The 513,763-nt window shown below is 46.4% G+C and overlaps 23 protein-coding genes, 3 long non-coding RNA genes and 2 pseudogenes across 67 annotated transcripts; 17 read left to right on the top strand and 11 right to left on the bottom strand.

The window, feature by feature from the left end:
• Positions 1-8,924: 8,924 nt before the first annotated feature.
• LOC126936991 (uncharacterized) lies at positions 8,925-26,378 on the bottom strand. The gene is made up of 3 exons (XR_007719622.1): positions 24,298-26,378; positions 10,549-10,625; positions 8,925-9,676 (listed from the first exon to the last, which is right to left on the bottom strand). It is a non-coding gene; the product is annotated as an uncharacterized LOC126936991 (long non-coding RNA).
• Positions 24,753-27,945, top strand: CFAP126 (cilia and flagella associated protein 126). 2 transcript variants are annotated; one of them, XM_050759524.1, is made up of 5 exons: positions 24,753-24,819; positions 26,177-26,239; positions 26,402-26,482; positions 26,976-27,152; positions 27,527-27,945. In XM_050759524.1, exons 1-5 carry the CDS (start codon positions 24,793-24,795, stop codon positions 27,710-27,712), a joined length of 534 nt encoding a protein of 177 aa, XP_050615481.1. In that variant the 5' UTR covers positions 24,753-24,792; the 3' UTR covers positions 27,713-27,945. The 2 variants fall into 2 exon arrangements, with proteins under 2 accessions (XP_050615481.1, XP_050615480.1); XM_050759523.1 differs by having other exon boundaries at positions 26,372-26,482.
• A 1,290-nt stretch (positions 27,946-29,235) lies between these two features.
• On the bottom strand, positions 29,236-70,923 carry SDHC (succinate dehydrogenase complex subunit C). Of its 8 annotated transcripts, XM_050759622.1 has the most exons (7): positions 70,854-70,923; positions 64,552-64,608; positions 60,012-60,113; positions 55,345-55,464; positions 48,376-48,437; positions 37,160-37,323; positions 29,236-30,321 (listed from the first exon to the last, which is right to left on the bottom strand). In XM_050759622.1, the coding sequence occupies exons 1-7, from the start codon at positions 70,871-70,873 to the stop codon at positions 30,217-30,219; spliced, it is 630 nt and encodes a 209-aa protein (XP_050615579.1). In that variant the 5' UTR covers positions 70,874-70,923; the 3' UTR covers positions 29,236-30,216. The 8 variants fall into 8 exon arrangements, with proteins under 8 accessions (XP_050615579.1, XP_050615522.1, XP_050615561.1 ...); XM_050759565.1 differs by lacking the exon at positions 55,345-55,464; XM_050759604.1 differs by lacking the exons at positions 55,345-55,464; positions 70,854-70,923 and adding an exon at positions 70,523-70,837.
• Positions 70,924-75,712: 4,789 nt separating this feature from the next.
• Positions 75,713-80,965, top strand: MPZ (myelin protein zero). Its single transcript, XM_050759271.1, has 6 exons — positions 75,713-75,836; positions 78,275-78,441; positions 78,776-78,989; positions 79,232-79,367; positions 79,528-79,588; positions 79,719-80,965. Exons 1-6 carry the CDS (start codon positions 75,746-75,748, stop codon positions 79,818-79,820), a joined length of 771 nt encoding a protein of 256 aa, XP_050615228.1. The 5' UTR covers positions 75,713-75,745; the 3' UTR covers positions 79,821-80,965.
• Positions 80,966-81,351: 386 nt separating this feature from the next.
• On the top strand, positions 81,352-99,402 carry LOC126936988 (uncharacterized). The gene is made up of 3 exons (XR_007719620.1): positions 81,352-81,404; positions 98,414-98,509; positions 98,775-99,402. It is a non-coding gene; the product is annotated as an uncharacterized LOC126936988 (long non-coding RNA).
• A 3,213-nt stretch (positions 99,403-102,615) lies between these two features.
• On the top strand, positions 102,616-287,344 carry PFDN2 (prefoldin subunit 2). Of its 8 annotated transcripts, none has more exons than XM_050759529.1 (5): positions 102,616-102,620; positions 269,290-269,395; positions 285,532-285,620; positions 285,736-285,859; positions 287,046-287,344. In XM_050759529.1, the coding sequence occupies exons 2-5, from the start codon at positions 269,321-269,323 to the stop codon at positions 287,220-287,222; spliced, it is 465 nt and encodes a 154-aa protein (XP_050615486.1). In that variant the 5' UTR covers positions 102,616-102,620; positions 269,290-269,320; the 3' UTR covers positions 287,223-287,344. The 8 variants fall into 8 exon arrangements, with proteins under 8 accessions (XP_050615486.1, XP_050615488.1, XP_050615487.1 ...); XM_050759531.1 differs by lacking the exon at positions 102,616-102,620 and adding an exon at positions 111,744-111,747; XM_050759530.1 differs by lacking the exon at positions 102,616-102,620 and adding an exon at positions 137,271-137,274.
• Positions 105,247-130,756, bottom strand: PCP4L1 (Purkinje cell protein 4 like 1). 2 transcript variants are annotated; one of them, XM_050759973.1, is made up of 3 exons: positions 130,447-130,706; positions 106,974-107,028; positions 105,247-106,359 (listed from the first exon to the last, which is right to left on the bottom strand). In XM_050759973.1, exons 1-3 carry the CDS (start codon positions 130,453-130,455, stop codon positions 106,217-106,219), a joined length of 207 nt encoding a protein of 68 aa, XP_050615930.1. In that variant the 5' UTR covers positions 130,456-130,706; the 3' UTR covers positions 105,247-106,216. The 2 variants fall into 2 exon arrangements, with proteins under 2 accessions (XP_050615930.1, XP_050615920.1); XM_050759963.1 differs by lacking the exon at positions 105,247-106,359 and having other exon boundaries at positions 106,970-107,028; positions 130,447-130,756.
• Positions 152,005-160,565, top strand: NR1I3 (nuclear receptor subfamily 1 group I member 3). Of its 6 annotated transcripts, none has more exons than XM_050758273.1 (9): positions 152,005-152,261; positions 153,367-153,506; positions 154,000-154,130; positions 156,868-157,037; positions 157,261-157,400; positions 158,731-158,876; positions 158,972-159,088; positions 159,312-159,417; positions 160,308-160,565. In XM_050758273.1, exons 2-9 carry the CDS (start codon positions 153,400-153,402, stop codon positions 160,435-160,437), a joined length of 1,047 nt encoding a protein of 348 aa, XP_050614230.1. In that variant the 5' UTR covers positions 152,005-152,261; positions 153,367-153,399; the 3' UTR covers positions 160,438-160,565. The 6 variants fall into 6 exon arrangements, with proteins under 6 accessions (XP_050614230.1, XP_050614213.1, XP_050614222.1 ...); XM_050758256.1 differs by having other exon boundaries at positions 159,297-159,417; XM_050758265.1 differs by having other exon boundaries at positions 158,960-159,088.
• Positions 159,611-164,291, bottom strand: TOMM40L (translocase of outer mitochondrial membrane 40 like). Of its 3 annotated transcripts, none has more exons than XM_050759175.1 (10): positions 164,094-164,291; positions 163,626-163,775; positions 163,275-163,342; positions 162,881-162,973; positions 162,495-162,596; positions 162,245-162,350; positions 161,926-162,048; positions 161,730-161,806; positions 161,416-161,518; positions 159,611-161,279 (listed from the first exon to the last, which is right to left on the bottom strand). In XM_050759175.1, the coding sequence occupies exons 2-10, from the start codon at positions 163,738-163,740 to the stop codon at positions 161,140-161,142; spliced, it is 927 nt and encodes a 308-aa protein (XP_050615132.1). In that variant the 5' UTR covers positions 163,741-163,775; positions 164,094-164,291; the 3' UTR covers positions 159,611-161,139. The 3 variants fall into 3 exon arrangements, with proteins under 3 accessions (XP_050615132.1, XP_050615122.1, XP_050615142.1); XM_050759165.1 differs by having other exon boundaries at positions 163,626-163,875; positions 164,094-164,290; XM_050759185.1 differs by lacking the exon at positions 163,275-163,342 and having other exon boundaries at positions 163,626-163,875; positions 164,094-164,238.
• On the top strand, positions 166,545-167,912 carry APOA2 (apolipoprotein A2). The gene is made up of 4 exons (XM_050759948.1): positions 166,545-166,634; positions 166,805-166,880; positions 167,154-167,286; positions 167,682-167,912. Exons 2-4 carry the CDS (start codon positions 166,829-166,831, stop codon positions 167,797-167,799), a joined length of 303 nt encoding a protein of 100 aa, XP_050615905.1. The 5' UTR covers positions 166,545-166,634; positions 166,805-166,828; the 3' UTR covers positions 167,800-167,912.
• FCER1G (Fc epsilon receptor Ig) lies at positions 171,003-175,227 on the bottom strand. Its single transcript, XM_050759989.1, has 5 exons — positions 175,077-175,227; positions 172,143-172,234; positions 171,942-171,977; positions 171,513-171,533; positions 171,003-171,367 (listed from the first exon to the last, which is right to left on the bottom strand). Exons 1-5 carry the CDS (start codon positions 175,123-175,125, stop codon positions 171,305-171,307), a joined length of 261 nt encoding a protein of 86 aa, XP_050615946.1. The 5' UTR covers positions 175,126-175,227; the 3' UTR covers positions 171,003-171,304.
• LOC126935729 (protoporphyrinogen oxidase) lies at positions 175,748-225,849 on the bottom strand. 3 transcript variants are annotated; one of them, XM_050757517.1, is made up of 20 exons: positions 225,555-225,831; positions 225,292-225,386; positions 224,991-225,125; positions 224,737-224,852; positions 224,097-224,229; positions 223,635-223,788; positions 188,337-188,445; positions 187,274-187,380; positions 183,900-184,090; positions 180,893-181,013; positions 180,611-180,723; positions 180,276-180,350; positions 180,019-180,096; positions 179,790-179,875; positions 179,469-179,588; positions 177,715-177,844; positions 176,690-176,785; positions 176,429-176,512; positions 176,240-176,297; positions 175,748-176,001 (listed from the first exon to the last, which is right to left on the bottom strand). In XM_050757517.1, exons 2-20 carry the CDS (start codon positions 225,376-225,378, stop codon positions 175,964-175,966), a joined length of 2,031 nt encoding a protein of 676 aa, XP_050613474.1. In that variant the 5' UTR covers positions 225,379-225,386; positions 225,555-225,831; the 3' UTR covers positions 175,748-175,963. The 3 variants fall into 3 exon arrangements, with proteins under 3 accessions (XP_050613474.1, XP_050613480.1, XP_050613490.1); XM_050757523.1 differs by lacking the exons at positions 175,748-176,001; positions 176,240-176,297; positions 176,429-176,512; ... (9 more) ...; positions 187,274-187,380; positions 188,337-188,445 and adding exons at positions 221,007-221,191; positions 221,276-221,318; positions 221,456-221,605; ... (2 more) ...; positions 222,498-222,558; positions 223,035-223,225 and having other exon boundaries at positions 223,644-223,788; positions 225,555-225,848; XM_050757533.1 differs by lacking the exons at positions 175,748-176,001; positions 176,240-176,297; positions 176,429-176,512; ... (9 more) ...; positions 187,274-187,380; positions 188,337-188,445 and adding exons at positions 221,007-221,191; positions 221,276-221,318; positions 221,456-221,605; ... (1 more) ...; positions 222,498-222,558; positions 223,035-223,225 and having other exon boundaries at positions 223,644-223,788; positions 225,555-225,849.
• On the top strand, positions 191,610-201,085 carry ADAMTS4 (ADAM metallopeptidase with thrombospondin type 1 motif 4). The gene is made up of 9 exons (XM_050757492.1): positions 191,610-192,816; positions 193,946-194,269; positions 194,523-194,655; positions 195,181-195,351; positions 196,600-196,886; positions 196,995-197,181; positions 197,429-197,604; positions 198,578-198,753; positions 199,253-201,085. The coding sequence occupies exons 1-9, from the start codon at positions 192,184-192,186 to the stop codon at positions 199,677-199,679; spliced, it is 2,514 nt and encodes an 837-aa protein (XP_050613449.1). The 5' UTR covers positions 191,610-192,183; the 3' UTR covers positions 199,680-201,085.
• B4GALT3 (beta-1,4-galactosyltransferase 3) lies at positions 214,395-220,915 on the top strand. The gene is made up of 8 exons (XM_050758177.1): positions 214,395-214,466; positions 215,308-215,453; positions 215,820-216,086; positions 216,665-216,900; positions 217,830-218,020; positions 218,152-218,274; positions 219,895-219,999; positions 220,137-220,915. The coding sequence occupies exons 3-8, from the start codon at positions 215,834-215,836 to the stop codon at positions 220,408-220,410; spliced, it is 1,182 nt and encodes a 393-aa protein (XP_050614134.1). The 5' UTR covers positions 214,395-214,466; positions 215,308-215,453; positions 215,820-215,833; the 3' UTR covers positions 220,411-220,915.
• Positions 214,430-217,832, bottom strand: LOC126937000 (uncharacterized). Its single transcript, XR_007719624.1, has 3 exons — positions 217,704-217,832; positions 214,929-215,038; positions 214,430-214,499 (listed from the first exon to the last, which is right to left on the bottom strand). It is a non-coding gene; the product is annotated as an uncharacterized LOC126937000 (long non-coding RNA).
• On the bottom strand, positions 226,491-232,758 carry USP21 (ubiquitin specific peptidase 21). 2 transcript variants are annotated; one of them, XM_050757584.1, is made up of 13 exons: positions 232,538-232,758; positions 230,976-231,596; positions 230,123-230,182; positions 229,830-229,950; positions 229,494-229,605; positions 229,146-229,301; positions 228,605-228,669; positions 228,244-228,347; positions 227,975-228,061; positions 227,607-227,685; positions 227,274-227,381; positions 227,073-227,187; positions 226,491-226,860 (listed from the first exon to the last, which is right to left on the bottom strand). In XM_050757584.1, the coding sequence occupies exons 2-13, from the start codon at positions 231,573-231,575 to the stop codon at positions 226,770-226,772; spliced, it is 1,698 nt and encodes a 565-aa protein (XP_050613541.1). In that variant the 5' UTR covers positions 231,576-231,596; positions 232,538-232,758; the 3' UTR covers positions 226,491-226,769. The 2 variants fall into 2 exon arrangements, with proteins under 2 accessions (XP_050613541.1, XP_050613530.1); XM_050757573.1 differs by having other exon boundaries at positions 227,274-227,685.
• UFC1 (ubiquitin-fold modifier conjugating enzyme 1) lies at positions 233,360-254,625 on the bottom strand. Of its 2 annotated transcripts, none has more exons than XM_050759632.1 (7): positions 254,496-254,625; positions 237,982-238,176; positions 235,145-235,212; positions 234,845-234,908; positions 234,516-234,592; positions 234,000-234,090; positions 233,360-233,799 (listed from the first exon to the last, which is right to left on the bottom strand). In XM_050759632.1, the coding sequence occupies exons 2-7, from the start codon at positions 238,102-238,104 to the stop codon at positions 233,719-233,721; spliced, it is 504 nt and encodes a 167-aa protein (XP_050615589.1). In that variant the 5' UTR covers positions 238,105-238,176; positions 254,496-254,625; the 3' UTR covers positions 233,360-233,718. The 2 variants fall into 2 exon arrangements, with proteins under 2 accessions (XP_050615589.1, XP_050615594.1); XM_050759637.1 differs by lacking the exon at positions 254,496-254,625 and adding an exon at positions 253,936-254,023.
• Positions 254,611-266,011, top strand: DEDD (death effector domain containing). Of its 4 annotated transcripts, none has more exons than XM_050759032.1 (6): positions 254,611-254,725; positions 256,420-256,452; positions 263,116-263,499; positions 263,691-263,798; positions 264,113-264,259; positions 264,817-266,011. In XM_050759032.1, the coding sequence occupies exons 3-6, from the start codon at positions 263,175-263,177 to the stop codon at positions 265,191-265,193; spliced, it is 957 nt and encodes a 318-aa protein (XP_050614989.1). In that variant the 5' UTR covers positions 254,611-254,725; positions 256,420-256,452; positions 263,116-263,174; the 3' UTR covers positions 265,194-266,011. The 4 variants fall into 4 exon arrangements, with proteins under 4 accessions (XP_050614989.1, XP_050614970.1, XP_050614979.1 ...); XM_050759013.1 differs by having other exon boundaries at positions 263,111-263,499; XM_050759022.1 differs by lacking the exon at positions 254,611-254,725 and adding an exon at positions 254,799-254,885 and having other exon boundaries at positions 263,111-263,499.
• On the bottom strand, positions 266,272-269,270 carry NIT1 (nitrilase 1). 3 transcript variants are annotated; one of them, XM_050758965.1, is made up of 7 exons: positions 269,122-269,270; positions 268,469-268,564; positions 267,949-268,203; positions 267,725-267,828; positions 267,382-267,515; positions 267,102-267,227; positions 266,272-266,834 (listed from the first exon to the last, which is right to left on the bottom strand). In XM_050758965.1, the coding sequence occupies exons 3-7, from the start codon at positions 268,191-268,193 to the stop codon at positions 266,568-266,570; spliced, it is 876 nt and encodes a 291-aa protein (XP_050614922.1). In that variant the 5' UTR covers positions 268,194-268,203; positions 268,469-268,564; positions 269,122-269,270; the 3' UTR covers positions 266,272-266,567. The 3 variants fall into 3 exon arrangements, with proteins under 3 accessions (XP_050614922.1, XP_050614913.1, XP_050614932.1); XM_050758956.1 differs by having other exon boundaries at positions 269,169-269,269; XM_050758975.1 differs by lacking the exons at positions 268,469-268,564; positions 269,122-269,270 and adding an exon at positions 268,803-269,080.
• A 214-nt stretch (positions 287,345-287,558) lies between the features above and the next one.
• On the bottom strand, positions 287,559-289,458 carry KLHDC9 (kelch domain containing 9). 2 transcript variants are annotated; one of them, XM_050758353.1, is made up of 4 exons: positions 288,835-289,455; positions 288,402-288,561; positions 288,111-288,309; positions 287,559-287,847 (listed from the first exon to the last, which is right to left on the bottom strand). In XM_050758353.1, exons 1-4 carry the CDS (start codon positions 289,359-289,361, stop codon positions 287,681-287,683), a joined length of 1,053 nt encoding a protein of 350 aa, XP_050614310.1. In that variant the 5' UTR covers positions 289,362-289,455; the 3' UTR covers positions 287,559-287,680. The 2 variants fall into 2 exon arrangements, with proteins under 2 accessions (XP_050614310.1, XP_050614320.1); XM_050758363.1 differs by lacking the exon at positions 287,559-287,847 and having other exon boundaries at positions 288,149-288,328; positions 288,835-289,458.
• An 8,895-nt stretch (positions 289,459-298,353) lies between these two features.
• Positions 298,354-317,695, top strand: NECTIN4 (nectin cell adhesion molecule 4). Its single transcript, XM_050760005.1, has 9 exons — positions 298,354-298,695; positions 308,036-308,395; positions 310,929-311,219; positions 312,537-312,657; positions 313,941-314,089; positions 314,326-314,482; positions 314,904-314,979; positions 315,398-315,472; positions 315,823-317,695. The coding sequence occupies exons 1-9, from the start codon at positions 298,617-298,619 to the stop codon at positions 316,045-316,047; spliced, it is 1,533 nt and encodes a 510-aa protein (XP_050615962.1). The 5' UTR covers positions 298,354-298,616; the 3' UTR covers positions 316,048-317,695.
• A 1,022-nt stretch (positions 317,696-318,717) lies between these two features.
• ARHGAP30 (Rho GTPase activating protein 30) lies at positions 318,718-340,604 on the top strand. 3 transcript variants are annotated; one of them, XM_050757395.1, is made up of 12 exons: positions 318,718-319,167; positions 327,857-327,959; positions 330,913-331,057; positions 332,596-332,678; positions 332,829-332,936; positions 333,898-334,025; positions 334,485-334,656; positions 334,739-334,842; positions 334,919-334,996; positions 335,537-335,938; positions 337,887-338,152; positions 338,242-340,604. In XM_050757395.1, the coding sequence occupies exons 1-12, from the start codon at positions 319,071-319,073 to the stop codon at positions 339,859-339,861; spliced, it is 3,306 nt and encodes a 1,101-aa protein (XP_050613352.1). In that variant the 5' UTR covers positions 318,718-319,070; the 3' UTR covers positions 339,862-340,604. The 3 variants fall into 3 exon arrangements, with proteins under 3 accessions (XP_050613352.1, XP_050613362.1, XP_050613372.1); XM_050757405.1 differs by having other exon boundaries at positions 318,724-319,167; positions 337,887-337,981; XM_050757415.1 differs by lacking the exon at positions 327,857-327,959 and having other exon boundaries at positions 319,082-319,167.
• TSTD1 (thiosulfate sulfurtransferase like domain containing 1) lies at positions 334,064-349,845 on the top strand. Of its 4 annotated transcripts, XM_050759705.1 has the most exons (5): positions 334,064-334,067; positions 348,515-348,599; positions 348,806-348,928; positions 349,401-349,563; positions 349,650-349,845. In XM_050759705.1, exons 2-5 carry the CDS (start codon positions 348,524-348,526, stop codon positions 349,699-349,701), a joined length of 414 nt encoding a protein of 137 aa, XP_050615662.1. In that variant the 5' UTR covers positions 334,064-334,067; positions 348,515-348,523; the 3' UTR covers positions 349,702-349,845. The 4 variants fall into 4 exon arrangements, with proteins under 4 accessions (XP_050615662.1, XP_050615692.1, XP_050615671.1 ...); XM_050759735.1 differs by lacking the exon at positions 348,806-348,928; XM_050759714.1 differs by lacking the exons at positions 334,064-334,067; positions 348,806-348,928 and adding an exon at positions 347,566-347,673.
• Positions 341,553-348,229, top strand: USF1 (upstream transcription factor 1). Of its 3 annotated transcripts, none has more exons than XM_050758211.1 (11): positions 341,553-341,691; positions 343,899-343,990; positions 344,376-344,425; positions 344,588-344,703; positions 345,042-345,143; positions 345,313-345,508; positions 345,748-345,835; positions 346,614-346,672; positions 346,815-346,909; positions 347,155-347,283; positions 347,474-348,229. In XM_050758211.1, the coding sequence occupies exons 1-11, from the start codon at positions 341,608-341,610 to the stop codon at positions 347,561-347,563; spliced, it is 1,101 nt and encodes a 366-aa protein (XP_050614168.1). In that variant the 5' UTR covers positions 341,553-341,607; the 3' UTR covers positions 347,564-348,229. The 3 variants fall into 3 exon arrangements, with proteins under 3 accessions (XP_050614168.1, XP_050614160.1, XP_050614177.1); XM_050758203.1 differs by having other exon boundaries at positions 341,562-341,691; positions 343,869-343,990; XM_050758220.1 differs by lacking the exons at positions 341,553-341,691; positions 343,899-343,990; positions 344,376-344,425 and having other exon boundaries at positions 344,588-344,672.
• A 15,571-nt stretch (positions 349,846-365,416) lies between the features above and the next one.
• Positions 365,417-387,430, top strand: F11R (F11 receptor). Its single transcript, XM_050760020.1, has 10 exons — positions 365,417-365,750; positions 382,294-382,362; positions 382,533-382,640; positions 382,883-383,029; positions 383,311-383,513; positions 383,682-383,784; positions 383,913-384,020; positions 384,258-384,270; positions 384,575-384,623; positions 384,760-387,430. Exons 1-10 carry the CDS (start codon positions 365,687-365,689, stop codon positions 384,793-384,795), a joined length of 900 nt encoding a protein of 299 aa, XP_050615977.1. The 5' UTR covers positions 365,417-365,686; the 3' UTR covers positions 384,796-387,430.
• A 43,430-nt stretch (positions 387,431-430,860) lies between these two features.
• On the top strand, positions 430,861-448,154 carry LOC126936952 (intelectin-2-like; annotated as a pseudogene).
• On the top strand, positions 436,677-436,732 carry LOC126944936 (uncharacterized; annotated as a pseudogene).
• Positions 448,155-490,710: 42,556 nt separating the features above from the next.
• On the top strand, positions 490,711-499,898 carry ITLN1 (intelectin 1). Of its 2 annotated transcripts, none has more exons than XM_050759077.1 (8): positions 490,711-490,910; positions 491,088-491,151; positions 492,491-492,589; positions 493,744-493,991; positions 494,629-494,787; positions 495,425-495,545; positions 496,719-496,822; positions 499,627-499,898. In XM_050759077.1, the coding sequence occupies exons 2-8, from the start codon at positions 491,094-491,096 to the stop codon at positions 499,777-499,779; spliced, it is 942 nt and encodes a 313-aa protein (XP_050615034.1). In that variant the 5' UTR covers positions 490,711-490,910; positions 491,088-491,093; the 3' UTR covers positions 499,780-499,898. The 2 variants fall into 2 exon arrangements, with proteins under 2 accessions (XP_050615034.1, XP_050615045.1); XM_050759088.1 differs by having other exon boundaries at positions 490,785-490,965.
• The last annotated feature ends 13,865 nt before the right edge of the window (positions 499,899-513,763 follow it).

Genomic DNA, 513,763 nt, shown 5'->3' with positions numbered 1-513,763 from the left:
TTTTGCATTTTTAGTAGAGACAAGATTTTGTCATGTTGGCCAGGCTAGTCTCAAACTCCTGACCTCAGGTGATCAACCCACCTTGGCCTCCCAAAGTGCTAGGATTACAGGTGTGAGCCACCACATCCGGCCAGGCCTGCTAATTTTTAATTTCTAAAAATTAAAAATTAATTTAAACTGCTAAAGTTTAAATTTTAAACTTTTTTTGGTAGAAAGTGAATCTCACTAAATTGCCTAGCTGGCCTTGAACTCCTGGCCTCAAGAGATCCTCGGGCTTTGACCTCTCAAAGTGTTGAGATTATAAGCATGAACCACCACACCCAGCCTTAAATTTGTCTTTAATCAAAAATTTTATATGGCCGGGCGCTGTGGCTCATGCCTGTAATCCCAGCTACTCAGCAGGCTGAGGCAGGAGAATCGCTTGAACCTGGGAGGCAGAGGTTGCAGTGAGCTGCGATCGTGCCACTGCACTGCAGCCTAGGCAACAGACTGAGACTACATCTCAAAAAAAAAAAAAAAAAAAAAAAGTTTTTTTGCATGGACAGGTGTGGTGGCTTATTCCTGTAATTCTAGCACTTTGAGAGGCTGAGGCAGGAGGACGGCTTGAGCCCAGGCAGTCTGATCACTTGAGCCCAGGAGTTCAAGACTAGCCTGGGCAAACATGGCAAAACCTAGGCTCTACCTAAACACAAAAATTATCCAGACATGGTGGTTCATACCTGTGGTCCTAGCTACTTGGGAGGCTGAGATGGGAGGATCGCTTGAGCCTGGGGGCAGAAGTTGCAGTGAGCCATGATTGTGCTGATACAGGAGACAGAAATTATTTAGGCAGATAGTGAGCGCAGAAAAGTCCTCAGTAGAATTTCTTTGCTAACAAAAAAGCAGCCCCCAAAATCATTTCTAAGAAACAGCAGGCTGAAAAATTGAGCGGCAAACATGGGTAAGCAAGCTGGAAGCTTGCACAGGGGAATGCTGGCAGCTATGCCAATAGAAAAGGGGTACCCGGGGGGTCAGGCATGTCCACCATGGAGGCTCCATCTTCCCTTTTTTTGTTACCATATGTATAGTAATAAAGAAATGGGCAACATGGTGCAGTTCAGGCAGTGAATCTGCCTGCATAATCAAAGATTGGGGTGGAGGAAGCCAGAGATTCCCATCCTATGCAAATAGCACACCTGGTCAGACCAGTTTTTTGCACGCTATGTAGATCAGACTCTGCCTCCTCACCAGCTCATCTATAAAACCCCCTGCATTTCACTGTAGATCTGGCAACCCATTTTTCCAGGACCCCTCTCTGCAGCAGAGAGCTATTCTCTTTCTTTCATCTATTAAACTTCCACTCTCAACCTCACTCTTTGTGTGTCTGCATCCTTATTCTTGGTGGTTGTGAGACAACGAACCTCAGGTGTTACTCCAGGTAACAAGGCCATTTCAGTGCCAGTGCACTCCAGCCTGGGCAACAGAGTGAGACCCTGTCTCAAACAAAAAACAAATCCGTGTCCTCATGGAGTTTACATCCTACTTCGTGAGGCAGATAATAAAATATGTGGTTTGTGTGATGTTGTGAAGAAGTATACTTTTGATCTTTGTCCTTAGTTCCTAACACAGATCTAAAACACTTGTAATTTCCTAAGTAATAGGGGTGAGAGGAGTGTCTTTTGTTATTCATAAAAAGCCCCTTCCAAGCATACCTGAGTTTATACTAATGAGGTGATTCCTGGAAGATGGGGGCCAGTTTCCAGAGAAACCAATCAAATGATCAGAGGGTTGGAACTTTCAGCTCCATCGCCAACCTCTGGGGAGGAGAAAGGGGCTGGAGATTGACTCCAATGGTCAATGATTTCATCCATTCTGTCTAAGTAATAGAATCTACATCCAAACCCTAAACAACAGGGTTCCAAGAGTTTCTGGCTTAGTGAACACATCGCGGTGCTACGAAGGTGGCAAGCCTAAATAGAGCATGGATGCTCCAAGCCCTCACCTATACTTGCCCGCGGTGCATCTTCCATTTGGCTGTCCATCTGTAAACTTTGTCATATTCTTTATTATTATTATTATTATTATTGCAGACAGAGTCTCACTCTGTTTTCTAGGCTGGAGTGCAGTAGTGCATTCTCAGTTCACTGTAACCTCCACCTCCTGAATTCAAGCGATTCTCTCAGCCTCCTGAGTAGCTGGGATTACAGGCGCCCACCACTACACCCAGCCAATTTTTGTATTTTTAATAGAGATGGAGTTTCATCATGTTGGCCAGGCTGGTCTTGAACGCCTGACCTCTCAGGTGATCTGTCCACCTCAGCCTCCCAAAGTGCTGGGATTACAAGCATATGCCAGCACACCCAGACTTGTCATATTCTTTATAATAAACTGGTAAATGTAAGTAAATGTCTCCCTGAGTTTTGTGAGCAATTATGGCAAATTATCAAACAGGAGGAGGGTGTTTGGAAAGCCCCAGTTGATAGCCAATTGGTGAGAAGTACAGATGACAATCTGGAACTTGTGATTGGCATCTGAAGTGAGGAGCAGTCTTGTGAGCCTGAGTCCTCAACCTGTGGGAACTTCATTAATTCCAGGTAGTGTCCGACTCGAGTTAGATGGGAGGACATACAATTGGTGACCACTGAGAACTGGAGAATTGTTTGGTGTGGAAACCCACACATTTGGTGTCAAAAGTGTGTGGGCAGAGGAAACAGTTTTTATTTAGTATGTCAGATGTGACAAGTGCTAAAGAGAAATAAAGAGGGAAACAGGATATGAAATATCTGGGTGTCTTCGTATGTGAAATTTTAGATAGTGTGGCTAAGGCAGGCCCCCTGAGAAGTGACTTTTGTGTTAAGACCTGAAGGAAGTGAGGGAAGTAGCCATGTAGAATATCTAGAGGACAAGCTTCCAGGCTGAGGGGCCACAAAGTGCAAAGGTTCTGTGGCAACAGCAAACTGTTGTGTCCCAGAAATAGCAAAAACCAGTGTAGCCAGATCCGAGTGAGCTAGGAGGAGGTGAAGGGTCTTGTGGAACACAGCAAGGATTTTGGCTTTCACTTTGCATGATGGGATCCTGGGGAAATGCGTTTCCCTGCAAGCACAACAGGGAGAGTTAGGGCAGGGAATGGATCTCAGAGCAAAAAACATAAATGTGGTACATGTGGTTTCACTGGGGCTTCTTGATAGTATGGGAGAGGGAAACTACAGCCGAACAACAGCAAGAAAGGAGTAACTATAGTTGCCCTGGTGGCTCTGCTTTCTTCTCTGTCCTGATCCCAAAGTGGTTGATTCCTTCCCCTCACCCTTGTCTCAGACCAACTACTCTAGCACTCCTAGTTTACCCATTCCATTAGCTCCTTTCTAAGCAGATACCAGCAACGTGAGGCAGTGGGGGAAGAAGAGGACAGGACAAATTCCTCAGAGCTCTATGGATCTTGAAAAGAGTCCATCCCTGTTGGTCAGAATATTTCAGGACTGCCGGGCGCGGTGGCTCAAGCCTGTAATCCCAGCACTTTGGGAGGCCGAGACGGGCGGATCACGAGGTCAGGAGATCGAGACCATCCTGGCTAACACAGTGAAACCCCGTCTCTACTAAAAATACAAAAAACTTAGCCGGGTGAGGTGGCGGGCGCCTGTAGTCCCAGCTACTCGGGAGGCTGAGGCAGGAGAATGGCGTGAACCCGGGAGGCGGAGCTTGCAGTGAGCTGAGATCCGACCACTGCACTCCAGCCTGGGTGACAGAGCGAGACTCCGTCTCAAAAAAAAAAAAAAAAAAAAAAAAAAAATATTTCAGGACTTTACAGAGAGTACAGTGAAATAGTAGAGTGATGGGCCTGTGCCATCCAGTGGGGCCAGAATCTTCTAAAGTCTGACCCTAGTCAGGTGCACTGGCACACACCCGTAGTCCCAAAGACTTGGGAGAATGAAATGGGAGGATCGCTTGAGCCCAGGAGTTTGAAGCTGCTGTGAGCTATGATAGCAGCACTGCATTCATCCATGGGTGACAGAGTGAGACTCCATATCAAAAAATATACACAAAAAGCAAAGTCTGATCTTTGCTAGGATACAAGAGGGAAATCCAGGGGCAGACAGACAGGCCTTGTTTATGAAAAGAAACAAGACTATGGCTTCCCGGCCGGGCGCGGTGGCTCAAGCCTGTAATCCCAGCACTTTGGGAGGTCGAGACGGGCGGATCACGAGGTCAGGAGATCGAGACCATCCTGGCTAACACGGTGAAACCCTGTCTCTACTAAAAATACAAAAAACCAGCCGGGCAAGGTGGCGACGCCTGTAGTCCCAGCTACTCGGGAGGCTGAGGCAGGAGAATGGCGTAAACCCGGGAGGCAGAGCTTGCAGTGAGCTGAGATCTGGCCACTGCACTCCAGCTCGGGCAACAGAGCCAGACTCCGTCTCAAAAAAAAAAAAAAAAAAAGACTATGGCTTCCCATGGAATTTCTAAGGTACATTTTATAAACCGGACCCCTTGAGATTTTACCACACCAGCATTTTTAGTGACTGAAAGGATGAAAATTCCGAACAGGCCCTTGCTTGCTTGCACTTGTGTTTTGCCCAATATTCCTTCTACAATATAATTATAAACTGCTGATGTACTGTTTTCTTTGCCAAGCAGAAGAATATAACTTCAGGGTCTTGAAAAAAAAAATTGCAGGAGGACCAGGCATGGTGGATCATGCCTGTAATCCCAGCACTTTGGGAGGCCGAGACGGGCGGATCACGAGGTCAGGAGATCGAGACCATCCTGGCTAACACGGTGAAACCCCGTCTCTACTAAAAAAATATAGAGGCTGAGGCAGGAGAATGGCGTGAACCCGGGAGGCGGAGCTTGCAGTGAGCTGATATCCGGCCACCGCACTCCAGCCTGGGTGACAGAGCGAGACTCCGTCTCAAAAAAAAAAAAAAAAAAAAAAAAAAAAAAAAAAAAAAATTGCAGAAGGACCAGGCATGGTGGATCATGCCTGTAATCCCAGCACTTTGGGAGGCGGAGGCGGGCAGATCACTTGAGGTCAGGAGTTTGAGACCACCTTGGCCAACATAGAGAAACTTCATCTCTACCAGAAAAAAACAAAAAACAAAAATTCGCTGGGTGATATGTGCCTGTAGTCCCAGTTATTCAGGAGGCTGAGGTGGGAGAATCGCTTGAACCCGGGAGACGAAGGTTACAGTGAGCCGAGATCGTGTCACTGCAGTCCAGCCTGGGCGACAGAGTGAGATCCTGTCTCAAACAAAAAAAAGCAGAAGATTTGAATGAATGCCTTTAAGGATGTTATGCTCAACTGCTGACGCCCGGAAGTCTGGTTGTTCAAGACATTATCTGAGACTGAAGAAACACAGACTTTCCCCCTCGAGTCTCTGAAACTCCTCCTCCTTACTCTCCAGCTGCATAAAAACTCCTCACTTTGGGCCAGGCACAGTGGCTCAAGCCTGTAATCCCAGCACTTTGGGAGACCGAGGCGGGCAGATCACCTGAGGTCAGGAGTCTGAGAAGAGCCTGGCCAACATGGTGAAACCCTGTCTGTACTAAATATACAAAAATTAGCCAGGCGTGGTGGTGCACGCTGCAATCCCAGCTACTAGGGAGGCTGAGGCAGGAGAATCACTTGAACTTGCAGCCTCGACTTTCCAGGCTCAAGCGACTCTCCCACCTCAGCCTCCTGAGTAGCTGTGACCACAGGAGGCTGCCACCACACCCAGCTAATTTTATTTTATTTTGAAGAGACAAGTCTTATTATATGACCAGGCTAGAAATGCATCTTTTAATTCCCATAGGTGAGCCCTCTGCCAAAATAGTAGTAAAAAGCTGGAAGTACTTTAAAGCCCAGATGTAGAAAGAGTTTTAAATCACTCATTTTGCACGTCATCCTGCTCTTGGACAGGTTCAAGACTTACTGCTAACGGAAAAGACTCAGGTGAAGAGTAGTGTGTATAGTGTGGGGTTTTTGAGTAAGGGGAAAATAGAGGAAATATATTTATGCATATTAATACAGATACATGTATAGATCTAGTTGGCCTCCCACATCAGCGGATTCCCAAAATATTAGGGAAAATAACAATAAAAATAATGCAAATACAAACAATACAGTATAACTACATTGTATTAGGTATTACAAGTAATCCATAGCTGATTTAAAGTGTGTGGGAGGATGTGCGTAGTTGTATGTAAATACTATGCCATTTTATAGGAGGGACTTGAGCATCGCAGATTTTAGTATGGGGTGCTGTCCTGGAGCTAATCTGCCTGCGGATACCAAGGGACGACTGGAGATCATCTAGGAAGGTCACGCAAAAACTGTAACAGTGGTTGCTTCCGGGAAAGAGAATGGGGGAACTCAGGGTAGGGATGGTAAAGAGACTTGCCGCCGCGAATCACGCCGAGGTGCCCCGCATCCAGCCTTGTGCTCCGGCCCCCGCTCAGGTGCGCTGCCAGGCAGAGTCCCTTGCCCAGCCCCACGGAAGGCAGCCCATCTCCTGGGCACCGACCCTGAACGTCGGCCAACCTCGCAGGCCTAGCGAAGACCCCAAATTCGACGCCGCAGGCCTGAGGCCTGGGGAAAAAGTGACCCGAATTTCCCGCAAGCTCAAGGACACCCAGGGGCGCTCCAGCCCCTCCCGGCCCTCCTCCCTCAGTCAGTCTCACGCCTCGCCTCGCCTCTGACTCGGGCCTCTCGGTGCCCAGTCACTGCCACGCCCCGTCACTCCCACGCCCCCTCACTCCCACACCCGTCACTCCCACGCCCCGCCCCTCCTCTCACCCGCGTAGTGCTCTCAGTCGCTCTTGCGCCCCGCCCTTCTGCTTCCGTCACTCGTGAGCCCCGCCCCTCCTCTCGTCCAGCCCCTCCTCTCTTCCGTCCCTTCCGCCCGTCCCTCCCCTTCTCTCGTCCCGCCCCGCCCTTCTGCTTCCGTCACTCGTGAGCCCCGCCCGTCCTCCCGTCGCACATCTCCTCTCGCCCCGCCCCTCCCCGCCCTTCTGTCCTCTGTCATCGTGAGCCCCGCCCCTACTCTCGCCGCGCCCCGCCCCCCTTCCCTCCCCGCGTCTCGCAAGAGGGTCCGGAGCCTTCCCGTCATTAGTGAGTCAAAACCGGAAGTCTGGGAAAGGCTGATCTCAGTTCCCAACAGCGGGGGCTGGACAAGACGGAGACGGTACTGGCAATACGCAGGTCGAAGGGAAGCGGAGCGGAGCACGCGCGGGCTGTGACGAGGGAGCGGAGAAATAGCTGTCCCGTTAGCCTCGTGTAGACGTCCCGGGTTCAGCCCCAGGAGGACGAAAAGACTGCCGTGTCCTCCCGAGGGGAGTGGCGTTCCCATTGACGTGAACACCTCACCTCATACTCGTGCGTGGACGTGTTCCAGCCGAGTCCTGTTCACTCCAGCTCCTCCGTCTCCACCCTAATCCTAATCATTGGTGTTTCGTTTGAAAGGGTTCTGGGAATTTATCAAGCAGGAAAATTTGGAATCCGGCAGAATTAAGCAATTCCCTTTAATTAAATAGCTTTCGGAGTCTTTAATTTGCTGATATGCATTTTCTAATCGTAACTAACTTTTGCTTTACTTTTACTTTTTTTTTTTTTTTTTTTTTTGAGACGGAGTTTGGCTCTTGTTGCCCAGCCTAGAGTGCAATGGCGCGATCTCGGCTCACTGCAACTTCCGCCTCCCAGGTTCAAGCGATTCTCCTGGCTCAGCCTCCCGAGTAGCTAGGATTACAGGCATGTGCCACCACACCCAGCTAATTTTGTATTTTTAGTAGAGACGGGGGTGGGGTTTCTCCATTTGGTCAGGCTGGTCTCGAACTCCCAACCTTAGGTGATCCACCCGCCTCGGCCTCCCGAAGTGCTGGGATTAAGGCGTGAGTCACCGTGCCTGGACTGCTTTACATTTACTTTCTATCAGACTTAAGTAAATTTACAGTGTCATCTAATCCTTTTAATAATCTTATTAAGTAACCATTATCAAGATATTACAGAAGAAGAAATAAAATTGTAGAGACATGCCTGAGATCCCCTTATATTAAGTGACGGAGCTAGATCCAAACCCAAATAATTTATACTGATTGCCCGCAAATCCCTTTTTACACTGGTGCACCACTTGAAACCAGTCCTACAAAGAATGTGTTTCCCGGCCAGGAATGGATTTTAAAACCCTTAGGAGGCCGGTCGCGGTGGCTCACGCTTGTAATCCCAGCACTTTGGGAGGCCGAGGCGGGCAGATCACGAGGTCAGGAAATCGAGACCATCCTGGCTAACACAGTGAAAACCCATCTCTACTAAAAATATAAAAAATTAGCCAGGCATGGTGGCGGGCGCCTGTAGTCCCAGCTATTCGGGAGGCTGAGGCAGGAGAATGGTGTGAACCCGGGAGGCAGAGCTGGCAGTGAGCCGAGATCACACCACTGTACTCCAGCATGGGTGCGAGACTCTGTCTCAAAAAATATATATAAAAATAAATAAATAAATAAAACCCTTAGGAGTAGGTGGTGAGAACTTCACCCAGCCCTATCAGGAGTTGGGGGTATGGAGAGAGGAATGGATTTTGAACAGATTTGACTCCCATCTCCTTCCAAGGGAAGATACCTAGACAAGAATAAATGTCTTTTGTAGAAGTCTGGGAATAAGACAAGGAAGCCCACTGGGCAGGGACTTGGCAACTAGAGGCAAATAGAATGGTATGAGACCATGGACTTGAGAGGTTCATGTTAGGCTGATACTCCAAAAGGCCCAGCAGAAAAAAGCTGCACCTTGTTCAGCACAAAGTACCCAGGGACAAGGCCAGCCCAACACATCTGAGAACATTAGAGTGCCAGAGTTCAGCCACAGAGACCTGAGGTTGCCTCCTTTTTCTACTACCTCTAGGTCATTGGTTGCTCCACCTTCACCAAGATGCTACCTTGGGGAAGATAAGGGAGTGTTCCAATTACCTACTGCTGTGTAACAAACCACTCCAAACTTACTGGTATAAAACAGCAACCAGTTTATTATGTCATGGATTCTGTGGGTCAAGAATTTGAAAAGGGTATAGTGGGGATGACTTGTTTCTGCTTCAGAATCACTGAGACTTCAGCTGAGAAGACTTGGAAGCCTGAGATGACTTGAAAGCTTGGGGCTGGAATCATTTGGAATTGCTCATTCACATATGTAAAAGGTAAACTAAGGCACAAAAAAAGTTTTAAGAGTTCATTTGAGTAGGAAGCAGTTAATGAATCGGGAAATACCAAACTGAAAGAAGTTTAATTTTTCTCATGACAAATCATCAGGGGCAAGTATTTATGGAGTAAATGTGGAAACAAAATAAATAATTTGATTGATTGCAATTATATAGTTGCCTTATTCATTCATTCACCTTGTTGGAAAGTCCCTAGTTATGTAAGTTTTTGGCTATTTCCAACTGGTTGAGCTTAAGTTTTATTTTTCTTTAATACAGGCATTTACAAGAAATGGCTCAACATAAGTTTCCCTTGTGTTTGTAAATCAAGGTTGAGGTCAATTATGAGGCCTAACTGGTTTTGTCTGCTCAGAGATTCTTCAGGCCTGGTCTCCATTTTATTTTACTTCAACATACGTCTGAAGTTATGCTGGCTGTTGACTGGGATCTCGGCTAGGATTGTCAGCAGGAACACCTATGCGGTTTCTCCATGAGGTTGCTCTGCTTCCTTATATCCAAGGTGGCTGGATTCTGAGTCACTCCTAAGACAATCAAGTGGAAGATGTATAACCTTTTTTGAACTTGCCTCACTTCCACCTTACTTACAGGCCCACCCAAGTTCAAGAGGAGGGAATATAGACTCTACCTCTTAATGGGAGGAGTGTCACATTTAAGAAGAGCATGTGGTATGGAATATCTTGTTACAACCCTCTTGAAAAGTACAACCTGGCTGGGCGCCGTGGCTCACGCCTATAATCCCAGCACTTTGGGAGGTTGAGGCGAGCGGATCACCTGAGGTTGGGAGTTCGAGACCAGCCTGACCAGCATGGTGAAACCCCATCTCTACTAAAAATACAAAATTAGCTGGGTGTGGTGGTGCAGCTAACGTGGCTCCTAGCTACTTGGGAGGCTGAGGCAGGAGAATCGCTTGAACCGAGGAGGTGGAGGTTGCAGTGAGCCAAGATTGCGCCATTGCACTTCAGCCTGGGCAACAAGAGGGAAACTCCCTCTCAAAAAAAAAAAAAAAAGAAAAGAAAAAGAAAGAAAAATACAACCTGCCACAGCCATTAAATTTTGAAGTGGTTATAGAGAAATAGATAACAAAGACTTACTGTTATGGGGTTTACTTAATTCACCTAGGTAACTGCTTGGTATTGTGTGATTTGCTAGAATGAAATCTGCTAGTATTCCTTCTATAATTAAAAAAATAACTTCAGGCTGGGAGTGGTGGCTCATGCCTGTAATCCCAGCACTTTGAGAGGCTGAGTCAAGCAGATCACTTGAGCCCAGAGTTCGAGACAAGTCTGGGCAACATGGTGAAACCCTGTCTCTATAAAAAATACAAAAATTAACCAGGCATGGTGGTGTGAGCCTGTAGGCCTAGCTGCTCGGGAGGCCGAGATTGGAGGAGCACCTGAGCCTGGGGAGGTCAAGGCTATAGTGAGCTTCGATCATGCCACTGCAGTCCAACCTGGGTGACAGAGTGAGATCCTGTATCAAAAAAAAAAAAAAGTGTTTAAAAATAAATAACTTTAAAAGAAGACACCTGAAATTGTGGCCAGACCTAGATTCTAATTCTGACTCCAGTATTAACTGATTATGACCTTGGGCAAATCAAGTTCTCAATATCTTAATTAAAAAATTTTTCTAAATGAGATAAAATAAATATTTTCTTAAAGTAGCTGGAAAAGGTGAACAAAAGCAATATTGTATATTACATGCAGTTTTGCAAAATTTGGGCTCAAGTTCCTTGAGATGCTTACAAAAAATAAATTCAGTGGCTAAATAAACTGAGGAATGCTGTATATTATATCCCTCTCCCACTCTTGAAGAGTCTCAGTAAACATTAGGAAATTAAACAGGCTGGGCGCGGTGGCTCATGCCTGTAATCCCATTACTTTGGGAGGCTGAGGTGGGTGGATCACCTGAGGTCAGGAGTTCGAGACCAGCCTGACCAACATGGAGAAACCCCATCTCTACTAAAAATACAAAATTAGCTGGGTGTCGTGGTGCATGCCTGTAATCCCAGCTACTAGGGAGGCTGAGGCAGGAGAATCGCTTAAACCTGGAAGGTGGAGGTTGCAGTGAGCCAAGATTGTGCCATTGCACTCCAGCCTGGGTAACAAGAGCAAAACTCCATCTCAAAAAAAAAAAAAGGAAATTAAACATCTGAGCATTCCCATAGGAAATAAATTTATTCAATTTGTTTAAGCAATCAAATTAGATGACGGCTAGAGATTTCAGATTTTAGGGTCTGGGCTTTTGGGACCAGGCTGGTGTGGGGGTTTGCCAGACTATCTGAGTTTGGTAACTGGTTCTACAACTTACTGTGTATTCTTGGAGAAATTATTTAACTTTCCTAAGCTTCAGTTTTTTCACATGCAAAATGCTATTATTATTCTAATTTTACATTTGGTTGTTGCAAAAATAAGTTAAAACATTTTTGGTTACATTTTAATTTAATCACTTATATAATGATGATGTGACTAATAACACTGATCTAGATAGGCTGTAGTCTAGCTTCTTTTTTTAGTTTTTTAATTTGATCTAGACTTTTTAGGAAATTACTCCGGGCAAGATTTCTGACAAAAGACAAGGGAGAGGGTAAAATTTAGGAGTAGTTTGGGAGGTCGAGGAGGGCAGATCACTTGAGGTGAGGAGTTCGAGACCAGCCTGGCCAATGTGGTGAAACCCCCATCTCTACTAAAGTACAAAAATTAGCTGGGCATGGTGGTGCACACCTGTAATCTCAGCTACTCGGCAGGATGAGGCATAAGAATTGCTTGAACCCAGGAGGCAGAGGTTGCAGTGACCTGAGATTGTGGCACTGTACTCCAGCCTGGGCAACAGAGCAAAACTCTGTCTCAAAAAAAAAAAAAAAGAGAGACACAAGATCTCATCCTGGCATCAGTCACTGGTATCTCCTTTCATTACTCCTTGGCAGTCCTCAGTAAGTATCATATTGCTTTTTTTCCCAATTTATTTTATTGTGGTAACATTACATAACATAAAATTTATCTTCCTAAACATTTGTGAGTGTACAGCTCAGTGGTATTAAATACATTCATATTGTTTTGCAACCATCACCATTATCCATTTCCAGAACTCTTTTGTAATTCTGTACTCATTAAGCAATAACTCCTGATCACCCCTCCCCTCAGCTCCTGGCAGCCTAATTTCTGTTCTATGATTTTGGCTACTCAAAGTACCTCAGGCCGGGCGCGGTGGCTCAAGCCTGTAATCCCAGCACTTTGGGAGGCCGAGACGGGCGGATCATGAGGTCAGGAGATCGAGACCATCCTGGCTAACACAGTGAAACCCCGTCTCTACTAAAAAATACAAAAAACTAGCTGGGCGAGGTGGCGGGCGCCTGTAGTCCCAGCTACTCGGGAGGCTGAGGCAGGAGAATGGCGCAAACCCGGGAGGCGGAGCTTGTAGTGAGCTGAGATCCGGCCACTGCACTCCAGCCTGGGCGACAGCGCGAGACTCCGTCTCAAAAAAAAAAAAAAAAAAAAAAAAAAAAAAAAAAAAAAAACAAAGTACCTCATATCAGTGGAATCATACAGCATTTGTCCTTTTATGACTAGCGTATTTCACTGAGCATAATGTCCTCAAGTTTCATCCATGTTCTGCCATGTATCAGAATTTCCTGCCTTTTCAAGGCTGAATAACATTCCATTATATAAGGTTCACATTACCTTTTGTTACTTTAGGAATTATGGTCTGGGGGCTGGCCTTTAGCAACCAATATGTTTGGGGAGAGAGATATCTTCCTCAATGGCCTATCTTCTTTGTTGATGGATTCATAGAGAATTATGCTACATTTTGCATCCAGGAAGGGTCACCACACCTAATTAGCCCACTTTTTTCCTCCAGAATTTTAATGTGTCTGGAAATTCACCTCTTAAAGAAGGAAGTGAAGGCAGGAGAAAGAAAGATGTGGGAATTGGCAGAAATAATTCTTCAAATGAGTCCCTTCCTGGATAGCATTCTCAAGCTAGATGTGCAAAAGAGCAGGACCACAGAGCTGCATTAAGGAATTAGATTTTATAGGACCAGAAAACGATCTTAGGAAACTGGGCCATTTTTAGTCTTCATTTCTTTTTGTGTTCTTATCAAAAATTGTAAAGGTGGTGGAAGATATATGCTGAGGTGGCAACCAACAAACATTCTCTGCAGAGGGTAAGACCACAGTGCTACAGAGAATGGAGAAGAATGGCATATACTTCCACAAACCGGAGTCAATATCAGGAAAGATTTCACTTCCTTAGCTTCCCTGCTAAGGGAGTTCTCCCATGAGTAGCTTTCACTATGCAAGATCAGATGACACCTAGGGTAGCCCAGGACACAATGATCCTCCCATCATCCCCCAAGGGGCCACTTTCAATGTGGGCTAGTCTCTGCCCCTCCGTGCCAGGAACTGAAGAGGCTGTGCCAGTACCTTTTCCCCTGATCAATCTCTGGGAAGGCAAAGCTTTTATGCATCTGGCCTCAGTGGTCAGCGAGACTGTGGGATCGTCCTGAGGGACAGGAGGTCCTGGAGTTCACCCTCGGGACATCATATCTGGCTTAAGACGATCACTCTTCATGCCCTGCTCATCACTGTTCCTCACCATAGTTTCTCCCTAATGAAATGCCTTGTAGGGAGCTATTTCCCTGAGTACACAGTGATAACAGGATGTGAATCACCTTTTTCTGGGCAGAGGTGGTGGAATTTTTTACCATCATGAAGCTGAGGTTCCTTCCCCATTCTGAGTTGAATAATCCAAATCTTGGCTCCTAGAGCTTCTCATATCTCTAATTCCTTATAAAACTTAACTCTGTCCCCAACTCTTTACTATCCCATTGCTCAGTATCTTCTACCACGTCCTTCTTCTCAAGACTCTGATACCTAAAATATATAATTTTACCGCAGCAGGAGGAAATAGGCAAAGGATTTTTTCCTTTGTGGTGCTGGGTATTGGGGACTAGTTGTAAAACTAATCTCCACTAGAGGGAGACTTAATCTCAAGAAAGAAAACAATATGATCTGTGTCAAGTTGAGAGAAAGTACAGGTATTGTTTATATAGCTTTTCTACTATAGCCAAGGGTCTCTTTTTTTTTTTTTTTTTTTTTTTTTTGAGGCGGAGTCTTCACTCTGTCGCCCAGGCTGGAGTGCAGTGGCACCATCTCGGCTCACTGCAAGCTCCGCCTCCCGGGTTCGCGCCATTCTCCTGCCTCAGCCTCCAGAGTAGCTGGGACTACAGGCGCCCGCCACCGCGCCCGGCTAATTTTTTGTATTTTAGTAGAGACGGGGTTTCACCGTGTTAGCCAGGATGGTCTCGATCTCCTGACCTCGTGATCCGCCCGTCTCGGCCTCCCAAAGTGCAGGGATTACAGGCGTGAGCCACCGCGCCCGGCCGGGTCTCTTCTTTAAAAAACTTTTTGTTTTAAAAATGAAGAGAATTTATGTATTTATTTTAGAATTTTTTTAAAATTTAATTTTGTTTTATAACTATGTAAAATACATGGGTTTCAAAATAAAAGCTATAAAACCAGGCATATTTAAATGAGTTTATCATCTATCCCCACACCTTCCATATTACCCCTTCTCTCTCCCTAAAGGTAATCACTTGATTTTTAGTAGTGATGAGGTCTCATTTATGTTGCCCAGCTGGCCTAGAAGTTCTGGCCTCAAGTGATCCTCCTGAAGTGCTGGGATTACAGGCATGAGCACCACAGCTGGCTGTTGGTATTTCCTTCTCTGTGAAATGTTTGTTTAATCTGTAGCTCAGCTTCCTTTTTCTTTTTCTTTTATATATATATATATATATATATATATTTTTTTTTTTTTTTTTTTTTTTTTTTTTTTTTTTTGAGATGGTCTTGCTGTCGCCCGTCTGGAGTGCAGTGGCTCGATCTCGGCTCACTGCAACCTTCGCCTGCTGGGTTCAAGTGATTCTCCTGCCTCACCCTCCCGAGTAGCTGGGATTACAGGCGTGCGCCACTATGCCCAGCTAATTTTTTGTATTTTTAGTAGAGACGAGGTTTCTCCATGTTGGTCAGGCTGGTCTCAAACTCCTGACTTCATGTGATCCATCTGCCTTGGCTTCCCAAAGTGCTGGGATTACAGGTGTGAGCCACCGTGCCTGGCCCCTTTTTCTTTTTGTAATGAAAAACAAACAAAAAAGCACACTAGGCCAGGCCCAGCATTTTGGGAGGCCGAGGCAGGCGGATCACGAGGTTAAGAGATGGAGACCATCCTGGCCTACCTGGTGAAACCCCGTCTCTACTAAAAATACAAAAATTAGCTGGGCGTGGTGGTGCGCATCTGTAGTCCCAGCTGCTTGCATTGTCAGAAAAAAAACAAAAACAAATCCCTGCAATTTATTTTGCATTTCCCCCTTGACCCAGGAGTGGTTTAACACGTTCTGAAATTTCCTTTAGGGGAAATGTATGGGAGAGTGAGTGTGAGTGTGTGCAAATATAATTCCCTTTGGAAGAGGCCTTTTGGTTTTATTGTTTGATTTGTCTAATTGTATTACATTTTGGCCAGAGAATACTATTTGAATTATTGTTTCTTCACTTTGGATATATTGAGATTTTCTTTGTAGCTTAGGATGTGAATGTGCCACATTTTTGTGAATGCTTTATGCATTTTTTTTCTTTTTTTTTTTTGGATACGGAGTCTCACTCTGTCGCCCAGGTTGGAGTCCAGTGGCACGATTTCGGCTCACTGCAACCTTTGCCTCCTGGGTTCAAGCAGTTCTGCCTCAGCCTCCTGAGCAGCTGGGATTACAGGCGTCCACCACCATCCTCAGCTAATTTTGTGTATTTTTAGTAGAGATGGAGTTTCACCATGTTGGCCAGGCTGGTCTCGAACTCCTGACCTCATGATCTGCCCGCCTCGGCCTCCCAAAGTGCTGAGATTACAGGCGTGAGCCACCGCACCCAGCCCTTTATGCATTTTTTTAAAAAAGTTTGTTCTCTATTGTTAAGGTTCAGAGTTCAATATTATTAAATCTACTTAAATAAATAAATCTATTATGTTGTTTAGGTCTTCTGTATCCTAATTTATTGTTCACTTGATCTTTCTAGATCTGAGGGATTTGTTAGTCCTCCTATTATAGTGTGCTTCTATTTCTCCTTGTATAAAATGTCATTATCTTTTTTATAAAAATTGTGGCTAAAATTTCTTTCTCTTTTAATGCTTTTTAGTCAGAATTCTACTTTGATGGATAATTACAACTGCAACCCCTGCTTACATTTAGGAATAAATTCTGGTACATCTCTTAGTCATTTATTTAGGCTTCCTGAAACTCTTCTTAGATGCAGTTCTTTTATACAGCACAGTGTTGGATTTTGCTTTGTTAACGTGAAAACTATTTTCTTTCAATAGGTAGGTAAACCCATTCTTTCTTTCTTTAAATCCTTTCTTTATTTCTTTTTGATACGGAGTCTCGCTCTGTTGCCCAGGCTGGAGTAAAGTGGCATGATCTCGGCTCACTGCAACCTCCACCTCCCGGGTTCAAGTGATTCTCCTGCCTCAGCCTCCCGAGTAGCTGGAACTACAGGCACCTACCACCACGCCCGGCTAATTTTTGTATTTTTAGTAGAGACGAGGTTTCACCATATTAGCCAGGCTGGTCATGAACTCCTGACCTTGTGATCCGCCCGCCTCAGCCTCCCAAAGTGCTGGGATTACAGGAGTGAGCCACCGCGCCCGGCCCCATATCTACTGATATTATCAGTATGTGTGGCCGCAGATATGCCTTACAAATTTTGTTTTATATATGTAAGTCTTTCACCATGTGGTCTGTTTCACTTGCTTCCTCCTCCCCTGTCCCGCCATCCCTCCCAGTCTGAAACATGTCTTTGGTGTTTAGGAAGAGTTTGTATTTTTGTTCTAATGGATACCTTTATCCTAATAGTTCTATACAATACATAAGTTCTCTCTTTTTGGCTATTGTTTATATAAGCAACATTGAAATTATCTAGTAATCTGTTACTCTCCTTAGCACCTACCTTGAGGAAAAATCCTTTTACTCTTGGTTAATGTCTGTGTCTGACAGAGAGCTTATTCTATTTCTCACGTATTGTCCCTAATCTACTTTTTTTTTTTTTTGAGATGGAGTCTTGCTCTGTCGCCCAGGCTGGAGTGCAGTGGTGAGGTCTTGGCTCACTGCAACCCCTACCTCTGGGGTTCAAGCGATTCTCATGCCTCAGCCTCCTGAGCAGCTGGGACTATAGGCATGTACCACCACACTGGCTAATTTTTGTATTTTTAGTAGAGATGGGGTTTCACCATGCAGGCTGGTCTTGAACTCCTGACCTCAAATGATCCACCGCCTCAGCCTCCCAAACTGCTGGGATTACAGGTGTGAGCCACCATGCCCAGCCCCCTAATCTCTCTTCATTGATAGTTGTACTATATTTACAAGATTGCAAAGAAATGTGGAATTTCTTGTTGTGTTAATGTATTCATTAACTTTTCCACATTTCTGATATATGATATATTTAAATACATGATAAAATAATAGTATCTATTTCCAGACTTCATGGTCAACCTGTATATTGTCAAAGCACACAGCCATGATATCCTATACTGATGCCATTATAACCACCATTTATTCTTAGTTATGCAAGTAAACAAATTTAATTCACACCACTAGTGAGAGCTACTGATGTCTCTTCAGTCATTTTGGTTGTTTAAAGCTTGTTCTTTGGTCTTTTTGTTTTAAGAAATAGTGTTAAAGGCTGGGCACAGTGGCTTACACCTGTAATCCCAGGACTTTGGGAGGCCAAGGCAGGTGGATCACCTGACGTCAGGAGTTCGAGACCAGCCTGGCCAACATGGCAAAACCCTGTCTCTACTAAAAATACTAAAATTAGCAGGGCACGCTGGTGTGTGCCTGTAATCCCAGCTATGAGGGGGGCTGAAGAAGGAGGAACACTTGAGCCTGGGAGGCGGAGATTGCAGTGAGCTGAGATCGTGCCACTGCACTCCAGCCTGGGCAACAGAGCAAGACTCTATCTCAAAAAAAAAAAAAGAAAAGAGAAGAAAAAGAAATAGTGTTATAGGTCTATGAATGCTGCAGAGAGGGCTACCCCATAGGCAGTGTGTGGGGAGTATACAAAGCTTCTTCTTTGGCTCCTCGGGAAGGAGGATATCTTATCAAGAGTATCTTATATCTTATCAAGAATATTATTCTTTTGTGGTATTGTCGGTGGAAAGGAGAGATGTAACAGCAGTCTCCAACAGAGGGAGCCTTAGTCTCAGGAAAGAAAACTGGATCAGCTATTTTAACTCTATAGAGAACTTTTGAAACTACAGCTTTTACATTTGTAGCCATGCATCTTTTCAGCAGTTAGAACTAGGCCTTCATTTCCTATAAGGAAATCTACAAAAGCCAGGGTGTTTGAATAGTTCAAAATTTGGCCAGTAGCTTGGTTGGATGAAATCCTGTTAGCCCAGGAAATGGGGCAAAAGCCAAGTCTCCTATCCAAGACCCATTAACACCTGACCTAGTGAGGTGAAGTACAGGGCACCTTGGAACTACTTAGAAGAAACCTTAGAGAGCTGATGGTATAACTAGAGACAGTGATTCAGGTGGTTAAACTGTGTAATAGATGAGATAAATGCCCAATTTTTACTATGAAGGGGTTACTAATAATTTTTTCTGGTTTTAAAAATTGCCATGGGAGGTCAGGCGCGGTGGCTCATGCCTGTAATCCCAGCACTTTGGGAGGCTGAGGTGGGCGGATCAACTGAGGTCAGGCATTCGAGACCAGCCTGACCAACATGGAGAAACCCCGTCTCTACTAAAAATACAAAATTAGCCGGGTGTGGTGGTGCATGCCTAAAATCTTAGCTACTCAGAAGGCTGAGTCAGGATAATCGTTCGCTCGAACCCGGCAGGCGGAGGTTGCAGTGAGCCGAGATCGCGCATTGCACTCCAGCCTGGGCAACAAGAGCGAAACTCCATCTCAAAAAAATAAAAAATAAAAAATAAAAAAATAAAGGCAGTGAGAAACAGATGATAAAGAAGAAACAGAAAATCTTTCTGATCATGTTCTATCTTCCAGATTCTAGTATCCTTTGAGGCCCAAACTATATTTCCTGCCTTTGGCATCTGTTAAATACTCCTATTAATTAGAATTTCCCCTCTTCCCCTTTTTTGTTTAAGGTAACCTGAATAGATACTTCTTGGCAGTCTTAAGCCAATAATAATGCTAAAATAATTGAGCATTCATTATGCATCTGGCACCCTATTAGCATGTTACATATATTTAATGCTCAAAACTATGATTATCCCCATTTTACAAATAAGGGTACTAAGACCCAGAAAGATTAACTTGTGTAAGGCCATACATTTAGGCAGAGCCAGAATTTAACCCAGGCAATACGACTCTAGTACTCATCCTGGTGGTTACCTTCACTTAGGTCCAATGTATGCGTCACCTACAGATTACAGGTTAAACTTGTACTTCAATAGCAGATAATCTCCATCCAAATAAAAGATTTCTTAATGGTTTAGTTTCAGTCATCAGAGAACTTAAGTGAACGGAAAAAAATATCTTAAGGCATATATAAAGGCCTTTAAAGAGCCCTTCCAACTTTGGAAGAAGTAAATCTGGTCCTAGTAAAAGACCATCTGCTGTACCTGAAGTCAACCAGTTCATCTGAAGAAAGGCTAAAATTCAATACACTGTTATTAGAAGCTTAAAATTGCCTGTTACTACTGATATTACAATTTCCTAGTGAAATCTTTTTTTTTTTTTTTTTTTTTTGAGACGGAGTCTCGCTCTGTCGCCCAGGCTGGAGTGCAGTGGTGTGATCTCGGCTCACTGCCAGCTCCACCTCTCGGGTTCACGCCATTCTCCTGCCTCAGTCTCCCGAGTAGCTGGGACTACAGGCGCCCCCCACCACGCCCGGCTAATTTTTTGTATTTTTAGTAGAGATGGGGTTTCACCGTGTTAGCCAGGATGGTCTCAATCTCCTAACCTTGTGACCCGCACGCCTCCGCCTCCCAAAGTGCTGGGATTACAGGCGTGAGCCACTGCGCCCGGCCTGAAATCTTAAATGGAAGAATTCACATAGGATCAAGCCAGGATTGTACCTTGGATTTTTTTTTTTTTGAAACGGAGTCTCATTCTGTCACCAGGCTGGAGCACAGTGGCAGAGTCTCGGTTCACTGCAACCTCCGCCTCCCGGGTTCAAGCGATTCTCCTGCCTCAGCCTCCCAAGTAGCTGGAACTACAGGCGCGCGCCACTACGCCCAGTTAATGTTTGCATTTTTAGTAGAGACGGGGGTTTCACCACGTTGGCCAGGATTGTCTCGATCTCTTGACCTCGTGATCCTCCTGTCTCAGCCTCCCAAAGTGCTGGAATTACAAGCGAGAGTCACCGCGCCTGGCCCCCCCCCTTTTTTTTTTTTTTGAGATGGAGTCTAACTGTCGCCCGGAATGGGGTGCAGTGGCGGGATCTCGGCTCATTGCAACCTCCACCTCCCGGGTTCAAGCGATTCCCTTGCCTCAGCCTCCCCAGTAGCTGGGACTACAGGCAAGTGTCACCATGCCCCGCTAATTTTTGTATTTTTAGTAGAAACGGGGTTTCGCCGTGTTGGTCAGGCTGGTCTCAAACTTCTTACCTCAACTGATCTGCTTGCCTCAGCCTCCGAAAGTGCTAGGATTACACACGTGAGCCACTGTGCCCAGAGTGTACCTTGGATTTTAAATATCAGAGAGACAAATAATCTAAAACAATCACCTTTCTCTCTAGAACAATGGGTTAGAGGATCCAGAAACATACACAAATATGTTAGGGAATACATTAAAAGTGGCATTTCAAATCAGTAGGGGAAAAGAAAACTTATTAATAAATGATGCCAAGGCAACTAGTTAAGGCAACTGAAGCATAACCTTGTCCACATTCACTAAAATTATAGAAGGAACAAAAATTTAAATCTAAAAACTGAAGCAAGGGGTTGATTATTTTTAAAATACTGGAATTTACAAAAAGCCATTCAAAGCATAAGATCCAGAGCATAGAAAAAATGAGTAATACATCTGACTACTACATAAGTACTAAAAACATGTCCATGGCAAAAAAACAAAAAACAAAACAAAAACACACAACCCACAGAAAAACAAAAACAAAAAACAGAAAAACCACCAACAAAACGAAAGTAAGTGACAAACTGGAGGGAATGTTTGCAACATATTTGACAAAGGACTAATTTCCTTAATATAGGGAGTTCAAACAGATTAATGAACATGATTAACAGGCTGGGTGCAGTGGCTCAAGCCTGTAATCCCAGCATTTTGGGAAGCTGAGGTGGGCAGATGGCTTGAGCCCAGAAGTTCAAGACCAGCTTGGGCAACATGGCAAAATCCCTTCTACAAAAAAATGTTAAAATCAGCTGGGTGTGGTGGTGCGTCCCTGTAGTTCCAGTTATTTGGGAGGCTGAGGTGGGAAGATTGCTTGGACGTGAGAGGCAGAAGTTACAGTGAACCAAGATGACGCCACTGCACTCCAGCCTGGGTGACAGAGGGAGGCCTGGTTTCAAATAAAAAGGAAAAAAAAGTCAACAGCAAATAGTAAGTGGCAAAAAACATTAAAGGCCATTATCAGGGAAAAAAAAGTAAAAAGGGTTTATACACACATAAAAACACCCTAATTAAAGAAATGCAAATTTAAAACAATGATATACCATGTTGAGTGGGTGTGGTGGTTGGTGCCTGTAATCTCAACACTTTGGGAGGTCAAAGGAGAAGAATCACTTGAGGCCATGAGTTCAAGAGAAGACGAACAACATAGTAAGACCCTATAATTTTTTTTTTTTTTTATAATTAGCTGGGCATGGTAGCTCATGCCTATACTCCCAACTACTTGGGAGGCTGAGGTGGGAGGATTGCTTGAGATCAGGATATTGATGGCACCACTGCACTCCAGAGCTTAGGTGACAGGGAGACCCTGTCTCAAAACAAAAACAAAAAATAAAATTATACACCTTGTTCAACCTACAGCTTAACAAGCAATATGATGTAATGGTTAAAACTGCTGGCTCTAGAGTCAGAATACTTGGGATTAAATCCTGGCTCTACTCCTCACTGTGTATTCTCCAGTTTCCTTGGTTGGGTTGAGAACTAAATGAGAAAATGTAATAAAGCAATTAGAACTGTTCCTGGCATGTACATAGTAACTGCTCAGTTAACATTAGTTCTACTAGTTCAATCAATTAGTTCTATTAGTTCAATTCTATTAGTTCAATTAAAATTAGTTTAGACTGAAAAAAAAAAAACAGAAAAAACGATAATGATGTTGAAAAGAAAGGAGAGAACTAGGCACTCACACGCCATCATACACCATTGGTAGAAGTACAAACTGGTGCAATGTATTTCAATGGTAATTTGACATTATCTACTTATTTTAAACGCACAAACCCGTTTGACTTTGCAATGTACTTTAAAAAATTTATCCTACAGATCACATATGTACATAAAAATACATACATAAATGTTCATAAAGATACACAGGGATTTTTCATTACAGCAATGTCCTTAATAGCAAAAGACTATAAATAACCTAAATGGTCATCCATATGGGTCTGAATAAACTATGGTGCATCCCAAAATGGAATACTATATTATGATAAAAACATAATCTCCAAGATAGTCAAAAAAGCAAATCAAAAAGCAATGTGGACAGCTCTCTCATTAGTGTTTGTATGCATAGGATATTTCTGGAAGGAGACACAAGAAATGAATAACAGTAGTTGCCCTGAGGAGCAAGACTGAGAGTTGAAATCAAATGGAGATTTGCTTTTCACTGACCATCCTGTAAACATGAAACTTTTTTCCACGTACATTACTTTTGCAGTTGAACAAAAACTAGTTAACTTTTAAAAATGAGTATAGTCATCATTTATCATTACATCCCTATCAGAAAAGCAGAAGGAGGCATACCAACTGAAAATTCTAAGAGAAATAATGCTAGCCTATCACTGCAGCTTAAAGGGCCAAAATGGATGTCCTAAAGCAAAGATAGTCTTTGGTCCTTAAAGAACTCTTCTGTCTTCCACTCCTCTAGACAGTGATAAGAACCACAGGGACTAAGCACATGAGTTATCTTTCGAGATCTCACATTATCCAGGTATTAACTCCAGAGCCTCTAAAACAAGAGCTGTTCTTCCCTCCATCTGCAGAAGCCTAAGAGTGCACTTACACTTGGTGTGTTGGTTTAAGATGAGGATTTTGGGGGAAGAATGAAGAGAAGGGACTGATGGACACATTTTGTGTTTTTTTTTGTTTGTTTGTTTTTTGAGATGGAGTCTTGCACTGTCACCCAGGCTGGAGTGCAGTGGCGCGATCTCTGCTCATTGCAACCTCCGCCTCCTGGGTTCAAGCAATTCTCCTGCCTCAGCCTCCCAAGTAGCTGGGATTAGAGGTATGTGCCACCGTACCTGCCTAATTTTTGTATTTTTAGTAGAGACAGGGTTTCTCCATGTTGGCCAGGCTGGTCTCGAACTCCTGATCTAGTGATCCACCTCCCAAAGTGCTGGGATTGTAGGCATGAGCCACCATGTCCGGCCTGGATCTACTGTATAATGCTCTCCTGGTCCTAATGATATCTTTGGGCAACTTATTTCTTTGTTTTTCCCTTTCATCTTGACACCTTATATATAAATTCACTTTATAATTCACAAAGCACAGTTCTGCTTACTCATTATTTCTCCTAGCCACCTCATAGACTGGTATTACAATACCATTTTAGATGAGTTTCAGAAGGGTTTCCTTGTCCCACAAATATTAGTCTCATGTCCTGGCACCCCCCGTTGAAGTCTCCAAACCTGATGCTTTCTACTCTGTGACTTTCTCTCTTCATTCCTGCTCAATCTCCCTGCACCAGCACCCGATTCCATTTTATTCCAGTCAACACAAAACACCTGTGTTCTTATGTGCTGTGATTCTAAGACAGTGACAGAGGAAATTATTTAAGGACCAAGGACAGGATATGTTTTTCCTTCTGGGGACAGATTTGAGCTAGTTGCTTTTTAAATATTGTTCCTTTGTTATTCTGCCTGATAAAGTAGAGGGCCTTATAAACAGGATCTCACCAGTATTGAATACCTACTATGCTATGATGTTGTCAAGACACTTTATTCATTTTATCTCACTTACCCTGTAAAAGCAGGCTCTATAATCTCCACAATACAAATGAGTTGATAGAAATTTAGTGAAGACAAGTCAGTTGTTTACTGTCGTATAGCTCCTATGTTCCCATGTTGAATAAGGATTCAAACTCCAGTATCTGGCTCTGCATCCTGTGGTACATTACACCATGTTGTCCAACAAACATAGCTCTCAGGGTTACATCGTTTGTTAAAGTGGTTAAAAACCCCAATCAAAGGCCACGTGGAAGTTCTTAAGCAGGGGTAGGTTATGCCAGAAAAAGAGTAGCTACTATTCAGCTAATTTTCTCATATTTACCCAGTCTTTCCCGTCTCTAAAATAAAAATGAATCTAAGTTCCAGAGAAAACAAATGGGGGCAGTGTGAACCAAGGAAATGAATAATAATAAGCAGAAGGGAAAGGCAGCCTCTGCTGATTGGGAGGTAGTCCCAGGAGGTCCGCCTTCTGCAGTTGCCAAGCAACGAGTGTAAACAGCACAAGATCATGGCCACTAACTACAGTGCCAACCAGGTAAGTTCCCATTCTCCATTTCTTTAAAGTTTACTTTTGTTTTTCAGATTCTATCTTTGGACTGTCCCCTCTCATAGGATTCTGATCTTTGAACAGATAGCTGAGAGTGGAGTGAGAAAATATTTTACCTCCTCAGGGATAGAGCCCAGGGGCGATCCAAAGGTATCTCTGGGTTAAATTTGTAGGGTGTAAACCAAAAGTTGGTAATTTTTTTTTTTCTGTAAAAGTGCAGAGCGTAAAAATTTTAGGCTTAGGCCAAGTGGCAAAGTCAAAAATATTCCATAGCTACTTACATAATTAAAGAAAAACATTTTTCCATAAAATTTTTGACAAATTCAAAATATAACTGAGTACAATTTTTTGTACTACTAATGAAAATAATGGAATTTTGGGGGTTGAGAAAACATTTCACTTAACTGGGATTCAAAGTTAGTGTTCCATTTTACTGAATCAATTGTAAATGTTCATCTATAAAAATCGTCCTTACTCTCAGGCCATCCCCAAACAGGCAGCAATATGGATATGGCCCATAGGCCATAGTTCACCAACTCCTGATCTAGACCAGTGCTGCCCAACAAAAAGAGTGCGAGCCACAAATGTAATTTTAAATTTTCTAGTAGCTACATTAAAAACTTAAAACATAAAATTTAAATATATTGAATTTAACCCGATAAATCCAAATATTATTTCAACATTTAATCAGTATTTTAAAAATTATAATCAGACATTTTACATTCTTTTTTTGTACTAAATCTTCAAAACCTGCTGGATGTTGTAGCTTGCGTCCATAATCCCAACACTTTGGGAGACTGAGGCAGAAGGATCACTTGAGGCCAGAAGTTTGAGACCACCCTGGGCAATATGGTGAAACCTCATCTCTACAAGTAAATTAAAAAATTAGCTGGGCATGGTGACATGCACCTGTAGTCCCAGCTACTTGTGAGTCTGAGGGAGGAGGATCGCTTGAACCCAGGTGTCCAAGGCTGCAGTGAGCTAGGGTCGTGCCACTGACGCCAACCCAGGTGGCAGACCAAGATCCTGTCTCAAAAAAAAAAAAAAAAAAGAAAAAGAAAGAAAGAAAAAGACAAAACTTCAAAATTCAGCATATTTCATACTTATAAAGCACCTCAATTTGAACTAGTCATATTTCAGGTGTTCAACAGCTCCATGTGGCTACTGGCTCCATGCTGAACAGCACACATCTAGACCAAACAGATTACACCCTTGTCATAGTGACTTAAAGCCTACATGGTTGGTCAGGCCTTTGGTCTTCAAATCTAAAGAATTGTGCCTAGTCATCATTTCCTGGGTTTGGGGCCTTGAAGTCTCACAGGGATACTTATCTTTCTCTCCACAGTATGAAAAGGCTTTCTCATCCAAGTATCTGCAGAACTGGTCTCCGGCTAAGCCAACAAAAGAGGTATTCCATGTTCAGTGCACCTACAAGATAGCCTCATGCTCTCCCTGTCATTTAACTCCTTTTAGCCTTCTCTAAACTCCCATATCCTTCTCTGACCAAGCTCCCCAAATACTCCTTTTTTTCCCCACTCAGAAACATTTCTCTCTCCCACTTGTACCCCAGAGCATCTCTTCTCATGAAGGCTACACTCAAATTATTGCCAATGATCGTGGTCATCTACTGCCTTCTGTGCCCCGTTCCAAGGTGAGATACTATCTTCATTCCTATCAAGAAATGCAAATAATTGAGGCACAGAACTGGGAGATGTGCAGTCTCTCACAGCCATTATCAGGAAAATTAAAGTTTAATCTAATTCATGTTGTAATGTAAGAGCCCTTGAACTTCCGGCCAGCTTACCCAACAGGATAGAGTTGTGTTTAGCACCTTTCAGAAGTTCTTAAATTGATCAATGATCTGTATAAAAGAAAGCCTTCAGGTGATGACATTTGTGCAGTGGGTACTCCTTTGCCACACTCAGCCTAAGGATGCGGAATTTAAGTTGGCAGAGTAAAGGGGATGAAAAAATTAGGCCTGCAAAGCCTAAATGAGGGAGGGGGATAAGGAAGGGTGGGAAGATTATGCTTTCAGTCTTATTTCATAACCATGCATTCCTAAAGAATGGAAATAAGACTAACAGAGGTCTAAGTCAGTTACCAGGAGTGAGAAGCCCTATTGAGGAATTCCTTTTCATTTTCAGGCAAATCCTTGGGGTTCCTTCATGGGCACCTGGCAAATGCCTCTGAAGATACCCCCTGCTCGGGTGACCCTGACCTCCCGTACAACTGCTGGTGCTGCCTCCCTCACCAAATGGATACAGAAAAATTCTGATTTACTCAAGGCCTCCAATGGGCTGCGTCCTGAAATCTTAGGCAAGGTATCTATTCTTCCCATCTAATCCAAAACCCTGTTGTCTCAATTTCTTTTCAACTTCAAAAAACGTCTGCTGTTATGCCACCACTAACCCAACAGGGGGGACCTCTAACCAATTCGTCTTATCCTGACTAGTCCCTAATCACCTTCTGAGGCCTGAAGGGATGGGCTAAGGACATCTCACCCCCAACAGTAGAAAATGATCTAATCTCAAGGTGGGGGAGGGTGGTTAGAGAAATCAAATTTAACTTTCCTTATTTGAAACTTGATCTACTGCCCATGGTATGGGGAGAAAGGGAGTTAGAATCCTGAGGTGCACTGGGAATGATCCGGGCCCGACCAGAGACATGACTGTCTCTTCCACTCTATCACTGACAGCCCCATGATCCAGACAGTCAGAAGAAACTCAGGAAGAAGTCTATCACAAAGACTGTACAACAAGCACTAAGTCCAACCATAATTCCAAGCTCCCCAGCTGCCAACCTCAATTCCCCAGATGAACTCCGAAGCTCACACCCCTCTGCAGGTCATACTCCAGGTCCCCAAAGCCCAGCCAAATCCTAAGAGCCCACCTGGAAGTCCACGTATGCTAGAACTCTGGGCAGGGCCTAATCTAGCTGAGGTCCAGAAATACAAAGCTGGAATTTCATATGGACCAAGTGGCCACATACTGAAAAACCTGTATAGCGACCGAGTGAAATAAACAAGAGCCCCCAGTCAGAACTGTGAAACAGGGAAATTTTGGGGTGGGAGTAAAAACAAATTTGGAAAATAAACTTTTTTTGTTGAATCTTTTACGAATCTGGATTTTCCACTCTTGCTATGGCTGCCTCTTGTAACCCAATTAGGAGAAGGAAGGTGGGGGAAAATAAAGCAGGGAAAAGAACATACAGTGGTTTGGGTGGAACACATTTTTACAAGAATTGAGTCAGTTATACTCCAGAAATGACCAAGAGAAGGTTGGTCTGAATCATGGAAAAAGGGTAGAACCTCAAAGAACCAGTCCCTCAACCCTATCCACTTATTTTTTATCCTGAGCATGCACAACTAACAACTACAAAATCAGAAGTAGAATTGTTGAGTAGAGTATGTATATGTGTGTTTGGAGAAGGTGGGGAAGAAAAGGTAGGGAAAACCAAAGTAGAAGATACTATGCTTTTGTAAGACTTCCTATCTAAGCCCAAGTACAAATATAGTTTGAAAATTGAAGATATTAAAGTGATTGGAAGACAGACAAAGAAAGATGGTAAGTAGAAATTTAAGGCAGAATAACAAACATGATGCTGTCACACCCCACCCACCCACTACCATGCTTCAATCACCCAAATGGTAGGAAACCACCAAAAAATTCAACTGCCCTACCCATTTTCCAGCCTGTAACATCTGTTTATCATTGACCCCATTTTACATTTTCCTGGCACTGGCTGTTAAATTCAATGCCCTTGCCAAACCTTTCCCCATACCAATGACAAAGTGTTCTCTCATGATCACTTGTCCCTCATTCCAAGGACAAAGTACAGAACAGCTGGTTTAAAATGGAGGAAAGGTACAAGGACTTCCCAGGACCCCTCTAGTAAAAAGGGAAAAGCAATCATTACTTAAAGCCAAATACTATTTGGGACCCTGAATGAAGACTGTTAAAAGAGCAGGTCCCCACCTTAACTATGGTCTTCCTATCCAATTGACACCAGCCAGTTACCATTTCCCCTCTTCGACCCATGGCTTTAACTGGCTGGCCAGCAACTCAAAGTGACAGACGAGATAGGTCTCTTATTCCAGAGTTCCCAAAAACTATCAAAACAGCATGCCTGGTAAAGCCTGGCCTATCTGCATTTTTAAAAGCATCAAGTTTTCTCATTAAATTATACATTTTTGCCAGGTTTTCAACAATCCCTTCTTTTTTAAAAAAATCTCTATTCTTCATCTACCCTAAGCCTATAACTTCAGGTCATCATCCCTTAGCTGTCACCAACACTGGTCCTCTGCGCCCCTCACTGAATCATAATTTGCTGAACTGTCCCATGAAGCTTATAATCAGTCCTTAATGGGATTTTGGTGCCTATAACCCAAAACTCTACATGCATCACTTCTTTTCTTTTCCTCCTTCCTTCTCTGAGGCTTCTCTGTGATATTTAAATATCTGGCTAAGTTCTATCTGATTCCCTGAAAACCCCTCCAATGATGAGATGTAGGAAAACTGTTTCCCTCCTGGGAAAGGTCAGATTGCAGGGAGAGGGAGGATGTAAATGCCTGAGACCCGAGGGAAGAGGAGGAAATTGGTTCCTTCCCAACAGCCATTTTCTTGGTTTCTCTAGATTTCAAGGAGAGTCAAAGATAAAATGAGTATTTTAATTCAGTTTCAGAAAAAAAGGGTACATGACTTTGATGAGAAAGCATAAAACTAAGAGGCTTTTCTGGAAATCCAAGAAAAAGAAAAAGAAATAACCATTAATATGTTCAATAATTTTCTGGATCTTCTTTTGTCAAAAGCTATATATTTTCTCCTCAAAAGCAGCTGCTCCAAGAACTAACTAGCCCTCTTTATCTCCCTCTAACTGGGACAGACTAATTCCCCTCCACCCCCACCTCTCTTCTTTCAATAACACTGCGTAGGTGTTAATGGCCTGGGCTCTCACCAATGAACAGAATTGTCCTTTAAGCCAGCAACCCACAGGCAGTGGCACCCAAAGCCTCACCCCCAGTCCCCAGGGCAGAAGCCACAGAGCTGGCATTGTTTCTACTGTCTCAGGAAGAAGGAGCCAAAAGCTGACCCTCAGCACAAATCAAAGCCCAATATGCAGACAGAATAACTGCTTCTAGAGTTGGCAAGCTGTGGGCAAAAAAGGGGAGTTTTTGCAGCCACCCCATCTTTAGAAACAAGGGGAAAACTAGACCCTTTTCCACTATTATGGTCTACAAGGTACTCTACTGCTCCAACGGGATCTGAAAGTACAAAAGGACCTAAACAAATAAGGAGAACTTTTCCCAGGCTGGAGATAAGAATGAAAAACAGAAAGATGGATGAATGTAATAAGGTGTAGGAAGATGATGCTGGGAACCTCCGTTCTTCACATGGCTGCCAGCCCCATAGAGGACAACACAGTAAGAACCAGGACAACCACTCCAGACTGGTATAGCTGGGGAATCTTCAGGCCTTTTCCTAGGTCCCACATCTGTGGACAAAGCAAAAAAGAAAAAAGGAATTTCAGTAAACAGGACATTAACAGTTCCTGTCTCAGAAAGTAATTCCACCTAAAGGAATGGACACCTTCTCTCAGCATGATTCTAGAGAAAAGCGCTTCTACCCTTATGCCCCATCTTTACCCTTCTCAAAATCCACAGTATGGAACCTATTTTCCACTTATTCCAATGACAGAAAATCAGGTTCTATTGTGTGGTGATGGTAGGAGTAATGTTCAATGTTCTCTAGAATGCCACAGGCCCCATACCGTATACAAAAGCTTCCAGAATGAATAGATACAACTTTTCCTCAGGACCACACATCTAGATTAATGTTTCTCAGTGTATTCTTCCGAACACTTGTTCCTCAGAATGTTGAAAGCCATTATATGGGCCAAAAAAAAGTTCTGTGGTCATACAAAGTTCGTAAACATTTAACTGCAAGGCTTTCTAAACAGTTGTTTTTTTTGTTTGTTTGTTTGTTTGAGACGGACTCTCGCTCTGTCGCCCAGGCTAGAGTGCAGTCATGCGATCTCGGCTCACTGCAAGCTCCGCCTCCTGGGTTTCCGCCATTCTCCCACCTCAGCCTCCTGAGTAGCTGGGACTAGAGGCGCCTGCCACCACGCCCAGCTAATTTTGTTTTTGTATTTTATTAATTAATTTATTTATTTATTTATTTGAGATGGAGTCTTGCTCTGTCGCCCAGGCTGGAGTGCAGTGGCAGGATCTCGGCTCACTGCAAGCTCCACCTCCCAGGTTCACGCCATTCTCCTGCCTCAGCCTCCCGAGTAGCTGGGACTACAAGCGCGTGCCACCACGCCTGGCTAATTTTTTGGTTTTTTTTTTTTTTTTTTTTTTTTTTTTTTTTTTGAGACGGAGTCTCGCTCTGTCACCCAGGCTGGAGTGCGGTGGCCGGATCTCAGCTCACTGCAAGCTCCGCCTCCCGGGTTCACGCCATTCTCCTGCCTCAGCCTCCCGAGTAGCTGGGACTACAGGCGCCCGCCACCTCGCCCGGCTGGTTTTTTGTATTTTTTAGTAGAGACGGGGTTTCACCGTGTTAGCCAGGATGGTCTCGATCTCCTTACTTCATGATCCGCCTGCTTCGGCCTCCCAAAGTGCTGGGATTACAGGCGTGAGCCACTGCGACCGGCCTGTTTTTGTATTTTAAGTAGAGCTCGGGTTTCACCGTGTTAGCCAGGATGGTCTGGATCTCCTGACCTCGTGATCCACCCGCCTCGGCCTCCCAGAATGCTGGGATTACAGGCATGAGCCACTGCTCCTGGCCTCTAAACAATTCACTAATGTACACTGTGAATCTCCAAAAGACAGATATAATATGCATGATTTCCTAGATACAGTCAATCTCAGAATCTTTTTATAGAGGGAAACTGTTTATCAGAGGACTAGTATTCTAAAGTATACTCTGAGATCTAGAACACTATTTCTCAATTTTGTTTTGACTGTGACCCCACTAAGAAATACCTTTAAAATTGGAGCCCAGTAGATATGTATATATAATATAGCAAAAGCTGATAAAACAATATTTACCATTACTGAGTGGTACCATATATATACAAATACATATATATTTATATATAAATAAATTTCATTTAAAAAATACATTTTTTTTTCCTTTTTGTGGAGAAAGGGGTCTCATTTTATTGTTCAGGCAGGTCTTGAACTCCTGGGCTCAAGCTATTCTCCCGCCTGTGCTTCCCTAAGAGCTGGCATTACGGGCGTGAACTTCTGCACCCAGCTTCTCCAATGGCACCATCTTGACTCACAGCAACGTCAGCCTCCCAGGTTCACTGCCTCAGTCCCGCCAGTGGCTGGGACTACAGGCACATGCCACCATGCCCAGCTAATTTTTGTATTTTTAGTAGAGATGGGTTTTCACCACGTTGGCCAGGCTGGTCTCGAACTCTTGACCTCAAGTGATACACCCTCCTCAGCCTCCCAAAGTGCTGGGATTATAGGTGTGAGCCACCGCGCCCAGCCCCTGCTTATATTTTCTATTCTATTTAAATTTCTTTTTTTGTTGGTAGCATGCCACTAAATTGGTTTTCTACCAATTGAGTTAAAACCCACATTTCTTTTTAATATTAAAAAATAGAGACAGACTCTTGTTATGTCTCACCCAGGCTGGTATTAAACTCCTGGGCTCAAGCAATCTTCCCGCCTCAGCCTCCCAAAGTGCTGGGATTACAGGTGTGAGCTATCTCACCCAGCCCCCACTGCACAACCCCCCACCTTTTAAAAAAGTTTTGAGACAGGGTCTCACTTTGTCACACAGGCTGGAGTACAGTGGCACAATCTCAGCTCACTAAGGCCTTGACCTCCCAGGTTCAAGCAATCCTCCTGCCTCGGCCCCCCAAGTAGCTGGGACTACAGGCACCCGTCACCATGCCTGGCTAATTTTTTGTATTTTTGGTAGAGATGGAGTTTTGCCATGTTGCCCAGGCTAGTTTCGAACTCCTGAGCTCAAGCAATCCACCCACCTCGGCCTCCCAAAGTGCTAGGATTACATGCGTGAGCTACCACGCCCCCGGCCCCACATTTAACAAAACACTAATTTTGATTCTCTTGTGTCTTAGGGATATTAACATATTAATATTATATTATAAGTCACTAAATGAGCCACTAGGGCAAATGTAGTCTTCATTTTCCACACTTCCCACATACATGGCACCTTAACACACACATACACACATACGCCTACAGTCCGAATGTACAACTGCCTAAATTAGGAGTCAGTTCGGAGAAAAGATGGAGAGAGTCCAGGAAAAAAAAAAAAAATCAAGATGAGAAGATGCCTTCACCTCAACTCTCAAATAGCTTCTAAGTAGGAGATCAAGAGTCAAGCAGATTCCACAAAGAGTTGTTTTACTTAAATAAGGACAGTGTTTCTATTATAGAGTTGAGTCCTACTGGGTAGTGGTAGTAGGCAGGGATATTCCGTAGAATGCCACAGACCCTATAACCTCCTACTCTTTCACTCCTCACTCCCCCATTAGATCTTCTGGCAAGTCAACGATCAAGTTCAGAGGCCAAAAACTACAGACTGTCACAGAAAACACAAAATCCTGACCCACACTCACAGCCAGTACTTGCTAGAAGAAAAAATAAAAGCAGACTTAAGGATCTTTAGGTTCTTCACTTCCCTCAACAAAAAGATTACCATCACAGGCAAGAACCAGGGCAGAAAAGCTCTAAGTTCTGCGATTTTGTAAAACCTCCCCTCTCTTCCCCCCATATTGAGACAAAGACAAATATAGGGCAAGTCTCTGCCTGAGCCAAAATATGAACAGAGGAAGCTGATCAGCTGATTTTCTTTACAGAGCTTTGTTCTGTGGAATAGGAAGTCATTAATGGAAATGTCCTCCCTCTCTACCGCCTCCCCCTCAGGGAAGTGAAAAGTCATTTTAAATCAAACTGAACACTGCCCCAGGGAACCGTTGATACAGACACTTAATTTAGTAAGTCATTTAGTCTCTCATCTTTTTTATTCCATTAAACTTGCTATTGGACCAGACTGAAATCCAGAAAGTGCTTGTCTCTAATGCTATGATTTGGAAGTAATAAAAAGTCAAATTAAGGCAAAAGCATCCATCTGACAGTTGGTTCAGGTTCAGAATTAATGAAAATACAGAAATAACTGAATTTTAATTGTCTTTTTGGAAGCAAAACTAGGGAGACTACAAAATATAAAATCCCTCTTTCTTTTTTGTTTTGGGACAGAGTTTTACTTTGGTCACCCAGGCTGGAGTGCATGGCATGATCTTGGCTCACAGAAATCTCTGCTGCCTGGATTCTCCTGCCTCAGCCTCCCAAGTAGCTGGGATTACAGGCACACACTACCACCTCTGGCTAATTTTTGTATTTTATTTTATTTTATTTTATTTTTTGAGACAGAATTTTGCTCTTGCTGCCCAGTCTGGATGGAGTGCAATGGCGTGATCTCAGCTCACTGCAACCTCTGCCTCCCAGGTTCAAGCGATTCTTCTGCCTCAGCCTCCCGAGTAGCTGGGATTACAGGCATGCACCACCATGCCCAGCTAATTTTGTTTTTTTAGTAGAGATGGGGTTTCTCCATGTTGGTCAGGCTGGTCTTGAGCTCCCGACCTCAGATGATCCGCCCACCTCGGCCTCTCAAAATGCTGGGATTACAGGCATGAACCACCACGCCCACCTATTTTTTTTTTTTTTAGATGGGGTCACTCTGTCACCCAGGCTGAAGTGCAGTGGCACAATCTCAGCTCACTGCAACCTCCGCCTCCCGGGCTCAATCGATCCTCCTACCTCAGTCTTACGGGTAGCTGGGACCACAAGTGCACACCACCATAGCTGGCTAATTGTAGAAACCAGTTTTGAGCAGACCATGAGATCACACAGGAGGCAACATGGACAGTTTTCACTCTATTAAATGATTCCTGCCATGTGCGGTGGCTCGCGCCTGTAATCCCAGCACTTCGGGAAGCCAAGAGTTCAAGACCAGGCTGGCCAACATGGCGAAACCCCATCTCTACTAAAAATACAAAAAAAAAAAAAAAAAATTAGGCCGGGCGCAGTGGCTCAAGCCTGTAATCCCAGCACTTTGGGAGGCCGAGACGGGCGGATCACGAGGTCAGGAGATCGAGACCATCCTGGCTAACATGGTGAAACCCCGTCTCTACTAAAAATACAAGAAAATTAGCCGGGCGAGGTGGCAGGCACCTGTAGTCCCAGCTACTCGGGAGGCTGAGGCAGGAGAATGGCGTGAACCCGGGAGGCGGAGCTTGCAGTGAGCCGAGATCGCGCTACTGCACTCCAGCCTGGGGCACAGAGCAAGACTCCGTCTCAAAAAAAAAAAAAAAATTAGCTGGGTGTGGTGGCGGACACCTGTAAGGCTGGCCAACACGGCAAAATAAGGTCTCTACTGAGATTGCACCATTGCACTCCAGCCTGGGCAACGGAGCAAGACTTTGTCTCAAAAAAAAAAAAAAGAAGATTCCTAAACTCAATATTAAAACCTGGGATTCTTGGCACCCAGTTTCTATTAAAGTTGGCCCCATTCTGTCCAACAGCTCAAAACAAAAATGCAATATAATGTGTAGATAAGAAAAGGTAAATCTATTTGAGTCCCATCAGCAGCATTACTCTGGGTCAACAGGAACATAAGAATGAAAGCAGCAACAATATTTATCTAGCTCATAACTGAATCCCCCGTGTCTACAACAGTACCTGACACATAAATAGGTACCAATTAATATTTATCTCATAAACATGCATTCTATGCCTTCAGGGATCTCTTTTAATAATATACCTCTCAAAAATGAAGAGTTCAGCAGGACACAGTGGCTCACGTCTATAATCCCAGCACTTTGGGAAGCTGAGAGGGGTGGATCACAAGGTCAGGAGTTTGAGACCAGCCTGGCTAACATGGGGAAACTCCGTCTCTACTAAAAATACAAAAAATTAGCCAGGCGTGGTGGCATGCGCCTGTAGTCCCAGCTGCTCGGGAGGTCGAGGGAGGAGAATCTCTTGAACCCAAGAGGTGGAGTTTGTAGTGACCCAAGATCGCACCAACTGCACTCCAGCCTGGGAGACAGAGCAAGACTTTGTCTCAAAAAATAACTTAACGTGGCCGGGCGCGGTGGCTCACGCCTGTAATCCCAGCACTTTGGGAGACCGAGGCGGGCGGATCACAAGGTCAGGAGATCGAGACCATGGTGAAACCCCGTCTCTACTAAAAATAGAAAAAAAAAATTAGCCGGGCGCAGTGGCGGGCGCCTGTAGTCCCAGCTACTCGGGAGGCTGAGGCAGGAGAATGGCGTGAACCCGGGAGGCGGAGCTTGCAGTGAGCCGAGACTGCGCCACTGCACTCCAGCCTGGGCGACAGAGCAAGACTCCGTCTCAAAAAAAAAAAAAAAAAATAACGTAACGTAAGGTAACATAACAGGCCGGGCGCGGTGGCTCAAGCCTGTAATCCCAGCACTTTGGGAGGCCGAGACGGGCGGATCACGAGGTCAGGAGATCGAGACCATCCTGGCTAACACAGTGAAACCCCGTCTCTACTAAAAATACAAAAAACTAGCCGGGCGAGGTGGCGGGCGCCTGTAGTCCCAGCTACTCAGGAGGCTGAGGCAGGAGAATGGCGCAAAACCCGGGAGGCGGAGCTTGCAGTGAGCTGAGATCCGGCCACTGCACTCCAGCCCGGGCTACAGAGCAAGACTCGGTATCAAAAAAAAAAAACAAAAAAAAAAACATAACATAACATAAGGAAGAGTTCACAATGAGACCCTGCAAGTATCTGTGAGGCCTATACCATTGCTCAGCTACACCACCAGCAGGACTGCTAGAAAATACACAGGGGAACTTGTTTGGCTTTCCCCAAGAGGGCTTTGAGTCACAACTAATCTTAAGAACAGCACTAGTTGGGCATGGTAGCTCACGCCTGTAATCCTAGCACTTCGGGAGGCTGAGGCAGGTGGATCACCTGAGGCTGAGGCAGGTGGATCACCTAAGGCCAGGAGTTTGAGACCAGCCTGGCCAACATGGTGAAACCCCATCTCTACTAAAAATACAAAAATTAACCAGGAGTGGTGGCACACGTCTATAACGCCAACTACTTAAGAGGCTGAGGCACGAGAATCTCTTGAACCCAGGAGGCAGAAGTTGCAGTGAGCTGAGATCGCACCACTGCATTCCAGCCTGCGCAACAGAGCGAGACTCCAATCTTGGGAACAACAACAACAAAAAAGAACAGCACTAAACCCAGTAATAAAGGAGAGAATCCTCCCAGTCTCCCCACTCCCTTCACAGAGAAAATGTGCAAATCCCCAATTAACTTACCAAGTGTCGGATCCCATTCCAGGTATGATACATGAGAGGGAAGACGAGTGCAAACTTAGCTGTGTGGATCAGTGCTGGCCCCAGACACAGGGACTTCACGAGTTCCAAATAAGACTCAAAGTTCCCAGGGAGTAACAGGGCCGACATGCCAAAAAGAGAGACCCCTGAGGAGAAAACCAAGTAGCTCGTCACAGCTGCTCACAAGTTACAACTAATATGACACATAAAACTGGGACCCCTGGCACCTCATACAATTCTAAACCATTTTGAAATGGAGAAGATTTTTGTTTTGTTTTTTTCTTGAGACAAGAGTCTCATTCTGTCACCCAGGCTGGAGTGCAGTGGTGCAATCTTGGCTCACTGCAACCTCCACCTCCCAAGTTCAAGCAATTCTCCTGCTTCAGCCTCCTGAGTAGCAGGGATGACAGGCGCCCACCACAACACCCAGCTAATTTTTGTATCTTTATATACGGGGTTTCACCAAGTTGGCCAGGCTGGTCTCGAACTCCTGACCTCAAGTGATCTGCCCACCTTCGCCTCCCAAAGTGCTGAGATTACAGGTATGAGCCACTGCGCCTGGCCTTGAAAAGGAGAAGATTTAAACTCATGTTCAAGTTTATAGTGGGAGACAGACTACTTGGGATCTGATCATAAACTAAATGTGCCATATGTTTTAGTACATTATTCCTCCTTTCAACATCCCTCTCATTAAAAACTTCACCTGCCAGTTCAGAAGTCATGCCTTGCTATATCATCTAGCTCATCATCTAAGTAAGAAAAGGTAAAAACAGTGTACTCAGTTCAGAGAAGAGTGAGAAAAAAAATTAGGTTCTCTTTTTTTTTTTTTGAGACAGAGTCTCGCTCTCTTGCCCAGGCTAGAGTACAGTGGCGTGATCTCGGCTCACTGCAACCTCTGCCTCCTGGGTTCAAGCGATTCTTGTGCCTCAGCCTCCCAAGTAGCTGGCCTTAGAGATGCATGCCACCACACCTCGCTAATTTTTGTATTTTTAGTAGAGACAGGGTTTTGCCATGTTGTCTAGGCTGGTTCGAACTCCTGGCCTCAAGTGATTCGCTCACCTTGGCCTCCCAAAGTGCTGGGATTAGCAGCATGAGCCACTGTGCCTGGCCCATTTTTTATCTTTATTTTCTAGTGTTGCTACCTCTGAAGAGAGAAAAAATTTAAAATCATTCAAATCTCTATTACACAAAAATTTAAATTAAAATGAATTAGAGACCTAAATGCTAGAGCTAAACTGTAAAACTCTCGGTAGAAAGCACAGAAATAAATCTTCATGATCTTGGATTAGGCAGTGGTTTCACAGATGACACCAAAATCATAAATGACAAAAGAAAAAACAGATGAATTGGATTTCATCAAAATTACTAACTTCTGTGCTGCAAATAATACCATCAAGAAAGTAAAAGGACAACCCAAAGGAATGGGAGAAAATATCTGCAAATCATGAAGGACTTTTATCCAGAGTATATAAAGAACTCTTACAACTCAATTAATAAAATGACAAATGGATCTGAATAGACCTCTTTCCAAGGAAGATAAATAAACGGCCAATCAGTGCATGAACAGATGCTTAACATCATTAGCCATTAGACAAATGCAAATCAAAACCATAATGATATAATATAAATACTATGTGTACATATTTGGAAGATTATTTCCTTATGTGAAAGAAAAAGTATGAATACTTTAATGTCTGACAGGGCTACATTATTTGTTGGGGCTCAGTGACTATCAACCACCAATGACTGACAAATCAAGTATAACAAATATGAAACTCAAATTAGAAATAAGATGTTATCTTGGCTGGTGCAGTGGCTCATGCCTGTAATCCCAACACTTTGGGAGGCCGAGGTGGGCAGATTATTTGAGGTGAGGAGTTCAAGCAGCCTGGGCAACATGGTGAAACCCCATCTCTACTAAAAATACAAAAATTAGCCAGTTGTGGTGGCACACGCCTATAGTCCCAGCTACTCGGGAGGCTGAGGCAGGAGAAACCCTTGAACCCAGGAGGCGGAGGTTGCAGTGAGCTGAGATCGCACCACTGCACTCCAGCCTGGGCAATAGAGTGAGGCTCCATCTCAAAAAACAAAACACAAACACACACACACACACACACACACACACACAAAGAAATAAGACGTCATCTGTAAAATGGGAATAAAATTAAAAAAAAAAAGAAAAAGAAAAAAGTAAGAGGCCAGTTGTTTCCTATAATCACCAAAAAATATTTTGGGGAAGCAAAAAAGAGTACCCACACCACAACTCCCAGAGACCCTGATTTGACAGTTTGGGATCATTGCTAGAAATGTGGTTTTCAAACTGTATACCAAGCTGCCCTGGGGTACCACAGCAAACTCACAGGTCCTACAGGATACTTTACATATTCAAATGAACCACAGTGATACTTAACATCTGTTGGTCATCATGTGAACCACTACTAGCTCAAGATAGTTCGGTTTCAACATTAGATGTTAGATTTCTTACAATGATCACATCTTTGCAAAGCTGGGTTTTCAACAAAAATGAAGCGCTGTGTGAAAATCAGTGTGGAACAAGAAATGAGGCTGGCAGTGTCCAATCTGATTTCTAAGGTTGGAGGAGTTGTATAATATCCAACAGCATATACATCCCATTAGTAATTAATTATGATTGGCTGGGTATGGTGGCTCTAACTGTCTTTTGAATTTCAGTGCCAACACAAAGCTCTGAAACTTCAATAGCCAAACATATGCCTTAGATATCTGGGCAAACTCATCCCTGATCTAGGCACCAAATGGGACAGCAGGCTCATAGCTGAGTCCTAGGGATGGCCACATACCAATATTAACCAACAGAAGACCAGACCCTGATATGGTGTCATCCTAGGATAACACCACCTACTCTCAAAAGACCTACGAGAGTTAAAACTCATGGAAATACTAGGATGTGAATAACAGTGTCTTCAGCTTTTGTCTTCCTATGAATAATACAGAATTATGTCAATTAGTTTAATCAATTCAAAAAGAGAAGACTGCCTCTAAATAAGTCAAATGTTCCCAAAATCATTCTACTACTACATACCCCCACACCAATTCTTTCTTTTCTTTTCTTTTTTCTTCTTTGAGATGGAGTCTTGCTCTGTCGCCCAGACTGGAGTGCAGTGGCACAAACTCAGCTCACGGCAACCTCCGCCTGCCAGGTTCAAGCAATTCTACTGCCTTAGCCTCCGGAGTAGCTGGGACTACAGGCATGTGCCACCATGCCCAGCTAATTTTTTTGTATTTTTAGTAGAGACAAGGTTTCACTACATTAGCCAGGCTGGTCTCAAACTCCTGACCTCAGGTGATCCACTCACCTTGGCCTCCCACCCGCCTCGGCCACTTCAGTTTCTTAAGCTCTTCCCATCTCATGACAGGCCCAGAAGAAAAACACAGTCATTTTCAAAGCCCATCAGTTACTTTATGAATCTAAATCTTTTGGCTTTTCTAGAGAATAGGCTACCTGCCTGAGCAGCAAGTTTGCCTACAAATTCAGGCAATCTCTCACGAAACTTCTGATTCTTCCATCTGACCTTGTTTTTATTTTACTTTTTTATTTTTATTTTTGAGATAAAGTCTTGCTTTGTCACCCAGGCTAGAGTGCAGTGGCATGATCTCGGCTCACTGCAACCTCTACCTCCTGGGTTTAAGCGATTCTCATGCTTCAGTCTCCCAAGTAGCCCAGATTATAGGAATGTGCCACCTACACCCAGCTAATTTTTTGTATTTTTAGTAGAGATGGGATTTAGCCATGTTAGCCAGGTTATACTCAAACTCCTGGCCTTAAGCGATCCACCTGCCTTGGCCTCCCAAAGTGCGGTGTTTACAAGCGTGAGCCACGGCACCTGGCCTGACTCTGTTTTTAAAGACTACCCAAAACATTCAGGACCATTCTTATATCCATTCAAGCTAATTATACAATTCATATACAGATATATGAATATCTATATATATTGGTTCAAAGCTTAAAATATCTGTTGTTTAGCATCTTTATTCTCTGTTCCTAATCTCATGCTTTATGTTATATGTTTTATCTGTTATTTACGCTTTCCTAGACTCATTCATTATTGCAGCTTCAGCTATCTGCCATTCTCAAAGCATGTACCTAATTTCAACTAGACTTTTTCTGTCACTATGAAAAATCCTGAGTATTTATTTATTTTTTTACTTATTTATTTTTGAGACAGAGTCTCGCTTTGTCACCCAGGCTGGAGTGCACTGGTGCAATCCAAGGTCACTGCAACCTCTGCCTTCCAGGTTCAATCAATTCTCCTGGCTTAGCCTCCCAAATAACTGGGATTATAGCCACGTGCCACCACAACTGGTTTGTTTATTTATTTATTTATTTATTTATTTATTTATTTAGTATTTTTAGTAGAGATGGGGTTTCACCATGTTGGCCAGGCTGGTCTCAAACTCCTGATCTCAGGTGATCCACCCGCCTTGGCCTCCCAAAGTGCTGGGATTACAGCCGTGAGCCACCGCATCCAGCCCTGAGTATTTTAATCCTTATGAAACCTAAGCAATGGAAGAGTGCTATTAGTCTCCTCTTTCAACCTTTTAAAACATTGTAGGCCAGGCACAGCAGCTCATGCCTATAATCCCAGTACTTTGGGAGGCAGAGGCAGACGGATCACTTGAGGTCAGGAGTTCAAGACCAGCCTGGCCAACATGGTGAAACCCTGTCTCTACTAAAAATACAAAAATTAGCCAGGCATGGTGGCACACACCTGTAGAACCAGCTACTCGGGAGGCTGAAGCAGGAGAATTACTTGAACCTGGGAGGAGACAGAGGCACAGAGGGCCATGATGGCGCTATTGCACTCCAGCCTGGGCCACAGGGCAAGACTCCATCTCAAAAAACACAAAAATTTTAGAGTTCCTTTTCAATAAATTCTATTTTAAAGTCAAACTAGTGTTAACATGTTTTTTAAAATTTATATATTAGCCATAAAATCTCTATAGTTAAAATAAATAATTTATTTTGTATTTATCCAGGCCAGCTTGTCCTGTTACTGGAACTAAAGAGAATATGAACTTTTAATGGCTTATCATGGTCTACAGCATGGCAATCAGAGTCCTTCACCGTCTGGCCCACTTTCTAGCCTTATCTTCCATCACTTCTCCCATAAACATAATTTTTTTTTTTTTGAGTCTCACTCTGTCATCAGGCTGGAGTGCAGTGGCGTGATCTTGGTTCACTGCAACCTCCGCCTCCTGGGTTCAAGCGATTCTCCTGCCTCAGCCTCCTGAGTAGCTGGGACTACAGTCGCACACCACCACGCCCGGCTAATTTTTGTATTTTTAGTAGAGATGGGGTTTCACCATGTTGGCCAGGATGGTCTCAATCTCTTGACCTTGTGATCCACTTGTCTTGGCCTCCCAAAGTGCTGGGATTACAGGTGTGAGCCACCGCACCCGACCCCATAAACACCATTCTTAAGAAACAGACCTCAGCTGGGTGTGGTGTCTTGGAATGGTTGTAGATGCCTGTAATCCCAGCTACTTGGGAGGCTGAGGAAGAGAACTGCTTGAACCCAGGAGGCGGAGGTTGCAGTGAGCCGAGATCGCGCCACTGCACTCCAGCCTGGGCAACAGGGCAAGACTCTGTCTGAAAAAAAAAAAAAAAGGAAAAAAACACAAGATTTATAAAAAGTTAGCAAATAAAATAATTACAACTGCCAGGCGCAGTGGCTCACGCCTGTAATCCCAGCACTCTGGGAGGCCGAGGTGGGTGGATCACAAGGTCAGGAGATTGAGACCATCCCGGCTAACATGGTGAAACCCCGTCTCTACTAAAAACACAAAAAATTAGCCAGGCGTGGTGGCGGGCGCCTGTAGTCCCAGCTGCTGGGGAGGCTAAGGCAGGAGAATGGCGTGAACCCGGGAGGCGGAGCTTGCAGTGGGCCAAGATCATGCCACTGCACTCCAGCCTGGGCGGCAGAGCGAGACTCTGTCTCAAAAATAAAAATAAAATAAAATAAATAAAATAAAATAAACTAGAATAATTACAACTTGTGTAATAAAAGCTTTGTAAGAAACAACACAGTACAATAAGAACTATGAAGGAATAGAGTACTGTAAAACAGAAATAAGGAAGCTTCTACTTTAAACATGGTGGTAAGCAAAGTTCTCTTTGAGTTAACATTTTGCTAAGATGTAAAGGATAAGAAAGAACTAACCAAGCACAGTGCAGCAAGAAGTCAGGGTGGGCATTTCAGACTAAAGAAACAAAACATGCAATGGCTCTCAGGTGGGAAATAATTTTGCCTGTTCCAATGAGTTCAAACACCAGTGTGGCTGGAGCATAGTAAGCAAAGGGAGGAATGGCAGGAATGAGTTAGGGAAGAGCCAGAGCTGGCAGGGCAAAGGCCATGGTGGATATTTGAATTTTAATCTAAGTGCTAAAGTGAACACAGTCATTGGGAGAGTCTAAGAAAGGGAGTGACATGATTCCATTTATTTTCAAAAGATTTTTCTTTTTGTTGTGTGAAAAATGGATGGGACGAGGGCCACAAGAATGCAAAGATCACAGTTGCCGGAACTGACTTCATTTCATACCAAATGATCCAGTTTCTCTTGCCATTCGTTCCAGGGCACACTATCTTCTAAGAGACAGTTGCTATTAAATGTATCATGTTTCTCATCCTTGTTTCCATAAAGCAACACCAAGAGCATAAAGTTTCTTGAAATCCCAAGAATTCTGAGATAGGCATTATTAATATGCCTATTTTATAAGGAATAAGCTGAGGTTTAGAGAATTAGGTAATTTGCTTAAGTCATGCACCTGGCAAAAACCTGTTCCTTTGTGATTTTGATGGAGGGACCTTCAGCATTTGAAGAAAACAGTATAACTACTACTCTATAGAAAACAGCTACTATATTCTATCATGGAATTAGGAGAGAAAGTTTGGGAAAAACAGGACATATGCTGATGAATGCAAGGCCACCACTCAAAGGGGTAAAGACAGAAAAAATACAACTTTTTTCTTTTTTTTTTTTGAGGTAGGGTCTTGCTGTCATCAGGCTGGAGTGCAGTGGCACAGTTATAGCTCACTGCAGCCTTGAATTCCTGGGCAATCCTCCCTACATCAGCCTCCCTAGTAGCTGAGACTATAGATGCATGCTACCACTCTGGGCTAATGTTTTAATTTTTTTTTTTTTTTTTTTTTTTTTTTTTTTTGAGATGGAGTCTCACTCTGTCGCCCAGGCTGGAGTGCAGTGGCACAATCTCAGCTCACTGCAAGCTCCGCCTCCTGGGTTCACCCCATTCTCCTGCCTCAGCCTCCCAAGTAGCTGGGACTACAGGTGCCCACCACCAGGCCCGGCTAAATTTTTGTGTGTTTTTTTAGTAGAGACGGGGTTTCACTGTGTTAGCCAGGATGGTCTCGATCTCCTGACCTCGTGATCCGCCCACCTCGGCCTCCCGAAGTGCTGCGTCTTGATAGGTTGCCCAGGATGGTCTCGAACTCCTGGGCTCAAGCAATCCTCCTGCCTCAGCCTCCCAAAGTGCTCGGATTACAGGTGTGAACCACTGCACCCTGCCCAAATAATTCTTCAGTTGTGAAAAATACTCAATTCTAGCCAATACAAATGTGTGTGTGTGTGTGTATATATATATATATTTTTATATTTTTTTTTTTTTTTTTTTTGAGACGGAGTCTTGCTCGTCGCCCAGGCTGGAGTGCAGTAGCACGATCTCGGCTCACTGCAAGCTCCGCCTCCTGGGTTCACGCCATTCTCCTGCCTCAGCCTCCCGAGTAGCTGGGACTACAGGCACCCGCCACCACGCCTGGCTAATTTTTTGTATTTTTATAGAGACGGGGTTTCACCATGTTAACCAGGATGGTCTCAATCTCCTGACCTCGTGATCTGCCCGCCTCGGCCTCCCAAAGTGCTGGGATTACAGGCATGAGCCACCGTGCCCGGCCCAGATGAACATATTTTTTATCATTATAGTGTATAAAAAAGTCAATATCCTTTTTTTCATTTAGTGGTGACACATATATTGAGATAATAAGGGAAACTACAGCCTAATAAATAAACTGCTCTTGTTCTTTCAGTGATTTTTAGGATTAAATCTGTTCATCAATATCACCAAACTGAGTAGAAAGCATACATCTAGAAATTCCTTAATCAATCTAAAAATTTCTTATTCTAAGTAAGCAGAAATAAAAATAATTATGAATCTACAGTTAGAATAGCCTAATCTTGAGATTTTCCCTATTATCCCCACCAGCTCAGTGCCAGCAGGTTAAAAACCAGGAGCTACATATGGATTCCTAAAAACACAAATCATCCTTATACCTCGATTCCATCATCCCTTTACCAACCAAAAGAATGAAAAAGAACAGAAATGATGCCATCAGATCTTAGATAGGAGTCTCTATCCTTATCAACAAAACTACATATATATGTCTATAAATAGACATATATAAATATACACACACACACACACACATATATGAGATTGCAAATAGCAGAGGCTTAGATTCAGATAATTCCTGCCAATGTCTCATCAGCAGCTCCTTAAATACAGGATCCCTACACTAGAGCCACTAGCCCTACTGATGACCACGTCAGTTAAAAACATAAGTCTACAGAAGCCTAGGAGAGATCCTGCAGGGTTTCAGAAGACAGAAACAAGAGCACTTTTCCAATACCACCATTGCTTTGACAAAGCAAAAGTCAAGAGAAACTCCCTTTCCTACCTCAACAGCTCTATTTGGCACCAAATTTCTGGAGCAAGAGCACACTTACGCACTGGGACCTGAAGGCTGCCATCTGCTCTACTCTGTACAAATGGGCCATCTCCTGGCAAGACTGTAATGATGCCTCATGTGATGAATAAAACTTAGGCATTGCTCCCAGGCTAAAGTACCAAAAGAGACGAGATGGAGGGGCTCAGACAGAGCTTTACATAAGGTAAAACAGTGGGGCTTCTGTCTCTCAGGTATATAATTTCATACCGATTCTAGGTAAGATATTTCCTCTTATTCCCTAGGATGAGGTTAAAGACATACTAAGGGGCTAGGCACAGTGGCTTACGCCTGTAATCCCAGCACTTTGGGAGGCCGAGGTGGGCGGACTACCTGAGGTCAGGAGTTCAGAAACCCCATCTCTACCAAAAATACCAAAATTAGCCGGACATGGTGGTGGGTGCCTGTAATCCCAGCTACTTGAGAGGTTGAGGCAGGAGAATAGCTTGAACCCGGGAGGCTGGTCTCATGAGGCTGCAGTGAGCCAAGACTGTGCCATTGCACTCCAGCCTGGGCAACAAGAGCGAAACTCCGTCTCAAAAAAAACAAAAAAACAATAAAACAGACATACCAGGGAACTATCCACAGGAGAGAAGAGTTTGTACACACAGCAGGGATTTACACACTGTTCTAAGTCATAAGCTCATTTTCCTTTGCCAGCAAATGTCCTAGGACTATCAACTTGGAACAGAAGTCTTGTTGAATATGTGCTAACAGTTCATTGGAGCACTTTTTTAGAAAGCACTCCACTATTCCTAGTTTGCATCTGTTCTCCCTGTGGATATATAAGGGCTAGATCACCTTTGCTGGGAGAGAACACAAGTTCCCCCAAGGTCTCATGGAGACTAATAGAGAACAAACTCAGATTTACCTATGCAACACTCTAATGTCCGATAACCTCTTCTTGCTCCCACTGAACTGAACAGCATTGCACAGAAATGCCAGTTGAAATACAATACTAGTTAGGCAGTTATTACAGTCAGTATGCAGGGGACCAAAATAAGATACTTCTAGAGCCAGAAAGTATGATTATAAACAGAATAGAAATTTAGGACACAAATATATAAAACACATTAACAAAAAAGAGAGTGGTATTCATTTTGTAGTCACCAAATATTTACTAAATTATCTACTGCATTCTAGGTACCATTCTAGATGATTAAAAATACAAACAGATGCAGTCTAAGCCCTCAGGGAACAGACAATCCAGTAAGGAAGAACAACAATGAACAAGTAAATGACAACCATGATTATGAAAGAAAAACTAGAATGCTTTGAGAGTGTGTATCTAGGGAACATAATCTAGTTTTTGTTTCTGGTTTTGGTGGGGGTAGGAGAGCAAAGTATGCTATAAGGCTAAATAAAGGAAAGCTAAGAAAGTAAAAATATGTTACATGCATATTCTTGTGAGAAAATAAATACATAAAAATAAAAAAGCAAAAATGTCTATGTCTCCAGCACCAGCCAGACATAATTTTTAAATCTAGCTGACCCTCTTGTAAAGTATATCCCTACTGTGAAAAGATACACCAGATCCCAGAAAACTGATTATAATTGGCACTCCACATAATAAACCTTCCTACCTAAAAAGGATGTACTAATTATCTAAGACCAGTAAACAATTCACTCTGTAGCTGCAGTTCATATTATATAAATGAATGAATAGACATTCTGATCTGTAAATCAAGATTTTGTGAGACTGGCCAGTGAGCTAGTCTTTGGGGGACTGAGCAAGTCTAGGTGATAAGAATGGGTGCTAAAACTGACCTTCTGGAAAAATAAGGTGATTTATCTTGGACTGTGTTCCATCAACGATCAGTCAGCCAGCCCATCTCTATTACATTTCTCTGCTCTCTATAATTTCAATAAATACGATATCAGGAAGTGCTAGGGAATGGTTTAAAAATTTGCTAAGAAACTAATCTGGGCTAGGCGCAGTGGCTCATGTCTGTAATCCCAGCACTTTGGAAGGCTGAGGTGGGTGGATCACGAGGTCAGATCAAGACCATCCTGGCTAACACGGTGAAACCCTGTCTCCATTAAAAATACAAAAAATTAGCCAAGCGTGGTAGCACGCGCCTGTAATCTCAGCTACTCGGGAGGCTGAGGCAGGAGAACTGCTTGAACCCAGGAGGCAGAGGTTGCAGTGAGCTGAGATCGCGCCACTGCACTCCAGCCTGGGCAACAGAGCGAGACTGTCTCAAAAAAAAAAAAAAAAAAAAAAAAAAAAAAAAAGAATCTGAGCACAGTGTAAACTCATAATTAATTGTTAAAGGGATGAAGGAACAATAAACTTAAAAGAGATGTATTGTTCCCTCTAAATCAAGTGCTGAGTTTCAAAGGAAGCAGAGACTAGGACCAGTGAAACAGCCAAGTTTTTCAAAGAAGCCCATGTATGTGTGTAAAAACATATATACATACCTGCACTCAAAGCAATACCAGTGCCACGGTGGCAGATGGACATCGCCATGGGAAGAGACCAACTGTAAAGAAACAGACAAAGACAATTTTAAAAAGGAAAAGATACCACCATAGTAGAGAGTCTATCTTTGCAAAAATATAAACTAATTCTGAAACAGGCACTTTTTTTTTTTTTTCCTGGATACAGATTCTCACTCTGTTGCCCAGGCTGGCAGCGAGCGGCACGATCTCAGCTCACTGCAACCTCCGCCTCCCAGGTTCAAGCAATTCTCCTGAATAGGTAATATTTTCTTAAAAAAAAAAAAAAAAGCTTTTGCGTTCCTGTCTTTTCATTTTTTTTTACCCTGGGAACAGAGTCTTGCTCTGTCGCCCAGGCTGGAGTGCTGTGCCACGATCTCAGCTCACTGCAACCTCTGCCTCCCAGGTTCAAGAGATTCTCCTGCCTCAGTCTCCTGAGTAGCTGGGATTACAGGCACCTGCCACCAGGTCCGCCTAATTTTTGTATTTTTAGTAAAGAGGTTTCACCATCTTAGCCAGGCTGGTCTTGAACTCCTGACCTTGTGATCTGCCTGCCTCAGCCTCCCAAAGTACTGGAATTACAGGTGTGAGCCACCGTGCCCAGCCATGTTTCTACTTTTTACTTTAAAAATACAAATCTGGGCCAGGTGCGGTGGCTCACGCCTATAATCCCAGCACTTTGGGAGGGTGAGGCGAGTGGATCACCTGAGGTCAGGAGTTCGCAATTAGCCTGATGAACATGAAGAAACCCCATCTCTACTGAAAATACAAAATTAGCTGGGTGTGGTGATGCATGCCTGTAATCTCAGCTACTCGGGAGGCTGAGGCAGGAAAATCGCTTGAACCCAGGAGAAAAAACAAAAAACAAAACCCTGTATCAGGATTAGGTTAAAAAAAAATAAAGAAAGAAGAAAACAGATTTACGGAGAAGGATCCCTACCTTTACCAGACTGCATCACTGATAGGGCTAAGGAAAAAAAAAATGATTATAACTCAAAACTCCTTTCCCAAGGAGAAACATGAGTCAAAGACACTCATTAAAGTTGGAGGTAGTGTAGTGGCTCACACCTGTAATCCTAGTACTTTGGGAGGCCAAGGCGGGGGGGGGGGGGGGGGGGGGGGGGGGGTGTTTGAGTTCAGGAGTTCAAGACCAACCTAGGCAACATAACGAGACCCCCATCTTCACCAAAAAAAAAATATATATATATATATATATATATATATATATATCTGGGTGTGGTGGCAGAGGCCTGTGGTCCCAGCTACTTGGGAGACTGAAGTGAGAGGGACACTTGAGGCCAGGAGCTCCAGGCTGCAGTGAGCTATGACTGTGCCACTGTACTCCAGTCCGGGGTGGGGAGAGAGAGACAGAGATCTTGCCTGCAAATAAATAAATACAGTTGGTACAATTAGAAAGTAATCACTATAGGCCGGGCGCAGTGGCTCACACCTGTAATCCCAGCACTTTGAGAGGCCAGGTGGGCAGATCGTGAGGTCAGGTGTTCAAGACCAGCCTGGCCAACACGGTGAAACCCTATCTCTACTAAAAATACAAAAATTAGCCAGGCGTGGTGGTGCATGCCTGTAATCCCAGCTACTCAGGAGGCTGAGGCAGAGAATTGTTTGAATCCAGGAGGCGGAGTTTGGCATAATTATGCCACTGCACTCCAGTCTGGGCGACAGAGCACGACTCCATCTCACAAAAAAAAAAAAAAAAAAGAAAAAAAAAAAGAAAGTAATCACTGTAATACCAACTGGGTCCCTCTGTTTCTCCAGGTATAACACCTATGGAAGAAAACCTGAGTTTCATTTATCTACAGTTTCATATAATATATGGTCATCCTTGAATCCTCCCTTATTATATGCCCCAAAATATCCAAACTGAACATACCACTTATTTCCTAATAAATTACCTATCCCAAATGTTTATATCCAATCTTCTAGATTTAGTATATAGTTCTTAATCCACAGTAGTTCTGAAATACTTTTTGTCATCAAACCTCTTTTTAAATTATGAATCATCAACTTTCCACTGAAGGACAACCAACATTGTTATTCTAGACCTAGTTCTCATGCTCAAGAGAGAACTGGTGGGTAAAATGGAAAGAACAAGAATCTCTGAAGAAAGCTAACACTCACTTTGGAATGTTAGCTTAGACAAAGAATACTTAGCGTAATCAAACCATATCTTCAACACTTTAAAGAGAAATAAGGAGGTTAAAAAGATCTCAAAAGAAAATTCTGCCTACATAATGAAAATAGTCACAGTAAGAAAGGAGTATTTCCAAATAAATTAAAAATATTAATACTAGCTAGATACCACTCTGATCAACTCAGATTTAACAACAGAAATATAAAAGGTGGAAGAACAGCCACATAACCAAGGACAGAGAACGATGACATAATTTGGTAAGAAGAATCAGGAGACCGAAACCCAGAATGAGCTGAGGCTTGCAAAAATTTCAAGGACAACAAAAAAAAGCTTTTAAAATTGTATTCTGACACAGAGAGCCTCCTAACTGGGATTAACAATTTTATGCTAATTGATGACAGAGTGTGAACAGATTGCACAACTATTTTATTTGTCAAAGAGAATGATTATCAGCATGAAAAAGACAGAACAAATATTGATTTGAAAGACTTGAAACCCTAAAGAGGTGAGGAAATTGGAAGATTCCAAACAAACTTGGGGCTCTGGGACCAGATGAATCAAATCCCTTGACTGAAAGAGCTAATAGAAGAAACATATGCACTGTTCTGGAAATGTTTCAGAAATACTGATACAGAAAATGGGAGTCATATAATATGAAACTGCTGAATTCAAATGTTACCCTAATTTTCAAAAACGGTTAAAATCATAGCCCGGCTAGCCCAGTAATGACAAGCTAAAATATTTTGTTTTCTAAAAATAACCACAACATTATTTCCAGTCCTCCATGATCTTCCAGAATCTTGTCATTTCTCATCAAGCAAGTATTTAGCCTCTACCCTTGAACCTGGGCAGGACTTGATGACCGACTGCCTCAAAAGTAGAATGCGGCAGAAGTGATGCTGCATGACTTACAAATTCTCCTTCCTTCCTCATGCTATGTGGAAACCCAAAGTAGCCTACACAGATATGTGAAAAGACCTATGTGGAGAGAAAATAAGGGCCCCATCCAACAGCCAGAATCAACCCAAGACATTTGAGTGACTGGATCTTCAGATTAATTCAGGCCCTAGCCTTTGTGTTTTCCAGCTGAGGCCTCAGGCATCATGGAGCAAAGACAAGTCTTCTTCACTAGTCCCTGTTTGAACATTAGCTAAGAGTCTAGTATAGAAAATCAAGATGTGGCCAGGCACAGTGGCTCATGCCTGTAATCCTAGCACTTTGGGGGGCTGAGGCGGGCAGAATGCCTGAGGTCAGGAGTTTGAGACGTGGGCAAGACGGCAAAAAAAAAGTCAAAAAAACCATTTCTACAAAAAATACAAACATTAGCCGGGCGTGGTGGCATATGTCTATAGTCTCAGCCACTTGGGGGGCTGAGGAGGGAGGACTGCCTGAGCCTGGGAGGTTGAGGCTGCAGCGAGCCGTGATTACGCCACTGCACTCCAGCCTGAGTAACAGAGGGAGACTCTGCCTCAAAAGCAAAAAAACAATAAAAAATACCTCCAGAAAGTAAAAACATTTCTCCAACACCCAAGACTGCCAATGGCCAATAAGTACATGAAAAGATGTTTAACATCACTAACTGTTTACTTCTAGGCCTCTTTCAAAAAACCCAAAAAATGGGTAATAGAAAATATGACTTCAGGTATCTCAGATATCTTTCCCTGACATGCCAATCTGGATATAGCCCTGTGTTCCCTGCTGCTATTTTTCCCCCAAGTATGTCTGGAGTTACATAACCAGAAAAGCAAATAAGGTAGTGAAAGACTCACCTCACCAACCTACAACCATTCTTTATATGACCTACGAAAAAAGGCCAGGGCTTTAAATACAGATTCAGAATAATCTGGGATGCTCTTTTGTCTTTTTCATTATAATTATTCCCCAAAACTTTTTTATTTTTTTTTGAAACAGAGCCTTGCTCTGTCGCCAGACTAGAGTGTAGTGGCGCGATCTCGGCTCACTGCAAACTCCACCTCCCGGGTTCAAGCGATTCTCCTGCCTCAGCCTCCCGAGTAGCTGGGAATACAAGCATGAGCCACCACCGCCAGCTAATTTTTGTATTTTTAGTAGAGACAGGGTTTCACCTGAGATCAGGATGGCCTTGATCTCTTGACCTTGTGATCCGCCCACCTTGGCCTCTCAAAGTGCTGGGATTACAGGCATTGAGCCACTGCATCAGGCCTTCCTAAAACTTTTATCTCTTAAAAAAGAAAGTTTCACGATTGAGCAGCAAGAAATGAGATCACTTATTAGCCTCCTTCTGTTTTAGTGGCAAGTCCAGTTTCTACAAACAGGATTATTCCTGGAATCTGGCTTGGAAAAAAACTGAAGGATTATGGTATTTGTGGAGGTGGTTAAAAAATGGGCAGACTCACTGGCAGGAACCCAAGAGAGTAGCAGAGCTCAAGATGCTTTGCTGGGTTAGCCTAAAAAAACAAAAAGCAGATTTACAGGGACTTATCTTCAAAGACATCAGCAAAAACCACTGTCAATGCCACTTTTGAAGATGAGATAAACAGAGATGTATGTATATATGTATGTATGATGTATGTATCTACTTATATATACACACATGTGGTATGTGTGTGACAGAGACTGCATACACATATATGCTATCTCTATCCACAGAGAGGGCCTAGAAGCAATGACATCCTAGTAGCAATGAGCACATCTAGCACCCAGACACTGATTTCCCAGGAGTCATTTTGAAGAACTCCTATTGGCCAGGTCTGGGACAATTTGAACACCAAAATAAATAATAACGAAGTATAATCCTTTGGGGAAATTAATGCTTGATCCATGTTATCCTTGAGTCCATACTGATAAAGAAAGCAAGCTTTACCCTATCGCAACAAATAAATCTAGAAAATATTATAATATATAAAATTAGTAACATTACATTTGGCAACTATCACAGTAATAAATGATTTAGGCAAGTACCTCCAACAGATACTGGTGAGTAAGTATCTCATAAGAAAGAATATTTAGGTTTCAAAGTATCTCCTGCCAAAATATGTATTAATAAATAAAACATCCTTATTCAGTAACTTTACAGGAGAAATCTAGCAGACACATCTTAAACAGTGACAAAAGTTAACATCACCAGTAATGGGTTAAATCAGCAGCAGCACATGCCTCCTGATACAGTGTACTGACAGAAGTCTAGTATTACTGCAGGCGTATTCTTGCCAAAAATGTATAAATCATGAAACACCAAACAAACCCAAATTAAGGAACATTCTAAAAATGTCCAGGTCATAACAAATAAGGAAAGACTAAAAATCTCTCCCATACTGTAGGAAAAAGAAACATGACAACTAAATGTAATATATCATTCTAGGTTCAATCTTAGGCCTATAAAGGACATTAATGGGAGAAGTGGCAAAATCTGAATGGAACTAAGGTTTAGATAGTAACACTGTGATGGTTGTACTTTGGAGACTGTCTTGCAATTGAGGAAATGCATACCTAAGTATTAAGAAGTTGTAATAGGCAGAATAATGGCCTCCTTAAAGATGTCCATGCTCTAATCTCTAGAACCTATGAATGGCAAAGGGGAATTAAGGTTGCAGATGAAATTAAGGTGCTAATAAGACAACCTTAAGATAAACAGACTAGGCTGTGTGTGGTGGCTCACACTTGTAATCCCAGAACTTTGGGAGGCCAAAGTGGGAGGACAGCTTGAGCCCAGGAGTTCAAAGCCAGCCTGAGCAACATGGCCAAACTCCATTTCTAGAAAATATTTTAAAATTAGTCAGGCATGGTGGTGCATGCCTATAATCCCAGGTACTTGGGAGGCTGAGCTGGGAGGATCACTTTAGCCTGGGAGGTCAAGGCTGCAGTGAGCCATGATCATGCTCCACAAGTTTTATTAAAAACTTGTAGAAAACTTGTGCATTTCAGCCTGGGCAACACAGTGAGACCCTGTCTCAAAAACAAAACAACACAGACTATCCTAGATTATTAGGACAGGCCCAGTGTAATCATAAACGTCTTTAACAGCAGAGGAGAGAAAAGAGAAAAAAGAAAAGCAGAAGAGGCTCACAGAAGAAAGGCGTCAAAGAAGAAATGAGATGACGGAAGCAGGGTCAACATGATGTGACTGAGGAACTCAATGCAGCATTGCTGGTTCTGAAGACTGAGGAAGGAGGGCAGAAGCCAAGGAATTCAGAAAGCCTCTAGAAGCTAGCAAAGGCAAGGCCATGGATTCTTCCCTAGGGACTCCAGAAGGAAACAGAACCCTGCCAACACCTTGATTTTAGCCCAGGGAGATCTTGTCAGACTTCTGACCCACAGAACTATAAGGTAATAAATTTGTGTTGTTTTAAGTCAGTAAATTTGCAGTAATTTGTTATGGCAGCAAATAGAAAATCGGTATAGGTTGTGGTGACTAGAAGAGGAATGCAGCTGTAATGAATACCCAAAAATGTGGAAGTACCTTTGAAATTGGGCAGTGGGAAGGGACTAAAAGAATTTTTAGGACCATGATTTTTAAAAAGCCCAGACTGCCCTGAAGAGATTTTAGCAGAAATATGGATTTTACCAGTTGTGCTGGTGAGGATGTGGAGAAACTGGAACCCTTATACACTGCTAGTGCAGCCACTTTGGAAAACAGTCTGGCAGTTCCTCAAAATGTTAAACATAGGCTGGACGCCATGGCTCACGCCTGTAATCCCAGCACTTTGGGAGGCTGAGGCAGGTGAATCACAAGGTCAAGAGATCGAGACCATTCTGACCAACATGGTGAAACCCTGTCTCTACTAAAAATACAAAAATTAGTTGGGTGTGGTGGCGCATGCCTGTAGTCCCAGCAACTCAAGGGCTGAGGCAGGAAAATCACTTGAACCTGGGAGGTGAAGGTTGCAATGAGCCGAGATTGCGCCACTGCACTCCAGCCTGGTGACAGAGCAAGACTCTGTCTTTAAAAAAAAAAAAAAAAAAAAAAAAAAAAAAAAGTTAAACATAGATACCATATGATGCAATAATTCTACTCCTAAAAAAAAATGTTAAACGTAGAGTTACCATATGATGCAATAATTCTACTCTTAGGTATATACTCAAGAGAAATGAAACATATGTGCACACAAAAACTTGTACACAAATAAATGGTCATAGCAGCATTATTTGTAATAGCCAAAAAGTGGAAACAGCTCAAATGTCATTCAGTTTATAAATGGGTAAATAAAACATTGTATGTACATACAATGAAATATTATTCGGCCATAAAAAGGAAGAAAGTACTGATATATGCTAAAATATGGATGAACTCTGAAAACATTATGCTAAGTAAAAAAAGCCAGTCACAGAGGACCATATATTGTATGACTACATTTAAATGAAACGTTCAGAATAGGTAAGTTTATAAGATGGAAAGTAAATAACTGATTGTCTAAAGCTGGGACGAACAAAGGATTGGTGGTGATGGCTAAAAAATGTAGTGTTTCTTTCTGGAGTGATGAAAATATTCTAAAATTGGCTGGGCAGGGTGGCTCATGCCTATAATCCCAGCACTTTGAGAGGCCAAGGCAGGCGGATCACCTGAGGTCAGGAGTTCGAGACCAGCCTGGCCAACACAGTGAAACCCCCATCTCTACTAAAAACACAAAAATTAGTCAGGCGTGATGGTGCACATCTCTAATCCCAGCTACTTGGGAGGCTGAGGCAGGAGAATCACTTGAACACAGAAGGCAGATGTTACAGTGAGCCAAGATCATGCCACTGTATTCCAGCCTGGGTGACAGAGCGAGACTCCACCTCAAAAAAAAAAAAAAGAAAATATTCTAAAATTGTGGTGATGGCTGAAAAATTCTGCATTTAACAAAAGCCACTAAACTGTATGCTTTCAATATGTGAACCATATGATATACAAATGTATTTCAAAAAGGAAAATATGAATGTCAATTCAGCTAGTAAAGGCTCAGAAGGAAATTAGGAACATGTTATTAAAAACTTGTGGAAAGGGGATCCTTGTTACATAGGGGCAGAAAGTTTAGCAGAATTATGTCCCACAATAATGTGGAAAGCAGAATTTACTAAAGTGGCAACCTGATTTCTTTTTGCTCTTTATAGTAAAATGTAAAAGGAAAGAAACAGACTGAGGGAAGAGCTGTTACATAAAAAGCAAGCTGAGCATGGTGGCTTGCAGCTGTAACCCCAGCACTTTGGGAGAAAAAGGTAAGAGGATCGCTTGAGCTCATGAGTTCAAGATCAACCTGGCTAACATATTGAGACCCTGTCTTTACAAAAAATTAAAAACTAGCCATGTGTGGTGGCATGCACCTGTAGTCCCAGCTGCTGAGGAGGCTGAGTCAGGAAGATCACTTGAGCTCCTGGGAGTTCAGGGTTGCAATGAGCTATGATCACATCACTACTACACTCTAGCCTGGGTGACAGAGTGAAAGCCTGTCTCTTAAATAAAAGAAACAAACAAAAAAACAGGACTTAATGATTTGGGAAATTCTCAGCCTTCCCAGCAAAAATGCCTGTAATCCCAGCACTTTGGGAGGCCAAGGTGGGCAGATCACAAGGTCAGGAGCTTGAGACCAGACTAGCCAACACAGTGAAACCCCATCTCTACGAAAAATACAAAAAATTAGCCAGGTGTGGTGGTGTGTGCCTGCAATCCCAGCTACTTGGGAAGCTGAGGCAGGAGAATAGTGTGAACCAGGGACGCGGGGGTTACAGGGAGGCGGGAGTTACAGTGAGCCGAAATTGCGCCATTGCACTGCAGCCCTGGCGATAGTGCGAGACTCTGTCTCAGAAAAAAAAAAAAAAAAAAGATATTCACTGTAAAGGCCTGGCACAATGGCTCACACTTATAATCCCAGCATTTTGGGAGGCCAAGGCAGGCAGATCACTTGAGCCCAGGAACTTGAGACCAGCCTGGGCAACATGGTTTTATGGAGATGGTGAAACCCCGCAAGATTCTTTTTTTTTTTCTCCTGGAAACAGAGCCCAGGCTGGAGTGCAGCAGCACCACAATCTCGCAATATCGGCTCACTGCCACCTCCACCTTCCAGGTTCAAGAAATTCTTGTGCCTCAGCCTCTCAAGTAGATGGGACTATAGGTGCACCACCACACCTGGCTAATTTTTTGTATCTTAGTAGAGACAGGGTTTTACCATGTTGCCTAGTCTGGTCTCAAACCCCCGAGCTCAGGCAATTCACCTGCTTTGGCCTCCCAAAGTGCTAGGATTACAGATGTGAGCCATCGCACCTGGCCCCCACAATGCTCTCAAGAATGTTATACCAACAGAAATACTGTCAGCATAGACTAAAAGTGACAGAGAGAAAATGAAAAGAAGACTGTCATACCCCAAAAATTCTACAAACAAAAAAGAGGCTGTTAAAAATGACTAGCTGCAAAAGCATGTGTCACCTTTCACAAAGAAGGATAGCGGATGGAGCTATAAGCCCAGAGGGCAAAGCCAATAGCCGCAAAGGATTATTCTCAAGCCTTGAAATCAAATGGTGTTTGCCTGGCTGAATTTCAAACTGGTTAGAACCAGAGACTCCTTTTTTCCTTCCATTTTCTCACATTTTTTCTTCTCTTGACCTGCCACTTCAGGACACACTTTCTCACTTTTTGAGCAGGAATGTCTACAGTTGTTATACTATATCTGTCCCACCACTGTATTTTGGGAGTATGTAACTTGTTGCTTTAGATTCACAGATGAAGAAAAAATGTTCCTGAAAAGGGATTATACCCAGAGCCTCACCCATACCTAGTTCAGATGGCGAGATTTAGATGAAATTTTAAGACTTTGAGATGAGGCTATAATAGGTTGAAACTTCTGGGGCCACTGGGATGTGGTGAATGTATTCTGTCATGGGACAGACATAAACTCTGAGGGCTAGAGGGTAGACTGTGGTAGGTAAAATAATGCACCCACCCCTCTGGAGATGTCAATGTATTAATCCCCAGAACCTGTGAATATATTATCTTATATCACAAAAAGAACTTTGCAGATATTATTAAATTAAAGACCTTGAGATGGAGGCATTGTCCTGAAATATTTGGGGAGGTCTAAATGTAATGACAAGGGTCCTTGAAAGGAGAAAAGGGAGGCAGAACAAGTCAGAGTGATACAAAGTGAGAAGGACTCTGCTATGGCTTGCTTTGAAAATAGAGAAAGAATGCCACAAGCCAAGGAATGTGGATGACCTATAAAAGCTGGAAAAGGCAAGGAGCCTCTGGAAAAGAATGCAGCCCCTGCAAACAACTTAATTTTAGCCTAATGAGACCTGTCTCATACTTCTAACCTAAAGAATGGTAAGACAGTACATCTTTGTTATTTTAAGTCACTATGTTTGTGAAACTTATCGTAGCAATAGAAAACAAATACAGGGACCGAGCGTGGTGGCTCATGCCTATAATCCCAGCACTTTTGGAGGCTGAGATGGGTGGATCACTTGTGGCCAGGAGTTTGAGACCAGCCTGGACAACATGGCAAAACCTCATCTCTACTAAAAGACAAAAATTAGCCAGGCATGGAGGCTCATGTCTGTAATCCCAGTTATTCAGGAGGCTGAGGCACGAGAATCGCTTGAACTCAGCAGGCAGGGGTTGCAGTGGGCTTAGATTGCACCACTGCACTCCAGCCTGGGTGACCAAGCAAGACTCTGTCTCAAAAAAATAAAAAAAGAAGAAAACGAATACAGGAATAATACTTGGATATTATCATCATTGCAACTTCTTCTTATATCATTCAGACATGTTAATGAGCTGGGAATCTGCTTGTTAGCATGTCTGAATAATTTAAGAAGTTGTGGCCGGGCATGGTGGCTCTCACCTGTAATCCCAGCACTTTGGGAGGCCGAGGCGGGCAGATCACTAGGTCAAGAGTTCGATACCATCCTGGCCAACCTGGTGAAACCCCATCTCTACTAAAAATACAAAAATTAGCTGTCCGTAGTGGTACGCGCCCGTTGCCCCAGCTACTGGGGAGGCTGAGACAGGAGAATCGCTTGAACCCAGGAGGCAGAGGATGCAGTGAGCCGAGATCGCACCACTACACTCCAGCCGGGCAACAGAGCAAGATTCTGTCTCAGAAAAAAAAAGGAGAATTATTTGCAAAGTTGCAACTTCTATATAACTTCGCATATATACTATATACCTTCCATATAAAAGTATATGGGAACTCTGTATGTTATTTCTGCAATGTTTATGTAAATCTGAAATTGTTTCAAAAATTTTTTAATTAATGGGAATTATATTTTGACTTACTAGAATTTTCTAAATGGTAGTTTTGAAAAATAGATTACCCTTGTAATGATAGAAGTCATCTCCGTATTAAAAAGGCATAAGATAATTCTTATGTTATCTCCCTCTACCCTGAAGAGTTCACCTCATCTACATAGCAGTATTTTAGTTGAGTAAAAGTGAGGGAAGTATCAGGTAGGCCAAAGATCAACCTTCAGAACTTTCACCCACTACCTCTAGATTCTCTGGCTCCAGAGTCCTTACCTGTAGATAGTGATGTGGGGAGATACAGGACGGTTTGAACTTATATTCTTATTCCAGAACCGCTCCATCTCTTCTTTGGCTGTGGTTCCCAAAGGAACAGCACTAAAATAAAACCAGAAAGTTTGAAAAGAACTGAAAGTAAGCTTGGTTTAGTATTTTGCATAATGTTTTGTTAAGTCAATATTTTACAATACTGGCCAGAAGCATGGTGGCTCACGCCAGTAATCTCAGCACTTTGGGAGGCTGAGGTGGGTGGATCACCTGAGGTCGCGAGTTTGAGACCAGCCTGACCAACATGGAGAAACCTCGTCTCTACTAAAAATACAAAATTAGCCGGGTGTGGCGGTGGGCGCCTGTAATCACAGCTACTCGGGAGACTGAGGCAGGAGAATCGCTTGAACCCAGGAGGCAGAGGTTGCGGTGGGCCAAGATTGCACCATTGCAGTCCAGCCTGGGCAACAAGAGCGAAACTCCATCTCAAAAAAAAAAAAAAAAATTTTGCAATATCTTTTTAGAAAAGGTTTTGTTAGGGAAGCAGGAGCCTAGAAGACCCAGAGTGACACTATTTTAAAATCCACTCCATCTTGTTATAGCAACACAAAACAGAAAATAATAATAAAAATAAAATAAAATAATAGGCCAGGCACAGTGGCTCAAGCCTGTAATCCCAGCACTTTGGGAAGCCGAGGTGGGTGGATCATGAGGTCGGGAATTCAAGACCAGCTTGGCCAACATGGTGAAACCCCATCTCTACTAAAAATAGAAAAAAATTAGCCAGGCGTATTGGCGCATGCCTGTAATCCCAGCTACCTAGGAGGGTGAGGCAGGAAAATCGCTTGAACCTGGGAAGCAGAGGTTGTAGTGAGGCCAGATCACACCACTGCACTCCAGCTTGGGAGACAGAGCAAGACTCTGTCTCAAAAAAATAAATAAAATAAATAAAATAAATAAAAATAAAATAAATAAATAAAATAAACTCCATCTTAAAACTAGCAAAGCACATTCCTTGCCAGTGACAACCCACAGTTCTAAGATGTTTACAGCTAAGGAAACAGCTTGGTAATACCTGCAAGGACAAACTGCAACAACATAAAGTCCAGATGTCCCAATACCCATAACAACATATGCTTTCAAAATAATTACAGTCACGCTTTGATGTACTTACACACTAAAATGTCAAGGATACTTTTCTTTAAATCAATAATAAAGTTTGTCATGCTCTCTGGTCACCTGCATGTAGGCACAGTTTAGTTTAGTCCTTACATAGACAAGATCTCTATATAAGGAAAACTTAGGCCAGACATGGTGGCTCATGCCTATAATTCCAGCACTTTGGGAGGCTAAGGTGGGCAGATGACTTGAGCCCAGAAGTTTGAGACCAGCCTGGGCAACATGGCAAAACCCTGTTTCCACAAAAAATGCAGAGAAAATTTAGCCAAGCATGATGGTCTGAGCCTGTAGTCCCAGTTACTCAGGAGGCTGAGGTGGGAGGATCTCCTGAGCCCAGGGAGGTAGAGGCTGCAGTGAGCTGTGATTGCATCATGGCGCTCCACCCTGGGCAACAGAGCAAGACTCTACCTCAAAATATTTTTAACAATTGGCCAGGTGCAGCGACTCATGGCTGTAATCCCAGCACTTTGGGAAGCTGAGGCAGGCAGATCACAAGGTCAGGAGTTTGAGACTAGCCTGACCAACATGGTAAAACTCCATCTCTATTAAAAATATAAAAATTAGCTGGGCGTAGTGCTGTGCACCAGTAATCCCAGCTACTCAGGAGGCTGAGGCAGGAGAATCACTTGAACCCAGGACGTGGAGGTTGCAGTGAGTCCAGATCACGCCACTGCACTCCAGCCTGGTCAACAGAACAAGACTCTGTCTCAAAAAAAAAAAAAAAAAAAAAAAAAAAGACTAAAAATTTAAAAATTAAAAAAAAAATAAAACCTTAAAGACCTAAAAAATATATAAATATATACATATATATGTGTGTGTGTGTATATATATATTAAAAAAAAAAGAGAGAGAAGAAAAAAAGAAACTTAAAGACAGCATGTTCCCCCAGTTGTTTTCTGAGGACACCCTACTATATAATTGAGTAGTTTCTAATAAACTTGCTTCTTTCACTGCACTTTGCTACTCACCTTGAATTCCTTCCTACATGAGATCCAAGAGCCCTCTCTTGGGGTCCGGGTCAAGACCCCTTTTCTGATAACAGTATGGTGGGCTGGATAAACCCACAGTATTAGGAAAACATGTTCCTCCGCTTACCTTATTTTTATACCAACTTTAATTCCGTTAACCTGAATCATCTGATGAGGTCATATCAGACAATAACTCTGTTTTGTTTTGTTTTTTTATTTTGAGATGGGGTCTCGCTCTGTGGCCAGACTGGAGTGCAGTGGCGCAATCTTGGCACACTGCAACCTCCACCTCCTAGATTCAAGCGATCCTCCTGCCTCAGCCTCCTGAGTAGCTGGGACTACAGGCACGTGCCACCACGCCCAGCTAATTTTTGTATTTTCAGTCGAGATGGGGTTTCACCGTGTTGGCCAGGATGGTCTCGATCTCTTGACCTCATGATCTGCCTGCCTTGGCCTCCCAAAGTGCTGAGTTACAGGCATAAGCCACCGTGCCAGGCCGATAACTCTGCTTTCTAATCCCACCCAATACACAGGTCTGGCAATGAAAGCACAACTTCTTGTTGGGTGGCAGGGCAAGCATATTTTTTAAATATTCACATAAATGGATTATGCTTTTCCAAGGCCACAGTTTTATCTCATACATTACCATCTGCTCTCATCTGGCTTTTCAAGATTCCCTTTCAGGTTCTCAAAAATCAAGAACTAGATTCAGCTCGGTACCTTAATAGTTTCTTGGTTTTGTCACTGGGCTAGGTTGAACCCAACTATTAAACAGCTATGCTCAAGCTATGCACAATTCTGCATTGCCCCATCCAGGTGATCCTCTTACCTCAGCCTCCCAAGTAGCTGGAACTAGAAGCGCACACCACCACACCCAGCTAGTTTTTGTATTTTTTGTAGAGAAGGGGTTTCACCGTGTTGCCCAGGCTGGTCTCAAACTCCTGGGCTCAAGCGATCTGCCCACCTCAGCCTCCGAAAGTGCTAGGATTACAGGCATGAGCCACCATGTCCAGCCTACTAAATTGTTGAGGATAGCTGTTTCTCATTGATTGATTGATTGAGACAGGGTATCCCTATGTTGCCCAGGCTGGTCTTGAACTCCTGGGCTCAAGGGATCCTCCTGCCTCAGCCTCCCAAAGTGCTGGAATTACAAGTGTGAGCCACGACATCCAGTCTTTTTTTTTAATAGAGATGGGGTCTCACTCTGTTGCCCAGGCTGGAGTGCAGTGGCATGATCATAGCTCACTGCAGCCTTGAACTGCTGGACTCAAGCCATCTTCCTGCCTCAGCCTCCCCATAGCTAGGACTATAGGCACACACCACCACACTCAGCTAATTTTTTATTTTTTAATTATTTGTGGAGACTAGGTCTCTCTCTGTTGCCCAGGCTGGTCTTGAACTCCTGGCCTCAAGCAATCCTTCTGCGTAGGCCTCCTAAAGTGTTGGGATTACAGGCATGAGCCACCGTGCCCAGCTGATTGTATTTCTCTAAAATATATTATTTGGGACAAATGAAAAATCTGAAAATCAACTGTATATGAGATAAGAGTTCATCAATGTTAAATTTCCTGAATTTGATAATTATGCTTATATAATTATACTGCATTATGTAAGACAATTTCTTTGTTCTCAGGAGAAATATTTAGAGGTAAATAGTCATGATATTCACAACTTACCCTTAAAGCATTCAGTGAAAATACTAATAATTAAATATATATTAGGCTGAACTACACTAAATCATTAATATTTCACCAGCTTTGACCTAAAAAAATAAAAATTTCATATGGCACAATCTAAAATACAAAAAAGCAAGATAAGCAAACACAATAAAATGTTAACAATTGGCAAATGTGGGTGAAAGGTATATAGAACTTCATCCTACTATTCGTATAACTTTTCTGAAAGTATAAAATATTTCCAAAATAAAAAGTTTTTAAAAAATAACACAAAGGCAATTGTTGACATCAACAGGCTGAGAATAAATATATAGCATGAAAGTCCAGGTGCGTGGCTCATGCCTACAATCCCAGCCGAGGCAGGGGGATCGCTTGAGCCCAGGAGTTCAAGACCAGCATGGGGAAAATGTGAAACCTCGTCTCTACAAAAAATACAAAACATTAGCCAGGCATGGTGGCACACCACACACCTATAGTCCCAGCTATAGGAAGCTGAGGCTATGGCAAGCCCTGATCGTACCACCGCACTCTAGCCTGGGCAATAGAGTGAGAGCTTATCTCAAAAACAAACAACACACATACACACAAACGATAGTGACCACAATTACTTAAGTTTCAGTCAACTGTCTATAACTGCCCACTGTTGTACATATCCATCAAATCTAAGTCAACAATCTATTGCTCTTCCCTAAGGAAAAAAAATAATTTTCAGACTTAGAAACTTACTTTCTGATACAGAGCTGAGGGCTAAAGTGGGCTCGGAGGCAATGACGACCAACATGTCTGCAAGATAAGAGAATCAAAAATCAATACACATTTAGAGATCAACTTTAGTATATCAACTTCTCTATTTTTAGGGGTGAAGGGATAGATTAAAAATAAGATAAAAACAATGACAGTATCAGTGTCCTTGATACCATTTTCTAGTTGAAAAGCTACAACTCTAACTTGAAAATAATAAGAAATATTACCTAAAAATGCAAAATAAAGTTTTAATCAAACACAAATAATGCAAGATAAAAGAATAAGAATAATCACAGTTGGTAATGTTCAACAGAGAAATAGAGAAAGTGATTTTTTAAAAGCTAGGTCTTACAGGAGGTGATGTCTAAGAGACAGGGTTAACACAACAAACAAATAAAAAAAAACAGAATAAGCCCACTGGTAACTGCAACCATATAGCTTAGCTTTAGCAGAGACCTACTACAATGGATGAATTTAAAAGGTCAGGCCAGGTGCAGTGGCTCACACCTGTAATTCCAACACTTTGGGAGGCTGAGGCCAGTGGACTACTGGAGCCTAGGTGTTCAGTACTGCCTGGACAACATGGTAAAACCCCATCTCTACAAAAAACATGAAAATTAGTTGGGTGTGGTAGTGCACACCTATAATACCAGCTACTCTGGAGGCTGAGGTGGGAGTATCACTTGAGCCTGGGAGGCGGAAGTTGCAATGAGCCAAGATCGCACCACTGCACTCCAGACTGGGTGACAGGGCTAGACATCGTCTCAAAAAAAAAAAAAAAAAAAAAGGTTGAAGAGTGCAAGGGGTTTGTGAAGAGACCTAGCTAAATATTAAGCTAGGTCATTTCAGGAACTAACATCAATTAAACTCAATATATCCTGAATGAATTTCAAGTCAAAAAGTCTTTCATGTAATTACAATCATGTGCAAAAAAATGGGAATAAAAAAATTTTTTACTGACCCCATGAAAGTTTTCTACTTAAAAATTGCTATTTTTGAAATGTATACATCAGTGCCAGAATTGCTTCTCAAGTCAGAAACTAAGATGTGCCTAGGCATTCTATCTAAGGAGAATTTAACTGATCCAAAGTTTACATGGTACAGGTTGAGCACCCCTACTGTGGAAAATCCAAAATCTGAAACCCTCCATAACCCAAAACGTTTTAAGTGCTGACATGATGCTCAAAAGAAATGCTCATTGGAGCATTTTGGATTTCAGCTTAGTGATACGCAACCAGTAAGTATAATGCAAATACTCCAAAATCTGAAAAAATTCGGAAATCCTAAATACTTCTGGTCCAAAGCTTTTCAGAAAAGGGATGCTCATCGTGTATTATGAAAAACACACAACCATTATACCCTTCAGTCACATCATTATATCAAATCTTTCCAAAAGCATTTAAGAAGGTAAATAGAGTGAATTTCTGGAACTAAAACTTAAAAATACATTGATTCTACAAAAGTTTATTGCATATCCACTACTTGCAAGGCACTAGGATACAAGATCTCATAAAGATCTAATGATCTTCTAAAAAAGCTCATGATGTCCCTCACACCATTGATATTAGATGCACAAACTTTTCAAAAGTTGTATGTTTCACATTAGTACACTAGAAGGGCCCACTATTTGAAGGAAAAAATCTAACCAACACTTCCTTCTTCAGCTCTTCCCTCTTTCCAGCTTTGAAGGCAAGAGGTGAATACAGACATTGTATACCCAAGGCTCCCAGAAAGAAGTGGGAACAAATCTCTTTTAATCAATTGAATTGTGACTCTGAAGTTGCAGGGCACGCATTCCTCACACCAGGCTAGGCCCAGTCACTCAGCTACCCAGCAAGAGTTTGCAGATGTGGGTTGGAATCTATGGCGTGCCCTCTCTGTCTAGCGCTATTGTTTCCGAGACAAATATCAATGTAAACTTTCTACAAGGCCCTCACAGAAACTAGCTGCACAAATGCCATAACCTTATTTGAAATCTGACAAAAGTAATTATCTATCCTTCCCTTTCATGTGAAAACAGGAACTCTGTATTTTTAATTGACAAGCCAGAACTTATAATTTCTAGTTATTGCTGCCCCTTCTAAATGCGTTAACATGTCTCCCCAAAATGTAATCATTGCTCAAATCATTTTTTAAACTCTTCTCTGGATTGAGGCAGCAACAGTAATGTAAAAATAACATTGGAAAGTAAAAAATCAAGCCTGAAATCTTAGAATAAGTTGTATACTTGAGAGAGTCATTGAGCATCAGCGTTTTCAATTATAAAATGGCATTGATAATACCTACCTTATTGGTTGCTGAGGGGACTGCACAAGAAAACATACAGGAAAGCATTGTCTAAACTACAAAACACCACATATATATGTAAGATATTATCACTGGTCTCCCTAACGTCTTTAGAATTTGCATTGCATTCTTTCTAAAACCCTCAGTGGTGACAAAAATACTCATCTACTGAAAATAAATTTGATTTCTGGAAAAAAAAGTTATTCAAAGCCAAGTCCATGTGATCAAACTGAATATCATTTTTAGTCCAAAACAAGATGTGACTATAATTTATCTTATTATAGTCATATATTATATGACTGTAATATAATGAGTTTCTAAACTTGATCTGATGGTATACCAAAAAGTTTCAAAAATGTCTAGGTAACAGCAACAATAAAATAGATATATAACTTTGAATGACATGATGAATAATAATTTGTATACAAAAGTTCTTGTTAATGATTATTACCACCCAACTACCAAACTATAAGCTAAGTCATCCTTGATTTATTTTCTTTCACCACCCCTCCATATGTATGCATGGCATCACCCAATCCTATCATTAATAGCTAGGAAAATTCATTCCAATCCATTGCTATAGTCTATATCGTCTTCATTTCTCACTAGGACTGTAACAAGAGCTCCTGAACTGATCTCCCTCGCACCGATCTCTTATATATCATTCAATACCACCAACACTAATTTACTGAAAAATAAATAAAATAACATGGTTTCATCATTCTTCTGCCTAAAAGTCTTTAACAATTTCCCACTGCTTACAGTGTAAGATCCAAACTGTGGGCAAACAACGCACTTCACAAAGTGGCCAACTCTCTGTACCTAACCTCCCACAAATTTCTTTCAATCCACTGTAATTCTGCCACACTGAACATTACATTACGTCCAGATACAGCAAACCCTCTTTTGACCACATGCTCATGCTGTTCTCTGACTAGAGCCTCCCTCAGAGCCTGTTAAATTCATCCTTCAAAACTCAATTCCTAAGGGCCAGTGTGGTAGCTCATGCCTGTAATCCCAGCACTATGAGAGGCCAAGGTGGGTGGGTCACTTGAGGTCAGGAGGTCGAGACAAGCCTGGCCAACAGGGTAAAACCCCATCTCTACCAAAAATACAAAAATTAGCCAGGCATACTGGCACACCCCTGTAATCCCAGCTACCTGGGTGGTTGAGGTAGGAGAATCACTTGAACCCAGAAGGCAGAGGTTGCAGTGAGCCAAGATCACACCACTGCACTCCACCCTGGGTGACAGAGCTAGACTCAGTCTCAAAAAAAAAAAAAAAAAAAACCAATTCCTGGATAGTAAGATCACCACTTCTTTAGCCTTACTTGCTATGTCTGCCATGCTCTCACACTTGTTTATATCTATCAATATTTCTTATGTGGTTTAATAATTAATCTATTTATCTCCCTGCTAGACTTTGAGCTCAAGGATAGGACTCAAATATTTTGGATCCATAGTACCATAGTACTTTTTAAATTTTTTTTATTTTTTTGAGACAGAGTTTCGCTCTTGTTGCCCAGGCTGGAGTGCAATGGTGCAATCTCAGCTCACAGCAACCTCCACCTCCCGAGTTCAAGTGATTCTCCTGCCTCAGCCTCCCGGGTAGCTGGGATTACAGGCATGTGCCAGCAATCCCGGCTAATTTTGTTTCTGTTTTTGAAATGGAGTTTTACTCTTGTAGCCCAGGCTGGAGCGCAATGGCGCAATCTTAGCTCATTGCAACCTCCACCTCCCAGGTTCAAGCAATTCTCCTGCCTCAGCCTCCCAAGTACCTGGGATTACTGGCACCCACAGGCACCCACAACCATGCCAGGCAAATTTTTGTATATTTAGTAGAGATGAGGTTTCTCCATGTTGGTCAGGCTGGTCTCCAACTCCTGACCTCAGGTGATCCTCCCGCCTCGGCCTCCCAAAGTGCTGGGATTACAGGCATGAGCCACTGCACCCGGCCTTGGATCCACAGTACCTATAATAATGTCTGACACATAGAAGAGGCTTAAAAAAAAAAAAGGCTGGGCGCGGTGGCTCAAGCCTGTAATCCCAGCACTTTGGGAGGCCGAGACGGGCGGATCACGAGGTCAGGAGATCGAGACCATCTGGCTAACCTGGTGAAACCCCGTCTCTACTAAAAAATACAAAAAACTAGCCAGGCGAGGTGGCGGGCGCCTGTAGTCCCAGCTACTCGGGAGGCTGAGGCAGGAGAATGGCGTGAACCCAGGAGGCGGAGCTTGCAGTGAGCCAAGATCTGGCCACTGCACTCCAGCCTGGGTGACAGACCCAGACTCTGTCTCAAAAAAATAAATAAATAAAAAGAACAAAAAAAAGAACAAAAAAAAGTTTAACCAATATTTCTCTTAAGTGGGCCCAAGTTATTGCCATTTGCAACACAAATGAGGAAACCACAGCCATGGAATCAATGACCTTGACTTGTCCAAAATAAATGTAGAACCAGAAATCAGTTCCTAGGATTTCTTAGAAGATACTTTCTTTTGAGATTAAATCAGCACATTATAAACAGTTCCAAATCCCTCTAGCGAAATGGAATTAGACTGGGAACTTCTATCAAGAAAAAAAAAATTTTTAATTCCTCATTTCTCCTCCTAAAAAAAGCCCTTATGAGAAAAAGAGGTGTCCTTTCGATGAGAGCTTCAGATTACCACTAATGAAAAATATACCTTTCTTGGCATTGAATCCTAGTGTGGATGGCGCTGCACAACTCAAAATGATACCGTATGGATACACTTAATGAGTATAAAGATCCTCAGCTTCTAAATACTAATCCCAAAACTCCTAAAATGAACTGTTTGGAACCAATATGATCATTTCAAACTAAATGTTAATTCTACCAAAACCCCTTAACATCGATACCAAAATATATCAGAGAATTCAAAAGCATTCAATTATGGTCAAACCATCTGGAATAAAGAAGGCAGCACTGGCAAGACAAGCCTTGGCATACCTTAGAAAGAAGATACATATGGAGATGAAAAACAGGGCGAAAACGAAGGACTAAGATATCCCTGATTTCAACTCCAAGAGGAATCATTTTGCCGCAGAAAAACTAAACAAAGTCCCTCTATTTTTAAACTGGGTGACTGAAGTGGAAAGAGAAATGAGAACACATTTGGGGAAATCAGGGATTGAAATCTCAACAGCATTGAAGCTAACTTTCCATAACAAACAATTTCCAAAAATAAGGCTGGCACAAAACTATGCTGGGATTTGTACCAGGCGTGTCTAAAGACGCTAGTCGCTGTGACTAGAGAGGCTGAGTTGAGAATGAGACCTAGATAGCGGAAAGTTGAGAATGAAAGAAAATCTAGGGTATTTCTCTGGACAACTAATTCACATTTTAGAGAAAAACTGGGACACTCACTCTCCCTCCCAAATAAAAAGATGAACTAAAAATGAATTGCCCGGGCTGCTTTGGGGCTGCAGAGGTCTGCCCCGGGTGCTAATGCTAATCACCACCCCAGTAGGGGTCCAGGCCTTCTGCACCGTTTGCCAGCAGCCGACTGGGAACCCAGACAGCGCCCACTCACGGCGGGAGCAGCTGCTGTTTGAAGGCATTCGAAGCAAAGGCAAAATTACACAAGATCTCTCTCTCCGAAGCTAAATGTCTAAATACGCTCTCGAAATCGTAGGACCCATGGGTGGCTGACCTTTAAGTTATTTTCTCAGAGCTCCGCTCTGGATGCAAGCCCAAGAGCAATTTGCGTTAGAAGTACTAGACGAGGTGGGGAAAACAGAAGGGGCAAGAGCCGAGCGCCCCTCGATACGAAATCAGCGACCCCGAAGCCCTATGGAACGCACGGGAGCGGCTGCGGGGGATGGGAAAAGGGGTCTCTAGGATCCCCGAGCGCTTGGCCTCCACACCCATGGGTCCTTTCCCTGCCCAGGCACAGGATAAAGAGTTATCAGCAAAACGTGAGGGGCCAGTTCAGGTCTCCGGAGGGCCGCGGACACCAACTCCTAGTCCCACACTAAAGTCACCTCAGCAAGAGCGCAGCCATCTTGGGTTCCGGTCTGGACGGAAGTGACGCCAGGAGGCCCCGCCACCTGAGGGCGGAGGCGCGCGGGAGGGGGTTGGAGTTGGGGGTGTGATGTGGACAGTCTCTTTAAAAGGCTCTGGAGCTTCTCCGCTCAGCTCTACCCAGCTGGTTTGCTGGTTGTTTTCTGGGGGGTTTTTTTGTTTGTTTTTTGTTTTTTTGAGACGGAGTCTCGCTGGTCGCCCAGGCTGGAGTGCAGTGGTGCGATCTCGGCTCACTGCAAGCTCCGCCTCCCGGGTTCACGCCATTCTCCTGCCTCAGTCTCCCGAGTAGCCGGGACTACGGGCGCCCGCCACCACGCCCGGCTAGTTTTTTGTATTATTGGTAGAGACGGGGTTTCACCATGTTATCCAGGATGGTCTGGATCTCCTGACCTCGTGATCCGCCCGCCTCGGCCTCCCAAAGTGCTGAGATTACAGGTGTGAGCCACCACGCCCGGCCGTTTTTTGATTTTTTAGTCTCCTTTCCCGCTTCCTGCCACTGACTTCTACCGGAATTTGCCAGGATTTGGGCAGAAACGCCGCTGGCTCAAAATCTGCAGTCTACGTTCCACCTGCGTACATACTTATTTTGCATCACACTCCCAAACAGCGAACGGCGGACTTGTTTAGATTCTTCTTTAAGGACTTCGCAGTCTGTTGCGTTCCCCCTGCCTCCAGGTCGGCCTAAAAACGTGATTGGCCGGTTGAGACACCCAAGAAAAAAGATACTTTGGGCTCCCTCCCGTTCTAATACGAAGCTTTAACCAGACAGATACATAAATTGTGACCTAAGTTGAGGAATGTGGAGAGGGGCCTCGAGAGGCCCTTACGGACCACCATTCCCGAAAACGAGGAGCCTCATCTAACCACCTCGATTAGACCGCACAATTCCTGGGTTTGAGCTGCCACATGAACCAGGCGCCCACTAGCCGAGGACAATGCTCCCTTGTTCCTTGTTTCAGCGCTGTGTGGGTGACACCCCCAGCTAGAAGAAGCCGGAGTGAGGAGGAGAACACGCTTTGATTTTTATATATATATATATATATATATATATATATATATATATATATATACAGTTTTAAGGAACCCAAGCACAGGAATCAACTGCCGAGCACTCAAGACAGAAGAATGAAGAAGAGCAAATGATAAACGAAGGAAACAGAGAGCAAAAGTTCTTGACTGTTGTGGGGAGTAGGGTGGAAAGGAGTAAAAGGAACAGCCTAGAGCAACTCCTATTTTTACAAAAAAAAATACTCAATTATATTACTATTCAGATCTCATGTATATTTAGCATCCCTGCACTTCAGCATTTAAATAGCACAAATTCACTTATTTCTGCATCAGATGACTAATACTACTTTGCGTTTCTGTAATGCTTGACAAAGAAAGCACATTCATACACTTTAGGATTGGAAGAGGCTCTCTAATCCAATCTTCTATCCATGCAGGGATCTCCTCTGCAACATCCCTGACAGCTGATCTTCAAGACTCTACCCCCCACGTTCAATGATGGGTACCTCAAACAACAAGTTTTATTTAATGAACAACTTATTCGTTAGAAAGTTATATTTAAATAACAGTTTTGTGCTATCGAACCTCCAGTCATTGACTTGGCTCTCTGGAGCTTCACGTTAACAAACCCAAGGAATGCCTCTTTCACTCAGATCTTTTTTGGCTTTTTTCTCTCTTTCTTTCTTTTTCTTTTTCTTTTTTTTTTTTTTTTTTTTTTTTTTTTTTTTTGACAGAGTTTCACTCTCTCTCCCAGGCTGGAGTGCAATGGCGCTGTCTCAGCTCACTGCAGCCTCTGCCTCCCAGGTTCAAGCGATTCTCCTGCCTCATCCTCCTGAGTAGCTGGGATTACAGGCGTGCACCAGCATGCCCTGCTAGTTTTCTGTATTTTTAGTAGAGACGGAATTTCACCATATTGGCTAGGCTGGGCTCGAACTCCTGACCTCAAGTGATCCACTGTCCTCGGCCTCCCAAAGTGCTGGGATTATAGGTGTGAGCTGCCGCTCCCAGCCCGCTCAGCTCTTTAAATACTAATAATTTCATTTAGCATGTAGTTACGGACTTTTTGTCAGTCCATGAAAAGTTCTGTAGGGGGTTCAAAGATACAGATGTTTGTATTATCCCCAAGAAGGTTATAGTCTTAGCAGGATCAACAAAGAAATGCGACAAAGAAAGTAGCAACAACCCCTTGAAAAGGGTATAGATAAAAGGAGTGGTTAAGTCAGGAGAAAATGATGACTTACAGTTGGGAGGTGGAGTTAGGTGGAAATTTTGGAGGGGAGAGTTTTGGGTTTTTTTTTTTTTTTTTGTTTTTTTTTTTTTGTACTTTGAATTGCTGTTTTATAGAAATGTTGACTACAACACCCTGTAAACATTTGTCAATGATGATGATTTTGCCTATGGACTTCATAAGCAATCCCATATTTAGAATTCCACAACCCAAATCTAATACTATTGACCAAACCCACCAGGACTGTAGTCTAATGAGATGCCAGGAAGGTACCAGGACACTGGCCTTCACTGGGTGAGCCTGCAGTGGTCTCATAGCAGGAATAACAATGACCACCCCACTTAAATTAACCTCTAGAGGTCAGGCACGGTGACTCACACCTGTAATCCCAGTACTTAGGGAAGCCAAGGCAGGAGGATCACTTGAGTATAGGAGTTCAAGACCAACTTGAGCAACATAGTGAGATCCCCATCTCTACAAAAAATTTAAAAATTAGCTGGCTGTGGTGGTGCCTGCCTGTCGCTCAGCTAATCTGGAGGCTGAAGCAGGAGGATCGCTTGAACCTGAGAGGTTGAGGCTGCCGTGAGCTATGACCACACCACTGCACTACAGCCTGGGCCACAGAGCAAGACCTTGTCTCTGGAAAAAAAAAAAATTTTGTTTTTTTTAAACTAGCCCAGCATGCTGGCATGTGCCTGTAATTCCCAGCTACTTGGAAAGCTGAGGTAGGACAATTGCTTGAGCCTCAGAGGTCAAGGCTGCAGTGAGCCATGATCATGCCACTGCATTCCAGCCTAGGCAACAGAGCGAGACTGCCTCAACAAACAAAAAAAACCTCACCTCTGGTTATGTAGACATCCCCATTGCTGACTCCACCCCAACACCTTTAGATTCTCATGATGTGCCAAATTGAATTCACACCTTCTTTCACCTGTCATTTAAGGCCTTTCACAAATTGACTTCAACTTTCCTGTCTGGTCTCATTTCCGACTATGCCACTTCAAGTCTCCCCAAATCAAGTCAAAGTGGATGGCACAAGATCTGCCCTGAATATATCCAACACTTCAGAAACCTACATCTTGTATATACACACATACACAAACACACACACACACACATTCTCTCTCTTTCTCTCTCTGTCTCTCTCACCTCTTTGTCCTTGCTTTTGCTGTTCTATCTTCTGGTAACCTCCCCATCTTCCTTTCCAAAATGACAGTCATCCTTCAGGACTGGTTCATATCTAACATTGTCTCCCAGACACAACTATTCTTCCCTCTGAACTATTTATTTGTTTGACTATTTACTTATTTATTTATTTTTGAGACAGAGTTTCATTCTGTAGCCCAGGGTGGAAAGCAGTGGCGCAGTCATAGCTTGCTGCAGCTTTGATTTCCCAGGTTCAAGCGATCTTCCTGCCTCAGGCTCCCAAGTAGCTGGGACTACAAACATGTGACAACATGCCCAGCTGATTTTTAAAAAAATTTTAGTAAAGGTGAGGTCTTGCTATGTCACCCAGACAGGTCTCAAACTCCTAAACTCAGGTGATCCTCCTGCATAAGCGTACCAATACGCAAGTGCTGAGATTACAGGTGTCAGTCACTGTGCCTGACATAAACTTCATTTATTAAATAAAGTTTATTTTGTCTTTAATATCTCATATAACTTACTCAGTCTTCCTGATGTTGCAGTTGTGTGCACTCCTCTTTTGTATTCCCAGCATTTTGTTCATTACTAATGGAAGTATTATGGCTTATTATAGTTGACTGTTGATGGGTTTGTCCTCTGATCTTCCCACCTCCACCTCCCCAAACCAAATTTTCAATTCCTTGCGGGAAGGACTTAATTTTTATTCCTCTCTCTATTACCTGCATTATCATACTTTACATATTGCTGGCACTCAACACAATTTTGTAGCCTTGAAATAAACTGAAATGGACTTCAACAGCAGCATGAAGCACTGAAGGACTTCTCGACAAAGAGGGAAAGGTCAGGGGCTTCTTGCCTGGAAATAGTCCAGTGGAGAAAAACGTCTATCTGGGAAGAATCGCACAGGATACAGGGAGGTGTGAGGAATAAAACTCCCATAGGACTTGGTCATCTCAAGAAGTCTATAATGCAGCCCACATTAGTGGAGATAACAAGGGATACCCTATTTTCAGAGTTCTCTTGGGAAAACCTGCCTCTAGTTCCTAGGGCTCTGAGGCAGCACCTCTCAGGCAAGGAGACTGAGGAGGAATCCCTTTTTATGGCCTTTAAATTAAGGTTCCCTATCTATCCCTCAGAGAAGTGTGTCTGTGTCCCTGTTTTTGTCCCTCTCCTTCACCACCCCCCCGCCCCCCGCAACATTCCAGCCTGGGGCAGGGGGAGGCCAGTGGACACAAAGCCCTCTGTGTATGGGGTGGTATGTGTCCCCCCACCCCTCCACCCATACTATACAATGCCCCTTCTGCTCCCTGCACTCTGCCCCCCTCCCCACCACCTCTCAACTGCACATGCCAGGCTGCAATTGGTTACTCGCTGAGGACAGCCCCCTCATGCTGGGGCTCCAGGGGATTTTAAGCAGGTTCCAGGAACCCCCCGTTCAGTTTCTGGTCCCCCACTTTCTCAACCCCACAGATGCTCCGGGGCCCTGCCCCAGCTATGGCTCCTGGGGCTCCCTCATCCAGCCCCAGCCCTATCCTGGCTGTGCTGCTCTTCTCTTCTTTGGGTAAGTGGAGCCACCCTACTCTGGGAGCCTTGGGACTCAGGTGTCTCTCAGCAATCCCCACTGCCTTTGCTGCACTCCCCACTGCAACCAAAGAAAGAGCAAGCAGGAGCAGGAAGGTGACATTATATTCAGAAAGAAAAAATATGCGGCCGGCCGGGCACGGTGGCTCACGCCTGTAATCCCAGCACTTTGGGAGGCCGAGGTGGGAGAATTATTTGAGCCCCAGGAGTTGGAGACCAGCCTGGACAACATAGCCAGACTTCATCTGTAAAATTTATATATATATATATGAAAAACAAGAAAAAAAATGCATTTAGAGGGAGGCGGTAGAGGTTTTATTTGAAGAGAAAGGGTAAAAGAGAGTGTAGCAAGCTTCCCTGAGTGGTGGGCATGGCTGGACCCAGGTTGGAAATAGTAGCATGCCCCCAGAGCCATGGTGGGAAGCAGTGTTAGATTGTGTAAAGGAACAGGCTCAAACATCACCTGAGTTTGATTCCCACTCGTCCCCTAGCAGTGCAGGAGGTGCCTTAACCTTAGTTTCCCAGAAGGAAAAAGAGAGTGTGATCTAAGTAAGGAGCCCAGATTTGTGGTCTCAGCTCCTCAGACTTTTTGTCTCTTTGTGGCTCCTCACCTGTTGTGTGGGTGAATGGAGCGAGATTCTATGAGATTCTGGGATCTTGTCCCTCTAAAGCTGTCTTCCTTCATAAGCTGACCAGCCCTTTCCTTGCCCCTGGCAGATGTTGGGTGAGCAAGAGGTCAAAGCAGGATTATTGGAATGGCCCCTTCCCTTCTCTGAACTGCCCTGAATCCTAGTGCAATGAGTGAGCCATAGGCAAGTGGGGGTGGTGGGGAGGATATCAAGGGAAAGGGGGCTGGCCAGGATGCCCACAGTTCTCTGCTGTCAGCTGCTTGAGCCCTAGACTCTTCTGGGTTGTACTGGGCTATTTGGGGGTACCCTGAGAAAATGTTAAAGATAGAGAGTTGGAGAAGGGCATAGTGAGGGAAATAGGGGGAAGGAATATTGATGTATAAGGAAGAGGGAGAGTTCTGTCTCAACACTTGTTCCACTCATAGAACCATTGAGCAGAGCTGAGAAGGGCAATGGCTGATATTGTAACAGGAGGAATAGAAGTTATAGCCAGTGAATTATCTCCCATGTTACACAAGGGGGATTCCCAAGAAGGTTCTAAGGTGGAAGTTCCAGGAAGTAAGTACATGGTATTGCATGCTGAGGTGAGAGATTCAGGACAATTGGGGTGGAAGTAGGGGTGGCATGGGCCCCCCAACGTTGGTCAGACAATGGGACTTTGTTTGGTTGCCACCTCCCACTCCTGTAGAACAAAAAGGTCTACAGTTGCCCCTCCCCGGGGCCAGCCCACACACATAGTCTCTCTGGAATGACCTTCCTTGTGTGGGTAAGTCTTGGGGGTGGCACTGGGCCAGAATGGACAAGAGAAAGGTGAGGACGGTTGAACCACAGAGGGCTCACATGTAGAGTCATCTGAGCTGTAGGCTTGGGGTCTTGCTCTGCACCCAGCTGAGAGGGGTATGAGGTCCTTCCCTTCCTGACTTCCCAGTCAAGAGCAAGCTGTATGGCAACCAGGGATTCAGCAATGAGGACAGTTGTACCAAGGAAGAAGGCTTATATTTTCTAGTTATCTTCATTTTTTTCTGCAAGAAATTTGAGTTTGCTGTATTGCAAAATCCAATGCAGCTGTTAAAATAAGATTGATATCTATGAATCAACAGGGAAAGCTCCTCTAGATACATAAGTTCTTAAGCAAAAAAACACTAGAATACAATGCAATATGTATGTAAAAAAAAAATCCACAAAACAAAACTATTTGTTGTAAGTACATGTATATCTTGAGTTTATTGAGTCTATATTGAGTTTGTTTCATATTAAATGGATAACTTGTTACATCTTGGAAGGGAATACAGGAAAATAATTTGTTGGGCTGAGTGTCAAAGGAGACTTTTGTTTTTATTTCTATTGCTTGAATAGTTTATAAGAACACAATATGTATTACCTGTATAATTTATAATAAATTTTAAAAATTTTGAACACTGCATCTAAAGGATAGCTTAAGAGTTAGATACTGACCCAAAGAAGAAATGAGACTTAGAGACGGAACCCAATCTCTGGAAGTCCTCAAGAGAATTCTGTTACTGCGGATTTCATCTCCTCTACAGACATGCTGAAGAGAGCTTGACAGATACAGCATTTATGATCAGCTGTTTGGGAGGGGATCAGGGAGGACTGACAGGCTGGGGGAAGAGGCAAAAGTCCCCAGATACTTGAGGCTCAGAATTTGTTGTTTCTTTTCCAAATTGGCCTCTGACCTGTGACTCGGCACTTGATTTCCTACTGATTTCACTTCCTCTGTATCCCTTACTGGGCCCATAAGTGCTTCTGATTCCCCACTTTGTGCTTGCAGTGCTGTCCCCGGCCCAGGCCATCGTGGTTTACACCGACAGGGAGGTCCATGGTGCTGTGGGCTCCCGGGTGACCCTGCACTGCTCCTTCTGGTCCAGTGAGTGGGTCTCAGATGACATCTCCTTCACCTGGCGCTACCAGCCTGAAGGGGGCAGAGATGCCATTTCGGTGAGTGCCTGGGGGAATCCTGGGGTTGGAAAACAAAGTGCTTCCAAGAACAACAAAAAAGATAACTTGGGCTAAGGAGGGGGAAATCCTTTTTGAGCCATAACCCCAAATTTGGCAAGGTAAATAGCAATCTTTGTCACCCTGACTACATTGTCTTCCCTTCCCCAGCAGTACCCTTTCCAGCCCAAGATCCCTTACCCTGAGGCTGAAGCGAAGCTTTTTTCTTTTTTTTTTTTTTTCCCCTCCCCTTTCTGTAACAAATTCTGGAGCTAAGCTTTGATAGCTGTGTTCTCATTAGGGTCCTCTCACATGCTTCCCCCCTCATTCCTCATAGATCTTCCACTATGCCAAGGGACAACCCTACATTGACGAGGTGGGGACCTTCAAAGAGCGCATCCAGTGGGTAGGGGACCCTCGCTGGAAGGATGGCTCCATTGTCATACACAACCTAGACTACAGTGACAATGGCACGTTCACTTGTGACGTCAAAAACCCTCCAGACATAGTGGGCAAGACCTCTCAGGTCACGCTGTATGTCTTTGAAAAAGGTGTGAGAGGGGATGGGGACAAGGGTATGGGAAGCAGTTTGGGAGGGGATCAGGGAGGACTGACAGGCTGGGGGAAGAGGCAAAAAGCCCGCCCTAGGGACCTTCATTCAGGCTCTGGGAGCGTGGGCAGAAGGCAGTTTTAGCTGGGAGTCCTACATCCTCAATGCAGGGCATAGACGCGGACTAGGAACCACAGATACAGGGCCCTGCTCATTCTCCCACTTCTTTTCTCACCCCCCTAGTGCCAACTAGGTACGGGGTGGTTCTGGGAGCTGTGATCGGGGGTGTCCTCGGGGTGGTGCTGTTGCTGCTGCTGCTTTTCTACGTGGTTCGGTACTGCTGGCTACGCAGGCAGGCGGCCCTGCAGAGGAGGCTCAGGTAAGGGGCGGAGCCTAGCTCCCCTCCCACTCTCCCCACTATCCCCCATCTGGGCGGAGACTACTCCAGTGAGTGGGAGGGCCAAGGGGAAGAGGAAGCTGTGTCCGCGGTGCAAGGGGTTCCAGCGAGGCCAAACGTTCAGCAGTCTGTCTTCTTGCAGTGCCATGGAGAAGGGGAAATTGCACAAGCCAGCAAAGGACTCGTCGAAGCGCGGGCGGCAGGTTAGTGGGACTTGGGGCCTCGACAAGATGGGAAGGAGAAACCTGGGAGCCGCCGGGCAACAGTGAGGGGTGGGATGGGAACAGTCAAGCCCCAATCGCTCGGTGACTGATGTGTGCGCCCCTCCGCCAGACGCCAGTGCTGTATGCCATGCTGGACCACAGCAGAAGCACCAAAGCTGCCAGTGAGAAGAAGGCCAAGGGGCTGGGGGAGTCTCGCAAGGATAAGAAATAGCGGTTAGCGGGCCGGGCGGGGGATCGGGGGTTAGGGGTGGAGTCCGCCAAAGGCGCAAAGGTGGTGGTCATCGAGATGGAGCTACGAAAGGATGAGCAGAGCTCGGAGCTCCGGCCTGCTGTCAAGTCCCCCAGCAGAACCAGCCTCAAAAACGCCCTCAAGAACATGATGGGCCTGGACTCGGACAAGTGATCGCCACCCCCTACCCCACGCCCTGCCAGAGCAGGGGGACCTAGACTCCTCTTACCCCGGTCTAGGTGCTTTCCCTCCTTGCTCCCCCGCCCTGCCCCGCCCTCACCTCCCTTTGAGATGTAAGTTTCATTCCAGAATTCATTCCCCAGGCAATTGTATTCTCCCCCACCTTCACCCCTGGCTTTCTGGGAGCCCAGGAGCTAATCCTACCCCTCACCTGCCCCAGGGGCTGTGTGTTTGGTGCTTGTCCGCCTGGGCACCGAGAAGAAAGGCACCTTGATACCCTCTGCCTCAAGTCCAGGCCACCTGGCATTCCCATCTCCTGCATCCCCCAGCCTGTCCCCCTGGCTGTTTCCCTTCCCTCCCTTCCCTCTACTAGGTGGCCCAGCTCCATACTCTGTCCCCCCCAGCTAATACCCAGAGCACTCAGATCAGACTCTCCTTCAGGGTTTATTTAGGTTATTTTTTTTTTTTTATTTTTTAATCCATTCTTTGTTTGTTTACCTGTGCTCATCCTCTGCCCTTACACCCATGACTGAGGACCAATGACGTCATGTGGCTTTTGCAATTTGTCACCCCCACTTAAGTCCTTAATGAAGAGCCAGCCCAAGCAGAGGGGCCCCTCATCCTCACACTTCGGTATAGCATCGGTGCCCCCTGACCACTTTGGAGCACTGTTCTGGGACTCCAGGTCTTGAGGAAAGAGAGAGAGAGAGAGAGAGAGAGAGACAAAATGGATCCTCATAGGTCAGGGAGTGGAGGAGGGGGAAAATGAGCCTTAAGAAACGGTTTTTAAACAACCAAACAAAAAGTAGGAAAAACAAATGGTTGGGGGGGAGGAAGAGGCTGCACTCCAGCCACAGGGGATTCTTAGGATTTTTCTACATTCTGTATATTTCTTCTCAAACCTCCAAATGTCCTTAAATGTTTAATAAACACTGACATTTCCAGAAGCTGCTGCCTTGTCTACGATTTCCTAGTTCTCCTGGGAATAATCCCTACCCCTTATCTCATCCCCAACCTTCCATACTTGGCTTCAGTTGTTGAGTTTGTTTTTTGGGGGTGGGGTTATATGGTATACTAGAAAGAACTCTGAAATAGCCTCACAAGACACATTCATACCTTCAATATCAGTGAGATTATACTACGTTGTAAACTCTGTCAGTCTCTGCTTTTATATGAGTTAAAACGCAGAAGCTGTCTTCACCAAGATCTGAATTTTAAAACATCCCAGCCACTCTCTAGCTGTGTGATCCCCAGGATAGTTACCTGACTTTGGTAAGCTTGTTTATGTACTCGTAAACAACTGAGATAATGATATCTGCCCTGCTTAATTCCTAGGGATTTTGTAATAATCAAATGGCATCCTGTGTATGGAAAACTTTGTAAACTGTAAGTTGATATACAACTAAATATTAAGGTGTTTAATATTTGTTTCTAGTGCTTGCCTAAGGTAGTACACTTTACAAATTAGCACAAATCCCATTCACCTCTCTAAACAGACACTGCTTTGTTTTGTTGGTACATGATTTTACCTCTGTTTACCTATTAATAGGTATACTGTTAATACCTCATTAGCTAGTTTGTTGGTATGTCAATTTAGGTATACCATTAATATCCTGATATCCTGAATTGATTGTGGAAAGACATATATGTATCATTTTCCCCTGGGAATTACCGATGGCACAAGAAAACCCAAAATGCCCACAAGTAATTTCTTCCCCTTGTTAAGAAGTTAAAGATATGATTAACACCAGCTCTACCAAAACCCAGAGTGCTTCCATTTGTTTGAGGGGTGTCTTCAATGTCTTAAAAAAAAAATCAATCTTCCTTCATTTAAATATAAAAGCTAATAGATTATATATAGCCTTTTGTTGGGGGGAAGTGGGAGAGGAAACTTAGTCACAACCCAGTAATAAAGTTGGGAATATCTTAAGCCCAAGATTCCTTATTAGTTAAGATGCTAAACTGTCCATTATTCATTAGATAGTTGCAGCTGGGTTCCTTGCTTAAACTTCCCAGGCTGTCAGGAGAGTCAAATGAGGTCGGATGCGGTGGCTGACGCCTGTAATCCCAGCACTTTGGGAGGCTGAGGCCGGCAGATGACTTCAGGCCAGGAGGTTGAGGCCAGCCTGACCAACATGGCTGAACACCTCTCTAAACGTCTCCACTAAAAATACAAAAATTAGCCGGGCATGGTGGTGCACACCTTCTAATCCCATCTACTTGGGCAGCTAGGGCACAAGAATTGCTTGAACCAGGGAGGCGGAGTTTGCAGTGAGCCGAGATCATGCCACTGCACTCCAGCCTGGACAACACAGCGAGACTATGTCTCATTAAAAAACAAAAAAAAAAAGAGAGAGTCAAATGAAACATTATGCTACTTATGAGCTAGAGTATAGCCCAAAGCTTCTCATTTAATTACACTTTTCTAAAATTTATCAGCCACCTGCATTTTGCTAGCTCAGTTTACCTAATTATTTTAATATTTATTATTCCATCAAGAATCCTGGTACCCTGGGACAACATTTTGCAACCTTTGCATTAGGCATTTTCACAAGCATTGCACACTTAATGTGGATTTTTCCAGGACTCCCCATTTTTCACAATCCTCAACAAAGTAAGCCACATCCCGCCTTTCTTTCCTCTGCAGTGCAGCATTAACTAAAGTCTAGAATAATGATTCAGGTAAAGGGAAATCACATTGTTATATGGGAAACTTTGAATCCCATCTGATTATTACTTTGAAATAAATCGTTCACAATCCTCAGTGCATTGTTAATAATAGCAATAATGTTGCCCAAGCATGTGAGCACTTTAAGAATAATTTACAGCCTTTTTCAGTGTTAACCATGAAAAAAAATCCAAGATTATAACCCAATTTATGAATATACATACAAAAAGTCTAAATAAAATATTTGCAAAAGAGAATTCCACAATGAGTTAATAAAACAATGAATTACGACCATGAAGAATTTATTCTGGGAATGAAAGAATAGTTCAGTGTTAGGAAATCTACTAACAGAATGTTATATTAACATGGGGAAAAAACGTAATTCTATCAAGAGGAGATGTAAAAAAAAAAGCAATTGTTTTTTAGTAGCTATTCCTACAAAACATTCTAAGTAAAATAGGAATAGAAATAAACATAATGGAGACTATTTTTCAAAAATCATTTAAAAAGCATATTAAATATGAAACACAGCCATTGTCATTAAAACAGAAAAAAGACAGTACGTACATTATCACTGATAATATTCAATATTATATTTGAGGAATTTAGCTAGTATAATAAACCAAGAACGAGGAACAACCTGTATACATAGATGAGAAACTTATCTTTATTTGCAGGTAATATAATTGTGTTTCTAGGAAATCCATAAGATGCAACTAGACAAGTATTGAACTAAGAAGTCAATCTGGTGGTGTGATTACAAATTAAATTAATTTCAGTCTATAACTAGAAATCTAGCTAGAAATGAAAATAAGGGGGAAGCCCACTGATGACAGTAAAAAGAACAGAAACAAAAATTAACAAGAAAGGTACATAACCTGTATGAAAAAAATTATAGTATTTATTAAGTAACACTATATGAAAGTTGTCAGAATCAAAATGGAGACACTCGTGTTAAAAAAGAAAAACAGGGCCAAGCGCAGTGGCTCATGCCTGTAATCCCAGCACTTTGGGAGCCAAGGTGGGTGGATCACTTGAGGTCAAGCGTTCAAGACCAGAAACTCCATTCTACTAAAAATACAAAACATTAGCCAGGCATAGTGGTGCTCGCCTGTAATCCCAGCTACTCAGGAGGCTGAAGCAGGAGAATCGCTTGAACCTGGGAGGTGGAGGCTGCAGTGAGCTGAAGTCATGCCACTGCACTCTAGCCTGGGCAACAGAGCGAGACTCCATCTAAAACAAAAAACAAAAAACCAACAAACAAAAAAACAAAACAAAACAAAAGAGAACCCTGACAAACAGAGCCAGAGAGAGCTATGAAGAAACAGGTTCTTATGTATAAATACTTGATAACAAAAGCTATGACAAAAGAATGCAAAATGGGGACTCAAGGGAAAGAGTGGGTGAGGGTGGTGAGGGATACAAAAACTACAAATTAGGTTCAGTGTATACTGCTCAGGTGATGGATGCACCAAAATCTCACAAATAACCACTAAAGAACTTACTCGTGTAACCAAACACTACCTGTACCCCAAAAACCTATGGAAATATTTTTTTTTTTTTTGAAACTGAATTTTGGTCTTATTGCCCAGGCTGAAGTGCGATGATATGATCTCGGCTCACTGCAACCTCCGCCTCCCGGGTTCAAGCGATTCTCCTGCCTTAGCCTCCCAAGTATCTGGGATTACAGGCATCCACCATGCCTAACTAACTTTTGTATTTTTAGTAGAAATGGGGTTTCACTATGTTGGCCAGGCTAGTCTCAAACCCCTGGCCTCAGGTGATCCATCTGTCTTGGCCTCCCAAAGTGCTGGGATTACAGGCGTGAGCCACCACGCCCGGCCGGAAATAATTTTTTTTTTTAATTCTATGAGAAATAAACATTAAACATTTTTGAAATATTCTCTTTCCCCCATTAAATTATTTAATTAAATGATAAATCTATTTGGATTAGGCTATAATCAAATGGCTTTCTGATCTCCTTGCAAATGAATTTTGCCTACTATATTGCAGCCAAATTTTTTTCTTTATCTTTGCATGTTCTCACTTACAAGTGAGAGCTAAGCATCAGGTACATATGGAAATGGGAACAATAGACACTGGGGCCTATTTGAGGGGAAAGAAAGAGGAGGGAAGGGCTGAAAAACTACTTATTGGGTACTGTGTTCACTACATGGTGATGGCGTAATTTGTACCCCAAACCTCAGCATCACACAGTATACCAATGTAACAAAACTGTTCATGTACTCCCTGAATCTAAAATAAAAGTTGAAATTAAACGAACAACACACAAAAAAATGGAAAAACTGCAACCTTGCCCCAAAGGCTGTTCACAACCTTACACAAAAATTACATCTACAAGGACATCTGCCCAACAACTGTCTGTCAACTCTCCAACTGGCATTGTCTTTATTGATTATTGTAGCAAAGGATAATTATTAATATTTCAAAACAATTATGTGAGCCTCCTCGTTTTGCCTTTAAAAACCTTTGTCAGCTGGGCACATTGGCTCATGCCTGTAATCCCAGCACTTTGGGAGGCCAAGGCAGGTGAATTGCTTGAGTCCAGGAGTTCGAGACCAGTCTGGGCAAAATGGTGAAACTGCCATCTCTACAAAAAATACAAAAATTAGCCAGTCGTGGCCGGGCGCCGTGGCTCAGCCCTGTAATCCCAGCACTTTGGGAGGCGGAGGCAGGCGGATCACGAGGTCAGGAGATTGAGACTATCCTGGCTAACATGGTGAAACTCCTTCTCTATTAAAAAATACAGGCCGGCAGCGGTGGCTCACGCCTGTAATCCCAGCACTTTGGGAGGCTGAGACGGGAGGATCACGAGGTCAGGAGATCGAGACCATCCTGGCTAACACGGTGAAACCCCGTCTCTACTAAAAAATACAAAACACTAGCCGGGCGAGCTGGCGGGCGCCTATGGTCCCAGCTACTCAGGAGGCTGAGGCAGGAGAATGGCGTGAACCCGGGAGGCGGAGCTTGCAGTGAGCTGAGATCCGGCCACTGCACTCCAGCCTGGGCGACAGAGCGAGACTCCGTCTCAAAAAAAAAAAAAAAAAAAAAGAATTAGCCGGGCGTGGTGGCGGTCGCCTGTAGTCCCAGCTACTCAGGAGGCTGAGGCAGGAGAATGGCGTGAACCCGGGAGGCGGAGCTTGCAGTGAGTCGAGATCGCGCCACTGCACTCCAGCCTGGGCGACACAGCGAGACCCCGTTTCAAAACAAAAAAAAAATTACCCAGCCGTGGTGGTGCGTGCCTGTAGTCTCAGCTACTCGGGACGCTGAGGCAGGAGGCTTGCTTGAGGAGGTGGAGGTTGCAGCAAGCCGAAATCGCACCACTGTGCTTCAGCCGGGATGACAGAGCAAGATCCTGTCTCAAAAAAAAAAAAAAAAAAAAAGCATTTCAGTTTAGTGGTAAATGAATGGATTATTTAATATATATATTGGCATTGGCACGATTGACTTATATGCCTGGAAGAAAACAAAGTAACATTTTTTTTCCCTCACATCCTATACAAAAATAAAATAAAATTTTTAAAAAGACAAATATTAGAAGGAAATAAAAATATTTGTTTAATCTCCAAATGGGGAAGGTCTTTAGGCAACACAGGAAATCCAGAAATCATAAAAGAAAGTGATAAAAAGTTCAACCTCCCGAGGCTGTGGGCCCTGAAGATGTGGCGCTGTATAGTAGCCGCGGCCTCATAATTCCTGGGCGCTGTGGCCTGGGCGCTGTGGCCTGTGCCCAGTGCCCTCCTAGAACAGCAGGCGGCTCCCCCAGACTTGGGGTGGGGGCCCTGCCAGCTCCAGCACCACCCTTGCGGGAGTCTTTTAACCTGGGGGTTAGCATTTTAAAGAGACCCTGCAGGAGTTCTGGCCTCTAACTGCCCCACCCCAGCAGAGGCCTGCGGGAGACTAACTAGTGATGTTTGTACAAGCAAACACTCTGTTTTGTGGTTTAAGGAGAACAAAGTTGACTACATTAAAAAAAAAAATTCAATCTCTCTCTTTTTGTTTTTTTGTTTGTTTGTTTGTTTGTTTTGAGATGGAGTTTCGCTCTGTCAACCAGGCTGGAGTGCAGTGGCACAATCTTGGCTCACTGCAACCTTCGCCTCCTGGGTTCAAGTGATTCTCCTGCCTCAGCCGCCAGTGTTGCTGGGACTACAGGTGTCCACCATCACGCCTGGCTAATTTTTGTATTTTTAGTGCAGACGGGGTTTTGTCACGTTGGGCAGGCTGGTCTCAAACTCCTGACCTCAAGTGATCCTCCCACCTCGGCCTCCCAAAATGCTGGGATTACAGGTATGAGCCACCATACCCAACCTAGTTCAACCTCTTTAATGGCAAAATACATTATAAACAAAGGCATTATAAATACATTATACATTATAAATACATTATAAACAAAGGCAAAAGGCAACTGGTGATGATGTATAAAACATAAGACATATGAAATGTCTTTCTACACATTTCTTTTTCCTTTTTTTTGAGATGTCACCAGGCTGAAGTACAGTGGTGAGATCTTGGCTCACTGCAACCTCCATCTCCCAGGTTCAAGCAATTCTCCTGCCTCAGCCTCCTGAGTAACTGGGATTACAGGCGCACGCCATCACGCCCGGCTAATTTTTTTGTATTTTTAGTAGAGACAGGGTTTAACCACGTTGGCCAGGATAGTCTCGACCCTTGACCTCATGATCCACCTACCTCGGCCTTCCAAAGTGCTGGGATTACAGGCGTGAGCCACTGCGACTGGCCTCTACACACTTCTTAATACCTCCGAAATTTCTACCTCCAGATACTGCCCCATTTTTCTGCTTCCCTGTATAGCAAAACTCCTTGAATAAGTCTAGGATACTATCTTTAATATCTCCCATTCTCTCTTCAACCCACTTCAATCTTGTCTCTATCCTCATCACTCCATTAAAACTGCTTGTTTCAAAGGGCATTAATGATGCTTGTTTTGCAGATTCAGTGGTCACTTTTGTCTTCCTCATCCTCTCAGCAGTATTCAGCATTACCAGCCACTTCCTCTTTCTGTTAACACTTTCTCTCATTTTTTTTTTTTGAGACGGAGTCTCACCCTGTCACCCAGGCTGGAGTTCAGTGGCGCGATCTCGGCTTACTGCAACCTCTGCCTCCAGGGTTCAAGCAACTCTCCTGCCTCAGCTTCCTGAGTAGCTGGGATTACAAGCGCCCACCACCACACTAGGCTGATTTTTGTATTTTTAGTGGAGACGGGGTTTCGCCATGTTGTCCAGGCTGGTCTTGTACTCCTGACCTCATGATCCGCCCACCTCGGCCTCCCAAAGTGCTGGGATTACAGGCGTGAGCCACTGTACCCGGCCAACACTTTATCTCTTGACTTCCCTGAAACACACTATCCTGATTTTTCTCCTACTTCTTTGAGATATGTATGTTAACTTTCTTTTCTTTTTTTTCTTTCTTTTTTTTTTTTTGAGATAGTCTCATTGTGTCACCCAGGCTGGAGTGCAGTAGCACGATCTCAGCTCACTGCAAACTCTGCCTCTGGGGTTCAAGTAATTCTCTTGCCTCAGCCTCCCGAATAGCTGGGACTACAGGCATGCACCACCACACTCGGTTACTTTTTGTGTTTTTAGTAGAGATGGGGTTTCACCATGCTGGCAAGGCTGGTCTCAAATTCCTGGGTTTAAGTGATCCGCCCACCTCGGCCTCCCAAAATGCTGAGATTACAGGCGTGAACCACTGCACCTGGCCGATAAATTAACTTTAAATCAGAGAGTGCAACAACTGGAAAACTGAAGGGGTGGCCTGCCCCTCCACACCTGTGGGCGTTTCTCGTTAGGTGGAACGAGAGACTTGAGAAAAGAAATGAGACACAGAGACAAAGTATAGAGAAAGAAAAAGTGGGCCCAGGGGACGGCGCTCAGCTTACAGAGGACCCACGCTGACACCGGTCTCTGAGTTCCCTTAGTATTTATTGATAATTATCTTTACCATCTTAAAGATAAGCGAGTGGCAGGACAATAGGATCATTTTAGGGAGAAAATTAGCAGTAAGACATATGGATAAAGATCTCTGTGACATGAATAAGTTCAAAAGAAAATGCTGTGCCTTGGTACGCATATGCAAACATCTCCATAAACCTCTTAGCAGCATTGCGCCAGCCAGCCAGTCCCACCTTATGCCGTAAGGCGGTTTTCTCCTATCTCGGTAAACAGAGCATACAATCGGGTTTTACACCGAGATGTTTCATTGCCCAGGGACGGGCAGGATTTTTAACCAGCAAGCTGCCTTCAGGCACTTGTTTAACAAAGACACATCCTGCACAGCCCAAAATCCATTAAACCTTGAGTCACCACAGCACATGTCTCTTGCAAGGACAAAGTTGGGGATAGGGTCACAGATTAACAGCATCTCAAATACAGAACCAAATGGAGTCTCTTATGTCTACTTCTTTCTATATAGACACAGTAACAGGCTGATCTCTCTTTCTTTTCCCCACAGAAAACATCTTTTGTTTGTCCTATATGTTTGTTTATTCAAATAATGCTACAATTGATTGTCACCAGACAACAATCACTTTGAACTGAATATTCCCCTTTAGATGAGATCTAAATCCTCACTTCCCTCATTTCCTTACCTGCCTGACCACTACGAACATATGAGTTTGCTACCCTGCCTTAAAACATCTGAGAAATTATTGGACAAATATTCATGTGTAGAAGTAAGGTTGGAGGAGGAAAGGCATGGGCAGACTACACACACAGAGCTTTTCACGGTTCTTCAAATAGGCCAACAGTTATTGTATTCATCCCTGATTATGTTAATTCAGTCGTAGTCCCACCAAATATTCTGTGATGTAGACTATATTGTAAAGTTCACTTCCAGTAACTCGTCTAATAATATAAAAAGAAGAGAAGAGAGATGAATAAATGGCTAACATAAACACATATCTATTATAATAAGCAAATAGAAAATAGGCCAACTTCCTACAGTTCAGTCCTCATTTCCATAATTGGATCAAAAGCCATATTCCACTTCTTCTACTCATTCTATATTTCCCCACTCTCACTCAGAACCTCAGATGGTCAGAGTTCTTCACCGTACAGGGACCCAAACTTCCATTTCTCCCTCAAGGTCTGAGTTCTCAATTGTCTTGCCTTTTTTGTTTTGGTTGCTATATTTGTCCATTAACCCTTACTATTGGGCTGGGAAGTACTAAGTGGCACTCCCAGAGAATCCCCTGTGTTCTGGAAATAACTTTCCTTGTCCCCACTGTGCAGCAATTCAATTTCCCCTATGTAATCAGGATCAGTTACACCAGCCAGCGGAATATAGTAGCCCTCCTTTATCTGTGGGCGATGCATTCCAAGAACTTCCTGGATGCCTGAAACCAGGGATGGTACTGAACCCTATATATATTATGTTTTTTCCTATGCATATATATCTATGATAAAGTTTTTTTGTTGTTTTTGTTTTTTTGAATTGGAGTCTAGCTCTGTTGCCCAGGCTAGAATGCAGTGGCACAATCTTGGCTCACCACAACCTCTGCCTCCCTGGTTCAAGCAAGCGATTCTCCTGCCTCAGCCTCCCAAGTAGCTGGGATTACAGGTGTGTGCCACCACACCTGGCTAATTTTTGTATTTTTAGTAAAGACGGGGTTTCACCATGTTGGCCAGGCTGATCTCAAACTCCTTACCTCAGGTGTTCCACCCACCTCGGCCTCCCAAAGTGCTGAGATTACAGGCATGGGCCACCGCGTCTGGCCTGTGATAAAGTTTAATTTACCAGTTAGGTGCAGTAAGATATTAACATCAATAACTACTAATAATAGAAAATAATTATAACAGTATGCCAACATCACTACTCCTGCACTTTGGGGCCATTATTGAGTAAAATGAGGGTTACTTGAACACAAGCACTTGGACAATTGATTTGATAACTGAGATAGATACTAAATGACTAAAGGGCAGGTAATGTATACAGCATGGATATGCTGAACAAAGGATAATTACGTCCTTGGCAGCATGAGATTTCATCACGCTACTCAGAACAGTATGCAATTTAAAATTCATGAATTGTTTATTTCTGATTTCTGGGATTTTCCATTTAATATTTTCAGACCACAGTTGGCTGTGGGAAACTGAAACTTTGAGAAGTGAAGCCATAAATAAGTGGATGGGGGAACTATTATAATCCTTTTGTTTGGCTTTTTTGTTCAGTGTCATATAAAGCCCCAAATGGCCAGGTGGCATTCTTGTCTTCCAAGTCAATGAAACCATTGCTGTGTTCACTGGTGGACAAAATCTTCCTTTGGAGACAAAGTCCTCCAAACCAGCAGAGTCCAAAGCTGCTGGGAAACAAAAGTTCAATGAGTGGGTTATTAGCGTAACAGTGGAAGAGCCATTCCCACATCACTTGCTGACTCCTGAACCCATATATTCTGGCTATGGGGGAAACACCACCATATAATGGCCTCTCATTCAAAGCACATACTGCACCTTGTAAGATAGATCCCATTGTTTCAGGGTATTGTCTCCCAAGTGTTGCTGTGAGTCTTTAGTAAGTCAGTCCATGTTTTAAATAGGCATCTGCTTCCAGGTGATGAGAAATGTGGTAAGATCACTTAATTCCCTGAACATCGAGCCCATTACTGTACTTCCTTTGCTGTGAAATAAGTTCCTTGATTAGATACAATGCTATAGGGAATGTCATGACTATGGATAAGGCATGTTTTGAGCCCACAAATGGTGGTCCTGGTAATGCATTGTGGACAAAGAAAACAAATCCATATTCAGAATGTATATTTTGGTAGGACGTGGTGGTTCATGCCTGTAATCTCAGCTATTCGGGAGGCTGAGGTGGGAGGATTGCTTCAGCCCGGGAGACAGAGGTTGCAGTGAGCTGTAATTTTGTAATTGTGCCACTGCACTCCAGCCTGAGTGACAGAGCAAGACCCTGTCTCAAACAAAACAAAACAAAACAAACAAAAAACCCTCTGCCCCCTCCATGATGGAGGAAGGCCAGTGTAAGTAACCTGCCATTAAACATCAAGTGGGAATGTGGTCCCCTCAGAGAATAGTGTGTATCAGGGACTCAATGTTTGTTTCTGCTCTTGACATATTAGGCACTCAGCAGTAGCATTAATTAGAACAGCCTTGGTAAGGGAAACTCTATGTTGTTGAGCTCATGCATAGGCTCCATGCCTGCCAAAATGGCCGCTTCGTCCAAGGGTTTATTTATTTATTTTTTTTTTTGAGACAGAGTCTGGCTCTGCCGCCCAGGCTGGAGTGCAGTGGCCAGATCTCAGCTCACTGCAAGCTCCGCCTCCCGGGTTCACGCCATTCTCCTGCCTCAGCCTCCCGAGTAGTTGGGACTACAGGCGCCCGCCACCGCGCCCGGCTAGTTTTTTGTATTTTTTAGCAGAGACGGGGTTTCACCATGTTAGCCAGGATGGTCTCGATCTCCTGACCTCGTGATCCGCCCGTCTCGGCCTCCCAAAGTGCTGGGATTACAGGCTTGAGCCACCGCGCCCGGCCTGTCCAAGGGTTTATTGAGCAGCACTGGGGATGCCAGGAAAAGAGGCTTTTGGTGGACAGTCACCTGGAACATTAATTTTTTCACAGTCTGTATCCATTCTGTGTTCCATTCATATATCTCTTCATCTATAATATAAACCAATATAGATATAGATATATGTTTATTATAAGAAATTGGCTCACATGATTTTGGAGGCTGGGAATCCTCAAGATCTGCAGAGAAGTTCCAAAACCTGCAGTCTGCAGGCCTGACTACCAGCAAGCTAATGGCATAAGTTCCAAATCAAGTCCAAAGGCAGGAGAAGACCAATGTCTCAGTTTGCATACCATCAGGCAGAGAGAATGAATTTTCTCTCATTCAGCCTTTTGTTCTATTTACACCTTCCATAGACTGGATGAGGCTCACCCATAATGGGGAGGATAATCTGCTTCAGATTACTGATTCTAATGTTAGTCTCATCCAGAAACACCCTCACAGACACACCCAGAATAATGTTGAACCAAATATTTGGGCACCTTGTGGCCCAGTCAAGTTGACACTTAAAATTAACCATCACATATAACCATTTTCTTTTCTTTTTTTTTGAGACGGAGTCTCGCTCTGTCGCCCAGGCTGGAGTGCAGTGGCCGGATCTCAGCTCACTGCAAGCTCCGCCTCCCGGGTTCACGCCATTCTCCTGCCTCAGCCTCCCGAGTAGCTGGGACTACAGGCGCCCACCACCTCGCCCGGCTAGTTTTTTTGTATTTTTTTTAGTAGAGACGGGGTTTCACCGTGTTAGCCAGATGGTCTCGATCTCCCGACCTCGTGATCCGCCCGTCTCGGCCTCCCAAAGTGCTGGGATTACAGGCTTGAGCCACTGCGCCCGGCCTCATATAACCATTTTCATTTAATGATAAATTGCTGCTTTCTGGCTGGGCACAGTGTCTCATGCCTGTAATCCCAGCCCTTTGGGAGGCAAAGGCATGTGGGTGACTTGAGCCCAGGAGTTTGAGACCAGCTTGGGCAATGTGGCAAAACCCTATCTCTACAAAAAATTCAAAAATTAGCCAAGTGTGGTGGTGCACACCTGTAGTCCCACCTACTCATGAGGCTGAGGTTGGAGGATCAGTTGAGCCTGGGAGGCAGAGGTTGCAGTGAGCTGAGATATCACCACTGCACTCTAGCCTGGTCCACAGAGTGAGACTCTGTTTCAGAAAAAAAAAAAAAAAGTGCTGCAGCTGGGTGCGGTGGCTCACGCCTGTAATCCCAGCACGTTAGGAGGCCAAGGTGGGCAGATCACCTGAGGTCAGGAGTTCGAGATCAGCCTGGCCAACATGGAGAAACCCCCATCTCTAATAAAAATACAAAGATTAGCCGGGCATGGTGGCAGGCACCTGTAATCCCAGCTACTTGGGAGGCTGAGGCAGGAGAATAACTTGAACTCAGGCGGCAGAGGTTGCAGTGAGCCAAGATTGCACCACTACACTCCAGCCTGGGTGAGAGAGTGAGACCGTCAAAAAAAAAAAAAATGTTGCTGTGTACACCCAGTATTATGGTTAGGTGAGTTAAACAACATCCAGTTCATGAGGAGAAGCTAAGGCCCCATAGTTACCTGACGTCTTCTAATTTTCTTTTCCTGCTGAGTTCGTTTAAGGGAGCTGAGTGTGCCACCCTGGTCTACAAGTCAAGGTCATATATATATGTGTGTGTGTGCGTGTGTGTGTGTGTGTGTGTATATATATACATATATATGTATATATATATATATATATATATATGTATATATATGTGTATATATATATATACATACATGTGTGTGTATATATATATATACACACACACACACACATACAGTTTGTTTGTTTTTGAGACAGAGTCTCGCTCTGTCACCCAGGCTGGAGTGCAGTGCAGATCTCGGCTCACTGGAACTTCCACCTCTTGGATTCAAGTGATTCTCCTGCCTCAGCTTCCCAGGTAGCTGGGATTACAGGTGTGTGCCACCACAGCCAGCTGATTTTTGTATTTTTAGTGGGGATGGGGTTTCACCATGTTGGCCAGGCTGGTCTCGAACTCCTGACTGCAGGCGATCCACCCAACTTGGCCTCCCAAAGTATTGGGATTACAGGCATGATAAACTGCAACTGGCCCAGGGTCACATATTGAGCACAGTCGATTTCTTCTTTTTTTTCTTAATCTTATTTATTTATTTTACTTTATTTTTATTTTTGAGATGGAGTCTCACTTCATTGACCAGGCTGGAGTACAGTGGCGCCATCTCGGCTCACTGCAACCTCCACCTCCCAGATTCAAGAGATTCTTAGCCTCCTGAGTAGCTGGGATTACAGTTGTGCGCCACCATACCTGGTTAATTTTCTTGTATTTTTAGTAGAGACAGGGTTTCACCATATAGGTCAGGCTGGTCTCCTGGCCTCAGGTGATCTGCCCGCCTTGGCCTCCCAAAGTGCTAGGATTAGACACATGAGCCACCGTGCCCGGCCCAATTTCTTCCTTTTAAAAATTATTTTTTAGTTTTAATTTTTTGTATAGATGGGGTCTCACTCTGTTGTCCAGGCTGGTTTCAAACTCCTGGCCTCGTGCAATCTTCCAGCCACAGCCTCCCAAAGTGTTGAGATTATAGGCATCAACCACCACACCCAGCTACGCAGTTTATTTCTGAATTCAGGAGACCAACAGAGGAGCATTAGGGGTCTAAAATAAAATATGAGTTATGAAGTCAGAAACGCCTAAAGTTTTAAGGAAGTTATTTAGTCTCTCCCTATGAATCCTTATTAATCTATAAAATAGGAGTAATAATATATAACTGTTAGAGAATCAAGGGAAACGTTGAATGTCAAATTATGGTGTTAGAGAAAAAAGTTATTTACCATAAATACACCTGATTCAGCATCTCCATTAGTACCTTCTTTCCTTCAAAAGTGTTCTGGAGTCATGTAGGATATTTTAAGTCAGATTGATTGACTGATTGATTGATTGATTGATTGATTGATTTGAGGCATGGTTTCACTCTGTTGCCCAGGCTGGAGTGCAGTGGCACGATCTTGGCTCACTGCAACCTTGGTCTCCTGGGCTCTAGCGATCCTTCTGCCGCAGCCTCATGAGTAGCTGGGACTACAGGCAAGCGCCACCATGCCCGGCTAATTTTTATTAGGCAGATCACTTGAGCCCAGGAGTTCAAGACCAGCCTGGGCAATATGGCAATACCCCCTTCTCTACAAAACATACAAAAACTAGCTGGGTATGGTAGCACAGGCCTGTAGCCCCAGCTATTTATAAGGCTGAGGCAGGAGGATCAATTGAGCCCAGGAGATGGAGGCTGTAGTGAGCCAAGATGCTGCCACGGCACTCCAGCCTGGGAGGCAGAGCAAGACAGTCTCAAAAACAAACAAACAAAAAAACAAAAAACCGCTGTGAACGTAACAGTAACACATACAAACTGATAGGTAGGTATTAGAGACTCAAATACCACAAATAGCATTGTCTTGATGACATGGATTCCTGAAATGGCAAACAACTCTTGGTAAAGTTCTGAACAAAATAAATTATGATGTCCCTTCAATCTACACATAACTTGTATTTCTTGGAAATTCAGGATCTAAAACAATGACAAAAATACTTTGCTTTTATATGTAAAATGGAGTTGTGTTCTAGGCTCCTTCCAATTATAACGGGCTTTATTTACCTACATTAATATCCAATGGGACTTTTCTTTTTTTGCGATAGAGTCTCATTCTGTCACCCAGGCTGGAGTGCAGTGGTGCAATCTCAGCTCACTGCAACCTCCGCCTCCCTGGTTCAAGCGATTCTCCTGCCTCAGAGTCCCGAGAATCTGGGACTACAGGTGCACACAAGCACGGCCAGCTAATTTTTGGATTTTTTATTTATTATTATTTTTAAAGACAAAGTCTTGCTCTGTTGCCTAGGCTGGAGTGCAGTGGCACGATCTCGGCTCACTGCAGCCTCCGCCTCCCAGGTTCAAGCAATTCTCCTGTCTCAGCCTCCCGAGTAGCTGGAATTACAGGCACCCACCACCATGCCCGGCTAATTTTTTTATTTTTAGTAGAGACGAGGTTTCACTATGTTGGCCAGGCTGGTCTCAAACTCCTGACCTCAGGTGATCCGCCCGCCTCGGCTTCCCAAAGTGTTGGGCTTAGCCACCAAAGTGTTGGGCTTAGCCTTCCCAAAGTGTTGGGTAAGCCACCGCGTCTGGCCTCCAATGGGACTTTTGTTTTTTTTGTTTTTTTTTTTTTTTGAGACGGAGTCTGGCTCTGTCGCCCAGGCTGGAGTGCAGTGGCCGGATCTCAGCTCACTGCAAGCTCCGCCTCCTGGGTTCACGCCATTCTCCTGCCTCAGCCTCCCGAGTAGCTGGGACTACAGGCGCCGCCACCTCGCCCGGCTAGTTTTTTGTATTTTTTTTAGTAGAGACGGGGTTTCACCGTGTTAGCCAGGATAGTCTCGATCTCCTGACCTCGTGATCCGCCCGTCTCGGCCTCCCAAAGTGCTGGGATTACAGGCTTGAGCCACCGCGTCTGGCCTCCAATGGGACTTTTAAAAGTCGTGTGAGATGTGAGACAATTCTTTTTTGTGCAGCACTGTCCTGGTCATTGCAGTATTGTCTAGCATCCTTGGCTCCTAAATACCAGGAACCTTCACCACCACCATCACCACCCCATCCCCCAGCCCAACACATACACACACAAACACACACACACACACACACACACACACAGTGAGAAGTAAAAAAATACCCCCACCATCACCACCCCACCCCCACCCACACACACACACACACACACACACACAGAGACAAGTAAAAAAGTACCCCCACCATCACCAAATACCCCCAACACACACACACACACACACACACACACACAGTGAGAAGTAAAAAAATACCCCCACCATCACCACCCCACCCCCCAGCCCCACACACACACACACACACACACACAGTGACAAGTAAAAAAATACCCCCACCATCACCACCCCCCCCCCCCAGCCCAACACACACACACACACACACACACACACAGTGACAAGTAAAAAAATACCCCCACAGATTCCCAAAATATCCCCTAGAGGGCAGTGCACCCCCTTGTTGAGAACTGATTTAGAAGAATAAATGAGGCCTAGGACCTTCCCATGAGTTAAGTGGAGAGTTTACCTTAGCTTCAGGATATCCACACCTACTCACTGTCATACACCAATGGGAGCCCATTGACCCTTCTTTCCTTCTAGGCCTGCATTTCAGCCCTGCTTTGCAAGTTCTGAGCCCCATTTCTCTATTTCACTTGAAACCACTTTTAATTCCATAGAGTCTGGTCACATGTTCCCTAGAGTACCAGGAGAGGCAGCTAGAGGAGGAGATCAAGGCACTGATACAATTCTGGAAGGAATCTGCTAGGACAGTCAGGTAAAGCCAGGATCTGGTTCTTCCCTGGAAGGATGAGGGACCAGAGAAGGTACAGATCTTTTTTTTTTTTTTTTTTTTTTTTTTGAGACAGAGTCTCGCTCTGTCACCCGGGCTGGAGTGCAGTGGCCGGATCTCAGCTCACTGCAAGCTCCACCACCCGGGTTCACGCCATTCTCCTGCCTCAGCCTCCTGAGTAGCTGGGACTACAGGCGCCCGCCACCTCGCCCGGCTAATTTTTTTTTTTTGTATTTTTTAGTAGAGACGGGGTTTCACCGTGTTAGCCAGGATGGTCTCGATCTCCTGACCTCGTGATCCGCCCATCTCGGCCTCCCAAAGTGCTGGGATTACAGGCTTGAGCCACCGCACCCGGCCGAAGGTACAGATCTTACCTGTCTAGGTTATGAGGGACCAAGTGGATATGCCTGAGCTCAGCTAAGGGAAACTCTGCCCTATAAGTTAGGCTGGACAACATTCTTGACAACCAATCTACTGCCCTTCACTTATCCAGCCCCTTATCAGGGTAAAACAAAGGGCCCAGATTCTGGAGCCAGACTGCCTGAGTTCTGGTCCTAGCTCAAACACTTATTTGTTTTGGGCAGATTATTTAATATTTATGTGCCTCAGTTTCTTCATTTATAATATGGGGATAATAATAGTATAGTATCTATGTCATCAAGCAGCAAGAATTAAATGAGTTAATATACGTAAACGTGCTTAGAATGGGATCTGACACACAACAACTTACAAATCTTAGATATTACTATTATCATCACCATTCATGTTCTGTAGGTAACATAAGGCTGAGGAATCACCCCAACTTGGGAGTGAGCATCCCTGAAGACCCTAAGTCTGATGTAACCTGAGCCAACAAAGAGTTACGTGCAGGTAAGGATACTCTCAAGTGATCAAGTCGGGGTGGCTCCCTTTGCTTCATGCGGATTGGTGAGTAAGGAAAGCCTATGATAATGATGACTGTGATGATGATGATCATGATGATGATCGAAGCATGATGCTGGGAGGAAGGGTTCACCCTAACCTGATGACTGCAGGAGAGAAAGAGCCAACAAAGGAATGAGGGAGCTCTTCCTGCACCCTAGTGAACAGGCTGACTTTCCACTTATCTGTGGACTGTGAATCTCTGCCTTTGTAGATCCGGAGTCAAAGCTGCCACCTAAACAACCAGAAAGAAAGACACCATCTTACTACAAAAAGCAAACCTCCTGACCCCAGCCCTCAGTTTTCAGAGGCACAGACAGCAGAGGAACTACATTTGGAGAGAAGATGATGAAGGAAGACAGCAGCTCACCGGAGAGTGCTTCCTGTGAGGGCGAGTTTTCAGGGACTGAGCACAGCAGGGACAAGGGAGCTGCCAGGAACCACTCCCACTACAAACAGTTCCAAAAATAAGGGAAACTCAGCAAGGGCAAGAGGGTGGAGAGAATGGCAAATAGGTGGGCACAGAGGGCAGCTCCCAAAAAGGACATTAGGGCAGGGATTTGTTGCAAGAGGAGGAGATGGAAGAGATGAAAGTGGAAAGAGCTGGCTCTAGATTGGGGCAAGATCAAGGGGACATCAAGGGTCCTACCCAGCAGCAACACCAACTCTCTGAAATTAGAATTGCAGGATCATCCAGGGAGCAGAATCCTTCTACCTTTAGCTGCCTGAAACTTTACCAAGACATACATATTTGGACTTCAGGAACATAATTACAAGTATATCCCCTGCTTGGATTGCCAGACCTCTCCCACATATAGATGGGACTATTATCCCAGCTCTGCCACCCCTACGCAGTTGAAAAAAAAAATCAAAACAGATATCAGTGATATGGATGTGATATTGTGATATAATAAGAAATATATATTTGGTTTTCCTCCTCCAGTTTTGGCACAGGGGGTTCCAGCACAGAGCTCCTAAAACCCTTAGAATTTCCTAAGTGAGCCAGGTACAGTGGTGCATGCCTGTAGTCCATTTCTCAGGAGGATAATGTGGGAGGATTGCACCTGTGAATAGCCACTGTACTGAAGACTGGGTAATATAGTGACACCTCATCTCTAGAAACAAATTTTTTAATTAAAAAAAAATTAAAGAATGTCCTGAATGTTAGGAGGGGAGCATCTTTTATTATTTGTAGTAAGCACCCCCCCCCCGGCCTTTTTTTTTGACATGGAGTTTTGCTCTTGTTGCCCAGGCTGGAGTCCAATGGCGTGATCTCAGCGCACTGCAACCTCCGCCTCCCAGGTTCAAGCAATTCTCCTGCCTCAACCTCCCGAGTAGCTGGGATTACAGGTATGCGCCACCATGCCTGGCTAATTTTGTATTTTTAGTACAGACGAGGTTTCTCCATGTTGGTCAGGCTGGTCTCCAACTCCTGACTTCAGGTGATCAGCCTGCCTTGGCCTCCCAAAATGCTGGGATTACAGGAACGAGCCACCGTACCTGGCCTAATAAGCCCCTTTCAACCTTACCTGTGTTTATGTTAATGAGGTGACTCTCAGAAGATGAAAGCCTGGTTGCCAGAAAAACCAACCTTGTGATTAGAGGTTTGGAACTTTCAGCGCCCACCAGCCCCTACCAGGCCTTCAGGAAAGGCAGAGGCGATTGACTCAATCAACAATGGTCAACGATTCAATCAACCATGTCTACATAGTAACGCCTCCATAAGAACCCTAAACAATGGGGCTTGAGATTCAGAGAGCTTCCAGGTTGGTGAACACATGGAGGTGGCACACCAGAGAGGGCATGGACACCCCATGCACCCCTTATCCCCATACTTTGCTTTATGCATCTCTTGCATTTGGTTGGTTCCTGAGTTGTATCCTTTCTAATAAATCAGTAACAGTAAGTAAGGCAGTTTTCTGAGTTCTATGAACCATTCTAGAAAATTACTGAATCTGTGGCCGGGCGCGGTGGCTCAAGCCTGTAATCCCAGCACTTTGGGAGGCCGAGACGGGCGGATCACGAGGTCAGGAGATCGAGACCATCCTGGCTAACACGGTGAAACCCCGTCTCTACTAAAAAATACAAAAAACTAGCCGGGCGCGGTGGCAGGCGCCTGTAGTCCCAACTACTCGGGAGGCTGAGGCAGGAGAATGGCGTGAACCTGGGAGGCGGAGCTTGCAGTGAGCTGAGATCTGGCCACTGCACTCCAGCCTGGGCGGCAGAGCGAGACTCCGTCGCAAAAAAAAAAAAAAAAAAAAAAAAAAAAAAAAAGAAAATTACTGAATCTGAGGCATGGTCATGGGAACCCCTGATGTACAGCCAGTTTGCCAGAAGTATAGGTCACAATCTGAGACTTGCAACTAGTGTGAAGTTTGTGTAGTGTCATAATTGGATTGCAGGACACCCAGTTGGTGTCCAGAATTGGAGAACTGCCTAATGGGAGGAGAAAACATTTGGTGTCGGAAGTGCTGAATATAAGAAAAATGAGTTTTTTCTTTTTAGCTTTCTTCCTTGACTGTTTCTTATGCTTGTATTTTCTGCTAAGCCATTTATTTATTTATTTATTTATTTATTTATTTACTTATTTATTTATTGAGACAGAGTCTTGCTTAGTTGCCCAGTCTGGAGTGCAGTGGCGCGATCTCTGCTCACTGCAAGCTCCGCCTCCCAGGTTCCCGCCATTCTCCTGCCTCAGCCTCCCGAGTAACTGGGACTACAGGCGCGTGCCACCACGCCTGGCTAATTTTTTGTATTTTTAGTACAGACGGGGTTTCACCTTGTTAGCCAGGATGGTCTCGATCTCCTGACTTCATGATCCGCCTGCTTCGGCCTCCCAAAGTGCTGGGAATATAGGCGTGAGCCACTGCGACCGGCCTGTTTTTGTATTTTAAGTAGAGATCGGGTTTCACCGTGTTAGCCAGGATGGTCTAGATCTCCTGACCTCGTGATCCGCCCGCCTCAGCCTCCCAAAGTACTGGGATTACAGGCGTGAGCCACCGATCCCGGCCTGCTAAGCCATTTATAAAGACATTCACCAATTCCCCAAATACTCAGTTTTTGCTTCACAAAAGAAAGCACTCAAGAATAATTCCTCAGTGATTAGTATTTGAGGATTAGTTCTTCAGTAGTAGGTACTAGAGGGACAGGGAAGAGAAGCAAGATTCTAGAGCCCCAAGATCCCAGCCTCAGCCCAGGGCCCCAGGGAGGAGTTATAGGCATGCTAGAGAAAAGAGGCTCAGTTTGAGTGCCCATGGTAGGAATAAATAGCCTGGCAGAGAGAAAACAATGTTCAGAACCTTCATTGTTCTAAACATGTTCATACCATTCGTTCAGCAAAAGATGCCCAAGTCTCTCTTTACGGTCAGAAATCTTTCCCAAAGCAATGACTATGTTTTTGCTACCATGCCCTTTAGTAAAACTATGAGTATGAGTATGAGTATGAGCATGAGAACAAGCATAACATTTTTTTTTTTTTTTTTTTTTTTTTTTTGAGACGGAGTCTCGCTCTGTCGCCCAGGCTGGATTGCAGTGGCCGGATCTCAGCTCACTGCAAGCTCCGCCTCCCGGGTTCACGCCCTTCTCTGGCCTCAGCCTCCCGAGTAGCTGGGACTACAGGCGCCCGCCACCTCGCCCGGCTAGTTTTTTGTATTTCTTAGTAGAGACGGGGTTTCACCGTGTTATCCAGGATGGTCTCGATCTCCTGACCTCGTGATCCACCCGTCTCGGCCTCCCAAAGTGCTGGGATTACAGGCTTGAGCCACCGCGCCCGGCCCAAGCATAACATTTTTAAAGCAAGAGATGATAAAGGGAAAAATCATTTCAGCACTGTGCTCCAGATCAGTGTGGCAAAAAAAACAAATAAACAGATACCTCCAAGCAGCAGAGTCTGCAAGAGAGGAGCTGGTGGCAGATAACGCCAGCATTGCCTTAGCACCAGCCACAAAAGTTCACTTCACCAGAAAGAGGAAGCCCCTGCCTTACCTTAGTGCCCACAGGGGCAGAACAGGTACAGCACCCATCAATTCTCATCTTACGTCCGTGGAACAAGGGAAGGGGGAGTACTCCAGCTTTATCAGACACACTGGACACACAGCAGGTGTGGCAATGAGGTTATCCTTTTATTTGTCTATGAGGATGGGACCGAAGGCCACCATCATTACCATACTGTACTCAAAACAGATTCCAAAGGTAACAGTAAAATTTCCTCCTTTTCCCTGGCATCAGAAGAAGTGGGGAATTCCTTTAACACAGGACCTTCCCATGAATTACTGGTCAATTCTCCTAATATCCTATGGCAATGGGCTTGCTAGGCATGAGTAAACTTTGAGCTATAGGTTACCTTCTAGGGATATTGTCCCTTGTTTCCCATTCATAGCTGCCACATGGTTTACACACACACACATTTTTTTTTTCCCAGAGACAGAGTCTCCCTCTGTCACCCAGGCTGGAGTGCAGTGGTGTGATCATAGCTCATGGCAGCCTTGAACTCCTGGGCTCAAACCATCCTCCTGCCTCAGTCTCCCAAGTAGCTGGGATTATAGGCATGCACCATCATGCCCAGCTGACTTTTTTTTTTTTTTTGAGACAGATTTTCACTTTTGTTGCCCAGGCTGGAGTGCAATGGCACAATCTCGGCTCCACCACCTCCGCCTCCCAGGTTCAAGCGATTCTCCTGCTCAACCTGCCGAGTAGCTGGGATTACAAAGATGTGCCACCATGCCCAGCTAATTTTGTGTTTTTAGTAGAGATGAGGTTTTTCCATTTTGGTCAGGTTGTTCTTGAACTCCCGACCTCAGGTGATCCACCCACCTTGGCCTCCCAAAGTGCTGGGATTACAGGCGTGAGCCACTGCACTCAGCCTCCAGCTAACATATATATATATATATATATATATATATAACGGAGTTTTATATTGTCACCCAGGCTGGAGTACTGTGTAGTGGTACCATCTCTGCTCACTGCAACCTCCGCCTCCTGGGTTCAAGCGATTCTCATGCCTCAGCCTCCCAAGTAGCTGGGATTACAGGCATTTGCCATCATGCCCAGCTAATTTTGTATTTCTTTAGTAGAGACAGGGTTTTACCATGCTGGCCAGGCTGGTCTCGAACTCCTGAGCTCAGGTGATCCACCCACTTTGGCCTCCCAAAGTGCTGGGATTACAGGCATGGGCCACTGGGCCCCGCCTGACTTCTATATTCTTAAATCAAGAAGGGAAGGGTAAATATGAAGAAGTAAGGGGACTTAGAAATAGGAAGTAGAATGGTCGTTGCCAGAGGCTGGGAAGAGGGGAGATGGGGAGTTATTGTCTAAAGGGTATAGGTGTAGAGTTTCAGTTTTACAAGATGGAAAGAGTTACAGAGATGGATAGCGATGATAGTTACACAGTATTACTGAACATATTTGATGCCACTAAACTGTACACTTAAAAATGGTTAAGATGAAAAATTTTATGTGCATTTTACCACAACAAAAACAATTGAAAAGGAAAAAAGGCCAGGCGTGGTGGCTCACGCCTGTAACCCTACCACTTTGGGAGGCAGAGGCAGGCGGATCACCTGAGGTTGGGAGTTCGAGACCAGCCTGACCAACATGGAGAAACCTAATCTCTACTAAAAATAGAAAACTAGCCAGGCATAGTGGTGCATGCCTGTAATCCCAGCTACTCAGGAGGCTGAGGCAGGAGAATTGCATGAACCTGGGAGACAGAGGTTGTGGTGAGCCCAGACCACACCATAGAATTCCAGCCTGGGCAACAAGAGCAAAACTCCATCTCAAAAACAAACAAACAAACATAAAACCAGATCATTCTGGCCGGGCGCGGTGGCTCACGCCTGTAATCTCAGCACTTTGGGAGGCCGAGGCGGGCGGATCACAAGGTCAGGAGATCGAGACCACGGTGAAACCCCGTCTCTACTAAAAATACAAAAAATTAGCCGGGGGCGGTGGCGGGCGCCTGTAGTCCCAGCTACTCAGGAGGCTGAGGCAGGAGAATGGCGTAAACCCAGGAGGCGGAGCTTGCAGTGAGCCGAGATCGCGCCACTGCACTCCAGCCTGGGCGACAGAGCGAGACTCCGTCTCAAAAAAAAAAAAAAAAAAAAAAACAGATCATTCTTTGCTCAATCTTTAAACGTTTGACTTCTGGTTTTAGCATATAGAGGTAATTTCTCAGCAATTTAAGTTACTTGAAAGCCATAATTTTATGTAATTAGTGGATTAAAATTTTAGTGTAACAGTGGTGCTCTCTAGTGACCAGAGTCTTTTCCTTCCCTTCCATTTGATAAACAAGAGGGAGGGGAGGGGAGAATGTGGGAGGAAGACAAAGCAAGAAGGAAATCTAGGATAGGTCATTTGGGAATCCGGAGCAAGGTTTGTTTTCAGAGGGGTTTGTTTCAGAGGGATGTGTACCCGGCACGCTCTCGGCTGGAAGGAGAAAGGGAAAATGAGCTCTCTTGCAGGTGCACCCTGGGGGCGGTGACAGCAGCACAGAGACAATGTGGGTGGCAAATCAAGGTGAAGGCAAGGTTGGTAGGGGTGGGGAAAGGGAGGGTTGGCTTCAGTCTGAAAATCGCTCAGGCAGTGTTAGTTTCTTGTGCCACCAGGCAATCAACACAGTTGCTCCTCCACCCCACTCCCTGAGGCCAGCTCAGGCTTATAATCACGTTCCTCCCAAGAAAAAACATTAGTAGAGGTTAAATGACCCCATTTGTGGGGTGATTTATTGTTAAAATTATTAAACATGCTAAAATCACATGGAGTGGCTATTCCACTTTTCCCCTGACTCCATAGTGGGGCAAATGGGAACTACAGGAGTCACTTGGTTTGTATGGCCTCTGGGGATGGCTAGACTTGGGGGGTAAGAGGTGAGCAGGTTAGCAAAGCCCCAACAATCCTTCATGTAGTACCCTTTTCCCAGCAGTAACGTGTGGCTTCAGAGATTTCCCCCTTCTTCACTTTTCTTTCCTCCCTATATGTGCCGTACTTCTCATTCCCCTGCCTGTGACCCTGGAACCTCTTCTGCTTCTGCCCGTTATGGTCCTAGACTAGATGATGAGGGAGGCTTTTCCTTGACACCACCATTCCAGTCTCCCTTCCTTGGAAGTAATCTACTCAGCATGCACTATTGTGATAAACTGATTGATTTAGGTCTGCTAGGGGGAAAGGGAGGCTCCAGTCCCCACTGTGGCTTAGATCCCGGGAGGGGAAGTTGGAGTTGGTGCAGAAGGATCTGAAGGGGAAAAAAAAAATGTTACCTAAAGTGTGAATGCTGTAACTAGCAGAACAGTGCATATGTCCCACCCTCAGGCACCCTACTCTGAAGGCCTTCCCCTCCTTCCCACATTGTTCTTTGGGGAGACCTCTCAGCCTCGAAGCCTCTGTTCAACCCTACAGGGCAGGCATAGCTACTGATCAAAGAACCTTATCCCAAGAAGAAATTGTTCCACCCTTAGACAAGTGACTGCTGATTGAAGTCTTCATCTTCTCCATCTCTCTTGTGCCTCTACTTCTGTAATGGCTTGAGGGGGCCAGATACAAGAATATATAAGAGTTGAACTTGCCTCAAGGAAAGGCTAGAGGGACAAGGGATAAAGATACATGGGTGTGGAGAAGGGGAGAGAAGGGACCAGGGTGAAGGTGAAGGGCAAGTCTGGCCATTCAGGAGCTGGGATCCTTTTTCCTTTTCTGAAATCGCCGGAACTTGCCCTGAATAGCAAGGGCAGCCTTCTCTGTTTCGGGTGCTGTCAGATCAATGTCAATCTCCTCCTCCTCCTCCGCCTTCTTGACATTGCCAGCTTTTCCTGCAGATAGTTGGGAGACTCATTAATGAGTTAATCTGACCTGCTCCAGACCCTTTCTCCAGGCCCCCAATACAGTGGGTAAGGTCCACCTTGTGCCAGACTCTGGGGTCCCCCAATTTTTGCTAGGCTTATGAATGCCTGATAATTCCCCTAGAAGTCTGAGTCAAGGTACTAAGGCTGGGAATTAGCTATAGTTACTTAGGGGAGCTCTGCTATTCTTGGACCAAACAACAAATGTCTTCTTTCATCACTTATTCATAAATCCTACAGTTCAAGTTCCAATGCACACTCACTTTCCTCAGCTTTCCCTCAATTTCTGATGGGGATAATGCTGGGACTTTTGATGAGTTTCTTCTTATCTTGTACCTCTCTCCCCCAACACTCCAGACCCAGTTTCTAAAATCAAGGAGTAAATACTGATAGGTTTACTTCCTACGAAAAATAGAAGGAAGCCTATAGATATAGTACTATAGTTCTAACCTAGTCCTTTGTTTCACTTATCCACATTCTTATTCCTTTCACGTCTGACTTTAGGAAATTCCAGACTCACTCTACTTGTCTTCATGTCTCTGTAGTCACTTGCTCTACAAACTGCCTAGCCCAACCCCACTCACCTTTTTCCTCTGGGCCAGGTGCCTGGTTGGTTGCTGGGGACGTTTTGGTATTAAGCTGGAAAAAATATTAGAATATCAGAATATTAGATATTCATGGAAGTAATTTGAAGGCACCATCACCTCAGACCTCTTATATACTCTTAAGCCCTCCTATCACCAGGTGCATTTCCTTAGTCTTTTGAGGAAGCGAGTCTTGAGATCAGAGACCAGAGGAAAAGTTACCAAATTCATTCAACAAAGATTTATTGATGCTAGAAAGTGTAGAGGACAAAACAGACAAAGAAATTCTGCCCGCATGGAGCTTACATTCCAGTGTATATAGAGACAAATAAAGCACATAAAATGACTACTGTGATGATAAGTGCTATGGAGAAAAGGCAGGGAAGGAGGTAGTAAGTACTAGGGTGGAAATGGAGGAATACAGTTTTAGATAGAGTAGTCAGGAAAAGCCTCTCCGAAAAGTTGCATTTGACCAAAGAGCTGAAGGAGATGAGGAAGTAAGGCTCATAGATATCTGGCAGGAGTTTTCAAGGGCTCTGGGTTGGAAGTGTGACTAGCCTGTTTGAGGAATAGCAGACCAGTGTAGTTGGAGTGGAGAGAGGAAAGAGGAAAGATTAATGGAGATGAGAACAGAGTTAACTGGGGGTGGAAGCAGATTATGTAGGGCTTTAGAAGTCTTTTTAAGGAGTTTAACTGTTACTACAAGTGAGATGAGAAGTCACCAGAGACCTCTGATTTGCATAAAAGGGAAATGAGAAAGGAGGCAGAAAAATCTGTTAAGAGGTTATTGCAGAAAACCAAGCAAGAGACGATGGTAGCTTGATTCAGCATGGTGGCGATGAAGATGGTAAATGGTTGGATTCTGGGAATATTATCCAGCTATGACCAATATGATTTGTTGATTTGATAAACAGCATTGTGAGGAAGAGATGGGTCAAGGACAATTCCAAATTTTTTTGGCCTGATGATCTGAAAAAAATACAGCTGCCATTTCCTGAGATGTAGGAAACAGGGAGAGGAGGTTTTAGGGGGAGGATAAGGCGCTTATTTTTTAACAAATTTGAGATGGCTATTAATCATCCAAGAGAAGATGCTTTTATTACCAGTTGAATATTCAAGATGAGTTAAAGAGAAGGACCTGGACTACAGATATAAATTAGGGAGCTATTGATATATGGATAGCATTTAAAGCTGTGAGACTGAATGGGATCGCCAAGAAAGTGAGTTCAGATACAGAAGAGGATAAAATCCTGAGGTATCCCAGTGATTAGAATTGTAGAAATTAAGAAAAATCAACAGGATGGAGAAGAAGCCAGGTAGGAGAAAAGCCAAGAGATTACAGTAATGTGGAAGCCATGTGAAGAAAATATTTCAGGGAGTAGAGAATGACTGTGTCTAATTCTGCAGGTAAGTCAAGTACGATGAGAACTGGATTGACCATTTGAGTTTTGCTATGGGGAGATCACTGGTGACACTGATAAGAGAATTTTCCATGAAGGAGGGGAGAAAGGGGAGGGAATGATTGTAATGGGCTCAAAAGGGAAAAGGAAGAGAGGAATTGCAGCAGCAAATATAGAAGGAATTCCAAAAATGGGGATGGGGGTATAACTTCTGGCAGATATGAGGTCACAAGAAGATTTTATTTAAAATGACAGAAATCACAGAATGCTTGTGTTCTTATGGAAACGATCCAGTAGACAAGGAAAAACTGTAGGAGAGAAAGAGGATCATTACTGGAATAGGAGAGAGGGGGTGAGATCTAGTGCATCAATAGAGGGCTGGCCTTGAATAAGAGCTAGACTAGGATACCCACAGGAACTGGAGGGAAGGCAGAGTTTACAGGCCCAGGCGAAAGCAGAGGGAACATTTGGAGGGAGACCTAATTGCTTCTATTTTTTTGAAGTAAAATATTTAACAAGGTCATCATCCAAGAGGAGGAGGGAAGACGTATTAAAGAAAGGAAGGGAGAAATACTCACCTAGGCAAGTAGGAGAGTAAATGGACTAAGGAACAGTGATAGGATTGCTAGAGACATTCAGGCCCCTCATAAGGCAGGAGGTCATGAATTTGAAGTGAGAATAATCAGCTGATATGTATGCTTTTTTCCAGGTTCCCTGCTCAGATGGAGAGTTAAACGTAATAGTAAGGCCAGGTACAATGGCATAAACCTGTAGTCTCAGCTATTTGGGAGGATCCCTTGAGCCCAGGAGTTCAAGGCCAGCCTGGCAAGACAAAGCAAGACCCTAGCTCTCTAAAAAAATAGTAATTCCCCTTCCTCAAAATTATATTAATAAGGCTACTTCATCTGGACATTCATCAGTCTCAAGGTATGGTTCATCTGGAGACAGAGCCACTCTTGCACTTGGTACCTTTGGAATCTGTTTATTCACTTCACAATTTTAAGTACTTTATATTTAACAAAATACAAAAACTGGGTGCTTTCATAAATGTTTTCTCATCTAATTCTTGAAACAGCTTAGTGGAGTATTTATTATCATCCCCCATTTTACAGATGCAAACCTTTGTTGAATGACTGCCAGAGGTAAGGGTTTTGCTTTAAGAAACTGATAGAATCCAATTTATATTCTGTAGATTATGCTGTTTCCATCTCACTTCAATAAATACTTATCAAGCACTTACTTGTGTTCAACACTGTTTTATAAACTAAAGAGGTATAAAAGAAGCAAAAGATTCATTCAACAAATACGTCAGTGCCTAATCACATGGCAAGTATTGTTATAGGCGTTGGGCATACAGCAGTAAGCAAAAGAAAGTCCCTTCACTTATTCAACAAATACATCAGTTAGTGACAAATGCCATGAAAGAAAATAAAGCAGAGTAGTCTAGGGAAGTCTCTCTGAAGACTGACATTTGAGTAGAGGCTTTAATGACAATGTAAGAACAAGCTATGTGAATGTGTGGGAAAAGATCCTCTGGGCAGATGAAAGATCAAGTAGAAGGTCCTGAAGCAAGTTTGTGCCTGTTATGTTCAAGGAAGAGTAAAAAAATCATCATGGGCCAGATGCAGTGGCTCATGCCTGTAATCTCAGCACTTTGGGAGGCCAAGATGGGTGGATTGCTTGAGTCCAGGAGTTCGAAACCAGCCTGGGCAACATGGTGAAACACAATCTCTATAAAAACTATAGAAATTAACCAAGCTTGGTGGCATGCACTTGTGGTCCCAGCTACTCAGGAGGCTGAGATGGAAGGATCACTCGAGCCTGGAAGGTGGAGGTTGTGGTGAGCTGAGATTGTGCCACTGCACTCCAGCCTAAGCAACAAGGGTGAGGGAATGGGAAGGGGAAGAGTAAAGAGAAAGAGAGATCATCATGGCTGGAGCTATGTAAGGGAGAAAATATAAGAAATGAGGTTAGGTAGATGGCCAGAATATGTGTCTTTGGAACAAGACAAAGAATTTAGATTTTTTTCTGAGCTGATGAAAAGACATTACAGGTTTGGGGGCAGAGGAAAACATGGTCTGTCATGTTTTTAAAGGATTATTCTGACAGATGGGTAGAAAAAAAGACTACTGGCTGGGTGTGGTGGCTCATGCCTATAATCCCAGCACTTTGGGAGGCTGAGATGGGAGGATCACTTGAGCCCAGGAGTTCATGACCAGTCCAGGCAACATAGCGAGACCCCATCTCTATAAAAAGAAAGAAATAGGCCGGCGCGGTGGCTCACGCCTGTAATCCCAGCACTTTGGGACGCCAAGGCGGGTGGATCATGAAGTCAGGAGATCAAGACCATCCTGGTTAACATGGTGAAACCCCGTCTCTACTAAAAATACAAAAAATTAGCTGAGTGTGGTGGCAGGTGCCTGTATTCCCAGCTACTCGGGAGGCTGAGGCAGGAGAATGGTGTGAACCCAGGATGCGGAGCCTGCAGTGAGCTGAGACCGAGCCACTGCACTCCTGCCTGTGCGACAGAGTGAGACTCCATCTCAAAAAAAAAAAAAGAAAGAGAGAAACAGAGAGAAAGAGAGAAAGAAAGAGAAAGAAAGAAAGAAAGAAAATAGAGGGGCAAGAGAGAAACCAGGGGAAACAATTAAGAGGGTCTCACAGTGGTACAAGCAAGATGATGAGGCCCGGGGGGTGGTAGTGATGGAGATAATAGGAAGTATTAAGACTTGAGACAAGTTTCATGGTAAAATAAATTGGATCTGCCTGTATATTTTTCAGTACAGAGAGCTCTATCAAAGATCCTTTCTTTAAAGGGTGGCAGAGGACTTGGAAGTTAGTTGGAGATGAATGTTGGGTTATGAGAAGGCTTGGTAAGATGGAGGATTTTAAATGCTGATGGAAATGATTTAGTAAGGAAGAAAAAAAACTGATGATACAGGAGAGGGGATAATTACCAGAGTGATGTCTTAAATAGGCAAGAGAAAATAGATCTGGTGCATAAGTGGAGGGGTTGCCCTTTGATAGGAATACAGACAGTTTATCTACAATATAGGAATGCAGGCATAGAAACAGGAAAGGTGGCAGATGTAGAAATGTATAAAAGTTTTCTTCTGATTGTTTCCATTGTCTTAATGAAACACAAAAGACAGTTGTCAGCTGAGAGTGAAGAAGGCACAGGAAGTATTAAATGTTTGAGGGAAGAGGAGAATGAGTCAAAGGATTATCTAAGAAGGAGAGTGAGTGAGCTGGTGAGATATAGGATGAGGCCGGAGGATCACTTAAGCCCAGGGGTCTAAGACCAATCTAGGCAACACAACTAGACCCTGAAGATGTAGCAGGATTACCAGATAGCACAAAGGGCACACTGGGGGTTAATGGCCATGAATTTAAGGTGAACCCAATCAAGATACTGTTCCTATCTTCCAGGCTAAGTGATTTTAGAGGAGATAAAAACCCAAATAATATTTATTGTTTATTATATATCAAACATTATCCCATTTAATCCTCTGAAATCTCTAAGATGGCACCCTATGTTATAGCTGAGGAAAACAGGCTTAGAAAGATGTTGAGGAACTTGCCCAAGTCAAATCACACAATAGGAAACAGTGAACCTGGCTTTGGAGCGCAGGTAGACCGACTCCATACTCCTAGCCAACAGGCTGTACTGTCTCCATAAGACCAAATATTGTCACATGCTGACACAAATATGCTAATATGTTAACAATTACTGAATCTAAGTGGAAGACATATGGGTATATATTTAACTATTTTTTCTTTCCTTAAGGAATTGCTTTAATTTCCTTTTTTGGACTTTTCATTGATAGTGTTTAGAGACACCATTGATTTTTAGATATTGATCTTATATCTAACAACTTTGCTGAAATCATTTATTAGCTCTAATTATTTGTTTGTTCAAGATGGGGTCTCACTATGCTGCCCGGGCTGATCTCAAATTGGTGGACTCAAGCAATTCTTCCTCCTCAGCCTCCTAAATAGCTCAGATAATAGGTTCAATGCCACTGCACCTGGCTTGAACTATTCTTTCAATTCTGGTAAATGGTTCCAATAAAACATTACGGGGAAAGAAAATCATAATTTAGAAAAAAATATATTTAAAATGCTAATGCGATATTGTATTTGACATGGGCAAGTTTTTCAAACTCGGTTATGGTCCAAATTTTGTGTAAGACACATATGTGTGTGTGTATATATATATAAAATATATATACACACAGATTTTCCTTTTTTTTAAAGAGATTAGTCTTGCTTTGTCACCCAGGCTGGAGTGCAGCGGCACAATCATGTCTCACTGCAGCCTTGATCTCCCAGGCTCCAGCGATCCTCCCACCTCAGCCTTGCAGGTAGCTGGGACTACAGGCACACCATTACAGCTGGGTAGTTTTTGTATTTTTTTGTAGAGACTGGGTCTTACTATGTTTCCCAGGCTGGTTTCAAACTCCTGAACTCAAGCAATCCTCCTGTCTCAATCTCTCAAAGAGCTGGGTTTACACGCACAAGCCACCGTGCCAGGCCCATATACATTTTCATTTTAAAATCTGGAAGAACATATATAAAGGTGTTCCTGAAACCCTATGGAATTCCTACTTGTTCCCCTTTGACCAAAAGAAAGATTTCATGACAGGAAGGACTGTTCTGAGACTTAGGAGACTGGCCCAGTTGTTACTCTTTCTCTCCCCATAATACCCCTGTGGTCAAATGTTTTTCTATTCTTAATTTTGCACATAATCGATAAAATGTCCCAATAGTTACTGAGGTGACACCTTCCACAGGAATATTGTCATCACAAGAGGTTTGTCCACACTGTAAAAGTATGACCCGGCCGGGCGCAATGGCTCACGCCTGTAATCCCAGCACTTTGGGAGGCCAAAGCAGGCAGATCCTTTGAGGTCAGGAGTTCGAGACCAGTATGGCCAACATGGCGAAACCCCATCTCTACTAAAAACACAAAATTAGCTGGGCGTGATGGCAGGCAAATGTAATCCCAGCTACCGGGGAGGCTGGGTCAGGAGAATTGCTTGAACCAGGGAGGTGGAGGTTGCAATGAGTTGAGATCACACCACTGCACTCCAGCCTGGGTGACAGAGCAAGACTCTGTCTCAAAAAAAAAAGTATGACCTAGATGGAGTATGCAGTTAATAGGATAACAGCAACTGTCCAGACAAGAGGGTCATAGGTTAAGAAGCAAGTTCTATAGTCTCATAATCTCTGACTTCAAATCCTATGCTCTCTTTTCCCAGTAAATCTCGGACTCTGATCCATGATTTAGCCATTATCCCTCTGTCTGACTCTAAGCCTATTCCCTTAATCTATCAGATCTTTTCTCTCACCCCAACCCCTCCTCTTTGAAGGAAAATCTGGACTGATTCTAAATATCTTCCCTTAGGTGGCTGTTTCCTCTACATTCCTTCTCATAACAGCAGACCTTGAGAATAAGCAGGAATGTGTGTCAGGACTAAACCACACAGGCTGCCACCTTCCCTCTGCCCTGCCAGCTGCTTCCCTCCCAAGTCTCTCCTGATATCTCTGGCTCTGGAATGGAGCAGTGGCTTAGCTGCCATCTGGTCCCCCCACCCCTGGGGTTTCTAGCTCCATTTAGGTTACATTTATGAGAGATAATAATCTAAAAGTGGGGGTCTCCACTTAGGAAACCAGAAAAGGATGCTGTAAGGAGAAGAAAACTCCTATTACTCACAATGCCCCTTGAAATTTCCCTTTTACCTTCCACTGAAAGGGCTGCAGGAGCTTTTACCTCCTGACCCTCTTCTCTCTTTCTCTCTAGCCAGTTGTCAAAATAGCCACTGTAGACGCTCTTCTGGATCTAGTTGTTTATGATTTGCTGAGGTTAGGGGTGGGGGAAGTTAGATCACAAGTTGTCTGCTCCCACCCTCTATGTGGTGCTCAGTCCTTTATTAGTCCCTGATCTCTGCCTCAACCCTCCTGTTTATCTTCCAGAAATGCAGCAATTTTAGATGAATTAAGGTCCTCTGGTATATGCATCTGCAAGCCATCAGACTAACCATATTTCACATAAACAAAGGAGGCATGGAGGTCCACTCTGGGTGAACCAGAGACCATGTACTCTAGTGTTTCTCACAAAAACTCATACCTCCAGAGGAGTGAGGCCGAACTGCAAGAGCTGTAACAGGTCAGCATTTCTCAGCTCCTCATTCTAGCCAGGTATGGATCACAAACTTCTCAGGTGCTCTTCTACTCTTTTTTTTTTTTTTTTTTTTTTTTTTGAGACGGAGTTTTGCTCTTGTCACCCAGGCTGGAGTGCCTAGCCTTCTACTCCTTTCAATACTGAGCTTTTCCAACCAGAAATAACAACAATGAAATGATTTAGCAAATCCTTCCTTCTCCTTATAGGACCCAACTGGGGGAACTGGAAGAAATCAAGGATTTCAGAATGTCTCTTCACTTTACTTTATGAACAATCATATATAATACACTATGTGCCAGCTACTTTTCTAAGCACTTTATAAACACTAACACGTTGAATGATTATTTTAACAGCCCTATAAAATAGGTATAATTATTATTTCTATTTCACAGAGAAGGAAACTGAAGTCGAGAGGTTATCTTGCCCAAAGCCATATAACAAACAAGCCACAAAGCTAGGATTTGAACCCAGGCAGTCTGGCTCTAGAATCCATGCTCTTGATCATTATCCTATGCTATCTCTTAATCTCCAATCAAAAGTATGAGCATGTATGTGCATGCATATACAATGCTATCTTCACATATACTCCAAAGGGAACTTGGGGAACAGGGTCCAGTCGTGCCTGCCATTATGGGGCAATTTTACATGTTATTAATATTTGACAACCTGATCCCAGACCATGCCTGTCACTCACATTTCTGCTCTGTTAATTGATCTAATCACTCTGATTCTGGTTTTCATCTTAATGTTTGCTCAGTGGGCCTCCTGACACACGAGACTGACTCCCGGAGGACAGCCACAGTTTACATATGTGTTCTTTACTCACAGAGCCAGAACCCAGCCCTTCAGAGTCTGAGAATTCCATGTGAAGGATCATTCTACTGGCTTCTATTTCAAATGCCTCCCTCACTGTCATTCAAGCCTGTTATTCCAAGTTTCTAGTGAGCTTGGAGCTTGGTTCAGTTCAGCCTCACTGCCCACACAGGACTGAATGGGATTTCTGGGGTTTTGTTTTTTTTGTTTGAGACACTCAAGCAATACTCCAGCCCCGGCCTCCTAAAGTGCTGGAATTACAGGTGTGAGGCACCTGCACCCTCCCCAGCCAGGATTAAATGTTTCTCATTTCTCAATAGATACCAAACACTAATTAGCAACTGCGAGGCCCATCAACTCATTCTTTTCCTTAATTTATTTTCCCTAGAAGGTTTCAGTTGCTTTCCTTACCTACTTTCCTATATTTCTTTTTCTCCTTGCTTCTGAGCCTGATGTGTACCAATGTTCCATTCCATCATCTTGATGATGCTGCCAATTCCCCATGAGTACTCTTTTGTTTCCTCTGCAGCTCAAAGTTGCAGATTCTCCCTTCCCATGGGGAAGAAAGAAAAGAAGGAGAGTCTTGTTGGCTTAAGGGTCTTTTTTTCTTTAGGCTTTGAGATTGCAGAGAGGAACGTGACATAGTAACCTTCTCCCTTTCCCTAATACTTTCCCCAGGAGTACCTACCCTTTTCATTTCCTCCCACTTCCAGGAAAGAGAAACACCACACATTTGCCTATCCGCCTCTTCTCAGAGCATTTGTCAGATGATGTCTTGTCCTTCCATCTGAGCTCTAGATCCCATCACCCTTCTCCTCCCAGGAATCTTGACAATCAGTTCCCTTTACTCTCTTATATATAAAGCTTCCCTCTCTCTTTAAGAAGCAAATAAATATATGACTTAGGATGTCAGTTAAAAAAATAAATAAATAAAATAAAAGCCTCCCTCAACCTGAATTTCTTTTCCAACTACCATTAGAGAGGAAAGAAGCAGGTCTAGGACAATAGGAATTGTCAATATTGAGGAATAACTTTTGTGGTTTTTTTTTTGAGACGGAGTTTCACTTTTGTTGCTCAGGCTGGAGTACAATGGTGCGATCTCAGCTCACTGCAACCTCCACCTCCAGGGTTCAAGCAATTCTCCTGCCTCAGCCGCCAGAGTAGCTGGGATTATAGGCGCCCACCACCACACCTGGCTAATTTTTGTATTTTTAGTAGAGACAGGGTTTCACCATGTTGGCCAGGCTGGTCTTGAACTCCTGACCTCGTGATCCACCCACCTTGGTTTCCCAAAGTGCTGGGATTACAGGCGTGAGCCACTGTGCCCAGCCCAGGAATACCAATGTTAAAAGTTTAGGGAAATGCTTTAAAAAAGAAAAAAAGAAATCAGGATCTAGAAGAATTTGCTTAAAAAAAAAAAAAAGGTTAGGGATTACCCTGATCTGATCACTACATGTTATATGTATCAAAACATCACTCACTATGTAACTCTATGAATATGTACAATTAGGCAGGGCACGGTGGCTCACGCCTGTAACCCCATCATTTTGGGAAGCTGAGGAGGGCGGGTCACTTGAGGCCAAAAGTTCGAGAACATCCTGAGCAACATAGACTTTGTCTCTACTAAAAATAAAAAAAAAAATTTAGCCAAGTGTGGTGGCATGCACCTGTAGTCCCAGCTACCTGGGAGGCTGAGGTAGGAGGACCAATCACTAGAACCCAGAGATCAAGGCTGCAGTGAGCTATGATCACGCCACTGCACTCCAGCCTGGGTGACAGAGTGAGAGCTTCTCTCAAAAAAGAAAAAAGAAAAAAAGAAGATCAGGCACAGTGGCTCACACTTGTCATCCCAGCACTTTGGGAGACTGAGGCAGGCTGATCACAAGGTCAGGCATTGGAGACCAGCCAGGTCAACAAGGTGAAACCCAGTCTCTACTAAAAATACAAAAATTAGCTGGGCGCGGTGGCATGTGCCTATAGTCTCAGCTACTCAGGAAGCTGAGGCAGGAGAATTGCTTGAACCCTGGAGGCGGAGGTTGCAATGAGCCAAGATTGTGCCACTACACTCCAGCCTGGAGACAGAGCAAGACTCTGTCTCAGGGGGCGGGGGAAAATAAAAGAAACAAACTACGGACTAGAAGAAAATGTTTGCAAATCAAATATCTGATAAAAGGCTTGCATCCAGAACAAGTTTTGAAAGAACTTCTAAATCTCTATAATTAAAAACACAGTTTTTTAAAATGGGTATAATATTTGAACAGACATTTCACCAAAGAAGATACATGAATGACAAGCACATGAAAAGATATATAACATCATCATCAAGTGGGAAATGGAAATTAAAACCACAATGAGATATCACCACATATCTATTAAAAATTTTCTGTTTAGTGGTGATACCATGTGGAGGCAAAGATATAGAGCAACTGGAACTCTCATACGTTGTTGGTGGGAATGCAAGATGGTATAGCTACTTTGGCAATTTCTTAAGCATACATTTACCATACCACCCACCAATCCTATTCCTATTTATCCAAGAGAAATTAAAACTTATGTTCACACATATATTTGTAAATTAATATTTATAGCAACTCTACTTGTAATTGCCAAAAACTGGAAACAACCTGAAGTCAATGACTGGTGAGGCCCACTTTCCATCTGTAGATGGCCGTCTTTTGCTATATCCTCACATGGTAGAAGAGGAGAGGGACCTCTTTGGGGTCTCTCTTCTTTTTTTTTTTTTTTTTTTGAGACAGAGTCTCGCTGTATCACTGGAGTGCAGTGGCGTGATCTCAGCTCACTGAGACCTCCACCTCCTGGGTTCAAGCAATTCTCCTGCCTCAGCTGCCCAAGTAGCAGGGACTACAGGCACATGCCACCATGCCCAGCTAATTTTTTTGTATTTTTAGTAGAGATGGGGTTTCACCATGTTGGCCAGGATGGTCTCAATCTCTTGACCTTGTGATCTGCCTGCCTCAGGCTCCCAATGTGCTGGAATTACAGGCATGAACCACTGCACCTAGCTTGAGGTCTCTCTTTTTTTTTTTTTTTTTTTTTTTTAGCCTGGGGTCTCTTTTATAAGGGTACAAATCCCATTTATGAGGGCTCTGTCCTCATGACCTAATCACCTCCCAAAGGCCTCACCTAGTATCATCACCTTGGGGATTAGGATTTCAATATATGGATTTTGGGGGTACACAAACATTCAGACCATTGCATACCCTAACACAGTTGGCTCTGACATGAGCAACTGTAACAACCCAAGTGGTTACTGATGCTCTTGGGATAAAAGATGAAGTTCTTTTTAATTTTTATTTTATTATTATTTATTTTTTGAGGCAGAGTCTCTCTCTGTTGCCCAGGCTGGAGTGCAGTGGCATATCTCAGCTTACTGCAGCCTCTGCCTCCTGAGTTCAAGCAATTCTCCTGCCTCAGCCTCCCGAGTAGCCGGGATTACAGGACGTGCCACCATGCCCGGCTAATTTTTGTATTTTTAGATGGGGTTTCACCATGTTGGCCAGGCTGGTCTTGAACTTCTGACCTCAGGTGATCTGCCCGCCTTGGCCTCCCAAAATGCTAGGGTTACAGGTGTGAGCCACCACGCCCAGTCCTTTATTACTATTTTTTTGAGACAGGGTCTTACTCTTGCCCAGGCTGGAATGCAATGGTACAATCTCAGCTCACTGCAGCCTTGGCCTCCTGGGCTCAAGCAATCCTCGCACCTCAGCTTCCTGAGTAGCTGGGACCACAGGCACACACCACTACACTCGGCTAATATTTGTATTTTTTGTAGAGATAGGTTTTTGCCATGTTGCCCAGGCTGGTCTCAAACTCCTGGGCTCAGGCAGTATTCCTGCCTCAGCCTCCCAAAGTGCTGGGATTACAGGTGTAAGCCACCACACTCAGCCCCAAATCCTTAATATGGCCTAAAAGGCTATACATTACTCAGCCTCTGATTACCTCAGTGACCTCATCTTTGGAACATACTATGTTCCTTCCCACCTCAGGACCTTGGCATATGGTTCTCTTATGCCGGCCTCCTTTTTGTGTCATTAATTCCTATTGATTGTTTTTGATCCTTTACACATGATTTACACTAAGTCTTTTTTAAATAAATGAGGGGGGCTCTCTGTTTTATTTGCAACATCATCTAAGTTTCTGAAATCAAATTTGCTTTCAGACAGTTGAGGGCCTCCATTCTGTAGCCAGTTCAGAGGTTATAGAAAAGGGATTCAGAAGCCAGGTTACTGCTTTCCTTCACTTTAACATATGTGCCTGAAAAGGAGCTGAGAATGAAGGAAAGACCTTCTCATGAAGTATATTTCATATTACCTGTACTACAGGTACAGGTAATATGTCTTACCTCCCCTTCCCTACCCTTAGCACCCTGCTAGATTTTATTTCCTTTGAAGCACAGTCCATGTTTTCCATTTGTTTGTGTCTAGCCTACAATAACTACAACCTGTGTCTTGTAATAGTAGGTACTTAATGGATATTTATGTGAATTAAAATTTGCTTAGGCCTTATCGTCACATAGAGGATGAGGATAAACGAAAAAAATAAAATAAAATTCTGTTAGGCTTCAAATTCCTGGGAGCAGCAATGTGGCACACTAGTCAGACAGATCTGGATTCATACCCTGGATCTGCATTGACTATCTGTTCAAATCTCAGCTCTGTCATTCCTAGCTGTGTGACATTGGGTAAATTGCTTAGCTTTGCTGTGCTCAGATCTCTCATCTGCAGGGGAGAGGTAATATCTATCTTGAAACGTAAAAGGGCAGGGCACAGTGGCTCACGCCTGAAATCCCAGCACTTTGGGAGCCCAAGGCGGGTGGCTCATTTGAGGCTAGGAGTTTCAGACCAGCCTGACCAACATGGTGAAACCCTGTCTATACTAAAAATACAAAATTAGCCAGGCATGTTGGTGCATGCCTGTAATCCCAGCTATTTGGGAGGCTGATGCAGGAGAATCGCTTGAACCCAGGAGGCAGAGGTTGCAATGAGCTGAGATCACGCCATTGCACTCCTGGCAACAAGAGTGAGACTCCATCTCCAAAAGAAAAAAAAAAGGAAAAAGGAACCAGAGAAAATGTATGTAAAATACCTAGCACATATTGCAATAAATAGTTATTATTCCAAAGTAATATACCCTGGGGTTGAATATAAGAATAGGTTTAGGTCAAGATGCTGAGGTATTTACTGCAGGGTTAAAATACTAGTGTCAGAGAGTGGAGTTGCCACAGAGTAGTTCTTCTCGAAGTGGAACTGAAAGAGGAAGAGAATACCTGGGATTGCTTGAAGGGCCCTGGAGGCTTATTCTGCTACTGTAGGAGTTTCATAAATGCTCTTTTTTTTTTTTTTCCTCTAAACAAGCCCTAGAAATCACAGTCTCCCTGTCTTCCCAATGTCTGCCCCCAGAAGTGCTGAGAATGGCTCTAAACCTCTGGGAACCCTGAGACATCTCTTTTTTTAAGTTATACACCACAAGGAGAAGGAGATTAGCACTCAGGAGTAAACAAACTATATCTCCTTGATTGAGTCCTTTCGTCCACTTTTGTGTCATGAAGATGATTGTGTAAGTCTATTCCCTGCCTCACCAGATAGTACTGTTGGCCGGGTGCGGTGGCTCACGCCTGTACTTCCAGCACTTTGGGAGGCCAAGGCAGGGGGATGACCTAAGGTCAGGAGTTTGAGACCAGCCTGGCCAACATGGTGAAACCCTGTGTCTACTAAAAATACAAAAATTAGCCGGGCATGGTGGCGGTCACCTGTAATCCCAGTTACTCAGGAGGCTGAGGTGGGAGAATTGCTTGAACCTGGGAGGCAGAGGTCATGGTGAGCCAACATCACGCCACTGCACTCCACTCCAGCCTGGGTGACAGAGCCAGACTCTGTCTAAAAAAACAAAAACAAAACAAAAACAAAAATGAAACATAGTACTGTGGTAGCAAGCACCTAGACAGTCAAAATGGTAGCAACTTTGGTGCTGTTTTCCTGCTACCACTACTGGGGAACAGATACCCTATAACTCTAGGCCCAATATTCCCTGCTCCCTTCTTGGGCTGTGTTTCCTCCTTCCTTTGTGGCTTTCATCTTTAACAGTGTTGCCACAGCAACCATTGTCACCGGAAAAGGGAAGATAGTGTCGCCCCTTCTGCTCCAAGCAGTGAGTTAGAACCCTGGAAAGGATACTACTCAGATTTCCCCATATTCCTCAGCCCACTGGGCTCTTTAAAGAGAGATCATGGGCTGTTAACAGCAGCAACAAACAGGAGCAAGGATCACCTCATCATACCTAGACTACTTATACCTGTATTTGCATGACATAGTTTGGATGCTGTGTAAATAAAAACACATTATAAACACATTTTGGTACTTACTACCAGAATTACTTAGTTTAGATGAATACGCACAGGAACTCAGAATCCTGTCCTACAGTCTAAGGCAGAAAACCTAAAAAGGGACTGAATCCTAAAAATCCTAAATACTAGCCTTTAAAAATCCCTTTCCTTGGCCGGGTGCGGTGGCTCAAGCCTGTAATCCCAGCACTTTGGGAGGCCGAGATGGGCAGATCACAAGGTCAGGAGATCAAGACCATCCTGGCTAACACGATGAAACCCCGTCTCTACTAAAAAATACAAAAATCTAGCCGGGCGAGGTGGCGGGCGCCTGTAGTCCCAGCTACTCGGGAGGCTGAGGCAGGAGAATGGCGTAAACCTGGGAGGCGGAGCTTGCAGTGAGCTGAGATCCGGCCACTGCACTCCAGCCTGGGCGACAGAGGGAGACTCCGCCTCAAAAAAAAAAAAAAAAAAAAAAAAAAAAAAATCCCTTTCCTTGCCTTTGTATTGACATAAATCCTAGGCTTCCTAAGCTCCCTGCTAGAGGTGCAGGAAGTGAAGGGGGACAGGAGTTAGTGGATCTGCTTCCAAGTGGTGACAAAGAGGCTTTGCACCCTCCCACTCCAGCCCTGGGACCCTTTTATCCCTTCTGACATATTCTCCTCCAATGTTAAATGAAGGTAACTGCTAAAAAACCTTATAGAGGCTTCTGGGATCCTCTAGTGCCCCTGGAAGACCCTAGACTGCTGTTTTTGCAGCACTGTTGGAACTGTTTCAATTCTTTCAGTGCAGCAACCAGCTGCAGTCCTTAAACAGCTTCAGAAAGACTTGCTCAAGGTCACCCTCAAGATAACAGAAAAAGAACTAGAAATCCTTACTACAGGTTCTACATACACACATTCCTCTCTTAATATATAGACTATTTCCCCAATACCCTATATCTCAGATGCATCCTAAGACAGAATTAGAACCTAAACAGCCCTAGCTCCCAAGCCCCGTTGTCTGATCCTCGCCTCTTAGCCACCCCACCCGTTTCCTGGAATAGAAGTACCCCCAACTGGAGTCAGATGCAGAATTCCTTGGCCATGCCAGCTTATGATATGCAGTGAGTCAACAGCCCCAGCCTGTTCCCCCTAGCATGGGCTGCCACAGTTTAATGAGTGGTTATTTGTGGTGCTCTGCACACAGCTTAAAGCTGTGCCTTCACCCCACACTGGGGTATAGGGAATGGGGGAGAGAGAGTAGTGCCAAAGCATCATTTATTACTATAATCTTCAATGTGCATCCCACCCATGGTTAATGTCCCAAAATAAACGTATTAATCCCCCTGCAGCCTACAAAGCAAACACTCAGCTGGAGGGCTTTGTGTGGGAGGGAGGCAGCACCAAAGACAACAGAATGCTAAATGGCACCCTTTTTCCCTGGGTGGGGTACTGGGCATGCCTTCAGGAATAAGCCTAGAGGGAAATAGAAATCAGGCTTCAGTGAGGACACTGTGACAAGGTCTAGATTTCTAGGTACTTGTTTATGGGCACCTTTCTGGGATGCAGATCTTTTAGAAAAGTGGTTTTGAGGCTGGGCGCAGTGGCTGACACCCGTAATCCCAGCACTTTGGGAGGCCAAGGCAGGTGGATCACCTAAGGTCAGGAGTTTGAGACCAGCCTGGCCAACATGATAAAACCCCGTCTCTACTAAAAATACAAAAAAAATTAGCCAGACGTGGTGTCAGGCACCTGTAATCCCAGCTACTTGGGAGGCTGAGACAGGAAAATCGCTTGAACCTGGGAGGTGAGGTTGCAGTGAGCCGAGATCATGCCACTGCACTCCAGCCTGGGCAACAAGAGCAAAACTCTGTCTCAAATAAAAAAAAAAAAAAAAAATGTGGTTTTGGATCTGCTCTCATTCAGCTTACTTTTGTAACTAAAATAATTCCAGCCGAGTCAAGCCATTTTCAGCAGCAGGTCTGGAGTATGGATTTAGAAAATCATGCACTCAGGATGCTTGAATCCCAGTAAGATTTCATCACTTACCTTGCCAGCCTCATGCATTCTTCTCATTCTTCTTTCCCCATCTTCTTGCCCTTCTTTCTCCCCCCCCCCCCCAGAGACAGGGCCGTGCTCTGTTGCCTAAGCTGGAGTGCAGTGGCACAATCATGGCTAACTCCAGCCTTGACCTCCTGGACTCAAGCAATCCTCCCACCTCAGCCTCCCAAGTAGCTGGGACTACAGATGCACACTACCATATCTAGCTAATTTTTCATTTTTTGTAAAGACAGGGTCTTGCTATGTTGTCCGGGCTAGTCTCAAACTCCTGGGCTGAAGCAATCCTCCCACCTCAGCCTTCCAAAGTGCTGGGATAATAGGTATGAGCCATCACATCTGGCCTTACCATTCTCTTTCCAAAGCCTTTGAACTCCCAACTTGGAAGTCAAACGGCCAAACGAAAGAGGACTGAATATCCAGAGGCTGTTTGGTCATCGGGTGCACCAATTTTACTTAGACACCTGCTTTCCTGCAATTACGGGAATCAATGATGAACATCGAAATTAAGAACTCATGAAAAGAGGGCCTTCAGGCTCCCTACTTCCTTCACTCCTATCAGCTTACCTACTCCACCCCATTTTCTGCACCCACTTTTAAGGTGACTAGGCATCCTGCATAAGGATGGATAGTACCTGCCCTGACTAGTATTCTACCAGAATGAACCCTGTTGATAAAATATTATCTAATGTTGGTCTCTTGTCTCTCTCCTCTTGCTTAGCATTATTAGATCACACTGCTTATATTTCTTTTTTGTGTGTGTGAGAGACAGGGTCTCACTCTATCGCCCAGGCTGGAGGGTAGTGGTGCCATCATGTTGCCCAGGCTGGTCTCAAACTCCTGAGCTCAAACAGTCCTCCTGCCTCAGCCTCCCAAAGTGTTGGGATTACAGGTGTGAACCACCACACTCAGCCACATTGCTTATATTTCTTTTTTTTTAGATGGAGTCTTGCTATGTGACAGACTGGAGTACAGTGGTGCTATCTCGGCTCACTGCAACTTCTGCCTCCCAGGTTCAAGCAATTCTCCTGGTTCAGCCTCCCAAATAGCTGGGATTATGGGCAGCTGCCACCACACCTGGCTAATTTTTATAGTTTTAGTAGAGACGGGGTTTCACCATGTTGGCCAGGCTGGTCTTGAACTCCTGACCTCATTATCCACCCGCCTCAGCCTCCCAAAGTGCTGGGATTATAGGCGTGAGCCACTGCGCCCAGCCTATATTTCTTATAGAAAGTACTTGGGGCTAGGCATGGTGGCTCATGTCTGTAATGCCAGCACTTTGGGAGGCCGAGACAGGTGGATCACTTGAGGCCAGGAGTTTGAGACCAGTCTGGTCAACATAGTGAAACGTCATCTCTACTAAAAAAAATACAAAAATTGCCGGGCGCGGTGGCTCACGCCTGTAATCCCAGCACTTTGGGAGGCCGAGGCGGGCGGATCACAAGGTCAGGAGATCGAGACCACGGTGAAACCCCGTCTCTACTAAAAATACAAAAAATTAGCTGGGCGCGGTTGTGGGCGCCTGTAGTCCCAGCTACTCGGGAGGCTGAGGCAGGAGAATGGCGTGAACCCGGGAGGCGGAGCTTGCAGTGAGCGGAGATGGCGCCACTGCACTCCAGCCTGGGCGACAGAGCGAGACTCCGTCTCAAAAAAAAAAAAAAAAAAAAATACAAAAATTACCCGGGCCTGGTGGTACATGCCTGTAATCCCAGCTACTCGGGAGCTGAGGCAGGAGAATCGCTTGAAGCCAGGAGGTGGAGATTGCAGTGAGCCAAAATGGTGCCACTGCGCTCCAACCTGGGTGGCAGAGTGAGATTCCATCTCAAAAAAAAAAGGAAAGAAAGTATTGAGGCCAAGCATGGTAGCTCATGCCTGTAATTTCAGCATTTTGGGAGGCTGAGATGGGTGAATTGCTTGAGCTCAGGAGTTTGAGACCAGCATGGGCAATGTGGTGAAACCTGTCTCTACAAAAAATACAAAAAAAATTAACTAGGCATGGTGACATGTACCTGTGGTCCCAGCTACAAGGGATGCTGAGGTGGGAAGATTGCTTAAGCCCAGGAGCTTGAAGCTGCAGTGAGCCATGATCGTGCCACTGTACTCCAGCCTGGGTGGGTGAAAAGACACTGTTTAAAAAAAAAAAAAGTACTTGAAATATATTAAGGGATTGCATGCTAATTAAATAATTCTGTGGCCAGGTACGGTGGCTCACCCCTGCAATCCCAGCACTTTGGAAGGCTGAGGTGGGCAGATTACCTGAGATCAGGAGTTCGAGACCAGTCTGGCCAACATAGTGAAACCCCATCTCTACTAAAAATACAAAAAATTAGCCAGATGTGGTGGCAAGTGCCTGTAATCCCAGCTACTTGGGAGGCTGAGGCAAGAGAATCGCATGAACCCCGGAGGCAGAAGTTGCAATGAGCCAAGATCGCACCATTGCACTCCAGCCAGCCCTGGCAACAGTGCAAGACTCCAACTCAAAAAAAAAAAAAAAAAATTCTGTATTTACTGAAGTAAAATGTTAAAGGAGTCCTATGGAATATTCTTTTGGAATGAGAAGTCAGAAGTACTGTGCCCTAGTCTTGGTTCTAGTATAGTATAAACTTAGATAAGTTTTGGGCCCCAGTTTTCTTACCTGTAAAATGAGAATATTGGACCAGATGATCTTCAGTGTTCCTTAACAAATCTAAAATCGCATCACTAAAATGTTTTGACATTTTATTTGAGGTTTTCTTGGTGAAAGATATATTTTTCTATTTTGAAGAACTTTTTGCAGAACTAAGTTTATTTTTCTCTATGATAAAATAGACTCGTGAAAGACAATTTAGAAACATAGAAAAGTAAAAAGAAAATAGAGGGAGGCATTCATAGAACCACCACCTTGAAGAGACAATTATTCATCTTTCTTCATCCTCTCTGCCTGCAACTCTATCTCCACCACTTCCATCAGTTAGGAGCCTCCATAGGCAGAGGTGAAAGACGCATCAAGTTTGTGTATTTGGACTTCAGCCATATTACTTACGGCTGCCTGACCCTATAAAGATGACATTCTAAGAGCTAAGAAATCACAGCTGTAGTTGAGAGAAGAAATCATCCATATTTCCAAGTTACAGGATGACAGTCATCCACTTCTATCAGCTAGAGGCTCCTGCCTAAGCAGCTAAAACCAGCAACGTAAATGGGAGACTAAGAAAGGGATGAGCAAGTTCTCATTTTCCTCACTCCAAAGCAGATGTTTCCAGAGGTAGAAGGCATTTCTTTTTTCTTTTTTTTTTTTTTTGAGAAGGAGTCTCGCTCTGTTGCCCAGGCTGGAGTGCAGTGGCGTGATCTCGGCTCAATGCAAGCTCCGCCTCCCGGGTTCACTCCATTCTCCTGCCTCAGCCTCCCAAGTAGCTGGGACTACAGGCGCCCGCCACCTCGCCCGGCTAATTTTTTGTATTTTTTTAGTAGAGACGGGGTTTCACCTTGTTAGCCAGGATGGTCTCCATCTCCTGACCTCATGATCCACCCGTCTCGGCCTCCCAAAGTGCTGGGATTACAGGTGTGAGCCACAACGCCCAGCCGGTAGAAGGCATTTCAATAGCAGTAAGTGACTAGATTTTCTATTTTGTATATCCAATATAACCATAATAAAAGTAACATACCAATGAGAGAGATAAACTTGGATCTCCTCCAAGTCCACACCAGGTTCCCTAACAACTGGTTCACAGGAGACAACAGAATAGTATCATTCTGACTGAACTTCCCTTATTAAGAAGGTGGCAGATGCAGACACATGTGCACAGGAAAGAGAGTGTGGATCTCCAAAGTGTGATATCCCATTCTCATTAGGTAAGAAGACAGCAAGCAGGATAATGAAGGAGCATCAGGTTTAAGCTGTCCCCTAAATGAGATTTCTAGTTGATCTGTCCCTGCCCCAGTCCCTGCCAGCCAAAACACAGGACAGACACCATGAAGACTGTCACTAGTGGTCCATGACTCCCATTTCAGCAGAATGACTGCTGAACCAAGGGATTCCCCCAGCTAGGCTCCTCGCAGATGAGAAATGCAACAGGATTACAAAAGAACCTGCAATTCTGCTTTAAGCAGCCAGCTACACTGTATGAAAAAGGATTACAGGAAGGAGCCCTCAGGGACTGAACACATCTCCCATTCCCACCCGTCACTGAAACTAGGGAAAAGTTATTAAACCACAGGAGATAGAGTGTGATCCACAGCAATCAAGTCCTGCCTGCAGCTGTGAATGCAGACAAATTGGAGATGAGTCCCTGCAGCTCCTTCGTGCACGAACGCGCACACACACACTTACAGGGAAATGCCCTACTGCAGTAATGAGTGACAGTAAAGAGCCACAAAGGCAAGGCAGAGTCAGAGATCCTCCCCAGCAGCCCCACCAGAACCCCTGCATTGTTGGTTGTTCTAGGTCTGGAGACTCCTCCCTGGTTTTGTTCTTCAGTTGAATTAGGAGTCTCTTAAAGACATCCCAAATTGCCTCATTTTATGCAGTTTCTCTGAAGCAAGAAAATAAGCAGTTGGGGGAGGTGAAACTTACGTAAGATTCAAGGTACACAGGGCTTTCCTGGGCCGGGCTCTTCTGCCTGAAAGAGGAGCCCCATGGGGCTGGGCTGAGAGAAATGAAGCAGATTGGAGTCCCCCTAAGAGCTCTGGGCAACACTTCCACCTTTTACCATAGCTTTTACAAGAGGAAGAAAACAGGCTGGGTCGCAGCCCCTAGAGAAGCAGAGACCCCTTTGTGACCTGATTCAGAGACAGCTGCTCTTGGATTTTGTAAGTACTCATCCCTGAGACCAGGCTCAGCTCTGTATTAGGAGACAGCTTCTATGACTAAATTGCTAGTTAAAACGAGTTCACACTGATAGCCTAGGAGGCTGGGCATACTTGGGTACACTGACAGTCTCCATCCGTGGATCCTTCTCTCATCATTCTACCGAGACCCTGATGAAGGCTAACCAAATGCAGCTGCTGAGTCAGGAGGGCACAGACTTGACTTACCCCTCAAACACCAAATTGTTTCCTTTGCCACAAAACAGGCTTCTCATTCCACCAAATACTACCCTAAATGCCAGCCCCTGTAGTGTGTCCTACAAAGGGGCTGTGCACTTTCCCCAGAAAAAACAAGCTAACCACAATTCCTCACGTTGGCATAGCCTTCAGATCACAAACTCCCAGGGGATGGCTTGGATTACAGCTTTCAGATTTAGAAATGCTCGGGGTGGGAGGAGTAGTATGAACCCTAGACCTCAGTGAAAAGAGGGCAAAGAGAACCTCTCTTCCCACATTAGAGCTGAAAGAGGAGGTTGATGAGTTTTTTTCTTTTCTTTCTGAAAGACTGCCATCATCAGAGTCACAACCAGCTGAGGGACTGGAAATCACTTTGGTTCATCTGCAGCCCCCAGACTAGCTGAATTTTCCAGGATAAAATTAGTGAACATGGCAAGCAAGACAACACAGCAGTTGGCACTAATTAGCTCCCTGGGTGACAACTTTTGGTAGGAGTCAGTAGAGATCTTCATTTTTACTATCTAAACTGGAACCTAGGCTCCAGGGTCCTATTCCTTCAGTAATCTAATGTCTTTGGGAATTCTTCTGCTAAATTTCTGTAATATTCTAATGGAGGAGGAAAAAAACAGTAAGATACTAGCTAATATAGATTGAGTGCCAGGTCCTGTTTGAAGTATTTGGCATTATTTTCTCATTTAATTATTACAACAACCAATATTATCCCCATTTTACAGATAAAAAATGAAACAAAGGTTTTGTACTTTGCCTAAGGCTACATCACAGGTAAGTTGCAGACCTACATACATATCTGACATACAGCAGAGGAGTTAGGTTCAACACAACGACGTGGGTACTAGGAAAGAGGTTGCAGAGGGCAAGCGTGTGATGCCAGTAACCAGACTGACTTCACTTGGGAAGGCTGTTCCTTGTTTCTGGAGATGAGACTGTGCCTACAAATAGACAATAGGAGATGTCTTTCCAAAGTCTCTGCTTTGGCCCCCTACTCCCCCACCCCAGGAACAGTGTTCTTTGAAAACAGTAAATCAGTTAATGGACTGGGTCTGGCCACGATGAACACCACAGAGCCTGCTAGAAGACCTAGTTCGTAACAAGCACTGCAGAGGGAGGTCTATTCTTGAAGGGAAAATTTCCCCAGGAGCTGGCAGGGGCTTCTAAATACCCGAAAAGATCCCTCCAACGTTCCTGACTGAATGAGTGGAGGGCAGGATGCCACCTTTCTAAAAGGGGCATAGTGGCCCTCCCCAGGCGCCAGGGATGGAGTTCTTGTTAGATGCTACGTAAGGAACGTGAGTGCCTTACATCCCCAGGAGAGAAAGGACAGAAGCGAAGTGAGGGGGTAAGGGGAGCCAGACAGATGCAGGGGGCAGTATCCCAAGGGGATGACGAGAGCTCAGCATCCCCACTTCCCGACTCTACAGCCGATTCCAGTTACCCCCAAAAGCACCGTTCACAGTAGGGAGACTGAAAGCACCCCGTCTTCCAATCGGTTCCCAGCGCCCGGAGGTGGGAGCTTTCCTAGGAGGGCAGTGGTGCGCCCCTGGAGGGTTCTTCGCGGCCACGGTCTGCCTCACTCTCCCTCGCCTCCCTGGCATCCCGAGCCTCAGCCCCCTCCCCGCCGCAGCTCTGCCGAGACCCCCGGGGGCGCGCCGCTCACCTCGCTCATCTCTGCAGCTGGACAGGGCGCTCCAGGCGCGGCACGCACAGGTGAGGCGAGGGTCCCTCGGGGCTCCGCGGGCGACAGCTGAGAGTTGCCGGGCTCTGCGACAGGGGTTACGGCTCACCAGGAGAGGCGAGTTAGTGCAGAGAGCCGCTGCTCTGGTGCTGGCACCCGGGATTCTCCGTAGCCCGGCTCCGGCCAGGCGACCCTCTTCGACCCGTCCTGTCAGAGCCTCTCGGCGCGCCGCCTCCGGCCCCATCTTTTATACTCAGCTCGGTACCCGCCTCCAGCCCGACCAATAGAAGCTCCTCCTACCGTAGCATGACAGCCTCTTGCATCCAATGCTGGCAGGTTTAGAGGTCTGCTGCATTTCCAAACTAGGGTAAGACAGAGAGCGGGAAGGAGGGGGAGACCATCGGGGATGTGCGGACGGAAAATGAACCAGGGGGAGCAAAAAAAGAGAGGAAGGAAGGAGATGTACACGAAGAAAGCAAGGGGGGGAGTGGAATGGAAGGAGTGTGTGAGTCCGAGAAAGAGAAGAGCTGGAAGGAAATTAAGAGGGTACACGGAAAGCAGGAAACAGTGAATGAAAGGGGTAAAGCCAAGAGATGTTGCAGATTAAGATTTTGTAGTAAGATAGCACCGTGGACCAGAGAACAGCACAAGAGAGGGAGGAAGGCTAGGGGAAGAGAGAGAGAGAGACAGAACGAGAGAGACAGAGAGAGACTGGAGCAAATGGACAGTGTTCTTCCGCAAAGAACAGAGAAATTGTGAAGTGCCTGTTTGATGTGGAAGATCATAGATCTTAGGAGTTGGAAGACATTTTAGGATTCATCAAATCCTACTGTGTCCGGAGTTAGTTCCTTCTGGTGGGTTCTGGGTCTCACTGACTTCAAGAATGAAGCTACAAATGTTGGCAGTGAGTATTACAGCTCTTAAAGGTGGCACTGGACCCAAAGAGAGAGTGAGTGAGTGAGTGAGTGAGTGAGTGAGTGAGTGAGTGAGTGAGTGAGCAGCAGCAAGATGTATGGTGAAGAGCAAAAGAACAAAGCTTCCACAGTCTGGAGGGGACCTGAGCCGGTTGCTGCTGCTGGCTGAGGTGGCCAGCTTTTTTTCCTTATTTGTCTGAGCCCATGTCCTGCTGATTGGTGCATTTTACAGAGTGCTGATTGGTTCATTTTACAAACCTCCAGCTAGTGCTGATTGCTGCGTTTTACAATCCTAGCTACAGAGTGCTGATTGGCGCATTTTACAATCCTCTTGTAAGACAGAAAAGTTCTCCAAGTCTCCACCCGACCCAGAAGTCCAGCTGGCTTCACCTCTCAATCTCCCCTCTAAACAGGACACCCCAACTGCTGTTGGAAATTGGGTGATGACCACGCTAGCTACTTCCTGCTGGATAGGGGCAAAGAAGGGGCCCTGCAGTGGTAGTATCCTCCGCAGGGGAACTCTCTAGGCCAGCCAAAGGGTCAGTGGGTTGGTCCAGGGGTCCTCAGTAGAAGTTGTTAGCTGAGCTCATTTGGGGTTCTATTTGTAAGACCATCTGTAGTTTGATGGCTTCAATCCTGGAGGAAACAAATTCGACAAGGAGGTTAAAAATACAGGGCCCAAAGGGGAGTAATAGCAAGATGGCTGTCAGGGGACATAGAAATGGGAGAAGCCATGTTGCCCACCTCCAGAGGTTGGTATAAGAGTTTGAAAGGCATTGTCTGATTTCAGAAGCCACTTCCTGTAAACACTAGGCGGTGTCTCATGCTATCCCTGACTGGTTAGTATAAAAGCAACACTCTTCCCCTAAGAAGGTGCAAAGTCCTCCTTTCTCAGCAATGAGGAGGTCTAAGCCTCAGCGGTTTTGGAGAGTCACTGCTGCCAAAGAGTCTATTTGGGATTGTAGAGTAAGGATAGATTTTGTTATTTCTTATAAACTGTCTGAGAAATCCTTTGAGGGTGTGTGGTAGTAGGATAATGAAGTAGATAAACCTGCTGTTCTGGTTCTTGTAGCAGCGGCCATTCCTAACCCTATAAGTAGGGGTATTAGTTTTATGGCTCTGCGCTGATGGAAGCTTTGAGAGGCACTGATAGGGTCTGATTTCCACAAGATTAGAAGTTAGGATAATACGTGTTACGCTGTTAACTTTTAGCAAACTACTTTTGTTGAAAACCTTGTAAGTTTGGGATTTCAATTATTCTTTGCTATTAATAAGACTTCCTTCGGCCCACATTAACTTAAAATTGATATAGATGGCTCCTTCCTGATTCTGTAAGTACTTTCAGGTTTGGCTGAGTGCAAACAGCTCACATGTTTGAGCACACCAATTATTAGGCAATTATCCTAACTCTGCTTCTACAAGAGTTGCCTTCTCACTTACCAAATACCCATTGTGTCTTTTTCCCTTAATCACCCAGGAGGAACCATCTATCATCCTGTCCTGGAGGGAGTTCTTCCTAGGCCTGGTTAGACGTTTGTATGGTAATTAATTAAGATTTAGATTCCCTGTTAGGAAACCTACTGGGTTAAGGGATTTTTGATAGGAAGGCTATGGGCTGTCAGTGGCCTCAGTGCTTTTGGACTACACTGTTGTTTACACTGACAGCAGGGTGGTATTGGAGTGTTATAGGGTCACGGAGAAGACCTTCAATTATCAATTATAGGTTTTAAATTTACTCTGGCTTCTAAAGGAATAGGGTGTGTGGGGAAAAGAAAGAGATCAGACTGTTACTGTGTCTATATAGAAAGAAGTAGACATAACAGACTCCATTTTGTTCTGTACTAAGAGAAATTCTTCTGCCTTGAGATGCTGTTAATCTGTAACCCTAGCCCCAACCCTGTGCTTGCAGATATGTGCTGTGTTAACTCAAGGTTTAATGGATTTAGGGCTGTGCAGGATGTGCTTTGTTAAAAAAGTGCTTGAAGGCGATATGCTTGTTAAAAGTCATCGCCATTCTCCAATCTCAAGTACCCAGGGACACAATACACTATGGAAGGCCACAGGGACCTCTGCCTAGGAAAGCCAGGTATTGTCCAAGATTTCTCCCTATGTGATAGCCTGAGATATGGCCTCCTGGGAAGGGAAAGACCTGACTATTACCCAGCCAACACCCTGTGAAGGGTCTAAGCTAAGGAGGATTAGTAAAAGAGGAAGGCCTCTTTGCAGTTGAGATAAGAGGAAGGCATCTGTCTCCTGCTCATCCCTGGGAATAGAATGTCTTGGTGTAAAACCCAATTGTATGTTCTATTTATTTACTGAGATAGGAGAAAACCGTCTCAGGGTTGGAGGTGAGACATGCTAGCGACAATACTGCTCTTTAATGCACCAAGATGTTTGTGTACACACACATCAAAGCACAGCACCTTTCCTTTAACGTACTTATGACACAGAGACCTTTACTCTCATGTTTTCCTGCTGACCCTCTCCCCACTATTGCCCTATTGCCCTGCCACATCCCCCTCTCCAAGATGGTAGAGATAATGATCAATAAATACTGAGGGAACTCAGAGACCAGTGCCGGCACCGGTCCTCGGTCCTCGGAACTCAGAGACCAGTGCTGGCACGGGTCCTCCGTATGCTGAGTGCCGGTCACCTGGGACCACTTTTCTTTCTCTGTACTTTTTCTCTGTGTCTTATTTTCTTTTTTCTTTTTTTTTTTTTTTTGAGACGGAGTCTCGCTCTGTCGCCCAGGCTGGAGTGCAGTGGCGCGATCTCGGCTCACTGCAAGCTCCGCCTCCCGGGTTCACGCCATTCTCCTGCCTCAGCCTCCCGAGTAGCTGGGACTACAGGCGCCCACAACCGCGCCCGGCTAATTTTTTGTATTTTTAGTAGAGACGGGGTTTCACCATGGTCTCGATCTCCTGACCTTGTGATCCGCCCGCCTCGGCCTCCCAAAGTGCTGGGATTACAGGCGTGAGCCACCGCGCCCGGCCTGTGTCTTATTTTCTTTTCTCAGTCTCTTGTCCCACCTGACGAGAAACACCCACAGGTGTGGAGGGGCTGGCCACCCCTTCAAGGGTGCACTGTTTTTTCTTTACTACTTCTCTCTCTCTCTTTCTCTCTTTCCTTCTCTGACTTTCTGTCTTTCTTCTCTCCCTTTCTCTTTCTGTCTGTCTCTTCCACTCCCTCTCTCAATCTTTGACTTTCTGTCTCTTTCTCTCTTTCTTTCTCTGCTGGTCTTTCCCTGCCTCTGCCAGCCGCTTATGCTGCTGTTCTCCCCTCTCCTTCTCCTTTGGCTTCGGCAGTGTAAGACTGCCACCTCCTTGGGGTTTTGCACTGCGTGCAATAACTCCATGATTTCCTTGTGATATTTGATGGAGGTTCCCCCAGAGGTTAGGAAGTCCCTTTCTTTCCATATTGCAGCATGGGCATGCAGAATTAGATAAGCATACTTGATATCTGTATACACATTTATTCTTTTTCCCTTTCCCAGTTCTAAGGCTCCGGTAAGTGCCACTAGTTCTGCTAACTGGGCACTGGTCCCTGGGGGAAGAGGCTTACTTTCAAGTACTGTTACGTCACTAACTACGGCATAACCTGCCCTTTGTATCCCATTCTCCACAAAGGAACTTCCATTGGTAAATAGGTTAAGGTCAGGATTAGCTAAGGAGACTTCTAAAAGATCCTCTTGGGCGGCATAAGTCTGGACTGTAATTTGTTGGCAGTCATAAGAGATGTTGACAGTCATGCTCGATTGGTTCTCCATCCTCTGGGAGAAAAGTAGCAGGGTTAAGGGCTGCACACGTGTGTATTTGAAGCACCGGTCCCTCAAATACACAAGGAGTAGTGCCTGGTGTCTAAGCAGGCAGTTGTCTGATAGCCATAAACTTCCTTTGGCACCTAGTGTGCCATTTATATCATGAGTAGTCCAGACAGTGAGATCCTTTCCTTGTATTATTTTGATAGCCTCTGATATTAAGACGGCCACTGCCACAACTACCCATAAACAGTGATGCCAGCCTTTTGCTACTATATTAATTTCCTTACTTAGGTATGCCACTGGTTGTGGGGTTGTCCTACGAGTCTGAGTAAGGACTCCAAGAGCTATTCCTGCTCTCTCTGTGACATGTAAAGAGAAGTTTTGTCCTGTGGGAAGGCTTAAGGCTGGAGCTTGTACTAGGGCCTGCTTTAAGGTCTTGAAGGCTGTTTCTGCCTCTGGTTTCCATTCTACTAGATAGGTATTTGCCCTCTGGGTCTCCTTGATTAGAGTATAGAGGGGCCTGGCTATCTCACTGTCTCCAGGGATACATAGTCAGCAAAAGCTGGTGATTCCAAGGAACCCCTGAAACTGTTTTAATGTCTTAGGGCAAGGATAAGCCAATATAGGCTGTATTCATTCTTTGCTGAGGGCCCTGGTTCCTCTGGCTAAGATTAGGTCTAGATATTTGACTTGTTGTAGGCAGAGCTGGGCCTTTCATTTAGATGCCTTGTACCCTTGATTAGCCAGAAAGTTCAGGAGATCTAGAGTAGCCTGCTGGCATGAGGCTTCCAAACTGGTAGCCAAAAGCAAATCATCCACATACTGAAGGACCAGAGTGCCTGGACTTGAGAAGTGGCCTAGATCTTGGGCCAGTGCCTGACCAAACAGATGAGGGCTATCCCTAAACCCTTGGGGCAAGACTGTCTACATAAGTTGGGACGTGTGGTCTGTGGGATCCTCAAAGGCAAAGAAAAACTGGGAGTCAGAGTGCAGGGGAATACAGAAGAAGGCATCCTTGAGGTCCAGAACAGTGAACCATTCTGCTTCCTCTGGTATTTGAGAGAGCAGGGTATAGGGGTTGGGTACAACTGGATATAGAGGAATTGCTGCCTCATTGATCAGTCTAAGATCTTAAACTAGTCTCCTAGAATTGGGGTGTTGCTGGGACTGCTGCATTTTCTTATTAAGCCTTGAGCTTTTAAATGTCTAGCAATATCCTGTAATCCTTTATGAGCTTCAGGCCTTAAGGGATATTGCCTTTGATAAGGAAAAGTGATGGGGTCTTTTAGCCTGATTTGGACTGGGTGGGCATTTTTTGCCCTTCCAAATTGTCCTTTCAATGCCCAGACTTCAGAGTTGATTCCCTCCTCAAGCAGGGGACAACAAATGTGTAACTTGTTCCCCACATTCATGTAGATAATAGCTCCAGCTTTGGCTAATATGTCCCTCCCTAATAAGGATGCGAGACTTTCAGGCATAACAAGAATGGCATGTGAAAACAGCAAAGTTGGCCGAGCATGGTGGCTCACGCCTGTAATCCCAGCACTTTGGGAGGCCGAGGCGGGCGGATAACCTGAGGTTGGGAGTTTGAGACCACCCTGCCAACATGGAGAAACCCTGTCTCTACTAAAAATTCAAAATTAGCTGGGTATGGTGGCCTGTAATCCCAGCTGCTCGGGAGGCTGAGACAGGAGAATAGCTTGAACCCAGGAGGTGGAGGTTGCAGTGAGCCAGAGATCACGCCATTGCACTCCAGCCTGGGCAACAAGAGTGAAACTCCATCTCAAAAAAAAAAGAAAAAGAGCAAAGTCTCCCAATTACAACTGAGGAGGTGAGAGAAATACCTGGTTACAGGCTGTCCCAGGATTCCTCAGATGGCAACGGGCCTTGAGGACAGCTGTCCGGGACAAGAGATTAACACTGAGAAAACAATGCCAGTGTCCAGGAGAAAGTCAATTTCCTGGCCCACAATGGTTAAATGTACCCAGGTGATGACATGAGCTGGCACTTGCCCCGGTCACCCTCAGTGCTGTTGTTGGATCATCTGGTTGGGGGCTTCTGGCCCAGAGAACCTTGTCCTCTGGGGCAGTGCTCCTTCCAGTGATTGCCTCAGCATAGCAGACATGGGTGAGGGGGCGGCTTGTTTCTTGTTGGACAATCTTTTTTAAAGTGCCCTTGCAAACCACACTGATAACACGCCCTACCAGGTGATTGGCCTACTCCATTTTCTGTCGTCTCTGAACCACCAAGGTTTGTCTGAGGGCCATGACTAAGGCTGCGGCCTTTCTCTGATCTCACCTTTCCTTTTCGGCCTGTTCCTCCTCATCCCTATTATAGAACACTGAAGTTGCCAGGTTTAATAATGCCTCCAGATTTTGTTCAGGGCCCAGGGCTCGCTTTTGGAGCTTTCTCCTGATATCTGTGGCTGATTGGGTAATGAACTCATCTTTTAGGAACAATTGATGCTTGAGGGAGTCAGGTGACAGGGGAGTATACTTTCTTAAGTCCTCCCATAGCCGCTCGAGGAAGGCAGAAGGATTTTCTTCCTTTCCCCGGGTTATGATGGACATCATCTCCTTAGTCCTTCTAGAACACAAGTCAGCAGCAGATGTTTACGACTCCAGTCCCCATGATCTGAGTCGAGGTCCCAGTGGGGATCTATACAGGGAACGGCTTGCTGATCAATAGGGAATTTGTCCCTTTCCAGGTATCTCCAGACTCTCAGGCTGCAGCTAAAGCCACATTCTTTTCATTAAAGGCCAGGGTTTGATCTAACAATAGCAAGACATCTCTCCAAGTGAGGTCAAAGGCTTACCCTAGACCCTGTGGGACATCTATGTACCTATCAGGATCATCTGAAAACTTCCCCAGATCTACCTTGATCTGCTTTTTTTTTTTTTTTTTTTGAGATGGAGTTTCGCTCTTGTTGCCCAGGCTGGAGTGCAATGGTGCAATCTCAGCTCGCCACAACCTCTGCCTCCCAGGTTCAAGCGATTCTCCTGCCTCAGCCTCCCGAGTAGCTGGAATTACAGGCATGCGCCACCACACCCAGCTAATTTTTTTGTATTTTTAGTAGAGATGGTGTTTCTCCATGTTGGCTTGGCTGGTCTCAAACTCTCGACCTTAGGTGATCTGCCCGCCTCAGCCTCCCAAAGTGCTGGGATTACAAGCATGAGCCACCATGTCCAGCCCTTGATCTGCTTTAAATCAAAGGGGGAGAAGGGGACATGTACCTGGGTTGGGCCAAATTCCCCTCCCCCTGCAGCTTGAAGGGGTACATAACTGATAGCCCGGGGATTTTTGTGGTCCCTTGGAGATTTATTTGCTTGTTTCCTTCTAGGTAGGGGAGATTAGAGGAGGCTTATCATTAGTAGGAAGGGGAGCTATAGGGAGGCTAGCATATGGGGGAAAGCTGAGAGGTCTTTTTGTGGGATGTAAATTGCAGGCTTTGCATAGTTGTGGATTCTCCTTCAATGAAAAGAAAGTTTGGACATAAGGTATTTCACTCCATTTGCCTTCCCTCTTACAGGAAAGGTCAAGCTGCAGGATAGTATTATAATTTATACTTCCCTCAGGTGGTCATTTTTCCCCATCAGAGAGAGAATATTGGGGCCAGCCCATAGTGCAGAAAAAAAAATGAGCTGCCTCTTTCTCAGGATTTGAGGGTCAAATTGGTCCCAAAGGCTTAGGATGCATTTCAAGGGTGAGCCTGTTGATGCCTGAGTGTTTCCCATTTGAAAGGTTTGTTTTTCATCTCCCGCCCAAGAACCCACAATGGTCCCTGGACCCTGCTGATTGGAATAGTTGTGCTCACCGACGCAGCAGCAGAAACACTAGTTTTCCTCCTAGACCACAAAGAGGACCAAGAAAAATCTGATTTCGTGGCCTTTACCAACAACGCATTCTCAAAAACCTGTTAGAGTCCTAAGTGTTATCTCCTGGTAGTATTGGGACCTTACCCCTGTCCTATAAAGATGATATGCCCCAGAAATGGAGTGGAGGGCCATATCCCGAGGGAGGGAAGGGATCTCCAGGGTTGGAAGAGTGATGCCTTTTGTCCTCACTTCTCATCATATGAATAGGAAGGATATCATTTCTGAAGCTCCCCATATCCTAGCTTTAGGAATAGCCTTTGTTAGGCCCGCTTGTGTGAGGAGGGATCCTAAAAGGATAGTTGGTCTCCCCATCTGACACGGCTTTGGGCAAAAATTATGTCTAATTGGTGCGCCTGGGTGCCTAAAGAAAGGAACTGAGTCCTGAAATTTATACTAAAAGTCATTCTTATAGGAGAAACTAGAAAAGCACCAGAGGCAGGGAGTGGTTTTTAGAAGTGGGACTAGCCTCAGAGAAGACACACGGGAGGAAGTTGTCTGACAGGCGTTAGAACCCAGGAGGCAAGGGTCAGGATAGACAGGATAGATGGATGGGTCTCGCTTGGGCAATGTGACTTTGACAGTTCCGCTCATGGCTACAGGGTCAACTAACTTTTTGTCAGGAACCCGGACCTGAATGGGTTTCCTCTCTGTGGACCCTTGGTTCAGCCCAGAAGTACAGGAAAAGTGAAAGCTGGTTCCAGGCAAACCAATGCTCCCAACTCAGAAGAGTCGGGGGTTGTTAGAGAGCCCTTTTCCAGAAAGCCTGACACCCGTGTCTTTAGTCCGGGGGCCATGCTAGTTGCTTTTAACTGCCCGACAGGTGCCCAGCGTTTAGCCCCCGAATTCTAAGGAAAAATAGAACAGACTAGCAAGTGAAAGGGGTCCAATTATACTCACCACTTGGCAATAGTCCCATCTAGGTTGCCAAGATGTGTCCAGAGTTGTTCCTTCCGGTGTTTTCTTGGTCTTACTGACTTCAAGAATGAAGCCACGGATCTTCACAGTGTTACAGCTCTTAAAGGTGGCATGGACCCAAAGAGTGAGCAGCAGCAAGATTTATTGTGAAGAGCGAAAGAACAAAGTTTCCACAGCATGGAAGGGGACCCAAGTGGGTTGCTGCTGCTGGCTGGGGTGGCCACCTTTTATTCCCTTATTTGTCCCCACCCATGTCTTGCTGATTGGTCCATTTTACAGAGTGCCGATTGGTCCATTTTACAAACCTCTAGCTAGCTACCGACCGCTGATTGGTTCATTTTACAATCCTAGCTACAGAGTGCTGATTGGCGCATTTTACAATCCTCTTGTAAGACAGAAAAGTTCTCCAAGTCCCCACCCAACCCAGAAGTCCAGCAGGCTTCACTTCTCACTACCTCCCACACAATGCGAAAAACAAAAAACTCACTCCAACAAAATGAAGGTCTCCAGTGTCCCCTTGAATAGGTAAATGATGCCCCACAAAAGTTAATTTACAACTGTTTATTCATTCAATCTCAGTCTGACACTGTGCTCTCCACTGTGTCAAGGCTGTGAAGCTGTTTTTAAAAAGACACTTCTTAAGACCTTGCACCTATCATTTCCATTAAAATATGCAAGTCCTGTCTCCTAGAGCCTAGCTTGTTTTTTCACACATTTCAGGTAGCAACTCACCATCTGGTGGTCCATATTTGAGTACCCAAACTAGCCAAGTGGACTCTGTCAGAGTGTATGGGGCAGATGTGAAAGATGGGCCCCACAATCCGATCTATATAATTTGTTACTAAATAGTTACTATGCTGTGGGCTGGGCACAGTGGCTCACGCCTGTAATTCCAGCAGTTTGGGAGGCCAAGGCAGGCGGCTCACCTGAGGTTGGGAGTTTGAGACCAGCCTGACCAACATGGAGAAACCCCGTCTCTACTAAAAATACAAAATCAGCCGGGCGTGGTGGTGCATGCCTGTAATCCCAGCTACTCGGGAGGCTGAGGCAGGACAATAGCTTGAACCCAGGAGGCAGAGGTTGCAGTGAGCCGAGATCGTGCCATTGCACTCCAGCCTGGGCAACAAGAGTGAAGCTCCATATCAAAAAAAAGAAAAAAAAAGTTCCTATGCTAAATAATTTTAAGGAAACAATATGATTGGGGAAGATGAGAAGAAATAGAACACCTGGTAAAAGTCATGAACTTTCCGATAACTTCAGTTGCTATACTTGTTTATCTAAATATCTAGCTTTCTGTTCTTCTTTAAAGAAATCCTTTAAATTATCATGCCTATAATACTCCTAGGCATTGTAAAACCTCTTAGCCTACTTAGAGCTTCAGTCAGCCAAGGCCACTTTCAGCTTTAGCAGTTATACCCTTTTGATGATTTCTTTCATTGCCTGTTATAACTGTGTCATTAATAGTAGAGCTTTTCTCAGTCAGCAACCATTGATCTCTTCTCAACAACCAGATTCAGGTAAGACCTCAAATAGTCCTTTCTGTAGCTAGATCCCATTTGCTTTTACATTTCCTCTGCTAAGTCAGAAAAAGAGAACATGGAAAAAAGATTACGTCTTTTCCCTCATCCACCTGAAATCCTCTGACTCTCACTTTCCAATGGGAATCCAGTTGCCTAAGTTACTAAGTTTCTAACTAGGATAGCTCCTACACACTCTATAAAACCTACGACTCCAACTTCCCCCACTGTTCTAATGAACCATTAATTAGCGTCAAAAGCTCATCTATAGTGAAGCAGACCTTTCCAAAGTTCTTAAACAGCTATGAAGATTATTAAGAGAATTCAAGATCTGAGATCAGGGATCAGTAAGCTTTTTCTGTATCAACCAGATAATAAATATTTTAGGCTTTGCAGGCCACATATGTTCTCTGTCAAGACTACTTAAGTCTCCCTTTATAGCTTGAAGGAGGACATAGACGGCCAGGCGCGGTGGCTCACGCCTGTAATCCCAACACTTTGGGAGACCAAGGGGGGTGGATCACGAGGTCAGGAGATCGAGACCATCCTGGTGAAACCCTGCCTCTTCTAAAAATACAAACATTAGCCGGGTGTGGTGGCATGTGCCTATAGTCCCAGCTACTTGGGAGGCTGAGGCAGGAGAATTGCTTGAACCAGGGAGGCAGAGGTTGCAGTGAGCTGAGATCACGCCACTGCACTCCAGCCTGGCAACAGAGTGAGACTCCATCTCTTTTTTTTTTTTTTGAGACGGAGTCTCGCTCTGTCTCCCAGGCTGGAGTGCAGTGGCCGGATCTCAGCTCACTGCAAGCTCCGCCTCCCGGGTTTACACCATTCTCCTGCCTCAGCCTCCCGAGTAGCTGGGACTACAGGCGCCTGCCACCTCACCCGGCTAGTTTTTTTTGTATTTTTTAGTAGAGACGGGGTTTCACCGTGTTAGCCAGGATGGTCTCGATCTCCTGACCTCATGATCCACCCGTCTCAGCCTCCCAAAGTGCTGGGATTACAGGCTTGAGCCACCGCGCCTGGCCGAGACTCCATCTCAAAAAAAAAAAAAAAAAAAAAAAAAGAAAGAAAGAAAGAAAGAGGACATAGACAATATGTAAACAAATAGCTGTGGCTATGTTCTAGTAAAACTTTATTTGTGGACACTAAAGTTTAAATTTCATGTAATTTTTATGTGTTACAAAATATTCTTCCTTTAAAAATGTTTAATATTAATGTAAAACCATTCTTAGCTCACAGGCAGCAGGCCAGATTTGGCTCATAGGCCATAAATTGCCAATCTCTGCCTCAGATGACTAAATACCCAACTATGCTCCAACAGTAAATTGTATAATAATAAATAACAATAAGTCATGCCAGGTGTGGTGGCTCACACCTGTAATCCCAGCACTTTGGGAAGCCAAGGCGGGTGGATCACCTGAAGTCAGGAGTTCAAGACCAGCCCAGCCAACATGGTGAAACACCACCTCTATTAAAAATACAAAAATTAGCTGGGTGGTGGCGGGTGCCTGTAATCCCAGCTACTCAGGAGGCCGAGGCATGGGAATCGCTTGAACCCTGGAGGCAGAGGTTGCAGTGAGCTGAGATCCCGCCACTGCACTCCAGCCTAGGGGATAGAGCAAGACTCTGTCTCCAAAAAAAGAAATAGTAATAAGTCAAAGAAGATAGGCGGGGTGCAGTGGCTCACTCCTGTAATCCTAGTACTTTGGAAAGGCCAAGGCGGGCAGATCACTTGAGGCCAGAAGTTCAAGACCAGCCTGGCCAACATGACGAAACCCTGTCTCTACTGAAAATTGGCCAGGCATGCTGGCGCACGCCTGTAGTCCTAGCTACTCGGTTGGCTGAGGCATGAGAATCGCTTGAACCCAGGAGGTGGAGGTTGCAGTGAGCCAAGATCATGCCACTGCACTTCAGCCTGGGCGACAGAGCAAGACTCTGTCTCAATAAATGAATGAATGAATAAATAAATAAGTCAAAGAAGACAGACATCAGCTGGGACCAAAATAATCAAAAACTTCCTGGGGAAAGTGAAATTTGGGTTAGGCCTTAAAGGAAGAGTAGAATATAAACAAATGGAGAACAGGAGAGAAGAAGGAGGAAAAGATGTGTCTCTCTGGTATCTGGGTGACAATAAGAAAAAAATGGTGAAAGAAAACTCAGGTTTTGAATGGAGAAATTGCAGGAGATATGGCAGGGTCCTGAGTATCAGAATAAGGAATTTAAATTTAGCCTTCATACAAATAGCACCTTTAGGTTATTCTTGCAGAAGAAACATGGGACTGATTTGACAAGAGAAACACTAAGAGCAGGAAGGCCAAGATGGGGACGCTGCAGTTGTACAAAGTGTAGGATCCTGGGTGAGTGTAGTGACGGTAACAGAAGAGAAGGCACAGCATCAAGAAACACATGACATAAGAAATCTACAAGACTTGGTGACTAGAAAGATTTAGAGGAGGATTCACAGTGACTTTGGAATTCAAGATTGGGAAATTGGGAAAAATTCTTCAATCTTTCATCAGCTGTTAAGCACACATTATGACCAGGACAGATGCCGAGTGTTGGGGTAGAAAAACCTACACAACATACAGCTTATGGTGTAGTAGGGGAGAGACAGTCCTGTGAATGCAAAGGCATGGTATTGTCATAGGTTACCTGATAGAAGTCTGGGCAAGTACAGTGGGAGTCCAGAGAAAGGAACAGAATGAAATGTAATCTGCAGAGACATCAGAAGTGACTACTCAACCTGAGCCACACAGTGGAACTCTATCTCTACAAAAAATAAAAATAAAAATTAGCTGAGTGTGGTAGTGTGTGCCTCTAGTCCCAGCTACTTAGGAGGCCGAGGCAGGAGGATTGTTTGAGCTCAGGAGGTTGACGCTGCATTGAGCCATGATGGCACCACTGCATTCCAGTCTGGGTGACAGAGTGAGACCCTGTCTCAAAAAAATAAAAATAACAAAGAGTGACTACTAAGAACAGCAAGATTTGGCCAGGCACAGTGACTCATGCCTGTAATTGCAGCACTTTGAGAAGCCGAGGCAGGAGGATCCCTTGAGCCCAGGAGTTCAAGACCAGCCTGGGCAACATAGTGAGACCCCATATCTACAAAACATAAAAATAAATAAATAAAATAAAAAATAAAAAGAACAAAGATTTCCTGGAACTAAAGTTGTAGATTTTGGAGACATTCACATACTGAGATGAGGGTAAACGAAATGAAGCATATAAACTGTGAACTGTGATGTTAAAATATTAGACATTTTTACTTTTTACCAGAGCCTCATGTAGAAATTAAGCATTAGGGAAGAACATGAAAGAAGGGTAGGAAGGTTAAGATCAAGTTTAGGTCATGGGCTTGGGGGCTCACACCTGTAATCCCGACACTTTGGGAGGCGAAGGCAGCTGGATCATTTAAGACCAGGAGTTTGAGACCAGCCTGACCAACATGGCGAAACCCTGTCTCTACTAAAAGTACAAAAATTAGCCAGGTGTGGTGGCGGGCGCCTGTAATCCAAGCTACTCTGGAGGCTGAGGCACAAGGCTTGTTTGAGCCCAGGAAGTGGAGGTTGCAGTAAGCCAAGATCACACCACGGCACTCCAGGCTTGGTGACAGAGCAAGACTCCGTCTCAAAATTTTTAAAAAAAGGAGCATTTGGGAACAAAAAACCCCACAGTTTCCAGAGTTTTCGTAGTTTTTCCTAACTCATGGGCCTAGAAAAAAGAAGGATCAATTAGAGAAGAAAGAAACAAAGACCTATTAGAAATACAAATGGAGAACCGAGAATACGTAACATCATAGAGGTTAGTGAGAAAAAGTTTCAAAGAAGAGAAAGTAGTTGTTAGGAGGTCAAAAGCAGAAGGGAGGATGGTTGATTGGGAGAAACATGAAAGAAAGCCCATTGAATTCAATAGATCATAGGAGATTGGTGGTAAATTTAAAGAAAGAAGATTAAAACCAGATTATAAGGCTCAAAAGAAAGGAACTCCTCCTGTTCAAAGAAGTGTTTGTGCCAGAATATGGGAGGCTAAACAGGACACAACAGGCCCAGACTGGATATTTGGCTTGATAGATACTTGAGTGAGGTCAGCCAGATAGCAAATGCAAACATAGCAAGTAGGAACAGCAGGTAGGAACAGTTTAGAAGTATGAAAGGAGTCAGGAATAGGACTAGAAGACTAATGTGAGTCTGGCCAGGCAGGAGGATTGCTGGAGCCAAGGAGTTCAAGACCACCCTGGGCAATATAGTGAGACCCTGTTTCTTCAAAAAATAAACAAAATTAGCCAGGTGTGGTGCAATGCACCTGTAGTCCTAGCTACCTGGGAGGCCAATGCAGGAAATTCATTCTCTTGAGCCCAGGAAGTGGAGGCCGCAGTGAGTGGTGGTCACACCACTGCACTCCTGTCTGGGCAACAGAACAAGACCTGTCTCAGAGTTTATTTTATTTTGTTTTATTTTTTAATTAATTAATTATATATTTTGAGACAAAGTCTCCCTCTGTCACCCAGGCTGGAGTGCAATGGCATGATCTCAGTTCACTGCAACCTCCGCCTCCCAGGTTCAAGGCATTCTCAAGCCTCAGCCTCCTGAGTAGCCGGGATTATAGGCACCCACCATCACACCTGGCTATTTTTTGTATTTTTAGTAGAGACAAGGTTTCATCATGTTAGCCAGGCTGGTCTTGAACTCAAGTGAGCCACCCGCCTCGCCTCCCGGAGTGGTCATGTCTCAGAATTTTTTTTTAAAAAGCTATGAAAGGCCGGGTGCAGTGGCTCATGCCTGTAATCCCAGCACTTTGGGAGGCCGAGGCAGGTGGATCATGAGGTCAGGAGTTCAAGACCAGCCTGGCCAACATGGTGAAACCCTGTCTCTACTAAAAATACAAAAAGTAGCCAGGCATGGTGGTGTGCACCTGTAGTCCCAGCTACTCAGGAGGCTGAGGCGGGAGAATCACTAGGAGAAAGTTGCAGTGAGCCAAGATCAAGCCGCTGCACTCCGACCTGGGTGACAGAGTGAGACTCTGTCTCAAAAAAAAAAAAAAAAAAAAACAAGCTTTGGAAGACAGCAGCTAGGCCGAGTGCCGTGGCTCACACTTGTAACTCCAGCACTTTGGGAGGCAGAGGCGGGTGGACCACCTGAGGTCAGGAGTTTGAGACCAGCCCGACCAACATGGTGAAACCCAGTCTCTACTGAAAATACAAAATTAGCCAGGTATGGTGGTGCATGCCTGTAATCCCAGCTACTTGGGCGGCTGAGGCAGGAGAATTGCTTGAACCCAAGAGGCAGAGGTTGCAGTGAGCCAAGATCACGCCACTGCACTCACAGCCTGGGCAACAAGAGCGAAACTCCATCTCAAAAAAAATAAAAATAAAAATAAAAAAGAAAGCAGCTAAAAGGGAAATAGAAATGTATTCAGAAGATAGTGCTAGCAAAATGCCTGGCACAAAGTAGATACCCATTACATATTTATTGAATGAATGAGCGTACTCATTCGCAAACAATAGCATGTGATGTTGCACGAAAAGAGCATGGATTTGAAATCAGATGTTAATTTGTATCCCAGTCCATTTATTCATTCCATAAATATTTATTATATATGCTTGGAGTACATAAGACCCTAAGGATCCCCAAATGACAGGTGCAGCCCTTGACTTCATCAATTCACAGTTGATTGACAGAGTCAGAAAGAAACAGACAGTTGTCCTGCAGTGTGATAAGTGCTGTGACAAATTTGTGTACAGAGGTGTAGCTCTATTAGGCTCACTGAGGTGATCTGCAGTACCCAGGCCTGAAGGACCAAGAGGATCAGGAGGATGAGGGGAGGAGGGTTTGAAAATAAGGATGTGTGAGGCAATTCCAACCAGAGGGAACAACAAGGGCAGATGTTCAGAGGTGGGTGAGCACAGCTTGTTCGGGAAACTCTAAATGCTTAAGCACATCTAGAGCCAAAGTGTGATGTGCTAGGTCAGGGGAGGGAAGTGGAGACAGAATAGGTGAAGCCAGAGTGATTAAATAGGGGCCAGATCACAAAGGACTTTGTGTGACATGCTAAAGAGATTGGATTTTATCCTGAAGGTGATGGAAAGCAAATGAAGAATTTTAAGCAGGGAAGAGACACGATCAAATTTGCATTTTAGAAATAGCAACAGCATGGAGGATGGGTTGGAAGGAGATGAGGCTGGGAGCAGGGAGAATAATTGAATAGTCTGCTGCAGCAGTAAGTGGAAAATGATGAGGGCCTAAACGCAGCTAAGAGGTAGTGGGCATGTAGAGGTCAGAAGATAGGAATGACAGGTCATGGCATTTGGTCATTTATAGGGAATGAGGGAGAGAAAGGAGACTAGATGACTCACCAATTTCTGGTTTGGCATCTGGGAGAAGACAGCAGTAAAAGGGGAAGGAAAGGAAGAAGGTAAGAGAATGAATATATGTTGATTTCCTTGCATGTTTCAAGCACCTTGTAAAGAATTTTACATTTTACTACTTTATTACTTTGTTTAGTCTTCACAGCAAACCTGGATAACGAGTGTTATTAACCCTTTTTTTCCAGGAAAGAAAACTGAAATTCAGAGAGCTTAACCCATCAGGTCACAATCCTCACAGGTGTTTTTCAGACCCTGGCCTGGAAGAGGCATGTTGGAAGAGGGTGAGGGTATCAGTTAACCCTGAAAGCCTGTTCGCTATGGATGCCAGGGGCATCCTGCAGCAGATTCTACTCTCTGTCTGCTTTACAGCAGACACCTTGAAGCCAGGGGAGGGTTTCTGTACACAGAAGAGCAAACTCAAAGCAGTCTGTTCCAAAGGAAACCCCATCTCAAAGAACTTCAGGGTGGACTTCTGCAAGAAGAACAAAGCTTAGTGTAATCCCTGGCCCCAGGTGAAGGGCAGCTGGACCAGAACATCTTTCTAGCCTAACTTCTCCCTAAGCATTCACTGCTGAGGTAGGAAGAGGAAGTATGCCTTCCCTTCCCTGGTCCAGTGTTGGCTCAGCCTGATGATATCTGATTCTCAGAGCCCCATGGGGCTGGGTCTCAGTCATGGCAAACAATTAGAGAAGCGGCAAAGAATAAGTAATTCAGCTAGCAAGAGCCAGTCGGAATTTGAACGTAAGTCTATATGACCCCAAAGCCCATGTTCTTTCCACTTTCTCACATTGGACTAGTCATCAAGTCAGGTAATGTAGGAAAAGTTAGTTTGTGGGGGGGTTGACAATTCAATTTTAGACATATTGAATTTGAGGTGCCTATGTGAATCCAAGTGGAGTCATCTAATAAACTGTTGGGTATATTGGCCCTTGTATAAGTTATCTAAACAATCTGAGCCTCAGTTTTCTCATCTGTAAAATGACGATATTACCTATCTTACAGTGTTAACACAGGCAAGGAATTTTACATAGTACTCTGCTCATACTGGGTACACAAGAAGAATAAATTAAGGGAGCAATTAATACCTATAATATTATACATAGTCTTTACCACAACATTTGTTTGATTATATATTTTCTTTTAAGACCTAGGAATTCAATTTATTTATTCAGTCTTCATAATTAATCTGGAAGTGTCTCTGTAATAGGGACTCTCTTTTGTCTCTCCTTCTGGTGCTAATCATGAGTGGACACTTGATAACTTATTACTGGAGTAAATTGTCAACTGTGAAAATGGATTGGCACCCAAGTATGGAGGGCCCTTGTCCTCCTCCTGTAGTCTCTCTCCCAGTTGGCAGTACCACCGTCCACTCAGTCACCCATGCCAGAAACCTGGAGTTATCTTTAATTCCTTGTCTTCTTTCTTAATCCAGGCATTATAATAGTCACCAAATTCCAATAATTTCACTTTCCACGTATTTCTCAAAACCCTCTCCTCTCCTACATCCTTCCACTATCCTAGCTCCAGCTTAATCTTCTCTTGCCTACATTATGGCTATAGCTTTCTAACTGGTCTCTTTGCCTTCAGTCCTGCCCCCTCAAATCCAACAGCCAGCAGACTAAACTATCTAGAATATAGATATGACAATGTCATTTCACAGCTTTCTCTTTCAAAGTTTCCTGATGGACTCAGTGTTTAGCCTGACACATGAGGTCTCCTGTGATCTGCCTACATCTCAGCCTTATATCGCACCTCTCCAACCTTATTTCTTCCCACTCCCAGCCTGAAATGTTATGCTCCAGCAAGAGAGGCCCATCTGTGGTTCTACCATATCTACCTTTTTGTATCTGGCTTATTGACCATCTCAGGCTGCACCCTCTGCCTGAACTGCCTTTTATATTCCCCCCACCCCCCGGCTAACTCATCATTACCCTTTAAAAGTCAACTCAGTTGCCACACCTCCAGAAAGCCTCTCCTGCCTCTTCCTCAATACCCCTTCGCCAAAGCAGAATTAAGCGCCCTACTTTTTCAGTGCCGTAATGCTCTATGCATGGCACCATCACTGATCTGACTCTATTTCTTTATATATGTGTAAAGGTCTGTTTCCCCCATTAGCGGGAATGAGAGTAGGAGAGCATCTTACTCATCTTTTAACTCTAGTGTCTTAAGACATAGGTGGATTCTTGGTCAATATTTGTTGATTGAATAAACTAGTATGAATTGTCAGAGTCACAAAGACACCAACAGATACATACACATAAATATTCTTACCATCTCCCAAGGAACAGATCCAAGCATCTGTGCTCTCTGGAACTCAGTTTATTTCAAAATGCAAAGTTATGCATAGTTAGATGCTATACCACTTGAGATTAGGGGTTCTACCAATTCATTCTGGTAAACTAAACAAGGATCTTTTTAACTCAGTCTCTCTCTCTCTCTCTCTCTCTCTCCCTCTCTCTCTCTTTCTCTCTCTCTGTGTGTGTGTGTGTGTGTGTGTGTGTGTGTGTGTGTGTGTGTTTATGACTCTAGCCTGCACTTGGGGTTTTAACTCATCTTTAGAGAAACATTAATTATAATTTAATGCAAGTGAAGAAGCAGAAGACATAATAGCAAAACAAAGAAAAATAGGCCAGGTGCTGTGGCTCACGCCTATAATCCCAGCACGTTGGGAGGCCGAGGCAGGTGGATTACGAGGTCAGGAGCCTGAGACCAGCCTGGCCAACATGGTGAAACCCTGTCTCTACTAAAAATACAAAAATTAGCCGGGCATGGTCACTCTGTCACCCAGGCTGGAGTGCAGCAGTTCGATCTTGGCTCACTGCAACCTCTGCCTCCCGGGTTCAAGCAATTCTCCTGCCTCAGCCTCCCAAGTAGCTGGGACTACTGGCGTGCACCACCATCCCCAGTTAATTTTTGTATTTTTAGCAAAAACAGGGTTTCACCATGTTGGCCAGACCTCTTGACTACGTGATCTGCCCGCCTTGGCCTCCCAAAGTGCTGGGATTACAGGCATGAGCCACCCTGCCCGGCCCAAAAAAATTACTTTAAAAAAATAGCACTCTTTATTATTATTATTATTATTATTATTATTAGAGATAGGGTCTTGCTATGTTGCCCAGGTTGGATTCAAACTCCTGGGCTCAAACCATCCTCTACCTATCTCCAGAGTAGGGGGGATATACAGGGCATGTCACTGTGCCCTGTGGTCATTCTGATTTGATTCTCAGCCCTCCCTAGTTAGGAAGTGAGAGGGTTCTTTGCATAAGTTCTTAATTAGATCCTAGTCTCTCTCTCTGTTTTTTTAGACAGAGTCTCACTTGTTCTGTGCCCAGGCTGGAGTGCAGTGGCATGATCTCAGTTCACTGCAACCTCCGCCTCCTGAGTTCAAGTGATCCTCCCACCTCAGCCTCCCAAGTAGCTGGGATTACAAGAATGTGCTACCATGCCCAGCTAATTTTTGTATTTTTAGTAAAGACAGGGTTTCACCATGTTATCCAGGCTAGTCTCGAACTACGGACCTCAAGTGACCCACCTGCCTCGGCCTCCCAAAGTTCTGGGATTATAGGCTTGAGCCACCGTGCTGGGCCTCTAGTCTCTTAAAAACTTTTTTTGGGGGAGCCTTATTACACCTCTTCTTTTTTTTTTTTTTTTTTTTTTTTTGAGACGGAGTCTCGCTCTGTCACCCAGGCTGGAGTGCAGTGGCCAGATCTCAGCTCACTGCAAGCTCCACCTCCCGGGTTTACACCATTCTCCTGCCTCAGCCTCCCCAGTAGCTGGGACTACAGGCGCTCACCACCACGCCCGGCTAGTGTTTTGTATTTTTTAGTAGAGACGGGGTTTCACCGTGTTAGCCAGAATGGTGTCGATCTCTTGACCTCATGATCTGCCCATCTTGGCCTCCCAAAGTGCTGGGATTACAGGCTTGAGCCACCGCGCCCGGCCCACACCTCTTCTTTTAGTACTGACATACTGTGTGTGAAAAAGCTTGCTCTGTCTGTCTGTCTGTCTCTCTCTCTCTCTCTCTCTCCCAGCTTGTTCAGGATCTCTGTACACAGGAGGTTGCAGATGTAGCCTTAAACTCATCAACAGGGAGAATCTTGATGAGTCTAATAAGAAGCAGCTTCCAATGAGTCACAAGGTTCCCGCCCAGCAGAGTCCCTCCCCATGTGCCACCAACCAGCACTTTTGTCATGCTGGGAAAACCTCCCACCCAGACCTTTGCCCAGAGTCCAGGGTCTGTGCCCTAACCCCACAGTCACTGAGAGCCACTGAAGTCCACATAAAACAGACATCTCTTGTTTTCCAGGTACTAAGGGTCATAATCCCTAACTCCAATCACTGGTAACTCCTGAGATCAGAGGAAAACCAGCAACAGCGTGGGAGTTTGGGGAAAGGCATTCCATACCGGATTCTGTGGCCTGCAGATGATATACTGCCTAAGATAAGCAGGTAGGAAATCTGTTGGGAGCCAAAGACTAAATGCAATAAAGTACAGATAATGCTGGGGGCTAGGCATGCTGGCTCACGTGTGTAATCCCAGCACTTTGGGAGGCCAAGGTAGAAGGATCGCTTGAGCCCAGGAGTTCAAGACCAGCCTGGGTTACATAACAGATCCCATCGCTACAAAAAAGAAAGAAAAGAGGCCAGGCGCAGAAGCTCACGCCTGTAATCCCAGCACTTTGGGAAGCCAAGGTGGGAGGATCACTTGAAGTCAGGAATTTGAAACCAGCCTGGCCAATATGGTGAAACCCCATCTCTACTAAAAATAAAAAATTAGCTGGGTGTGGTGGCAGGTGCCTGTAATCCCAGCTACTCAGGAGGCTGAGGCATGAGAATCGCTTGAACCTGGGAGGCGGAGGTTGTATTGAGCCAAGATTGCGCCACTGCACTCCAGCCTGGGCGACAGAGCAAGATTCAGTCTCAGGAAAACAAAACAAAACAAAACAAAACAAAAAACAAAAGAAAGGAATAAGGGAGGGAGAGAGGGAGGAAGGAATAGAAAAAATATCCTGGTGTGATGGTGTGTACCTATAGTCCCAGCTACTCAGGAGGTTGAGGCAGGATGATCCCTTGAGCCCAGGAGTGTGCGGTTACATTGAACTATGATGCACTCCAGCCTAGGTAACACTAGACAACAGAGTAAGACTCTATCTCAAAAAACAGACAGACAAATAAACAAAACAAACAAACCAAAAATCAACATGGGCAACATGGCAAAACCCCATCTCTACAAAAATTAATAATAATAAATAAACAGAAATTAGCTGGAGATGGTGGTCCAGACCTGTAGTCCCTGCTACTCAGGAGGCTGAGGTGGGAGGATAGCTTGAGCCCAGGAGGCGGAGGTTACAGTGGGCAGAGGTCCAGCCTAGGTGACAGAGTGAGAACTTGTCTCAAAAAAAAAAAAAAAGAAAAAGAAAAGAAACACACAAAAGATAATGCTGGGGATCAAGTCAAGGACAGGTTTGGTTTGGTTTGGAAAGAGACTCTGTAGAAGGGACAGAAAAGGGTCAAGCGTGGCCCAGAACTGACTGCTGACCCCTCCCACATTCAGGAGTCTGTAACAGCCACCCCAACACCTGATGTCATGGCCAGTAGGGAAGATGAGCTGAGGAACTGTGTGGTATGTGGGGACCAGGCCACAGGCTACCACTTCAACGCGCTGACTTGTGAGGGCTGCAAGGGTTTCTTCAGGTGAGAGTCTCCTCCCCAGTGGAAACAGCCGTCCAAACCAAACTCCCTATCAGTCAGCCTTTACACCCTCGCTGGTGCCTAAGCCTGTCCAGCTACATTACTCCTTTATCTGAGAGTCTAATTACCCTGTGGATGGCAACCTACATCTTGTCAAACACATCACTGTATAAACTGGCGGCATAACAGAGGGAAGGCTAAATGTTTGTCTGATGGACACAGCCCATTAGTCAAGAGCACTTATTATGTACCCACTGCCTGTGAAGCACCTAGCTAGTACTACATCAACTAGGCTTTCCGGAGTGATCCTGTGTTGCCATGGAAATGCTTGAGATGTGTTGGACCCTATCCACCCCTGGGGACCTTTGGGCACAGCTCAGATTAGTCCATTTCACCAGATTCCCAGGTCTTTTAGACCATGTCATCTCAGCCCCTCACCCATCCATGTGTCTGTTCACTGCATCCCAGACTTTAGCAACATCTCTGTGTCTCACAGGAGAACAGTCAGCAAAAGCATTGGTCCCACCTGCCCCTTTGCTGGAAGCTGTGAAGTCAGCAAGATTCAGAGGCGCCACTGCCCAGCCTGCAGGTTGCAGAAGTGCTTAGATGCTGGCATGAGGAAAGACAGTGAGTTGGCCCCCTACATCCCAAGAATGCATTGACTGTGTCTGTTTGCTTTGTCCTTGTTCCCAACAGTGCATTCTCTACATAGCAGGCACCGTACTCTTTTTGAAACTAGTCGGATTATGTCAGTATTCACTCAAGACCTCCAATGGCTCCCCATCTCAAAGTACATGATCTCATGATCTAGCTCTCCCACAACACCTTTCAGACTTTATTATCAGACTCTTCCCCCTTACTCAATCAATTCTAGCTACACTGTCATCCTTAGAAACACCAAGCACACTCTTCTCCAAGGCTTTTCCACTTGCCATTCCCTCTACCTGAAATGCTTTTGTCCTAGATATCCACATGGCTAGCTTTTTTCTTTTCTTTTCTTCTTTTTTTTTTTTTTGATGGAGTCTCACACTCTATAGCCTAGGCTGGAGTGCAGTGGTGCCATCTTGGCTCACTGCAACCTCCACCTCCTGCGTTCAAGCGATTCTCCTGCCTCAGCCTCCTGCATAGCGGGGATTACAGGCATGTGCCACCACGCCCAGCTAATTTTTTGTATTTTTAGTAGAAATGAGCTTTCACCATGTTGGCCACGCTGGTCTCGAACTCCTAGCCTTAGGTGATCTGCCCACCTCTGCCTCCCAAAGTGCTCGGATTACAGGTGTGTTTTTTATTTTCTATCTCTTGAGCATAGTGCCTGTCACCTAGTAGGTGCTCAATAATTGAATTAGTTAATGTTTTCTCTGTACGAAGTAACTGTGCTATGCTCCCAAAGGATGATATAACTGGGGCTCACAGAAGTTAATTTGCCCAAGTTAATTCAACTAAAAACTTGTGCAGGCCAAGCGTGGTGGCTCATGCCTCTAATCCCAGCACTTTTGGAAGGCTGAGCCAAGAGGATTGTTTGAGGCCAGGAATTCGAGACCAGCCTGGTCAACAGAGATGCCCTCTCTAGAAAAAGAAGAAGAAGGAAGAAGTTGTACAGTCAGTATTCAAACTCAAATTTACCTGACTCCCAAAAACTTGCTTTTTCCATATCGCACAATTCTCACTGTGGAAGAATGAAAGGAAGCTGTAGAAGTCAAAAGATCTTGGTCTGAATTCCAGATCTTGGTTCGATCTTGGATCTTTTGTAGAAGTCAAAAGATTTTGGTTTGAATTCAATCTACATTACTTATTTTGTGACCTTGGTCCTGCCACTGGAATCTAAGCCTGTCTACATTTCTAAAAAATATGACTGGGCTGGGTGCGGTGGCTCACGCCTGTAATCCCAGCACTTTGGGAGGCTGAGGCAGGCAGATTACCTGAGGTCAGGAGTTCGAGACCAGCCTTACCAATATGATGAAACCCCATCTCTACTAAAAGTACAAAAATTAGCTGGGCGTGATAGCATGCATCTGTAATCCCAGTTACTTGGGAGGCTGAGACAGGAGAATCGCTTGAACTCAGGAGGCGGAGGTTGCAGTGGGCCAAGGTCACGCCATTGCACTCCAGCCTGGGCAACAAGAGTGAAACCCTTTCTCAAAAAAAAAATATAGATAGATAGATAGATAGATAGATAGATAGATAGATAGATATGAATGATTAGTTAGGCTGGGCATGGTGACTCATGCCTATAATCCCAGCACTTTGGGAGGCCGAGGTGAGTGGATCGCTTGAGGTCAGGAGTTCGAGACCAGCCTGGCCAACACAGTGAAACCCCGTCTCTACTAAAAATACAAAAAAAAAAAAAAAGAAAGAAAACAAGAATTAGCCAGGTGTGGTGGTGGGTGCCTGTAATCCCAGCTACTCCAGAGGCTGAGGCAGGGAGAATTGCTTGAACCCAGGGGGTGGAGGTTTCAGTGAGCCAAGACTGCTCCATTGCACTCCAGCCTGGGCGACTGAGTGAGAGACTCCATCTCAAAACAAAATAAAACAGACAAATACATATATATATAATTTTATATATATATATGATTAATACCAGCCCTGCCTATCCTGGGGTTGTTTCATTCAGTGGGATTTAACCTCAGAAGTTTTGAAATTTTGCTAAAACACCAGGTAAGTGTTTATTTGAAAGGATTATTTGATTATTTTTGTTTTTTTGTTGTTGTTGTTGTTTTTTGAGACGGAGTCTCGCTCTGTCGCCCAGGCTGGAGTGCAGTGGTGCGATCTCGGCTCACTGCAAGCTCTGCCTCCTGGGTTTACGCCATTCTCCTGCCTCAGCCTCCTGAGTAGCTGGGACTACAGGCGCCCGCCACCACGCCCGGCTAATTTTTTGTATTTTTAGTAGAGACGGGGTTTCACCGTGGTCTCGATCTCCTGACCTTGTGATCCGCCCGCCTCGGCCTCCCAAAGTGCTGGGATTACAGGCGTGAGCCACCGCGCCCGGCCTGATTATTTTTGAAGGATCATTTAAAATATCACATAAGGTGATGCTCTAGACATCAAGACCCTTCCCTCTACACTGTTTCCCCAAAAGCCTTCGCACATTTCCTCACATCTTTCCTACTTTCCTCGCCACCCTTCCCTTCTCTCCCATGGTGCAGTTTTCTGCTGTAGTTCTTCACAGGTTGGTGGAAGTGTATAGGAACCCCCTGCCTCCTGGAGCCTCTAGGACTTTAGCCAAGCCCAAGAAAACCTCAGGAATTCCCCCATTCCCCCCATCCTTCGTTGTGCAGGGTGGCTGAGGGGCCCCAGATCAGGGACCAGCAGAGAGAAGTGCTCTGCTGGTCTCAACAGCTTTGTCATGATCTCTTGCCCTGCACAGTGATACTGTCGGCAGAAGCCCTGGCATTGCGGCGAGCAAAGCAGGCCCAGCGGCGGGCACAGCAAACACCTATGCAACTGAGTAATGAGCAAGAAGAGTTGATCCAGACACTCCTGGGGGCCCACACCCGCCACATGGGCACCATGTTTGAACAGTTTGTGCAGTTTAGGGTGAGCACCGACAGGATTTGGGTTGGAATACAACGAAAAGGGCACCCAAAAAGGCTGGTCTGAGAGAAAGGGGTATATGCCATGCACCAATACTGAGGATGGATCTCCAGAACCCCGGCCTTAAGCAGGCTTCTCAGCTAGGAACTCTTCCAAGATAAGGCTGGCGAGGCCTGAAGGAGGGCCCTAGGGCCAGGGCCTCTAGCTAATGTTCTGATCGTTGCAGCCTCCAGCTCATCTGTTCATCCATCACCAGCCCTTGCCCACCCTAGCGCCTGTGCTGCCTCTGGTCACACACTTCGCAGACGTCAACACTTTCATGGTACAGCAAGTCATCAAGTTTACCAAGGACCTGCCTGTCTTCCGGTGAGTGACCTCCCCTCATCTTTCAGGAGGCAAACACTTCAGCAAGTTGTATATCCACCCCGAAAAGTCACTGACAACAAATTAACACATGCCTCAGCCTTTCCAAGCATTAGGTCTTGAATTCCCAGCTTTGTTTTTAACTGTGCCAATCAGAATTGGGAGTTCTTCTCCATCTCTGAAGTACAGGCTTGCATCTAAAGTGCCCTTGAGGTGCCGCGCAGTGGTTCACACCAGTAATCCCAGCACTTTGGGAGGTGGAGGCCGGCAGATCGCTTGAGTCCAGAAGTTTGAGACCAGCCTCAGCAACATGACAAAACCCCATCTCTACAAAAAATACAAAAATTAGCTGGGCATGATGGTGGGTGCCTGTAGTCCCAGCTACTTGGGAGGCTGAAGTGGAAGGATCACTTGAGTCCAGGAGGTTGAGGCTGCAGTGAGCCGAGATAGCACCGCTGTACTCCAGCCTGGGTGACAGAGTGAGACTCTGTCTCAAAAAATGAAAGCTAAAAATAATAATAATAGGCCAGGCACAGTGGCTCATGCCTGTAATCCCAGCACTTCGAGAGGCCAAGGCGGGTGGATCACTTGAGCTCAGGAATTTGAGATCAGCCTGGCCAACATGGTAAAATCCGTCTCTACTAAAAATACAAAACTCAGCTGGGTGTGGTGGTGTGCATCTATAATCCCAGCCTCTCAGGAGGCTGAGGCAGAAAAATCACTTGAACCTAGGAGGAGGTTTGCTGTAGCTGAGATCAGGCCACTACACTCCAGCCTGGGTGACAGAGCAACACTCTGTCTCAAAAATTAATTAATTAATAAGAATAATAATAAAGTGCCCTTGTCGGCTGGGCACAGTGGTTCACACCTATAATCCCAGCACTTTGGAAGGCCAAGGCAGGAGGATTGCTTGAGCCCAGGAGTTCGAGACCAGCCTGGGCAACATAGTAAGACCCCATCTTTACAAAAAATAAAAATAAATAAACAAAAAATTAAAAAGTGGGCCAGGCGCGATGGCTTGCACCTGTAATCCCAGCACTTTGAGAGGCCAAGGCAGGTGGATCACCTGAGGTCAGTAGTTGGACACCAGCCTGGCCAACATGGTGAAAACCCATCTCTACTAAAAATACAAAAAATTAGCCAGACATGGAGGCACATGCCTGTAATCCCAGATACTTGGGAGACTGAGGCAGGAGAATTGCTTGAACCAGGGAGGCGGAGGTTGCAGTGAGCAGAGATTGTGCCATTGCACTCCAGCCAGGGTGACAGAGCAAGACTCTATCTAAAAAAAAAAAAAAAATTGAAAAGTGCCCTTGTTTCCTGCTTTCCACAGTTCTCTGCCCATTGAAGACCAGATCTCCCTTCTCAAGGGAGCAGCTGTGGAAATCTGTCATATCGTACTCAATACCACTTTCTGTCTCCAAACACAAAACTTCCTCTGCGGGCCTCTTCGCTACACAATTGAAGACGCAGCCCGTGGTGAGATGGTGCTAGAGCAGTAGGGGGCATGTGTCCTCATGGTACAGTATGTGGTCAGGTGACCTAGAGGCTCCTAATCCTAGTATCTCCCGCAGTGGGGTTCCAGGTAGAGTTTTTGGAGTTGCTCTTTCACTTCCATGGAACACTACGAAAACTGCAGCTCCAGGAGCCTGAGTATGTGCTCTTGGCTGCCATGGCCCTCTTCTCTCCTGGTGAGCATCTCCCAAAGCCCAGAGCCTTTTGCTGCACCACCTCTGCCCAAACATTCAGCTCCTTGAGTCCATCCACCCCAGGCCTTCTAGCCTAGCTGTCAAACCTGCAGACTAGGTTAGGCCTTCTAGCCTAGCTGTCAAACCTCCCAGCCTCGGTCCCTGGGGCACCATGCAGGCCCACCCCTGCCACCCACCTTGTCCTTCCCAGCTCCCTATCTTACAGACCGACCTGGAGTTACCCAGAGACATGAGATTGATCAGCTGCAAGAGGAGATGGCACTGACTCTGCAAAGCTACATCAAGGGCCAGCAGCAGAGGCCCCGGGATCGGTACGGTGGGACACTGAGGGCTTGGAGGCCACACCAGGGCAGGAAGGGGTTGGCGAACCATTGAGCGTGGGAGGAATGTTTTTTACTGTCCTTTCCTTAGTGAATTCAGGTATCTTGGGGTCTAGTCCTTCCCCCTGGCCATCCCTGTCTCACATCATTTCAGCCTCCAAATTACTGAATTTGGATACTGCTGTTTCATCTCACTTTTTCCAGATTTTTTTTTCTTTTTATTCAGTACAGATGCAAAGTAGTAGCTCAGAGGCTCTGGGTAATAGCATTCCTGAGATTGATGACATCCATCACCTCACTAGTCCAACTTCTCCAGACTAACGCAGGCATTTCTCTTCCCTTGGCCTTTCCTCTCCTCGCCATTGGGCCAATTCCTTTGATTTTTCATTTCCCTTGAAGTTATGGCAATTCACAGTTTCATGGCCAAAGCCAGTTCCAGGTTCAATAGTCTGTGATTTATCCAGGCTCTGAGGTATGCACCACTTCTGTTTTGCTCATTCCTCCAAGAGCTAGTTTGGCCAGAAAGGGGATGCTTTATACCATAGAACACATCCACCTTCTAGAACTTGCTCTAGAAGGCCAGGCCCTCAGATTCCACACAGTTGGAGTTCTGGCCAAGTCTGGAACTTTCTTCACACGTGGCCCTCAGAGCTCTGGGTTCAGAAAAAACTGAGCACGGTGAGAGAAGACAGTGTCAGACTGAGGCCCCCTGGAGGACCTTTGGAACCTCTGATCATCTGTCATACCAGAGCATGATTTTCTCTAATGTTCAGACCTGGCTTCACTGAGGAATAGTTCAGGGGATCAGGGCTTCAAGACAAGACTCCCAACTGCCTTATTTCCCTCCTGTTTTCCTGGCAACCCCACTACTTCCTCCAAAGGTTTCTGTATGCGAAGTTGCTGGGCCTGCTGGCTGAGCTCCGGAGCATTAATGAGGCCTACGGGTACCAAATCCAGCACATCCAGGGCCTGTCTGCCATGATGCCACTGCTCCAGGAGATCTGCAGCTGAGACCAGGCTCACTTCCTTCCCCAGATCACCTGGGACACCCTGGATACACTGGAGCGGGGAAATGCTGGGACCAAAGATTGGGCCGGGTTCAAAGGGAGCCCAGTGGTTGCAATGAAAGACTAAAGCAATAACTGCCTCTTCATGCGGTCATGGGGATAGTGGGGTTGGCCATAGGAACAAAGTTGTTCTCTGGAAGCACAGAAGATGGGAAGGAGGAAGCCTCAGGGCTAAGAGGTAAAGAAGCTCCTTCTGGGAATGGGTGGGCCCTACTTTCTGAGACCAAATATCTAGCCCTTCAGCCCTACTTTCCCAGCCTTGGGAGACTCTGGGATGGAAAACAGGATGGTCAGCTAATCCCATGCAGGATTAACCAAAGGGAAAGGAAGAAGGAAGCCTGGAGGCAAGGAGTGCCAGGGGGAATTCAGCCATACCCCTTAATCCTTTCCCCTTAGTCCAGAGCCACAGGAGCATCGGGAAGGTGATACTGGGGCTGGTAGCAGAGGGGCGATCCTCAAACCTCTGCCTCATCAACTGCCCCTGTGGCAGCTCCAGTTCTGAGGAGGGCATGGTCCTATCCGCCACTCTGCTCCTGGGTCCTAGAGGTCACCCAGCAAGGTGGGCTCTGGAGAGGGGCCTAGTCTCTGGCCCTAGGGCACCTGACTCAGAGGTTCCAGCTGCTGTGGGGGCTGGCTCTGGACAACCTCAGCCCACAGTGATGCTGAAGCCACAATGGAATCTGTTGCGCCAGTGATTGAGGAAGGCTCCAAGGGCTAGGGTGACAGGCAGTGGGGGCATCTTCTTCTCCAGCACAGCACCTACACACCAGTTACTATCCACCAAGCCTGTTGGGGGAAGAGAATACCCACTAGGTTATTTAACAGGGATTGGAGGAAATAGTCACCAGAAATAAGGTAAAGTTTCCCTCCCTCTGCATTCCCCATTCCTCAGCATAGCCAAATGTCTCCCAATAACCCTCACCTCTAAACACCATGTTGGCCTGGGGCAGAGTCAGGTGGTAACCAAAGGAGAATGTTGTGTCTTGTAGCCTTGTGTTTGCCTCAAACTCCACTCCAACCTGAACCTGAGAACCATGGGCAAGGATGAGAGAGAGATCAGTATCAGTGAAGACCAGAAGGGTCCTGACGGGGGATCAGCAGAATGAAGGCATACATGGAAATATATACACAGCGTGGTAGGAAGAAAAATAGGTCAGCAGGGTGATAGAGGTCCAGATGAGCAAAAGTTCACGACTGACTTGCTGACGAGGAGGGGAGTGAGATCAGAGGTCTCACCTGTTCATTTGCCCTGTGGTAGTAACTTGCATGGGCCCCGCCTGATCCCACATTCAATGTAGCTACCCAGTGTACAGCTGTAAAATCCAAAGTACAGAGGGGAAGGAGTGTTAACTGTAGTATGACACAGGCCAGGAACCCCAGAAAAGTTCAGAATTTCCCCCCATACCCACCACTACTTCACTTTGCCCCATACCGGAGTACTTCCCAGCCAGTGTCAAGATGGCCCCCTCTTCGCCTGGCCGCCGGTGATAAACTAGCTCTCCTCCCAGCACCAGCCGATGAGTGAGGCTCTGCAGGAAGTGAGCAACCATGATCACTGTGGGGGAACGGGGAGACATGGAGTCAGTCATAGAGACAACACCCAGACCTGCTCCCTCACCCCCAATAACCGCCACCCCAGCATGCCCAAGAAGTTCCTTTTCTACACTCCAAACTCTACAGAAGATGAAGAGGCATAGTAACATTAGCAAATGGGCAGCCAAGATAAAAAGAACCCTGTCCCAGTTCCTCACCCGACTCCCCAATCAGGTCAGGATTTCCTAGGGTCAGAGTGGCTGTGTAGTCATCTCCCCGATACTCGCCATCAAACTGCCATGTCAAGAACTTGGCCTGCTGCGTCTGAATGGCAAGAGCAAGAAGTAAAATCTCCCTCCCTCTTTATGATCATTATTGACTCTGCTCCTCCTTCCAAGCCCTCAGAGCAGGAAACCCATGAAGGAGAGAGGAAGTGCCTCAGGGGACGGCGGCAGGAATTGTGGTCACCTGGAAGACAGCCTTAGCTCGGAGCCGCTCTGCCAAGAGGATCAAGACCTGGGCGTTCAGGCTGCCACTGCTGTCCATATCCCCTACCACAGTGGGGAACACCTGTGGAAGGGTATACACAGTAGTAAGGCTGAGCCGGATGGCATCACTCAGTCTAAACCCAAATATAGAACTTCATTAAGAGTGCACAGCGCCCCCTGGTGGAGTAACAAAGACACACTCTGGGCTCTTCACAGAAAATGTTTCTCTACCCTCTCCCATTCAGAAGAGACACAAAAGTCAGGTTACGGCCCATTCCTCCCCATAACACACACAATTCCTCTTCCTCCAGACCTGGGTCCCAGATTGGCTTTTAGGGAGATGACCCAGGTGTCTGGAGCCCTCACCTCAGTGGGACTGAGCTGCCAATCCCCTGCATAGGCCGCATGGAGGTGATATCCCGGCAAGCCCAGGGCACTCATGTGTATAGTGTGAGCCACCTGAGGAAAGAGGAGTCAGTGGAGAAAAGCGCATTCCTGCTCCACCTCAATCCCTTATCCCACCCTTAATCTTTTCCCCATTCAGAGGGCCTCTCACGAATCCCAAATATTCCAACATATACAGAGAGGGTCACTGGATTAAAAGCAACAAGTCCCACAGGCAGGGAGGTAAAGAGAACCCCACATCCTCCCTCGTTTGTCCCACATAGACTGGCTAGGGCTGGAGTACAAAGGAAAGGAGAAGATGATCCAGGGACAGGAAAGGGGGAATAGTAAGGAGGGGCCAGAGAAGTGGGAGCACCTGGAAATGGCTGCTCAGAACCTTGTTGACAACGAGCTTCACGCCCTCCATCTGTGCTGGGAATACATCTGAAGGGGGTAGGGGAAGGGAAGGAATAAGCACAGACAAAGAACCACTACCCCAAAAGGTAGTCTCCCCTTTCAATTCCACAGGGAACACTTTGGAGGAATTAACCTCCTTTCAAGTCCTGCAATGAAATGCTCCACTTCATTTGGGCACCTGATCCTCCCTGATGCTGCATGCCCCAGCTGTGATCTCCCCTTTCCTGCTCCCATCGCCGGACATCCAGCATTCAAGACCCTCCACTCCTCTGCCCCTTCATCTTGAGACACCCCAATGCCAAGTTCTCACCTTTGCATAGCCGGTGCAGCTCATCGAAGCTCCCAGGGTTGGGCAGGGGTTCCTCTCGGCGGGGGCTCCGGCGGGGCAAAGTCCCCATTGGTGCCAGGCCCAATGTGTTCCCCATTTTAGTCCAGAGGACGGGGAAGGGCCGGGGTTAGCCTGTGAAAGGACGCTATTGCCCCTTTACCCTCCAACGGGCCCCACCCCCCATTATCCGGCTCCCTAGTCTCAGAAACTTCCACATGGTCCGACGCTAGACCTGGAACAGGAAGAGTAGGGAAGGAGAGCACTCATGGAGAGACAACCCTAGGCACACTCCCGCCCCATCTTTGATCTCTCACCCCCACCTGTCACCCTTGTCCTCTCTCCCTTTCTCTGATCCTAGCCCCCACCACAGACCTCACCTAGCTCCCTAGTCTCTCTACTCTTGATTCCCAGGCCCCAAGACCAGGCCTGCAATGGTGCAGTATCCCTTACCATCTCAGACCATCATGCTGCCCCTTTCCCCCCGGCACACCCCGGTCATCTTGATGGGGGCAGCCATCTTGAGTGATGGCAGAACTGCAGCTTCACGCTGCATTCTTAGCGTGGCCATGAGCGCCATCTTTGAATCTGGCAAAGAAAGCTGTCAAAGACCCAACCCACCCCTGACTGGGCCCCGCCCAATCAATGAAATAATAAAAAAAAAAGCCTCGCTATCTACCACGAGCCAATGGAAAGGGAGGAAGAAAATGAGTGGCAGGTGTGACGGCCCAAGAGCTTCAACCCTGGAGCTGCAGAGGCGGGCAGGCCTTGATTGGTGGCCCCTTAGACTTAAGTGGAAGGCTTTAGATCACTAGGCCTCTCCAAGGTCGGGAAAAAATTTGTGAGCGTGCAAGACACTAGAGGGAGCATCTTGTAGCTTGGGCCACTGAAGCTCCTTCCCCCCGTGTAGTTTCACCCTTGAGAAAAGTGAAACTACAGCTTGTAGACTGGCTTTGTGTGAAGGGTGGCAGAAAGAACCATTATGAAGACTTCTTTGGAAACCTGGTTCATTTCTATCGCTCCCCTCTTCCCAAAGAGCCCATGGGAAATCCTCCTCACAGCCCTCCACAGCACACCTCCAAATAAGTACTACTCATTAAACGCAGCACTGCCTAGAACAGGGACCCACCCTTCTCTTCTGGAGGTCTACATCTCTCGAAGTCCCCACTCTTGCCCACTTGGTGGAATGGAAACGGGTGTGAGAGTTTGGCGCAGAGCAGTAAGTTCTAGCAGAACTATTCGCTGAAAGAGCTGCTCTCTGTATTTAACCTTTCCTTCCCTGAGTCCCCAGGCAGAGTTGGCAAATAAAATCTAGGAATATGGATCCTGGCCCCCAAATGCACTCCATCCCAGGACCGGGGCAAGCCAAAGGGCTGACCTCAAGCACTAAGCGCTCCACAGGGGAATAATTGAAGATGGAGTAAGATTTCTTGGTCTTGGAGGGTGAAGGGTGGGAGGAGGGAGAAGATCAGGAAAAATAACTAATGGATATTAGGCTTAATACCTGGGTGATGAAATAATCTGTACAACAAATCCGCATGACACAAATTTATGTATGTAACAAACCTGCACATATAGGCTGGGTGCGGTGGCTCACGCCTGTAATCCTAGCACTTTGGGAGGCCGAGGTGGGCAGATCACCTGAGGTCGGGAGTTCAAGACCAGCCTGACCAACATGGAGAAACCCCGTCTCTACTGAAAGTACAAAATTACCCAGGCGTGGTGTTGTATGCCTGTAATCCCAGCTACTTGGGAGGCTGAGGCAGGAGAATCTCTTGAACCCAGGAGACAGAGGTCGCAGTGAGCCAAGATCATGTCATTGCACTCCAGCCTGAGCAACAAGAGCAAAACTCCGTCTCAGGAAAACAAACAAACAAACAAACCTGCACATATACTTCTGAATTTAAAACAAAAGTTAAAAAACAAAGATTTCTTGGTCTTTGGTCACTACCTCCCTCATTAGCTCTGCGCCTCCACTCTCACCTCTCAGGAATGTTCCATATACTCAGGGAGTATGCTTGGGGGGGCAAAAGGGTGAAAGATACAAATGCTTCTGATATCTATTTAACTGATTTCACCCAAATGCTTTGAACCTGAGAATGTACCTATCCCCCTCCCCTACCCCCAACAGGAGTGAGACAAGGGCCAGGGCTATTGCCCCTGCTGACTCAGTATTGGCTGATCACTGCCTAGAACTGATAAGATGATCAAATGACCAGGCACCTTCAACCTTTACCCTGGCAGAAGCCTCTTGTTCACCCCTTTTCCTGCCAGAGCCCTCCATTGGGAGGGGATGGGCGGAAGCTGTTTTCTGAATTTGTTTTACTGGGGGTAGGGTATGTTCACTGATCAGCATCCAGGTCATTCTGGGCTCTCCTGTTTTCTCCCCATCTCATTACACATTAACTCAAAAATGGACAAAATCATTTACACTTGCCTCTTACCCGACCCTCATTTTCGTAACCCCCATAGCCCTCAACCCTGTCCCTGATTTCAATTCCTTTCTCCTTTCTTCTGCTCCCCAATATCTCTCTGCCAAATTGCAAGAAAGTGGGATAAGGTTGAGAGATGAGATCTACCCACAATGGAATAAAGATACCACGAGCTTTCCACGGTATGATGGGTTGATGGTATCCCATGGGTTGATATATCAGAGCTTTCCAGAGAAGTAACTTGGAATCCTGCTTCCTGCTGCATTCAAGTCCAAGGACCTCAGATCTCAAAAGAATGAACCTCAAATATACCTGAAGTGTACCCTCTTAGCCTCCACTAAGGGCTGTACCCCCTGCCTCTCACCCCGTCACCATAAGTCTTCCATGTGCTTGTCCTCTCCTCCCCCATCTGTCCAACTTGTTTATCCTAACATAATCCCTGTCCCACTGGACCCATCATAGTTCCTGTCACCTGACAGGGGCTGGGTAAACAGACAGGTATATAGCCCCTACCTCTCCAGCCAGGGCAGGCACAGACGCCAAGGACAGAGACGCTGACTAGGTAAGATAAAGAGGCAAGAGGTGTGAGCAGCATCCAAAGAGGCTTGGGCTTCAGTTGTGGAGAGGGAGAGAGCCAGGTTGAAATGGGCAGCAGGTAGGGAGATCTCTGGGGAGGAGCTGAAGCCCATTTGGCTTCAGTGTCCCCCCCAACCCCCACCACCCTCTTCCTAGGCCGCTTTCCCCACTGTCACCAACATGAAGCTGCTCGCAGCAACTGTGCTGCTCCTCACCATCTGCAGCCTTGAAGGTGGGTGTGATATGGAGAGGGGGCCAAAAGGGAGAATGTGCTGGTGGTTATAGCTACCTATCTGCCTATGCTCTTATATCCAGGTCTGGCAACTAGAGGGCTCAAAAGGAAGATCATTCCCTATCTAAAGCCCAGAAAGCCCATCCAAAGATCTGACTGGACACCTTTTTGGGGAGGGGGCGGAGAGCTGGGGTGGGTACTGGCAGAGGTATGGCAAGAGGCCAAGATTCATTGCTGTGGACCCAGCTGAAAAGAGTGTGTGTGTGTGTGCAGGAGCTTTGGTTCGGAGACAGGCAGAGGAGCCAAGTGTGGAGAGCCTGGTTTCTCAGTACTTCCAGGCGGTGACTGACTACGGCAAGGACCTGATGGAGAAGGTCAAGAGCCCAGAGCTTCAGGCCCAGGCCAAGTAAGTCTAAGGGCAAGGAGTTCAGGGGCTGTGGAACTGTGGAAAGGAAGAAGGGAAGATGAGAGGCCCCACAGAAGACTGAACCCAGGGGTGGGGATTAGGGCAGATTAGGCTTAAATTGGAGAGAAAAAGTCCTTCGTTGCCCAAAGATCCCACACGTTTCTTAGATAGAGAGGAACAGCAAGAACTGGGCCTTGAATTTCAGTCTCTAGGGTCTGTTCCTCTACCCAGCAAAGGTCTTGGCTCTACTCCCACCTAGGGGCTTTGCCATGCGATGGACCAGGCACTAGAGTTTGGGGACCTGAGTCAGTCTGCTCTGACCTCCCACCATGACCAAGGCCCCTGCCAGTGCCTAGGGTCCCTCAAATTAAACTCTAATCCCCTCACCTATCCAGGGCTTACTTTGAAAAGTCAAAGGAGCAGCTGACACCTCTGGTCAAGAAGGCTGGAACGGATCTGGTTAACTTCTTGAGCTATTTCGTGGAACTTAGAACACAACCTGCCACCCAGTGAGGTGTCCAGACCATTGTCTTCCAACCCCAGCTGGCCTCTAGAACACCCACTGGCCAGGCCTGGAGCTCCTCTCCCTACCCACTCTTTGCTACAATAAATGCTGAATGAATCCAGCTCTGAGCCTGGTATGTTTGGGGGACTGGGAAAAGTAGGGGAGTAGGAGAGGAGAAGAGGAAGGAAAAGGAAAACTCTGCTTCTAGAAGGAGAGAATTTTGGGTGTGGAGGGGTGAAGAAAAGATTGAAGACACAACTGATGAAAATGACAGGGGGAGGGTGCCATGATTCTTCTCCAAACCCAAAGAGTCTCCTACGGGCTGGGCATGACTCTGCAAGAGAACACTAAAGAGGTTTTGCGTTGCACATGGAACTAGGAGAGGAAGGAAGAATTCACAAACTGAATCCCTCGATTTCTGGATGTCATAGAAAATGAGGGTACCCTGGTGGGGTGCAGTGGCTCACGCCTGTAATCTCTGCACTTTGGTAGGCCGAGGCAGGTGGATCACTTGAGATCAGGAGTTCCAGACGAGCCTGGCCAACATGGTAAAACCCCGTCTCTACTGAAAATACAAAAATTAGCCAGGTGTGATAGCACGTGCCTGTAATCCCAGCTACTTGGGAGGCTGAGGCAGGAGAATCACTTGAACCCAGGAGGCAGAGGTTGCAGTGAGCTGAGATCATGCCACTGCACTCCAGCCTGGGTGACAGAGTGAGACTCCGTCTCAAAAAAAAAAAAAAAAAGAAGAAGAAGAAGAAAAGAAAAAAAGAAAACGAGGGTACCCCTCAGAATTTCCTCTTAGTCATTCTATGAAGAAAAGAAAGCTTCCCGAGGTATCAACCAAGACCCTCATTTCCCTTCTGAGCCAGGGCAACACTGTGTTTCCCCCTTTCCCACAATAAAAGACTCAAGTTTGCTCCTCTCCCTGGAAGTGCTCTAATTTCTCCATTTAAAACCTCTTGTCTAGGCCAGGTACCGAGGCTCGCACCTGTAATCCCAGCACTTTGGAAGGCTGAGGTGGGAGAATCACTTGAGGCCAGGTGTTAGAGACCAGATTGAGAAACACAGTGAGACCCCCTAATATATTTTTTTTAATTAAAAACAAAAGCCCAGCTGGGTGCAGTGGCTCACACCTGTAATCCCAGCACTTTGGGAGGCCGAGGTGGGCAGATCACCTGAGGTCAGGAGTTCGAGATCAGCCTGGGTAACATGGGGAAACCCCGTCTCTACCAAAAATACAAAAATTACCCGGGAGTGTTGGCACATGCCTATAATCCCGGTTACTCAAGAGGCTGAGGCAGGAGAATCGCTTGAACCTGGGAGGTGGAGGTTGCAGTGAGTCGAGATCGTGTCATTGCACTCCAGCCTGGGCACCAAGAGTGAATCTCTGTCCCAACAAACAAACAAACAAACAAACAAACAAAAAACAAAACAAAACAAAAACCAAAAAACCTCTTATCTAGACACTGCCTGTGGAAGACCCATTCCAAGCCTCTCCTCCACCGCTATCCAGGCACTATTTATAGAACTGGCCTGGTAGCCATCTTGGAGCCTGGAACTAGTAGCTGTGGTAGCCATTTAAAGGCCTGGCAAGTATCCAATTTGGTGGACATATGGGACTAGAAAAACTTTGGGAGCTGTGATACCTGGATTAAATGAAAATGGAATGGAAATCAGTCTGGGTTGATGGGAAGAGACTTACAATCCCAAGAGGCAGAGCAAGGGAAAATGAAACATTTTCTGATAAAATTTTATTCCCACTTTATCTTTAAAAGAGTTACTTCCAGGTCAGGCTTGGTGGCTCACACCTGTAATCCCAGCATTTTGGGAGGCCAAGGCGGGCAGATCATAAGGTCAAGAGATCAAGACCATCCTGGTCAACATAGTGAAACCCCATCTCTACTGAAAATACAAAAAAAATTAGCTGGGCATGGTGGTGCTTGTAGTCCTAGCTACTCGGGAGGCTGAGGCACAAGAATCACTTGAACCTGGGAGGGAAAGGTTGCACTGAGCCGAGATTGCACCACTGCACTGTAGGCTGGCAACAGAGGGAGACTCCATCTCAAAAAAAAAAAAAAAAGGAAAAAAAGAAAAAGTTACTTTCCTACCATGGCTCATTTCTCATATCTCATCTGAAATCACCTTTCCCCCACAGACACTGGAGATGGCTCCAATTCCTTCCAGATATTGATCAACCTCCTTCATCTGGCCTTCATGACCCTCACCATTCATGATTACTCACTACCCCTTCTCTTTCCCAATATCCGCTTTTTCTCATGTGGCAAAATGTGCAGAGACAAAAGTGATATCAGTTGGTTCCTTGCAAACTGAACTTGGACAGGTTAATTAACCTCAAATAGCCTGAATTTCCTCACAGCGTTAATTAGCAGATCAAATGGTACAATGAGCTGGAAAATACTTTGAAAAGTGTAAGTCGCTGTGCAGTGTGAAGTGTTGTGCAGTACTGTGGAGGTTGGGGGTTATGCCAGGGGTGAGCTTGGAGTCTCTAGACCCATTCTGAAAAGACTGTGGGTCACAAGTAGGACTGGCAGCATCTCCTGAGGCTTAAATTCTTCCAGGCAAATATTTCTCATAACTCTGAAAACAGGACAGGCATTGACAGGGCCTTGACCACCACCCATGCACTTGAGGGAGATGACCCGCCATTTGGACCCAACTTATTTCCCTTTGCCTTACCTACCACTAACGCATCTGGCCCTCTAAGCTCCCACTTGCCCCAGACGCCATGAAAATTCACTGTTCCTATAAAACCTTCCATTAGGAGCTTCACACATGCCTAGTCATACCATCCATTCTGCATATTTGGCTTTTCAGCTATGCTAATTCCCATATGCATGTACTGGATTGGTGCTATCTGGATTGGTGACTATCTGGGGACACCCAGGTTCCCCTACAACCCAACCTTGGTTCAATCGTCAAACACAGAAGGCCATGCTGATACAGAAGACATTTCTTATGTTTCCAAATACGCCTAGACTCCCAACACACTAGTACCTGCTCCAGCTCCATCCTCAGAGCACCTGGAGGTCAAAGGTTTTATCCCTCCCCCAGCCATAGTCAACGTTTATCCCTCAGTCAGCAAAATAGCCCTGAAGTCCGTTAGACTGTGAGTTCTGGAACTGAAAAACTGTATCTAGTGCTTAGTAGAGACTGAATAAATATATGATAAATGAATGAATGAATAGAGTCCAGTCCATGGCAGCTTTATTGGGGGTTCTCCCTTCCCATATTTTAGCTGGAGTTGGGGATGGGGAAAAGAAGAAGGGTGGGACAAGAGAGGGAGACTAGAATATAAACATCCGTGAATAGCATCTGAGCATTAGTCTTTAACGGGGAGGAGGAATCACTGGTGTATATTAATTTAGGGCACAGGATCATTATAGGGGTAGGACCAGCTGATGTTAATGGCATGCAAGCATATGTGATGCCAACCATGAGGGCTGGAAGAACCAGAAGCCGAAGAAGAATATGACCGCATCTATTCTAAAGCTACTGTGGTGGTTTCTCATGCTTCAGAGTCTCATAAGTTTCCTGGTTCCTGGTGCTCAGGCCCTGGAGGTGGGAGTCAAAGGGTGATCAGGAGCTGGAGCCCATCAGGGGCCCCTCCCACCTCCACAGGCCCCGCCCCTTCCAAAGAGCGCTCAAAATCCCACCCTCTTCTGCTGACTTCCCGGGTAGGGGAGGCAGGCACACTTACCGTGTAAACACCATCTGATTTCTGCAGAGACAAAAGAAGCAAAGCATTAGAGACCCACAGCTTCTCCAGGGCCCCAGGGAGGCATGGGGCGTGGGCGGCCAGCCACCTTGGGCTAGAGGGCACTCACATGGATGCTCTGGACCATAGATGCCTATTTGCCCACATGGCTACAAGCACACATATACACCCGACATACCACATCCAAGTCTCTCACATATTCTTTGTCACTCTATGCTTGATTCTTCCCTGTCACCTGCCGAATATTTTACTTCTGGCTTGGCTAGGTAAGGTGGGAGGGAGGCCTCTGAGGTGTATGCAGGTCAGCACCTGAGAGGCATGCCCTCCCAGAGGCCCGGAACCCCAGGCTGGAGCCCCAGAAGGGCTGAAGGTCTGAAAAGTTGTTGACACCAGGTGTGGGAGGGTCCATACCTCATAGCTGGCTATAGCTGCCTTTCGCACTTGGATCTGGAATGGGGGAAAGGTTATCAGAAAAGGGGAAGTTAGTGGCCCATCCCCCTTCCCCGCAAACTTTGTCGGGGGAGCCCCTTTTATTCCTTCTCTTCGAATCCTTGCTGCTGCCCCCCTCCCACTTCCCCTTCCAGCCCCTTACCCCTCCCTGCCCAGCGCTACCTTCAGTCGACAGTAGAGGAGGGTGAGGACAATTCCATACAGAAACAGGATGGCATCCAGGATATAGCAGAGCTGAGGCTCTCCCAGGGCCGCTGAGGGGATAGAGGGTGCCCGTGGGGTCAGGGGCATCAGGGAGGATCTCGTACTCAGAGGAGAGAAGGGAAGGGGCTCTGGGGGGTAGGACAAAGCCTGGAGGGGAGCCGTCTAAGGGAAGAAATTCTGTTTCTCTCTGGCCTCCCACTGCCCTTACCTTTCCCTCTTCTCCCCCACCGTAGGGTCGGGCTAGGATAGGAAGTTTGAGGGTTCTATTGAGATGGGACTTATGTGGACTAATAATTGAGGCCTTCCCCCTCAGCCCCCAACCTTTTCTTTTTAGCATTGTGGGTTTCTCAGGCCCACATTGAGCAATTTATCCACCTCAAGGGACCCATCTGAGTCCACCGGACTGAAACAAAAACCTCAGCCGAGAGGGGTAGTGGGAGGGAGAGGCAGTGGCAAATTTCAGTGAAGAAACCACAGAAGTGTCTCTACTAAGTCCTGTGACCTGTGGCTGAGGGTTGGACAGGAAGGATGTGAGCCGGGGAAGGGAGAGAAGGCAATTACTCTGTCATTGGTCATCTCCTAGCCTCAGCGTTGTTGCTTTCTGTCCTGCCACAAGACACTTAAATATGTAAAAAAAAAAAAAAGTGTCTGTTTTTCCCAGACCGTACAGATACCTTTGGCCCTGAACACAAGGCTGGGGGAATGACCACAGCTATATGGATACCAGCTCTTGTTACTCTGCCTTATTACTCACTCTCTGGGCCTCTGAGAGGGGAAGTTTTGTGCAATTTAAAAAAATCAAATCAAGTCTGGGCTCCAGAGACTGCTCTCACCCCCTATCAGAAGACCAGTAGGGAACGTGTGACTAACGCCGGTCAATTACTGACATCGGTCAAGTACTTTTTATTCTGCAACATTCTTTCACACACATAATATTGCACAAATCTTAAAACTACCCTGTGAGGGAAACATCATCATTGCCATTTTATGGGTGACGAAACCAAGGCTCGGAAAAGCTAAGTAACTCACTCAGAGCCACAGAGTTAAGTGACAGAGCTGAACTCAAATGCAGGTTTTCTGCCTCTAAAGCCCATGCTTTCGTTTGGGCCTCAGCGGGCCTCCTCCATCCTCATCCCACAGCAGCAGACCAGTGGTTAACTTAATACTTGCTCCCACCTTCTCAGCTAGGCTGCTGGAATTCCTCCCCAGTCATTGTCTTTCAATTTCCACAGTTTCCCTGAAGCTTACGGACCTCCTCCTCCCCGACACCCAGCTGCCACACACACACACACACACACACACCAATCTGGCACAGACAGCCCAGAGTGAACAAAGAGTGGGAATTCTTAGATAGTGACTGGAGCCGTAGAGCTGCAGAGACCTTCCCATTTCTGCCTCTATTTCTCAGCTCACGCTCAGGTCTCTGGAACTGGGCATCTCATGCTGCCCATCCTCATATCAACTGCTGACAGAATGGAGCATTAGCAATGACCCATAGAAAAAGCAATCCCGTCTGTTTGTCTTGGCTATATCCTTGCCTTACTCCCAAGCACAAGAAGATTCCTACCTTCCTAAAGGGTTCTCTGTATCTCTCTCTCTATATATATAAATATATATAATCTTTTTTTTTTTTTTTTTTTTTTGAGACGGAGTCTCTCTCTGTCGCCCAGGCTAGAGTGCGATGGTGCGATCTTGGCTCACTGCAACCTCTACCTCCTGGCTTCAAGTGATTCTCCTGCCTCAGCCTCCTGAGTAGCTGGGATTACAGGCGCCAAGGGTGCTTTGTATATTAAACCAGCTAGAGATCAGCTCCCAGCAGACAAGACCAAATGCACCCCATGGGAAACACTGATCATGGGAAACGAAGCTTTTCACCAGACCAGCTCTTCATGCCATACAACCAGACCCTTCCCCTGCCACTTTCTATCAACGCTGAAAAGAGAAAAGTCAACCAGGCACAGTAGCGCTTTCGGAGGCTGAGGTGGGAGAACTGCTTGAGGCCAGGAGTTCAAGACCTATGTGGCCAACATAGCAAGACCATCTTTTTTTCTTTTTTTTTTTTGAGACGGAGTCTCGCTCTGTAGCCCAGGCTGGAGTGCAGTGGCCAGATCTCAGCTCACTGCAAGCTCCGCCTCCCGGGTTCACGCCATTCTCCGGCCTCAGCCTCCCGAGTAGCTGGGACTACAGGCGCTGCCACCTCGCCCGGCTATTTTTTGTATTTCTTAGTAGAGACGGGGTTTCACCGTGTTAGCCAGGATGGTCTCGATCTCCTGACCTCGTGATCCGCCCATCTCGGCCTCCCAAAGTGCTGGGATTACAGGCTTGAGCCACCGCGCCCGGCCAGCAAGACCATCTTTTTAAAATAATAATAGCTGAGCGCAGTGGCTCACACCTGTAATCCCCAGTACTTTGGGAGGTCGAGGTGGGTGGATCACTTGAGTCAGGAGTTCAAGACCACCCTGGTCAACATGATGAAACCTGGTTTCTACTAAAAATACTAAACTTAGCCGGGCGTGGTGGCGGGTGCCTGTAGTCCCAGCTACTCGAGAGCCTGAGGCAGGAGAATCGCTTGAACCCAGGAGGTGGAGGTTGCAGTGAGTAGAGATTGCGCCACTGCACTCCAGCCTGGGTGACAGAGCAAGACTCTGTCTCCAAAATAATAGTAATAATAATATGAAGAAAAGTCTGGAATGAGGTAAGAAGGCAACAAGAAGGAAGGAACTATGAGTCTAGTGCCCTGGGTTGGGGCTGATAGGACTGGCCTCAGGGTTTCCCTATGCCCACCTGCCCACTGTCAGTCTTCCTTCATCTGTGTTTGACTCGGCCCTTAGACCCATGCTCTGGATTTCCACCCTGGAGCCAGCTCACGCTATCCTCACCAAACCCTCTTACCTGCTTGTTCAACCAAAAGGAGTAAGAGCAAGACCACTGCTGGAATCATCTTGGGCTGGAGATCGGCTGTTCTGACAGCACTGTGCAGCTGTGCTCAGCAAGCAGTTCCCTGACCACAGAGTCCCCTCCTTCCTGCCACGCCTTCCCCCACGCTTTGGCCCCTTCCCCTTCCTGCGCAAGAGACCGGGCGGCTCCCGGAAGGGCCAACTAAGGGAGTTGGGAGATCTGGGCTCTTAAGTGTCAGCCCTTCAATGACCAACTCCTAACCCATAGAATGAGGAGACTCTCACACTCAGGAAAGACTGTCTACATCTGCCATTTCCAACTCCACCTGGTTCAGAGATTTATCTGTGCTAAACTGCCCGTCGACATTCCCTCAGACCCCACTATAGCCCTTTCCCTCCCAACTGGAACTTTACCCCAGGTCTTGATTGGAGTGGTTTACCAATTTATGTGGGCACTGAGAAGGTTTGGGCAAGGAGGGAACTAGGGGAAAGAGGAAACGGGGAATAGAGAAGTGGAAAGGACAAGAGTCAGAGAAGGGGGTGGAGACGAGCAGGAAAAATTGCAAAGACCTGACTGAATCTAACAGGAATGGAGGGTTAATGAACACTCTTAGGTTCAAAGTCCAAGTAAAGGACGCTAAGATACTGAGAAACACACACCAGAAGTTTAGGCCTAGGGGCCGCAAGACGGCTAATTTATTATAATTTCTCCTTTTTTAGTACATGCACAGAAAGCCTGACAGCCAAGTGTACGTGAACATGTACACACACACACACACACACACACACACACACACACACACACAGAGGCCAATTTCCAGTGAGGGACAGGCTCCACAGAAGAAGCTGATACGCAGGGGGGATCAAACGCTGCTCCCCTGCTCACCGATCTACTTCTCCAAATACAATATCTTGGGTACCTAGGTGAGAGGATGGAGGGAAAAAGTGGTGTTACTTATCTTCCTGTTGTGAGGCAAAACAAACAGACAAACAAAGTGGTGTTACCCAAGATCCAGAACCTGTTACTGTGCTCAAGAGATTGAGGACGCAAGGCCATGCCATGGCCTATGGTGAACAGGAAGTGTTCTCTTTCTATCCCCAGTGGGCGTCCCCAACTCCTTTGTCTAGGATACCTCTACTACACAATAAGCCTCGTACCTATGATGGCAACGACATCTGCCAACATGTGTCCCTTAGACATCTTGTCCAAACCAGCCTAGGGAGATTGAGATGGCAACAATGTTAGGTAAGACTTGCAAGGTGGGAGGAGAAAGAAGAGTTCAAAAAAACCTCAACCAAGGTCAGGTTTAATTAAATGGAGTTAAAGTTATTGGGATTGATTCTTACCAGATGGGCAAAACCAGGAGCCTTGATCTTGCATCGATAAGGGCGGCTGCTGCCATCAGATACCAGGTATACCCCAAACTCTCCCTGTTCAAGGAATAAGGTTGGGTGTCTCTATTAACAGGAAGAGTGTTTTTCTCTGCCAACAAAACCTCTATTCATCCTCCTGTTTTCTCTCTCATTGATGAATGAGTGTCTTGATAAACATCTAATCTTTAGGTACCTACTCTACATATGGTCTTTTCCTTCCCCTCCTCTCCTCACCTTGGGAGCCTCAATGGCAGTATATGTAGCTCCTGGAGGAACTTGGTAGCCCTCAGTATACAACTTAAAGTGATGAATCAGTGACTCCATGGAAGTCTGAAGAGAGGAAAAAGGAGCATCAATAAACCAAATCCAAACTCTGTCTCCTAGGCCTTCCCCAGCACAGAAAATAATCTCTACCCTCTGGGAGACTAAAGCCACATGTCAGTCAGTAAGCAGAGAGGATACAGAATAAAACAGGAGAAATATGGAAGATTAAGAATCTCTCATATGGCCATGCGCGGTGACTCGCGCTTGTAATCCCAGCACTTTGGGAAGCCAAGGTGGGCAGATCACGAGGTCAGGAGTTCAAGACCAGCCTGGCCAACACAGTGAAACTCCGTCTCTACTAAAAATACGAAAATTAGCTGGGTGTGGTGGTGGGTGCCTGTAATCCCAGCTACTCAGGAGGCTAAGGCAGGAGAATTGCTTGAACCCAGGAGACAGAGGTTGCAGTAAGCTGAGATCACGCCACTGCGCTCCAGCCTGGCGAAGAGCGAGACTCCGTCTCAAAAATAATAATAACAATAATAATAAAAATTTAAAAATAAAAAAAGAATCTCTTATTATACAGTGAATTCTCTATAAAAAGAAAACTGAGTTGGGCGTGGTGGCTCATGCCTGTAATCCCAGCGCTTTGGGAGGCCAAGGCAGGTGGATCACCTGAGGTCAAGAGTTCGAGACCACCCTGACCAACATGGTGCAACCCTGTCTCTACTGCATACAAAAAATTAGCTGGGCATAGTGGCACATGCCTGTAATCCCAGCTACTTGGGAGGCTGAGGCAGAAGAATTACTTGAATCTGGGAGGTGGAGGTTGCAGTGAGCCAAGATTGCACTCCAGTCTGGGCAATAAGAGTAAAACTCTGTCTCAAAAAAAAAAAAAAAAGAAAGAAAACTGAAAGATAGGATTTAATTCAAGGATATTCCTCCCCAGCCACTGGCCCCTTTCCAACACCCCACACTTTCCCCTCCCTGCAGCCAACCTTCATCTCTGCTCGCTTAGGTGGAGACACTTTGGCATCATCAACCTTGATCTCCCCAGGAGGCATCTTGTTTAGACACTGTACGATAATTCTCAGGGACTGGCGCATCTCCTCCACCCGGCACAGGTACCTGAAGTAGATGAGACAGAGCAAGAGAAGAACAGTCAAAGGAGCAGGTATGGGGCTGGGAAGGATGCCCTTTGGCCAACCTCAAAAGGGTTAAGTCAACTCTCCCCACTCTTTTCTCCAAGTACAGCATCTCTGCTTGGCTTGGCCACCCATATGAACCCTGCGGTCTTTTTTTTTTTTTTTTGAGACAAGGTTTCACAGCTTACTGTAGCCTCGAACTCCTGGACTCAAGTGATCCTCCCATCTCAGTCTCCAAAGTAGCTTGGATTACAGGCATGCACCACCAGATTCGAGTATTTTTTGTAGAGACAAGGTTTCACCTTGCTGCCCAGGCTGATCTCCAACTCCTGAGCTCAAGTGACTGCCCGCTTTGGTCTCCCAAAGTGCTGGGATTATAGGCATGAGCCACCATGCCCAGCCCCCTGTAGTCTTTTGCTTCTACTCTTGGGTGCTTCCCCAAACCCTCTCCTTATTTTCTCAGAACATGGCCTGTAGTATTTGTTTCTTTAATTACCTCCTTAAGCACTTTTTGGACCACAGAATGGGTGAGAGTCAAATGGACAAACAAAAATACACAGCAGCTACCAGGTTCAAAAAATAAAACAAACAGACCAACAAAAAATACACAGTAACAAATCTGACTCAGGGTGAGAAAACAAGAGGATAATTTGTTTTTGTTTTTGGTTTTTTGTTTTGAGACAGAGTCTCGCTCTGTTGCCTAGGCTGGAATGCAGTGGCTCCATCTCAGCTCACTGCATCCTCCACCTCCCAGGGTCAAGCAATTCTCCTGCCTCAGCCTCCCAAGTAGCTGGACTTACAGGCATGCATCACCACACCCAGCTAATTTTTTGTATTTGTAGTAGAAATGGGGTTTCACCATGTTGGCCAGGCTGGTCTTGAATTCCTGACCTCAAGTGATCCACCCATCTTGGCCTCCCAAAGTGCTGGGATTACATGTGTGAGCCACTGCGCCCGACCCAGGAGGAGAATTTGAAGCTTAGAATCTACTAGAAAAAACATTGGATCAGGAGGATTCTAGTCTCAACCACTCCTGCAGAATAATCCCAGCTAATCCCTAACTTTTATGCCTCAGCTTTCTCAGTTATAAAATGCAGCCAAAGCTAGCTCCATCTAAGAAAAGGATAATGTAAAGATTTTAAAATGCCATAGGCTGGGTATGGTGGCTCACGCCTGTAATCCCAACACTTTGGGAGGCCGAGGCGGGTGGATCACCTGAGGTCAGGAGCTTGAGACCAGCCTTACCAACATGGAGAAACCCCGTCTCTATTAAATACAAAAATTAGCGGGGCATGGTGGCGTATGCCTGTAATCCCAGCTACTCAGGAGGCTGAGGCAGGAGAATCACTTGAACTGGGAGGCAGAGGTTGGGGTGAGCCGAGATTGTGCCATTGCACTCCAGCCTGGGCAACAAGAGTGAAACTCCGTCTCAAAAAAGAAAAAATAAGTAAGATTCCATATATGTGACAGTGTTTTGAGAGCAACCTCATCTAACACACACAAGAGCTCCCACAGACACTGAGAAGTAGGGTAAAGAAGGAAGTGGCAAAGAGAAGAGGCAGAGGAAACTAGCTGGATGATCAGCTGAGAAAGGATTGGGGCCTTACCTATCATAGCAGTCCCCTCGAGAACCAACAGGAACATCAAAGTCAACCTGGTCGTAAACATCATAGGGCTGGGTCTTCCGCAGGTCCCACTGGATGCCTGAGCCCCGAAGCATCACTCCACTGTGGAGAGCATAATGGGAATAAGCGCCACTCTCCACAAACTAAGTAAGGAGGCTCATTCTTCCTTAGGCTCCCCTGTTGCTCCTTCACATTCAGGGTATGACTAAGAGGATGCCAACAAGTCTTAAAAGACAAGATATTAGGCTGGAACTCTCCCACTCCCATCCCCACTCCTAAGGAGAGAAGTTGTATTCCCCTCACCTAAAACCATAGTTAAGTGCTTCTTCTGCTGTTACAACCCCAATGTCAATTGTCCGATTTCGCCAGATCCTATTGTTGGTCAGCATCTATTGATCGAGAAAACTGGTATGTTAATACTCTTCCTTACACTCTTCAAATATCTCTGTATTTCTTTACAACTGGGGAATAAAACCCCACAAGCACTTCTTGTGGGAGAAAGAGAGATTTTTCCCATTGACTCCTAGCTTACCTCCTCCAACTCATCAAGCCGAAGAGAGAAGTTCTTAGAAAACTCATAAATGTCATCCATAAGCCCAAGGGGAAGGTCCTAGAAGCCAAACGGAGGTGCTATTGAACGTGGCATAGCCTCCGCTGAGGACAGCCAGCTCAGCATCCCCTCCCCCAGGGCTACAGGCTTGGAGTTTCCATCATCCAGCACTGCCCTCCAGTGGCCACAGGGAAAATAGGCCTAGGCTGGACGTCTGGGGAAGCCAGGGACCTGCTCACCTGGTGCACTCCTCCTGGCCGGATATAAGCAGCATGCATGCGGGCTCCAGACACTCGCTCGTAGAACTCAAACATCTTGATAGAGCATGCTGGGAATCAGTGTCAAAGTCCCAGGCCCCCAGGTCCTATGACGGCCTACACCTCCAACCTTCTGCCTTCTTGTGCCCAACCAACCCCTCATGATACAGTCTCTACAAATATAACCCAAGTTAAACATACCTTCTCCCTCTAAATGTTCTCCCATGTTCTCTCTTCTTTTAATCTCCTGTCTCCTTTATACCTTCTCTACTTCCTGCACTTCCTTCCCTATTCCTATCCTTTCCTCCCTCCCTTACCTTCTCCCTTTCTTCAAACAGCCAGAAGAGAGGGGTCATGGCCCCAAGATCCAGGGCATGTGTGGTCACAGCCATGATGTGGTTCAACAGCCGTGTGATTTCTCCAAACAGCACTGTAAAGACAAGAAGAAGACCGTATATAGGAGCCAAGCACTGGGGCAGACAGAGAGGTCTGGGCAGAGCCTGGGGTCTGAACACTAAGCTTGGGTTCAACGGGGAAGAGGTGGAAAAGGCACTGTGCTATGCTCACAGTGGGCCGTGCAAAAAGCCAGGGGGCCATACCTCGGATCCACTGTGCCCGGGGAGGAGGCCGGATGTTTAGCAACTTCTCCACAGCTAGAGAATAGGCCTGTTCATTACACATCATGGACACGTAGTCTAGCCGGTCAAAGTATGGAAGGGCCTGGGAAGAGGGAATAATGTGGGTCACATCTAACAGGCTCAGGAGCCCACAGTCTGGTTGCCTGAAGCCTTGCTCTCAGTGGGCACCAGAAGTTGGTGCTACATAAGCCTTTCTAGTTTTAGGAGCCCCAATAAGGCAGGTAAAATATCCCCCAAACCAGTGGTATGCTGGTAAATGTTGAAAAACTGGCTCTCCAAAGTGAGGGAGGACTCTGATTTGTTGTGTTTGCCAATTTCTGTGGTAAAACTACTCCCACAATGGCCAATTTTAAGTTACCAATATCATGTAACTGAATGCAGCACTGGCCAATTTTAAGTTACCAATATCATGTAACTGAATGCAGTACCACACTATTATACAGTATTTTCACCATACAGACACATTCAAAGCAAATACCTCAAGGGCAGAGCATAGTACAATGTGGTAAAACATTATTGTACAATGATATATCAAGTAATGAGCTTTGAATATTTAATGTTACCTTTGCATTTAATATAATGTATTAAATCATAAGTTTATATAAATTAATTTCTCACAATGGCTGTGTTCAACAACTGGCTCACAAAACCCCTGAAAATTTCACAACTGCACTCTTGCAAGCCAGTATGAGCTAGCTCCAGGATACCACTGTCAAGAGTCCTCAGCTGGGCACATGGCTCACACCTGTAATCTACTAAAAATACAAAATTAGCTGGGCGTGGTGGTGTATGCCTATAATCCCAGGTTCTTGGGAGGCTGAGGCAGGAAATATCACTTGAACCCAGGAGGCAGAGGTTGCAGTGAGCCAAGATTATGCCACTGCACTCTAGCCTAGGCAACAAGAGCAAAACTCCATCTCAAAAAATAAAAATAAAAAAACTGAGATACTGGCCGGGCGCAGTGGCTCACACCTGTAATCCCAGCACTTTGGGAAGCCAAGGCAGGTGGCTCATGAGGTCAGGAGTTTGAGACCAGCCTGGCCAACATGGTGAAACCCTGTCTCTACTAAAAATACAGAAATTAGCTGGGCGTGGTGGTGGGCATGTGTAATCCCAGCTACTTGGGAGGCTGAGGAATGAGAATCGCTTGAACCCGGGAGGTGGAGTTTGCAGTGAGCCGAGATCACACTATTGCACTCCAGCCTGGGCAACAAGAGTGAAACTCCGTCTCAAAAACAAACAAACAAACAAAAATTAGCCGGGCATGGTGGTGTGTGCCTGTAATCCCAGCTACTCCGGGGGCTGAAGTAGGAGAACTGCTTAAACTCAGGAGGTGGAGTTTGCAGTGAGCCAATATCATGCCACTGCACTCCAGCCTGGGCGACAGAGCAAGACTCTGTTTCAGGGCAAAAAAACAAACGAACAAACAAAAAACCTGAGATACTGAAGGAGAAAGGCAATCAGTCTTAACAATATCTGGGGCCGGGCGCGGTGGCTTAAGCCTGTAATCCCTGCACTTTGGGAGGCCGAGGTGGGCGGATCACGAGGTCAGGAGATCGAGACCATCCTGGCTGACACGGTGAAACCCCGTCTCTACTAAAAATACAAAAAATTAGCCAGGCGTGGTGGCCTGTAGTCCCAGCTACTCGGGAGGCTGAGGCAGGAGAATGGCGTGAACCCGGGAGACGGAGCTTGCAGTGAGCTGAGATCCGGCCACTGTACTCCAGCCTGGGCGGCAGAGCAAGGCTCCGTCTCAAAAAAAAAAATCTGGGAGGGGTTTTTCTTAATCTTTTTTTTTTTTTTTTGAGACAGTCTTGCTCTGTTGCCCAGGCGCTGGAGTGCAGTAGCACGATCCTGGCTCACTGCAACCTCTGCCTCCTGGGTTCAAGTGATTTTCCTTCCTAAGCCTCCCGAGTAGCTGGGATTACAGGCACACACCACCACACCTGGCTAATTTTTGTATTTTTAGTAGAGATGGGGTTTTGCCTTGTTGGCCAGGCTGGTCTCGAACTCCTGACCTCAAGTAATCCACCCTTCTCCACCTCCCAAAGCGCTGGGATTACAGGCGTGAGCCACCACACCTGACCAGAGTGAGGTATTTAAGGAAGACAGAGCACCAGGTAGAAATGGTCCTTCCTCCAGAATGCCAAAATGCTAATTCCGAGCTGTCTGCTGAACCAGCTTCAGCTTCCAGGAAGAGGGTGGAGCTAAGATGCTACTAGTTGGGACAGCCTGTTCTTATTCTGATGTCACTGTGACAGGGGCTAATGCTACAGGGGTTAACCCATTGACTCCGGGACCAGAAAATGTCATCGCTGAGACTCTCTTGGGGAATCACATTCTAGTCACTGTTCACCCCGACACTGGGCTGGATCTAAATCCTAATCCTACCATCCTGTTATCAGGACCTTTCTTCATGAAGAAAAAAACTTCAGATTCCTATTAGAGATCCAACTCCTTCAAATCTGACCCTCATCATTTGGGTCATACAGTTCTCCTAAAAATGGCAAACTCTGTCATAAACCCCCTCTCAGTTGCTCTGACTCATTGAATGTTTTGAAAACAAACGTAGACAGCTGGAAGATACAAGAATCAGCTGTTAATCTTAGCGAGTTAACGTCTCTCTTCTCTTTCCCCGCCCCTAGGGACACTGGCTTTGACGCACTAGTCTAACGTAAGAGCAGGGAAACTGAGGCACTCAAGTAATGGCAAAGGGGCCAGCCAAAAAGTCAGCCAGAGAAAAGCTGAGTGTAGCTCCAGCTTCAAAGCACTGCTGCTGAATAAACCAATTCCTGATGACTCAAGCATCCCCTGCCACTTCCCTCCATCCACCCAACCAAGAGTAACCTGAACGGGTTACTCCTCTCAACACCCTCTTCCCCTCAGGTTTTAAGGGGAGCAAACTGGCAAAGCCCCAGGCTAAAGCAGCCCCAGATCCCACCAAAAGGCCCCTGTTCGCCCCCCACACCTGAAGATAGGTCTTGTATTCAATGAGCTTCTCAGTGCCTCGGTGCAGGAGCCCAATGTGAGGATCACACTTCCGCACCATCTCCCCACTCAATTCCATCACTAGTCGCAGGACACCATGCGCTGCTGGGTGTTGGGGCCCAAAGTTCAGGGTCATGTTCTTCACCATTGTGTCTTTTGGAGGGTCCATATCTGAGAAGTAGGAAATAGTTCAGAGCCAAATGGTTATTCCCTTGGGATCCCCAAAAGACAGCAGGGAGTTAGCCTCTTCCTATAGATCTTCTAACTCACCATTGCATACTTTGTTAATTTCCTAATCTCTACTATAACCAGAAGAGGACCGTTAGATGGGAAAAAGGAAGATCTAAACTTTCTGATGACAGACATCATGAATCTCACTCACTCTGTGTGTCCTAGAATACTTTTTTTTCATGGTTCATAGTTGGCGTGCATAGAATATCTTTTTAATAATAGATAACACTTATATAGCTTTATTATGTGTCAGGTACTACCTTAGACACTTTAATTGATTTAATTCCTACAACAACTGTTATGAGTAATAGGTACTATCATTATCTCCATTTTATTGGATAAACTGAGGCCATGGAGCTTAAATGACTTTTCCAGGATCACAAAACTAGTAAGTGGCAGAACCAGGATTTTAACCCAACCTGTTTAGCTCCAGGATCCAAACATCTTAACTACTATGATATACTGCCCTCCAAATGTATCCAATGAATGGCCAACCAGTCAGGAAATGTATACCTAATGCTTACTCCCACTAAACAAACTTTTATCCTCAAGAAGCTTACTCTTTTTTTTTTTTTGAGACAGAGTCTCACGCTGCGCCCAGACTGGAGTGCAGTGGCACCATCTCGGCTTACTGCAAACTCCGCCTGCCAGATTCAAGCAATTTTTCTGCTTCAGCCTCCAGAGTAGCTGGGACCACAGGCGCACGCCACCATGCCCACCTAATCTGAAGCTTACATTTTAATTTGGGAAAGAAGTACATGTGAAAAACTACGAACAGAGGTCAAATTTATAAGTAACCAAGAAAGTGCCTTAGCCATTAAGTTTTTTTAAAAAGGAAAGAACACTGGGAAGATTTCATGTAGGTAGGATCTGGGCTTAAATATAGGAAATGATTTAGATAGCTAGAAGGGAGAAGAGGCATTCCAGGCTATGAAATCAACATGGGCCAAATCTTAGAAACAAGGAAGTAAACATCCGTGGAACCCTTATTGAGACTTTCCAAGAGAGGGATGATAAGTATTGGGACAAATTAGGGGGCAGTGATTCAATTATCTGTACATATCATTAATAAAAATGAACACTTATAGGGGACTTACATGTGCCAGGCACATGTTATCTCATTTAATCCTTAAAATAATGCTATAAATAGGTGCTTTATTCACTGGTAAATTAAGAGTTGAGATTTGAAACCAGAGCCCACCTTATCCACCAAAATTCTTCATCATGGGCTTTGGAGTCTGACAGACCCAAAGAGTACAAATCTGCCTGTGTGCCCTTAACTCTTTTTTATTTTTTAGAGACAGGCTTGCTCTGTCACCCAGGCTGGAGTGCAATGGCACGATCTCGGCTCACTGCAACCTCCACCTCCCAGGTTCAAGTGATTCTCCTGCCTCAGCCTCCTGAGTAGCTAGGATTACAGGTGCATGCCACCACGCCCAGCTAATTTCTGTATTTTTAGTAGAGGCATGGTTTCACCATGCTGGCCAGGCTGGTCTTGAACTCCTGACCTCAGGTGATCCGCCCACCTCAGCCTCCCAAAGTGCTAAGATCACAGGTGTGAGCTACCTCGCCCGGCCTTTAATCAAGTTTTAATCTCCCTAGACCATACTTTCCTCACAACTGGGGTAATACTTTCATAGAGCTGTTGTAAAGATTAAACAAAATAATGCATACGAAAATGTTTGGCAAATGGTAAGCACTCAGCTATTGTTACTGTAAGTTTGTAGAAAGTAACTGCAAGTGTCTGAAGGTTTTTGAGCAAGAGTATGAATAACATGGTAAAATAATGTTTGGGGAAGATGAAGGTGATGACATTGTATAGGATATATAGAAAGGGGACAACATCAGTGGCAAAAACTCAGTAAATAGACTCCTAAAATAATCAGGGTCTAATACAAGATAACTCTGAATAAGAATGATGGCAACGAAAATTAAGAAGGAGAGATGAACAGATATGAGACATTATGAAAGAATCTACATAGTTTGGTAACTTACTGGACATAGATATGGAGGGCAAGATAAAACAGCCAAAGATGACTAAAAAGTTTCAATCCTGAGGGATTAGGGGAATGAGGGTCCCAATGATCAAAATCAAAAGTCAAAAGGAAGAGCTAGTTTTGAAAGGAAAAAAATGGTTTGTATTCACATAGGTTTCATTTGGGTACCAATGGGAAAACCACCACCTTGTCTGGAGAGGGAGATAATGTAGTGAACCTTATGTGTATTGAACATGGGAAAAGCTGGCATTAAGATTTACATTGATAAGGACTTTTGGGTATTTACTGGGACCCATTCTTTATTTTCTTCTGCAACATCCTTCCTTTCCTTCTCTACTTCACAAATACCTGTTATTATCACTATTATGTCTCTTGAATTTCATCGTGAAAGAAACAAACAGGGCCGGGCGCGGTGGCTCAAGCCTGTAATCCCAGCACTTTGGGAGGCCGAGACGGGCGGATCACGAGGTCAGGAGATCGAGACCATCCTGGCTAACACGGTGAAACCCCGTCTCTACTAAAAAATACAAAAAACTAGCCGGGCGCGGTGGCGGGCGCCTGTAGTCCCAGCTACTTGGGAGGCTGAGGCAGGAGAATGGCGTGAACCCGGGAGGCGGAGCTTGCAGTGAGCTGAGATCCGGCCACTGCACTCCAGCCTGGGCGGCAGAGCGAGACTCCGTCTCAAAAAAAAAAAAAAAAGAAACAAACAGGATAGGGGCTAAAACTTGCCTAAGACAGAGAGTTCAAGAGCACTTAGAAATCAGCTGGAGGCCAGGCATGGTGGCTCAAGCCTGTATCTCAGCACTTTGGGAGGCTGAGTTGGGAGGATTACCTGAGGCCAGGAGTTTGAAACCAGCCTGGTCAACACAGCAAGACCCTGTCTCTACAAAAGGAAAACTTTCAAAATTAGCCAGTTGTGGTGGCACAGGCCTGTTGCTGCGGCTTTCTGGGGAGGCTGAGACAGAAGGTTGCCTTGAGCCCAGAAGTTCAAGACTACAGTGAGCCACTTTCCCACCACTGCACTCCAGCCAGGGAGACAGAGGGAGACCCTGTCTCACAAAAAGAAAAGGAAATCAGCTGGGGTCAGGGATGGGTGTGGGTTGGGACAGCAACTCTGATCACTCACCATTCCAAGGTGGAGGCTTCCAGTGGGCTGTTTCTTTGCTTGGGTACATAACAGCTCCCCCAAACTGCTGTGCCCATTCCACATCTGGCTGCCACTGCCGAACACCTCTGGGGAGTTAAAGACAAATCCTAGACAAAAGCCTGAACAGTGTGTGGTTCCTGTGTTCCCATTTACTCTCAAGGGGACCCAGGAAGGATGTCCTGTTTTTTTGTTTTGTTTTGTTTTTGAGACGGAGTTTCGCTCTTGTTGCCCAGACTGGAGTGCAATGGCGCGATTTCGGCTCACTGAAACCTCCGCCTCTCGAGTTCAAGCGATTCTCCTGCCTCAGGAGGCGATTCTCCTGCCTCAGCCTCTCAAGTAGCTGAGATTACAGGCATGTGCCACCAAGCCCGGCTAATTTTGTATTTTTAGTAGAGATGGGGTTTCTCCATGTTGGTCAGGATGGTCTCGAACTCCCGACCTCAGATGATCTGCCCGCCTAGGCCTCCCAAAGTGCTGGGATTACTGGCGTGAGCCACCGCGCCCGGCCAGTGTCCTGGATTTTTTAAATGCCAAGTCACTGATCTGAAGTTAATGTAGCTTCGGCAAAATAAGCTGGAACTCTAAAGGTTCAATTCCTACTAACAAATTATTCCTGGAATAACTTCACCCATCACCCCTGGGCATGCAAGGTTGGAATCCTAGCTTCTTTATATTTTCATCATATTGATATTATCAACCAGGTGAACATGAACGTGAGAAAAGTGTTTATTCAAGGTCAACGACAGAGACAGCGCGCATTCTGGCTCTGGCTGAGTTTTACTCAGGTACAGGAGAGGTGCATTCAAATTACGGAAGCTAAAAAGCAGGGTCTCCCACTCCGCTGATTTCACCTCTGGACTGAACGAACTCTAGACCCTCTCCCCTCCCTCGCCAGAGTGGGCGCCACCGCATCTTGTAGCCTAAGAAGTCAGGGATGGACAATGGGGTCACAGTCTTGGGTTATTCTTTTCTGGGGGAGTAAAGCGTCCCCAACCTGAGAAACCCTTGGAGAACGTGTGTCGAGGGCTGCCCTCGATCTCACCTGCTGGGCTGAATCGGCAGTCGGACTCCAGCCCCAGGCCGCAGGACCTGGGCCGCGACGCCCCGGAGGCCGCACACAGCCCTCAGCGCCGCCATCTTACTCCGGCTGCAGACTGCGGGAAGGTGAACCGGGCGGAAGTGACTCCAGCGCGCCTCCTTGTTGGCTTCTCACCTATTCGCACAGTGAAGCCGCCCTTTTGGAAGCTGGCAGGGTCGTTTACCGTCGACCTGACAACATCCGGGTCCTGTGACTCGGCTTCACTTGCGTTTAGATAACGGTGACAGCCATCATCTTTACTGAGGGCGGTTCCTCCCACAGCTCCTGGCTGGCTTTTCTAGGAGCGAGCAAGGGAAAATTGCCGTTCCTGCGAGGGGCAAATACTTCGTGCTCTCTCGCCGAGCCCGCTTGCGCATCTCGGAAACGTGCGGCGCTTCTTTCCCTACTCCCTTCCGCCTTGGCCGCCCTCCCGCTTTAGTCCTGCTCTCGGATTGTATCTGAGCCCTGCCCTTATAGGGTAGCCCCAGGCTTTGCCAATTACCTTCCCATCACTGAATCCAAAAGATCGGAGTCGGGAAAGCCAGCTAATTTCCAGATGTCCTAAATTGAGATTGGAGAAAGGAGCCTAAGTGGGGCTGGGCGGGTCTGAGAGCTCCCGCCAAACCAAAACAAAAAAGAATAGGATTGCCAAGGCCACCGGCATTGGTGGTGCGGAGGGGAGTATCGGGGTGTGTAGGAGCCACCTCATCCCACATGGGGGAATGGAGTCCTCTGGGTGACCCTGACATCCGCCAGGCTTCCCGAACCTACAGAATCATAGACCCAGGAAGCGCCCTTAGAGATGCCTCACACCCCACTTCCGTCCTGCGTCAGCCACTTTTCCCTAACGTCTTTCTGACCCTGCTATAGCCCTCCTGGGTAATGGCCAACAGCATGGAAATGTCGTAGCACCAGGAGTGTGATCCCAATTCTGTATGGACAAAGACTTTTCCAGCCTTAGAGGCTAGTTCCTGTTTTCTCCCTCTGCCTCTAAGCCCAACTCCAGCTGGGCCACCCACCCGTAGAGTCTGTACAACTCTCCAACTCTGAGCCTGGAAAGACGCCTTCCCCAGATATCCCCTAGACAGGATCCCTGGGACACAGCCCACCAGCAGCGCAGCAGGGTGAGGCAGACAGACCAGGAAGCAGAGACGGAGGAATTCTTCACTGCAGAGAAAGAGGGGAAAGCCAGACTTCTGGCCTGGGAATTGACCTAATGGGAACTGTACCAAAGGGTGGGGCCAGATCCTTGGCTGTGGGAACTGACCAGGACCTGGGCTAGACAAGGGAGCTGCCACAGAGCCAGGGCAGAGGTTTGGTCCCTCTGCTCTCCTCATTCCTTGCTCTTTCCCTGGGTCTTCTTTCTGTCTATTGTTGAAACACAGCAAATGTGGCCATGGTGGTGGGGGATGGGAAGGATTGCATTTATTTGCCTTGATCCAGCCTGGGAGAAGTCAGGATAGACTCTGGGTTGCTTGGCCCTGGGGGCAGCTTGAGCTGGGACTGGCGTGGGGGCTCCTGAGGGGCTGCCTAGGACACTGCAGCTTTTGTGCCTTCTCCCGGCTGCCAACACCCCCACACACACTGCTGCAGCCACTCTAAAGCCCTTTGTCTTTCACTGCTTAGTCACCCCCTTTGTCTTCATCTCAAATAGGGGAGTGGAAAGGGGCAGTAGAGTTCTCTGGTGATAGCTCCTCTTGCCCCTGCCCCTTCTGGTCTCCCATCCCTCGTCTGACTCCTCTAGTCCTGGCCCCCTTGGCTTAGAACCAGGGTCAGGCAAGTGGTGGGTCAAGAGGTGGGTCTGGCAGTCACAAGGGGGTGGGTGATCCAGGAAGTGACAGGCACCAGGGCAGGTATTACCAACCTGAGCAGGAAGGGAGGGGGAAAGGAAGTATTCTGACGGATATGATATGCGGGGGACAGGAGGTGACAAAGCAGAGTTAATAGGGGAATAGAGGCAGTAGGAGGTGGTCCACTTCTGGGAAAGGAAAGGGACTGCTGACTGCACTCTCCTTCCTGGGGATTTCCTGGGGAAACAAGCAGCCAGAGGATGGGGTGAGCAGAAATTGCCCCTACTTCTGAACCCTTCCTTGCCTTGAGAGTTCACACCCAAGACCTCTTTTGCGAGTTCCCTCCTATCCAAAGTCAAAGGAATAATTTGCTTCCTTCCCTAACACCACCTCTTCCTCCCCAGCCACTCTCCCACCCCAGGCAATGGATTTCTCCCAGTACCCTAATTTCCCTATAAGCACAATGCTGCCTCCACCCTCTCCCTGCCACAGGGAGAATTAAAAAGAAAAGATTACTAGATATTCCAGGAACCAATGGGTTCTCAGAGCAAGGTGGGGTGGGTGGTGGGAGCCAGGTGGGGATTCCCCCAGACTGATACTGGATGAATCTGGGTTCCTGAGAGCAAGTCTTGCCTATGCTGGGGGCTGGCTGACTTGAGGCTGGGGGAGGGTTTAGGGCAGTTGGGAGTGGGTAGGAGAAGGGCCAAAAGCCTGGGGGAAGCTACTGGGAGCTGGGCCAGGGAAATGGGGAGTCAGGAAGTGGGGAGGGGGAACCCTGGGGGGAAACGGAGGCGGAATGGATGTTCTGGGCTTTGGAGGGGGTGGGTAGTGGTAACTCAGGAAGGGGGATCCTGAGGGAGAGAAGGGACGTTAGAAAAGAGGAGGTGCCACCCTAGATCAGCCTATAAAAGGAAAAGTCGTTAACCCCTCCTGCCTTGTCATCTGCCGCCTCCAGTACGTTCATTCCAAGCAGGATCATCCTACCTTTGGGCAGTCAACTCCCTGATCACTTGTCTCCTTGCCTCCCCCATTGCTCTGCCTCTTTTACTCTTCCCAGTTGCTCAGTTCTATCCTGAGCCATGTCAAGTTACCTCCTTTCTTTGTTCTTCCCTCTTGATGTCTCCTTACCTGTTCCCTACCCTCTTTTCTCAGGCAGTTCACTCAGTCCCCGCAGCCCTGGAAACCAGCCACTAGGGCCAAAGGGCAGCATGAGGGAGCCTTGAGAAAAGAGAGGCCATGCTAGGTTAGACTATAAGAGCAGAAATTCTCCCAGGACCGTGATCCTATCTGTGCATGCTGGCCAGGCCCTTTCCCTCACTCTCTGCGTCTCCTGGGGCTCTGTCCCACCAAAAAGGGAAAGAGACAGCTGAGGGCTGATTGTGGAGTTTGGGAAAAGGCTATGTCATCAGCTGGCCCAGTGCCTATTATCCATTCGACTGCTAGAGATTCCCCTCCCCTGGGCAAGTCCCATTTTTTTGGGAAGCGATGATACACCCATCTGAGTCCCACCGACAGAGCTCAGCTGAGTGGCTTAGAGATCAGCCAATCAATCGCAGAGGCTCACCATGCTTAAAAGAGCTGGCGCGGAGAGAGGCTGGGGAGAACCCACAGGGAGACCCACAGACACATAGGCACGAGAGAGACAGAGGAGGAAAGAGAGACAAAGGCACAGCGGAAGAAGGCAGAGACAGGGCAGGCACAGAGCGGCCCAGACAGAGTCCTCCTACAGAGGGAGAGGCCAGAGAAGCTGCAGAAGACACAGGCAGGGAAAGACAAAGATTCAGGAAAGGAGGGCTCAGGAGGAGAGTTTGGAGAAGCCAGACCCCTGGGCGCCTCTCCCAAGCCCAAGGACTAAGTTTTCTCCATTTCCTTTAAAGGTCCCCAGCCCTTCTGAAAACTGCCTCTGACCTTGGCAGGAGTCCAAGCCCCCAGGCTAACAGAGAGGAGCTTTCCAAAGCTAGGGTGTGGAGGACTTGGTGCCCCAGACGGCCTCAGTCCTTCCCAGCTCCAGTACCAGTGCCATGTCCCAGACAGGCGCGCATCCCGGGAGGGGCTTGGCGGGGCGCTGGCTGTGGGGAGCCCAACCCTGCCTCCTGCTCCCCATTGTGCCGCTCTCCTGGCTGGTGTGGCCGCTTCTGCTACTGCTGGCCTCTCTCCTGCCCTCGGCCTGGCTGGCCAGCCCCCTCCCCCGGGAGGAGGAGATCGTGTTTCCAGAGAAGCTCAACGGCAGCGTCCTGCCTGGCTCGGGCGCCCCTGCCAGGCTGTTGTGCCGCTTGCAGGCCTTTGGGGAGACGCTGCTACTAGAGCTGGAGCAGGACTCCGGCGTGCAGGTCGAGGGGCTGACAGTGCAGTACCTGGGCCAGACGCCTGAGCTGCTGGGTGGAGCAGAGCCTGGCACCTACCTGACTGGCACCATCAATGGAGATCCGGAGTCGGTGGCATCTCTGCACTGGGATGGGGGAGCCCTGTTAGGGGTGTTACAGTATCGGGGGGCTGAACTCCACCTCCAGCCCCTGGAGGGAGGCACCCCTAACTCCGCTGGGGGACCTGGGGCTCACATCCTACGCCGGAAGAGTCCTGCCAGCGGCCAAGGTCCCATGTGCAACGTCAAGGCTCCTCCTGGAAGCCCCAGCCCCAGACCCCGAAGAGCCAAGGTAGGCAGCCCTGGAGTCTGTGTCCTGCGGTGTCCTCCCGCCATGTCTGTCCTACTGACCCCTATTCACCCTCTCTCCACCCACTTCCACTTCTGGCCATTCTGCTTCCCTCCCTTCTGCCTGCCTTTCCTCTTTCCATGAGCCTCCTTTCTTGGTAAGGCTCAGGCCTCTCCCCTTCACCCTTCTCCTAGCCAGACCCACCGAGGGTTCTCAGAGGTGGGTCAGAGACTCTGGGCTGGGAATAACTGCTCCCCCTCCCCACCCCACCCCTTCCTGGCCATGGCATCTCCTACTGGCACAGTCCCCAGCAGTAAAGGTCTCCTAACAGCGCCTTGGCCTTGGCTCTTTTCTCTGCCCCAAATTTGATTTTCATCCCTCACCCCCAGCTAAAGGAGTGAGATTTGAGGCCCTAGGGCTTGGTGTCTGGCTTCTGATGCTGCCTTTAAAATCACTGTGGCAAACTGCAAACTAGGGCAGGAGTGGCGAGAGAGGGAGGGTATCCCATACCTCCTTCTGGTCAATCCCCTTCCCACACTGTGGCCGGACTGCGAGGCTGCCTGAAGCTCCATCCTTTCCTCCCTCCCACTCCTGGTCTCCCGCTTCTTCCCTTCCCTCCTCCCTCCTCCCTCTCTAGCTTTAATCCAGACCAGACGCTCCCCCCACACCCGCCACGCTGAGCTCTGGCCCTGGCCCTAGCTGCTGACTGAATCGTTCCTCCAACCACACAGGGCAGACACGTTGCAGCCCAGCCCTCTAGCCCTGGTCCCATAGGTCCCAGCCACACTCAGGCCTGGAGAACCCCAAAGTGCCTCTTGACGGCAGTCCAAGCGGCTCTCACCTCTGGGGCTCCCGCAGCCCTGGGATGTGGCGTCCCCTTCTCCTCCCCTTCTTAGAACCAGCTGCTGACTCCTCAGAGTTACCAGAAAAGCCCTGGGATTTGGTGTTGGGGGAAGGGCCCAACCAAGACCAGCCAGGAGTCAGGAATCCCGGGGTGGGGGTGGGGGGGAGGTGGGGGGTGGGCAGCTGACTATGCTGAGTTCAAGACCCAGGAAGTGAGGGATTGCAGAATCGACCAACCCATGGGTCTGAGAGGCTATTTCAGGTTCTTCCTCTCCCTTTTTCTCTCCAGCGCTTTGCTTCACTGAGTAGATTCGTGGAGACGCTGGTGGTAGCAGATGACAAGATGGCCGCATTCCACGGTGCGGGGCTAAAGCGCTACCTGCTAACAGTGATGGCAGCAGCGGCCAAGGCCTTCAAGCACCCAAGCATCCGCAATCCTGTCAGCTTGGTGGTGACTCGGCTAGTGATCCTGGGGTCAGGCGAGGAGGGGCCCCAAGTGGGGCCCAGTGCTGCCCAGACCCTGCGCAGCTTCTGTGCCTGGCAGCGGGGCCTCAACACCCCTGAGGACTCGGACCCTGACCACTTTGACACAGCCATTCTGTTTACCCGTCAGGTGAGGCCCCAGTCAGCACCGCAGGCCATGCACTGCACAATTCTAAGAAGCACCACTACATAGACTATGATGCAAATGATATTCCTGGAGTTGTGTGACATGGTGCCTTGCCCCAGCCACACTGCCATGTGTGGCTACCTAGGCCCTGACAGTGCTGGGTCCTCAGTGCCCAGGTCCCTAGGAATCTAGATCTCAACCCAATGGACCCAGGTGTCTTGGCTGTCTATGCACCTTCTATGATCCCTCTCCACAGGACCTGTGTGGAGTCTCCACTTGCGACACACTGGGTATGGCTGATGTGGGCACCGTGTGTGACCCGGCTCGGAGCTGTGCTATCGTGGAGGATGATGGGCTCCAGTCGGCCTTCACTGCAGCTCATGAACTGGGTAAAGTGGGGGTGGATGAGAACGGTATTAGGGAGGAGAAGGTGGGGGAGGGGGTACTAAGTTCACCACAGTGTTAATGGGGGCCCCAAGGTATTCTTCCCTTAGGCCTAGGTATAGGGCTATTACTCCTCTCTGCTCCAGGTGTAGACATACATTTACATTTTTCTATTAAATTAGTTGGTAGAAACTACTGTGATCTCTCTCTCTCTCTCTTTCTCTGTGTGTGTGTGTGTGTGTATTTGGAGGGGAAGTCAGAGAGGGAATGGGTGGGGTCACAGTTGGGAATGTTGGCTATAAGGAAAAATGGATAGGGAGGGGCCCAGAGTATATTTTGGGGAAGAGGAGACAGAGAAAGAGATGGGGCTACATACTGGGAGCCCTGAGAGTACCAGAAAGAAAGGGACTGGGGGCAGGGTGAGTGGGGAATGGATCTGATCATCCACAGCTGCAGCCAGATTTATGATGGAGTCCCTCAGGGCATGAGGAAGGGACCCTCAGATCCTATCAGGGCCTCTGCTCCCACAGGTCATGTCTTCAACATGCTCCATGACAATTCCAAGCCATGCATCAGTTTGAATGGGCCTTTGAGCACCTCTCGCCATGTCATGGCCCCTGTGATGGCTCATGTGGATCCTGAGGAGCCCTGGTCCCCCTGCAGTGCCCGCTTCATCACTGACTTCCTGGACAATGGCTATGGTAAGCAGATGGCACTTACCTTTCCCTGGGTAGGACTCAATTCCTGTCCTCCAGGGCACTCTCACTTCTGCTGCATCCTGCATGGGCCAAATTGCCTCCCCCAAGTGTGCTTCCTCTGCAGTGTGGGAAGGGGTGAGAAATGCTGCTGTCTTTGTGTAGTTCTCACTTCCTCCCAGAATAAATAGCATAGCTAGAGGAGGTGAATTTTGGCTCAGTAGAATTAGAACGGACCTTCTGAGGGCCAGAACTGTCCACCACTGGAATGGGCTGGCTGTGAAGGATGTGATTACCTTGTCACGCAGTGAGGTATGCAAGAATAGCAGGATGACTGCCACTAGGCAGAGATGTTGATGAGAAGCAAACTCAGGTATTCTATAGTTGGTTAGAATAGGCAGAACTGAGTTCCTGTCATTATTCCATTTTGTTTGTTTGTTTTTAAAATAGAGATGAGGTCTCACTGTGTTGCCTGGGCTGGTCTCGAACTCTTAGGCTCAAGCAATCCTCCCACCTCAGCCTTCCAAAGTGCTGCGATTACAGGCATTGAGCAACCATGCCTGGCCTCTTATTCTGTTCTTTAAGCAGGTGTAGATGTGTGACTGTAAGTTACTTCACCTCTCTGTGTTTGTAGTTGATATGTCAGATAAGTATAATAGTGGTACCTATCTCATAGGTATTTGCCATGGTTAAATACATGCTGCTTAAGCATTTAGCCAATGTTCATCACATAATAAGCATCCAATAAATTATAGTTGCCCATTAAAGCCTCTTACAGGGCTAGGCACAGTGGCTTACACCTGTAATCCCAATGCTTTGGGAGGCTGAGGTGGGAGGATTGCTTGAGACCAGGAGTTTGAGATTAGCCTAGACAACATAGCAAGACCTTATGGCAACAAAAAATTCCAAAAAATTAGCTGGACATGGCACATGCCTGTAATCCCAGCTACTTAGGAGCCCAAGGCAGGAAGTTTGCTTGAGCCCAGAAGTTTGAGGCTGTAGTGAGCCATGATCATGCCACTCTACTGCAGCCTGAGTGACAGAGCAAGACTCTGTCTCTGAAAAAAAAAAAAAAAAAAAAAAAGTAAGTAATTAAAATATAAATTATAAATTTAAAAAATTTTTAATTCTCTTATAGTCCTAGGATTGTTTTTATAGGCTCCATCAGGCCCCAGGGAGCCTAAGCTTTCTGCTGGCAATCCTGAATGCTCCCCTCAGCCCGTTGCTGACTTTGTGTCCCAACCCCCTTCTCAGGGCACTGTCTCTTAGATAAACCAGAGGCTCCATTGCATCTGCCCGTGACTTTCCCTGGCAAGGACTATGATGCTGACCGCCAGTGCCAGCTGACCTTTGGGCCCGACTCACGCCATTGTCCACAGCTGCCACCGCCCTGTGCTGCCCTCTGGTGCTCTGGCCACCTCAATGGCCATGCCATGTGCCAGACCAAACACTCGCCCTGGGCCGATGGCACACCCTGCGGGCCCGCACAAGCCTGCATGGGTGGTCGCTGCCTCCACATGGACCAGCTCCAGGACTTCAATGTGAGATCCTAGGGCAGGGGTGGGGTAAAGGGCCCCGGGGTGTGGGGACCAGCCCTAAGCCCGGGAGAGAGTTCACTTATGCCCCACTTCCATTCTGTGCCTTTGCAGACTCCACAGGCTGGTGGCTGGGGTCCCTGGGGACCATGGGGTGACTGCTCTCGGACCTGTGGGGGTGGTGTCCAGTTCTCCTCCCGAGACTGCACTAGGCCTGTCCCCCGGAATGGTGGCAAGTACTGTGAGGGCCGCCGCACCCGCTTCCGCTCCTGCAACACTGAGGACTGCCCAACTGGCTCAGGTGAGGAGTAGCAGGGATGGGAGCCCTTGGGAGGGGACAGTAGAGCAGGAAGGACTGTCCCTTGAGTGCAAGACAAAGGGGGTGTTGATTCCCCTGCTGTTGTGGGGAGTGCCTTTAACCTCTGGGAATTGTCCTTGGCCGTCTGTGGGGAAGAGCAGAGCTGTGCTGTCTAGAGCTCTCAGGGGCTGGGTGGAGGGGTGTGGGGTGATGTGAGGAAGGAGGGGCTCTGACTGTTTTACCCCTCCAGCCCTGACCTTCCGCGAGGAACAGTGTGCTGCCTACAACCACCGCACCGACCTCTTCAAGAGCTTCCCAGGGCCCATGGACTGGGTTCCTCGCTACACAGGTGTGGCCCCCCAAGACCAGTGCAAACTCACCTGCCAGGCCCGGGCACTGGGCTACTACTACGTGCTGGAGCCACGGGTGAGGGTCAGGACACCCCCAGGCCCTGTCTATGGTCACACCCCCGCCCCGTGCTCCCTCTGCTTTCTGATGACAAAGATCCCCCAAAGGAACCCTGTTCCCACAGCCATGCCAGCCCAGTCCAGGATTCCACTCAGACTTATCTGTACATAGATATCAGGAAAACAAGCCCCAGACTCCAGATACTTGGCCAGTAGGTCCCTCTAGCCTATCCTATTTCCTGTGGTTTATTTTCCTCTGACTCCCCATCTTCTAGTGCTGCATTTGGTGAGAATGGAATGTGTGGCCTTTGCGGCAAGTCCTTGACCCTTCTTCCATGGGCTTCTCTGTCAAATTATAGTGTTGGCCTCATTCAGCTCCTGAACAGCCAGCCCTCAATGGACAGGCCTTCTGGAGATGACTGAAGTCCCTACACTCCGTCTCTGTGATAGGGTGGTGGGTTGAAGGCTGCACAAAGAAAAACAAGCCCTAGGAGCATTTTGCTCCCTTCGCCCCAACCTGAGAATTTCTACAGGCTGGTTGCCCTCTAGCGTCCATTTAGGGACAGTGCCATGAAGGTTTAGGGCTTGGTGCTAGGACCAGACAGACCTGCACTTCCCATCTTGGCTCCTCTGCTTGCCATTTGTGTGGCTTTTGGACAGGTTCCTTAACCTTTCTAAACCTCAACATTCCATCCCTAAAAACCTCAAATAGTGGTGGTGAGATTTACGTTTGTGTTTGTAAAACACTTAGCATGCTATGTGATTCATACTCAGTGCTCTGAAAATGCTGGCTAGATGTTATATGTGATAATAATTATTATTGTTATGATTATCACCCACATGGTGCCTGGCACTCACCCATCTACATCCCCTACTTCATCCAACTTTTCCGACATCCCTTCCCTGATGGGACATGGGTCTTGTTTGACTTACCAACCAACCCCTCTTGACTTAGGAGGAACCTTCGGCATTGTTCTTTCTCTTCTCCTCAGGTGGTAGATGGGACCCCCTGTTCCCCGGACAGCTCCTCGGTCTGTGTCCAGGGCCGCTGCATCCATGCTGGCTGTGACCGCATCATTGGCTCCAAGAAGAAGTTTGACAAGTGCATGGTGTGCGGAGGGGACGGTTCTGGCTGCAGCAAGCAGTCAGGCTCTTTCAAAAAATTCAGGTTCTTTCACCATCATTCCTCCCTCTACCTTCCTGGACATTCTGGGTCCTGGGGATGCAGAGGGGAACTCAGCACTGTTTCTACTCTCAAAGAGCTCACAGTCTAGCGGGAGATAGATGAGTAGGCAGCTACAGTGAAGTGTCCCATGTGTTCATCCGAGGTCGGAACAGGGTGTTGTGAGTGCCCTTGTGGACATCAGGGAAGGCTTCCTTGGAGGTGACCTCTGAGCTGAGTCTCAGAAGGAGGGTAGGAATTAGACAGGTACCAAGGAAGTGGGACTTGGAAGGGCACCTCAATAAGGGGGCAGTGGGTATAAAGGTCCAGAGATAAGAGGCAAAAGGGCACATGTGCATGTAGCTCTGATCCAGACTGAACAGCTCATATAGGATAGGGGTGACAACCATCTACACATGTACACACATGCAGTCACATAAACACAGCTCAGAAAGCTGAGGGGATTCAGGTGATCCTGAGCTCTCCATCTACTCCTTCCACACAGGTACGGATACAACAGTGTGGTCACTATCCCCGCAGGGGCCACCCACATTCTTGTCCGGCAGCAGGGAAACCCTGGCCACCGGAGCATCTACTTGGCCCTGAAGCTGCCAGATGGCTCCTATGCCCTCAATGGTGAATACACACTGATGCCCTCCCCCACAGATGTGGTACTACCTGGGGCAGTCAGCTTGCGCTACAGCGGAGCCACTGCAGCCTCAGAGACACTGTCAGGCCATGGGCCACTGGCCCAGCCTTTGACACTGCAAGTCCTAGTGGCTGGCAACCCCCAGGATGCACGCCTCCGATACAGCTTCTTTGTGCCACGGCCAACCCCTTCAACACCACGCCCCACTCCCCAGGACTGGCTGCACCGAAGAGCACAGATTCTGGAGATCCTTCGGCGGCGCCCCTGGGCGGGCAGGAAATAACCTCACTATCCCGGCTGCCCTTTCTGGGCACCGGGGCCTCGGACTTAGCTGGGAGAAAGAGAGAGCTTCTGTTGCTGCCTCATGCTAAGACTCAGTGGGGAGGGGCTGCGGGCGTGAGACCTGCCCCTCCTCTCACCCTAATGTGCAGGCTGGCCCTGCCCTGGTTTCCTGCCCTGGGAGGCAGTGACGGGTTAGTGGATGGAAGGGGCTGACAGACAGCCCTCCATCTAAACTGCCCCCCCTGCCCTGCGGGTCACAGGAGGGAGGGGGAAGGCAGGGTGGGCCTGGGCCCCAGTTGTATTTATTTAGTATTTATTCACTTTTATTTAGCACCAGGGAAGGGAACAAGGACTAGGGTCCAGGGGAACCTGACCCCTGACCCCTCATAGCCCTCACCCTGGGGCTAGGAAATCCAGGGTGGTGATGATAGGTATAAGTGGCGCGCGCGCGCGCATGTGTGTGTGTGTGTGTGTGTGAAAATGTGTGTGTGCTTATGTATGAGGTACAACCTGTTCTGCTTTCCTCTTCCTGAATTTTATTTTTTGGGAAAAGAAAAGGGTAGTAGGGTGGGCCTTCAGGGAGTGAGGGATTATCTTTTTTTTTTTTCTTTCTTTCTTTCTTTTTTTTTTTTTTTTTGAGACAGAATCTCCCTCTGTCGCCCAGGCTGGAGTGCAATGGCACAGTCTCGGCTCACTGCATCCTCCGCCTCCCAGGTTCAAGTGATTCTCATGCCTCAGCCTCCTGAGTAGCTGGGATTACAGGCTTCCGCCACTACGCCCTGGCTAATTTTTTTTTTTTTTTAAGACAGAGTCTCGCTGTTGTCACCAGGGCTGGAGTGCAATGGCGTGATTTCAGCCCACTGCAACCTCCGCCACCCAGGTTCCAGCAATTCTCCTGCCTCAGCCTCCCAAGTAGCTGAGATTACAGTCACCCACCACCATGCTCGGCTAATTTTTGTATTTTTAGTAGAGACGGGGTTTCACCATGTTGGCCAGCCTGGTCTCGAACTCCTGACCTCAGTTGATCCACCTGCCTTCGTCTCCCAAAGTGCTGGGATTACAGGTGTGAGCCACTGCGCCCGGCCATGCCCAGCTAATTTTTGTATTTTTAGTAGAGACAGGGTTTCGCCACGTGGCCAGGCTGCTCTTGAACTCCTGACCTCAGCTAATCCACCTGCCTCGGCCTCCCAAAGTGCTGGGATTACAGGTGTGAGTCACCACGCCCGGTACATATTTTTAAAATCTAAATTGAATTTTGCTATTTATATGATCCTTTTGGAGTCAGACAGATGTGGTTGCATCCTAACTCCATGTCTCTGAGCATTAGATTTCTCATTTGCCAATAATAAGACCTCCCTTAGAAGTTTGTTGTGAGGATTAAATAATGTAAATAAAGAACTAGCATAATGCTCAGCATCTAGTAAGTGCTTAACAAATGGCAGCGCTGTTACTTACTATTATCAAATATCTGTCCACATCCACTCTCTATATGCACTTGAAGGTGGCAAAGATCCACATCCACGGTGCCTGCCTTTATCCTCAGGGTCTGTTCCTTTGGTTGGCAGACCCCTATCCTGGGTTCTGAGGGACCAACAGAGAAAGGAAAATTTCATCCCTCACCTCTGGAGGTTCCCAATCACAGGAAGGAGACATAGTAAACACATGGCTACAAATACAATTGACAAGAACATGAAGGTGCAGGATGACAAGAACAGATAACAAGAACAACTGCATCAACACAAATGAGTACTTAGTAATAAGGGTGATAGTTGAGGGGTCTGGGTTTCACAACAGTAGAAAGAGCATTGGAGTGGGAGCCAGCGGGTCTGGATTCGATTTGGGGCTCGGCATCTTATTAGCTGAGTGGTGTTGGGTAAGTCACTGATGCTAAGCCTTAGATTGCTCATATGGGACTAATAGTATCTACTCCCACAGAGTTGTTCTGGGAACAAATGCTAGAATATTTTCAAAATAGTAAAGGTTATAGCCATGGCCATGTGAGAGGTTACCCCTGTGACTACCTGAAGATGGAATGGGGTCTCCAGAATCTGCCAGTATAAACTCAGCAGAATGCCTAGAAGATGTGAGATTATAATAAAATTTCATAAAACAAAAACAGCCGGGCACGGTGGCTCACACGTGTAATCCCAACACTTGGGGAGGCCGAGGTGGGCAGATCACAAGGTCAGGAGATTGAGACCATCCTGGCTAACATGGTAAAACCCCGTGTCTCCTAAAAATACAAAAAAAATTAGCCGGGCGTGGTGACGAGTGCCTGTAGTCCCAGGTACTCGGGAGACTGAGGCAGGAGAATGGTGTGAACCTGGGAGGCGGAGCTTGCAGTGAGCCGAGATCGCACCACTGCACTCTAGCCTGGGCAACAGAGCGAGACTCCGTCTCAAAACAAAAACAAAAACAAAAAACAGGACGTGGTTTGGCAGGAAATAGGCAAGAAGGATAACCTGGAAAAGGATCTGAGGTGAGGGAGCCAGGTGCCCCAAAATGGCAGAATACCTGATGCCCGAGGAGAGGGAGGGACTAAATTTTCCCTTTGGGCAAGGTGCATTTGCTTGAGAATTTGGGGCTGGATGAGATGGCTGACGCCTGTAATCCCAGTACTTTGGCAGGAGGATTTCTTGAGGCCAGGAGGTTGGGACCAACCTGGGCAACATAGAAAGATTCCATCTCTACCAAAAAAAAAAAAAAAAAAAAGATTGAAAAATTAGCTGGGCGTGGTGGCACCTGCAGTCCCAGCTACTTGGAAGGCTAAAATAGGAGGATTGCTTGAGCCCAGGAGTTCGAGGCTATGGTAAGCTATGATCGTGCCGCTATACTCCAGCCTGGGTGAGAGACCAAAACACCAACTCAATAAAACAAACAAAAGGGGGCCAGGCATGGTGGCTCACACCTGTAATCTCAGCACTTTGGGAGGCTGAGGTGGGTGGATCACCTGAGGTCAGGGGTTAAAGACCAGCCAGGCCAACATGGTGAAACCCCATCTCTACTAAATAAACTACAAAAAATTAGCCAGGTGTGGTGGCAAGTGCCTGTAGCCCCAGCTACTCGTGAGGCTGAGGCAGGAGGATTGCTTGAACCTGGGAGGTGGAGGTTGCCGTGAGCTGAAATTGCACCACTGCACTCCAGCCTGGGTGGTAGAGTGAGACTCCATCTCAAAAAAAAAAAAAAAAAAAAACAAAAACAAAAAACTTGGGCAGTCCTGCGTGTGTCATGGATGGAACAGGGATGGGCAAGGGTGGTAGGTAGACCCTGCAAGAATTTGGAGTTTTGAGAGGCAGAAGCAAGACTGCTAGGGATTGGGGAAGCTACTTGATGTGGGGTTGAGGGAGAAATTATAGGTAAAGAAGACCCTGAGGTGGAGGTGGAGGTGGAAGAAGGAAGAATGGGGGAACCAAAGGCACTTCACTCTGCCATAGCAGCCCCTAGCTGGGATGCCAAACACTGCTTGGAATGTGAAGCTGGGACTATGGGGTTGAGGCAGGCCATGGAGGTTGTAGTGGTTATATGTGCTATGCTCACTGGAGCTGGGCTTTGCTAATCAAGTTCTGTACCAGGCAGTGTCTTACACCGCACCCTGTACTCTACACCAGCCAGCACAGCGCCTGCTTCCTCTGCAGCAATGAGGAAAGACTGCCCACACTCTCTTCTCTCCAGTAAACACGGTTCCCAGTGCTAGGCTTGGCCCCTTGGCCCTCCTGTGGTCCTCCTACCAACCAGGCTGAAAAAGATGGAGACAAGACAAGAGTGATCTTTACTCGTTCCATCTAGTGAGCAAAATGAGACCACAGACAGTATGTTTATGGACCTTGATACTATGAGTTGATGGTACAATGAGCAGAGTTCTGTGATAAGTAGATGTAAGGTACAAATGCAAACAATAGATATGATTGTTCTTTTTTTTTTTTTTGGAGACGGAGTCTCGCTCTGTCACCCAGGCTGGAGTGCAGTGGCACGATCTCAGCTCACTGCAAGCTCCGCCCCCCGGGTTCACACCATTCTCCTGCCTCAGCCTCCCGTGTAGCTGGGACTACAGGCGCCCACCACCATACCTGGCTAATTTTTTTTTGTATTTTTAGTAGAGACAGGGTTTCACCGTGTTAGCCAGGATGGTCTCGATCTCCTGACCTCGTGATCCGCCCATCTTGGCCTCCCAAAGTGCTGAGATTACAGGCGTGAGCCACCGCGCCTGGCCTATATATGACTGTTCTAAAGGGGTTCACACTGCATTCTGGGCCGGGGAGGTTGTATACTGCTCCCACTCCACCTTCCCCTCAAAGAGAAGCAATGGGACAGTAAAAGGGACTAGAAGATAAGAGCCTAACGAGCCCTGAACTGAACAGACTATGAGGGTTATGGAGGGCTACCTTGGGCTGGGCCCTGGAGAACAGGTCATCATGATAGCCCTTCTCACCTTCCTTTAATGTTCACGGAGATACACTTGTTTTTTGAAACAAGGTCTCCCTTTGTTGACCAGGTGGGAGTACAGTGGTGTGATTTTGGCTCACTGCAGCCTTGAACTCTCAGGCTCAAGCAACCCTCCCACCTCAACCTTCTGAGAACCTAGGACTACAGACGTGAGCTATCACACCCAGCTAATTTACTTTTTTTTTTTTTTTTTTTTCGGTTGAGACAAGGTCTTATCATGTTGCCCAGGCTGGTCTTGAACTCCTGGCCTCAAGGGATCTTCCCACCTCGATCTCCCAAAGTGTTAGGATGACCAGCATGAGTCACCACACCTGGACTTTTCTTTTGAGACAGTCTCGCTCTGTGGCCCAGGTTGGAGTGCAGTGTCACCATCATAATTCACTACAGCCTTGAAGTCCTGGGCTCAAGTAACCCTCCCACCTCAGCCTCCTGAGGAGCTGGGACTACAGGTGTAGATTCACTTTTAAATCACTTTTCTGCCTGTTATTTTAAGAGAAAGCCCTTCGCTCACCAAGTAAGGTTCTCACTGGCATAAATAAGTTTTTCTGAGAATGAGACTGAGCTTAGGGGCCACCTCTGTGATTGGGTAAGTGAACGGGAGCTAAAGTGAAAGAGGGGCAGAGAGAGCTAGCTCATCAAAGAGAAGTGATGGACATCTCAGCCTTCAATCCCAGGCAAGGCCTCACCCCTTTCTGGAATGGTCTCTGCCTTACCACCCCTCCAAGACCCAGGTTGTAGGTAAGCTTTACCTAATAGGAGTCCAACAAGTTCTTGCTAGGGATGGGGTTGTGGTGGGGCACATATCTCCCTGTAGGAGCCACAATGAGCTCTGTTTCCCATCTGCCTATTTATTGCCTTCATGGGCCTGAGCTGGGGTGTAGATATATAAGGAGGAACAGAAACAGTAATAATAGGAAGTAAGGAGGCACTGAAACAATTCAAATATCTGGTCCTGGAGGTGAAAAGAGGAAATGGAAAAAGAAAAGGCCTTGAATGACAAGGGAGTGAGTGCCCTGTCCCTAGAGAAGTTCAAGAAGAGTTTGGACAACCATTTTATGAGATGGCAAGTGTTGTGCATGAGTATGTGTTTGAGGTGGGGGAGGAAGTTGAAGCAATAGGTTGGGCCAATTTCCTAAAGCCCCTTCTGCCCCTGAGATTCTCTGCTTCTGTGGTTTGAACAGAGGAAATCTGGGCATTTGTCCAGCCACTATTTTTGTAATGGAGGTGGGATAGCCAGGGATCCTGGAGGGTGCTGTGGAATAGGCGTTTACACTTCTATTCCATCTCTAGTCCCATTTCTGTAATCTTCATACAGTATTACAGTATTTTGTTTTCTAAAATACCAGATTGGTAGTAGGTGACAAAACTAGCATCTCATTGGTCAGGGCTTGTGGGGGAGGAAGGGAGAAGAAAGTGAATTTCAATGTATTAACATTTTATTGGCTGAGAGGATGTTTCTGAACCAATTGAATACCTTCCCTATTGACTGTTGCTGGGGCAAAGCCAAAATCGTTGGCACCAGGAGAAACCAGATGACAGCTGGAGGAAACCACCAGTGCTAAAAATGCTCAGAAAGAGGGGGGTCAGGGAAGGCGGGGGAGCAACAACACTGAACAACTTCCCCAGGCAGGATCTTACATGGGGACAGACCCAGAGTACTTAAGTAGCATTAGGAAGGAAAGGGAGGGGAGGAAGTAGATTTAAGTATCCCTCACAGTCTTGGGACAACAAACAGGCCCCATACACCCACACCAACAGTGACACGTTGACATACACACATCCAAGTTCATAGAGACACACTAGCACTTTCTTTTTTTTTTTTTTTTTTTAAGACAAAGTCTCATTCTGTCACCCAGGCTAGTGTGCAATGATGTGATCTCGGCTCACTGCAACCTCCACCTCTCAGGTTCAAGTGATTCTCCTGCCTCAGCCTGCTGAGTAGCTGGGATTACAGGCACCCACCACCACGCCCAGCTCATTTTTTGTAATTTTAGTAGAGATGGGGTTTTCCATGTTGCCCAGCTGGTCTTGAACTCCCAGGCTCAACTTACCTGCCTGCCTCGGCCTCCCAAAGTGCTGGGATTACAGGTGTGAGCCAGGGTGCCTGGTCAACATATTCTCTTGATAATGTAGATGCAAATAAACAGTAGGGGGCAGAAAACATAAGAATTGTCACTTGAAAATGGATCTGAAGAGTAAAATGTTAATTGACCTAATCTGGCATTGAGAATTGACTGTTTATCCCATTTATTTTTTCAATAAATAAGCCAATGGGTTGTAAACATTGTAAACATTTCACAGCATGTGGAAAGGACATGGATTTTTGGAGTCAAATTGAATCTAAGCCTTGCTACTTACTTACATGTAATGATGCAACCTTAATTACTTGATCTCTGTAAATCTCAGTTTCCTTACCTATAAAACGTGTGTACTGTTACCTGCCTTACAGAGAGGTCCAGACTTAAGAATATAATGATGGAAATGTTTGGCACTGTGTCTGGTTTTTAGTAAGTGGTCAATAAAGGCCAATTCTCCTTTTCTTATATCTCTTCCTTTGTCTGCTCCCCGACTTCTAACCCCTGCATTAGCCTGCATTAGAGTGAGAAAACAGTTATACCAAGGAACTGTCTAGGTCAGATCTAAGGGCCATTTTGTAAATTTGTGCAAAAAGTTCTGGCTTACGTTGAAGGGATGATAAAAGGAAAGACATGGTCCTAATCCTCAGAGAGTTCACAATCTGGTGGCTGAGACAGTCAGGTAGGACAAAAATTTCAGACCTGTGTGATAGGTGCCATGATCAAGGAGGGGCACCTAGCACAGAATATGAGGTCAGAGAAGTGTTTCTGGAGGAGGTGTCTGTCACTCCTAGAAGTAAGCAGTAAGGCTGGGCACAGTGACCCATACCTGTAGTCCCAGCACTTTGGGAGGTGAAGGTGGGAGGATCACTTGAGGCCAGGAGTTCAATACCAGCCTGGGGGGCACGATGAAACCTGGTCTCTACAAAAAATACAAAAAAGGCAGGGTGCAGTGGCTCATGCCTGTAATCCCAGCACTTTAGGAGGCCGAGGCGGGTGGATCACGACGTCAGCAGTTCGACACCAGCCTGGTTTGAGAACCCGGTCTCTGGTTCGAGACCAGACCAGGAGTTCGAGACCAGCCTAGTAGATAGATGATGAAACCCCGTATCTACTAAAAATACAAAATTTAGCCGGCGTGGTGGTGGGCGCCTGTAATCCCAGCAACTTGGGAGGTTGAGGCAGAAGAATTGCTTGAACCCGGGAGGCAGAGGTGGCAGTGAGCCACGATTGCACCACTGCACTCTAGCCTGGGTGACAGAGCAAGACTCCATCTCAAAAAAAAAAAAAAAAAAAAAAATGAGCCAGGTGTGGTTGTGCATGCCTGTAGTCCCAGCTACTCAGGGAACGGGGCGGGGGCGGGTGGGGGCTGAGGTGGGAGGGTCATTTGAACTCAGGAAGTGGAGGCTGCAGTGAGCTGTGATTGTGCCACTGCACTCCAGCCTGGGTGAGAGAATGAGACCTTGTTTCAAAAAAAAAAAAAGCTGTAAGACCGCAGGGAACCCATGGATGGTGGGAGGCTGTTAGGGGGGCATGATTTCCATTTGCTAGGTCAGGTTCAGGTTCTTCTATGTTATTCAAAACCAAAGTGAGGTAAACAGGTAAAGAGAACAGACCAGAAAACCAGAAACTGGAGGATAATATGGTAAGAGAAAGAGCTGAGTGGGAGAGAGATCTGGAAAAACAATGTGGGCTGAGGGGAGTCAGAAGGGATAGTTTTGGGGAGAAATACCATCCAAGTAGAAAATGTTGAATGGGAGAGAGAGGATTTTTTTTTTTTTTTCAACGGAGTCTCACTGTGTTTTCCAGGCTGGAGTGCAGTGGCGCCATTTCCACCTACCGGGTTTAAGCGATTCTTCTGCCTCAGCCTCCCAAGTACCCGGAATTACAAGCATGTGCCGCCACGCCCGGCTAATTTTTGTATTTTTAGTAGAGACAGGGTTTCACCATGTTGATCCGGCTGGTCTCGAACTCCTGAACTCAGGTGATCCGCCTGCCGTGGGCTCCCAAAGTGCTGGGATTACAGGCGTGAGCCACTGCGCTCAGCCAAGAGAGAGGATTTTAAAGACATTGGGCTGTCCATTAAAATGTGCTCCTAATTCACTGCCCCTTTCCCCTGTCTCTGATATTTCCTTGAAAAATTAAGTAGAGATTTAAATTAGTTTTTGATTACTAAGCTGGGTTTCTTCTATTGTGTTATGTGTCATGACTGGGCCCCAGGATTTATTCAGAATATAGAAAGACAGACTATTGTGGTGGAAACCAGCATATTAAAATTTAAGTTTTCAGAAACGTAACAGTTCTAGGTGATGACTAAGTCCAGGGTGTGGCCAGGGTGACACAGAGCAGAAGTGAAGGTTCTTGAAAACAGGGAGCTTACAAATTAATGTAAGGGAATGGTCAGAAGATAGTAGATAGGCCTTCGTAGTGGCTCACAGGAGACTCACTTGAGGCCAGGAGTTCAAGACCAGCCTGGGCAACAGAGTGAGACTCCATCTCCACAAAAAACTAAATTAGCTGGGTACACATCTGTAGTCCTAGCTACTTGAGAGGCTGAGGCAGGAGGATCACCTTAACCCAGGAGTTCAAGGCTGCAGTGGGCTATAATCATGCCACTGCACTCCAGCCTGGGTGACAGAGTGAGTCTCTGACTCTAAAAAAAGAAGAAAATGGTTAGATAGAGAAGGGGATAGAAAGTGAAGGCTGGGTGTGGTGGCTCACGCCTGTAATCCCAGCACTTTGGGAGGCCGAGGCGGGCAGATCATCTGAGGTTGGGAGTTTGAGACCATTCTGACCAACATGGAGAAACCCTGTCTCTACTAAAAATACAAAATTAGCCGGGCATGGTAGCGCATGCCTGTAATCCCAGCTACTTGGGAGGCTGAGGCGGGAGAATCACTTGAACCCGGGAGGCAGAGGTGCAGTGAGCTGGAGATCACACCATTGCACTCCAGCCTGGGCAACAAGAGAGAAACTCTGTCTCAAAAAAAAAAAAAAAAAAAAAAAAAAAAAAAAAAAAAGGCCAGGCATGGTGGCTCACACCTGTAATCCCAGCACTTTGGGAGGCTGAGGCGGGTGGATCACGAGGTCAGGAGATCGAGACCATCCTGGCGAACGCGGTGAAACCCCGTCTCTACTGAAAATACAAAAAAATTGGCCGGGCATGGTGGCGGGCGCCTGTAGTCCCAGCTTCTAGGGAGGCTGAGGCAGGAGAATGGCGTGAACCTGGGAGGCGGCGGAGCTTGCAGTGAGCAGAGATTGCGCCACTGCACTCTCCAGCCTGGGCGACAGAGCGAGACTCCGTCTCAAAAAAAAAAAAAAAAAAAAAAAAAGTGAGGGTCAGTCCTGTAAGACAGGATGCAATGGAGGAGCAGAAGTTCAAAGGAAGGGTCCTCTAGGAGAACCACATTTGCTCTCTTTCTCTCTTTTTTCTTTGATACAGGGTCTTGCTCTATCACTCAGGCTGGAGTAGTGCAGTGGTGCAATCACAGCTCGCTGCAGCCTTGAACTCCTGGGTTCAAGTGATTCTTCCACCTCAGCCCCATGAGTAGCTAGAACTACAGCCGTGAGCCACCATGCCCAGCTAATTTTTGTATTTTTCATAGAAAGGAAATTTTGCCATATTGCCCAGGCTGGTCTCAAACTCTTGAACTCAACTGATACACCTAACTCAGCCTCCCAAAGTGTTGGGATTACAGGAGTGAGCCATGATGCCAGGCCAAGAACTACATTTCAATGATCTGTTTAAGTCTATCTTTTCCACTAAACATGAGATTCTTAAAAAATCAAGGCTTTTTGAGTTATACTATATCAGAAGCTAAAAATAATAATAATAAATAGAAGTAAAACAAACAAACAAAAAATCAAGTTTGGGAGGCCACGGCAGGAGGATCACTTGAACCCAGGAGTTTGAGACCAGCCTGGGCAACATAGTGAGACTGTCTCTTTAAAAAAAAATTTATAATAAAAAAAAAATCAAGGCTTTGTCTCGGCTTCTATTTGTGCTCAAAAGTTTTCCATAGTTCTCACTAATGATCACAAAACCCCTTAAGACTAGAGTTCATTTTACAGATGAAATCCAGAGAGTGTATTGCTCCGTACACAGCCAATGGGTTTCAAAGTTGGTATTGTATTTAAACCCAGCATTATCTCATTTTGAGCCTTCACAGGCACCTCAAACTCATTAAGTCTAAAGTTTGTCATCTCTACCCCTTCCCCAAAATGTGCTTCTTCCTAAGTTTTGTTTCTCATTAAATGGCACCACCCAGTGGTCCAAATTAGAAATCTGGGTGTCCTCTTGGAGTCCAATTCCCTAACTTGGCACATCCAGTCAATCTTCAAGTCCTGCTTGCCTCCTGAAAGTTCTCAAAGGTACTTTCTTCCCTCCAGTCCCTCGGTTATTACCTATTCTGCATGAGCTTCATCTTATTCCTGGATTTCTGCAGTAACTTTCTAAATAGTCTCCCTGCCTCTGGTCTTGACTACTTCAATTAGCGCTCCACATTTCCTAAAGTTCTGATCATAGCACTCTCTATTTACAGCACTTTAATGCCTTCTTCTTGCCCTGTGGATAAGACCCAAACTCTTTTAATGTGGTTTGTGGAGTCCTTCATTATTTGGTATCTGCTTACCTCTCCAGTCTCACATCTCATTCCCTTCACTCTACTGTCCAGCCTTGCGGGCCCAGTTTTAATTTCCCCAACTCCCTAATATCTTCCTCATTTCCAGACCTTTGCCCTTATGATTTCCTCTGCCTGGAACACTGTCCATCTGTTAAAAGTTAATTTTCTAGCTGGGTGTGGTGGCGCATGCCTGTAATCCCAGCTACTCGGGAGGCTGAGGCAGGAGAATCGGTTGAACCTGGGAGGTGGAAGTTGCGGTGAGCCGAGATGGTGCCATCGCACTCCAGCCTGGGCAACAACAGCAAAACTCTGTCTCAAAAAAAAAAAAAAAAAAAAAAAGCAATTTTCAGAAAAAGGTAACATTATGACCCTTAAACTGTTAAAGAAAAAATTATTCTGACACTTGATAAAACAGTAAGGAAGACTATTGCAATAGTCAATGAGCAGAATCAGAGTCAGTGGATGGAAGGAAAATTACATTAAGGCTGGGAGGATTCTTGCTAAACTGACCTAACAGGATCTTTCCTGAAGGGAGGTGAGGGTGATCAGATAGATCAGATATAAAGGGTGGAGAAGTGGGCAGGGAATTATCCCTAAACTGACTTGGCAGGATTCTTCCTATAACTGGCTAGCCAGGCCCAAGACAGGGTGAAAGGACAAGACCTAGCCAAAAAGAGGTCTCAGAGGAGCCTGTTGAAAGTTTGGTTAAGGAGAGGGTCTTTGTCAATACCAACATAAAGCCGGGCGCGGTGGCTCAAGCCTGTAATCCCAGCACTTTGGGAGGCCGAGACGGGCGGATCACGAGGTCAGGAGATCGAGACCATCCTGGCTAACACGGTGAAACCCCATCTCTACTACAAAATACAAAAAAACTAGCCGGGCGAGGTGGCGGGCGCCTGTAGTCCCAGCTACTCAGGAGGCTGAGGCAGGAGAATGGCATAAACCTGGGAGACAGAGCTTGCAGTGAGCTGAGATCCGGCCACTGTACTCCAGCCTGGGTGACAGAGCGAGACTCCGTCTCAAAAAAAAAAAAAAAAAAAAACCAACATAAAAATGAACACATAGGCCAGGTGCAGTGGCTCATGCCTATAATCCCAGCACTTTGGGAGGCAAGGTGGGTGGATCACGAGGTCAGGAGTTCAAGACCAGCCTGGCCAAGATGGTGAAATCCTGTCTCCACTAAAAATACAAAAATAAGCCGGGCTTGGTGGTGGGCACCTTTAATCCCAACTACTCTGAAGGCTGAGGCAGGAGAATCGCTTGAACCCAGGAGGCGGAGGTTGCAGTGAGCTGAGATCGCACCACTGTACTCCAGCCTGGGCAACAGAGCGAGACTCCGCCTCCAAAAAAAAAAAAAATCTCCTTGAAGACTAGGTATTTGGGGAAAAAAAAAAAGGTGGGGGGGAAGGAAAGGAAGAAAGGAAGAAAAGGAAAGAAGGGAAGGGAAGGGAGGAAAGAAGGAAGGAAGGAGGGAAGGAAGGAAAAAGAGAAACAAAATTAAGAGGCCTGATGCTGTGGCTGACGCGTGTAATCCCAGCAGAAGCCAAGGCGCGCAGATAATTTCAGCCCAGGAGATGGAGACCAACCAGGACAACATGGCAGAGCTCTGTGTCTTCAAAAAATACAATTAGCTGGATGTGCTGTTGTCCCAGCTACTCGCTGGGCTAAGGTGGGAGGATCCCTTGAGCCTAGGAGGTTGAGGCTGCAGTGAGCTGTGATCTTGGCACTGCACTCCAGCCTGGGTGACAGAGTGAAACCGTGTCACAAATTTTTTTTTTTTTTTTTTTTTTTTGAGACGGAGTCTCGCTCTGTCGCCCAGGCTGGAGTGCAGTGGCTGGATCTCAGCTCACTGCAAGCTCCGCCTCCCGGGTTCACGCCATTCTCCTGCCTCAGCCTCCCGAGCAGCTGGGACTACAGGCGCCCCGCCACCTCGCCCGGCTAGTTTTTTTTTTTTGTATTTTTTAGTAGAGACGGGGTTTCACTGGGTTAGCCAGGATGGTCTCGATCTCCTGACCTCGTGATCCGCCCACCTCGGCCTCCCAAAGTGCTGGGATTACAGGCTTGAGCCACCGCGCCCGGCCTACAAATTTTTAAATTAAAAAATAATAATAAAGAAAAAGGCCAGGCGTGGTGGCTCACGTCTGTAATCCCAGCACTTTTGGAGGCTGAGGCAGGTGGATCACCTGAGGTCGGGAGTTCGAGAGCAGCCTGACTAACATGGAGAAACCCTGTCTCTACTAAACATACAAAATGAGCTGGGCATGGTGGCGCATGCCTGTAATGCCAGCTACTCAGGAAGGCTGAGGCAGAGGTTGCAGTGAGCTGAGATTGCACCATTGCACTCCAGCCTGGGAACCAAGAGCGAAACTCCGTCTCAAAAAAAAAAAAAAAAAAAAAAAAAAAAAGAAAAGAAAAAAGAAATTAAGAAAAAAATGAACATGTGTTGATTTCACTTAACTCATGAAGAAACTAGCAGATGTTATAATTAATACAAGAGAAAATCTAGACAACGGACATATTTATGGATCAGGAAAACAGAAATGAACATGAAAATGGAGGCCAAAACTGCTTTTTTTCCGCACAGTGTGGGGAATAGCAGGTTAATTGACAGAATTTGCATACAGGACAGAATTTGCATACAGATCAGTTACCTACATGAATTGTAAAATAACTCGCATGAAAACAGAACCTTTAAAGCAGAAGGATATGCTATAGACAAGTCCTTCAGGTTTCCCATTAGCTGTCACTTCCAGGAAGCCTTTCTAGAATCTCCACGTATGAATGAGTTGCCACTTCTAGGCCAGCATATTTATCACCTTATATTGTTTACATCCCTCCTTCCATACAAGATACACAAGACCATGGGCTTTTGGGGCAGATTCTGTGAGTTATTCAAGTCTCCGTTTCTTCAGCGTGAACATCTGCTTCTAAGGAACACAGTATGCTAAGGGTAGTGTCTGTCGTAAACATATTACATGTTAACGGAGCATCCATTTTACTCTAATATCTGAGGAAACACAATTTTACTTTAAAGAAGACGCTGCCTTTCCCTCCACATTCAATGTTTCATTGTTTTATTAACTAATCGTTTTTTATTTCCAGGCCTGCGGGATACCATGGGAATACAAAAATGCTCTAGAGCGGTCCGCGACGCTGTAGCCTGCGTGAGGAACTATTGATAATAAGTGGCAGTAGGCTGCAGGGGGTGCCACTGACACACTGGGAGAGGGCTCAGCCAACCCCCGGGTGATAACGAGGTCAGCGGAGCACCAGAAACCGGCTCACTAGCCTCTTGGTCTGTCTCGGCCCAGAGGAAAATGAATGGCTTGAGCTTCTGCTTTTACAAATCTGAGGGGCAGGAAATGAAATCCCACTAGCAGTCTGCGTAGTGGAGTTGAGCCCTCGCACCCGCTTCCCAAAGCGTCGCCTGCAACGCGTTCGAGGCGGGTAGGCTCGGGCGCAGCTCCCGCACAAGCCGCGGACCACACGGTGTCTCGGACCGGGTGCCTAGTCAGCCCGGGTGGCTCAGCCCCGAGGCCCCGCCCCGTGACGCGAGGCCCCGCCCCCGCAGCGCCCGCTTCCAAGATGGCGACAGCAATGCCTGCCCGGCTGTTGGGGTGGCGGTGACGACAGGCAGCAAAAGACCAGGTATGTTCGCTGGGGACGCGTGGGCGGGGAGGCCTGGGATAAAGGTTTGGGCATTCGAGAGAGTGAGAAGCTTTGGGTAACGCCTGGAGACGAGCCTGAGCAGGGACGGGGGTCCTAGGTGGGAGTATGGACGGGGGCCGGGAGGGCTCACGTTGCAAGGTAGGGCAAAAGCAAGAGACTGGGATAGGATGGGCGTGCTCCGAAAGAGCTGGGTTTTAACCCCCTGCACAGCGCGGACCACGCCCCTTCAGGTGAGCCCTTCCAGCCACCCCTGACTGTCTCTGCCCCTGCTCTCCCTCACCCCTTCTCTTCAGCTGTAACCCTCCTCCCCACCCCCGCTAGAACAGGGGAAAGGTAGAAAAGGTGGAGGACGCCACCCCCACCCTACTCTCCGCCGAGCTTCGGGGCTGTTCGCTTACAGCCCCCAGGTGGTCACGGTCCCTGCACCTGAGGAGTTCGCACCTAGGCACATGAAGAACAGAAGGAGCCTGTTTCCTACTTCGCCCTGAGTACTCCTTAGGTCACTCCACGGTCCTGTCATGACTCTGTTGCCACTTGAACAGGTTCTTGGCCTGGGGGAAAACAATGTTTCCATTAGCTGCCCTGTCCCCACTCCCCAATCTGTCCTGTTGGGGTAGGGGTACGGGGGTGGTTAAGTATGAACCTGACACTTATCACTCCAGGGTAGCACGGGAGAGAGGCGAGGGACCTACCATCTCTTTCTCCTCCTCTTCCTTTCCAACCACTTTCCTTCACTTCCCCTGCTGGGAAACCAGCTTCACCCTGATCCTGATCTCTGGTGGTGCAGGTAGCTAGTTATCCTTTACCACTTCTGTTCCAGCTGGTCCCAGATTCGCTGCTGGAGTGCTGGATGGAGCCATTCTCTGCCCTCTGTGACATTTCCAATTTTAGATAATGCCTCACATCTCTGTCCCCCCGGGACCCCCTGGAGCCCCCATGATCCGTAAGAAGACAGCTTGAACCTACGTGAGTCTATCTCTTCCCCTCTAAAATTGGAAGAGGGGTCTCTAGAGACCCTTCTGAAATGAACATGAGATTTGAATGATGTAAACATTTTTGGGGGTGAGGACTGACAGTAGATGGTGGGAGTGGTTTCGGGGGAGGTAGAGGAGAGTGAAACTTGGGCTGAAGTGACAGGTGGTAGGGTTACTGGTGGTTACATTCTATTTTGTTTCCTTGCGTGACTGTGCACCTGTGTGCTCCCTTCTGTGACTTTGTTCTCTGCCTCTTTTTCCTCTTTACTCCTGGCACCACCTTCAACCCTACCTACTGACCTCTCTGCTGGCTTGCTCTCTTCCTGCCTACCCCCAGAATTCCCCTCTCCCTCCCTAGATCTCACCCCCAGGATGTTGCGGAGGCTGCTGGAGCGGCCTTGCACACTGGCCCTGCTTGTGGGCTCCCAGCTGGCTGTCATGATGTACCTGTCACTGGGGGGCTTCCGAAGTCTCAGTGCCCTATTTGGCCGAGATCAGGGGCCGACATATGACTATTCTCACCCTCGTGATGTCTACAGTAACCTCAGTCACCTTCCTGGGGCCCCAGGGGGTCCTCCAGCTCCTCAAGGTCTGCCCTACTGTCCAGAACGATCTCCTCTCTTAGGTAAGTGCAGGAGGAAGGGGGTGGTGAAAGGAAGGACAAGGTGTGGGGACAGGGAGGCTTGGGGATAGGGAGGTATGGAGTGGCAGAAATGGAACTTAGAAGAGGATCATGGACTCTGCAGGTAGGCTGAGGTTGAGATAGAGGGCTGAGGTTGAGATAGAGTGGACTCTGAATTTGGAGTTTAGACTAGACTATTGGGTTTTCACTTTCTACTGCTTGCCCCTTTATGGGCTCTTCCTGCCCCAGGCTAGGAATTGTTTTCCTTGTAGATGAGCCCTGGTTTAATTAGTTGCAAGTCCTGTTCTCTCCAGCCTTCAACTATAGCTTCCAACCCTGTGAGACAGGAGAGTTATGCAACCCTAAAATAAGAAGAGAAGGCTAGGTAAGGATCCTGCACCTTCCAGCCTTTGTAGAGCTGTCCCAGTGATGGGGAATCCAAGGCATGTGAGATTTCTGAGTGAGCCCTGAGAACTAAGCCCCAGAACCAGACTGCCAGTGCCAGAGGTATTCCCAGACCCTAGTTTGATTCTTTTCTCTTTGCCTCTCTGATCCCTCTACTTGCCATTCCTTCCCAACAGTGGGTCCTGTGTCGGTGTCCTTTAGCCCAGTGCCATCACTGGCAGAGATTGTGGAGCGGAATCCCCGGGTAGAACCAGGGGGCCGGTACCGCCCTGCAGGTTGTGAGCCCCGCTCCCGAACAGCCATCATTGTGCCTCATCGTGCCCGGGAGCACCACCTGCGCCTGTTGCTCTACCACCTGCACCCCTTCTTGCAGCGCCAGCAGCTTGCTTATGGCATCTATGTCATCCACCAGGTACCCCAATCTCCACCTTTTTGACTTTCTTTCTTCTAAGGAAGCCTCAAGCACATGCCACTCCATTTTCATCTAATGGGTCCCTAGAATAATTTTAAGAGGGCCAGACTGTTAGAGTGTGGAGAAGCACCTGGCACTGTTCTTCCAAATTTGTTAGTCCCATACTTCCCCTTAATCTGCTTAGGTTATTCCCACTGTCCTACACTCTTCTGTGATTTTTCCTTTATTGAATGGCTTGTGCAGAGTTGGAATTGGACACGATAGGGCTAAAATTCTAGTTCCGTCACTTGTTAACATGTATGACTCTGAGCAAGATACTTAAACATCTAACATGAGAAAAGAGCAAAAGATAACTAATATACCACCTGTTTCACACCACACCATTGTTGGTTGCCGATTGTCAGGATTAAATGTTAGACAGTAGCATCTAAGTATCAGGCCCATATCAATACACAAGCAAGATTTGTCAAATGACTAGGTGGAAAAATGAAAAAGATAGTCTTTCTTTTTCATTCTCCTTGCCCTCCACCCCACTTTGATTTCCCTCTTTTCACTTTTATTCTTTTTTTTTTTTTTTTGAGATCTTACTCTGTCGCGCAGGCTGGAGTGTAGTGGCACGATCTCGGCTTACTGCAGGCTCCGCCTCCCGGGTTTTACACCATTCTCCTGCCTCAGCCTCCCAAGTAGCTGGGACTACAGCGAGCACCATCACGCCCAGCTAATTTTTTGTATTTTTAGTAGAGATGGGGTTTCACCGTGTTAGCCAGGGTGGTCTCAATCTCCTGACCTTGTGATCCGCCTACCTTGGCCTCCCAAAGTGCTGGGATTACAGGCATGAGCCACTGTGCCTGGCCTTCACTTTTATTCTTTAGCCCCGTCTTCTTTATGCCACTACAGACATAGTCTGGTCCCCCTCCATTATCTTCCAGGCTGGAAATGGAACATTTAACAGGGCAAAACTGCTCAATGTTGGGGTGCGAGAGGCCCTGCGTGATGAAGAGTGGGACTGCCTGTTCTTGCATGATGTGGACCTCTTGCCAGAAAATGACCACAATCTGTATGTGTGTGACCCCCGGGGACCCCGCCATGTTGCTGTTGCTATGAACAAGTTTGGATACAGGTAGAGAGCATGGAAGGGTACTGGGAAACAGGGAAGCCCACCATCCTGTGGAAGGAGGAGAGTCAAGGGGATTGTGGTTGGGGATGTCTCCCCAGAAGACTTGGGGCATGCAAGGATCTTTCTCTCCCTAGCCTCCCATACCCCCAGTACTTCGGAGGAGTCTCGGCGCTTACTCCTGACCAGTACCTGAAGATGAATGGCTTCCCCAATGAATACTGGGGCTGGGGTGGTGAGGATGATGACATTGCTACCAGGTCAGACTTCCTGCCACTTCTTCCCTCCTGACCCCAGTCTGGATCCCTGTCCTCTAAGACCACCTTTGGCCATATCCCTTCAACACTAACCTTTAGCTCCCTGGTCCTGCACTGAGCCCATTCCTTTCCCTTAGTCTTTTTAGGATACCCAGAGCAGGCTTGCATGCTGCTGCTCATTGTATCTTCTGATTAGTTTGTTCCTTCAGTCTCCTGGTTAGTTTGTTCTTGGGAGAGGACATAAGATCAATAGGAAATAGTATCGCTGGATTCCAGAACTGGAAAGGGGCCCAGAGACAGTTTAGTCTTGCCTTCTGCTAGGGTTCCAGCCAGACCACTTCCTATGGGGTTAAGACAGAGGGGCTCTGCTCTATGTTCCCAGAATCACTTTGTAAGAGGCCTGTGCCACTGGCACAGGGCCAACTCATTTTTAGCATGTGAAACATTCTGACCTTCAGCCTCAGCTGACCCAATTTCATGTCTGTGGTATGAATATTAGGGCTTGGTATGCAGGACCAATTGCCTCCGTTCCCCCTGTGTCCTCTGTGATGACATCTCTGAATTTTCATCCTCTGTATGTGTGTGAAATACCCAGTGAATTGTAAATATACATAAGTATGCTTCTAGTTCCTTCCCAGGTCATCTGCACTCCATGCTTCTGTGTGTCACATGTGAAGTTTGTTTCTTTTTTTTTTTTTGAGACGGAGTCTCGCTCTGTCGCCCAGGCTGGAGTGCAGTGGCCGGATCTCAGCTCACTGCAAGCTCTGCCTCCCGGGTTTACGCCATTCTCCTGCCTCAGCCTCCCGAGTAGTTGGGACTACAGGCGCCCGCCACCTCGCCTGGCTAGTTTTTTTTGTATTTTTTTTTAGTAGAGATGGGGTTTCACCGTGTTAACCAGGATGGTCTCGATCTCCTGACCTCGTGATCCGCCCGTCTCGGCCTCCCAAAGTGCTGGGATTACAGGCTTGAGCCACCGCGCCCGGCCTTGAAGTTTGTTTCTTTCAAGGTCCTGATTACCTGGCTCTATCCTTTTCTTTTCTTTCTTTCGTTGTTTTTTTTTTCCCCTAGAGACAACGTCTCGTTATTTTCCCAGGCTGGTCTTGAACTCCTGGCCTAAAGTGATCCTTCTGCCTCAGCATCCAAAAGTGCTAGGATTGCAGGTGTGAGCCACTGCACCTGGCCTACCTTTTTCTTAACATGGGGGATGTGGGAGAGAAGCTGGGGTAGCTCAGTCACTATTCTAAGAATTGCTGAGCTTGGGTCTGCAACTCCCAGGCTTTTCTTATCCTTTTAACAGAATGGTCTCTCTCAGCGTCCTTCCTAGACTGCAAGGGCAGCTCCTAGGAGCCCTTTAGGAAGCCAAGGGAGTAGGTACAAACCTACCTTTGCCAACTGTTTGAAGGCCCTAGGGAGACTGGCACTGGGCCCTGAGGATTTGGATACATCCAGCTTTTATATTCTCTTCAGCCATTTTCTTCTTTCTGTTTGACTTCGGGGTTTTTTTTGTTTGTTTGTTTTTTTGCCTACTGAGTAATAGTTGTTTTTTTATGTACAGAAACATTTAATCCCTTCCTTGCTTTCGTCTACTCTGGATCCCCCATGATCCCCTCACTTTTCCCATAGGGTGCGCCTGGCTGGGATGAAGATCTCTCGGCCCCCCACATCTGTAGGACACTATAAGATGGTGAAGCACCGAGGAGATAAGGGCAACGAGGAAAATCCCCACAGGTAGGAAGAAGGAAGGACTGCCTGGGAATTGTTACTGAATCCTTAGGGTTCTGTACCCCTAGCCAGGAAACTCCTAAAGGTCACTAGATTTTTGGCTGTTCTTTTCTGGGTCTTAGTCTCCAACCTCTAACCCTCAGATTTGACCTCCTGGTCCGTACCCAGAATTCCTGGACGCAAGATGGGATGAACTCACTGACATACCAGTTGCTGGCTCGAGAGCTGGGGCCTCTTTATACCAACATCACAGCAGACATTGGGACTGACCCTCGGGGTCCTCGGGCTCCTTCTGGGCCCCGTTACCCACCTGGTTCCTCCCAAGCCTTCCGTCAAGAGATGCTGCAACGCCGGCCCCCATCCAGGCCTGGGCCTCCACCTACTGCCAACCACACAGCCCTCCGAGGTTCACACTGACTCCTCCTTCCTGCCTACCTTAATCATGAAACCGAATTCATGGGGTTGTATTCTCCCCACCCTCAGCTCCTCACTGTTCTCAGAGGGATGCGGGGGAACTGAACTCTGGTGCCGTGCTAGGGGGAAGGGGCCTCTCCTCACTGCTGGACTGGAGCTGGGCTCCCGTAGACCTGAGGGGTCCCTCTCTCTAGGGTCTCCTGTGGGGGTTATGACTGTGAATCCTTGATGTCATGATTTTATGTGACGATTCCTGGGAGTCCCTGCCGCTAGGGTAGGAGCAGGGCTGGACCCCAAGCCCCTTCCTCTTCCATAAAGAGAAGAGTGATCTGGCTTCTCCTGGGACCTCTGTGAATATTTATTCTATTTATGGTTCCCGGGAAGTTGTTTGGTGAAGGAAGCCCCTCCCCGGGTATTTTCTGCCCATGCTGGAATAGCTCCCCATTCTGGTCCTGGCTCAGAGGGCTGGGATTTTGATATATTTTCTAATAAAGGACTTTGTCTTGCATCTGCTCTTACTTTCTGCATCCCAGGCACACTTTGCCTCTTTGCTCCCCCGCATTCTTATGCCTATAGGTGATAGAACAGCCAGACCAAGCCAAGCTCCAGCAATTTTTATTTTCATGAGTGGCAGTTGGGGATCAGCTGTTAGGTTCTGTGCCCAAGACACTGACTGCTGCCTGGCGCCCACTCTCTATACAGTCATTAACAGCAACCCCCTCATAGGAGGCTCCAGCCAGAGTCAGGGGCAACCTGTGAGCAGCCAGGAATTGCCTAGCTGACTCTAGAAGGAAAGGATGAAAGGAATGTTATAGCTGGGGGTCTGATGCCCTTGGCCCTCCTCAGCCCAGCTGTTTTCCCAACTTACCTAGTTTTTGCCAGTGACCTAGTGTATACTGGGGGATGCAGTTCTGAGAAGAGAGGAGAGGATGCAGGGAAAAGTTTATTATTGATGTCCTAGGCCTTGGCTGACATACAGTGACAAATGTTCCAGTCCCTGTCTTCAAGGCCTTCAGTGGAGAGCTGAGGGAAGTTTATCCCAACTTACCTTGTGTAGATGGACCAAGCAGTGACTTGGCAGCTCCTTCAGTCCTAATTGTGTGGCAGCTGCTTCCTGGGCCCGCTGTTGAAACAGCTCCTGAGATAAGACACAGCCACTCGCCTCCAGTGTCTGTAACCAGGAACCTCCCAGCATCACCTAGGGAGGGAATATAGCACTGATCAGTCTGGCCTTGCCTACACTGGAGCACAGAGGAGCCCTCTGGAAATGCCACTAGGCAAAGTTTCCTCCTCTCACAGTCACTCTGAGGCCAGGGGGGCTCCCATCCTGCTCAGGGAAAGCAACTGAGTCATACACGATTCCCAGGACGCCTGGATCTTCTGAAGATGGCACCAAGTGTCCAAATCCCTGGAGAGAAGGACATTCACGCGTCAGAAGGAAAGGGCTCTAGTTAAGCCTGTCTCTCCTTCCCATTTTTTTTGACGGGGGACAGAGTCCCGCTCTGTCACCCAGGCTGGAGTGTAATGGCGAGATCTCAGCTCACTGTAACCTCCACCTCCTGGGTTCAAGCGATTCTCCTGCCTCAGCCACCCAAGTGGCTGGGATTACAGGCATGAGCCACCACACCTGGCTAATTTTTGTATTTTTCATAGAGATGGAGTTTCACCATGTTGGCTAGGCTGGTCTCAAACTCCTGACCTCCTTATCCACCCACTTTGGCCTCCCAAAATGCTGGGATTACAAGTGTGAGCCACCATGCCCGGCCTCTCCATCCCTTTATCATACCTGGACAGGCAGATGGGCTCCTTGGTACTGCAGATTCACCACAGCTACAGACACCGCAGTGATGGCACTCAGGGCACGAGCCAGAGGTGCAGCCTCAGCAGGGAGCAGCTCGCTAAGCACTAGAGATCAGGCAGAGGCCTGACTCAGGAGGCATTCCCATTACAGTTGTCAGTCCTCTTTGGGATTAGACTCCCATAGAGATGACCAGTTCAGGGGCATGGTGTGGTCCTGCTGACCCAGGAAGGTACAGCTTTTGCCTCTCACTGGTAGGGGTTGGGGAAGGGGAAGGTGGCTATCCCATTACCTGAAGCTGGAATGGCACTAATAACGTGGTCAGCCTCCAGACTGCTGTCCCTTAGAGATACCTAAGAGCATGAAAACATTTGAAAGACCCAGAAAATGAGAATCTGATTAGTGAAAAGAGACTTCTGGTGCTTCACTCTCAGTTTCCCAGGCACCCATGTGGCTGGGGAGACTGTACTGACCCAGGATGAAGAGAATGGGTAACTGTGTAGACTTCACAAAAAAAATCATTTCTCTGTGTACTCCAGGAAGTGGACGAGACAGGCCAGTGTGGCTGTTCTGAAATGTTCAGCGAAGCTGGGTTCTTTCCCCTATCTCTAAGCCACTTATAAGTACTACTTCTATCCACAGACTTGCATAGGCTCTTTGAGGAAGGTTCACAAATAGGGCCTAGGATTATGGGGTAGCCCATGTCTAAGTAGCTTCTAAGGCACGAAAACAACGAGGAACTCCAGTCCTATTGGCCCTGGCCTAGTTAAACCACTTGGATAAAGATGGACACACTAACAGGTTCATTACACTCCAGGGGTTCCCCTACCTTCCAGCGCCCTTCTGCCTGGAGGCTGAGCCCACAGACTGGCTGACCTCTGAGAACACTGACCCCCCTACTAGTTAGGTGGGTTTCAAGGGCCTGAGGCAGCATCTCTAGACCTCCACGAAGTGACCACTGGCTCCAGCGCTCAGCCAAGGCCTGGCGAATGAGTGCTGAGTCTGGCTGTGGGGTCCGCCCTGCAGAGGAAGCAAAGAAGAATCATTGAGGCTGGATGCAGTGGCTCACACTTGTAATCCCAGCACTTTAGGAGGCGGAGGCGGGTGGATCACTTGAGGTCAGGAGTTTGAGACCAGCCTGGCCAACATAGTGAAACTTCGTCTCTACCAAAAAAAATACAAAGATTAGCTGGGAGTGGTGGCACATGTTTGTAATCCCAACTACTTAAGAGGCTGAGGCAGGAGAACTGCTTGAGCCTGGGAGACAGAGGTTGCAATGAGCCAATCTGAGATTGCACCACTGCACTCCAGCCTAGGTGGCAGAGCAAGACTCTGTCTCAAAAAAGAAAAAAAGAATCATTGAATAGCACCCTTTGTCCCCACTCCCTCACTTTGGCAGTCCTTAATATCTTCACCCTTTGAATCAATCCCCCCTCACCTGCCCCCAGCAGCAGGCCCAGTAATACGGAACGATGGGTTTGCTCAGCTTGGAAGAGACTGGGAAAACAGGACCTGATGCTGAGCTCACGGCTGTTGCCTGCAAACACTCCACGGCAGAGACTGTCCATGGCTAGAGACGCCACCTTAAGGGTGAGACTGGGACTAAGGAGCCAAAGAATAATCTACACTGACTGATTTCCACAGCCCGTATTTGGTAGGGAATGGGGGTGGGATAGGGTTTGGTTTGGGAGACATTCCCACCATGACAGAAGGATGGAAGTGAAGGCCTTCACTCCCAATAATGAGTTTTGGGAATTATGAGGGGGTGGGATAGGAAGAGAAGAGGGCATCTCCAAATGATACAGAAGAGCCCCTACATGGTAGATTTGAACAGGGAGCTCTGCAGCTGGTTTAGGAGGGAAGATGTTTGGGGCCTCTGGGCAAGTGTCACCTCAGGTCCAAGGCGGCGCTGGGCAAAACTGTGCACGGTCTCATCAGGCTCTTTGCCCCGGGGCTTGGTCAGCTCCCTGAGCCCAGCCCAAAACAGAGGTTTGGAGAAGGGGGGTGAAGGGCGGAGTAGCCCCCTGCATGAAGAAAGACTTAGTGAGGGGGAAGCTCCTGACATACCTCCCCAGCTTCAGGCGCTGGGGTCATTTCCACTCATTTGGCTTCCTTTTGCTGGGAAGGCTGACAGGGAGATGAAGAAATGGAAGGCAGGTCAGGCACGGTGGCTCACGTCTGTAATCCCAGCACTTTGGGAGGCCGAGGCAGGCGGATCACAAGGTCAGGAGTTCGAGACCAGCCTGGCCAATATGGTGAAACCCCATCTCTACTAAAAATACAAAAAATAGCCGGACGTGGTGGTGGGCACCTGTAGTTACAGCTACTCGGGAGGCTGAAGCAGGAGAATCGCTTGAGCCCGAAAGGCGGAGGTTGCAGTGAGCCAAGATCGCACCATTGCACTCCATCCTGGGCGACAGCGATACTCCGTCTCAAAAAAAAAAAAAAAAAAAAAAAAAAAAAAAAAGAGAAAGAAATGGAAGCATATGAGGATGAGGGCACAGTAAAAGCAGCGGAGGTGCTGGTGTTACCTGAGGCCAGTGGGCAGGGCATGCAGGGCACCGCCCACGTAGAGGAACCTGTTCTGGGCAGCTGGGTGGTCTCCCCGGACAGGCAGCACTTCTGAATCCAAGCCAAGCTCAGAAACCTGCTCTCCACAGGCCCTCAGAAGAGGAGAAACTAAGGGAAGGTCTGACCCACCAAACATACTTCCCCCTCTAAACTCTATTCCCCAATGGAAGCCCCCTCCACAACCTCTCTCCTAGACATCCCACAAGCCTCTCACCAGGAGCAAGGTCCGGGCCCCTAGGGCTCCCGCTGGCCTAATTCCCCGAGGTCCAAGCTCAAAGATAGCACCATTCGGGCCTCGAACAGAGCGAATCCAGCCTCCCAGACGCTCACTGCCCTCCACCAGGACCACCTGGCGACAAGAGGGAGCGACACTGAGCACCGCCTGTAGCCGCCGGGGATAGGTCAGGAGGGGAGGGGAAGAGGCACATTCAGAGGGCCAGGATCCATCTAACTTTTGATGGAAATGGGAAAAGAGCATTAAATGAAGCTCCCTCTGACACAGGTGGAGCACTCACCTTAGGGGGACACGGGGCCCGGCTCAGGTGGTAACTGGCGGCCAAGCCGCTGACGCCTCCGCCCAACACGACCACGGTCCGGCCCATGGGGAAACCTGGGGGAAAGGGGGCGATATGGACAGGCAGACCGGGGACACCCTGCGCTCCAGAAGCCCCGCCGGTTTTGCGTTCTATCCCCGGTCACTCACTGCTTTAAGGGAAACTAAGTGTGCACAGATGGGCTGGTGGAACAGTGAGGTCCCCGTCCAGGGGCCAGGACTCACCCACAAGAGAGGAGAAAAAATGAGGCAGAAGGAGGTCGAGGTCCTAAGACCGTACCCCGCCGGCGCTCCGCTGGGTGCAGATAAGGGCCACACCCTCGCTATCGGCCCTCGCAGGGCTCGGGGCGGCGGGCGGTACGCCTGAGTTCTGAGGCACTCTGTTTGCCACGGTAGGCCAAAAAGTGCTTCAAATCCGCTATTCCCACCCCCAGCCTTTTCGGTCTCTCCTACTCTCCGTCCATTCTGTTCTCGCGGCACGCGCCTGACCATATTTCTCCTACATCTGGATTGGCAGGCCCGGGAAGGTCCCGGATCACGTTCACCAATGAAAACATTGAACTGGCAGAGGCGGAGCGACGGCAGCTGTAAGAGCATGAGTTTAACCGCGTCAGCTCCGAGCTGGGAGTGAGCGGCCCTACCCGGCACTGCCCTCCTCAGGACCGAGGCGACGAGCGCTTAATGCTGGAGTTAGCGTTCCCCAGCACAAGTTTCCCAGGTCCAGCTAGGGTGACAACCCTAGAGGGAAGGCCCCAGGAGCTTTGGTCGTAGGGAGAATAGATAGGGACACTGGAAGCCAGTCCACTGGGAGGTGGCTCCATAAACAGCTCCTTGATGTTAGCAACAGACCGGGCCTACGGGAGCTAGGGCCACCCGGCAACGTACCCAGTGTTTGTCAACAGCGGCATCCCCCATCGCCGACCAAACCAGACGCCCCAGAGCCTGCACGCAGCCTCAAGTATGCCTTCCCTCTTTTTCCTCCCAGTGCTTAATGTACACTGCTGGGGGGCACAGGTCCGGGTCCACCACCATCTCCGAAACCTTCCCCCTTGGATCTGAGAGCGCCCCCACCTATTAGAGAGGGAACTTGGGTCCCAGGAAGACTCCAATTAGGCCCAGTTTTCTGTCACTCCCTAAGCAAAAATACAAATAAGCACATCATTTTTTCTTAATAAATTTATTCACAAAAAGTGATATTGCAGGGGGTCTGGGGGCTGTACACGGGCAGGGGCTTGGTGAGCTCTGTACATGGGGCTGGGAGACAAGGGAGCCTCCAGGTGGAAGGGTATTTTTTAATAAAAAAAATAATGGAGCTACAACCACCCCCTCCCCCCTCCCCGATTAAAAAGACACAAAAATAGACGTCTCTGAGGTAAACGGGGAGCCTGGGGCTTAAGGGTGTTTAAAGGGCTTCACAGGTGCCAGGGCTTAGAGAGGGTGTCACAGGCACCGGGGTGGCTCCTGCATCAGTTGGTAGAACAGCACGTAGCCCTCGCTGGATGCCACCTGGTTTTCACTGACAGGGGAGACACTAGGAAAAAGGGAGATCGGGAAAGGGTTGTGGTCATTACTGTTTACTCCCTTCTCCCTCAAGACCGAACCTCAGAGCATCCAGGAAGAGATCAGGCAAGACCTCCGCCTCTCCTTTCACCTGGCACTCTGCTCTCCTGGGACTTCACAGAAGGGGAGGGTGTCAGGGCTGAGTGGGAATGGGGCAAGATGTAAATAGGAGGCTGTTCTCACCGAGAGTCATTGTAGACATGCCAACCAGTCTGGCACCTGCACAGGGCTGTGTAGTGGCCATAGTGGACGCTGCCTGAGTGGTTGCAAAGGGCATACAGCTGGTATACAGGACTTCCTGCGGGGTTGGAGATGATCAAGTTCTACAATCAGAGCTGTGCCCCCACTCCTTTGGCTCCTTAGGACTTTCCCCACCAGACTCACCGGCTTTGTCACTGGCAAAGTCCCCTAGGCTCAGTCGCTGCAGTGGAAAGTCTACACCTACTGAACTCTTCTTGATGGAGCCTCGGGAGGCAGAAAAGCGATTCAGATCTAAGCCCTGGTTAAGGAGCATTTGGGAGGCAGTGGGCCTCTGAGGGGGACTTCTGTCCTGAAAGCTGTCCTCTCCCCACTCCCAAAACACTGGGAGTAGCTTGTGGAAAAGGGTGTGGCAGGCTTTTCCTAAGGAAAATTCAATTCTCTGGAAACATGGAGGGTGAGGAAAGAGAATGTATGGGAGGTATCCTAAGAGAAGTAAGAATCTGAAGATTAGGATATGGAGCACGAGGATTCGAGGGAATCTTTGTACTGTCAACTTTTTGGTACTTCGAGTTTTCTGCCGACATCGATCACACACCTGAATAAATGGCAAACAGTGTTAGGTTAATGTGCTCCTAACCTCAACTGGCTTTTCTGACACTCCAATCCACATATAAATTTCGTATGCACTTCATTACGGCTGGATCCTCTCGGCTTCTCCCCTTTGCTCTAGGAGTACTAGAACATATCTGAGACTCCAACACAAACCCAGATACATAAATATTATTCCCCATATTAAGGCATCATGCAATCCATTTTATCCACATGGAGTCCCCCTCCCCCCAGGTCTCCCACCCTTACTATATCCCTTGTGAACCTCCACATACTGGGGCATTCTCCGACTCTAGCTCTTCTTCCTTAGTGAAAAGGTTGAAACAATCCCGCAGAGACACTTTGCCCCCAGCAAATCCTTTCTGGGGGAAAAGGGGAAGAAAGGTCAACATGTTCTGAATTTCCTTTTCCAACTCTTCTCAATCAATCCAGGCTTCAGTTCTGCTCCAGAAACCCACAGGGTTCCCGCCCTCACTCTGGGGGTGGGTAGGCTTGGGTCACAGAGCCCCTGTCCTGTCCACCCCGGAATCCTCTGGAATCCCACCTTGGGGATGGGCAGGGACAGGTCACAAAAAACCTCGAAGGTCGTGGAGCGATACCCACAGGCCTGGCACTTGAGACAACTTTTCAACTGGCCCACAAACAGGTCTAGACAGAAGCACAGGGACAGGAGAAAAGGTCATTGTTGGATGTTATGAGATGATTTCTCGGATTTCTATCTCTTTCTGCCCCTTTGCCTGACCCTTCCTTTCCCACTACCAACACTCCTAATCAACTCTTCACACAGCTTCACATTTGCATCATCCAGTCTTCTTCCCATACCCCTCGATAGTATCAATTTTCCCCCCAAGCCTGTACCCCCCTCACACACTAATTTTCCCTCATTGCTTTGCCCCATTCCATACCCACAATCTTGCTGTCCTCTCGCTCCAGGTAACGTTTCCACATTAGGTTGGCTCGGTCATCATCACTACCACAGATCAAAGGAAGTGGGGAGCATCCATGAGACAGCAAGAACACTGGGCACCCCAACACCCACTGAAACGACCCACAGAGCCCTACACCCCACCCACACCCCTGCTTCTCCCCTATATTTCAAGGAAAAGTCAAAGGAATAATGCCCCAATGAACTTTCTGGGGAAATCTGAGGTGAGAGGAAAAGGAAGGATTGTACACAAGGGAAGAATATGCTGTCTTCCTCAACCTGTAAATTAATTATCCCCTTCTTCAATTTGGTGACATCCCTAGCATGATCTTCTGCCTCCATCTGCTCCCTTAGACTCCCCCTCTTCCTTCCTTCTACTTCTACGCTGCTTCTCACACTATTTTCTATACTAAAGGGTTTTCCTGGACCCTACATCTTTCATCTTGACTAGTTCAGTTCTATGAAGTGTAAATGCTGCTGATAAACTACTGGGGAGAGGAGGTAGAGGGAACGACCCTTACCTTAACTCAGGTTCTTCTAGCAGAGCCCCTCCTCGGCGGGGTGGAGAGGGAACTGGACCATTGGCAAGGATTGGTGGAGCCCGGCGGCCTCGGCGGTTGATTTCAAGGTGTAGCCGCTCCATGAGGAGCTTCAGGAACTCTTGGGCATCCTGCTGGCTACAGCCAGACAAAGAGTATGGGCAACTGACTCCCCTCCTAGTCCACAGACACTATTCCCTGCCCAGATACCGGTCCCCACTTCCTGGATGAAGAACATCTCAAAGCTCAGAACAATGCTGCCAGGGCCCTTGCTTGGCCCTACCCCCAGACATGGCCAGAGAGAAATCCCATAACCTCCAGCTCTCCCACCTGTATCCAGAGAAGGAGGGAACATATTTCTGGAAGACAGCTCGGAATCGAGTAGGATTCACAGCTTCGCAGGAGTCAGGGTGCCAGAGGGCACCAATCACATCTGCAAAGGCTGTTAGGATGGGAGTAGGGAAGGGAAACAAAGGTTAATGTCTGGAAGAGGCAAGCAAGATGTGGCTCAGAGGGCAGAAAATAACCTTTAGGAAAGTAGGCACTGGGAAAAGTAGATACAACTGCCAGATTTAAGGGTTGGGGGCCACCAGTACTGGCAGATGGACCTGCAAGTGGTTGGGGAAAAAGGGACTTGAACAGAGGGAGCAGGAGTTGTTGCCCCACCTTCAGTGAGCTCTTGGGCTCGGCCTCCTCCAGGCACCTCTTGCCGGAAGTCCCTTCTAAGACAGAAGTCCCGAAGAGGTCGAGTGCTGCTCAGACATTGCAGCACAGCATTCAGGAAGCACTGGAGAGCAGTAGGGACACTGCTGTTATCTCTCCAGACCACTACCCAGGAAGCCTTAGAAGAGCCTCAGAGCTTTCCTTCCACATGCCTTCCCCAAGCTCATGGGTTTTCCCCACCCCCAGCACCATTTCACATTCCTTTTAGAGAGGAAAGACAGGAGAATGGCTCTCACCGTGTTTCCCAAGTTTCGAAGGCCAACATGACCAGAGCCCAGAAGCAGTGTGTGATGAGCCTGGAAGGTCAGAATACAATCGGCAAGTTCTTATATATCCTACCAAGCACTTTAACCTTTTGACAGCATGCTGCCCACTGCCTGCCCATCCCATGCATGTTTAATCCCCAAACTCTACCCTATTCCCCTCACTAGGTATTCTAGTCTCCCTACCTCACTGGTCATGAGCAGTAAGCCCATCACAGCTGAATGTACCACGGACTCAGCCATGGCTGTCCCACCTGTTGCCCACTTACTCCTCTGCTCAGCTAGCCGACGTTGCAGCTCCTGGGGCAACTCCCCCAGCACCGGCATGGTTGCCCAGCTGCTCACCACTCCCACCTTTCTGCCCCCAAAACCCCCTCCTGCCCCCGTGGCCCCTTCTTGCCCTTCTGCTGCTGGCTCCAATTGCAATCAGCCTAGCTTACTTAGCTCAGAAAATGTGCAACCACATTTGCTAAGATGTTCTGAGCTCGCCTCTCTTTAGCTCCAGAGATTAATTAGGCCTAGGCAAAGTCCCAGTAGAGAAAGTGCAACAAGGGAAAGTAAGGGCCTGGGGACCCAAAGAAGAATTCTGAATAGTTGGGCTAATTCCCTGGGGACCCTGGGCACACCATGCTGGGGAGTCACCAACAACCCAAAAAAGGGTCTAGGAGGCTCAAGGGTATTTAAGCAAGGGAGAGATGTGTCCAAACTGCTGTAATGAAGGGCTGAGAAAGGAACTTCAGGGAAATGGGGGACGGGAAAGGCAGAGGATGGCAGGAAAGCACAGAGGAACATGGGCATGAAGGCCACATGTGTGGCAAGTCCTCACCATCTTGTCATCAGAGTAGAAAGGCTCAGAGGACCGGGCGGATATCATGTGGAAGGAGCCATGGGAAGCAGGGGGCTCTGTCCGTATGCTGAACAGTGTGGGGGGTCCAGGAAAGCCCCCTAGGCGGCGGAGAGAAGTGCTACGTCTCAAAGTGGGTGGCTCAGGCCGGAGGGCCAAGCGGCTCAGTGCAGCCCCAAGCTCTCCGGTGCCACGGTGCCCTCCCAAGGCAATCCCCATTGGACGCAAGTCCCCACTGCTCACAGACTTGGAACGGGCTAAGTTGGTCCGAGATGGGAGAGGCAAAGCCACAGTTGGGGGTGGTGAGCCAGGCAGGGGAACCCCATGATCTGCTCGAAGGGGGCCTCTGGGTCGAGGGCCTGAGGTCCGTCCCCGTCCCAGCTCCAGTTTCTTGAGCCGTTCATCAGGGGGACCTGGCCGGGGAGGCAGAGGTCGTAACATGGGGTTTGGCCCAGAGGCTGGGTTTCTGCGCTCCTTGCTGCGGGCCCTGGGGGCAAATGGTAGCTTGGATCCCACTCGGGGCTGGATATTAACAGGTGGCTCTCGGGTCCGGCCCAGGCGGTGCTCAGAGGCTTGGGGCATTGTGGACACCACAGGCTGGACCTGGGAGGAAAAGAGAGTGTCAGCATTTGAATATGGGGGGAAATGGGAACCCAGGCTGCTGTACTGAACCCTGCCACACTAATTTTCCCTTATTGCTTTGCCCCATTCCATACCCACAATCTTGCTGTCCTCTCATTTCCACATTAGGTTGGCTCAGTCATCACCACTACCACATCAACGAAAGTGGGGAGCAGTATATGCACTGAGGGCAGGAACCAGATCTATCGAATCAGCCATCGTATGTATCCCCAGTACCTGGCATCGTGTTTGGTACAAAGTAAATACTTAGTATCTATTGAGTAAACAAATGAATGAAAGATAGCAGCCCATGGCTTTGACCCTTTCTATACTCCTGTCCCCTCCCTGCAGAATACAGCTTTACTGAAAAGCCAGTGATAACTCCTATGGCGGCTCTAACGTAACATAGGACCCCATACCCGGCTAGTAAAGTAGGATGTGCCTCGAGTCACTTAAGATCTCTAGCCAAATGGTAGTGTAGATGCAAGAATAACAGCCCAAAAGACAGTCCTCCATCCTCAAATCCCTGCCTCTCTGGGCTGCAAATGAAGCAGACTAAATAGGGGACTTACGATCCATTCCCTCCCCCACCTCCGACCTCCGACATGGTGTCGAGGTTCAGGAGGCAGTGGTCGGGGATGCAGGACGAACAACTCCTTGACCCTTAATCTCTGCACCTCTCCCACCACAGCAGGGCTTTTCGCCGGGTCCGCCCCCCTCGAGGGCAGAAAGGCCGAGACTGCTGATTGGCTACGGAATCCGGCGGCGTATTCCCCGCGGTCCAGGGATGCTGTCCCTCCAGCCCAGTTCTCCCAGGCCCCGCCGGGCCCCACGCGCCTTTGTGGAGTGTCCTCTCGGGTCTGGAGCAGTCTTCCCTCTGCGCCCCCCCACACCCCGCCATGCCATAACGCCCCGGCCCGTACCTGTCCCCCGATGAGGCGGCGGGAGAGGCCAGCCAGGGCCAGGCCCCAGTTCAGGGCCACCCCCTACTACCCCCGTGCAGCCCCTCAGTGGGCCCGGCTGCAGCTTTAGCCGCAGCCTTTGCCCAGATCGCTCCCGCCGCAGGGGCCGCCGCCATCTTTGTTGGTCCCGCCCGACCACCGGCCACCGGCTTCACCGTCTCTCAAAGCGCCTGCGCATCCACACTCGAACTCCTCCCACCCGGCCCCTTGGCGCTTGCGTGAGCCCGCCCCACGGCTCCGCGATCGACACCATGGAAACGCAGCCAAGTTTAGGGTCGCTAGTTCTCAACGCTGCCCAGAGTGCTCTTTAATCTATGACTCCAAAGCAAGTCCCCGAGGTATAGGGTGTCGTCGCCCCATCCTGTAGCCCATAGGGATGGAGATCTGACAGTCGTAGTATGGCTGCGAGGCTTAAAGCACAGATCCTTCCCAAACAGCAGGGGTGCAAGTGTGGCAAGCTGCAGGCCTGGGTCCAGCCCGCAGACCAGTGGGGAAGCATCCAGCACTTCACAGAGGAATGGGAAGATCCCTGGAGGGCGGGAAGTGCTGGTCCTGCAAAACCACTTCTTGCAGGTTAACACAGTAGGGCGAAGCATGGCTTACCACTAAAGGACAAAGGCAGATCTGAGCAGCAGGGGGAATAGTCAACATTTCATTCCCACTCCTGACCACAGCATCCCCTATTTCCGACTCCCTCCCAGCCCAACCCGTCGTAGCTGTTCATGTGCCTCAGGTTTTAGCCCATTTAACCTATGTTAACAGCTCCCAATGAGAACCACAGGCTACCAGAGGAAGCGGCTTTTATTGATGGGTTATCTCCAGAAACCAGAAAGACTTTATGTACTCACTTTCAGTTACCCCCATGCCTCCAGGATCGCATGTTGCTCCACCTAGGGGCGGATATAAATTACCTCTACATTGTCCAAAGCCCAGTCTTTCCCTTCCCTGTGCAGCCTTAGAAACTAAGTAGCAATACTGGTTGGTGTTTGTTTGTTTCTCCCCCAGCAATGACTGCTGCAGCTACTTAGTAACAACTAGAGGTGGAGGGTGTCCGGGGAAGCAGTTAGGTAAGTGTGATGCACAGGAAAACAGTATCGTAGCCTATCAAAGGGCCCTCTGCCCTGCCTCGGTGGCTTGATTCTTCATTGGTTGCATTTCTCTTTGTGTTGGATGACGCCCTTCTGAATCAGATCAGGGATTTCTACTGCCAGCCATGGACCCAGCTGCAATACAAGGAAAATCCTGTGAGATTACTACCAGTCAATGCTTCTTATTCCATTAGAAGCTCCCTCCTGGAGACAGATTCTGGGGGGACATGCTTAAGGGACAACACTGTTATTCCTTTTATTCTTAGCTGCTTTTCCTATAATGCTCAGGGCCTAAGCCCCTCTTCCTCCTTTTATGCCAAATACACAAAACTTACCCCCAGAGCCATGAGATGAGCTAGTCCAAATTTGGGCACATTCCTGGCCCACAAAGGTTTGAAATGATCCGTCAGGCATATTTTGCCACCCCTATGAGAGGGACATGAAGAAGGTGTTGACATGCAAAGTTTACCATAAAGCACAGCAGCCTCGGGGGCATAGGAAGACTACTAGTGATCAGAATGGAGAACAACGTCAGCTAAGTACTTTGCCTAGGCTCAGCAGAGGAGGGCCTGGCACCCCACTAGGCCAGCAGACCCTGGAAAAATCTCTGCCTCCAAAGTTCTTCCTTTTTTTTTTTTTCCTTACAACTTTTAAGTTCAGAGGTGCACAAGCAGGATGTATAGGTTTGTTACACAGGTAAACGTGCCATGGTGATTTATGCATAGATCATCCCATCATCCAGACATCAAGCCAAGCATCCATTAGCTATTTTTCCTGATGATCTCCCTCCCGCCACGAAGTTTTTCCTTAAGGCCTTCTTTGACTCTTTGCCATCTCCTATTCAGTCCTACCTGTACATCTTTGCTGTCTTTCCATCCAGCTCAGGAACTGCAATTTCTGGGGCAGTAGTAGGATATGTGATAGGAATCTGGAGAAAGTATAAAACCTTAATAAAACAGAATCAGGATAGAAAGGAACTAATATAATCAGACATACATATTTCTTGGTTAAACTGAAATGTTAAGTAAAACTCCCCAAGCAGCACATCCATACCAGGATTCTGGACGTGGAGATGAGTAACTATAACTTATGCTTATGCTCAAGAAAGGATATCTTGTTACCAATCATCTAATCCCTCCCCTTCTACTAACCTTCATATTTCCCACTCTATCACACTCACGTCAAACTCGATGTCAAACTCATATTTCAGGAGGTCATGGATATACCAGCATTTTCCAAACCACCTGTAACAAAGACCAAACCTCAGTCCAATTTGCCTATTCTTCCAATACTCAAATGACAACTTGGCTTAGGCCACCAGCCTGGGAGACTCATAGGATGGGAACTGGGGAACTCTGGAGCTGTGGGAGTGGAGACAGCTAACATGAGACAGGGCAGCTTTGGTAGTGGGCACTAGGATACCAAATTGCCTAACTCATATAAGACTCCCACCCCACACCTCCCAGGAGGGTCTACCTACCGAGTCCCTTCCTTGTTGGACTCCAGTCGGAACCAATCGTTGTCAGCATTCTTGTTGTTCTCCACATACTGAAAGCAGAGAATGAGGTCTTTGAGAGAGTAGTTAGGGCCAAGGGCGGTCCCCCTCTCCTCAAAAGAAAAGTATGTGGTTACCTTTTTTTTTTTTTTTTTTTTTGAGATGGAGTCTTGCTCCCGTCGCACAGGCTGGAGTGCAGTGGCGCAATCTGGGTTCACTGCAACTTCTACCTCCCGGGTTCAAGCGATTCTCCTTCCTCAGTCTCCTCAGTACATGGGATTACAGGCATGCACCACCACGCCCGGCTAATTTTTGTATTTTTAGTAGAGACAGGGTTTTGCCATGTTGGCCAGGCTGGTCTCGAACTCCTGACTTCAGGTGATCCACCTGCCTTGTCCTCCCAAAGTGCTAGGATTACAGGCGTGAGCCACTGCACCCGGCCGGTTACTTTTTCTTAATATGTTTACCTAATTTTTCTAACATTAGCAATGCTGAAGACAAGGCTATACTGGTAAGTGGGGGTTTGTCCAGAACAGAGAACAGAATGTTTGGGCTTCACTCAATTTAGCAAGCACAAAAGACCTGAAGATATCATCTGGATTCTTCTCTCACTTCTCTGATAGTGTCTGCCCTCAGCCCACAACTCATTTAATGGTAGATTCCTTCCCTGGGTAATTCCCTTCCTTCTAGCCTCATATAGTCCTGGTTTCAACTAGCACCCACATGCTAATAACTCCCAGATTTTTATCTTTGGTCCAGCTCTTTCCTCAGAACTTTAGCCTTTAGTATCCAACTGTATGTTGACAGTTTGACCTTCATTTCACAGGTACTTCAAACTCAGCATTTCCATCTGGAATTTATAATATTCCTTCAGATACACTTCCAGAATTATCCTCCTGAAGTATGAATTTCAGATGGCAGTATGAGCATTCACCCAGGGCAAAAACCTGGGAATCATCCTTGACCCTCCCTATCCCTTACTACACTAATCCATGATGTCATGCTAATTTTACCTTCTGAATATTCTTCAAATCTACCTCTCCTCTCTATCTTCACAACTGCCTAGTTTAGATTGCCTTTTGTTTTGCTGAGATTAATGACAGCCTCCTAACTTGTCTCTTACCTTCAGTCTTGTCCCTGTCAATTGTATTTTCCCCTTATTGCCAATGCAACTGATCTAAACCCAAACCTGGCCATGTTGTTTCTCAGCTTAAAATCCTTTAACAGCATCCCAAAGCCTCCAAGAGAAAATTCAAGTGGTCAAACCTGTCTCCTAGCTTTGTCTACCATTCTCTGCCTCACATTTGATGCTCTAACAACTCTGAGCTACTTTGTTTCTTCAAACACATCATGGCGGTGCCTGTGCCGTTTCTAGATTCTATGCCTTTGCTCATGCTGTTCCTTTTGGCTTGAATGTCATTTTACTCTTACGTTTTATCAGGCTAACTTATGTTTACTCTTTAAGTTTCAGCTAAAGCATTACCTCTTCCAGGAAACCTTCCCTGACCAAATGCAAACTGGATATCTCCCCTTATGCTCTCAAAACATCCTACCCATGGCCAGGAACGGTGGCTCACGCCTGTAATCCCAGCACTTTGGGAGGCTGAGGCGGGCGGATCACGAGGTCAGGAGATCGAGACCATCCTGGCTAACACGGTGAAACCCTGTTTCTACTAAAAATATAAAAAATTAGCCGGGCGTAGTGGTGGTCGCCTGTAGTCCCAGCTACTTGGGAGGCTGAGGCAGGAGAATGGCCTGAACCAGGGAGGCGGAGCTTGCAGTGAGCCGAGATAGAGCCACTGCACTCCAGCCTGGGCGACAGAGCAAGACTCCATCTCAAAAACAAAACAAAACAAAACAAACAAACAAAAACCATCCTAGCCATTTCTCGCTTTATATCTATCCATATCTGTCTCATCTGTCTCTTTCTCCACTTAAACACTGTATTATAATGATCTGGTTTTGTCTACCTCAGTAAGTTCCTCCTTATTCGGCTTGGTATCTCCTCCCTAGGTGCACAGAAACTTTTTTCACCTTCCACAGAAGAGAGAGAGCTGAGAAGAGCGTTTCTAACTATGAGCTAAACTCCCCAACTCTCTGTAGTTAACACCTACTTGAATTTTCAGCCCTAACGTGATTTGAAAGAGTGAAGAGTGAGGCCAGGCGCGGTGGCTCACGCCTGTAATCCCAGCACTTTGGGAGGCCGAGGCGGGTGGATCAGGATCATGAGGTCAGGAGATCGAGAGCATCCTTGCCAACATGGTGAAACCCCATCTCTACTAAAACTACAAAAATTAGCTGGGTGTGGTGGCGCGTGCCTGTAGGCAGGCACTCAGGAGGCTGAGGCAGGGGAATCGCTTGAACCCGGGAGTCGGAGGTTGCAGTGAGCCGAGATCGCTGCACTGCACTCCAACCTAGCAACAGAGCGAGACTCCCTAAAAAAAGAGTTAAGAGTTAAAGAGGGGGCAGAGAGATGGGGACTGGGAGTTGGCGCCCTGAGGATTTCTGACCACCTCTCCTACATCCAGTTGAACAAACACCTGGAGCCGGGGAGACACGTCACCTTCCGGGGAAGCGTATCCCTAAAATAACTGCTGCTTTTAGCCGCAAGGTCTGGCCCCACTGTGAAACTCACCTGAGTCTTTTTTGCCCTCTCCCCACCATCCCTCCTAAGTCCCCGAACCCCGCAACAGTCCCATTTCTATGAATTTGGGCGTTAAACTTAAAAACCGGAAGCGGCTTCCACACGGAGCGTATTATTGAGGACACCTGATGTCTCCCAACCCTTCTGCTACGCGTTAGACTGTAGAAACACAACTAACCCGGATAAGGGACTGATATTCCTCCTTCAGTCGCTGCACCCACAACTCCCGATCTCGGGGTCCGGCGTTAGTCTTCAGCACCGGGATCTCAGACACAACACGTCGCGTGGCCTCATCCGCCATCTTGGACCAGGGCGCAAGAGAAACGCGGAAGTGGTGTTGCCTGTAGCTTACCTCAAGGCGCCGCCATCTTTACTATGGGAATATGAGACGTTGGGTTGCCGTAAGACTTGTCTTTTGAATAAGATCTTTGTTTTCTTGTCACCTAGTTACCCGCTTGTGAGTGCATCGAGAAGAACAGAATGTAAACAGATTACTCAGACCTATATATGACACCTATCATTAAAATCACCGCAGAAGGCACAAAGGGTAACTTCCGTTCATGCTCAGAGAAGTAATCGCAGAAAACCCGGACACCTTCCCAAACTTGGAAAGCTCTTAGAACTTCAGGCTGCTCAAGGCACTTTCATTTAGTTAGTTCTTTTTTATTATTATTATACTTTAAGTTCTAGGGTACATGTGCACAACGTGCAGGTTTGATACATAGGTATACTTGTGCCATGTTGGTTTGCTGCACCCATCAACTCGTCGTTTACATTAGGTATTTCTCCTAAAGCTATCTCTCCCCCAGCCCCCAACCCCAAAGCACTTTTCAAGGCACTGCCTTGCTAAAACGAGCAGTTCATGTGTTTCCTCTACGAAGAACTTTTCCTCTAGATGCAGTTATCCTGTTAAAGTGTGTTTTTAACTCCTGATAAAGATTAGAAACCATGCAGAATCAAAAGACACATCACTGCAAGATTTGAGCCTTAGTCTAGCCATTCACTGAGTCCTAGACTTTTTATTTATTTATTTTTTTGAGATAGTGTCTCACTCTGTTGCCCAGGCTGGAGTACATTGGTACGATCATAGCTTACTGCATCCTCCATCTCCCAGGCTCAAGCGATCCTCCTGCCCCAGCCTCCCAAAGTGTTGGGATTACTGGTGTGAGCCACCTGGCCCAGTCCCCTAGACATGTTTTGATCTGGAATTAACTAATCTAGGAAGGAATCCTGTCTCTCTAACCCCAGTGGATGGCACACAGTACTCAGTAATCCTTTTGCAAAATGTTACCTTCCAAGGCCGGGTGTAGTGGCTCACGCCTATAATCCCAGCACTTTGGGAAGCCAAGGCGGGTAGATCACAAGGTCAGGAGTTCAAGAACAGCCTGGCCAACATGGTGAAACCCCGTCTCTACTAAAAATACAAAAATTAGCCAGGTGTGGTGGCACGCGCCGGTAGTCCCAGCTACTCAGGAGGCTGAGGCAGGAGAATTGCTCGAACCTGGGAGGTTGCAGTGAGCCAAGATTGGCCATTGCACTCCAGCCTGGGCAACAGAGTGAGACTCTGTCTCAAAAATAAATAAATTCCAGTTGGTCTTAAAATCTAAATACATTAATTTTTGCTTTTTTTTTTTTTTTTTTTGAGACGGAGTTTCACTCGTTGCCCAGACTGGAGTTGCAATGGCATAATCTTGGCTCACTGCAACCTCTGCCTCCCGGGTTCAAGTGATTCTTCTGCCTCAGCATCACGAGTAGCTGGTATTACAGGCATGTGCTACCACGCCCAGCCGATTTTGTATTTTTAGTAGAGACCGGGTTTCGCCATGTTAGCCAGGTTGTTCTTGAACTCCTGATCTCAGGTGATCCCCCTGCCTTGACCTCCCAAGGTGCTGGGATTACAGGCGTGAGCCACCGCGCTGGCAATTTTGGCTTTAATTTAAAATCCTGTTTGGCTGGCGCGGTGGCTCAAGGCTGTAATCCCAGCACCTTGGAAGACCAAGGCAGGTGGATCACTTGAGGTCAGGAGCTCCAGACCAGTCTGACTGGTGAAACCCCTCTCTACTATCAATACAAAATTAACTAGGCATGGCGGCGCACGCTTGTAATCCTGGCTACTTGGGAGGCTGGGGCAGGAGAATCGCTTGAATCCTAAACACATTAATTGTGGATTTAAATATCCTGTTTGGCCAGGTGCAGTGACTCACGCAGGTAATCCCAGCACTTTTGGAGGCCGGGGTGGGCAGATGGCTTGAGCCCAGGAGTTTGGAAATAGCCTAGGCAACGTGGTAAAACCCCATCTGTACAAAAAATGCAAAAATTAACCTGGAGTGGTGGCACACACCTGTAGTCCCAACTATTTTGGGGGCTGAGGCAGGAGGATCGCTTGAACCCCAGAGGTCGAGATTGCAAATGAGCCAAGATTATACCAATTCACTCCAGCCTGGGGGTCAAAGTAAGACCAAATTTTTTAAAAATATATTTATTTTATTTATGTTTATTTCAGTTTATTCAGTGAATCATTCCAGCCTGTGGCAGTAAGTTGTTTGTTGTTGTTTGTTTTGTTTTGAGACAGTCTCACTCTTGTCACCCAGGCTAGAATGCAGTGGCATGATTTCAGCTCACTGCAACCTCCACCTCCTGGGTTCAAGCGATTCTCCTACCTCAGTCATCTGGGTAGCTGGGATTACAGGTGCACAGCACCACACCGGGCTAATTTTGTATTTTTAGTAGAGATGAGTTTCACCATGTTGGCCAGGCTGGCTTTGAACTCCTGACCTCAGGTGATCCACCCCGCTTGGCCTCCCAAAGTGCTAAGATTACAGGTGTGAGTCACCGTGCTCAGCCTCCAGTACAATATTGAGTGAGAGTGTTGGCGGGGCGCGGTGGCTCATGCCTGTAATCCCAGTACTTTGGGAGGCCGAGGAGGGCAGATCACAAGGTCAGGAGATCGAGACCATCCTGACTAACATAGTGAAACCCTGTCTCTACTAAAAATACAAAAAAAATTAGGTGGGTGTGGTGGCGGGCGCCTGTAGTCCCAGCTACTCGGGAGGCTGAGCCAGGAGAATGGTGTGAACCTGGGAGGCGGAGCTTGCAGTGAGCCGCGATAAATAGCGAGATTCTGTTTCAAAATAAATAAATAAATAAAAAGAGTTACTTTAACTCTGTTCTTTAACTCTGTTAACTGTATTTTCTCAACTATAAAATGAGGATAATAAGGCTTATAAGCCTGGGCATGGCGGCTCACACCTATAATCCCAGCACTTTGGGAGACTAAGGGAGGAGGATTGCTTGAGCACAGAAGTTCGAGACCAGCCTGGGCAAAATAGAGAGACCCCCGTCTTCACGAAAAGTTTAAAAATTAGCTGGATGTGGTGGCGTGCACCTGTGTCCCCATCTACTTGGGGAGTTGAGATGGGAGGATGACTTGAATCTGGGAGGTCAAGGCTGCAATGAGCCATGATTGAACCACTGCATTCCAGTCTGGGTGACAGAGTGAAACCGTCTCAATTAACAAAAAAAAAAAAAAAAAAAAAAAAAAAAAGCTTATGTGGTTATAACTATATACACAGTCGCCATTCATTTACATAATAGGCTGTCAGGATAAAATTCAGATAAATAAATGGCAGTATTCAAACTTTTATATGGTAGTAAAGCCAGGTTTACAAACAAAATCTTACCTGGAGTCCCAAACTATAAAAACAATCAATATAGCGCTGCTCTTGTTCAAGTGCAGGCAGAAGACCTCTATCCCTGAGAATACTTCTATGGTAACTACTCATCCTCATCACACTTTATTAATTATATAATTGTCTTGATAGCCTAGAAGCTCAATCAGGGTAGGGATTGTGTATCTATCTTGTTCAATGCTGTGCTCCTAAAACCTACTATAGCATCTGCCACAGATTAAATGTTCAATCAATATTTTTAACATCAATGAGTATCTCGATACATAAAGTAAGCACCAGAAAAGCTGTCTTTATAAAGCTGCATGTTGTTTTTGTTTCATAGTTTTGGAAAACCACCTTATTTTTTATTTTTATTTTTTTTTCTTGAGACACAGTTTCACTCTTGTTGCCCAGCCTGGAGTGCAGTGGCGCAATCTCAGCTCACTGCAACCTCTGCCTCCTGGGTTCAAGCAATTCTCCTGCCTCAGCCTCCCGAGTAGCTGGGATTACAGGCGCCCGCCACCACACTCGGCTAATTTTTTGTATTTTTAGTAGAGACGGGGTTTTACCATATTGGCCAGGCTGGTCTTAAACTCCTGACCTCAGGTGATCCACCCACCTCAGCCTCCCAAAGTGCTGGGATTACAGGCATAAGCCACCACACCCGGCTGGAAAACCACCTTATTAAACCGTTTAGTAAAGCATAGCACATACTATGTATGATAATACAAAGTGCTGTCTCTGTTATAAACATAGGCCTGCCTCTATTATAGGCATAGTTGCATCTCTGTAGGATATGTCTCTTTTAGAGAAATGTTTAGTTTTAAACTATGGATTTAGCTTACTATTAAGTAATGCTCACATGAGACAAGAAACTAAAATTGAGAAGACTGAAGGAAGAGTATGTAGACCTGAGCCTCACTGTTTTTCAGAGGAAGAACTCATTCATGAGAAATGTTTATGGAGTTCCTAATATGTTCCAGGCATTGGAAATACAGTAGTGCATAGGTAGGTGGACTCCCCATCCACACGGAAATTATCCTTAAATAGTTATAAAAAGGAATTCAGCCAGGTATGGTGGCTCACACTTGTGATCCTAGCACTTTGGGAGGCCAAGGCAGGTGTATTGCCTGAGCTCAGGAGTTTGAGATCAGCCTGGGCAACATAGTGAAACCCTGTCTCTACTAAAATACAAAAAATTAGCGGGGCATGGTGGTGTGTACCTGTAGTCCCAGCTACTCCGGAGGCTGAGGCAGGTGAATTGCTTGAACCCAGGAGGCAGACGTTGCAGTGAGGTGAGATCGCACCACAGAACTCCAGCCTCAGCAACAGAGCAACACTTTATCTCAAAAAAAAAAAAAAAAAAAAAAAAAAAAAAAAAAAAAAAAAAAAAAAAGGAATCGAAAAGGATTGATTGAATAGCTAAATTCTAAGAAATGTAGGCAATGCAATAGGACAGTTGGGTGCATTGGAGAGCCCCTGAAGGTAGCTGAAAGCCCCACTGTCTGTCATCCTGGGAAAAGGCAGCTCCCGGGACAGAAAGATAAGTAAATATTGGGTTAGAGAAATAAGCCTTGGATTAGGGAAAAAAGGAGAAGCTTTTCCTCTGTTCTTTTTTTTTGTGAGATGGAGTCTCGCTCTGTTGCCCACGCTGGAGTGCAGTGGTGTGATCTCGGCTTACTGCAAGCTCTGCCTCCTGGTTCACGCCATTCTCCTGCCTCAGCCTCCCAAGTAGCTGGGACTACAGGTGCCCGCCACCACACCTGGCTGATTTTTTGTATTTTTAGTAGAAACGGGGTTTCACCGTGTTAGCCAGGATGATCTCGATCTCCTGACCTCGTGATCCGCCCTCTTCGGCCTCCCAAAGTGCTGGGGTTACAGGCATGGGCCACTGTGCCCAGCTCCTCTGTTCTTTAAGGCATTGGTCTGGACTCTAATATGCTGGAAAATAACTCAGAATGGTAAAAGAAATGACGGCTCTGCTATAGGGAGGAAGCCATGTTATAGAAGATTAGTGTAGATGGATAGCCAGTTTTGGAAGTTATTCTCTTTTGTTATTACCTTTAATTATCCTGGAGACTTCAACAAAGAATTATTGTAAATTATAGCTTGGTCTCTTATGCTATGAGAAACTGGGTTCACACTTAGAATCACTTGGTAAAAATAATTATAATATTAAGCTAACATTTATACGGTGCTTATTATGTGTTTGGTACTGTCCTAAACATTTTACAAACATCAGCTCCTTTACTTCTGGCAATAACCCTGGGGTGGGTACTCTCATTATCCTCATTTACATGTGGAGAAATTGAAGCACAAGTTGAATGAAAAAAAGCCCTATCACATAGCAATTAAATGGTAGACCTGAAATTCAATCCAGAGCACAGCCTGGCTCTAGAAGTCACACACTTAACCAATTGATATACTTTTCTACCATCGCTAGACCAATATTAAATTAGCAGCAGGGATCTGAGGGATTGGAAGCAGTAGCAGGCCCTAAATGGCAGACAGTGATCAATACTGAACCTGTTTCTGAAAACACAAGGAGAGCCTGGTGGTTCTGCATTAAGCACAGTAGAGCTGCAGGGACTCTAACCCCCTCCCTTGAATGGGCTGAGGTATGCACAGTACCTTCTGTGGTATTGGTATCACCCTTAGGGATTTTGGAACTACAGACTTTGCATTTAACCATTAATGGGACTTCATCTCTACCTCCTCTTTGGGTAGGAGAAACTAATATGGTGACAATTACCATAAAATAAGAAATCCCTATTCTGGAGATATACAAAGTACTGTCTGAGTAACTATGCCTGAGAGAATCAGATATGGCTGATGGCCTTTGAACTGGAACTCTTAGTATGAATACATTAAACATGCAGGCAAGGAGGGAACAGGGAAAGCACAAATATGATAACATGAGAACAAACTTTTACATACATTTGGTTTTAAAATATTTACTTCTGAGTAGGTAATACATGCACCTGCCCCAAATTTAAAAAGGACAAAAGAATATACAGTGAAACCTATGTTTCAGAGTTTTGCTCATCACCCAGGATGGACTGCAGTGGTACAATCTCAGCTCACTGAAACCTCTGCCTCCTAGGCTCAAGTGATCCTTTCACCTCGGCCTCCCGAGTAGCTGGTACTACAGCAGGCACATGCCACCATGCTCAGCTAATTTTTGTATATTTTTGTAGAGATGGAGTTTCACGCCGTGTTGCCCAGGCTGGTCTCGAACTCCTGAGCTCACGCAATCTGCCCACCTCAGCCTCCCAAAGTGCTGAGATTATAGGCATGAGCCACTGCACCTCGCCTACTATCTTTTCATATGTTTAGTATCCATTTGTATTTCCTGTTTTGTACATTCTTTCATTATTATTCATTTATTTTAGAGATGGAATCTCCTTATGTTGCCCAAGCTGGTCTCGAACTCCTTGGCTCAAAGGGACCCAGCCTCTCAAGCAGCTACATACAGGTGCATGCTACACCCAGCTCTTTTCTGTAAAGTCTTATCTCCTTTCCCCCTTTTAAATTATTATTTATTTTACTTACTGATTTGCTTCTTTTTTTGAGACGGAGTTTCGCTCTTGTTGCCCAGGCTGGAGTGCAATGGCGCGATCTCGGCTCACCGCAACCTCTGCCTCCGGGGTTCAAGCGATTCTCTTGCCTCAGCCTCCAGAGTAGCTGGGATTACAGGCATGCACCACCACGCCCAGTTAATTTTGTGTTTTTAGCAGTGACGGGGTTTCTCCATGTTGGTCAGACTGGTCTCGAACTCCCGACCTCAGGTGATCCACCCGCCTTGGCCTCCAAAGTCCTGGGATTTGGGCGTGTTACAGGTGTGAGCCAACATGCCCAATCTTTTTTTCGTTTTTCTTTTTTTTGAGATGGAGTCTTGCTCTGTTGCCCAGGCTGGAGTGCAGTGGCACAATCTCGGCTTATTGCAACCTCCGCCTCCTGGGTTCAAGCGATTCTCCTGCCTCAGCCTCCTGAGTAGCTGGGACTACAGGTGCCCGCCACCATGCCCGGCTAATTTTTGTGTTTTCAGTAGAGACAGGGTTTCACTGTGTTGGCCAGGATGATCTCCATCTCCTGACCTCATGATCCACCTGCCTCAGCCTCCCAAAGTGCTGGGATTACAGGTCTGAGCCACCACACCCAGCTTTTTTTTTTTTTGAGACAGATTCTTGCTCTGTCGCCTAGGCTGGAGTGCAGTGGTGCGATCTCAGCTCACTGCAATCTCCACCTCCCAGGTTCAAGTGATTTTCCTGCCTCAGCCTCCCAAGTAGCTGGGATTACAGGTGCCTGCACCACATCTGGCTACTTTTTGTATTTTTAATGGAGACAGGTTTTTCCATGTTGGCCAGGCTGGTTTTGAACTCCTGACTCAGGAGATCCTCTCGCCTCGGCCTCCCAAAGTACTGGGATTACAGGAATGAGCCACTGTGCCTGATCTGATTTGTATTTTTTAAAAAATATTAATATTAAAGATATTAGCCATTTGTGATGAGTAGTAAATATTTTTCCCAGTTTGTTGTCTTTGCTTTTGTTCATAGTATTTTAAACAATGTGAAAAATTTTCACATATGAGGTTGAGTTTTATCAGTATTTTGCTTGTAGCTTCTGGTGGTGGTGTCACCATAACAGTCTCAATTATTTTTTAAAAATTTTCCTCAGGCCTGGCGCGGTGGCTCATGCCTGTAATCCCAGCACATTGGGAGGCCAAGGCGGACAGATCAATTGAGGTCTGGAGTTCGAGACCAGCCTGGCCAACATGGTAAAACCCCATCTCTACTGAAAATATAAAAATTAGCTGGGTGTGGTGGCAGGCGCCAGTAGTCCCAGCTACTCGGGAGGCTGAGGCAGGAGAATCGTTTGAATCTGGGAGGCAGAGGTTGCAGTGAGCTGAGATTGTGCCACTGCACTCCAGCCTGGGCAACAGAGTGAGACTCCGTCTCAAACTAAACTAAACTAAACTAAACTAAACTAAACTAAACTAAAAATAAATGACTCAATGAGTTTCCTTTCTTGTCAGTGTTACTAGATTAACAGATTAGGAGAACATCATAGATGCAGTGTATCAGGGTTCAAGTGATTCTCCCACCTCAGCCTCTGGAGTAGCTGGGATTACAGGCGACTGCCACCATGCCCAGCTAATTTTTGTGTTTTTAGTAGAGACGGGGTTTCTCCATGTTGGCGAGGCTGGTCTCAAACTGCTGACCTCAAGAGATCCACCTGCCTTGGCCTCCCAAAGTGCTGGGATTATAGGCATGAACCACCACACCCGGCCTGTTATGTTATTTGAAAAAATTAGGCTGGGCACAGTGGATCATGCCTGTAATCCCATCACTTTGGGAGGCAGAGGCGGGCGGATCACGAAGTCAGGAGATTGAGACCATCCTGGCTAACACGGTGAAACCCTGTCTCTACTAAAAATACAAAAAATTAGCCGAGCATTGTGGCGGGCGCCTGTAGTCCCAGCTACTTGGGAGGCTGAGGCAGGAGAATGGCATGAACTCAGAAGATGGAGCTTGCAGTGAGCCAAGATTGCGCCACTGCATTCCAGCCTGGACGACAGAGCGAGACTCTGTCTCAAAATAAATAAATAAAAAAAAAAAATAAAAAGTTAGAGAATGGTCTAGAATATAAGAGCATTTTTATTTAATTGAACAACCACCCAAAGAAAAATTGGTTAATTCTCTAATTAACTGGTGGGATTGGTGAGACAGGGTTGTTTTATGTTACCGTCTTTGGAATAACCAATGACTTGGAAAAAGTCATCCCCATGGGGGCAGCAGAGAGTCACTGATAAAGAGCCTGCTGAATTTCTGAAACCTGGTGAAATCTGTTATATATAATACAATAATAAATATTAGGTAACATTTATGGAGCACTAGGACCTGTGCAACACTTTCTGTACATCATTTAATATAATCATTAGAACAATGATCTGTGAGGTGGATGTTATATTTCTTTCACAGATAAGAAAACAAGTTTAGAGAAGTTAAGGAACTTGCCTATCATATTAGTGAGGGTCAGAGCTGGGGAATGAAGAAAAGGGAATAGGTTGAGGAGACTTGAACAGCAGATCATTAGGATTCAGCAACTGACTGTGGTCCCTACTCTTTTTCTTTTTCCTTTTTTTTGAGGCAGCAGGGTCTGGCTCTGTCACCCAGGCTGGAGTGCAGTGGTGTGATCTTGGCTCACTGCAACCTCGGCTTTCCAGGCTCAAGTGATCCTTCCACCTCAGCCTCCTGAGTAGCTGGAACTACAAGCACATGCTACCATGACTGACTAATTTTTGTATTTTTTTCTGTAGAGACAGGGTTTGGCCATGTTACCCAGGCTGCTCTTGAACTCCTGGGCTCAAGCAATCCACACCCGCCTCAGCCTCTCAAAGTGCTGGGATTGCAGGCGTGAGCCACCGTGCGTGGCTGAGGTCCCTACTCTTTTATTTAGGAGCCATAGAAGCCAGAATTCTAGCTAAGGACTTACAGCTAGGTTCGAATCTGAACTGAAATTAGGAGGAGTCAGTAGTATAATGCCTGGATGAAAATGAGTAACTGCCGCAGCTTAGAGTTAATAGGAAACCAAGAAGTAGATCAGATCATCAGGTCAGCAAGTCCCTGCAGGGTAAAGCAGAAGAGTAAAGCTCTGGTAGGGACACAGGGATCCGAGTGGCCCTGGAAGAGTCAAGAGGATACTTGTGACAAGGGGCTAGTGCTAGTAAGATATAGACTTCCTTAAGGGAATATCTGGTTTGAAAAGATTAATCTCGTAGAGCTGGGAAGGAACATGGACTAGGACAAGCAGCCTTAATAGAGTATTCAGATCAAGAAAGAGAACAGATCTGCTTTACTCTAAACTTTACTCTACCACTGACTTGCAAAAAAAAATTTAGTAGGGACATGTGGCTATGATGTGTTGACCCAGAGAGAAAAAACAGAACCAGTAAGTGGAAGTTACAAAGAGATTTATCTAAGGATAGTAAAAAGGCCTTTCTAATTACTGAGAACTACAGGGAGTTGAAAACTACAGTTAAGGATACAGTGGAAATGTGAGCTTGTGGAGAGACAGCTTAAGGGTTCCAGGTTACAGATTCCAGTGAAGGAAGAGGTAACTGTGGGAGTAGTGTTTTGATAAGTAGAAAAGGATGGGCATCAGGGTAGAACTGAAGGGGCCAGTCTTTGAAAGCTGGAGGGATGTTTTCTCAGCTGAGGAAGAGATAGGAACTAATGTAAAGGAAGAAACATAACAAGCAGAGGACTTCCACAAGATAATTCTACACAGCGTTCTCAATCTTCTCAGAGGAAGTTCTCCCAAGTTTTTAGTTGAATCAAGGAGAGGGTGGTTCATAAGGCAAGAGATGAAGTTTTTGTTTTAACTGTACAGATGATGTATAGTTTAAGCTAAGGAGGAACAGCAATCTAGCTATAGCTAACGAAATACCCTAAACTGTTTGAAATATTTTTTTCTCAGTGATGGACATGAGGGTGCCCATCTCTACACAGGAGGTCCCTTTGGCTTAGCTCAGGGAATCTGCACAGCTCTCTTTGTTGGCATTATGATCTTATGGCTTCATGTTGAAAGAGTGAACTTCCAGGCCTCCCCAAGCAGAAAACATCCCTCCAAATAAACTGACTAGTTTAGGAACAGCTGGCCAGGCAACTGTCCCAATGTTTGGAATTTGGAAAATTTGGTCATTGAAGGCTGGCCCCAGGGGAAAAGGACTGCGTTCTGTGAGTCCTGTAGGGGAAGAGAGATTACTTTGGAAGGCCTAATGAAGGCAAATCTCAGCCCTTCCTTCAGCTTTCCTTTTTTTTTTTTTTTTTTTTTTTTTTTTTTTTTTTTTTTTTTTTTGAGGCAGAGCTCAATTCTGTTGCCCAGGCTGGAGTACAGTGACATGATCTTGGCTTACTGCAACCTCCGCCTCTCAGGTTCAAGCAATTCTCCTGCCTCAGTCTCCCGAGTAGCTGGGATTACAAGCACATGCCACCACCACACCCAGCTAATTTTTGTATTTTTTTAGTAGAGACGGGGTTTCACCATGTTGGCCAGGCCAGTCTTGAACTCCTGACCTCAAGTGATCCTTCTGCCTCGGCCTCCCAAAGTGCTGGAATTATAGGTGTGAGCCACCATGCCCGGCTAAGCTTTCCATTCTCAATGAAGAAAGCGATCTGTTCTTTTCCCCATTGGCTGCAATAAGCAGACTGGACATCATACTATGACTAGAAAAGGCAATCCTCAGCTTTCTGTAATCCTCTGAATGGAACTGGGTTAGGTTTGGAGAGGAAAGGTGGGTTCATGGAAAAGAATTACCATCACAGTGCCAAGACTACTAGGTGTCAAACCATTTCAGAATATGCATATGGAGAGAGAATATTATTCTACTTTAAGAAGTAGTGCCTGTGTCTGCCTTTTTTGCAGGCTTATATGGATTACATCTGCATTTCACACATCAGAGCTACCTCTGTCCTGATGGCTATTCCTCTAGAAAAAGTTTAGGAAAAGCTAAGGAGCAATCTGCGAAGACAATGAATATATAAGGGAGGCTGTTTACAAAAGAAAAGCATTCCAGTGGGTATAGAGGAAAACATGGTCAGAGGTGAGGTAGAAATTTTTGACTTTTCCCAATTAATGAACACCTTTTCCCTTCAACGTTCTAGAGGCTGTTTATTCTTGCTTCTGTAGGAAGGGATGGCAAGGTATCAGCTTTCTCTTTGCTACCCACTGCTACTTTCAGACCACTGTGCTTCCATCCTCTTGCAAAAATTCTTCTCCCTTTGAAGCTTCTGCCATCTGGCTTTACTGCCCCTTAGCACCCTTTTTTTTTCTTTTTCTTTTTGGAGTGCAGTGGCATAATCACAGCTCACTGCAGACTCAGACTCCTGGGCTCAAGTGATCCTCCAAACCCAGCCTTCAGCACCTATTAAATAACCTCTCTTTGTGCCAACTCTTACTATCACCCTGGGAGGTTTTAGACAAACCCATGAAAACTACAGTTAGTTCCTGACCTCCAACTCAAACTAATACTCCCACTTTCAATTCCTTAATTTCACCTTTTCTAGGAAAACAGGTTTTTGTTGATGGCAGCTTCAGGGCCATAGTAAGGACTGGAAGAAGGTAGCATTCTTTTTTTTTTTTTTTTGAAACAGTCTCACTATGTCACTCAGGTTGGAGTGCAATGGTGCCATCAGGGCTCACTGCAACCTCAAACTCCTCAGTCTCAGGTGATCCTCCCACCTCAGCCTCCCAAATAGCTGGGACTACAGGGAAGTGCACACCCAGCTAATTAAAAAAAAAAAAAAAAATCTGTAGAGATGGGGTCTCTCACTATGTTGCCCAGGCTGATCTTGAACTCCTGGCCAAAGTATTGGGATTACAGGTGTAAGCCACCACACCCAGCCAGGGTAGCATTCTTGCGTGTAGTAAGATTGATGGTGCCAGCACTGGCTGATGTTGACTTGAAGACTCACTGAAAGACTGGGACTGGCAGCCGTGATGCATAAAGGCAGAATAGCCTGGGGGTTGTACTGCCCAGTGATACTTGGGAAAAGGTTCAAGATCTGGATTTGACTCTTGTGCTAAGCTTCCAAGAAACCTAGGTTCAGAGGTAAAAGCACCTTTCCTATTAGCTGCCTCCTGGGGACATCTGACACTTTCAACATCCACCCCCCTGAAACACTCTTCCCTTTGATTCTGTGATAATTATCTCCCAGGTTTTCTTCTTCTTCACTCACTGTTCCTTTTCAAAGATTCTCCAAGGGCTCTTTTTCTACTTGTGCCTTAAATGTTGGAATTTCCCAGAGCACTCTTCTTAGCCCTCAGCTCTTTTCCGGCGCGCTTATCCAAATCTATGGCTTCAATTATCACTGAAAGGTTGATGTTTCAGAATTTCTGGCCTATAGATCATAGGACTTTCTAAAAAGTAGCCTTCTGGCCAGGCACCATGGCTCATGACTGTAATCCCAGCACTTTAGGAGGCCGAGGCGGGTGGATCATGAGGTCAGGAGTTTGAGACCAGCTCGACCAACATAATGAAACCCTGTCTCTACTAAACATACAAAAAATTAGCCAGGCATGGTGGCATGCGCCTGTAGTCTCAGCTACTCGAGAGGCTGAGGCAGCAGAATTGCTTGAACCTGGGAGTCAGAAGTTGCAGTGAGCCGAGATCGTGCCACTGTCACTCTGGGTGACAGAGTGAGACTTTGTCTCAAAAAAAAAAAAAAAAGTAGCTTTCTATAAGATGTGCATAGAAAAATAATTTCAAGCAATAAAGATAGATGTACAATGAAAAGTATGTCTCATCCCTCCTAGGCCCACTCTTCATAATTTTTTAATGCATGTGTAAATGTGTCATATGTATTCTGTGCTTGCTTTTTTCCTCCACTTATATTTTCCTCTTAAGTTTTAGATCTGTATATTAAACATGCCACTAGGACATATCTATCTAGCTATCTCACAGATACCTAAAACTTCTTCCCTTTCTTTGGAATTCTCCCTCCTGCAATACCCTACCATTAGTCTCCTTTTTACATCAACACCATGAAAAAACTGTCTTTATATGTTGTGCCTTCTCAATTCAATCTGGTTTCTATCCACCATAACTACAAAACAGCTTTCTCCAAATTTCCTAAATGACCTCCTTGTTGCAATATCTTTTTTGGGGGGACAGAGTCTCACTGGAGTGCAATGGTGCAATTTCGGCTCACTGTACCTCTGCCTCCTGGGTTCAAGCGATTCTCCCACCTCAGCCTCCCAAGTAGCTGGGATTACAAGTGCCCGACACCATGTCTGGCTAATTTGTGTATTTTTAGTAGAGGTGGGAGTTCCACCATGTTGTCCAGGCTGGTCGCGAACTCCTGACCTCAGGTGATCGGCCCACCTCGGCCCCCAAAGTGCTGGAATTACAGGTGTGAGCTACCACACCCGGCCTTTTTATTTATTTATTTATTTATTTATTTATTTACTTACAAGAAAACCAAAGTCTTGTTCTGTTGCCAGGAGTGCAGTGGTGCAATCTCCGCTCACTGCAACCTCCACCTCCTGGGTTGAAATGATTCTTGTGTTTCAGCCTCCAGAGTACCTGGGATCACAGGTGTGTACCACCATGCCCAGCTAATGTATTTTTTGTAAAGATGGGGTCTTGCCACATTGGCCAAACTGGTCTCCAGCTCCTGGTCTCAAGTGATTCACCCGCCTAGGCCTCCCAAAGTGCTGGGATTACAGGTGTGAGCCACTGTGCCTGGCCCTTGTTGCAATATCTGATAGATACATTTTATTTATTTTATTTTAGTTTTTTGGAGACAGAGTCTCACTCTGTCACCCAGACTGGAATGCAGTGGCCCGATCTCAGCTCACTGCAACCTTCGCCTCCTAGGTTCAAGCGATTCTTGTGCCTCAGCCTCCCCAGTAGCTGGGACTACAGGCACGCACTGCCATACCTGGCTGATTTTTGTATTTTTAGTAGAGACGGGGTTTCAACGTGTTGGCCAGGCTGGTCTCCAGCTCCTAACCTCAAGTGATCTGCCCACCATGGCCTCCCAAAGTGCTGGGCCTATTTTATTTTTTTTGAGACAGGGTCTTGCTCTGGTGCCCAGGCTGGAGTGCAGTGGCGCGATCTCAGCTCACTGCAACCTCTGCCTCCTGGGTTCAAGCAATTCTCATGCTTCAGCCTCCCAAGTAGCTGGCATTACAGGCATGTGCAACCACACCCATCTAATTTTTGTATTTTTAGTAGAGACAGGGTTTCACCATGTTGGTCAGGCTGGTCTCGAACTCCTGGCCTCAAGTGATCCACCCACCTCGGCCTCTCAAAGTGCTGGGATTACAGGTGTGAGCCACCACGCCCAGCCCTGATGGATATATTTTAGTTCACATTTTACTTTATCTCTGTTACACTAAACGCTTTAACCAGTTTCCTTGATAGTTCTCTATGGTTTCCTTTCCTTTCGGTTTGCCCCTTCTCAGTGTTGTTTTCGGCTTCCCTCAACCTATTCTGCAAATGCAGGTATCTTTCTCTCCAGCCCATTTCATGGCTTCAACAGCCATCTATATGCACATGCACACACACCTCAAACCTTTCTTTTGGGTTCCCAACCCACATTAGCTAATATCCCAGGGGCACCTAAAACTCATTATCTCCCCCTAAACGAGAAAGAAAATGGTATCATTATTCCCCAGTTGTCCAAGTCACAACATTGGTACCTCTTAATCCAATCTGTATCTCCCCATCCGCACTCTCCCTTCCACAGGCAGACGCCTGGAAAAGAGCCTCACAACTGCTCTCCTTGATTCTCATTTTGTCCCCTCAATTCATCCTTCACACTGCACGCAGCGATCTAAAATGCCATAAAATTGTTCACACCACTGTTGAGATTCTTCAACGACAATGAAAAGTCTTAAGAATAAAAATCAATTAATTTACAAGGCTTCGCATAATCTGGTCTTCCCCTATCTATTACCTCTTTCTTAAGCCACACCAGGCTGTTGGCAGCTCCAGAACGTACCCGCACCATCCTCCCCACCCCCAATTCCCAACAGCCCTACACGGATCAGCTAGGCGACACTTGCTACAGGAAACCGGCGTTCAAAAGGTAAATGCTGAACGAATGAATTCCGAGACGGGATCTGAGCAGCGCTTTCGGCTCCGGATCCGGGTTTACGGAACGTCCGGGTTATCAGGAAGCTCAGAGGAAAGGTGAAATCCAGAACTTGACCCTTCACTCAAGTTCTCCAGACAAACCGATCCCCGTGCTATTCCGCCCTTATGAGTCATGGCTGCCAATCCCAGCCTTTCAGTGGGTCTTGAAGTGGCCACCAGCCAGCTGTGGCGCCACCAATGTTTCCACATTCAAGAACGCTATCCTCTCCCCATTCCTTATTACCGCCCTAAGCAGCCGTCAAGAAAAACCGGCGTTGCCAGCTTGCCCCAAAGCAAGATGGCTGCCAATCCCTATCTGTCCTCCCGAAGTGAAGCTATCCACTCCCCGCTTAATGCCGTTGCCAGGCTGCCCTCACTTACTATGGCTACTGCGGCTCATGTCTCACTATGGCCTCGAAGCCGCCACTAACCGGCCGGGTTCCGGGAGGCGCCGTTCAGGATGCAGCCACCCCCGCCCGCCTCTCCCCTCCCCCACGCCCGCGGCGGCGGCGGCGGCGGCGGCGGCTGGAGCCCGGATGCGGCGCCGTGAGACAGGCCCGGGAGAGCGGCGCGGATGGATCCAATATGGCGGCGCCGAGCCTGAGCCGAGAGTGAGGCGGAGGGGCGGCCGGAATGGGGAGAGGGAGTCGAGCGGGACGGGGCGGGGCCGGGCGGGGCCGCAAAGGGCTTGGGGAAGGAAAGTGGAGGGGGAGGCGGTGGCGACGTCCAGCCTGAGAACCTCAAGAGAGGGAGGTGACGGGACGCTGAGAGGTGGGGGAGGGGAGCTGCCGAGGGGGGCGTGCAGGGGAGATGGCAACTGCGGGAGAGGGCAGGGGTCGAGACCGAGGAGTGAGGGCATGGGGAGGGGCGTAAACAAGGGCTGAGTCTGGGCCCAGCCAGGGGTATTAGAGAGGCCGAGGTGGGGAGTGGGGCTGCGATCCGCTCGTATTGAAGTGGGTAGGAGCAGGAGGGAGAGGCTGAGGGTGTGAAGGGGAAGGGGGCTGTGGCATGTGGTTGGAGGGAGGACTGGACTCTGATGAGGGGTGTTGCGAGGAGGTGGGGAAAGCTCAGAATTGGAGTTTAGACGATTCTGGGGGGCTTCGAAAGTGTTAAATTGGATGTGGGAGGGGGAAGGGCCTAGGGGAGAATTTGGGTGGAAAAGGAGAGAACGGAGGTTTGGGGAATGGAGAGAGTGTCGGTGGGAGGAGGTAATGGAGAAAGTGAGAGACTGGGAGGAAGAAAGTTTGGGAAGAAGGAGTGGAATGGGAGATAGGACAGTGGAGCTGCACGGGTGATAGAGGTTCGGGGGTTTCCCTTTCCCCGGTGGAGAGGAGGAGAGAACAGAGTTAAGCAGCATCAGTTGCAGCCAATTCTAATTGCCAGGTCCTTAGCTTTTAAGAGGGTGGGAAGGGCAGAAGGGAATGGTCATGTGGGTTTGTAGAATTGGGGTTGGATGAGAATTCAACTGGGTTTGTTTTCCAAAAGACTCCCTAGCTTACTGTTCCCTTGTTTTTCCTGCTTGGGAAAATGGGGAAGCCGGTGTCGTCCAAGTGTGGAGGAGCAAAGGACTTTTCTAGTTTTTAGCATTAGCAATAAAAGAGTGGGGGAGCAGACATGGCTATATTGGAACCCTATATGCTAAGGTGGAGGCTCTGGAAGTCTGAGGAGGGAAAGACAAAAGATAGAGTGGCATCTAGACAGGCTAATTAAATGAGTGCTGTAGTTTCCAGACCCTTTTGCTGTTTAAGTCTAGAAGGGAGGGGGTAACATGGATACTGTATGTAGAAAAACTTTCCCTGGTGAAACATAGATGTATGAGTGGATGCTGCGCCATTAGATATTTTGTTCTCATTGTGTGCTAGTTAAGGGAAAGGGCCAAGGTAGAATTTGGAGGATAGTGCTGGTCTGTTGTAACCACTTGCCTCCCAGTTTTTTCTGAAGATGAAAGTTAACATTAATATTGTAACAAAATAGGAATAAGGAATTGTGGAGGAAGATGAGAAGGTGCCAGAGGGTAATTGATTTTCCCAGAAGTTCTTAAATTTGGGAGCTTTCTTACCGCAAGCCATTGAGACTGGAAATTCTTGGAGTTGGTATTTTTGTAAATTGACTAATAGAGAGTTAGGGAAGCCTGGAGACTTGTTGGGGTGAGTTCTCTAAATGTCTTCAGGCTTGTCTGTGTACTTTTGCAACGAGATTGTCTAATTCTATGGGCCTTCGAGGTTTCAAAGTAAAACTTGAAAATTAATTATTTTCCTTTCCTTATTTGTTTTTGTTTTGCTGCTGGCTGTGAAACTTGTGCTAGGAAGAGACCTGGGAAATTAAGTTTCTTGCGGAGGTAAGTCTGGAACTTTTTTATTGTTTTCAAACAATGGAAGGGAATGGAAATAGCATGAGAGTTATTTTGAGGTTGGGTCCCTTAATGAGGAGGAGAATGTCAGGGAAAATGAGTTTTCATTCACCCATCTGAGTGCATGAGATCTGTTGTAATCACTGTTACTTCAGTTAATTGGAGATAGGAGGGAAAAGAGGAGGAGATTTAGATGTCTTGGGACAATCCCCCAGCTTTGGTTTGTTATTGTCTAGTCTTCTTGGTCAGCTCTGAAACTTTTTTTTTTTTTTAAACATATGGAAGGCTGTATTCTAGTACATTGTCTACTAAATTTTGCCCTTGGAGGGTTGCTGGGACACCTTCCTTCCATGGGAAACTTTTCCTCTCACTTTCTCTTCTAGCTGTTGGGGGGGTTCCTGGCATCTTTATTTTGAAAACATACTGTGTAATTTTGACTTCCAGATATTTGATTACATTTCCTAGTTCCACGAGCAAGAATGTACTCTTAACCATCTTTAAGATTTTCTATGTAGTTTTCATTTCAAGTTTCAAGACACCACTTTTTTTGTAGTTCTTCTACAAAAAAGAACTACAAATGACTTTTCTTTTGAGGACATCTGAGTCAGATATCTCTAATTCTCCTATGAAATTACAAATATCATCCCTGTTCAGAAAAGATGACTGTCGTTTTCATTTCAAGACAGCACTCTTTTTTATTTCTTTCACGTGGCTTTCCCCTAAGGGCTTCTGAGAGAGCCAAGTACCTCAAAAACTACAGCTATTCCTGGTTGGGATGAGACCAGACTTTGCTTGGAAGTAGAAACATAGTAGAGAAGGACCAATCAGGAGAAAATCCTGAAGATACCTATAGACTGTCTGTTGGCCCTTGGCTGACTTGGACTTCTCTAAAGAAAAAAGTAAAACTCCAGGAAATACAGCAATTCCTCAGAATCAATTATTCTTGGGAAACTGTAGGGGAGAATTCATGTGTTACTGTCTCACATAGAGCCAGACCAGTCAGTGGGATCAGGACTTTCTGTGTGCTGGAGTTTTGTCTCTTGGTATTTGGCAGTGTTTCAGATACCAAGACTTGAGTTCTAATCTGTTCAGAGGGCTACATTCTCCTCACCATTCTGATACCTGTTATCTAGGATCTCTGTATGTTTTAAGTTGAGCTCCCTTGCCTCACTGCCACAGAAATCTGAGTATATTTTGGTTTTAGAAGAAATTGGTCATGTTTTCTTTTCTAATTTTACTAATCAGCTGAACTTTCATCACACTTTTTTTCCTTTTTCCTCTTTTTTTTTTTTGAGGCAAGGTCTCAGTGTGTACCTCAGGCTGGAGTGCAGTGGTGCGTTAGAGTAGCTGGGACCACAGGTATGTCCCACCATGCCCAGCAAATTTTTGTTTATTGTTTGTAGAGATGGGGTTGTGCCATGTTGCTCAGGCTGGTCTCGAACTCCTGGGCTCAAGCAGTCCTGCCTTGGTCTCCCGAAGTGTTGGGATTACAAGTGTGAGCCACTGTGCCAGGCCTCATCACATTATTTTAATGTTAAAGTTAGATTCTTGGAACCCTTATCTGGGTTGCATTAAGTGAAGAGGGCTGCCCCTTAACCTGCATGACAGTATCCTCATATTTCTCCCAAGGACATGGCCTTGAGGAACTTACATATTTCTATGTTTTGCTTCACTGAATAAGCAATATAAGTCTGATTAGTGACCTAACAAGGAGAGTCTGCTACTCATCCAGTTTCAAGACTTTAAAGATGGCCCTGAGGCTTACGAGCAGGATCCTTTATATCTGTCTTGCAGAGGATTACATTTCTAATATCCCCACGGAACTCTAGATTGAACTAGGTCAAAGTAGACCTCCTGGGATGGGGCAGAAGTGGGTGTAGAACTACCACCTGTTCTTCAGCTGAATGGCAACAGCAGGTGACAGAGGACCCAAGGTTGGAATGGCATGAAACACCTTAGTGCAGTTAGACTTGGGAGTTAAATGAATGTGTATGTCCGATAGGCTTTTCTTTTCTTCCGGAATGTTGTTTGATGGGTTTGGACTGGGGGGACCAAATGGCGTCTTCTAGATCTAGTGTGGAAAGTGACATGCATTCTTTTGACCCTTCATCATGCTCCACCTAGAATAGGGTTTCTCGTCCTCGGCATTATTGACATTTTGTGCTGGATGATTCTTTGTTGTGGCAGACTGTTCTGTGCATTATAGGATGTTTCTTTTTTCTTTTGAGACAGGGTCTGTCTCCGTCACCTGGGCTGGAGTGTAGTGGCGCTATCACATCCCACTGTACCTTCGACCTCCCAGGCTCAAGCGATTCTCCTACCTTAGCCTCCCAAGTAGCTGGGATCACAGGTGCATGCCATCACGCCTGGCTAATTTTTTATTTTTTGTAGAGATGGGGTTTCACCATGTTGTCCAAGCTGATCTCAAACTCCTGGGCTCAAGCGTTCCTCCCCCCTTGGCCTCTTAAAGTGCAGGGATTACAGACGTGAGCCACTGCACCTGTCTTATAGGATGTTTCTAAATATCCCTGGCTTCTACTCATTATGTGCTGATTGCAGTCCCCTTCCCCACCAGGCATGATAATCAGAAATGTCTCCAGACATTGCGACATATTCCCCAGGGGTCAAATTTGCCCCTGGTTGAGAACCACTGACCTAAAAGCTCTTATAATTCCTAGTACATTGATGATCTAGCCTGGGATCTGGGACTTAAAGGTGGCTAGTGTGTCTGTTTCCTCTCAAATGTAGGGAGTTAACTTCAAGGGATTGAAGCTTATAGAATTACATCCATAGATGCGTAATTAGGACCACAGTGCTTTCCTGTATTTTGCCTCATTTTCCATTGTGAGGGTATGTGGGGACAGTGTTTCTTCATTTCCTCGGGTTTAAGCACACTTTAAATTTGGGAACTGGGGAGCAACCGGCTCTTCTGGTTGGTTTAATGTGAAACCTACCCATCTGCTTTATCTGAGATCCTCATAATCAACAGCTGGCCCAAGGGAACAGGTGGGATAGGGAACAAGGAGAAGTTACAGGGGCTCTGAGGAGGCTCAGTTTTCTCATGTTGCCTGCTATGAGCAAGAACTTATTTTCCTTTAGCACCTTCATTTGTACCCAGTGACAGCAACAGGTGAATCGAGAGGAAGAGACAAGGAATACCAGTCTACAGTTGAATAGCTATTTTCCATGCTTTGGGTGGGGCATCTGGGCTCTCAAAATTATATATGGATTACATTTCCTTTCTACATGTCAGAACCCATGGTATAGGGTTAAGTGATCCCAGAGTGTACCTCCCCTTTTCTTAAGGGAATGAGTTTCTCTGTGCTTTCATTTTAGTTTCTCATCTGAGGAAGAGAGGACTAGTTCCTACTTACTCTTCAGCTTTCCAAGTCTCTATCAGCTTTGTTTTTCCAAAGCAGCTTATTATTTTATTGTTTCTTAGTCTAGCCTCAGTTCCTTTTTGTATAAATGGACAGAACAACCTGTCTTATTGTTGAGTAGGGTAGTGTGGTGTGGTATGGTGTGGGTAGTTCTGGACATTGCAGAGGAGGCTATGGCTAGTTAGAATATATGCATGGTAACTGAGTTACCTGTATCTCTGTTTTTAATGGGGTCCTCTCGGAATTTTGCGAGTTTGTTTCTTAATTGGAATTGCTGGAGGTGATCTCTTGGAGATTAAGTTCAGTTCAACAGTGGGTTGCTCCTACTATATTTGAGGCTCTGTCCATTACTAGTCACTAGGGATATAAAGATGAATATGACATAGCCCCTCTATGAGTTGAGTAGGATCTAATGGGATAATAAATACACAAATAATTTTAGTACATGGTGATAAATGGTGTAAAAGAGATATGCATAGTGTTCAATAAGAGCACGGAAGAGGACTACTTGTCTCAGCATGGGGGTGTAGAGAATGCATTTTGAAGATGGCATCTGAGCTGACTCTTAAAGAATGAGTAGGAGTTAGCCATCTGAAAAAGAGTGATGGGGGTGTGGAATAGAGAAGGGAGAGGGGCATTCAAGCAAAGAGAAGAAGGTATAGAGAAACAAATTGCATGATGTATGTGAGCTATAAACAAATTGATAATGTTAGAGAATAAAAAGTGGATGTGGTGGGAGATGAGGTTGGGAAGGTAGGCCTGATCTTAGAAGGCTTGATGTGTGTGTAAAGAATTTGGGGCGTTCGGCCAGGCGTGGTGGCTCACGCCTGTAATCCCAGCACTTTGGGAGGCCGAGGCAGGCAGATCACAAGGTCAGGAGTTCGAGACCAGCCTGGCCAATATGGTGAAACCCCGTCTCTACTAAAAATACAAAAATTAGCTGGGCGTGGTGGCGTGCGCCTGTAGTCCCAGCTACTCGGGAAGCTGAGGTAGGAGAATCACTTGAACCGGGGAGGCGGAGGTTGCAGTGAGCCAAGATTGTGCCGCTGCACTGCAGCCTGGGCAACAAAGCGACTCTGTCTCAAAAAAAAGAGTTTGGAGTGTTCTTATAGATAAGGAAGGGGCTATCAATGGGTCTGAAGCAGGAAAGTGACTTGGTCAGTTGTGGACTTTAGACAGCTTACTGAACTGGATGCGGCAGTGGATGGATTTAGGTAGGTTAAAATTGGTGTTGCAGAGAACTTTTAAAGTAACACTAGTCCAGGTGAAAGATTATTGTAATCTGAACCACGGCAGTGGAGGTGGAAAGGTAGGACAGATTTAAGAAATATCTAGAAGTAGCATTAACAGGAATTTAGAATTGATTGTGTGATTGGAGATTGTGACCAGAGAGTGGACAGTATTGGATGGTGCTGTCTGGTGGAGCAGTAAGTATGAGTGACTTGAGTGGAGTGAAAGTTGTTGAATTTGAGAATTGATTAATGACTGTGTCATTGTTATTAACCATAGCCCATAATGATGGAGGAACTTTGTGAATCAAGTGCCAAACTATATAATGAATGTGGGGCTGTGATTGGTCATTGATAGGGGATTAGTAAATGACATCCATGAGGGAAGCTTAGAAGTTGGTATTGCCAAGGCCAGGTACAGTGGCTCACGCCTGTAATCCCAGCACTTTGGGAGGCCAAGGCGGGCGGATGACCTGAGGTCAGGAGTTCAAGACCAGCCTGGCCATCATGGTAAAACCCCGTGTCTACTAAAAATACAAAAATTCGCAAGACATGGTGATGCTTGCCTGTAATCCCAGCTATTTGGGAGGCTGAGGCACGAGAATCGCTTGAACCCGGGAGGCAGAGGTTGCAGTGAGCCGAGATTGTGCCACTGCACTCCAGCCTGGGTGACACAGTGAGACTGCATCTCAAAAAAAAAAAAAAAAAGTTGGTATTGCCAAATAGTGTGACGATCAAGGGAGTACAAATGGCACAGAATTACAAGAATGCTTATTGTAGAAACGTAATAAATGTTATTTTAAATCCATGAGTTTTGGTAAATATTGATAAACTTTCTGAGCAGTTATCGTTTCTGGATGTGGTTGGACTGTAGGAAAAATGTGGAGGGATGATTCTGGGCTGCAAAGGCCAAGGATGCTTGTATCTTTGAAATCTGTTTCACAACCATTTATGTAAGGGTTACCAAGTGATTCTGCATGTATTTTCTCATTGGATTCTTAACAACTCTGAGGTATAGATTCATTCATCCCTGTTTACAGATGACAGCACTGAGAATTTGGAGTTAAGTGACTTGCTTACGGTCACATAGCTACACAGCTTTTCAGTGAGAAGAGTCAGAATTTAAATTAGTTCTTTTCTTTTTTTTCGAGATGGGGGTCTCACTCTGTCACCCAGGCTACAGTGCAGGATTATAGCTCACTGCAGCCTTGAACTCCTGGCCTCAAGTGATCCTCCTGCCTCAGCCTCCTGAGTAGCTGGGACTACAGGCGTGTACCACCAAGCCCAGCTAATTTTTTCTTTTTTTTTTTTTTTTTTTTTTTTTTTTTTTTTGAGACGGAGTCTTGCTCTGTCACCCAGGCTGGAGTGCAGTGGCCGGATCTCAGCTCACTGCAAGCTCCGCCTCCCGGGTTCCCGCCATTCTCCTGCCTCAGCCTCCCGAGTAGCTGGGACTACAGGCGCCCGCCACCGCGCCCGGCTAGTTTTTTGTATTTTTAGTAGAGACGGGGTTTCACCGTGTTAGCCAGGATGGTCTCGATCTCCTGACCTCGTGATCCGCCCGCCTCGGCCTCCCAAAGTGCTGGGATTACAGGTTTGAGCCACCGCGCCCGGCCAATTTTTTCTTTTTTGTAGGAACGGGGGTCTCCATATGTTGCCCAGGCTGATCTTGAACTCCTGGCCTCAAGCCTTCCTCCCACTTCAGCCTCCTGTGCAGCTGGGACTACAGGCGTGTACCACCAAGCCCAGCTAATTTTTTCGTTTTTGTAGAAACAGGGGTCTCCATATGTTGCCCAGGCTGGTCTTGAATATTTGGGCTCAAGTGATCCTCCTGCCTTGGCCTCCCAAAATGCTGGGATTACAGGTGTGAGCCCCTGTGCCCAGCCAGTGTTTATTTGTAAACAAACACTTTAAAAAATGTGATAAACATGTATAAAGCACTATACTGTGCCAGGCATTATTAGCGACTGGGAATATGGGAATGCCTAAGACTAGTTCCTGCCCTTGAGTATCTCATCGGTTCTTTCCCTGCCCTTTCAGTACAGTGTGGATTGCAGCTGCTGAGCAGGGATTCTGGAAAGCATTGCGTACCTGAGCCCCCAGCATGGCGGGCCTAAAGCGGCGGGCAAGCCAGGTGTGGCCAGAAGAGCATGGTGAGCAGGAACATGGGCTATACAGCCTGCACCGCATGTTTGACATCGTGGGCACTCATCTGACACACAGAGATGTGCGCGTGCTTTCTTTCCTCTTTGTTGATGTCATTGATGACCACGAGCGTGGACTCATCCGAAATGGACGTGACTTCTTATTGGCACTGGAGCGCCAGGGCCGCTGTGATGAAAGTAACTTTCGCCAGGTGCTGCAGCTGCTGCGCATCATCACTCGCCACGACCTGCTGCCCTATGTCACCCTCAAGAGAAGACGGGCTGGTGAGGATGTATTAGGGGCTAGAATCAGGGAAGAGTTGTGGGAGGCCAGGAAGGAGCAGCATAGGCATCCAAAGGGGAAGACACATTGACCCTGGGGAGTACTTAGAGTAAGTTGTGAGGCCCATTGGGGGTTTGGACTGACAGAAGGGAAGGGTATATATTTTCCTGAATGATTACTTCTCCTCCTACAGTGTGCCCTGATCTTGTAGACAAATATCTGGAGGAGACATCAATTCGCTATGTGACCCCCAGAGCCCTCAGTGATCCAGAACCAAGGCCTCCCCAGCCCCCTAAAACAGGTGAGAAGACATTAACTCCCCCTACTTTCCATCATCAAGTAAAAGGACACTGATCCCATCACATTCTGGGCTTTGCCAGCTTAAATGAAAGGATGCTGTGCCCCACATCTTGTCCCATAAAAAAAAAAAAATCAGGTGAGGTGTTGACGTTTCTCCTAGGTCCTGTATTTGCTCTCACATTATGTCTTTTCAAGTCACATTATTTCCACTGCTTTTAGTGCTAAGTCTAAATGATTCCTTCCTCATTCCAAGAGAAGTGTTTGAATTTCTGCCTTTACCCTACTGTGTTTTCTTCCCTTTTACTTTCTGGTCAGTGCCTCCCCACTATCCTGTGGTGTGCTGCCCCACTTCGGGTCCTCAGATGTGTAGCAAGCGGCCAGCCCGAGGGAGAGCCACACTTGGGAGCCAGCGAAAACGCCGGAAGTCAGTGACACCAGATCCCAAGGAAAAGCAGACATGTGGTGAGGAAGTTCAAGGGTTCCAGAGGTGGAGCAGACTTGAAGCAGAATATAAAGAACTGCTGGGACACTAGGCAGTTTATGCTATTCAGTGTGAGATTCACTTTGATTGCCATTGCAAAGTGAGGCTGAATGGTTTGGTGTCTGGTGGAAAAACTGCTCTTTGTGACTGTGGCAGGGTGCATTTCAACTCTTCTTAGTTAATACTACATCACAGGGATGTTGTTATGACATCCTTATTGTAGGATGAACCAAGTCAAGATAGAGTATTAAAATGAACTTCTGTGCCTGGTAATTAGGAAACAATCTCCTATAAACAAGTTGCTACCTGTGGGTAATGGGAACAGTGCTGACCTGGGCATGTCCAGTTTAAGGGAACCTCCTGCATTCAGGCAAGCGTTTCAGAGATACATAGAAATAGTCCTGGGGAAGAGGTAGAGAAGCTGTCAGGTGATATTCCCTACTTTTTTATTCTGCTGTGCTTTTCAGTTTTCAAGCTTGGGTTGTAAACTCATCCCTCACTGTAACCTCTTCTGCCCTCTATCTTCTGTTTCCAACAGACATCAGACTGCGGGTTCGGGCTGAGTACTGCCAGCATGAGACTGCTCTGCAGGGCAACGTCTTCTCTAACAAGCAGGACCCACTTGAGCGCCAGTTTGAGCGCTTTAACCAGGCTAACACCATCCTCAAGTCCCGGGACCTGGGCTCCATCATCTGTGACATCAAGTTCTCTGAGCTCACCTACCTCGATGCATTCTGGCGCGACTACATCAATGGCTCTTTATTAGAGGCACTTAAAGGTGTCTTCATCACAGACTCCCTCAAGCAAGCTGTGGGCCATGAAGCCATCAAGCTGCTGGTAAATGTAGACGAGGAGGACTATGAGCTGGGCCGACAGAAACTCCTGAGGAACTTGATGCTGCAAGCATTACCCTGACCTTTTCCCTCTTCTCACTTTGGGGACTGTTCCCATCACCCATCTCTGGAGCTTACACTGTTCTGGGGTTTGTTCTCTACCCTTCCAACCAATCACACCCCTGCCTTTTTTTTTTTTTTTTTTAAGAAAAAGACGAAAGTGGAAGTGGTGTTCCCCTCCCCTCCCTGCACCCATGTGCCTGGGCTTCCCCTTTGTTTCCCTTTTCCATTTACCCCCTAATGTGTGTCTCTACAGCTACCTTACCACTGAGCCGTAAGACAAATGTATAGGGAGAAGTGAAGTCTACAGCACATAGTCTTTGTAAGGGATTGATGTGAACACTGCTTTTGGGTGCACTAAGGAGTTATCAATACTTCTGGCTTTATGAGAGCTCTTAAATGTCTAAAAAAACCAAAGGGCTGTGAGTAAGGGAGCTGTGTGGAAGGTGGGACTCTGAAGTGTATTTTGAAAATTAATCGCCACCCTCTTCCAAATTATAGAATTTTTTAAAAACAAAGAAGCTGTGACCCTTTCCACTCTCTCCTGGCCTCTGGTGCTGCTCCTCTCTGCCGCCTTTCCTCCATTCCGTGGCTTGAAACCTCTGCCTGATGTGGCTCCTTCCTTTTACCCATTTGTCAAACCCTCTTCAACGGAGGAACAGATAAGAAGACTGGGTCAGCTGAGTCACGCCTCCCAATTGTGGTGGTGTATGTGTACACACATAGACAGGGTGGATGGAGAAGAGGTTGCTGATTAAAATACACTCCCCCTATAAAGGGGAAGGGGGAGTGTGACACTTTCTTTCCATGTTCAAGTGAAAATAAATAATGTACCCTGCAGCCCTTTTCCCCTTTGCTTTCTTCTGGCTTGGGCAAAGGGCATCGTAGGTGAAAGTGAAGTAATTCCTTTTTCCTTCCCCCTCCTCCACTCCTACGCCCACTCCCATGCTTGGGAGAATGGGGCTGGGACATGCACTGAGTGTTGCACTTTTATTTATGTAGGGACGCATGTTGAATGAGCCAGGTCTAGAACTGGAGCTTAGTCCAGCCGGTACAATACCAACTCCCCTTCTAGTTCCCAAAGGCGATGTCCAGACATAGACTTTATGATTATTATATTTTTCAATGCCAGTGCTGCTCAGCCCTCAGCAGAACTTCAGTTTTCATGAAATAAACAATGACTATATAAAATGCCACCTTTCTGAAACTGTAATCTGACCTCAGGTGAAGCTCAGGTGAAAGTTTCTTGCCTAAGAAGCCAAGCCTGCCTGTGTTCCATCAAGAGAGTCAAGGTTCTCCAAGTGAGGGGAGCTGTGCCTGGGTCCTGCCTCCAAGTCACATGAGCACCAGCTCACAATGGCGGGGTGGGGGCGGGTCTGAATTCACAGAAGTCGTCTTAAGACAGTGGGTGACCCAGATTGCCATAGAGGTCAGGCCTGCGGTGCTGGAACACAGGCAGGTGTTGACGCAACTGTCGCAGATAGCTGAGGTCTATTCGGGCAAGGCAGAGGCCTGGCCCCTCAGAGCAGCGGGCCACCACTGTTCCCCAGGGGTCTACCACCATGCTGTGGCCATAACTTGCTCTCTTCTCGTGGTGGCGTCCACACTGTGCCGCTGCCACGACATAGCACTGGGTTTCGATAGCACGGGCCCGCAGCAACACCTGGGGATGAAATGTGTGTTCACGTAAGTACATGTAGCAAATAGTGGGGAAGTGACAGTTGAGGGACATTACAGACCAATCTACCCATTGTGACTATTCTGATAATTGCCTGGGAATGATTTACTATTTTAACTATTCTGTAACATGAGAATTATCTGGGGAATGAGTTTTCCCACTAGGTGGAAAGGGGAAGGAATTTAACTGGTAGGGCCAAGCAGGGAGGATAAGGTTAAAAGGCCCTTATGTTTCAAAAACGTGTTGTCTTACCTCCCAGTGGGCTGGGCCTGTAACCGATCCAAAAGCTGAAGGATAGGTAAGTATTTCTGCTCCAGCTTGAGCCAATGCCAGAGAGAGTTCAGGGAACCGCATGTCATAGCAGACAGCTAGACCAACCTGGAATGAAAAACAGCCTACTTAGTAGTCTTCCTGCTCTGTTTGTCACAGCAACTAGTCATACTTCCATTACCCCCTTTCTTAGGGTTTTCTATCCTCTACCGCTAGTTCAGAGTATTCCTGTTCCCCTCCCTCATTCTTTCACAACTCCCACCTTGCCTGCTGGTGTGCTGACAGGTGACTCAAGACTGGGCCCAGGCATGGTGGAATTGCTTTCACACATAGGCCCCTGCCCTGGAATCTCTACGTCACACAGATGTGTCTTCCTGTAAGTGGCCACTACTGCCCCTACAGTAAGAAAGAAGGAATATTTAGTGCTGGTGTTCTAGAAGCTTGCTTACTGCTCCCAAGGAGATAGTTTATAGGCTAGGAACTGAAGTAGGAACACCCCTAAATCCTTGGGTCAAGGAAATAAGAGTTGAGAAACAATTCTGGAGAATCTAAGTTTAGGTAGAAGAGCATGGGAAGAGGCAGGCTAAAGGGTTATAAAGTCTCACCTTTGCTGTTCAGCAGCACGTGACAATTGTAGATTTTCTGAGTCTGCTCCCAGTCTTGGCCACGCTCATGGAAACCACCCAAGGACAGCCAGAGTCCACATTCCCTGGGTGGAAGGGACACTGACAACTCTTTACTGACTTCTCAAGGCTCTACCCTCACATCTGGCAATCCAGGGACACTGTCCAACTAAGATTCTACCTCTCCCTCGCTCTTTCCCTGATACCTGGCAAGCCGGGTGTATTCTTCCAAAAGTCTCCCACCCAGTGGTTCAGACAGGCGTAGCGTCTCTGCAGGGTCGCGTGCAATGAAGTCAAATGCCTCAGGCAGGAAAGCCAGGCAGGCACCCAGTCTGGCAGCCTCTCGAACCAGCTCAGCACATGTTTTAAAGTTCTGTTGCTTGTCTGGCGTCGATGTTACCTGGCACACAGCCACCAAGGGCAGTTTGCAGGAGGAAGAGGAGATAGCCATGGCTCTGGGCCTGTAAATAGCATAGGCAGGATTCTCAGATTTCATAACACGGGGAAACATAAATTTAATGCTAAGGGGTTCAAGTGGAGAGGTAGGAAAGGAATGGACTTCCTTTTGGTTATCCTCTTACAGGGCACGTTGACCCAGGGATAGTAGGGCTCGTAGGGCTCACCAATCAAATGTGTGGATAGTTGACACTCCTGTGTCTCCCACTATCCATTTAACAAACTGAGCATCTAAGTGCCAGGCACTGAGGACACAACAAAACGTGTTACCTGGGCTGAGCACAAGGTACTGAAAGTCGAGGTATCCGGAGTCCGGGACACAGAAGGGACAGGAATCTGTGAGGAGGCCTGGTGATGAAGCCCAGCCTGAAGAAGGTGAGAAATGAGAACACCAACCCCTTCCTCAAGCAATAAATTTCTAGGATTCTCTGACTTCTCTATACTGTGAGCCTGAATCAGGGCCCTGCCAGTAAAACCCTTCTAATCTTCAAAACGCTCTTTACTGTATAAGAAATTATGTACTAAGGGACAAGATCATACAGTGGGAAGATGGAGGAAGGGGCTCTGCTCGCCGCCTGAATAGTTCAACTTCCAATGATCTCACATTAAACTGAAGCCCCTTTCCTTTGACAAACGTTTCCGCAGTCCAAAAGTCATCTCCGGGAACTATCCTTGGTTTTCCCAAGACTCTCTTCTTGACTGTGCACTTGCGCAGTTTTACTGACTCGAAGCTTATTTTCCCTTTCCCCAGAATCTCTCAGGGGAAAGTTCGCCCTCCCTCGTGTCCAACCCCTCCATGGTGGGCAAGGGGCAAAGGAACCCAAGCCCCAAGCCGCGACCCGCCCTCCACCCTCCCGCCGCCCGCTCCAGTTAGCCCATCCCTCCCCGCCATGGGCGCATCTCTGTTGCACAAGTTAAAGCACCGCAGGTGGGATTCACTGCAGTCGACGGGACAGAGAGTAGGTCCTACATGAAGATATGGCCAAAACCATTCGCAGGCTCGGAACCGGAGGCCGGCCTGCAGCCAGAAGCGCGGCGGCGAGTGGGCGGTAACTCGCAGGCCGGACGTGACGCAAGGCGGGGGCTGAGCTGCGCCGGCCGGAAACCCAGCAAGCGGCGAAGATGGCGGAGAACAGCGGTCGCGCCGGCAAGAGCAGCGGGAGCGGCGCGGGCAAGGGGGCGGTGTCCGCAGAGCAGGTGAGGAGTGGCTAACGCGAAGGAGGGTGCCCACTTGCGTCTGGAATACTGGCGAGAAGGGGGCGCCTGTGGCTTGTGCAGGCCTTTACTCCAGTAGCACATGTGCGTGGCACCTAGAGAGGGAAGGGTCCCCGGAAAAGCTAGCCGAGCCCCTTCGGAGAGGTAGACGGGTGGGTGGGTGAGAGCCACGCCTCCCTGGGGTGTTGGGTGAGCCTCAGCAAGGGGAAAGCCCTGACATGCAGGGTCTGGGAAGATGCACAGGTCTGAGGGAAGATGGTTTGCTGCTTTCTCTGTCCTCAGCCCCTCCAAACAGGTTATGGCCGGGCAAGACAGCTCGAAACTAACCCCAGAGGATTAGTTAACAGGCTGGCTGTGTAGTCTGTTACGTGATCCTGAACCCACGTTGACAATCGCCGTCACGCTGCAGAGCCACGTGACTCTCATACTCGAACAGCCTAGTGTTCTATATACTATTTTGATTCGAGAGTTCATTACTAGATCGAATTTCTTTAGAGACCAGAAATGCCTTTCTAATCCGAGTTTGCATTTTCCCCAGTGGCTAGCATCGAGAAGCGTTTGATAAGTTAATCAGAAAACCCTTTGTTCCTTGGGAACCATGTTTTGCTAAGTGGAAAAATAGGAGTGGGAGGAAATCTACACAATAGAAATGAAAACAGGTAACAGCTGTTTTATTATTATTATTATTATTTTTCGAGACGGAGTCTCGCTCTGTCGCCCAGGCTGGAGTGCATGCAGTGGCACGATCTCGCCTTACTGCAAACTACGCCTCCCGGTTCAATCTATTCTTCTGCCTCAGCCTCCCGAGTAGCTGGGACTACAGGCGCGCGCCACCACACCCGGCGAATTTTTGTATTTTTAGTAGAGACGGGGTTTCACCATATTGGCCAGACTGGTCTCGAACTCCTGACCTAGTGATCCGCCCACCTCGGCCTCCCAAAATACTGGGATTACAGACGTAAGCCACCGCTCCCGGCCTACAGCTGTCTTGATTATAGGTTAAGTTTTTGTTGAACAATTAATACAGGCAGATGTATCAGCATAAAGATTTTTATTTTTTTTTGTTTTCTGAGACAGAGTCTCGCTCTGTCATCCAGGCTGGAGGACAGTTGCGGAATGTCGGCTCACCACAGCCTCCACCTCCTGGGTTCAAGCAATTCTGCCTTAGCCTCTCGAGTATCTGGGATTACAGGCCTGCACCACCACACCCAGTTAATTTTTGTAGAGGCAGAATATCACCATGTTGCCCATGCTGGTCTCGAAGAGCATAGTCTGGTGGGATAAATAAGGAAGCAAAATGCTCATAAGAGGCGGAAGATAAGTGTCCTAAGAGAAGTATAAAGTGCTATGGAATATAGTTTCTGACTTGAGGTGGGGGAAGGGAAAAGGAACCTAATACTTTTTAATACTTTTTTGTTGTTGTTGAGACGGAGTCTCTGTTGCTCAGGCTGGAGTGCAGTGGCGTGATCTCGACACACTGCAGCCTTTGCCTCCCAGGTTCAAGCGATTCTCATGCCTCAGCCTCCCGAGTAGCTGGGATTACAGGTGCACTACCACACCTGGCTAATCGTTGTATTTTTAGTAGAGACGGGGTTTCACCATGTTGGACAGACTGATCTCGAACTCCTGACCTCAAGTGATCCGCCTGCCTTGGCCTCCCAGAGTGGTGGGATTACAGGCACGAGTCACAATACTTTTTTTTTTTTTTTTTTTTTTGAGACGGAGTCTCGCTGTGTCGCCCAGGCTGGAGTGCAGTGGCACGGTCTCGGCTCACTGCAAGCTCCACCTCCCGGGTTCATGCCATTCTCCCGCCTCAGCCTCCGAGTAGCTGGGACTACAGGCGCCCGCCACCACGCCCGGCTAGTTTTTTGTATTTTTAGTAGAGACGGGGTTTCACCATGTTAGCCAGGATGGTCTCGATCTCCTGACCTCGTGATCACCCGCCTCGGCCTCCCAAAGTGCTGGGATTACAGGCTTGAGCCACCACGCCCGGCCAATACTTTTTTTTTTTTTTTTTAAGAGACAGAGTTTCACTTCCTTGCTCAGGCTGAGTGCAGTGGTGTGATGATAGCCTGCTGCAGCCTCAAAATCCCTGGGTGATCAAGCCATCCTCCTGACTCAGCCTTCTGAGTAACTGGGACTATAGGAATAAGCCATTTTGAATGGCTAATTAAAAAAAAATTTTTTTGATAGAGATGGGGTGGGGGGGGGTCTCACTTTGTTGGTCGGGCTGGTCTCGAACTCCTGGCCTCAGGTGATCCACCTACCTTGGTCTCCTAAAGTGTTGGGATTGCAGGTATGAGCCACCTTGTGTGGCTCCCCCTAATACTTTTTAAGGCTACCATGGGCCAAGCAGTCTGCTGGGTACAGCGATACAGATATAGTAGTTCCCCCTTATCTGAGGGGGACATATTCCAAGACCCCAGTAGATGCTTGAAACCTGGAATAGTATTGAACTCTGTTTTTTCTCATACCTATGATAAAGTCTAATTTATATAATAGGTACAGTAACTAATAAAATAGAACAATTATAACAATATAATAAAGGTTACATGAATGTGGTCTCTCTTTTTCAAAATATTTTATTATACTGTAGTCACCCTTCTTGTGATAATGTGAGATGATAAACTGCCTTCCTGATGAGGTAAGGTGAATGACAGCATTGTGATATAGCCTTAGGCCACTATTGATAAGTCAGAAGGAGAATCATCTGCTGTAGATGATCTTGGATCATTGAGCCATGATAATGTTGAGCAGGAGATGTTGATGACTAAAGGGCAGGTAGCATATACAGCATGGGTAGGCTGGGCAAAAGGATGATTCACATCCTGAGCGGGATGGCTCGAGATTTCATCACGCAATTGACAACAGTGTGCAACTTAAAACTTATGAATTGTTGGCCAGGTGCCGTGGCTCACGCCTGTAATCCCAGCACTTTGGGATACCGAGGTGGGTGGATCATCTGAGGTCAGGAGTTCGAGACCAGCTTGGCCAACATGGCAAAACCCCATCGCTACTAAAAATACAAAAATTAGCCAGGTGTGGTGGCGGGCACCTGTAATCCTAGCTACCCAAGAGGCTGAGGCAGGGAGAATCGCTTGAATCCAGGAGGCGGAGGTTACCGTGAGCGAAGATTGCGCCATTGCATTCCAGCCTGGGCAACAGAGTGAGACTCTGTCTCAAAAAACAAACAAAAAGTATGAATTATTTATTTCTGGAATTTTCCACTTATTTTCAGACATTGGATAACTCTGGATAATGAGAGACTATTGTAAATGAAATAGACTTTGTCTTCAAATTGCTTTACTCACAGACTCATTTGAGAAAAGACAAACCAAACATTAAAGATTTATAGTGTGCTGCACAATCCGTTCATTATGGCAGCTAAAGGAGAGACCCCTAACTAATCACGAGGTTGTAGGATTGTGGGGGTAGGGGCTGGAAAAGGGAAGCTGTGGTATAGTAGGGTGGCTAAGAGCATTCTTATGCAATAGGGTCAGACCTAAGTTTGAATTTCATTTCTACTATTTACTATTTATATATGACCTCCCATGAGTTACATCTTGGCCTCCCCCATCTGTAGAAACATAACAGTACCTACCTAGTCTCTGAATTTAGAGTATTAGGCAAGACAATGCATGCAAAGTGTTTTGCACAGTGATTAGAATATAGTATGTGTTTAGTAAATGCTAGTTGGCTTTTGTTTTCTAGAGGAGAAAATCCTTCAGCTCAATTCTGAAGGATGAGAGAAGTTAGTCAAGCAAAGAAGGAAGTGGAAGATTTTCTAGGTAGAGGGAATAATGTGTTCCAAAACACTAAGGCATGAAACTGCCTGGCATGTTTGGGATGCAGGTGGGGCTTAATGTTTGAGATGGATTACAGAACTTGAATATGGAGAAAAGGGGATGGAAGAGGAATGTAAGATGTCTCTCAGGTTTCTGTCTTTGGTGGATAATGGTGCCATAGGGAATGTAGGAAGACAGACAATTTGGAGGGAAATAAAAGTTTATTTTAGGATTTTGAGTTTAGTTTTCTTGTGGGACAACCAGGTTAAACATTCAGTAGACACTTTGATTTTTAAATCTTGAGATACAGAAAGAAATCTGAGTTGGAGATACAGATTTGAGAATTGAGTTTATGGATGATAAAGCCATGGTTATGTATGAAAATGATCACTTTCCATAGTTTGTACAGAAAGTGAAAAAATAAGTAGAACAAGAGTGGAACCACTGTTTTAGGGGAGCTAAAGAGAAGCTCTTAGACTTCCCTCAGGAAACTGAGGAAGTGTAATAATTGAGTTTTGAGGCTGTTCCTTGATTAACATTCTCTTGCCTTTGTTTATTCTGGAGAGAACACTGGGTAAAACATTGCAAGATTTATCACTGCTGCAAATTTGAGCCACGTATGTCCCTTACAAACAAGATGGAAGAAAATAACACATTGTGTTAGACACTTAACTTGTTTTACCTTCTGTTGCTGATTGAGACAGAGTCTCATTCTGTTGCCCAGGCTGGAGTGCAGTGGTGTGATCACAGCTCACTGCAGCCTCAACCTCCCAAGGCTCAGGTGATTCTTGTACCTCAGCCTCCCAAGTTACTGGGACTACAAGCATGTGCTACCCTGCCCAGCTTATTTTTGTACTTCTTGTAGAGATGGAGTTTTGCCATGTTGCCCAGGCTGGTCTTGAACTCCTGGGCTCAAGCAGTCCACCTGCCTTGGCCTCCCAAAGTGCTAGGACTATAGGCATGAGTTGAGCCACCGCTCAGGCTTACCTTATATTATTTAATTACTGCCATTTGAAGTAGGTTGTATTGTCCTCCATTTATAGGTGAGGACATTTTAATTTCAGAGGTTTTAGTTAACTTGCCCAAGGTCAGTAACTGGAAGAGCAGATTTTTAAATGAGGGACTTAAGAATCAGGTAGACCTATTTTTTCCACTTATGCCATGATTGTATTAGAGATATTTAAGCAGAACCCTGAAGGAGTGGATGGATTTGAACAGGTAGCAGTGGGAATAGAAAGTAGGGAATATAAGAGGAGAGTAGTTGAGTAAGGCCATAGAGGTCTTTGAGTGCAGGGCAAAGAATTTGTGACCTTTTAACATAAGCAGTGAGGAAGTCGCAGAAGGATATGTGTTATATTATTAATTGTTTAACTCTTACATAAAATAATACATTTATTGTTGGAACTGTAGAAAATACAGGAAAAAGTTCAAACCAGGAAATAAATTGCCTGTAATCCAACTATCCAGAGATAACTTTTCTTGCCATTTTGGAGTATATCCTTTGAGAGATTTTTTCCCCCTCTTTTATCTTTTTATGTATATATGTGTGGATGGAAGGAGGGCGTTTTTTTTTTTTTTTTTTTTTTTTTTTTTTTTTTTTTACATATTTTATAAAATTAGGATTATACTACAGTATGTACTGGTTTGTAATCTGTTTTTTAAGCCTAATAGTATATGTTGAACATTTTTCTATGTCATCTAAGTGTTAGGAAGATTAAATTAGCAGTGTGTACAGTAGATATGGGGAGTCTAAAAATAGGATCATTTAGAAGACTATTGCAGTGTTCAGACAAGAAAGTAATGAACATCTGAACTAAGGTGATGTCAGTGAGCCTAAGATAAATTGCTGAAGTAAGTGCAATACATTTGGCAGTTGATGGGATTATGGTATGTTAAAAAATGAACCTGGGTATGGTGGCAAGTGCCTGTAGTCCCAGCTACTCAGGAAGCTGAGACAGGAGGATCACTTGAGTCTGGGAGTTTGAAGCTATAGTGTGCTATAATCATGCCTGTGAATAACCACGTTTCACCAGTCTGAGCAGCATAGGGAGACCCCATCTTTAAAAACAAAACAAAAGATGAAACTAGGGTTTCCTACCAGGAGGGCTAGAGTGATGTCAGTAGCAGAAATAGAAGAGATAAGAAGATCACTTCAGCTTTGAACAACATGAGTTTAAGATATCCATGGGACATTTAGGTGGAGATGATCTGTAATAGCAGCTACTATTTATTGAAAACTTGTTATATGATAGATATTGTCCTAAGTTCTTGATGTAATTACTTAATCCTTAAACGACATTCTGTGAGGCAGGTATTATCTGTATTTTATTGGTGAAGAAACATCAGAAAAGAAGTAACTAATCCTTATGCATTCTGTGAGGCAGGTATTAATCTGTATTTTATTGGTGAAGAAACATTCAGAAAAGAAGGAACTTGTCATGGTCTGATGTTAAGCCATTTCTGTCAGGCACAAAAAAGCTCTTTTTCTAACTTGTAAATGTGGGACTAAAATTTCTGAAAAGGCCTGGTTTTGCAGGCAATTCGAATAAAGGCAATTGCTGGAACTATAGAAGTAGCTAAGAATGCCACTTGATATAGTATAGATTACCCTGATTTGATTATATGAATGTATCAAATTATCACATATACCATGAAAATATGAATGAGTATGAATCAATAAAAAATAATTTCAAAAATAATATAAGGTAATGAAGAAGTGCTGTGAATAGAATCTTAGATCCTGTGGCCATTGTAGGAGTGAAAGAGGAAGAACTTTCAGAAAGGAGAAAGAAGGAGGCTTGAGATAGGAAGGAGAACTGAAGGGACCTGGAAACCAAAGGGGAGTTGAAGATCTACATTGTATCGGGCACTTGACCTATTATCTCAGTTAGTTCTCATTGTTACCCTATAGCAGTGGTTCTCAATTGGCATGATCTTTTCCTAGGAGACATTTGGCAATGTTTGGAGACATCTTTGGTTGTCACAAGTTAAAGGGGTTGCTACTGGCTTTTAGAGGGTATAGTCCAGGGATTAAACATCCTATAGTGCCTGAGACAGCCCTTATAGCAAAGAATAATTTGGCCTAACATGTCAGTAGTGACAATGTTGAGAAATCTTGCCCTGTGGTATATTAGGTCCATTTTATAAATGTGGAAACAAGGAAAGTAACTCAGTCATATAGCAAGTAAATGGCAAAACTGGGATTTCAACCCAGGTCAGAATAGGAAGTTTGGGTTCTTTCCACTTTACTCTGTTGCTCCTTGGATCCCAGTACTTGGGGAGGCTGAAGCAGGAGGATCTCTTGAAGCCATGAGTTTGAAACCAGCTTGGGCAACATAGTAAGACCCCCATCTCGGACCGGGCACAGTGGCTCACACCTGTAATCCCAGTACTTTGGGAGACTGAGGCAGGTGGGTCACGAGGTCAGGAGATCAAGACCATCCTGGCTAACATAGTGAAACCCTGTCTCTACTGGAAAAAAAAAAAAAAATTAGCCGGGTGTGTTCGTGTTGGCAAGCACCTGTAGTCCCAGCTACTCAGGAGGCTGAGGGAGGAGAATTGCTTGAACCCAGGAGGTGGAGGTTGCAGTGAGCCAATATCGTGCCACTGCACTCCAGCTTGGGCGACAGAGCGAGACTCCGTCTCAAAACAAAACAAAACAAAACAAAAAAAAACATCTCTACAAAAATTAATAAATAAAAATTTCATGAAGAGAAGGGATGAGTACTATTATTTGATGGAGTAATAAGGTCAAAAAGTTTTCTTTGACAGAGAGTTGAGTATGTTCTCCAGAAAAGGGGGCACTGAACTGAAAGGAAGGTTATTAGTGGAGCAGTATCCCAGATCATGCTTTTCCAGGTTCATCCAATGGTAATTCTCTACCTCTTCTATTCCACTGAAACCAGTAAGAGTAAATGTCATGTAAGAAGACCCAAGGACATTTTGGAGAGAAAGGTAATGATTATAGATTTTTTCCTAAAATTATTAAAACTACATGGTAAACAAAAAAGAAAACAGGAATATAAATTTGCTAAGAAATTAATATTTGATAAGCCAGGAATAATATATTAACAGAGATAGATTAGAATTAGACAAACCTGGCCGGGTGCGGTGGCTCACGCCTGTAATCCCAGCACTTTGGGAGGCCGAGGCGGGCGGATCACAAGGTCAGCAGATCGAGACCACGGTGAAACCCCGTCTCTACTAAAAATACAAAAAATTAGCCGGGCGCAGTTGTGGGCGCCTGTAGTCCCAGCTACTCGGGAGGCTGAGGCAGGAGAATGGCGTGAACCCGGGAGGCGGAGCTTGCAGTGAGCCGAGATTGCGCCACTGCACTCCAGCCTGGGCGACAGAGCGAGACTCCGTCTCAAAAAAAAAAAAAAAAAAAAAATTAGACAAACCTGGATACAGGTATGATTTCTGCAGTTCACTAGGTTATTTTATTTTTTGAGATGGAGCCTTGCTCTTTCACCCAGGCTGGAGTGCAGTGGTGTGATGTAGGCTCACTGCAACCCCGGCCTCCCAGGTTCAAGCAGTTATTTTGCCTCAGCCTCCTGAGTAGCTGGGACTACAGGCATAAGCTACCACACCCGACTAATTTTTTGTATTTTTAGTAAAGATGGGGTTTCACCATGTTGGCCAGGCTGGTCTCGAACTCCTGAGCTTAAGTGATCTGCCTGCCTCAACCTCCCAAGGTGATGGGATTATAGGTGTGAGCTACTGCGCCCGTCCCACACTGTTTTGCTTTGTTTTGTGTTTGTGAGACACAGTCTTGTTCTGTCACCCAGGCTGGAGTGTAATGGCACAATTTGGGTTCACTACAACTTCCACCTCCCAGGTTCAAGCGATTCTCCTGCCTCAGCCTCCCGAGTAACTGGGATTACAGGCACCCCCCACCATGCCCAGCCAATTTTTGTATTTTTATTAGGGACAGGGTTTCACCATGTTGGCCAGGCTGGTCTGGAACTCCTGGCCTTAAGTGATCTGCAGGGTTTCACCATGTTGGCCAGGCTGGTCTCAAACCCCTGGCCTGAAGTGATCAGGCCACCTCTGCCTCCCAAAGTGCTGGGATTACAGGCATGAGCCACTGTGCCTGGACCCACACTAGGTTATTTTGACCACCACACAACACTCCACCAGCCTTGGTCTCCTCCTTTACAAATTGAAGCTACAGGTCTTACTGTCTTTTTTGTTTTTTAGAATTAAGTGAGATAGTCTAGCACAGTGCCTGGCATATAATGGGTGTTCCTTTACTGTTGAGACTGGAAGGCAGATTATAGTAGGACTATGAAAGAAATAGATATTTTAAAATAGGTTGCATTTGTATATTTAAAATTTTGAAAGAAGATAATAGAAGGCAGTCTGCATGGTGGAAAATAACACAATATACATAGAAAATATTTTGTCAAATTATTTAAGTAACTAATATGCATTTACATGTGAGCACATAGAAAGGGTTAACGTATGGGAGTGGAAGATGGCCAGATTCTTCTGCTTCCCAGAAGAATCTAAGTTGAAACCTGAAGAAGGAATTAGACTTAGGCAGAGAAAAACTGAATGAGAGAGGTTTGGGAAAGTACACCAAAGGTAGGGTGAAGATTCTATGCAGATGCCTGAAGACAGCTGTTAAGGGAAACTACCAGTGACTTAGGACACTGAGTGCTGAGTTAAGATGTGGAGGGAACGACTGATTAGGAGAGGTAAGCTGGAACCTGGTCTTTATAGGACTTTTTGAGGAGTTTAGATTTTATCCTGTGAGCATTGGGAAGGTTTTAGGCATAGGAATAATTGGTTAGATTTATATTTTTGGTCACTGATGCTGCAGTGTGGGGAGTGGATTAAAGGGGGCAAATCAGGAGACAGTATAGAAATAAGGAGGGTATAGTAGTACAGATGTAATTAATTTGATATAGATAGTGAATCAAGGATGATTCCAAGGTTTCTGGAGTTACATTCCAACTCTAAAAAGTATTAAATTAACAGAAATAATAAAAGCTACCATTAGGGCTCTAGGGTAAGAGATATAATCATGATATTGCTGGTAGCAATATAAATTAATCTGGTCATCTTGGAGAGCTTTCAAGCGACATGCAATGGAAGCTGTAATAATACTAATGCCCCTTTTACTTATTGACCTTACTTTTGTTTGTTTTGTTTTTTTTTTTTTGAGACGGAGTCTCGCTGTGTCGCCCAGGCTGGAGTGCAGTGGCCGGATCTCAGCTCACTGCAAGCTCTGCCTCCCGGGTTTTTACGCCATTCTCCTGCCTCAGCCTCCCGAGTAGCCGGGACTACAGGCGCCCGCCACCTCGCCCGGCTAGTTTTTTGTATTTTTTAGTAGAGACGGGGTTTCACCGTGTTAGCCAGGATGGTCTCGAACTCCTGACCTCGTGATCCGCCCGTCTCGGCCTCCCAAAGTGCTGGGATTACAGGCTTGAGCCACCGCGCCCGGCCTTGACCTTACTTTTGAATACCATTCAAGAAATTCAAGAAAAGTGGCTATAAATCGTGCACTATTTGTCCAAAGTGGTTTTGTTTTGTTTGTTTGGTTTTTTTTTTTTTTTTTGAGATGGAGTCTCACTCTGTTGCCCAGGCTGGAGTGCAGTGGCATGATCTCAGCTCACTGCAACCTCTATGTCCTGGGTTCAAGTGATTCTCCTTTTTTTTTTTCTTTTTTTTTTGAGACGGAGTTTTGGTCTTGTGCCCAAGCTGGAGTGCAATGGCACGATCTCAGCTCACTGCAACCTCCGCCTCCCGGGTTCAAGTGATTTTCCTGCCTCAGCCTTCTGAGTAACTGGGATTACAGGCATGTGCCACCACACCCAGCTAATTTTTTTGGTATTATTTTTAGTAGAGACAGAGTTTCACCATGTTGGCCAGGCTGGTCTTGAACTTCTGACCTCAAATGATCCACTGGCTTTGGCCTCCCAAAGTGGTGGGATTATAGGGGTGAGCCATTACACCCAGCCTTGTTTTTTTTTTTTAATTTTTAATTTTAATTTTATTTTTTTTGAGACAGACTGGCTCTATTGCCCAGGCTGGAGTGCAATGGTGTGATGTCAGCTCACTGCAACTTCTGCCTCCTGGGTTCAAGTGATTCTCCCACCTCAGCCTCCCAAGTAGCTGGGACTACAGGTGCACGCCACCATGCCCAGCTAATTTTTTTGTATTTTTAGTAGAGATGGGGTTTCACCATGTTGACCAGGCTGGTCTTGAACTCTTGACCTCAGGTGATCTGCCTGCTTCGGCCTCCCAAAGTGCGGGGATTACAGGCATGAGCCACCACACCTGGCCTTTGTTTTTTTTTTTTTTTTTTTTTTTTTTCAGGCAGAATCTCAGTCTGTAACCCAGATTGGAGTGCAGTGGTGCGATCTTAGGCTCACTGCTACCGCCACCTCCCGGGTTCAAGCGATTCTCCTGCCTCACCCTCCCGAGTTGCTGGGACTACAGGTGTGCACTACTACGCCTGGCTAATTTTTGTATTTTTAGTAGAGATGGGGTTTTACCACGTTGGCCAGGCTGGTCATGAACTCCTGACCTCAAGTGATCTGCCCACCTTGGCCTCCCAAACTGCTGGGATTACAGGCATGAGCCACTGTGCCAGGCCTGTCCAAAGAGATTTTATATTAGTACTGTTTATTACAGAAAAATTGGAAACAACCTAAATGTTCCAACAGCAGAGGATTAAACTTTTTTTTTTTTTTTTTGAGACAGAGTCTCGCTCTGTCACCCAGGATGGAGTGCAGTAGCACGATCTCGGCTCACTGCAACCTCTGCCTCCCAGGTTCAAGCAATTCTTCTGCCTCAGCCTCCCAAGTAGCTGGGACTACAGGCACGTGCCACTACACCCGGCTGGTTTTTTGTATTAGTAGTAAAGACCGGGTTTCACCGTATTAGCCAGGATGGTCTGGATCTCCTGACCTCGTGATCCACCTACCTCACCCTCCCAAAGTGCTGGGATTACAGGCATGAGCCATCACGCCCGGCCTTAGTTAAGCAGTTTTTAAAAATATATCAATAGGGTATGGGCTTGGTGGCTCATACCTGTAATCCCAGCACTTTGGGAGGTTAGGATGGGAGGATCGCTTGAGCCCAGGAGTTCAAGACCAACCTAGGCAATATGGCAAAACCCTGTCTCTACAGAAAAATACAAAAATTAGCTGGGCATAGTGGCACATGCCAATGGTCCCATCATTCAAGAGGCTGAGGTGGGAGGATCGCTTCAGCTCAAGAATTCAAGGCTGCATTGAGCCATGATTATGCCACTGCACTCCAGCCTAGGGAACAGAGTGAGACCCCATCACTACAAAAAGTTAAAAAAAACTAGCCAGGAGTGGTGATGGGTGCCTGTCATGCCAACTACTAGTATAAGTGGAGGCAGGAGGATCACTTGAACCTAGGAGTTCAAGGCTGCAATGAGTCATGATTGCACCACTGCACTCCATCTGGGCAACAGAGTAAGACCCTGTCTCAAGAAGAAAAGAAAAAAATTGTTTGTACATAGATGATGATTTAATAGGGTTGGGAGATGCAACACTGACGTGTCAATCTGTGCTTACACCAGACAACTTAAAGAGAATAAGGAATAAGGAAAGGGAAGGATAATTAGGTCCTAGCCATAGGGGACAAGACCATTAGAAAAGTTGTGTTTTAAAAGGAAAAATGGGGGAATAGAGGATAACTTCTCTGTTTCCATTACCTGGCAGACCCCAGAAATGGCTTAATATTGGCTTATTTTGCATATAGTCTACAGTTAAGTTGCAGTTAGCTGCTGTATTAGGCTGTTCTTGTGTTGCTGTAATTACCTGAGACTGGATACTTTGTAAGAAAAGTGGTTTAATTGGCTCATGGTTCTGTAGGCTGTACAGGAAATGTGGCATCTGCTTCTGGGGTGGCCTCAGGAAGCTTCCAATCATAATGAAAAGCAAAGGGAGGGGACAGGTGTCTCATGCATGGTGGGAGCAGGAGGAATAAAGAGGAGTAAGTGTCATACTTTTAAAGAACCAGATCTTATGTGAACTCAGATCAATAACTGACTTATCATCAAGGGGATGGCAACCAGGTCATTCATGAGAGATCTACCCCCATGATCCAAACACCTCCCACCAGGCCCCGCCTCCAACATTGGGGATTATATTTCAATATGAAACTTAGAGGGGACACATAAACTATATCAGCTGCTAAGAGATTTCATTTCCTTTACGTGCACTTATGGCTGAAATTTTCCATAATAACTGTGGATAATTCACATGTTTAAGTAGATTTTAGTTTGGTATTTGATTAAAAGTTCATAAAATGGAACAAGAGGAAATTAGTTATTAGCAAGAATGTGGAAGAAAAGTCGGAATTAAAAAAAAAAAATCTCAGCTGGGTGCAGTGGCTTATGCCTGTAATCCCAACACTTTGGGAGGTTGAGGTGGGTGAATCACCTGAGGTCAGGAGTTTGAGACCAGCCTGCTGCCTGTAATCCCAGCTCTTTGGGAGGCTGAGGTGGGAGGATTGCTTGAGGCCAGGAGTTCAAGATCAGCCTGAGCAACATGGCGAGACCATCTCTACAAAAAAAATAAATAAAAAAATAACTGCTGTGGTGGCACATGTCTGTAGTCCCAGCTACTTGGGAGGCTGAGGCAGAAGGATCACTTGAGCCCAGGAGTTAAAAGTTGGGGCATCAGAAATTTTAGACACTTAAGCTGATTTCTTTGATGTATTTAACAACATACATCCAGAAAAGTGGATCATTTGGGTGCTAAGGGAACATCTAGAATCTGCTTTAGTCATAATTTTCTTTTTAGCTGGAATTATTTTGATCTGGAATTAGCTTTTTCTAGAGAAAAAGCTGATATAAATGGGATGGTTTTGAGATAAGCAATGAAGGTTAAGGAAAAACAGCCTGTAGATCAGTTAGATTTCCAAGGCATTTGTTGAAATGAATGGATAAAGTAGATTGAGATGAAGGGGTGATAGATGGGAGAAAGGAGGAAGTTGCTGGAATGGCAAGTTTTTGGTGAAGTATTATTCCTTGGTTTATTGGCAGTAGAAGGGATATAAGGGTGGTGCAGGTCAGCCATTTGGATAATATTTGCTGTATATGATCCTTGCAGAGGGCGAGCTAGAGCTAAGGGGCCAGGCCAGGCATGTTGGCTCATGCCTGTAATCCCAGCACTTTGGGAGGCTGAGGCAGGCAGAGCGCTTGAACCCAGGAGTTTGAGACCAGCCTAAGCAACATAAGAAGACCCTGTCTCTACAAAAATATTAGATGGTGTGCACCTGTAGTCCCAGCTGCGTGGGAGGCTGAGGCAGAAAGATCACCAGACCCCAGGGAGATTGAGGCTGCAGTGGGCTGTGATTGCACCACTGCACTCCAGCCTGGGTGACACAGTGCGACCTTTCTTAAAAAAAAAAAAAGAAAGAAAGAGATGGGACCCTAGTAAAGATGAAGTGGTTAATCATCTTTATTAGGGCAAAGTTTCTGGCTGTGTGACTGGAGATGATATTTACAAATAGGAGTGAGAGATTTGGTAATGGTTGGAATGGATTGAGTCCACTGTTGTCAGATGGCCAGGAGAGTCTAAAGGGGCAGTTCTGGACTTGGAGAGAAGTCCATGACAGTATTAATATACTTCACTGTTCACAAAGATGTTTCACACTCATTGGCTCACATGATACAACAACCTTATGAAGTAGGAATCATTATCTGCATTTTGCAGGTAAGAAAACTTAAGTCTCAAAGGGGTTGATCCAGTGGTTCTCAGTTCACACTACATAATAGAATTACGTGGGAGATCTTTTTAAAAATACTGAGGACTGGGCCTTACCCCCAGTAGTTGTGTAGTTGTTCTGAGGCTCCACTATTCATGTTTTTAAAATGATTCAGGTGATTCTAACATATAGCCGTGGTTAAGAACTACAGGGTCAAATGTCTGTCCCAGCCATAGAGCCAGTAAAGTAGCAGAGGCAGAACCTGAAACCTGGTCTTTTGTCTCTGAGCCTCATATTTTTCATTTGTTTTCCCCACACTCTGATTTTTCAGGTTTCATTTAAGACCATTACATTATCCCTTAGGAAGCGTGTATCAGTTAGGGTTTATAGGCTACAGAAACCAACTCTGACCAGCTTTCCTTTTTTTTTTTTTTTTGAGATGGAGTCTTGTTCTGTCACCAGGCTGGAGTGCGGTAGCGCAATCTCGGCTCACTGCAACCTCCGCCTCCTGGGTTCAAGCAATTCCCCTGCCTCAGCCTCCTGAGTAGCTGGGACTACAGGCACGCCACCATGCCCGGCTAATTTGTTGTATTTTACTAGAGATGGGGTTTCACCATGTTGGCCAGGATGATCTTGATCTCCTGACCTCGTGATCCGCCCACCTCGGCCTTCCAAAGTGCTGGGATTACAGGCGTGAGCCACCGCGCCTGGGTCTTTTTTTTTTTAAGGGCTATTTTTGAATAATAGTGAGTATTTCACAGAATTGAACAGAAAAAAAAAAGGCTAAATAGACTGAACAAAGTTCAAGAACTGGGGCAGCTTTAGGGAATCTAGGAATAGGAATGGAAGGTCATCTCTATAGAACCAATAGGAACTCCAGCTGTCTTCTGTACCCATTTGTCTGCAAAATTCCAATTCCTGTAGAGAGACTCCGTAGGTCACTGCCCCTGGGTCAGGGGTCGTGTGGTTAATAACCCCAAAAGAACCACACCAAGTTAAGGAGGGGCAGTTCCCCAATGGATGGAATACTGAGCAGACCCAAACAAGAGTTTCTCATTACAAAGCCCTTCCTGACAGCCCTCACTGCAAGTCTAGGCTCCCCTGTAGGTACTCCAGTAGCTCTCCACCCCCATTCTTTTGGCTCACTGCAACCTCTGCCTCCTGGGTTCAAACGATTTTCCTGCCTCACCCTCCCAAGTAACTGGGACTACAGGTGCACACCACCACATCCAACTAATTTTTCTATTTTTAGTAGAGACGGAGTTTCGCCATGTTGGCCAGGATTGTCTCGATCTCTTGACCTCGTGATCCACCTGCCTTGGCCTCCCAAAGTGCTGGGATTACGGGCGTGAGCCACCGCACCTGGCCCCCATTATATTAAATGCCTGTTTCCCAACAAACTATAAGCTATGAGAAGCCAGAGGCCAAATCTATTCTATGATATCCCTCAGTAGGCCCTCCGTGTTTGGTGAATGGAATTCCAGAAAAATTTTAGGTCGAAATCGCAAACTTGTGGTTCTACTCCTTTTCCAAGGTAGGTGCCCACTACAGCTTTGTAAAGCCTGCCACCCTATGTGCTATCTGGACCCTCTGCCATTTCCACTATCCCCTCTTTCATCTCTTCTCTCACCTTGTTAGGTAATTGCTGGCTTCAACCGCCTTCGGCAGGAACAGCGAGGCCTGGCATCCAAAGCAGCTGAGTTGGAGATGGAGTTGAATGAGCACAGGTGAGAAAGTCAGGGAGCAGCAAACAGTAGGACAGTTCTATGGGCTACTCCGTGAGGGGGATTTGTAGTAGAGTGGGGCTGAATCCTCAGGTCCTGCCTTGTTCTCCTATCCCAGCCTAGTGATCGATACACTGAAGGAGGTAGATGAAACTCGTAAGTGCTACCGCATGGTTGGAGGAGTGTTGGTGGAGCGAACTGTCAAAGAGGTGCTGCCTGCTTTGGAGAACAACAAGGAGCAGGTAAGCAAGAATCATTGAATAGGATCGGGTACAGTGGCTGTAAACCCAGCACTTTGGGAGGCCAAGGTGGGTGGACTCCTTGAGTCCAGGAGTTCGAGACCAGCCTGGGCAACATGGTGAAACCATATCACTACAAAAAATACAAAAAATTAGCTGAGTATGGTGGCATGTGCCTGTAGTCCCAGCTACTCACCTGAGCCTAAAATGTCGAGGCTTTAGTGAGCTGTAATCACCTCACTGCACTCCAGCCTGGGTGACAGAGTAAGACCCTATCTCAAAAAAAAAAAAAAAAGGACAACAGCATAAAATAGCTTATGCTCATTATGCTATGCTAAGGCCAACTCTTAGACAAGAGGAATTGCTGACTGCTGTGGGCTCTGTGACCTGGCTGAATTGGGGTGGGAGGATTGGGGTTAGATTAGTGTTTCTCATAGAGTGTGTTTCACGGGTATGTGAATCAAAATCACCTGAAGGACTAATTTATAAATGCCGCTTCCCGAACCCACTGGATCAGAACCTTTGGGAGTGCCATGAAGTGACATTTTAAAAATAAGCTAGGCTGGGCGTGGTGGCTCACACCTGTAATCCTAGCACTTTGGGAGGCCGAGGCGGGCAGATCACGAGGTCAGGAGGTCGAGACCATCCTGGCTAGCATGGTGAAACCCTGTCTCCACTAAATACAAAAAACTGGGCATGGTGGTGGGCATCTGTGGTCCCAGCTACTTGGGAGGCTGAGGCCGGAGAATGGCGTGAACCCGGGAGGCGGAGCTTGCAGTGAGCCGAGATTGCGCCACTGCACTCCAGCCTGGGCGACAGAGCGAGACTGCATCTCAAAAAAAAAAATAAGTAAAAAATGAAAAAATAAAAATAAGCTCATGCCTGTATTCCCAGTGCTTTGGGAGACTGAGGCAGGAGGATTGCTTGAGGCAGGAGTTTGAGACCAGCCTGGGCAACATAGTGGGAACTTGTCTCTGTAAAAAATAAAAATAAACAGCCCAGGTGATTCTAAGTACATTAAAGTGTATAAACCACTGCTTTCAAGAAAGGAATAATTTTAATATCTGGACTCCTCTACTTGGTTAAAGGTAAGGTTAAACATGTTAACACTTCCTCCAGCCATAGTCCATTCCAGGTGGGGGAAAGGAGTCCTGAATTCCTTATATAATCCCTGTCACTTGTCCTCTAGATACAGAAGATCATTGAGACATTGACACAGCAGCTTCAGGCAAAAGGAAAAGAACTAAATGAATTCCGGGAAAAGCACAACATTCGTCTCATGGGAGAAGATGAGAAGCCAGCAGCCAAGGAAAACTCAGAAGGGGCTGGGGCTAAGGCCAGCTCAGCTGGAGTGTTGGTCTCCTAGGGACCAAGGCCTTTGCATTTTTTTCTACCCTGACTCCCACTTCTGATTTCTCTTTATTGTTATTATTATTATTTTCTCTGCTATTGTAATATTTTTTGTTAATTAAATGTTTTGGTCAGAATGCTTAGCTGTAGCCTGAAGTTTTCTCCCACTTAGGGGTGGAAATTGTTTTGAGACATGGAACAGCATATGATTTGTGGTTTTTGTTTCCATCAGGTTAATGACTCATAATATGAGAATAGGACCCATATTTATTTTATCCTTTCCTTGCAAATAAAGGTATGTCCACTTATTTACTGCCTTTCCCCCTCCCCCCAAAAATTTCAGAGACAAATCTTGAGTCTCAGATTGAAATTTAATAAGCATTTGAAGTGAAGCAGGTAGCTCTGGTGATAATGCTTTATAGATTTGCAACAAAGCAAAACAAAACGAGGCTTAGTGGTGTGTCTCGGCACTATTTAGATAAGGAAGTCCAGAACGCAAACCTGTGGACTGGCTGTCCTGCCATCCTCACCAAAACCCCCAACCAGGTAAAGCTGATCATTCCAAAGGCAGGTGCGATGGCCCACGCGTTTCATCCCGCGATCTGCACAGGGGAAGTGGAACCACAGAGGAGGAGATGTGCCTGTTGGATGGGGCAGAGGGTGGTTATTGAGGCAGTAGCACTTTGTCATTCACAGAACACAACATGACCAAGGGCTTGCCCACTGTTTTTCTGCTCACTTCATTTGTAGGCCTCTTCAAATGCTTAATATTCTGTGTACTCCTTTAACTCCTGTCAACTAATTTTTCATCCTCCCTACCCCATCACTCCATCCTCTTTCTGTAGTCTTCAGCTTCCCCCATCTTCCCACCTTTCCCCCCTTCAGCCATTAGTCTGGCTCTCACGGGTATCATAGATGTAGAGATCATTGCAGATGGTGTCTCTAGCTCTGGTCAGAGTTTCTCCACCAAACAGCACAGCAAAGGGCCCAACCACAGAACATGAGTGATGCCGTAGTCCATGGGGCCCCTTCTGGGACCCCTGCCCACTGCTCACAAGCCTTGCAAGCTTTTCCATCAAATGAGGAGCAACAGGTGGTTCCTCCTTGGGGAGAAGGAAAGCACTGTCTGAAGAGACCTGGGCATCACAATTTCAGCCTCTTCCCATCCTAAACAAGATGTGTGGGGAGCTAATACCTTTATTTTCCCATGACTCCAATGCCTAGCTACTTCTGGTTCAGCTAAGTTGCAACCTCCGAAGAGCAATAGCTGATGACCTGGATGGGGTCCAGGAGTTTGGAGCAGGGCCGCACAGTGACCTGAGCGTGAGGCTATGTGGCAGCCTTCTTGCTTGTAGCTGTGGACATGCAGAAATTCAGGCCTGAGTGGGTTTTCTGGAAAATGTAAGTGCCACCGCTCTTGCCAAGGATGGATGGAGAAGAGGCATAGGGCAGTGCGGTAGGTGGGATGAGAGGAAGGGTAATACTGTAGAGAGCTCAGCTAGCTTAAACATGGTAGGTTCGGAGGGTGCGAGGGTGAGGACGTGGATAAATTGCCTGAGAAATGTTTAGGCTTTTGTTTTTCCAGAGTGTAGATGAGAGTGAAAGGTTTTGGGCAGGGGGTGCCATACCAATAGGTGCGGGCGCTGGGGTCCAGCCTTAATGTGTAGATGCTTCCATAGCGTCGCTGAGTGTGGATACCGCCCTCCCGGCCAGCCACCTGCAGCTCTCGGTCAGAGATGCGGGTGCAGGTGTGACTACTGAGGCCGGTGGGGGGGCAGTCACCAGGGGTCGCTGTCCACGCCTCCCACACATCGCGCTCTGTGTCCAGCGCGGTCACTGTGGCCAGGCGGCGAGACCCGTCCCAGCCGCCCACCACGCAGAGCCAACGCCCGCCCACGGGTGCCGCGTCGTGGTGACTGCGCGGGGGGCTGCCCCGGGATCCCAATCGTACGGTCTGGCCCCTCGCCGGGTCGAAGACCACCGTATCGCTGCTGGGCTCTCTCGTTCCTCCTGCTAGGAGACCACCTACGAGATAGAACCGTCCCCGCAGTTCGGTGCATGAATGGAAGGCCCTAGCCAAAAGCGCGTCCCGCGCCACTGGCCTCCAGGCCCAGCCTGAGCCTGCGGCCCGACCCGGGGGCACGGCCACCGCCATGGGCCCCGGGGAGAGGAAGGGCGGTGGGGTCTGCGGCTTGGAACGAGCCCCTACATGGCAGGCCAGGCACCTCGCCTTCCGCGGGCTTCCCCGGGAACCTCCCCCTACCAGACGCCAGCCGGGGTTCCCACCTCAAGCCCAGGCTTTCTCTCCGCCGTCGCCCAGCAACCACTGCAGCGGCTGCAGCGCGACCGCTGCAAACCGAAGGTCGCAAAGCAGCAGTCACCGTGGAGACAGGACACCTGGGTTGCTATCGGGAACCGTAGCTGTATCAGGTCAATAAAAATCTTGCAAGATTGTTAACTTCAGAAAGTCGGAGGACAGTCGGCTCCTCAGAATAAACCCTTGTGATCTCAGCTGTGAACTGATTTGCGATTATGACATTTGAGGTGCAGGTGCTGCTCCACTAGGGCCGGAAGGGATCATTTGGCTTCAGGGTTTCTTACTCCGGCTAACCACCCCAGGGATGAACAAGGAAGGAGAAGCAAAAGTCAGAGGGTGGGGGAGGTGAAAGTGGACTGAGCACTGGCCCGAGAGAGAGGAGACCTGGGTTCTAGTCCCGACTATGCCCCGACCCTCAAAGGCATTGTTTCTCTTTAGGCCTTCTCAGTTTGTCATTCATCAAATAGGCTGTTGGTTTATTCCCAAAGAAGGTCCCGATTGATTGGGTGGGAGAGTCCTTTCAGCTCTGGCCACTAGAGGGTAGCAGAACCCAGTCTCTCAGGGTACGTACACACACACACACACACACACACACACACACACACACACACAGAGAGAGAGAGAGAGAGAGAGAGAGAGAGAGAGAGAGAGAGAGAGAGAGAGAGAGAGAGACCCCCCCCCACACACACACACACACACACGAGAGAGAGAGAACCCCCCCACACATACACACAGAGAGAGAGAAGAGAGAGAGAGAGAGAGAGAGAGAGAGAGAGAGAGAGAGAACCCACGCAGCCTTAGAAGGGTGAAGTGGGGGAAAAGTGAGAAAATGAGAAAACAGACCCCTACCCTTCTTTCCCTGATATCTTTTATTTAAGCCAGGTTCCAGATACTAACTCTGTCCCCAAGGACCAAGTGATAAAAAGAGGCCCAGATACAAGCTTACTGGTTTCAGCTGAAGGAGGAAATACAGACAGAATTTTCCTCCCAACACAGCTGGGGTGGGGCAAAAACAGGATCTGTGTCCTCTGGGACTGGGCTGTAAGTGGGAATGATGACTGCTACTTGTGGCCTTTGGTTTCTACACATCACCTTGCTCCCCATCATCCCTGAGATACTGAGACCATAGAGAGTGGCCAGGCAGGAGGATCACTTGAGGCCGGGAGTTCAGGAGTTCAAGACCAGCCTGGGTAACATAGCGATACCCTGTCGAAAGAAAGAAAGAAAGAAAAAAGGAAGAAAGGAGAGAGTGGCCAGGGCTGCAGTGAGGATGGGCATGTAATGCAGGGTCTGATAGCACAGCAGGGCTTTCCCCTCCTCTTCCCAACTCTTGGTCCTCAGAGAACACAGCATGGGGATGGCATGGGCAGGAAAGGCACAGTTATAGAGACTGGAAGATTACCAGGACCTGTTCCCCACCTGTGCCTTAAAGCCAAGATTCAACAATAGCTTTGAAAGTCTCTGCCCTCCCAACTATAGCTTTCCCTGGGTATGACAGGCAGTATTCTCAGTTTTCCAAAAATCATGGTAAGAATCTCTAAAAAATCACTGACTTTTACTGTCCTTGGCTGAAATTTAAAAGTCAGTCTTTTCCCTCAGGCTTCTCACTGGCTAACCTCCCAACAGCTGGATTCAGATCTGTCATACTCCTAGGATTAGGCAAGGGCTTGCCTTAGGGGTGGGGCAATTTTGCTTAAACCTTATTGGCCTATATGTCCATTTTAGTCTCTTGCTTTTGCCTAAGTCTTGGCTGTTCTGTCAGACTTACTTTCTGTCTCTCCTGGATAGAAATGGGAACTCCCCACCCCAGGGGCCTTTCCAGCTCCTCTCTCCCAGCTTCCTCTCTGACTCTGAGTCCTTAGCAGTAGGCATCTTAGTTAGACATAGAGCTTGAACCTCACATACTCCTTGGCTGTACCCTCTCCACTTCTGACCTAGATGCTTCCAGTTCCTCCTAATAGCTGGAAGCATCTGTCCATTGCTTTGCCATCCCAAGACCCTGGGAGAGGAACTGCCTAGGACTCCTACTTTCTTAGGTTAGTTTGAACCAAATCTATATTTTGAAGGAGAGAGAAGAGAAGCCAGAAAGAGAGAAACAGAGAGAGGAAGAAAGCAAGCCAGCCAACCTGGACTTGCATGACACATGCTTCACACCGCAGGACAGCATCTGCAGTGGTCTATAATGACCTTGTCAATGATACAAACTGAAAGGGCATTAAGATAAGTGAAAGGGAGAACTGAGAGAAAATTGTGAGACAGGGAAAAAGGCAGCCAGGGCTGTAAACCTGCTTTTACCTGCTGATAATATCCAGGGACAACCTCTGTCCAGAAATGAGAGCAGGGACTGGATATCCTGAAAGTCTTACAATCCTGATGTGATCCTCTGATGTTGGCTTTGTCTCAGTTGGCCAAGAGTCTATGTGATCTCTAGCAAGCAAGCACCCAGCTTCCTACCTAGCCTTAGATGTGTGTCCTAGCCCCAAATCTATGGCCCCTTGCCTCAAACCTTCACAAAGCTCTTACTCTATCTTCTCCCTCCCTTAGCCCCATTTTCTGACCCTGGAACCATCTCTGCTTCTTAGCATTATTCAGTACATACAGAAAACCAACAATTGGGCTGGGTGTGGTGGCTCACCCCTGTAATCCCAACACTTTGGGAAGCCAAGGTGGGTGGATCACTTGAGGCCAGGAGTTTGAGACCAGCCTGGCCAACATGGTGAAACCCCATCTCTACTAAAAATAAAAATAAAAATAAAAATATTAGCCAGCCGTGGTGGTGCATGCCTGTAGTCCCAGGTACTCTGGAGGCTGAGGCAAGCTAATCGCTTGAACCTGGGAGGCCGAGGTTGCAGCGAGCTGCGATTGTGCCATTGCACTCCAACCTGGGTGACTGAGTGAGAGAGAAAGAGAGACAGAGAGAGAGAGAAAGAAAAGAGAGAGAGAAAGAAAAGAGAGAGAAAGTAAGAGAAAGAAAGAAAGGAAAGAGAAAGAGAGAAAGAGAGAAAGAGAAAGAAAGAAAGAAAGAAAGAAAAAAGAAAGAAAGAAAGAAAGAAAGAAAGAAAGAAAGAAAGAAAGAAAGAAAGAAAGAAAGAAAGAAAGAAAGCCAACAATTGCACCAAAGGGTCTTAGTCGCACTCTCAAGACTCCCACAGTTCCCTCTGCCCGTGTCTCCCAGGCTGTCCCCATCCTTCAGGCCCTTTCTTTGACTCTTCTTCTGCTGTCCCCTGACCCTTCTCTATTTCTCACACAGCTTGATTTCCTGGCCCTATGCCATCCTGGCCCCAATTCTGACTCTTTGCTCTCAACTCAGCCAGAATAAAGACATAGACAAAAGGACAGAGCAATGATCAGGCAAAGAGACTGCATGAGGTCAGATCTTGAGAGCTCCTTTGACTGGATGTAAGCTAGGAGATTGAGAGAAAGGTGAAATTGTAAGCAGGCTTTAGGGTGGAGGGGAGTGGTAATCAGCCAAGTTAGAGAATGATGGAGAGGTGGGATAAGGATGGGGAGGAGCTTATGTTGTTGAGGGAGTAGGCAATGTTGAATAGGAAAGTATCATTGGGTCATTGCTGAGTGGTGGGAATTGACGGCGGAAGAGAGAAGGACTTGAGTAATCATGGCAACCAGAAATTTCTCTTCGGGTCCTTCTCTCTCTGTTTCAGATTTTGTCTTGGCCACTTCAGCCACTTTGTCTCTTTGAATTCTCCCCCTTCAATAACTCATATGTGTGTGTGTGTGTGTGTGTGTGTGTGTGTGTGTGTGTGTCCAATACAATCCCTGACTTATGATGGTTCAACTTACAATTTTTCTTTTTCTTTTCTTTCTTTTTTTTTTTTTTGAGACGGAGTCTTGCTCTGTCACCAGGCTGGAGTGCAGTGGCACAATCTCGGCTCACTGCAACCTCCACCTCCTGGGTTCAAGTGATTCTCCTGCCTCAGCCTCCTGAGTAGCTGGGACTACAGGCACGCACCACCAAGCCCAGCTAATTTTTTGTATTTTTAGTAGAGATGAGGTTTCACCATGTTGGCCAGGATGGTCTCAATCTCTTGACCTCATGATCTGCCCACCTCAGCCTCCCAAAGTGCTGGGATTACAGATGTGAGCCACCGTGCCCAACCCAACTTACAATTTTTTAACTACAGTGATGCAAAAATGATAATGTGTTCAGTAGGACCCATACTTGAATTTTGAATTTTAATATTTTCTAGGGCTAGCGACTGGTATATTAAACACATTTTCAAGTTATGTGTTCAGTTTGCAATGGGCTTATCAGGACATAACCCCATCATAAATGTCAAGGAGCATTTGTGTATTTTTTCTGTCTCTAAGTTTCCATTTTTCTCACTGTGTCTTGAGATCTGTCTATCACTGTTCCGACTTTTGCGTTTCTCTCTCTGGGTTACTGCCCTTTTTTTCCTGCTGGACAGAGCCAGCCATCTGATTTTCCTGCAAAGAGCTTTAGAACTTTCCAGAAGTGGCCATTCTTCTTCCCTTTGGCTGCTTTCTAGAACTGTAGCACCAGTTTGGGGTCCTCAGGCACAGTCATAAGGTCTCAATTTTTGATGAGGACCTGAGTGAGCTTCAATACATAGGGCCTTTTCAGGGAGTAGAATTTCCCTACAGTGGGGTCTTAGTGTCAAAACAAAGACATTTGTGCCTTAACCCATACTCTGGTCCTGGATTTCATGGTAGTGTGTTCATGGAAACTTGGGAAGTTCATGGGGTGAGTGCAAGGAGGACGGGGCTCTGCACACAACTGGATCTACTGAGAAACAGGACCTGAATATGCCTTGCATTCAACTGCCTCCTCCCCTGGATGGCACACTCCAGCTTTAGGGCCCTCGAGGAACAAGCAAATTCAGTCCCCTGAGCTCCAAGGGTTGTTAGGCAACCAAGAAATGTGGTTATCATTAAAGAATGGGGCTGGGTATTGGGGAATCGGTGGGCCTGCAGGATAGGCAAAGAACAACATAGCACATGGCAATGTTTTGACGTAATTTCCTAGAAAACAGAAGGCCACCATCCTAATATTGAGCATAGTGAAGCTCCATCTGGAGGAGAGCAAAGGTGTTTTCTAGGGGTGGAAAAACTGCTGGAGCCCCTGTGTTCTGTATAGGGGAATGCCCATACCTCCATGGATGGGGGGAGTGATCCTAGGGAAGAGCAGGAGGAGTGACTTTGAAGCCTCGGTCCTGGCGGGCGAGATCAAGGCCCATATTGGTAATCTTTCACTGTGTCATCAGCTCCCCAACACCTTTCTGTACAAACTGCAGAAAGTTTGCAATGAGCAGATCAGGAATAGCTTATCACAGAGACAAAGCTGTACAGAAATGGATCATAAATATTTTATCCACACTCATGCTTCCAACTAGTTACACTCTGATTTATTTTTCACCCTCCTCTCTCCCTAAGCACAAGGGACTCTCCCCCAGCCTCTGACTCTTCTCTGACCTGGGACCTCACTACAGACAGACAGGATATTACTCACCAAGGAGCTCTCTCATCTACTCCTACCCCCAACTCATCCTCCTGCACCCCACCCTCACTCCCACCCCTTCCCACCTGGGCCCACTCCCTCCCTCCCCCACTCAATCTGACCCTCACTCTCACTATTCTTCTCCCCCACACCACCCCACCCATCCTTGTCCCTCCCTGAGTCACCTCAAGTCCCATTGACACAAACAAAAATTTCAGCACAACCCACTCCAACCGGTTTGGCTGAGGCGTGCAGCCTGTCATGGGGACAGAGACAGGTATAAGTGGACGCTTGGATGCATGCAGATCATGAAGAACATCCACTGCTGTGCACACAGAGACAGTTCCACATATGTGCATAGCATGTACACGTACAGAGATACGTAGGGAGCACATGATGGTGGGATATAGCATATTACAGTTGTTTCTGTGTCTGACTCTCCCGATTGAGGGCTCCTTGAGGGCAGGGACTATGTGTTATGTGTCTTGGTCTCCTCCCTTGAGCCTGACACATAGTGGTACTCACTTAATGTCTGTTGAAGGAAGGCATGGGTGCAGGCGTGTACATGATAAAGACACTATCATGGCTTGAATTGTTCTCATTCTTAGGGTCCACAATATGGGTAGGAAGAGGGTAGGAGTGAGGCATGTGGGGAATGAGAATTCAATATGGAAGGGAGAACCGAACCAGGATACCAGGCATTGGTCTTGAAAATCTTCCTCATCCAATATTTCCTTCCAGCCTCAATCCTAGAATATGCCTTCCCCAGCCTTCATGCTAGGAGAGGGTAAGAGAGACCTAAGTTTGAGGGCATATTCTCTGAGAGCATGGCCCTTGTGAGACATACAGGGCTGAGGGGAGGGAGGAGACAGTGGGACTTGAGATAGATATTTGTGAAATGAGGAGAGAGAGAGATCCCTACCTCCGTCAAAGGCCTGGAGTGGGCTGCTAGACTCTAGTACTCCCTCTTAGGCCCTGTGGTACCCTTAGCCTACTTCAAGGCTGCATCTGGTGTTTACTGGGACCCAAACATACCCATGAAAAAATGAATATAGCCATACCCTAACTCCACCTCTGGACAGTTCTGCCTCCCTTCCATGCTCTGTATAGCTAGAGTTCAGGGTGAGTGATTAAGGGGCCTAACCAGGGGTTCAGAGACATCCTGACTGGTAGCACTTTCACAGGGGTATACCCTGAATGGACAGGCTGAAGGAGATTGGATACCCATCTTGTGAACTAACTGCTTTTCCACTCCTGTGCCTCAGTTTCTCTTGTGGCTTCCTGTACCTGGAGGGGTGAATCCGTGGGAAGGAAAGCAGCTCCTCCGAAAGCATGCGATAGGATCCAAGGTGTGATAATTATAATTATAACACAGGATGCTCCCCCTCCCATTCCCGCTGGCCCTACTCCACCCCTGCCACAGTGGATCTCAAAGCAGCATCTGGGTGGGGCTGTTCCCCTGGCACAGGTGGGGACCTGAAGAGGGGAAGGGGTTGGAGGCAGAGAGAAACTGGGGAATTCTGGCATCTGGCCTGGCCTGTAAGAGCCTCTGACCTGCAGGAAATAGCCCCTGAAGAAGAGGTCACTGCCGTGGTCATTGCTGACAGTTGGGATCTAGAGCCAGAGTTGGGGTCATAGTCCAGTGACAGGAGTAAAGTACAGGTCACAACCCCAGTTCAGGACAGTAACTCACAGCTAGTCGGGATCTCTGCTTTACTGATCCTACTTCACCACCCTTTCCATCTGGACAACTCATTTATTCAGAAATTCATGCCTCCACCAAAATGTAGTCAGTTCCCATGAAATGCTGTGGCCTGTCCTAGCATGGAAGACTGAGACAAGATTATAAAATAAGCCCAACTTTCAAGGAGTTCACAGGCTACAACTCTTGCCCTGTCCCACAATTTAATACTGAATACCTGGCACACAGCAGGCCTCAATCAATGTTTTTTTGACTTGAAGCTTACAATTTAGTTAAGGAGATAAGATGTGCACAAATTATGAGCACATAAGCTATAATAAAAGGACTAGTAAAGGCTGAGGAAGAATAGAAGAAAGATTAATTTGGGGTGGGAGGAGCAGAGAAGGCTTCACGAAGATGTGGCATTTGAGGTCAGCTTTGAAAGATGAATAAGAGTTTGACAGGTAGAGTTGGTGGGGATGGTGTGGTAGAAAATCTACATAGAAAAACTCTTCCTTACGGCTTCTTTATTCCTCCTCTCTGCCTCCTCCAGATGGAAGGGTCCTATTGCAAAACTTTAACCTATTTTTTTTTCTTCTCCCACATCTATCTCTATATTTACCTGGTTTTCGTTTTAGCCCTAGTCTGCAAGTGATCTTGCCTCTCCCCTTCACTAAATTTTCAGTGAGCGCAGAATATGGCCTCTTCCTCTGGCTATCCCAGGGAGGCCAGTAAGGTTTTGTGTAACTTGGCGGTCACTTTTTATGCATTCAGAATGGAAACATGTGGTCTGACAAGGATGAGTGTACTTATAGGAATACAGGACTCGTTGAAATTAAGATTGTCCTTGCAAAGTCCAGACATGTGGTCTTGTCTAATGACGTAGGAATACACTGGGTAAAATGACCATGGAGAGCCTAGAGAGGAACCTCTCTCCATTCAAGTTGTGCTGCTGCGCTTGTTACCTGGCCAGGTAACAAGATGTTGAAGCTGAGAGAGGGCCCTGATAGGGAAGCCAGGAACCCCTAGGGCTAATTCCTTGGCCACTTCCTTGGCTTCTCCCATATGGAGTTGGGATTAGAGGAGTTACGTAAATTATTTATCAGGGGTCTTTGAACTACTTCCCTACCTCAGGGATAGAGGTGTCTGAGCAAACCATGAGACTAAGTTGTGTGTCCTCTGGCAAGTCCCTCCCCTTCTCTGGGCCTTGGTTTTCTCATCTGAAGAATGAAGTATACAGCCCAGCACTGACAGACTCCTTCCTCCTCAGTTCCGGCCTTCTCTGATTCTGTGGCTCCAAAGCTGAGACCCTCCGGGAGATCCGGGAACTTGTCAAGGCCCCCAGGAGGTAGCAAGGCTAGCTGGGGTGTGGGACGCTTGGGTTCCTTTCTACCCACAAGGGCCTTGCCCCTGTTCATCCTGGCCTGCCCTGGTACCCTGGGCCTCCCTTAGCCCCCGCCCTTGCCTCTCCCTTCACAGCCCCTTCCACATACTCGCAGGTAAAGCCTGGAGCTGAGGATGGGACCCCACTGCCCCCACCCAGGTCCTTTCCTTCTTCCCTCCCTCCCTGGCGCCCATTAGCTAGCCCAGGCCGTGGGGGCGGTGGCTGCTGAGTCTCCGTGCCAGGCCCAGCCCCCAGAGACGCACCTGTTCTGACCTGCTGAGCAGGTTCCCAGGTTTCTGCCGTCGTTGTTGGCCACAGCGTGGGAAGCAGCTCTGGGGGAGCTCGGAGCTCCGGATCACGGCTTCTTGGGGGTAGCTACGGCTGGGTGGGTAGAACGGGGCCGGGGCTGGGTCCCCCAGTACAGACCCAAGTACGAGAGGCAAGAACTCTGCAGCTTCCTGCCTTCTGGGTCAGTTCCTTATTCGTCTGCAGCTGGCTCCCAGGGAGATCTCAGTGGAACTTCAGAAACGCTGGGCAGTCTGCCTTTCAACCATGCCCCTGTCCCTGGGAGCCGAGATGTGGGGGCCTGAGGCCTGGCTGCTGCTGCTGCTACTGCTGGCATCGTTTACAGGTAGGACTTGCCTGAACCATCAGGACACTTGCTTCTGAGCCCAACCCGTCACTGACACACATGCACAAACACATAGACACATGCATGCACACACACATTCTCCTTCCTTTGACTCTGAACTGAGGAGCCAGTCTCTCTCTCCCACCCCCAGCTTCCAGCAGTGCCCCCAGAAAAGCCAGTATAGCCCTTCCCCTTTGTGTTTCCTCCCAGCCCCCAGGCCAGGTCACTATGTCTGGGATCCCTGACACCTCTGCCAAAGCCTTGCCTAGGCCTGAGCTGTCTTGGGGAATAGAGACCCAGTGCAGGTGGGCAGGGAGATGGGACTTGTGAGGATTCTTTTCACCCCAGGGTTTCCTGGAGGTGCCTTGGCCTACCCCCTGGGCTCTAGAACAGCTGCCTGGAACTGGGGCTGACTCAGGGCTCAGCTGGTTTCGGCAGTCATCAGGGTGCTGGAAGCCTGATGCCCACAGAGTGGATGGGGGATTTCTGTTTCCTTCTCTTCTCTCCATGATGTTCTAGAGCACCAGGACGGGGGCACCTGTTGGGGACTATAGGAGAACTGAGAATGCCTGTCCCTCTTACCCCTCCCTTTCCCTGGACGCAGTATTAGGTGCCAGGGTGGTAATAAGGGGGTTTAGATGGGTGGGGGTCTAAGATAGGGAACCATCTAGATAGGATGTGGTCCCCTTTTGTTCATCTCCTGTTCCCCCATTTTCTTAACTAGATGCCTTGTATTACTCCTCACCTCCTGTCTGTCTAATGTATATACAACAAATATGAATTATAGGAATGTATAATCTTCAGAGTACAGGAGAGTGTGTGTGCCTGTGTGTGCACAGTGAGACTCAGTGGGATTCCATAGGCTGTTCCTAGGGTAATGAGTAACAGAAATCTTTCTCCTTCAAAAGATGGGGGCTGATCTGGATAGGACAGTTTGATTCTCGGGCCCAGGAGCAGTAGCAAGGGAGCCTCTGTCGCCCAGCAAGATCCGGCAGTGATTCCCCCACCTCCATCTCCAGCCGAAGCTTTGAGGAGGGGAATAAGGCCTAGATGTGTGGATTGGTGGAGGTATGGGCTGCCCCCACTCTGATTTTATAATAGGTCATGGCTCAGCCTCCAGTGGTAGGATACTCAGCTCCTACCCCTGCCATCTCCTCACAGTCCCCTACCACCTGTGTTTTAATTCCCATTTTCCAGATAATCCTTCTCAACTTGTTTAGGCCAAAAAGGTGGAGCCTAGTTGCTGGAGTCGGGGAACCAGCAGTCACTTTCCTGTGGGATCTACCCACACCTAAAGAGTGGAGTCATGCCATCTCAGGACTTGGAAGAGATCAAAGAGATTACCACTCCAACTCTCTCATTTTACAGATGAAAAAACTGAGAGAGATAGGCAAGTGAGATCTTCAAGATAACTCAATGTTAGGAGTTAACACACACACACACACACGCGCGCACACACACACACACACACACACACACATCTCTTTCCTTTGACTCTGAACTGAGGAGCCAATCCCTCTCTCCCAACCCCAGCTTCCAGCAGTGCCCCCAGAGCCAGTGTAGTCCTTCCCTTTCACGCTCCCTCCCAGCCCCCCAGGCCAGGTCACTATGTCTGGAATCCCTGATTATCTCTGCTCAGTGTTAGGAGTATGACAAGGGTTAGTGTCTTGGTGTTGTGATTCTAAGTTCATTGAAGAATAGTACATTTGAATGCACACTGGATACAGCCTGGATACTAGATGCTGGAGATGCAATGGTGACTGCATCACATGGTTTTTGTCTTCCTTTTCCATGATGGCAAAACTGTTCTTACTAAGAGAAGCCCAGGGAAGGGGAAAGGAGACCCCCTTCTAGTTAGACCTCATGCAATCCCTGACAGTAAGGGAGGAAGCTTGGCTCCAGATTGCCCCAGGAAGCTGGTAGCTGGTAGGAGGCCACTCCGCTGCACTCCGCTGCACAGAGCCGAGGTTGCTCTGGGGGCTGGAGACTACTAGCCTGAGGATCAGATGGTCCTACCTCCACTACCACCCCCATTCTGGCTCTTCTGTATATAGACTCTCTTAAACGGCCCCCAGGAATCTGGAATGTTTCATGTCTCTGAAAAAAATCCTTGGACTGGGAAGTCAGGAGTCTTGGGTCCAGATCCCGTTTCCGCTATTAATCTATTTGGTAACCTTGGGCAGCGATGAAACCAGACTTCAGTAGACCAAGAGCTAGGACCAGATCATCTCTACTGACCTTCCAGCTCAAATACGATGACTCTGTGATGTTCCAGCCCTGGTTGAAGTGGGGTGCTGCGGTGTTGGAAAGGTCACTGGATCTAGTTGTGGAGATAGGAGGAGGAAAGGGGTTCTGGTCCCATCTCTCAGAGGGTACCAGCGTACCTTTCCCCAGAATACTGCCTTCCTGGCCCTACTGCAAATTCACCCCCCACCCAAATCCTGGGCCATTAGAGCTCTGAGCCCCAGGGCCCTGCCCCACCCCTGACAGGGAAAGGAGCCCAGGCTTGGGAGGCGCCTCAGCACCACAGCTCTTTGTCTCTCCTTAATGGGTTGAGTTTCCGGGTGAGGTCTCCTCCCTTCTCCCTCCCCCATCTCTTGCCCTGGGGCTGAGGGACCCAAATCCATGAGACACCCCTTCCCCCATTAGGATCCTAGTCCCTAGCTCTTTGTCTGGGTTCAGGAGCCCTGCAGGACCAGAGGGTGAGTGGTGGTGCTCTGCATTCTGAGGTCTGCCTTCTGGGGGTTAGGATCAGCTTTCTGTCTCAGGTTAGTTTCCTCAAAAGGGAGGGGCCCATCCTTACTTTTCTACTCCTGTTTACAGAGGGGGGCAGGCCCTTTCCTGTAGGACCTACCCAAACCTGGGAAAGCCAGCAAGGGAGGTGGTGAGAACTGGGAGAATCCCAGGGAAGCCCTGTGACCTCAGTGACCTTGTTCCCACCCTAGTGTTTAAGGAGGCTGGGCCAAGAAGACCCTAGCTACAGAGATGGTGATGAGGACATTAGAGTTCATGATTCCATCAGGTGGACCACAGCCTCAGGATCTGGGGGTTCTCTAGGCAAAGTGAATGGGGATTAGCTACTTTGGGGCACAAACCCAGTGAGAAGAGAATGATTGGATGTTCTGGCCTCCAAAAATTTGCCCTTGCTCTGACCGAAGTCTAGGCAGAGAGAAGCGATGGAGGTGATATGTGGAATGAAGCCAGAAGGGAAGGGAGTAGAGGAGTCTAGGGTCTAAATTTGGGAAGAGAATCTAAAATGAGGAGGGGGCCAGGCGTGGTGGCTCACGCCTGTAATCCCAGCACTTTGGGAGGCCAAAAGCAGGTGAATCCCTTGAGCCCAGCAGTTTGAGACCAGCCTGGGCAACTGGCGAAACTCCGTCTCTACAAAAAATACAAAAGTTAGCCAGGCATGGTGGTGTACCTGTGGTCCCAGCTACTTGGGAGGATTGCCAGAATCCAAGGAGACTGACGTTGCAGTGAGCCGTGATCACACCACTACACTCACACCACTACACTCCAGCCTGGGTGACAGAGTGAGACTTTGTGTCAAAAAAAAAAAAAAAAAAAAAAAAAAAAGAAGAGGTGAAGTTCAGAACTGAGGAGGCATCTGCCATGCCTCCTGAACGAAGGCTGTGGAGAAGGTGGCTGAGGTCACTCTTTCACTGGAACAGGCAGCCTCTGGCCTCGGGAGATTTTCTCATAGTTTTCTGGCCACCCCCACCCCCTTCCCTCTAAATCTGGTGTGTCCTGAGAGCTGGAGTTGAGGCTGTGATTTGGGACGGGGCAGAGCAAGCCATGGTGGGTGGAGGGGCAGTGTGGAGCAGGGGTTAGGATCTCAGGAGTTTGGGAGAAGCTGAATCCTGGGTCTCCCACCCACAGTGTGGCTGTTGTGGTGACTCAGCCAGGCTCAGACTCTGGCTCCGGGGGGTTTAGGGGACTTATCTGTGCTGGGAGCTGTGTCTGGGCCAGAGCCGGGGCTGCCTCAAGGCCTGTCCTCCCCATTGTTCTCATCTCCCTTTGTGATTGTGTGGCCCCCCTCCCCAGACACTAATCTGTGGGTGGGCGTTCTGCCCAGGCTGGGAAGCTCTCACTAAGCTGGGGGGCTTAGAACAATGGGGGGTAAGTGAGGGAGGCGAATGAAGGTGGAGAGGGAATCTTCTGGCTTTTAAAGTTCCTTAGCACTCCAAAGCCAAGGTTATGGGGAAAAGAGTGGATGGAAAGGGGTTTGCTGGGTTGTTTGTGTCACCTGTCCTGTCTGGGGAGTTTCGGTGCATCCCTCCCAGGTCCTTTCTCACCCTAAACTCACCCACATACTCCAGCTCTCGGGTGGAGGTTGTTGCTGTAAGGGGAGGCAGGAGTTAACAAAGGAGCATGAGACCCTAGACAGCCTGGACCCCTCCCCCTAGCCCCAGGCAGGATTCCCCTCACTCCCTACAAACCCACACCAGACAACCCTTACCCAGGTCTGGAACCAGAGCTGGTTTTTCTGGTAGTGGCAGCAGCAGAACCCTGACAGAGATTTCCAGGGAGAGGCCTCCTTCGGGGGCCAGAGCTGCTGAGGGACCCAGGGGAGTGGCTGGGGGTAGTGGTGAGAAATGTGGGAGTCCTTTTAGTAGGAACCTGAGGAGCAAGGGGAAAGGGAACGTTTGTTTTGTTCTGCTGGGGAGTCCTTAATGGCAAGTTCCCATCACCTGGAGGGACAGTGACCTCATCTCTAGGCACTTCCACCTTGAGCCTGAGATGAATCTGTCCTCAAGTCTTGGGGTGAGATGGGGAGGGATGCTGGGGGTGACATTCCAGGCAGGATGCAGAGGCAAAGGCTCAGAGCTACATACCACTGACCAAGGGCAGCTGAGACAGAGAGACATGCGGAAGCCAAGATAAACCGACAGCAAAATATTTACTATGTGTGCAGAGTTCCACGAGACAAGAATGCACTCCATGCATACAGAGGGTGTGACACGCACACGGAATCGTGTGTGCACACACGTTCACACATACCGGTACATAGCTCTTCCCTCTGGACACAGACAAGTAAGTACATATATGCCCCTAAGATAAGACATGAACACATATATGTGCCAAACACCCACCAGTTGATGCAAGGAGATAGCCTCACATGCTTTTGAACCAGCACTAAGACAGACCAGGCCCTCAGCCACAGCTCCCATATACAAAAAACTCATACCTACTCCCTCCTTCTCAGACACCCATCTCTAGTACCCCTACATTCACACCTGTAAGTCCCAGCAGGGGATCCTGATGGAGAAAGGCCCCTCATAAAGAAAACCTACTTCCTTAAAGATGCTCTTGATGGCTGGGTATCAGCAAGTGCCAGCCTCAGTTTCCCTTCCTGAGATCAGAGGCCAGGCTCACATAGAAAGGAAAGTTGAGACCCAGGCATAGGGTGGGGAACAGCCAGCCCAAACCTGGAACGGAGGGCCTGTCTGGGAGCGGGCGGGGTACACAAAGGGCTGGGCTCCAAAGAGGCCCGTGGGGGCCTGGCCAGGGTGGGGGAGGCCAAGGGCAGGGATCCCGTCTGGCCAGTTGGGCCTGTTCTCTCCCTTGCGCAAGGTGGTGGTGGCTGTGGCTAGGCTTGCTGCTGTGCAGCAGCTTCTGAGTCACCAAGGCTCCTGACCAGCGTCCTGGTGCTCCAGGGAGGAGGGGTGGGAGGGTCAGAGGGAGGAGTGTCCAACCAGCCCCAGTCCACCAGCCTCAGCAAACAATTTGCAACAGAAGGGTCTGTGGGCTTGGCCTGGCCTGGCTATCACCTGCCCGCAAGGTGACCTCACCAGGCAGGCAATGTGTCTCCTTTGGTCTGATGACATCATCATGCTGACGCCAGGCTGACACTGGGTGGAGGAGAGAAGGAGGAGGCAGTCCTGGCCTGCCCTGGCCTGGAAGCCTGGACTCCTGGGTCTGTTTAGCCAAGGACAGGGATTCTAGGGCTCAAATTCTATTTTCTCTTCTCTTGTACCCTAGGGTGGTAGAGGGGTATGCAACTGGAGGAGGGTGTTGCCTCAGGCTGAGATGTTCCTACTAAATAGTGGATTTAGAACAATGAGGATCTGTGGGAGATACCCAGAAAGGAATTTCCTGTTTTACTGGGTTCCTCGGTCTGAGAAGCTTCAGTTTGTCCCCTAGGGGTGGGGATCATCGACTCACAGGTGAGAACATGGAGGATTGAGATTCAGGCATGCGCTGGATATCTAATGCCTGCTGTACCCTAAGAAGGTATTGTATTTTCCTAGGGAAATATAGGTGATTAGTGGTGGGGAGGCAGCAGGTGGTTGACTAGTATAGGAATAGGGTTGGAAAATATGCCATCTGATGTTGTTTCAGAAATAGCCTTTAGAAAGGTTTGAGTATCCCAGTGGGGCAGGTCTTGGGATCCCTGTGACCTTCACAGACAACAGCGTTTGAAGCAGAGGATATGTTGTGCTGGAGATCCCTACCCAAGCTCACTCGCAGCCCTTCCTTGGCAGCCCTGTTCTTTCCAGTGCCAGGAGGAGAAGAAGCCTGGGATGGGTGCGGGTGGTTAGCTGGACTCCCAGGCTGGGCTGGGTGGGACCAACATTAGCTTAGGCAGGTCAGGGCCCTGGTATCTGGCCCTGCAGGTCTATCCTGTCCCATCTGGGACCTCTTAGCACCCAACAGCATCCTTCTTCCCTCTCCTGGTAGCAGCGCCACAGGAACCCCTTCCTGTGCTCTATGTGCTGCCTCACTAAAACCCTCTGATCCATTCTAGTGGAGCTTCATTTCCGCCCTTCATGCCTGCCTCCTTCCATTCCTATTTTTTTCCTCTGTCCAGTCTGGAGGTGCTCCCTTTGCCAGTGAACCCAATTAGCTAGCTAGCCCAGCCTATCCTGCCTCCGCCCCAGGGTTACCATGTAGTGTTCCTCCCTGGCCAGCCCAATGCTTGTTCCTCCTTATTCTTGTTTTTTATCTTTTTCTTTTTTTTTTGGTACAGCATCTCACTTTGTTGCCCAAGCTGGAGTGCAGTGGAATGATTAGCTCACTGCAACTTCCACCTGCTGGGTTCACCAATTCTCCTGCCTCAGCCTCCCGAGTAGCTGGGACTACAGGCGCCCACCACCACGCCCGGCTAATTTTTGTATTTTTAGTAGAGATGGGGTTTTACCATGTTGGCCAGGCTGGTCTCAAACTCCTGAGCTTGGGTGATCTGCCTGCCTCGGCTTCCCAAAGTGCTGGGATTAAAGGTGTGAGCCACTCTGCCCAGCCTGTTCCTCCTCATTCTACACTTTTCTTCTGTCTCTCTCATTTATTAATTCACCTGTTCATTCATTCAGTCGGTCAATAAATGTTGATGGAACCCACATACCACTGAGCACTAAATCGGAAACAATGGTTCCATATGTGACATGAGGCCCAGAAAACAGGGATAAAGTGCTGTGACAGGAGTGAAAGCAGGGTGATGAGGAGAACAGAGGAAGGGCACCTAATGCTGCCTGAGGTGGGGGTGGGAGGAGGGAGGACTCCTGGAGGAAATGATGCCTAAGCAGAGTCTTAAATGATGAGTAGGCGCTACCAGACATAGGGAGGAGGGCATTCCAGGCAGGGGGTATTGTGTGAGCAGAGGTGAGGAACAACAAGGTGTGTGGCTTGCTGGGCAGAGGCAGGGACAACACACTGTTGGGGATTGCTGGGGCATGCATTCCAAAGCAAGGAGCTCTTGCCATCCCAGCATGTTCCTTTGCTCTGCTCCCAGGCCCCAATCCCCATATTTCACTTTTGATTCCATGACTCCAAATTTATTTCTTCCCAACAATGAACATCCTCAGGCCCTGTCTCCCTCATAAGTTACTCATCCTAGAAATTTAGGAGCTGTCTTTGAGTCTGTCCTCTCCTTCATCTTTCTTTCTGGTCAGTGACCAAATCCCTGTCAAATCTCCCCCTGGAACTGTCCCCTCCTATCCCCTCCTAGCACTACTGCGCCCAGGCTGCAGCTGCAGCCTTCAGTGACTGCCCCTCACCACTTGCTCATGGCACTCCCTTGCTAAGGAACCTTCAGTGACTCCCCATTTCCTCTTGACCAAGTCTGAATTCCTTTGCTCGTATGGAAGTTCCCCGGTGATTTGGCCCCACCCTGCCCCAACCATATTTTCCACTCCTGCTCAACACACACACCCTGTATTAGGCTGAGTCCTCTCCTCTTTGCTTCCTGAACAAGCCACCTTCTCCATCTCCTTGGTGTTTGCTCACCGTGGTCCCTGACTTTGTATGCCTTTCTAGGCCTCTCTGCCTCCTAATCCTACCCAACTCATGCATGGGGCCCTCCCAAATGATTCAGTCCCATAGTGATTGCCCCATCCCACAGTTGGCCTATAACACACCCCTGAGCACTAAATCAGAAACCATCATCACATGTTTCCATATGTGTCTCCATATGTATCTCTTGCTCCTGAGCAGACCTCAAGTCCCATGAGAGCAAGGAGTGGATCCTTACTTGCAGATAAGGTAACATGATGGATAGTTCTGATTCCAGAATTCCTGAGGGTTTCATTAATATGCAGAATACTAGCCCTTTGTCCTAGCCCTTTGTCCCTTGTCCTCTGATTCTGGCTTACAATTCTGACCCCGTTGCTGTGTGCCTGCTCTGATCTCATCTCTCTGGGCCTCTGACCTGGGCCCTTTCTGTCTTTAGTGGCTTGCTCATTCCTGCCTCTGAGCCTTGGTTCATGCCTTTCCTCCCACATGGAACACTTCCTGAGCTATGGGAATCCAGGTCTCTCATCTTCAAGCCATGAAAAGAATGTTCCAAAGGGCCTACTGAATTAGACCCTTCCTACCCTATGTGACCCATTCCAGACACCAACAGTTTTGGATTCTTGCCGTGGCTCCCGGCCACACTTTCTGAAACTATCCACTTTTTCCTGGTTGGTGGGTTGAACCTCCTCTGAAAGTTTGTTCATGGCTTTCCCTGTTTCTTTGTGCATGAATTCCACCTCCCTGATGACTGTGAGCTCCCTGAGGGCAGAGGCTGGGTCTCCTGTTCTGTTACAACCTCCCACCTTGCAACTGCTCAGGATACAATCCTAGGCTGCAAGAGGGTGTGAGTCTTCCATAAATCGTCTGTGTGGCCTTAGGCAAGCCACTTCCTCTCTCTGGGTCTCAGTTTCCTCATCTGTTAAATGGTGATAATAACACCTACCTCTTGGGAATGTTTTGTAGATTTAATAAGGTAATGAACTGAATGTGCTTTGCAAGCACAAAATGCTTCAGGAGTTCCGGCCACCTTTGCTATCATTATCATTATGAATGCGTTCCCCCAGCTCTGGCAGCACCCTTAATCGTGGTTGTCCCTGTCTGCCCCCTGCAGGCCAGTGCCCCGCGGGTGAGCTGGAGACCTCAGACGTGGTAACTGTGGTGCTGGGCCAGGACGCAAAATTGCCCTGCTTCTACAGAGGGGACTCCGGCGAGCAAGTGGGGCAAGTGGCATGGGCTCGGGCGGACGCGGGCGAAGGCGCCCAGGAACTAGCGCTACTGCACTCCAAATACGGGCTTCATGTGAGCCCGGCTTACGAGGGCCGCGTGGAGCAGCCGCCGCCTCCACGCAATCCCCTGGACGGCTCGGTGCTCCTGCGCAACGCAGTGCAGGCGGACGAGGGCGAGTACGAGTGCCGGGTTAGCACCTTCCCCGCCGGCAGCTTCCAGGCGCGGCTGCGGCTGCGAGTGCTGGGTAAGTGGGGCTCTCTGGGGATGGTCTGAGCTGCTGTGGATGCAGGGGGAAGCAGAGATTGGAATTGCAGAGATGAATGGGGCAGAAGTAGAACAGGAATAAAATGTAGGGTCCTGTTCAGGTGAGGGAGCTTCATCCAGCTAGCTATCCTTGTACCCAATCCAGAAATTCTCTCCAAGTAACCCCAAAAGCTGGGGAAGATTCCATTTATTAGGAAGTTCTTCCTTCCGACGACATGAAACTCCCTCTGTTACTTTTGCCCTGTGGCAATATGGCACGGTTTATTCTCTTTTCTGCACAACAACCTTTCCAAAAGCAGAGGCCCTTTGTCATGCCCCACCCAAATCTACTCTTCTCCAAGCTAAACTTACTGGTTCCTGACACAGTTCCACCAAAGACAGTTTCAAAGCCTCTCTCACCATCCTGTGCTCCATGTTTTTTTTTTTTTTTTTTTTTTTTTTTTTTTTTTTTTTTACAATGTGGGTCCTGAGTGTGGACACAGGCCCAGCTATGGTGTGGCCATACGCGGTCAGTGGGGCTAATACCTTCCTTGATATGGACCTTCAGTGAATGTGGTCTGAGATCACAATCACTTTTTAAAATTTTTAATTTAATTTAATTTAATTTTTTTCGGACGAAGTCTCGCTCTGCCGCCCAGGCTGGAGTGCAGTGGCGCGATCTCGGCTCACTGCAAGCTCCGCCTCCCGTGTTCACGCCATTCTCCTGCCTCGGCCTCCCAAGTAGCTGGGACTACAGGCGCCGCCACCACGACCAGCTAATTTTTTTTGTATTTTTAGTAGAGACGAGGTTTCATCGTGTAAACCAGGATGGTCTCGATATCCTTACCTCGTGATTCGCTTGTCTTGGCCTCCCAAGGTGCTGGGATTACAGGCGTGAGCCACCGCGCCTGGCCACAATCACTTTTTAAATCATCACTTTATATTGCGGGCACTTGTGGTCAACTCTGGACTTATGGTCAAGTCTTTTCCATTCTGTGTTAATATTTTGAAGATAAAAATAAAGGTTTTTTTGCTGGGTGAGGTGACTCACACACTGTAATCCCAGCACTTTGGGAGGCTGAGGTGGGCAGATCACCTGAGGTCAGGAGTTCGAGACCAGCCTGGCCAACATGATGAAACCCCATCTCTACTAAAAATACAAAAACTAGCCAGGCGTGGTGGCTCGTGCCTGTAATCCCAGCTACTCAGGAGGCTGAGGTGGAGAATCACTTGAACCCAGGAGGCGGAGATTGCAGTGAGCTGAGATTGTGGAACTGCACTCCAGCCTGGGCGGTAGAGGGAGACTCAGTCTCAAAAGTAAATAAATAAATATAAATAAATAAATAAATACAATAAAGGTTTTTATAGTTCCCCTTTATTCACATATAAGTTAATAACATCAGCCTTGGAGTAAAAAAAAAAAACTAAGTGTAAATCTAGGCTTTGTCACCTAATAGCTGATGACTTGGGGCAGTCACTTAACTTCCTTGTGCTTTGGTTTCCTCATCTGGAAAATAGAGATAATAATACCTAACTCACTGTTTGTTGACAGAATTTGAGATAACATTTATAAAATATTTAGCATAATAGTTGACACATAGTAAGTGCTTACTAGGAGGTGGTTATTATTATTATGTAGATGATATCTGGTTAGTTTTTTAATTACTTCATTATTTTTATTTTTTAAAATGACCTATGTTCATTGTAAAAAATTCACACAGTAGGGAAGGATACAAAGTCACCTCAATTTCTCCCATTCATCTGTGTCTCCATGAAGTAAGAGAAGGAAAGGGGACCTGAAACTTGTTTTGTGGTATTTTTTGTTGTTTTTTTGAGGCGGAGTCTCACTCTGTCGCCCAAGCTGGAGTGCAGTGGCCGGATCTCGGCTCACTGCAACCTCCACCTCCCGTGTTCAAGCGATTCTCCTGCCTCAGCCTCTCGAGTAGCTGGGATAACAGGCACCCGCCACAACGCCCGGCCAATTTTTTTTTTTTTTTTTTTTTTGAGACGGAGTCTAGCTCTGTCGCCCAGGCTGGAGTGCAGTGGCCAGATCTCAGCTCACTGCAAGCTCTGCCTCCCGGGTTTACGCCATTCTCCTGGCTCAGCCTCCCGAGTAGCTGGGACTACAGGCGCCTGCCACCTCGCCCGGCTAGTTTTTTGTATTTTTTAGTAGAGACAGGGTTTCACCGTGTTAACCAGGATGGTCTCGATCTGCTGACCTTGTGATCCGCCCGTCTCGGCCTCCCAAAGTGCTAGGATTACAGGCTTGAGCCACCGCGCCCGGCCTACCCGGCCAATTTTTTATATTTTTAGTAGAGACAGGGTTTCACTATATTGGCCAGGCTGGTCTCGAACTCCTGACCTCGTGATCCGCCTGCCTCGGCCTCCCAAAGTGCTGGGATTACAGGTGTGAGCCACCGTGCCCGGCCCGGGGGCCTGAAAGTTTGTACTTGCACAAGACTGAAATGCGATGAGTGGGGGCCTCCTAACAGGGGTTGTGCAGACCTGTGACCCCTGCCTTTCCCCATTTTCAGTGCCTCCCCTGCCCTCACTGAATCCTGGGCCAGCACTAGAAGAGGGCCAGGGCCTGACCCTGGCGGCCTCCTGCACAGCTGAGGGCAGCCCAGCCCCCAGCGTGACCTGGGACACAGAGGTCAAAGGCACAACGTCCAGCCGTTCCTTCAAGCACTCCCGCTCTGCCGCTGTCACCTCAGAGTTCCACCTGGTGCCTAGCCGCAGCATGAATGGGCAGCCACTGACTTGTGTGGTGTCCCATCCTGGCTTGCTACAGGACCAAAGGATCACCCACATCCTCCACGTGTCCTGTAAGTACTTGGATGCTTGGATAGGGAGGCCCAAGGGGTTCTGAGCAGATTGGTGGGACGCCATAGGTCCCTGAGCCAGGCCGGGCTGGTCAACCTGGGTCCTGGAGGCTACAGTGTGTAAGAGAGCACTAGTCCAAATGTGGAAGACCTGGAGCCCAATCCCAGAGGATACCTCTCTGAGCTTCTGTGTCCTTATCTTTAGAAAGGAGATTGCCCTGCTTCACGGGGTTGTTGGGAGAATCAACTATAAATATGGAATTGAAAACACTTTCTAAAATATTAGTTTAGGATTTGGAAACAGATAAACTTAGACAAGCCCTAGTTCTACTTACCAGCTGTTATTCAGTTGTGTTAGGCTTCATTTTCTTTATCAGCAATGAGTATAATTATTTATAACTCATACCAACTTTAGACGGTTTTGACGGGAATTAGAAATTATGAACGCAAGGCCGGGCGCGGTGGCTCAAGCCTGTAATCCCAGCACTTTGGGAGGCCGAGACGGGCGGATCACGAGGTCAGGAGATCGAGACTATCCTGGCGAACACCGTGAAACCCCGTCTCTACTAAAAAAAAACAAAAAACTAGCCAGGCGAGGTGGCGGGCGCCTGTAGTCCCAGCTACTCGGGAGGCTGAGGCAGGAGAATGGCCTAAACCTGGGAGGCGGAGCTTGCAGTGAGCTGAGATCCGGCCACTGCACTCCAGCCCGGGCTACAGAGCGAGACTCCGTCTCAAAAAAAAAAAAAAAAAAAAAAAAAAAAAAAAAAAAAAAAAAAAAAAGAAATTATGAACGCAGAGCAACTCACACAGTGCTTAGCGCATTGAAGGCGCTTGGTAAATGGTAGATACTATTTTCCCAGTGTTAGATTTCAAGCTTCTGGAGGGGATAAGACTGTTTTCAGCATTTGGCTCAAAGTAGGTCCTCAACAAATGTTTGTTGAAGAAATGAACGAACTAGTAGGATTGTTACACTTTTGAAGAATCAGGCAACATTTATTCAGCACCTGTTCTGTGACTAGCACTATGCTAGGCAACACAGGACATCCAGAAAATGTGTGATGGATCACTACCTTGAGGGACTTATGGCCTCATTGTACAGGTAAACCAATATAGACTCTCTGAGCTTAGAGAGGGGAGGGAACAGTGTGGCCAGGAGCTGTCAGCAGGGTGGGGCTGAGCTAGGTTTGGCAGCAGATGAGTAGGATGGAGAAGGGCAAGGGAGGGTATTTCAGGCAGGGTGGGGTGGGGACAGAGCCCTTTGAGGTACCACATGATCAAAGGCATCATTCCCATTCTTTCTCCTCCCACCTCCCATTCCAGTCCTTGCTGAGGCCTCTGTGAGGGGCCTTGAAGACCAAAATCTGTGGCACGTTGGCAGAGAAGGAGCTATGCTCAAGTGCTTGAGTGAAGGGCAGCCCCCTCCCTCATACAACTGGACACGGTAAGGGCCCGAGCCTGGGGAAGGCCTAACTTGAGACTAGGTTCCTGCCCTCTCAGGGCCAGGGTATACTCACTATGGGATGGGACAATATATTCTGAGCCCCCAAATAAGTTGGGATATGTGTTCACATCTCTTGTATTATTATACTCATTGTACAAGAATATGCATGGTCACCATATATTATTGGCTTGCCCAGGGAATCTAAGATACATGGTCATTAGTAGGGAATAAGTGGATAAGCCCTTAAATTTTTTGTCTTTTATTTTATTTTTGTTTTGAGAGAGTCTCGCTCTGTTGCCAGGCTGGAGTGCAGTGGCGCGATCTCGGCTCACTGCAACCTCCACCTCCTGGGTTCACGTGGTTCTCCTACCTCAGCCTCCTGAGTAGCTGGGATTACAGGTGTGCGTCAGCATGCCCAGCTAGTTTTTTGTATTTCTAGTAGAGTCGGGGTTTCACCATGTGGACCACACTGGTCTTGAACTCCTGACCTCAGGTAATCCGCCCGCCTCAGCCTCCCAAAGTGCTGGGATTATAGGCGTGAGCCACCATGCCTGGCCTCGTCTAACTTTTAAATTGTGAAATATAACACAATATTTCGATATTAATATTTTGCATATTTATGTGAATGCATAAAGTGCACAAGACAGCTGTGTCTTTTTGCAGTTGTTAAGCCAACACTCCTATAACCACCACAATATTGCCGGCACCTCGAAAACACCCACTACGTCCAGTTCCCTCAAGGCATCCTTGGCCTTTTTCCAAGGTCTGAAATATCTAGAGAGTCAGGGAGAGGTTGGGTACACATGTGTGTGAGCCCATGACGGGCATGTTCTCACATGTAAGCATATGAACGATGCATGTGGCCTTGTGCCTGGGGCTATGTTCATGTATCCTGCCATGCAACATCACGGGTGTTGGAGCAGGCAGTCACATTTTCCAATTACCTCTACACCCAGCTAGGAGTGGAGTGTCCTGTTGGGTGGACTTTATAACATGTGTACCTGGTACCCAGTGTTGGATGACGTGATGCCTGTGGAAGCATGTGGGATGGCACACGTGTGGATCTTCCCCGGGTGTGTGTAGGGGGTGCCCAGGTCAGGCTGGGCAGCAGGGAGAAAGGACTTCTGCCTAGACCTGCCTGGTGGAGGGAGGGACACCGTGGGAACAGCCGGCGGCTCTGGGTGACGTCATGGGGGTGGAGGGTGGAGAGCTGTCTGGACACGTTGGGTGATGGTGGCTTCAGCCCTTCCGGGCTGGCACCCTTCAGCTTCCCTGTCTTCCAGGCTGGATGGGCCTCTGCCCAGTGGGGTACGAGTGGATGGGGACACTTTGGGCTTTCCCCCACTGACCACTGAGCACAGTGGCATCTACGTCTGCCATGTCAGCAATGAGTTCTCCTCGAGGGATTCTCAGGTCACTGTGGATGTTCTTGGTAAGCACCGGGGCAGAAGAAACAAGGGACCTGGGCCAAGGGCTTGGTGGGGGCAGCGGGAAGCAAGACAGAGACAGTGAATTGGGCAAGTGTTTATTCAGTGGGGGCTGGACTGTGTGTCTTTTGCAGAGAGTCAAACTGAGGTGTGGTTTTAGATGTTTTGTAGGGGAGCTGTGAGGTCTGGGGTGGGTTGTGGCTGCAGGCTTCCACCTCAGACAGTGGCCTGTCTCCAGCAGACCCCCAGGAAGACTCTGGGAAGCAGGTGGACCTAGTGTCAGCCTCGGTGGTGGTGGTGGGTGTGATCGCCGCACTCTTGTTCTGCCTTCTGGTGGTGGTGGTGGTGCTCATGTCCCGATACCATCGGCGCAAGGCCCAGCAGATGACCCAGAAATAGTGAGTACTGGGCACTCCTGGGTGGGTAGAACTAAGCTGAGAACAAAGAAGAGGATAGCAGGAGGTGGGCCAGGACCGAGGAGACTGGGTGGCCTGAAAACTGAGGAGTTTCAGACTAGAGGTGGGCAGGGTCTTTCTAGGGCTGAGGAGGAGCTAAGGGTCTGGAGCACAGATGGAGCACTCAATCCTTCCACCTTAGTGAGGGTCAGATCCATGTGCCTGGGTGTCGCCAAGTATGCACACGCACACAGCACACACATGCTCTTCAGCTGCACTGCCATCTGCAGCCACACACTCACACTTGCAGGGCCAGCACGGCACCCACACCCTCCAGGCCTATCTCACTAGGCTCAGCCAGGATAGGCTCACCTTGGAAGGCTGCCGCTACCCTCAGCTCCTGACAAGGGTGTGTCTTTCCCAGTGAGGAGGAGCTGACCCTGACCAGGGAGAACTCCATCCGGAGGCTGCATTCCCATCACTCGGACCCCAGGAGCCAGGTGTGTGCCAAGGCCGGGTGCATGCATGCAGGAGTGTGGTCACATTGGGGTCTGCTTGTGCCTGGGCCTCTCTGCAGACCAGGCGCACAGCTCTCTGCTGGGTCAGCCACTGACTCACAGCTGGGGCTGGCTAGGGTAGAGTTGAGAGGGTGTAGTTGCTTTGGGTCTGCTAGGGCTGCTCCAGAAGGCTCCCTTCAGCATTGGCCTAGGGCCTTCTCTGGGAAGCCACCATCAGTTCTGCTTCCAGGGTGGGTTTGGGGTGGCAGTGGGGAAATGAGGATGTTTGTTTCCAAGAGAATGGACCTGTTGGGTTGGGGGACAGGTGAGTAGGGAGGAGGCTGGTGGAGGACAAGAGGGGAAGAGGCTGAGGGGAGGAGGCTGAGCCCTGTTCTAACTCCCCCATGTCTGGGCCCTGCAGCCGGAGGAGAGTGTAGGGCTGAGAGCCGAGGGCCACCCTGATAGTCTCAAGGACAACAGTAGCTGCTCTGTGATGGTGAGGCCCCCGGCCCCACCGGTGTCCCCACCACTCTCCTCGGGCCCCTGTCCTGGTCCCAGATATGGTGCGTCAGCAGCCCACTTACCAGTCCCTCTCGCCTTAGCCCTGGCTCATGCAGCCCAGCACCGCATCTCTGCTACATCTTTGTTCTCCCGTCTCCCCCTCCCCATGCCTAACACTTGTTCCTGGTCCCCGATCTCTGGGCCCCTATGCTTCTGAGGCAACCGTTACCCCTGCTTGTGCCTGGCCTCTGATCCCACCATGACCCAGGTGTGCCCCAGCTGTGCCCCAGCATGTCCAGCCACCCTGCTTTGGTTCCTGACTTGCCCTCTGCCCTTGGTCTCCAGAGTGAAGAGCCTGAGGGCCGCAGTTACTCCACGCTGACCACGGTGAGGGAGATCGAAACACAGACTGAACTGCTGTCTCCAGGCTCTGGGCGGACCGAGGAGGAGGAAGATCAGGATGAAGGCATCAAACAGGCCATGAACCATTTTGTTCAGGAGAATGGGACCCTACGGGCCAAGCCCACAGGCAATGGCATCTACATCAATGGGCGGGGACACCTGGTCTGACCCAGGCCTGCCTCCCTTCCCTAGGCCTGGCTCCTTCTGTTGACATGGGAGATTTTAGCTCATCTTGGGGGCTTCCTTAAACACCCCCATTTCTTGCAGAAGATGCTCCCCATCCCACTGACTGCTCGACCTTTACCTCCAACCCTTCTGTTCATCGGGAGGGCTCCACTGATTGAATCTCTCCCAAAATGCATGCAGGTCACTGTGTGTGTGCATGTGTGCCTGTGTGAGTGTTCACTGACTGTGTGTGTGTGGAGGGGTGACTGTGTCCGTGGTGTATATTGTGCTATCATATCAGAGTCAAGTGAACTATGGTGTATGTGCCACAGGATTTGAGTGGCTGCGTGGGCAACACTGTCAGGGTTTGGCATGTGTGTCGTGTGGCTGTGTGTGACCTCTGCCTGAAAAAGCAGGTATTTTCTCAGACCCCAGAGCAGTATTAATGATGCAGAGGTTGGAGGTGAGAGGTGGAGACTGTGGATCAGACCCAGGTGTGCGGGCATAGCTGGACCTGAAATCTGCCTCCGGTGTGAGGGAACCTGTCTCCTACCACTTGGGAGCCATGGGGGCAAGTGTGAAGCAGCCAGTCCCGGGGGCAGCCAGAGGCTTGAACTGTTACAGAAGCCCTCTGCCCTCTGGTGGCCTCTGGGCCTGCTGCATGTACATATTTTCTGTAAATAAACATGCGCCGGGAGCTTCTTGCAGGAATACTGCTCCGAATCATTTTTAATTTTTTTCTTTTTTTTTCTTGCCCTTTCCATCAGTTGTATTTTTTATTTATTTTTATTTTTATTTTTATTTTTTAGAGATGGGGTATCACTATGTTGCTCAGGCTGGCCTTGAACTCCTGGGCTCAAGCAATCCTCCTGCCTCAGCCTCCCTAGTAGCTGGGACTTTAGGTGTATACCACTGTGCCTGCTTTGAATCCTTTACTAAGAGAAGAAAAATTAAAGAAAGGCTTTAGATTTATCCAATGCTTACTACTGGGATTGCTTAAAGTGAGGCCCCCCCAACACCAGGGGGTTAATTCCTGTGATTGTGAAAGGGGCTCCTTCCAAGGCATCTTCATGCAGACAACCCCTTGGGAGGGCACCTGAGAGCTGGTGGAGTCTGGAATTAGGGATGTGAGCCTAGTGGTTACTGGGTAAGGTGAAGTTGCATCCACAGTTGTTTGTGATACCTTGGGGAGTTGCTTGGACTTGGTGACAAGGGCTCCTGTTCAATGGTGGTGTTGGGGAGAGAGAGAGCAGTGATTACAGACTGAGAGAGTAGGAGTTCAGGTGAGGTGAAGGAGGTGCTAGGGGTGAGAATGTCGCCTTTCCCTCTGGGTGTTGGATCACTAATTCAAGGCTCTTCTGGATGTTTCTCTGGGTGGGGGCTGGAGTTCCATGAGGTTTATTTTTAGCTGGCACACCCAGATACACTCAGCCAGAATACCTAGATTTAGTACCCAAACTCTTCTTAGTCTGAAATCTGCTGGATTTCTGGCATAAAGGAAAGGCTCCCATCCTTCATTCCCCAGCCAGCCTAGGACTTTGAATGTGGAGCCTGAAGATCTAAGATCCTAATATGTACATTGTATGTAAATATGTGCATATTTGTACATAAAATGATATTCTGTTTTTAAATAAACAGACAAAACTTGTTCTGTCTGGTTCCTGTCTTGCCCCTTGAACTGTGTAAGCTCTGAGTCACATACTCTCTGTCTTGGTACCATCCTTCTGGTAGTCCCAAGTAGGGGAGGACTTAGGATGCCTGTAGCTGGGAGGGATAGGAAAAGAATTGGCTTCCACAAGGCCTTTGGCCATCTCTGAGAGTCCCCAGGTGGGAGAGTGGAGCTAAGAACCCTTTCGAGCATGGCCAGTGCCTTAGTTTGCAAAGTGTTTTAAATTCCATTTTTTTTTTTTTTTTTTTTTTTTTTTTTGAGATGAAGTCTTACTTTGTTGCCCAGGCTGGAGTGCAGTGGCACGATCTTGGCTCACTGCAACCTCCGACTCCCAGGTTCAAGCAATTCTCTCACCTCAGCCTCCCGAGTAGCTGGGATTACAGGCACCTGCCACCACGCTCAGTTAATTTTTGTATTTTTAGTAGAGACGGGGTTTCACCTGTTGGCCAAGCTGATCTCAAACTCCTGACCTCAGGTGATTCACCCGCCTCAGCCTCCCAAAGTGCTGGGATTACAGCGTGAGCCACTGAGCCCAGCCTGAATTCCTTATTGTACTGGAGACTCAAAAACAGCTATGTGAAATAGGCAGCAGTGTACCCTTTTTACAGGTAAAGAAACTGAAACCCAAGTTAAATAAGTTGTACAGACTCTTAGAGGTGGGAGCATTTAAAGGTCCTCTAGTCTTCTCCCTTCATTTTCCTAGGTGTGGAAACAGGCTCAGTGAAGTAATGTGATTTGACTGAGGTGCTAGACCCATCAGAGGCAGAACCCAGGCATCCTCCCTTGTGCGTGTGCTTTTTACAGCCCGGTGTCACCTTGCTCCAAGGCAAGCCCCAGGTCTTGGACCCAAGAATTCTGGTCTCTAAGGGAGTCAGTCACCTGCTTACACCCCAGACGCCATCACCCCACCCCAGGGCTCTGACATCACCTTCCCTGACCAATGAACGAAGTCCAAGCAATGGGTGAGGATGTGAATGTCAGCTACCTCCCCCACCCTAGGCCCTGTGGTTGCAAAGATGCTCTAACAGGAAGTGGGTTAAGGAGCTGCACTGCTTCCTGCCCCCTAAAGCTGAGCGGGGCGAGGAGGGCGAGTGCCAGGCTGGGCCACGAGACACAGGACACTGTTTCTTGCCAGGGTCCTGGTAGCTTCCTCTTCAACAGCCACTTCCGTGTGGCCGGGGCCCCAGGGGCAGGAGCTGCTGCCCGTTGCCCAGGCCACCCTCCACCCCCTAGTTGGGAGTCCTGCCTCCCTGGGGCCGGGCCAAGCCCAGCAGCTGGCTGGGATCCCATGGGGGACTGGTAGGGCACAGGTCTTGGGGGACAGAGGTGACCGGGCCAGTGCCCTGGGGCTCTGGCCATGAAGTCTCGGCAGAAAGGAAAGAAGAAAGGCAGCTCGAAGGAGCGGGTTTTTGGGTGCGACTTGCAGGAGCACCTGCAGCACTCAGGCCAGGAGGGTAAGGAGGCCGGCTCAGCTTCTGCGGGGTGGGTGGGGAGGCACTGGGTGTCTGCAGCCCGATGCAGCCTGAAGGGCAGAAGCAGTTTCCGGTTCTCCTGGGGAAGGGGCAGTGGCCTGGGGTCACCATTCAAGAGACCTGTAAGTGGGCAAGACAGGAAATGTGTCTCAGTGAAGAAGGCAGGGCGGCTCCCTTGTGTAACTTTCTGGGGATGGGGTGGCTGAGGGGATAAGAATTTGAGCACCCAGGGAGCAGTGAGGTGGAGGATGGAGAGACTGGAAACCAAGGAGGAGTGGATGAAACAGTGGGCAGGTGCCTGGGAACAGGAGAGGGAGGGTGAGGTGAGAGGGTCGGGAGAGGAGTGACTGAAGGGGAAATGATTATCCTTAGGTCTGAATGAAAGGAGACAGGAGAATGGCCCCAGAAGGGTCTCAAGATGGCCCTTCAGGCCGGTGGTTTCCTGGCTGGAGAACACCCAAGGACAAGGTCGTGGGCTCTGTTCCCACCGCAGCCTTGCTGGGCTGCAGGGGAGGATGTGGGGCTGGAAATAGCCTCTGCCTCCAGTCTCTGTGATTCTCTTGTTCTCCCTATGCAAAAGAGAAACAGATTCAAAGTGGGGGGCAAGGGGAGAAGCTGCCGAAATGGGGAAGAATGAGAGAGGGCGTGAGGCCTGGCTTGAAGCTGGAGATGGAGGGTGCAAAGGAGGGTGGGTGTGGAGCTGTCTGTGGAGCTCACCCATCTCCCTCCTTGGGTTAGCTTAGAGTGGGCTTTGAAGCCAGAAGGACCAGGGACAATATCAAGTTCACCACTGGCATGGAACAGTCACTCAAAATCATTTCTTGATTCAATTTGAAATTGAACCCAGGTATCCTCGCTGCCCAGCCCAGCTTGTTTTTGGCACTTCAAGCTCCTCCTAGAGAAGGGCAAAATTCTTTCCCCACTCCACCCCATCCCACCCCACCCCAATCTGTCATTTCCTCTTTGTCCCCTCCTCTGCTCTGGGCTGTGGTGCTTGCAGCGGACGGAGGGAGGGTGATGGTGGTTCCCAGATCATTTCCTGCTCTTAGCCCCACCCCTGCGTCCCCAGACACCTCCTTCCCCTTTTCTCCTCCCTCCAGACGACCCCTATCCCCACTGCCCTTGGTTAAGGGAAAGCCCACACCCCAAGGAAGAGTGTTAAACAGCTGAAGCGAGCTTATTTGGCCTTCCTCTTCTCACTGGGCAGAGTGGAGGTGGCACAGCTATCAGTGCAGGACTTACTCCTTTCTAAGGGACTCCTCTCAAGAGCTGTGATTCTTAGCCAAGGACCACGAGATTTAATTGGGGATGATGTTCTCCTCCCTGCTCAATGCAAACCCTCAGTTCAGCCTTTCCTGGTACTGCCCTTTCCTGTGGCCCACCAACCAACCCTATCTTGAAACACCGAACCCATAGCCAGCCCAGACCCTGCTCCTATAACCCTCCTGGCCTCTTCCTGCATTCCTAGCAGGGAAGGGGCATGCTCTCTAGAGGGGACAGACATCTGACTGCTGAGTCCTGATCCTAGGTGAATACCAGAGCAGGAGACCAGAACCTCACCTGAACCCAAGGGTGGGTTTATCTTGGGCACCAGAGTAGCAGTGGTGGCCCCTTCTATCCCCCAGGTCTTCCCGGTACAGAGAGGTGGAAAGAAAGTGGAAGGAAGGACAGAGAGAGGCTGGTGTGGTTCCTCTCTTTAACCTAACATCCACAAAAAAATGAAAGCAGACAGATCTGTGTTTTTGGTTAATTTATCTTCCCTGATCATGTTGGTCTCCCCCATCCTTACAACCTTGCTCCATCTCAGCCCTCTCTCCAGCTCTTTGCCCCAACATGGGTCTCTTCCTTCCCTAAGCCCTATATGTACTCAGTTCTTTCTTTTCCTAATCTTTGATAGATTGTTCAGTTTTTTTTTTTTTTTTTTTTTTTTTTTTTTGAGATGGAGTCTTGCTCTGTCCCAGGCTGGAGTGCAGTGGCATGATCTCGGCTCACTGCACCTTCCGCCTCCCGGTGCCAAGTAATTCTCCTGCCTCAGCCTCCAGAGTAGCTGGGATTACAGGCGGGTGCCACCACACCTGGCTATTTTTGTATTTTTAGTAGAGAAAGGGTTTCACCATGTTGACCAGGCTGGTCTCGAACTCCTGACCTCATTATCCACCTGCCTCGGCCTCCCAAAGTGCTGGGATTACAGGAGTGAGCCACTGTGCCCAGCTGATTGTTCAGGTTTTTAATTCTCCAGGTCCCTAAGCTTTGGGCCCTCCTCCCTTACCCTACTCTCATTTCCTCGATGTCTCCATCCGTTTGACATCATCCCTCCAATCCTGTCTGTAGCTTTTATCTCTGACCTCAGCTCTCTGATCTTTATCTCCCTAACTCCCCCATCTCTGTGACCCTGTTGTCTCTTCCCCATCTCCTTGACCCAGTTCTTCTATGACTGTGACTCCTTAGGTTTTTGAGTGTCCTCTTTAAAGGACTCTGGAGGTTCAAAATCAGCAGAGAAGGATAGGATGGAGAAGACCTGGTTTGGATGCTGCTCATGTGACAAAAACTTGGTGGTTTAGGTGACAGCAGACTATTTATGAGTCAAAAGAGTTGGTTTAGCATTAGGCACCCAAGAGTACAGCAGCAGTTCAAACAAGGAGGGGCCTGCCCTATCTCTGCATTCAATGCTGGGAACCTGAGGTCAGTGGGATCCTAGAAAATGGGAGCAGGTACTGAAAGGATGGATGGTGAACTGTAGGGCTGAGACTAAGACAAGGCAAGAGACGTGACTAGGGTGCAAAATTTAAGGAAGCACTCACTTTCAGTGTCGTACAATTGCCCTAGGTGCCTCTTTTTTTTTTTTTTTAGATGCAGTCTTGCTCTGTTGCCCAAGCTGGAGTGCAGCACCACCATCTCAGCTCACTGCAACTTTGACCTCCTGGGTTCAAGCAATTCTCCCTGCCTCAGCCTCATGAGTAGCTGGGACTACAGGCACGCACCACCACGCCTAGCTAATTTTTGTACTTTTTAGTAGATACGGGGTTTTGCCATGTTGGCCAGGCTGGTCTTGAACTCCTGAGCTCAGGTGATCCACCTGCCTCAGCCTCCCAAAGTGCTGGGATTACAGCCATGAGCCACCACGCCAGGCCGCTAGGTGCCTCATTCTCAAGGAGGTACTCAAGACTGTGCATGGGCATGGTTGGCATCTGCATGGCCCTGAGAATAACTGCTTCCTTAAATTTTGCACACTAGATACTTCCCTAATCCCACCGAACTCCTGGCTGTTGTGTGCAGGAGGATGAAGGGTCTGGAAGCCAGGTTGTATGAGAGTTGAAAGATTGTGGTTGGCTGGGCGCGGTGGCTCACGCCTGTAATCCCAGCACTTTGGGAGGCCAAGGCAGGTGGATCACTTGAGGTCAGGAGTTTGAGGCCAGCCTGGCCAACATGGTGAGACTCTGTCTCTAGTGAAAATACAAAAATTAGCTGGGCATGGTGGTGTGCGCCTGTAGTCCCAGCTACTCGGGAGGCTGAGGCTGCAGTGAGCCAAGATTGCACCACTGCATTCCAGCCTGGGCAACAAAGTGAGACTCTGTCTCAAATAAATAAATAAATAAATAAATGAATAAATAAATAAATAGGGCTGGGCGCAGTGGCTTACTCCTGTAATCCCAACACTTTGGGAAGCCGAGGTGGACAGATTACCTGAGGTTGGGAGTTCGAGACCAGCCTGACCAACATGGAGAAACTCTGTCTCTGCTAGAAATATAAAAATTAGCCGGGCAGAATGGTGAGCACCTGTAATCCCAGCTACTTGGGAGGCTGAGGCAGGAGAATCTCTTGAACCTGGGAGGCGGAGGTTGCAGTGAACTGAGATTACACTGTTGCACTCCAGCCTGGGCAACAAGAGTGAAACTCCGTCTCAAAAAAAAAAAAAAAAAAAAGAAAGAAAGAAAAAAGAAAAAGGAAAGATTGGGGTTGATGAATTTACTGATTATTTTCATTCCATATTTCTGTCATACTTTATTCAACAAAGAGCTTGGGATGACTTTCAAAACCCAAAACTTTACAAAAAATTAGAATAAATGGTTGAAGGAATTGGGTTGAAGGAAAAACAAGAAGAGAAAGATCAGCACCCAGAAATGCATATTATGTGGTTCTATATGGTTCTTAGAGGTGGGCTCTGAGCTTCCTAGTGGTTAAAGAGGTAAACATAGACCAGGCCCGGTGGCTCACGCCTGTAATCCCTGTGCTTTGGGAGGCTGAGGCGGGTGGATCACTTGTGGTCAGGAGTTCGAGACCAGCCTGGCCAACATGGTGTGACCCCATCCCTACTAAAAAACACAAAAATTAGCAGGGCATGGTGGCACACGCCTGTAGTCCTGGCTACTCAGGAGACTGAGGCACCAGAATTGCTTGAACGCGCCCCAACTCAACATAAGTAAATAAACAAACATAATCAAGTGCAAGACAAATGGGCCCATAAGAAAAAAAAATTAGATGGTTTAGGAGAAACACAGCTTTTTCCCTTTCCTTTCCTTTCCTTTCCTTTCCTTTCCTTTCCTTTCCTTTCCTTTCCTTTCCTTTCCCTTTCCTTTCCTTCCCTCCCTTCCTTCCTTCCTCTCTCTCATTTCTCTTTTATTTCCCTCACTCCCTTTCCTCCCTTCCCTTTCCTTTCTTTTCTTTTTTCTCTTTTCTTTTCTTTTCCCCTTCCCCCTTCCCTTCCCTTCCCTTCCCTTCCCTTCCCTTCCCTTCCCTTCCCTTCCCCTGCCCCCTTCCTTCTTGTCTTACTCTGTTGACCAGGCTGGTGTACAATGGTGCCATCATCACTCACTGCAGTCTCAAACTCCTGGGCTCAAGCAGTCCTCCTGCTTTAGCCTCCTGAGTAGCTGGGACTACAGGTGTTAGCCACCCTGCTCATTTTTTATTTTTTGTAGAGAGGTCTTGCTATGTTACCCAAGCTGGTCTTGAACTCCTGGCCTCAAGTGATCCACCTGCCTTGGCCTCCCAAACTGTTGGGATTACAGGCATGAGCTGCCATGCCAAACATAGCTTTTTCTGATGCTGATATGTGAGACGCATTTCTCTAATGAGTCCTAGTTAATAGGACCCAATGTTTTTTCGTTGGCAATATTCTCCATTAATTCTCCAAGGGATGTTATTGATTCTCATAATTGATTAATTCACTGAGTCATTTAACAAACATTTATTTAGCAACTGCTCTGTTTCAACATTGTGCTAGATGTTAGGAGAATGTTATTATATGTCAGGAGGTATAAATATAAAATAAACTAATCGTAACAAACCGCAAGAAGTGCTATAATACAAACATGAACAGCTGGGTGTGATGGCTCATGCCTGTAATCCCAGCACTTTGGGAGGCCGAGGCAGGCAGATCACCTGAGGTCGGGGGTTTGAGACAGGAGAAACCCCGTCTCTACTAAAAATACAAAATTAGCCGAGCATGGTGGCGCATGCCTGTAATCCCAGCTACTAGGGAGGCTGAGGCAGAAGAATTGCTTGAACCTCGGAGGCGAAGGTTGCGGTGAGCCGAGATTGCACCATTGTACTCCCGCCTGGGCAACAAGAGTGAAACTCCGTCTCAAAAAAACAAAAAACAAAACAAAAAAAAACATGAACAAAGACTGTGGTGGATTATAATATAGATATAAGAAAAAGAAAAAGGTTTAGAATTGGAGGTTATGTTTACGATGTGCTTTTTTGTTTTTTGTTTTTTTGTTTTTTTTTTGAGACGGAGTCTCACTCTGTCACCCAGGCTGGAGTGCAGTGGTATAATCTCAGCTCACTGCAACCACTACCTCCCAGGTTCAAGCAATTCTCCTGCCTCAGCCACCCAAGTAGCTGGGACTACAGATGCATACCACCACACCAGGCTAATTTTTGTATTTTTATTACAGATGGGGTTTTGCCATGTTGGCCAGGCTTGAGGTCGAACTTTAGACCTCAAGTGATCTGCCACCTTGGTCTACCAAAGTGCTAGGATTACAGGTGTGAGCCACCGCACCTGGCCCAAGATGTGTTTTAAGGAATGCATAGAAGTTCACCAGGCAGAGTCATAGGGAGGGTAATTCCAGGCAAAGGAATAATATGAGTAATGGTACCAAGGCTTGTTAATGGACTAGCAAAGGGCTGCATCATAGGATTTGTGAAGGAATTGTCTAGAGCTGTGGCTGAAATGGTGTCTGGACCCGATTTGTGAAGGGTCTTATATACCAGGCTGAGGAGTTTATATTTTATTTTGTATCTGTAAGGTAAGCAATGGGGATTAATGTGGGGCAGAGTAGGGTGTATGCTAGGCAAAGGATCTAAAGTGGGAAAGTGCTTTGGAAAGATAACTACATGGCCTTGTGGAGATGGGTTTCAACACATGGTTTTTCTTTTTGTTGTTGTTGTTTTTAAAGACTGAGTCTTGCTTTGTCACTAAAGCTGGAGTACAGTAGCACAATCTCGGCTCATTGCAACCTCCATCTCCTGGGTTCAAGCAATTCTCCTGCCTCAGCCTCCCAAGTAGCTGGAATTACAGGCGTGCGCTGCCACACCCAGCTAATTTTTATATTTTTAGTAGAGACGGGTTTTTTTTTTTTTTTTTTTTTTTTTTTTTTTGAGACGGAGTCTCGCTGTGTCACCCAGGCTGGAGTGCAGTGGCGCGATCTCGGCTCACTGCAAGCTCCGCCTCCCGGGTTCCCGCCATTCTCCTGCCTCAGCCTCCGAGTAGCTGGGACTACAGGCGCCCGCCACCACGCCCGGCTAGTTTTTTGTATTTTTAGTAGAGACGGGGTTTCACCATGTTAGCCAGGATGGTCTCGATCTCCTGACTTCGTGATCCACCCGCCTCGGCCTCCCAAAGTACTGGGATTACAGGCTTGAGCCACCGCACCCGGCCGAGACGGGGTTTTACCATATTGGCCAGGCTGGTCTCAAACTTCTGACCTCATGTGATCCACCCACTTTGGCCTCCCAAAGTGCTGGGATTATAGGTGTGAACCACCGCGCCTGACCTGGTTTTTGAGGATCTATCATGTATGAGACACCATGTCAGATAATATAAGGAATAACAAGATGGATTACACTTAGATTTTGTCCTTAAGAAGCTTACAGTCTAGTAACAGGAGGGGGCCTGGGGTTGGGAAAGAGTACAGGTTTTTGCACCCTTGATTAGAGTCCTGCCTCTAGCAAGTGATTCTCCTGCCTGTGCTTCTTTGATCCTCAGTTTTCTTATCTGTAAAATGGGGACTAGAACATCTAATTTTTAAAGTTTTTTTTTTTTTTTCAGATATTCTTGTATTTGATTGTCAAAGGTCTGTCATCCAGAATATCTAATTTTTAAGACAAAATGATAGAACATATATAAAGCAGGTCGGGCGCAGTGGCTCACACCTGTAATCCCAGCACTTTGGGAGGCTGAGGTGGGCGAAATATGAGGTCAGACCAGCCTGGCCAACATGGTGAAACCCTGTCTCTACTAAAAATATAAAAAAATTACCTGGACATAGGGGTGGGTGCCTGTAATTCCAGCTACTCAAGAGGCTGAGGCAGGAGAACCGCTTGAACTTGGGAGGCGGAGGTTGCAGTAACCAAAGATCATGCCACTGCACTCCAGCCTGGGCAACAGAGTGAGACTCCGTCTCAAAAAAAAAAAAAAAAAAAGTCCTTGACTCTGCCTCTGCCTCCCCCCTCACCAACCAGATTATTACCTCTTTAAAAATAACTAGTAATTACAGACAAGTTTCTTTCTTTTCTTTTCTTTTTTCCTTTTTTTTTTTTTTTTTGAGACAGAGTTTCGCTCTTGTTGCCCAGATTAGAGTGCAGTGGCGTGATCTTGGCTCACTGAAACCTCCACCTCTCAGTTCAAGTGATTCTCCTGCCTCAGTTTCCAAGTAGCTGGGATTACAGGCATGTGCCACCATGCCCAGGTAGTTTTTGTGTTTTTATTAGAGATGGGGTTTCACCATGTTGGTCAGGCTGGTCTCAAACTCCTGACCTCAGGTGATCCACCCACCTCAGCCTCCCAAAGTGTTGGAATTACAGGCATGAGCCACCACACATGGCCCAAGAAAGACAAACTTCTCTCTTTCTCTTTCTTTCTTTCTTTTTTTTTTTTTTAGACAGGATCTCACTCTGTCACCCAGCAGGCCAGAGTATGGCTTCCTGCAGCCCTTGCCTCCTGGGCTCAGGTGATCCTCCCATGTCAGCCTCCTGAGTAGCTGGAACTACAGGTGTGCACCACCACACCCCATTCATGTTTGTATTTTTTGTAGAGACAGAGTTTCCGCATGTTACTCAGGCTGGTCTTGAACTCCTGGGCCCAAGGAATTCACCCGCCTTGGCATCTCAAAGTGCTGGGCTTACAGGCGTGAGCCACTGAGCCCAGCCTGACAAATTTCACTTTAACAAAGGCAGAACTTTCTAACAAAGGGCTGACTGGGGTAGTTTGGAGAGGCAGTGACCTCCCAGGACCTTTAGGACCCACTAAGCAGAGATACTGGAGAGGGGTTGGCAGGTTGAAGCTGATGACCTGTAAGAATCTTTCTGATGAGTTTTTATTCCATGAGCTTTGCCCATGGTCTCACCAAATTCCCTTCTCTGAGAAATTCCATTTCTCAGACCCAGTGCAGTCTCTGACCACCCAGATTTTTTGATTTCTGTGTCTCTGCCCCGTCTGTGTCCCCAGTGCCCCAGGTGCTAAAGAGCTGTGCAGAATTTGTGGAGGAGTATGGAGTGGTGGATGGGATCTACCGCCTCTCAGGGGTCTCCTCCAACATCCAGAAGCTTCGGTGAGTCAAACAGAGTGGGAGGGCTCTGTGACCAGGAGGCCAGGGAGCCAGAAGGTCATAGTAAGAGTTGCTGAGGACAGCAGAGACAGGGAGTGAGAGGCAGTGGGGAGAAGGAAACACAGATGCTAGGTAAGGTCCCAGGGAGGTCTCTAACAACTCCTCGGGAAAGGTGAAGACAATGGTCCTTCCCCCAACTTAGCACACACACACATATACAAACTCCACTCTCATATACACCATTCCCACACACACACCCGACTTAAACAAACAAACAAACAAACAAAAAAACAACTTAGGTTGGGCGCAGTGGCTCATGCCTATAATCTCAGCACTCTGGAAGGCTGAGGTGTGTGGATCACCTGAGGTGAGGAGTTCAAGACCAGCCTGGCCAACATGGCAAAACTCTCTCTCTACTAAAAATACAAAAATTAGCTGGGTGTGTTGGCACACACCTGTAATTCCAGCTACTTGGGAGGCTGAGGCAGGAGAATTGCTCCAACCCAGGAGGCAGAGGTTGCAGTGAGTCAAGATTGCGCCACTGCACTCCAGCCTGGGTGACAGAGTGAGACTCTGTTTCACAACAAAAAACAAAAAACTTAGATACAATTTACATATCACAAAATTCACCATTTAAAAATGTATAATTCAGTTGTTTTTAGTGTATTCACATACTAGTCACATAGTATATTTACTTTAGATAGTGATGAAGTACAATAATCATCACAATCTAATTCCAGGACATTTCTTACTTTTTTTTTTGAGATAGAGTCTCACTCTGTTGCCTAGGCTGGAGTGCAGTGGCACAATCTTGGCTCATTGCAACCTCTGCCTGCTGGGTTCAAGTGATTCTCCTGCCTTAGCCTCCTGAGTAGCTGGGACTACACCACCATGGGTGCACACCACCATGCCTGGCTAATTTTTGTATTTTTAGTAAAAATGGGGTTTCACTATGTTGGCCAGGCTGGTCTTAATTTTTTTTTTTTTGCATTTTTTTTTTAAGACAGTCTTCCTCTGTTGCCCAGGCTGGAGTGTAGTGTCATGATCTTGGCTCACTGCAGCCTCTGCCTCCGGGGTTCAAGTGATTCTCCTGCCTCAGCCTCCCGAGTAACTGGGACTACAGGCATACACCACCACACCCAGCTAATTTTTGTATCTTTAGTAGAGACGGGGTTTCACTCTGTTAGCCAGGCTGCTCTTGAACTCCTGACCTCAAGTGATCTGCCTGCCTTAGCCTCCCAAAGTGGTAGGATTACAGGCGTGAGCCACCATGCCCTGGCCTGTGTATTTTTTTTTTTTTTTTTTTTTGTGATGGAGTCTTGCGCTGCTGCCCAGACTGTAGTGCAGTGGTGAGACTTTGGCTTACTGCAGCCTCCTCCTGGGTTCAAGCGATTCTCCTGCCTCAGCCTCCTGAGTAGCTGGGATTACAAGCACATGTCACCACGCCTGGTTAATTTTTTTTTTTTTTTTGAGATGGAGTTTCACTCTTGTTGCCCAGGCTGGAGTGCAATGGCGCAATTTTGGCTCACCACAACCTCCACCTTGCGGGTTCAAGCGATTCTCCTGCCTCAGGCTCCTGAATAGCTGGGATTACAGGCAAGCGCCACCATGCCTGGCTAATTTTGCATTTTTAGTAGAGACGGGTTTTCTCTATGTTAGTCAGGATGGTCTCGAACTCTCGACCTCAGGTGATCCCCCTGGCTCGGCCTCCCAAAGTGTTGGGATTACAGGCATGAGCCACCGCACCTGGCCTACCTTTTTTTATTATAGCCATCCCTGTAAATGTAAACTGATATTTCAATGTGATTTATATTTGAGTTACTTTTGTTATTTTTCTTTTCTTTTGCTGAGACTGGGTCTCACTCTGTCACCCAAGCTAGAGTGCAGTGGCATGGTCATGGCTCACTGCAACCTCTACCTCCTAGGCTCAAGCGATCCTCCTACCTCAGCCTTCTGAGTAGTTGAGATTATAGGCATGAGCCACCTCCCTGGCCTATATTTGCATTTCTGTAATAGGTACTGATGTTGAACATCTTTTCCTGTGCTTATTGTCTACTTGCATATCTTCTTTGGAGCAGTAGCAGTGTTTTTTCAAATCTTTTGCCCATTTTTCCCCCTTTCCTATGGTGCCAACTTTGCCTGTTTAAAAATTTGGCTTATTTGTTTAGCCTGGCATGGTGTTGGATGCCTGTAGTTCCAGCTACTCAGGAGGCTGAGGCAGGAAAATCGCTTGAACCTGGGAGGCGGAGGCTGCAGTGAGCCGAGATCGTGCCACTGCACTCCAGTCTGGATGACAGAGTAAGACTCTGTCTCAAAAAAAAAAAAAAAAAAATAGCTTATTCGTCTTTCTAATCATTGAATTATGAGAGTTCTTTATATGTTACAAATACTAGACCCTCAATCAGATATGTTGTTTGCAAATATTACTCCCATTTTGTGGGTTGTCTTCACTTTTTTAATAGTTACTTTTGACTACAAATGTTTTTAATTTTGATGTTGAATGTATCCATTTTTTTGTTTGCTTGTGCTTTTAGTGTCATATCTAAGAAACTGTTGCCTAATCCTAGGACATAAAGATTTACACTTAAGTTTCTTTCTAAGAGTTATACCCACCCATATTTACACATACCCAGTGGCACAAATTTAGGACCATACCCTATTGACTCTTACATACCCTTGCATTGTTACACATATCTACAGCTACATCCCTAACATATCGCTGTTCATGCATCGATCTACTTACCTGTACATGTACCCATCCTCACATTCACATCTACGTGTCAACATATGCAATACCTTATACTTACTGGCTTATACGTGTACGTGTCCCAACATTCTCCTTCCAAGTCCCATACATGTTGACCCATGACCATGCCGGGAACCATCTCTACAGGGACCCACTTCTCCCCACATCACCCCAACCCCTACCACTCCTGACCACGCTGTGCCTCCCCAGGCAGGAATTCGAGTCAGAGCGGAAGCCAGACCTGCGTCGGGATGTTTACCTCCAGGACATTCACTGCGTCTCCTCCCTGTGCAAGGCCTATTTCAGAGAACTGCCAGATCCCCTACTCACTTACCGGCTGTATGACAAGTTTGCTGTGAGTTGAGAGGCAAGGGGGTGGAAGACACGGCTTAGGGGTGGACAGCCTGGTTTTGACATCCCAGGTGTGCCACATACCAGCCAGAGTCCTAGTGATCCTGAATGAAAGAGACCACAGAAAAACTTACTGGGGAAAAGACCCCACCTCCTGAAATCTCCTAGCCCCTACTACCTTTGTCCTGCCCCATCCCTCTTCTCTTCACTCTCCCTCTGCTATGTCCTTCTTTCTTCTAAGGCCTGCAGATTGCACACAGCACAGTGGTGAGACTTGGGGAGGTAGAGGCCAGATTGTTGTAGCTGGAAGGGCCTTGGAAAGCACATAGACCAGAGCTTCCCTACACTTAAGAGAATGAGAATACTTTGTGGAAGTCAAATTTTTTCAAGGATGTCTCTCCATTCACTGTAATTGTGTGTTGAACATCTTTGATTTTTTTCTTTTTTCTTTCTTTTTTTTTGTTTTGAGATGGAGTCTCACACTGTCACCCAGGCTGCAGTATAGTGGTGCAATCTTGGCTCACTGCAACCTTCGCCTCCCAGGTTCAAGTGATTCTCCTGCCTCAGCCTCCCGAGTAGCTGTAGAGCCCGCCACGATGCCTGGCTAATTTTTTGTATTTTTGGTAGAGACAGGGTTTTACCATGTTGGCCAGGCTGGTCTTGAATCCCTGACCACAGGTGATTCACTCTCCTTGGCCTCCCAAAGTGCTGGGATTACGGGTGTGAGCCACTGCACCCAGCCTGTTTTTTGTTTTTTGAGACAGGGTCTCCTGTCACCCAGGCTGGAGTGCAGTGGTGTGATCACAGCTCACTGCAGCCTCGATCTCCCAGGCTCAAGTGATCCTTCTATCTCAGCCTCCTGAGTAGATGGGACTACAGGCGTGTACCACCATGCCTGGCTGATTTTTAAAATTTTTAGTAGAGACAAGGTCTTGCTGTGTTGCCCAGACTTGTCTCAAGCTCCTGAGCTTAAGAAATCCTCCCAACTCAGCTCCCAAAGTGCTGGGGTTATAGGTGTGAGCCACTGTGCCCAGCCTGAACATCTTTTAAATGTGAAAACACATGAAAAATATGCTATTTTGAATTGAGTAACAGTTTAAAAATAAGTTGCACTTTATTGAGCACAACAGCACTGAGAGACCCTAAATGCTAGCAGCACCCTGCTTAGTCCACACTGGCTAGGTTGGGGTGGGAGACGGCTTTCCTGGACCCACTGAAACAACTGGGTGGTCCCTGGGGCATCCACAAGGTGGCACCACTGAAGTATCCCAGTACCAGAGCTCTACGGATGGAGGATGATAAGGCAGCGAGCTGCCAAGTTCACAAAAGCTATTAAGTGGCATAACCAAAATTCAGCTGCCATCTTTGTGGACCTCAAATTCTGAGCTCTCTCTACCATGTCAGTGCACTACAGATGATGTAGGATGGGGTAGCACAGAGTCCAGTGCTCATTGTTCCTGAGAACTTGGTTAGGAGCTCGGGGGGGTAAGCAGGGGCATTGCTGGATCACTGATTCCTGCTTATTGCACCCTTCTCAATCAGGAGGCTGTAGGAGTGCAATTGGAACCTGAGCGCTTGGTCAAGATCCTAGAGGTGCTTCGAGAACTCCCTGTCCCAAACTACAGGTATGTGGCGCTCCACATCCGCCCAGCAACCTGAGACAACTCATTCACTCTCTGCCTGGAGCCTTAACTGGGTCCTACTGACTCCCAGGTCCCAGCCCTAATGCCTGCCCTGTGCATTCCCTGTGTGATCCCTGCCCCTGCTTTCTGCAGGACCCTGGAGTTCCTCATGAGGCACTTGGTGCACATGGCCTCATTCAGTGCCCAGACCAACATGCATGCTCGCAACCTGGCCATAGTGTGGGCTCCCAACTTGCTGAGGTAGGTGCCTGTGTGAGCAGTGTATGGGGATCCTGTGAGGCACTGGCCTCTGGGAGGCTGCTCCCAGGATGAGGTGTGACTGTGTGGGTACACTGGAGAAGGATGTGGGGCTCACGAAGCCCAGTGAGAAAAGAAGGTTCAAGATTATGTTGGGTCGGATGGGCCCCATCCATTTTAGTCCCTTCTCTATGATCAAATAAAGTCCCTAAAAGGCAGGACTTTTGTGTTTTCCTACAGTGTGTCACTGAGCTCAGGGACTGGAACATAATAGTTCCATGTCAATTTTTTTGTTTGTTTTTGAGACAGAGTCTTGCTCTGTCGCCCAGGCTGGAGAGCAGCAGTGTGATCTCAGCTCACTGCAAACTCTGCTTCCCAGGTTCAAGTGATTCTCGTGCCTCAGCCTCCTGAGTAGCTGGGATTATAGGCATAAGCCACCATGCCTGGCTAATTTTTGTATTTTTAGTAGAGAGACAGGGTTTCACTTGATCTTTAACTCCTGACCTCAAGTGATCCACCCACCTCCTCCCTGTGCAAGTGCTAGGATTACAGGTGTGAGCCACTGTGCCCGGTCTCAGGCCAAATGTTTGTTGAGCAAAACGTCTTGCAGTCTGTTGGCTGCACTCACTGTGCATATCACTTACTGTGGTCCAAGACAGATGATGAGAAGTCCTGTAATTCACCATAAAATTCATTATAAACTAGACACCCTGGTACGCAAAGGAAATAGAGATTAATCCTGAGGAGGGGTCCAAGAAGGCTTCCCTCCTGGAAGTCTTCAAGTGGCATTTGAGAATTGGAAGAATAATGCATACAATTTAAGAGGTAGAGATGGAGTTAAGGTCATTCGAGAGAGACACAGAGAGAGAGAGAGAGAGAGAGAGAGAATAAAGTATTTTCAGGGAGAATCTGGATTGGGAAGTTTGGTGGGGCTGAGGGGGAGAATAACCGCACATCTTCACAGGTCTAAGGACATAGAGGCCTCAGGCTTCAATGGGACAGCGGCCTTCATGGAGGTGCGGGTGCAATCCATCGTCGTGGAGTTCATCCTCACACACGTGGACCAGCTCTTTGGGGGTGCTGCCCTCTCTGGTCAGTGTCTTTCCTGCCCTCCACATATGCCACTGTTTGGGGAGTCAAGTCAGTTATAGATAGCCTTGCAGATCACCTGGTTCAGTTGATTCTCATACAGGGATGTTGGTAGTGGTCACATGGAGAGAACCCTGGGGAGATAACGGTGCAGTCAGGACTTGAGAAGACCTCTTCTGCTGTCAGTCTAGGGCATAGCTTGACCTCTGAGTCACCATCCTGGCTCCCAAGGCTAGTGATCGCTCATACCCACCCCCAGCCCACCAGGCCAACGTCCTGGGATCTCCCGGCCCTCTTTGTCCATGAGGGTACTCTTGAGGTGATGGACATGGAGGTAGTGTCTTTAGGGGCTTCTGAATGTATCCCTAACCTGGTAGTTGGTGAGGGGTGATGAAGGATTGGGTGCCTGAGGTCCCTCTCTTGGCTCTGTTCCTGGCTGGTCAATTCCTTTCCTTTTCCCAGGTGGTGAGGTGGAGAGTGGATGGCGATCACTTCCAGGGACCCGGGCATCAGGCAGCCCTGAGGACCTTATGCCCAGGCCCCTGCCTTATCACCTGCCTAGCATCCTGCAGGCTGGTGATGGACCCCCACAGATGCGGCCCTACCACACTATCATTGAGATTGCAGAGCACAAGTAAGGCCTCCTTCCTGGGCCTTTCTCCCCAGCACTGACCATCATGTTCCAACCTCCAATTATGCCCCTCCATTCTTTGTAGGAGGAAGGGGTCTCTGAAGGTCAGAAAGTGGAGGTCTATCTTCAATTTAGGTCGCTCTGGCCATGAGACTAAGCGTAAACTTCCACGGGGGGCTGAGGACAGGGGTAAGTCTGGGGAGATGGGGGGAGCTCTGCTGAGGGTGCACAAGGCCCTGGCTCTACCCACATCCCTGTCTTACAGAGGACAAATCCAACAAGGGGACACTGCGGCCAGCCAAAAGCATGGACTCACTGAGTGCTGCGGCTGGGGCCAGTGATGGTGAGTATAGGGGTGCATTTCTGTGTGTGTATGTGTGTGTGCTATGTGACCAGCATGGGCTTGTGTGTGCGTGTGAACATGCAGCCAACTGTGTTCAATCATTTCGAAAAATATTTCATGAGTGCCTATTACATACCAGTCACATTGTAAACATAGCTGAATGCTATGTTTACAATGGTGAGCTCATTGTCTAATCTATGGGTTTGTTGATGAGTGTTCATATGGGAAGGGACAGCATGGGTGTGTGGTGATGGTGGTGGTGGTGGTTGTGGTGGTGGTGGTGGTGGTGACGATGGCCAGTGACTGTATCTGCAGGGAAAGAGGGGAGTTTCCTAGGTATGTGAAGGTGAGGTGATCTTTGACCTACTGGCTGGGTGAAAAGTTTGCAGTAGTGATCAAAAGAAGCTGGGCCTGGTGCCTTCCAGGCTGTCCTTGCTCTCAGGCCTGAGAAAGCAGAGAGCATTCTCCAGAGCCTTCTTGAGATGTCTAGGCCCCTGGAGCTTAGGCCATTGCCTACCTGGCCCTCTTTTTCCTCCACAGAGCCAGAGGGGCTGGTGGGGCCCAGCAGCCCCCGGCCAAGCCCATTGCTGCCTGACAGCTTGGAGAACGATTCCATAGAAGCAGCAGAGGGTGAACAGGAACCTGAGGCAGAAGCACTGGGTGGCACAAACTCTGAACCAGGCACACCACGAGCTGGGCGGTCAGCCATCCGGGCTGGGGGCAGCAGCCGTGCAGAGCGCTGTGCTGGTGTCCACATCTCAGACCCCTACAATGTCAACCTCCCACTACACATCACCTCTATCCTCAATGTGCCCCCGAACATCATCTCTAACGTTTCCCTGGCCAGGCTCACCCGTGGCCTTGAGTGCCCTGCTCTACAGCACCGGCCAAGCCCTGCCTCTGGCCCTGGCCCTGGTCCTGGCCTTGGCCCTGGCCCCCCAGGTGAGGACCCATTGATTGATCAAGACTGGGAAAGAGGACTAGAACTCTAGGGTGAAGCTCTGATGCTGGAAGATCCACCCTAGGAAGGGCAGAGGCCTCAGCCCTTGGGCTTTGGGGTGGTTACCTTCAGCTGCCTCCCTAGATTCAGGATTGGGGAAATTCAGTAATATTATCAGGTTATGTGAAATCTATGGAGAGGAGATCTCTAGCAGCCTTCAGAACATTGATGTACCCAAGAATAGGGGCTTGTGTGAGAAACATACAGCAGGGATTACTAAAGACAAATGTGGGAATATATAATAGATAGATGGGTAATAACAACAGTAACATCAATACTATCAGTTAACATTTATCAAGAGTTTATTAGGCCGGGTGCAGTGGCTCAAGCCTGCAATCCCAGCACTTTGGGAGGCCGAGGCGGGCGGATCACAAGGTCAGGAGATCGAGACCATCCTGGCTAACACAGTGAAACCCCGTCTCTACTAAAAATACAAAAAAATTAGCCAGGTGTGGTGGCAGGCACCTGTAGTCCCAGCTACTCGGGAGGCTGAGGCAGGAGAACGGCGTGAACCCAGGAGGCGGAGCTTGCAGTGAGCGGAGATCCCGCCACCGCACTCCAGCCTGGGTGACAGAGCAAGACTCTGTCTCAAAAAAAAAACAAAAACAAAAACAAAAAAAGTTTATTATGTACTGGCCGGGCATGGTGGCTCATGCCTGTAATCCCAGCAGTTTGCAAGGCCTAGGCGGGTGGATCACCTGAGGTCAGGAGTTCGAGACCAGCCTGCCCAACACGATGAAACCCCATTTCTACTAAAAATGCAAAATATTGGCTGGGTGTGGTGGCAGGCGCCTGTGGTCCCAGCTCCTTGGGAGGCTGAGGCAGGAGAATTGCTTGTACCCAGGAGGCAGAGGTTACAGTGAGCTGAGATTGCACCACTGCACTCCAGCCTGGGCGACAAGAGCAAAACTCTGTCTCAAAGGAAAAAAAAAAAGAGTTTATTAAGTACCAAGTGCTAGGCTGGGCACGGTGGCTCACGCCTGTAATCCCAGCACCTTGGGGGGCTGAGGCGGGTGGATCACTGGAGGTCAGGAGTTCGGGACCAGCCTGGCCAACATGGTGAAACCCCGTCTCTATTTAAAAAAATACAAAAAAAATTAGCCGGGCATGTGTGGTAAGGCATGCCTGTAATTCCAGAGACTCAGGAGGCTGAGGCAGGAGAACTGCTTGAACCCAGGAGGTGGAGGTTGCAGTGAGCTGAGATTGTGCCACTGCACTGCAGCCTGGGAGACATAGTAAGACTCCGTCTTAAAAAAAAAAAGTTCCAAGTGCTATGATTGCAGGAATTAGCTTGTTTCATTTTCTCATAATCCGTATGTTTCTTGTGTGAGATAGGATATTGTACAGGTATTGTTATCCTTATGTTACAGCAGTGGAAACTGAGACTTAGGTTAATCAATTTGCTATTTATTTAGGTAGAAGTAGCAGAGCTAGGATCTAATCCTTGCTCTGCCTCCAGTTCCCGAAGTGTCACGCATGAGAAGTCCTGAGGCAGGATAGGATAGTGGGTAAGAACATGGGCTATAGAGTTAGGCAGACTTGGGTTCAAATTTTGGCTGTACTGCTTATTGGTTACATGACCTTAGACAAATTGCTTAATTTTTCTGAGCCTCAGTTTCCTCATATGTAAAATGAGGACAATACCCCACATAATAGTTTTGAGGAAAAAATAAGACAATGCATTGTAAAATGTATAGCACAGTGCTTGGCACCTGGTACGGTCTCAATTAAGGTAGCAAGCCAATAATTAAGGACATTGGTCTGAGAGGATCAGTCATTCAGAGTAGCAGTGCTGGGAGTGCTGGGCCCCTGCTATATCAATGCTAGGAGGACTCACATTTGGGTCAGGGCTTGACCTTTGTATTCCTGGAACTACTTCTCCCCCAACAGATGAAAAGTTGGAAGCAAGTCCAGCCTCAAGTCCCCTGGCAGACTCAGGCACAGACGACTTGGCTCCTGCCCTGGAGGATTCCCTGTCCCAGGAGGTGCAGGACTCCTTCTCCTTCCTAGAGGACTCAAGCAGCTCAGAACCTGAGTGGGTGGGGGCAGAGGATGGGGAGGTGGCCCAGGCAGAATCAGCAGGAGCAGCCTTCTCCCCTGGGGAGGACGACCCTGGGATGGGCTACCTGGAGGAGCTCCTGGGAGTTGGGCCTCAGGTAAGGAGAGCTGTGCTGGGTTTGGGGGTGGCATGGAGTCAAGTGTGGACAGGGCCTTCTGGTCCTGAGCCACCACGCTGTGCCTACAGGTGGAGGAGTTCTCTGTGGAGCCGCCCCTGGATGACCTGTCTCTGGATGAGGCACAGTTTGTCTTGGCCCCCAGCTGCTGTTCCCTGGACTCCGCTGGCCCCAGGCCTGAAGTTGAGGAGGAAAATGGCGAGGAAGTTTTCCTGAGTGCCTATGATGACCTAAGTCCCCTTCTGGGACCTAAATCTCCAATCTGGGAGGGTGCAGGGAGTCTGGAGGGAGAGGCAGCAGGATGTGGAAGGCAGGCTCCGGGAGAGGCTGGGGAAGAGCAGGCACGCTGGGAAGTTGGGGAGGACAAGGAGGCTGAGCCTGGTGGCAGGCTAGACATCAGGGAAGAGGCAGAGGGAAATCCAGAAACCAAGGTGGAGGCTGGAAAGGCCAGTGAGGATACAGGGGAGGCTGGGGGAAGCCAAGAGACAAAGGTCAGATTGAGAGAAGGGAGTAGCGAAGAGACAGAGGCCAAGGAAGAGAAGTCCAAAGGTCAGAAGAAGGCTGACAGTATGGAGGCTAAAAGTGTGGAGGAACCAGAAGAGCAGTATACAGATGAGGAGAAGGAAAAAGAAATTGAGAGAAAAGAGGCTGAACAAAGAAAGGAAGCCCAGGTAGAAGCTGAAAGGGACCTAGAGCAAGGGGCCCAGGAAGATCAAGTTGCTGAGGAGAAATGGGAAGTTGTACACAAACAAGAGGCCGAGGGAGTCAGAGAGGATGAGGACAAAGGACAGAGGGGGAAGGGAGAGTATGAAGCAAGAAAAGACCAAGGAGATGGTGAAGACAGCAGAAGCCCAGAAGCAGCAACTGAAGGAGGAGCAGGGGAGGTCAGCAAGGAACGGGAGAGTGGGGATGGAGAGGCTGAGGGAGACCAGAGGGCTGGAGGGGACTATTTAGAAGAGGGTACCCTCTCTGAAGGCTCAGGTGTAGAGTCCCTGGAGGTTGACTGTGCCAAAGAGGGCAATCCTCACTCTTCTGAGATGGAAGAGGCAGCCCCACAGCCACCCCAGTCAGAGGAGAAGGAGTCTGAGGGGCAGCCCAGTTCAGATGGCTGTCTATGTCCCTGTTCCCTTGGCTTGGGTGGCGTGGGCATGCGTCTAGCTTCTACTCTGGTTCAGGTCCAACAGGTCCGCTCTGTGCCTGTGGTGCCCCCCAAGCCACAGTTTGCGAAGATGCCCAGTGCAATGTGTAGCAAGATTCATGTGGCACCTGCAAATCCAAGCCCGAGGCCTGGCCGGCTTGATGCGACTCCTGGAGAAAGGGCTTGGGGGGCCCGAGCTTCTCGATCCTCTTGGAGGAATGGGGGTAGTCTTTCTTTTGATGCTGCTGTGGCCTTAGCCCGGGACCGCCAAAGGACTGAGGCTCAGGGAGTTCGGCGAACCCAGACCTGTACTGAGGGTGGGGATTACTGCCTCATCCCCAGAAACTCCCCTTGTAGCATGATCTCTGCCCATTCTCCTCGGCCCCTTAGCTGCCTGGAGATCCCACCTGAAGGCACGGAAGGGTCTGGATCCCGGAGTCGTCTTAGTCTGCCCCCCAGAGAACCCCAGGTTCCTGACACCCTGTTGTCCCCTCAGCGCCGATCGTATGCATTTGAAACACAGGCTAACCCTGAGAAAGGTGAGGGACTGTGATTAGGACCACAGCCCTGGGCAAAGGGGACCAGTAAGTTGTCTTGAATCTCCAGGGTTCCTGACTAGCTGTCTCTTCTGCAGTCTAGGCAGCTGTAGTGCCCAACTCTATAGGCTTTGGCCCTCCAGCTTCTCTGACTGTGGGAGGCACTGCCTTGTCTCGGACAGAAAGCACTTCTCTCTTAGGAGATTCCCAAGAAAGTCAACAAGATCTTGTTCCCAGGGAGTGGGTTACTGGCCAAAGGGAACATAAGGTAGGCAGAAAAGTTAAAAGAGTTTCTTAAAGTGAAGACTGGAGAAGTTCCTCCCTTCCTCTGAGCTATGAATCTCTCTTCATGAAAGCCAAAGGTAGAGACGGGGGACAGGGCCAGGTTAGGGCCTTCCATACACAAACACTTCTAGAGTTGCCCATTCCTGTTCTGCTCTTGGACCCTTAGATACCTCCTGTCCTTTTTAGATCCAGATTAAGAGAAACGTTCAGGAAGCTCTTTGAAACCCTCAGTATTTGTTGGAGGGACTGGACTCCTCTCCAGCTCCCCACCCTCTGCCTCCAGTCACCATGTGCAAGAGAGATCCTGTACAGATGTCTCTGGGCTCTCGTTTTTCCTTTAGAATAACTTCTTCCTATTTCAGGAAAGGGAAATGGTGTCACTCAGGCCCTGGGACTGCTTCTCCAGCCAGGTTGGGGCCATAGGTCCCACTCTAGTGAAGGTCAATGTCTCAGAATAAAAGCTGTATTTTTACACGTAGTGTGGAGTCTCATTACTCTTATTAAAGTCTTTGGTGATAGCTATTATATCTTCATATATTTGGCAAAACATTCTTTTTCTTCTTGTTGTTTGGGTGCTCTTCCTCAGTTGTTGTCATGGAAACTAGTGGCTAGAAACTAGAGCTAGGTTCATGGTGGTCACGAAATAAGGAAGAGAAACTTATATTTACATAATGCTCATTATGTGCCAGGAACTGGACTAAGTATCCTGTGCTCATAAAATCTGTGTCCTTGATTTTATTTAATCCACATAAGTCTGGAAGGTTGGTGCTAGTATCTCCAGTTTATAGATGAGGAAACTAAGGCTCAATTAAGTCAAAATGTTTGCCAAAGGTCTCAGAGGTAAGAAGTGGCAGAGATGGGTTTGAAACCTGGATCTGCCTCGTCCCCAAGTTTGAATTCTTCCCATTATACCACACTACTCCAAATCCATTCAGGGTAGGTCTTGATTGAGAAGAACAGGAATCAAGATTCCTGTCACAGAAAGTGTGAGCCTTTAGAAAACTAGAAGCTTTGGGGTCTTCGGGTTAGTGACTGCCGACGCGAATAACAAGGAACATACCCAGTTCTATGCATGCCCTGATAGGTCGTAATCTCTAGCAGGTAGGTAATCTTTCAAAAAGACGCCCTGAGCCAAGATGGCTTCCCAAATAGCCCTTGTTAAAGATGGCGCCTCCGTCAGACGTCCCTCCCTTCATCTCAGCTGGATTCTCTTTTTCCTGGAATGAAAAAATGCCCTGCCAGCACTAAGATGTCAGTACAAGTTAGTCGTCTCTTTCCCGTTCTTGTCTAAAGTGGCCAGGGCTTCAGCTACATACTCCAGGACACGGCTTCTTCCCGACTTCACAGAAAAGCCACAAACATCAGCTCTCATCAAGATGGAGTGAGGGGAAGTGGGGCGGCTCTGAGTTTGAGTTTGTGGGCGGGCCGAGAGCGACACTTCCGCCCCTCACCAACATGGCTGCGGGCTGCAAGTGCGCATGAGCAGCTGTCTATGGAGCTACCTAGGTCGGGAGAGGGAGAACACAGTTGGAGAAAATCGGCGGCTGAGACGGCCTTGGCCGGTGAGTGTAGGACCGGGCAGAAGTCTGGAAACTGGGTGGACTGGCAAGGCAGGGCAGGTTTGATTTTGTTTCCTTTTTTCTGGTTAGAGAACACTGCTGGGGAGGAAGCCTTTGTTTTGGGCGGGGGGGGGGGGGTGTTGTGCTGGTTCTTTATCTTCTACCCTGCTTTGTGGGCCAAACTCCCTGCCCCCGAGCGCGAGCGTCCCAGCCCTCCTGCGCTGTCCAGCTGCGGGCCGCAGCCGCCGGCACCGGGCGCCTGAGCCCCCTAGTCCCCGATGTCCTTTCCTGCCTCCTCCGCGGAGCAGCTGGGGCGCGGGGCTAGACTGCGGGGCTGCGGGTCACGGCGCAGGCTCCCGGGCTCGCGCCTGGCGGGCGCTCAGCTCCTTAAGCGCCTTCTGGTTGGAGAGCCTGCAGGGAGACGCCTCATTCTCAGGCAAGGTCTAGGCGCCTGACTTCTTTCGGGAGTAGATTTTTTTCCCTTTGTGTCCAGACTTAGCAAGGGCTCTTACTGGGCCCTTCTGGCCTGAGCGTGCCCACCACAACGTCCCATTCCAGTTTCCGTGTCACAGATCCCTAATGCCTAGGAAATGCTTCCGGATGTCCAACTAAGATTTGAATAAGTACCCTGACCCCGTTGCTGGGTGTCCTCAGAGACTGCCCCGGCTGACAGCTGTGGCCAATAGAGATGCCTCCTGTGCCGGGCCCTCTATTTCATTGCCTTCCCCTGCAGTCAGCGCGGCAAGCTTCGCAGGGCATTTCCTCTTCAGGTTTGAAGATGGAAATGTAGGTGGTCCCAAAACACTAGTGTTACTTCCCCTTATCGACTGGGATCTCCTTGCAGCGTTACTTCCTCTGGACGGTTTCACTTTCAGTTCCTTTTTCAACATTTTCCTCGGACGCGGTCTTTCCAAGGCTTATCCACTGAAAATTTTCCTTGGATAGGAAAGGTTTGGAGGACCTTATGGGTAGAGAATTTCTAAAAATCTTGCCCCTTTTGTGTTGGGATTATCTTATTGCTTTGTACTGTGTAGCTGTTTCTTTCTGGAGGCATGTCTGCCCAGCTCTTTGTTTTTCCTGCCCTCTGGCTGTGTGTCAGGGTCCTAAGGCAGAGCTTGTAGGTGGATTCTTCCCCCTTTGTCTCTTCTTCAGAACCCTGTTTTTTTTTTTTTTTTTTTTTTTTTTTTTTTTTTTTTTTTTTTTTTACCCCTTCTTGCTGAGGCTCAGTTGATTTGGAGTTGTCATAGCAACATTTTAGCAACTGTGTTGTTCTACAGGAAGGCTTGATGAATAAAATAGAGGGTGCTTGAAGAGGATCCACTTGGGCTTTAGGATTTCTAACAGATTATATAAATCGGAATACCCCAAAACAAGAATCCTGTCAGTAGAATGGGGCCCAAAGGCCAAGTCTAGTCTTTGTGGTCAGGGATATTCTTCCAGTGGTAGTGGGCTTGAGATTTCCTCTTCCTAGGTTTGAGAACAGAAATGTCTTGGTGGACAATATGTAGCTGAGAAACTGGAAGAAGTATCAGTGTCCATGACATGGTATTTTTTGATGGTGGGGCCAATACATGGCCCTTCCTGATTCCCATGAGGCTGCCATCATGGCAGGTCATAATAGCTTTAATAGTGATCCATTTAGAAATGTGTTGTTTCAGCCAGGTGCGGTGGCTCACACCTGTAATCCCAGCACTTTGGGAGGCCGAGGTGGATAGATCACGAGGTCAGGAGTTCGAGACCAGCCGGGCCAACATGGTTTAGTAGAAACCCCGTCTCTACTAAAAATACAAATATTAGCCAGGCGTGGTGGTGTGCACCTGTAATCCCAGCTACTTGAGAGGCTGAGGCAGGAGAATCACTTGAACCCGGGAGACAGAGGTTGCAGTGAGCTGAGATCGCGCCACTACACTCCAGCCTGGGTGACAGAGCGAGACTCTGTCTCGAAAAAAAGCGTTGTTTCTGTCTTCCAGTATAATTATCCCCTCTCTACCAGGAGTTGGAGTGATAATGGAGGGACAAGGAACACTATTTGTAGAGTTGCTTTTTCAATCACTGTAGGCCAGTCCTCAACATCAGTATGGTGGAGGCTGATTGTCCCCTGCAGATGACTGGGTTATTTTCCTGGCTGTGTGTTCATGGAACCTAAGTTCTAGAACCGGAGATACTGTTCTGTTTCCTAGACTCACTGCAAACTTCATGATTTCTACCAGGACTTAGCACTCAGGCCTGTGAATAGGAGATACAAAGACTTCCAAAAAAGGACCAGTTCCTCGGATGTGCCCCCTCACAGAGAGATGAAGGGGTGAGTGAAGAAGGGGTAGGGTCTGGGATGAAAGATGGGTGGCCTGGAAGAATGCAAAATGGCCAAGAGCACTGCCTCTGGAGTCAGGCAGACCTGGATTCAGGTTCTATTCTATCACTTACTGTGTGATTTGGTTTCTTCATCTATAAAATGGAAGTAGTGCTATCTATCTCATGGTGTTGTTTTTAATATTAAATAAGAGTACATGTGATGTACTTAGCTTAGTGCTTATGTACATAGTAAACAGCAAACACTAGTTGTTATTCTAACCTAACTCAGCTTCTGTTGGGAATGCCAATGAGTTTGCAGCCATATGTTACTGGGCCGGTGAGCTTCTCATTGACTTCTTCCCATACTCTTCCTTTTGTCCTTTCACCACAAACAGGCAGCAGAAAACAGCTGAAACGGAAGAGGGGACAGTGCAGATTCAGGAAGGTGAGTGCTAGAGACGGAACCAAGACTAAGAACCCATCATGGCCTCCCTTCCTCCCCCACCAGACCATCTCCTGTGCATCCTCCTCCTTCAGTGACATGCACGTGGAACGGGGATAGAAAGGCAGTTAACTCATAGACTTTTCTTTTGTTCTTTTAATTCAGGTGCAGTGGCTACTGGGGAAGACCCAACCAGTGTGGCTATTGCCAGCATCCAGTCAGCTGCCACCTTCCCTGACCCCAACGTCAAGTACGTCTTCCGAACTGAGAATGGGGGCCAGGTAAGGGAGGGGGCCAGGTGGCTGCAGGTGTTATTTGGGATTGGGATTGAGGGAGGTAATTGAACATGTCTTGGGGAGACCTGGCTTGGAGGATGAGTTGAAAGAGTGGACTGTTTCAGGGGAGGGGGGTGCTGATACTGGAGTAGAGACTGGTGTGAGGTTAGGTGTATGCTGAAACCTCTGTGTGGGGAGAGAAGGGAGAATGGCTCAATCCGTGTCTCTGAAGGACTTTGTTTTGGGGCCCTATCCAAGGGAAGCTTTATGAGGGGCCCTAGGATTCCCAACACTTAATCTTTTATTCTCTCTTTCCCTTGCTCTGCCTTCCTCTACACTTCTAGGTGATGTACAGGGTGATCCAGGTGTCTGAGGGGCAGCTGGATGGCCAAACTGAGGGAACTGGTGCCATCAGTGGCTACCCTGCCACTCAATCCATGACCCAGGTACAGGGTATGGGCTGGGGAGGTGACTAGAGTTCTGAGAAGTAAGATGAAGAAGGGTATTAGTAGGATGGGGGTGAAGCTAGGAACAGTGAGGCGTCTAGGGCTGCCTTGTCCCAAAGCACTAGGCTCTCCTTTCCTGGATGTTTCTCTCTCTCTCTCTCTCTCTCAGGCGGTGATCCAGGGTGCTTTCACCAGTGATGATGCAGTTGACACGGAGGGGACGGCTGCTGAGACGCACTATACTTACTTCCCCAGCACGGCAGTGGGAGATGGGGCAGGGGGTACCACATCGGGGAGTACAGCTGCTGTTGTTACTACCCAGGGCTCAGAGGCACTGCTGGGGCAGGCGACCCCTCCTGGCACTGGTGAGATACTGCATGAGGATGCTGGCTGAAAGGGCTAGAATAGGCTGTGAGACATGACTGGTACGCAGTGAGCCTTCACTCATGACTCTTAGTGATCATTAAGATCTGGGCAGGCAGTGAGTCCGGGGCTGCTCTTCTATTAACATGTTCTTTTTAGAGGAGGGGCCCAGGGTCTTCACCTCAGGGCTTGGTGAGGTTCCTACCCATGTCCTGACAGAACCTACCCTGCATCTTCACAGGTCAATTCTTTGTGATGATGTCACCACAAGAAGTACTGCAGGGAGGAAGCCAGCGCTCAATTGCCCCTAGGACTCACCCTTATTCCCCGTGAGTGACACTTGTTTCTTCTCAAATTTCATAAGTGTTTTTTTTTGTTTTTTTTGTTTTTTTCTGAGACAGAGTCTTGCTCTGTCACCCAGGCTGGAGTGCAGTGGCGTGATCTCAGCTCACACAACATCTGCCTCCAGGGTTCAAGTGTTTCTCATGCCTCAGCTTCCCAAGTAGCTGGAACTACAGATGTGTACCACCACCCCTGGCTAATTTTTGTATCTGTTTTTGTTTTTTTTTTTTTTGAGACGGAGTCTCGCTCTGTCGCCCGGGCTGGAGTGCAGTGGCCGGATCTCAGCTCACTGCAAGCTTCGCCTCCCGGGTTTACGCCATTATCCTGCCTCAGCCTCCCGCGTAGCTGGGATTACAGGCGCCCGCCAACTCACCCGGCTAGGTTTTTTTTTGTGTGTGTATTTTTTAGTAGAGACGGGGTTTCACCATGTTAGCCAGAATGGTCTCGATCTCCTGACCTCGTGATCCACCCGTCTCGGCCTCCCAAAGTGCTGGGATTACAGGCTTGAGCCACCGCGCCCGGCCTAATTTTTGTATCTTTAGTAGAGACAGGGTTTCATCATGTTGGCCAGGCTGGTCTCAAACTCCTGACCTCAATCCGCCTGCCTCAGCCTCCCAAAATGCTGGGATTACAGGTGTGAGACAACACACCCAGCTACCCATAAGTGGTCCTAGTACCTGCTAAATCTTGTATAATTCCTTAACCCCAAACTCCAATCATGTACTTTTGTCTTCTTACTCTGGCCACCCTGGGCTCTGTTGTCAGGAAGTCAGAAGCTCCCCGGACGACTCGGGATGAGAAACGCAGGGCTCAGCATAATGAAGGTAGGTATGATCCGGGTGGAGCTAGGAGCTGTCTGGTGTGATCTCAGCAGTGATGTCTGAGGGGTGGAGGGTTAGGTAATTTTACCCCGGGACTTGTGGCGAGTTTTCACTGAGTCACCTTGTCCTCCACTTTGCCCCACAGTGGAGCGCCGCCGCCGAGACAAGATCAACAACTGGATCGTGCAGCTCTCCAAGATAATCCCAGACTGCTCCATGGAGAGCACCAAGTCTGGCCAGGTCATGGAAGGACCCTGGTAGTGGGCAGGATGCCTGAATTCTGTCACCTGGTATTGTTTCCAGAAATGGTAGAAAGAGGGGCGCACATGACAGTAGTCTTCTCTCTCCCTGAGGTTCCTGTATCTCTGGGAGATATTATACCACCTTCCTTAGAGGAAAATGAGGTCCAAAGTATGAACCTACTTTTGGAAAGCAAGCTGGGTATCTGAAATCCTAGTCCTGATTTTGTTGACCTTATCTTGCAGAGTAAAGGTGGGATTCTATCCAAAGCTTGTGATTATATCCAGGAGCTTCGGCAGAGTAACCACCGCTTGTCTGAAGAACTGCAGGGGCTTGACCAACTGCAGCTGGACAATGACGTGCTTCGACAACAGGTCAGACTCCTACCCCCAGTGCAGCCCTTCTCAGCTCTGCTAGCCACTGACCCAGTTTGACACCCTCTACTTTGTTCTCCATGGAGAGGGCTTCATCTTTTCCCCTTACCAGTGGATGTCTGAATACATTCAGGGGCTTGGTAGTGCCAACTTTACTACCCATTCCTTTACTGCCTCCTTCCCTTGTCAGGTGGAAGATCTTAAAAACAAGAATCTGCTGCTTCGAGCTCAGTTGCGGCACCACGGATTAGAGGTCGTCATCAAGAATGACAGCAACTAACTATGGGGATTCAGGGGCTTTGGGCCCAAGAACTGCAGATAGCCCAGGAGCAACAGCCTAATCCTGTGCCCCTTTCCTTCACTGCCCACTTCTGGCATGGGACAGGGGGAAGTTCAGAAGGTGTGTCCTTGAACTGAGGCCCTGTGATATGGCAGCCTGCAGTGGTGTGAAACACAATGTGGAGGTGCACTGACAGCCTTGCCCACCCCCACCATGCAACCCCTGGGCCCTTGTGCTCCTCTTGCACAATGCATGTGCCGCCTCCATGCTGGATACTGGACACACTAAACTGGGGGGCTTGTCCTGTACTTGCTTAGAGTGCCCAGCAGAGGTCTGCTGACAGGTGATGCTCTGGCTTGCCCCAGGACTCTGGCACTTCCATTGGTTCTTCCTTTCCCTGGAGCTGAGGTTTAGAGGTGCACCCTGTGGCTCAGGGGAGCAAGCTTACACAAGAAGTGGGGGAAGGGTGTTTAGCAGTGGCTGGTGCCCATGAAGAGGAGATTGGCCAGCGAGAAGCTGAGGCCTATGCAGACGTCTCTGAAGCCAGAGAGAACAACAGGCAGGGGTCCACTTGGGGCCTTCCCCCTTATGGGGGTCTTTTTTTTTTTTTCTTTCCTTTTCCTTTTTTTTTTTTTTTTTTTTTTAGGATAAAATTGTTCAAAGCCACAGTTGTCTGTTTTTCTTCCTTTTGTGGGGCCACAGGCTGGAAGGGAGGGGCATTGCTCTTTGACCAGTAAGGGCTGTGCTAAGTTCAGGGTGGGGTGCTGCTCCTGCACTTATTACCCGGAGACCTGGTTCCTGGGCCAGACCGGTCTGTCGTTTTTGGCCCACGCTAGAGAATGTTAAGGGCTTCTGCAGTAGACTGGTGCTAGAGGCGCCGTGAACAGGGGCTGCGGGGGCGGTGCGGGAGGCGGTGCCCTCGCTTCCGGATCCGGTCTCAGCTCCGGGAGCGAGTGGGAGATGCTGCAGGCTACGAGAGGGCGGGCCGGGGCCGCACTCCGGAGACTCGCAGTTGCTGCGCGCACCATGGCTGGAGGTACCTGCGGGGGATGCCTGGGACCGCGGTCCTCTTGGCCCCCTGAGTTGAGGTGTGGCAGGGAGTGGGGTGGGGGAGCGAAGGGGCGTGGTTGAGGGGTCTTGGTGCATACCCTACCAGGGAGGGGCGCTGCCAGGTGAGGGGATACCGTGGCGGCCATGACTCCTAGGCCCCTTCTCCTGAAGGCTGTCGCGCCCCTTCCTCAGCGCCCACGGTCTCGCTCCCTGAACTCCGTTCACTCCTAGCCTCCGGCCGGGCCCGACTCTTCGACGTGCGCTCTCGGGAGGAGGCGGCAGCTGGGACCATCCCAGGGGCGCTCAACATCCCGGGTATAGGGTGGAGAGGGGACGCCCAGGTGGTGGAATAGAGCCGTTCAGGAGGGTCTTTGCCAGTGGGACCTCATTTAGGATGGAATGGGGAAGGCACTGATTATGGGGGTCCTCCCTTACGGGAGCCAGCCTTCAGCTTCCTGGGAAGGACTGATAGGAGGCGGATCCTGGCATCGGAACTGGCCCATCCAGTTTGAGAAGACAGCAGGTGGAGAGGAGAGGGGCAGACCAGCTTCTCTTGACCTCCCCAAGTCTGGACGCCTGAGGGAGCATCCCGCCCCGCCTCCTCACAGCTTGGGGAGTGGCTCGCATTCAAAAGTCGTTGGTTTCTGGTTCTTGAAATTGGGGTGGGGGTAGGGGATGGCTATCATATGTTGTTTGGGGGCCCCCAGTACCCAGCCTTTCCAGGCCCAGCTTCCGAACCTGAGTGCCAAACTGCCGGCTTTCCCTTCTACCCTCTCCACTCCTCCAGTGTCCGAGTTGGAGAGTGCTCTGCAGATGGAGCCAGCTGCCTTCCAGGCTTTGTACTCTGCTGAGAAGCCAAAGCTGGAAGATGAGCATCTCGTTTTCTTCTGTCAGATGGGCAAGCGGGGCCTCCAGGCCATGCAACTGGCCCGGAGTCTTGGATACACTGGGTACGGGGAGGTATGGCTGCTAGCTGGGAGGTGATGGGGACTACCTGTCATTCCTGTCCGTCTCTCACCCTTCTTTATCTCCACAGGGCTCGCAACTATGCTGGGGCCTATAGAGAATGGTTGGAGAAAGAGGGTTAGGCAGGAGGCGGCTTACTGATTGCCACCCCCTGGCCCCTTAATGGCTATCTTAACTAAGGGTGTGAAGGGGCTGACTTGGTGAGTTGGGCAACTCCTTATAGTGTTGTGCACACAAAAGCATCAAATAAAGAACATTTAATCAAAGTATTGGAAGCACTTAATGTGTCAGGTGGACTGAAAACAGTTCTAATCTTTATCTAGACCTCAATTCAGTCCTGGATCATCATTTCTCAGCATTCATCTGCTTCCCCTAGCACTCCCCACATGCAAAATTCTAGCAGTTTCCTGAGAGGCTACAATGTACAGTACTTCTAGAATAGCTGTTTTCAACCCAGAATGCACATCAGAATCAGCAAGTTTTTTTTGTTTGTTTTATTTTTTAATTCAGAATATGGAGGGTGGAGCCGGAGCATTAGTGGCTTTATGGGCCCCTGGGGTGATTCTTATATGCAGCTAGAAGCAGGTACCACTGCTTTAGAGGTCAGCAAAGTATGGCCCCAACTGGCTGGCTGCTGTGAACTTTGGTTATTGTCTATGGCTGCTTTGTCCATGGATTAAGGAGGTGAAAGGGCAATCCCAGGCCTTTGGGTGAGGGAATGGATAGCACCCTTCATCCCTACCGATGTGTCATGCACAGATTACAGGCGTGAGGAGCCTTTCCTGTGCCACCAAAACCAGGTTTCGGTTTTTATCAACACTGATCTCTTATACTGGATTTAACAAATTTAATTGGTTGACCAGGCGCGGTGGCTAAGGCCTGTAATCCCAGCACTTTAGGAGGTCGAGGTGGCAGATCACCTGAGGTCAGGAGTTCAAGACCAGCCTGCCCAACATGGTGAAACCCCATCTCTACCAAAAATAAAAAAAGTGTCCGGGTGTGGTAGTGCACACCTGTAGTCTCAGCTACTTGGGAGGCTGAGGCAGGAGAATTGCCTGAACCCAGGAGGTGGAGGTTGCAGTGAGCCGAGATCATGCCACTGCACTCCAGCCTGGGTGACAGAGACAGACTCGGTCTCAAAAAAACCAAAATTTAATTGGTTAAAAAGATGAAATTATGCATGCTTACTGAAACAAAATTCAGCACTACACAGTAGGTATATGACTTCCCTCTAATATAGTGTATAGTTTGATGCACAATACATTTTAAATATTTTTGTGGCAGAGTTTTTACCTCTTAAGTTTGATTTTTGGAAAATGTATTCCTTAATCTGTGGAAGAGAAGATTGAGTCAGAAATGAATCCAGGTTTCTGAGTTTTCATGCCTCTGAAGAACTTCTTTCACGCATTTCCTGTATTCCTTGCCTTTCTCTCACGTCCTTTTCTTCCCGTCTGCTTTCTCCACTATACCCAGCCCTCATTCATTCATTCATTCATTTTTGAGATGGAGTTTCGCTCTTGTAATCCATCCTGGGATTACAGGCATGCGCCACCATACCTAGCTAATTTTGTATTTTTAGTAGAGACGAGGTTTCACCATGTTGGTCAGGCTGGTCTTGAACTTAGGTGATCCGCCTGCCTCTGCCTCCCAAAGTACTGAGATTACAGGAGTGAGCCACTGCACCTGGCCCCTCCTACATCTTTTATCTCATAGTAGGCACTCCATACACAATGAAATCTGCTATTCATCTGGGCTCTCCAGCTTCCCTGTCACACAGCTATCCTACTTTCTCCCTGGGCTCATCTTGCCACATTATCGTATGAGTTTAGCCAGACATTGTTGAGTTTGGAGATAAAGTTGAAATATATGAAAGAGTCTAACCGAGAGTCTGGCAAATAGTGTCAATTACCCTTTCCCCAAATACCGAAAACGTTTTGGTTTTCAGAAAGGTTGGGAAGTTTCTTCTGGGGCCTTATTTCCTTCTTTGTTTTGTCTTAACTCTTTTAGTCTTATGTTTTCCCCTCCCCAGGTCTTTATTATAATTTGGTTATAGCATTTTATTATTATTATTGAGGCATAATTTACTTATAATAAAATACACAATTCTTGCTTGGCCCAGCGTGGTGGTTCACGCCTGTAATCCTAGCACTTTGGGAAGCTGAGGTGGGCGGGTCTCTTGAGGCCAGGAGTTCAAGACCAGCCTGGCCAACATGGGGAAACCCTGTCTCTACTAAAAATACAAAAATTTGCTGGGCATGGTGGTGTTTGCCTGTAGTCCCAGCTACTCTGGTGGCTGAGGCATAGGCATGAGAATTGCTTGAACCCAGGAGGCAGAAGTTGCAGTGAACTGAGATCACGTCACTGTACTCCAGCCTGGGTGACAGAGCGAGACTCTGTCTCAAAAAAAAAAAAAAAAAATAAATAAATATAAAATGCACAATTCTTTTTTTTTTTTTTTTTTACCTGTGGTTGGCAGTTTATTTTAGAAAAACAATGCCCCAGTTATCACAGTTTCTTTTTAGTCCATTTTCCATGACAAAAGAAGCTACACAAAATTTGGGGGGAGATACTGTCTTTGCAGACTGACACATTTGCAGAGGGGTCATGAATAATAATGATTTCAAAGCTCCTAGTTTAACTCCTGAATCGGACAAAGAATAAATGACAATATAAGAATGAATTTTGTTTACAATAATACCATAATATAGCATTAATTACAATGCAGTGGTTGTAATTAAATTCACAGTAAAATATTCTTAACCCAAACACCAGACAAACTAAAATCACCAGACTGCTCATGAACTGAAATGATCAGTGCAAGCAGTTGTTGTCTCAGTAATGAAAACCAAAATCGGTAAGGCTTTTCTGGCAGGGAGTCTCTGACATGAACAGGCCCTCTCTCTGTTCAGTGAGGCCCAGGCGCCCTCACTTGGAGTCTTGGTCTTTCTTTTCATCTAAAAGGGCAGAATGGATCCCCAACTTTTTCAGTTCTTCCATCAGGTACCCATTCTAGTGCATATGCATAAGAATGTCACAGCCCCCCACAAACTCGCCATTAAGGTACACTTGTAGGATAGTGGGCCAGTTGGAATCGTCTTTTTTTTTTTTTTTTGAGACAGAGTTTCGCTCTTGTTGCCCAGGCTGGAGTGCAATGGGGCGATCTCAGCTCACTGCAGCCTCTGCCTCCCGGGTTCAAGTGATTCTCCTGCCTCAGCTTCCCGAGTAGTTGGGATTACAGGCATGTGCCACCACGCCCTGCTAATTTTGTATTTTTAGTAGAGATGGGATTTCTCTGTGTTGGTCAGGCTGGTCTCGAACTCCCAACCTCAGGTAATCTGCCCACCTCAGCCTCTCAAAGTGCTGGGATTATAGTCGTGAGCCACCGCACCCGACTGGAATAGTCTTTATTTTATTTATTTATTTATTTATTTATTTATTTATTTATTTATTTATGAGATGGAGTTTCGCTCTTGTTGCCCAGGCTGGAGTGCAATCGCACGATCTCGGCTCACCACAACCTCTGCCTCCCGGGTTCAAGTGATTCTCCTGCCTCAGCCTCCCAAGTAGCTGGGATTATGGGCATGCACCACCATACCTGGCTAATTTTGTATTTTTAATAGAGATGGGTTTTCTCCATGCTGGTCAGGCTGGTCTTGAACTCCGGACCTTAGGTGATCTGCCCGCATTGGCCTCCCAAAGTGCTGGGATTACAGGCGTGAGCCACTGTGCCCAGCCAAAATGCACAATTCTTAAGCATTCAATTCACTGAATTTTGAGTATACTCACTTGTAACCATCACCCTAAACACGATCTCAAACACCGAAATCCCCAGAATATCTCTAGGTGGCCTTTTCTAGTCAATCCCACCCTACCCTCTTTCTAGGTAACCACTTTATCTTTTATCACCATAAAGTGGTTTTTTAGCCAGGTGTGATGGCTCATGCCTATAATACCAGCACTTTGGGAGGCTGATGCAAGAGGATTGCCTGAGGCAAATAGTTCAAGACCAGCCTGGACAACATAGTGTGACCTTGTCTCTACAAAAAATACAAAAATTAGCTGGGTGTGGTGGTGCACACCTATAGTCCCAGCTACTTAGGAGGCTGAGGCAGGAGGCTTGCTTGAGACTGGGAGGTTGAGACTGCAGTGAGCCATGATTATGCACTACACTCCAGCTTGTGTGACAGAGTGAGATCCTGTCTCAAAAAAAAAAAAAAAAAGGTAGCTCTCAAGCCCCCTTCTTGGCCTGTCAACTTAGACCATTTGCTTTCTTCAGTTTTTTTTGTTTGTTTCTTTTTTTTTTTTTTTTTTTTTTGAGACCAAGTCTGGCTCTGTCACCCAGGCTGGAGTGCTGTGGTATAATCTCGGCTCACTGCAAGCTCTGCCTCCCAGGTTCAAGTTATTCTCCTGCCTCAGTCTCCTGAGTAGCTGGGACTACAGATGCCCACCACCACGCCCAGCTGATTTTTGTATTTTTAGTAGAGATGGGGTTTCACCATATTGGCCAGACTGGTCTCAAACTCCTGACCTTGTGATCCACCTGCCTTGGTCTCCCAAAGTGCTGGGATTACAGGCGTGAGCCACCACGCCCGGCTGCTTTCTTCAGTTTTATAACTGATGAGGTTTAGAGAGAATCCTGGAAGTAAACAGACCTGGCTCATTACATAACTATGCCCTCTGGCTTGATCAACGTTAAGAGAACATTCCTCTTTCTCCTTCATTAGCTGTTTGGTTCATAACCCGGATAGGCTGTTCCAAGTGATTACCTTGCCCTTTAAAATTCTCTTTCCCTTTCCTCACAACTATTTCAGCAGGAGAGGTTGAAATCCTGGAGTTTACCAGCTATATGCACTTCTCTTGCCTTATACCTTCCTTTTCATACTAAATTAAACTCTGCCCTTTCATCCTATGTTGTCTATCCCAGGTTTATATTTACCACAAACCTGTGTCATCATTTCTATTACACCACATTTTTGTTGTTCGTTTGTTTGTCTCTACAATTGATTGTGAGCTTCTCAAAGGCAGGGCCTGGCTTTCACTTTCTTACCTCCAGTGCCTCAAACATGACTTCTCAGTAGGTGTCTGCTGAGCCTCACTAGCCTTCCGACCTTCAGAATCTTCTAATTTCAGCGTTTCTGAAGAATCACTGCCTGCCTGATCTTAAAATAACATTTTTATCTTATCAGTCAGAATTGATAATTTATAATAGGTCCTTGTTGTCTAGTGGCTCAAGCACTTGTCTCAGCCTGGCCTTTTGAGCAATCTGTAGTCTAGATCTGGTGCCACTTTGCCTTTCCAAACTTATCTTCCAGTGGCTGCTCCCCACAAGCTGGTTTTCTTCGTGTCCTAAGTAGGCCTTACTCCTTCCTGACGCTGGCCTTTACGTGCCATTTTCCCTGTTTGGGAAGTTTCCAGTCTCCTTTGTACCATTCTGAATTTCACAAGAATTAGAAGAAGGTTTTTGGCATAAGACTTGTTCTCATCAAGATGGCTTTTAAACTGAAGGAGAGGGGAGAACAATAACGAGATAAAATTATATAACTGAATTCCGTGAAGGACATAAGACATGGGAAAAATAAAGTATGTACCTCTGTTGTAGCACTTACCACATTGCATGGCTCTTCCCACTGTAGACTAAGCTTTCTAGACCAGCTTATTGAAGTGGGTGGGGAGGGGGGTGAGAGGGAGCAAAATAGCCTGAGCTCTCTAAGAGGATGGATTGTTTATTATTGTATGGCCAACAGTGAAACTATAACTTGGCATATGAAAGGTGAGTACCTTCATATGAGTAGTAGGAAAATATATACTGTATGATTTGAATCATTTAAAATGTGTTGACATTTGCTTTATGGCCAGTTTTTGTAAATAGTCACTGAACACTTGAAAATAAGATGTATTCCGCAGCTTTTGGGTGCAGTGTTCTATATATGTCAGTTAGGTCCAATTTACTAATTATGTTGTTCAAATCTATCTCTCCTTTTTTTTTTTTTGCCTTCCTTCTCTTTTCCCTCTCCTCCCCTCCCCTTCCCTTTTCTTCCCTTTTTCTTTGTTTCTTTTTTTTTTTTTTTTGAGATGGAGTCTCACTCTGTCACCCAGGCTGGGGAGCAGTGGCCGGATCTCAGCTCACTGCAAGCTCCGCCTCCCGGGTTCACGCCATTCTCCTGCCTCAGCCTCCCAAGTATCTGGGACTACAGGCGCCCGCCACCTCGCCCGGCTAGTTTTTTTGGGTATTTTTTAGTAGAGACGGGGTTTCACCATGTTAGCCAGGTGAGCCACCGCGCCCGGCCTCTTTTTTTTTTTTTTTTTTTTTTTTGAGACAAGGTCCTGCTATGTTGCCCAGGCTGGTCTTGAATTCCTGGGCTCAAGCAATCCTACCACCTCAGCCTCCCAAAGTGCATGAGCCACTGCACCTGGCCCAAATCTGTATCTCTACTGTTTTTTTCTGCTTGTTCTATCAGTTACTTACAGAGGGGTTTTTAAATCTCTCACTATGATTTGGATTTGTCCATTTTTCTTTTTAGTTCTGCCGGTTTTACTTTACATATTTTGGAGACTATTTGATGTATACAAATTTAGAATTGTTATGCTTCCCTCCTGGATTGATCCCTTTCTCACTGTGTCCCTCTTTATCCCTGGGGATGCTTCCTACCTTCAGATCCATTTTATCTGATATTAGTACAACTATACCACTTCAATTTTGGTTAGTATTTACATGAGAAATAATCGATCATGCCTCCTTGAAATTCATATTAACCAAAGGAAAAAGAAAAAGACACTAAGCACAGTTAGACACAAGAAGTAGACTACAGGAAAACAGATTTTTAAAATTCAAAGAAAATACATGTTGAGCTCATGGCCAGAGACTTTAAAGTGAAGATAAGCCAAGAAAATAGAAAGTCCTAAGAAACTAGGTCTGATGGTATTTCCCAATAAGAAATCCTCCCAGCTCATTCTACTAGCATTTCTATTCCTAATCATATTCTTGAACCTATCAAGTCCTTCAATTAATTTACCTTACCAAATTTTTACAACTTATTACTTTCCTCATGCCCATATTTTCCTCCTAATTCAGTTTAGACTCTATACATGATTCGTAATTGTCATCGTTCCTTTGCATAACTAGGAATATACTTATCAAGAAAGTTCAAGACCTGTATGAAGAAAATGGTAAAAATACAATAAAAAGACCTAAAATTAGACTTGTAAAAATGAAAAGACTTGGCTGGGTGCGGTGGCTCATGCCTGTAATCCCAGCACTCTGGGAGGCTGAGGCGGGTGGATCACTTGAGGTCAGGAGTTCAAGACCAGCCTGGCCAACACGGTGAAACCCTGTCTCTACTGAAAATACAAAAATTGGCCAGTCGTGGTGGTGCATGTCTGTAATCCCAGCTACTAGGGAGGCTGAGGCAAAAGAATTGCTTGAACCCAGGAGGCGGAGGTTGCAGTGACCTGAGATCGTGCCACTACACTCCAGCCTGGGTGACAAAGCGAGACTCTATCTCAAAAAAAAGAAAAAAAAGGTTCTTGGATAGGAAGACTCAACTTTGTAAATATATCATGATGTTTAGTTGAAAACAAGAATAACCAGAAAAGCTTGAAAAAGAATATCAACGAGGGGCAGCAAGCCCCACCAGCTATTCATATATATCAAGCTTGTCCAACCCACGGCCTGTGGGCCACATGTGGCCCGGGACAGCTTTGAATACAGCCCAACACAAATTCATAAACTTTCTTCAAACATTATAAGATTTGTGTGTGTGTGTGTGTATGTATGTGTTTTGAGACAGAGTCTCACTCTGTCACCCAGGCTGGAGTGCAGTGGCACAATCTTGGCTCATTGCAACCTCTGCTCCTTGGGTTCAAGTGATTCTCCTGCTTCAGCCTCCCGAATAGCTGGGACTCCAGGCACTTGCCACAATGCCCAGCTAATTTTTGTATTTTAGTAGGGACGAGGTTTCTCTATTTTGACCAAACTGGTCTCAAACTCCTGACCTCAAATAATCCACCTGCTTTGGCCTCCCAGAATGCTGGGATCACAGGCATGAGCCACTGCGCCCAGCTGGTGTTAGTGTATTTTATGTGTAGCCCAAGACAATTCTTCTTCCATTGTGGCCCAGGGAAGCCAAAAGATTTGACTCCCCTGAATATATGATTCATTAGCTGGACTTCGTGGTACACCACTCTAGTCCCAGTTACTCAGAAGGCTGAGGTGGGAGGATTGCTTGGGACCGGGAGTTTGAGGCTTGCCTGGACAATGTAATGAGATAAATAAATAAATGTATAAATAAATAAATGAATGCTTCTAAATAAATGAATGAAATGAAATAAATTCTTAGTAATTAAAACAATGTGAATGGATATACAGATGGGTTTTGTACCCCATACTGTATACTAAGATAAATTTCAAATGGATGGAAGATTGAAAGTAAAAAATGTCAGCTGGGCATGGTGGCTCATGCCTGTAATCTCAGCACTTTGGGAGGCCGAGGTGGGCGGATCACCTGAAGTCAGGAGTTCGAGACCAGCCTGACCAACATGGAGAAACTTTGTCTCTACTAAAAAAATACAAAATTAGCTGGGGGTGGTGGCTTATGCCTGTAATCCCATCTACTCAGGAATTTGAAGCAGGAGAATTGCTTGAACCCGGGAGGTGGAGGGGTGGGCCGAGATCGCACCATTGCACTCCAGCCTGGGCAACAAGAGCAAAACTTCGTCTCAAAAAAAAAAAAAAAAAAAAAAAAAAAAGCCAGGTGCGGTGGCTTATGCACTTTGGGAGGCTGAGATGGGTGGATCATGAGGTCAGGAGATTGAGACCATCCTGGCTAACATGGTGAAATCCCATCTCTACTAAAAATACAGAAAATTAGCCAGGTGTTGGCTGGGCACGGTGGCTCAGGCCTGTAATCCCAGCACTTTGGGAGGTTGAAGCAGGTGGATCACGAGGTCAGGAGATCGAGACTATCCTGGAAAACATGGTGAAACTCGGTCTCTACTAAAAATACAAAATTTATCCGAGCATGGTGGTGCACGCCTGTAATCCTAGCTACTTGGGAGCCTGAGGCAGGAGAATTGCTTGAACCCGGGAGGTGGAGATTGCAGTGAGCTGATATCCCACCACTGCACTCCAGCCTGGGTGACAGAATGAGACTGTCTCAAAAAAAAAAAAAAAAATTAGCCAGGCGTGGTGGTGGGCACCTGTAGTCCCAGCTACTTGGGAGGCTGAGGCAGGAGAATGGCATGAACCTGGGAGGCGGAGCTTGCAGTGAGCTGAGACCGTGCCACTGCACTCCAGCCTGGGCAACAGAGTGAGACTCCATCTCAAAAAAAAAAAAAAAAAAAAAAAGCAAAAAATGTAAACTATTAAGAAGAAGACCTCTGGTATGGATGGTTTGGCTGTGTTGCCACCAAAATCTCGTGTTGAATTGTAGCTCCCATAATTACCACATGTTGTAAGAGGGACCTGGTGGGAGAAAATTGAATCATGGGGACAGGTCTTTCCTATGCTATTCTCATGATAGTGAATATGTCTTACAAGATCTGATGCTTTTATAAAGTGTACTTCGCCTACACAAGCTCTCTTGCCTGTTGCCATGTAAGATGTGACTTTGTTCCTCATTCGCTTTCTGCCATGATTGTGAGACTTCCCCAGCCATGTGGAACTGTGAGTCAATTAAACCTCTTTCCTTTATAAATTACCCAATCTCAGGTATGTCTTTTTATTAGCAGCATGAGAACAAACTAGTACAAACTCTTTCATTACCTTAAAGTGGTGAAAATATTTCTAACTATGACTCAAAATTTAAAAGCCATAAAAGGCTGATAAAGAACAAAACAAACAAGCCAAAGCCTTCTGCATGGGAAACACACGTCCACAGAAGTCAAGCCAAAAGAGAAACAACAAACTGGGGAAATCAATTCAGAGCATACGCAAATAGCTAATTCCTTGGATATATAAAGAACATGTACAAATGGATCAGGAAAAAACAACTATCCTAATTTAAAAATGAGCAAAGCATATGAAGGGACAATTCACAGAATACAACTGGCTCTTTTTTTTTTTTTTTTTTTTTTGGAGAGACAGTCTTGCTCTGTCACCTGGGCTGGAGTGCAGTGGCACGATCTTGGCTCACTGCAACCTCCACCTCCCGGGTTCAAGCGATTCTCCTGCCTCAGCTTCTCAAGTAGCTGGGACTACAGGCATGCACCACCATGCCCAGCTAATTTTTGTAGTTTTTAGTAGAGAGAGGGTTTTACTATATGTTGGCCAGGCTGGTCTCAAACTCCTGACCTCAGGTGATCTACCTGCCTCCGCTTCCCAAAGTGCTAGGATTACAGGCATGAGCCACTGCACCCGGACACAACTGGCTCTTAACCCAGGGAGATGCTCAGGTCACTTGTAATAAGAGATATGCACTTTTTTTTTTTTTTTTTTTTTTTTTTTTTCTGAGACAGAGTCTCCCTCTGTCACCCAGGCTGGAGTGCAGTGGCGCAATCTTGGCTCACTGCAACCTCCGCCTCCCAGGTTCAAGTGATTCTCCTGCCTCAGCCTCCAAAGTACCTGGGACTACAGGCGTCCGCCACCATGCCTGGCTAAGTTTTGTATTTTTAGTAGAGACAGGGGTTTCACCATATTGGACAGGCTGGTCTCGAACTCCTGATGTTGTGATTCGCCCACCTCGGCCTCCCAAAGTGCTGGGGTTACAGGCGTGAGCCACCGCGGCCTGGCCTCTAACACAATTCTCTAGTGTATATCCTTTTTTTTTTTTTTTGAGACAAATTGTCACTCTGTAACCCAGGCTGGAGTGTAGTGGTGCTATCTCTGCTTACTGTAACCTCCGTCTCCCGGGTTCAAGTGATTCTTGTGCCTCAGCTTCCCGAGTAGCTGAGATTACAGGCGTGAGCTACCACGCCCAGCTAATTATATATTTTTAGTAGAGAGGGGGTTTCACCTTGTTGGTCAGGCTGGTCTTGAATTCAGGTGATCCGCTTGGCCTGGCCTCCCAAAGTGCTGCGATTATAGGTGTGAACCACTGAGCCCAGCCACTAGCGTGTACCTTCAGTCTCCACTTCTCCCTACTCTCTAGATTTCCTAAACTTCCTTTTCCCTCTGCACTCTTAGCTAATGAGTTTACCTCTGAAGAAATCAAAGAAATTGCCATTATCTTCTCACCAACAAATCTACAAGCTGTACCACATGCTTCTCTTGTTATGATAGGTGGTTTTCTCTGCTTTAACCCTCAGCTTGAGCTCAGGATGCCATCTCTTCTCTCCTCTATTACTTGATACCACAACTGTTCTTCCCCCACCCGCTTTTTGAGAGAAGGTCTTGCTTTGTCACCCAGGCTGGAATGCAGTGGAGGCTCACTGCAACCTCCACCTCCCAGGCTCCCACCTCAACCTCTGGAGTAGCTGGGACCACAGGCACTGCCATGCCCAGCTAATTTTTTAATTTTTATTTTTTTTTGTAGAGACAGGGGTCTCTCTCTGTTGCCCAGGCTGGTCTAGAACTCCTGGGCTCAAGTGATACACCTGTCTTGGCCTCCCAAAGCACTGGGATTATAGGCATGAGCCACTGCGCCTAGCCTCTCTTTTCCACACATGATTAATTTCTTGCTCTTTACTGGATCATTGCTATTAACATACAAGCATTTCCATCTAAACAAAATACCTACTCTGCATTTATTCAACATGTCTTACAGCTGTTGCTCCTTTTCTCTGCTGGCCTTCTCTGCAAAATTTCTATTGAACTGTCTATAGTCACAGTCTACTTTTTTGTGTGTGGGGCTGTTGAATAATTCCTTCCATAATTTTCTACTTTGCAGACAAACTCATCAGTCTGTAGTTTACAAATCTGCTTTTTTGAAAGACTATAGAAAACAAATGTCAATGACAACGAAATTGTAACATTTATTATACATTTAAGCAACTTTATGGGAAAAAGAATCTGATGAACATCAAATTACTTGCATGCTCTAAAATACCTTCATGCTTTGTAAATGTATACACAGATGTTTTATATAGTATTAACTGAGGTGCACACGATTTGTATTTACTTTTTTCATTTTAGTTATTAACATTATTTCATGTATACTTGTCCATTATTAATATTTTCAAAACAGAAAATATAAAATTGAACAGAGATAAACAAAAAAGGTACTTTGGTTAAGAAAGAAATGCGGCTGGGCGCGGTGGCTTACACCTGTAATCCCAACACTTTGGGAGGCCGAGTCGGGTGGATCACCTGAGGTCAGGAGTTCGAGACCAGCTTGACCAACATGGAGAAACCCCCTCTACTAAAAATACAAAATTAGCAGGGCATGGTTGCCTATAATCCCAGCTACTTGGGAGGCTGAGGCAGGAGAATCGCTTGAACCCGGGAGGCGGGGATTGCAGTGAGCCAAGATTGCGCCATTTCATTCCAGCCTGGGCAACAAGAGGAAAACTCCATCTAAAAAAAAAAAAAAAAGGCCGGGCGCGGTGGCTCAAGCCTGTAATCCCAGCACTTTGGGAGGCCGAGGCGGGCGGATCACAAGGTCAGGAGATCGAGACCACAGTGAAACCCCGTCTCTACTAAAAATACAAAAAATTAGCCGGGCGCGGTGGCAGGCGCCTGTAGTCCTAGCTACTCAGGAGGCTGAGGCAGGAGAATGGTGTAAACCCGGGAGGCGGAGCTTGCAGTGAGCCGAGATCGCGCCACTGCACTCCAGCCTGGGCAACAGCGTGAGACTCCGTCTCAAAAAAAAAAAAAACAAAAAAAAAAACGTAAGTATAGGATGTGGGAGACCCAATTTAATAGTATTTCAGGTGAAAATAAAAGGTTTACCCATTTTAGTATACTGTAAATTGAATATAACTCAATAGTGTAACATGGCTATTATTATATTTGTGAATGCATGCTTTTTAAATTTATTTATATTTATTTTTATATTTTTAAGAGGCAGCATCTTTCTTGTTCCTTTGCCCAGGCAGGAGTACAGTGGTGCAATCAGAGCTTACTGCAGGTTCGAACTCCTGGGCACAAGTGATTCTCTTGTCTCAGCCTCCAGAGTAGAGGATTACAGGTTACACCACCATACCCAGCTAATTTTTTATTTAAAAAAATTTTTAAATTTAATTTTCTGGCTGGGCATGGTGGTTCACGCCTATAATCCCGGCACTTTGGAAGGCTGAGGTGGGAGGATCACTTGAGCTCAGGAGTTCAAGACTAGCCTGGGCTATACAGCAAGACATCGTGTATACAAAACAAAACAACAAACAAACAAAAACAAAAGAAAAGAAAGAAAGAAAGGGAGGAAGGAAAAGAAAGAAAAAAAAATAGCAGGATGTGGCAACGCCTGTGGTCCCATCTACTCAGGAGACTGTGGTGGGAGAATTGCTTGAGCCCAGGAGGTGGAGGCTTCTGCGAGCCATGATTGCACCACTGCACTCTAGCCTGGGCAACAGAGCAAGACCCTGTTTCAAAAATAAAATAAATAAAGGCCGGGCACGGTGGCTTATGCCTGTAATCCCAGCACTTTGGGAGGCTGAGGTGGGAGAATCACTTGAGCTTAGGAGTTCAAGACTAGCCTGGGCTATACAGCAAGACATCGTGTATACAAAACAAAACAAAAAACAAAAATGAAAGAAAAGAAAGAAAGGCAGGCAGGCAGGAAAGAAGGAAAAGAAAGAAAAAAAAATAGCAGGATGTGGCAATGCCTGTGGTCCCATCTACTCAGGAGACTGAGGTGGGATGATTGCTTGAGCCCAGGAGGTGGAGGTTTCTGCAAGCCATGATTGCACCGCTGCACTCTAGCCTGGGCAACAGAGCAAGAGCCTGTTTCAAAAATAAAATAAATAAATAAAGGCTGGGCACGGTGGCTCATGCCTGTAATCCCAGCAGTCTGGGAGGCTGAGGTGGGCGGATCACCTGAGGTCGGGAGTTTGAGACCAACCTGACCAATATGGAGAAACCCTGTCTCTACTAAAAATACAGAATTAGCCGGGCGTAGTGGCACATGCCTGTAATCCCAGCTACTAGGGAGGCTGAGGCAGGAGAATTGCTTGAACTTGGGAGGTGGAGGTTGCAGTGAGCCAAGATCGTGCCGTTGCACTTCAGCCTGAGCAACAAGAGCGAAACTCCGTCTCAAAAATAAATAAGTAAATAATAAAATAAAATAAAATGTCTTAGATGCAGAGTCTTTTCCCTATGTTGCCCTGGTTGGTTTCAAACTCCTGGCCTTAAGTGATCCTCTCCTTCTGCCTCAGCCTCCTGAGTAACTGGGATTACAGGCACATATCACAGAGCCCAGCTGTCAGTGTATATACCTTTCTCCAAGACTTTAAATTTCTTTCTTTCTTTCTTTTTTTTTGAGATGGAGTTTTGCTCTTGATGCTCAGGCTGGAGTGCAATAGCACGATTTCAGCTCATGCAACCTCCGCCTCCCAGGTACAAGTGATTTTCCTGTCTCAGCCTCCCAAGAGCTTGGATTACAGGCATGTGCACCACGCCCGGCTAATTTTTTTGTATTTAGTAGAGACAGGTTTCACCATGTTAGTCAGACTGACCTCAGATGATCCACTCGCCTGGGCCTCCCAAAGTGCTGGGATTACAGGCGTGCTCCATGCACCCGGCCAAGACTATTAAGCACCCAGTAGGTGGTTTACATTGAATGGAACCAGAAGCAGAACTTTGGCCAAAGAGATGGGGACAAAGGAATGAGAGCAAAGGTGAAAAAGGCAAAATGTCAAACAATATCATTCTTTTGGATAAAAATGTGGGCTTTTCACTTGCAATGAGGTAATGCTAAGGAAGTTTTTTTCCACAGTCTGCATATACTTAGTACAGTTAAAATTAAATCATCGTAAAATAGAAACTACAACTAGCAAAGGTGTTGAGCATGAATGTCAATTAAAAATGATGTAACAATATAAATATTAACAAAGTTTGAGTATCAACATCGTCTATAGAAAAAAGGCGGCTTAGTCAGCACACAACTATTAGTCACAGTGAGAAAACAAATAATTCTGAAATGTAGGGACCTGTTCACAGATCAAATATGTGTAAAGGACATATCCACAGTCACCCAAAGATGTTTATAGAACCTGTTCAGCTCAGTTTGTATCATCTGGGTGTGTTTTGTGTACATCTGTTTAACTTTCTTCTTGAGATAACGTCATTCCGCTTTTCTCAAATCGTATTATTGTGGGTTTAAAAAATTTTTTGTTGTTGTTTGTTTTTTGAGACAAGGTCTGGCTCTATCGCCCAGGCTGTAGTTCAATGGCGCGATCTAGGCTCACTGCAACTACCGCCTCCGGGCTCAAGTCATCCTCCCACCTCCGCCTCCCAAGTAGCTGGGACTATACTGACCAGGCTCCCATTTTCCAATTGAGTGCTCCCTTTCCCTTGTTTTTTCCCTTTCTTCCTCCCAGCGCAGCTCATCTCTCAAAGCCTGTGAATGCTGCCGGTGGGGTGGACAGAGGAACAGTTTGGAGATGGTGTCAAGGTAACATTCCATTTCTCTCCCGGTCTTCTCCCCCGCCCTCCCATGTTAATATGTGGTTTTCACTTGCCAAGAGGCAGGCCCAAAGTTTCTGCAGCACCAAACTGCAGGTGCAGTTGCACCAAGCAACTTACATTCAAACAAACGCAAAATCACAAACCAAGCCCTCTCCATAAATCCCACACCACGAATGCCTTCCCTACTTCCTCCTTAGAGGTACTTCTCAGCCCTCCAGCTCCTACTGAGAACCCAGTCAGTCAGGAAGTCCCTACTTCAGGAACACCAACCAATCAGGGGGCCGTCACCTGCTGAAGGTGCGGCATTCGTCTCCTGACGCGACAGTCTCCTGGGCCAATCAGAGGCAGCTCAGGTGGGGAAAGGCGCAGTGCGCCGAGGCGGGGAGTGGCGGCAGGGTAACACCTGGCGGAGGTGACTCGCTCTGAAGAGCGGCGGTTCCTTACTCCAATCGGAACGCGCCGGGGTGGGGAGCTGGCCAATAAGCCGCGGAGGGCGGGGCCAGGCGGGGCTCCACCTGGCGGCTGGTTCTCAGTCCCAGCGCTGAAGTCTGCGGAGCTGTGTCTGTTCCCAGGAGCCCGTCGGCGGCTGTTGTACCGGGAGCCTGATCGCGATGGGGACAAAGGCGCAAGCCGACAGGAAACTGTTGCACCTCTTCATATTGGCGATCCTGTTGTGTAAGTTCCCGGAGTTTCGGGAGGAATCGGCCGGTCGGGTCGGAGGTTGGAGGAAGCCTCTCCCCACGCCCCTAGCCCGCGGGAGGGGAGGAGCTCAGAAACCTTCCTACCTCGCTCTCCTAATTCTCTTTTCCACCCCTGGCTGGTCCCTCTTTCACCACTCTCACAGCTGGGTGAGTGGCTGGCTCCCCTCCCCCACACTGGTGAGTTGTGACCGTACCCCTCACGCTGCACACACCAGAGGTACACTCCTCGTCCTCACTGCAGAGGGCCGTCAGGCCAAAGACCCTTCCACACTCATCTACCCAGCGCGCGCTCCACACGCCCCTGGGAAGGGCTAGCCTGCCCCTCCAACGCGCACCCACGAACCCCGCTGCGCAACCGGGAGCCTTGGCTCCTTAAGGGTCCTCGGAGAAAATCGAATGGCAGTGGTCTAGGGTGGAAGTCTCTTTCCCTAGCTTTTGCTGAAGGAGTCTCTGGCTCTTCTGAATCTTTGGATTGCGGCCATTGCTCTGGGAAAATGTCTGGGTGCACAGTCTAAAGAGGAAATGCAATAGAAACCTGAAATTTCTCTAAGCGCAGCAGAGGTTCCAGCGAAGTTCCTTTCTGGAATAACTACCTCAGGAGTCCTTAATACGTGTTGTTGACTCTTCCCAGGGGGAGAGTGTATCTGTTGGTTGGCTTGATTCTCATCAGAGCCAGAGCTCTGCCCTCCCACTGGCTGTGTATGAGAGTTTTTGTTTCCTTTGTAAACTCCCTTTCCTGAGGAACAATGAGGCTCACTTGCTAGGGCATGCCTCTGTCTCTAGATGTGTTTGTGTGGGGCTGAGCGTGTCGTCGGTTGGTTTGTGCGTTAGTCAACCTGTGGCATCACCTGTGTGTTTATCTGTCTGATTCTTGAGCGTGCGTGTCCTTGTGTGGGTAGTTGTGCCAGTATGTGTTCTACATGAGTCTCCCCTCACCCCCAAGGTTCTTTTTTTAGAAAGTGTTAAATAAATGAATGATTACAATCAGTACTGGTGTCTGTAGATTCCCTGCCCTTAGATGAATTGACTGCTCATTTGTACCTTATCACAACATAAACCCTTGGGGGAGATTGGACCAGAGGCATATCTCGTCCTCTTTGTATTTTACTGATAAGGAAACAGGTCCAAGAGGGGAAATGACTTCCAGGTTGACAATAGAGTTAGGGGTGGAACCTGGGAATGGAACCAAACCCTCTTGACTTGCTTTTCCTTTTTCCATTTTTGGATCCAGCATCTCAGGCACCCTGTAGCACAAGATCTGTTTGGGATACTGCTTCAGAATCTAATGTCTGTCTTACCTTTAAACTTACTTGCCTACTAGCTTCTTCATTCATGTCTCCCCCGCCTCCTTTTTTTTTTTTTTGCCCAGGCTGGAGTGCGATGGCGCCATCTTGGCTCACCGGCAACCTCCGCCTTCCAGGTTTAAGCAATTCTCCTGCCTCAGCCTCCGGAGTAGGTGGGATTACAGGCATGCACCATCACGCCCGGCTAATTTTTTTTGTGTTTACTAGAGACGGGGTTTCACCATGTTGGTCGGGATGGTCTTGAACTCCTGGTCTCAGGTGATCCACCAGCCTCGGCCTCCCAAAGTGTTGGGATTACAGGTGTGAGCCACCGCACCTGGCCATGTCTCCCTTTTATTCTACTCTTCGATTTCCCTTTTCTTTATTTTCCCTTTTTTCCCTACCCCTTGCCTATTTTACTTCGGCTTGTATTTTAGAACTGCTAGTGACAACCATAGTTAATTTTTGGTTATGTGGTTCTGGCACTAAAGGTTTTTCCAACCTTTGTACTGTGCCAGTATTTTTCCCCTAAGCCCAGAAGTTTCTTCTGGGTGAGTGACTGTATTTGTAACAGTTTTTGTCTATGACAGTATTTGTCAGGCTTAAAAGTTTCCTGGAGCTGCTTCCTCCCTATCCTTTGCCACTGCTTCCTTTCTTTTTTCTTCTTCTAATTTCCTATATTATTTATGATAATCCTAAAATAATCATATACTGGCACTGGAAGGGTTGTGATAGCACCATTTTGAGCTTGGAGGTGTCTTCAGGGAACCAAGCCACAGTAGTGCAGAGGGAACCTGAGATGATGTCGCATTAGCCTGTTAGGACAGTGGGTCCTGGGAAGTGACATGTCCAGGGAATGGAGGAACTGACCTTGTAACTTTTAAATCAGGCTAGATCTGGGGTGGGCTTGGGGGAGGGGAGTCATTTGGTTAGTGTAAATGAGGATGGAAATGGGAGCCGGGCCGCCACACCTGCGTTCTAGCTTGGCTTTCTCTCTGCCCTGTTTGTGATCTTAGGCAGTAGCTCAGTCTTTTCATCTGTAAAATAGGAGTAATACTTGTCCCACCCTTGTCATGAGTGTGGTATCACCACTGAGGAGTTCCGGGTGGGCAGGGCAGAATTGCCCTGCATCTGGGTCATTCTCTGAGTCCCGGTGTTTCCTACTGATGTTTCTGACTCAAGCCCTTCTAGCTTTGCCCTTTCAGGGGCAGGCATACCTCAAAACTGTAGACTGGTGAGTTACTCCTCCTTTCCTCTACTTCTACTCCCAGGAGTGAATTGTTCCCTCCAAACTAGAAAATGGTGACTGGCACTTCCTAGTTCTACCTGAAATTAGGAAAAGAGTGGCAGTGGAATTCCAGTGCCCTTTAGTCTTTGCCTTCTGGCTCTCGACCACTTTTTTTTTTTTTTTTTTTTTTTTGAGACAGAGGCTCATTCTGTTACCCAGGCTGGAGTGCAGTAGCATGATCTTGGCTCACTGCAACCTCCACCTCCCGGATTCAATTGGTTCTCCTGCCTTAGCCTCCCCAGCAGCTGGGACTACAGGCAGGCACCACCATGCCTGGCGAATTTTTTGTATTTTTAGTAGAGATGGGGTTTCACCATGTTGGCCAGGCTGATCTTGAACTCCTGACTTCAAGTGATCCTCTTGCGTAGGCCTTCCAAAGTGCTGGGATTACAGGCGTGAACCCCTGCACCCGGCCACTCCAAACCACTTTTACCTCACGATGTTGCTTTTCAGTTCCTTTGTGATCATGGCTTGTGGAGTCTCCAGCCCAGTTCTGATTCAAGATAGAGCTACTGTGATTTTTTAAAAAAATATTTATTTAGAAGAGGTTAATTGACACGGTGTTATAATTAAAATGATATCAAAGCGGTGGGGTATCTCATTCCCACATTGCTGCTGTTCACCCCAAACCCCAATAGTTTCTTTTTTTTGAGCCGGAGTCTAGCTCTGTCACCCAGGCTGGAGAGCAGTGGTGCATCTCAGCTTACTGCAAGCTCCGCCTCCCGAGTTCATGCCATTCTCCTGCCTCAGCCTACCAAGAAGCTGGGACTACAGGTGCCCGCCACCATGCCTGGCTAATTTTTTGTATTTTTAGTAGAGATGGGGTTTCACCGTGTTAGCCAGGGTGGTCTCGATCTCCCAGCCTCGTGATCCGCCCACCTCGGCCTCCCAAAGTGCTGGGATTACAGGCGTGAGCCACCGCGCCCGGCCCCTGAACCCCAATAGTTTCTTATGTTTCTTTTCAGTGTTCCATTTTACAGATACAAGTATATGTAAATAAAACTTGTTTTTTCTCCCCTTTCTGACACAAAAAGAGGCATACTACATATATTCTACATCTTGCTTATATGTATATATATCATGGGGTTTCGTTTTGTTGTTGTTGTTTTTTGAAACAGGGTCTCACTCTGTTGCCCAGGCTGGAGTACAGTGGCATGATTATAGCTCACTGCAGCCTTTTTTTTTTTTGAGACAAAGTCTTGCTGCGTTGCCCAGGGAGGAGTGCAGTGGCGTGATCTTGTCTCACTGCAAGCTCTGCCTCCCAGGTTCAAGTGATTGTCCTGCCTCAGCCTCCCGAGTAGCTGGGACTACAAGCGTGCACCACCAGGCCTGGCTAATTTTTGTATTTTTAGTACAGATGGGGTTTCACCATTTGGCCAAGCTGGTCTTGAATTCCTGACTTCAAGTGATCCACCTTCCTTGGCCTCCCACAAGTGCTGGGATTACAGTCATGAGCCACCGTGCCTGGCCTCATTGCAGCCTTGACCTCCTGGGTTCAAGCAATCCTCCAGTCTTAGCCTCCTGAATAGTTGAGGCTATAGGCAAGCGTGAGTGGTAAGCCATACCTGGCTAATTTTTAATTTTTTTAGTATAGACAGGGTCTTACTATGTTGTACACGCTGGTCTTGAATTCTTGGCTTCAAGGGATCCTTTTGCCTCAGCCTTTCAAAATGCTGAATGACAGGTATGAGTCACCACACCTGGCCCATATTGGTTTCTAGGGATTGTGGCCTTGACTGTTAGGATACATCCCACCCCCTCCAAGTCAGCTGAGTTCAATGTGCACTTGTTCTATGGACACATAAATGGGCAACACACATTTCCACCACACCCAAAAATAGATTTAAATGCTATGCACATTTTATGTGATAGGAATAATGAGACTTGTTTATCACATCTGTTAGGTTTGACTAGAGACCCTGGGGATCTCTAAACTCAAACCAATTTCTGTTTCAGAGATTCAGGAAAGACCTGGATGACCTTGCGTCCAACGTAATTGAGGATGAGGTTTCACTATTGTGTGAGGGTTGTGGAAAGCAGTATGAGTGAACACATACTGTGAGAGTAGACGCACGCTGGGGTTTTCCTGGCATTGAAAACCCAGAGTTCATCTGCCTGGACTCCCTGATAAGCAGGGTTTCTGTCTAAAGTCCAGCTGCGTCATTTGTTTCACAATGTAGGGGTGGAACAGGAGGAAGCAGCTGGCTGGCAGGAAGTGGATGCCGGGCCCCTGAAGTAAGTCCTGGGTAGGCAGGCTCAACCTTCCTTTGCACTGGGAAGATGGGGTGGCTGGGGAGCTGAACAGGTAGAACCGGAAATTCTGCAGAGCGGGCAGGAGGGAGCCAGGGAGTGAAAGCGCTCCTGTCTTACCCTGCCATTACCACTTTCTGCTATCCTCAGAGGGCCCGAGCCAGCTGATTGACATCACTGAAAGTGCAGCCAAGGATGGCTGTTTAGACATAGCCCACCTGTTGTTGGCCTCACAGAGCCTTCCTCTTGCCCACGCATTCCTTAACTGTTCTACCGCAACCCCTGGAAAGGCCCTGTCAGCTGTGAAACTTCCCTGGTGCAGTGGAGCTTCTTGATCTTTACGGGGAGGCCAACTCTTATGAGAGTTACTTCAGACTCTACAGGCTGAGTGGTGGGGAGGAAGGGGAAAACCAGGGTGGAGGTCCAGGTTCTAATTATATTGCAATGTGAAATTCACTTGTTAATCCAGCAAACATTGGTGTTTACTATATTCTGAGCACTGTGCTAGAGATTAGGGGGAAAACATGAAGTTAAACTGGGTATGCTATAGCTGGTGGGGTGAGGAAGCCCTGACTCATCCTTCATATTGCAGGGCTCTGGCTCCCTGGCAACTGGAGGGTCTTGAGAGTCTCATATGTCCAGAGGGAAGATTGGATGAATTATTAGAGAAAACCAGAGAGACTGGCTGTTTTCCCTCTTTTGCCCCCTCCTCTTCTTTTTTCTTCTTCTTTTTTAAATGAACAACAAACACCAGGGCCTACTTGAGTTGTAGAGGATGGGAGGAGGGTAAGGATAGAAAAACTACCTTTTGGGTACTATGCTTATTAGCAGGGTAATGAAATAATCTTTACACCAAACCTCCATGACATGTAGTTCATCTGTATAACACACCTGCATATGTACCCCTGAGCATAAAATTAAAGTTCAAAATAAATAAATTGGCTGGGCGCGGTGGCTCACGCCTGTAATCCCAGAACTTTGGGAGGCTGAGGCGGGTGGATCACCTGAGGTCAGGAGTTCCAGACCAGCCTGGCCAACATGGTGAAACCCCATTTCTACCAAAAATACAAAAATTAGCTGGGCGTGGTGGTAGGTGCCTATAATTCTAGTTACTCAGGAGGCTGAGGCAGGAGAATTGCTTGAACCCAGGAGGTGGAGGTTCCAGTGAGCCAAGATCACGCCATTGCACTCCACCCTGAGCGACAAGAGCAAAAACTCTGTCTCAAAATAAATAAATAAATAAATAAATAGATAAATAAATTCAAACTCAACACTCAAGCAACTCAAAGAAAATTCTTTTTTTCTTTTATTTTTATAGAGATCAGAGCCTCTCTCTTTTTAAAATTTCTTTTATTCTTTTTTATGTTGTATTTCTTCTTTTATTTTTATTGATATCCCTGAGACATAGAGATTGGATCTTTCTATGTTGCTCAGGCTGGTCTTGAACTCCTGGGCTCAAGTGATTCTCCCACCTTGGCCTTCCAAAGTGCTGGGATTGTAAGCATAAGCTGCTGCACTGCACCTGGCCAGAAAATTCTAATAATTAACAGGATATCTAGAAAAAAACTAAAGGTTTCTTAGTAAAGTAGTGGAAGGAAGTAGGTCCTTTTCTGTTATGGGTCTGACCTGACCCTTCATGTACAAGAGATGGTTGTTGGTGGGTTCTGTTAAGAGTCTGGACGCCTCTGCCTTCTGTGACCATTTTCTCACCTCAGCAGTGCTTTGGTGCAGTTCATGGAGCACCTCCTCTGTGCAAAGTGTAGTGCTGGGAGCTGGGGAAGGATACAAGCAGAACTCAAGAAACTGCAGACACATATTGACTAGGTAGAGTACAGAGCAGCGTGTGCCACGGGCTGTCAACAAAGTACAGAATGTTTTGGGAGCATAGAGGAGAAGAGAGTAACTTTTTAAAAAGATAAGTTTTTTCTTTTTGTTAAAAAAAGTGATACATGCTCAATGTAGAAAAATAGGAAAATGCAAAGGACTATGGAGAAAATAAAATCACATGTAATTCTATTATCTAGAGATAAACACTTATTACTGGTGTTTCATGCTAGTCTTTTTGAATTAATGTGTGATATATGTCTATATTTCCTACAAAATATACTTTTTTTTTTTTTGAGATGGAATCTCGCTCTGTTACTCAGGTTGGAGTGCAGTGAGTGGCACAATCTTGGCTCACTGCAACCTCCACCTCCTGGGCTCCAGCAATTCTCTGCCTCAGCCTCCTAAGTAGCTGGGATTATAGGCGCCCGCCACCACACCTGGCTAATTTTTTTGTATTTTTAGTAGAGATGGGGTTTCACCATCTTGGCCAGGCTGTTCCTGAACTCCTGACCACCTGCCTTGGCCTCCCAAAGTGTTAGGATTACAGGTGTGAGCCACCACTTGACCCAAAATATACTTTAAATAAGGTCCTTTCTATAATATTCCTAAAGTATGGCTATATCATAATTTACTTATTCATCTTTTGTTGGGCATTTAGATTTCTCTTTTTTCTTTGCTATACTAAATAACATTAAATTGGCTGGGCATGGTGGTTCATGCCTGTAATCCTAGCACCTTGGGAGGCTGAGGCAGACGGATTACTTGAAGCCGATCACTTGAGGATCACTGGCCAATGTGATAAAACCCCGTGTCTATCAAAAGTATAAAAATTAGCTGGGCATACCATGCCCAGTGTGTGCCTGTAATCTCAGCTACTTGGGAGGCTGAGGCAGGAGAATCTCTTGAACCTGGGAGACGGAGGTTCCCGTGAGCCATGATCGCACCACTGCACTCCAGCCTGGGCAACAGAGCAAGACTCTGTTTCCAAAAAAACAAACAATAAAACTTAAATAACGTTAAATTATTCTTGTACATGGATCCTTTTTATTTTATTTTATTTTTTTTTAAGACGGAGTCCCACTCTGTCGCCCAGGCTGGAGTGCAGTGGCATAATCTCAACTCACTGCAACCTCCACCTCCAGGTTCAAGTGATTCTCCTGCCTCAGCCTACCAAGTAGCTGGGATTCAGGTGCCTGCCACCATGCCCAGCTAATTTTTGTATTTTTGGTACAGATGGGGTTTTACCATGTTGGTCAGGTTGGTCTCAAAGTCCTGACCTCAAGTGATCCGTCCGCCTCAGCCTCCCAGAGTGCTGGGATTATAGGCATGAGCTACTGTGCCTACCTTTGATTGTTTTCTTAGGTTATATGCCTAGAAATTGGGGTGAGATTAATTTTGACTGAGGAAAGGTATAACAGATCAATGGACATTTGAACAGGATCTTGAAAGATACATGGGATTTCCTTGCTTGTCCAATAAAGTTACATATAGCATAATAGTTTTAGAGCCTCAAAATCAGGCAGAGTTGGGTTAAGATTCCTACCTTGCTATTTGTAGCCATATGGTTTGGATTTTTTTTTTTTTTTTTTGAGACGGAGTCTCACTCTGTCACCTAGGCTGGAGTGCAGCAGCTTAATCTTGGCTCACTGCAACCTCCACCTCTCGGCTTCAAGTGATTCTCCTGCCTTAGCCTTTCGAGTAACTGGGATTACAGGCGCCTGCCATCATGCCCAGCTAATTTTTGTATTTTTAGTAGAGATGGGGTTTCACCACGTTGGCCAGGCTGGTCTCAAACTCCTGACCTCGTGATCTTCCCGCCTTGGACTCTCAAAGTTCTGGGATTACACGTGTGAGCCACTGTGCCTGGCCTGGGTCAACTGTTCTAAGCCTCAGTTTATTCATCTGTAAAATGAAATGGTAATGATAGTACTTCAATAGTACTTGTCTCATAGGGTTATTTATTTATTTATTTATTTATTTTAGAATTTAGTGAGAAAATGCATGTAAGGCCCAACCTTAATAATTTGCCACTTCTACTATTATGCCATTGGCGGTCATAAGACCCTGCCAGATTCATGGGGAGGAAACATTTTTTTTTGAGACAGAGTCTTGCTCTTTCATCCAGACTAGAGTACAGTGGCACGATCTCCGCTCACTGCAACCTGCACCTCCTGGGCTCAAGTGGTACTCCAGCCTCCCAAGTAGCTGGGACTACAGGTATGCGCCATGCCTGGCTAATTTTTGTAATTTTTATCATGTTGGCCTGGCTGGTTTTAAACTCCTGACCTCAAGCAATCCACCCACATGAGCCTCCCAAAGTGCTGGGATTATAGGCGTGAGCCACCTCGCTGGGCCCATGGGGAGGAAACTTAACTTAGATTCCACCTCAGTCACAATGTAAGTAGAGCATGGGGGAGGAGATAAATATACAGATACATGTGGCTGTTTTGGAAAATACTATTTGCCATGGTTGTTTCATTATTATTATTCAGGTACATAGTAGTTTCCAGGAATTACATCCTACAGTGTCCTCAGTATTCGTGGGCATGCGTGACTGCAGCTGGTTAATTTTTTTTTTTTTTTGGTAGAGATGGGGGTCTCACTGTGTTGCCCAGGCTGAGCAAACATTTACTAAACGTCAACTGGTACCAGTTTTATTATGCTAAGTGTGGGATACTCAGAATATTAACACATGGTCCCGTTTCGCTTGGGGTTTACCATGGGAGACATACTTGTACACAGATGATGTCATTATAATGTAGGAATTGCTTTGACAGTGTTTTGCATGGGATAATTAAAGCCTAGGAAAGAGGCTTAGGTGAGGCTATGGTGAGGACTGGGCATGTGGGAGGTCGTTTTCCAGAAAATAATGTGGATGAATACTGCTGCCCAGATAAAGAGGGGAAAAGGGTGTTCCACATAGCAGAAATAGCATGAGCAAAGGCAGAGATTGTGAAACAGCCCAGTCTTTGCTAGGAATTTTAAGTAGTTTTGTATTGCTAGAGGGTAAATTGCAACAGTAGAGTGGGTGATGAAGATGATAACCTTATCAAAAGGTCAGATAGTGCTGGAACTTTCTTCCAGCACTTCTAGTAGGGAGAGAGGGAGGTGGGTGTTTGGCAGAATATAGGGATTATTGGAACTTTCTTAGCTTGCAGAAAAATTTGGATTTTATGATATAAGCAATGTAGAATCATCAAAAGCTTAAAGGACATGTCAGATTTGCATTTTAAGGAAGGCTGTATAGTGTAGTGTAGCATTGTATAGCCTCTGCAGTTGGACCGCATTGGTGTGAATCTGCACTACCACTTACTGTGTGGCCTTGGCCAAGCTACTTAACTACTCTGGGCCTCAGTTTCCCCATGTAAATATGGGTGATAACAATAGAATCACCTAACTCTAAAGGCTGTTGCAGGGATTAAATGATATCACATATAATATGCTTGCAACAGTGCCTCAAATACAGTATGTGCTCAATAAATGCTAGCACTTCATCCAGTAGTGGGATGGAGAATGGACTTTCTTTTTTTCTTTCCTTTTCTTTTTTTTTATTTGAGAAGGGTGTCGCTCTGTTGCACAGACTGAAGTACAGTGGTGCCATCTTGGCTCACGGCAAGCTCCACCTCCCAGGTTCATGACATTCTCCTGCCTCAGCCTCCCGAGTAGCTGGGGCTACAGGCGCCTGCCACCACGCCTGGCTAATTTTTTGTATTTTTAGTAGAGATGGGGTTTTACTGTGTTAGCCAGGATGGTTTCAATCTTCTGACCTTGTGATCTGCCTGCCTCGGCCCCCCAAAGTGCTGGGATTATAGGCGTGAGCCACCGCGCCTGGCCGGAGAATGGACTTTCTATACATGGGCCCAAAACCTGAGCAGGCCAAAAATCTATTGATGCCTTTAACTTTGTGGCTTTTCTTGTTGTGAACTTAGAGAAAATTAAACTTGACAATGGAAAGGATGGAATTTCCTTCTATTTTGGTTTACCATGTACATCAGTAGGACATTTGTATGTGTGTGTACAGTATGGTATGTATGGGCCCAAGGTTAAGTGCAAAAGGGGGGCTGTGAGAAGGCAAGGGAAAATATAAAATAGATGAGGAGGATGGGCAGGGAAACTGTGAGTGTCCTGATACAGATTGGATTCAGTGAGAGCAAACTCCTAGCTCTGCTGGTCCATCTGTGAAGGTTCTAGAGAAGGGGCCGCCTTTCCAAGGCAGCTGCAATGACGGGGGAGATGTGGTTTGGTGGGCTGGAGTAGGTACTTTTCAGGCTTTATTTATATGTCTTGTTGAAGAAAACATTGAAGTCAGAAAGAAGTATGTGTACAGAAGGGCCTATGAGCAGATGATAATCATAAAATATACTTATTTGGGGTTTCCTGTTCAGACACTGCTCTAAGCACTTTATTTGTACAGTATTAGCTTGGTTAGTCCTCAAAACAGCCCTTTGATGTAGAAACTGTTATTATCCCCATTTTACAGATGGGTAAACTGAGATTTGAAGAGGCCAAGTGGCTTGTTCAGGTCACATAACCTAGTAAGTAACAGAGCTGGGAATTTTTTTTTTTTTTTTTTTTTTTTTTTTTTCTGAGACAGAGTTTCTCTGTTGTTGCCCAGGCTGGAGTGCAATGGCGCGATCTTGGCTCACTGCAACCTCTGTCTCCTGGGTTCAAGCAATTCTCCTGCCCCAGCCTCCTGAGTAGCTGGGATTACAGGCATGTGCCACCACGTGTGGCTAATTTTGTATTTTTAGTAGAGGCGAGGTTTCTCCATGTTGGTCAAGCTGGTCTCGAACTCCCCACCTCAGGTGATCCACCCGCCTTGGCCTCCCAAAGTGCTGGGATTACAAGCATGAGCCACTGCGCCTGGCCTTTAGACAGAGTTTCTTCTTGTTCAGGCTGGAATGCAATGGCACGATCTCAGCTTAATGCAACCTCTGCTTCCCAGGTTCAAGTGATTCTCCTGCCTCAGCCTCCCAAGTAGCTGGGATTACAGGCATGTGCCACCACATCCGGCTAATTTATATATATATATTTTTTTAGTAGAGATGGATTTTTGCCATATTGGCCAGATTGGTCTCGAACTCCTGACCTCAGGTGATCCACCTGCTTCGCCTCCCAAAGTGCTGGGATTACAGGCGTGAGCCACTGCGCCCAGCCCAGAGCTGGGATTTGAACGCAGGCAGTCTGGTTCTAGGGGCCTGTTCAAGAATGAGAAGGGGAATGTGGACCAGAATGGCTGAGGTGTCCTCTGGTGAATGGGAAAGGCATGGTGGTAAGGCCGGCCTTGACTCATGATGTGATAGGCCATCACAGTAGACCTTGGGAGAATTGGCACAGTTAGGCCACAGGCAGACATAGTTAATCCTGCAACAGAGGTGGGTGGGAGGACACTAAGGCGGAGGTTCATGTATTCGAAACAAAAGAACAGAAGCCCAGACCAGGTGATGGCAGTGAGGATTAATGAAGAAAAGGTTAATGTGCCTGTAGCCCAATGTGTTTGTGTATATATGTGGTGTGAATGTGATGATCTGAGAGGACTCAACAAAGAACTTTAGCTAAACCCAGAAGTGGTGGAGGAACAACCATAAAATTCATATGTTGTGATTTGTGTGTATATGTGTGTTGATTTCAAAGGCTAGTTTTTAGTCTAATTAGATGCTGCTAATAACCCAACCCATAGGTTGGGTTCTTGGGAAGCTGACTCTGAGATGTCAATAATCATACAAGACATTTATTAGGGGGTGCACTTGGGATCCACGCCCATGGAAAGGAGGGGAAGGAAGCAAGATTGGACAGAGGGAGAGGCCAAGTTTGTGTTGTAGTCCCGGTGAGACCTCAGCCTATCCCACAGACAGCTTTGGAACAGAAGTGCCCCTACCCCTTTTTTTTTTTTTTTTTTTTCTGAGACCAAGTCTTGCTGTGTTACCCAGGCTGGAGTGCAGCGGTGCGATCTTGGCTCACGGCAACCTCTGCCTCCCAGGTTCAAGCGATTCTCCTGCCTCAGCCTCCTGAGTAGTTGGGATTACAGGTGCCTGCCACCATGCCCTGCTAATTTTTGTATTTTTAGTAGAGATGGGGTTTCGCCGTATTGGCCAGACTGGTCTCAAACTCCTGACCTTATGACCTGCTCGCCTCAGCCTCTGAAACTGCTGGGATTACAGGCTGTTAAGCTGCCACACCCAGCCAAATAGCATTCTTAATGAGAGATGAGTAAGAGACTTCCACAGGCATGGTGGCTCACGCCTGTAATCCTAGCACTTTGGGAGGCCAAGGCAGGAGAATTGCTTGAGTTCAGGAATTTGAGACCATCCTGGGTAACATAGTGGGACCTGGTCTCTACAAAAAAATTGTAAAAGTTAGCTGGGCAGGTGGGGTGTGGTGGCTCAGGCCTATAATCACAGTACTTTGGGAGGCCAAGGCAGGTGGATCACTTGAGGTCAGGAGTTCGAGACCAGCCTGGCCAACATGGTGAAACCTTGTTCCTACTAAAAATACAAAAAATTAGCCAGGCATGGTGGCACGTGCCACCTGGCCACCATGTTGGCCAGGCTGGTCTCAAACTCTTGACCTCAAGTGATCTGCCCTCTTTGGCCTCCCAAAGTGCTGGGGTTACAGATGTGACCTACCGTGTCCAGCCTATACCCTTCTTTTTTGAAAACCATGCTATATGGCCAGGCGTGATGGTTCACATCTGTAATCCTAGCACTTTGGGAGGCCAAGGCAGGAGAACTGCTTGAGGCCAGGATTTCTAGACCAACCTGGGCAACGTAGCAAAACCCTAGCTCTTAAAAAAAAAAAATCCAGCCTGGCCAACATGGTGAAACCCTGTCTCTACTAAAAATACAAAAAATTGCCAGGCCCGGTGGCTCATGCTTGTAATCCCAGCATTTTGCGAGGCCAAGGCGGGTGGATCACCAGAGGTCAGGAGTTCGAGACCAGCCTGACCAACATGGAGAAACCCCGTCTCTACTAAAAATACAAAATTAGCCGGGCATGGTGGCGCATGCCTGTAATCCTAGCTGCTAGGGAGGTAGAGGCAGGAGAATCTCCTGAACCTGGGAGGGTCCAGATCGCGCCATTGTACTCTGGTCTGGGCAACTAGAGCGAAACTCCATCTTAAAAAATAATAATAATACAAAAAACTAGTTAGAACTTGCTCGGTGTAGTGGTGGGCACCTGTAATCCCAGCTACTCAGGAGGCTGGGGCAGGAGAATCTCTTGAACCTGGGAGGCAGAGGTTGCAGTGAACCAAGATTGCACCACTGCATTCCAGCCAGGGCGACAGAGTGAGATTCTGTCTCAAAAAAAAAAAAAAAAAAAAAAAAAAAAAAAAAAAAAAAAATTAGACTGGTCGCCATGGCTTAAGCCTGTAATTCCAGCACTTTGGGAGGCTGCAGGGGGAGTTTGAGACCAGCCTGGCCAACATGGCGAAACCCCATCTCTACTAAAAGTACAAAAATTAGCCGGTGTGGTGGCAAGTGCCTATAATCCCAGTGTTTGAGAAGCTGAGGAGAATCACTTGAACCTGGGAGGCAGAGGCTGCAGTGAGCTGAGATAGCGCCATTGCACTCCAGCCTGGGCAACAGGAGTGAAACTCCGTCTTAGAAAAAAAAAAAAAAGTATAATAAGAGAAAAAAAAGGATATAGGAGTAACCTATATCTTGAGTCTCTTATCTATAAAGTGGGAGAGAGAATACTTATCTGGACTAATTCATAGTGTTATTTTTTTTAAAAATAAAGTTGTTTTATTTATTTATTTATTTATTTATTTATTTATTTATTTGAGACAGAGTCTGGCTCTGTCGCCCAGGCTGGAGTGCAGTGGTGTGATCTCGACTCACTGCAAGCTCTGCCTCCTGGGTTCACACCATTCTCTTGCCTCAGCCTCCTGAGTAGCTGGAACCACAGGTGCCCACCACCACGCTTGGCTAATTTTTTGTATTTTTTTTGGTAGAGATGGGGTTTCACCGTGTTAGCCAGGATGGTCTCGATCTCCTGACCTCGTGATCCACCTGCCTCGGGCTCCCAAAGTGCTGGGATTACAGGCGTGAACCACTGCACCCGGCCCATAGTATTATTATGTCAGATTGAAATACATGTATACAGACATTGTCTAAACATCAATGCCAAAATTAAAAAGGAACCTAAAGGACTTTAGAGCACATCTGTTTCATATTTCAGAGAGGAAGGGGAATCTCAGAGGTCAAGAGACCATATTCAGTTATGTGCATAATTAAGTAAAGGAAAAATGTACTTGAATTCAACAAATGTGTTTGAATTCTACATTTATCTAAGACAGGGTCCTGACTTGAAGCTATGAATAAAAGGATATTTCATGAATTTGACTTTGAAAACGTGAATGAGAATAATTGTGTAAGTGCAGGTTTGTAGCTGCACCGTGTGGTCCCAGAATCCCTAGTCACTGCTTCTTTTTTTTTTTTTTTGAGACAGAGTCTCGCTCTGTCACCCAGGCTGGAGTGCAGTGGCCGGATCTCAGCTCACTACAAGCTCTGCCTCCCAGGTTTACGCCATTCTCCTGCCTCAGCCTCCCAAATAGCTGGGACTACAGGCGCCCGCCACCTCGCCCGGCTAGTTTTTTGTATTTTTAGTAGAGACGGGGTTTCACCGTGTTAGCCAGGCTGGTCTCGATCTCCTGACCTCGTGATCCGCCTGTCTCGGCCTCCCAAAGTGCTGGGATTACAGGCTTGAGCCACCGTGCCCGGCCGTCACTGCTGCTTAATTTGACCTTTGTGGGTCCCTCCCGTGAACCCTGATGCATCTCCCCCATATTACTTAATTAGCCTCTTTGCTCCTCCCTCCCTCCACCCAGCACACACTACCTTTTCTTTGTCCGTTTGTCGAGTAGAATATTCTAGTGAGGTGATCTGAACCCACTTCTAGTGCCAGCTTCACCTTAGAACCAGTTGTGTGATTTTTTTTTTTTTTTTTTTTTTTAGATTGAGTCTCGCTGTGTTGCCCAGGCTGGAGGGCAGTGGCACGATCTCAGCTCACTGCAACCTCTGCCTCCCTGGTTCAAGCGATTCTTCTGCCTCAGCCTCCCAAGTAACGGACTACAGGCGTGCCACCACGCCCGGCTAATTTTTGTATTATTGGTAGAGACGGGGTTTCACCATATTGGCCAGGCTGGTCTCGAACTCCTGACCTCATAACCTGCCCACCTCGGCCTCCCAAAGTGCTGGGTTTACAGGCCTGAGCCACCGGGCCTGGCCCCAGCTGTATGACATTAGGCACATTTACTTCTTGTACTCTTAATTCCTCATGTAAACTCGGGATAATAATACACGCCTTGCCAATCTGTCATGCTTGTTTCCAGGATCAAATGATGCAGCGTGTCATAATGTATGCAAAAACACTTTAAAAAGCACCACATGCTCCACAAATGTCGAGTATTATTATTATCCTCATTATGGCTCTGCCCTTCCCTTCCATCCCTTGCCTCCAGCCCTGCTGGCTTCCTTCCAGGATTGTCTTGACAAGTGGCTGCAATCATTTGTTGAGAAGCTTTCTCTGAATGGTGAAATGTCATTCTGGAAGCTGCCCTTGGACTAGTAGAAATCTAATTAGATTATTGGGAGTCACAGGGAGAAAAATTAGAAGCAAAAGAAGCTGCATTTGAGAGATTTCCATTGATAAAAGAAGTATTAGCCTGCAGTTGTAGCAAAAAGCACTTAAAGAAGACATTTAGGATCATGGTGACAAAGTGTGAGAGTCAGGAGGAGCATGAGTCTGGAATCCCTTCCGCTTAGGGTCTGTGAGTGGAGAAGCCCTGTCTGCTGGGTCTGTGCCTCCCTCTTCCTGGCATTTCTCTGCTCACTCCTGACAGGGCCCACCTCTTTCTTTCTCCTCAGGCTCCCTGGCATTGGGCAGTGTTACAGTGCACTCTTCTGAACCTGAAGTCAGAATTCCTGAGAATAATCGTGAGTTGGGAGGGGCTGTGGAGGGTGGCTCTCGAGGGTGTGAGGGTGAGTAGTTGCCGGCCGTCTGGGGACCTAGAGAGCACCCAGCCCAGCCTGCAGTTTAGGGCTGTTCCCCATCTCGTGTATTTGCTGCTGATTCCTCCTCCGGCTCATTTTGACCCTGTCTGCAGCTGTGAAGTTGTCCTGTGCCTACTCGGGCTTTTCTTCTCCCCGTGTGGAGTGGAAGTTTGACCAAGGAGACACCACCAAACTCGTCTGCTATAATAACAAGATCACAGGTGAGTTGCTTCTCCTCCTTCCTGATTGCCTAGGTTGTGGAGGGGTTATCATGCCTGGATTCTACGATCCAGGCTTTGTGCCCTTATCCCAGGGCATACCCTGGGGCTCAAGTCCTCATGGCCTTCCCACTCCCCTTTCTGGGGGAAGAGGAGAGCACTTGCGTACCTTGGATGCCCCCTTCATCAGCTTCCCTTAGCTCTCCAGTTCACTCTGTCCTCGCCCTTGCCTCCTCTTGTGGTAGCTTCCTATGAGGACCGAGTGACCTTCTTGCCAAGTGGTATCACCTTCAAGTCTGTGACACGGGAGGACACCGGGACATATACTTGTATGGTCTCTGAGGAAGGCGGCAACAACTATGGGGAGGTCAAGGTCAAGCTCATCGTGCTTGGTATGTGCCACATATCTTCTGGGTGGGCCTGGAGTTAGTTACTTCCCATAGCAGGCTCTGCTGAGCTTTGGAGCTCTTTGATGGTGAGAATGCCCACAGGTGGGGCTATTCAGAGTCCTGGAGCTGCCAGAGAGGGGATAAGCCCTGGTTAGGTGGCAACCAGGGGCATGGTGAGGGTGGGAGGCTTGAGCTGAGTAGATGGGGGTACCATTCTAGTTGGTTACTTAGACTCAAGCAGCCCCCACCCTGTACTCAGCACCTTCTGTCTTTCTCTTCCACAGTGCCTCCATCCAAGCCTACAGTTAGCATCCCCTCCTCTGCCACCATTGGGAACCGGGCAGTGCTGACATGCTCAGAAAAAGATGGTTCCCCACCTTCTGAATACACCTGGTTCAAAGATGGGATTGTGATGCCTACGAATCCCAAGAGTACCCGTGCCTTCAGCAACTCTTCCTATGTCCTGAATCCCACAACAGGAGAGCTGGTATGGATGGGGTGGTGGTGAAAGATGTGTGGGGCATGCAGTTATAGAACCCCAAAAAGTGGGAGGAAGAACAGGCAGCAGGGTGAACTTGGGTTTGGCGTCAGGAGACATTAAAAAATGGCTATTTTGCTTCTTCAAGCAGGAAGCCAATTTGTTTTCCTCCCTCAGGTCTTTGATCCCCTGTCAGCCTCTGATACTGGAGAATATAGCTGTGAGGCACGGAATGGGTATGGGACACCCATGACATCAAATGCTGTGCGCATGGAAGCTGGTGAGAGTTAGGGCTTGAGCCCAGACCTGGGGTGGGGATCGGCGTCTGCTTTTCATCCTGCCATTGGTGATCCTGTTGGTACCGTGAGTGAGTATCCTGGTGCTTGACTTCTCATTTGTGTCTCACAGTGGAGCGGAATGTGGGGGTCATCGTGGCAGCTGTCCTTGTAACCCTGATTCTCCTGGGAATCTTGATTTTTGGCATCTGGTTTGCCTATAGCCGAGGCCACTTTGACAGTAAGTATCTGCCCCCAGAGGCTCTCCTTTGTACTGCCCCCATCCCAGGGCCTGGCATGGGTGTCATCTGAGTACTGACCCTGATACTGTGCTCATGTGTGTGGGTGTTGTCCCCTGGGGAACACTGATCACCCATCGAACACACACCTTGGGAAGATGAGGCCTGTCCCTCCATCTTCCCAAGCCATGCTGTCTTCTGTCCTGCTGTCACTCATGATCCCATTTCTTCTCTTTCAGGAACAAAGAAAGGGTGAGTGAGGTGCTGTCCTGGGGTTCTCCAAGTTTGAGAGCAGGGATGCATGCCGTTTGAAGCTGAAGTGGGCCCGGGGGAATGGGTTGAAGGCAGAAGCAACCAGTTTGGAGGGAAGGCATCTGGATATCCAGCCCTTTCTCTGTGCCCTTGGCCCTGGGCCTGTCCTGTTTCCCCCACCCATGCCTTTCTGCTGCGCACTCTGTGCTTCTGTAGCATTCTCGGTTCTGGCCTTTAAAGTTGGCAAGGAGAGGTAATAAGCACCTAGGTGGCTGAGTGTCTCTGTCTTCTGGCTTGTTCACAGGACTTCGAGTAAGAAGGTGATTTACAGCCAGCCTAGTGCTCGAAGTGAAGTGAGTATGCCTGCCCTGGGCAGGGGTGGGCTACCTGGGGCTGGAGTGAGGAGATTTCTAGCCCATGTTTATGTGTTTTGGGGATTATCAGCTAAAGAAGACTACTGAGAGTTGACCGGATGTTTTATTTCTGCAGGGGGAATTCAAACAGACCTCGTCATTCCTGGTGTGAGCCTGGTCGGGCTCACCGCCTGTCATCTGCACTTGCCTCACTCAGGTGCTACCGGACTCTGGCCCCTGATGTCTGTAGTTTCACAGGATGCCTTATTTGTCTTCTACACCCCACACGGCTCCCTACTTCTTAGGATGTGTTTTTAATAATGTCAACTATGTGCCCCTTCCTCCTTCATTCTCTCCCTTCCTTTCCTACCACTGCTGAGTGGCCTGGAACTTGTTTAAAGTGTTTATTCCCCATTTCTATGAGGGATCAGGCAGGAATCCTGGGTATGCCATTGACTTCCCTTCTAAACAGACAGCAAAAATGGTGGGGCTCCCAGGAATCTGCACTCAACTGCCCACCTGGCCGGCAGGGATCTTTAAATAGGGATCTTGAGCTTGGTTCTGGGCTCTTTCCTTGTGTACCGAGGACCGGGGCCAGCTGTTCTAGAGTAGGGATTAGAGGCTAGAGCAGCTGAAATGGTTGTTTGGTGATGACACTGGGGTCCTTCCATCTCTGGGGCCCACTCTGTTCTGTCTTCCCATGGGAAGTCCCTCTGCCCTGTCCTCCTCTTGAATACAAGCCGCCTGACATTGACTGTGTCTGTGGAAAATGGGAGCTCTTGTTGTGGAGAGCATAGTAAATTTTCAGAGAACGTGAAGTGAAAAATATTTAAAACCACTGCTCTAAAGAAAAGAAAACTGGAGGCTGGGCGTGGTGGCTCACGCCTATAATCCCAGAGGCCGAGGCAGGTGGATCATCTGGGGTCAGGAGTTCAAAATCAGTCTGACCAACATGGAGAAACCCTACTAAAAATACAAAATGAGCCAGGCATGGTGGTACATGCCTGTAATCCCAGCTGCTCGGGAGCCTGGTAACAAAAGCGAAACTCTATCTCAAAAAAAAAAAAAGGGAGAGAGAATAGAAAAGAAAGCTGGAGCTGGTGGCTCAGGCCATCACCCTTCCCTTGGCTGGAACTATTGGACAGACCCTTTTGAGATGTGCTCGTGGTGCTATGGAGATGTGTGTAGTGGTCTTAGCTCTTTGTTGAGCCTGTGTGTGTGTTGTGCGGTCTTAGCTGTATGCTGAAATTGGGCGTGTGTTGGAGGGCTTCTTAGCTCTTTGGTGAGATTGTATTTCTGTGTGTTTCTATCAGCTGGATGTTGCTGGAAATAAAACCTTGGTTTGTCAAGGCTCTTTTTGTGGGAAGTAAGTAGGGGAAAAAGTCTTTGAGGGTTCCTGGGCTCCTTTGTACAACAGGAAAATGCCACCAAGCCTTGCTTCCCAGCAACCTGAGGCTGGTTCCCAGTGCCTGGTCCTGCCCCTTCCGGGTTCTTATCTCAAGGCAGAGCTTCTGAATTTCAGGCCCTCATTCCAGAGCCCTCTTGTGGCCAGGCCTTCCTTTGCTGGAGGAAGGTACTCAGGGTGAAGCTGATGCTGTACTTGGGGGATCTCCTTGGCCTGTTCCACCAAGTGAGAGGAGAAAGTACTTACTCTTGTACCTCCTGTCCAGCCAGGTACATTAACAGACCTCCCTATGGCTGTAGGAACTACTGTCCCAGAGCTGAGGCGGGGGGATTTCTCAGGTCATTTGGAGAACAAGTGCTTTAGTAGTAAAGTAGTAACTGCTACTATATTTAGTGGGGTGGAGTTCAGAAGAAATTTGAAGACCAAATCATGGGTGGTCTGCATGTGAATAAACGCGAATGAGCAGGACAGGCCTGGCTATCATTGCTTTCCTCCTCCCCATTTGGACCCTTTGCCCTTACATTTTTGTTTCTGCATCTACCACCATCCCACCAGTCTATTAACTTAGCAAGAGGACAAATAAAGGGCCCTCTTGGCTTGATTTTGCTTCTTTCTTTCTGTGGAGGATATACTGAGTGCCACTTTGCCCTATCCTATTTGGAAATCCCTAACAACTGAGTTTTCTATTAAGGATCCAAAAAGAAAAACAAAATGCTAATGAAGCCATCGGTTAACGGTCACATGCCAATAAAAAATAAATTTTCCAGAAGAAATGAAATCCAACTAGACAAAGTAGAGCTTATGAAATGGTTCAGTAAGGATGAGTTTTGTTTTTTTTTTTTTTAAGACGGAGTCTCACTCTGTCACCCAGGCTGGAGTACAGTGGTGTGATCACCCATCTTCCAGGTTCAAGCCATTCTCCTGCCTCAGTCTCCTGAGTAGCTGAGACTACAGGCGCATGCCACCATGCCTGGCTAATTTTTGTATTTTTAGTAGAGACAGGGTTTCACCATGTTGGTCCAGCTGGTCTCAAACTCCTGACCTCTTGATCTACCTGCCTCGGCCTCCCAAAGTGGTGGGATTACAGGTGTGAGCCACCGTGCATAGCCAAGGATGAGATTTTTAAAGTATGTTTCAGTTCTGTGTCATGGTTGGAAGAGACAGTAGAAGGGATATGGAAAAGGTCATGGGGAAGCAGAGGTGATTCATGGCTCTGTGAATTTGAGGTGAATGGTTCCTTGTTGTCTAGGTCACTTGTGAAGAATATGAGTCAGTTATTACCAGCCTTGGAATTTACTTCTATAGCTTACAACAGACCTTTTGAACTGGAAAACACCTTGTCTGCATTCACTTTAAAATGTCAAAACTGATTTTTGTAATAAATGTTTATTTTTCACATTGAGTTTGTTTAAATCCTGAAGTTCTTCCTTAAGAGAATTGGGACTCCTAGAGTGATTGGACATTCGAAATATTCCTGATAGTCTTGTTAATGAAGAGATTAGGATATCTTTCCATTACCTTGATAATTACATTTTAATTTAGCTTTTTTCATTGGCCTGTGTTTGAATGCAAATAACCCCAAAATGGACATTTCCTATGTTAAAGTGACATTTAGGGGATAGAAAATGAGAGCAGTTCCATGGATTTTGGTGTTTCCCCTGAGACATGAACTCAGCATACTCTGGGATAAAATGATTGAGTGTTAAGGATGTGTTTGTTGTTCCTGTCGTTTTTTAATTTTCTTCAGAGTATACAACATGGTTTGATATGCATATACATTTGTGTAATGATTGCCATGGTCAATTAACACATACATCACCTCCCATGATTTTTTTTGTTTGTTTGTTTTGTTTTTGTTTTTTGTTTTTGTGACGGAGTCTTGCTCTGTTGCCAGGCTGGAGTGCAATGGTGCGACCTTGGCTCACTGCAACTTCCACCTCCTGGGTTCAAGCAGTTCTCTTGCCTCAGCCTCCCGAGTAGCTGGGAGTACAGGCATGCGCCACCATGCCCAGCTAGTTTTTGTATTTTCAGTAGAGACGGGGTTTCACTGTGTTGGCCAGGATGATCTCGATCTCTTGACCTCGTGATCCGCCCGCCTCGGCCTCCCAAAGTGCTGGGATTACAGGCATGAGTCACCGCACCCAGCCACATCACCTCCCATGTTCTATCTTACATATTCAGAACTTGTTCATCTTGTAACTGAAAGCGTGTACCCTTTGACCAACATTGTTTTTCCTGTCTTAACAGGATCTACAGTTCAAGGACAGGGATAGGGGAGGGGATAGTGGAGGAAAATGGAGTTAGTCTGTTTCTAAATGAGGGGACAGTATGTTTCTTGGTACATGAAGACAGCTTAATAAAGTAGACAAATGAAGAAAAACAATTTACATTAAAAAATATCCAATTCTTTAGCTTTTCCAGCTTATTACCCCTTTTCTGGTACTAGCTATGGAAATCTGATATGAAATGGAACATTTTTTCTTTTCTTTTTTCTTTTTTTTTTCTTTTTTTAGACTGAATCTTACTCTGTCACCCAGGCTGGAGTGCAGTGGCACGATCTCAGCTCACTGCAGCCTCGCGCTCTGAGTTCAAGCGATTCTCCTGCCTCAGCCTCCCGAGCAGCTGGGATTACAGGCACCTGCCACCACGCCCGGATAATTTTTTTTTGTAGTTTTAGTGGAGATGGGGTTTCACCATGTTGGCCAGACTGGTTTTGAACTCCTGATCTTGTGATCCACCCACCTCAGCCTTCCAAAGTGCTGGGATTACAGGCATGAGCCATCGTGCCCAGCTCATTTTTTCTTACTACTATCATCCGTTAACTTATTTACTAGGTATTATTACTATCTCTGTTTCTCAGATGGGAAGAGAGGCAGAGAAATGCTAAGGAATTTGCCTAAGTTCACACAACCAGTCCTAGGCAAATGGTAGTTCTGGGATTAAGATCCTGGGGAGGGGAGGTTGGGTAACCTATATCCTGCTCAGTGACCCAGAATGGAAAATAATGCAGGAGGAGGAGCTGGAAACAGAAGTTAACATTTTTTGTAGAGGTGGGTATGTGGGTTTGAGGAGAGAGAACATTAAAAGTAATGCTGGGGCCGGATGCGGTGGCTCATACCTATAAACCCAGCACTTTGGGAGTCTGAGGCAGGCAGATCACTTGAGGTGAGGAGTTCAAGACCAGCCTGGCCAACATGGTGAAACCCTATTTTTATGAAAAATATAAAAATTGCCAGGCGTGGTGGCTCACACTTGTAATCCCAGCACTTTGGGGGAGGCCAAGGGGGCGGATCACTTGAGGTTGGGAGTTCAAGACCAGCCTGATCAACATGGAGAAACCTTGTCTCTACTAAACATACAATAATTAGCTGGGGGTGGTAGTGCATGCCTATAATCCCAGCGACTCCGGAGGCTGAGGCGGGAGAATCGCTTGAACCCGGGAGGCAGAGGTTGCCGTGAGCCAAGATCGTGCCATTGCACTCCAGCCTGGGCAACAAGAGTGAAACTCTGTCTCAAAAACAACAAAACCAAAAATTAGCTGGGTGGAGTGGTAGTGTGTGCCTGTAATTGCAGCTACGCGAGCGGCTGAGGCATGAGAATTGCTTGAACCTGGGAGGAAGGCATCACAGTGAGCCGAGATGGTGCCACTGCACTCTAGCCTGGGTGACAGTGAGACTCAGTCTCAAAAAAAAAAAAAAAAAAAAAAAAAAGTGATGTTTGGCCTGGGGTTTCCTCTGAAGTGTGACAAATCTCACTTGAGTCTGCTATCCCAACAGACAGACTCTGGACAGAGTGAGGCATATTAAGTATAAGGCTTTTGATGAAATGGAGGGCCTATAGTGCAACCTTCTGGAGTAAAGGATAAAACTTAATGCAGTTTTTCCAGTGACCGGGATGAAAAACAGAAGGCATGCATATCATATTTGTGGATGGCAAGGAGTTAGTAGGAATTGCAACATCATCAGTGTGCAGAATGAGGATTCAAATAATCAGGAATGGTAAACTCCAGTTTATTAAATTTTATTGAATTGAAATTCAATAGTAATAAGTCAGATTCTGCCTTTGGGTTCAAAAAGTCAACTCTTCATAGAAAAGTAGGGAAGACGTAGAATTTTTAGAACTAGGGGTCACTCTGCTGACGGCACCCTACCCCTGCATCAAGTTCTGTCTTAAGTGCCAAACTTTAAGGGCATTATCAACAAATGAATATATTCAGAGGAGTGATCTGGAGGGTGAAGGGACCTAAAATTTTGTCATGTAGAAACTTCTGAAAGAATCAGCATTAAGCCCAGAGAATAAAGACTCAGGCAAAACAAAATTATAGTCTAGATATACTGTATTAATGGACTGAAGGGAGAAAATTAGGACCAGTGGATGGGTACTGCTTGTATTAATTCAGAATGTAGTGCCCCTCAGAGATTTAAGGAGGGGGTGTTGTGTACTGGAAAAAATGCTAGTTTCCAAGTCAGACAGACCTTGTTTAATTCCAGACTCTTGGCAAAGTTTTATGTCAGCCTTAGTTTTCTCACTTAAAAAATTGTGGTAATATGTATTCTGCAAAGTTTGGAAACGTAATGTAGCAAGGTCTGTAAATAACTTTGCAGCACCTCAGCTAAGAGCTGTCTATGGTTAATTTTAAATTGGGTATTCTAGGTCAGGGATGGTTTTCTTTTCTTTTCTTTCCTTTTTTTTTTTCTTTTCTTCTTTCGACAGAGTCTCACTCTGTTGCCTAGGCTAGAGAGCAGTGGCGCGATCTCGGTTCACTGCAAGCTCCGCCTCCCAGGTTCACGCCATTCTCCTGCCTCAGCTTTCCAAGTAGCTGGGACTACAGGCGCACACCACCATGCCCGGCTAATTTTTTGTATTTTTAGTAGAGACGGGGTTTCACCGTGTTAGCCAGGATGGTCTCGATCTCGTGACCTCGTGATCCGCCTGCCTTGGCCTCCTGAAATGCTGGGATTACAGGTGTGAGCCACCGCGCCCGGCCAGAGAATAAATTTTTTAGGTTCTGCAGGTCTCTATACAATGATACCACTCCAGTTGTATTGGGAAAGCACCCACAGACAATGAATGATCATGGCTGTGTTCCAATGAAACTTCTTTTATGGACACTAAAATGTGAATTTTATATAATTTTCATGTGTCATGAAATAATTATCGAATCTTTTTCAAGCATTTAAAAATGTAAAAACAGCTGGGCGCAGTGGCTCACGCGTGTAATCCTAGCACTTTGGGAGGCCAAGGCATGTGAATCACCTGAAGTTAGGAGTTCAAGACCAGCCTGGCCAACATGGTGAAACCCTGTCTCCCTGTCTCTACTAAAAATACAAAAAATTAGCCGGGTACAGTGGCAGGTGCCTGTAATCCCAGCTACTTGGGAGGCTGAGACAGGAGAGTCACTTGAACCTGAGAGGCAGAGGTTGCGGTGAACCGAGAGTACGACACTGGGTGACAGAGTGAGACTTCGTCTCAAAAAAATAAAAAATGTAAAAATGATTTTTATATATCAGGCTGTGCAAAAACAGGTGATGGGTTGGTAATTGGCGATTAGCCATGATTGAAAATCTGTTTTTTAAAAAGTAGCTAGACTCACTTGTTTTTCAATGCAGACTTGTAAAATGCAGATTCCTTTGGTCGCGGTCTGTAACATCCCTGGGGAGAAAGGCACGCGGAAGGCAGAGTGGTTGGGAGCAGCCACAAAAGAATGAGGAATGAAGACAAAGGGGTGAATGAGAAACCAATGAGAAGTGTTGGGAGATGCCATGTAACCGGTGGGGATACCCATACCCATTTTAGAACAACTTTTTTTTTTTTTTTTTTTTTTTTGAGACAGGGTCTCATTCTCTCTCCCAGATTGGAGTGCAGTGGCCAGACAACCTTCACATCACAACTTTCGCCTCCCAGGCTCAAGCGATTCTCCTGCCTCAGCCTCCCAAGTAGCTGGGATTACAGACACATGCCACTACTGCCCTGCTAATTTTTGTATTTTTAGCAGAGATAGGGTTTCACCATATTGGCCAGGCTGGTCTCGAACTCCTGGCCTCAAGTGATCCACCTGCCTTGGCCTCCTAAAGTGCTGGGATTACAGGCGTGAGCCATTCAGGTCGGCCCTGAATTTTTGAAAGTTGCCACCACCAACACTTTGTTCTTGGTGTGTGGACAGTAGAGCAGGTTGAAGGGCCAAACAACTAGCAAGCAAACAAACAAACAAACAAGCCAGCCTCGTTTCCTTGTTTCTGGTATGTTGAGAAAGTGTATCCTAGAGTTCAGCACCACTCCTCCTACTTTTGAGCCCAACTCATGATTTAAGATGTTGAAGTGCCCAATAAGGACCACATAGAGTGTGACACATGCTGTAACACATAGGAAAGAGATTAGAATGCAGGTTTTTTTTCCATTTAGCGAGGAAAGAACAGGAAATTTAGTAGGTAAGTAAAAGTAAGTACAAAGGCACACCTATGAAGAAAAGGTACTTTTTCTGCAACTAGATATGATACCACTAGGTGGAGCTAGACTCTCCTGGCATGGAAATTTTTTTTGTTTTTTGACACGGAGTCTCGCCCTTGTAGCCCAGGCTGGAGTGCTGTGGCGGGATCTCAGCTCACTGCAACCTCCACCTCCCGTTCAAGCAATTCTCCTGCCTCAGCCTCTGGAGTAGCTGGAATTACAGGCACCCGCCATCACACCCGGCTAATTTTTTTTTGTATTTTTAGTAGAGACTGGGCTTCACCATATTGGCCAGGCTGGTTTTGAACTCCTGACCTCAAGTGATCCGCCCGCCTCGGCCTTCCAAAGTGCTACGATTACGGGCGTGAGCCACCGTGCCCGGCCTGACATGGAACCTCTAAACAGTGATGCTAAGTAACAGGCCTGGTTCGCTGGAGATAAGAAGGGATAAAAATAGTTAACCTTACCTATCTGATTGGCAAAAATTCAAAAGCTTGACAGTCAGTCTATCTGAGCCTGGGCAGGTTCTGGAAGCTGCTCAATTTAAAAAAAACAATGGCGCCTGGTGCGGTGGCTCACGCCTATAATCCCAGCACTTTGGGAGGCCGAGGCAGGTGGATCACGAGGTCAGGAGTTCGAGACCAGCCTGACCAACATGGTGAATCCTGTCTCTACTAAAAATATAAGAATTAGCGGGGCGTGGTGGTGCACGCCTGTAATCCCAGCTACTCAGGAGGCTGAGGCAGGAGAATTGCTTGAACCTGGGAGGTGGAGGGTGCAGTGAGCCGAGATCACGCCACTGCACTCCAGCCTGGGCGACAAGGCTGGGGAGCAAGACTCCGTGTCAAAAAAAAAAAAAAAAAAAAAAAAAAAAGGAAAAGAAAAGACAAGCGGCTGGGCATGGTGGCTCAGACCTGTAATCCAAGCCCTTTGGAAGGCTGAGGTAGAAGAATTGCTTGGGGCCAAGAGTTTGAGACTAGCCTGGGCAACAAAGTAAGACCCTGTCTCTATGAGAAAATTTTTTTAAAAAGGCCACATTTTTTATAAGAAAGGAGGGGAAATAAGAAAGCATACTATATTTGCTTATTTTTGCAGAAACAAATACAGGAAGGAAAATAAACTAAATTGGTTATTTCAAGAAGCAGGTAAGGTCTGGATGAAATAGATACATGATGGAGTATTACTTCTCTGAGTTTACTTACCATTTTGTCTAGTTCTCACTTTTGGAACCATGTTAATGTTTTGCACATTAAAAAAAGTTGACAAGAAAAAATATGCACAACATGCTTGTCCTAAGACTTGTCAGAGACTCCTATAACTGTATAAAGAAGTTGAGGGTTGATCATGCTTGAGCTATGATATTTATTAAAATAGTACTAGAAAGACAAATAGAATGTAGCATGGCAAAGGTGCTGCACATTTTGGGAGAAGGCATTTTTTTGTAGGGGCTGAAATGTGCTAGCTTGAGAATCAGACCTAAGAATTACAAGGTGGTTAACCAAAGGAAAAAGTCTCTGGAAGTAGAAAACGAAAAAGAAGGTTTGGAATAGGCTGGAAGTGAGCTTGAAGCATATCACAGAAATGTTAGAGAGCTTCAAGACAGTGCCTCAGATGAATCTATAAGGCTTTGCCCTAAAGTTATTTGTGGGCTTATAAAGCCTGTGTCAAAGCTAAACAAAGCCAGACAATAGTTTAGACAAGAAGTAAGGATAGGTATTTATTTATTTATTTATTTATTTATTTATTTATTTATTTGAGACAGAGTTTCCCTGTTGTCTCCCAGGCTGGAGGGCAATGGCTCACCGTAACCTCCGTGTCCAGGGTCCAAGCGATTCTCCTGCCTCAGCCTCCTGAGTAGCTGGGATTACAGGCATGCATGTGCCACCATGCCCAGCTAATTTTTTTGTATTTTTAGTAGAGACAGGGTTTCTCCATGTTGGTCAGGCTGGTCTTGAACTTCTGACCCCAGGTGATCTGCCCACCTTGGCCTCCCAAAGTGTTGGGATTACAGGCATGAGCCACTTTGCCTGGCCTAGGATAGGTTTTTTTAAGTAGTAACTATTGCAGTAGGGAAGAGGGCCTGAGGTGAACTGAACTCAACTTTCCAAAAAAAAAAAAAAAAAAAAAAAAGGCAGGAGGCCTTTTGAAGGCTGGGGTGTGTTAAGGGATAGGCATGAAGATAGAGAGCTGCTCCATGTGACTAGACAATCTGGATTTGTGAATTGGTGCTTGTTCAGAAGAGAAATAAGCACCTATTTTTACGACAGGAGCTAGTGGTGCAAGTTAGAGCAAGGCACCCACCTGGTTGGGAGCTGGAGCAAGATTTATTTCCTCAAATGTTTGCATTTCAAAGAAACTCTCTGGTCCCAGTGAAAATAGCTTTGGGTAGAAGATTTACATCTCAAAGAGGCAGAGAAAGATGTTTTAATTGCAAGCTTTCTTTCTAAGTAATTGCACTAAGATGAAGTTTAGGGGCCTATATCTATTACTAGGTCTGGGCTGGGATGAACAGTAAATTTTTCTGACATCAATGAGCTTTTTCAGGCAGGCATTTTAAGCGGGGGGCTGAGGTCCTCCTAGGGACAAAGCCTTAAGTTGCTAGAAGCCATGCTGGAGCTGGTGAAGGAGAGCCTTTGTTACCTGACACCTCTCTGCAGTGCCGTTTCAATGCTTTAGAACAAGAGAGAGGTGGATGGACAGTGATAGTGATTCATGCGTGCAATTCACAACTTGCATCGGCATCCGGGCAAAAGCAAGCGCCACTTTTAGAGGCCTTGGGAAGAATTTCCACAAGTTGCCGGCCATTGGGATACAAGGGAAAAGGGATTGGAGGGAGGCTCATCGGGAACAATACACTTAGGTAATGTTGGGGCTTAGAAAATCGATACCCCCAAATATACTACGTTGACATACTGAACCAAAGAAGCAACCTGAAGGTCTCTCTGACCTTCCCCGCTCCACACGGTCTCCCAAAGAAGCTGAAGTTCCTTTATTTGCCTAAGATCCAGACCCTCCAAGGAGAACAGTAGGTTTCTTTTCCGCCTGTAAGACCAAAAATGTAACCACACCTGAACAGACCTTTTCACAAGTTAATGCCTGCTTCCCATAGTCATCTAAATTCCAAAGAAAACTCTTTACAATTTGTTTCCTGATCCAATCATTTTCTCTAGTAATCATTTACTGCCCATCAACAGAATTCCTTTTCTCCCGCAGCATCAAAACTCTCATTCTTTCTGTAACCTCAGGATGGTGTATAAGCTTCTGCACCTCATTGGGAGGTTGGGTCTTCATTCCGAAGGCTTTGTATGCCTTTTTTCCCATTAATCTGCCTTGTGTCAGTGATTTTCAGAAAACTTCAGGGAACCAAAGGCCTTGGCTCCCACAGTGATAATAAACAATATGACTTTTTGCTACCAAAATTCCTGCTGTTAAGGAAAAATTGTGACAGTTTCTGAAATGGACAAATACAGGTATCCTTCCAGTGGATTACTAGGATTTGTCTAGACTAGGGGAGAGGGCGCTTCTGGGGGTTTTCTGATTCTCTAGAAGTCAGTATCCTTCCGTGTCTTGTACTGTGTTGCAACTCTAGAAAGAAAAGTTAAATATGTAGAAGCCTGACAGTGATACAAATGATCCCTGTTCATATTAATAGAAATGCAAATTGTTTTGTCTGGTAGAGATACAATTGATTTTCTCTCTGTAGAAAAAAAATGATGATCCCGGCCAGGTGCGGTGGCTCACCCTGCAGTTCCAGCACTTTGGGAGGCCGAGGCAGGCAAATCACGAGGTCAGGAGTTCGAGATCAGCCTGGCCAATATGTCGAAACTCTGTCTCTACTAAAAATACAAAAATTAGCTGGGCCACCTGTAATCCCAGCTACTCTGGAGGGTGAGGCAGAAGAATTGCTTGAACCTAGGAGGCAGAGGTTGCAATGAGCCAAGACCATGCCATTGCACTCCAGCCTGGGTGACAGAGTGAGACTACATCTCAAAAAAAAAAAAAAAAAAAAAAAAAAAAAAAAAATCCTAGAAATTAAATGTTTTAATTTTTTGCCACAAGAAAACACATGCAAGTATGAAACTTTTGGTAAGGTCCTCTGAGCTGGTGGCACCAGGGTCAAGCCACCGTGAGGTGACATTCCCCCACCCTTGTGATAATGAACTTTGTGATATTCCCCCATCCTTGTGAATGTACTTTGTAACATTCCTCCCCGCTCTTGTGACAATGTATCCTCCCTGGCTTTGTGACAATACACCCTCCCTGCCCTTGAGAATGTACTTTATAATATCCATCCCCTGGCCGCAAAAAATTGCTCGTGACTCTACTGCCTATCCCAAACCTATAAGAACCAATGATAATTGATAATCCCACCACCCTTCGCTGACTCCTTTCTCGGACTCAGCCCACTTGCACTGAAATGAATAAACAGCCTTGTTGCTCACACTAAGCCTGCTCAGGTGGTCTCTTATATGGACACGTGTAACATTTTTATTTTTATTATTATTATGTTTTTGAGACAGAGTTTTGCTCTTGTTGCCCAAGCTGGAGTACAATGGTGTGACCTTGGCTCGCTGCAACCTCTGCCTCCTGGGTTCAAGCGATTCTCCTGCCTCAGCCTCCCAAGTAGCTGGGACTACAGGCGTACATCACCACGTTCGGCTAATTTTTGTATTTTTAGTAGAGATGGGGTTTCTCCATGTTGGCCAGGCTGGTCTTGAACACCTGACCTCAGGTGATCCACCTGCCTCTGCCTCCCAAAGTGCTGGGATTACAGGTGTGAGCCACCGCACCCAGCCATCTTTTATTTTTAATTGACAAATATTAATTGCATATATTTATGAGGTACAAGTGATATGTTGATACATGTATACATTGTGGAATGATCAAATCAAGCCAATTAACATATACATCACAGCAAATATTATTTCTTTGTGGTGAGAATAATATTACCTTAAAACAAATTATCTTTCAACTACCTAATGGAAACTGTCAGAGCTAGCAGGCAGCAGCAGGGGAGAAGACAGGTTTGGCAGTCCTGAAGTTCATTCAATTGAGGATCGATTTATTTTTATATATATATATATTTATTTATTTAAAGACACCGTCTAGCTCTGTTGCCCAGGCTGGAGTGCAGTGGTGTGATCTTCGCTCACTGCAACTTCTGCCTCCCAGGTTCAAGTGATTCTCCTGTCTCAGCCTCCGGAGTAGCTGGGACTACAGGCACGCGCCACTACGCCCAGCTAATTCTTGTATATTTAGTAGAGACAGGGTTTCACCACGTTGGCCAGACTGGTCTCGAACTCCTGACCTCAACTGATCCGCCCACTTCTGCCTCCCCAAGTGCTGGGATTACAGGCCTGAGTCACTGAGCCCGGCTCCAACTGAGGATCTCTTTAAGAAAAAAATACAAACTTGGGTACAGGACCTTGGACGGGGGCCTGAAACTTCAGTTTCTTTAATATTGCAGTTATTGTCCCTGGGGCAGTGGCTCACACCTGTAATCTCAGCACTTTGGTAGGCCAAAGTGGGAGACCCGCTGAAGCCCAGGAGTTCGAGCCTGCAGTTACTTATGATCTCTGCCACTGCACCACTGGGCAATAGAGCGAGACACCCTACATTAAAAAAAAAAAAAAAAAAAAAAGGAAAAAAAATCGTAATTATTCTGCCTCTAATCATTGTTAAAAAATTAATTTTCAGAAAAAAGTCAAATCATGAATGAAAATGATATAAAATAGCAATATGAAAATGAACACTGGTGAAAGACCTTATTTGACTTGTAACATTACCTGGGGTCCTTGCTCCCAGAGCTCCCAAGATGGGGGCCGGCCGCTTCCAAGAGGGTGGCGAGCCTCCTGTTCTCTGACCTGGGGTTCTTAGCCTCATGGATTCCAAGGAATGTAATCTTGGGCCATGCAGTGAGTGTTATAGCTCTACTAGAAGCCGTGGGTCACGGAAGAGAACCATGGAACCCAGTGACTAGTGTTCAGCTCCAAGCACTTAGCCACGCAGGAACAATGGCAGGCTTTTAGCCTGATCAGGAGTGGCAAGGGGCGCCTGGCTGGATCAAGAGCACAGCTGACATCCTGCTGGATCCGGAGGGATGGAAGTCAGCAGCAGGTCTGCCATGGTGGCAAACAGCAGTTTTTGGAGGGCAAGCTAAAGCTCAGCTCCAGCCATAACAAACACTGGACCAGAAGAGTGCAGTTGCAAGATTTAATAGAGCGAAAAAGAATGAAAACAGAGCTCCCATACTAAGACAGGGGACCCAGAGGGGGTTGCCCTTGCCGCCTCCAATGCCTGGGTTTACATCCGGATCCTTGTCCCTCCCGCTGTGCTCTCACGCAATAGATGATTGGCCATTTCTTTACCTCCTGTTTTTGCCTAATTAGCATTTTAGTGAGCTCTCTGATTGGTCCAGTATGAGCTAAGTTGTAAGCCCGGTGTTTAAAGGTGGATGCTGTCACCTTCCCAGCTAGGCTTAGGGATTCTTAGTCAGCCTATGAAATCCAGCTAGTACTGTCTCTCAGTATGAGAGAGCCAGGTAAATGTTATAACGGATTCAAGGGAGAATAGAAAAAACACAAATTTATATGCAGAGTGAAAGCATGTTGAATTGCAAATGGAGGCAAAAATTCGTTGGGGCGTGGGAAAGGAAGTAATGCAAATTATGTAAGTCACAGAATTTACTATCAATTAGCTACGACTTAAAATGCAGTACCTCAAAGAAGGAACCTGGAAGGATGTAGAAAATGCATTGACATGCAGGTTTTTTTTCTACTTAAGCTTGAGACCGTCCCAGGTACCCCGGGGTTGTGGGTGTCTTTGGGATCTGGGAGAGACTCAGACCTGACCTGGCTCCAATCCCAAAAGACAGAGGAAGCTTCCACACGTTGAAGTCCCTGCGAGTAAATTCGAGGGAGTTCTTAAGATCCCTCGGGGATCGCTTCTTAAGGAGCTAGCCAAGGCCTCGGGGCTGGAGACTAAGTCCCGCTAATTTGCTTCCTTCGGGCCAGTCTGGCCCTAAGGGGAAGCGCTGGGGTCACGAAGCCTGCTATGCCGCCCGGTCCCAGTTAGGGAGGAACGAACACCGGGACCTCGGGGTCTGGCTGAGCCCCGCTGGATGCGGCCCAGGGGTACACCAAGTGGCCACTGGTCTTCTTGCTCTCCCGGGCGGAGGACCTAATCGTGGAGGGGCTTTAATCCCCAGGTCTTGATTCTAAGAAGGTGTGGGTTCCAAATCTTTGTGCGAGGAGGCTTAGCCCAGTGGCATCTTCAAGACACGGGGAGGAACCGTGGGCTGGGCTTGAAGCCGGGGCAGCGGAGTCGCGAGGGGATGTTCCTTGCGCAGGGTTTGGAGGTGGGGGTTAGTGCAGGGGCGGTGCCGCCTTCCCGCCTCCAGGCTTCCCGACCCCATTTCTGATACCTTACCGTGACTGCGAGACTGCGTGCCACTTCCCATCTCTGGGAGAGTAGATCCCGGCCAGACCAGTTCTGAACTTTTGTGATGCAGAATTACAGAAAGGGCAGAATTGAAAAGGCTGGGAGAGGCCAGCGCAAGGTATTTACAGGAAGGCGACTTAATTTACATTACAAAGAGCCGGGGACTGGGGACTAGGGTGCGCAATAGGATTCTGTGGGTTAGGGGAGCGGGATTGGAAAAAATGGAGAAGAGAAAGGGGATTATAAAAAGTATTATTAAGATTAAGGATTTCTCCCCTTTCAATGTCTTTTGGGAGGCAGTGTAAAGACGGCCTTTTCCCTCTAATTATTTTGTTCTTTTTAGGAACGTGATTTTTCTCAATAAGATCCCTCGTTTTACACTTTAATGTCAAGAATTGTAACAAATATTATCACTAACACTGGTGTTTTGGGCTGAATATTGTCCCCTCAAACTCTTAGATTCAAGTTCTAACCTTCCAGTACCTTTGAGAGTGTGACTGTATTTGGACATGGGGCTTTTAAAGAGGTAATTAAGGTTAAATGAGGTCATTATGGTGGGCTCGAATCCAATGTGACTTGTGTTCTTATAAGAGAGTAAGACACTAATACAGACCAAGGGTCGACTGCATGAGGAATAAGTGGCAAGAGGGTGGCCATCTGCAGGCCAAGGAGAGAGGCCTCAGAAGAAATCAAACATGCTGACACCTTGATCTTGGATTTTTAGCCCCCAGAACTGTGAGACAATACATTCCTGTTCTTTAAGCCACTCAGTCTGTGGTTGTGTTACGAACTGATACAGCTGTGCTTAAGGATGACGCCTATTGAATAGGCTTCTAATTTGTTGTTTTTTTTTCTTTTCATTTCTCTAAAAAACAGAGATGGGGTCTCACTATGTTGTCCAGGCCAGTCTCGAATTCCTGGGCTCAAACAATCCTCCTGCCTCAGCCTCCCAAAGTGCTGGGATTACAGGAGTGATCCACTGCCTGGCTGAGTATGCTTTTATTTATTTTAATTAATTAATTGATCTAGTGACATAATTTTGCCCTGTCTCCCAGGTGGGAGTGCAGTGGCACCATCTCCGCTCACTGCAACCCCTGTCTCCTGGGTTCAAGGGATTCTCCTGCCTTAGCCTCCCGAATGCCTGGGATTACAGGCATGGGCCACCATGCCAGGCTACTTTTTGTATTTTTAGTAGAGATGGGTTTCACCATGTTGGGCAGGCTGATCTTGAACTCCTGACTTCAGGTGACCTGCCTGCCTTGGCATCCCAAAGTGCTGGGATTACAGGCATGAGCCACTGTGTGCGGCACGGACTCTATTTCTTTAATTTTTTTTTTTTTTTTAAAGAGACAAGGTCTCACTCTGTCACCAAGGCTACAGCCTCAACCGCCTGGGCTCAAGCAATCCTCCTACCTTAGCTTCTTGGGTACCTGGAACTACACGCATGCACCACCATGCCCAGTTAATGTTTATTTTTATTTTTTGTAGAGTCAAGGTCTCACTATGTTGCTCAGGTTGGTCTTGAACTCCTGTCCTCAATTGATTCTTTCACCTCAGCCTCCAAAAATGCTGGGATTACAGACGGGAACCAGGGCACTGGCCAGGATTCTTCTCGATGGGAGGGAGGAGTGGTATGTGTGTTTAGGGAGGGGAGAGATTGTGGGTGACATCCTTGGATTCTATCTACTACATCCACATTTACCATTCCTCCTGCAATTAGGCGGGGACTTTCACTAGTTTTGGACAATGGGCTGTGAGCAAAAGCAACACATTTCATTTCCAAGGTGAAGCAAAAAAAAAAAAAAAAAAAAGGCCTGCACAATCTTCCAGATCTATTATCTCCTTCTGAAATCAAAAACGTTTGATGGTAAAGTTACTGAGCTGCTCCATGGGAGACAGTTACCCTGGGAGTCACTCAGACCTGCAGCAGAGTTTGCATAAGCAACCAATAAACCTCTGTTATGTTAAGCCACTGGAGTTTTGAAGTTGTTGGCTAGGGCAGCATCACAGAGCCCGTCTTTTTTTGTTGTTGTTGTTTGTTTTTTTGAGACTGAGTTTCACTCTTGTTGCCCAGGCTGGAGTGCAATGGCACAATCTTGCCTCACTGCAACCTCTGCCTCCTGGGTTCAAGCAATTCTCCTGCCTCAGCCTCCTGAGTAACTGGGATTACAGGCATGTGCCACCATGCCCAGCTAATTTTGTATTTTTAGTAGAGACGGATTTCTCCATGTTGGTCAGGCTGGTCTCGAACTCCTGACATCAGGTGATCTGCTTGCCTTGGCCTCCCAAAGTGCTGGGATAACATGTGTGAGCCATCGTGCCCGGCCACACGGAGCCCATCTGATGAAAACACATGGCTTATGTCCTTACTTTGCCTCTAACCCTGACATTGATGCTCCTAGAGCTCTACAGTTTGGCTCCTTGCCTCACCTGTTGCCCCTTTATGCTCTTGCTTCTGACTTCTCTAGGTGAACTTTTGCCTAATATAGCGTGGTCCTGGGACTTTACACCCCTGGTGGCTGGTGTACCTGCCAGGTTGGCCCTGGATTCTCCCCAGGACCTGTCATAGAGAACAGAGGGAAGTTGCAGCCAGGTAGTTGAAGGTTTTTGTGGCTGAGTAGGCAAAGGGAGGCTGCCAAAGGTTTTTTAATTTGAAGAGGGATTTGAGGGAGAAAAGAGTTTGAAGAATAATTTGCTAATGAGAGCAGGATATATGGCAGACTGGCGAAGGTGAAGAATTATCAGTAGAGGAAATGGTAGTGTAATTGTTCATGCCAAAGGTGGTAATAATTAGATTTGCAAAATGCTTTTTATCTAAATTTTCACTTATTCCTTATTAATCTTCATAATCCTATAAGATAAGTATTGTTAGGCAGGGATCTAGACCTGACATGGCGGCGCCACTTGGCATAGCAGGCCCTTTGTTCGAGACTTCCCTTCCTCTTTGAACACACCTTCAGACTTACATATGTCAGAGGTTCCGGCTGGGCAATCACACTCCCCCATGACCTGCAGCTCACCTGCATTCCACAAGTTCGTAAACAGCAGTTTCGGTTAACAGTTTCCAAAGACCCCTTCCTCGTGACCCTTACTCAACTCCTGCCCTAGTAGTTTCAAGACCCCCCAGTCCCTGTTTGCACAACCAGCTTCCCTACCTCTCAGGCTATAAGAAGCCCCTACCCTCCTCCCTCAGCACGATTTCCTTGGCCTGCACCTTTGGACCGAGGAACACCCGCCTTGACCCTGCCTCCCCCACAGGGGGGACCGTCTTGGCCTCATATTTCATTTCTCAGTCAGCCCCCCATATCCAAAAAAAGTTAAAAAAGTTGGAGGAAGGCCCTCAAACTCCCATCCAGGATTAGTCAAACTGGCCTTCAAGGTCTACAACTCCAGGGAAGAAGCAGCTGAGGCCCAACGACAGGCCAGGCTAAAACAGAAGGTACAACTCCAAACCCAGGCCTTGGTAGCAGCCCTGAGGCTGGCGGGCTCCAGGAGCTCCCAGAAAGGAGGTACTCCCTGAGGGCCATCTGGTGCCTGCTTCAAGTGTGGCAACGATGGCCACTGGGCCAGGCAGTGCCCTAACCCAAAGGAACCAACTCGCCCCTGTCCAAACTGTCAGCAGATGGGCCACTGGAGGTCAGACTGCCCCAACCTAAGGATGGTCGCTGCGCCTCCACATGACGATCCTCCTCCAGGTATTGGAGGCGCCTTCCAGCTCCTCGACACTGACGAAGATTGAAGAGGCCCAGACTCGGGGTCCCCTCTCACTCTCACCGAGCCCAGGGTCATGCTCCAGGTAGTGGGTAAGTCCATATCCTTCCTTATGGACACGGGGGCTACCTACTCTGTTTTGCCTTCCTTCAGTGGCCCCAGCCACCCCTCCACTGTCACAGTCATGGGAATTGACAGCACTCCCTCCAGCTACCGCCAGACTCCTCCTCTGTCTTGCTGCCTGGATGGCTCCCTCTTCTTGCACTCATTTCTTATCATTTCTTGTTAGGATGAGATCTCCTCTCCAAGCTAGGGGCCTCAGTTCACTTCCGACCCAACCCCTCCCCACACCTCACATTCCTCTTCCCCCTCCTCTCACCTGACAAACCTCGCCAGGCTGACCCCCCACTCCCGTTTCCAGTCCCCATTAACCCTAAAGTGTGGGACACCTCCACCCCAATCATTGCCCAGCACCATACTCCAGTCTGCATCTGGCTAAAAGACCCTTCCAACTTTCCCTCTAGACCCCAGTTCCCTATCTCCCTTGAACATCAACAGGGATTAAAACCTATCATTACACGCCTGCTCCAACAGCACATTCTAGTTCTCGCCAACTCATCATGCAGTACTCCTATCCTGCCTGTATGGAAAAGCTCTGGGGCCTATTGCCTTGTGCAGGACCTATGCCTCATCAATGAGGCAGTAGTCCCTACCTTTCCAGTTGTTCCTAATCCATATACACTCCTCTCGCGCGTTCCCCCTGACACCACTCACTTCACTGTCCTTGACCTGAAAAATGCCTTCTTTACCATCCCTCTACACCCAGACTGCCACTTTCTGTTTGCCTTCACATGGGAAGACCCAGACACTCATGTTTCTTCCCAGCTGACCTGGACTGTCTTGCCTCAAGGGTTCCGAGATAGCCCCCATTTTTTCGGACAGGCACTGGCACGGGACATCCTCCTTTGCCCCCTAACCCATAGCACCCTTCTGCAATATGTAGATGATCTATTACTATGTAGTCCTTCCTGGGAGTGCTCCCTTGCAGACACTGCTACACTTTTAAATTTTCTAGGTGACTGAGGTTATTGGATTACCCCGGCTAAGGCTCAACGTTGCACCCCTTCTGTCACCTACCTAGGCATACTACTCACACCCACTACAAAAAGCCTTACGGCAGATAGAATAAGCCTCATTAAAACTCTCCAACCTCCTCAGGATGCGGAAGAGATCTTGTCCTTCCTAGGACTGGTAGGGTATTTCAGGCATTGGATTCCCAACTTCAGGGTCCTAGCCAAGCCCCTCTACCAGGCTGCCAAGGAGACACCCACCGGACCGCTGTCAAACCCCTCCTTGGTTGCCAACTCTTTCAAGAAGCTTCAGGACTGTCTCTGCCCCTGCTCTCTCTCTCCCCAACCCCCTTCGGCCCTTTCATCTATTCACCGAGGAGCGCCAGAAGGTAGCCACTGGCCTCCTAGCCCAGCTGGTTGGATCCACATACCAGGCTGTGGCCTATCTCTCCAAGCAGTTAGATCCCACAGTCCAGGGCTGGCAACCTTGTCTGCGAGCCCTGGCAGCTGCCACAGAACTTACCCAAGAGGCCCTCAAGCTTACCCTAGGGCATCCTCTCACAGTCTACTCTTCTCACCGACTGTCAGATCTCATCACACACAAGTGTCTCAGCCATCTCACCCTGTCCCGGCTTCAACAGTTCCACCTGCTATTCATTGAAAACCCTCACATCACTCTCACCACCTCAACCCCTCTAAACCCTGCTACCCTCTTGCCCACTCCAGGATACGATTCTGCCCCTGCACATTCCTGCCCGGAAGTTCTCACCACCTTGCCACCCGCCCGCCTCGGTCTTTCCGAACAGCCGTTAGAACACCTAGACCATACCCTGTTTGTAGATGGGAGCTCTGCCTTAACCACCAATGGCCGCAGACAGGCGGCATACGCTGTCGTAACAGCAACCCAAATGGTTGAAACCAGGCCCTTGCCTTTAGGCACCACCTCCCAGAAGGCTGAACTCACTGCCCTTACTCGTGCCTCACTTCTCTCCGAAGGGCAGAGGGTTAATATCTATACAGACTCTAAATATGCTTACCTTATTGCACATACTCACTCCACTCTCTGGCAAGAGTGCGGGTTTCTTACCACCAAAGGGATGCCAGTAGTCAATGGACCACATATAAAGAGGTTGCTTGATGCTGTCCAGGCCCCCAAAGAGGTAGCCGTCATCCACTGCAAAAGCCACCAGCATTCTAAGGACCCTGTGTCGCAAGGTAACAGCCTAGCTGACTCCACCGCATGGGCCACTGCCCTCACTTCCTCCCCTCCCCGAGCACCTTTACTCTTTCTTTCCCCCACATATTCCCCCGACTACTCTTCCCAGGAACTTCAAATCCTGATGGCCCACCCCAGTGTTACCTGGAACAAGGATGGGTGGGTGTTCATTGACAGCCGAATAGCGCTCCCTCAGACTCAGGTAGTACATACACTGACCGACATACACCGCTCTCTCCACATAGGACCCAAGGCTATATACAACTTCCTAGAACCCATCTTTCACCTTCCCTCACTGCAGGCCCAAATTAAGAAAGTACATCAACAATGTGCCACCTGTTCGGCCACTAACCCCCAAGATAGGCTCAGACACCCAGGGCCTACTCATCAGCTAAGAGGCCACCAGCCAGGAGAAGATTGGCAACTTGATTTTACTCACATGCCCTGACATAAAAAATTTCGCTACCTGCTGACCTTAGTTGACACCTTCTCAAGATAGATTGAGGCTTTCCCCACCACTCGAGAGACTGCGAAAGTCATGGCAAGTATTCTCCTAGAGCACATCATCCCCAGGTTCAGTCTCCCCCGAAACCATCCAATCAGACAATGGTCCGGCTTTCATTTCCAAACTCACCCAGCAGGTGGCAGCCGCACTCCAGATTACCTGGAAGCTCCACATTTCCTACCATCCGCAGTCGTCTGGTAAGGTAGAACGTGAAAACGGCCTCCTTAAACTGCATCTAACCTGCTCACTCTAGAAACCCACCTCTCGTGGATAACTCTCCCTCCCTTGGCTCTTACTCATCTCAGGGCAGCTCCTTGGGCCCCCACAGGGCTCAGCCTTTTTGAGCTACTGTAGGGACGCCTATTCCTCTTCCAGGAGCCACCAGCCCTCTCCCCTCCCTTAGGCTCCTACCTCCCTTACTTAACCCTCCTACGCGAGCTTCTAAGAAAACACGCGGACCAGTGTCTCCCCACACCCGCTTCCCCAAACCCTAAAAATCCCACCGTTGTAGCATCAGGAGACCTGGTACTGGTCAAGCAGCTGCAGCCCTGAGCCTTATCTCCCTGGTGGGAAGGACCATATACTGTAATCCTTACCATGCCCACTGCTGCCAAGCTCCTCGGCCTTCCCTCCTGGTATCATCTGTCCCAGCTGAAAAAAGCACCCACCCAGCATGATTCCAAGTGGACAGCTCAGGCTGTTGCCCCTACTAAACTATGACTTATGCGTGCTGGTAACGACCCTCTGCCTAACCTTCCTCAGCTATCCAGTACTCCTGAGCCTAGGTAAGACTCCTACCCAAACTCCCCCCATCAACCCATTCCGCTGGAGATTCTATCTGCCAGAGACCTGGACCCAAAACAATCACATAAGTTCCCACATCTTAGCCACAGTTGACTGCCAGCCCCCAGGGTGCCAGAGTCAGGTTACCTTTAACTTCTCTGCCTGTAACAGTTGCCCCGACTGGTGGAACCGAGTCACATGCTTTCTCTATGATCAGGTAGAATATGACTGTCTCAATTACTGGGTAGAAACCAACGGCGGGTGTCCATATCATTATTGTAACATGCATTTTACTTACCTTGACATGTCATACACCAAGTGGCAGCAACCGGCATCAACAGTTCGGTTAGGCCGGGCGCGGTGGCTCAAGCCTGTAATCCCAGCACTTTGGGAGGCCGAGACGGGCGGATCAGGAGGTCAGGAGATCGAGACCATCCTGGCTAACACGGTGAAACCCCGTCTCTACTAAAAAATACAAAAAACTAGCCGGGCGAGGTGGCGGGCGCCTGTAGTTCCAGCTACTCGGGAGGCTGAGGCAGGAGAATGGCGTGAACCCGGGAGGCGGAGCTTGCAGTGAGCTGAGATCCGGCCACAGCACTCCAGCCTGGGCGACAGAGCGAGACTCTGTCTCAAAAAAAAAAAAAAAAAAAAAAAAAAAAAAAACAGTTCGGTTAGTCAGATCATACAGACGAGAAGTGCCTGCATTCTTCCTTACCATTTCTGACCCGTGGGACCCTCAGTGGGCGTCAGGTGTAGAGGCTCGCCTTTACCGGCACGTCTATGAATCTTATCCCGTAGCCTGGCGCAAGATTTATAGAGCCTACGTCAGGGTCACAAGCACCCTTGTCAGCCTGGCCTCCGACATCAAACAACAAGAAAAAGTCATCTCAGCTCTAGCCAACCCAGACAACACAGCCAACTCAGACAACAAGCCTCAGGACAGCGGTAACTCTTTTTCTTGGCTAACCCTAGTCAGAGAAGGGGCCCAGGTAGTACATATGGTTGGAGTGCACAACATCTCCTGTTGTTTCTTGTGTGCAGCATTAAATAAGCCCCCACTGGTTGCGGTACCTTTACCTAGCCCTTTTAACTCCTCTAACCTAACCCCCTCCTTTCCCCATCCTGGCCAAACCCTGGGGGAAGTTCCTTTGTTCCAAGACCCGCTTAGACAACAACTCCCCTTTTGCTACTCCACCCCTAATGCTTCCTGGTGCAATCGGACAGGATCGGCGCCTCCAAATCTCACTGCCCCCCACGGCGGGTATTTTTGGTGCAACTCCACCCTGTCAAAAACTCTCAAGGCTTCCAACACTACCCTATGCGTCCCCATCTCCCTAGTCCCAGCCTCACCCTGTACAGTGAAGCCGAGCTATCCTCTCTTCTGCCCCTTGCCCGCCCCTGCCAGGCAAGAGCAGTATTCCTTCTGCTAATGATTGGAGTCTCTTTAGCGGCATCCCTCGTGGCCTCTGGCCTTGGAACTGGAGCCTTAACTCATTCTGTCCGATCCTCTCAAGACCTTTCAGCGCGATTACAGGTAGCAATCGAAGCTTCGGCAGAATCCCTGGCTTCCCTCCAACGACAGATCACCTCAGTGGGCCAGGTGGCAGCCCAGAATCGCAGAGCACTTGACCTCCTTATGGCTGACAAAGGCAGGACCTGTATGTTCCTTAATGAAGAATGCTGCTACCACATCAATGAGTCAGGACTAGTAGAAACCAACCTCCTCACTCTAGAAAAAGTCCGAGAAGGACTCCACAAAAAACCCTCAGGATTAGAGTCCCCACTCGGGTGGTGGCAGTCGTCTATGGCCGGCTGGGTCCTACCCTTCCTAAGCCCCTTACTAATCATTGGCTTCTTACTGCTCATAGCTCCCTGTATCCTCCGCTTTATCCAGAACCTCATAAAATAAGTCTCCTGGGTCACTTTCAATCAGATGCTGCTCCACCCCTATACCCAAGTTCCGACCTCCGAAAAACCCCATGATGACCCATAACAGCAGGAAGCAGCCAGATGAACACGTTGCCCCTTTTTTCTTATTAGAAAGAGGTCAGAATGTTAGGCAGGGATCTAGACCCGACATGGCGGTGCCACTCGGCGTAACAGGCCCTTTGTTTGAGCAGGCCCTTTGTTTGAGACTTCCCTGCCTCTTTGAACACACCTTCAGACTTACATATGTCTTCGTTCCTGGTTCGGCTCCAGCCTCAGTTTACCCTTACAAGTATTATTCTCTCTTTGTAGCTTGAAAGTCAAGGGTTGGAGAGGCTAGTGTTCTGCAGTGTCTAAGAGGCAAAACAAGTACTTTGATTACATTCATCAATTCATTTATGCAATCTTATTTGATTTAATTAACATCCCTTGTTTTAATCCTGCTAGACTACAGCTCCCAAGTTTTGCATCATGGGACACACAGAAGGATATTCTTTTTTTTTTGAAATGGAGTCTCACGCTGTCGCCCAGGCTAGAGTGCAGTGGCGCGACCTCGGCTCACTGCAAGCTCCGCCTCCCGGGTTCACGCCATTCTCCTGCCTCAGCCTCCTGAGTAGCTGGGACTACAGGCACCTGCCACCGCGCCCGGCTAATTTTTTGTATTTTTAGTAGAGACGGGGTTTCACTGTGGTCTCGATCTCCTGACCTTGTGATCCGCCTGCCTCGGCCTCCCGAAGTGCTGGGATTACAGGCGTGAGCCACCGTGCCCGGCCAGAAGGATACTCTTAGCCTGCTATTTCCAGGGGACATGCTCTTTGGTGTAGCCCATAGAGAACACTCTTTGATGGTGGGTGTTATGCCCAAAGTCTTTTGCCAAGATAATAAGAACTGAATTTAAGAAGTATACAGAGGGAGCCACACGAATAATGTTTAAATATAATTTTAACTGGAGTAAAAATCTAAATGCCTATGAAAAGACAATTTTAGATTCTGTATCACTATAAAAAATTTACGATCATCGACATTTCCTGGGACACCTGTAACCTGTTTATGCCGTACCAGGGTGCTATGATACATGAGCTCAGAAGCTCTGGACTAGGCACTGTACTCTGAGCTGAGAGCACAAAGATGAAGGAGACAAAATCCCTATCCAGCAGAATTAAGTCCAACAGGCAAAAGACCAACAAAACAATTATTACAATGGAGTTTAATAAATCTGGTGATAGAAATGTATTTAGGGTGTACCTATCTCAGTCTATGGGGGTAAGGCTGTATTAGCCATTCCTTTTATTTTCTGATACTTTGACATCTTCACCTTAAACCTTGCTGACCCCGGACAGACTATCTCTCCTAAGTTTGGCTGATTCTTAGAGATAGCAAACAACTTGCCTGTGAGCATGCCTTTCATATGCAAAATGACCAATCCAGAGCCCATACAACCACCTCCTCTGCTGGGCTTATATTCTGCCTTGCTACGCATCTGCCCTAATCATCCAGTGCCAGATACCTGACAACGAGGGACAGCCCCTGTGCCCCAGAGCCTGATGAAATTATTCAAACTAGCTAGTCCAGTAGCTGGGACTACAGGCAAGCACCACCATGCCCAGCTAATTTTTTATATATATATATATATATTTTTTTTTTTTTTTTTTGAGACGGAGTCTCGCTCTGTCGCCCAGGCTGGAGTGCAGTGGCCGGATCTCAGCTCACTGCAAGCTCCGCCTCCCGCGTTCACGCCATTCTCCTGCCTCAGCCTCCCGAGTAGCTGGGACTACAGGCGCCCGCCACCGCGCCCGGCTAGTTTTTTGTATTTTTTAGTAGAGACGGGGTTTCACCGTGTTAGCCAGGATGGTCTCGATCTCCTGACCTCGTGATCCACCCGTCTCGGCCTCCCAAAGTGCTGGGATTACAGGCTTGAGCCACCGCGCCCGGCCAATTTTTTATATTTTTAATAGAGGCAGGGTTTCACCATGTTGGCCAGGATGGTCTCAATCTCTTGACCTCAAGTGGTCCGCCCACCTCGGCCTCCCAAAGAGCTGGGATTACAGGCGTGAGCCACTGAGCCCAGCCTAGAGGGGAAGGTTTAAGACTTTAAGTGATATGTAGGAAGCAGAACCAACAGGATTTGAACCTGAGCCTTCCAACTCATAACTTGAACTGGTGGTCAGTACTATTCTTTTTTTTTTTTTGGAGATGGAATCTCACTCTGTCACCCAGGCTGGAGTGCAGTGGCATGATCTCAGTGTGGTGCAACCTCTGCCTCCCAGGTTCAAGCGATTCTCGTGCCTCAACCTTGCAAGTAGCTGGGATTACAGGCATGCACCACCACCCCTGGCTAATTTTTGTATTTTTAGTACAGACTGTGGTCTTGCCATGTTGGCCAGGCTGGTCTTGAACTCCTGGCTTTGAGTGATCCACCTGCCTCAGCCTCCCAAAGTACTGGGATTACAGACATCAGCCACTGTCTTAAGTGCCTTAAGTGTAGAGTTCTAGCGCTTAAATCTGGGAGGCAGAGGTTGCAGTGAGCCAAGATCACACCAGTGCACTCCAACCTGGGTGACAGACTGAGACTCTGTCTCAAAAGAAAAAAAAAAAAGTATAGAGTTCTGTGGCCTTAAGTACATTTACATTTTGAGCAATGATTACCAGTATTTATCTCCAGAGCTTTTCATCATCTCATACTATACCTATTTTTTGAAAAACTGGGTATATGTTACCTCCAATCATACTATACCCTTAATCAATAACTTCCTATTTCTCCAACAGTCCCACTACTAGGTATCTACCCAAAGGAAAAGAAGTCATTCTATCAAAAAGACACCTGCACGTGTATGCTTATTGCACAATTCACAACTGTAAAGACATGGAATTAACCTAAGTGCCCGTCAACTGATGAATGGATAAAGAAAATATGGTATATGAACCGGGTGCAGCGGCTCACGCCTGTAATCCCAGCACTTTGGGAAACTGAGGCGGGTGGATCACCTGAGGTCAGGAGTTCGAGACCAGCCTGGCCAACATGGTGAAACCCTGTCTCTACCAAAAATACAAAAATTAGCCAGGTATGGTGGTGGGCGCCTGTAGTCCCAGCTACTCAGGAGGCTGAGGCAGGAGAATTGCTTGAATCTGGGAGGCAGAGGTTGGAGTGAGCCAAGATCATGCCACTGCACTCCAGCCTGGGTGACAAGAGCAAAACTCTGTCTCAAGGAAAAAAAAAAAGGAAGAAAATATGGTATATGTATATAGCATATATACACATACACTGTGGAATAGTACTCAGCCATAAAATAGAATAAAACAATGTCTTTTGCAGCAACTTGGAGGGGACTAGATACCATTATTCTAAGTGATGTAACTCAGGAATTGAAAACCAAATAGTGCATGTTCTCACTTATGAGTGGGAGCCAAGCCATGGGTACACAAAGGCATACAGGTGGGTATAATGGACATTGGAGACTCAGAAGGGTAGAGAGTGAGAGGGGGGTGAGGGATGCAAAACCACCTGTTGGGTACAATGTACACTACTCAGGTGATGGGTACATTAAAATCCCAGACTTGACCGCTGTACAATTCATCCGTGTAATGAAAAACCACTTGTACCTCTAAAGCCATTGAAATTGAAGAAAAACACAACACCTCCCCATTCCTGCCTCCCAATTCCAGCCACTGGTAATCACTATTCTACTTTCTGTCTTTGTGTATTTGACTTTTATAGGTACCTCCTATAAGTGGAATCATTCAGTATTTATCTTTTTGTTTCTGACTTATTGCACTTAGCATAATCTTCAAGGTTCATTCATGTTGTACCATCTGTCAGAGTTTCCTTCCTTCATTGGCTGTACATGCCACATTTTAAAAAATTTGTTTTTGGTTGGGCATATTGGCATATGCCTGTAATCCCAGCATTTTGGGAGCCCAAGGCTGGCAGATCGCTTGAGCTCAGGAGTTTGAGGCCAGCCTGGGCAACATGGCGAAACCCCAACTCTTTAAAAAAAAAAAAAAATATATATATATATATATATATATATATATATATATTTTTTTTTTTTTTTTTTTTTTTTTTTTTTTTTTTGAGACGGAGTCTCGCTCTGTCGCCCAGGCTGGAGTGCAGTGGCCGGATCTCAGCTCACTGCAAGCTCCGCCTCCCAGGTTTATGCCATTCTCCTGCCTCAGCCTCCCGAGTAGCTGGGACTACAGGCGCCCGCCACCTCGCCCGGCTAGTTTTTTGTATTTTTTAGTAGAGATGGGGTTTCACCGTGCTAGCCAGGATGGTCTCGATCTCCTGACCTCGTGATCCGCCCGTCTTGGCCTCCCAAAGTGCTGGGATTACAGGCGTGAGCCACCGTGCCCGGCTAAAATATATATATTTATATTTATATTTATTTTTATTTTCTGCAATTTGTGAATTGAGCAGACTCCAGAACCAGAATATGTTCAGAGAGACTCCAAATACCATGTTTTGTTTATCCATTCATCTGTTGTTGGACATTTGGGTGGTTTACACTTTTTGGCTATTGTGGAAAATGCCGCTATGAACATGGGTGTACAAATATCTGTAAAATTGAAAGCCCTTGCTTTCAATTCTTTCAGTATATACCCAGAAGTAGGATTGCTGGATCATGTGGTAATTCTGTTTATTATTATTGTTTTTATTTTCGGGACAGGGTTTTGTTCCGTGCCCAACCTGGAGTGCAGTGGCACCGTCAGAGCTCACTGTAACCTTGAGTTCCTGGGCTCAGGTGATCCTTCCACCCTCAGGCTCCTGAGTAGGTAGGACTACAGGCATGTGCCACCACACCTGGCTAATTTTTTTCTTAAAAAAGTGTTTTAAAGTAGTAATAGGGGTCTCGCTACATTTCCCAGGCTGGACTCCAACTCCTGACCTCAAACGATTCTCTTGCATTGGCCTCCAAAAGAGCTGGGATTATGGGCATGGGCCATTGTGCCCAACCAAATTCTGTTTACTTTTTTAGGACCTGCCATATTGTTTTCTGCAGAGGTTGCACCATTTTACATTCCCACTAGCAATTCATAAGGGTTCCAATTTCTCTACCTTCATATCGACTTTTCTTTTTTTTTTTTTCTTTCTTTCTTTTTTTTTTTGAGATCGAGTTTTGCTTTTGTCACCCAGGCTAGAGTGCAATGGTGCGATCTTGGCTCACTGCAACCTCTGCCTCCTGGGTTCAAGCGATTCTTCTGCCTCAGCCTCCAAGTAGCTGAGATTACAGGTGCACACCACCATGCCCAGCACATTTTTGTACTTTTTAAGTAGAGACAGGGTTTCACCATGTTGTCCAGGCTGGTCTCGATCTCCTGATCTCAAGTGATCCACCCACTTCGGCCTGCTAAAGTGCTGGGATTACAGGCATAAGCCATCGTGCCCGGCCAATTCATACCAACATTTCTTGTTTTCTGCTCACCTCCCTCCCTCCCTGTGGTAATAACCATCCTAAAGATTGTGAACTGGTGTTTCACTGTAGTTTTGCATTTGGTTTGCATTTCCCTAATGATGAGTGGTGTTGAATATCTTTTCATGTGCTTGTTGGCCATTTGTATATCTTCTTTGAAGAAAAGTCTATCCAAGTCCTTTGTCCTTTTTTTTTTCAACATCATACTGTAAGTCCTACTTTGCCCAAATTTTTAATTGGGTTGTTTGCTTTTTTGTTGTTGAGTCGTAAATATAAGTTATAAAAGTTAAATGCATGTTTCAATTGAATTTGTTTACATTGTTTGGGCAGTCTTCCAAACATTTTAATTTTGGGAAATATTTTAAAAATTGCAACAAAGTTTTGAAACAATTTTTGAAGTCCAGTCAAAACATTTTTTTTTTCTTTTGAGAAGGATCTCAGCTCACTGCAACCTCCACCTCCCGGGTTCAAGCAATTCTCTGCCTCAGCCTCCTGAGTAGCTGAGATTACAGATGCCTGCCAGCACTCCTGGCTAATTTTTTTGTATTTTTAATAAAGACGGGGTTTCATCATCTTGGCCAGGTTGGTCTTGAACTCCTGATCTCGTGATCCACCTGCCTCGGCCTTCCAAAGTGTTGGGATTACAGGTGTGAGCCACCGTGCCTGGCACAGTCAAAACATTTTAATTTTTTTTTGTTTTTTTGGGACACTGAAGCAGGCGGATCATGAGGTCAGGAGTTCAAGACCAGCCTGGCCAACATAGTGAAACCCCATCTCTACTAAAAATACAAAAATTAGCTGGGCATGGTTGTACATGCCTGTAGTCCTAGATCCTCAGGAGGCTGAGGCAGGAGAATCGTTTGAACCTGGAGGCGGAGGTTGCAGTGAGTCAAGATCGTGCCACCGCGTTCCCGCTTGGGCAACAGAGTGAGACTTTGTCTAAAAAAAAAAAAAAATCCAGAATTTACAAAGAAAGGTACTAAGTGGATAATAAACATTTATGAATATGTAATGTAAGCCTCAGGTCCCCTTTCTTCCAGCTACGTTTACATTGCCATTCCCAGTAGTTCTGGTACTGCGGGTAAAATCTACTGTAGAAAATTACCCAATTCAACTGAAGAGTACCAAGGAGACCTATTTTTCTCCTGTGTGCTTCTGCATTTCAGCCAGTTCCTGGGCTCTCATCTACTTCTTATCATCTATCTGATTGGGGCTGCCATTGTTTTTCTCTGGTTTCCTTTGCCCTGTTGTTCCTTCCCAAACAGGATACCACATCTCTTCCTTTTTTCCTCTGAAGCATTGGTAAACACCAAGCTGTTGCATGCATTCTAACTTTTATTGAATATTTGATGGTGGAAAGATGGCATAGCCATTTTCTTTCCTAGAAATTTTTTTGGATTGGAGAAAGCGTTCATGTGTGTTTTTTAGTACCACCTGGAGTCAATGTCTTTCATTCAACTAATGCATATTGAAGGCCTGTTATGCCTAGACCGTTTATTCCCCGAAGAAGACCACCAGAGTCCAGAGTCAAAGCTAAGCAGCAAGGATCTTTATTACAGGTTCGAACCTGGAACTCTCCCTCGCTCGTGAAACGAGACGGGCAGGAGAGCTCCCCCACTCAGCTCCGAACAATGTTATATAGTCTAAGAAAAGTGGGCATAGAGTTATTATACAAATCAGATATATGATTGGCTAGTGTTTGAACAAGGCGATTTGGCTAACTATGATTGGTTCCTGCCATTTCTGATATTTTGGTTCAAACTTTGAGGCGGGAGAGCAGGTTTATGGCAGCAAGAGTTTATCTTACTTAAACACGTCTTGTGACCTTGCCTCAGAACTTACAAAATCTCTGGTATGTGCAAAACAAAATCTCTGGTACGTGCAGAAAACCAGGTACTCACAGAACTTACGAAATCTCTGGTATGTGCAAAGATTAGAGAGCAGAACAAGGGTGTAGCGGGTGGGGGGCGGGTACACATCTATCTTTGTGTCCTTTCATTTCCCCCTTCTCATAAGCAACTGGATGTCCAATCTTGGATTTCCAGAGTCTTATAATATAGCCTCACTTTCTGGGTGCAGGAGAGGCTGGTGATGGCTACGGAGGACCATTAGTTGGATGGTATCAAACCTTTCTCTGACAAATTGTAAAATTTTATTTACCACACAGGGGCCTATAGTGAATAGAAGTAGTAAAGACATTAGGGGGCCTAAAAGGGGTGCCAGAAGGGAAAACATTGAAGAGCTCCACCAATTGTTAGCGGCTGTAGTGAATTGTTGCTTTTTCATTTCTAAGCTTAGTTCGTGTAGGTGTTGGACTCTTTCCTCAACTAACCCTGACTTATTTATATAGAAACAGCATTCTTCTTTGAGGAACATACAGGTACCTCCTTTCTCAGCCGTGAGTAAGTCTAAGGCTCTGCGGTTTTGAAGGGTGACCTGTGCTAGGGAGGTGAGCTGCCGCTGAAGGGAGGCTAGGGAATAGGCGGAGTCTTCCATAGCAACAGAGAATTGTTGTAACAGCTTGTCGTTTTTTATCATGGAGTGTTGTAGGGCCCCTCCTGCTAACCCCGCTGCGATGACAGAGGTGGTTAAGGATATTCCGGCAATTAGTGGTAGAAAAACTGCTCGTCTATGTCGTGCAGTTTTAGTTGGGGCGGTCCCTGCCCAGCCTATGAACTCTGCCGGGGTTAGCAGTGTCAGTCGGGGAACTAGGGTAACAGGGATACACAACTGTCCGTCAGAGATGCTTTTGGACAGAGTTTTTAACAGAGTCATATTACACCAGAAGAACACACCAGGGGGAGCATATATGGGACTATTAGGGTATGTAGCCGATTGGTTACAGAGGCTGTTGCTAAATGCCGAATAACAATAGGGGTATTTCTCTTGGTATGGGTCACGGTACAGGGCCACATCGGGTATCGTGACTATCGATGAGTTAAAACCTGTATAGTTTGTGGGAGGGGAGGATAGAGGAACAGCCGTTAATGGTGGTCTTCCTAAGGTTGCACATATAAAGCAAGAGGACAGGTCGCCTAAACCAGTGAGGTTGGCAAATGCTAGCCCTTCCTGTAATAGAGTTAGCCAGGAGAAGGGCTGCAAGTCTTGTGATAGCTTGGTTTCTTGCCTGTGGATTTGTGTGTGGATTAAGGGTTGAATCTGGACTAGACTTCTCCACAGATATAAATGGCTACTGGGCCAGGTACTAGTTGATGAGTAATATACTCCTCCATGTTGTGGGGTTGTCCACCGAGAGTCCCATGGGTCTCTAATTATCTAAGTGTAAGTGACGGGAGACTCAGTTTTGTAAAAATACTACCCTTGTCGTTCTCTCCAGTATCGGACAGAGTGCGTCTTACAGTAGCTATATGGGCAACCTGCACTCTGGTGCCACCAATAATTTTTACAATTATATTCAGTTTGATCATATTCAAAACAGATCATGGGTATTGCTGGTTGGGCAATCTGGAACCTAGTGAAATTGAGGTAAACTATAGTATTACACCCTGGGGGGGGGGCAGTCTGTGCTAGCTAGCAGTTTACCCGCTTGGGGGGTTTCCCCGGGGTGAGTTTTGTTCTCATAGAGCCAGAACCTCCAGACATAGGGATTAGACGGCGCAGCAGTGAGGAGAGTCAGATGCATAAGGCATAAAAGCATAGGTAAGCTAGACATGGTTACGGCTATGGGGATGACGGCGCAGGGTTAGCTTTAAGGGATTGTTCTTAGCTTTGTCTACAGTCCATGTAACCGGTGCTCCAGACGGCTCGAGAAGGTCGGATGTTGGGTCCACTGGTTTGACGTGTGTGTAGTGGATCCACGAAGCGATGCCTTCTACTTTGAGAGCGGTGGGAGTAGTCAGGAGTACTTGCAGTGGTCCTTTCCACCTGGGTTGAAGAGTTTCTTGCCGGTGGCACTTGACTAGGACCTAGTCTCCCGGCTGGAACGGATGAGGCGTCGGCGGAGGTCCTGCCTCGTACAGTTCTCGTAGTCTGGGCCAAATTTCCTGGTGAATTTTCTGTAAGGCTTGTAAGGAGAACAGGAGCCAGTTTCAGGTTTGAGTAAGTCATCTTTTAGACTGGGGACCAGGGGTGGGGGTCTGCCATACATGATTTCATATGGTGTGAGGCCTAGTCTGTAAGGGGTATTTTGGGCCCGGAACAGAGCGTAGGGGAGAAGTACTACCCAATTAGTGCCAGTCTCCATGGTCAATTTAGTTAAGGTCTCCTTCAGAGTCCGATTCATCCTTTCTACCTGTCCTGAGCTTTGGGGCCTATAAGCACAATGTAATTTCCAATTTGCCCCCAGAATGGAAGCCAAATCCTGACTTACCTTAGCAACGAAGGCTGGTCCATTGTCTGACCCTATTTGGACGGGAAAGCCATACCTGGGGAGGATTTCTTCCAAAATTTTCTTTGCTACAACCTGAGCAGTTTCTCTCTTAGTTGGGAACGCTTCTGTCCATCCTGAAAAAGTATCTACAAAGACAAGTAAGTACTGATACCTATATTTTCCAGGCTTTATCTCAGTAAAGTCTATTTCCTAATAGATACCAGGCCTAGTTCCTCTACACCTAATTCCTGCGGTGGTCTGGGTTTGGGGGCAAGCGTTGTTTAGTTGGCAGGCTTTGCAATTTGTTGTGACATCGCTGGCCAGTTCAGCTATGTGCCTGATTCTAAACTTGGCGTGCCTGATTAAGTCCATCATTCGCCGGGCACCCAGGTGGGTTGTCCGGTGGATGTGTTCCAACACCTGCCGTCCTAATTTTTCTGGTAGGATGGTTTGGTCATTTATATCAGTCCACCACCTATTTTTAACCTGTTTTAGGGGAAGCGTGTTCATCCATTCACGATCCTGTTCGGTATAATCGGGAAAACGTGGCAAATTTCGCGGGCCAGGATCGGGGAGCTGGAGGGCGAGGAGCTGACTGGGAGCTTTTGCTATGCTCCTTGCGGTTTGGTCGGCTAAGAAGTTGCCTCGAGCAATTGGCGTAGTTGGTTTCTGATGCCCAGGGCAATGTACGATAGCCAATTTCTTTGGTTTCCACAAAGCAGTTAATAGAGCTAGGATCTCTTGCTTGTTTTTTATTTCTTTGCCTTTGGCTGTTAATAGTCCCCTTTCTCTGTAGATGGCCCCATGTATGTGCGCAGTAGCGAAAGCATAGCGGCTATCCGTGTATACTGTTAGTTTTTTCTCTGACCCTAGGGTGAGGGCCTGTGTAAGGGCTATCAGTTCGGCTCTTTGGGCCGATGTCCCTGGAGGCAAGGGTTCCGCCCAGATTACCTCAGTCTCTGACGTTACAGCCGCTCCTGCATACAGCTGGCCTTGGTGGACGTAGCTGCTGCCATCAGTGAACCAGGTGAGTTCTGTGTCAGGGAGCGGACGATCTTGCAGGTCCTCCCGCACCCCATGCACCTGAGCCAGTATCTCAGTGCACTCATGGGACGGGGCGTCTAAGTCTGGATTTGGCAGCAGTGAAGCAGGGTTTAAAGAGGTTGGGGGCAGAAAAGTTATTCTGAGGGGGTTTAACAGCAGTCCTTGATAGTGGGTGAGCCGGGCGTTACTCATCCATCGGTCCGGCGGCTGCCGGAGGACGCCTTCAATGGCATGCGGGGTTATAACGCGCAACTCTTGCCCCATGATAAGTTTATCAGCGTCTCGGACCATTAGGGCGGTCGCCGCGATTATCCGGAGGCAGGGTGGCCAGCCAGCAGCCACTGAATCTAATTTTTTTGACAAATAGGCAACTGGCCTCTGCCAGGGGCCTAGGTACTGTGTTAACACGGCTTTTGCAACACCCTTACTTTCATCCACGTATAAGTGGAAGGGCTTGGAGACATCAGGGAGCCCCAGCGCGGGGGCTGATAACAAGGCAGTTTTGATTTGCTGAAAGGCCAGCTCAGCCTCTTCCGTCCAATTGAAGGGCTGCCGTTCCTTTGTCGCCTGGTATAGGGGCTTGGCTAACTCAGCAAATCCGGGTATCCATAACCTACAGAACCTTGCCGACCCCAGGAATTCTCTCACTTGCCGTGTTGACTGGGGTCTAGGGATGCGTAGGACTGTTTCCTTTCGGGCTTTGGTTAGCCAGCGTTGCCCCCCTTTTAATAGGTACCCCAGATAAGTTACCTCCGACTTGCAGATCTGAGCCTTTGTTGCTGAGGCTCGGTAGCCTAGCTCCCCCAGAGTCTTCAGGAGGTCCTCAGTCCCTTGAACACAAGTTTCCGGGGACCTGGCCGCTATTAAGAGATCATCAACGTATTTCAAAAGAGTTATTTCAGGGTGTTGCCGCCGGTACTCACCCAGATCTTCATGAAGGGCTTCATCGAACAGGGTTGGCGAGTTCTTGAACCCTTGTGGCAGTCTGGTCCATGTTAGCTGACCGTTGATGCCCCTCTCAGGATCCGTCCATTGAAATGCAAAGAGTTCTTGACTTTTGGGAGCCAGAGGAAGGCTGAAGAAAGCGTCTTTTAGATCAAGAACGGTATACCACTGTTTTTTGGGATGTAAGGCACTCAGAAGGGTGTATGGATTGGGCACAGTGGGATGTATGTCCATGACCTTTTTATTAACTTCTCTTAAATCCTGTACTGGCCTGTAGTCCGTACTGTTGGGTTTACGAACAGGTAACAGTGGAGTATTCCAGGATGAGTGGCAAGCCCATAGGACTCCCTGGTCTAGGAGTTGGCGGATATGGGGCGTAATTCCTTCTCTTGCCTCCAGGGGCATAGGATATTGCCGAACCCGAACCGGGTCCGTCCCTGGCTTAACTTCCACAAATATGGCAGGTCGATGTTTAGCTAGCCCCAAGCCCCCAGTTTCTGCCCACGCTTCAGGGAAACGCTGGAGCCAAGAGTCAATTCCCTGATCGGGGGGCTTTTGCTTTTGATGGAGTCGGTACTCATCTTCTAAGGTGACAGTCAGGATAGATATTGGCCTGTTTTGGGAATCAGTTATCTTGGGCCCTTCTGGCTCAAAGTGGATTTGGGCCCCCATCTTTGTCAGCAAGTCCCTCCCTAGTAGAGGGCAGGGGATCTCTGGGATGACTAGGAAGGAATGGGAGACTTTTCCCGTTCCTAAGTCTACAGTCCTCTGGGTTGTCCAGGGATATTTTTTGATGCCTGTGGCCCCGTGCACCCAGGATGTTTTCTTAGACATTTTTCCAATTGGTTTGGTTAGGACTGAGCGTTCCGCCCCAGTATCGACCAAGAAGCGAACTGGGGACCCCTCCACTTGCAAAGTTACCCTGGGTTCGGGGAGGGGGTCCGAACCCCCTCCTCCCTAGTCAGAGTCCTGGGTAACGAGTACGGAGGTAGGGTTAGCTGGTCTCCGTTTCTTTGGGCAGTCCTTAATCCAGTGGCCACGTTCCTTGCAATAAGCACACTGATCTTTTTCTAATCCTTGCCTAGGGCCTTGCTTTTTCTGCTTTCTGTTTTGGCCATTTCCTGCCTGGGGGAAAGCTGCTACTAAGACTTTGGTCATTTCTTTGGTTGCCTTGAACTGTTTTTCTTCTGGAGTATCCCTATTATTATAAACTCGCTGGGCCATCTGAAGAAGGTCCTGAATCTGCTTTCCCTCTAAACCTTCTAATTTCTGGAGTTTTCTTTTAATATCTGGTGTTGCCTGGTTTACAAAGGACATTACTACCTGCCTGATTTTCCGGTGCTTCCGGGTCCATAGGGGTAAACTGTCTGAAGGCTTCCATTAATCTCTCTAAATACACAGCGGGGCTTTCTGTCTTACCTTGTAACACAGAATATACTTTAGCCAAATTGGTGGGCTTGCGAGCTGCAGCCCGGAGACCCGCCATTAGAGTCTGGCGATAAATGAGCAGTTGTCCCCTACCTTCTGCCGTGTTGTAGTCCTATCTGGGCCGGGTCAAAGGGAAAGCCGCATTAATGAGGTCAGGATTTGCAGTTGGCTGGCCGTCATCTCCTGGAACCAGTTTTCTGGCCTCAACTTGGATTCTTTCCCGCTCCTCCGTTGTGAACAGGATTCGGAGGAGCTGTTGACAGTCATCCCAGGTCGGCTGGTGAGTAAACATGACACTGTCTAACAACGAGGTTAGATCTTTGGGATTATCTGAGAACCGAGCATTTTGGGACTTCCAATTGTATAAATCACTGGTGGAAAAAGGCCAATACATGAGACGGGAGAGCCCGGTATCATCGAGCGATCCTATTTCTCTGAGAGGCAGGGCTACAGTGGAGTCAGGGAGTCGGGAAGCTTGGTCCCGCTGTAGGCGGCCTCGTGTTCAGCCAGCTGGCCCCCCCAGGTTACTTTCGCTCTCGGCTGCTTCCGCTTCACGGTTTCCCTCTACGGAAGCACCACCATGGGGGACTGGGTCCTGCGGGATAAGGTGCGGATATGGTGGGGGAAATGTGGGTTCTAACGTTAGGGGGTCCTGGCTGTCCGGCAGCACAGGGGCCGAGGGAGCAGAGGGAGTCTTTTGTCTTGTAGGTCGCATTACTAGGACTTTGCAGGGCTCAGGGATGAATGGAGTTATCCAGGGTGGTGGGTTTTCCACAAGATCCTGCCACACTAGAATATAAGGAATTTGATCAGGATGTCCTGACTGCCCTGGCAGGAAAATCTTAGTTTTTACCTTAGTAATAATAGAGAGACAGAAAGTTCCTTCGGAGGGCCACCCTACGCCGAAAGAGGGCCACTCCGAACGGCAGAAAGTAACTAGCTTTCCCTTCTTTAGTTCTACGCTTAAGTTACGCCCCCGAGCCTTCACATCCTTAAAATTGGTAACAAGGAGTGAGAGCGGCGTGCTCTGGTTGTTGCCCATCTTTGGACTGCTCCTACAAAGAGAAGGGGGGACGAAAATGAGTGTGAAGCAGAGGGGAGTATCCGACAGGTCCGGTCCTGGAAGGGGAAGAAAAGGTTTTATGTTTTGTTTTGGGCTTACACTTAACACTTAACAATAACGGACAGACAGTAATAACGATGAGCATTCGCGAGCGCGTGTCGGACTTCCGACCTGAGTCAGACGGGGCAACCAAGGATGGAGGCCCCCAGATGGGCACTGGGGAACGTCTCCCACCAGTCCCGAGTGGCTGTCTTCTAGCGCGTCCGCCAAGACCGTGCCACTTACAGAACAGACCAATACAGATTACAGATTACGGATTTCGCGAAATTTCAGGGAGACAGACAGAGACAAAGACAGAGACAGTGACAAAGCCGGCTTACCTACAGATTAAGATCCGTTGACTTGGGGGTCTGGTGGGCTTGGGGGAAATCCCGGACGAGCCCCCATTTGTTATGCCTAGACCGTTTATTCCCCGAAGAAGACCACCAGAGTCCAGAGTCAAAGCTAAGCAGCAAGGATCTTTATTACAGGTTCGAACCTGGAACTCTCCCTCGCTCGTGAAACGAGACGGGCAGGAGAGCTCCCCCACTCAGCTCCCGAACAATGTTATATAGTCTAAGAAAAGTGGGCATAGAGTTATTATACAAATCAGATATATGATTGGCTAGTGTTTGAACAAGGCGATTTGGCTAACTATGATTGGTTCCTGCCATTTCTGATATTTTGGTTCAAACTTTGAGGCGGGAGAGCAGGTTTATGGCAGCAAGAGTTTATCTTACTTAAACACGTCTTGTGACCTTGCCTCAGAACTTACAAAATCTCTGGTATGTGCAAAACAAAATCTCTGGTACGTGCAGAAAACCAGGTACTCACAGAACTTACGAAATCTCTGGTATGTGCAAAGATTAGAGAGCAGAACAAGGGTGTAGCGGGTGGGGGGCGGGTACACATCTATCTTTGTGTCCTTTCAGGCCCACTGTGTGCCAGGCATTGTGCATAGGCCTGGACATCTGGTGGACAACCACAGACATAGACTCTGTCTTTATAAAGAAGGAGACAGTGAAGGGGTGGCCTACCCCTCCACACCTGTGGGCGTTTCTCGTTAGGTGGAACAAGAGACTTGAGAAAAGAAATGAGACACAGAGATAAAGTATAGAGAAAGAAAAAGTGGGCCCAGGGGACCGGCGCTTAGCATACAGAGGACCCGCGCCGGCACCCGTCTCTGAGTTCCCTTAGTATTTATTGATAATTATCTTTACCATCTTAAAGAAAAGGAAGTGGCAGGATAATAGGATCATTGTAGGGAGAAAGTTAGCAGTAAGACATATGAATAAAGATCTTTGTGACATGAATAAGTTTAAGGAAAAGTGCTGTGCCTTGATATGCATATGTAAACATCTCCATAAACCTTTTTAGTGCATAAAGAGCAGCATTGCTCTAGCAAGTCCCGCCTTTCACCCTAAGGTGTTTTTCTCCTTTCTCAGTAAACAGAACATACAATCAGGTTTTATACCGAGATGTTCCATTGCCCAGGGACAGGCAGGAGACAGATGCTTTTCTCTATCTCAACTGCCAACAACCACCAAGAGCCTTCTTTCCTCTTGTACTAGTCCTCCTCAGCACAGACCCTTCACGGGTGTCAGGCTGGGGGACGATCAGGTCTTTCCCTTACCACGAGGCCATATTTCAGACTATCACATGGGGAGAAACCTTGGACAATACCTAGCGTTCCCAGGCAGAGGACCCTGTGACATTTGGCAGTGTGCGTATCCCTGGGTACTTGAGATTAAGAGAATGGTGATGACTTTTAACCAGCCATCTGCCTGCAGGCACTTGTTTAACAAAGCACACCCTGCACAGCCCAAAATCCTTTAAACCTTGAGTCACCACAGCACATGTCTCTTGCAAGGACAAGGTTGGGGGTAGGGTCACAGATTAACAGCATCTCAAATACAGAACCAAATGGAGTCTCTTATGTCCACTTCTTTCTATATAGGCACAGTAACAGGCTGATCTCTCTTTCTTTTCCCCACAAGACAGGTATTAAGCAAATACCTATATAAGTAATCAAATAAAAAAATTCAAAAGTTTCATGAGAAGGAGCTTACAAAATCTTTCCAATAATAGTATCTTAGCATTCAGAGACAAAGGTCCATCAGAGTAGTATGATATCTTCCAGGTTTGTCCTCTATCCTCATCTCCTTAGATTTCTGTCTGAGTCCGAGAGAGAGAGACTGCAAGAGACACTGAAAAAGTGGTATTACTGAGGTCACTGAGACACTTGGAGACATGTCCCAATCTGGTGCCCATCATAGGAGCAGTGAGGCATTTCCCTTCTCCAGCACCCTAAGAAGTGGATTACTTCCATGCCTTGAATAGCAAGGAGATGTGCCGGAGGCCTGGGAGTGAGCAGAAACAGTGCCTTAAACACCAGCAAGTTGTCCCAACACCACCAGGTCCAGCATCAGAGAGGAGCAGGGATGCCAAATCATACGGTTGGTGGTCAGCTGTGGTCTCAGCAGTAGGCAGCACTGAAAGGAGTCAGGGTGGGCTGGGAGTATGTGTGGAATGGAGAAATGTTTGTTAGCACACACAAGATGCCCCTTGCGATTATGAACTTAAAAGGGGACCAGAAGTCTCCTTACAATGGGAGGGCATGAAAGCCAGAGAAATTTTTGTCTCATTAATGCTAACTCACCATGACCCCTGGGTTGATGTACCCTAGGGAAGTATCAGTTACATTAAAAAGAGTTAACAAGCTGGCTCAGTGGTTCACACCCATAATCCCAGCACTTGGGCAGGCTGAGGCAGGAGGATCCTTTGAGGTCAGGAGTTCGGGAGTAGCCTGGGCAACACGGGGAGACCCCGTTTCTACAGAAAAGAGTTTTTTTTTTTTTTGAGATGGAGTTTCACTCTTGTTGCCCAGGCTGGAGTGCAATGGTGCAAGCTCGGTTCACTGCAACCTCCGGCTCCTGGATTCAGGCAATTCTCCTGCTTCAGCCTTCCTGAGTAGCTGGGATTACAGGCGTGCACCACCATGTCCGATTAATTTTTTTTTTTTTTTTTTTTTTTGAGACGGAGTCTCGCTGTGTCTCCCAGGCTGGAGTGCAGTGGCGTGATCTTGGCTCACTGCAAGCTCCGCCTCCCGGGTTCACGCCATTCTCCCGCCTCAGCCTCCCAAGTAGCTGAGACTACAGGCGCCCGCCACCACGCCCGGCTAGTTTTTTGTATTTTTAGTAGAGACGGGGTTTCACCATGTTAGCCAGGATAGTCTCGATCTCCTGACCTCGTGATCCACCCGCCTCGGCCTCCCAAAGTGCTGGGATTACAGGCTTGAGCCACCGCGCCTGGCGATTAATTTTATATTTTCAGTAGAGACGGGGTTTCTCCATGTTGGTCAGGCTGGTCTCGAACTTTTGACCTCAGATGATCCACCCGCCTTGGCCTCCCAAAGTGCTGGGATTACAGGCATGCGCCACCACGCCCAGTCCAAAAAAAGAGTTTTTAATAATATGATGTTGATAATTGTACTGTGGTTGACATGTACATATTCCTATTATTAGAAAACACATACTTAGCTGGGCACGGTGGTTCACACCTGTAATCCCAGCACTTGGGAGGCCGAGGTGGGTGGATCACGAGGTCTTGAGTTCAAGACCAGCCTGGCCAAGATGGCAAAACCCTGTCTCTACTAAAAATACAAAAATTAGCCGGGCGCAGTGGCGGGCGCCTGTAATCCCAGTTACTCGGGAGGCTGAGGCAGGAGAATCACTTGAACCCAGGAGGCAGAGGTTGCAGTGAGCTGAGACCATGCCACTGCACTCCAGCCTGGGTGACTGAGCGAGACTCCATCTCAAAAAACAAAACAAAAAAATCCATACACACCTATTTAAAAATAAAGGCCCATAGGCCGGGCGCGGTGGCTCAAGCCTGTAATCCCAGCACTTTGGGAGGCCGAGGCGGGCGGATCACGAGGTCAGGAGATCGAGACCATCCTGGCTAACACGGTGAAACCCCGTCTCTACTAAAAATACAAAAAGAAATTAGCCGGGCGTGGTGGCGGGCGCCTGTAGTCTCAGCTACTCCGGAGGCTGAGGCAGGAGAATGGCGTGAACCCGGGAGGCGGAGCTTGCAGTGAGCCGAGATCGCGCCACTGCGCTCCAGTCTGGGCGACAGAGCGAGACTCCGTCTCAAAAAAAAAAAAATAAAAATAAAAATAAAAATAAAGGCCCATGATGTATGTAACTTACCCTCAAATGGTTCAGAAAAAATTTTGTGTGTGTGTGGGTATATATATATATATATACACACACACACACACACACACACACACACACACATACAGAGAGAGAGAGAGAGAGGAAAGAGAGAGAGAGAGAGAGACAGACAGAGAGAGAACATGAATGATAAAGCAAATGGGGTGAAATATTAACAATAGTTGAATCTAGGTAAAGGGCATATGTGTGGTTTTATACCATTGTTATTTTTGCAACATTTAATAAATTTTAAATTGTTTCTAAACAGAGTTAATAAAACAATAAAATTACAGCAGGATACATGCAATAATTAGTGTTTGGACAATGTATAGTAGTGGGACAAAGGAGGGAGCCATCAGCTTTGTCTGGGGGTGGAGGTGTCAGGGAAGGCTTCATAGAGAAATTGGAGGAAAGATTGGAAGGATGATGTCTTCTTTCCCTCTATTTATTTATTTATTTAAATTATTATTATTATTATTATTATTTTTGAGTCGAAGTGTTGCTCTGTTGCCTAGGCTGGAGTGCAGTGGCGTGATCTTGGCTCACTGCAACCTCCACCTCCCAGGTTCAAGCAGTTCTCCTGTCTCAGCCTCCAGAGTAGCTGGGATTACAGGTGCATGCCACTGCATCTGGCTAAATTTTTGTATTTTTAGTAGAGACGGGGTTGCATCATATTGGCTGCTCTTGAACTCCTGACCTCAGGTAAACTGCCCACCTCAGCCTTCCAAAGCGCTATGATTATAGGCGTGAGCCACTGCGCCCGGCCAATTATTATTCTTAATTAATTTATTTTTCATGAAGTGTCACCTCAGTCTAAAAGGATGACTTCTTGACAGAGCCGTGTCTAGGGGGCCAGGGCATCTGGGGGAGGTGGGAGAGGGAGAACGCAGGGGAGGATTGTGACCTATCCACAAATTGGATTAGATACTGCTACATTGTATGGCCTGCCCTGGCAAAGCAGGACACCCCTCCTCAGATGGTGACAGTTACTTGTGTGGCCAGGAACACAGCTCCCTGCTCCTCCAGCCAGTCACACATCCTTTCTCATTTCCAGGGGCCCAGGCTGAGGTACCCTCAGAGGGAAGGGAATCAGAGGGAGGGGCCAGCAGTCTAGGCTGATCAGGGCTGGGCTGGGCAGGGCTTGGGTGCCACTCTGCCAGGCTTTTGGACTCTCCACAGCTCTCCACATAAAGGGACCAGCACTTCACCCCGCATCAGGATCCTCTGCAGGGGAGCTCTGAGTGTCCACTGGAAGAGAACTTTCAGCTCCTGGCATCTGTGAGGAAGGAAGGAGGGAGCTGTCTATGCTGGTGAGAAAAGTGTTTTTGATCCATGTGTGTGGGAGCAATGATGCCAGCTCAGGTCTGGTCTCAGTTTTAGAGACTGAGAGTTTCAGGGAAATGAGCCTGTGGCCTCTGGGGTATTTGTAGTGCTGGACAGCCATGGAGGACATTCCAGGAGGTTCTAGAATGCTCATAAGCCCATCATTTTCCATGTGAGGTTTCCTGACTCAGAAATGTCAGGGAGTAAGAATGAGAGGATGACAAAGGAGGGGCCAACCAGTGACCTTGTGCATCTTGTTTTTCCTTAGAGGACAATGACCAGACTCTGCTTCCTGTTATTCTTCTCTGTGGCCACCAGCGGGTGCAGTGCAGGTAAATCACTCCTGACAGTAGGAGCTGCAGTTCCCTGGGCTCCCCTCTGCTGTGCAGGGCCCTGGAGGGAGTAGAGCTGGGCAGGGCTCTGAAGTCAAGGGCCAGGGGGGAAGTCCTGGAGAGGCACGGAACCCAGGATAGGCAGCCAACTTGAGGTGTGGACTGGGTGCTGATTTCTGGTCTGAAGCAGTCAGGATGTTAGCTCGGGTATGTCCTTGGGCTTGATTCTCTGCTTCTGTGACTGTGAGGGGTTCATAAGGTGAGAGAGTAAACTGTGTCCCTGCTCGGCTGCTCTTGTAGTCTTGGCCTTGGGATCTCCAGAGGGAGCTGGGTGATCAGTGCTGTGCCCAGGGTACACCCTCCTCTAGTTGCCATCCTCACAATTCTATTCTTCCAGTAGGCACACTAGTGATATTTTTTCATTGACACTGAGTTTATTGTTTATTTCAATCCATCATTTACATATGCATCTCATTTGATCTCCATGAGTATAAAGAAGTTATTAATGACATCTTAAAGATGAAGAAAAAGGATCAGAGATGTTAAGTGTCTGCTCAAGGAGGCACTGTCATCAGGGGTTGTCTGGGTTTTAACTTGAGTCCTGTAATTTTTTTTTTTGAGACGGAGTCTTGCTCTGTCACCCAGGCTGGAGTGCAGTGGTGCAATGTCGGCTCACTGCAACCTCCGCCTCCTGGGTTCAAGCGATTCTCCTGTCTCAGCCTCCCCAGTAGCTGGGATTACAGGTGTGCACCACCACACCCAGCTAATTTTTGTATTTTTAGTAGAGACTTGGTTTCACCATATTGGCCAGGCTGGTCTTGAACTCCTGATCTTGTGATCCGCCCTCCTTGGCCTCCCAAAGTGCTGCGATTACAGGCATGAGCCACCGCGCCTGGCCTGAGTCCTGTAATTTTACACTTTTTCCTACTCTGCCAGGTTTTTGGAATAATTTCTAGGCTTTTAGACTAATATACACAGCCCTTCCTCCACTGGCCTCTGTTAATTTTTCAGCTTTGGTTTCCAAACCTCTTTGTATTACAACATATGTTCCAGCCGCAGTAAGAGACTGACCTGTAATTTTCAGCAGGCTGGGCTGGGCTGGGCTCTGCTATTGCTTCAGGCCATCTCATGTGCTTTCTTCTCTTCCTGGGGTGTACTCTCCCCTTTTCTTCCTGTCCTGTAGCCAGCTCCCATTCTCCCATCAAAATCAGTCTGCTCTGAGTTACAGCTGGTCCCTTCCCCAGCAAGTTTCCAGGCCTCACCCCTGTAGGTGGGTTTGACCCTCCCATCTCAGTTGGCCCCTTTCCATGTGCTCCTTCCCTGTAGAATGTAGTCTCTTGAAGAAATGTGCCAAATTGTCTTTGTCCGGCATCTAGGTAGTTCACACAGTAGGTATTTAATTAAAGTTAGTCGAGTGGAAGATTCCAGGTGTTTAACCTATACCAGCTGTTGGATTAGACCGTCTTAGCATAGAGAATCCCTGACCTTCTGGGACTTCAGAGCAGAGTGATGCAGGGGCAGAGGTTGGCCAGGAAAGGTGGCCTTAGTGGTCAGACTTTTAATGAGAATCATTCTCACATCTTCTAACAGCGGCCTCTTCTCTTGAGATGCTCTTGAGGGAGTTCCAAACCTGTGCCTCCTCCTTTTCTTCCCTGCCTAGAAGCTGCAAAGAAGTCAAGGAATGCTGCCATAGTGTGGGTGGTGAGTAATGAACCAACTCACCATTCACTCTTTAAAGCCACTTTTTAGCTCAACAGAGTCCAGTCATGGAAATCAGGAGGGACATATCCATGTGGAGCCTATTCTGCCCCCAGCTCCTACGAAAGGAGGTTTCTAGTGGGAATTTTGAGGCTTTTGTGTCCCATTCCAGTCACAAAGTCTTCTGAACACAGGGAGAATGCAGTGTTCCTGGTTATGCTTACAGTGGTGGCAAGAACTGTGATGAGTCTAAGATTTGCCGCTACTTGCCCGGGGTTTATAGATGCTGGCAGAAAACCTGAAACTCCCGAGCCAGAGACAAGGAACTTTATTAATCACAGAAATAGCAGCAGCCAGAGCATCAGCATTTTCTTGTACTGGGCCAGGTGACATCTGCCCAAGTAGTGGGTTTGTCAAGCTGGCTGACAAATGTGGCTGGCAAAGAAACAACGATCCCTTTTTAGAGCCAGAGAGTTTATTACTCACATAGATAGCAAGTTCAAGATCGGCAAAAGTGTCAGCTTTTCCCATCCCTTGTCCCACAAGACGGTACAGAAAAGAGGGCGGGTGACAACGCAACGTGGGCAGTGGCTGAGGAGCCAGTCCATGCTGCCCTAGCCGTTTCATGGCCTGTGTACCCTATGGGGTGGGGGCAAGTGAGGCAAAAAACCTCATACCTCTTCAGAACCCAGGAGGTGATGACACAGTCATGACAGCCTCCACGAAAGATAGGGAGCAGGGTGAGAAGTGACCTCGTTGCAGGTCCTCACAGGCTTCCCATCTTTCCATGTTTCGGGAAGACCACAGGCTTTCTGCCAAGGCTTAGGTCAGCTGTCCCTACGTGGCCTATGTGCAAATGTGCAAGGTCACCAGGATGCCACAGTGGAGCCAGTCTCCTGCAAACTTGGGAACAGAAGGGGAACTCTGAGCTTTGGGAAGCTGAATCTTATGAAATGGGCACAACCTTTGCTCTGAGCTGCACAGAGGCCCCATCCAGCTCTAAACTCAGATGTGGCTGTGTGCTGATTTCTGGCCTCTCCTGGCCACAGGGTGGCACTGTCGAGAGGGAGATACCATCTCTGTCTCTTCTAAGGCTATTTGCTCTACAAACTCTTTGAAAAGATAGTGTGAAGCCAAGGCAGTCAGTGCCTCTGCTCATAGGTGACCAGAACACAGGACGCGCGGAGCATCATCTTCCAGCAAGTATGTGTTGCAGTCTTCTGGGTGTACTTTTGACTTCTTAGGGCTTTTCCGTTCACGGGGCTGAGATGAACCCTGAGCTCTCAGACAGGGAGGCTCTGGGCTGGTTCTCTCTACAGATGACCTGTAGTTTCTCTGCACCGAGAATGGTGTTGTCTACCAGACCTTCTGTGACATGACATCTGGGGGTGGTGGCTGGACCCTGGTGGCCAGCGTGCACGAGAATGACGTGCATGGGAAGTGCACGGTGGGCGATTGCTGGTCCAGTCAGCAGGGCAGCAAAGCAGACTACCCAGAGGGGTATGGCAACTGGGCCAACTACAACACCTTTGGGTCTGCAGAGGCGGCCACGAGCAATGACTACAAGGTTGGTACCACTTCCCACCCACTAGGGTGAGGGTGAGGAGTGGAGTGTGGCTGGCCACAAGCCTGCAGTAGGGAGGGCTGGAAGGTGGGGATGTGGGGAAGAGCTGGAGAATAAGAGAGAAATACATGCCTTGAATCACAACTTCCTCCCAACAAGGCTGTTAGGGCCGTGAGTGGTGATGGGATCATCTGCTGGGAGTAGGGTGTCTGAGCGTGGCTAACCATCTGCCTACTGGATCCCAGAGCTCTCAGCCCACTTGCATGTGTGGACCTTCTGCCTCCTGGCCCAGTCAGGCTCAGTGTCTGTTGCTTTCCAGAACCCCAGCTACTACGACATCCAGGCCAAGGACCTGGGCATCTGGCATGTGCCCAACAAGTCCTCCATGCAGCATTGGAGAAACAGCACCCTGCTGAGATACCGCACCAACACTGGCTTTTTCCGGAGACTGGGACATCATCTGTTTGGCCTCTACCAGGTACACGGGGCTGCTGGCTGGGGGGCACTTTCTTTGGTGAACAGAGAGCCAAGTGTCTAGGGTAGGGGGCAGATCTGTCCTGTGGTTCCACATCACTACCGAGTGTTTGGCTGTTTCTCCTTCCTTTGGTTCACTGTGAGCTCATGTCTGGCCTCTCAGAAACTCTAAGCCAGGCAACGAAGAGGCCTGTGGGACAGGAGAGCATAGGGAGAAAGAGACAGGGACAAGGGGTTTGGGGCTGTTGGGGAGACACAGCTATGGGGAAAAGGAAGCACTATTATTATGATTGGTTTTGGTTAATGGCAGTTAACTTGAAACTCCTCCTCTCCCTGCACTGTGGCAGCATCTCTACTGTCCTCACAAAACCTCTCTTCTGGGTCTCTGCAGAAATAGCCAGTGAAATACGGATGACGGAAATGTTGGAATGACAACGGCCCAGACATACCTGTGGTCTATGACTTTGGTGATGCTAAGAAGACTGCATCTTGTTACTCACCATATGGTCAATGTGAGTGCTTGCTCCCTAAGTCTGGTCATAAATATTTTCTTGCACTCTTGGAGAATGGTGGCAAATAAGAACAATTCATAATTACTAGTATTTACTGAGCACTTAAAATGCACCAGACTCTTGTCTTGGAACTTAACATGATCTTGTGTCATTTAATTATGAGAAAACTATGAAGTTAGAATTGCTATTAATCCCATTTCACAGGACATAATCCCAGCTTCTTCATCACCACCTGCGTGGCCTCTTATAATAGTTAAGAAACGGTGCATACAAAACATTAGCTGGGCATGGTGGTGCACGCCTGTAATCCCAGCTCCTTGGGTGGCTGAGGCAGGAGAATTGCTTGAATCTGGGAGGCGGAGGTTGCGGTGAGCTGAGATTACACCACTGCACTCCAGCCTGCGAAACAAGAGTGAAACCCCATCTCAAAAAAAAAAAAAAAAAAATAAGGTGCACACTGAGGTTCACAGGAAAGAACCACTAGCAGAGTGGTGAGAGAAATTTACTTTTGTTATGAAGGATAACTATTAATTATCTTACAAAAGGCAGTTTTCAGTATAATAAGACCACAGAAGTTAAGTTGTGGATGAAAAAAATCAAAGACATCACTGTTTGCCTTTGATATTTCGATGAAAGCAGGTGATGGCCAGGGAAACTAACCCATGGTAATTGGATGAGAAGTGTGTAAACAGCAACAGGCAGCCACATCTGATCATTGCTTATTCCTGCTGGGCCTTCTCAGATCTTTTTAGTAATCTTTCTGTGGAGTCTATCTTCTCCTATAAGCTGTAGGCAGACAAGGGTCCTTTTGTGAGCCCCAGCCTTTGTCCTCTTGCCCCAGATGAAAAGAAGTTCCCTTGGGGACAAGTTTAGGACTGACATGCACAAGCCACTGGCCATAGAGGTGCTGGGCTGCACCCCTACAACCTGGGGTGTTTGGCTGTAGCCTCAGCTTTTGGCTTGGGGAATTCCTGGACTGGCCAATGGGATGCTGCTTCTGGTTCCTCCTGTGAATGCTTGGCTCTTTCTTCACCTCTTCTTTTTCAGGGGAATTTGTTGCAGGATTCGTCCAGTTCTGGGTGTTTAATAATGAGAGAGCAGCCAAAGCCCTTTGTGCTGGGATAAGAGTTACTGGCTGTAACACTGAGCATGTGAGTTTTTGGGGAGATCAATGGCCCATGTGTGTGCATGGGTATGCACGTGTGTGCACCTGTGTGGGTCCATCATTCTGTGTCTCTGTGGTTACTTGCTTACTCTCATTATTCTCTTCACTCTCATTACTCTCTTGATGATGTCTTATGAATATAATTTATTTTTTATTTCTTTTTTTTCTTTGAAGAGTCCATATTTTTAATAAAAATGAAGTGATACAAAGTTTGGAGTAGTAGATGCCAGAAGTTGAGTATAATTTATTTATTTTTAAAATCTTATTTATTTTATTTATTTTTTTGAGACGGAGTTTCACTCTTGTTGCCTGGGCTGGAGTGCAATGGCGCGATCTCTGCTCACTGCAACTCTGCCTCCTGGGTTCAAGTGTTTCTCCTGCTTCAGCCTCCTGAGTAGCTGGGATTGTAGGTGTGCAGCACCACGACTGGCTAATTTTTTTTGTATTTTTAGTAGAGACAGGTTTCTCCATGTTGGTCAGTCTGGTTTCAAACTTCCAACCTCAGGTAATCCACCTGCCTTGGCCTCCCAAAGTACTGGGATTACAAGTGGGAGCCACCACTGCCTGGCTGAGTATAATTTATTTTAATGGAATTCAGTTTACCAAAATTTTCATTTATGGTTAGTACTTTTCATGTTTTCTTTAAGATGAACCTCCTTACATTGAGGTCATGAAAATATTCTCCAATATTAATCTTAACTTTTAGAAGCTTTATATTTTTATTGTAGAAGACAGCACCATAGCTGTAGTGGTGGGAGATTGAATTTGAGGGACATCCTGTGCCTAGGGGCTGGAGGAAGAGAGTATCAGAGCCATCAAGAACAAGGGCATTCACTTAGGGCCCCCTTTCCTCCCCAACTGACAGTCTGAACTCACAGTTCCATCTTCACTTCCCTGCCTCAGCTTTCAGCTTTTTCATTTTCCAGCTAAGATGAGGCGGCTATTCTCTCATGGAGGGACTCGCAGATTAGAATTCAGAGGATGCTGACCACGTGGGCACTGGGGGTGGACTAAAGTAGGTGTCTTTATGCCCTTTTCCTTGACAACCTTCTCCACTGGCTCTTAGACTGTCCATTAGTGCATGTTTGCATATGTCCCTGCATGCATTATTTCTTTAAAATACATGCATAGCCAGGTGCGGTAGCTCACGCCTGTAATCCTAGCACTTTGGGAAGCCGAGGCAGGCGGATCACTTGAGGTCTGGAGTTAGATACCAGTCTTGGGCTCACTGGTGTCAGCAGCAAATCAGATCCCTCACAGTGTCTCTTCTTTCTGTTTCCCAGCACTGCATCAGTGGAGGAGGGTTCTTCCCACAGGGCAAGCCCTGTCAGTGTGGGGACTTCTCTGCCTTTGACTGGAATGGATATGGAGCTCACATTCGGAGGAGCTGCAGTCAGGAGATAATGGTGGCAGCTGTACTCTTGTTCTATAGATGAGAGAGAGCTCTGCAGTGTCGGGGTAAGAACCCATCTTCCAAACCCGGCGATTTGGAGACAGAAAAACCAGAATTCTAACAAGGAGGAGAAGAGACTAAATTACATCAATCTGCAACTCTATGTTTCTTTGAATTCTTTTTTTTTTTTTTTTTTTTTTTTTTGAGACGGAGTCTCGCTCTGTAGCCCAGGCTGGAGTGCAGTGGCCAGATCTCAGCTCACTGCAAGCTCCGCCTCCCGGGTTCACGCCATTCTCCGGCCTCAACCTCCCGAGTAGCTGGGACTACAGGCGCCCGCCGCCTCGCCCGGCTATTTTTTGTATTTCTTAGTAGAGACGGGGTTTCACCGTGTTAGCCAGGATGGTCTCGATCTCCTGACCTCGTGATCCACCCATCTCGGCCTCCTAAAGTGCTGGGATTACAGGCTTGAGCCACCGCGCCCGGCCTTGAATTCTTTTTATAAATTGGCTGATGTATTGAGAGATTTTTAAAAGAATACCTATGGTTCTGGTGAATTCCACCTTGGATATTCTGGGCCTGTACAGTGGCTAGGAAGAGCCCATTGAATAAAAATAAGTGTTCACTTCAGCAACACATATACTAAAATTGAAACAATACAGAGAAGATTAGCAAAAAGATATAAAAAACTGAAAAATAAAAAGACATTCTGGGCCAGGGATGGTGGCTCATGCCTGTAATCCCAGCACTTTGGGAGGCCGAGGCTGGTGGATTGCCTGAGGTCAGGAGTTTGAGACCAGCCTGGCCAGCATGGCAAAACTTCATCTTTAAAAGAAGTACAAAAATTAGCTAGGCAGTAATGTGTGCCTGTAGTCCCAGCTCCTCAGGAGGCTGAGGTGGAAGGATGGCTTGAGCCAGGGGGCAGAGGTTGCAGTGAGCCAAGATCTTGCCACTGCACTCCAGCTTGGGTGACAGAGCCAAACTCTATCTCAAAAAAAAAAAAAATAAAATAAAAAAAAAAAAGAAAAAGAAAAAGAGAAAGACATTCTGGGTTTGGAATTTCAAGTCTCATCTCTCCCAGAGCACAAGTATGTTCCTGTTTTTAGGAGATCCTTGAACTGGATTTAAGGACAATAGAAAATATTTCATGTTAATTCTTCCTAATGCACCTTTATTAGCTAATTAAATAAAGCCTTCAATATAAACATGTTAAAGAAGATAAACAGGAGATAGAAGGCACAACCACCCATTTCTTTTATTCTTCCAGCTTTAGCAGTCAGGGTAGTCTCCCCAGAGGTGCATGTGCCTGGTCACATATGGAGTTCCAACTCCAGTTGCTTACTAAAAAGGAGAGACGGCCAGGTGTGGTGGCTCACACCTGTAATCCCAGCACTTTGGGAGGCTGAAGCAGGTGAATCATGAGGTCAGGAGTTTGAGACCAGACTAGACAATATGGTGAAACACTGTCTCTACTACAAATACAAAAATTAGCCAGGCGTGGTGGTGTGCACCTGTAGTCCTGGCTACTCAGGTAGGAGTACTCAGGTAGGAGCTACTCAGGTAGTCCTGGCTGAGGTAGGAGAATCGCTTGAACCCAGGAGGTGGGGGTTACAGTGAGCCAAGATCTCAACACTGCACTCCAGCCTGCGTGACAGCAATACTGCGTCTCAAAAAAAAAAAAAAAAAAAAAAAAAAAAAAAAAAAAAAAAAAAAAGGGAGAGCCTGGCATTCCAATCAGGTCTCAAACAGGATGCTGACTACAGCATTCCCAGATGGTGAAGAGGGCTCGGATGTTTTATAGTGTTTTTGGTTCCATGCCGTGCGGGGTGGCTCACGAGGTCAAGAGATCAAGACCATCCTGGCCAACATGGTGAAATTAGCCAGGTGTGGTGGCAGGCACCTGTCATCCCAGCTACTGGGGAGGCTGAGGCAGGAGAATCCCTTGAACCTGGGAGGTGGAGGTTGCAGTGAGCTGAGATTGTGCCACTGCACTCCAGCCTGGACAACAGAGAGAGACTGCATCTCACACAAAACAAAACAGACAAAAAAAGTGTTTTGTTCCAAATGCAAATCTAATCATAACATTTCCCAAACCTGTTACCACATTTTTTCTCCATTGCTCCCTGTGGACTAGAGCATTGGTTCTCAAATGGGATGGGAGGTAGGAGATGTAGGGGTGATTTTACCTCTCAGATAGGGTTGCCAGATTTAGCAAATAAAGATATGGAAGGCCAAATTAAATTTGCATTTCAGATAAACAATTGATAGTATTTTTAGTATGTTTGTCCCATGCAATATTTTACCTGGCAACCCTACATCTAGGGAACATTTGGCAATGTCTGGAGACACTGTAACCAGTGGTGGTGGAGGGCCTGGCAGGAGCGCTACCGAAATCTAGTGAGTAGAGGCTGCAGATGCTGCAAAACACCTTATACTGCACAGGACATCCATGCTCCACAACAAAGAATGATCTGATCTCAAATGCCAGCTATGCTGCCATTGAGAAATAGAGGATTTTGTTTAAATTCTATAGAATGGAAGTCACGAAGCCCTGACAGCTGAAGGCAATAAAGAACTTTTTTCTTTTTTTGAGACGGAGTCTTGCTCTGTCACTCAGGCTGGAGTGCAGTGGCGAGATCTCTGCTCACTGCAACCTCCACCTCCCAGGTTCATGCCATTCTCCTGCCTCAGCCTCCCGAGTAGCTGGGACTACAGGTGCCCACCACCATGCCCAGCTAATTTTTTTGTATTTTTAGTAGAGAAGGGGTTTCACTGTGTTAGCCAGGATGGTCTTGATCTGACCTCGTGATTTCCCTGCTTCAGCCTCCCAAAGTGCTGGTATTACAGGGGTGAGCCACCGCACCTGGCCCAAGAACATTGAGGCATGGTGGCTCACACCTGTAATCCCAGCACTTTGGGAGGCTGAGGGTGGGTGGATCACCTGAGGTCAGGAGTTCAAGACCAGCCTGGCCAACATGGTGAAACCCCATCTCTATTAAAAATACAAAAAATTAGATGGGTGCGGTGGCAGGCACCTGTAATCCCAGCTACTGGGGAGGCTAAGACAGGAGAATTGCTTGAACCTGGGAAGTGGAGGTTGCAGTGAGCTGAGATTGTGCCACTACACTCCAGGCAGAGCAACAAATAGTGAAACTCCATTAAAAAAAAAAAAAAAAAAAAAAAAAGATTTAAACAAATGTACCCAGTGGCTTTTTTTGTGTATTTTGTTTTTATAGTTTTCATAAAGGTCTATTTTATTATTCATGGGTAACACATTTAACATTTAAACCCATTTAAATAATGTATAGATGACTGCATGACTGCAATATGCAGCATGGCTGTAACTAGATAGAGAACCAAGTCAACTGAAGACCAGCTAACAAGAAACTAAATATTTAAAATACTAAATATTGAGAAGGGTTCCAAGATGGCTGAATAGGAACAGCTCCGGTCTGCAGCTCCCAGTGTGATTGATGCAGAAGACAGGTGATTTCTGCATTTCCAACTGAGGTACCTGGTTCATCTCACGGGGACTGGTTGGACAGTGGGTGCAGCCCTTGGAGTGTGAGCTGAAGCAGGGCAGGGCATCACCTCACCCAGAAAGCACAAGGGGTCAGGGGATTTCCCTTTCCTAGCCAAGGGAAGCCGTGACAGACTGTAGCTGGAAAATTGGGACACTGCAACCCAAATACTGTGCTTCTCTAATGGTCTTAGCAAATGGCACACCAGGAGATTATATCCTGTGCCTGGCTCAGCAGGTCTCACACCCATGGAGCCTTGCTCACTGTTAGTGCAGCAGTCCGAGATCGAGCTGTGAGGCAGCAGCTTGGCTGGCGGAGAGGCATCCACCATTGCTGAGCCTTGAGTAGGTAAAGAAAGTGGTCAGGAAGCTAGAACTGGGTGGAGCCCACTGCAGCTCAACAAGGCCTGCCTGCCTCTGTAGACTCAACCTCTAGGGGCAGGGCATAGCTGAACAAAAGGCAGCAGAAACTTCTACAGACTTAAACATATATGTCTGACAGCTCTGAAGAGAGCAGTGGTTCTCCCAGCATGGTGTTTGATCTCTGAGAACAGACGGACTGCCCTCTCAAGTGGGTCCTTGACCCCGCAGATAGCCTAACTGGGAGACAGCTCCCAGTAGGGGCCAACTGACACCTCATACAGCTGGGTGCCTCTCTGAGATGAAGGTTCCAGAGAAAGGATCAGGCAGCAATATTTGCTGTTCTGCAATATTTGCTATTCTGAAGCCTCTGCTGGTGATACCCAGGCAAACAGGGTCTAGAGTGGACCTCCAGCAAAATCCAACAGACCTGCAGCTGAGGGATTTTACTGTTAGAAGGAAAACTAACAAACAGAAAGGAATAGCATCAACATCAACAAAAAGGACATCCACACCAAAAGCCCATCTGTAAGTCACCATCATCAAAGACCAAAGGTAGATAGAGCCACAAAGATGGGGAGAAACCAGAGCAGAAAACCTGAAAATTCTAAAAATCAGAGCGCCTCTTCTCCTCCAAAGGATCTCAGCTCCTCTCCAGCAATGGAACAAAGCTGGATGCAGAATGACCTTGATGAGTTGACAGAAGTACGCTTCAGATGATCGGTAATAACAAACTTCTCTGAGCTAAAGGAGGATGTTCGAACCCATCGCAAGGAAGCTAAAAACCTTGAAAAAGGATTAGGCTCATGGCTAACTAGAATCAACAGTGTAGAGAGGATCTTAAATGACCTGATGGAGGTGAAAACCATGGCATGTAAACTACGTGATGCATGTACAAGCTTCAGTAACTGATTCGATCAAGTGGAAGAAAGGGTATCAGTGATTGAAGATCAAATTAATGAAATGAAACAAGAAGAGAAGTTTAGAGAAAAAAGAATAAAAAGAAATGAATGGTGCCTCCAAGAAATATGGGACTATGTGAAAAGACTAAATCTACATTTGATTGGTGTACCTGAAAGTGATGGGGAGAATGGAACCAAACTGGAAAACACTGTTCAGGATATTATCCAGGAGAACTTCCCCAACTTAGAAAGGCAGGCCAACATTCAAATTCAGGAAATGTAGAGAACACCACAAAGATACTCCTCGAGAAGAGCAACCTCAAGACACATAATTATCAGATTCACCAAGGTTGAAATGAAGGGAAAAATGTTAAGGGCAGCCAGAGAGAAAGGTCAGGTTGCCCACAAAGGGAAACCCATCAAACTAATAGCGTATCTCTCAGAAGAAACTCTACAAGCTAGAAGAGAGTGGGGACCAATATTCAACATTCTTAAAGAAAAGAATTTTCAACTCAGAATTTCATATCCAGCCAAACTAAGCTTCATAAGTGAGTGAGAAATAAAATCCTTTACAGACAAGCAAATGCTGAGATATTTTGTCACCACCAAGCCTGCCTTACAAGAGCTCCTGAAGGAAGCAGCAAACATGGAAAGGAACAACTGGTACCAGCCACTGCCAAACATGCCAAATTGTAAAGATCAGCAATGCTAGGAAGAAACTGCATCAACTAATGGGCAAAATAACCAGCTAACATCATAACGACAGGATAAAATTCACACATAATTAACCTTAAATGTAAATATTAACGATATTAACCTTAAATGTAAATGGGCTAAATGCCCTAATTAGAAGACACAGACTGGAAAATTGGATAAAGAGTCAAGACCCATCAGTGTGCTGTATTCAGGAGACCCATTTCACATGCAGAGACACACATAGGCTCAAAATAAAGGGATGGAGGAAGATCTACCAACAAGTGGAAAGCAAAAAAAAAGCAGGGATTGCAATTCTATTCTCTGATGAAACAGACTTTAAACCAACAAAGATCTAAAGAGACAAAGAAGGCCATTACATAGTGGTAAAGGCATCAATTCAACAAGAAGAGCTAACTATCCTAAATATATGTGCATCCAATACAGGAGCACCCAAATTCATAAAGCAAGTTCTTAGAGACCTACAAAGAGACTTAGACTCCCACACAATAATAATGGGGGACTTTAACACCTCACTGTCAACGTTAGACAGATCAATGAGACAGAAGGTTAACAAGGATATCCAGGACTTGAATTGAGCTCTGCACTGAGTGGACCTAACAGACATCTACAGAACTCTCCACCCCAAATCAACAGAATATACATTCTCCTCAGCACCACATCGCACTTATTCCAAAATTGACCACATAGTTAGAAGTAAAGCACTCCTCAGCAAATGTAAAAGAACAGAAATCACAAAAAACTGTCTCTCAGACCACAGTGCAATCAAATTAGAACTCAGGACTAAGAAACTCACTCAAAACTGCACAACTACAAGGAAACTGAACAACCTGCTCCTGAATGACTACTGGGTACATAACGAAATGAAGGCAGAAATAAAGATGTTCTTTAAAACCAGTGAGAACAAAGACACAAGGTACTGGAATCTCTGGGACACATTTAAGGCAGTGTGTAGAGGGAAATGTATAGTGCTAAATGCCCACAAGAGAAAGCAGGAAAGATCTAAAATCTACACCCTAACATCACAATTAAAAGAACTAGAGAAGCAAGAGTAAACACATTCAAAAGCTAGCAGAAGACAAGAAATAACAAAGATCAAAGCAGAACTGAAGGAGATAGAGACACAAAAAACCCTCCAAAAAATCAATGAATCCAGGAGCTGGTTTTTTGAAAAGATCAACAAAATTGATAGACCACTAGCAAGACTAATAAAGAAGAAAAGAGAGAAGAATCAAATAGATGCAATAAAAAAATGATAAAGGGGATATCACCACTGATCCCACAGAAATACAAACTACCATCAGAGAATACTATAAACACCTCTACACAAATAAACTAGAAAATCTAGAAGAAATGGATAAATTCCTGGACACATACACCCTCCCAAGACTAAACCAGGAAGAAGTTGAATCCCTGAATAGACCAATAACAGGCTCTGAAATGGAGACAATAATTAATAGCCTGTCAACCAAAAAAAAAAAAAAAGTCCAGGTCCAGACGGATTAACAGTTGAATTCTACCAGAGGTACAAAGAGGAGCTGGTACCATTTCTTCTGAAATTATTCCAATCAATAGAAAAAGAGGGAATCCTCCCTAACTCATTTTATGAGGCCAGCATCATCCTGATACCACAGCCTTGCAGAGACACAACAAAACAAGATAATTTTAGACCAGTATCTCTGATGAGCATCAGTGCAAAAATCCTCAATAAAATACTGGCATTCCGAATCCAGCAGCACATCAAAAAGCTTATCCACCAAGATTAAGTTGGTGTGATCCCTGGGATGCAAGGCTGGTTCAACATACGCAAATCAATAAATGTAATCCATCATATAAACAGAACCAAAGACAAAAACCACAGGATTATTTCAATAGATGCAGAAAAGGCCTTCAATAAAATTCAACAGCCCTTCATGCTAAAAACTCTCAATAAACTAGGTATTGATGGAACATATCTCAAAATAGTAAGAGTTATTTATGACAAATCCACAGCCAATATCGTACTGAATTGGCAAAAACTGGAAGCATTCCCTTTGAAAACTGGCACCAGACTGGGGTGCCCTCTCTCATCACTCCTATTCAACATAGTGTTGGAAGTTCTGGTCAGGGCAATCAGGCAAGAGAAAGAAATAAAGTGTATTAAATTAGGAAAAGAGGAAGTCAAATTGTCCCTCTTTGCAGATGACACGATTGTATATTTAGAAAACCCCATCATCTCAGTCTAAAATCTCCTTAAGTTGATAAGCAACTTCAGCAAAGTCTCAGGATACCAAATCAATGTGAAAAATCACAAGCATACCTATACACCAATAATAGACAAACAGCCAAATCATGAGTGAACTTCCATTCATGGTTGCTACAAAGGAATAAAATACCTAGGAGTCCAACTTACAAGGGATGTGAAGGACCTCTTCAAGGAGAACTACAAACCACTGCTCAATGAAATTAAAGAGGACACAAACAAATGGAAGAACATTCCAAGACTTTCTTCACAGGATTGGAAAAAACTACTTTAAATTTCATATGGAACCAAAAAAAAAAAAAGGCTGCATTGCCAAGACAATCCTAAGCCAAAAGAACAAAGCTGGAGGCATCACACTACCTGACTTCAAACTATACTACAAGGCTACAGTAATCAAAACAGCATGGTACTGGTACCAAAACAGAGATATAGACCAATGGAACAAAACGGAGCCCTCAGAAATAACATCACACATCTACAACCATCTGATCTTTGAGAAACCTGACAAAAACAAGAAATGGGGAAAGGGTTCCCTATTTAATAAATGGTGCTGGCCATTCAGAGGGGTCTGAGTAGGAGGGTAACCTGATTTAGCAGGATGACTTTGGCTGTGGTGAGGATATATTGAAGACTGCCAAGAGCAGAAGCCGAGAGACCAAAGAGGAGACTTGCAGCCAGCCAGGGGATGCTAGTGGCTTAGATAAGGATGAAAGCAGTAGGGGTGTGAATGGTGGTGAGGTTAGATTATTTTGAAGGTGAGGCTGACTTACTCATTCACTTACTCCTATTTTTAAGTGATAGCTTTTTCTTTTAGATGGAGTCTTGCTCTGTCGCCCAGGCTGGAGTGAAGTGGCATGATCTTGGCTCGGCTCACTGCAAGCTCTGCCTCCCGGGTTCATGCCATTCTCCTGCCTCACCCTCCCGAGGTAGCTGGGACTACAGGCGACCGCCACCAAGTCTGGCTAAATTTTTGTATTTTTAATAGAGACAGAGTTTCACTCCACAGGTGATCCACCTGCCTCGGTTTCCCAAAGTGTTGGGATTACAGGCGTGAGCCACTGTGCCTGGCCCATACCTTTTTTTTTTTTTTTTTTTTGAGAGAGTTTCACTTCTGTCCTCCAGGCTGAAGTGCAAAGTTGCAATCTTGGCTCACTGCAACCTCCACCTCCTGGGTACAAGCGTTTCTCCTGCCTCAGCCTCCCAAGGTAGCTGGGACTACAGGCGCCTGCCACCACGCCTGGCTAAGTTTTTGTATTTTTGATAGAGATGGGGTTTCACCATGTTGGTCAGGCTGGTATCGAGTTCCTGACCTCAGGTGATCCACTCGCCTTGGCCTCCCAAAGTGCTGGGATTACAGGCGTGAGCCACTGTGCCTGGCCCTAAGTGATATCTGATATATAACCCTCCAAATCATTATTAAACCTTCTTCTCTTTTCTTAAAATCGAATTAATTAATTAATTAATTTATTTTGAGATGGAGCCTCACTCTGTCAACCAGGCTGGAGTGCAGTGGTGTGATCTCAGCTCACTGCAACCTCAGCCTCCCAGGTTCAAGCAAGTCTCCTGCCTCAGCCTCCTGAGTAGCTGGGATTACAGACACCCACCACTGCGCTCAGCTAATTTTCATATTTTTAGTAGAGATGGTGTTTCACCATATTGGCCAAGCTAATCTCAAGTTCCTGACCTTGCGATCCGCCCGCCTCTGCCTCCCAAAGTGCTGGAATTACAGGCTTGAGCCACTGTGCCCAGCCTTATTTATTTATTTTCGAGATGGAGTCTCCCTCTGTTGCACAAGCTGGAGTGCAGTGGCACAATCTCAGCTCACTGTGAACCTCCGCCTCCTGGGTTCAAGCAATTCTCCTGCCTTGGCCTCCCAAGTTGCTGGGATTACAGGTGCCCACCATCACACCTGGCTAATTTTTGTATTTTTAGTAGAGATGGGGTTTTACCATGTTGGTCAGGCTGATCTCGAACTTCTAACCTCAAGTTATCCTCTGGTCTTGGCGCCACCACGCCTGGCCTAAAATTTTATTTAAAAAATTTTTTTTTTAGAGATGGGGTCTCTATTAACTCAAATTAAATTTAAAAGAGTTTAATTGAGCAGTGAATGATTCATGAGTCTGTTTCCCAGACTGGTCTCATACTCCTGGGCTCAAGTAATCCTCCTGCCTTGGCCTACCAGAGTGTTGGGACTACAGGTGCCCAGGCCCTTCTTTCTCTTTGTGTGACATAATCTTAAATTTCATCCCTTGTTAAATCAAGTTTAGTCTATAGCTGCCTCCTTGCATACTTTATTTTGGCCTAAAGGTTTCTCTGTACATCACGAACTATGGCCTAAATGGAAGTATAAACAAACTGTAGTCTACTCTTGTGCCAATCACTAAGTTTTGGTCAATCAAATGTGGCTAAATGTTCAAATTAGGCAAATGCCAAGCTATAACCAATGCAGCTGTTTCTGTACATCACTTTGATTTTCCATATGTCACCTTCCTTTTTCTGTTCATGAATCTTCCACCATGTGGCTCTGCTGGAGTCTCTGAGTCTACCCTGGCTCAGAAGGCTGCCCTTCAATCGTTCACTGCTCAATTAAACTCTTTTAAATTTAATTTGGCTGAAGTTTTTCTTTTATCAGATGGTGTCAGAAGTGGGATCTGAAGTACAACTTCTCACAACCCCCAGGAATGCTGAGTGACCAAGCAGGGACCGTGGGTAAGTTCTCTCTCAGAATCTCTCAGATTCCGAAGCTCCATAGATTTGTGTTTTGAGTTGTCTGAATTCTCTGAGCAAATTTCTGATCCAAACTTGGTTTGAAAGTATAACAGAAGACTGGGTCCAGACCAGATTGGATTCAGTAATGAACTGATTAACTGGCTTGGATCTAGTTAGAAGCCTCTTACATTTGACTGGGTCAGAAAGAAACGGGTAGTAAATGGCAGTATTCAGGGGTGTAAAACTTGGCTTTCAGAAATTTGCATGGATTTTTGTGTTCGACCTCTTTGCTTTTCTTGTCTGGCTCTGTTGCACAGGTTGGAATGCAGTGGCACACACTCCAGTGGCTTGCAGTGAACCTGCCTCCCAGACTCAAGGGATTCTCCTGCCTCAGCCTCTTGAGTAGCTGGGATTACAGGCACCCACCACCACACGTGGCTAATTTTTGTATTTTTGTAGAGATGGGGTTTCATTATGTTGGTCAGGCTGGTCTCAAACTCCTGATCTTAGGCAATCTGCCTGCCTCAACCTCCCAAAGTGCTGGAGTTACAGGCGTGGGTGACTTGAGAGACCAGGTGTGCAGCTTGACCTCTTAACTCGGAGTTTTATAGGCTGGCATACTTCTGGGATCTTGTGTTACTTCTCCCCGAACCTGAGATCTTACTGGGAAGCTGCTGATTAGTTTTAGGTGTTTTGTGTCTATTAGGAGACTGCTGTTCCCTGGCACCAGCTGTGAACAATTACTACTTTAACGAAACAGTTAACAACTGCCTGACCATCACCTGATGGTCGCCCAACACTCCTAGTGTGTCCGGAATTGGTGGGTTCTTGATCTCACTGACTTCAAGAATGAAGCTGCGGACCCTCATGGTGAGTGTTCTTAAAGATGGTGTGTCCGGAGTTTGTTCCTTCTGAGGTTCGGACGTGTCTGGAGTTTCTTCCTTCTGGTGGGTTTGTGGTCTTGCTGGCTTCAGGAGTGCAGCTGCAGACCTTCATGGTGAGTGTTGCAGTTCATAAAAGCCGTGCCTCTGGAGTTGCTCATTCCTCCCGGTGGGTTCACGGTCTTGCTGGCTTCAGGAGTGAAGCTGCAGACCTTCCTGGTGAGTGTTACAGGTCATAAGGGTGGCGCAGACCCAAAGCGTGAGCAGCAACAAGATTTATTGCGAAAAGCAAAAGAACAAACTTTCCACAGCGTGCAAGGGGACCCCAGGCGGTTGCCACTGCTGGATAGGGCAGTCTGCTTGTATTCCCTCATCTGACCCCACTCACATCCTGCGGATGGGTCCATTTTACAGAGAGCTGATTGGTCCACTTTACAGGTAGCTGATTGGTCCATTTTACAGAGAGCTGATTGGTCCGTTTTGACAGAGTGCTGATTGGTGCATTTACAATCCTTTAGCTAGACACAAAAGTTCTCCAAGTCCTCACTAGATTAGCTAGACACAGAGCACTGATTGGTGCATTTACAATCCTTTCCCTAGACATAAAATTCTCCAAGTCCCCAACCCACTCAGGAGCCCAGCTGGCTTGCCTAGTGGATCCTGCCAGTACTGTGCTGTGCGCCCGCACTCCTCAGCCCTTCCAGGGTGGATGGGACCGGGTGCCTAGGAGCAGGGGGTGGTGCCCATCAGGGAGGCTTGGGCCTCATGGGAGCCCACAGGTGACAGGGTGGTTCGGGCATGGCGAGCTGCAGGTCTCGAGCCCTGCCCTGAGGGGCAGGGTGCAGGGGGGCGCGGCTGAGGCCCCTGAGAATCTGAGAGCGGCACTGGCCAGCCGGCACTGCTGGGGGATCCAACACATCCTCTGCAGCTGCTGGCTGGGGTGCTAACCCCCTCACTGCCCAGGGCCGGTGGCACCAGCTGGCTGCTCTGAGTGTGGGGCCTGCCAAGCCCACGCCCACCTGGAACTCACGCTGGCCCGCGAATGCCTTGTAGCTTTCCCACCCACACCTCTTCCTCCACACCTCCCCGCAAGCAGAGAGAGCCGGCTCTGGCCTTGGCCAGCCCAGAGAGGGGCTTCCACAGTGCAGCAGCGGGCTGAAGGGCTCCTCAAGCATGGCCGGAGTGGGTGCCTAGGCCCAGGAGGCACAGAGAGTGAGCGAGGGCTGCCAGCATGCTGTCACCTTTCACTAGTGTGTGTGCGTGTGTGTGTCTGTGTGTATGTGTATGTGTGTGTGTCTGTGTGTGGGGAGCCCTCTCCTGCCCTGCTCATACCTAACTAGCTACCCACTGTTGCAACACTTTTTGGTTTGATATCTGTGTGATGTTTGCCATTTATTGATTCTCTTTCCCTCCATGAACAACTTCTGACTTCCTGTCTTGAATTTTCTTTTCTCTGAGCACTGGGAATGTTGCCTTTGGTAAAGTTCAAAGGTAAGAAATATTTGCTGCTTGTTCTGGCTATAGTCTTATAATAAGATATTTGGTTCAAAGTCAACTTAATTAAAAGCAGATATTCGAGCTATAGGTATATTGACAAGACATATATATATATATATTATTTTTTGTTGTTATTTTTTTTGTTTGTTTGTTTTTTTCTTTCTCTTTCTGGATCTTCTGGATCTTGTTTTTCTGGGGGAAAAAAAGATTTTTATCTGTTCAGACAACTGAATTGATTTTCTCCATTTTGTCTTCTTGCCACTCTTGATGCACACATGAGAGGACCTAAGATCATTTCTTTCTTTTTTTTTTTGGGAAGGAATTTAATGCCCAGGCTGGAGTGCGATGGTGCGATCTTGGCTCACTGCAACCTCTGACTCCCAGGTTTAAGCAATTCTTGTGCCTCAGCCTCCCAAATAGCTGGGATTACAGGCATGTGCTACCACGCCTGGCTAATTTTTGTATTTAGTAGAGACGGGGTTTCACTATGTTGGTCAGGCTGGTCTCAACCTCCTGACCTCAGGTGATCCACCTGCCTGAGTCTCTCAAAGTGCTGGGATTATAGGCATGCATCACCATGCCTGGACAGATTTAAGATAATTTCTTTTTTTGTTTTTTTTTGTTTTTTTTTAGATGGAGTCTTGCTCTGTCGCCCAGGCTGGAGTGCAGTGGTGTGATCTCGGTTCACTACAACCTCTGCCTTGTGGGTTCAAGTGATTCTTGTGCCTCAGCCCCCTGAGTAGTTGGGACTACAGGCATGCACCACCACACCCAGCTAATTTTTGTATTTTCAGTAGAGACAGGGGTTTCACCAGGTTGGCCAGGATGGTCTCGAGCTCCTGACCTTGTAATCTGCCCTCCTCGGCCTCCCAAAATGCTGGGATTACAGGTGTGAAGACCTAAGATAATTTCTAACAGCCCAGACTCCTTGGGAAAATCGGAGGAAGTGCCACAGACCCCATTTTGGGAAAAATCTTTTTTCCTCATGAAACCCCAGGAATTGAAAGTAGATAAATCCCTTGTATTAGTCCATTTTCATGCTGCTGATAAAGACATACCTGAGACTGGACAATTTACAAAAGAAAGAGGTTTATTGGACTTACAGTTCCACATGACTGGGGAGGCCTCACAATCAAGGTGGAAGGCAAGGAGAAACAAGTCACATCTTATGTGGATGGCAGCAGGCAAAGACAGAATGAGAGCCAAGCAAAATGGCTTTCCCCTTATCAAACCATCAGATCTCATGAGACTTATTCACTATCATGAGAACTGCATGGGAAAGACCTGTCTGCATGATTCAATTACCTTCCACTGGGTCCCTCCCACACCACATGGGAATTCAAGATGATATTTGGGTGAGGACAGAGCCAAAACATACCATTCCTCTCAAAACCTAAAGCTAAATACACTAGCCTAGGAGCTTGGCGTCCCAGGCTCCACACCTAGTTGGGTGTCCTCCTACCCCCACTGAAAGGTAAGACTCCCATGGGGGATGAACTGATCAAAAATGGGTTGATTGGCTTTGGGTTGCTTTGCAATGAAATGTACAGTAAAATCATTGCACTGTCTTGTTCCACACCATTTCTCTTTTGGGGATCCAGAATCCGGCATAAAAATGGGACCCTGAATTTTTGGAGATCTGTTTGCTTTCCATCTGTGCCTGCTTATTAGGCCCTAGAAATTGCATGTTTTCCTAGCCCTGTTCCTCAAAGGACTCCACCCTGAATCCAGTAATCCAATTAAGAATCTCAAAAACTGACAAATGAAAAATCTTACAACTACTGGATCTTCTTCTGTCTATATATTTATGTGTTGTGTGTGATGTTTATATGAAAAAGTTCTGATTAATTGGGCTAATAAGAAGCACTTAAATCAAATATTTTGTCAGAAAAATTGTTTTCATCTGTTTTCATGCTGCTGATAAAGACATACCTGAGATTGGATAATTTATAAAGAAAGGCTGGACGTGGTGGCTTACACCTGTAATCCTAGCACTTTGGGAGGCCAAGGCAGGTGAATTACCTGAGGTCAGGAGTTTGAAACCAGCCTGGCCAATATGGTGAAGCCCCATCTCTTCTAAAAATACAAAAACTAGCTGGACATGGTGGTACATGCCTGTAATCCCAGCTGCTCGGGAGACTGAGACAGGAGAATTGTTTGAATCCAGGAGGCAGAGGTGAGCCAAATTGTGCCACTTCACTCCAGCTTGGGTGAAAGAGATGAGACTTTGTCTCAAAAAAAAAAAAAATTATAAAGAAAAAGATGTTTAATGGACTCACAGTTTCACATGGTTGGGGAGGCCTCACAATCATGGCAGAAGGTGAAAGGCACATCTTACATGGCAGTGGGCAATAGAGAATGAGAATAAAGTGATAGGGTTTCCCGTTATACAACCATCAGATCTTGTGAGACATATTCACTACCATGAGAACAGTGTGGGGGAAACTGCCCCCATAATTCAATTATCTCCCACTGAGTTCCTCCCACAACACATGGGAATTATGGGAGCTACAATTCAATTGAGATTTGGGTGGGGACAAGCCAAGCCATATCATTTCACCCCTGGCCCCTCGCAAATCTCATGTCTTCAGATTTCAAAATCAATCATGCCTTCCCATCAGTGCCCCAAAGTCTTGAGTCATTTTAGCATTAACTCAAAATTCCACAGCCCAAAGTCTCATCTGAGACAAGGCATGTCCCTTCCACCTATGAGCCTGTAAAATCAAAACCAAGTTAGTTACTTTCTAGCTACAATGGGGGTACAGGCATTGGATTAGTACACCCATTCCAAATTGGAGAAATTGGCTAAAAAGAAGGGGCTAAAGTCCCCATGCAATTCCAAAATCCAGCAGGGCAGTCGAATCTTAAAGCACCAAATGATCTCCTTTGACTTTGTGTCTCAAATCCAGGTCATGCTGATGCAAGAGGTGAGTTCCTATGGTCTTGGGCAGCTATGTCCTTGTGGCTTTACAGGGTACAGCCTCCTTCCTGGCTGTTTTCACAGGCTGGTGTTGAGTGCCTGTGGCTTTTTCAGGTGGATGGTGAAAGCTGCTGGTGGATCTACCATTCTGGGGTCTGGAGGATGGTGGCTCTCTTCTCACAGCTCCACTAAGCAGTGCCCCAGTGGGGACTTTGTGTGCAGGCTTCAACCCCACATTTCCCTTCCCTAGCAGAGATGCTCCATAAGGACCCCACCCTGGCAGCAAACTTTTGCCTGAACTTCCAGGTGTTTTTGTACATCCTCTGAAATCTACATGGAGGTTCCCAAACCTCAATTCTTGACTTCTGTACATCTGCAGGCTCAACACCACATGGAAGTTGCCAAGGATTGGGGCTTACACTCTCTGAAATCATGGCCTGAGCTGTACCTCGGCACATTTAGGCATGGCTAGAGTGGCTGAGATGCAGGGCACCAAGCCTCTAGACTGCACACAGCAGGGGTCCCCTGTGTCCTGCCCATGAAACCATTGTTTCCTCCTAGGCCTTAGGGCCTGTGATGGGAGGGGCTGCTTCAAAGCTCTCTGACATGCTCTGGAGATATTTTCCCTGTTGTCTTGGTGATGAACATGTGGCTCCTGATTACTTAGACCAATTTCTGCAGCTGGCTTGAATTTCTCCTCAGAAAATGGGTTTTTCTTTCATTTTCTTTTTTGAGATGGAGTCTCAGTCTTGTCACCCAGGCTGGAGTGCAGTGATGCAATCTTGGCTCACTGCAACCTCCACCTCCTGGGTTCAAGGAATTCTCCTGCCTCAGCCTCCCAAGTAGCTGAGACTACAGGTGCATGCCACCACAACTGGCTAATTTCTTTTGTATTTTAGTAGAGATGGGGTTTCACCATGTTGACCAGGCTGGTCTCAAACTCCTGAGCTCAGGCAATCAGCCCAGCTCGGCCTCCCAAAGTGTTAGGATTACAGGCATGAGCCACTGTGCCTGGCCAGGTTTTTCTTTTCTATTAGATCGTTGGGCTGCAAACTTTCTGAACTTTTAGGCTCTGTTTCCCTTTTTAAATTGAATGTTTTTAACAGCACCCAAGTTACTTCTTGAATGCTTCACTGCTTAGAAATTTCTTCCACCAGATACCCTAAATCATCTCCCTCAAATTCAAAGTTCCACAAATCTCTAGGTCAGGGGAAAAATGCTGCCAGTCTCTTTGCTAAACGTAACAAGAATCACCTTTACTCTAGTTCCCAACAAGTTCCTCATCTCCATCTGACACCACCTCAGCCTGGGTTTCGTTGTCCATCCATGTCATTATCAGTATTTTGGTCAAAGCCATTCAACAAGTCTCTAGGAAGTTCCAAACTTTCTCACATTTTCCTGTCGTCTTCTGAGCCCTCCAAACTGTTCCAGCCTCTGCCTGCTATGCAGTTCCAAAGTCGTTTTCACATTTTTGGGTATCTTTACAGCAGTGCCCCGCTCCTGGTTCAATTTACTATATTAGTTCATTTTTACATTGCTGATAAAGACATACCCAAGACTGGGTAATTTGTAAAGAAAAAGAGGTTTAATGGACTCACAGTTCTGCGTGGCTGGGGAGGCCTCATAATCATGGCAGAAGGTGAAAGGCATGTCTTACATGGTGGTGGACAAGGACAAAATGAAAGGGGTTTTCCCTCATAAAACCATCAGATCTCGTGAGATATATTCACTACCATGAGAACATTATGGGGGAAACCACCTCCATGATTCAGTTATTTCACACCTAGTCCCTCCTATAGCACATGGGATTTATGGGAGCTACAATTCAAGATAAGATTTGGGTGGAGACACAGCTGAACCATATCAAAAATAAAAACTGTAATTAATGCCTTTTAGTTAATGTAACTTTGAGAAATGAAGAGTTTTAAATATTATTGGTAAAATAAAGCTGTTTGGTCTAAATTATGCAGGTCAGGTGTTAGGTTTGCTAAATGCTTTAAGGTCATAAACTGCTTTGTCTTCTGAAAATTGTTCAACTTACTTGCTTTGGAGCCATTACATTCTAGGTAAGCCCTGGGGACATGTGGAATTAGCCATGCCCCCTGGCTATGCTGGAATAAATGAGACTTTATCTGCATTTCTTTCTGGTGTCCTAGGCTCCACACCTAGTACATAATTAAAATAACTTACCAGGTTTTTCACCAAAGATAAAAATTGCTAAGAGTTAACATTGTATGACATAATTGAGACTACTGAAAAAACAGTTTTACATGCAAGGTGTGTGAGGAAAGTAAAATGTAATTTTGGCAAAAGATTATAAGAAGGCATGGGAATGTGGGGTTTTGTGTATGCCTAAATTAAACGATTAAAGGATTGTTTTAAGTTAGATAGGATAGAACTTGAGCAAGTTGTGGAAGGTTTATAAAACATTAATATTGTAAAAGAAATTCTGTGTGGGAACATATCAGCTAAATTTAAAGGGGTATTATTTGATTTTTCCATAAATTGAACATTGGAATAAGCACAACAGGGTTTTCTTAGGAACTGATCTGCTCTTTAACAAAAATTTGTAAAGGGTTTTAAGAGGCTTATGAGACTCTTACGTTATGGTCAAACGTATTAAGATTAGATAGATTTGTCTATAAGGTTTTATTAAAAATTGATGTTGACATTAATAGTATACTCATGCAAGGGTGAAATTTGACTTTCTCACACATCTGTGCACTTATGTTTATTGCAGCACTATTTACAATAGCAAATACTTAGAACCAACCCAAATGCCCTTCAGTGATAGACTGGATAAAGAAAATGTGGCACATATACACCATAGAATACTATGCAGCCATAAAAAAGAATGAGTTTGTGTCCTTTACAGGGACATGGATGAAGCTGGAAACCATCATCCTCAGCAAACTAACACAGGAACAGAAAACAAAACACTGCATGTTCTTACTCATAAGTGGGAGCTGAACAATGAGAACACATGGACAGAGAGAGGGGAACATCACACACCAGGGTCTGTTGGGGGGTGGGGGAAAAGGGGAGGGACAGCATTAGGACAAATACCTAATACATGCGTGGCTTAAAACCGAGATGATGGCTTGATAGGTGCAGCAAACCACCATGGCACATGTATAACTATGTAACAAATCTGCACATTCAACACATGTATCCCAGAATTTAAAATAAAAAATTAAAGAAATAAAAGAAACTTGGCTTTTCTCTTGAGTAAGATTTTCATGTATATTAAAGAATAATGAAAGTTTTTTTTTTTTTTTTTTTTTTGGGAGATGGGGTCTTGCTTTGTCACCCAGGCTGGAGTGCAGTGGCACAATCTCAGCTCTCTGCAATCTCTGCCTCCCAGGTTCAAGCAATTTTCCTGCCTTGGCCTCCCGAGTAGCTGGGATTAGAGGTGTGTGCCACCACATTTGGCTAATTTTTGTATTTTAGTAGAGACGGGGTTTCACTGTGTTGCCCAGGCTGGTCTTGAACTCCTGAGCTCAGGCAATCCACCCACCTCAGCTTCCCAAAGTACTGGGATTACAGGTGTGAGACACCACGGCTGGCCATGAAAGATTTTTGTTTGTCTTTTGAATAAACTATAGGAAAGGGAAGGGAAAGGCAAGACACAGAGTTTGGGGAACTAAATCTTCCCTCTATCAATGAGTAGAGGTTTTTGCCTTTTAAAAATTGTTGAGTTATCATTTTGGCAAAATGAATAACTTATAGTGACCTTGATATGGTTTGGCTCTGTGTCCCCACCCAAATCTCATCTTGTAGCTCCCATAATTCCCACCCACGTGTGGTGGGAGGGACTGGATGGGAAGTAATTGAATCATGTGGGCCGTTCTTTTCTGTGCTGTTCTTGTGTTAGTGAATAAGTCTCATGACATCTGTTGGCTTTAAAAACGGGAGTTTAATTCCAGCATTTTGGGAGACCAAGGCAGGTGGATCATGAGGTCAGGAGTTTGAGACCAGCCTAGCCAAGATGGTAAAACCCTGTCTCTACCAAACATACAAAAATTAGTTGGGAGTGGTGGAGGGCATCTGTAATCCCAGCTACTCAGGAGGCTGAGGCAGGAAAATCACCTGAACCTGGAAGGCAGAGGTTGCAGTGAGTTGAGATCATGCCACTGCACTCTAGCTTGGGTGGGAGAGCAAGACTCTGTCTCAAAACATACAAAAATTAGTTGGGAGTGGTGGAGGGCATCTGTAATCCCAGCTACTCAGGAGGCTGAGGCAAGAAAATCACCTGAACCTGGAAGGCAGAGGTTGCAGTGAGTTGAGATCATGCCACTGCACTCTAGCTTGGGTGGGAGAGCAAGACTCTGTCTCAAAACAACAACAACAAAAACAGCAACAAAACCAAAAACAAAACAAAACAAAACAAAACAAAAAAAAGGGGAGTTCACCTGCACAAGTTCTCTGTCTTTGCCTGCTGCCATCCATGTAAAATGTGACTTGCTCTTCCTTGCCTTCTGCCATGGTTGTGAGACTTCCTCAGCTACATGGAAATGTGGGTTCTCCATTAAACCTCTTTCCTTTGTAAAGTGCCCAGTCTCAGGTATGTCTTTATCAGCAGTGTGAAAATGGATAAATACAGACCTGTAATTCTATTTTGTAACATTAAGTCTTTTAAAACTTTAACATATTTGACAGGCTTCCCAAAATCAAACTTTAGCTTCAAAATTAAGTCTTTTTTAACCTCTAACTTTGGGATGCTATAGAGTACCCCTGAAGCATCCAAAAGAGAGGAAAAGAGAATTGTTTAGTTACATGGGAAGCATTGTTAAAACAAGAAATAATGTCTATCTTTCTTCATCTTATATTTTAGTGAATGTTATTAATACATGTTCCCAATTCATATGGGATTTCTAAAATTCTAATATGTCTGAGTAAATGCTATCAATAATAATTATGGCTATTATATTAAGATATTGTAGACCACAGAAATTTCCTTGTCAATTTTGTCTTTAAGACAATTTAAAGTCATTTCCATAGTTAATTGCTTAATTCTGATGCAGTTTCTGAAAGCTTCATAAGCAGGCAAAATCCTAGAATATAGTGTCTTTTAGGAGGTTTGTGAAAGGATGAAAGGAGCCTGAAAAGCACTCTTGAATACAGGTTTCTGATGACTTTAGAATCATATCATTTGGACTGAGTAAGAATTCCTGGAACTTTAATGAAAAGATTGACTGGTTTATAAAATTGCTAACCCAAGTAGAACAAAAAATATTTGAAAACCAAGAGACTACTTTGTCAGATTTTCATGCTAAATCAGCCAATACTGAAATAGTTTAAATATATAATTTGAATGAATTCCATGATCTAAGTCAAATTACTTACGATAACCCATCAGTTATCAGTGCTATGCCCCTAAATTGGAAAAACAACTAGTATTCAAGAGGATGTAAGTCCAGTTAAGCTTGCACTCACGGAGAACGGGGACGTCTGCCTTGTCCTTTCTGAGTCCTTAAAGCTTTTGTTATTAAAAGCTCTTCATTCTATGACTCATTATGGAAAAGATAAAATGATCCAAATTGAATACATATTGGTGTGGTGTCTTGTAAATTGCTAAAATAGTTTATGACCAATATTTGGTTTGTCAAACCCACATCCCGGAAGACAATCAAAGCTTCAAGTACATTCTGCTACCTGATGGGCCATTTAAACATTTATAGAGAGAATTCGTTCAACTGTCATTTTCAATGCATGTTTCCTGGTTGTATAAGAGCTTTCCCACGGAAGAATGCTGATATTCTAACAGTAGATTGTTATGCCACTGGTAAAGAAAGCCTTTTATGAGGACAATCAAACCCTTCAAATTCTAAAACCTGAAGACTGGATGTTCTGAGAACAATAGAGAAAGACTGCCCTTGCCTTTCACACTGGAGCAAAACTTTGGGACTACGAATCTCAGGTTCACAATATCGCAACTGAGAAGGGTCCCTCCACACACTTGTAGAGCCATTGGAAAGCTTAAGGTAAAGCTAATCAGGGAAGTTTCTCCCTAGAAGAAGATGACATGCTTGATGTGAACAGCTTTTTCCTAAGACCACAGATACAGACCTCTCTACTATCATGTGACTCGTTGAATATTTTTTCCCCTTGCTTATGCCTCTATGAACAACAGAAGTGAAAAGAGCGGCTGGGCATGGTGGCTCATGCCTGTAATCCCAGCACTTTGGGAGGCCAAGGAGGGCAGATCACTTGAGGTCAGGAGTTCAAGACTAGCCTTACTAACATGGTGAAACCCTGTCTCTACTAAAAATACAAAAACTAGCCAGGTGTGGTGACACATGCCTGTAGTCGCAGCTACTCAGGAGGCTGAGGCAGGAGAATCACTTGAACCCAGGATGCAGAGGTTGCAGTGAGCCGAGATCATGCCATTGCATTCCAGTCTGGAATGGTGACAGAGCAAGACTCTGTCTAAAAAAAAAAAAAAAAAAAAAAAAAAAGGATCTGTTAGTATACTCTTACCTGTGAAGGATTTTGTAGTGAGCCTTATACATGGATGACCTTATACCTTGAAAGATGGAAGGTGAAGGCCCAATGTAGGTGAGAAATTTTAGTGGCATATATGTTACTTCATAATCAGTCAGAAACAGAACTTTGGTTCACCTATCCCCTCTTAATCTACATCATGGGTTAAAGAGAACATTGCCAGGAGGTCTTCACTCTTCTAGAAAAGGGCTCATTCATTAGGTCCTTTTTTCCATGGTTTGGAGTAAAAGAGGCATTGATTAGAAATGTATCCCTCATGATAGGCTCTACAGAAGATTCTACTGTAACAGATATGATTACACAACAGACTTCAAATTATCTCATGAAAGTTATGCTAAGTAATAGAATTGCTTTAGATTACTTACTGGCTAAACAGAGAAATACCTGTGCAACTGCTGACACTTTGTAGCCTAAGGAGAAATACCTTGTCTTGGGTATGATAGAGATTCAGTTGTAGGGGATTAATGAAGAGGCTGCTTAGTTAAGCAAGTAGACTGTATATCTAGCTCATTTTTTGATCTATTTGATTTTAGGAGTTGGTTTATGGGGACCCTGAGTAAAGAACGTACTGCAAACTCTTGGTATTATCCTCATGATTGTCATAAGAGTAGTCTCCCTGGTGTGCTGTATTCTCTCAAAAGTTTTAAATGTTTGCATGCAGCCATCACTAAAATGTCAAATGGTCTTGCTTCAACGGAATGACAAGGGCTCAAAGAAATGTGTGACCACAGGCCAGGCATGGTGGCTCATGCTTGTAATCCCAGCACTTTGGGAGGCCAAGGCGGGCAGATGCCTTGAGCCCAGGAGTTCGAGACCAGCCTGGGCAACATGGCAAAACCCCGTCTCTACAAAAAGTACAAAAATTAGCTGGGTGTGGTGGTGCACACCTGTAGTCCCAGTTACTCAGGAGGCAGAAGTGGGAAGATCACTTGAGCCTAGGAGGTCGAGGTTGAAATGAGCCGAGATCGCTCCACTGCACTCCAGCCTGGGTGACAGAGTAAGACCCTCTCTCAAAAAAAAAAAAAAAAAAAAAAAAAAAAAGTGTGACCATGAGGGCGCCGTAACCTGTGAATGACATACTGATACTGGAAATCCAAAATGATGGCAACTGAGAGTGACGCTAAGTTTTGATCCCACTCTCACCTAAGCGAGGACCAAATGGGGAAATTTTTAAACAAAATTATGGAAAGCCATTGTTTTGGACTGAACTCATGCACTAGGCCCAAACAGACCAGACCAAAGCAAAATGGAGTAACTGTTCTAAATGTGACATAATCAAATTAAGACTTTAAGGAAACACATAGATCCCAGAAGAGACCAGGTTTTGTTTTTTCTCCTATAAACAGGACGTCTCAGCATAAGGAAGTACCCTCTACCCTAATCCTTAAAAACCCCCAAAGTCCTTGTTCCCAACTTGCAAAACCCACTGTTCTACTGTTTCCCAGTGGGTCTCAAGACCAAATAAGCACTTTTACGATGGTGATTGTGACATCAATGACTAACGTTTCAGTAAATGTCTCAAAATTGAGAGGATGACTAAAACGGGGGAATTGTTAAATCAAGTTTAGCTTAAAGCAGCTTCCTTACATATTTTAAGTTCAGCTTAAAGGTTACATTATGAGTTATAGCCTAAATGGAAATGTAAACAAACTGTAGTCTATTCTTGTGCCAATCACTAAGTTTTGACCAATCAAATGTGGCTAAATGTTTGCCGTGCTGTAACCAATGCAGCTGTTTTTGTACCTCACTTCCATTTTCTGTATGTCACTTTCCTTTTCTGTCAGTAAATCTTTCACCATGTGGCTGGGCTGGAGTCTCTGAGCCTACTCTGGTTTGGGAGGCTGCCAGTTTCGGGAACCGTTCATTGCTCAATTAAACTTTAGATTTAATTCAGGCCGGGCACAGTGGCTCACACCTGTAATCTCAGCACTTTGGGAGGCTGAGGCGGATGGATCATTTGAGGTCAGGAGTTCAAGACCAGCATGGCCAACATGGTGAATCCTTGTCTCTACTAAAAATACAAAAATTAGCTGGTCATGGTGGTAGGTGCCTGTAATCTCAGCTATTTGGAAGGCTGAGACAGGAGAATTGCTTGAACCCCAGAGGTGGTGGTTGCAGTGAGCCAAGATTGTGCCACTGCACTACAGCCTGGCCAATGGAGTGAGAAAAAAAAAGTAATTTGGCTGACTTTCTTTTAAAATCACCCTTCTGCCCATATTTCTTAATTTTTTTTTTTTTTTTTTTTTGAGACGGAGTCTCGCTTTGCCGCCCAGGCTGGAGTGCAGTGGCCGGATCTCAGCTCACTGCAAGCTCTGCCTCCTGGGTTTACGGCATTCTCCTGCCTCAGCCTCCCAAGTAGCTGGGACTATAGGCACCGCCACCACGCCCGGCTAGTTTTTTTGTATTTTTTAGTAGAGACAGGGTTTCACCGTGTTAGCCAGGATGGTCTCAATCTCCTGACCTTGTGATCTGCCCGTCTCGGCCTCCCAAAGTGCTGGGATTACAGGCTTGAGCCACCGCACCCGGCCTATTTCTTAATTTTTTAAAAAAGCAGTTTACTCACCAAAGTAGAAAAAAAGGTGAGTTCATATATCTGTTTCAATCTATGATAGCAATACATCTGTAGTGAGAAAGGCCTGCATTTATGCTGGAGTGGTTATTTTCTGAGGACGATTATTCTTGGCCATTTTGTGCAGATATTGTTTCATGCACATCATATCAGTTTAACTAAAGAGCTTGAAACAAATTCACTATTTTCCCATCCTGTCCTAACTTTCATTTTTGTTGTCTCATCAACATCAGCTTCCTTAATGCCATCAAAATAAAGTCTCTGAATTTTCTTTTGGTAGCAGTGGGCTGGGCACGGTGGCTCATACCTGTAATTCCAGCACTTTGGGAGGCTGAGGCGGGTGGATCACCTGAGGTCAGGAGTTTGAGATCAGCCTGGCCAACATGGTGAAACCCCATCACTACTAAAAAAATACAAAAATTAACTGGGTGTGGTGGTGTGCACCTGTAATCTCAGTTGCTTGGGAGGCTGAGGCAGGAGAATCAGTTGAACCAAGGAGGTGCAGGTTGCAGAGAGCTGATATCACAACACTGCACTTCAGCCTGGGCAACAGAGCGAGACTCTGTCTCCAAAAAAATTTAAAAAAAAATTTTTATTTAAAACATTGAGATGGTGTCTTGCTCTTTTGCCCAGGCTGGACTCAAACTCTTGGACTTAAGCAGTCTTCCCATCTCAGCCTTCAGAGTAGCTGGGATTGCAGTTCTGGCCACCATACCTGGCTCAGCAGTGGGCTTTTGAAGGAAGAGTTGTGCTTTTTCTTTCATTAACCATGCTGGACTGCATGACTGGAGGATGTATTCCTGGTTTCAGGAGTCCTCTGTGAACCTCTGTTTAGCCTTTGGTTCCTCTGCAAGGCTTCCTGGACTCCAAGGTTAGTGCCTGAGAAGGGCTGTCACAAAGCTTCACAAAGAGTTACAGGCCTACATTTATTTTGATTGCTCTAATTTTCTAGACATTTTCCTTATTTTTCTTCCTTTTTATTTTGAAAATGTTCAAATCTATGGAAAAGGGTATGGAAGGCAGAATAATCATCCCCCAAAGAGGTCCACATTCTAATTTCTGGCACCTGTGGATACGTTATCTTAGATGGCAAAAGGGACTTTGCAGATGTGGTTAAGTTAAGGATTTTGAGATGAGAAGAGTGTCCCGGATTATCCAGGTGGGCCCAGTATAATCTCATGAGTTCTTTAAAGGCAGGCAAAGGGTCAGACAGGGGTACAGAAGGCAGGCAGAGGATACAGAAAAGAAAATGTGATGATCAGAGCAGAGGTTAGAGTGATGTGTTTTGAAGATAGAGTAAGGAGCCACGAGTTAAGGAGTGTGGGTGGTGTTTGAATCTGGAAAAGGAAACATTCTTCCCTGAGCCCTGAGAAGAAACATAGCTCTTCCAACCCCTCTCATCTCCACAAGGCTCATTTTGAATTTCTGACTTCTAGAACTTTACAACAAATGTGTGTTCTAAGACACCACGTTTGTGGTAATTTGTTAAGAGCAGAACAAGAAACAAAGTCTGCAGCTTGTAGCTGCAGCGAACGCCGAGAATGAAGTACTCAGACAATTCCAGCTGAGCGGGGTAGGTAGCGGCTCTTCTGAAAGGGTGCTGCTTTAAGCTCTGTCAGCCAAGTATTTATTGAGAGGGCTTGTTAAACTACAATTTAGACAAGCAAGAGACATCCACTAGGTAAAGATTTGCGGTCTGGTCATGAGGCACATATAGCCTTGTGTGTTACATCTAAAAGCACTCAGACCACATTCCTAGGAGGATTTCAGCCCTCCTTATCACACAACTCCTTATCACAGAGCTCCTTATCACACATTCCGTTCCTTGATCTGTTTTCAGGGTTAAGGAATTTCAGTCTCATGCACAAACAACATACTCACAGTGCCTCAGTATTTTTCCATGCCTCAACCTCAAATGCCTTATACATAAGCTTGAATATGTTGCTGTGCACCCCCCACATCTACTCCTTCTTTAATTCTTAAAGCATGCTGGTTATGTAATGCAGTGGTAGATGCGGGGGGTGGGGGGAGGGAGGGCAGCACAGAGCCATTTGCAGATGCCTAGCAAACAGATACAAAAAAGAATAAGTATAGTGACCATCACCCAAATGCATATATTTAACTCAGACAACTAAATGTTCAGGTTCAACCATTGAAAACCTTGTAATTGCTGAAGGATATTTGTTTGTAATTACTGTGATCATTCTTTAAGTTGTTTCTTTTTTTTTTTTTTTTTTTTTGAGACGGAGTCTCGCTATTTCGCCCAGGCTGGAGTGCAATGGCCGATCTCAGCTCACTGCAAGCTCCGCCTCCTGGGTTTACGCCATTCTCCTGCCTCAGCCTCCCGAGTAGCTGGGACTACAGGCGCCCGCCACCACGCCCGGCTAGTTTTTTGTATTTTTTTAGTAGAGATGGGGTTTCACTGTGTTAACCAGGATGGTCTCGATCTCCTGACCTCGTGATCCGCCCATCTCGGCCTCCCAAAGTGCTGGGATTACAGGCTTGAGCCACCGCGCCCGGCAAGTTGTTTCTTTAACTCACACTCAAGAGTAGAAATTTGAGAGGGTAAGTGGCCCTGATAAACCCTTTGTAGGTGTGCCTTTACTCTCTCCCAAGTATATTGGGAGCTAGTATATGGCAGAGGTGTGACACAGATGGAATTATATTGCCAATCACAATGTAAATTTTGACGAGTAACGAACACCTGCTGCTGATCCCCCAGCCATTCAACAGGGGCTTTAAGAGCCTCCAGGTGAGACAAAATAGTTTTATCAATGTTTACTTATTCTTGAAATCCAAAGGTTACTTTGTATACCAGGTGGTTCACTACTGAGGCTGTATGAATAGATTCTGTCAGAGAAACAGCTGTGGTAGCAGCAGTTGCTAGTATTGAGAGGTGAAGCTGGCTGGGCTGGGTCAGGTGGGGACTTGGAGAACTTTTCTGTCTAGCTAAAGGATTGTGAACACACCAATCAGCACTCTGTGTCTAGCTAAAAGTTTGTAAACGCACCAATCAGTACTCTGTAAAACGGACCAATCAGCACTCTGTAAAATGGAACAATCAGCAGGATGTGGGCAGGGCCAAATAAGGAAATAAAAGCTGGTCACCGGAGCCAGCTGCCACAAGCACTTGGGTCCCCATCTATGGCACGGAAGTGTTCTGTCCCTTTTCAAAATAAATCTTGCTGCTGCTCACTCTTTTGGTTTGCACTACCTTTATGAGCTGTAACACTCACCACGAGGGTCTGTGGCTTCACTCCTGACGTCAGCAAGACCAGGAACCCACCAAGAAGAATAGACAACTCTGGATGCACCACCTTTAAGAGCTGTAACACTCACGGAAAAGGTCTGCGGTTTCACTCCTGAAGTCAGTGAGACCACGAACTCACCAGAAGGAAGAAACTCCGGACACATCTGAACATCTGAAGGAACAAACTCTGGACACACCATCTTTAAGAACTGTAATGCTCACCTTGAGGGATCCTGGCTTCGTTCTTGAAATCAGCGAGGCCAAGAACCCACCAGAAGGAACCAATTCCAGACACAGTATAATAATAGCTGAGACAAAAAAGGCAATTAAAGTGGCCAAAAATCTTTTTTTCGAGTATGAGATAGTTCTTTTCTAAATAACTGTAGGGTGGAATCCCCTTCCCAGCTCTGGTTAAATTTACAGGGAGCCACAATTCTACTTGCCATTTTAGGATCATGACATAGGTTATATTTAACTATGTAACATTTTGATGAGACAAACATGTAGCATACCAACTACTGGAAGAGAAAGTAATACTATAAAAGGATTGATTCTGTTCTATGTTAGGAATACCCTGCCCAGACAAAACTATATAGGGGTGTGTAGTACAAATCAGGACTGTATCAGTAACATTATTGTACAAGAAGAGGGCGTGGTTGCCACTGCTATAAATGTAATCACCATGCAAAAGAACCCATTCAAAAAAGGGAAGACCTAGTCTCCAAATTTGGGTAATAGCAGGGCTTAAAGCTTGCTTCCCTTTTAGTTGTAATATTGGTCCTGAAAGCCCATACTCTGACCAGGTGATGGAACTATTGGAGGGACTCCCAAATCCAATAGTCTGATTTGCAGACATAAGACTACCATGGCGACCCCAATCAAGTAAGGTGCCATTATTAAACAGAGGCCCTTGTCGTGGCGCAGGTTGTCTGCAGGTGGATCACACTGGACAGCCTCAAGCTTATATTGCCAGTCCCTTCTCAAATAGCATATAAGAAGATCAGGCACTTGTGTAGCTTCATTAGAGACCTTAGTGAGATTAATGGTAACAGCAGAAATAAAGGTCAAGTTTGCCGGCTTGGCATCCCTTTTGAGCTGGAAGTAAAGATACTCCAGAGGAATGAGAGTAATGTGCTTATCATGTGATACTGTAGAAAAACAAAGAAGGCGGTTGCTAGACAATAAAGTCAAGGAGTCATTGAGTTTAATCCATCCCAAATTTTCAGTTAAGGGGTAAGACAGGGGCGTCTATCGACCTCTCATCCAAGAAGTATCTTTAGATGACAAAGGTAGATCAGCATCCCACCGTGTAATAACATTTAAAACAGGGGGATTCAGAATATGATTCCAATAAATATGTTCTTGAGCTGATCCCACTTGGCAAAGGACAAGAAACACCAGCCACCCCAGCATCCATGTCTGTCTTAGTTTCTCAGAAGCTTCCCCAATTACCACAAGATACATAAGAAGCCAATTCTCTGCAATTCCAGGGACTCCCATGGCAACAAGCCGGATAGTTGCCTGTTGCTCCAATTTCTTTAGCTGTCCTCAGGTAATGTCAGGTGTCTTCTGCGTCATCACCCTCATTGCTGGTCGATTCTCCAACGACAGGTCTTTCATCATCGGGAGGGGGTTGTTCAGTGGTCTCCTATCTGTTCTCGAGGAGAAAGTCCCATAAGCCCCCTTTTAAGATATACTTTAAGAGTTTGATGAGCTCACTCAACATTGACCTGACTGGTTGAGTTATAAGGAATGCCAGTCTTGTGTTGTATGTGCTAAGGTTGTAAATGCATATGTAAATCAAGCACTAAGATGGCAACGTCTATTATCAGTTTTTATAGTTTGTGGAAGGCCTAAAGTCATAAAAGATTTAAAAAGATGAGCAATTTCATCTTTAGTTTTCTCTATAGTCAGGGCAGTAGCATATTTCAGGCCTCTATAAAGTGTCTACAGTAACATGTAGAAATTTGAGGCATCTAAAGGGTGGATGCTGAGTAATCAGTTTGCCAGATAGCATTAGGCACCAAACCTCGTGGGTTGGCACCAAATTCTAATGCAAAAGGGGAGAGAGAATGCCATTGGCAATCAGGACAGGTTTTAATAATCATGCGAGCTTGAGGGAGTGCCAAAAAAAACTGTTGTTTAAGACTGTGGTTGTTCGGATAAAAAACGGAATGATCAGCTTGAGCTTGCAAAAATGTAGGAGAGTCTCTACACCACTGAGTTTAATGTTAATATGTGACTTTAGACAACAATGTTTTTATATTTTAGGAAGCTTGAAGCTAACTTAATATATTGTTTAAGACAATGATCTCTTTATAATTTACAATAAAATAAAGTGAAAGTTTATATTTTATATTTTTCAAAACATAAGAAGGTTTTAGTTGAAAAGACTTTTAAAAAAATATGAAAACTTTCTCTTAGGGTAAGAATTACATAATTGTGTTGCCCAAGTAATACAGTGATGGAAACAAGACAATCTTTTATCTTTCTTTTCTTCAGTTGAATGCTAATTGACAATAGTTTTTTGCTTAGCTAGGAGCCTAAACACTGTTTGGGAGAAGTGGGATATTTATTAGTGGGTTGCAGGGAATAAATGAAATCACCTTAGTAGAGGATGCTGCTATACTTTTATCATTGTCCACTGACATTGCTTTGAAAGTGGAAATATTCTGTGTAAAGGCCTGGGGATTTTTCACCTATATCTTAAGTATTTCTCTGGGCTGGCATCCCCTTAATCTACTCAGAAAAGTAAAATATAGGTTACAAGATATTTTAAAAATTTATTTTGACTAATGAGTTTGTTTCTAGTTGATTCACCTAATTAGAGACATTATAAATCATTTTATATGAATAAACACATGTGACTTTGTTTTCCTGGAGACTAGGTTTCATTATAGGCATTCTGATTTGGGCCCCATTGAAGTTTTACTTTGTCTAGCCCTTCTAAACTAAGCTTTTTGGAACTCACTCACAAGTTGTATGAATTTTAAGGCTTTTATTTTGTTTACCTTCTGATTTATTCCATGTGCAGTGGATTTGAATAGATTTTTTTTATAGCTCTGCTGATGTGATGTTGGTCACTACGTGCAGCTTGCAATCAGTTGATAAATTCAGTGTATATTTCTGTGGTACTCTTGTTTAACTGTTATAAAGGAACACTGGGATTGTCCCATGGGTATCCTCTTCTTTTTTTTTTTTTTAGATAAATATGTTTTATTTATTTATTTATTTTATTATTATTATTATACTTTAAGTTCTAGGGTACATGTGCATAACGTGCAGGTTTGTTACATATGTATACTTGTGCCATGTTGGTGTGCTGCACCCATCAACTCGTCAGCACCCATCAACTCGTCATTTACATCAGGTATAACTCCCAGTGCAATCCCTCCCCCCTCCCCCCTCCCCATGATAGGCCCGGGTGTGTGATGTCCCCCTTCCCGAGTCCAAGTGATCTCATTGTTCAGTTCCCACCTATGAGTGAGAACATGCGGTGTTTGGTTTTCTGTTCTTGTGATAGTTTGCTAAGAATGATGGTTTCCAGCTGCATCCATGTGACCCAGCCATCCCATTACTGGGTATATACCCAAAGGATTATAAATCATGCTGCTATAAAGACACATGCACACGTATGTTTATTGCGGCACTATTCACAATAGCAAAGACTTGGAATCAACCCAAATGTCCATCAGTGACAGACTGGATTAAGAAAATGTGGCACATATACACCATTGAATACTATGCAGCCATAAAAAAGGGTATCCTCTTCTATGCCTGTATTGCTAGCTGCAAGTATTGTGGAAATAGGTGGCTGTTTATTTGAGCTTGAGCCTGAGCTCAAACAAAAGGCCCTGTTCCCAATAGCATATCAAGCTGTACTGGGATATTATTATCCAAATTTTGCAAGGGCTGCTGCATGGATAGATCACTGTACTCACTCTACCACACAGTGTATTCTGCAACTGAAACCAAAACTTTATTACTAAAGTTTTCCAATCATGCAGAGTCATCTTATAGCCATTTCCCAGAGCCTCAATCATCCCCTGGGTAAACGGTGAATGTACACTATTTTTGAGAGGTGACAATGTGCTAGCAGTCATCACTCTCCGTGCTCCTCAGCCTGGGCATCCACTCTGGTGGTGCTTGAGGAGCGCTTCAGCCTGCCACTGCACTGTGGGAGCCCGTTCTGGGCTGGCGGAGGCCAGAGCCGGCTCCCTCTGCTTGCGGGGAGGTGTGGAGGGAGAGGCACCAGCGGGCGGGAACCGGGGCTGTGCACTGCGCTCGCAGGCCAGCGCGAGGTCCGGCGGGCGCGGACGCGAGCTCGGTGGGCCCCGCACTCGGAGCGGCCGGCCGGTGCCGCTGGCCCAGGGCAGTGAGGGGCTTAGCACCTGGGCCAGCAGCTGCGGAGGTTGCGCAGGGTCCCCCAGCACTGTTGGCCCGCATGCACCGTGCTTGAATTCTTGCGGGCCTCAGCCACCTCCCCACAGGGCAGGACTCGGGACCTGCAGCCTGCCACAGCTCTGCGGTGGGCTCCCTCGCGGCCCAAGCCTCCCCGATGGGCGCCACCCCCTGCTTCGTGGCACCAGGTCCCATGGACCGCCCAAGGGCTGAGGAATGCAGGCACCGCTCAGGACTGGCTGTTAGCTTGCCGGCATCCCCAGTGTGGGATCCACTAGGTGAAGTCAGCTGGGCTCCTGAATCTAGTGAGGACTTGGAGAACTTTTATGTCTAGCTAGAGGATTGTAAATGCAGGGATCAGCACTCTGTGTCTAGCTCAGGGATTGTAAATGCACCAATCAGCACCCTGTCAAAATGGTCCAATCAGCTCTCTAAAATGGACCAATCAGCTCTCTGTAAAATGGACCAATCAGCTCTCTGTAAAATAGACCAATCAGCTCTCTGTAAAATGGACCAATCAGCAGGATGTGGGTGGGGTCAGATAAGGGAATAAAAGCAGGCTGCCCAGCCAGGCAGTGACAACCTGCTTGGGTCCCCTTCCACACTGTGGAGGTTTTGTTCTTTTGCTCTTTGCAATAAATCTTGCTGATGCTCACTCTTTGGGTCCATGCTGCCTTTATGAGCTGTGACACTCACCGGGAAGGTCTGTGGCTTCACTCTTGAAGCCAGTGAGACCACAAACCCACCAGAAGGAAGAAACTTTGAACACGTCCAAACATCAGAAGGAACAAATTCCAAACCCAGCATCTTTTATAACTGCAACACTCACTGTGTGGGTCCGCGACTTCATTCTTGAAGTCAGTGAGACCAAGAACCCACCAATTCCAGACACATTTCATGCGGAGTCATAGCCATTTCCCAGAGCCTCAATCATCCCCTGGGTAAAGGGTGAATGAATGTACACCATTTTCACGGATACTTTCCTTTATCTCTTTAAAAACAGTTAAAGGCAAACTCTCATGCTGTCTCCTATTGTTTTGAAAAATGACAAGGAATGCGCCAAAAAGTGCCTCAGAATCTCCCTTCCTAAGTCCCTCCTGGAGGCACCCCTCTACTAGGGAAGTTTGATGAGTTATCACTGAGAACGTGTTCACCTGATCATATATGTCAGGCCTCTGAGCCCAAGCTAAGCCATCATATCCCCTGTGACCTGCACGTATACGTCCAGATGGCCTGAAGCAACTGAAGAGCCACGAAAGAAGTGGAAATAGGCTTAACTGATGACATTCCACCATTGTGTTTTGTTCCTGCCCCACTCTAACTGATATGATATATTCTCCCCTGCCCTTAAGAAGATACTTTGTAATATTCTCCCCTGCCCTTAAGAAGGTACTTTGTAATATTCTCTCCACCCTTGAGAATGTACTTTGTACGCCTATCCCAAACCTATAAGGACTTATGATAATCCCACCACCCTTTGCTGACTCTCATCTCAGACTCAGCCCACCTGCACCTAGGTGATTAAAAAGCTTTATTGCTCACATAATCCTGTTTGGTGGTCTCTTCACATGGATGCGCATGACAATATAGATGTTCACGGACAGGGGGGGTCTTATCCAAGAACCGTCCCTTGGGTGGCCTCCAATCTCCTGCAGGGGGATGGGAGGTGCTGTTGCCTGAACAGGGCCAATAGATGCAGATTTTTTTAGGGGTGGAGGAAAGGAGGGCAATGACTTTTCTGTTGGGGGAAGAAAAAGCTCCGGTCTGTCCTCATCATCACTGGAAAGTGTCCTCCTTATGCTCTACAGAAGGGAATGAAGTAGGGAGAGGAGCCCCTCCCTGTTGTTCTGTTCCTATTTTTCTTTAAATCTTCTGAATTCCCTTCAGGTGGAGATAATAGGCAGTCAGACTCACCACAATCTGGCTTATAAAGAGGGTACAACGCAGAGCGTACCAGAGCCCAGGTGGTCAAAATGGTAACATTAGTAAAATGGCCCTGCTTAAATCCTCTTTTCAGACAGTGACCCACCTGCTTCCATAACTCTAAGTCTAGTGTTCCTTGATCAGGGAACCAAGGGCATTCCTGCTGAATAAAAAGCATAAGCTGATGCAAAGCTTCGGAGTCTAAGGTGCAGTGGATAGCCTTAATTGTTGCACCGTTTTAAAAAATACTTTCTGCTCTTTGGTCAATTCCTGACCCATGATAACTCAACCCCTGGTATTATATGCATCAGTCCCATCCTCCTGAAATGGGTTGTGACTGTCCTTTACTGGTATTCCCCAAAGATTGATGAGTTTTTCTACTCCATGCATAATTTCAACGCAGTTATGTTGGGGTCACCACTTGCAGCTTGTAGCTACAGCGAACGCTGAGAATGAAGTACTCAGAGAATTCCAGCTGAGCGGGGCAGGGAGTAGCACTTCTGAGAGAGTGCCACTCTAAGATCTGTCTGCCAAGTATTTATTGAGAGGGCAACAAGCCCTCTCTAAATTGTAGTTCTGATTGTAATTGTAGTTGTAGTTGTAATCTAAATTGTAATTGTATAAGAACTACAATTTAGACAACCAAGAGACATCCACTAGGTAACGATTTGCAGCTGGGTCATGAGGCACATACGGCCTTGTTTATTACATCTAAAATCACTCAGACCACATTCTCAGGAGGCTGTTTTCAGTGCTCCTTATCACACAACTCCTTATCACACAGCTCCTAATCAGACATTCTGTTCCTTGTCCTGTTTTCAGGGTCAAGGAATTTCAGTCTCATGCACAAACAACATGCACAGAATGCTTCAGTATTTTTCCATGCCTCGACCTCAAATGCCTTGTAGAGAAACTTGAATATGTTGCCATGCATCCCCAACAAGGTGCAAAAGATTGGCAATGAACTCCTTCATCTAGACATTTTGCTACATTTGTTTTCTTTCTCTCTCTCTCTCACTATGGTTTGTTGAAGAACTTAGAAATGAGTTGCAAGTGTAACACTTTTTTTTTTTTTTTTTTTTGACAGAGTCTCCCTCTGTCGCCCAGGCTGGAGTGCATTGGTGCCATCTTGGCTCACTGCAACCTCTGACTCCTGGGTTCAAGTAAGTCTTATGCCTCAGTCTCCCAATAGCTGGGATTACAGGAGCCTGCCACCATGCCTGACTAATTTTTTGTATTTTTAGTGGAGACGGGGTTTCAGCGTATTGGCCAGGCTGGTCTTGAATTCCCGACCTCAGGTGATCTGCCCACCTCTGCCTCCCAAAGTGTTGGGATTACAGGCATGAGCCACTTCACCTAGCCTGTGACACTTTACCTTTAATTATTTAAACATTAATCTCCTACACAATACAAATATAATTCAAGAAGTTTTACACTAATAAAATACTAGTACTTAATAGTAGCTCATATTACATTTCACTAATTATTTCAATAATGTTCTTTATAGCTTTTTTTTTGATCCAGAATCCAACCAGGGATTATGCATTGCACTTATTTGTCATGTGTACCTAGGCTTCTTTAATCTAGACTAGTAACTGAGATTATTTTTGGTCTTTAATGATATTATCATTTTTGAAGAGTCTGGGGGGTCAACTATTTTGCAGAATGTTCCTTAATTTGGGTTTGTCTGGCTGCTTCCTTCAGGTTATTAGTTCCAGGCTAAACATCTCTGGCAGGAATATATGTTGTTGCTGTTATGTCCTTCTCAGAGCATCTAGGGGATATACAATGTCAGCTTGTCAATCCTGGCATGGTAGGACCTTACCTAGGACATGCTCTGTACTGGAAGAAGAAGGGCTGCCTGGTTAAGGAGAAAAAGTGTGTGCATTATACAGAGGAGTCTTGGGGCAGTAATTGAAGTTTCAAATTATTTGATTTTTTTTTTTAAGGTGTTCTCCCTGCCAACGTGTCAGCAGCACAAAAAGATTGACTTAGCAATGTCATTTGAGCATCAGCAACCTTTGTACCTCCGTAGGCTTGTTTATACAAATAGTACCCCTTTATTCACAGTTTTGTTTCCTATAATTTCTTTTTTTTCTTTTTTCTTTCTTTCTTTTCTTTCCCTTTTTGAGACGGAGTCTCACTCTGTTCCCCAGATGAGTACAATGGTGCCATCTTGGCTCACTGAAACCTCTGCCTCCCAGGTTCAAGTCATTCTCCTGCCTCAGCCTCCTAAGTAGCTGGGACTACAGCTGCCTGCCACCACACCCTGCTAATTTTTGTATTTTTGGTAGAAAGGGGGTTTCACTATGTTGGCCAGGCTGGTCTCGAACTCCTGACCTCAAGTGGTCTGCCCCCACTATGGCGCCCCAAAGTACTAGGATTACAGGCATGAGCCACCATGCCAGGCCTTGTTTTCTGTAATTTCAATTACCTGAGGTCAACCACGGTGTGAAAATAGGTGAGTACAGCGCAATAAGGTAATAGAGAGAGAGAGAGAGAGAGAGAAACCACATTTATGAAACTTTCATTACAATATGTTGTTATAATTGTTCTATTTTATTATTATTTTTTGCTGATAATCTCTTAGTGCCTAATTTATTTTTTATTTTTATTTTTAATTTAATTTTTTTTTTTTTTTTTGGATACAGGGTCTCACTCTGTTGCCTTGGCTGGAGTGCAGTGGCGCAATTTTGGCTCACTGCAACCTTTACCTACTGGGCTCAGGCAATCCTTCTGCCTTAGCCTTCTGAGTAGCTGGGACTGCAGGTGCAAGCCACAATGTTAGGCTAATTTTATTTAGTTTTTTGTAGCAACGAGTTCTGATTGTGTTCCTTAGGATGGTCTTGGACTCCTGGGCTCAAACAATCTGTCCACCTTGGCCTCTCAAAGTGCTGGGATTTCAGGTATAGAGCCACTGTACCTGGCCTCTGTTCCTAATTTATAAATTAAACTTTATCATTGGTATGTGTGTATAGGAAAAACACACTACATATAGTGTTGGTACTATCATTGGTTTTTGGGTATCCACTGGGGTATTGGAACATATACCCTGAAGATAAGAGGGAATGACTGTATTTCTTCTTTTTCTAAAATGAGAAATAAGAATAAAATTATGATATTGGCTGGTGTGGTGGCTTATATCTGTAATCCTAGCACTTTAGGGGGACCAAGTGGGAGGATTCCTTGAGCCCAGGAGTTTGAGACCAGCCTGGGCTGCATAGTGAGACTTCATCTCTACAAAAACCTAAAAACATTAGGCATGGTGGGGTGTGCCTGTAGTCCCAGCTGCTTGGAAGGTTGAGGTGGCAGGATTGCTTGAGCCCGGGAGTTTGAGGCTGCAGTGAACCATGATCACACCACTGCACTCCAGCCTGGGCAACAGAGTGAGGCTCTGTCTCAAGAACAACAAAAAATTATGATATTCACTTTGGCAGAAGATTAAGATGTATAACAAAGTACAATTGCATCACACTTTTGTCTAGTTTTTCACAAAATTTTGACTGGAAATATTGTCAATATGGGGTTCCTTTGAGATGATTTTTTCTTGTGGTCAAGAATTTTAGATCTCTCTCTCTCTCTCTCTCTCTCTCTCTGTCTCACACACACACACACACACACACACACACACTTCATTGAAGCAGAAAGGAATTTATTTAAGAATCTCAGAACTATTCTAGAATCAGTGTAAAGTGGGAAGGCTGGCATGGTATCCTAGGCTTGGAAAATGGTCTGGACCTCAAAGGAGAGTGAACTTCAGGGAACACAACAGTGGTTGGTCGCAGCTCCAATTTTTTCAGGATGCTGCTGCTGGCTCCATGTCTGTCAGTCTCTCTGAGGCTGCTCTGGGCTGCTGATGGTGCCACTACTGTGGTCGTTACCAAACTTGACTCTCTGACTTTGTTTGTCTGTCTCAAGATTTAGAATTCTGGGCTGCAACTCCAACTGACAAGGTCATCAGTCTGCATCATGAACTGTCCGGAGCGGTACAAGGGAGAATCAGGACCTTCAGCTTCCTTAGTTAGAGGTGGGGCTCTGCCTCCCTCCAAGTCGTACATTTTACAGGGTATGAGAGAGATTCCTCCAAAAGAAGAAAGGTGTTCTGGTGTGGGGTAGCCAGAAAAGGCACAAAGGTCCACTCTACTCAGCCTCCAAAGGAGAAGGGTGCAGGCTTTTCCATGAAGAAAGTAATTCTTAATAGTATCTCCAGATAAAGGATCTCTGGCTGTGGGAAAACTGCAAATGAATAGTGAACATAAAACATGTGCCATGTCACTATTCTACCAGTAAGTGGGAATTAAAACAGAAAGATGCCCTAAGAGGATTTTGAACAGGGGATGGATGTAGCCAGAACGCTAGCTTTCCAAGGGAGAGCCCCTTCGTTCAAGTCAAACTTTAGCGAAGCATATAACCTATTTGTAATGTCTCAACTTGTAAGTGATGTGGATTACAAAATAAGAAAGTGCTGAAGTAATGGAATTTTTATTTTCAATTTAATTAATTAATTTTTTTTTTAGCCAAAAGTTTTATTTTTTATTTTTATTTTTAATTTTTATTTTAGATTCAGGGGTACATGTGCAGATTTCATGTGTAGGTAAATTGCATGTTGTAGGGGTTTGGCGTACAGATTATTTTGTTACCCATGTAATAAGTATAGTACTGGATAGATAGTTTTTTTGGTCCTCACCCTCCTCCTACCCTCCACCCTCCAGTAGGCTGTCATGTCTGTTTTTCCATTCTTTGTGTCCATGTGTACTTGATGTTTAGCTCCCATTTATAAGTGAGAAAATGTGATATTTGGTTCTCTGTTCCAGTGTTAGTTTGCTTAGGACAATGGCCTCCAGTTCCATCTATGTTGCTGCAAAGGACATGATCTTTTTCCTTTTTGTGGACTGCACAGTATTCCATGGTGTGTATGGGCCACATTTTCTTTATCCAGTCTACTGTTGATGGGCATTTAGGTTAATTCTATGTCTTTGCTATTGTGAATAGTGCTGCAGTGAACATATGTGTGCATGTGTCTTTAGTAGTACCATTGATTTTCCTTTGAGTATGTACCCAATAATAGAATTGCTGGGTTGAATGGTAGTTCTGTTTTAAGTTCTTTGAGAAATTGCCAAATGGCTTTGCACAGTGGCTGAAAAGCAATTTCCAAATTGCTTTTCACATTCCCATCAGCAATGTATAAGCATTCGCTTTTCTCCACAACCTCAACTACATCTATTATTTTTTGCTCCTTAGTCATAGCCATTCTGATTGGTGTGAGATGGTATCTCATTGTGCATTTCTTTAATGATTAGTGATATTGAGCATTTTTTCATGTTTGTTGGCCACACGTATGTCTCTTTTTGAAAAATGCCTTTTACATCCTTGCCCACTTTTTTGTGTGTGAAGTTAAGAGAGATTTTATTCTTTGAAAGAGAAGAAATACACTTGAATTCCAGTATAGCTCAGTAAATATCAAGTCACTACCTTCAAGCCCACCACAGGTTTCTTTTTTTTTTTTTTAATACTTTAAGTTCTAGGGTACATGTGCACAACATGCAGGTTTGTTACATATGTAAACATGTGCCATGTTGGTGTGCTGTACCCGTTAACTCATCATTTACATTAGGTATTTCTCCTAATGCTATCCCTCCCACCTCTCCCCACCCAATGATAGGCCCCAGTGTGTGATTTTCACCACCCTGTGTCCAAGTGTTCCCATTGTTCAATTCCCACCTATGAGTGAGGACATGCCATGTTTGGTTTTCTGTCCTTGTGATAGTTTGCTGAGAATGATGGTTTCCAGCTTCACCCATGTCCCTACAAAGGACATGAACTCATCCTTTTTTATGGCTGCATAGTATTTCATGGTGTATATTTGCCACATTTTCTTAATCCAGTCTGTCATTGATGGACATTTGGGTTGGTTCCAAGTCTTTGCTATTGTGAATAGTGCCACAAAAAACATACGTGTGCATGTGTCTTTATAGCAGCATGATTTATAATCCTTTGGGTATATACCCAGTAATGTGATGGCTGGGTCAAATGGTATTTCTAGTTCTAGATCCTTGAGGAATTGCCACACTGTCTTCCACAATGATTGAACTAGTTTACAGTCCCACCAACAGTGTAAAACTGTTCCTATTTCTCCACATCCTCTCCAGCACCTGTTGCTTCCTGACTTTTTAATGATTGCCATTCTAACTGGTGTGAGATGGTATCTCATTGTGGTTTTGATTTGCATTTCTCTGATGGTGAGTGATTATGAGCATTTTTTCATGTGTCTGTTTGCTGCATAAATGTCTTCTTTTGAGAAGTGTATGTTCATATCCTTTGCCCACTTTCTGATGAAGTTGTTTGATTTTTTCTTGTAAATTTGTTTAAGTTCTTTGTAGATTCTGGATATTAGCCCTTACTCAGATGGGTAGATTGTAAAAATTTTCTCCCATTCTGTAGGTTGCCCATTCACTCCGGTAGTTTCTTTTGCTCTGCAGAAGTTCTTTAGTTTAATTAGATCCCATGTGTCAATTTTGGCTTTTGTTGCCATTGCTTTTGATGTTTTAGTCATGAAGTCCTTGCCCATGCCTATGTCCTGAATGGTATTGCCTAGGTTTTCTTCTAGGGTTTTTATGGTTTTAGGTGTAACATTTAAGTCTTTAATACATCTTGAATTAATTTTTGTGTAAGGTGTAAGGAAGGGATCCAGTTTCAGCTTTCTACATATGGCTAGCCAGTTTTCACAGTACCATTTCTTAAAAAGGGAATCATTTCCCCATTTCTTGTTTTTGTCAGGTTCATCAGAGATCAGATGGTTGTAGATGTGTGGTATTATTTCTGAAGGCTCTGTTCTGCTCCATTGGTCTATATCTCTGTTTTGGTACCAGTACCATGCTGTTTTGGTTACTATAGCCTTGTAGTATAGTTTGAAATCAGGGAGTGTGATGCCTCCAGCTTTGTTCTTTTGGCTTAGGATTGTTTTGGCAATATGGGCTCTTTTTTGGTTCCATATGAACTTTAAAGTAGTTTTTTCCAATTCTGTGAAGAAAGTCATTGGTAGCTTGGTGGAGATGGCATTGAATTTATAAATTACCTTGGGCAGTATGGCCATGTTCACGATATTGATTCTTCCTATCCATGAACATGGAATGTTCTTCCATTTGTTTGTGTCCTCTTTAATTTCGTTGAGCAGTGGTTTGTAGTTCTCCTTGAAGAGGTCCTTCACATCCCTTGTAAATTGGATTCCTAGGTATTTTATTCTCTTTGAAGCAATTGCGAATGGGAGTTCACTCATGATTTGGCTCTCTGTTTGTCTGTTATCAGTATATAGGAATGCTTGTGATTTTTGCAGATTGATGTTGTATCCTGAGACTTTGCTGAAGTTGCTTATCAGCTTAAGAAGATTTTGGCTGAGATGATGGAGTTTTCTAAATATACAATCATGTCATCTTCAAAGGGGACAATTTGACTTCCTCTTTTCCTAATTTAATACCCTTTATTTCTTTCTCTTGCCTGATTGCCCTGGACAGAACTTCCAACACTATGTTGAATAGGAGTGGTTAGAGAGGGGATCCCTAACTTGTGCTAGTTTTCAAAGAGAATGCTTCCAGCTTTTGCCCATCCAGTATGATATTGGCTGTGGTTTGTCACAAATAGCTCTTATTATTTTGATATACGTCCTATCAGTATCTAGTTTATTGAGAGTTTTTAGCATGAAGGGTTGTTGAATTTTGTCAAAGGCCTTTTCTGCGTCTATTGAGATAATCATGTGGTTTTTGTCTTTGATTCTGTTTATATGATGGATTACGTTTATTGATTTGCATATGTTTAACCAGCCTTGCATCCCAAGGATGAAGCCCACTTGATCATGGTGAATAAGCTTTTTGATGTGCTGCTGGATTTGGTTTACCAGTATTTCATTGAGGATTTTTGCATCAGTGTTCATCAGGGATATTCATCTAAAATTATCTTTTTTTGTTGTGTCTCTGCCAGACTTTGGTATCAGAATGATGCTGGCCTTAGTAAAATGAGTTAGGGAGGACTTCCTCTTTTTCTATTGATTAGAATAGTTTCAGAAGGAATGCTTCCACCTCCTCTTTGTACCTCTGGTAGAATTTGGCTGTGAATCTAACTGCTCCTGGACTTGTTTTGGTTGGTGGGCTATTAATTATTGTCTCAATTTCAGAGCCTGTTATTGGTTTATTCAGGGATTCAACTTCTTTCTGGTTTAGTCTTTGGAGGCTGTATACATCCAGGAATTTATCCATTGCTTCTAGATTTTCTAGTTTATTTGCGTTTATTTCTAGTTTATTTGCGTAGAGGTGTTTATAGTATTCTCTGGTGGTAGTCTGTATTTCTGTGGGATCAGTGGTGATATCCCCTTTATCTTTTTTTTATTGCATCTATTTGATTCTTCTCTCTTTTCTTCTTTATTAGTCTTGCCAGCAGTCTATCAATTTTGTTGATCTTTTCAAAAAACCAGCTCCTGGATTCATTGGTTTTTTGAAGGGTTTTTTGTGTCTTTGTCTCCTTCAGTTCTGCTCTGATCTTAGTTATTTCTTGCCTTCTGTTAGCTTTGGAATGTGTTTGTTCTTGCTTCTCTAGTTCTTTTAATTGTGATGTTAGGGTGTCAATTTTAAATCTTTCCTGCTTTCTCTTGTGCTACAAATTTCCCTCTACACACTGCTTTAAATGTATCCCAGAGTTTCTGGTATGTGTGTCTTTGTTCCTATTGGTTTCAAAGAACATCTTTATTTCTGCTTTCATTTTTTTAGGTACCCAGTAGTCATTCAGGAGTAGGTTGTTCAGTTTCCATGTAGTTGTGCAGTTTTGAGTGAGTTTCTTAATACTGAGTTCTAGTTTGATTGCACTGTGGTCTGAGAGACAGTTTGTTATAATTTCTGTTCTTTTACATTTGCTGAGGAGTGCTTTACTTCTACCTACGTGGTCAATTTTGGAATAAGTGTGATGTGATGCTGAGAAGAATGTATATTCTGTTGATTTGGGATGGAGAGTTGTGTAGATGTCTATTAGGTCCGCTTGGTGCAGAGCTGAGTTGAAGTCCTGGATATCCTTGTTAACTTTCTGTCTTGTGGATCTGTCTAATGTTGACAGTGGGGTGTTAAAGTCTCCCATTATTATTGTGTGGGAGTCTAAGTCTCTTTGTAGTCTCTAAGGACTTGCTTTATGTATCTGGGTATTTCTGTATTGGGTGCATATATATTTGGGATAGTTAACTCTTCTTATTGAATTGATCCCTTTACCATTATGTAATGGCCTTCTTTGTCTCTTTTGATCTTTGTTGGTTTAAAGTCTGTTTTATCAGATACTAGGATTGCAACCCCTACTTTTTCTTTGTTTTCCATTTGCTTGGTACATCTTCTTCCATCCCTTTATTTTGATCCTATGTGTGTCTCTGAACATGAGATGGGTCTCCTGAATACAGCACACTGATGTGTCTTGACTCTTTATGCAATTTGCCAGTTTGTGTCTTTTAATTGGAGAATTTAGCACATTTACATTTAAGGTTAATATTGTTATGTGTGAATTTGATCCTGCCATTATGAATGTTAGCTGGTTAGTTTGCTCTTTAGTTGATGCAGTTTCTTTCTAGCATTGATGGTCTTAACAATTTGGCATGTTTTTGCAGTGGGTGGTACCAGTTGTTGCTTTCTATGGTTAGTGCTTCCTTCTGGAGCTCTTGTAAGTCAGGCCTGGTGGTGACAAAATCTCTCAGAATTTGCTTATCTGTAAAGGATTTTATTTCTCCTTCACTTATGAAGCTTAGTTTAGCTGGATATGAAATTCTGAGTTGAAAAGTCTTTTCTTTAAAAGTGTTGAATATTGGGTCCCACTCTCTTCTGGCTTGTAGTGTTACTGCTGAGAGTTCCTCTGTTAGTCTGATGGGCTTCCCTTTGTGGGTAACACAACCTTTCTCTCTGGCTGCCCTTAACATCTTTTCCTTCATTTCAACTTTTGTGAATCTGACGATTATGTGTCTTGAAGTTGTTCTTCTCAAAGAGTATCTTTGTGGTGTTCTCTGTATTTCCTGAATTTGAATGTTGGCCTGCCTTGCTAGGTTGGGGAAGTTCTCCTGGATAGTACCCTGAAGAGAGTTTTCCTGCTTGGTTACATTCTCCCTGTCACTTTCAGGTGCACCAATCAGACCTATATTTGGTCTCTTCACATCGTCCCATATTTCTTGGAGGCTTTGTTCTTTTCTTTTACTCTTTTTTTTCTCAAACTTCCCCTCTCGGTTCATTTCATTCATTTGATCTTCAATCACTGATACTGTTTCTCCCACTTGATCAAATCGGCTACTGAAGCTTGTGCATGCATCACGTAGTTCTCGTGCCATGGTTTTCAGTTCCATCAGGTAATTTAAGGTCTTCTCTACACTGTTTATTCTAGTTAGCCCATTTGTCTAATCTTTTTTCAAGGCTTTTAGCTTCTTTGCGATGGGTTTGAACATCCTGCTTTAGCTCGGAGAAGATTGTTATTACCGATCTTCTGAAGCCTTCTTCTCTCAACTAGTCAAAGTCATTCTCCATCCAGCTTTGTTCCGTTGCTGGCAAGGAGCTGCAATCCTTTGAAGGAGAAGAAGCACTCTGATTTTTAGAATTTTCAGCTTTTCTGCTCTAGTTTCTCCCCATCTTTGTGGTTTTAGCTACCTTTTTGTCTTTGATGATGGTGACCTATAGATGTAGTTTTGGTGTGGATGTTCTTTCTGTTTGTTAATTTTTCTTCTAACAGTCAGGACTCACAGCTGCAGGTCTGTTGGAGTTTGCTTGAGGTCCATCCAGACCCTGTTTTCCTGGGTATCACCAGTGGAGGCTGCAGAACAGCAAATATTGCAGAAGGCAAATGTTACTGCTTGATCCTTCCTCTGGAAGCTTCATCTCAGAGGGGCACCTGTCTGTATGAGGTGTCAATTGGCCCCTACTGGGAAGTGTCTCCAGTTAGACTACTCGGGCATCAGGGACCCCCTTTAGGAGGCAGTCTGTCAATTCTCAGATCTCAGACTCTGTGCTAGGAGAACCACTACTCTTTTCAAAGCTGTCAGATAGGGATGTTTAAGTCTGCTGAAGTTTCTGCTGCCTTTTGTTCAGCTATGCCCTGCCCCCACAGGTAGAGTCTACAGAGGCAGGCAGGCTTCCTTGAGCTGCATTGGGCTTCACCCAGTTCGAGCTTCCCGCCTACTTTGTTTACCTATTCAAGCCTCAGCAATGGCAGATGCCCCTACCCCAGCCTCACTGCTGCCTTGCAGTTAGATCTCAGACTGCTGTGCTGGCAGTGAGTGAGTTTTGCTAGCTCTGCGAGTGAGCTAGCTCCATGGGCGTGGGACCCTCTGAGCCGGGTGTGGGATATAATCTACTGATGTGCCGTTTGCTAAGACCATTGGAAAAGCGCAGTATGCGGGTGGGAGTGTCCCGATTTTCCAGGTACCATCTGTCACGGATTCCCTTGGCTAGGTTTGGGAAATCCCCTACCCCTTGCACTTCCTGGGTGAGGTGATATCCCACCCTGCTCAATGGACTGCACCCACTGTCTGACAAGCCCTAGTGAGATGAACCCTGTACCTCAGTTGCAAAGGCAGAAATCATCCATCTTCTGCATCGCTCACACTCAGAGCTGTAGACTGGAGCTGTTCCTGTTCAGCCATCTTGGCGACTCCCACCCCTGCCCATTTTTTAATGGGGTGTTTTTTTCTTGTAAAATTGTTTGAGTTCTTTATAGATTCTGGATATTAGACCTTTGTTCAGATACATAGCTGACAAATATCTTCTCCAATTCTGTGGGTTATCTATTTACTCTGTTGATAGTTTCTCCTGCTGTGCAGAAGCTCTTTACTAAATACTGTAATTAGGTCCCATTTGTCAACTTTTGTTTTTGTTGCAATTGGTTTTGGTGTCTTCATCATTAAATCTTTTCCAGGACCTATGTCTAGAATGGTATTTCCTAGGTTTTTTTTCTAGGGTTTTTATAGTTTTGGGTTTTACATTTAATCTTTAGTTGATCCATCTTTAGTTGATTTTTGTATATGTGGTATGAGAAAGGGGTCCAGTTTCAATCTTTTGCATATGGATATCCAGTTATCCCAGCACCATTTATTGAATAGGGAGTCCTTTATCCTTTGCTGAGTTTTGCCAACTTTGTCAAAGATTATATGGTTGTAGGTGTGTGGCTTTACTTCTGGGCTTTCTATTCTGTTCCATTTGTCTATGTGTCTGTTTTTGTACCAGTACCAGGCTGTTTTAGTTACTGTAACATTTCAGTATAGTTTGAAGTCTGATAATGTGATGCCTCCAGCTTTGTTCTTTTTGCTTAGGATTGCTTTGGCTATTTGGGTTCTTTTTTCATTCCATATGAATTAAATTAAATTAAATTAATTAATTTCTTTGAGACAGAATCTCCCTCTGTCACCCAGGCTGGACTGCAGTGGTGTTATCTTAGTTCATTGCAACCTCCACCTTCTGGGCTCAAGTGATCCTCCTACCTGAGTAGCTGAGATTACAGGCATATGCCACCACAGCTGGCTAAGTTTTGTATTTTTAGTACAGATGGGGTTTTACCATGTTGCCCAGGCTGGTCTCAAACCCCTGACCTCAGGTGATCTGCCCACCTCAGCCACCCGAAGTGCTTGGATTTCAGGCATGAGCCACCATGCCCAGCCAAGAATGTCATCAGTAGTTTGATAGGAATAGCATTGATTGTGTAAATTACTTTGGGCAGTATGGTCATTTTAACAATATTGATTCTTCCTATCCATGAGCATGAAATGTTTTTCCATTTGTTTGTATTGTCTCTGATTTCTTTGAGCAGTGTTTTGTAGTTCTCATTGTAGAGGTCTTTCACCTCCCTGGTTAGCTATATTCCCGGGTAGTTTATTCCTTTTGTGGCAATTGTGAATGAGATTACATTCTTGATTTGACACTTAACTTGGATGTTGTTGCTGACTGGAAATGTTACTGATTTTTGTACACTGATTTTGAATCCTGAAACTTCGCTGGGGTTGCTTATCAGATCTAGGAGATTTTGGGCAGAGACTCTGCAGTTTCCTAGGTATAGAATCATATCATTTGCAAATAGAGACAGTTTGACTTCCTTTTTTCCTATTTAGGTCCCTTTTATTTATTTGTCTTGCCTGATTGCTCTGGCTATGACTTACAGCACCATGTTGAATAGGAGTGGTGGGAGCAACATAGTGAGACCCCATCGCTACAAAAAATTAAACAATTATCTGGTTTGGTAGTGTGTCCAGAATTGGTGGGTTCTTGGTCTCACTGACTTCAAGAATGAAGCCGCGAACCCTCACGTGAGTGTTACAGTTCTTAAAGATGGTGTGTCTGGAGTTTGTTCCTTCTGATGTTAGGACGTGTTTGGAGTTTCTTCCTTCTGGTGGGTTCATGGTTTTCCTGGCTTCAGGAGTGAAGCTGCAGACCTTTGTGGTGAGTGTTACAGTTCTGGAGGCGGCATGGATCCAAAGAGTGAGCAGCAGCAAGATTTATTACAAAGAGCAAAAGAACAAAACTTCCACAGTATGGAAGGGGACCTGAGCAGATTGCCCCTGGCTGGCTTGGGCAGCCTGCTTTTATTCCCTTATCTGACCCCACCCACGTCCTGCTGATTGGTCCATTTTACAGAGTGCTGATTAGTCTGCTTTACACAGAGCTGATTGGTCCATTTTGACAGAGTGCTGATTGGTGCGTTTACAATCCTTTAGCTAGACACAGTGCTACACAGAAAAGTTCTCCAAATCCCCACTAGGTTAGTTAGATACAGAGTACTGATTGGTGTATTTACAAACCTTGAGCTAGACACAGGGTGCTGATTGGTGTATTTACAATCCCTTAGCTAGACATAAAAGTTCTCCAAGTCCCTACTAGACTCAGGAGCACAACTGGCTTCACCTAGTGGATCCTGTACCTGGCCTGCAGGCAGAGATGCCCACCAGTCCCACACAGAGTGCCCACACTCCTCAGTCCTTGGGCGGTTGATGGCACCGGGTGCCGCAGTGTAGAGAGCAGCGCTCATCCGGGAGGCTTCGGCGTGCAGGAGCCCATGGTGGGGGAGGGGGGAAGGGGGAAGGGGGAAAAGAGGGGAGGGCGGAGGGGGGGTTGCTTGGCGGCTTGCAGGTACCAAGCCCTGCCCCATGGGGAGGCAGCTGAGGCCCAGTGGGCAGGCACTGCTGGGTGACCCGGCGCACCCTCTGCAGCTGCTGGCCCGGGTGCTAAGCCCTTCACTGCCCTCTGGGCCGGCAGTGCTGGCCGCTGCTCGGAGTATGGGGCCCGCGGAGCCCACGCCCACCCGGAACTGGCGCTGGCCCAGGAGTGCCAGGCACAGCCCAGGTTCCCGCTGGCGCATCTCCCTCCACACATCCTGGCAAGCAGAGGAAGCTGACTCCGGCCTCGGCCAGCCCACAGAGGGGCTTCCACAGTGCCGTGGTGGGCTGAAGGGCTCCTCAAGTGCTGCCAGAGGGGACGCGGAGGCTGAGAGGCGCCAAGAGCAAGGGCTGCTAGCATGTTGTCACCTCTCAGTAGCATGTGCCTGTAGTCCCAACTACTCAGGAGGCAGAGGTGGGAGTATTGCTTAAGCCAAGGAGGTCGAGGCTGCAGTTTGCCATGATTGTACCACTGTACTCCAGCCTGGGTGACAGAGCAAGACCATGTCTAAAAAAAAAAAAAAAAAAAAAAAAAAAAAAAAAAAATCGAGTATTTGTCTTGGACGTAGATACAGTTCTATTTCCTTTTGTTAAAACATCCGGAAATAAATAGTTCAATATTTTCTCTCCACAAATAAAGTATTAGCTTAACAAATATGGTGCCTCATAAACCTTTTCTTAAGAACTGTAGTGAGAAACATGTAAACAATGAAAAGGTCATGTTACTGTGTTAAGACAGTAATGGGCATAAGGGATGTGGCAACACTGAGGAGGGAGTGATCCATTTCATTACTGAGGGAGAAGAGGCATAAGTGACATTTATGCTCAGGAAATTGAGGAATGACACTGGTACAGAAATGGCAAAGCAGGTATTGAAGCATCAGAGGAAGTTTGTCGTGGATCAGTGATTCCAAAATGTAGTCTGGGGGCCCGTGATACTCTAGAATGACCCCCCACCACAAGAGTGTTTTCATTGGTTTGTAGCAAAATGAGAAAAGTAAGAAAAAATATTATTTTTCATAAAACTAAATTTATTCAAGCTGAAAATTTATGTTTATTTTGAGACGATGTCTTTCCTGTGCTGTCATTGATATATATATTCGTGAAATCAGGTGTGTTTCTATATATAAGCATCAAGCAATTAGAAAATAAAATTTCAACAATATAGCATTTATAATAGCATCAAAAAATGTCACACACTGCCAAGCGTGGTGGCTTATGCCTGTAATCCCAGCACTTTGGAAGGTCAAGGTTGTAAGGATTGCTTGAACCCAGGAGCTGGAGAGCAGCTAGTGCAACAGAGTGAGATCCCATCTCTACAAAAAATAAAACAATTAGTTGGCCATAGTGATATGTACCTGTGTTCCCAGCTACTTAGGAGGCTGAGGTGGGAGAATCACTTGCCTGGGTGACAGAGTGAGACCTTGTCTAAAAAAAAAAAAAATCAAATACTAAGGAACAAATAAGAAACAATACACAAAATCCCTGTAAGTGAGAGGTGACAATGTGCTAGCAGCCCTCACTCTCAGCACCTCCTCGGCCTGGGAGTCCACTCTGGCGGCGCTTGAGGAGCCCTTCAGCCTCCCACGGCACCGTGGGAGCCTCTCTCTGGGCAGGCTGAGGGCGGAGCCGCCTCTGCTTGTGGGGAGGTGTGGAGGGAGAGGTGTGGGCGGGAACTGGGGCTGCGCGCAGCGCTAGCTGGCCAGTGCGAGTTTTGGCAGGCGCGGGCGCCGGCTTGGTGGGCCTTGCAGGTGGAGCGGCCTGCTGGTCCCCCGGCCCAGGGCAGTGAGGGGCTTAGCACCCTGACCAGCAGCTGTGGAGGTTGCGCTGGGTCCCCCAGACCCCAGCCTTAGCTGCCTCCCCACGGGGCAGCGGTCTGGACTTGCAGCCTGCCGTGTCTGAGCTCACCGCCCTGCGGTGGGCTCCCTCATGGCCTGAGCCTCCCCTACGTGCGCTGCCGCCTGCTACGTGGCAACCGGTCCCATTGACAGCCCAAGGGCTGAGGAGTGCAGGCCCAGCTCTGGACTGGAGGGCAGCTCTGCCTGCAGCCCTGGTGCAGGATCCACTAGGTGAAGCCAGCTGGGCTCCTGAGCTGAATGGCGATTTGGATAACTTTTATGTCTAGCTAGAGGATGGTAAATACACCAATCAGTACTCTGTGTCTAGTTCAAGGTTTGTAAATACACCAATTGGTACTCTGTATCTCGCTAACTCTGTGTCTGGCTAACCTAGTGGGAACTTGGAGAACTTTTCTGTCTAGCACTCTGTACCTAGCTCAAGGATTGTAAAGGCACCAATCAGCACTCTGTCAAAACGGACCAATCAGCTCTCTGTAAAATAGACCAATCAGCCCTCTGTAAAATGGACCAATCAGCAGGATGTGGGTGGGGTCAGATAAGGGAATAAAAGTAGGGCACTGGAGGCAGCAGTGGCAACCCTTTTGGGTCCCCTTTCACACTGTGGAAGCTTTGTTCTTTGCTCTTTGCAATAAATCTTGCTGCTGCTCACTCTTTGGGTCCACGCTGCCTTTATGAGCTGTAACACTCACAGCAAAGGTCTGCAGCTTCACTCATGAAGCCAATGAGACCACCAACCCACTGGGAAGAATGAACAACTTTAGATGCGCTGCCTTTAAGAGCTGTAACACTCACCATGAAGGTCTGCAGCTTCACTCCTGACAGCAAGACCACTAACCCACCAGAAGGAAGAAGCTCCAGACACATCTGAACCTCTGAAGGAACAAACTCCAGACACACCATCTTTAAGAACTGTAACACTCACTGCGAGGGTCCGTGGCTTCATTCTTGAAGTCAGTGAGACAAAGAACCCACCAATTCCGGACACATAAGGAAGATGTTACATGTGGAAAAGCAATAAAAACACAAATAAATGAAGAAACAGGCCACACTCAATAGACCAAGAATAACCAAAAAAAGAACAACAAAGTGAGAAGCCTTGCTCTACTGGATATCAAGACATTTTATAAATCTAAAATATTTGGGCCAGGCACGATGGCTCACACCTGTAATTCCAGTACTTTGGGAGGCTGAGTTGGGTAGATCACAAGGTCAGGTGTTCAAGACCAATCTGACCAACAAGATGAAATCCTGTCTCTACTAAAAATACAAAAATCAGCCAGGCGTGGTAGTGCATGCCTGTAATCCCAGCTACTCGGGAGGCTAAGGTAGGAGAATCGCTTGAACCCGGGAGGCGGAGGTTGCAGTGAGCCGAGATCGCGCCATCGCACTCCAGCCTTGGCGATAGAGAGCGGCTCTGTCTCAAAAAAAAAAAAAAAAAAAAAAAAAAAAAATAAATATATATATATATATATATATAAAATATTTGGAACAATATGGTATGCACACAAGGAAGTGCTGCTTTCCATCACAGGCCAGTGATTACTTTTTGGGAGGGAGCTCTGTTATCTGGAAGCAGCATATGGGAAGCTGCTGGGTGCTGCCAAAGTTTCATTTCTGGGCTAGGATGATAATTACACATCCTATTTGGCTTTTTTGAAATTCATTAAACTGCATATTTAATGTCATATCTTTTTCTGTATGTGTAATTTTATAATAAAGCTTCTCCAAGTCACTTGGAGATGTAGATGTGGAACTGGAGTGAGTTGGTGGGGAGGGGCTTTCTTCCACACTCTTACATCTTTGTGCACATACATACTGTCACATATGTACCTATACTCCCAGCACTTTGGGAGGCTGAGGCAGGAGGATTGCTTGTGCCCAGGAGCTCAAGACCAGCCAGGCCAACATGGTGAGAACCCGTCTCTACAAAAAATACAAAAGTTAGCAGGGTGTGGTGGTGTGTGCCTATAGTCCCAGGTACTTGGGAGGCTGAGGCGGGAGGATCACCTAAGCCTAGGAGGTTGAGGTTGCAGTAAGCTGAGATCGTGCCACTGCACTCCATCCAGCCTGGGCAGTAGAATGAGACCCTGTCTCAACATAAATAAATACATAAAATAAAGAGAAGCTGCTGTCAAGCAAGACTGGATCTTGCCCTCTCTCTCAATTTTCTATTTCCTGAGGTAATAGATTTACTTTTTAGAAAAGCCACTTTGAGATGGGGTTTCTATTAGTTACAGCGAAAAAGAACCAGACTAAACTAAATCAATGTCCAGGGCAGTGGGGTTTAGAGGAAGTTGTGTGGGGAACAGAGTCAAGAGAAAGTAGGGGCAGAATCAATGAGATGCAGTCACTGATTGGATGATGTTGGTTAGAAGGGGTAATGTCCCTAAAATAGATGTACCGTTTTCCCAGTCTATTAGATGGCATCATGTACCGCTAAGGATGAGATGCATGATGATATTAAAGATGTCAAAATACCAAAAAAGTGTCTTAGGATCAACTAAAGAAATTACTAGAACTATAAATTTTCTTTCTTTCTTTTATTTTTTTTGCAAATATGTTACTGTTTTATTAATTAAGCCATTAGGTTTTCAGGTGGTTAGTTACACAGTAATGAACAACTGAGGGGATGTTTAATTTTTTCTCTAGATCTTGAGCCCTTGTTGTTAACTTTATATACACGTATTTACTACCGTAAACTGTAAATTTAGAGACTTTATTTATTTATTTATTTATTTATTTATTTTAGACGGAGTTTCACTCTTATTTCCCAGGCTGGAGTGTAGTGGTGCGATCTCGGCTCACTGCAACCTCTGCCTCCCGGGTTCAAGCGATTCTCCTGCCTCAGACTCCCGAGTAGCTGGGATTACAGGCGCCTGCCACCACGCCCAGATAATTTTATATTTTTAGTAGAGACAGGGTTTCACCATATTGATCAGGCTGGTCTTGAACTCCTGACCTCAAGTGATCCACCCACCTCGGCCTCCCAAAGTGCTGGGATTACAGGCATAAGCCATCGTGCCTGGTGAGACCTCTATTTCTAAGATAATTAATCATTTTCTGCATACACAGAACAAATAGCTTCTAATAGATTTTAAATTTACAAAAGTATAACTTTTTTTGCAGTTTTTCTTCTTGGGCGCTATTTTATTTTCTTCTATCAATATATGAGTATTTTGTGCACATCAGTACTTTGAACCAACAAATAGTAAATATTAGCTTAACAAAAAAGATATTCACAATCTTCGTAACAAAAGATTGCAGTATTATTAATGCTACAATGACATTATGTATTAGGTGTATGATATCACTGGGGAAGAACTGAGCAATTCTATTATAGCTGCAGGGTGGCATTTGAGAACTTCATGACATAGGAACAGGAATAAGACAGGAGGTTCGAAGCATCAGAGAGGTTTCATATTGATTCAGTTTCAAATGAAGTCTGTAGTAAATTTTCCCTAGTTTGTGGCAAAATGACAAAATTAAAGACAAAGTAGTGAGTCTTTGTGTGAAGCTAAATTTATTCAAACTAAAGATTTACACATTTTAAAAAAATCTTTTATTCTTTTTTGTGTGTGTTTTGTATCTCTTTCCCCCTATTCCTTTTTACCACATTATTCAGAAATGATCAGTTTCCCATCTTGTTAAAATTTCCTTTTTCTATTTCTATGAAATGATAATTATGGCCAATGTTTGATTTCATTTTATTTATTTATTTATTTAGAGATACGGTCTTGCTCTGTTACCTAAGCTGGAATACAGTGGCATGATCATAATTCACTGAATCTTCTGTCTCCGGGGCTCAAGAACCCTCCCGCCTTGCCTCAGCCCCGCCTGAGACTACAGGCAAGTGCCACCATGCCATGCTCATTTTTTAATTTTTATTTTTAGTAGAGAAGTGGTTGCCCTATGTTGCCCAGGCTGGTCTCAAACTCCTGAGTTCAAAGTGATCCTCCTGCCTTGGCCTCCCAAAGCATTGGGATTTGAGCCAATGTGCCAAGCCAGCAGATGCTTAATTTAGAGAAAGTTTTTATTTTGCACAAAAGAAAGGCACAAAAACCCAAAATCAATGCCAACTCTTGTTAGTCTCTTCGTCTACTTGTTTTGTTTTCATGGACTTTGACACAGGTTCATGAAACCCCCAGATCCAGGAACAATGCTAGTAGGCAATATTTAGGATTGGTTTTTTTCTTCAGAACCTGTTAATTCCACTGTGTAAATTACCTCCCTGAGATAACCAGAAACCTCCCCAGCACTGGGCATTGTGCCAGGGGAGGGTGAGGCTGGAAACCTGGGTTTGACCCTGCTAGGCTTTCTCCATAAAGGTTTCAGCCCCTCATCCCACATCAGGAGTGTTTTTGGAGAAAGCTGCACTCTGTTAAGCTCCAGGCTGCAGTGTAGAGAGGGAGTGAAGGAGCTCTCTGTACCCAAGTAAAGTGCAGCTGAGACTCCGACAAGGTCTGTGAGTTGGGGGAACCCTGTTTTCAGCTTACGTCTGCTTTTGGTCTCGGAGGTGTGTGAGGTTTAAACAAAAGGCAAGGGCTTTTGGAGTCTTTGTAGGACTGGACAGGGGTGGGACAGGGATGTAGAGAAAAATGATGGGCAAGACGGTGACCTTCATCTTGCTTTCTTTAGATTACGATGAACCAACTCAGCTTCCTGCTTTTTCTCATTGCGGCCACCAGAGGGTGGATTACAGGTGAGTCACGCTGTTAGGGACAGAGTTCCTTCAGCTGGGTGGCTCCTGGGATCCTGGTCTCTCCCAGGACACAGAGCATGTCTTTGAGATGCACAGAGGCCGGCTTGCATGTAGACTGAGTGCCAATTTCTGGTCTCTGGTGGGATCTGGCCTGTGGCAGTGAGCGTGTTGCTTGAGGCATGTCCTGGGTCCAGGCTCTGTGCTTTTGTGTGGCCCTGAGGGGGCTGTGGTAAGAACTGTGCTACCTCCCAGCCACTGCCCACTCCTGTGGTCTTGGCTGTGGGATTTCCATGGGAACTACATGGTCTGCTTTGTGCCTGGAGAACGTTCTCTTCACAGTCTTCCTCACTACAACAAGAATAACAATGACATTTAAAAATTTGTATTTCCCTTCACTGTAAATTTTTTTTTTTTAAGGAAAAGGCTGTTTCAAAATATCTTCTTACTTCATCTTTGCAAAATCACTGTTTATTAACGGTGTTTTAGGTATGAGAAGACTGAGATCAGTCACCGCTGACCTCAAAGCTTTTCCCCTAGACTGTTCGAATAGTTTGCACTTTTTGGAGTAGAGGTTAGTCTCACTGCTCCCTACTTCACATCCCATGTTTCAGCCATATTAAGCAGTTTGTAGCTCTACAGCTGGGCCACGCTGTATTTTTTTTTTTTCTCTAGGCCTGTGGATATGCTGTTTTCCCTGCCTTGGATTCTCTTCCTACTGATAAATCATGTTTATTCTCTCAGAAGAAGCTACGATGTCACCTGGACTGAAGGTCTTCCGTGACTAAGACATGAGACAACCCCTCTTGCCTCCTTCTCCCAGGCAACTGCCCTGCTCGCTGTCTGGCCTTTCCATTCTCCATTCTTACCTCAGAGTCTTTCTTTCATTCTCTTGAGTTTGTCTTTCTTCTACCATTTATTCTTCTCAATCCAATTTTCTGATGACTTGTCATCAATTCCCTCTAGAGGCAAGCTCTTGCTGGGGAAGTTTAATGTCTTTGATTACTCAGTGCTTAGGGCAGGCAGGACCCAGCACAAGGGCAGGTCATGTGGCGGGAGGCCCGCATTAAGCCTGTGCTGGCTGTTGCATCGGACGGGCTGAGTGGGTGTGAAGCTGCTGGGCTGAGTGGATGTGATGCTGATGGGCTGAGTGGGTGTGACGCTGCTGGGCTGAGTGGATGTGACGCTTATGGGCTGAGTGGATGTGACACTGGCTGTCTCAGGCCTTACCACCCTGGCACTGAGGTTCTGCTACAGTGGTGGAATGAGTGTGACTGCTGATAGGAGAGGCTAGGTTTTGTGTCAGACCAGGAATGAGAATCAAACTCTGTATATTCCGTAGATGAGGCTAACACTTACTCCAAGGAATGGACCTGTTCTTCGTCTTCATCTCTGCCCAGAACCTGCAAGGAAATCAAAGACAAGTGCCCTAGTGCATGTGGTGAGTGATAAACACTCAAACAGAGCTCAGTGAGGGTATCAGGATTGTGTCTTCTGGGAGTCATTTTGTCTTTTAGTTAAAAAAATTGCGGTAAAGTATATGTATACACATTAAAATTTGCATAATATTTGCCATTTTAAGCAATAGTAAGTGTGCAATTCAGTGGCATTCGTTACCTTCAAGGTTGTGCAACCATCACTGCTATCCATATGCAGAACTTTTTTATTACCACAAACAGAAACTCTTTACTTAATAACTAGGAGGGGCCGGATGCGGTGGCTCACACCTGTAAAGTGGTCACCCAGCACTTTACGAGGCTGTGGCAGGTGGGTGTGGTGGTGCACACTTGTAATTCCAGCTACTTGGGAGGCTGAAGTGGGAGGATCGCTTGAACTCAGGAGGCAAAGGTGGCAGTGAGCCGAGATGGTGCTACTGCATACCAGCCTGGGCAACAGAGTGAGGCTCCATCTCAAAAACAAAAACAACAACAAAACAAAACAAAAAATAACATGGAGTTATTAAGCAATAACTCCCTTCCCTCAGTCTCTGGTAGCTGCATTCTACTTTCTGTCTGTATGAATTTGCCTAGTGTAGTTACCTCATGTAATTGGAGTCATACAGTATTTGTCCTTTGATGTCTGACTTATTTCATTTAGCACAGTGTTTTGAGGGTTTGTCCATGTTGTAGCATGGGTATTTCATTCCCTTTTATCCATTGTTGATACATATATGCACACACACCATGTTTTGTTTATTCATTCACCTGTTGGTGAATATTTGAATTGTTTCTTCTGTTTGACTCTTGTGACTAATGCTACGATAAACACTGGTGCAAAAGCATCAGCTTGAGACCCTGTTTTCAATTGTTTTGGGGACAGAACTGCACTGGAATTGCTGGGTCATATGATAATTCCATGTTTAACTTTATGAAAAATGTCACTGGGATTTTATACAATTCTATGTTCTGCCTCAGTTATAGGAACATGATCTTCTGAACTCAGGGAGGCCCTAGTAGCCCTGGGAACACTGAGTGATGTGACTCAGGACAGGAGCCTTTAGGCCATGTTTCTGGTTTCCAGGGCCTTTCTTGTCATGGGGCTGAGATGAACCCTCAGCTCTCAGACAGTGAGGCTCTGGGCTGGTTCTCTCTACAGATGGCCTGTATTTTCTCCGCACTGAGAATGGTGTTGTCTACCAGACCTTCTGTGACATGACCTCTGGGGGTGGTGGCTGGACCCTGGTGGCCAGCGTGCATGAGAATAACATGCATGGGAAGTGTACAGTGGGTGATCACTGGTCCAGTCAGCAGGGCAGCAAAGCAGACTACCCAGAGGGGGATGGCAACTGGGCCAACTACAACACCTTTGGGTCTGCAGAGGCAGCCACGAGTGATGACTACAAGGTTGGTGCCACTTCCCACCCACTAGGGTGAGGGTGAGGAGTGGAGTGTGGCTGACCACAAGCCTGCAGGGGGGGAGGGCTGGAAGGTGGGGATGTGGGGAAGGGCTGGAGAAGAAGAGAGAAATACTTGCACCTTTTTTTTTCTTTTCTTGAGACGGAGTTTCACTCTGTTGCCCAGGTTGGAGTGCAATGGTGTGATCTTGGCTCATAGCAACCACTGCCTCCTGGGTTCAAGTGATCCTCTGCTTCAAAAGTAGCTGGGATTATAAGTGCTCACTACCACACTTGGCTAGGTTTTGTACTTTTAGTAGAGACGAGTTTTCTCCTTGTTGGCCGGGCTCGTCTCAAATTCCTGACCTCAAGTGATCTGCCCACCTTGGTCTCCAAAAGTGCTGGGATTACAGTCATGAGCCACCACGCCCAGCCAACTTACATGTAGAATCACAACTTCCTCCTAACAAGGCCGTTAGGGCCCTGGGTGTGGTGGGATCATCTGCTGGGAGTGGGGTGTCTGAGTGTGGCTGGCCATCTGCTCACCTGGAGTCCAGAGCTCTCAGTCCAGCCGAGGCTGCATGTGTGGACCTTCTACCTCCTGGGACCTCCTGGCCCGGTCAGGCTCAGTGTCTGTTGCTTTCCAGAACCCTGGCTACTATGACATCCAGGCCAAGGATCTGGGCATCTGGCATGTGCCCAACAAATCCCCCATGCAGCATTGGAGAAACAGCTCCCTGCTGAGGTACCACACTGACACTGGCTTCCTCCAGACACTGGGACATAATCTGTTTGGCCTCTACCAGGTACAGAGGGCTGCTAGCTGGGACTGGTTTTCATGGGTGTTCAGAAAGCAAGTGTTAGAGGTTGGGCAGGAATCATTTTTCAATGGGCCTGTCTCCCATGTTCTTCTAACCTATATTTGCTAATGGCTTCTGTTGCTTTTCTTAGGAATTCTGAGCCAGGCAAGAGAAAAGATCTATGGGAGGAGTGGGGGCCTGGGGGAGGGATAGCATTAGAAGAAATACCTAATGTAAATGACGGGTTAATGGGTGCAGCAAACCAACATGACACATGTATGCCTATGTAACCAACCTGCACATTGTGCACATGTACCCTAGAACCTAGAGTATAATAATAATAATAATAATAATAATAATAATAATAAATTAAAGACCTACGGGAGAGGACAGCGGGGGCAGGAAGAGTGTGGGTGGGTTGGGGAGAAGGAGAGAGAGAATGAAGTGGTCTAGGCTGCCGCAGAATCACAGCTCCTGAGTAACTGGCAGCAGTACCAGGGAAAGATTCTTATTTTGACTGGTTTTGAAGTAATCTCAGTTACTGAGAAAGCATTGTTTCCCCTCTATGAATGGCAGCATCCCAGGAGATGCTGGTAATGGCAAATCTGTTGTCTTTACTCCATGACTTTTTCTTTCTTTGTAGAAATTCCCAGTGAAATATGGAGTAGGACGGTGTATTACTGACAACGGCCCGGCGATCCCTGTGGTCTATGATTTTGGTGATGCCCAGAAAACAGCATCTTATTATTCACCCTATGGCCAGCGTGAGTCTTTGATGATCCTCTGAACTCTTAGTAGGAAAGGGAATACATTCAACTGTGCTAGGTAACAGTTATGCATCCGACTGAGGCCTGGTTCTCTTCTGTAATGTTCCCTGTATTGCCTCACTTGTTTTGCATGGCTGCCTTTGAGATCTGAACTGTTATTAACGTCATTTTAGGAAACTGAAGCACTGAGAGGTTTAGAATCTTGCCAAGATCACAGGCATGTGTGGAAGAGTTATCAATTAGGGTGAGAAATTTGGCTCCAGACTTTTTTTTTTCTTGAGATGGAGTTTCACTCTTGTTGCCCAGGCTGGAGTGCAATTGTGCAGTTTTGGCTCACCACAACCTGTGCCTCCCAGGTTCAAATGATTTTCCTGTCTCAGCCTCCCAAGTAGCTGGAATTACAGGTGCCTGCCACCATGCCTGGCTAATTTTTGTAGTTTTAGTAGAGATGGGGTTTCACCATGTTGACCAGGCTGGTCTCCAACTCCCGACCTTAGGCGATCCACCCGCTTTGGCCTCCCAAAGTGTTGGAATTACAGGTGTGAGCCACCATGCCCGGCCAGGCTGCAGACTCCAGACTCTTCACTCCTAACAACCCACTCTCAGCCCTGCAGGAGCTTGTTAGGACCAGGCCAGGCCATGTGTATAGAACAACCAAAAAAATGGCAGGACTTTTTCTTCCTATTGTGAGTTTATTTTGTGTGAAGCCAAAGTTGGTAGTATAGTTTGCTTCACAGAGCCTGAGCATATATTATGGAACTCAAAGCTGTTATTGTTTACATTTGGGAGTTGAGAGTTTAAAACAAAGGAGAAAAGAAAAATGTAAATAGGAACAGAGTGAATACATCTGTTAACTGCTGAAACTCAGTTCTTGTAGATGTTCAGTGGTGATCTTCCCGCAAAGTTGAATTTCTCTTCACAAGCCTCTGGCAGATGAGGAACCCTCTCTGAGGACCAGCTCTTGCTCTCTGGGGTTGGGAAAAGTTCCCTCTTAGCTAAGTTTGAGGCCAGGATGCACCAGCCATTGGCCACAGAGGTGCTGGGCTCCACCAGTACGGCTGGAGTGTTGGGCTGTAGCCTGAGCTTTGGCATCGAGAATCTCAGGGCTGGCCTAACGAAAGTGATTTCTAGCATCTTCCTTGAATGATGTTTTGTGCCTCTTGTTTTCAGTGGAGTTCACTGCGGGATTTGTTCAGTTCAGGGTATTTAACAATGAGAGAGCAGCCAACGCCTTGTGTGCTGGAATGAAGGTCACTGGATGTAACACTGAACACGTGAGTCTCTGTGGGGACCACAAGGACCTGTGAGTAAGGTCGCGTTTGTCAGTGTGTGTTGGTATGTGTGTGTGTGTTGAGTGTGGTATGACTGGTGTATGTGTGTATGTGTGTGGTTGTGTGACATTCTCTTGCTCATTGCTGGGCTTCAGGGGCCAGGGCTGTGGGACCCTTTGTCCAGGTGTACACATCCTGTCCCTCTGAGGACCAAAATCAAGGAGTGAGGCTTCAAAGAACCATTGCTGGGTGCTCAGGCTTTGTGAGAAAACACTTAATCGCTTGGACGTGGGGTGAGGTTTGTGTGCGGAAACATTCTGTAGTAGTCTTTAGAGCTGAGATTCCTTGCGAAACACAGGTGTTATTCTTCTTCATCTGAGATTTATATTTCAGAGGAAACCTGGGCCTTCCCAACCCTAGCCATGGTTTGCCTAGATACACACTGCACTGGGGAGTTGCTGGGACAGTCCTGGACATCACCTTCTAGAAACCTCACTCAGGCCATCCCTTGGGTGGTTGAAATGTTAAGGTTCAGGAATCCCGAATGGTGGGATTGATAAATTCCAGTGATTTTAAATGGAATACCAGTTGTATTAGTCCATTCTCTCACTGCTATAAAGAAATACTGGCCAGGCATGGTGGCTCACGCCTGTAATCCCAGTACTTTGGGAGGCAAGGCAGGTGGATCTCTTGAGTTCAGGAGTTTGAGACCAGCCTGGGAAACATGGCGAAGCCTTGTCTCTACAAAAAATACAAAAATTAGTCAAGTGTGGTGGTTCATGCCTGTGGTCTCAGCTACTTGGGAGGCTGAGGTGGGAGGATCCGCTTAAGCCTGGGAGGTGGAGGTTGCAGTGAGCCAAGATCACACCACTGTACTCCAGCCTGGGTGACAGAGTGAGACCCTGTCTAAAAAAAAAAAAAAAAGAGAGAGAGAGAAAAGAAAAGAAAAAGAAATATCTGAGACAGGATAATTTATAAAGAAACGAGGTTCAATTGGCTCATGGTTCTGCAGGCTATACTGTAAATATAGTGGCTTCTGCTTCTAGGGAAGTCTCAGGAGGCTTCCAAACATGGCAGAAGGCAAAGATGGAGTGAGGTGTCTCCTGTGGCAGGAGCAGGAGTGAGGGCAGGGGATGTGCTACACACTTTTTTTTTTTTTTTGAGACAGAGTTTTGCTCTTATTGCCCAGGCTGAAGTGCAATGGCACGATCTAGGCTCGCCACAACCTCTGCCTCCCGGGTTCAAGCGATTCTCTTGCCTGAGTCTCCCAGGTAGCTGGGTTTACAGGCATGAGCCACCACACTGGGCTAATTTTGTATTTTTAGTAGAGATGGGGTTTCTCCATGTTGGTCAGGCTGGTCTCGAACTTCTGACCTCAAGTGATCTGCCTTCCTCAGCATCCCGTAGTGCTAGGATTACAGGCATGAACCTCCACGCCCAGCTGGTGCTACACACTTTTAAATGTCCAGATCTCGTGAGAAGTCACTCACTATCATGAGGACAGCATCAAAGGGCTGGTGCTAAAATCATTCATGTGAAATCACCCCAATGATCCAATCACCTCCCACAAGGCCCCACCCTCAACACTGGGGATTACAATTCGACATGAGATTTTGTGGGGACCCAAGTCCAAACCATATCACCAGTTGAATACAGAGGATGAGCAGGGAAGTCTAGAATAACATGGTTCTCATTTGGGTGAGTGTCATTTATGAAGTCAGAGTGTCTGGATGATGAATAGGTTCTGGGTCAATGAGGGATATAATTAACTTTGTTTTGGTCATTTGGGGCTTGAGATGCCTGTGTAGATATCCAAGCTGGATTTTGAGGTCTTCAGCACAAGAAGTATCTCGACAGGAGATGGAGATTTTGGGGCCATCAGTGAATTTTTAGTAATTGAGGCCACAGTGGTCATGCAATTTATAAGCCAGAGGGAGATGGGTCCTCCACTAGGGAGCAGTGCTTAGAGGATTTATGAAAGAAGAGTACAGACAGGGGCTCTGAGCATGAGTGTTTAGAAAAGTTGAAAGAAAATCAAGACAATAATGTCACCAAAGCTAAAGGAAGAGAGTTTTTTTTTTTTTTTTTTTTTGAGACAGGATCGTCACCCAGGCTGCAGTGCAATGGTGCTATCTAGGCTCACTGCAACCTCCACCTCCCAAGTTCCAGCAATCCTCCTGCCTCAGCCTCCTGAGTAGTGGGACTACAGGTGCCTGTCACCTCACCCGGCTAATTTTTTTTTGAGAGGAGTCTCGTTCTGTCACTCAGGCTGGAGTGCAGTGGCACAATCTCGGCTCACAGCAAGCTCCGCCTCCCGGGTTGATGCCATTCTCCTGCCTCAGCCTCCCAAATAGCTGGAACTACAGGCACCTGCCAGCACACCCAGCTAATTTTTTTTTTTTGTATTTTTAGTAGAGACAGGGCTTCACTGTGTTAGCCAGGATGGTCTCGATTTCCTGATCCACCCACCTCGGCCTCCCAAAATGCTGGGATTACAGGTGTGAGCCACCACACCTGGCCCGCACCCAGCTAATTTTTGTATTTTTTGTGGAGACAGGGTTTCATCATGTTGGCCAGGCTGGTCTTGAACTCCTGGCCTCAAGTGATCCACCTTCTTCGGCCTCCCAAACTGCTGGGATTATAGGTGAGCCAAGGAAGAGAGAGAGATTTTTATGGGAAGGATAGATCAACACTGTCAATGGAGAGTCTGATGAGGACCACAGAAATGACTGGATTCGGCTGTTAAGATGGCACTGGCCTCACCGGCAGATCTCTCATTACTGCCCCTTCCTCTCTTTGTTTCCCAGCACTGCATTGGTGGAGGAGGATACTTTCCAGAGTCTAGTCCCCGGCAGTGTGGAGATTTTTCTAGTTTTGATTGGAGTGGATATGGAACTCATGTTGGTTACAGCAGCAGCCGGGAGATAACTGAGGCAGCTGTGCTTCTATTCTATCATTGAGAGCTTTGTGGGAGGGAACCCAGACCTCTCCTCCCAACCATGAGATCCCAGGGATGGAGAACAACTTACCCAGTAGCTACAATGTTATGGCAGAAGAGAAACTAATAAATCATATTGACCCAAGGCTTGGTGTTTCTGTGAATTCCTTTCCTGTAGGGGTGAAGCACTGTAGGAAATTTCAAAAGCATGTGTATTGCTGTGGCTGATTGAACTTCAACTGCTTGTGTGTTTGGACTCTTAGGACTCCGGAATCCTGACAGAGAAACATGGCATCTCTAATTCCCTTTCAGATAGCCCTTCAAATAGCCAGAGGAATACAGGGCAAGGGGAAAGGAAGCATTTATCCTAACCCTTCCTAACTCACCCACATAGACTGATCAATTTGTATCCTCAACCTGTAGACCCAAAAGGAGAAAAGAGTCCATTTTGGGGGGTGCACCAAAGAAGAAGGAGATATATACCCAATATCGATATCTAGTACGTTCTAACCTTAGTGACTGAGCGTTCTCCTTAGGGAAGAATGGGCTGGCATGATATGATGATGGTGACTCTCCTTGGGCAGTGGCTAAACCATTCCTGGGCTCCCATCTGCAGGTGCTCATTCAGAAGGAGCCACGTGGCCAAATAATTCCCAATGGGTTATTGGTACAGATAGGATGGGGATGGCATCAGTTCTTATCCATGACTAACTATTAGGCATAATATTGTGTTTCCTCTACAATACAAATTGGATTATGACAAGCCCTTCCAATTCTTTCCCACTCTAAGTGTCAATTACTTCTCACTGGCTAGAAAATGAAGTTTAAAGTTCTTAGGCCTTAGAGGAATTAGAAGAGGAAGGGGAAGAAGGGAAAGAGGAAGGGGAAGAATTTTGCTTAGAAAAGGTTTGGAAGGGTTGGGGTGTGGTGACTCACGCCTATAATCCCAGCACTTTAGGAGGCCAAGGTGGGCGGATCACGAGGTCAGGAGATCAAGACCATCATGGCCAACATAGTGAAACCCGTCTCTACTAAAAATACAAAAATTAGCTGGGCACGGGGGCACGTGCCTGTAATCCCAGCCACCCAGGAGACTGAGGCAGGAGAATTGCTTGAATCCAGGAGGTGAAAGTTGCAGTGAGCAGAGATCGCACCACTGCACTCCCACCTGGGTGACAGTGAGACTCCATCTCAAAAAAAAAAAAGAAAAAAATCTGGGAGGATTTTCTTTGTTGTTTAAACTAGGTCTATTTAGACCTGGGTTAGAAATTGTTAGTATTCTCTCTAGAGCCTTTTTTTCTTTAGTTCTTTCTACCTTTTTAATAACTCATTTTCTGTCATCTGTTCTTCCTGCCTTCTCTCTTACCTCTTTTCCCCATTCTCTATCCTGAAACACAGATATCTCCGTCCCTCTTCACTCTCAGATGCCCTTCGTCCAACTACAGGAGGCAAACCAGAGTATGTTTTTACCTCTGGTTGGAGTTGCCCTGTATGTGACTCACCTTTTGTGTGCCAGACACTGTTGGCTGGGAGTGCACAGACCAGTGGTGGGAGAGAGAGGTGAACATTTTTTTCTCTTTGATATATTCCTTTATGAATTAATTCCAACAATGTTCATTGAGTGTGTACTAGTTCCTGGGCTAAGTGCAGGGGATACGGTAATAGAGAATTGATAGAGAAGACAGATGAATCCAATTCTAAAGCTGCAGGTGGTGGAGCCCACGAGCTCTTTAGGTGCAAGGTGATAAAAGTCTCCCATGAGAGCTTCCTGGGGAACTGTGGAAACACAGGAGAGCGATCCCCAATCCAGAAAGGAATGTTAGGGAGGACCTCTCAGAGAAGGTGGCTTTACTTTAATTCTCCCTGCCACCTTGGCGTGACCACAGAGATCTCTGAGCTGGGAAAGTTTTCACCTGTCATTGTTTTCACTGTGCCCCACATCCAGAGGGTGAAGTTGTTAAAGGTCTATGCTCTGGAAATAGATGGAATTAGTCCAAATCCTAGCTTTCTAAATGAATCTGACCCTTGAAAAATTTTTCGTGTAGCAGAGTTTCAGTTTCCTTATCTGTAAACTACAGATAAGAGTAGTAAAGTCCTCACATGTGGTTTTCATAAAAATTAGATGAAATAATTATGTACAGCCTTTAAAGGAGTGCCTGGCCTATAGTAATTGCTTGATATATATTAGTTATTGTTATTATTTTTTGAGTCAGAGTCTTGTTCTTTTGCCCAGGCTGGAGTGCAGTAGTGCGATCTCAGCTCACTGCAACCTCTGCCTCCCAGGTTCACGCGATCCTTGTGCCTCAGCCTTATGAATAGCTGGGATTACAGGCATATGCCACCATATCTGGCTCGTTTCTGTATTTTTAGTAGAGACTGGGTTTTGCCATGTTGGCCAGGCTGTTCTTGAACTCCTGGCCTCAGGTGATCCACCCACGTCGGCCTCCCAAAGTGGTGGGATTACAGGCGTGAACTACCATGCCCGGCCTATGAACAATTTTACACCAACAAATTATATAACCTGGATGAAATGGACAAATTCCTAGGAACATAAAACCTATCAAGACTAAATCATGAAGAAAGAGAAAATCTGAATAAACGTATACCTAGTAAGGTGATTGAATCAGTAATCAAAAATCTCTTGATAAAGAAAAGCTCTGGACCTGATGGTTCACTGGTGAATTCTATCAGTGAAGAAACATTTAAAGAAGAACTAACATCGATTCTTCTCAAACGTTTCCAAAAAACTGAGGAGAAGGCTAAACTCCCCAATTCTGTGAGTCCAGCTTTACCCTGATAACAGCCAGGTGAAGGCACTACAAGAAAAGAAAAATACAGATCAGTATCCATTGTGAACACTGATGCAAAAACCTTTGACAAAATACTAGCAAATCAAATTCAGCAACATATATATATGTGTGTGTGTGTATATATATGTATATGTACATACATATATATGTGTGTGTATACATATGTATATACACGAATGTATACACACACGTATATATACGTACATACGTATACATACGTACATACGTATGTATATATACATATATAAGAAAGTATATATAAAATAGATAAATATATATAAATAGTGACATGTATATATCCATATATACATACATATATATGTATATATATACACATATCACTTTTTAAAAAAATTTTTTAATAGAGACAGGGTTTCACCATGTTGGCCAGGCTGGTCTTGAACTCCTGACCTCAAGCAATCTGCCTACCTTGGCCTCCCAAAGTGGTGGGATTAAAGGCATGAGCCATCACGCTCTGCACCCTGTCACATATTAAAATGATTTTACACCATGACCAAGTGGGATTTATTTCTGAAAAGCAAGGATGTTTCAATAAATGAGACTTGATCAGCGTAACACATCACATTAACAGAATAAAGGAAAATAGCTGTACGATCATCTCAATGGATGCAGAAAAAGTATTTGACAAAACTCAGCACTCTTTCATGTAAAACACTCAACAAACTAGGAAGAGAAGAAAATAACCGCAATGCAATGAAATAAAAGACATATACAAAAAACCCACAGCAAACATCATACTTAATGGTGAAAGCTTTTCTTTTATGTCAGGAACAAGGCAAGAATACCCACTTTGGCTACTTCTATTCAACATAGTACTGGAAGTTCTAGCCAGAGGAATAAGTCAAGAAAAACAAATAAAAGGCATCTGAATTGAAAAGAATAAGTAAAATTATCTCTGTTAACGGATGACATGATTTTATATGTAAAAAAAACCCTAAAGATTCCACAAAATATTGTTAGAACTAATAAATAAATTCACCAATGTAGCAAAATACAGAGTCTACAAACAAAATCATTTGCATTTCTATACAGCAACAATGAACAATATGAAAAGTAAAATTAATAATTTCAGTTACAATAGCGCCAAAAAGAATAACATACTAGGGAATTAACTTAGTCAAGGAGGTGAAAGACTCCTTGCAAAACATTTCTGAAAGACATTAAACAAGACTTAAATAAATGGAAAGACATCTCATGTTTATGGATTGAAAGACTTAATATTGTTAAGATGTCAATACCACCCAAAGTGATTTATAGATTCAATGCAATATCTATGAAAATCTCAATATTTATTTGCAGAAATAGAAAAACCCATCTTAAAATTCATATGGAATCTCAAGAGACTCCAAATAGCCAAAACCACCATGAAAAATAACTAAGCTTGAAGACTCACATATCCGGATTTCAAGACTTGCTACAAAGTTACAGTATTCAAAGTAGTGTGCTACTGGCATAATATCGGACATACAAACTAATACAATAGAATAGAGAGCCCAGAAAGAAACCCTAGCATATATGGCCAAATGATTTTTGACACGGTTGCCAAGACCATTCAATGGGGAAAGGGCAGTGTTTTCAAGAAATGATACTCAGAAGCCTGAATATCCACATGTAAAAAGAATAAAATTTGGGCTGACTGTGGTGGCTCATGCCCGTAATCCCAGCAGTTTGGGAGGCTGAGGTAGGTAGATTATGAGATCAGGAGTTCGAGACCAGTCTGACCAACATGGTGAAACCCTGTCTCTACTAAAAATACAAAAATTAGCCGGGTGTGGTCCTGCATGCCTATAATCCCAGCTACTCGGGAGGCTGAGGCAGGAAAATCACCTGAACCCAGGAGGCAGAGCTTGCAATGACCTGAGATTGTGCCACTGTACTCTAGACTGGGCGACAGAGCGAGACTCTGTATAAAAAAAAAAAAAAAAAAAATTAACTCCAAACAGACCCATGACTTAAATGTAAGACCTAAACTATGAAACTCTCAGATAAAAATAGGACAGAAGCATCACAGCATCGCATTTGGCAATAATTTCTCGACTATGACAACAAAGCATAGGCAGCAAAAGAAAAAAATTAACAAATTGTGCTTTATGAAAATTTAAAAATGTTGTGCACCTAAAGACACTATCAACAAAGCAAAAATCCACAGAATGAGAGAAAATACTTTCAAATCATGTATCTTATAAAGAATTAATATCCAGACTATGCAGAGAACTCCCAAAATTCAACAACAAAATACCAAACAACCCAATTCAAAAATGGTCAAAGGACTTAAATAGATCTTTCTCAAAACAAGATATACAAATGTCTAATATGCATATGAAAAAATGCTCAGCATCACTAATCATTAGAGAAATGCAAACCAAAATCCCAATGAGATACCACCTTAAACCCATTAGGATGGCTACTATAAACAAAACAAAACAGAAAATAATAAGTGTTAGTGAAGATGTGGAGAAATGGAAACTCTTACGCACTGACAGTGGGAATGTGTTTTAGTCTGTTCTCACATTGCTATAAAGAAATATTTAAAACCAGTAATTTATAAGGAAAAGAGGTTTAATTGGCTCAACGTTCCACAGGCTTTACAGGAAGCATAGCGGCTTCTGAGAGGCCTCAAAAAACTTACAATCATGGCGGAAGGCGAAGGAGCAGCAGGCACATCTTACATAGTGGGTGCAGGAGGAAGGGAAAGAGAGGGGGGAGGCACCACACACTTTTAAACAATCAGATCTTGTGAGAACTCTATCATGAGAGCAGCACCAAAGGGAGCAATTCATCCCCATGATCCAATCACCTCCCACCAGACCCCACATACAACATTGGGGATTACAAATGGACATGAGATTTGGGCAGGGACACAGATCCAAACCATATCAGAATGTAAAATGGTATAGCATCTGTGGAAGACAGTATTAGGTTCCTCAAAAGATTAAACATAGGCCGGGCACGGTGCTTCACGTCTATGATCCCAGCACTTTGGGAGGCTGAGGCGGGAGGATCACCTGAGGTTGGGAGTTTGAGACCAGCCTGACCAACATAGTGAAATGCTGTATCTACTAAAAATACAAAAATTAGCTGGGTGTGGTGGCGTATACCTGTAATCCCAGCTACTTGGGAGGCTGAGGCAGGAGAATCACTTGAATCCAGGAGGTGGAGGTTGCAGTGAGCTGAGATCATGCCATTGCACTCTAGCTTGGGGGACAGAGCGAGACTGTCTCAAAAAAAAAAAAAAAAAGATTAAACATAGAATTACCATATGATTCAGCAAGTCCACTTCTGGGTGTATACCCAAAAGAATTGAAAGCAGGGTCTTAAAGAGATGTTTGTTCATAGCAGCATTATTCACAATAACTAAAATGTGGAAGCAACCCAAGTGCCCACTGACAGATGAAGCAAAAAGTGGTACATATGTACATATATACACATATATATACAAATATATGTACACACACACATACACACACACACATATATATACACATAGACAGGGATATTATTCAACCTTAAAAAGGAATAAAATTCTGACTGAAGCTACAACATGGATGAATCTTGAGAGCATTATGCTAAGTGAAATAAGCCAGTCAGAAAAAGACAAATATTGTATGATTTCACTTTATGAGTACCTATAGTCAAATTTATATATAGAGAAAAATGGAATGATTGTTTTCTGGAGCTGTGGGGAAAGGGGTACGGGTCATGATTGTTTAATAGATACAGAGTTTCAGTTTTACAAGAGGAAGAGTTCTGCAGATGGATGATGGTGATGGTTGTACAAGAGTATGAATGCACTTAATATTTTCTCTTGACTGAGGTGGACGGAAAGATTTTTATACCGTGTGTGTGTGTGTGTGTGTGTATGTGTGTGTGTATTTTCTTTTTTTGAGACAGAATCTCACTCTGTTGCCCAGGCTGGAGTGCAGTGGCATGATCACAGCTCACTGACGCATTGACTTCCCTGACTCAAGAGATCCTCCTACCTCAGCCTCCCAAAGAGCTGAGACCACAGGCATGCCACCATACCTGGCTAATTAATTGTTTTTTTTTTTTTTTTTTTTTTTTTTTTTTTTGTAGAGTTGTGGTCTCACTACATTGCCTAGGCTTGTCTCGAACTCCTAGACTCAAGCAATCTGCCTGATTCAGCCTCCCAAAGTGCTGGGATTACATGGGTGAGCCTCCACACCCAGCCACGTGTATGTATTTGTGTGTGTCTTTATTGAAGATCATTTATCAATGAAAGCTTTCTTTACCATTTACCTGTTGAAGACACTGAATCAGTTAGTTCTTTCATTCCTGCTTGCAAAACAGACCATCTGATTTTCCTTTGGGCCTCTGTTTTATAATATATTACCAAAGGCAGCTGACACACAGTGTTACATTCTGTTTCCCTGATGTCTTCCCTTAGAGCTCAAGGGCACTAGGTATATAACACACTTCTTGAGTGACCACAGGCAATGCTCTTAACGTTTTCACTTCTTACATAACATGGAGTACCATCTTTCCAACCTTCAATATTAATTTCTTCATCACCAGTAAGCCCATTACCAAGTCAATGCTGCGTGTTTTAGGTATTAACTGAAGCTGGAGAAAGGAGTATGTTGACTGGTGCCTTGCTTCTCCTAAAGGCTTCAGCCTGAAAGTGATACTTTCTGCTTACATTTCTTGGCCAGAGCAAGTCACATGGTCCTGTTTAACTTCAAAGAGAAGTGCAGCCTTCCATGTCCCCACCCTGCCCCAAAAGAGGAGAATTGTATCAGAGTGAACAACACTAATGGTTACCTGAAAGGTTTCATGATGAGGTGGTATTAGTGGTCTTTCTTTGTGGTTATAATAAGCAGCAGAGATGCATGGCAGCTAGGTCAGCTCCCTCTCTCTCTCTCCTTCTACCTCCTGTCCACCTCTCTCCCACCTTCCTTTCTTTCACAATGCAGTGGACACTTATCATGACACAACCCAACAACTAGAATGTTATTAATAATCTACACCTACCTCTGTGTTCCTCTATGTCACTCCATCCCTCCCTTCTTCCTTAGTTGTTGCCATTATCTCAATTTGTGGTTAAGGTCCTATTGCTTAAACTACTTTTTAACAATCATGCACATGCCTAAATAATATGTTGTTTAATTTTTGTTTTTAAACTATATAAAAATACTATTATATTGTATATTGTTTTCTGGTGCTTATTTTTTTCCTATGACTTTATGTAACTACTATTCTCCTATGCTGTGCCACGTTCATTTTCAATGCTATTGAGTTCACATTGTATGAATAGATCACATCTTGTTTTTCCACTCTCCCATTGTCATTTGTTTTGTTTCCAGTTTTTTTCCAATAAAAAACAGTGCTGCTATGCACATTATCATATGTGTCTCCAGGTATGTATGTGCTAAATTTTCTCTTATATGTAGGTATATAACTAGATGTCATATTGCTGGATCATTAGAGTTTATAAATATTTTACTTTACAAGATAACACCAATTTATTTCCACAAAATTTTACCAATTTACACTCCCATCAACTGTATATAATTGATCCAATTGATCCCTATGCCCTCAAATACTTGGTGTTACCAGACTTCTTTATTTTTGCCCATTAAATTCTCGAACTCAGCCTCCCAAAATGTTGAGATTACAGGTGTGAGTCACTGCACCTGGCCAGAGCAAACTTCTTAGCAGGAGAGGGTATGCCACAAAAACCCAGAGAACTTCACATGAAAATCATGTAGAGGCCGGGCGCAGTGGCTCAAGCCTGTAATCCTAGCACTTTGGGAGGCCGAGACAGGCAGATCATGAGGTCAGGAGATCGAGACCATCCTGGCTAACACGGTGAAACCCCGTCTCTACTGAAAAACAATACAAAAAACTAGCCGGGCGAGGTGGCGGGCGCCTGTAGTCCCAGCTACTCGGGAGGCTGAGGCAGGAGAATGGCGTAAACCGGCAGGCGGAGCTTGCAGTGAGCTGAGATCCGGCCACTGCACTCCAGCCCGGGCGACAGAGCGAGACTCCGTCTCAAAAAAAAAAAAAAAAAAAAAAAAGTAGGGAGGTCGGATAGGGCATGGATAGGGGAAGAAGAAGAGGAACTCTTAGAGAAACAAGAAGTCAGTTTTAGGTTCTTCATCTTCTATAATCTCATATGTGAATGTGTGAGCCCATGCAACCTGTGTGGTAGATTCGATGACACATAGAATCAGGGAAACTGTCATCACTGATAAGGATTCTACATGAGGGATAAAGAGCAAGGTGTAATAGAATAAAATAGCAACATGATGTAGAATAAAATACTCCACAGTAAAGTTTTGTCATTTCAAAACAATTTCATGGTCAATTATGGATATTCAAATTATTAAAATAACAACTTGGTTGTAAGTTGTATTGGTCTGTTTTCACACTGCTGATAAAGACATACCCAAGACTGGGAAGACAAAGAAGTTTAATTGGACTTCCAGTTCCACATGGCTGGGGAGGCCTCAGAATCATGGTGGGATGTGAAAGGCACTTTTTACGTGGTGGCAGCAAGGGAAAATGAGAAAGAAGCAAAGCGGAAACCCTGATAAACCCATTAGATCTCGTGAGACTTATTCACTATCACGAGAATAGCACAGGAAAGACCCTCCCTTATGATTCAATTACTTCCCCCTGGGTCCCTCCCACAGCACGTGGGAATTCTGGGAGATACAATTCAAGTTGAGATTTTGGTGGGGACACAGCCAATCCATATCATGAGTTTATCTGATTACACTACTAAACTTTGATCACATTCTTTTCTTTTTAGGTGTCAAAGTAGCACAAAAAAATTAAAAGAGAACATTGGTTTGCACAAATGACTTTATCATTATAACCCCAATTTTGATTATCTATATTTGTAATTCACAAACTAGATAAAATTCACAAACTAGATGGCAGGGCACTTAGAAGTCATTATTTTTTTTTTTAATTGCAAAACACTTGATCTACTAATATGTCAAACATAAAAATCTCAGAATATAATTTCATACTAAATCAGATTCTGATTTATACAATGTAATAAAAGATAGAAATGTATAAGACAAATTTATATTTAGTTATCTTTAAATAGGAGACTATTCTATGGTGCATTTCCCTTGCAATTTAGGAAAACCTTTTCGTTCCTTTTTCGTGTAGAACCATTTTGTTTCAACACAGGGAAGTAGAGATTGATTCCATTTCCCCCACCACATTGCTAGTGTCAGAGAGAGCTAGCCTACGGTTCTCTGCATCGTCAGAGCTGTTTCTCACACTGAATCTGGGAATGACAAATTTCTTGTTATGTTGAAATTCTGAGAGGAGTTAAGACATGTATTGCACTCTTTAGCCCTTGCTCCGGGGGATGTGGGTTCTCTGGGTTATTTGATGTCCCATAAATTGTTTTGAGAGGCTCTGTCTTCCATCTGCTTTATGAGACTATTGCATCTCTTACCTTTAACCTGAACCTGAAAGTTATCACAACCAATAAATAAACAATAACTGGCTACTTCTGCTCCAACAAGTGAAAGCCCACAGAAGATAAATATACATAGAAGGGAAAGTGATTTTCTAGCCCTTCTGAGAAGAAGAGACAGAAAAAGATAGGTTGTGCTTGTTAAAAGCATCATTATGGTTTAATCCAAATAGGAACACAGAGAATATTCAGATGGTTAGAAATAAAGGCAATGAGTTCTCATTTAGTGTCTGGTGTTACAGAAGTTATTTGCTGAATTCTTGCAAGATTGGTTAACTATACCTATCAGTTGGCCTCTTTGTGAACGGTTCATCTTTGACAACTTTAACAACCTCTTTCCAGTGGTGCAGTAAAGGATAAACCTTCTCCAAAGAGAGGCCCAACCTTTGCTCTTGGCTCCTGGGAGTAATCTCTAAGTTTTGAAATGTCCTGTTTGATAAGAGTATCTTCATTACTGGGGACCTTGTTAGCATTGTCAATGCTAATAATGTGATTTATGGTGGGAGCTTTGGCCACATAGCATCAATTCAATTTCTGGAGGGCCCAGAGACTATGGTCAGCCACATGGGTGGTCAGCCATGTCTATGTGACCAAACCCCAATAAAAATTCTGGACATCAAGACTTGGAAGAGCTTCCCTGCTTAACAATACTCTGTGCATATTGTTACACATAGTTTCTGGGAGAAGTAGGCCCTGTCTGCACAGCTCCACTGGGAGAGGAGACTGGAAGTGCTGTGACTGGTTCCTTTGTTTGGGACTCTCCTGGACCTTGCCTTAGGTACCTCTTCCCTTGGCTCATTTTCATCTGTATTTTTGGCTTTAATAAACTCTAATATTACAGAAGTTATTTGTTGAATTCTTACAAGATTGGTTGACTATACCTATAAGATCAGTTGGGTTCTTTGTGAAGGCTAGAATAAAACATGAGTAAAACAGCTTCCAGTGAGTTTTGTGAGTCATTCTAGTTAATTATCAAAACTGAAGGTGGTCTTGGGAACCTCAAACTTGCAATTTGTCTCAGAAATGCGTGGTCTTGGGGACCCATGAAATTTGTAATTGGCATCAGAAGTGGGATTTACTGGAATGACCTTGACTCACCGAAACTTGATGAAAGCATGGTTTGGGAAAAGGAAAGATGAAAGGGCAGGGGTTTATGAACCTTTGATGTCCGCTAACCTTTAAATGCACTGTCTGAGTCCTCTGTCCCAGACTTATAGAGACCGGGTGAATATGTATGGGAGATGTAGCTAAGGGAGTCTCTGGTTCATATTGATTTTGTAGGTCTTGGGTCCTCGTGCTAAAGGGGCTGAGTTGCACAGAAGTGTTCTCTGCACAAAAATTCGTCAAGGCAAGATACAAACTCCATGAAGGCAGGGTCTATGGTGACTTAGCTAACCAGTCTATCTCAGGGGAAATAGAAATGTTTTCCTTAGGGAATTCATTCATTCCTTCAGCACTTGACAATCTACTAATCAACTCTGAAGAACCAGGCACTGGGTGAGGCTTGGAAACACTAAGCTAAGGAGAGCATAGACTTTGTGTTGAAGAGCTCAGGGCTGGGGAGGTCAGTGTGTAGAACAAATAGCAGTTTTTTTTGTTGTTGTTGTTATTGTTGTTCGTTTGTTTGTTTGTTTTTGCTCTTGTTGCCCAAGCTGGAATGCAATGGCGTGATTTCAGCTCACTGCAACCTCCTCCTCCTGGGTTCAAGTGATTCTCCTGCCTCAGCCTCCCATATAGCTGGGATTACAGGTGTGCACCACCACACCTGGCTCATTTTTTTTGTATTTTTAATAGAAACGGGGTTTCATCATGTTAGTCAGGCTGGTCTCAAACTCCTAACCTCAGGTAGTCCACCCACCTTGGCCTCCCAAAGTGCTGGGATTACAGGCATGAGCCACTGCACCCAGCCTTTTTTTTTTTTTTTTTTTGAGACAGAGTCTTGCTCTGTCTCCCAGGCTGGAGTGCAGAGGCACGATCTCGGCTCACTGTAATCTCTGCCTCCGAGGTTCAAGGGATTCTCCTGCCTCAGCCTCCTGAGTAGCTGGGATTGCAGGCATGCACCACCACACCCAGCTAATTTTTGTATTTTTAGTAGAGATGAGGTTTCACCATGTTGGCCAGGCTGATATCAAACTCCTGACCTCAAGTGATCTGCCTGCCTTGGCCTCCCAAGGTGCTGGGATTACAGGCATGAGCCACTGCGATTAGCCTACAAATAGCAGACATTGTGTGATAGAGTTTGTCAGGGACTACAAGACAGACACACACTAAGTAGTACAGCTGCTCCGAGTTCAGTTTCCAGGGGATGATAGGTCATCCACATGCCTGGTGGGAAGGATGGAGCTGGTGTTGGGGTCAGGATTGGAGAGGCTGATTCCTAAGTCACATTCATTAGTGGGTTCCAACAGTTGAATCTTGTTTTCCACCTAGCATGTGAGGAAGTTTACCCTTCTTTGTTATATCGTGTCTTGTGAACCACTTCTCAAGGTTAAGGACATGGCCAGATCAACTCTGAGGAAATTCCCCAGGGTTGAGGGCTGCGACTTGGGAGAAGACAAAGGAGAGAAGAGATGACAACCACTAGACCAGCTGGAAAAAGCAATTCAGAGCTTAAAAAAATGAAAACAAAACCACAAAAGCCTCATCTATGTATAGTGTTTTTTTTTTGTATGCATATTCTCAAGTATCATTTTTAATTTGATTCTGAAAACCACCTTGTGAAGGCAGGGAGGATGTATTGATGACCCTACAGGCTCAGACAGCAACATGGCCAGAATCACCATAGGTTGTAAGTTGCTGAATGGGAGCTCAAAGTCCAAGTCTTTGACTCTAAATCCAGGGCTCTGTCCAGAGCACCACTGTTGCCTCTTTTGGCAGCTGAAGCTGTCAGTCTGCTGACCCCTGCCCAGTTCAGACAGGATGGCCGGAAATGGACCAAAGGATGGAAAAAGAGAAGAGTGGACTTGAAGGGAACCGAAAGCATTTATTAAGGGGAAAGCAGAAGGAAGTAAGAAAGAGGTGTTAACCCTGGGGCCTGACCTTGAAGCACAGTGTTCCAGGGGATGGGGGATGCCACTGTCCCCACCCCTCCATGGGGGCCTGAGCAGATCCAAAGCTGCCTGGCCTTCCTGGAGGGTGGCATCCAAGCATGCATGTGAAGGCAGCAAAAGTAGGCCCACGTCACTTCTGGGAGAAGGCAAAAGAGGGAAGAGAGGACTACTATGGAAAAGTAGAAAAAGAGGAATGGAGGGAATCTAGACATACAGATTGGAAATGTGGAACAAAACACATTCTTTTTTTTTTTTTTTTTTTTGAGACAAAGTCTCGCTCTGTCACCTAGGCTGGAGTGCAGTGGCGTGATCTCGGCTTACTGCAACCTCCACCTCCTGGGCTCAAGTGATTCTCCTGCCTCAGTCTCCCAGGTGACTGGAATTACAGGTGCATGCCACCCAGCCTGGCTAATTTCTTTATTTTTAGTAGAGACAGGGGTCCACCATGTTGGCCAGGCTAGTCTTGATCTCCTGACCTCAAGTGATCTGCCTGCCTCAGCCTCCCAAAGTGTTGGGATTACAGGCGTGAGCCACCGTGCCCCATGTGAAACAAATTCTTATGGAACAAATTTAATTTACATGTGCTAAAACTTTGGTGTCAACTTGCATGGGATCCCCAGGTTTGTTAGATTTTTCTAGTGCTTCCAGCCCTTAAGTCTCTTCTTATGT

This window comes from Macaca thibetana, chromosome 1, assembly GCF_024542745.1.
Source record: "Macaca thibetana thibetana isolate TM-01 chromosome 1, ASM2454274v1, whole genome shotgun sequence".
NCBI lineage: Eukaryota > Metazoa > Chordata > Mammalia > Primates > Cercopithecidae > Macaca > Macaca thibetana.
Note: the sequence above shows the minus strand (reverse complement) of the source record. Positions and strands in the feature narration are given on the sequence as shown.

What these genes read in the sequence shown, in the direction of transcription:
- CFAP126 (XM_050759523.1), top strand. Translation starts at nt 24,793, where the DNA reads ATGGCCACTAACTACAGTGCCAACCAG. An exon ending in CGGCTAAGCCAACAAAAGAG is followed by an intron (nt 26,240 to 26,371) that starts GTATTCCATGTT and finishes TTCCCCACTCAG; the next exon opens with AAACATTTCTCTCTCCCACT. An exon ending in CTTCTGTGCCCCGTTCCAAG is followed by an intron (nt 26,483 to 26,975) that starts GTGAGATACTAT and finishes TTTCATTTTCAG; the next exon opens with GCAAATCCTTGGGGTTCCTT.
- SDHC (XM_050759622.1), bottom strand. Translation starts at nt 70,873, where the DNA reads ATGGCTGCGCTCTTGCTGAG. An exon ending in CCTCAGCTCTGTATCAGAAA is followed by an intron (nt 60,114 to 64,551) that starts GTAAGTTTCTAA and finishes GTTTTATTTTAG; the next exon opens with TGCTGTTCCTTTGGGAACCA. An exon ending in TTGAGTTGCTGGGACTACAG is followed by an intron (nt 48,438 to 55,344) that starts GCATGCGCCACC and finishes GTTTCTTTACAG; the next exon opens with TTGGTCTCTTCCCATGGCGA.
- MPZ (XM_050759271.1), top strand. Translation starts at nt 75,746, where the DNA reads ATGCTCCGGGGCCCTGCCCCAGCTATGGCTCCTGGGGCTCCCTCATCC. An exon ending in GCTGTATGTCTTTGAAAAAG is followed by an intron (nt 78,990 to 79,231) that starts GTGTGAGAGGGG and finishes TCACCCCCCTAG; the next exon opens with TGCCAACTAGGTACGGGGTG. An exon ending in GCCCTGCAGAGGAGGCTCAG is followed by an intron (nt 79,368 to 79,527) that starts GTAAGGGGCGGA and finishes GTCTTCTTGCAG; the next exon opens with TGCCATGGAGAAGGGGAAAT.
- PCP4L1 (XM_050759963.1), bottom strand. Translation starts at nt 130,708, where the DNA reads ATGGGGCCGGAGGCGGCGCGCCGAGAGGCTCTGACAGGACGGGTCGAA.
- NR1I3 (XM_050758252.1), top strand. Translation starts at nt 153,400, where the DNA reads ATGGCCAGTAGGGAAGATGAGCTGAGGAACTGTGTGGTATGTGGGGAC. An exon ending in TGCTGGCATGAGGAAAGACA is followed by an intron (nt 154,131 to 156,867) that starts GTGAGTTGGCCC and finishes TGCCCTGCACAG; the next exon opens with TGATACTGTCGGCAGAAGCC. An exon ending in AATTGAAGACGCAGCCCGTG is followed by an intron (nt 158,877 to 158,959) that starts GTGAGATGGTGC and finishes TCCTAATCCTAG; the next exon opens with TATCTCCCGCAGTGGGGTTC.
- TOMM40L (XM_050759175.1), bottom strand. Translation starts at nt 163,740, where the DNA reads ATGGGGAACACATTGGGCCTGGCACCAATGGGGACTTTGCCCCGCCGG. An exon ending in TTCTGAGCAGCCATTTCCAG is followed by an intron (nt 162,974 to 163,274) that starts GTGCTCCCACTT and finishes CTCTTTCCTCAG; the next exon opens with GTGGCTCACACTATACACAT. An exon ending in TGACCTGATTGGGGAGTCGG is followed by an intron (nt 162,049 to 162,244) that starts GTGAGGAACTGG and finishes GTTCCCCCACAG; the next exon opens with TGATCATGGTTGCTCACTTC.
- APOA2 (XM_050759948.1), top strand. Translation starts at nt 166,829, where the DNA reads ATGAAGCTGCTCGCAGCAACTGTGCTGCTCCTCACCATCTGCAGCCTT. An exon ending in CACCATCTGCAGCCTTGAAG is followed by an intron (nt 166,881 to 167,153) that starts GTGGGTGTGATA and finishes GTGTGTGTGCAG; the next exon opens with GAGCTTTGGTTCGGAGACAG. An exon ending in GAGCTTCAGGCCCAGGCCAA is followed by an intron (nt 167,287 to 167,681) that starts GTAAGTCTAAGG and finishes TCACCTATCCAG; the next exon opens with GGCTTACTTTGAAAAGTCAA.
- FCER1G (XM_050759989.1), bottom strand. Translation starts at nt 175,125, where the DNA reads ATGATTCCAGCAGTGGTCTTGCTCTTACTCCTTTTGGTTGAACAAGCA. An exon ending in CAGCTATAGCCAGCTATGAG is followed by an intron (nt 171,534 to 171,941) that starts GTATGGACCCTC and finishes TTGTCTCTGCAG; the next exon opens with AAATCAGATGGTGTTTACAC. An exon ending in AATCAGATGGTGTTTACACG is followed by an intron (nt 171,368 to 171,512) that starts GTAAGTGTGCCT and finishes TCCCACCTCCAG; the next exon opens with GGCCTGAGCACCAGGAACCA.
- ADAMTS4 (XM_050757492.1), top strand. Translation starts at nt 192,184, where the DNA reads ATGTCCCAGACAGGCGCGCATCCCGGGAGGGGCTTGGCGGGGCGCTGG. An exon ending in CCAGACCCCGAAGAGCCAAG is followed by an intron (nt 192,817 to 193,945) that starts GTAGGCAGCCCT and finishes TTTTCTCTCCAG; the next exon opens with CGCTTTGCTTCACTGAGTAG. An exon ending in CTTCCTGGACAATGGCTATG is followed by an intron (nt 195,352 to 196,599) that starts GTAAGCAGATGG and finishes CCCCCTTCTCAG; the next exon opens with GGCACTGTCTCTTAGATAAA.
- B4GALT3 (XM_050758177.1), top strand. Translation starts at nt 215,834, where the DNA reads ATGTTGCGGAGGCTGCTGGAGCGGCCTTGCACACTGGCCCTGCTTGTG. An exon ending in AGAACGATCTCCTCTCTTAG is followed by an intron (nt 216,087 to 216,664) that starts GTAAGTGCAGGA and finishes CCTTCCCAACAG; the next exon opens with TGGGTCCTGTGTCGGTGTCC. An exon ending in GCATCTATGTCATCCACCAG is followed by an intron (nt 216,901 to 217,829) that starts GTACCCCAATCT and finishes ATTATCTTCCAG; the next exon opens with GCTGGAAATGGAACATTTAA.
- LOC126935729 (XM_050757517.1), bottom strand. Translation starts at nt 225,378, where the DNA reads ATGGGCCGGACCGTGGTCGTGTTGGGCGGAGGCGTCAGCGGCTTGGCC. An exon ending in CTGCCGATTCAGCCCAGCAG is followed by an intron (nt 187,381 to 188,336) that starts GTGAGATCGAGG and finishes TTAACTCCCCAG; the next exon opens with AGGTGTTCGGCAGTGGCAGC. An exon ending in AGATGTCGTTGCCATCATAG is followed by an intron (nt 176,002 to 176,239) that starts GTACGAGGCTTA and finishes CCTCTCACCTAG; the next exon opens with GTACCCAAGATATTGTATTT.
- USP21 (XM_050757573.1), bottom strand. Translation starts at nt 231,575, where the DNA reads ATGCCCCAAGCCTCTGAGCACCGCCTGGGCCGGACCCGAGAGCCACCT. An exon ending in TCTACTCTGATGACAAGATG is followed by an intron (nt 230,183 to 230,975) that starts GTGAGGACTTGC and finishes CTGACCTTCCAG; the next exon opens with GCTCATCACACACTGCTTCT. An exon ending in AGCCCAAGAGCTCACTGAAG is followed by an intron (nt 229,606 to 229,829) that starts GTGGGGCAACAA and finishes CCATCCTAACAG; the next exon opens with CCTTTGCAGATGTGATTGGT.
- UFC1 (XM_050759632.1), bottom strand. Translation starts at nt 238,104, where the DNA reads ATGGCGGATGAGGCCACGCGACGTGTTGTGTCTGAGATCCCGGTGCTG. An exon ending in TCCAACAAGGAAGGGACTCG is followed by an intron (nt 234,909 to 235,144) that starts GTAGGTAGACCC and finishes TCTTTGTTACAG; the next exon opens with GTGGTTTGGAAAATGCTGGT. An exon ending in AGTTTGACATCGAGTTTGAC is followed by an intron (nt 234,593 to 234,844) that starts GTGAGTGTGATA and finishes TACTTTCTCCAG; the next exon opens with ATTCCTATCACATATCCTAC.
- DEDD (XM_050759032.1), top strand. Translation starts at nt 263,175, where the DNA reads ATGGCGGGCCTAAAGCGGCGGGCAAGCCAGGTGTGGCCAGAAGAGCAT. An exon ending in CCTCAAGAGAAGACGGGCTG is followed by an intron (nt 263,500 to 263,690) that starts GTGAGGATGTAT and finishes CTCCTCCTACAG; the next exon opens with TGTGCCCTGATCTTGTAGAC. An exon ending in TCCCCAGCCCCCTAAAACAG is followed by an intron (nt 263,799 to 264,112) that starts GTGAGAAGACAT and finishes CTTTCTGGTCAG; the next exon opens with TGCCTCCCCACTATCCTGTG.
- NIT1 (XM_050758956.1), bottom strand. An exon ending in CGTGCTGCTGAACAGCAAAG is followed by an intron (nt 267,516 to 267,724) that starts GTGAGACTTTAT and finishes TTCTTACTGTAG; the next exon opens with GGGCAGTAGTGGCCACTTAC. An exon ending in TCAGCACACCAGCAGGCAAG is followed by an intron (nt 267,228 to 267,381) that starts GTGGGAGTTGTG and finishes TTTTCATTCCAG; the next exon opens with GTTGGTCTAGCTGTCTGCTA.
- PFDN2 (XM_050759529.1), top strand. Translation starts at nt 269,321, where the DNA reads ATGGCGGAGAACAGCGGTCGCGCCGGCAAGAGCAGCGGGAGCGGCGCG. An exon ending in GGGCGGTGTCCGCAGAGCAG is followed by an intron (nt 269,396 to 285,531) that starts GTGAGGAGTGGC and finishes TCACCTTGTTAG; the next exon opens with GTAATTGCTGGCTTCAACCG. An exon ending in TGGAGAACAACAAGGAGCAG is followed by an intron (nt 285,860 to 287,045) that starts GTAAGCAAGAAT and finishes CTTGTCCTCTAG; the next exon opens with ATACAGAAGATCATTGAGAC.
- KLHDC9 (XM_050758353.1), bottom strand. Translation starts at nt 289,361, where the DNA reads ATGGCGGTGGCCGTGCCCCCGGGTCGGGCCGCAGGCTCAGGCTGGGCC. An exon ending in CCCAGCGCCCGCACCTATTG is followed by an intron (nt 288,562 to 288,834) that starts GTATGGCACCCC and finishes GCATGTCCACAG; the next exon opens with CTACAAGCAAGAAGGCTGCC. An exon ending in TCTCTACATCTATGATACCC is followed by an intron (nt 287,848 to 288,110) that starts GTGAGAGCCAGA and finishes CCCATCCAACAG; the next exon opens with GCACATCTCCTCCTCTGTGG.
- NECTIN4 (XM_050760005.1), top strand. Translation starts at nt 298,617, where the DNA reads ATGCCCCTGTCCCTGGGAGCCGAGATGTGGGGGCCTGAGGCCTGGCTG. An exon ending in GCTGCGGCTGCGAGTGCTGG is followed by an intron (nt 308,396 to 310,928) that starts GTAAGTGGGGCT and finishes CCCCATTTTCAG; the next exon opens with TGCCTCCCCTGCCCTCACTG. An exon ending in ACTCGGACCCCAGGAGCCAG is followed by an intron (nt 314,980 to 315,397) that starts GTGTGTGCCAAG and finishes TGGGCCCTGCAG; the next exon opens with CCGGAGGAGAGTGTAGGGCT.
- ARHGAP30 (XM_050757395.1), top strand. Translation starts at nt 319,071, where the DNA reads ATGAAGTCTCGGCAGAAAGGAAAGAAGAAAGGCAGCTCGAAGGAGCGG. An exon ending in TCCAACATCCAGAAGCTTCG is followed by an intron (nt 327,960 to 330,912) that starts GTGAGTCAAACA and finishes GTGCCTCCCCAG; the next exon opens with GCAGGAATTCGAGTCAGAGC. An exon ending in CTCCCTGTCCCAAACTACAG is followed by an intron (nt 332,679 to 332,828) that starts GTATGTGGCGCT and finishes TGCTTTCTGCAG; the next exon opens with GACCCTGGAGTTCCTCATGA.
- USF1 (XM_050758203.1), top strand. Translation starts at nt 341,608, where the DNA reads ATGAGCAGCTGTCTATGGAGCTACCTAGGTCGGGAGAGGGAGAACACA. An exon ending in CCACTCAATCCATGACCCAG is followed by an intron (nt 345,144 to 345,312) that starts GTACAGGGTATG and finishes TCTCTCTCTCAG; the next exon opens with GCGGTGATCCAGGGTGCTTT. An exon ending in AGGACTCACCCTTATTCCCC is followed by an intron (nt 345,836 to 346,613) that starts GTGAGTGACACT and finishes CTCTGTTGTCAG; the next exon opens with GAAGTCAGAAGCTCCCCGGA.
- TSTD1 (XM_050759705.1), top strand. Translation starts at nt 348,524, where the DNA reads ATGCTGCAGGCTACGAGAGGGCGGGCCGGGGCCGCACTCCGGAGACTC. An exon ending in TGCGCGCACCATGGCTGGAG is followed by an intron (nt 348,600 to 348,805) that starts GTACCTGCGGGG and finishes CCCCTTCCTCAG; the next exon opens with CGCCCACGGTCTCGCTCCCT. An exon ending in AGGGGCGCTCAACATCCCGG is followed by an intron (nt 348,929 to 349,400) that starts GTATAGGGTGGA and finishes CCACTCCTCCAG; the next exon opens with TGTCCGAGTTGGAGAGTGCT.
- F11R (XM_050760020.1), top strand. Translation starts at nt 365,687, where the DNA reads ATGGGGACAAAGGCGCAAGCCGACAGGAAACTGTTGCACCTCTTCATA. An exon ending in CATATTGGCGATCCTGTTGT is followed by an intron (nt 365,751 to 382,293) that starts GTAAGTTCCCGG and finishes CTTTCTCCTCAG; the next exon opens with GCTCCCTGGCATTGGGCAGT. An exon ending in GGTCAAGCTCATCGTGCTTG is followed by an intron (nt 383,030 to 383,310) that starts GTATGTGCCACA and finishes TCTCTTCCACAG; the next exon opens with TGCCTCCATCCAAGCCTACA.
- ITLN1 (XM_050759077.1), top strand. Translation starts at nt 491,094, where the DNA reads ATGAACCAACTCAGCTTCCTGCTTTTTCTCATTGCGGCCACCAGAGGG. An exon ending in ATCTGTTTGGCCTCTACCAG is followed by an intron (nt 494,788 to 495,424) that starts GTACAGAGGGCT and finishes CTTTCTTTGTAG; the next exon opens with AAATTCCCAGTGAAATATGG. An exon ending in TTATTCACCCTATGGCCAGC is followed by an intron (nt 495,546 to 496,718) that starts GTGAGTCTTTGA and finishes TCTTGTTTTCAG; the next exon opens with TGGAGTTCACTGCGGGATTT.